At 50.1% G+C, this 576716-nt stretch overlaps 3 protein-coding genes across 12 annotated transcripts; all 3 read right to left on the bottom strand.

The window, feature by feature from the left end:
• Positions 1–124527: 124527 nt before the first annotated feature.
• Positions 124528–179549, bottom strand: LOC140407572 (SERTA domain-containing protein 4-like). The gene is made up of 5 exons (XM_072494955.1): positions 179435–179549; positions 177228–177292; positions 131995–132038; positions 130025–130139; positions 124528–129921 (listed from the first exon to the last, which is right to left on the bottom strand). The coding sequence occupies exons 1-5, from the start codon at positions 179547–179549 to the stop codon at positions 129559–129561; spliced, it is 702 nt and encodes a 233-aa protein (XP_072351056.1). The 3' UTR covers positions 124528–129558.
• Positions 179550–197464: 17915 nt separating this feature from the next.
• On the bottom strand, positions 197465–475966 carry LOC140403830 (synaptotagmin-16-like). 7 transcript variants are annotated; one of them, XM_072492004.1, is made up of 8 exons: positions 324739–324995; positions 282520–282699; positions 264383–265078; positions 239375–239578; positions 238658–238914; positions 234664–235107; positions 227242–227431; positions 197465–214775 (listed from the first exon to the last, which is right to left on the bottom strand). In XM_072492004.1, exons 3-8 carry the CDS (start codon positions 264993–264995, stop codon positions 214462–214464), a joined length of 2022 nt encoding a protein of 673 aa, XP_072348105.1. In that variant the 5' UTR covers positions 264996–265078; positions 282520–282699; positions 324739–324995; the 3' UTR covers positions 197465–214461. The 7 variants fall into 7 exon arrangements, with proteins under 7 accessions (XP_072348105.1, XP_072348114.1, XP_072348123.1 ...); XM_072492013.1 differs by lacking the exon at positions 324739–324995 and adding an exon at positions 324527–324618; XM_072492022.1 differs by lacking the exon at positions 324739–324995 and adding an exon at positions 324360–324437.
• Positions 475967–492803: 16837 nt separating this feature from the next.
• snapc1b (small nuclear RNA activating complex, polypeptide 1b) lies at positions 492804–571859 on the bottom strand. 4 transcript variants are annotated; one of them, XM_072491992.1, is made up of 11 exons: positions 571752–571859; positions 570757–570877; positions 570508–570666; positions 565914–566073; positions 563290–563430; positions 562624–562731; positions 562216–562371; positions 553613–553675; positions 507475–507537; positions 506093–506219; positions 492804–496594 (listed from the first exon to the last, which is right to left on the bottom strand). In XM_072491992.1, the coding sequence occupies exons 3-11, from the start codon at positions 570633–570635 to the stop codon at positions 496557–496559; spliced, it is 984 nt and encodes a 327-aa protein (XP_072348093.1). In that variant the 5' UTR covers positions 570636–570666; positions 570757–570877; positions 571752–571859; the 3' UTR covers positions 492804–496556. The 4 variants fall into 4 exon arrangements, with proteins under 4 accessions (XP_072348093.1, XP_072348067.1, XP_072348084.1 ...); XM_072491966.1 differs by having other exon boundaries at positions 570761–570877; XM_072491983.1 differs by having other exon boundaries at positions 570761–570877; positions 571741–571828.
• Between the last annotated feature and the right edge of the window lie 4857 nt (positions 571860–576716).

The following is a 576716-nucleotide window of genomic DNA, read 5'->3' as shown; positions in this document are numbered from 1 at the left end:
TGTATAGCAGTTTCTAGAGTTAGATACTTATCGTGTGAAAGTTCTTCCTTCAAATTTTTGTCAGATAGTCCAGAAATTATCATTGTGTGTCTGAAAGCAGCATAATCACAGCCTTGTGGTATTAACTTGAGATTTGTGATAAAATCAGTGATGGGCCCTCCGTTTCTCTGGCATTTATGACAAGAGTTAAATCTTTCCAGCATCTCTCCAGACTGACTCTTACAGTGTTCATCACATTTTTTGAGTATTACTTCTATTTTGGTGTTGTCTTTACCTTCTAAGTAATTAATGCAATTATAGATTTCTCTCGCTTCATGCCCTCCTATTGATAGTAGTAGTGCTATTTTTGTTGAGTCAGAGACGGTGCTTAAATCATTTGCTGCGATAAATATTTGGAATATGTTCAAATCTTGTCCAGTTATAACTTAAATTACTCGTTGTTTCCAGCTGCCCTAGAGGTCCAATGAGACCCATAGTTAGTCATCGAGGATCCATTTGCTGCAAAGTCTTCCACAGTCGAATATCTGGTCTGAATTTCCTTCTCTTTTTGTCTAACGTAATCTAACTATTTCTGTTAAAGCCAACACGCCTGGTACCATGTTTTGTTACCTGTGTGGTAGGTAACATGTGCTACTCAATCCTTGGCTAATGAAGTGGTCTTCTGAATCTCGATGAAGAAGATTTGAACTTATCCAGTAGTAACAAAAAGTTTATTGAGTAACTATAACAATAATTGCATGAGTTCTTTACTTTAACTTTGATACTAGTGATAAGGTTAACAAGATCTAACTACAGTAACTATACGTAACTCCACTAGCCATCTGAACTACTCTGCTATTGCCCTGGTCACAGTGCACCCCCGAGAGAGCCAGAGACCCAATGTGGTTGCCTTTTATACCCCTGTTGGTCCGGCACTCTAGTGATCATGTGGCGCTACTGATTACACATTAACCCCTTGTGTACATGCACATATATAGATCACTACAATCTCTATTAAGATCATACCACCAAGGAAACATTGTCTCTTTCCTGATCTCCAGAGCTCTGTCCAGGGAAACATCCTAAAAGCAGGGAGCCCTTTCTGTGACATTATGTGAAATGTTCAGAATACAAAGGGTTAATGTCGTATCATAATTAACCACTAGATGGAGCTAGATACAGAACTATCTAAAGCACTGAATCACCGGCTTCTGGTAGAAGGCTGAAGAGGAGCAGTGAGAGGGATCAGAGTACAGTTATAGATAGAGTGTATAGGCTAGTGTTAGTAGAGGGTAGACCGTAGATTACTAGATTATTGTTTACTATAGGAGCAAGTGGTCGAGCTTTAATAAGTAGTGAAAATAAAAGTTAGCTTCGTTAAGGAACTTAGCTTCTGTGGTCTTTGTGAACACTACAACATCCATCCTGAGAACAGAATCACAAAGAGCACCACACTTTCCTTTGCATGATGTACCTCTCCTTGCCCCTTAGTGCTCCAGTATAAATGTGTAGCTGCCCAAAGTCCATTACTGCAACTCCCCTCTGAATTGGATGGTGTTTTTAAAAAGCAAGAGATGGCTACCCATCGCTTCTCGGCCCACTGCAGTGAGCCCAGGACATTGGCAACAATACAGAGGCCCGTTCAGTTCAGACGCTGCTGAGCCACTGCTACTGCCAGGGTAAATGAGGTGGGTACACATATTTCACTATCAAATCTTCACGGTTTCACTGTTTCTGCCCTGAAACCATTGTGGTGAATCTGTGAAATAACCCCTCCAAAGGTCGATCTATTCTACTTGAGGTAGTAAGAGTGGCACTACAGGTGGGGGTCAAACCAGAGCTTTATCTACACAACTGTAGAAAAACATTCCACTTTGGCCTGACCGCCATTTTGCGATAAAGACCAACATTCCATTAGCTTTTCTTTTTAAAGTACTTCTTTGTTATTTTATTGATTTCGGTATCCAGTCACCTAAAATGAGGAACTGTGGAAGCGTAGAGATCTATCAGTTCGAAAATGCTGATCCAATTGTCCAAATTGGATAATCTTCCACACTGCACCAAACCATGACAGACAGTGCTCACTCACTTAGTCGATCGATGTTCCTCTGCAATTTGCTGTTCATATCTACCTTCTATTGCACTGGCCCAACAATCATCAGCAAACTTGGATATCTGGCTCTATTACTTCATCCAAGACATTGATAAAAGTATTGTGAAACTAACTTGGCAGCAGAGATCTCTGGGGGACAGCATAGTCACAGCTGGACCCTGTCAATTGGAATACATATAACCATTAGACTTGGGAAAAAACCCACTATGAATCGCACACATTCTTTTCCTGTATTCCTTTTAACTTCGTTTATACCTATTTGCTATTCTTTATTTCTCTCCTGGTCCAAGGTATCTCCATCATTATTTGCATTTATGGAAGCTCTTATTAGTTTTATTTCACTGCTTTTGTTGACAATAGGTTATTTAATTACACAAATAGAGCTCTTATTAAATACTCATAGAATTTACAGTGCAGAGGAAGGCCATTTGGCCCATCGTGTCTGCACCGGCCCTTGGAAACAGCACCCTACTTAAGCCCACTTCTCCACCCTATCCCTGTAACCCAGTAACCCCACCGCTTGGACACTAAGGGGCAATTTGGCATGGCCAATCCACCGAACCTGCACATCTTTGGACTGTGGGAGGAAACCAGAGCACCCGGAGGAAACCCACGCAGACACGGGGAGAAAGTGCAAACTCCACACAGACAGTCACCCGAGGCCAGAATTGAACCTGGGACCCTGGAGCTGTGTAGCAGCAGTGCTAACCACTGTGCCGTCGAGCCACCCTCTTGACCTTTTAAAGTATGTACAGACCTTGTATTGTATCAATGATTTGTACACTTCATTTGTACTTTGACCAGTCATTCTGTCCGGGTTACTGTGGTCAATTTGTCAATTTTGGCCTGACCAAAACTTAAAGCATTGGTTTATGGCTCTTTCCGTCAAATCAAACATCAAATTCTATACGCGGTAGCCACTGTCAGATAGGTGTTCCCTTACCTTTCAGTTGTTGGCCAATTCTGGCATAGTATTCATTAACCATAGTAAGGCCTGTTGCACTTATAAGTCCTATTGGCTTACAAACAAGATGTGCCAGCTTGCGAATGCAATGTCACTCATTTATACAAAAGAATCTCACACAGAATTTTAGGCAAGGGGAGAGGGATGTATTGTTAAGTGTAAAAATCCAGGGCGGGATTCTCCGGTATGCCAGCCACATTTTCCTGGGCGGTGCTCCCTCACCGGCATCTGAATTCTTCGTTCCTGCCATCTGCCAATGGGATTCCCCATTGTTGCCACTCCACTCCGCCGGGAAACCAGCAGGTGTGGGTGCACTGTCGGCGCAATGGAGAATTCTGCTGGCGGACAATCCCACTGATAACATTTTTAGTTTGTTTGTAAACCACATCTCACTGTCTGTTTGGATGGCATGAAGTTCCAGAACTCGGATGATAGATATGGACTAAGCTATTCACTTAAAGTTAAAGTTTATCCATTTAAGTCTAAATGCCCACTTAATGCAATGTCTTAGTTATAGCTGAAAAGCCTTGCTGCACTGAAAATGAACTTCCACAAGTGTGGTTTCCCATCAAAGTTATTACCCTAACTTTCTTCACCACCACCCTGTCCCGCATTCATTCATAGGATGTGGGCATTACCAACAAGGTCGGCATTTACTGTCCATCCTTAATTGTCCAAGAATATGGTGGTGACCCACCTTCTGGAGCTGGTTTAGCACACTGGGCTAAATAGCTGGCTTTTAAAGCAGACCAAGGCAGGCCAGCAGCACGGTGCATTTCCCATACCAGCCACCCCGAACAGGCACCGGAATGTGGCGACTAGGGGCTTTTCACAGTAACTTCATTGAAGCCTACTTGTGACAATAAGCGATTGTCATTTCATTTCATTTCATTTCACTTCTACGGTAAATGTGGTCATAGAAACATGGAATGATTACAGCACAGAAGGAGTCCATTCAGTCTATCATGTCAGTGTTGGCCCTCTGCAGGAGCATTTTGCCCATTGTAGGTATCATCTTGTATAGGTACACCAGAAATGCTGTTAGGGAGGAAATTTCAGGAATTTGACCCTGTATCAGTGGAGGAACAGCAGTATGTTTCCAAGTCAACATGGTGTGCGAGGGGAACTTGCAGACTGTGTAGTTCCCATCTGACTGTTGCCCAATTCTAGACAATAGAGCTTGTGGGTGGAATTCAGCAGACTGAAGTTAAACATCGCTGATGGGAGTATTTAGCGGGGTGATTCTCGGTGGCTCCAGCGCTGATAAACATCCCGCAATCCAATGGCACTTTGCCTTTTTTACTGGCCTCAGGGAGATTCTCTCCGCCGAGGCCACGCTTATCTGGATTTCCTGTTGGTGAGCTTAATCGTGCCCTGTGGGTTTAGTTGTAGTTTCTTCAGTGCATCTTGCACAGTACATGTTGTGATGGTTATGGAGGGAGTGAGTGCTCAAGGTGGTAAATGAAGTGCTAATTAAGTGGGCTAGTTTGTCCTAGCTTGCATTGAGATTTGTGAGTATTGTTGGAGCTGCACTCATCCAGGCAAGTGGAGATTATTCCATTACACTCTTCACTTGTGCCTTGTGGGTAGTGGACAGGTTTATGGAATCAGGAGATGAGTTGCTCGCCACAAAATACCCACCTTGTCCCATTCTTGTAGCCAGGTGATCCAGTCTTCAGCCAAGGTGGTCCAGGTAGATTTCTGGTCTGGAGGGCGGGCAGGGGGGGGGGGGTCACGTGATGTGTGCGCCCAAACGATTGCATTTTCACGATCTCCAGCTCTGCTCATCTTTTAACCTGTCTTTTCATCCTTATGCACATTTATTTTTATCTTTTCGTGGCTCACATAGTTTACACTGGGTGTAATTCAGTGGACCCAGGTTAAAGCCCGGTTTTGGGCACGTTTCGCGGGGAGTTTTAAAGAAGCCTTTACCCGGACGGCAACCTTGCAATTCTACATCTTGGTTGTTATCCTGGACTTTGCGCCCTGTTGATCATTTTGTTGTCTGCTTGGTGTTGTCAATTGTTTCCTTTTACAGGGAAGTGAATAATGTGGGTGTGATGGCCTGTACCGTTGTTTATCTGGGTTTAACAAGTTTATATTATGTCAAGTCGAATGCTGAATGTGGGATTGGTCAACAGTCTTTATCCTAAATGTTTTTGGGCCTTATATTGTCTGACAATCCTTGTTGTCTCACCCAGTCTCGCTTCAAAAGAAGATGAGCAGAGCTGGAGCAGTGTGAGGAGGGGTGGAGTTGGTAGGGTCAGTTTGTCCTCGCTATGATCGAGGAAGGTCGTCCCAGATAGAGTTTGGGGCTTGGTTTTCTTACTTTTGGATTCAGAGTATCCATATTTTTTTCTTTTTAGGCCCAGACACACTGCATGTTATAGGATGGTGGCTGCTCTGTCCTGGGCCTGGATGGGAGTTGGATTGCATTGTGGATATAAGTCCCTTAACTCTGGAATTTTTTTGTTAATTCCGTGGTCATTTCTCTTTGAAGCCATGATGTAACTCTACGCTGTAGACTGTATCCAGCACTGGTGCAGACAGATCTTCTATCCCTGGAGGAAACATGTTGGGGATATTGTCATAGAGGCCTATCACAACTGCACTGGTCAGAAAGAGCCACCTAACTATTCTAATGCCATTTTCCAGCACTTGGCCCATAGCCTTGTATGCCTTGGCATCACAAGTGCACATCTAATGAAACCTGGGTGTCCTGCAATGAGAGCTGGGTGTCCTCGTACACCAGTCCCTGAAGCTAAGCATGCAGGTGCAGCAGGCAGAAGGCAAATGGTATGTTGGCCGTCACAGCAAAAGGATTCAAGTACAGGAGCAGGGATTGTGGTGATATGCACATACCCATATCTGTATATAACTGTACATAGTTGCACCAATGCATTTAACTGTTCATAACAGTACCAATATATATAGCTGATGATCAATGCACTTAGTGACAGTTATGACCTCCTGCTAATAGGTGGAACCAGACACACATGGAGCCACATATACATATATCGAGGGATGGACGAGACACAGGCACTTGGTAGCAGGGCAGACAAAATACAGTCGCATTTCACCTTAGCTCTTCAAAAACCTAGATATAATTGTCTTTATATAGGTTTGTTGGTTACCTCTCCACGTGTTAAGAATAAATACTTGTTATAACCATACACTCATGTTATATGCGTATCTTCATGATCAGCAGAGCCATAGAACACAACAGGGATGACTTGCTGCGATTATACAGGGCCTTGGTGAGACCACACCTGGAATAATTGTGTTGGTCTCCTTATCTGAGGAAGGATGTTGTAGCAAGAGAGGGAGTGCAGAGAACATTTACCAAACTGATTCCTGGGATGGGGGCTGACGTATGAGGAGAAATTGTGTCGGTGAGAAATATATTTGCTGGAGTTCAGAAGAATGAGGGGAACCTCATAGAAACCCCTAAAATTCTAACAGGACTAGGCAGGGTAAATGTAGGAAGGGTGTTCCCGATGGTAGGGGTGTCCAGAACCAGGGGCGACATTCTCCGACCCCCCGCAGGGTCGGAGAATCGCCGGGGGCTGGCGTGAATCCCGCCCCCCGCCGGTTGCCGAAGTCTCCGGCACCGGATATTCGTCGGGGGCGGGAATCGCGCCGGTTGGCGGGCCCCCCCCCGCTTGATTCTCCGGCCCGGTTGGGCCGAAGTCCCGCCGATAAATTGCCTGTCCCGCCGGCGTAAATTAAATCACCTACCTTACCGGCGGGTCAAGGCGGCGTGGGCGGGCTCCAGGGTCCTGGGGGGGGGCGCGGGGCGATCTGACCCCGGGAGGTGCCCCCACGGTGGCCTGGCCCGCGATCGGGGCCCACCGATCCACGGGCGGGCCTGTGCCGTGGGGGCACTCTTTCCCTTCCGCCTCCGCCACGGTCTCCACCATGGCGGAGGTGGAAGAGACTCCCTCCACTGCGCATGCGTGGGAAACTGTCAGCGGCCGCTGACGCTCCCGCGCATGCGCCGCCCGGAGATGTCATTTCCGCGCCAGCTGGCGGGGCAACAAAGGCCGTTTCCGCCAGCTGGCGGGGCGGAAATTCCTCCGGCGTCGGCCTAGCCCCTCAATGTTGGGGCTCGGCCCCCAAAGATGCGGAGCATTCCGCACCTTTGGGGCGGCACGATGCCCGTCTGATTGGCGCCGTTTTGGGCGCCAGTCGGCGGACATCGCGCCGTTTCCGGAGAATTTCGCCCCAGGTGTCATAGCCTAAGGATGCGGGGTAGACCATTTAGGACAGAGATGAGGAGAAATTGCTTCACCCAGAGTGTGATGAGCCTGTGGAACTCACTACCACAGGAAACAGTTGAGGCCAAAACATTTTGGGTTGGATTCTTGTCCAGCGACGTCAGAATTGGGAAATGTGATCGGGCGGAGAATCACGCACCAGCTGAAAATCGAGGCCAGCGCCTGGCGCCTGACAGAAAGCCATTCTCAGCAGCATGAATGCGTTCGCGCCGCGAGCCGGCATGGGCGTGCAAATTATGCAGTAAATCTGTTGGCATTTTATTAACAGGCCCGCCCCGGTATTCTCCGAGCCTCCCTCCTCTGCCAGGAGGAATTACTGATGGCGACGTTCACTTTCGTGTTTAAAGTCAGGAAACAAGCGCCATGGCTGCCGAGGGAGAGAGAGGGGTACAAACAGTGTCCAACATTGCCATAGTGTGCTGACGGTTGTGCCACTGGCTGCAGGACTCTGCCAGGGCCGGGGGAGTAGCAGGAGCAGCCAGGAGATGGGCCGTGGGGTCGGGGTGGACGGGTCTGGACCACCATTGCCGCAGCCTGCCAGGCAGCCATGCAGCCTCGCACGCTACTGACTACCCACTGTGAACTTAGTGCCATGGGTCATGTGGGTGCCTCTCCAGGCCACCCCCCTAGGTACCCTCTGGCTCCAGTTGACCAATTAACAGGATGGGCGTGCTCCAGCGCAACCAGTGGCATCTTCTTTGCTGGTATGAGGGTGTGTGAGGAGTGGACTGCCTAAATGCAACTCCTGCTTGTCAGGTTCTCGAGTGCTGATCCCAACTCCTCGTATCACAAGCGGGAATGCATTGGAATTCCACTCGTTCCACATGGTGCCTGTACTAGCCCACTAGGATGTCTTGAATCGCCCCGGGACCAGCTCCATTTTAGGGGCGGTAGAACTCACGCGATTCAGTCCCGGCGTCAGCGCTTAGTCTCTTAAACGGAGAAACGGTATGTTTTTAAGAATGATTTAGATCGGTAAAGGGATCAAAGAATATTGAGGGAAAGTGGGAACAGGTTACAGAGTTGGATAACCAGCCTTGATCATATTGAAGATCGGAGCAGGCTCGAAGGGCTAAATGGCCGACTCCTGCTGTTACAGCACTCTGGACTAATTTGTTAATTGTGAGAGAGAGAGAGACCGTGACCGATCTATTCATTGGCCACCAGCCAACCAATTGAACCAAATTTCTCCATTCTCTCCGTTGCCATAAAGTCTGGGTTCTGCTGTTCAATATCTAAAACCTCAGGGCACACTTCACTATTTTGAAACTTTTGAGTTCCTCACTTCCTCTGCATGACTTAAAGGTACGTCTCCATTAAAGATCCTATAATGTGGATTCCAGAACGGCACACAATACTCCAGCTGTGGCCTAACCAATGTTTTCTACAATTCCAGCATAACCTCCCTGCTCTCAAACTCTATGTCCCAGACTCATCTGGTCTTAATTGTCCCTATGCTTGTAATGACTTCTGTTATGTATTGCACCTTTAGCATTGATACCTATGGCTTTTCTTTTCTCTTTTTCTTTTGTTTTGATGCAATATTTCTAAAAATGTGAAAACGTCAATAAAAATACATTTGAAAAAAGATTCTGGATTGTGGTGATCTCCGGGGTATATAGATGTGGTGGAGATTCTTGCTGCAGGGTGGCACAGGCTCCTTCCCTATCCAAGTGGGGAATTGTGTGGAACACTGAACAATCATTAGCGAACATTGCCACTTTAACATTATGATGGAGGGAAGGTCACTGATGAAGCAGCTGCAGATGATGGGCCTAGCACGCTGCTGTAGGAGTTCCTTGAAGTAATGGGTGGTGTCCAAGAATTAAAACCATCTTCCTTTGTTATAGGAATGACCCCAGTTCATGGAGATAGTTTCCAGTTCCCATTAACTTCAATTTTGCTTGGGCTCCTTGATGCTACACTCAGTCAAACAATGCCTTGATGGAAAGGACAATCATTCTCCTCACCTCTGGAATTCAGCTCCTTTGACCTCATTTGGTCCAAGGCCAGAGGTCTGGAACCATGTAATCCTGGCAAAACACAAACTGATCATTATTGAGTAAGTGCCACTAGTTGGCACTGAATGCTGCTTGACATCATTTTGGCAATGAATCCAAATCATAATTCTTGGTTTATAATTTGTGCTGTTCGCTCAATTCCTAAAGAAAAAATAATGGCTGAGTGAAAGTGATACGGTTGCTTGCCCTATTCACAAGGTGCCCTGTAGAGGTCGCTGTGCCATTTTTACATCCCGCTCATGGTAACTTGCCGTATAAAAGCTTACGGAAATTAAATGGGCACGGGTAAGTCTAATAAACGCTGGGCCCAATTTTTCACCAGCTACAGTCAATTTTGGCCCAAAGTTGTAGAAAACTATCTCAATGCAATGCGGGAATGTGCAGCCTTAAGGGACTTGGATGGTCTTGTTTCTCCCAGTCTGTGGAAATTGAAGAGTCCCATTGTAATACCCTGCTTTTGCAATAACTACCTTTGTAGTTAAGCATAATATAGCCTGTAATCAGGAAGTTTGTAGGTTAACCCCACCAAAGTCTTTTTTTCCCCTCACTTTCACTGGGTGTTCCTGCTCTCCCTCACTCGACAATCCCTCTCTAATGAGATAATGCATAATGCCGTATGATTTGTGATCTTACTGTGATGCTCAAATCCTGTCTTCACAGCCGTTACCTCATAGGTGGAGGTGACAATGAAATTATCAATCATTTGTGTGAATTGCTTCAATGTTATTTAAAGCTCCCCTCCCTGGGGCACACATCTGTATATTTTGCTGATGGTGTTATGCCATCTGAATTGGGTTGATAAATGCCAGCTCTTTGAGATGGGTCTCCATGCCAACAGAGGTACAAGCACCATTTCATTTAAATTGCAACATTGTTGTCAGAGTTAGGGCTGCCTTAGAGAGCAGTGAATATAAATTAAATACGCCACAAGGCAACACACCGAATCTCCACAATATCTTGGTGCTCTGTGTAGGATAAGGTAAAGCTGAAATGTATCATTCCACAGCAGAGAAACACTCCTAGCCAGCAAAAGGTATGAACTTCTAAACTTCCAACATTTCAGACCTTTTGGCTGAATCATTTGCAAGATCCTTACACATTGTTGCAAATCAAACCATTGATTGCAACCATCGTGCCAACGAGAGATAAATCAATTACTTAATGTGCCACTTTATTTTAATCCAAATAAGAGTTTGCAGTGGAGCGCTGCCCTCTGTTTTGACTAGTTAGGACATGATTAACAACCATCCTTGACTGGAGAGCTGTTCAGTTAAAAGAGCTTCAGTAATAAAATAAATCCAGAAGACTAACATGGCAACAGAGTTATTTGTTTCTCTAAGCAACTGTCCAGATTAAGTCACCTTTACTATTCGCAGGCAGGAGAGACGAGTGCTGATGCCGGGACAGAATCGGTGGATTTCTACAACAGGAAAATTGTTGCTCTTCCCAGAGCAATTCATCAACCGTTAATGGGTTGGTACTGCCGCCAGCTGGAACATGACAGATTCCAAGGAAAAATGGTGTCCAATTCGCCAGATTGGGGATTGACATTCAAGAGGCTGACAAGCTGCAGCACTCCCCACGCACGCCATCCCAGCCAACAAGATGGCAGTATGGAGAGCAGAACCTGGTTTCACAGACACAGAACTGAAGACCTTATTGAATTCAGTGAGGAGAGGAGAGCCACCCTGTACCCCGAGGTGGGCAGGAGGTTGCCACCCACTGCCGTGCATCGGGCCTGGGCTGGTGAGAGAGGCCATGAGGGCCATGGGCAACACTGTGAGGGCCAGCCAGAAGTGCCGCAAGAAACTACTCGACCTCCTCAGGGTGAGTAGGTAGCACTCACCCCCAGCCCACACCCCCACCCCACCGCTGCCCCCCACCCCCACTACCCGGAGGATGACCGAACGCCCACCCTGCACCACCAGCCAGCACATATTGGCCGCCACGGCCGGGTGCTCTGGCCCGAAGGCCACCAGCTACACATCCCATGTGCTTCATGCATCCGGCTGTCTAACACTGTGCATTTTCTGTCTCCCTCCCCCATGAGAAGTCGGTCCACAACTGTCGGGAGGGGGAAAAGTCCGGAGGGGGACCGCTGGACCTGCGACCCCTCACCGCAGCTGAGCAGCGGGCCCTGGACCTGATCGGTGGGCCCGGGGAGAGGGAGGTCACTGAGGCAGAGGTCGGCATTGGGCAAGCAAGTGAGACTCCACTGAATTGCGATTCCCCATGGCACGTGAGTCACCGCACCCACCCCCAAACACACCACCACCCCTTCACCACCCCTACACCCCAACAAGGCCCCCCAACACCACCCCCTCCACTACCGCCCCCTCCAGACCACCACCATCCCTACACCCCCACAAAGCCCCCCTACAACACCCCCTGCACCATCACCCCCCTACACCCCCACACCGCCCCTGCACCATCACCCCCCAACACCCCCACAACTCCCCCACACCGCCCCCTCCACCATCACCCCACCTCCCCCAGACCTCCCACATACTGCTGCTCCTGCCCCCAACAAACACCCCCACACCGACCTCTCCACCACCACCAATGCCCCACACCTCCCCCTCAACTACCACCACCCCCACACTTCCCCTCACACACTGCCCCCTCCACCACCGTCACCCCAACCCGCAGCCCAATCATGCATCTTGACTTGTATCTTGCAGGATCACCTGCCAATGAAGCGGGTCCTTCTGCTGCCCCCCACCCCCCCCCCCCCCCCCCGACCTCAACCACAACCCAAGGAGGAGAACAATGTATAAGTGGAAACGGACACCGATGGGAGCCCTCGACCTGCATCCCGAGACATCCCAGAGCTCTAGTCCAGGGACGACACTGACTTCCCATCACAGCGATCTCCAATACCCTCCACCATCCCAGAGACACTGTTGCTCTTTTTAGCCTTAGTCTATTGGCTCTGATTACGTCACCTTTGCTCACGAGTCGCCAGGTATCTTTATGATACCGCCACGTGGTTCAAGTTCAGGTTATGATTAATAATACAGCACACCGCTTAGTAAGGATTAAAACAACGGTCATTTATTATATACAACGAGCAATATTAATACACTAATACTACTATCTATATAATAAACCTATCACTACTGGCCAATACTTAACTTAGGAAGAGCCCACCAGGTCAGGGAAACAAATGGCTTGTCCAATCAGATCTGGCCCGCGGGATTCAAAAGGCTGCTACAGGTCGGTGGCTAGGTGTCTCTACCGGATAGCGATCGCTGGATTCAAACTTACTGTTGCGGTTTGCTGTTCTTGCAAAGGTCTCGAGCAGGCGAAGAGGAGAGAGAGAGAGATCTGAACTTGGCCCCTCGCTTTTATAGGGCCCAGGGGCTTCCCGCCTCCCGGGGCGGCCCTTGACCCTGAGTCCCAAGTGATTGGATCTGTCCCCAATCTCTGGGGTCGATGTGTCCAATGGTGAGGCGATTCCTCGATCGGGGGGGGTGGTCGTTCACCTGTCTTTGTTTCGGCCACTGCAGGCGCCGACAGGTCTGGCCCGGTATTCAATTGCTAATATGTTGCAGTTGTTCCCGGGGATAGCCGATTTAACTGCAGATGCCTGGATAGATGGGCTGCAAACAGTCCTGAATGTAACTGCAAATACCTGGGTTGATGGGCTGTTGATAGCCCTGAGTATTGATCTGGGCTAACTTCCCCAGAGCCGAATATGCAATACTGTCTGCAGCTGCCTGCTTGTGTCTTGTTAGCTGCTTTTCCCAGCAGTCTTTCGGGTTAGCCATTTCAAACTGGGTTTTGGCCAGATTAATCGGAACGCAGCCATTTTACGTGGCTACAACACTGATCATGGCTGGGCCCTTTATTACAGAGGCTCCTGGGGCACTATCTGATGTGCACCACACACATGCTGTGATACAGCAGGCGGATGTAGGAACCTCCTAGGGGGTGGATAGTCGGAGGGCGTCCCGGCCCCAGGGACTAGCTGCCGTCCTGATGGGTTTCAGGCTCCTGGAAAGGGCAGTCCCATCGCTAGTGGCGATGCAGTCACAGAGCCAGGGACTACATGAGGGGGTGTCGGCAACCATCCAGTATTTGCAGGTGCAGTTGGAGGAGCCCAACCACCTGCAGGAGCAGGAGGTGGTGCCGACCATGCATGCCACCCAGGCCAACAACGTATGGGTGGTGTCCGCAGTGGAAGCCTTAGGGGGGCGAAGGTTTTGGCCATGGGTCGGGATGTCCAAAGCCTGGGGCACTCTGTGCGGGCATTGGCCAAGGACAGGGCTGCCCTATCACAGGCAGCCATGTAACAGGGCCACCTGGGCATTGCACCGGCACTCCTGAGCGTGGCCCAGTCACAGTGGGCCATGGCTGAGGGCATCAGTGGCATTGCCTGGGCGCTGGCCGGCATGGCTCAAACCCAGAGGGAGGTGGCACAGTCACTGGTTAATATGGCACAGACTTAGAAAGTGGTGGCACAATTGCTGAGTGATGTGGCGCAGTCCCAGAGGGAAGTGGTTCACTCCCTGTGCTCCACGGCCGTGAGTGTCGAGACCCTGGTTGAGATGAGAGAGGACCGGCAGTGCCAGGTGGCAGGAGAGCCTGAGGGATGAGCTCCACTTGCACCCCTGTCCCATGGAGTAGCCTGGGGACCAGCGGGCAGCCCGAGGGAGGAAGAAATGATGGGGCCTGTGCCGGTGACTCCTGCAGGGGAGGTGTCGGACACCCCCCCCCCCCCCTCCCCTACCCCTGCCCATCCGTCCCTGGAGCATCTGATAGACAGTGGGCAGAACAGGGTGGCACCCCACGCCACCTGGGACACCCGAGCAGCAGCCGGGCCCATCCAGACCCAGTCACCCCAGAAGACGGCAGCCAAATGGGATAAAAGCAAATTACTGCGGATGCTGGAATCTGTAACAAAAACAGAAAATAGTGAATAATCTCAGCAGGTCTGACAGCACCTGTGAGAGAGAGGGAGCTAACACTTTGAGTCTGGATGACTCTTTGTCAAAGCAGATTAGAACCATTGATGCCGCTGTCGAGACATCGGAGCATGGCAATCTGGCGTGCGCCCAATGCCCACCACGATTTTGCCATCATGACCGATTCTCCGCCCAATCGCGCTTCGTGATTCCTGGGTCGGCCGATGGAGAATCCCGCCCTATATATTCCTTCGGTATATTCTGTAATTTCTACAAATAAGCCATGCAGAATATGATTGTCAAGCAAAGACTAAAGATTACCTTCTACAGCAGCTATTATTATCTCCCAGGACCAGTTAAAATTTTTCTTATACATTGGCAACCTGTCGCGCACAAAGTGAGGTCAGAACTTATCTGGAAAAGGCAAATAGAAGCATTCATCTGTGAATGACTGGAACCCTGTCACAGACATGTACGGGTGTAATTATTATGTGAATCCTTGGTGTAATTTGCATTGGCTTTCTGGAATGCTCCACTGAAACTAGCATATTTATGATTTACTGTAGCGGTACAGCATTATCGATGCTAAACTTCAGGGAGTGGATTCTCCATTACCTGATTGCGCGGGGGTCCGCGGCAGTGCCCCCCGCCCCCCCGGAAAACACGTTTGGCGCGGTTGCGATGCTCATTTCGATATAATTAACGAGCTGGAAGCCCGATTTTATTTTTCCTCATGATTCACACCGCGTTCGTGTCTGCTGCCTCGCCCTGGGAAGACCTAATCTATGCAATCAGTGAGGCGCTCCTTTTAAACGCCTCCCCAGCACTTGTTCCAAGACCAGTTGGGGGGGGGGGGGGGGGTGACTGCCAGGAAGACAGCACCAGGATTCACGGAGAGAGCCTTCACCAAACTCCTGGATGATGTGGAGCAGAGGCGTGACATTCTCTACCCTCCAGCTTCACACGGCCTGAGTGTGAGGAGTTCATTCTCACTGCAGTGTGAGGGTCTTCAGGCCTCATGAGGCTGGAAAACACCCCTCGTCAGAGCCCCCACCCCACTCAGCCAATGCAGTCTGGCATCTCAAAGGACCCCACCCAAAGACCTCACGGTCGCCTCCAGTGCTGACCGTGTGGATTCACCGACCCACTTTCCAGCTGCCACTCTGGAAGGGCAATCCCTTCCCAATTATATCGCCATAAGCCCAGCATGGAACACACGGGGAACGCTGCCCACAAACCAGTCGCCTTTAAAGCTAGAGGTTCACAGGCACGAAGGACTGCAAAGACCTGTCAGCGACCCCACCTCCTGAAATGCCAGTGCTGAAACAACCCCCAGACCCTCGTCCCATGTTTCTTCTCTCCGCTGCCCCCTCTGTGACTGGCACCCTAGAGAGTGACGACACCCTGAGCGCTCACCTCCAGAACCCCCCTTTAGCGATGAGGTGACCAGGTTCCTATTTTCATACAGCTGCCGACCAATGAATATTCAGCGAGGGGGAAGTCCCAGTGGGAGGGCTTGCTGATATTTTAATTTATTAAAATGAGGCTCCCGCCCTCCATGGTGTTTTTCTCGTTACGTCACAGATGAGGGGCCTGGGAAATCAGTAAGTGTGACCTCGCCAGCGAGAATCACATTTTCCAATTCTCGCTAAGTTTTCGGCCTGTGTCGCCTTTCTCGCTGACGGCTAACGCAGGCTCAAAATTTCCCCCAATTACTTTACCTTTCTCATGCACTTCCATCTCCCCCCTTAAAAAACCTTATTCAACAACCTTTGATGTGCACAACCAGGGCTCCATCAGTCACTAGTTCAGTGCAAGCATTATTCACACAATTCTTATTGCAATCACCTTTAGTCTTGCATTCATTAAGCTTAAATACAGCCCTGGGTACAGTCAAGTCCGAAGCACAATCAGTGAGTTAAACACAAAGAAGGTAATCATTCACTCTGCAGCCCACGTATCATGCCGTAGGCTACTCAAGGTATCATACACTCTCCAGTCCATCTTCTCCGGCAGTCCCATTATCTACCATACAAAATCTTGTTTCAAAATGATGTGACTGCAGCTAAACATTGTAATGATATGTAAATAGTCAGGTTAGTGAAGGGTTAATAATTACACCGAAGTGTAAATCGAACACTAGAGGGCTTTACTACTTCTCTGTATTTAAGACAGCCTCTCAGGGAATTCTGGGAATAGCATAAGGAGAGGCATGGTGAAAGCACAAGAAGAAGCTTAGAGTAAATAGAGATAGCATGAGGTTAGATCATAGTGTAGTTAGCGACTAGGTATAATATTAACAGATTCAATATCATTTAATTATTATCTGTAGCTCAGTAGAGTGTTCAAACTTCATTTAATTAGTAGTGTAATAATAAATTAGTTTTGTTTCAATCTTTTGATTGGTACATTCTTTGTCAACCCTATATCGGGTCATTCTGGAAGAATGGACAAAGAATACAACATGTTACCAATCATGGTAATATAACACGCTACCAGGAATAGAAACATAACAAACATGACTTACTTTATACTTACCTACTTTCTCCAGCAGGGAATAAAAACCTTTACCCAAGAGGTAGTGCTAAACTCCTTCTTGTTCAGATATGTCACCCAGACTCGAAACATGGCTCCCTTCTCTCTCCACTGATGCTGTCAGGCCTGCTGAGCTAGTCCAGCATTTTCTGTTTTGTTTCAGATCCCAGCATCCACAGTAATTTGCTTTTATGTCCAAGCTGTGAGTGATTTCAATTTTTCCTTTATGTACAGCCAATCTGACACTAAAGAATTAGATTCTAGTGGAGGAAGTGTGCCTGCTTCTGATCCGCAATCTCTCGGGTGTTCTTAGATGATTCCATGGGTGTGTAGGATGCCAGGATGTCCACATGGCTTTGCAGTGGCAGTGTATGATCAGAACAGGATGTTTCTCTGTTTTTTGACCTTGGCTGCCACCCACCAAAACGTCCTAATTGGGGTTTATGTATCAGCCTCAGGCAAGGCGAGGATCCAGGCTTCGAGAACTACCTCAGCCAGTACAGGGATTAAACCAGTACCGCTGGCATTAGTCTGCACTACACTCTTAGCCACCCGAGCCAGCCGGTGCCCAAGTAGACATGCCAGGAAAGTAAATCCTTCACTCCATACTTGGAAATATTGCACATCAGCAATTTAAAACAAAATCAAATTTGAAACATAAAGAGATTATTGCAAGTATACAATAGGTTCATCAGCAAATGTAAGGGGGATCTTTATACACACTGGCTGACCTGTAGATTCCCCATATTTCCTGCTGTTGATACATTACATATACTCTGCCTGTGGAAATGGTTATACATGGAAATATCAATTACTGATTCCTTAGCATAACACATCTCCTAACATCATGCAAAGTTCTGTCCAAAAGCATTCGTAATTTTTCATCTTTAATCTTTTTTTTTAACTTCAGAGTACCCAATTCATTTTTTCCAATTAAGGGGCAATTTAGCGTGTCCACCCACCCTGCACATTTTTGGGTTGAGGGGGTGAGACCCATGCAGACACAGGGAGAATGTGCAAACTCCACACGGACAGCGACCTGAGGCCAGGATCGAACCCGGGTCCTCGGCGCCGTGAGGCAGCAATGCTAACCCACTGCACCACCGTGCCGCCTGCTTTAATCACCATTAAACATGCCCCCGAAAGGCAGGTTTTGAACAAAACTAAAAGTACATTCTTTGACCCTAAAGAGCGAAGGGATTCTCTGTTGGCTGACCCCAGAATCAGGAAGTGCAATTAGGCAGAGAATCAGTTTTGACACCAAAGTCATGGCAGGTGCCAGTTTCACACCAAATCGCAATTCTCCGGGGCCTCGACAGCAGCGGCATTCCACACGTACAGTAAACGCGGTATTCTCCGGGTCCTCCGCGATTCTCCACCTCCAATGGGGGGAATTTCCGGCGACAAGGTTCACTTGTGCTTCCAAAAATCGTTTAACAGGCGCCATGGTTACTGAGGGAGAGAGAGTGGGTTCGAGGAGTATCCAACATCATCACAGTGTGCTGACAGTTGTGCTGCTGGCTGGGGGGGCTTCTGCCAGGGTTGGGGGGAGTAACAGGGGGTGACCGGGGTGTGGGCTGTGGGGTCGGGCACGGATGGGCATGGAACATCATTGCCACAGCCGGCAAGGCAGCCATGCAGCTGCGCATGCCACTGACTGCCCTTTGTGAACTTAGTGCGATGGGTCGTATGGGTCTCCCACCAGACCACCCCGCTAGATTCCCTCTAACCCATGAATGGGGTGGGCACGCTCCAGCGCAACCAGTGCCACCTTGTTGGCTGGGATGAGCGTGTGTGGGGATTGCAATGTGTATATGCAGCTGCAGCTTGTCCGCTTCCCAAGTGTCAATTACCAACCCAGCGAATTACGTACTTTTAATCATTGGAATCGATTGTGTTCCACGTGGCACCGGTGCCACGCCCTCAATGGTCGCTGAATTGGTCCAGGTGCGGCGCCAACTTTGCTGTCATGGAACTCCACAAATCCCTGCCCGGCGTCAACACTTAGTCTCAAGGATGGATAATTCCGCCGATGAAGATTTTAACCCCAGGGAGGGTGATGGATTTCAGTGGCCCGAGTAACATAGCCACCAATTGTCCAGCTGAATCCCATTTTTATCTGCCCTGTACACAAGGGTGCCCACCCAAATCCAGTAGGGTCGTTCTCACAAATACACCCATTGGTTAGGTAGCATCCTTTAACTCTAACTACAATTTTAAATTAAACCCGAGTGCGGACACTGCTGAGACCAGCTTGCCTTGCTGAAGCAATGTCAGAAAAAGATTTGGACATGACAATGTCCTAAAAATGTTGAAAAAGATAATTTTCCTTGGACAAGAAGCAAAGTAGATCGTCGGTATGGTAACGTGGAATGGTGGTTAAAGTCTCTCTTGCTGGCCCCGGGGGAAGGTCAGAAACAACCAATTCCCAATACAAGTTGAAATGGATATCTAGATTTCAGCTAACGTGAGTAAACTTTCACGAAATGTGCCTGTTTATTAAAATAGTACACAAACTATAGTGGAAAATGGAGCAGAGTATCTGAGGCACACAAAACACACAAGGGAAATAAAGCAGCTAATACGTGAAGCTGGAATTTTCATGATTCCTGTAGATCGCAGGTCAAAGAGTTCATGCGATATATTTAAGGATTGTTGTAAACCCAGGGAAAGAACGGAGCAAATTGGAATAGAATAGAATAGAATAGCGCAGTACAGGCCCTTCGGCCCACGATGTTGCGCTGACCTGTGAAACCACTCTAAAGCCCATCTACACTATTCCCTTATCGTCCATATGTCTATCCAATGACCATTTGAATGCCCTTAGTGTTGGCGAGTCCACTACTGTTGCAGGCAGGGCATTCCACGCCCTTACTACTCTCTGAGTAAAGAACCTACCTCTGACATCTGTCCTATATCTATCTCCCCTCAATTTAAAGCTATGTCCCCTCATGCTAGACATCACCATCCGAGGAAAAAGGCTCTCACTGTCCACCCTATCCAATCCTCTGATCATCTTGTATGCCTCAATTAAGTCACCTCTTAACCTTCTTCTCTCTAACGAAAACAGCCTCAAGTCCCTCAGCCTTTCCTCATAAGATCTTCCCTCCATACCAGGCAACAATCTGGTAAATCTCCTCTGCACCCTTTCCAATGCTTCCACATCCTTCCTATAATGCGGCGACCAGAATTGCACGCAATACTCCAAATGCAGCCGCACCAGAGATTTGTACAGCTGCAACATGACCTCATGGCTCCGAAACTCAATCCCTCTACCAATAAAAGCTAACACACCGTACGCATTCTCAACAACCCTCTCAACCTGGGTGGCAACTTTCAGGGATCTATGTACATGGACACCGAGATCTCTCTGCTCATCCACACTGCCAAGAATCTTACCATTAGCCCAGTACTCTGTCTTCCTGTTATTCCTTCCAAAATGAATCACCTCACACTTTTCTGCATTAAACTCCATTTGCCACCACTCGCCCAGTGCTGCAGCTTATCTATGTCCCTCTGTAACTTGTAACATCCTTCCGCACTGTCCACAACTCCACCGACTTTAGTGTCATCTGCAAATTTACTCACCCATCCTTCTACGCCCTCCTCCAGGTCATTTATAAAAATGACAAACAGCAGTGGCCCCAAAACAGATCCTTGTGGTACACCACTAGTAACTGGACTCCAGTCTGAACACTTCCCATCAACCACCACCCTTTGTCTTCTTCCAGCTAGCCCAATTTCTGATCCAAACTGCTAAATCTCCCTGAATCCCATGCTTCCGTATTTTCTGCAGTAGCCTACCATGGGGAACCTTATCAAACGCTTTACTGAAATCCATATACACCACATCAACTGCTTTACCCTCATCCACCTGTTTGGTCACATTCTCAAAGAACTCAATAAGGTTTGTCAGGCACGACCTACCCTTCACAAAACCGTGTTGACTATCTCTAATCAAATTATTCCTTTCCAGGTGATTATAAACCTTTCCAAGATTTTGCCCACAACAGAAGTAAGGCTCACTGGTCTATAGTTACCGGGGTTGTCTCTACTCCCCTTCTTGAACAAGGGGACAACATTTGCCATCCTCCAGTCTTCTGGCACTATTCCTGTAGACAAAGATGACTTAAAGATCAAAGCCAAATGCTCAGCAATCTCCTCCCTAGCTTCCCAGAGAATCCTAGGATAAATCCCATCCGGCCCAGGGGACTTATCTATTTTCACACTTTCCAGAATTGTTAGCACCTCCTCCTTATGAACCTCAAGCCCTTCTAGTCTAGTAGCCTGATTCTCAGTATTCTCCTCAACAACATTGTCTTTTTAGTGGTTGCAAGTGTACAGTGTGACGCTAAAGTTTTCCAATCACATTACCTGTAGTGAATGTTCATAAACAGCTCCATAGAAAAGTTATAAAAGTCACTGGAGTTCAGCTCATTTAATTCGACAACGTGGATGAAAGCAGAATGCTTTTCAGGCAGTTGCTGAACAACTAATGAGCAGCAAATATAACTCATCAAAGACACTGGAATTACAGTTGACTTTTCTGCAATTATTCCACACTTGCTTCTTGTTGTTGGAATTCTTTAAGCCCCCAAACTATCAAACAAAATGTACTAACAATGTACAACGATTGTCTTTACCGTTCTGATGGGACTGATAGTTAAAGCTGGCAGGTTTGTCAACCTCGTGCATGTGACTGAGGCATGAGGACGTGCAGATGAAGAAGCCCATTCACCCGAAACCCAAAATTCCAACAATACAGTGACAATGATGCAAGGGATTTTGTTTATGCTGCCCGAGCCCGAAATTCATTTTTTGTATGATATTCAAGTAAACTTCTACTCCTCGTCTGAATCTGTGTTTCCTGGTCCTGTTATCAGTTTTTGCAGCAATGTTCTACATTACTACATTACACAGCTCCAGGGTCCCAGGTTCGATTCCGGCTTGGGTCACTGTCTGTGCAGAGTCTGCACATCCTCCCCATGTGTGCGTGGGTTTACTCCAGGTGCTCCAGTTTCCTCCCACAGTCCAAAGATGTGCAGGTTAGGTGGATTGGCCATGATAAATTGCCCTTAGTGTCCAAAATTGCCCTTAGTGTTGGGTGGGGTTACTGGGTGTTGGGTGGGGTTACTGGGTCATGGGGATAGGGTGAAGGTGTTGACCTTGGGTAGGGTGCTCTTTCCAAGAGCCGGTGCAGACTCGATGGGCCGAATGGCCTCCTTCTGCACTGTAAATTCTATTTACTTTTCCGAATTGTTTACCTCTTTGTAAAACTCCAAAAGGCTACTTGATAGTCTCCTTCTTCCAAAGCCAAGTCAGTTTTTCGATTGCGTTTCTTCCCTCATAATTGAGACCTGTGGAGCGAGTAATCAATCTTTCACTACACTCACTCCATAGATGAAAAGTTCTCGTGACTTGGACTGGACCTGGGATCATCAACATTTCTCTCTAAGTACTCAAAGTGTTGGGCTTATCAAGGGTTTCTGTGAGTGAATGTTTGATCGGCCTGTCTAAATGCTCAGGAGGAGCTGAGAATGTCACTCTACAACCCCGCTTTCCTGTGATCTGTGATATTTAACAAGAAACAAAAGCAATGAAATACCACCAGAATACAGTTTTCAAAAAAGTGCCAGCAGCCCTGAACACAAGTGATCAGCAGTGAGCAATCAAAGGCAAGTGCAGAACTTGATCTTGGATTCGACACAAGACAAGACAGTCGTTTGGATTTTGCTGCAAGGAAACATTTTTAATACCATAACAACAACTTGAAGGCTGACAAGAAAGGAAAAAAGTTCCACTAAATAGAAACCCTGGCCAGAGTTTTACTGGGCTATTTAGTTGGGGGCTGGAGGCTGGGGTGAGGGTTGGGTGGCGGGGTAGTGGGGTGGTGATTTGTCTATTTTCAGTGCCAGGGAAGGTGGCGTTCAACCCTCAAAGCCCGACCCCAATGGAACCACCTGCGGCCAATTTTGAGCTTCTTCCTGACTCCACTGACATCTTACAAGGAGTGTAAGGGCCTTCCTCTGGGTTTGCAGACACTGAGGCCACTGAAACCCTGCGGCTTCCAAGCAGATCCGGAGTGTGGGGTAGGTGGGACTTCCCCATTCAGGCAATCTTTGGCCCATGCAGAGCCCCACAGACAGGTCACCCACCCCCTCCCCCACCATCCCTGTGACACAAGGGTTGCCTCACAGCACCAGGGACACGGGTGCAATTCCTGTCTTGGGTGACTGACTGTGGACCTTGCACTTCCTCCCCATGTCTGCATGGGTTTCCCCGGGTGTTCTGGTTTCCTCCTACAGTCCAAAGATGTGCAGGTTAGGTGGATTGGCCATATTAAATTGCTGCTTAGTGTCCAAATATGTGCAGGTTAGGTGCAATTATGGGGTTATGGCGATAGGGTGGGGAGTGGGCCTAGGTAAGCTGCTCTTCCAGAGGGTCGGTGTAGACTCGATGGACCGAATAGACTACTTCTGCACTGTTGGGTTCTATTCTATTCTATGAACAACACCACCTGCCCATCTCAACTGCTACATCTCCTCTCACCTCACCTGGGGTCTGCCTGACTGACCTTGTTCACCCCAGACACGTCAAGTCTCTTCCTCCAAGCCAGTCCCAGCAGTAGCCATTGCTCCCAATCACAATGAGCTGTCAGTCACCCCACTGGCTGCAGCTTTGAGTGTGGTTTTTTTTCTAATAAATTTAGAGTACCCAATTATTTTTTTCCAATTAAGGGGCAATTTAGCATGGTCAATCCACCTAACCTTCACCTCTATGGGTTGTGGGGGCGGAACCCATACAAACACGGGGAGAATGTGCAAACTCTGCACGGACAGTGACCCATAGCAGGGATCGAACCTGGGACCTCGGCGCCATGAGGACGCAGTGCTAACCACTGTGCCACCGTGCTGCCCAGCTTTGAGTGTGTTTAACTGCCATTAATAGTGTCAACAACTCTGGCTGATTATTCAATTGGCTGCCTCTGCAAAATGCAGCCCTGAGACCCATTGATCACTAAAGTGGGTTTCGGGCCAGTGGAGGAAACTCCCATCAGGATTCAGCCTTCATTTCACAATATATTTAGATATTTAGTGTGTGCACGTGTGTGTCTGTGTGTCCATGTGTGTGCATGTGTTTGTATGTGTGTGTGTGTGTATACAGGTGTGTACGGGTGTGTGTGTGCGCGCGCGCACATGTGTGTGCGTTGTGGTGAAACACTGTAATAGGAGATGTAAGGTAGGATCTGCACTACAGGTTCGCCGGTAGCTCCTGCCGGCTGGCTCCGCCCACGGAGAACTGTATAAATATGCAGGACCTCCAATGCCCTGCCATTTCGCCAGCTGCAGCAGGAGGCCTCGCATCTGACTGTAATACAGCCACAGTTGTACCCAACCTTAGTGTTTATGCAAATAATCGTGCATCAATTTATTACAGTCAGATTTTCCACAGAATGGATATCAGAATTAAGCTCGATTGCCTGCAGCTGGATCCTCACTCGCCCGATGCCAGGAAAGACTTTACTCACTGGCTAGCATGTTTCGAGGCTTACATCAACACGGTGGACCACGCGCCAACGGAGGCTCAGAAGATAAACGTCCTGTACTCCAGACTGAGCTCCAGCGTGTTCCCGTTGATCCAAGACGCCACGAATTACACAAAAGCGATGGAACTCCTCAAAGAACAATACACGCAGAAGACGAACACGCATTTCGCCAGGCATGTACTTGCCACCCGCTTGCAACTACCTGGTGAGTCCATTGAAGACTTCTGGCGGGCCCTAATTCCACTCGTCCGGGACAGTGACTGTCAGGCCGTCACGGCCGCCGAACAAGCGAATCTCCTCATACGCGATGCCTTCGTGACGGGGATTGCGTCGGACCGCATCCGAGAACGATTACTGGAAGGGGCCATGCTCGAACTGGCGGAAATGAAAACCTTGGCGCTCTCCATGACGGTCGCATCCTGTAACGTACAATCGTACCTCTCCCGCCGCGCTGCCCACCCTTCTACTCCTTCCTACCCCTCCTGGACCCCGCCGATGACCTCCTCAGCCGGGGCCCTGCCTTCCCAATACGCCTGCGCCGAACGCTGATCCGCGCACCCCGGGGACCCCGCTGCTACTTCTGCGGTCAGCAGAAGCACCCCCGCCAACACTGCCCGGCCCACACTGCAGTTTGTAAAGTCTGCAGTAAAAAGGGCCACTTCGTGGCTGTGTGCCAGGCCCGCGCAGTCGCTGCGATCGCGCCCGCTATCGCCCCCACCCCCTCGCAGACGCACAATGGTAGCCGCCATCTTCTCCTCCCGGGTCCATGTGCGACCAATGGGTGCCGCCACCTTGTCCCCCTATGGCCACGGGCGCCCCATGCGCGTCGCCATCTTGTCCCAACCCTGCAATGTGCGCACAATGTGCACACCATGGGCGGCGCCAACTTGTCCCGACCCCGCAATGTGCTCACCAGGGGCGGCGCCACCTTGTCCCCCACAGGGTCTCCGGACAACCCGACATCGGAACTGCTCGCCACCCGAAGCATCCGATGGCTACCCGCAGCTCGCCTCCATGACGCTGGACCAATCCCGCCCGCACAACCTAGCCACCGCGTCGACGATGGTTAAAATCAACGGCCACCCGACCTTGTGCCTGCTGGACTCCGGGAGCACCAAAAGCTTCGTTCACCCAGATACGGTAAGGCGCTGCTCCCTCGCGGTCCACCCTGGCAATCAAAGGATCTCCCTAGCATCTGGATCCCACTCCGTCCCGATCCGAGGCTTTTGTACAGTAACCCTCACGGTCCAGGGCGTAGAATTTAGTAACTTCCGCCTCTATGTCCTTCCTAATCTCTGCCCTGCACTCCTGTTGGGCCTGGACGTCCAGTGCAACCTCCAGAGCCTCACCCTCAAATTCGGCGGGCCCTTACCCCCCCTTACCGTTTGCAGCCTCGCGACCCTCAAGGTCGATCCCCCCTCCCTTTTTTCCCAATCTAACTGCGGATTGCAAGCCCATTGCCACTAGGAGCAGATGGTACAGCACCCAGGACAAGACCTTCATCAGGTCCGAAGTCCAGCGGCTGCTTAAGGAGGGTATTATCGAGGCCAGCAACAGCCCCTGGAGAGCCCAAGTGGTCGTGGTTAAAACTGGGGAGAAACACAGGATAGTCGTGGACTACAGCCAGACCATCAATCGGTACACGCAGCTCGACGCCTGCCCCCTCCCATGCATATCTGATATGGTCAATCAGATTGCACAGTACCAGGCCTTCTCAACAATTGACCTGAAATCCGCCTACCACCAGCTCCCCATCCGGAAGTCGGACCGGCCATACACTGCCTTCGAGGCGGACGGTCGCCTCTACCACTTCCTTAGGGTCCCTTTCGGTGTCACAAATGGGGTCTCGGTCTTCCAAAGTGAGATGGACCGAATTGTCGACCAGTACGGTTTGCGGGCCACCTTTCCGTACTTAGAAAATGTCACCATCTGCGGCCATGACCAGCAGGACCACGATGCCAACATCGATAAATTCCTCCGCACTCCCACTCTTCTCAACCTGACAGACAACAAAGAGAAGTGTGTGTTCAGCACAACCCGGTTAGCCATTCTCGGCTATATAGTCCAAAACGGACTTCTTGGGCCCGACCCCGACCGCATACGCCCCCTCTTGGAACTTCCCCTCCCCCACTCAAACGCTGCCTGGGGTTCTTTTCCTACTACGCTCAGTGTGTCCCAAACTATGCGGACAAGGCCCGCCCACTCATTCAGTCCACCCAATTCCCTCTCGCGTCCGAGGCACAACACGCTTTCGCCCGAATCAGAGCAGACATCGCCAAGGCCAGGATGCGCGCAGTGGACGAGTCACTGCCTTTCCAAGGAGAAAGCGACGCTTCAGACGTCACGCTTGCCGCCACTCTAAACCAGGCAGGCAGACCCGTGGCATTCTTTTCCCGCACCCTTCATGCCTCTGAAATTCGACACTCATCCATCGAAAAGGAGGCCCAAGCTATCGTTGAAGCTTAGAGGCATTGGAGGCATTACCTGGCCGGTAAGAGATTCACTCTCCTTACGGACCAACGGTCAGTAGCCTTCATGTTCAATAACACACAGCGGGGCAAGATCAAAAATGATAAAATCTTGCGGTGGAGAATCGAGCTCTCCACCTGTAATTACGAGATCCTGTATCGCCCCGGTAAACTCAACGAGCCCCCAGAGGCCCTCTCCCGAGGTACATGTGCCAGCGCACAAGTGGACCAACTCCGGGCCCTACACAACAGCCTTTGTCACCCAGGAGTCACTCGATTGTACCATCTGGTCAAAGCTCGCAATCTGCCCTACTCCATCGAGGAAGTAAGGACAGTCACCAGGGACTGCCAGGCCTGTGCGGAGTGCAAGCCGCACTTCTACCGGCCAGACCGTGCGCACCTGGTGAAGGCTTCCCGTCCCTTTGAATGCCTCAGCGTGGATTTCAAAGGGCCCCTCCCCTCCACCGACCGTAACACGTATATTCTCAGTGTGGTCGATGAGTGCTCCAGATTCCCCTTCGCCATCCCATGCCCCGACATGACGTCTGCCACCGTCATCAAGGCCCTCAGCACCACCTTCGTTCTGTTTGGTTTCCCCGCCTACATCCACAGTGACAGGGGATCCTCATTCATGAGCGATGAGCTCCGTCAGTTCCTGCTCAGCAGGGGTAAAGCCTCCAGCAGGACGACCAGCTACAACCCCCAGGGAAACGGGCAAGTAGAACGGGAGAATGGGACGGTTTGGAGGGCCGTCGAGTTGACCCTACGGTCAAGGAACCTCCCAGTCTCTCGCTGGTAGGAGGTCCTCCCTGATGCTCTACACTCCATCCGGTCACTATTGTGCACCACCACTAATAACACACCCATGAACGTGTTTTTACCTTCCCCAGGAAGTCCACATCCGGGGTGTCGCTCCCGACCTGGCTCGGTGCTCCAGGACCGGTCCTTCTCCATAGGCACGTCCGACTCCACAAGGCGGACCCCTTGGTGGACAGGGTTCACCTGCTCCACGCCAATCCTCAATATGCCTACGTTGAGTTCCCCGATTGCCGCCATGATACTGTCTCACTCAGGGACCTGGCACCATCAGGTTCCACCCCAACACACACCCCCACCAATACGCTCCCCCCCCCACCTCCCACCACGCCGCCAATATTGACCCCACCAGAGCACCCCACCCCCCTCCCCTTTTCCGCACAAGAGGACGAAGAAGACTTCTTTTTTTAAAAAAATATTTTATTGAAAATTTTTGGTCAACCATCACAGTACATTGTGTATCCTTTACACAATAATATAACAGTATAAATAACAATGACCTGTTTTGTAAACAAAGAATAAATAATATATAACAAAAACTAAAACTAAATGGCAACTGCCTTGTCTCAGATAAACACTCTCCAAAAATATGATTTAACAGTCCAACATACAATTATTTATAGCAACGACCTATACATATTATACATATATATTAACAACCCTGAGAGTCCTTCTGGTTCCTCCCCCCCTCCCCCCCCCTCCCCCCCCCCCCCCCCCCCCCCCCACCCCCCCGGCCTGCTGCTGCTGCCTTCTTCTTTTCCATTCCCTCTATCTTTCTGTGAGGTATTCGACGAACGGTTGCCACCGCCTGGTGAACCCTTGAGCCGATCCCCTCAGGAAGAACTTAATCCGTTCCAGCTTTATAAACCCTGCCATGTCATTTATCCAGGTCTCCACACCCGGGGGCTTGGCTTCCTTCCACATCAACAGTATCCTGCGCCGGGCTACTAGGGACGCAAAGGCCAAAACATCGGCCTCTCTCGCCTCCTGTACTCCCGGCTCTTGTGCAACCCCAAATATAGCCAACCCCCAGCTTGGTTCGACCTGGACCCCCACTACTTTCGAAAGCACCTTTGTCACCCCCACCCAGAACCCCTGTAGTGCCGGACATGACCAGAACATGTGGGTGTGATTCGCTGGGCTTCTCGAGCATCTCGCACACCTATCCTCTACCCCCAAAAATTTACTGAGCCGTGCTCCAGTCATATGCGCCCTGTGTAACACCTTAAATTGAATCAGGCTTAGCCTGGCACACGAGGACGATGAGTTTACCCTACTTAGGGCATCCGCCCACAGCCCCTCCTCAATCTCCTCCCCCAGCTCTTCTTCCCATTTCCCTTTCAGCTCATCTACCATAATCTCCCCCTCGTCCCTCATTTCCCTATATATATCTGACACCTTACCGTCCCCCACCCATGTCTTTGAGATCACTCTGTCCTGCACCTCATTCATCGGGAGCTGCGGGAATTCCCTCACCTGTTGCCTCGCAAAAGCCCTCAGTTGCATATACCGGAATGCATTCCCTTGGGGCAACCCATATTTCTCGGTCAGCGCTCCCAGACTTGCGAACTTCCCATCCACAAACAGATCTCTCAATTGTGTTACTCCTGCTCTTTGCCATATTCCAAATCCCCCATCCATTCTCCCCGGAGCAAACCTATGGCTATTTCTTATCGGGGACCCCACCAAGGCTCCCGTCTTTCCCCTATGCCGTCTCCACTGTCCCCAAATTTTCAAAGTCGCCACCACCACCGGGCTTGTGGTGTATTTCTTCGGTGAGAACGGCAATGGGGCCGTCACCATAGCTTGTAGGCTAGTCCCCCTACAGGACGCCCTCTCCAATCTCTTCCACGCCGCTGCCTCCTCTTCTCCCATCCACTTACTCACCATTGAGATATTGGCGGCCCAGTAGTACTCACTTGGGCTCGGTAGTGCCAGCCCCCCCCTATCCCTACTACGCTGTAAGAATCCCTTCCTCACTCTCGGGGTCTTCCCAGCCCACACAAAACCCATGATACTCTTTTCGATCCTTTTGAAAAAAGCCTTCGTGATCACCACCGGGAGGCACTGAAACACAAAGAGAAATCTCGGGAGGACTACCATTTTAACCGCCTGCACCCTCCCTGCCAGTGACAGGGATACCATGTCCCATCTCTTGAAGTCCTCCTCCATTTGTTCCACCAATCGCGTTAAATTTAACCTATGCAATGTACCCCAATTCTTGGCTATCTGGATCCCCAAATAACGAAAGTCCCTTGTTACCTTCCTCAGCGGAAAGTCCTCTATTTCTCTGCTCTGCTCCCCTGGATGCACCACCAACAACTCACTTTTCCCCATGTTCAGTTTATATCCTGAGAATTCTCCAAACTCCCGAAGTGTCCGCATTATCTCTGGCATCCCCTCCGCCGGGTCCGCTACATATAACAACAAATCATCCGCATACAGAGATACCCGGTGTTCTTCTCCTCCTCTAAGTACTCCCCTCCACTTCTTGGAACACCTCAATGCTATTACCAGGGGCTCAATCGCCAGTGCAAACAATAATGGGGACAGAGGGCATCCCTGCCTTGTCCCTCTATGGAGCCGAAAGTATGCAGATCCCCGTCCATTCGTGACCACACTCGCCACTGGGGCCCTATACAACAGCTGCACCCATCCAACATATTCATCTCCAAAACCAAATCTCCTCAGCACCTCCCACAGATAATCCCACTCCACTCTATCAAATGCTTTCTCGGCATCCATCGCCACCACTATCTCCGCTTCCCCCTCTGGTGGGGGCATCATCATTACCCCTAGCAGCCTCCGTATATTCGTATTCAGCTGTCTCCCCTTCACAAACCCAGTTTGGTCCTCATGGACAACCCTCGGGACACAATCCTCTATCCTCATTGCCATTACCTTGGCCAGAATCTTAGCGTCTACATTTAGGAGGGAAATAGGTCTATAGGACCCGCATTGCAGCGGGTCCTTTTCCTTCTTTAGGAGAAGCGATATCGTTGCCTCAGACATAGTCGGGGGCAGCTGTCCCCTTTCCTTTGCCTCATTAAAGGTCCTCATCAGTAGCGGGGCGAGCAAGTCCACATATTTCCTGTAAAATTCAACTGGGAATCCATCCGGTCCCGGAGCCATCCCCGCCTGCATGCTCCTAATTCCTTTCACTACTTCCTCTATTTCAATCTGTGCTCCCAGTCCCACCCTTTCCTGCTCCTCCACCTTGGGAAATTCCAGCCGGTCCAGAAAGCCCATCATTCTCTCCCTCCCATCCGGGGGTTGAGCTTCGTATAATTTTTTATAAAATGCCTTGAACACTCCATTCACTCTCTCCGCTCCCCGCTCCATCTCTCCTTCCTCATCCCTCACTCCCCCTATTTCCCTCGCTGCTCCCCTTTTCCTCAATTGGTGGGCCAGCAACCTGCTCACCTTCTCCCCATATTCGTACTGTACACCCTGTGCCTTCCTCCACTGTGCCTCTGCAGTACCCGTTGTCAGCAGGTCAAATTCTACGTGTAGCCTTTGCCTTTCCCTGTACAGTCCCTACTCCGGTGCCTCCGCATATTGCCTGTCCACCCTCAGACGTTCTTGCAGCAACCGCTCCCGTTCCCTACTCTCCTGCTTTCCTTTATGTGCCCTTATTGATATCAGCTCCCCTCTAACCACTGCCTTCAGCGCCTCCCAGACCACTCCCACTTGGACCTCCCCATTATCATTGAGTTCCAAGTACTTTTCAATGCACCCCCTCACCCTTAGACACACCCCCTCATCTGCCATTAGTCCCATCTCCATTCTCCAGGGTGGGTGCCCTTCTGTTTCCTCCCCTATCTCCAAGTCCACCCAATGTGGAGCATGATCCGAAATGGCTATAGCCGTATACTCCGTTCCCCTCACCTTCGGGATCAACGCCCTTCCCAAAACAAAAAAGTCTATTCGCGAATAGACTTTGTGGACATAGGAGAAAAACAAAAACTCCTTACTCCTAGGTCTGCTAAATCTCCACGGGTCTACTCCTCCCATCTGCTCCATAAAATCTTTAAGCACCTTGGCTGCTGCCGGCCTCCTTCCAGTCCTGGACCTCGACCTGTCCAGCCCTGGTTCCAACACCGTATTGAAATCTCCCCCCATTACCAACTTTCCCACCTCTAGGTCCAGGATGCGTCCTAGCATACGCCTCATAAAATTGGCATCATCCCAGTTCGGGGCATATACGTTTACCAAAACCACCGTCTCCCCCTGTAGTTTGCCACTCACCATCACGTATCTGCCCCCGCTATCCGCCACTATAGTCTTTGCCTCAAACATTACCCGCTTCCCCACTAATATAGCCACTCCCCTGTTTTTCGCATCTAGCCCCGAATGGAACACCTGCCCCACCCAACCTTTGCGTAGTCTCACCTGGTCTATCAGTTTCAAGTGCGTTTCCTGTAACATAACCACGTCTGCCTTATGTTTCTTAAGGTGTGCGAGTAACCGTGCCCTCTTTATCGGCCTGTTCAGCCCTCTCACATTCCATGTGATCAGCCGGGTTGGGGGGCTTTTTACCCCCCCCCCTTGTCGATTAGCCATCCCCTTTTTCCAGCTCCTCACCCGGTTCCCACGCAGCTGTGTCCCCCCCAGGCGGTGCCCCCCCGCCCATCCCACCCCATACCAGCTCCCCCCTCTCCCCAGCAGCAGCAGCCCAATAGTTCCCCCCTCCCACCCCCCCTCCCACCCCCCCCCCCCCCCCCCGCTAGATCCCCCACTAGCGTAGTTACACCCCCCATGTTGCTCCCAGAAGTCAGCAAACTCTGGCCGACCTCGGCTTCCCCCCGTGACCTCGGCTCGCACCGTGCGACGCCCCCTCCTTCCTGCTTCTCTATTCCCGCCATGATTATCATATCGCGGGAACCGAGCCCGCGCTTCCCCCTTGGCCCCGCCCCCAATGGTCAACGCCCCATCTCCTCCACCTCCTTTCCTCCCCCCACCACCTCCTGTGGAAGAGAGAAAAGTTACCACATCGCAGGATTAATAACATAAAACTCCTCTTTCCCCCCTTTTTACCCCCCTCTTCGCCCCCCATACTCGCCCCACCACTTTGTTTCAAACGTTCTTTTTTTTTTTAAAAACCCGCTCATTCTAATTTTTCTTCCACAATAAAAGTCCACGCCTCCTCCGCCCTCTCAAAGTAGTGGTGCCTCCCTTGATATGTGACCCACAGTCTTGCCGGTTGCAGCATTCCGAATTTTATCTTCTTTTTGTGAAGCAACGCCTTGGCCCGATTAAAGCTCGCCCTCCTTCTCGCCACCTCTGCACTCCAGTCTTGGTATACGCGGATCACCGCGTTCTCCCACTTACTGCTCCGAGTTTTCTTTGCCCATCTAAGGACCATCTCTTTGTCCTTAAAACGGAGGAATCTCACCACTATGGCTCTAGGAATTTCTCCTGCTCTCGGTCCTCGCGCCATCACTCGGTATGCTCCCTCCACCTCCAGCGGACCCACCGGGGCCTCCGCTCCCATTAACGAGTGCAGCATCGTGCTCACATATGCCCCGACGTCCGCTCCCTCCGCACCTTCAGGAAGACCAAGAATCCTTAGGTTGTTCCTCCTCGCGTTGTTCTCCAGCGCCTCCAGCCTTTCCACACATCGTTTATGGTGTGCCTCGTGCATCTCCGTCTTCACCACCAGGCCCTGTATGTCGTCCTCATTCTCGGCAGCCTTTGCTTTCACGACCCGAAGCTCTCGCTCCTGGGTCTTTTGCTCCTCCTTTAGCCCTTCGATCGCCTGTAATATCGGGGCCAACAGCTCCTTCTTCATTACCTTTTTGAGTTCTTCGACGCAGCGTTTCAAAAACTCGTGTTGTTCAGGGCCCCATATTAAACTGCCACCTTCCGACGCCATCTTGGTTTTTGCTTGCCTTCCTTGCCGCTGCTCTAAAGGATCCACCGCAATCCGGCCACCTTCCTCTCCTTTTTTCATCCGTATCCAGGGGGGATTCCCTTCTGGTTCACCGCACAGTACTTTTAGCCGTTAAAATTGCCATTGGGGCTCTTATTAAGAGCCCAAAAGTCCGTTCCACCGGGAGCTGCTGAAACGTGCGACTCAGCTGGTCATCGCCGCACCCGGAAGTCGACGAAGAAGACTTCTGCACGCTCCCGGGGTTCCCTGATGACTGGCCAGCATCAGCACCGCCACCACCGCCATCGGTTCCACCTCCACCACCGCCAGCACCGACTTCGCCGCCACCGTTACGCCGCTCCCAACGAAGCACCAAAGCACCAGACCAGCTGAACCTTTGACGGACTCCGGACCGTCAACATTTTTCTTTCCCTACCACTGTACATAATTGCACTAATTGTATATAGTTTTACGTCACCCCCGCCGGACTCATTTTTAACAGGGGGTGAATGTGGCGAACCACTGTAATAGGAGATGTAAGGTAGGACCTGCACTACAGGTTCGCCGGTAGCTCCTGCCAGCTGGCTCTGCCCATGGAGAACTGTATAAATATGCATGACCTCCAGTGCCCTGCCATTTCGCCAGCTGCAGCAGGAGGCCACGCATCTGACTGTCATAAAGCCACAGTTGTACCCAACTTTAGTCTTTGTGCAACTGATCGTGCACCATGCATGTAGATATTCAATGAATAATAATTAATACACAACACACTTCATTTTGAAAAGCATTCTGGGCAGATAGACATTTCTATATCCACAGAACGTTGTTGGTCAGTATTTGTCTGATACTCATTGGTTTGTTGTGTCTCAGTTGGCAGCACTTTCACCAGAATCAGAAAGTTGTGGGTCCAGGACCTGAACACTGAGGGAGTGCTGCACTGTCAGAGGTGCTGCATTTTAGTGAGATACCCCATCAGCCCTGTCAGGTGGGTGTAAAAAGTTCCCATGGGGCTATTTTGAAGAGTTATGAAGAGTTATCCATGGTGTCCAATATTTATTTCTCAACAGAACATAAAGAGATTATCTGGTCATTACTTTGTGGTTTATGTGACATCAGTCCACTATCCTCTTCCACTCTTCTTTACCTTAAGAATACAATCAAATGGGGACTTCCGGTGGCGGCTATGAGGGAGTGAGTCGCACATTCGGTGGCTCTCATTCCGGCTGGCTTTTTGGACCTGGTTTCCCGACTTTTCGGAACTTTTGAGCGCTAGAAAAGATGGCCACAAAGTTGCTGATTGAAGCGTGCGGAGCTGTGTGGAAACAAAGAAGACAGAAAGCAGCGAAAGCAGGAAAAGGAGGGGCAGAGACAAAGTGGTGTGGGAGCTGACCCGGGACCAAAGTTGGCTAACCAGACGAGGCAAGCAGCGCTGGACCATATGCTGCAGGTCATAAAAGGAAGTTTTGAAGACATGAAGCGGGATAACTTAGAACCGCTGCAGAAAGCGGTGGAGCAAGTGAACCAAAGGCTAGAGGCCCAAGACAAAAAGGTCAAGGAGCTGGAGACAGCAGTGGAGGAACAGGCGGACACACAAACGATCGCTGCAATAGAGATAGATGGGTTGAAGGAGCGACAGAGAAGGCTGCTTGACAGAATTGAAGACCTGGAAAAGAGAGCCCGCAGACAAAATTTGAGAATTATTGGCCTCCCAGAGGGGGCCGAAGGAGCGGACGCCACAACGTTTGTGGCAGACCTGTTGCAGCAGCTGATGGGGGCTAACTCCTTTCCACGACCGCTGGAGCTGGACGGGGCACACAGGGTGCAGGTGAGGCAGCCGCAACCGGGGGGCTCCCCCCCGACCAGTGGTGGTCAGGTTCCACAGGTTCACAGACAAGGGGGCGGGTCCTTCAGTGGGCAAAGAGTACGAAGGGCTCTACATGGAACAACAATGTCCTGCACATTTACCAAGACCTAAGTCAGGACGTGGCCAGGCACGTGAAGTTCGGTCTGCTTTTCCCGGCGCTGCTTTGGGTCACGCACCAGAGCCAGCATTACTACTTTATGGACTCCGATGGGGCGATGGAGTGCGCAAAGGATCAGGGACTGGTGCCGAACTGAGGGCCCACGGACCAAAGTCAGAGTCTGAGTATTATTGTCTGTGGGACTTCTAGTTTTCTTGGACTGACGTTATATTTTTTGTTGCTTCACAGTGCTTTGTAGTTGCTTTTTCCCATTTTCGCTGCCTCTGGGTACAATGGGCGAGGGGGGGTACGGGTGCCCCCTCTCTCTTTTGCGTTCTCTTTTTGCTTTTTCCTTGTGTTTTTCTCATTTTGGAGATTCCAACGTAACAGAAATTTGGCCGGGAAGCAATGGGGGTTAAAGGTATTGGATGTGGAGGGCTGACGCGAGTACTGTGTTGCTGTGTGTTTTTATTATTAATGTGCAGAAAAGGGTGATCAGTATCACTCATCTGTTTACACAACTGGAACAGCATTACAGCTGGAGCGGTCTCGGGTCTTTCTTTGATTGCCCTTGTTTTGTGTTTGAGCTCCCTTACTGCAGGGAGACTGCTCGAGCAGGACACATCAGGGGGGTGGGTGTGGATGGGTGGGGGGATGAGCTCGGGGGAACAGTGGGAGCGAGACAAGTGGGCGCCGGAGGGATGAGTCACCGGGCTAGCGGGAAGCTAGTCAAGGGAGTCAGGTGGGGGGGATGCATACAGCCAGTACATGGCAGGGGTTCGGTTACAAAGGGGTGTTTTTGCTAAGGGGGGGCAGGGGTAAGTTATTTTGCTGACTTGGGAGGGATCTAAAGTAGGTAACAGAGTGGAGGTCGGGGGTGGGAGCTGCCAGGAGGCGAACTGGGAGGGGCGCAGCACATGGGCTGGGGGCAGGCCCAAGAAGGGGGGTGGTTGATCGGCAAGGTGGGGGAGGGGGGGGGGGGCAGTTGCCCTCCAACCAGGCTAATCACCTGAAATGTCAGAGGACTAAACGGGCCGGTCAAGAGGGCGCGTGTGTTCGTGCATTTGCGGGCTCTAAAGGCGGTCGTAATCATGCTGCAGGAGACACATCTGAAAGTGACTGACCAGACCAGACTAAGGAAGGGCTGGATTAGCCAGGTCTTCCACTCGGGCTTGGACTCTAAGTCCAGGGGGGTGGCAATCATGATCAATAAACGGGTTCAATTTGAGGCAGAGGGCACAATTGCAGGCGGAGGTGGTAGATTTTGTATGGTCCGGGTATGCTTGAGGGGGTGAGGGTACTCCTGGTGAATGCATATGCTCCATATTGGGACGACGCTGACTTCGTTAAGGGGGCTGGGGAAAATCCCAGACTTAGATTCACGCAAGCTGATCATGGGTGGGGACTTCAACACGGTCCTCGACCCCGGACTAGACAGGTCATGCTCCAGAACGGGTAGGCTCCCAGCGATGGCAAGGGAACTGAGGGGGTTCATGGAGAAGATGGGGGGGGGGTAGACCCATGGAGAGCCAGACGGCCGACGGGAAGGGAATATTCGTTCTACTCGCATGTTCATAAAGTCTACTCTAGAATCGATTTTTTCATCATGAGCAGGGACTGTGTAGGCGGGGTAAAAAATACGGAGTACTCGGCGATCACCATTTCAGATCATGCCCCACACTGGGTTGATCTGCAGGTCTGCAAAGGGAGCTACCAGCGCCCGCAATGGAGGTTGGACGTAGGATTGCTAGCGGAGGAGGAGGTGTGCGAGAGACTGCAGAAGTGCATGCAGGACTACCTGCAGGTTAATGACACAGAGGAAATCTCAGCAGCGACCCTGTGGGAGGCGCTGAAGGCGGTGGTAAGGGGGAGCTGATTTCAATTCGGGCACACAGAGATAGAACGGACAGAGTGGAGGTAGACAGACTGGTCAAGGAGATCCACCGGACAGATAGAGAATACGCGGAGGCCCCGAGGGAGGACCTACTTAGAGATAGACGGAGACTGCAGGCCGAGTTGGGAGTGTTGTCCACGAGCAAGGCAGTGGAACAACTCAGGAAGGCAAAGGGTGTGGTCTATGAGCATGGGGAGAAAGCTAGTAGAATGCTTGCACAGCAGCTCAGGAGGAAGGAGGCGGCCAGAGAAATAGGCAGGGTAGTGGACAGTATGGGGAACAGAGTGGATGACCCCTCAGGACTGAACAGGGTGTTTCAGGAGTTTTACAGCAAGCTCTATACCTCGGAACCCCTGGGGAGCCGGAGGAGATGAAGCATTTCTTAGACGGACTGACCTTCCCAAAAGAGGGTAGGGGGCTGGTAGACGGACTGGGGGCCCCGATCAGAGCTGAGGAAGTACTGGGGCGCTTGAAGGCCATGCAGTCGGGTAAATCCCCAGGGCCGGATGGATACCCAGTGGAGTTCTACAAAAAGTTCTCGGAGATAGTGGGGCCAGTGCTGACTAGGGTATTTAACAAGGCGAGGGACAGAGGGACGCTACCCCCGACGATGTCACAGGCTACCATTTCGCTGATATTAAAACGGGATAAAGATCCGGAAGCGTGTGGGTCATATAAACCAATCTCCCTGATCAACGTCGACGCCAAGCTCCTGACTAAGGTCTTGCCGCTTAGAATTGAGGACTGTGTCCTGGAGGTGATCGGGGAAGACCAAACAGGGTTTGTGAAAGGCAGACAGCTGGTAGCCAACTTGAGAAGACTACTCAATGTGATCATGATGCTTTCGGAGGGCAGAGAGGTAGAGGCAGTGGTGGCAATGGATGCCGAGAAGGCCTTTGACTGGGTGGAGTGGGACTATTTGTGGGACGTACTCAGACGGTTTGGGTTCGGGGAGGGCTTTGTTGACTGGGTTAGACCATTGTACCAGGCCCCAAAAGCTAGCGTGAGGACGAATGGGACAACATCAGAGTACTTTAGACTACACCGGGGGTCCAGACAGAGATGCCCACTCTCCCTGTTGCTGTTTACACTGGCCATAGAGCCGCTGGTGATTGCCTTGAGAGCTGCGAGGGGGTGGAAGGGAATGATTAGGGGAGGGGTGGAAATACAGGGTATCGCTGTACGCGGACGACCTGCTCCTGTACGTATCGGACCCGCTGGCTGGGATGGACAGTATACTAGGAGTATTGAGAGAATTTGGCAGGTTTTCAGGGTACAAACTGAACATGGCTAAGAGTGAGATGTTTGTAGTGCAGGCGAGGGGCCAGGAGAACAGGGGCTGCTATTTAGGATGGTCGGAGAAAGCTTCCGATACTTAGGGATACAGGTGGCACGAGACTGGGGCAGGCTGCATAAGCTAAATTTGACTAGAGTGGTGGAACAAATGAAGACTGAGTTCAGGAGATGGGATGCACTCCCGCGGTCACTTACGGGGAGAGTGCAGACTGTAAAGATGACGGGCGAAATTCTCCAAAATCGGCGCGATGTCCGCCGACTGGCGCCAAAAACGGCGCAAATCAGTCCGGCATCACGCCGCCCCAAAGGTGCGGAATCCTCCGTATCTTGACCGGCCGAGCCCTAACCTTGAGGGGCTAGGCCCTTGCCGGACTGATTTCCGCCCCGCCAGCTGGCGGGAAAGGCCTTTGGTGCCCCGCCAGCTGGCGCGGAAATGACATTGCCAGGCAGCGCATGCGCGGGAGCGTCAGCTGCCGCTCACGGCATCCCCGCGCATGCACAGTGGAGGGGGTCTCTTCCGCCTCCGCCATGGCGGAGACCGTGGCGAAGGCAGAAGGAAAAGAGTGCCCCCACGGCAGAGGCCCGCCCGCGGATCGGTGGGCCCCGATCGTGGGCCAGGCCACCGTGGGGGCACCCCCCGGGGCCAGATCGCCCTGCGCCCCCCCCCCCCAGGACACCGGAGCCCGCCAGCGCCGCCTTGTCCCGCCGGTAAGAGAGGTGGTTTAATCTATGCCGGCGGGACAGGCATTCTAGCAGCGGGACTTCGGCCCATCCAGGCCGGAGAATCGCCGGGGGGGAGCCGCCAACCGGCGCGCCGCGATTCCCATCCCCGCCGAATCTCCAGTGCCGGAGAATTCGGCAACCGGCGGGGGCGGGATTCACGCCAGCCCCTGGCGATTCTCCAACCCGGCGGGGGGTCGGAGAATCTCGCCCGACAATCCTCCCAAGATTCCTGTTTATTTTTCAGTGCCTCACGATTTTCATCCCGGGGTCCTTCTTCAAAAGGGTCAACAAGATTATTATGGGCTTTGTCTGGGCGGGGAAGTCCCTGCGGGTGAAGAAAGCGATGCTGGAGAGGAACCGTACCGAGGGGGGGCTGGTGCTGCCGAACCTCAACAACTACTATTGGGCGGCCAAAATAGCCATGGTAAGGAGTTGGATGGTGGTTATGGGGTCTATTTGGGGGCGAGTGGAGGCAGCTTCGTGCAGGGGCACCAGTTTGGCAGCCCTGGTCACCGCCCCCCTACCGCTCCCGCCGGCCAGGTACTCCACCAGCCCGGTAGTGGTGGCAGCCCTGCGGATCTGGGGCCAGTGGAGGAAGCATGTAGGGGAGGTGGGAGCATCGGTCTGGTCTCCAATATGTGACAACCTCCGATTCGCCCCTGGGAGTATGGACGGTGGATTCCGAGCGTGGCGGCGGGCGGGGGTGGGAAGGATGGGCGATATGTTCTTGGGGGGAGCTTCTCGAGCATCAGGGCCTTGGAGGAGAAATTCAGGCTAGTCAGAGGGAATGACTTTCGGTACTTGCAAGCGCATGACTTCAGACGTAGACAGATCCCATCCTTCCCACGCCTCCCGCCAAATGGGATCCAGGACAGAGTAGTGTCTAGGGGCGAGGTAGGAGAGGGGAAAGTCTCGGATATTTACCATGAACTTATGAAAGGGGAGGAGTCCCAGACAGAGGAACTGAAGCTCAAAAGGGAGGAGGAGCTCGACGAGGAGATGGAGGAGGGGGTATGGGCGGAAGCCTTGAGTGGGGTAAATTCAACTGCAACACGTGCTAGGGTCAGCCTGATTCAGTTCAAGGTCGTCCACCGGGCCCACATGACGGTGGCCCGGATGAGTAAATTTTTGGGGGTGGAGGATAAATGCGCTAGGTGTGAGGGAGGGCCAGCGAATCACGTCCACATGTTCTGGGCATGCCCAAAACTTAGGAGATACTGGGAGGGATTTGCAGACGTCATGTCCCAGGTACTGAAAACTAGGGTGGTGATGAGTCCAGTGGTGGCAATCTTTGGGGTCTCGGAAGACCCGGGGGTCCAGGAGGAGAGGGAGGCTGACGTCTTGGCCTTTGCTTCCCTGGTAGCCCGGTAACATTTACTGCTAGCATGGAGGGACTCAAAGCCCCGAAAGACTGAAGCATGGCTCTCGGACATGTCGAGCTTTTTAGGGCTGGAAAAAATTAAGTTCTCCTTAAGAGGATCTGTATTAGGGTTCGCCCGAAGGTGGCAACCATTCATCGACTTCTTCGCAGGGAATTAAATGTCAGCGGGGGGGGAGTTGATTAAAGTAGAATAAGAGGGATAATTAGGCGGGCACTGTTTATGAGAGAGGAGTGGTCTTTTGCACTATGTTTCTGCTTTGTGTTGATATTTGCACATTACTGTACACTGTAACTGTTTACAATGCTAAAAATACCTCAATAAAAATGTTTATTAAAAAAAAAATACAATCAAATCATTCAAGCATGATTAGCCATTAACAAAACTGTGATGGCTTTCATTCACCTATATTTTTCCAAATGGACATTAATTTCCCCCTGGATTAATGTCACACTTTTCCGCAACACGCCCATTAGGCTGAATGACCTGTAATTTTTCCAAAGGGAACTGTAACACTGGTATTGTCCAGTATTACTCCCATAGCCAAAAAGAATCGGAAGATTGGAGTCAGAGCCTCTCCAATTGTTCAACCTTAAATCCCTGAGCAACACAACTTGATTTGATTTATTATTGCCAAGTGTATGAGTATACCGTGAACAGTATTGTTTCTTGCATGCTATACAGACAACGCATATCGTACATAGGGAAGGAAAGAGAGACTACAGAATGTAATGTTACAGTCATAGCTAGAGTGTAGAGAAGAGATCAACTTAATACGAGGTAGGTCCATTCAAAAGTCTGATGGCACTCGGGAAGAAGCGATTGGTACGTGACCTCAAACTTTTGTATCTTTTTCCTGACTGAAGAAGGTGGAAGAGAGCACGTCCGGGTGCGTGGGGTCCTTAATTATGCTGGTTGCCTTTCTGAGTTAGCAGGAATTATAGACTGAGTCAATCAATGGGAGGCTGGTTTGCGTGATGGTCTGGGCTACATTTACGACCTTTTGTAGTTTTCTTGCATCCCATCTGGGCTGGTATTGTTCAATAGTTCAATGTTTCTGTATTCTATTATGTGAGTCTGATAACTGATCTATGCTCAGTGTTGGATTCAGCAATTATAGAGGGGGGGTCCTTTGAAATATTAACTAAAAAAGATTCCTGAAAATTACCGATGAGTAAGTTATAATTATGATTATAATTATAATCCCTGTCCATGGCTGTATCAAATGTTACAAATAATGAACTACAAGTTCTGATGTTATCTGATATGAAGGTGCATTCAACAAGATTGAAACTGTATCCTAGCTGAGACCAGATGTGACATAGGGGGCGGGATTCTCTGAGCCCGCGCCGGGTCGGAGAATCGCTGGGGAGGTGTGCGAATCCCACCACGCCGCTCCGACACCGGGCCGCCGATTCTCCAGCGACTGGCGAATCGGCACTAATCGCGGCAGCGCAGTCGCTGCGGCCCCGGTCGGGGACCTGTTGAAAGCGGCCCCTGCGGCGATTCTGTTCGCCCGACGAGTCGAGTGCACAACGACTTCCGCCGGCGTCGTTAGCATATGGTCCTACCCGGCGGGACCTCGGCGTTCTGGCTGCAGGGGTCGTATTGGTGGGGAGGCGGGGGGGAGCCGACTCCGGGGGGGGCCTCCGCGGTGGCCAGGCCTGCGATCGGGGGCTACCGATCGGTGGGCGGGTTAATTCAGGGGGGCCTCCGCGCCGGGCCCCTGTAAGGCTCCACCAGGTTGCGTGGGGGCCAGCACGGAGACGGCCGCGGCACGCATGCGCGGACCCGTGCCGGTCGTGGCGCGCGTGAAGCCCTCCAGCGCCATGCTGGCCCCTTGTGAGTTGGGAGATCGCTGCTCCTAGCGGCCAGATGACGCCATCGTAAAACGCTCCGGCATTTACGACTCTGCCGCTAAAACGGAGAGTCCCGCCCAGGGAGTTTGAACGTGGCACAAAAGTCGCGAGACATAGAGACAGCATTTTCCAGTTAATTTTGTGTGAATGTACCAAAATGTGTTTTTAAGAAATAAAACCTGTGCTTCCATTCATTCAACCGGACTGACTTATCTATGAATGAGAGATAAGACAAATCTTACTCTCAGTATGATTGATTGAACATGTCTGAGTGTGGACTCAGAGCAAAGTAATCAGACACTAAAGAGACTACTAGAAGCAGAGCTGTAAGTACGAGTGAAGACATTTTGATTGCAGGGATATTTTAAAACTCTTGGAAATAAACCTGTTGTACATTTGGGAACTAGAGTCATGTCTGCATTGCTCTGGAGGTATATATAACAGTTAGTGTGCTTCCAACTACCTCTATCTTCAGTCCTCCAAATTCCACTGGACTCCTTCTGTCTCTTCATGGAGAGATAACAGAAAATTTGCAACCAGAAGCAATTATTTAGGTTTCTTTTTGCTCCTCATTCAAATGAATTGAACTCTAATGCTCATTATCATAGCGGAATCTGCCACTATCAACATCCTTGTAATTCTCATTGGCCAGAACTTTAACCCGACTAGCCACATAAATACTGTGGCAACAAGAGCAAGTCAGAGGCTGGGAATTCTGAGGCAAGTAGCTCATCTCCTGACTCCCCAAAGCCTGACCATCTAAAAGAAAGAGGTCCAGGTGAGGTACAAATATTATCCACTTGCCTGGCTGAGAGCAACTCTAACAGCACACTCAAGAATCTCAATACCATTCAGCACAAATAATCCATTTGATTGGCACTCCATCCACATTAAACATTAGCTCCCTCTGTCATTGGCGCACAGTGGCAGCAGTGTGCACCATCGACATGATCCATGCAGCAACTTGCCAGGACACCTTCAACAGCACCTTCCACACCTACTACCAGCAAGAAGGAGAGAAAGAGCAGCCGGTGCACCAAAAAGACAAGAAGTGATAGTAAATAGAAAGCTAATTGTAATTAGTTTGGTTATGCCTCGGGTTTTGTATTTAGCTGTTCAGAACACAGAGCTCATGCAAAGGGGAAATGAGCATGGTTCTCGCCAACTGGAACAGTTTTCAGTCTTCGAACATATCCTGGTGTTGAAGCAGGTCTGAGAATAGAGATGGGGCTGTGGCCAGGCTTTTGCAGTCCTACCTGTCATGGGACCAGAAACTCCTGCCAAAAGTCAATAGACCCATCAAATTTCCCATCCCACCTGCAGCGGGAGCAGAAAATCCCGACCTGTGTTACTGTATATTATACAGTTGGAAACAAGAGAGAACTGAAGACAGGAAGGGCAATGGACTATGGATTGAATAAGATCAATTGCTGCTGTTTCAGTGTTGCCAGAGCCCACCAGGCTATTTCAAAGACAACAGAGAAGGGAGTCTCTGGCAATTCTGTGTCATCAGCACTGTTATGACCTGACAGAGGGTTCACAGCCTTATAGGTGGTACCTGTGTTAGAGAACTTTGGATGGCATTCAACTGGTGAATACAACTCAAAGGCTGAAATGATTGACTGATAAGTAAGAGATCCTATTTAATGGACTCAGAGGTAGAAAGACAGATTACCCATGGCCCCACATTTGTGCTGGAAGTCCATTTTTAATTTATTCTTTCATGGGATGTTGACATCACTGGAAAGGCCGGCATTTCTTGCCGATCCCAAATGCCCTTGAACTGTTAGCTTGCCATACCATTTTACAGGACAGTTAACAGTAAACCATATTACTGTACATCTAGAGTCACTGTTACGACATCCTGGGCCAGTGCCCAGTCAATTCCGCCCCACTTGACCCGGAATCACAACACAATTGAATTAACCAATAATTCTTAGAAAAATGCTCAAAGTCTTTGGCCCTTGACTGCCCGATAATTACACTGAACATATTTGTAAATTTAATAACAGGAACTATAATGAAATATGCAACTATTATCTCCTTCCTAATTCCCTCTCCTTAACTTGTCCCCACCCTCTACACACATGACAGACAAACACAGAGGGGTGGAGAGAAGGGTAAAAAATAAGTAAAAGGAAATATTGCATTTGTTTCAGATAGTTGCCTTTAAGCAGGCCTTCCTTCAAAGTAAGCTTTCAGATCTAGGTCTCTGTTTGCAGTCTGTAATGAATTTCAGTGTAGACTCATTGAGGACTCTGCAGGTTCAGAAATACAGCACCCACAGCCTTTCTGGAGAGAGAAAGTCCTTTCCATTGAGTGTCCAGGATTCAAACTGATCTCCTTGGGTCTCTGAAAATCATTCCACTCAATTGGACCCAGTTGCCACCTGTTACCGGGCAGAATACAGTCTTTTGACCAATTTATTGGTCACCAGCTAATCAAGCGAACCGAGTCCCACCCCATCTCTCAGGTCTAGGTCTTGCTGCTCAAACCTAGCAGCACCATATACTATGTTACAATTTCTTGAATTCCTCATTCTCCCTGCTGCTTGGGGACAACCCTGCAGAACAGGAGCCTGCCCCAGAGGAGCCAGGGCCCAGCTGGCGATGATGGCGAACCGGCTGCCCAACAGGCCGAGGGGGAGGTGAGAAGGAGGTGTCGCATCAGGCCACATGTGTACCGGCAGCAGCTGTGATTCAACGAGCTTCTGGACCATGTTGCCGATGACTTTGGCAGAGCAGGGAGACCATGCGACATCTCTGTTGGATGATGGCCACCTAGTACCGCGGAGGTATGGGGGAGGACACATGCTCCCTGTGACGGTTAAGGTGACGGTCGCCCTGAACCTTTATGGTACAGGGTTTTTCCAGGCGCAGATCGAGGACCTGTCCAGGGTCTCGCAGGCCCCAGTACACAGGTGCATCTGCGCCATAACGGATATACCCTATATGCCCGGGTAGCACAGTATATCACCTTCAACGTGGACCGAGCCCACCAGGTTGCCCATGCAGGGAAGTGGACCTAGGTAGGGTGCTCTTTCAGAGGGCTGGTACAGACTTGATGGGCCAAATGGTCTCCTTCTGTTGGGACCCTACGTTCTATGATTTCAGATCTGTTCTTTTCTTTCACATCAATGTCCCTTTCTCATGACATTAACCCCGGCCCCATCTACAACTCAGATAGGCATCAAAGATCCTATGATGCTACTCCTTTTAGGAGAGCAGGGCAGTGCTCCAGGTGTGACCAATATTGATCATTCAACCTGGATAACTAAAATAGATTATCCATTCATTGTTACAGTGCTGTTTGTGCAAGTTCTCTACATTATATGGGCGTCATGGTGGCACAATGCTTAGCACTGCTGCCTCACAGCTCCAGGACCCGGGTTCAATTCAGCCTCGGGTGACTGTGGAGTTTGCACTTTCTTCCCGTGTCTGCGTGGGTTTCCTCCGGGTGCTCCAGTTTCCTCCCACATTCCAAAGATGTGCAGGTTGGGCGGATTGGCCCTGTTAAATTGCCCCTTATTGTCCAAAAGGATAGGTGGGGTTACTGGGTTACAGGGATAGGATGGAGGGGTGGGCTTAAGTAGGCTGCTCTTTCCAAGGGCCAGTGCAGACTCGATGGACTGAATGACCTCCTTCTGCACTGTGAATTCTATGATTTTATGATTTAACACAGGCTCCCAAGGTTCGGGGGTTGATCGATGGGACGCATGTCTCCCAATGAGCACTGGTGCATGAGGGGGTACCCTCCGCCAATAGGAAGGAGGACAGCCCCTGAATGTGCAGCATATGTGGTTGTTGGGGAGGGGGTGCCAGGGGCACAGAGTTGGGGACTCAACCTGGCTGGCTTGGGGGAGTTGGCCATCCTCATGGGCACTGTCTACCAGTCCGCCTGGTGGGGGCAGCGGGGGATGGGGGTTGAGGCACGATCAATTTGACTAAAGACGAAAGTGGAATCCAAACTGAGGCTTTATTGCTATCAGATATGTGGCCTCCCACAGCAGCAGGCAAAATGGCTGCGAGCAGGAGGACACGCATATTTATATCCCACCACCTGGGCGGAGCCAGCAAGCAGGGGCCACAGGCAAAGCTGTAGTGCAGGTTCTACCGTACATCCTCTAATATAGGTACAACAGTGGTTTACCACATTCACCCCCTGTTAAAATTGAATCCGGCGGGTGGGGGTGGATAACTATATACAATAATGATTTTAATATTTACAAAGCAAAACAAATGTCCTTTGACGTCCGGTGGACCGGTCAGAGGTTCAGCCGGTCCGGGGCCTTGGTGGTCCTTTGGGAACGACGAAGTGGTGACAGCGATGTTGGTGCTGACCTGGTCGAAGGTCACTCTGGGAGCATGCCGAAATCCTCTTCATCGACGGGCGTGGGCAGGGGGAGAACGGACGGTCCTGGGGGGGGGGGGGGGGGGGGGGTGTTGTGAGCGACGGGGGAGGGGAGGGTGGCGCCGGGGGCGGCGGGGGGGGGTGGGAGTGGAACTTGCTGGTGCCAGGTCCCTGAGGGAGACAGTATCCTGGCGGCCGTTGGGGAATGCCACGTAGGCGTACTGGAGGTTTGCGTGGAGCAAGTGTACCCTCTCCACGAAAGGGTCCGCCTTGTGGAGTCGGACATGTTTACGGAGAAGCACGGTTCCCGGAGCTGTGAGCCAAGTCAGGAGCGACACCCTGGATGTGGACTTCCTGGGGAAGGCAAAAACCCTTCCATGCAGTGTATTGTTAGTGGCAATGCAGAGTAACGAGCGAATGGAATGTAGTGCATTAGGGACGTCCTCTTGCCAGCGGGCCGCCGGGAGGTTTCTGGACCATAGGGCCAGCTGGATGGCCCTCCATACCGTCCCATTCTCCCTCTCTACCTGTCCATTTCCCCGGGGGTTGTAGCTTGTCGTTCTGCTGGAGGTGATACCCCTGCTGAGCAGGAACTGACGCAGCTCCTCACTCATGAATGAGGATCCCCTGTCACTGTGGATGTAGGCAGGGAAACCGAACAAAGTGAAGATAGAATTGAGGGCTTTAATGACGGTGGCAGACGTCATGTCGGGGCATGGGATGGCGAAGGGGTTCCGGGAGTATTCGTCGATCACGCTGAGGAAATATATGTGATGATCGGTGGAGGGGAGGGGGCCTTTGAAGTCCACGCTGAGGCGTTCAAAGGGGCGGGAGGCCTTCACCAGGCGTGCGCGGTCCGGCCGGTAGAAATGCGGCTTATACTCCGCACAGACTTGGCAGTCCCTGGTGATTGTCCTTACTTCCTCGACGGAGTAGGGCAAATTTTGTGCCTTAATGAAGTGGTACAACCGTGTGATTCCTGGGTGACAAAGGCTGTAGTTCAGGGTCCGGAGTCAGTCTACCTGTGCGCTGGCACACGTACCTCGGGATAGGGCGTCTGGGGGGTCGTTGAGTTTGCCAGGGCGATACTTAATCTCGTAGTTATAGGTGGAGAGCTTAATTCTCCACCGCAAGATTTTATCATTTTTGATCTTGTCCCGTTGTGTGTTGTTGAACATAAAGGCTACCGACCGTTGGTCAGTGAGGAGAGTGAATCTCCTGCCGGCCAGGTAATGCCTCCAATGCTGCACAGCTTCAACGATGGCCTAGGCCTCTTTTTCGACGGATGAGTGCCGAATTTCAGAGGCATGAAGGGTGCGGGAAAAGAATGCCACGGGCCTGCCTGCCTGATTGAGGGTGGCGGCAAGGACAATGTCTGATGCGTCGCTTTCTACTTGGAAGGGCAGTGTTTCATCTACAACGTGCATTGTGGCCTTGGCAATATCAGCTCTGATCCGGGCGAAGGCCTGTTGGGCCTCGGCTGTCAGGTGAAACTGAGTGGACTGTATGAGTGGGCGGGCCTTGTCCGCATAGTTTGGGACCCACTGAGCGTAATATGAAAAGAACTCCAGGCATCGTTTGAAAGCCTTGTGGCAGTGGAGGAGGGGGAGCTCCATGAGGGGGCGCATGCATCGGGGTAGGGCCCCAGAACTCCGTTCTGGGCCACATAGCCGAGAATGGCTCAGCGGTTCGTGCTGAACACGCACTTCTCCTTGTTGTAAGTGAGGTTTAGGAGAGTAGCGGTGCGGAGAAATTTAGCAAGGTTAGCGTTGTGGTCCTGCTGATCATGGCCGCAGATAGTGACATTGTCTAGGTACGGAAACGTGGCCCGCAAACCGTACCGGTCGACCATTCGGTCCATCTCCCTTTGGAAGACCGAGACCCCGTTAGTGACGCCGAAAGGGACCCTAACGAAGTGGTTTTGGCGGCCATCTGCCTCGAAGGCGGTGTATGGACGGTCCGATTTACGGATGGGGAGCTGGTGGTAGGCGCATATCAGGTCTACTGTTGAGAAGACCCGGTACTGTGCATGCTGGTTAACCATGTCAGATATGCATGGGAGGAGGTACGCGTCGAGCTGCGTGTATCGGTTGATGGTCTGGCTGTAGTCCACGACCATTCGGTGTTTCTCCCCAGTTTTATCTTGAGGCACGATCAATTTAACTGGAAACGAAGTTGAAACCAAACTGAGGCTTTATTAGTATCAGATGTGTGGCCCTCCACAGCAGCTGGTGAAATGGCTGCGAGCTGGAGGCCACGCATATTTATAACCCGCCTCCTGGGAGGAGCTAGCATGCAGGGGCCACAGGTGAACCTGTGGTGCAGGTTCTACCGTACAACCCCTAATATCAGAACACAGTTGTTTACCACATAACTACTACCATTTGAGCTCTCCAGGGGCTGTTGCTGGCCTCAATGATGCCTTCCCGAAGCAGCCACTGGACTTCGGACCTGATGAAGGTCTTGTCCTGGGTGCTGTACCGTCTGCTCCTGGTGGCGGCGGGTTTGCAATCTGGAGTTAGATTGGCAAAGAGGGAAGGTGGGTCGACCTTTAGGGTCACGAGGCCGCACACAGTAAAGGGTGGTAAGGGTCCGTCGAATTTCAGGGTTAGGCTCTGGAGGTTACACTGGAAATCCAGGCCGAGGATTAGTGCAGTGCAGAGGTTAGGAAGAACGTAGATGCGGAAGCCATGGAATTCTACGCCCTGGACCGTGAGCGTGACCGTACAGTACCCCCGGATCGCCAGGGAGATTTTTTGATTGGCGGGGTGTATCGTGAGGGAGCAGCACCTTACCATATCCGGGTGTATGAGGTTTTTGGTGCTCCCGGAGTCCAGCAGGCAAGAGGTTACATGGCCGTCGACTTTCACGCTGATGGATGCGTTGGACAGGCTATGCGGGCGAGACTGGTCGTGTGACATGGAGGCGAGCCTTGGTTGGTCGTCAGGTAATGGGGTGGCCGTTGAGTTCAGGTCCTGGCACGCTAGTGGTGCCCATGTGCTGAGGGGTAGACAAGATGGCGGCGCCCGAAGATTTTGCAGGATACAAAATGGTGGTGCCCATGGAACGCACGTTGCGGGGGTGGAACAAGATGGCGGCGCCCATGAAACGCACGTGTTGCGCGGACAGGAAGATGGCGGCACCCACTGATCGCATGTGGTCTGGGGGGAGGAGGAGATGGCGGCGCCATTGTCCGTGACTGGGAGGGGGGGGGGCGATCGAGGCTACTGAGTGGGCCTGGCACACCGCGGTGAAGTGGCCCTTCTTCCCGCAGGCTTTACAAAGGGCAGCGCGGGCCGGGCAGCGTTGACGTGGGTGCTTTTGCTGGCCGCAAAAATAGCATGGGGGCCCCCCAGGGTTCACTGGCTGGCGTGTAGCGCAGGCGTATTGGGTGGGCAGCGCCCCCGCTGGGGCAGCTGTCTGTGGAGTCCACGAAGCATAGGAGGGGTGGGCCGCGCGGTTGGGGGTGTAGGACTGGACGTTGCGCAGGGCGACCATCATGGAGAGCGCTAGCGTTTTAGTCTCTGCGAGGTCGCACGTGGGCCCTTCTAGGAGCCGCTGGCGTATGATATCTGACCCAATAACAGTCACAAAGGCGTCCAGCATAAGGAGGTCTGAGGCTGTAACGTCCTGGCGGTCACAGTCCCGGACTAGTGGGATTAGGGCCCTCCAGAAGTCTTCTATGGACTCACCAGTTAGTTGAGAGCGAGTGGCGAGTGCGTGCCTGGCGAAGAGCGTGTTTGTCTTCTGCTCATAGTTGTCCTTGAGTCGAGCCATGGCTTCGGCGTGGTTCGGCGCATCCTGGATTAGTCGGAAGACTTTGGAGCTCAGCCTGGAATATAAGATCTGAATCTTCTGAGCCTCCGGAACAGAGGTCGGTGCCGCGTTGATATACGCTTCAAAGCAAGCTAGCCAGTGCTGGAAGTCCTTTCAGGCGTCGCTTGAGTGCGGATCCAGCTGCAGGTGATCCGGTTTAATACGGAGGTCCATCCTTCGAAACTGATACCAATAAATTGAGGCACGATCAATTTGACTAAAGACGAAAGTGGAATCCAAACTGAGGCTTTATTGGTATCAGATGTGTGGCCTCCCACAGCAGCTGGCGAAATGGCTGCGAGCAGGAGGACACACATATTTATACCCCGCCTCCTGGGTGGAGCCAACAGGCAGGGGCCACAGGCGAACCTGTAGTGCAGGTTCTACCGTACATCCTCTAATATAGGTACAACAGTGGTTTACCACAGGGGTGTGAGTGAGAGGTGTGCGGTGGGGGGGTGTGGGACAGGGGTGATGCTGGGAGCACAGAGGTGGTGATCACCTCCTGCACTGCTGTCCGGTCCTCATGGAGGGCCTCAATGATGACGGTAGACACCAGCGGGTGGCAGCCTCCTTCCCACCCAGGGGAACAGGGTGTCCCACCTCTCCTCCACGGCAGACAGCAATATCTCTACCTCTGTGTCGGCAAACCGCGGGGCCGTTCTTCGAGGTGCTATCTCCTTGGCTGGAAAGAGTGTGTGTGTGTGGGTGGGGTGTGGGGGAGTGCTTATATGCATCTTCAGCTTATCAGTCTCTCAAGTGCCAATCCCAAACCCAGCAAATCTGATGCCGGCATGCGTTGGAATTGCACTAGTTGGACAGCACGGTAGCATTGTGGATAGCACAATTGCTTCACAGCTCCAGGGTCCCAGGTTCGATTCCGGCTTGGGTCACTGTCTGTGCGGAGTCTGCACATCCTCCCCGTGTGTGCGTGGGTTTCCTCCGGGTGCTCCGGTTTCCCCCCACAGTCCAAAGATGTGCAGGTTAGGTGGATTGGCGATGATAAATTGCCCTTAGTGTCCAAAATTGCCCTTAGTGTTGGGTGGGGTTGCTGGGTTATGGGGATAGGGTGGAGGTGTTAACCTTGGGTAGGGTGCTCTTTCCAAGAGCCGGTGCAGACTCGATGGGCCGAATGGCCTCCTTCTGCACTGTAAGTTCTATGATAATCCACGTGGTGTTAGTGCTGGGCCATTAGCATGTCCTGAATGGCCCGAGACTGGCGCCCCCAGCGGGACCGTGGAACCCCCCCCCCCCCCCCGCCCCGTTCAGTCCCGGAGTTGGCACTCAGTCTGTCAAACAGAGAATTAGCCCAATAGCTTTTATAAAAATACCAAAAATAGCTGCTTTAACCAAACGACTATATTTCATTCTCCCAGACAGGAGAAGAAAAAATTACAGGAACAATCAAACTCAGATTTCGAGAGGGGTCAAGGTGGCATAAAGCTTTTTAGCTTCATATCCTTTTAACCTGCAGTTTCCATCCCGAAATCTGACAAACTGACAGCTAAAGTGACTGGAAATGTCAATGACGTTCATCTACACTTCGGGATACCACAATAGAAAATCGCAAATTTCAATTGCAGAGATCAATACTGCGCCATGTTTGAGAGCCGCATACATCACATTTTCCATGCAGGTTAGCAAAGGTGCGTATGTTTAGCACAGGGCTAAACACAGGGGCTGTTTAGCACAGGGCTAAATCGCTGGCTAAAACGCAGACCAAGGCAGGCCAGCAGCACGGTTCAATTCCCGTACCAGCCTCCCCGAACAGGCGCCGGAATGTGGCGACTAGGGGCTTTTCACAGTAACTTCATTTCAAGCCTACTCGTGACAATAAGTGATTTTCATTCATTTCATGTTGGGTCTGATGAAATCAGTGCCGCTAAAATAAGGCCTCTTAAGATTGACTGAGCTTTTGTAAATGTCCCAGATTAAAGAGAGGACATTTAAGTTTTCTTCATGATGTAATCAGTTTGGTACACAACTCCAAACATTACAAATAATAATAGGTGGAATTTAATGGAAAAATCTCTAAGTTCATTTGTAGGGGATTTTTCTGAGAGTTTTCCACCAGCTCTGCCAGTGAGTTCCCCACTGTTATCAAATGACATTTGGTCACTTTTTTGGGCCCTGGGCAGTTTCTCCCCGGTTTAACCCACACTTAGGGCGCGATTCAACTAATTGGGAACAAAGTCCTCATAGCAAGTGCATTTCCTGGTGCTCGCAGCCATTTTTAAATGGCATCCCGACCTCCGAGGCCACCAAGCGACCTCCCAAGCTCAAACGCACTGCGCGAGGGTCCCCGACCTTCCCCCACACTACCCACGCAGGGCACTCACAGCCCAAACACGCACACAGCAAATGCCGGCTGACCACCAACCTGGCACCCTGGCAGTGCACACACGGCACCAGACTTGCCAGGGCACCACCGCCCAAACTGTCTGCAGCTGGGGACCTCAGATCCCCTGAGAGACCCGCACGAGTGCCATTCCATCTGGTCCCCATTTGTGTGGACCAGTGCTGAACAGCACTCACCCAAGGTCTCGAAGGGGATGAATACCAAAGCCCCAGCTACCTCGGGAATCTGCGTATTAGAGTGAGACTAGCGGCCTCGCTCCAGTATACAGATTTGACAAAAAGCGATCCCGCCCACAATGGGCAGGATTTACATTGCAAGGTCTCACAAGATCGCGTTGGATCCCGTCTCCCAGCTTTTATCAGCCACGCTGAGCCACTGCAAGCTGCTTTTCGGCTGCAGCATGGCCATTGGATCGAGCCCTTAAAATTAGTTTCAGCACTGGGAGCTGAACTCAGAGATTGGGCCGCCATTTGGAAAGGGTGCTCCGATCTCTAAGTGAGCTTGTGGGTCCCCCCACAACCCCTACCATGGGCAATGTCACCCCCCCCCATACACATGGGAACTACCCCATATCCCCCCAAGTGAGGACACCCCTCTAAGGGGTCCTGTGGGGCCCCATATCTAATTACAGGCACCCACTCCAGGACCCCCACCCGTCAACCTCCCAGAGACCCCTACTTACCTACCATGCAACCCCCCCCCCCACCCTTCAACACCTTCTCCACCTTACTTGATTGGGCATGGCTCCCTTGGGCTCTGACCCTTGGTAGTGCCATCCTGGAACCTGGGCACCGTTGTACTGCCATCCTGGCACCTGGACAGAGTTCCTGCCAGCTTGAGCGAGCCACCCAGGCACCTTAACAATGCCAGGGTGGGAGTGTCAAGGTGCCAGCTGGGCAATACCAAGGTTCTTTCATTCGAAGGGGAGGGCTAGGGAGCCACCCAGCACTGTCCCTGGCAACCCAGGAGCATCCGATAGCCCAGGAGACCCCGGGTGTAGTTCCACCTGGTTCACGTTTGTGTGGACCAATACTGAACAGCGTCCGGCTGCAGCCTCCCTTGGAAGGCTGGTAGATCCCAGGAGGCCGGTAGATTCTGGGAGGCCAGAAGATCCCAGGAGGCCGGTAGATCCCAGGAGGCCGGTAGATCCCAGGAGGCCGGTAGATCCAGGGTAAGCTCACCTACGTAGGTTTAAACCCTACTTAGGCATGCGTTGTTTGGTCACGCTACTTTTGGGAAGGATCCTGATTCTGACGCCTCATGAGGCGAGGCATGTAGGCTTGGGGAAGCCCGCGGGACGCCTTTCCCAGGTCTACCAGCTGCGTTGTGCTCTCGCTAGGCCACAACATCACGCCCGAGGTTTGTGTGCTTGTTAATTGTGGAACATCCTGCTCACCTTCACTTTGCCTCTATCTAAAGGGCAGCACGGTAGCTTGGTGGTTAGCACAATTGCTTCACAGCACCAGGGTCCCAGGTTTGATTCCCGGCATGGGTCACTGTCTGTGCGGAGTCTGCACGTTCTCCCCGTGTGTGCGTGGGTTTCCTCCGGGTGCTCCGGTTTCCTCCCACAGTCCAAAGATGTGCAGGTCAAAGAACAAAGAACCAAGAAATGTACAGCACAGGAACAGGCCCTTCGGCCCTCCAAGCCTGTGCCGACCATGTTGCCCGACTAAACTACAATCTTCTACACTTCCTGGGTCCGTATCCCTCTATTCCCATCCTATTCATGTATTTGTCAAGATGCCCCTTAAATGTCACTATCGCCCCTGCTTCCACCACCTCCTCCGGTAGCGAGTTCCAGGCACCCACTACCCTCTGCGTAAAAAACTTGCCTCGTACATCTACTCTAAACCTTGCCCCTCTCACCTTAAACCTATGCCCCCTAGTAATTGACCCCTCTACCCTGGGGAAAAGCCTCTGACTATCCACTCTGTCTATGCCCCTCATAATTTTGTATACCTCTATCAGGTCTCCCCTCAACCTCCTTCGTTCCAGTGAGAACAAACCGAGTTTATTCAACCGCTCCTCATAGCTAATGCCCTCCATACCAGGCAACATTCTGGTAAATCTCTTCTGCACCCTCTCTAAAGCCTCCACATCCTTCTGGTAGTGTGGCGACCAGAATTGAACACTATGCTGTGTGTCCACCTAAGGTTCTATACAGCTGCAACATGACTTGCCAATTCTTATACTCAATGCCCCGGCCAATGAAGGCAAGCATGCCGTATGCCTTCTTGACTACCTTCTCCACCTGTGTTGCCCCTTTCAATGACCTGTGTACCTGTACTCCTAGATCTCTTTGACTTTCAATACTCTTGAGGGTTCTACCATTCACTGTATATTCCCTACCTGCATTAGACCTTCCAAAATGCATTACCTCACATTTGTCCGGATTAAACTCCATCTGCCATCTCTCTGCCCAAGTCTCCAAACAATCTAAATCCTGCTGTATCCTCCGTCAGTCCTCATCGCTATCCGCAATTCCACCAACCTTTGTGTCGTCTGCAAACTTACTAATCAGACCAGTTACATTTTCCTCCAAATCATTTATATATACTACAAAGAGCTAAGGTCCCAGCACTGATCCCTGTGGAACACCACTGGTCACAGCCCTCCAATGAGAAAAGCATCCTTCCATTGCTACTCTCTGCCTTCTATGGCCTAGCTTGTTCTGTATCCACCTTGACAGCTCACCTCTGATCCCGTGTGACTTCACCTTTTGTACTAGTCTACCATAAGGGACCTTGTCAAAGGCCTTACTGAAGTCCATATAGACAACATCCACTGCCCTACCTGCATCAATCATCTTAGTGACCTCCTCGAAAAACTCTATCAAGTTAGTGAGACACGACCTCCCCTTCACAAAACCGTGCTGCCTCTCACTAATACGTCCACTTGCTTCCAAATGGGAGTAGATCCTGTCTCGAAGAATTCTCTCCAGTAATTTCCCTACCACTGAAGTAAGGCTCACCGGCCTGTAGTTCCCGGGATTATCCTTGCTACCCTTCTTAAACAGAGGAACAACATTGGCTATTCTCCAGTCCTCCGGGACATCCCCTGAAGACAGCGAGGATCCAAAGATTTCTGTCAAGGCCTCAGCAATTTCCTCTCTAGCCTCCTTCAGTATTCTGGGGTAGATTCCATCAGGCCCTGGGGACTTATCTACCTTAATATTTTTTAAGACACCCAACACCTCATCTTTTTGGATCTCAATGTGACCCAGGCTATCTACACACCCTTCTCCAGACTCAACATCTACCAATTTCTTCTCTTTGGTGAATACTGATGCAAAGTATTCATTTAGTACCTCGCCCATTTCCTCTGGCTCCACACATAGATTCCCTTGCCTATCCTTCAGTGGGCCAACCCTTTCCCTGGCTACCCTCTTGCTTTTTATGTACAGGTAAAAAGCCTTGGGATTTTCCTTCACCCTATTTGCCAATGACTTTTCGTGACCCCTTCTAGCCCTCCTGACTCCTTGCTTAAGTTCCTTCCTACTTTCCTTATATTCCACGCAGGCTTCGTCTGTTCCCAGCCTTTTAGCCCTGACAAATGCCTCCTTTTTCTTTTTGACGAGGCCTACAATATCTCTCGTCATCCATGGTTCCCGAAAATAACCATATTTATCCTTCTTCCTCACAGGCCGGTCCTGAATTCCTTTCAACTGCCACTTGAAAGCCTCCCACATGTCAGATGTTGATTTGCCCTCAAACATCCGCCCCCAATCTATGTTCTTCAGTTCCCTCCTAATATTGTTATAATTAGCCTTCCCCCAATTTAGCACATTCATCCTAGGACCACTCTTGTCCTTGTCCACCAGTACTTTAAAACTTACTGAATTGTGGTCACTGTTACCGAAATGCTCCCCTACTGAAACATCTACCACCTGGCCGGGCTCATTCCCCAATACCAGGTCCAGTACCGCCCCTTCCCTAGTTGGACTGTCTACATATTGTTTTAAGAAGCCCTCCTGGATGCTCCTTACAAACTCTGCCCCGTCTAAGCCCCTGGCACTAAGTGAGTCCCAGTCAATATTGGGGAAGTTGAAGTCTCCCATCACCACAACCCTGTTGTTTTTACTCTTTTCCAAAATCTGTCTACCTATCTGCTCCTCTATCTCCCGCTGGCTGTTGGGAGGCCTGTAGTAAACCCCCAACATTGTGACTGCACCCTTCTTATTCCTGATCTCTACCCATATAGCCTCACTGCCCTCTGAGGTGTCCTCTCGCAGTACAGCTGTGATATTCTCCCGAACCAGTAGCGCAGGACAGGTGGATTGGCCATGATAAATTGCCCTTAGTGTCCAAAATTGCCCTTAGTGTTGGGTGGGGTTACTGGGTTATGGGGATAGGGTGGAGGTGTGGGCTTGGGTAGGGTGCTCTTTGCAAGAGCCGGTGCAGACTCGAAGGGCCGAATGGCCTCCTTCTGCACTGTAAATTCTATGATTCTATGATTCTAAATACATAAAAATAACCATTTTGGCTGAGGGATAGACATTGGCCAAGACACCAGAGAGAGTTTCCCTGCTCATCTTTGAAATAGTTCTCTGCCAGCTTTGAATTCCACACGAGAGGGAAGTCGGCGCCATGTTCAATAACCCCCCCTGAAAACCAACGCCTCCAACAGGGCACCACTCTCTCGGTACGGAATTGGAATGCAAGCCTAGGCTGCTCAAGTCTTGGGAGAGGGAGTTAAAACTCCACAACCTCCTGACTCAGGAGGCAAGAATACTGCTACTGAGGCGCAGCTGACACCAAGTCACATTGTCGGCGTCACTGAAGTGTGGAGCGGCCTGGAGTATGCCTCGTTCCTGCTAATAAAGAGGTCATGATATATCCACTGTGGTTGACTTGTCTCGCTCTCCAGGGGGACTGTGCTCAAAACAGTCACACTTGGCAGCTCAGTAACTAATTAAACCTTGCTTGCCGGATCCTGAACTTTGCTAATTTCCCAGGGTGTGCATCACATTGTTTGCCTGATTGCCTCAAGAAACTTTTCTACTTAATGAATGCTTTCTCCTAAAGCCATGACACATTAAAACGTTAGACAGTAACTTTCCATAAAGAATTTAATTAAATAATTCACTTCATGATTACTCAGGTGTTGGCCCCATTACACAAGAACTTGTTGGATTGTCAATCTGATGGTGGGGTTTGCATACAACATTCATTCTTACTGCAAACCACCTCTGGTAATGTCCTAATAAAAGCAAATTACTACGGATGCTGGAATCTGAAATGAAAGAGAAAATGCAGGAAAATCTGAGCACGTCTGGCAGCATCTGTAGGGAGAGAAAAGAGCTAACGTTTCGAATCCGATGACTCTTTGTCAAAGCTGGTACCTCTGGTAACGTCCTGCTTGGAACAATGTGATAGTCAGCTCTGTTGTATTATATTGTATATACTGCACTGCATATGAGGTATTACGGTAAGGCCCCTGTACTACAGGTACGGGGTTAGATCCCTGTCTGCTGGCTCCGCCCAGCAGGCGGAGTATAAATGTGTGTGCTCTCCGAACTGCTGTATTTCGGCAGCAGCTGTAGGAGGCCACACATCTCTGCGTAATAAAGCCTCGATTACTCTCTACTCTCGTCTCATCGTAATTGATAGTGCATCAATTTATTACACAAAGATTTTACAAAGATGGGTCTCCGCATCAAGCCGGATCGCCTGCAGTTGCATCCTCAAGCAGACAACGCCAAAAAGGACTTTGCACATTGGCTAGCTTGCTTTGAAGCATACATCGGATCTGCGACAGACCCAATCCCAGAAGCACAGAAGCTCCAGATTCTGTACACGTGGCTGAGCTCCGATGTCTTTCCCTCATCCAGGACGCGCCTACCTACGCAGAGGCCATGGCGCTACTGAAGGAGAACTACGACCAACAAGATCTATGCCAGGAACCTCCTGTCCACTTGGCACCAACTCCCCGGTGAGTCTGTGGAAGATTTCTGGCGTGCCCTGCTCGTCCTGGTGAGAGACTGTGATTGCCAGGCCGTTTTGGCTGCTGAACATTCTAACCTGCTAATGAGAGACGCGTTCATTACGGGCATAGGGTCGGCCTACATCCGCCAGCGCCTCTTAGAAGGGGCTACGCTTGACCTCGCGGCGACCAAGAAACTAGCGCTCTCGCTCACAGTCGCCTCACGCAATGTACAGGCTTATGCCCTCGACCGCACGGCCCACCCCTCCTGCGCATCATGGACCCCGCCAGCGGCCACCCCATCGTGGACCCCATCAGCGACCACCCCTAGCCAACCCCACACCTGCGCCGCGTGGCAGCCAACCAACCCCGGGGGACCCAAGTGCTACTTCTGCGGACAGAGAAAACACGCCCGGCAGCACTGCCCAGCGTGGAGCGCGAACTGCAAGGCCTGCGGCAAGAAAGGACATTTCGCTGCAGTGTGCCAGGCCTGCTCAATCGCCGCTATTGATCCTGCACCCTCCCGTGTGCGGCCAGTGGGCACTGCCATCTTCCTCGCCTCAGGACACGTGCGGGCCCCAGGGAGCCGCCATCTTGCCTGCCTCAGACCCCTGCCCGTCGGGCACCTCATCAGGCCGCTTATTGCCTGCAACCGCCAATGACCAGCCGCGTCTCGCCCCCGTCACGATCGACCAGTCCCGACCGCACAACCTCGCGACCGTGTCGACAAAGGTGAAGGTCGACGGGCATGAGATATCCTGCCTTCTGGATTCCGGGAGCACTGAGAGCTTCATCCACCCCGATTCAGTAAGTCGCTGCTCCCTCGCGGTACACCCCATTAACCAAAGAATCTCCCTGGCTTCCGGATCCCACTCCGTGGCAATCCGGGGGTACTGCATCGCCACCCTCACCAGGGCGTAGAGTTCAGCGGCTTACGGCTCTACATCCTCCCCAACCTCTGCGCTGCCTTGCTACTCAGCCTGGACTTCCAGTGCAACCTCCAGAGCCTAACCCTGAAATTTGGCGGGCCCCTACCACCCCTTACTGTATGCGGCCTCACGACCCTTGAGGTCGACCTGCCTTCTCTGTTTGTAAACCTCACCCCGGATTGCAAACCCATCGCCACCAGGAGCAGACAGTACAGCGCCCAGGACAGGACCTTCATCAGGTCTGAGGTCCAGCGGCTGCTTCGGGAAGGCATCATCGAGGCCAGCAACAGCCCCTGGAGACCCCAAGTGGTAGTGGTGAAAACGGGGGAGAAAAACAGGATGGTCGTTGACTACAGTCAGACCATCAATCGGTACACGCAGCTCGACGCGTACCCCCTCCCACGCATATCTGATATGGTCAATCAGATGGCACAGTACCGGGGCTTCTCGACAGTGGACCTGAAATCTGCCTACCACCAGCTCCCCATTCGCAAGGCGGACCGCCCGTACACCGCATTTGAAGCGGACGGCCGCCTTTACCATTTCCTTCGGGTTCCCTTCGGCGTCACTAATGGGGTCTCGGTCTTCCAACGCGAGATGGACCAAGTGGTTGACCGGTACGGACTGCGGGCCACTTTCCCGTACCTGGATAACATCACCATCTGCGGCCACGACCAGCAGGACCACGACACTAACCTTTCCAAATTTCTCCACACCGCCAAACTCCTCAATCTAACCTACAACAAGGAGAAGTGTGTGTTCAGCACGAACCGATTAGCCATCCTCGGCTATGTGGTTCAGAACGGAGTTCTAGGGCCCGACCCCGATCGCATGCACCCCCTCATGGATCTCCCCCTTTCCCACTGCCCCAAAGCCCTCAAACAATGGGGTTCTTTTCGTACTACGCCCAGTGGGTCCCTAACTATGCGGACAAGGCCCGCCCGCTCATCCACTCCACCGGTTTCCTACTGACGACCGAGGCTCACCAGGCCTTCAACCGTAGCAAGGCCGACATCGGCAAGGCCGCGATGCACGCGGTCGACGAGTCGCTCCCCTTCCAAGTCGAGAGCAATGCATCAGAAGTCGCTCTGGCCGCCACCCTCAATCAGGCAGGCAGGCCCGTGGCATTCTTTTCCCGCACCCTCCACGCCTCCGAAATTCGGCACTCCTCCGTCGAAAAGGAGGCTCAAGCTATCGTTGAAGCTGTGCGGCACTGGAGGCATTACCTGGTGTGAGGTGATTCACTTTGGAAGGAATAACAGGAATGCGGAATATTTGGCTAATGGTAAAGTTCTTGAAAGTGTGGCTGAGCAGAGGGATCTAGGTGTCCATGTACATAGATCCCTGAAAGTTGCCACCCAGGTTGATAGGGTTGTGAAGAAGGCCTATGGAGTGTTGGCCTTTATTGGTAGAGGGATTGAGTTCCGGAGTCGGGAGGTCATGTTGCAGCTGTACAGAACTCTGGTCCGGCCGCATTTGGAGTATTGCGTACAGTTCTGGTCACCGCATTATAGGAAAGACGTGGAGGCTTTGGAGCGGGTGCAGAGGAGATTTACCAGGATGTTGCCTGGTATGGAGGGAAAATCTTATGAGGAAAGGCTGACGGACTTGAGGTTGTTTTCGTTGGAGAGAAGAAGGTTAAGAGGAGACTTAATAGAGGCATACAAAATGATCAGGGGGTTGGATAGGGTGGACAGTGAGAGCCTTCTCCCGCGGATGGATATGGCTGGCACGAGGGGACATAACTTTAAACTGAGGGGTAATAGATATAGGACAGAGGTCAGAGGTAGGTTCTTTACGCAAAGAGTAGTGAGGCCGTGGAATGCCCTACCTGCTACAGTAGTGAACTCGCCAACATTGAGGGCATTTAAAAGTTTATTGGATAAACATATGGATGATAATGGCATAGTATAGGTTAGATGGCTTTTGTTTCGGTGCAACATCGTGGGCCGAAGGGCCTGTACTGCGCTGTATTGTTCTATGTTCTATGTTCTATTACCTGGCCGGCAGGAGATTCACTCTCCTCACAGACCACGGTCGGTTGCCTTCATGTTTAACAACACACAGTGGGGTACGATCAAAAATGATAAGATCTTGCGGTGGAGGATTGAGCTCTCCACCTTTAATTACGAGATTTTGTATCACCCCGGTAAGCTCACCGAGCCCCCCGATGCCCTGTCCCGAGGTACATGTGCCAGCGCACAAGTGGACCGACTCCGGACCCTGCACGACGATCTCTGTCACCCAGGGGTCACCCCCTTTTATCACTTCATTAAGGCTCGCAATCTGCCCTACTCCATCGAGGAAGTCAGGGCTGTCACCAGAGACTGCCAGGTCTGCGCGGAGTGTAAACCGCATTTCTACCGGCCGGACCGTGCGCGCCTGGTGAAGGCCTCCCGCCCCTTTGAACGCCTCAGCGTTGGGCAAAGTTGGGCAGCACGGTAGCACAAGTGGATAGCACTGTGGCTTCACAGCGCCAGGGTCCCAGGTTCGATTCCCTGCTGGGTCACTGTCTGTGCGGAGTTTGCACCTTCTCCCCGTGTCTGCGTGGGTTTCCTCCGGGTGCTCCGGTTTCTTCCCACAGTCCAAAGACATGTAGGCTAGGTGGATTGGCCATGCTAAATTGCCCGTAGTGGCCAATAAGGTTAGGAGGGGTTACTGGGTTATGGTGATAGGGTGGAAGTGAGGGCTTAATGTGGATCGGTGCAGACTCGATGGGCCGAATGGCCTCCTTCTGCACTGTATGTTCTATGTTCAAAGTTCTGTGTTCAGCATGGACTTCAAAGGGCCCCTCCCCTCCTCCGACCGCAACACGTATTTTCTCAATGTGGTCGACGAATATTCCACATTCCCCTTTGCCGTCCCATGCCCCGATATGACGTCTGCCACCATCATAAAAGCCCTCAACACCATCTTCGCTCTGTTTGGTTTCCCCACCTACGTCCACCGCGACCGGGGATCCGCATTTATGAGCGATGAGCTGCGCCAGTTCCTGCTCAGCAAGGGCATAGCCTCGAGCAGGACGACCAGCTACAACCCCCGGGGAAACGGGCAGGTGGAGCGGGATAATGGGAAGGTCTGGAATGCCGCCCAGCTGGCCCTACAGTCCAGAAGTCTCCCGGTCTCCCGCTGGCAGGAGGTCCTCTCCGACGCACTTCACTCCATTCGGTCGCTCCTGTGCACGGCGACTAACGAAACCCCCCATGAGCGTCTCTTTGCCTTCCCCAGGAAGTCCACCTCCGGCGTCTCGCTCCCAATGTGGCTGGCAGCTCCAGGACCCGTTCTCCTCCGCAAGGACGTGCGGCTCCACAAGACGGACCCGTTGGTTGAGAGGGTACAGCTACTCGACGCAAACCTGCAGTACGCCTACGTAGCGTATCCCAACGGCCGCCAAGACACAGTCTCCATCAGGGACCTGGCACCAGCTGGGTCCCCACACACCCCCGCACCCCCCTGCCCCGGAGCCACCCTCCCTTCCCCCAGCGCACCCAACCACAGCCCCTTCTCCAGGACAATCCGTCCTCCCCTTGGTCCCACCCGGGGATGAAGAAGATGTCGACACGCTCCCGGAGCCGACGCCTGACTCGCCACCAGCACTGCGGCGTTCTCAACAATGGATCAAGGCGCCCGACCATCTAAATTTGTAACCTTCTCTGAAATTTTTATGACAACCTGTATGTAAATAGTTTTCCACCACCTCCGCTGGACTCATTTTTAACAGGGGATGAATGTGGTAGTCACCACTGTTGTATTATATTGTATATATTGCACTGCATACGAGGGTGTTATGGTAAGACCCCTGTACTACAGGTACGGGGGTAGATCCCTGCCTGCTGGCTCCACCCAGTAGGCGGAGTATAAATGTGTGTGCTCTCCGAACTGCAGCCATTTCGGCGGCGGCTGTAGGAGGCCACACATCTCTGTGTAATAAAGCCTCGATTACTCTCTACTCTCGTCTCATCGTAATTGATAGTGCATCAAACTGTGACAGAAGTAGCACAGTGGTTAGCACAGTTGCTTCACAGCTCCAGGGTCCCAGGTTCGATTCCCGGCTTGGGTCACTGTCTGTGCGGAGTCTGCACGTTCTCCGTGTCTGCGTGGGTTTCCTCCGGGTGCTCCGGTTTCCTCCCACAGTCCAAAGATGTGCAGGTTAGGTGGATTGACCATGCTAAATTGCCCTTAGTGTCCAAGACAAAAGGTTCGGAAGGGTTACGGGGATAGGGTAGAGGTGTGATCTTGGGTAGGATGCTCTTTCCAAGGGCAGGTGCAGACTCGATGGGGCAATTGGCTTCCTTCTGCACTGTAAAAAATTCTATGAAGTGGTTTGTTTTGCACCAAGAACATACAAAACCTTTGACTATTTTTCCCTTAAACTGTGTATCAGTTAATGTGGCTCACATTTCTAATGTTCCCTGTGTTGTGTTATGTAATTTGGAATAACGCAAGCTGCCACTTGATGCAGTTTTGAGTAAACGATGCTCCAGATTTTGAAGTAAGTTCAATGTGTTTTATTGAACTATTCGCACAGTTCTCAATGAGTTTGACTCTCTGGTAATCTAAATGTAGTAACTCAGTCTAACTGAACAAGCCTTGCTCTAAGCCACGTGCTGGGCTGTGATGCTGAGGATACACCCTGTCTCACTCTGTAGATGTTAGTCTGTGGAAAGAGGCGGGGTGTGAGTGCCTCATCCCTTTTATAGTGAGATACTACCCCTGAGTGTCCTGACTGCTCATTGGCCGTGTCCTATTCTATGTGCTCATTAGCTGCATGTTTGCATATCATGACATCTCCCCTTTTTTTATGTTTCGTTGACGTATGTGAATGTATTTACATGTGAATGAGTCTGTCTAACGTGACTGACGGAGGACAACAGAACAGAGCAAACAAAACAAATTTTCACAAGTCCAGTCTGTCAGGCTTGCGTCTGATCCTGGTGGACCGCCGGAGAGGTGGCGGAGGGGACGACGGCGACTTGACAGGCGGGACAGAAGCCTGACTGGTGGCCTCATGGTGCGAGGTATCAGGAGGTGGCAATTCAACATATGGAAATGGAGGAGAAAGTGGTTGCGGGCAGGCAACTTTGCGCAGTGCCCGGCAAGCTGCTTTTCGGTTACAGCTTCGCACAATGGAGCCATCAGCCATACGTACAACATAAGAGCGGGGCGCGGCCTGTTTAACAACGACAGCCAGGGCAGACTACCCACCATCCGGTATCTGCCGGGGATAGCATGGCCAGATTGGTGGCATGGGCATCATAGCCCTGCTTTTGACAGTCTCTGAGCTGCTGAATCTTCTGTAGCACCGGGAGATGATCCAGGTTGGGCAGGAGTATGGCTGGAACCGTCGTCCGCAGGTCCCTGTTCATCAGGAGTTGAGCCGGCGACATGCCAGTGGACAATGGAGTCGCCCTGTACGCGAGCAGCGCAAGGTGTATGCCAGAAGCAGAGTCTGCTTCTTGCAGTCTGCCTTGCAGATGAGCTTTTTCACAATGTGCACCCCTTTCTCGACTTTTCCATTGGACTGCGGATAGTGCGGACTGGAGGTGACATGCTGGAAATTGTATGACCTGGCAAACATGGACCATTCTCGACTGTTAAAGTACGGGCCGTTGTCGCTCATGACGGTGATTGGGATGCCATGCCTTGAGAACGTCTTTGATGACGGTCCGAGAGGTGAGGTCCGGGGGTTTCAGCACCTCAGGGTAATTCGATAAATAGTCGATGATCAATACGTAGTCACGACCATTCGCATGAAAGAGGTCGATGCCAACCTTGGACCATGGAGAGGTCACTATGTCATGCTGTTGGAGCGTCTCCTTGCTCTGCGCTGGCTGGAATCGCTGACAGGTAGCACAGTTCAGGACCATGTTTGTGATGTCCTTGCTAATGCCGGGCCAGTAGACAGCTTGCCGGGCTCTGCGTCTGCACTTCGCGACGCCCAGGTGTCCCTCATGAATCTGGCACAGCACTAAGCTCTGGAGACTGAGCGGAATGACAATCCTGTCCAGCTTGAGGAGGATACCATCAATCACCATCAGGTCATCCTTCACATTGTAAAATTGTGGGCATTGCCCTTTCTGCCAGCCATTGGCGAGATTGTGGATGACGCACTGCAAGAAGGGGTCCTTGGCTGTCTCATCACGGATGAGAACTACCTTCTCATCTGTTGCCGGGAGAGTGCTAGCACACAGAGGCACCTGCGATTCGATGTGCTGGATGATCTCCAGCTGCTCACTGGGCGAGGTGACGGAGCGGGACGATGCATCAGTGATGATGAGCTCCTCGCCAGGTGTGTACACCAAGTTGAAGTCATACCTCCTAAGTTTAAGCAGGATTCTCTGCAACCGAGGCGTCATGTCGTTCAGGTCCTTGTGAATGATGTGGACCAGAGGCCTTATGATCCGTCTCAACAATGAATGTCAGCAGGCCATAGACATAATCATGAAATTTGAGGATGCTGGTGAGAAGACCCAAGCACTTCTCAATCTGAGCATATCTGGTTTCAGTGGGCGTCATCGCCCTTGATGCATAGGCTACTGGTGCCCAGGATGGTGTGTCATCTCGTTGAAGCAACACTGCCCCAATGCCATCCTGACTCGCATCTGTGGATATCTTTGTCTCCCGGTCTGGGTCGAAGAATGCCAGGACTGGTGCAGTGGTGAGCTTGGCTTTCAGCTCCAGCCACTCTGTCTGGTGTGCCGCCTTCCACTCAAAGGCAGTTGACTTTTTCACCAGGTTGCGTAGGGCCGTGGTGTGTGTGGCCATGTTTGGAATGAACTTGCCCAGAAAATTGATCATACCCAAGAAGCGCAGCACTGCCTTTTTGTCCTCAAGGACGTTCATCGCCTCGATGGCCTTAATTTTGTCTGTGTCCGGGCGCACACCATGCTGTGAGATCTGGTCGCCTAGGCACTTGAGCATAGATGTGCCAAAACAACATTTGGACCTGTTTGACTTTAGGCCGTTGGCATGTACACGGCGGAATACCTTCTGGAGACGGGACACATGTTCTTCAGGGGTCGTGGACCATATGATGATGTCGTCCACGTACACACAAACCCGTTCAATGCCTTCCATCATCTGCTCCATGATGCGATGGAATATCTCCGATGCCGAGATGATGCCAAATGGCATGCGATTGTAGCAGTATCTGCCAAAAGGCGTGTTGAAGGTGCAGAGCCTTCTGCTGGACTCTTCCAGCTGGATTTGCCTAAATTTCTGTGCGCATCCAATTTTGTGAAGAAGCGCACATGTGCCATCTCACTTGTGAGTTCATAGAACATAGAACATAGAACAATACAGCGCAGTACAGGCCCTTCGGCCCACGATGTTGCACCGAAACAAAAGCCATCTAACCTACACTATGCCATTATCATCCATATGTTTATCCAATAAACTTTTAAATGCCCTCAGGAGCATCCCCAAAATGTTCCTCCCGCTTCGGGATGGGGTATTGTTCCCGTATGATATTCTTATTGAGATCCTTGGGATCAATGCAGATGCGCAGGTCCCCCGAAGGCTTCTTTACGCACATCATCGAGCTGACCCAGTCAGTCGGTTCGGTGACCTTGGATGTGATGCCTTTTTGCTGACGATCCTTGAGCTGTGCCTTCAGGCGCTCTCTCAGTGGAGCAGGGACTCTTCGTGGTGCATGGACCACTGGCTTGGCATCAGGTCATAGCAGAATCTTGTATCGATACGGCAGCGTGCCCATCCCGCTAAATACATCTGGGTAGTGGGCGAGGATGTCGTTGATGCCGGCCTGAAGATCCACATGGGAGGACCTCATGAGAACGAGGTTCAGCTGCTTGCAGGTGTGCGCACCTAGTAGGGATGCCCTGTCCGGCTTAACAATTTCAAAGCGTAACCGTGCTTGTGTACGTCGGTTGGATACGTGTAGATGGCAGGATCCCAGTGCCGTGATGGTAATCCCGTTGTAACCCAGGAGCTTGCAGGCAGCTGGAAGGACCGTGGGGGGCTTCTTAATGTGTCTGAAATCTGCCTGTGAGAGGAGGTTGGCAGAGGCACCGGTGTCCAGCTTGAACTGGGTGGGGCAGTGGTTGACCTTCATCACTGCTCGCCATTCATCCTCGGAATCCACAGCTAGGATTGACTGGACTTGCGATGAGTCTGGTGTGACATATTCACACGTTGTAATAATGCCCACACGGTAGGCGTTGTCCAGGCTTTCATCATCTGGATCCGTTGCACTGCCGGGATCAGAATCCTGTAGGTGTTGTTGCACACTCCGGATGCGCCGTTGGCGGAATTGGGAGCGCTGGCTCCTGACTGGTGGTGCAGATCTGCAGAGGGCTGCATAGTAGCCTGGCTTCCCGCAGTTTAAACAGCTTCTGGCTCTTGCAGGGCAGTGTTTCTTTAAATGGGCGGTGCCACAGTTCGAACACGTCATGATGTTGGCGTCCTGACGCTCCGTGCGTCGTTGCACATGCGCAGTGCGGTTCTCAGACGTCTGCACCTGCGCAGTGCAGGTTTCGGCCGCTTCGTTATCCAATTTGCATCGCGTATGCGTCGGGCCCCGGGAAGAGAGCGCAAAATGGCCGCTTTTGTCAATGTTGAGGCGCTGCATCCGGGAGATGGCCTGTATACTCTCTGCCTCGTGGGAGGCTAGTTTATCATTTTCTGCCGTTTTATACTGAGAATAGCGTTTTTTAGAGTGCTCATGCACTGTGCATGTTGCAAGCACGACTGGCAGGGTCATATGCTTGATCTTCAGTAACTGCTCTCTCAGAGGATCAGAGTGAACTACAAAAACAATTTGGTCTCTGCTCATGGAGTCAGTGATATCACTGAAGTCGCAGGATTGCGCTAGCAGTCTAAGGTTAGTTAAATATGAGTTGAAGGATTCATCTTTACCTTGCAATCGCTGCTTGCATATGTAGCGCTTGAAGATTTTATTGGTGATGGGGGATCTGTTCATCGATGGGACGTTTGCGAGCCTAGGGGCACTGGAGGAGAAGTTTGCGCTACCCCCGGGAAACGCTTTCAGGTACATGCAAGTGAGGGCGTTTGTGAGGCGGCAGGTGAGGGACTTCTCGCTGTTTCCGGCACGTAGGATTCAGGACAGGGTGATTTCGGGTATATGGGTTGGAGAAGGCAAGGTTTTGGCGATTTATCAGGAGCTGCAGGAAGAGGAGGAGGCCTCGGTGGAGGAGTTAAAGGGCAAGTGGGAGGAGGAGCTTGGGGAGGAGATAGATGAGGGTCTGTGGGCTGATGCTCTGAGTAGGGTTAATTCTTCCTCCTCTTGCACCAGGCTAAGCCTAATACAGTTTAAAGTTGTTCACGGAGCGCATATGACAGGGGCGAGGTTGAGTAGGTTCTTTGGGGTAGAGGACAGATGTGGGAGGTGCTCGGGGAGCCTGGCAAATCACATCCATATGTTCTGGTCGTGCCCGGTGCTGGGTGGGTTTTGGAGGGGTTTTGCGAGGACTATGTCCAATGTGGTGAACGCCCGGGTCAAGCCGAGCTGGGGATCAGCATTATTTGGGGTATCGGACGAGCCGGGAGTGCAGGAGGCGAAAGAGGCCGGTATTCCGGCCTTTGCGTCCCTGGTAGCCCGGTGGAGGATTTTGTTACTGTGGAAAGATGCGAAGCCCCCTAGTGTGGAAGCTTGGATCAATGACATGGCAGGGTTCATCAAGCTGGAGAGGATAAAGTTTGCCTTGCGAGGGTCTGTGCAGGGGTTTTTCAGGCGCTGGCAACCGTTCCTAGACTATCTCGCGGAGCGTTAGGAGGAGGTCAGCAGCAGCCCAGGGGCGGGGGAGGGAGGGGGGTGGTTTCTTTTGGGGTGGCGTTTGGGTTAAGGTGGGGGGTTTCCCTATTTCGGTTTTCTACTGTTATATGGGGTGGTTACTGTATATGGGGGAAATCCAATGTATAATTTCTGCTTGTTGCGTTTTTGTTTCTTTTTCTTGTTGATGGGGGGTTTTGTTGAAAATTTGTTGAAAATTTTGAATAAATATATTTTCCAAAAAGAAGATTTCATTGGTGTCCACCTCACTCACAGTGGCTGTCAAACTTGTCCAGGATGGTCTGAAATTTTGTTTTATCCTGGTCTTCGGCGAAGTGAAAGGAGTTGAATATTTCCAAGGCATGATCACCCGCTGTGGTGAGGAGAAGAGCTATCTTCCATGCATCAGACAAACCATTGAGGTCTGATGTTTCGACATAAAGCTGAAATTTCTGCTTGAACGTCTGCCAGTTGGCACTGAGCTTGCCGAAGGCCCTGAGCTGGTGAGAAACAAAGAACAAAGAAAAGTGCAGCACAGGAACAGGCCCTTCGGCCCTCCAAGCCCGTGCCGACCATGCTGCCCAACTAAACTACAATCTTCTACACTTCCTGGGTCTGTATCCCTCTATTCCCATCCTATTCATGTATTTGTCAAGATGCCCCTTAAATGTCACTATCGTCCCTGCTCCCACCACCCCCTCCTGCAACGGGTTCCAGGCACCCGCTACCCTCTGTGTAAAAAACTTGCCTCGTACATCTATCTAAACCTTGCCCCTCGCACCTTAAACCTATGCCCCCTAGTAATTGACCCCTCTACCCTGGGGAAAAGCCTCTGACTATCCACTCTGTCTATGCCCCTCATAATTTTGTAGACCTCTATCAGGTCGCCCCTCAACCTCCGTTGTTCCAGTGAGAACAAACCGAGTTTATTCAACCGCTCCTCATAGCTAATGCCCTCCATACCAGGCAACATCTTGGTAAATCTCTTCTGCACCCTCTCTAAAGCCTCCACATCCTTCTGGTAGTGTGGCGATCAGAATTGAACACTATACTCCAAGTGTGGCGTAACTAAGGTTCTGGACAGCTGCAACATGACTTGCCAATTCTTATACTCAATGCCGGCCAATGGAGGCAAGCATGCCGTATGCATTCTTGACTACCTTCTCCACCTGTGTTGCCCCTTTCAGTGACCTGTGAACCAGTACACCTTGATCTCTCTGATTTTCAATACCCTTGAGGGTTCTACCATTCACTGTATATTCCCTACCTGCATTCGACCTTCCAAAATGCATTGCCTCACAGGAGCCTGAATTTTTTCCATTGTGCCGGTATACATTCGCTGGTCGCCACGGATCTTGCTGAGTTGAACTAACTAGATTGAACAGACTCCTGGTATCATGTTGTGTTATGTAATTTGGAATAACACAAGCTGCCACTTGATGCAGTTTTAAGTAAAAGATGCGCCAGACTTTGCAGTGAGTTCAATGTGTTTTATTGAACTATTAGCACAGTTCTCAATGAGTTCAACTCTGCTAATCTAAATGTAGTAACACAGTCTAACTGAACCAGCCTTGCTCTAAGGCACGTGCTGGGCTGTGATGCTGAGGATACACCCTGTTTCACTCTGTAGATGTTGGTCTGTGGAAAGAGGCGGGGTGTGAGTGCCTCATCCCTTTTATAGTGAGATACCACCCTGAGTGTCCTGACTGCTCATTGGTCACGTCCTATTCTATGTGTTCATTAGCTGCATGTTTGCATAGCATGACATCCTGCTAGCATCTATGCTATGTTTGATAGATTTTCCATTCTCCATAATATTGTTAGTGGAAATTAGACTGAAATTGTGTCTGACAACTTAATGTTCTCAATGATGTTTAAGGCAGCGTGATAAAGTTTTAAAAATAAACCACTGTTTAAAAATTGCACCACAATTAGAAAACCCTTAGGTATGCAAAATGGACTATTGGAAAAAGGACAGAGGACATCTAAGTTAGCCAGTTCACCCATTTACTGTAAAACACAAGAAGAGGCGAGATCTTCCGACTGGTCATGCCGGCGGAATCTTCCAGTCCCGCCCTTGGCACAATCCCGCCGCGTGTTTCCTACCAGTGGATTCAATGGGAAATCCCATTGACAGCATCAGGACCAGACAATCCCACCACCATGGCAACATGCTGTGGGGAGGCCAGAGAATCTCGCCCAATATTTTTGCATGAATATAGCAAAATTCTACTTCACTAAAAAGCCTTAACATGTGAAGGCATCATAATTAACTGGGGTTTTGTTTCCTCCTAAAATGTGAAGTGAGTCTGTCGGACAGCTGTCCATTTTATAATAAAAACAGAAGTGCTGGATAAACTCAGGGAGGCGGTGGCATAGTGGTATTGCCCAGTAAACCAGAGACCCAGGGCAATGCTCTGGGGACCCGGGTTCAAATGCCACCACTGCAGATGGTGAAATTTGAATTCAATAAAAATCTGGAAATGAAAGTCTATGTAACCATTGCCGATTGTCGTAAAACCCATCTGGTTCACTAATCCCCTTTAAGGAAGTAAATCTGCCATCCTTACCTGGTAGCACAGTAGTTAGCACTGTTGCTTCCCAGCACCAGGGTCCCAGATTCAATACCCGGCTTGGGTCACTGTCTGTGCGGAGTCTGCACGTTCTCCCTGTGTCTGCGTGGGTTTCCTCCGGGTGCTCCGGTTTCCTCCCACAAGTCCGAAAGACATGCTTGTTAGGGAATTTGGACATTCTGAATTCTCCCTCTGTGTACCCCGTACAGGCACCGGAGTGTGGCGACGCGGGGATTTTCACAGTAACTTCACAGCCTACTTGTGATTATTATTATTACATGTGACTCCAGACCCACAGCAATGTAGTTGACTCTTAACCTCCCCCTCAAGGGCAATTAGGGATGGGCAATAAATGCTGACACGGCGAGCGAGGCTCACATCCCATGAATGAATAAAAAGACGTTCTTGCAGGAGAGAGAAACACACAGTAAGTGTTTCAAGTCCGTTGACCCTTCTACAGGACGGAAAGAGGAGAGGAATGTGATTAATTATATACTTGGACAGGGTGTGGGACTGAAAGGAAAGTCAGTGGTAGTTTGTAGCCAAGGAGATTGGCAAAGATGCCATGGATATGAGACAAAGAGGCAGTTAATGGTGCCATTAGGGACTGAGGAGTGTTAATAGTGGCAATGGTTGGGTAGCAGAATGTGTTAATTGGATAACAAAGGTCAGCACTCAGTGGGAGCAAAACTGAACAAAAAGGGACGTTTCTGGAGTAAAGTTCATGTTGAACATCTGAAGCCAAAACTGGCGATAGTCACCTGACTTGAACTCTCTCAGCTATATCACCATTGTGATAAATCATTCCTGTGTACATATTTCACCCTAAGGAGATGTTGGCCTGGATTCACGGCCGCCCCCTGCCCGCCACATGTAGCAGGGTTCCCAATGCGGTGGAGAATTGGGCGTCTGAGGTAAAAACGGGATTGCGCCAATCCATTTGTGATGCTCCAGCCGCCTGCTGGATCGGAGTTTGCACCCGCGTGCCAAGGGGACTTTGTAAATGGGTCCTAATGACCCATTTGTATCCACTTAACTGGCCAGGCACCATGGACTGAATTCTCCGCCGTCGGGTTTCTCCATTTTGCCGGCAGTCCAGGTGTTTCCTACCGGTGTGGTCCTGCTGTACAATGGGAAACCCCATTGACCAGCCGGTGAAATAGAGAATCCTGATGGCGTGCTGAACCAGAAATCTAGTGCCGCGAGGCGGAGTAAACCGCCCTAAATTCTTCAGGCCCGCATAATTCTCCAGTCCTCTGGGCCAGGAATCACATGGCCAAGAATTACTACTGGTCCTGAAAACGTTGCCCTGAGGTGGTGAGCCAAGGGAGTAACCCTTTAAGGGAGTTGCCCCCAAAGTGCATCCGAGGGCCACCCTTCCCCCCCACACACACAATACAAGACCTGCCCACCCCACCGCAACCAGACACCCCTCACCGCTCCCCACCAGAGACCACCTAAATAAAGTGACACACTCCCAGATACTCCTTAAATTGGACCCCCCCCAGAGACCACCTAAATAAAAGACCCCCCCCCCCAAAGACTCCACAGAAAAGAAGCCCCTGTCAGGAAGCCCCGAGAAGAGAGACACCCAGAAAGCGCCCCCCCCCCAGAAGAGAGACCTCTGTCAGGAAGCCCCCCAGAAATTTAGTGCTGCCAATTTCTAGCTGACTACTTCAAAATCACTCAACCCTGAAGGGAGGTGATTGGAAACCACTTAGTTCTGTCTGAAGTGGTCCAGTAGCTGTCACCCAAAACTTGATGTTTATAAACATTGCGTTAGAACACTTCAGAGTTAATGAACCGTGAAGGAAGTTGAATAGAGCAATGCTGACAGCTACGTGTGTGTGGAAGCTCTCAATCATAACCTAATAAACTCAATATCAAAGAGAAATTAATAAATGACTTGCAGATCAAAGATCAAAGAGGTTTAAAACACAGCTGGCTGTTTTTCTCTTTCGGGAATGGACAGGTGCTGTTTCCTGTGTCTGAGTCTGCAGGTGTATTGCCCAGGTGAGCGTTAAAGCAAGAATTTGTTTCACTGCCTCCGACTGGACTGCTCTCTAGCTTCCAAACAGGGGTTCCCCTTCAGTCCGCGAGAGGGGTCAGTCCAGGAGAGAGGGAGGCGGCACAGTCCGGTTGGGAGCGGGGGTCAGTATGTCAGGGGCTTAGTCTTGATGAGGGTGCGGGGGGGGGTCAGTCCGGGGGGGGGCCGTCAGTCCGGGTGGGAGGGCTGGAGGGAGGGAGGCAGGGGGGTGTTAGTCTGGGAGCGAGGGACAGAGGGGGCTCAGTCGGGTGGGAGGGCTGGAGGGAGGAGGGGAGGGTGGTGTTAGTCTGGGAGCGAGAGACAGAGAGGGCTCAGTCCGGATGGGGAGGGCTGGAGGAAGGGAGGGAGGGGGGTGTCAGTCTGGGAGCGAGGGACTGAAATAGAAATAGAATTTACAGTGCAGAAGGAGACCATTTGGCCCATCGGGTCTGCACCGGCTCTTGGAAAGGGCACCGTACCCAAGGTCAGCACCTACACCCCATCCCCATAACCCAGCAACCCCACCCAACACTAAGGGCAATTTTGGACACTAAGGGCAATTTATCATGGCCAATCTACCTAACCTGCACATCTTTGGACTGTGGGAGGAAACCGGAGCACCCGGAGGAAACCCACGCACAGACGGGGAGGATGTGCAGACTCCGCACAGACAGTGACCCAAGCCGGAATCGAACCTGGGACCCAGGAGCTGTGAAACAATTGTGCTATCCACAATGCTACCATTCTGCAGAGAGGGCTCAGTAATGGGTGGGAGGGCTGGAGGGAGCGGGGTGTCAGTCTGGGAGCGAGAGACAGAGAGGGCTCAGTCCGGGTGGGAGGGCTGGAGGGTGGGAGGCAGGGGGGTATTAGTCTGGGAGCGAGGGACAGACAAGGCTCAGTCCGGGTGGGAGGGCTGGAGGGAGGGAGGGGGGTGTCAGTCTGGGAGCGAGGGACAGAGAGTGCTCAGTCCGGGTGGGGACTCAGTCCAAGAAGGAGGGGGCTCAGTCCAGGTGGGGTACGGACGCCGGAAGAGTAGAAGATTTTAGTTTAGACGGGCAGCATGGTCGGCGCAGGCTGGAGGGCCGAAGGGCCTGTTCCTGTGCTGTACATTTCTTTGTACTTTGCTCTTTGGAGGGGAGTCAGTCTGGGAAGGGGTCCAGTATGGGAGGGAGGGGAGTCAGCCCAGGATGATGGGGCAGTCAGTCTGGGACGGTGGGGCGGTCAGTCCAGGAGGGGGGTCAGTTTTGGAGGGTGGGGGGTCAGCCATGGAGGGGGTCTGTTCAGGACGGTGGTCAGTCCTGCAGGGATGGAGGGAGTGGAGGTTGGAAGGGGTTCAGTTCAAGAGGGAGGGGGTGGAGTAGGAGGGGAATGGGGGGGGGGGGGGGACACTATCTGGGAGTATGTTCAGTCAGAGGGGGGAGGGAGGGGACTCAATCCAGGAGGGGGGTCAGTTCTGGAGGGAGGGAGGGCGGTCAGTCCAGGAGGGGGGTTCGTGAGGAGAGGCTCGGTGGGGGGGGGGGGGGGGGCGGTTGGGTGTTGGGCTGGTATGTGGTGGATCCCGGGGGGGGGGGGGGGAGGTTATGTTTGTGCAGGATGTCCCATGGGAGGCTGGGTCTGGGTTTTTTAATTAGTTACTCAAGAGTTAGATGTGATTTCTGTCCTCAACTCTTTCAGAGTAACTATCAGGGTAACTGGCAGAACCATCCAATTTAAATTGCTTCTGTTGGATGATTCCCAGCCGAACACACTTGTGCAGAGGAAGTTAGCACTTCAGGACAATTGCCAGTTAAACCCTGAAGTGGAAATTTCCTGGACGGATGCTCAGCGCATCATCGGGACACACCCTAAATGCGCCATTGGGGAACTCAGGTTATGGGTGAATGCCTTTATCAGGGTTGATGGCAACACGAGCGAGCATAACAATGTATTTGTTCACAATATACGAATTGCCCTCCCCTCTACAATTCCATTTTGTTCTAAAATATTCATTTTGTTCAAAAATTCTTTAAGCGGCTTCCTACCATCTTTACTGAGCTGTCTCAAGTGACTAACCATGTCAGGTTGACATTCCACGGATTGCCATTCCAACTCCCCCCATCAAGATCCTGCGGGTTACTATTGATTAGAAACTGAACTGGACTAGCTATAGAACAATTGCCACCAGAAGAGCAGTTCAGAGGCTAGGAATCATGCAGTGAGGAAAGGCTTTCCACTGTCTACAAATCTCAAGTCAGAGGATGGCGGAATACTCTCCACTTGCATGGACGCGTGCAGCTCAAGAAACAACTCTCCAAGCTTAGCACCATCCAGGACGGAGCAGCAGCCCCACGAGGCGAGGTGGAAGCCCCGGCGAACCAGGGGCGTCATTCTCCGCAGGCGGGAGTCTCCGTTCTGCCGGCGCCCGGGGGTTTCCCGACGGCGTGGGGCTGCCCCACAATGGGAAACCCCATTGACCGGCCGGTGTTACGGAGACTCCCGCCGGCCGGTCAGCGCAGAAATGTGGCGGGGCGGGTAGGAGAATTTCGCCCCAGGAGTGGGGAAGACCGGCGATCCGAACGGCGGAACACGAGTGAAAGGCGGCGTCTCCCCCCCACACCAGGGGACGGTGAAAGAGTTTCCTAAAAAAGGAACTGGCTGCCATGAGGGAGGCCAGGTGGTGGTGAAGGAGGTGGTGACGGAAGCGGTGGCCTCCCTCCAGCACACGATAGACAGCCTGGGGGAAAAGGTGGAGGCGCAGGAAAGAACGATCATGGACCTGGAAAAGGCGTCATCGGATCAGAGCGACAGGATTGTGACTCTGGAGGCAGAGGTGAAGCGGTTGGTGATGGTCCAGGGGAAAACAGGTCCTGACGACAAAATGTCCATGTCGTGGGCTTGCCGGAGGGTATTGAGGGAAGGGGCCTAACGGACTACATCGCCCGAATGCTGGCCAACCTAGTCGGAAGGGACAGCATCCCCAGCCCCACCCCCCAGAACTCGACAGGGTCCACAGGCCGCTCCGACCAAAACCCGGAAAGAGGGTTTGAAAGAGCATGCAACATTTTAAGTATCTGGTAGCAACACTGGCGATGATTCCCGCTGTTCCCAGATTGAAATATGCTTGCGTGAAAGTTTCTGCAAATTGCCTACTACTGTGGTCTTCTTCTCAAACAAAGGCCAAAGATAGGTTCAGGATGTCAGTATCACTCTATACCAAAATAATTTCACACCAAGCTGAATTCACACGTATCCAGCAGGGAACAAAAACAAAATAGTTCACTGATTTCAAACAGAAAGAAAACATTCAAGTGGAAGTGATTCCGGCAGCTTCAAGGATATCATGTGATAGATTCAAGGGTTGAAATTCCCGCACATGAAGGTTAGTATTTTCTATTTATTGACAGGGCATCGTGCATTAAGGAGATTGCTGCTTTTCAAGTGGCACCATTAATTTAATTGCACCCAGAAGGCATTACTGATAAAAGGTTTTACAGAATACATCAGCATCAAATCTGTTGAAGTATATCATCTGCTACAAGGAGAGCGGCGTTACGAGATGGGTGTCAATTAATCATCCGCTAAATAGAGTTTTTAAAAAATTGTCAGCGCTTCACCAACAGAACAACAGAGCATGTGAAGAATTCAGTCTCATTTCCTCCAAAAACTTTAGCATGTACTGCTTTGTGAGATTCTGAGTGAATTTTGAGCCTTGTCGATTTCACCACTGGTCGTCAATTTCACATCTCTCCCAATAATGGATTTCTTTCGGTTGATGTGAATGGATACACATATACACAGATATGTATTTCTTCAGTTGCAATCAATCCTTCACTGGTTTACATTGTATTCATAAAACATCCCCGCACAATAGTAGCAATTGGAATTCAGCATTGTATCCTGATCGATGCTGCTGAGGTTTTTCCAGCGTCCTCTTCTCACATCTGGGGAAACCTTGCAACATGCAACCCCCCCCCCCCCCCCCGAGTTATTCTGACACAATTAGAATGGCTGAGGAGAGGAGAAAATAATTTATTGCGATGTGGAATTAGTTATGTTCTTTGTGAGGGTGAAATGTACCAACACAGTCGATCATTTTTATAAATTAATATTCTGTGTTTATATCTCCGCGCCCCCCAAAAGTCAAGCACACCAACGGATCACAATCAAAAAGGTGCAATGAGATCATCTACCAGATAAAAAAAAGTTTTTTTTTAAGTGGGGCATCTGTAAATTTTACAAGAGGATTTGATCTGCCGCCAACATGGAATAATTATAGCTCCAGTACAAAGATTCACGGGGAACGTGAAGTCGAAAGCAGAGATTAGGTGAATTTCACAATTTGTGAAGAAGGCACCTTTGAAAAAGTCATTTACGCCCACTCTTTCTGTCATTCCACATTCTCTACACATCACTGGGCTTTTATAAGCAAGCTGAGAGCGTTGTTGGAAAGACTGTGCTGCGGCATTAGCAAGTCAAATCTGATAAAGCTTTGAACGACACGTCAAAAATAGAATATCGACTGATTGTTTCTTTCTAAAACAGTGACCGTATTTCCTCCATTCAGCGCTACAATAATTACCACTGCAATTTACTCTGACAGTTGCACTTGCACCAATGGACATTGATTTTGAACGCAGTATTTTACTAATTTCTTGTTTAGACAACCTATTGACAAACAAGAGCTGGAAACAATATATCCTCTGTGACCAGCAGGTGGCGCTCACAGTACAGTTTCACTGTGCCCAGCGTTACGCAAGTTAAGTTAATTAAGTGGATTTTTTTATTTAAAAAAAGCATTTACAAGGGCAAAACTAATCGAATTAGGAAAACCTCCAGAGAAGAAACCACTTATACAAATAGGAGGGCTTTGCTGTTATAGAATACTGGCCTTTCCACATTCTAAAAAATATTAATCAACATTTCTAGTTCAAAATTGCCTCACAAATGCAAGAACATAGAACATACAGTGCAGAAGGATGCCATTCGGCCCATCGAGTCTGCACCTATCTACTTAAGCCCTCACTTCCACCCTATCTCCATAACTCAATAACCCCTTCCAACCTTTTTTGGTCACTAAGGGCAATTTATCATGGCCAATCCACCTAACCTGCACGTCTAACAGATTTTGAGGTAGGTGAGCACTTTGGTGTCAGTGACCACAATTCAACTACGTTTACTTTAGTGATGGAAAGGGATAGGTATATACCGCAGGGCAAGAGTTATATCTGGGGGAAAGGCAATTATGATGCGATGAGGCAAGACTTAGGATGCATCGGATGGAGAGGAAAACTGCAGGGAATGGGCACAATGGAAATGTGGAGCTTATTCAAGGAACAGCTAGTCCTTGATAAGTATGTACCTGTCAGGCAGGGAGGAAGTGGTTGAGCGAGGGAACAGTGGTTTACTAAAGCAGTCAAAACACTTGTCAAGATGAGGCATGAAGGTTCAGTTAGGACGCTCGAGAGTTACAAGTTAGCTAGGAAGGACCTAAAGAGAGAGCTAAGAAGAGCCAGGAGGGGACATGAGAAGTCTTTGGCAAGTAGGATCAAGGATAACCCTAAAGCTTTCTATAGATATGTCAGGAATAAACGAATGACTAGGGTAAGAGTAGGGCCAGTCAAGGACAGTAGTGGGAAGTTGTGCTTGGGGTCCGAGGAGATAGGAGAGGTGCTAAATGAATATTTTTTGTCAGTATTCACACAGGAAAAAGACAATGTTGTCGAGGAGAATACTGAGATTCAGGCTACTAGACTAGAAGGACTTGAGATTCATAAGGAGGAGGCGTTAGCAATTCTGGAAAGTGTGAAAATAGATAAGTCCCCTGGGCCGGATGGGATTTATCCTAGATTTCTCTGGGAAGCTAGGGAGAAGATTGCTGAGCCTTTGGCTTTGATCTTTAAGTCATCTTTGTCTACAGGAATAGTGCCAGAAGACTGGAGGAAAGCAAATGTTGTCCCCTTGTTCAAGAAGGGGAGTAGAGACAACCCCGGTAACTATAGATCAGTGAGCCTTACTTCTGTTGTGGGCAAGGTCTTGGAAAGGTCACCTGGAAAGGAATAATTTGATTCGAGGTAGTCAACACGGTTTTGTGAAGGGTAGGTCGTGCCTCACAAACCTTATTGAGTTCTTTGAGAAGGTGACCAAACAGGTGGTTGAGGGTAAAGCAGTTGATGTGGTGTACATGGATTTCAGTAAAGCGTTTGATAAGGTTCCCCAAGGTAGGCTATTGCAGAAAATACAGAGGCATGGGATTCAGGGTGATTTAGCAGTTTGGATCAGAAATTGGCTAGCTGGAAGAAGACAAAGGGTGGTGGTTGATGGGAAATGTTCAGACTGGAGTCCAGTTACTAGTGGTGTACCACAAGGATCTGGTTTGGGGCCACTGCTGTTTGTCATTTTTATAAATGACCTGGAGGAGGGCGTAGAAGGATGGGTGAGTAAATTTGCAGATGACACTAAAGTCGGTGGAGTTGTGGACAGTGCAGATGGATGTTACAAGTTACAGAGGGACATAGATAAGCTGCAGCGCTGGGCTGAGAAATGGCAAATGGAGTTTAATGCAGAAAAGTGTGAGGTGATTCATTTTGGAAGGAATAACAGGAAGACAGAGTACTGGGCTAATGGTAAGATTCTTGGCAGTGTGGATGAGCAGAGAGATCTCGGTGTCCATGTACATAGATCCCTGAAAGTTGCCACCCAGGTTGAGAGGTTGTTAAGAAGGCGTACGGTGTGTTAGCTTTTATTGGTAGAGGGATTGAGTTTCGGAGCCATGAGGTCATGTTGCAGCTGTACAAAACTCTGGTGCGGCCGCATTTGGAGTATTGTGTGCAATTCTGGTCGCCGCATTATAGGAAGGATGTGGAAGCATTGGAAAGGGTGCAGAGGAGATTTACCAGAATGTTGCCTGGTATGGAGGGAAGATTTTATGAGGGAAGGCTGAGGGACTTGAGGCTGTTTTTGTTAGAGAGAAGAAGGTTAAGAGGCGACTTAATTGAGGCATACAAGATGATCAGAGATTTAGATAGGGACAGTGAGAGCCTTTTTCCTCGGATGGTGATGTCTAGCACGAGGGGACATAGCTTTAAATTGAGGGGAGATAGATATAAGACAGATGTCAGAGGTAGGTTCTTTACTCAGAGAGTAGTAAGGGCGCAGAATGCCCTGACTGCAACAGTAGTGGACTCGCCAACACTAAGGGCATTCAAATGGTCATTGGATAGACATATGGACAATAAGGGAATAGTGTAGATGGACTTTAGAGTGGTTTCACAGGTCGGCGCAACATCGAGGGCCGAAGGGCCTGTACTGCGCTGTAATGTTCTATGTTCTATGTTCTTTGGACTGTGGGAGGAAACCGGAGCACTCAGAGGAAACCCATGCAGACATGGGGAGAACGTGCAGACTCAGCACAGACAGTGACCCAGCAGGGAATCGAACCTGCGACCCTGGTGCTGTGAAGCCACAGTGCTAATCACTTGTGCTACCGTGCTACCCCCAAATCAGCAGTCAGGACGTAGCTCAATTTGGATTCATCAAGTGCTTGATTTAAAAATAGATATTTGAATATGTATAGGATTCTCCTGCTAAGGCAAAAACAAACTAAAAGCAAGTTTCTAACTTTCTTTCTCATGAACAATGGAATAAAAGTTGACTTAGGTTCTCAAACCATTAATAATAATAATCTTTAGTGTCACAAGTAGGCTTACATTAACACTGCAATGAAGTTACTGTGAAAATCCCCGAGTCGCCACACTCCGGCGCCTGTTCGGCGACATAGAGGGAGAATTCAGAATGTCCAATTCACCTAACAAGCACGTCTTTCCCGACTTGTCTGTGGAAACTGGAACACCTGGAGGAAATCCACGCTGACACGGGGAGAACGTGCAGACTCCGCACAGACTGTGACTCAAGCCGGGAATTGAACCCGGGTCGCTGGTGCTATGAAGCAACAGTGTTAACCACTGTGCTACCTACTGTGCCACCCCAAGTCAACAACTATTATTAAACATAGCTAAATCAGCATTAGGATATTCAATCAAAGTTACAGAAAATTATTGTTTCCACTTCATGGCAGAAGATGTTTAAAGATGAACAAAATTTGAAAGGTGGCATGATGAAAAATGGATCTCCTGAATTGGTAGATCTTCCTTCAGGTACCATGCCCGAGGAGGGCACTGGCAACCATGGGCGTCCATCATTAGACTGGTCCATGATTATGCATGGCAAGGCACTGCAGTGGTTTGCCATTGCCCCCTGAAGTATGGCTGACCAAGAAACCCTCTCCCTCTTGCTGCCTGTGATCAAGCATACTGGAAGGATTCACAGGGTAATAATCAACCTATTTGATCACATTGTGAACATGTCTCCCGTGGCCGTCAAGTCCCGGCCATGGGAGACCTCTGGCCCGACGCTACCAATGCACCACAAGACCTCCCAGCCCATAGCTAGTGAAGGGAAAACAGATTTCCTTTTTAGGTAAGAGTAACCACATTTGCCAAATTTTAGCCCAGCTGATCAATGCTCCACGCGAAGGATTCACATTTCTGAATACCAGTGGCATTTAGAGCATGAAGGATTGTTTAGGTTCAGAAATACTCCTGGGATAGTCTGTAAAAACCTGGATAGTTCCCCAGAACTTTCCTTTAACCATGCTTGCATGTGATGCTGGTCAGAAAAAAGTTGCTTTTATTTTTATAATCAGGATTTGCTTTTTCTTCTCTCCACACGAAGAAGGACCTGGGCCAATTCATGTCAAGGTGCCACTTTGGGATCTCCTTATGAATTTAAAGCAAAGCTGGTATCACAAAGTTCTGTATTATATTCCAAAACATATTGAGCTGCATAATGTACTAAAAAATAACCAGTTTATCTTATAGTTGTGATCCATTCCACTCATCTAAACATTGTGGAATTATTTTTGTTCTCTGTTCACTTAGCTCTGCCAAGCATTTGAAGCGAATTTTCATAATGCGTGAATCATTTAGTCTTAATGTTGCTAATTAATGTGATTAGACTGTTCAGGTGTGAATCATTTCCCGAGCCTTGTTCTGCACTACATCTGTTAGTTATGTATGAAGACACTTATCCAATAGGCAAAGTTGTTTTCATGTTCGTCTGACATTATCGCATTGATAAACAAATAATTAATTTTCTGCACAGTTAAATCCTGCCTCTGCCTAACAATCCCGCTGATTGCTGCCTCTGTAGACATGAGTGGTGGTGGTGGTGATGTGTCACAGTTCACTCAGGGTATCCACGTTGCTGTGGCAACGTGCACCGTTTGCGCATTGTGGGCTGGAGCAATGGATGGTGGTGGTAGAGGCTTCAATGTTCTTGGATGACCAAGAATCTCTCCCGCTCTCCCCACCTGTCATTAACATGTGTTGCAAGGATTCACAGTTGGATAATCAAAATGTTTGGTTGTGGTATGAACACACCTTCCTTACAACAAGTCCTGGGGTGAGACTCGGGGCCGGAATGCTTCCCACTACACCACACAAGACCTCCATAGGCATAAGCATGGAGTCCTATTCCCAGGCAGTTTGGGGCAATTGGTTTGGTAACTTTTAGAAATTGCTGGAAAAGGCTGGTGTGGGAGCTAATTTAAAAGGAGAAATCTCTGTACGGTGAAGGGAAGGAGATGATTATATTACATAAGTCTCCTGTCCCCTCATCAAGGGTTCTGCACCTATTTAAAAGTTGTTCACCTGCATCATCTTCCAGTTTTAAATTAAGCTAATGTTTCTCTCTCCCCAGATGCATTTACTTCACGTTTGAAGCATCTGCAGTATCTTGATTTTTGCTGTTCATTCTTCCACAGACAGCCCAGAGATGATCATGCACCAACTATTCTCAGGGACATCGCGGATACCCAAGAATCTGGAAAATCATCCTTAATTCAGCCTTATTGTCTATTGCTGCCCACCTTGAGCCCACCAACTAAATTTTCAAGCAGAAATGAGCCTAATTGAAACATCTAAATCAAAAGGCTAATGCTGAAATTTTCAAGTATCAATGGGCATCGTGTGCCATGCACCTTCCACCCATTAGCATCAGACAGTCCTTCTAACGGGGCTGCTAGCCACTTTTACTGAAATTAACTCCAAAGACCTATTGGAGCTATTTCTGTTGGTCCAGGAGAGACATTAATGCTCAGCTGAGTTCCACAAAAAGCTATACGCCCTCTGCCAGCCACTGTTGCTCCCTTACCCACACATGGGTTTCTGTCCCCTGCACCAAGGCCTATGATAAGGTTTGGACCCATGCAAGAATCAATAGATTCAACACATTATTCATCCAGATCCCCCCACCACACCCTCCTCTCCTCACAATGGGGAGGTGCTGGAATGTACACTCCAATGGTGCATTGGCACCATTCAAAAAGATTTTCTTTTTTTTTTAAATGTTTTTAATTAAGGCAATTATGTATATACATATATATTCACATCAAACACAACCAAAACCAAAAAGAGAACAAACAAGAAATCACATAACAACTAAATAACCAACAGCACCACACCCTCCCCTCCCTGTCGTTACCCTGCCCCCACTCTGTCTCCTTTTTTAACACAAAAGTCTCCCCCTTTCCCCCCCCCACCTCCCCCCTCCCTCTGCTGACTTCTTAACTATCCTTGAAGAAGTTGATAAACGGTGCCCATCTCCGGGCAAACCCCTCCACCGTCCCTCTCAAGGCGAACTTAATATTTTCCACCCGAAGGAATTCCATAAGGTTGCTCACCCACGCTCCTGATTTCGATGGCCCCGAGTCCGTCCATTCCAAAGGATCCGCCTCCGGGCTATCAAGGAGGCAAAGGCCAAAACGTCGGCCTCTCCCGCCCCCTGGGCCCCCGCGTCTTCCGACACCCCATAAATCGCCACTTCTGGACTCGAGGCCACCTTCACCCTCAGCACCTCAGACATCACGTCAGCGAACCCCCGCCAGAATCCCTCCAGCTTCGGACATGCCCCAAACATGTGGACATGGTTCGCAGGCCCCCCACGCACCACCTAAACCTATCCTCCACCCCCACAAAAAAACCTGCTCATCCTCGCCACCGTCATATGTGCCCTGTGGACTACTTTAAATTGGATGAGGCTAAGCCTCGTGCATGAAGAGGATGAGGACACATTCACCCTCCTCAGAGCCTCCTCCCATAACCCAGCCTCCAACACCCTCCCCAGCTCGTCCTCCCACTTCCGCTTAACTTCTCGTATCGACCTCCGGTTGTGGCTATGCAGAGCTAAGTCGCACGTTCGGCAGCTCTCGTTTGGAACGGACGTTTGGGCTCTTTTCAGGGCCCCCAACGGAATTTTTTCGGCATTTCCCGGTGTGGGAAGAAAACTGTAACAATCCCCCGACAGTGTATGGCTTGGACCAGGAGCGGGGCGACTAAAAATGTGGTGACCCCAAAGAAAGTGCGAGGGAAGAAGAGCAAGATGGCGGCGGGCGGGGACCAGGCAGCGTGGATGAAGTGGGCGGAGGAGCAGCAGGAAGTTATCCAGCACTGCTTCAGGGAGCTCAAAGCGGACCTGCTGGAGCCGATGAAGACTTCTATCGATAAGCTGCTGGAGACCCAGGCGGCCCAGGGGGTGGCGATCCACGAGGTCCGACAAAAGATCTCCGACAATGAGGACGAGATCCTAGGCCTGGCGGTAAAGGTGGAGGCGCACGAGGCGCTCCACAAGAAATGGCAGGAGCGGTTCGAGGAGATGGAGAATTGGTCGAGGCGGAAGAATCTACGGATCCTGGGCCTCCCGGAGGGGCTGGAGGGGTCCGACTTGGGGGCCTATGTGGTCACCATGTTAAACTCGCTGATGGGAGTGGGGTCCTTCCAGGGGCCCCTGGAGCTGGAAGGGGCCCATAGAGTGCTGGCGAGGAGGTCCAAGGCTAACGAGCCGCCGCGGGCGGTGCTGGTGCGGTTTCATCGGTTCGCCGATCGGGAGTGTGTGCTCAGGTGGGCCAAGAAAGAGAGGAGCAGCAGGTGGGAGAACGCGGAGGTTTGAATATATCAGGACTGGAGCGTGGAGGTGGCGAAGAAGAGGGCCGGGTACAACCGGGCGAAGGCGGTGCTGCACAGGAAAGGGGTGAAGTTTGGCATGTTGCAGCCTGCGCGACTGTGGGTCACCTACAAGGACCGGCACCATTATTTTGAGTCCCCGGAGGAGGTGTGGGCCTTTGTTCAGGCCGAGAAGCTGGACACAAACTGAGGGTCGGGATGGGTGAGCGGGGATTGCTGTTGGTGTGTTACACTTTGAGGGGGGGTTCTTTGCTCTTATTTCTTTTTGATTCGGTGTGGGTGGTTTAGGGTGGGTTGGGAATTGTTTTGGTTGTGTCTGTCGGGTGGGCTCTTGGAGGGGGGCAAGTAAATGGAGTAGGGGTGGATGGCCGGCAGGGGGGATGGGGCCCTGTGTGGGAGGGTGAGGCCCGATTCGGGGGTGAGGGGACTGGGCCTGTCAAAGGAGCTGCGTCAGAGGTGGCGGGGCCGGGCAGGTGGAAAGCGCGGGCTTTTTCCCGCGCTGAAGGTTGGAGGGGGCGGGTCCGGGTCGGGGAAGTGAGGGTTGTTTCCCGCGCTTGGGATGGAAGGCGGAGAGCCTGCTGATGGGTAATGGAGGAGGAGGGGATATCCCACAATGGGAGGAGTCGAAGGAGTGGCAGGAGTGGCCGGGGTCAGCAGGAGTCAGCTGACTTGCGGGAGTGCAATGGGGGGAGTAAAGCAGCTAGGAGGGGTCCTAGCTGGGGAGGGGGGGGGGGGGGGGGGGCGCGGAACCGGGTTGCTGCTGGTATGGTCAAGGGGGAGCTTGAGCGAGTAGGGGGGGTTGGGACGGGGGTCTGCCGCCATAGGGAACGGGCCGGGTGTGGGGTGCGGGCGCGTGGCTGGCTGAGGAGGGGTTATGGCTAGTCGGCGGGGGAGGGGGGCGGGTAGCCCTCTGATCCGGCTGATAACCTGGAATGTAAGGGGACTGAACGGGCCGGTCAAGCGGGCCCGGGTGTTCACGCACCTGAAGGGGCTGAAGGCGGATGTGGTCATGCTCCAGGAGACACACCTGAAGGTGGCAGACCAGGTAAGATTGAGGAAGGGTGTTTCATTCGGGGCTGGGTGCCAAAAATCGGGGGGGTGGCGATCATGGTGGGAAAGAGGGTGTCGTTCGAGGCGTCGAGAATTGTGGCTGACAATGGTGGCAGGTATGTAATGGTAAGTGGTAAGCTGCAAGGGGTGAGGGTGGTGCTGGTCAACGTCTACGCCCCAAACTGGGACGATGCGGGTTTTATCCGGCGCATGTTGGGTCGGATCCCGGACTTGGAAGTGGGGGGCCTGATAATGGGGGGGGGACTTTAACACGGTGTTGGAGCCAGCTCTGGATCGCTCCAGTTCCAGGATGGGTAGGAAGCCTGCGGCGGCTAAAGTGCTGAGGGGGTTTATGGACCAGATGGGAGGGGTGGACCCTTGCAGATTTGCAAGGCCGGGGGCTAGGAAATTTTCATTCTTCTCGCATGTTCATAAGGCCTATTCCCGGATCGACTTTTTTGTTATGAGCAGGGCGCTGATAGAGAGAGTAGAGGATACCGAGTACTCGGTGATAGACATTTCGGATCATGCCCCGCATTGGGTAGACCTAGAGCTGGGGGAGGAGAGGGACCAGCGCCCAGTGTGGCGCTTGGAGGTAGGGCTGTTGGCGGACGAGGAGGTGAGTGAGCGAGTCCGAGGAAGCATAGAGAGATATCTGGAGACCAACGGTAACGGGGAGGTCCATGTGGGGATGGTCTGGGAGGCGCTGAAGGCAGTGGTTAGGGGAGAGCTGATCTCCATTAGGGCCCACAAGGAGAGGAGGGAGCAGAGGGAGAGGGAGAGGCTGGTGGGGGAGATGGTGGGGGTAGACAGGAGGTATGCGGAGGTGCCTGAGGGAGGGACTGTTGAGGGAGAGGCGTAGCCTCCAGGCCGAATTCGACCTGTTGACCACCAGGAAGGCGGAGGCGCAGTGGAGGAAGGCCAAGGGGGCGATTTATGAATATGGGGAAAAGACTAGTCGGATGCTGGCGCATCAACTTCGGAAGCGGGACGCAGCTAGGGAGATCGGGGGAGTTAAGGATAGGGGAGGGAGTGTGGTGCGGAGTGGGGTTGGCATCAATGGGGTCTTCAGGGACTTTTATGAGGAACTGTATCGGTCCGAGCCCCCACTGGAGGAGGGAGGGATGGGCCGCTTTCTGGACCAATTGAGGTTCCCGAAGGTGGAGGAGGGACTGGTGGCGGGATTAGGGGCCCCGATTGGGCTGGAGGAGCTGGCCAAAGGGATAGGGAGAATGCAGGCGGGGAATGCACCAGGGCCGGACAGTTTCCCGGTCGAATTCTACAAACAATATGTGGACCTGTTGGGCCCGTTGCTGGTTAAGACCTTCAATGAGGCAAGGGAGGGGGGGGCTTTGCCCCCGACGATGTCCCGGGCACTGATCTCCTCGATCCTGAAGCGGGACAAGGATCCCCTGCAGTGTGGGTCTTGCAGGCCGTTTCGTTGTTAAATGTAGATGCCAAGGTGCTGGCGAAGGTCTTAGCCACGAGAATTGAGGATTGGGTGCCGCAGGTCATCCACGAAGACCAGACGGGGTTCGTGAAAGGGAGGCAGTTGAACGCGAATGTGCGGAGGCTCCTGAACGTTATTATGATGCCGGCGAGGGAGGGGGAGGCGGAGATAGCGGTGGCGATGGACGCTGAGAAGGCCTTCGATAGGGTAGAGTGGGGGTACTTGTGGGAGGTGCTGAAGAGGTTCGGGTTTGGGGAGGGGTTCGTCAGGTGGGTTCGGCTGTTGTACGAGGTCCCGATGGCAAGTGTGGCCACGAACAAGAGGAGGTCTGAGTATTTTCGGTTGAATCGAGGGACGAGGCAGGGGTGTCCCCTGTCCCCCCTGCTCTTCGCACTGGTGATTGAACCCCTGGCTATGGCACTGAGGGAGTCGAGGAAATGGAGGGGGTTGGTGCGGGGTAGGGAGGAGCATAGGGTGTCGCTCCATGCGGACGACTTGCTGCTATATGTGGCGGACACTTTGGGGGGAATGCTGGAGGTAATGAGGATCCTTAGGGAATTTGGGGATTTTTCGGGGTACAAGCTCAATATGGGGAAGAGCGAGTTGTTCGTGGTTCACCCAGGGGACCAGGAGAGGGGGATTGGCGAGCTCCCACTAAAAAGGGCGGAGAGGAGCTTCAGGTATTTGGGGGTCCAGGTGGCCAGGAGCTGGGGGGCCCTGCATAGACTTAATTTCACGAGGCTAGTGGAGCAAATGGAGGAGGAGTTTAAGAGGTGGGACGCGTTGCCGCTGTCCCTGGCGGGTAGGGTGCAGTCAGTTAAGATGACGATGCTCCCAAGGTTTTTGTTCCTGTTCCAGTACCTCACCATTCTTATCCCGAAGGCCCTCTTTGGGCGGGTCAACAGGAGCATAACGGGGTTTGTGTGGGCGCGAGGGACTCCGAGGGTGAGAAGGGTGTTCCTGGAGCAGAGTAGAGATATGGGGGGGGCTGGCGCTGCCCAACCTCTGTGGGTACTACTGGGCAGCCAATGTGGCGATGGTGTGCAAGTGGGTGATGGAGGGAGAGGGGGCTGCATGGAAGAGGCTGGAGATGGCGTCTTGTGAGGGTACGAGTCTGGAGGCGCTGGCAACGGCGCCGCTGCCGCTCCCTCCAACAAGGTATACCATGAGCCCGCTGGTGGCGGCTACCCTCAAAATCTGGGGGCAGTGGAGGCAGCACAGGGGGGAAGTGGGGGCCTCGGTGTGGACCCCAATACAGGGGAACCACCGGTTTGTCCCAGGGAGAATAGATGGAGGGTTTTCGGGGTGGCACAGGGCAGGGATAAGAAGGTTGGGGGACCTGTTTGTGGATGGGAAGGTCACGAGCCTGGGTGAGCTGGAGGAGAAGTATGGGCTCCCCCTGGGGAACACCTTTAGTTATCTACAGGTAAGGGCGTTTGCCAGGCGGCCAGTGGTGGAATTCCCGCTGCTGCTGCCACGCACGGTACAGGACAGGGTGCTCTCGGGGGGGGGGGGGGGGGGGGGGGTTGGAGAGGGGAAGATCTCGGCAACTTACCAGGTGATGCAGGAGGAGGAGGAGGCCTCGGTGGTGGAGCTGAAAGGTGAGTGGGAGGAGGAGTTGGGAGAGGAGATCGAGGAGGGGACGTGGGCAGATGCCCTAGGGAGGGTGAACTCTTCCTCTTCATGCGCGAGGCCCAGCCTCATACAGTTTAAGGTGCTGCACAGGGCACACATGACCGGAACAAGGATGAGCCGGTTTTTTGCGGGTGAGGACAGGTGTGTTAGGTGCTCAGGGAGCCTGGCAAACCACACCCATATGTTCTGGGCGTGCCCAGCGCTGGAGGAGTTTTGGAAGGGCGTAGCAAGGACGGTGTCGAGGGTGGTAGGATCCAGGGTCAAACCGTCTGGGGGCTCGCAATATTTGGGGTTGCAGGGGAGCCGGGAGTGCAGGAGGCGAAAGAGGCCGGAATTCTGGCCTTTGAGTCCCTGGTAGCCCGGCGAAGGATTCTCCTTCAGTGGAAGGATGCGAGGCCCCCAAGCGTGGAATCCTGGATCAACGATATGGCGGGGTTTATTAAATTGGAGAGGGTGAAATCTGCCTTCTGGGGATCGGTGCAAGGGTTTTTCAGGCGGTGGAACCATTCTTAGACTTCCTGACAGAGCGGTAGACAATGGTCAGCAGCAGCAGCAACCCGGGGGGGGGGAGGGGTTCTATTTTTTTGTTTGTCTACACTGGGGGATCTGAGGGGGTGTATATATTTGCTATGTTTGCTATGTGTTAATTCAGGGTGTTAATTTATTATTTATGTAGGGGGGCACGGGGGTTGTTTTATTTTGTTTTGTATTTAATTCTATCGGGTTCTTTTTTCATTTTGTTGTTGATATTTTGTGAAAACTTCAATAAAAATTATTTTTTAATAAAAAACTTCTCTTATCGGAGAATCCATTAATTCCTTGTAAATCTCCGACACCCTGCCCTCACCGATCCCTGTTTTCAACACCACTGTGTCCTGCAACTCCGGGGGCGGCAGGTCAGGAAATGAGTTTCCTCACATAGTTTTGCACCTGTAAGTACTGGAACCCAATCCCGCTGGGCACCTCATACTCCTCTATCAGTCCCTCCAAGCTCGGGAAGCTGCCCCCATTAATAGGTCTCCAAACCGCTCAATCCCTGCCCGCCACCACCCCAAAACCTCAAGCCCTTACAAGAGGCTCCCACACTGACCCATACCCATTACCCACTTTCTGACCATGGCTATATTTGCCGCCCAGTAAATTTGGCAAGGCCAGCCCTCCCCCCCCCCCCCCCCCCCCCCCGCCCCCCTACGGCCCGCTCGACCAGCACCTTCTTCACTCATGGGGCTTTCCCCGCCCACACAAACCCCCAAATCAATGCATTAATCTTCCTAAAGAAGGCCTTTGGATAAAAATCAGAAGGTTCTGGAACACAAATAGAAACCTCGGGAGCACTGTCATCTTCATGGACTGCACCCACCCCGCCAACGAGAGCGGGAACACGTCCCACCACTTAAAATCCCCTTTCATCTGCTCCACCAACCACGTCAGATTCAATTTATGTAGCAGCTCCCATCCCCGTGCCACCTGAATGCCCAGATACCTGGAACTCGCCCCCACTACCTTAAACAGCAGATCGTGCAACCTCCTCTCCTGTCCCCTCGCCTGGATCGGAGAGACTTCACTCTTCCCCATCTTTAACTTATACCCAGAGAACTGGCCAAATTCCACCAAAATGTCCATGAATACTTGACAATGGGTCCGATATGTAAAGGAATGGATTGCCCGCATGTGGTTCACTCCACCCCCCCACCCCCCCACCGCGCACTATCCCTTTCCAAACCCTTGAAGCTCGAAGCGCCATTGCCAGTGGCTATATCGCCACGGCAAAGAGCAACTGGAAGAGTGGTCATCGATCCCTGCCTCGTCCCATGATGCAGCCTAAAATACCCTGGGCTGGATCCTCCGCCTCGCCGCGCCATATTTCTGCACCAACCCGCCGGCGGGATTCTCCGTAATGCCAGCCAGTTAATGGGGTTTCCCATTGTGGGGCAGCCCCACGCCATCGGGAAAGTCGGCAAAACGGAAAATCCCACCGGCGGAGGATCCCGCCCCCTGAATTCACCCGGTTCGTCCTTAGACTCGCTGCCGGCACCAGTTACAACAACTGGAGCCAATCCACCTTATCCCAATTAAGAGGAGAACTATCATTACTACACTACAGCTGGTGTGCCTTTACCTTGAGAGGAGCTGGAGTGATCAAATTAATCTAGAAAGCATAGAATCGTAGAATTTACAGTGCAGAAGGAAGCCATTCGGCCCATCAAGTCTGCACCGGCCCTCGGAAAGAGCTCCCTACTTAAGCCCACGCCTTCACCCTATCCCCATAACCCAGTAACCCCACCTAACCTTGTTTGGGACACTAAGGGCAATTTAGCATGGCCAATCCACCTAACCTGCACATCTTTGGGCTGTGGGAGGAAACCAGAACAGCCGCAGGAAACACGGGGAGAATGTGCAGACTCCGCACAGACAGAGACCCAAGCCAGGAATCGAACCTGGGACCCTGGTGCCGTGAAGAAACAGTGCTAACCACTGTGCTACCGTGCTGCTCCTATTGTGTGCTTCCAATAATTATACCATAAAGTAACTGAACCAGCAGGAAGCATGTTGAGCACGTGCACTGGACAAAATCCATGGGTGAGATTTAATAGGAAAAAAACAATCCTGTTTTGGGCATTAATAGCGGCATGTTTCTCTGAGCCTGCCATGCCGAAAATGACCCCGCTATCAAACGGAACTTTGTTTTTTTGGGGGGACTCTGCGGGAAACATTCCATACCTACCCTACTTCCTGCACTGACGAGCTGAGCTTGTCAGTGCAGGAAGAGATCGGGCGCCATTTTTAAATGCCGCCCGGATCTCTTGACCCCTTCAGAACCCCCCAGACGCCCCAATTTACAGATTAGGGGTCCCTTGAGCCCCCCCCCCCTCATGCAATCGCATAAGGGCAGGGCACACCCAAGCTTGATCCCCGGCATGGGGCACCTGATCCAGGCACCTTGGCACTGCCAGACTAGAACCCTGGCAGTCCCCCTGCCAGGGCTAAGGTGCTAGGCTGGCAGTGCTTGGGTGACTTCGGGAGTGCCAGGGTACACATCCTGCCCAGAGCCCAACAGCCCAGGGGTGTCCAATCAGCTGGGAGACCTTCCCATGTGCTGTTAAGCTTGGTCCATATTTGTGGGAACCAGTGCTATATGGCTCCATGGCAAGGTATCCCAGGCATCTGCATCTGATCCCACGCCTTAGGATATTCTGGCATAGACATATTTATGTGACGTTAACTGTTCACTTAAATATGCAAATCTGTATCCCACCTAGTGAGGGCGAGATCCAGATTGTGATGTCTCACGAGATCTTTTAACCTTCTGGTTTGCTGTCGGTGAGAAATCTTCAAGGTGATTGTCTACTCACCCTGCTTGATGATGGTGCAGCTTCTAGGCTTTGATAGACCCCCTTCAAATGGATTCAAGTTAATGTCAAGAAAGGTTGAAGGTCAACAGCAAGTGCCATTGCCCCAGTGCTGACTGCAAAATCTGAGCCAATCTAACAACCAGTGTACACTAAACCATCAACCTCTAAAACATATTTGTTTAATGCAAGCAAGTAGGATTAGAATTCTGCCCATGTTCATTGCCCAAGTGTCCTGTCCAGCACCAGCATGTCATATTTCTTATCTAAGGAAAGCTATACTGGCATCAGAGGCAGTGCAGAGACGATTCACTAGAGGTTGACCCCGGGTATGGAGGGATTTTCTTATGAGGAGAGGTTGAGTACAAGTTTAGAAGAATGAGAGGTGGTCTTATTGGGACATATGGGATTCTCAGGGGGCTTGACGAGGTAGATGCTGAAGGTTCTTTCCCCTTGTCAGGGAGTCTAGGACAGAGGGCATAAATTCAGAGTAATGGGTTGCCCATTTAAGACCGAGGTGAAGAGGAATTTCTTCTCTCAGACAGTAGCGAATCTGTGGAATTCTTTACCGCAGAGAGCTGTAGAGGCTGGGTTGTTAAGTATGTTCAAGGCTGAGGTAAGGGAATTAGCAAAGGAATCAAGTGGAGATAAGGCAGAAAAGTGGAGTTGAGGATTATCACGTGAGATCAGTCATGATCTCATTGAATGGCGTAGCAGATTTGATGGGCTGAATGGCTACCTCTGCTCCTACGTTTTATGGTCTTATATTATGGACTTTTAGCCAAATCTTAATAAATTGGACACAAACCAGTTTTTCCAGATGGTTGCCTCAAATCATGTGTATGGGGCAAGGTAGCAAAGTGGTTAGCACTGTTGCTTCACAATGCCAGGAACCCAGGTTCGATTCCCAGCTTGGTTCACAATGTTGATCTGCACGTTCTCCCGATGGCTGCGTGGATTTCCTCCGGGTGTTCCAGTTTCCTCCCACAAGTCCCGAAAGACGTGCCTGTTAGGTGAATTGGACATTCTGAATTCTCCCTCAGTGTATCCGAGCAGGCGCCGTAGTGTGGCGACTAGGGGATTTTCACTAACTTAATTTCAGTGTTAATGTGAGCCTACTTGTGAGCTAATAAAGTTTATTATCATTACTTTAAATCTGGGCTAGCCCTTTCTTTAATGATGGACCAACACAAAAGACTATGGCCTGGATTCTCCGATATCATGGCCAAGTGTTGACGCCGGCGTCAAAACCGGCGCGAGCGACTCTGGCGTCAACGGGCCCCCAGGCCCAGTAATTCTCCTGTTCTTCGGGGGCTAGAATGGTGCCGGAGTGCTGTGCGCTGCTCCGGCGCCGAAAGCCGGCACTGCACGGCCGGCACGGGTCTGCGCATACGGGCCATGGCCGGCACGGTCCGCGCATGCGCGCGCCGGGGGTCTAAACGCCGGCACATGCACATGGTTGCCGTCTCCGCGCCAGTGCGGAGCAACATGTCAGCAACTGAACAGCGGATCCACGGAAGGAGGTAGGCCCCCACCAGATCGCGGCAGCCTGCCAATTGGAAGCCCCCAATCGTGGGCCTGGACCCCGTGGAGTACGGTACCAGGTTTGAACCATGCCGGCGAGACTCGGTGGAACTCAGCGGGAGTTCGGCCCGTCGCCTGTGGAGAATCGGCGCGAAGGCCTATTTTACCGGCCCCCGACCGCTGACCGCGCGGGCGCGATTGACGTCGATTCTCCGGCGCCCGGAGAATTGGCGGACCGGCGTTGGAGCGGTGTGGCGGGATTCTCTTGCCCGGAGAATCTCGGCCCATGAATTTACTAGACTGCCTCACTGCAGATGGAACTGAATGGCCACTATCAACGTCCCATTCGATCATGATATGATATAGTTTTTGGCAATCAAACAAGACAGGGGGCACCTCAGAGGTGTTAACATACAACACAGGATGCGGAATCAATATGAACACCACTCCTTTATTTGGAAAAAAAGGTAGTGGTGATCTTGAACTGCTGCAATCCATGTGGTGTAGGTACGTGCACCTACTGTGCTATTAGGGAGGGAGCTCAAGGATTTTGACCAAGCAACAGTGAAGGAGCGACGATACATTTCCAAGTTAGGCTGCCCTTGTCCCTCTAGATGGTAATGGTCATGGGTTTGCAAGGTGCTGCCTCAGGAGCCGTAATGAGTTCCTGCAGTGCATCTTGTAGCTAGTACACAGTGCTGGTACTGTGTGTCGATGGTGGAGGGAGTGTATGCTTGTGAAGGGGTGCCAATCAAGCAGGCTGCTTTGTCCTGGATGGTGTCGAGCTTCTTGAGTGTTGTTGGAGCTTCACTCATCCAGGCAAGTGGAGAATATTCCATTACACTCCTGACTTGTGCCTTGTAGGTGGTGGACAGGCTTTGGGGAGTTAGGAGGTGAGTTACTCCACTGCAGGATTCCTAGTCTCTGACCTGCTTTTGTAGTCACAGTATTAATATGGCTAGTCCAGTTCAATTTGAGATTCATGGTAACCCCCAGGATGTTGATCGTGGGGGATTAATAGATGGTAATGCCATTGAATGTCAAGGGGCAACTATTTGATTCTCTCTTATTGGAGATGATTATTGTCTGACACTTGTGTGGCGCAAATGCTACTTGCCACTTCTCAGCCCAAGTCTGGATATTGTCCAGGTCTTGCTGCGTTTGCACATGGACTGCTTCTGTTTCTGAGGAGCCGTGAATGGTGCTGAACATTATGCAATCATCAGCAAACACCCCCACATCTGACCTTATGTTGGAAAGAAGGTAATTGATGAAGCAGCTGAAGATAGTTAGGCCTAAGACACTACCCTGAGGAACTCCTGTCGTGATGTCCCAGGACTGAGATGAATGACCTCCAACCACCACAACCATCTTTCTTTGTGTTGGGTATGACTCCACCCAGGGGAGGGTTTTCCCCCTGAAGGATTGATAAATAAATAGTCTTGTCATTAAGGATCCTCTTGGAAAGAGTGATCACAGCATGCTAGAATTTCAAATTTAGATTGAGCAAGAGAAGACAGAGTGCCATACTAAAGTTTTAGCATTGAGCAGAGGTAATTATGCAGGCCTGAGGAAAGAGTTGGCCCAAGTAGACCAGGCAGAGATAATTGAGGGTAGGGCAGTTGAGGAACAATGTTGGATGTTCAGGAAGATATTAAACAACTCTCAATTAAAGTATATTCCTGAGAAGAAAAGGAATTGTAAAAGGGAGAAAAATGTTCGATGGCTAAACAAGGAAGACAAGGAAGGCATAAAGGCAAAAACTAGGACATACATACTGCAAAAGGTCGTGGTGAGCTGGAGGATTGCGAGAACTTTAAGGTTCAGCAAAAGGCTACTAAAAATAAAATCAAAAGAGCTAAGATGAACTATGGAAACAAAAACACTGATACGAAAAGTTTCTATAAGTATATAAAGAGGAAGAGAATAACTAAAGTAAATGTTGACCTTTAAAGGATGATACTGGTGAGGTAATAATGGGAACACAGATGGCGGAGGCACTGAACCAATATTTTGCCTCTGTCTTCACGGTAGAAGATAATAAACAATTTCCAAAAACTACAGGTCACGCAGAGGAACTTGGTGCAATAACCATCACTAGGGAGACGGTATTGAATAAACTGATGGGATTAAGAGCAGATAAGTCTTGAGGACCCTGATGGCCTGCACCCTAGAGTATTAAGGGAAGTGGCAGCAGAGATAGTGGATGCATTGGTTATGATATTCCTGGATTCTGGAAGGTGCCGGTGGATTGGAAACATGCTAACGTGACGTCCCTATTCATAAAGGGAGAGAGGCAAAAAGTATGGAACTATAGACCAGTTAGCTTACCTCTGTGGTGGGGAAGTTACTGGAATCAATCATTAAGGAGATGATGGAACATTTGGAAAGACAAAGCTCAATCCATTATTGTCACCATGGTTTCATGAAGGGTAAGTCATGCTTGGCAAACTTGCTTGAGTTCTTTGAGGACGTAACCAGCAAGGTGGGTAATGGGGAACTTGTAGATGTGGTATATCTAGGCTTCTAGAAGGCTTTTGACAAGGTCCCACATAAAAGACTGATCCAGAAGGTGCGATCGCAGGGGATTGGGGGTAGAGTACTAGATTGGATTGAGGATTGACTGACTGACAGAAAGCAGAGGGTTAGGATAAATGGGACCTTCTCTGGCTGGCGAACTATAACTAGTGGGGAGCCGCAGGAGTCAGTCCTCGGACGTCAACTGTTTATAATCTATATAAATGATCTGAAAGCAGGTACAGAGTGTAACATAGCAAAATTTGGGGAGATTTTAAAATAGGTGGGAAAGCAGGCAGTGAAGAGGAAATAAATATTTTACAGATGGATATAGATAGGCTTGGAGATTGGGCCAAAATGTGGCAGATGCAGTTTAATGTAGATAAGTGTGAGGTTATCTATTTTGACTGAAAAAATAGAAAGGCAAATTATTATCTAAATGGAAAGCAGGTTCAAACTGCGTCTGGGCTGAGAGATCTGGGTGTATTTGTTCATGAATCGCAAAACGTTGGTATGCAGGTACAGCATGTCATTAAAAAGGCAAATGGAATGTTAGCGTTTATTGCAAAATTACTGGAGTATAAAAGTAAAGAAGTGCTGTTGCTATTATATAGGGTGTTAGTGTGGTAGTCACCACTGATGTATATATTGTATATATAGGATGTTGATATAGGTGCTTTATGGTAAGGCCCCTGTACTACAGGTACGGGGGTAGATCCCTGCCTGCTGGCTTTGCCCAGTAGGCGGAGTATAAATATGTGTGCTCCCAGTACAGCAGCCATTTCGTCAACTGCTGTAGGAGGCCACGCATCTCAGTGTAATAAAGCCTCGATTACATCCTACTCTCGTCTTTGTGTAATTGATCGTGCATCAGTTAGTGAAACCACATCTGGAGTATTGTGTCCAGTTTTGGTCTCCTTATTTGAGGAAGGATGTGGTGGCTTTCGAGGCAGTTCAGAGGAGGTTCACCAGGTTGATTCCGGGGATGAATGGGTTGATGTATGAGGAGAGATTAAACAGTTTGGACTTATACTTGCTGGAGTTTAGAAGGATGAGAGGGAATCTGATTGAGGTATATAAAATAATAAAATGGATTGATAAAGTAAACATGGACCAAATGTTTCCCCTTGTCGGGCAATCTAGAATGAGAGGTCACGGATATAGGTTGAGAGGCGGTAGATTTAGAACTGAGATGAGAAACTACCTCTCGCAGAGGGGGATGAATTTGTGGAACTCGCTGCCCCATAGTGCAGTCGCAGTTAGTAAATGAGTTCAAGAAGGAGATTGATATACTTCTGATTTTAAAAATGGGTTAAAGGGATATGGGGATCTGATGGGGAGGAGGATTTGAGACCAGGAAGAGATCAGCCATGATCTGATTGAATGAGGGAGCAGGCTCGAAGGGCAGAATTGCCCTCTTCTACTCCTAATTCCTATGTTACTATTCCCATTGACTCCAGTTTAGCTGGGGCTCCTTGATGCCGCACACAATCAAATGCTGCCTTGATGTCAAGGACAGTCACTCGCACCTCAGCTCTGGAGTTCAACTCCTTTGTCTCTGTTTGAACCAAGAGTGTAATGAGGACAGGAGCTGACGGACCCTGGCGGAACCCAAACTGAGCATCATTCAGTCGGTCATTGCCGAGTAAGTGCCTCTTGATAGCACTGATGACGACACCTTCCATCACTTTGCTGATGATTGAGAGTAGACTGATAGGGGGGCGGAATTGGCTGGGTTGGATTTGTCCTGCTTTTTATATAGAGGACATACCTGAGCAACTTTCCACATTGCTGGGTAGATGCCAGCATTGTAGCTTGGCCGGGGGCATGGCAAGCTCTGGAACACAAGTCTTCAGTACTATTACCGGAATATTGTCGGGACCCATAGCCTTTTCAGCATCCAGTGCCATCAACCGTTTCTTAATATCATGTGGAGTGAATCAAATTGGCTGAAGACTGGTATCTGTGATGCGGGGGACCTCTGGAGGAGACCAAGATGGATCATTCACTTGGCACTTACGGCTGAAGATTGTTGCGATTGCCTCAGCCTTTTCTTTTGCACATATGTGCTGGGCTCCTCCATCGTTGAGGATGGGGATATTTGTGGAGCCTCCTCCTCCAGTGAGTTGTTTAATTGCCCACCACTATTCACGATTAGATATTTGTGGAATCGCTTAGCTCTGCCTATTACTTGCTGCTTCTGCTGTTTGGCACACAAGTAGTCCTGTGTTGTCGCTTCACCAGTTTGACACCTCATTTTATGGTATGCCTGGTGTTGCTCCCGGTATGCTCTCCTGTACTCTTCATTGAACCAGGGTTGATCCCCTGGCTTGGTGGTAATAGTAGAGTGGGGAATATACCGGGCCATGAGGTTGCAGACTGCGACTGAGTGCAATTCAGCTGCTGCTGATGGCTCACAGCGTCTCATGGACAGTTGCTAAATCTGTTCAAAGTCTATCCCATTTAGCACAGTGGTAGTGCCACACAACACGATGGAGGGCATCCTCACTGTGAAGACAGACTTCATAGATTTCATAGAATTTACAGTGCAGAAGGAGGCCATTCGGCCCATCGAGTCTGCACCGGCTCTTGGAAAGAGCACCCTACCCAAGGTCAACACCACCACCCTATCCCCATAACCCAGTAACCCCACGGGCAATTTTGGACACTAAGGGCAATTTATCAGGGCCAATCCACCTAACCCGCACATCTTTGGACTGTGGGAGGAAACCGGAGCACCCGGAGGAAACCCACGCACACACGGGGAGGATGTGCAGACTCCGCACAGACAGTGACCCAAGCCAGAATCGAACCTGGGACCCTGGAGCTGTGAAGCAATTGTGCTATCCACAAGGCTACCGTGCTGCCCTTCGTCTCCATAAGGACTGAGCGCTAGTCACTCCTACCAATACTGTCATGGACAGATGCACCTGCGGCAGGTAGGTTGGTGAGGATTAGGTTTGGTATGTTTTTCCATCTTGTTGGTTCCCTCACCACCCATCATAGACCCAGTCTATGTCCTTTAAGGCTCGGTTAGTAATGGTGCTGCTGAGCCACTCCTGGTGATGGATGATAAGGTCCCCTACCAGAGTTTATTCTGTGTCTTTGCCACCCTCAATGCTTCCTCCAAGTGGCACTCAACATGGAGGAGTACTGATTCATCAGCTGAGAATGGACAGTATGTGGCAATCAGTAGGGGGTTTCATTGTCCATGTTTGGCCCGAAGACATGAGAGTTCATGGGATCCGGAGTCACTGTTGAGGGCCCCAGGGCAAGTTCCTCCTGACTGTATAGGCGGGATTCTCCGACCCCCCGCCGGGTCGGAGAATCGCCGGGGGCCAGCGTGAATCCCGCCCCCACCGTCCTCCAAATTGTCCGGCCCCCCAAAAATCGCCCCAGCGTGAATCGCGCCGCCCGCCTCGGAGCATGGTGGGGACCGGCGCGACTCAATGGGCCTCTGAAGGTGCGGCGGATTCCACACCTTTGGGGCGGCCCAACGCCAGAGTGGTTCACGCCACTCCTTCCCGCCGGAGTTGCCCGCCCCACCGATTACGGCAGAATCCCGCCCTATATCACTATGCCACCACCACCTCTGCTGGGTCTGTCCTGCTGGTGGGATGTTGATAGCGGTGACTGGGACTTTATCTGTAAGCTGTGATTCTGTCAGTACGACTGTCAGATTGTTGCTCGACTGGTCTGTGAGACAGCGCTCCCAATTTTGTTTCATGTTAGTGAGGGGGGCTTTGCGGGGTCAACAGGACTGGTTTGCCGTTGTCGTTTCCAGTACCTAGGTCAATGTTGGGTGGTCCGTCCAGTTTATTTGCTTTTTTTTTAGTGACTTCATAGCGGTTTGATACAACTGAGAGACTTGCTAGGCCATTTCAGAGGGCATTTAAGAGTCAACCACATTGCTGTGGGTCTGGAGTCACATGTAGGCCAGATCAGGTAAGGATGGCAGATTTTCTTTTCGAAAGGGGCAATAGTGAGCCAACTGGGTTTGTTAACAACAATGGTTTTATGGTGATCATTCGACTTTTAATTCCAGATATTTATTGGATTCAATTGCCACTATCTGCCGTGGCGAGATTCGAACCCATGTCCCCAGAGCATTACCGTGGGTCTCTGGATCGCCAATCTAGTGACATACCATTAGCCACCTCCAAGGATAAGTAAACACGTACCTCTTTCCAAACAAAACATTCTGATCAGGACAATAAGAGAACACATACATTCTTTCTGTCACACAAGACTGGACTGGAGAGAACTTTCCTCGGAAAGTCAGTTGATGGCAGTGTTGGACAATATTTTCATCTGAGTTTCAGTTACTGAACAATATATCAGTTTTAAACCAAAGACACCGAAAAGACATCCACGAAGGAACACTCCCAAAAATTGGACACCCAGAATAAAATGGACATTTATTGAGAGGCCTAAATAATACCCATGGTAAAATAAACAAGATAATTTCTTCATGTCAGGATCCTTTCAAGCTGGAACAGGACATCTCTCAGTTCATCATCCACCGTTGCATCTGAGAGGTGACAAACACTCTTTATGGAAGCAGAAGGAAGTTCATTGTGTTCTGTTTGAGTGACTGAGTGTGCACTTTGCCAAGATAGGGGGCTTTCCCTTGGCACACAGCGCACAGTGGTTAGCACTGTTGTTTCATAGTGCCAGGGCCCCAAGTTCGATTCCCGACTTGGGTCACTGTCTGTGCGGAGTCTGCACATTCTCCCCCGTGTCTGCGTGGGTTTCCTCCGGGTGCTCCGGTTTCCTCCCACAAGTCCCGAAAGACGTGTTTGTTAGGTGAATTGGACATTCTGAATTCTCCCTCAGTGTACGCGAACAGGGTGTGGCGACTAGGGGATTTTCACAGTAACTTCATTGCAGTGTTAATGTAAGCCTACTTGTGACACTAAAGATTATTATTATTATAAAATAGTACCTTGGTTTTTCAGGTGCTGCATCTCACTGTTGAGATGGAGTCCAATGGAAAGGTTATTGCTTGTTGCTTATGCAGTTTGTGTGTGATCTGATCAAAGTATCTTACTGGTGAATGCCCACTATCTGGGCAGCAGATGCTTGTATTCTGCATCAATCAATTCTGTTTGCTCAGTCCTTTAGCCACCAGGTCAAAGCAGAGGGTGACTGCTGGGTGACAGGGGCAATCCACTTAACACCTGGATCTTGACTCCACTCTGGCGATCCAGCCAAATGTGGCCAGCATGCAATGAGGACCATGCTGTCACACAAAACCGCATAGAGCAGGCCACAGGCATGCTCAAGAAATGGTTCCATCATTCAAAGTGAACTGGAGGAGCCCTCCAACACTTGATGAACCATGTTTTCCGATTGGTGGTGGTCTGCCATACCCACCGCAACTTGGCCATCCTGAGGTACGGGAGGAGGAGGTGTAGGAAGGGAGGAGCCAGCCAGAACATCCCTGTCCGTGATCACCCTCATTCACCTATGATCCTGTGAACACAACCCCCAAACCCTCACTGTACATCTGAGCATCCCTCTGTCAGATCCCATCACAGCATCCTCATGGTCACGATTCTGAAAGAAAACCAAAACAAATTCCAAAGCAATGATGTGCAACAAACTCTCCAATATTTCATACAAAAGCCACCATATTCAGCCTTGAGGGCTCTCATAATGCTTTTATTGTGGACGTGTTTGCATCTTCTCTTGTGCTTCTGCGTGGTGCTACTTTGTGACTCCAGCATGCTGATTGAAAGGCTACTAACTTTCACTGGGGGAGGCTGCAGGATAACCTTGAGCAACCCTGGGCCTTGAAGGCCCAGCTTCAGAATTCACCAGCTCAACATGGACAGCAGCAGAATGACAGAGACACAGAAATCACCTCCCTTCCATCTTCAGTGGTGGAAGTAATCAGTCGAAACTACTTTGTGATGAAATGTTCTTTGGATTTGATGAAGGTATAAATGCTGCATTTCTAGATATTTGCCCACACATGTTTACATAACATTTTCAATGGTTTCAAATAATAGCAAAGGGTCAACGAGTGTACAGGATCTCTTATTCATTAGCTCTGCCACTAAAGGTGGGCAGAGTTAATGTTTGTGCCGCATTTATTAGTCTTTTTCAATGCAAACAATATGACTCAAAAATCAATGAGTGCATCGCAACAAAACCTGCTATGTAGAAGCATAGAAAATAAGAGGAGGAGACCATTCGGCCCTTCCAGCCCACTCCGCCATTCATTATGATCATGGCTGATCGGGTATTTGTGGCCTCCGCACTGGCGTCATCAGCCACCTCCTGAGTGGGTATCCTTTGTCCCTGAGGCGCCATTCCTCCAGCTGCTGCTCACCCTCAAATGGCTGGGGTCTGCGAGCACCCCAATGTGTAACTGTCGTGTGCTGTGCAGGAAACGGGCACAAACCTGCGTGATGTGCATCACGTGGTCACAGACTATCCGGACATTGAGGGAGTCGAATTCCTTGCAATTCAAAAATGGGGATCCATGCCACCATGGGAGAGCAGAGCCATATGTTTCAGTTGGTGGCACCTTACACCTGGGGCATGCCTGCTATGCGGGCGAAACCCATTGCCCCGGCGTCCTGGGTCACCTGATCCCAGTCCAAGTTGATGTACATCTGCATCCTCACAAAGAGCGTATCTGTGGCCTCCCTTATGCACGTGTGTGCGCCAGAATGGGATATGCTGCATAGGTCACCCATGTAGCCCTGAAACGAGTCGCTGGCATAGAGGTTCAGAATGGCAGTGACACTCAGGGCCACGGGCAATGAGTGACTCCCAGTTCATATCCTGCATCACCTGGCACAGGTAATCCACCATCCCCCAGGACAGACGCAGTGTTCTCCCGCACGGGACCTCTGACACCTGGAGGTAGGAAGTACTGTGTCAGTATACCCATGGCCGGTAGTGTCTCCCCCGATGGTCTGCCATCTGTGGCCCTGTTCCTGGAAGATCAGACATACTCTGCAGGGCGCTGGTCTTGGCCCCGTGTAGCAGCACACCAATGTCGCTACTGCTACTCAATAGCAACCAAAGGAATTGCCAGCTTGACTGGCTCCATGATTCTCCCAAATCAAAAACTGAATGGAAGTGAATATCAAAGTGAGTCCTGACAATTCCCTGACACAGCCATCTCAGGATCTGAGACATCCACCCATGCGCATCCCCCTATGTGAGCTCCTTTCCAATGAGCCTCACTCCCTCCCCTGTTGCACAATAACCACCTCCCCGCAGTTTCCCCTCTCAACTCCACCTGAATGTAGCGTTTTGACCCTTGAGAGCCTCAGCGGACTGCGTGACTCCCCCGAGGGTGAGCGGGAACAGTTGTGTGCGTTCAATGGACCTGCTTTCTAACTTCATGGAGGAACGAGACGCTGCCACCCATCAGCTCCTGAACGGGGAGCAATCAATGTTCAGTGAGGGTGGAAGTCCCCCAGGGGAGGGCTCGCTAATATGGTGCTAATGCATTTAAACGAGGTTCCCAAACTTCCGCGATGGGATCTTCATTACGTCACCTGCCAGGGGCCTGGAAAAGCGGAAAGTGGAATCTCGACGGCGAGAATTGCGTTTCCCTGTTCTCACCGTATTTTGCTGATGGCAAACATGGGCTGAAAACCCCTTTGCCTCTAATCGACACTTCAGTGCAAGGGTTGCTGTTCTGTGAAGGGTTCTGTTTTGACTCCTCCAGAAAGCTTCGAATTGTGATAATCAGCAATTAGGCAGAAAAAGAGAAGTTAAATTTAGTTTGAGAATTAGGGAATGATTTTGCTGAAAGGGTGAAAACAGGTGATAAATGGGTGATAAAATTGTGTGCTAAAACTAGACTTTCAAAACAGCCTTAGTAGCACATTTAGGGTCTATTTCAATCTTACCAAAATGACGACATTATGCTCAAACCAAGCTTACTTCTCTGCTTCTTAAATTGCTGTGAACTTCAATATTTAACTATAAATTATGACATAATATCAAATTATACAAATTGCAAGGACAGAGTGAAACACATTTGCGTATGCAGTTTTCATTATAAATGTGGACATACAAATTTTAAATGGAAGTATAAAGGTACAACAGCATGCAATAAATGAGGAGGGAAAAGCATAAAACTGCATCATGAGGGTGAGAGCGTGTGGGCCTCAGCGGAAGAAGGCTCAGACTTCCCGAGAGAGGGGGCAACACATTAGCATAGTGTTTAACACAGTTGCTTCATAGCTCCAGATTCCCAGGTTCGATTCCCGGCTTGGGTCACTGCCTGTGCAGAGTCTCCATGTTCTCCACGTGTCTGCGTGGGTTTCTTCTGGGTGCTCCGGTTTCCCCCTACAGTCCAAACATGTGCAGGTAAAGTGGATTAGCCATGCTAAATTGCCCTTAGTGTCCATAAAGATGAGGTGGGGTTACTGAGTTACCGGGATAGGTTGGAAGTGTGGGCTTAAGTGGGGTGCTCTTTCCAAGGCCAGTGCAGACTCGATGGGCCGAATGGCCTCCTTCTGCACTGTAAATTCGATGATTCGCTAATTCTATGATTCTATGTCCCAACAACAACACAAACCAGGGGCTGGATTCTCTGTTTCCGGGACTATGTCCCCATGCTGTCATGAAAACTGTGGTCTTTTACGCCAGGAAAACTGGGGTCAAAAAAACCACAGATTCACCGTCTTGCTGCGGGCTAGCAGGCAGCTGTCGTAGAGCTCGCAGCTCTAGCTGCCGATACGGCCCCCGAACCTCCGGGTCAGAGGCCGCGCATGTGCATGGCGGCAGCCTCCAGCAGTCATACTCTATGACAGACTCAGGTCCATGGACCTGGACCGCCGAAAACGTGCACACATGGCCCCCAGTCCCGAATGAAGCCCCCCCTGCCGGATTTTCCACCCCGTCGCCGAACACGATTTCTGTGTTGCGGTGCGGAGAATCCAGCTCCACAGCTAAGAGCAAACCCCAAGTGCAAAGCGTCCTCAGAAAAACTCTGGAGCAAATGTTGGTTAGCGTATTGGTGAAGATTCGATAAACTGCTCCAGAAGGACACCCTGCTGTCAAAAGTCCTCTTCAAATCTCCAGCGGCTACTGAGTGTAAAAGGTGATATACTTTCAAGTAGTATTCAAAATCCACAACAGTGACTTGTTTATGTACAATCAGCTGGTTGATGTTTGGTGAGGGTGTTGTTAATATCAGCAGGATATCTGTCAGAGATTAGTTCATTATAAGTGGCGGAAGAAGATCTCACAGTGGGATGAAGTTTCTTCTTTGTTCTTTGAAACAGACTTTATACACATTCAGATTTTTTTTTTAATGATTCTGGCAATGACGATCTCCAGCAGGAGAGATTCCAGCCATCTCCCCTTGACATTCAACAGCATTACCAGCGATGAACCCCCACTGTCGACATCCAGGGGGCTTACCATTGACAGAAATTTAACTGGACTAGCCATATAAATCATGGGTGAGATTCTCCACTCCCGCGCCGGTTGGGAGAATGGCCTGGGCCGCCAAAATTTCCCGGGATGCCGGTCCAACGCCCTCCCGCAATTCTCCCATGCGGCGGGAACGGCGCGGTTGAGTTCCGCGGGCCGCAGGCCAGAGAATCGTCGGAGACACCCAAAATGGTGATTCTCCGGCACCCCCGCTATTCGCAGGCCCGGATGGGCCGAGCGGCCAGGCCAAAACGGCGGGTTCCCCCCGGCACCATCCACACCTGGTCGCTGCCGTCGGGAACAGTGCGCGAACGCTGGGGGGGCGGCCTGCGGGGGGATCCTGCACCGGGGGGTACCTCAAATGTGGGATGGCCCGCAATCGGTGCCCACCGATCGTCGAGCCGTCCTCTCTGAAGGAGGACCTCCTTCCTTCCGCAGCCCCGCAAGATCCGTCCGCCATCTTCTTGCGGGGCGGACTTAGAGAGGACGGCAACCACGCATGCGCAGGTCGGCGCCAGCCAGCCCGCGCATGCGCAGATGACGCCAGTTATGCGGCGCCGGCCGCGTCATCTATGCCTTTACGCAGGCGACAAGGCCTGGTGCGTGTAGATGACGCGGCCCCGATCCTAGCCCATTGTCGGGGCCTGAATCGGTCGGGATCGGGGCCATTTCGCGCCGTCGGGAACCTTGACGGCGTTCACGACGCGCGGCCACTTCGGCGTGGGAGTGGAGAATCCCGCCCACTGTGTTTACAAGAGCGGACGAAAGGTTGGAAGCTCTGCGGCAGGTAACTTACCTCCTGACTCCCCAAATTTTGTCCACCATTTACAAGGCACAATTCAGGAACATGGTGGAACGCGCTCCACTGGCCTGGACGAGAGCAACTCCAATAACGTTCCTGCGGCTCAGAACCATCCAGGGCAAAGTTTTTTGGGTTTTTAAAAAATAAATTTAGAGTATCCAATTATTATTTTTTTTCCAATTAAGGGGCAATTTAGCGAGGCCAATCCACCTAAGCTGCACATTTTTGGGTTGTGGGGAAGAAACCCACGCAGACACGGGGAGAATGTGCAAACTCCACACGGACAGTGACCCAGGGCCGGGATTCGAACCCGGGTCCTCAGCGCCGTAGTCCCAGTGCTAACCACTGTGCCACATGCCACCCTGATCCAGGACAAAGTTGATCAACACCCCATCCACTGCCTTGAACATTTATTCACTCCACCATCGGCACAGTGGTTGCATTGGGTATCATACACAAGATGCACTGCAGCAACTCACCAGGGCTCTTTCACAGCATCTTCCAAAGCTCCCGATCTCTGCCATCCAGAAGGACAAGGCAGCAGATGCATGGGAACGCCACCATCTGCAAGTCCCCCTCCAAGCCACACGCCATCCTGACTTAGAACTGCATCTCCTTTCCTTCACCATCGCTGGGTCAAAATCCTGGAACTCCCTAACATCACTGTGGACGTACCTACACCAGATGGACTGCAGCAGTCCTAGAAGGCAATTCATCACCTTCTCAGGGGCAATTAGGAATGGGTGAAACTGGCCTTGTCATCGACGCTCATATCCCATGAACAAATAAAAAAAGTCAAGCGTTTGAAAATTTACAATCCTGTCATGACGCAGTAAATTCTAAGACAAGGAATAATTTTGATGGGGCCAACAAACTCTTCTCTTTCCTCCTGAAAACACATAAAGGAGTCAAACCCACAATCTAACTGAGAGAAACTATTTGAACAGTTAGAGGAAAAATATCCCATGCCCTTCCGTAGGAAGTACTGGTAAAAAAAAAAGTTGAAACTTGCCCATGCAATGGGACATAGAACTATTTAGTGAATAAAAATATTAAATGAAGCAGAATTTTCTATCGAATGGAGGGCTGGTGTCATTTACCCCTCATGGCATCATCAACTAAGCCTGATTGAACAATGATCAGATAAAAGTGGACGTCAACAGCTAATCCAGCACTTTTTTTCTTTGTGACTGCAGTGAACTGTTTTCTGTTTGACAGCTAAAGTTTTTACGCTTGAAACTAGACCATTCTAAGAACTAAGAATTTATTTGCATCTTGCAAATAAATCATAGCCAGTTTCACTCGTGGAGCACAATTCTGACAGACAATTTTGCTGATTTTGTCCTAAAATTTAAAAGTTTCTAAAGATTCAGCTTGTAAAATTGACAATTCACGTTTTTAAGAGTCCTGTGTTAAATTCTATATTAAATGCTGCTGTCAGCTCCAGATAAACTGCAGTGAATGACAACACAATTTATATTATACTTTTTTCATAAGAGCCCAGTGGGACAAGATTGTATCCCTTAATATGAAATACGTTTTATATACATATAAAAATTCACGCAGTCATTTAGTGGAAGAGAACTTGAGTATTGCTGATAAAAGGGACCTGCTGTCCCTTTTATCTTGCTCTCGTTAGGACGGATCACAAGATTACCAACAGTAAAGGGAGTATCGGTTATACTGCATGAGAGGAAGCTTTTGATTGGTTAATAAGTAGACTCTGATCGGTAGAGGTGTTGCCATGGAGAATGCAGCAGGAAACAGTTAACTGCCAAGCTTTTGTTCAAACTCAAAGCAGGCAAGCCGATTCAGGTCAAGACATTGCCATGGGGAATGAACCAGTTGTGTCCCACAACGTTTCTTTTGCTGAAAAAGGTGCAATGCATGGGCTCGACGGGAGGCGGTGGCATAGTGGTATTGTCGCTGGACTAATAATCCAGAGACCCAGGGTGATGATCTGGGGACCCAGGTTCGAAGCCCACCATGTGCAGAGTGCAACTCCAAGATAGTGTTAGGAATAGGTCCACAGATTCAAGTGTTATGATCGAACCACAGTAACCAGTTTACCATTGTAAATATATGTTAGTAATAAAACTGAGTTGTACCATCCGCAACCGTGTTGGTTCGTCTGTGTAGCAGAGCACCCAACACAACATAGTACCAGGATTGGAACCCAGCAACTGTGAGACCTACCTACGAATCCTCAGGAATCTGCCATCCTGCGCCATGGACACCATCAGCACGCCGCAGCCGCTACAAATCGTTGGAAACCTCGGCGTCAATTGGAAGCTGTTCAAACAGCGCTTCCAGCTCTTCCTGGAAGCCACCGAAAGGGAGAGCGCTTCGGACACCAGGAAAATCGTCCTCCTCCTCTCCACGTCAGGGCAACGCGCCATCCATGTATACAACTCCCTGGTGTTCGCGGAAGGTGAGGACAAGACCAAGTACAAGACGGTCCTTCTCAAACTCGACCAACACTTCAGCGTCGAGGTAAACAAGAGTTTCGGGAGGTATCTCTTCCAGCAGCACCTGCAGGGTAAGGATGAGCCCTTTCAATCCTTCCTTATGCATCTCCGTATCCTCGCGCAGTCCTGCGGTTACGACACCACCTCCGATTCAATGATTCGGGACCAGATTGTTTTTGTGGTCACCTCGGGCACCCTACACCAGAAGCTCCTCAAAATTAAAGGCCTCACCCTAGCCTCCGCAATAGAAGCCTGTGTCCTTCATGAAAACGCGACCAGCCGCTACTCCCAATTTTAAGCGGCCAAATAGGCGTGGCAGGCGCCCTACGAGGCCGAACGGGTCCAGGCAATCGAATTCCTCCCGGCCCGCGGCCCGGACGAGGGCGGCCATTTTGCGCACTTTCCGCGGCCTCCCGCGTTTGTGCGCGCCAAAAAAGACGTCGACGCAGAGGGATGTGATGCGCAGGCACGCTCGACGCAAGACCGAACTGCGCATGCGCAGTGGCGCAACGAACGCCATGACATCACGATGTGCGGCAACAGCGGAGCCGCACATTTAAAGTGGCAATGTCCGGCAAAAAACGACAAGCCTCTGCTGTGGCAAGATGGGCCACTACGCTGCCTGCTGTCGAGCAGCTCAACCTGCCAATGCTCCCCAATTCCGACAACCTAGCAGGGACGTGCAGACCATTCAGCCTCCTTACTACGAGTCGTGCCCAGACGATATCCAGACCAGTGACACAGACGACCGGGACGCCTTCCGTGTTGCGGTCATTGATAGGAACCGGATGTCTCCAGGCAGGACCCAGCAGCCGATGGCAGTGAACACTGTAAATCCGGGTGATGAATGGTGTGCCACCCTAACGGTCAACCGATCACCGATAACATTCCGTCTGGACACTGGCGTCTCCGCCAACCTCATAGCATGGTCAGCCTTCTACGCCATGAAGGTCAGACCACCAATTCGGCCATCCCGTTGCAAGATGGTCGACTACAATGGAAACGTTATCCAGGCCATGGGATCCTGCCAGCTCCAGGTGACACACAACACATACACGGCCACACTGTCATTCAAAATAGTCGGATCATCAAAGGACTCCCTGCTAGGCGCACAGGCATGCAAGGTTCTCCACCTTGTGCAGCGGGTCCACGCTCTGTCTCCAGAAGGCACATCAGACATCCCGGATGCAGAATTTAGGCCACAGCTTCAATCGCTCCTCGCCCACAACCAGGAGGCATTCGAGGGCATGGGCATACTGCCCTATACCTACAGAATACAACTCAAACCGGACGCCACCCCGGTCATTCACGCACCTCGCAGGGTCCCAGCGCCACTCAAAGGCCGCTTCAAGCAACAGGGCTCAAGCGTCATGGGCTCCAGGACCAAGGGGTGCTATCCCGGGTCATGGAGCCCACGCCATGGGTCAGCCCCATGGTGTGTTAAGAAGCCCTCTGGTGAGCTCCGAATCTGCATTGATCCAAAAGACCTCAACAACAACATGATGAAGGAACACTACCCCATACCCAAATGGGAAGAGATCACGAGCGAAATGGCCCGGGCTAAAACCTTTACAAAGCTTGATGCCTCGAAGGGTTTTTGGCAGATCCAACTGGACCAGTCCAGCAGGAAGCTGTGCACCTTCAACACTCCTTTCAGCAGGTTCTGCTATAACAGAATGCCATTTGGCATCATCTCGGCATCCGAGGTCTTTCACAGGATCATGGAACAGATGATGGAGGGCATCGAAGGGGTGCGCGTCTACGTTGACGCCATCATCATCTGGTCCACCACACCACAGGAGCACATCAATCGTCTCCAGCGCGTCTTTACGCGCATACGGGAAAACGGCCTGCGCCTCAACCGAGCCAAGTGTTCTTTCGGCCAAACCGAGCTGAAGTTTCTGGGGGACCACATATCCCGGTCAGGGGTCTGTCCGGATGCAGACAAGGTGAGCGCCATTACAGCCATGCCGCAGCCGGCAGACAAGAAAGCAGTGCTACGCTTCCTAGACATGGTCAACTTCCTGGGGAAGTTCATTCCCAACCTTGCCTCCCACACGACGACTCTTCGCCACCTAGTCAAGAAGTCCACGGAGTTTCAGTGGCTGCCCACACACCAGAAGGAATGGGAGGAGCTCAAAATTAAGCTCACCACAGCCCCGGTATTGGCGTTTTTCGACACATCGCGTGACACTAAAATTTCGACTGATGCCAGCCAGTCCGGCTTTGGGGCGGTACTCCTACAGCGGGATGACACTGCGTCATGGGCCCCAGTCGCCTATGCCTCGCGGGCCATGACTCCCACAGAACAGCGTTACGCGCAGATCGAAAAGGAGTGCCTGGGTTTGCTAACCGTAATAGACAAGTTCCATGACTACGTGTATGGTCTCCCCCAGTTTACCGTTGAGACTGACCATCGCCCCCTGGTCAGCATCATAAATAAGAACCTGAACGAGATGACCCCTCGCCTCCAGTGCATCCTACTTAAACTCAGGAGGTATGACTTCCAACTGGTCTACACCCCGGGAAAGGACCTTATCATTGCGGATGCCCTATCTAGAGCAGTGAGCACACCGCCCGACTCGGAGGGGTTCGTCTGTCAGGTCGAAGCGCAGGTGGCCTTCACATCGGCCAATCTGCCAGCTGATAATTCAAGTCTGGCCCGTATTTTGACGCCAGGAGACTGCAGCTGAACCCCTTCTACAACATGTGATGCGCCACATGACGGGAGGGTGGCTCAAAGGACAGTGCCCGCAGTTCTACAATGTCCAGGACGACTTGGCCGTCATTGATGTTGTCCTCCTAAAGCTGGACCGGATTGTGATTCCGCACAGCATGCACAAGCTGGTCCTCAACCAACTACACGAAGGCCATCTGGGGGTCGAGAAGTGCAGACGGAGGGCCCGAGAGGCGGTATACTGGCCGGGCATCAATGATGACATTGTCAATATGGTGCTCAACTGCCCCACCTGCCAAAGGTTTCAGCCGGCGCAACCTCCTGAGACACTTCTGCCCCATGAGATGGTGACGTCCCCCTGGGCGAAGGTGGGTGTGGACCTTTTTCACGCGCTCGGCAGGGACTATATAATCGTCATTGATTACTTTTCAAACTATCCAGAGGTCATACGCCTGCACGATTTGACATCGTCCGCTGTCATAAGGGCCTGCAAGGACATCTTCGTTCGCCACGGCATTCCGATTACTGTCATGTCGGACAATGGGCCCTGTTTTGCCAGCCAGGAATGGTCGTCCTTTGCTGCTTCGTATGGCTTCACACACGTGACGTCCAGCCCTCTGCATCCCCAGTCCAATGGAAAGGCGGAGAAGGGCGTTCACATCGTCAAGCGGCTCCTCTGCAAGGCTGCTGCTGCCGGATCAGATTTCTGCCTAGCCCCGCTAGCCTATCGCTCGGCCCCACTAGCCACTGGCCTCTCACCAGCCCAGCTGTTGATGGGTCGCGCCCTCAGGAACACTGTGCCATCCATTCTGGTCCCCACAACCAACCATGCTCCGGTACTGCACAGGATGCAATAGCAGCGCGTTTGCCAGAAGATGGCATGTGACACACGGGCAACTGATCTCCCCGCCCTATCGCCTTGAGACGATGTCCGCATCCACCTACCAGAAGGTGGCTGGTCAGCACCTGTCGAAGTTCTCCGACGCGTGGCTCCCCGCTCATTCCTGGTTCGTATGCCTGATGGCTCCATTCGCAGGCGCAATCGCCGGGCCCTTCGGCTGCTTCCGCGCTCGCAACGTGATCATACACCGGTGCCATGCCCTCCTGTTGTTCCTGATGTCGGCTTCGTGGAGCTTCCTGCCACCATGCCCATTCCGTCGTCGCCCGTGGCCAGGCCCATTCCTCAGCTGGTGGATCCTGACCCACCCTTGAGGCGGTCAACCCGAATTCGTCGCCCACCTACTAGACTGGACTTATGAGCCTGTTTGAACATTGGACTCACTGATGCATCATACCACTGTGTTAATATGTTTGTATTTTTCCTTGTCGTTACAGGAGTTCGTTTTGACGTTCGACATTTCCCCGTCTTTAGCTTATGGTACAACCTCATTGCTATGTTGCACCTGACATCGCCCCTTGTATATAGTTTAGCCTCATGTACATGCTGTAGATATTGCACACACACACATTCAGCTGCACTCAGTACACACCTCTATTTATAACCACATAGGCACATGTTCTTGTAAAAAAAGGGATGTCATGATATTCAGGTAAACATCATGGTGCAAACATACATACATACTGATGGACAGATCAACGGACCAATCAATACACACACAACACCACAGCCAATCACAGGCAAGAGCAAACACACTATAAAACGGGGAACACGACACTTCCCGCGCATTCCAGCAGGAGACAGCTCAGAGCACAGAGCTCACAACAAGCCACTCAGACACCACCATGTGCTGAGTGCAACTCCAAGATAGTGTTAGGAATAGGTCCATAGATTCAAGGGTTATGATTGAACCACAGTAACCAGTTTATCATTATAAATATTGTTAGTAATAAAACTGAGATGTACCATCCGCAACCGTGTTGGTTCGTCTGTGTAGCAGAGTACCCAACACAACAGTGTGGGCCTCAGCAGAAGAAGGCTCAGACTTCCTGAGAGAGGGGGCAACACATTAGCATAGTGTTTAACACAGTTGCTTCATAGCTCCAGAGTCCCAGGTTCGATTCCCGGCTTGGGTCACTGCCTGTGCAGAGTCTGCACGTTCTCCACGTGTCTGCGTGGGTTTCCTCTGGGTGCTCCGGTTTCCCCCTACAGTCCAAAGATGTGCAGGTAAGGTGGATTGGACATGCTAAATTGCCCTTAGTGTCCATAAAGATGAGGTGGGGTTACTGAGTTACCGGGATAGGTTGGAAGTGTGGGCTTAAGTGTGGTGCTCTTTCCAAGGCCGGTGCAGACTCGATGGGACGATTGGCCTCCTTCTGCACTGTAAATTCGATGATTCGCTAATTCTATGATTCTATGTCCCAACAACAACACAAACCAGGGGCTGGATTCTCTGTTTCCGGGACTATGTCCCCATGCTGCCATGGAAACTGTGGTCTTTTACGCCAGGAAAACTGGGGTCAAAAAAACAGATTCACCGTCTTGCTGCGGGCTAGCAGGCAGCTGTCGTAGAGCTCGCAGCTCTAGCTGCCGATACGGCCCCCGAACCTCCGGGTCAGAGGCCGCGCATGTGCACGGCGGCAGCCTCCAGCAGTCATACTCTATGACAGACTCAGGTCCATGGACCTGGACCGCCGAAAACGTGCACACATGGCCCCCAGTCCCGAATGATGCCCCCCCTGCCGGATTTTCCACCCCGTCGCCGAACACGATTTCTGTGTTGCGGTGCGGAGAATCCATCTCCACAGCTAAGAGCAAACCCCAAGTGCAAAGCGTCCTCAGAAAAACTCTGGAGCAAATGTTGGTTAGCGTATTGGTGAAGATTCGATAAACTGCTCCAGAAGGACACCCTGCTGTCAAAAGCATTCTTCAAATCTCCAGCGGCTACTGAGTGTAAAAGGATGGGGTGTTGATCAACTTTGTCCTGGATGTTGCCTGGTATGGAGGGCATTAGCTATGAGGAGAGATTGAATAAACTCGGTTTGTTCTCACTGGAACGACGGAGGTTGAGGGGCGACCTGATAGAGGTCTACAAAATTATCAGGGGAACAGGCAGAGTTGATAGTCAGAGACTTTTTCCCAGGATAGAGGGGTCAATTACTAGGGGGCATAGGTTTAAGGTGTGAGGGGCAAGGTTTAGAGGAGATGTACGAGGCAAGTTTTTTACACAGAGGGTAGTGGGTGCCTGGAACTCGCTGCTGGAGGGGGTGGTGGAAGCAGGGACAATAGTGACGTTTAAGGGGTGTCCTGACAAATACATGAATAGGATGGGAATAGAGGGATACGGACCCCGGAAGCGTAGAAGATGTTAGTTTAGACAGGCAGCATGGTCGGCTCAGGCTTGGAGGGCCGAAGGGCCTGTTCCTGTGCTGTACTTTTCTTTGTTTCTTTAAATTGCACCTTCATTGGGAACACAATAATTGGGTACTCTAAATTTAAAAACAAAAGTAGTGGGTTGAAGGGTGAGGGAGAACAGGCAGGAAAGTGGAGTTGAGGCAGAGAGGAGGTCAGCCATGATCGTGTTAAATGGTGGAGTGGGCTTGATGGGCTGAATTGCCTACTGCTCCTAGTCCTTACGTTCTTAAATGCAAGTGGTACACTGTCGCTCCATGTGTCACGCCATTAAGTAGCAAGAGATGGACTCCAACTTCCCATGACTTACCATTGCCAACCAAGGGATGGGGAGGACACTTGAGCAAGAGGTCATCAGCTTCTTCACAAGAAAGGAGGATGGCAAGAGATCTGGAAATGAATGCACCTTCTAAAAATGCCTCAACGGCACGTTATCTTCTCAGAGAGTGTGTCAAGAACACTTGCATTTCTCACAACAATGTATTGCATCTGGCTGTTCAGGATCAAGCTTAATATGGGTTGAAATACATTATTTCAGTTCCAGAGTAGATCCTGCCACTGAACAAAAATATATTTTATTTTTTTGTTGTTGTTACAAGTTTTTACGTTAAAGAACATGAAATTCTCCAGTTACCCCAGGATAGCTGCCTCTTCTCGACAACACTTCACAATATGTGAAAATAAAAATGAACACAGAAAAACTAATGAAACATAGTTTATAGATATCGTTGTCACATAGTTATGTCACTGTGCACGTTTTACATAAACAGCGACCAATTTTGATCATATTGATTACATTAAGGCACATTTACTTTACAGAAGTACTGAACATTACCATATCTGAAGAGCATATATGCATTACAGGCCATGCACAGCAGGTAACAAGAAGCACGCTACCGATAATAAATGCTTGCAGAAGGGTTTTCATCATTAAACAATATTATTCAGCACTTATCCTGGTGGCATTGTGCACATTCGTTTTATACGCATACAAATTAATTCCTGTTACATGTCTGTTGTAACAAAGGGGCAAATCAGGAAGGGGTAGCACCTTTCCCAGATGCCCAGTACATCACATTGTGTTCATGAATTGAATTGATTTTTGCATTCTTGGTTTGTAATTTTAAAATAGTCTGCTAAGATTGCGTTAGTCGTAATTTTTACTTTGTATCTTTAAAATATCTCTGTTGAGGTCAAGTGCTCTAACGGCAAGCTAATAATTGCAAAATAAACTGTTATAACCCGCACAGTCTTACGGGAATGCGGGACCTACCCCGTGGACCTTACAGAATACGAGCTCCCCCGATAAGGGAACCTCTAACAATGTCTGGCTATGTATAGAGTGGGCTGGTAAGGCACCGACTAGTGAAGACCCAGTAGGGAACTACTGGAGCTGTGTACAATAGTAGTTGTAAAGTAAAGTAAGTTTTTGTTTCTACAAACCCGGTATGGACTCTTGTGGCCTTTATAAAAGTAACTGAATTCAGAGAATGGTCAAAGGCTGAAGAATCCGCATGACTATTTCATAGAAAAAACACTTTGGAATAAAATGGCCAATTTGCCTTATTTTCTACCTTCGCGTCCCATCCTCCATTATAGAGTTCCACTGCTGCCACTCAACTCGATTCCCCTGTACAACTGGGAGGCTCAGATTGTCTGCGATGCAGATTGTCACGCAGTAACTATCAATGCCACTCTGTGATTGCGATGACATGAGAAAGGAATCTGAAAAGTAAACCCAATGCGCTACTTCAATGTATGTCAAAGCTGCAAAGTGGAAACTTAGGGTTAATGCAACAAAGAGTAAGCAACAGATGGAACCAGACATCAGGATAGAATGCTGCAGGCGAAAGTCTGGAAATATCGAAAGTTAGTTGAATCCTGTGGTTGGGGAGTAGAAATATTTCTGAATGGCTGTTAGGGTAGATTAAGTAGTCGCCTTTATCCATATTTAGTCTATGCCTGTCCTTCTCATGATTCTGAAGTAAAACGGTGAAGTGTGATAATGAACTGATTTAACATGCAGCTTTCACATCTAGAGTGCAGAAACACCAGCACCTACTTCTTAAAGCATCATTATTAAGCAAGGTTTAAAAAAAAAGGAGCATATTAGAACGTAGGGCCCAGTAAGATTATCAGAGAGATGGCAGGTTCCAAATGCATTAGTGCGAAAAAGAAATGCGAAAATGGAGCTAGATTTTCCAAAAAGCCATACCAATCTGAAACAATCATTAAGACTATTGGAGCATATATGTTGCAGATTTTACTTGAGAAATAGTGCAGTATCTGAGCAATGGAGAAGCTTACATCAGGAGGCGACACTTAGCCTATTGAGTATCTGCCAGTTGGAGTCATTCGAAACTAGTGCCATAGCCTAGCTTCTTCCCATTTCCTGTTAGCTTCCTTTGCTTGAAATAATTCCCCAATTTTTTGCAAGATACCAATGGTCTATCTCCTCTCTCTTTCAACTATTGCCGATGGTGGATTGGCCATGCTAAATTGCCCTTAGTGTCCAAAAAAAAGATTAGATGGGGTTATTGGGATACGGGGATAGGGTGGAAGTGAGGGCTTAAGTATATCGGTGCAGACTCGATGGGCCGAATGTCCTCCTTCTGCACTGTATGTTCTATGGCAAACCAGTCCAGGGTTCAACAACTGTGCACAAGGAAAATTTACCTTGCCTTATTAGAGCAGTTTAAAGCTGATGACCCCATGCCACTGAATAGCCAACTAGAGAAGATAATCTTTTCCTGTTCATTTTGTCAATTCCCTATACAATTTCAACAAAAATCTCTACCAAGTCTCTTCAACCTCTCTGCTGCCTTGGAAATACATTTGTAATCAGTAAGGTAATCAAGGGTTATGGGGATAAGGCAAGAAAGTGGAGTTGAGGATTTTCATATCAGATCAGTCATGATCCCATTGAATGGTGGAGCAGACTCGATGGGCCCAATGGCCTACATCTGCTCCTATACCTTATGATTTTATTAAATAGTCCCAATCTTAATAGTTCCCCAAATAGGATTATCCTGGTAATTCTACACTCCCTGTGTCTTCAATGTTTGCTGGAGTATCCAGACTGCACAGTTACATAACAATGGCTTAATCATTGCCTTAAACATTTATCAGCTTTGCTTTTTTGTGGCTTTATCCATTCCAAAGAATGTTGTGTTTGTACCGTTCAGCCTGCGCAATGTTTGTTATCCAATTTAGTTTCACCAAAGTGCTTCATAAGAAGATTGTCGTGCACTATTTCTGTTTCATGCTGACTAAAATAACACTTGATGTGGAACAAACCTGACGCATTCCAACTTATTAAAGTTTTGACGAGCTAACTAACCTATCATTAAAAAAATGTAAGTAGTATTTGGAGACCACAGAAAATGATATCATTCTTGTAAAGCCCTGGGGCTTTCTGATCAAACAACAGTGCCGAGCCAGATCTGTAATGTGCTTGCAACGTGCTATAAAGCAAATCTCCACGTCAAACTGACGCCTATGATACAGCAGCATCGTTAGATCTCTGACCTGCAGAACGAGTGCATTATTGTGCAATACTACAAATATTTGATGACCTTTCTGGGAACCACACTGGGCGTGATTCAGCAGACTCAAGCACGCTTGCAGCGCAGAGAAAGACCCCCCTATTCAATGGCACTTTGCTTTTTTTTGGCCTCGGCATTCTGCAATGAATGTTGGAATTTCAGATGTATTGTATTATAGGTAGTTCGTTCAGTAAATGTTAAGCGCTTCAGTTGGTGTGTGTGTGACTACTGTGATCATGTTTTCCAAGAAATCCTAGTTTGTAAGGCAAGTATATTTTGGGAGCCAGGATTGCAATTAAACCATTGTAAGGGGCTTGGGCTAATGCAGTTTTGTTTGGATTAAGGGGATTCCCTGTGGAGTTAATTAGATTTCAGCTTTGTAAGATGATGGGTGGAGCTAAGGTATCAGGCACTTTGCAGGATAGGAAGGTCAATGGAAGCTGTTCACTGTAGCTGTGAACAGAAGTCAAGCAGTTTGCTCTCTGCAATTCAATTAAAAGATATGTCCGCAGACAGAAGAGCAATGCGGTTGACAAGGTGAACAAACCAGCTGAAACAGCTTCTGAAGAAATGCAGCCAGAGTTTCTGCATAGTTCTGAAAGGAGTCAGAGATGTTTTTTAAAAGCAGTGGTACAATGGGCGAAATTCTCCCCCAACGGCGGGATGCCCGCCGACTGGCGCCAAAGCCGGCGCAAATCAGACGGGCATCGCGCCGGCAAAAAGGTGCGGAAGTCTCCGCGTCTTTGGCGGCCTAGCCCCAACATTGAGGGGCTAGGCCGACGCCGGAGGGATTTCCGCCCCGCCAGCTGGCAGAAATGGCGTTTGTTGCCCCGCCAGCTGGCGCGGAAATGCGGCGCAAGCGCGGGAGCGTCAGCGGCCGCTGTCAGTTTCCCAGCGCATGCGCGGGAGCGTCAGCGGCCGCTGTCAGTTTCCCGCGCATGCGCAGTGGGGAGAGTCACTTCCGCCTCCGCCATGGTGGAGGCCGTAGCGGAGGCGGAAGGGAAAGAGTGCCCCCACGGCACAGGCCCGCCCGTGGATCGGTGGGCCCCGATCGCGGGCCAGGCCACCGTGGGGGCACCCCCCGAGGTCAGATCGCCCCGCGCCCCCCCCCCAGGACCCCAGAGCCCGCCCACGCCGCCTGGTCCCGCCGGTAAATACCAGGTTTGATTTACGCCGGCGGGACAGGCAATTCCTGGGCGGGACTTCGGCCCATCCGGGCCGGAGAATCCAGCGGGGGGTCCCGCCAACCGGCGCGGCTGGATTCCCGCCCCCGCCCAATCTCCGGGAGCGGAGACTTCGGTGGGGGCGGGGGCGGGATTCACGGCGGCCAACGGCCATTCTCCGACCCAGCGGGGGGTCGGAGAATGACGCCCAATATCTCTCTTTCTCAAAGCACATGGACCGTATTCTCCATTTGGGAGACTATGTGCTGTTGCTGGCGTGGGAACAGTGGCGTTTTACGCCCGAAAAAACAGCGCAAAAGCTGCACCGATCCTCTGTCTGGTGGGGAGCTAGCAGGCATGCAGCGTAGAGCCCTCGGCTTTAGCTGCAGATACGGCTGGCAGCAACCTGCAATGGCCGTGCCCTGCAACATGGCGCCGGCCGCATGCAGACCTAGCATGCCAAATAATGCCCCTCTTTGACCAGGCTCGCTATCCCCAGACCATAACCCACCAGTGCCCCCAGCCCTTGACAAATTCCCCCTTGCCCATGGAATGCCTCCCACCCGACTGTGATGGCGCTGGACTCAGTCCAAAGCCACCATGCCGCGTTCCCAAAACAAAATAGCACACACGCCCCATGCCGTCAGGCAGTCTGCCCATTGGGGGTGGAGCATCAGGGGAAGGCCTCAGGTGATGTCCTGAAGCCGTCCCGATGTCGTGCGCCGTACTCTGAGAGTACACCGTTTTGGAAGGGGCGGAGCATCGCAAAAGCGGCACATCGCCCGATTTCGGCGCCAACGGGGATTCTCCGGCTGATCGCCGAACGCGATTTCGGCGCGGGAGTTCGGAGAATCCTGCCCCTTATCTGTACCAAAAATGGATTGAGAGCTGAGATGATATTTCTTGTTGTTTGAGTGGGAATAAAGATATCAGTTAAGGATAGTGTATTCACTGTATTCAGCAGCATTGTTTAAGGGGTAATTGTAAGATATTTTCTGGTGTGATGTTAAAGATATTTTAATACCATATTAGTAATAAAGTCCATTTTAATATAACATTCCTATTTCTTCGTAAAATCACTCCTGCAGTGAGGTATCCTTTCCTCACAGTCTTACAAAATTAAAATTAAATATTGGGGTTTCTGTCCAGTATCCTAGCCACTGTTGGGGTCGGGTCTGGGATGGTAATAGGAGCCAAAGGCAGATGTATGGAATTAGGTCACAGATCAGCCACGATCGCAATGAATGGTGGACAGCCTCAAGGGGCTGATTGGCCTACTCCTGTTCCTATGTACCATTTAAGTCACTTCCTGCACTAACGAGCTGCAGGAAGACATCACGCGGATCAGGGCACCACTTTTAAAGGCAGCCCACATCTTTTTACTCCCCCCCCCTGTGCACCCGCTGTGGCCTCAGGAACCCCTTTACTTCAACCAACTTACCTCTTTGGGGTTCTTGAGCCCCCCCCCACTCCTCACCCCACCTCTTAGGAGCAAGGCCCCTTCAGGCCCACCCCTGGCACGGGTAATCTGAGCACCTTGGCACTACCAGTCTGGCACCCTGGCAGTGTCCATACCAGCCTGGCAGTGCCCTTGGGCACCCTAGCAGCGCCAGGGTAGCCCAGCCAGGGTGGTTGTGCCAACTTACAGTATACTGAGAGGCCTAGATACAGTGAATGTGAAGAGGATGTTTCCATTTGTAGGAGAAGCTAGAATCCAAGGGCACAGCCTCAGACTGAAGGGACGATCCGTTAAAACTTAGATCAGGAGGAACGTCTTCAGCCAGAGGGTGGTGCATCTGTGGAACTCATTGCCTCAGAAAGTTGTGGAGACCAAATCACTGAGTACCTTTAAGACAGAGATAGATAGATAGGTTATTGATTAATAAGGGGATCAGGGGTTCTGAGGAGAAGGCAGGAAAAGGGGGATCAGAAACATATCAGCCATGATTGAATGCAGAGCAGACTAGATGGGCCGAGTGGACTAATTCTGCTCCAATGTCTTATGGTCTAAGGTGCTGGGCTGGCAGTGCCAATGTGCCAGGGGAGTGCCAGGGTGCCACTCTCCCTAGAGAGACCTCCGAGGTGTCATCACGACTGGTTCACGGCTTTGTGAACAAGTACCAAACAGCGCCCGGTTGTACTAACGTTGTACAGACTAGACAAGGCAAATGTCACCCTACAGGGGTTGGAGGTCTGGTAAATCACCAACTTAAATCTTAATTTAGGATATAAATACTGGTTTGCATAATTTTGTGTTAATCATTTATAAAATGAATTGGCAGAATTGTAAGTGAATTAAAACTTTATCTTAAGGTGGCAAATTAAAAGTAGCAATAACTAAAAGCCAAAGTCACCAAGCCATGAGAAGCATTCAGTGCTGAATCCGAGCCTTAGTTCTGAAGAGTGCGAAACAAGTACCTGTGGATTGTCCATTTCCTTAGACCTTTGTGGCTTCAGAAGCATACCTGAGACTGAGTCAAATTCAATCAATGGAACAATTGAATAAATTCCCAATTCCATTGCAATGATAACCTCACTGGTGCTTAGTTCTACTTAGACTTTTACACTTCTGAGAACTAAACAAGCTTTTCAAATGCACACAGCATGTAACAAGCACAAGTGATTACTGTGGTATAAAGTACATTTGGATAAGTGCACAGATTGATAGCAGTGTCTAAAGAAAGCAAATCTGGGGCAATTCAATTCAAAATATAGCTGTGCATGTTGAAATGTAAATTCAGCATTCTTATATAGGCCTACCATGAAAGTTCATTGAAAGAATTCCAGGTAAAAATTCAGATTGTCCAAACTGGGCAGCTCATACCATGCTTGCCTTCGGCCCAAACCACGGGTGGGATTCTCCGAAATGGAGGCAGGGTGTTCGCGCTGTCGTGACCGCCGTCGAGGTTCACGACGGCGCGAAACGGCCCCTATCCCGACCGATTCAGGGCCCGATAATGGGCTAGGAGCGGCGCCGCGTCATTTACAAGCGGCAGGCCTTGTCGCCACGTAATGGCGGCGCCGCATACATGACGCGGCCGGCGCTGCATCCCTGGCGTCACCCGCGCATGCGCGGGTTGGCCGGTGCCAACCCGCGCATGCGTGGTTGCCGTCTTCTCCGAGTCCGCCCCGCAAGAAGATGTCTGACGGATCTTGAGGGGCTGCGGAAGGAATGAGGTCCTCCTTCAGAGATGCCGGCCCGACGATCGGTGGGCACCGATCGCGGGCCAGACCCCATTTGAGGCCCCCCCCGGTGTAGGATCCCCCCTCCCCCCCTCACCTGCAGGCCGCCCCCCCCAGCGTTCCTGCGCTGTTCCCGCGGGCTGCGGCCAGGTGTGGACGGCGCCGTGGGGAACCCGCCGTTTTGGGCAGGCCGCTCGGCCCACCCAGCCGGAGAATTGCGGGGGTACCAGTGAATCGCCATTTTGGAAGACTCGGGCGATTCACTGTACCGCGCCGCACAAAACGCGATTGTGCCGATCTGGCCGCTTCCGTGAATTGCGGGAGGGCGTCGGACCGGCGCGCGGGAAAATTTGGCGACCCAGGCGATTATCCCAACCAGCACAGGAGCGGAGAATCGCGCCCCCCATTCGTGGGATGGAAGCAGCAGACTGTGGGCAGCAAATGGGCATTCCAACGCAGCTCGCCAAATGGTTGATGAGGCCACTCGAGACATTGTACAGCTGGAAGGAGCTTGTGTGACAGGAGCTCCACCCACTTGTACCTGAATACAATCTGCATGGGACTTCAATTTGCATAATGAAGTTGCACTCTGTCTGTTTTCGGTGGGCAGGTTGCTTACCTATTTACAGGACTATTCCAGCAGATGGGCCTTGTGTGTGAATGTGCTTTCAAGGTAAACCCCACTCTCCTGATTACTGGCCCATGACTGCCTAATTTTCAGATGCAAATCATAGAATTATAGAATCTGTATAGTGCAGAAGGAAGCCATTCGGCCCATCAAATCTGCCCCAACCCTCCGGACAAGCACCCTACCTAGGCTCAATTCCTCTGCCCTATTCCCAAAACCCCAGCTAACCTTTTGGACACTTAGGGGCAATTTAGAATGGCCAATCCACCTAACGAGATCCTCTTTGGACTGTGGGAGGAAAGCAGAACACCCAGAGGAAACTCACGCGGACATGGGGAGAATGAGCAAATTCCACACAGAGTGTCACCCGAGGTTAGAATCGAACCCGGGTCCCTGGTGCTGTGAGGCAGCAGTGCTAACCGCTGTGCCACCGTTCCTACCCAATGGCCTGGCTTGAATTTCTCCAGCAATGTCCCGTGTCCCAATTAATTTATTTGCAATTAATTTTAACCTCAGTTTCTTTCATTGCTTAAGGAATCTAATCAAGAGGCTAATTTAGAAAAATTTAAAATAGCTTTAATTACAAATTACAATTGTCACGACACTTCAAAAAAAAAAATACTTAAGAGGTTCTAAAGTGCTTTGGACATCCTGAGGTCCTGAGAGACACGATATAAACAGAAATTCATCTGGCCCCGCCGAAAATCAACGGACTTTTGGCTAGCCAGCCGCATCCCCCACGTTGGATCCCGCCATGACCGGAAGTTCCCAGCCTTTAGGCGGGATTTTCCAGCTGGTCCCAAAGACGGCGACCACCCGGCGACAGAGGGTGCAAGCAGCACAAAGCCTCGTTGTAAACGACGGCACCAGCAGACCCCGCCACCAGCCAATAGTGGACCACCTCCTTCGCCACAGAACATGCCATTGGGAGGGGGGGGGTGAAAATCCCACCCTTTGTTTCTTTTTTTTTTTAAATACAATTAAAGGGCAATTTAGCGTGACCAGTCCACCTACCCTGCGCATCTTTGGGTTGTGGGTGTGAGACCCACGCAGACACTGGGAGAATGTGCAAACTCCACATGGACAGTGACCCGGGGCCAGGATCGAACCCGGGTCCTCAGCGCCTTGAGGCAGCAGTGCTAACCACGGCACCACCGTGCCGCGCCTCCCCTTTGTTTCTTTAAAGGGGAATTATTGATTGCACTGAGGGCGATAAACAAGCACCATTTTGCATCACTTAGCATAATGTTGTTGGTCAAAAGCAATGCAAATGATGTTGTTGTGCAGCTATTGTGCACTAACATCAAGTAAGTGATGACAACAAGTGCAGGCTGTTAAGAAAGAGTTTGCCCAGGACTTCTGTCCAAGTGCCACAATTGACCTCGGTAACGTTGACCCAGGGAAATAGAAAGAAATTCAGCTTGGGCTCCCATTCCTGATTGTTATCTAATGACCACTGCTGGAAAGTGTGTGATGGATGAAGGCAGAGACTGGGCTAACTCTTTACTGTCAACAGACTATCTAGTCTGACGCACAAAGAATAACCAACTAGCTGAAGGAACAGCGAGTGGACTGGGAAACCCAACATTTATAGCATTTTGGTGAAGAGAAAAAAGGAAAGGATATAAAATTGGTAGATTCATAACAAGATTTATATAATGCTGTCCAATTGCAAAAAGCAAAATATTCAGAAGTTGCAAATCAATGCAAGACTCTGTAAGGGTACACATTCTGCTCTGATCAATCCACGGTTCCTGTGTACTGATTGCAAAGCTGTGTATTCTCAACCCACAATTATCCGTCCGTTAACTTTAATGAATGAAAACAAACGGACTGGGAGGGTGGGGGGGCAGGGGTCTCGGCTGTGCCATATTTGCTCCGACCTTGAGCCATGGACAGGAGCAGTGGAATGCATACCCTCCAGCACCCAGCTAACTACAGCATGAAGCAACCATATCGGAAAGCGAAATCATTGACAGCGCCAGCCAAAACAAAAACCTTCCTCAAAATGGTCTCCAAGCATTTTGCAATCTTTTCCAGGTTATACTCCAGAGAAAGCATGGAGAGTTTCAGAGACACGGATTCAGCAGTGATTATAGTTTGGTGATGAGTTATGGAAATATTACCCCGACATCTTGGGAGGGTGAAATTGCTGGTTACATTGGCAAGATCGTGTCAAATGTACGAAGAGCTTATTGCTGTTGAAATGCACTTGGAGAAACATAAACCACAGAGGCTGATGGAATTTCTTTTAAGCAAAATCTATACAATCAGCACATTTGGTTTGTTAAATTGTGCCTTTTAAGCCAGTAAACCATGCGCCAATTCTAATGTGTTGCACAACGAAGCGACAGCCACAGCTGGCACAGTTATATATTCTACAGTCACTGCACTACAATAGATGCTGCAGCTCATTCCAGTGTTTTCAGTTTCTATTTTAATCAAATGCACATTTTAACTAATGCAATGATAGTTCTCTCTTAAATTATATTAGATCTCTGGGGCGAGATTCTCCGATCCCCCGCTGGGTCGGAGAATCGCCGGGGGCTGCCGTGAATCCCGCCCCCGCCGGTTGCCGAATTCTCCGGCACCGGAGATTCGGCGGGGGCGGGAATCGCGCCGCACCAGTTGCCCCCCCACCCCCACCCAGCGATTCTCCGGCCCGGATGGGCCCAAGTCCCGCTGCTGGAATGCCTGTCCCGCCGGCGTGGATTAAACCACCTCTCTTACCGGCGGGGCAAGGCGGCGCGGGCGGGCTCCAGGGTCCTGGGGGGGGGGGCGCGGGGCGATCTAGCACCGCGGGGTGCCCGCATGGTGGCCTGGCCCGCAATCGAGGCCCACCGATCCGCGGGCGGGCCTGTGCCGTGGGGGCACTCTTTTCCTTCCGCCTTCGCCACGGTCTCCACCATGGCGGAGATGGAAGAGACTCCCTCCACTGCGCATGCGCGGGGATGCTGTGAGCGGCCGCTGACGCTCCCGCGCATGCGCCACCCGGCAATGTCATTTACGCGCCAGCTGGCGGGGCAGCAAAGGCCTTTCCCGCCATTGGCGTGCGGAAATCAGTCCGGCTCGGGCCTAGCCCCTCAAGGTTAGGGCTCGGCCGGTCAAGATGCGGAGGATTCCGCACCTTTGGGGCGGCGCGATGCCGGACTGATTTGCGCCGTTTTTGGCGCCGGTTGGCGGACATCACGCCGATTACGGAGAATTTCGCCTCTGGTGTTCACATTCTGATGGTGCACAAGTGTGGTTCAACTGTTACATGTAACATATCAGGTACCTCTGCAGCTTGGCTCTGTTCCCCATTACAGCAGATATAGTACAGAAGGCCAGCTGTTCTCAGGGCAAAAGTTTTTAATTATCTTAAAAGGTACAATTAAAAAAAAATAAGCTTGTTGATTAAAGAAACCCACGAGAGATCAATTTTTTTTAAAAAACTCAGCACGAGAATGTACAAAGGCCAACTGAGTTTGTTACTGGGTGCCAAATGATGGCAAAACAGTAAGTCTTATCAATGACTCAATGAATGGGGATCACATTACTTTTAATAAGAACTTTGGAGTTAAATGATGTACCTATCCAGTTGCTCCACCTGACAAAAATCCTGAACAATAGATTAATTCTTTCCTTTCATTTAATACGTCCCACCTTTGGATCATATTGCACCTTCCAAATCTGATCATTAAAGAAGTAAAGCTATTTTCTCCTTTTTATAATCCTGTGTTGGAGATTACAAAAAAAATCTATTGTACATTGTTGAATTACGATGCAAATCAGCATTTCTATGATACGTTATGATATCTGCACAGGCATAGCTTCCCAAAGCAGTCACCCCCCTCAGCGAGAACGTTTGTTTTGTGGGGCATTCATTGAACCGCACTCACTATAAAATGTTATTTTCATGATGACCCAAAAAGCTCCAGAAACAGAGCATCTAAGCGCGTTTGAAGGTTATTGTTCAAAATGGCAGCCTCAACGGTTATCTAAGCATACTTACCCCTATTCAAGGTAGAATGTATTGGTTCCTAGACATGACACTAGATACTGCCAGAAAAAGCTGATAGGAGCCAACCTCCAGAAGCAGCATTGAAGGTGGCAATGAAGCCCCCAACTCCTCCTCCTACCTAACTAAAGGAAGGGGGTGAAACAGAGAAAACAATGACAAAAACAGGTAACAAAATAAAAATACAAAGGAATACCAATAAATCACCATTTTGTACTGTTTCTATTGAAAATAATCTCTACACAGTCCACACTCGGCAACTAAAACACACTACACATTAAAGACACAATGTTCCAAGCAGATCTGATCAAAATCAAAGTTTAGCATGAGAGCCCTCATTTTACTGATTTATGAAGACACCAGTTTTCCAACCAGAGGCTATTCATTGGGCCTTGTATGCAGATTCATTGCTATTTTTCAGTGACTGCGTGTCGGTTTACAAAACACTATCTTTGCCAAACACAGAGCAAGGGAGGTATAAATGTAATAGCTTGTCGTCCTGTTTTGAATTCCATTTTAGGAAGTACTCTTTCCCAAATGGTCACTTGGGTAACCAAGTCTATAGATGACGTTATTTGAAGAAAAAGGCACAATGGAGTATGAACCAATCTCTTCATAATACAAAGATTGGGAACATCCGTTACAATCCTTAATCATATACTTCATTCTTTTCTGTGCTTCAGAACAGAGATGTTTTGAAACCTTATTAAACTGTTCAGCATAGTCATACACTTCTTTCTCTGTTTCAATGTGGATTTTCCTCAATAAGTTGTTTATTAAAACAGCCCTTCGAAGATAGATTTCAGGGTCTTCAAGAATCCTTAATTTCTCGAGTGAAAGCCTTAGAATACATGTCCGATCTTCTGGAAAGATCAGGTTCTGAAAAAAAAAAACGCTCAGGTGTTTAACATAACAATGCAAAAGTGTCCAAACCCAGGGTGTGTATTGCTTTAATTTTTTTTTTATGTCAAGAAGTGCTTACTTTTGGAAAGTACCCATTGTAAACTTTATGTAAATCTTCTTCTTCTGCATATTTTCTCTTGAAGTACGCTACTTTCGACGTTGTTAATGTATTTGGAAAATTTTCTGTCAATCTTCTGTATCAGAAACATAAAGGAATAACTCTTAATTGACTGAAGAAATGGAAACTTTATATAATAACTACAAGGATCTGAATTTTCCACCCATCAGGCAGGTAGACGTGGAGGGCCTGGAAGAGGGCATCAAATGCATTCCCGGCCATAGTCGACCCCGGAGAACAATCAGGAATCCCTACAGTTGGGCAGCACAGTGGCACAGTGGTTAGCATTGTTGCCTACGGCGCTGAGGACCCGGGTTCAAATCCCGGCCCTGGGTCACTGTCCGTGTGGAGTTTGCACATTCGCCCCGTGCCTGCGTGGGTTTCGCCCCCACAACCCAAAAGATGTGCAGGATAGGTGGATTGGCCATGATAAATTGCCCCTTAATTGGAAAAAATAATTGGGTACACTAAATTTAGAAAAAAAAAAGGAATCCCTACAGTGCAGGAGGCCATTTGGCCCATTGAGTCTGCACCGATCCTCTGAAAGAGCATCCTAACTAGACCCAATCCCCTGCCCTATCCCCATAACCCACCTAGTGGAAATTTATCATGGCCACCTAACCTGCACATCTTTGGACTCTGGGAGGAAACTGGAGCACCCGGAGGAAACCCACGCAGACGGGGAGAATGTGCAAACTCCACTAAGACAATCACCTGAGGTCAGAATCGAACTCAGGTATCAGGCGCTGTGAGGCAGCAGTGCTAACCACTGTGGCACTGTGCCACCGCAGTCACTGGCCATTCAACGTCAAACGTGCTCTGTGAAAGGCAGAGCTCTGCTGAGGAGGGTCGGGAAGAGGGCAGGTACCTAGAAAAGGGACGGTGTGGGCTGGCGCTTCCAATGTGCCCCTCAGGGGGACAGGCTCTGTAGCGCTATCTCAGGGAGCTGCAGACCATTAAAACTAGTCAAAAGTGACTAGGCAGCACAATCATACACAGACCTCAGTCCCCAAACACGCCTTCCTCATTCCTCCCACCTCTCAGGATTGAGGTTGCATCTTAAACATAAAGGCTGCCTTGCCTGAGGCAAACGGGCAATGTAAAATCCTAGTCAAGTGGTGTTTAATTATTTTAAATTGGCTTCTTGATTGTTGGCGGGTGGGCTTCCGATTCACCCCCCCCCCCCCCCCCCCGCCCCACCGAAATACAGCACACAGACACGATAACATCGGGACCCAATGTCTTTTTGTGTGATTTAACGTGCTTCCGGGTTAGGCTTGCGCCCAAACTTCATTCGGGAAATTCTGGCCAAGATGTTTAAGACTGAATTATGCGCTTTGAGTGATCCCACGCAATATTCCCTCAGCTCCAGCAGTACCAGTGACTCCATAAATAGGCCTCACAATCACCCGCAGTGCACCTTATCCAAGCCAATATCTAGGTACGCCATAGTGCTGCCCAGTGATCATAGTAGAGAACCCTTATTCTTTACACCAGCTGCTGGAATATATCGCCTATACTGTAAATTCTTTTTTTAGGCTGAATTAGCACTTTGGCTGAGGCTTTGAAAGCAACAGCGGTGTTCTGGGTGGATGGAACTAAAAACATGGAGCTATATATTTCACTGTGCTCCTTGATATATAAAACAGCAAATACACAAGTGGCTTTCTCTCTAAAGGTGCACCATTATGTAAGAATCCACACACAGTAAATTCTCTCTAGCCTTCAATCGTTAAGAAGCCACTGATTTAAAATTAAGTGGCCTTGCAGCCGTTGTCTATGAACACCAACCACTCACCTCAAGTTTCAAAATGGTCAAGTCATAGGGGAAGTCTCAGCAGTCAATCAGAGAGGGTCTTAGCCGGCTACTGACTGGATCACCTTCTCTCAAACAACTATTAATAAAATCACTACCTGAGACTTGGGCCTACCTGTGATCTGCGACCCGGTGGAATTTGAACCCCCCCTGCAGATCCTGAAAGAAAGAAAGCAGAAGACATAGCTTTCATTCATTAATTCCAACAAATAGCAATTCATAAATACTGAATGAAGGAATCATCTGACAACAGGCTAACACAACTTAATTGAATGCATGACCAAGACAAGTCCAATTGCAGAACTTGAACGCATTACTATTTCCGCTGGGCCATCAAATCAAGGTTTTGCCAGTGGGGTTGGGAAAGGGTGCCGGAGCAATGTGAAAATTTCATTCCTGAAGATAGGACTTGATCTCACCGCTTCTGGAATGCAACGCAATTTTCAAAGCGAGCGCGGGAGGAGAGCAAATGGGAAACTCCCTTGCCTCCATTTATGCCCCTTGAGGAGCTTGCTAATGGGCCAGTCAGGGTGAGATGGTAATTTTCAAAGTTGAAATTGCTGAACGATAACAGTCTGATACAAGTGAGTGCACAGCTTTTGGGTTCAAAGTAGGCAGAAATTAAATTGATATTTGATGTTGAAAATGTTCAAGAGCTGGGGGATCTTGTGCTGGATCATGTGCTATAATTTCTATTTGGCCACTTTTGTGAGACTGCTCCCTCTCCGATGAGCCGAGCTGTGGGCGGGGGCCAGTGAATCATGCGCACATGTTTTGGGGTTGCGAAAAATTGGGAAGATTCTGGGCGGGAGTGCTTGCGGTCTTAGCCAGGGTAGTGGAGGAGGAGGTGGACCCGGACCCTTTGGTGGCGATATTTGGGGTTTCCGTTAAGCCGGAGCTCATGGAGAGGAGGAAGGCCGATGTGGCCTTCGTCTCTGTGATTGCACGGCGACGGATTTTGCTGGAGTGGCGGTCGGCATCACCACCGGGGGTAGCGGCTTGGTTGGGTGACTTGTACGACTTCCTGCGGTTAGAGAAGATAAAGTATGAGTTAAGTGGCTCAGCAGGGGAGGGTTGAGAAAAGATGGGGGATGTTTGTGACCGTGTTTGAGGAGCTGTTCGTCGCAGTGGGTTTGGGGGGGGGGGGGGGGGGGGGGGGGGGGGGGGTTGGCGAGAAAGGGGAAAAATATGTACAGACTGTATAGTTGATTGTTGGGAAAAATGTTTCCCGGGGTGTTAATTTGCTGTAACCTGTTTTGATACATGTTTGTAATAAAATACTTTTTTAAATCTTCAAAGACAATTATACTCAACTGATTTGGAACTGATGAGCTTTCCTTAGAGGAAAGAACTTAACGTGGTCCTGGATAGTGGTTTTGGAGGTGATGGGGGGACAGAGAATTGGAAGGAAAGGTGGGGCTGGAGTGTCTGTCACCTTCCTCACACCACGCAATTCTCTCATTGGCTGAGGAGTTTGAGGGTAACCATCCAGTCCAGAGGTCAATTGAAACTCTTAGGTGCCCAACTAAGAGCCACTTATAAGTCTCTTCCCACCATTGCTAGCATTCTACCAGCTGTGGGGGCACCCTCTGCCGTTGGGAAACTAGTAAAAACTAGTGGTTTCCCTGGGGGGGGGGGAGGAGGTAGGTGGGAGAATCTTTCCTGATCAAGTACCACAGGAGGGGACTGCCCAATAGCAAGGACTGACTCAACAGAAACAAGGCCTCACCCTCGCCAAAGGCACTCTGTTCTCCCTCTAACACCCCCACAGGATCTGTCTTACCGGCCTCAGTAGCTCTACTTTCTTGGTTCCAGGGCACCAACCCTGATGCTGATCCAGCATTCCCAGCAGTGACCACCGTTCCAAGTGGCACTGCTGGGGTCTGTGCCCATCCACCCCGACCCCACAGTCCACCTCCTGGCAACCCTCCACTACTCTCCCCGGCCCTGGCAGAAGCCCCCCACCCCCCGGCCAGCGGCACACCTGTCAGCAAACTATGGCGATGTTGGACACTTTCCGTACCCCCCTCTCTTCCTCAAAGCGGGGTCAGGGACCGATGTCAGGATAATTTTTAGTTCTGACCCATGCCGCAACTGTGCTGCTCATGCGCAATAGGTTTCCAGCATGTAATATCACTTATACATTAGTTCATATCACAGTTACATATGATTCAGACTTAGGATTATTTCACAAGATACAAATAATATTTTAGCTATTTTGATCATAGCACTGTCTCACCCAAATCACCATTTGCCTTTCTATTTTAACATGAGTGATTTGATCCTAAAAGAGCAGCAGAGAGGGAAGAGGACCTGGAGGTGGACAACAGCACCTAAAAAAGCAGGAGAGGTGAGGACCCGGAGACAGACAGAAGCATCTAAAAGAATGGGAGAGAGCAGGACCCAGGGACAGAAAGCAGCATCTAAAAGAATGGGAGAGAGGAGGACCCAGGGACAGACAGCAGCAAGGACTCCTATGTCAGACTCATATTCATTGACTATAACTCCACCTTCAACACCATAATCCCAGTATCAAAGCTCCAAACCCTAGGACTTGGCTCCTCACTCTGCAACTGGACACTTGGCTTTCTGACCCATAGACTACAAGCAGTAATAATAATAATCTTTATTGTCACAAGTAGGCTTACACTGCAATGAAGTTACTGTGAAAAGCCAGTAAGGATAAATAACAACACCTCCTCCACAATAGTCCTCAATACTGGGGCCCCGCAAGGCTGCGTACTTAGCCCCCTACTATACTCCCTATACTATACTGCTTTGCAAAATTTGGCTCCAACTCCATCTACATGTTTGCTGATGACACAACCGTAGTGGGTTGGATCTCGAACAATAATGAGTCAGAGTACAGGAGGGAAATAGAGAACCTAGTGGAGTGGTGCAAAGACAACAATCTTTCCCTCAATGTCAGCAAAACTAAAGAGCGGGTCATTGACATCAGGAAGCAAAGTACCGTATGCACCCCTGTCAGCATCAATGCCAAGGTGGAGATGATTGACAGCTTCAAATTCCTAGGTGTGCACATCACCAATAACCTGTCCTGGTCCACCCACGTCGACGCTGCAACCAAAAAAGCACAACAGTGCCTATATTTCCTCAGGAAACTAAGGAAATTTGGCATGTCCACATTGACTCTTACCAACTTTTACAGATGCACCAGAGAAAGCATCCTATCGGGCTGCATCACAGCTTGGTATGGCAACTGCTCGGCCCAAGACCGAAAGAAACTACAGAGAGTCATGAACACAGCCCAGTCTATCACACAATCCTGCCTTCCATCCATTGACTCTGTCTACACCTCCCGCTGCCTGGGGAAAGCGGGCAGCATAATCAAAAACCCATCCACCCGGCTTACTCATTCTTCCAGCTTCTTCCATCAGGCAGGAGATACAAATGTCTGAGACCACGCACTGGTAGATTCAAAAACATCTTCTTCATCGCTGTTACTAGACTCCTAAAAAAACGTCTTATGGACCCTAATCTGGGGCGAAATTCTCCTACCCGCCCCGCCACATTTATGCGTCGACCGGCCGGCGGGAGTCTCCGTAACAGCGGCCGGTCAATGGGGTTTCCCATTGTGGGGCAGCCCCACGCCTTCGGGAATCCCCCCGGTGCCGGCAGAACGGAGACTCCCGCCGGCGGAGAATGACGCCCCTGATCTCTTCACACATCTTCTCTACTGAATAGTACTACACTCCTGTATGCTTCACCCGATGCCTGTGTCTATGTATTTACATTGTACATTTATGTTTTCCCTGTGTATTTCTTTTCATGTGTGGAATGATCTGTCTGAACTGTAAGCAGAACAATAATTTTCACTGTACCTCAGTACACATGACAATGAACAACACCAATCCAATCCGATCCAGCATATAAAAGAGCAGGAGAGAGGAGGACCCAGGGACAGACAGCAGCATCTAAATGAGAGGGAGAGAGGAGGTCCCAGGGACAGACAGCAGCATCTAAATGAGAGGGAGAGAGAAGGACCCAGAAACAAGCAGTATCACCCAAACGATCGGGAGCGAGGAGGACCTAGAGACAGACAACAGCACCTAAAAGAATTGGAGAGAGGAGGACCCAGAGACAGATAGCAGCATGTAAAAGAGCTGTCAAGTCTGGGTGCAGGTTGAGGTGAGGTCTTGTAAGGGGTCTGGGTTGGGCTCACTAGTGACGGCTTCGCTCCCATTTTGCCAACAAAATATTCTATGAGTCGAATGGTCATATCGACCTTGAGGATATGGAGGCAGTTCAGGCAACATTTTAATCTCGGGTCTCTGTCGAAGTTGGCCCCTATTTGTACCAACTACCTGTTTGAGCCGGTGAAGCTAGACGCCTTGTTTGGGGAATGGAGAAGGAAAGGACTAAAGAGATTAGCGGACTTGTTTCTGGAAGGGCGATTGCCAGCTTGGAGGAATTGACAGTGAAATACAGGCTTATGGAGCGAATTTGTTTCGATATCTCCAGGTTCGGAATATTGTACGGAAGTCCTTCCCGACCTTCCCCGATGCACCACCAACGTCTCTTATGGAAAGGATCCTTCCACTTGCGGGGTCGGAGGAGGGTAGCACATTTGGCATCTATGGGTGGCTCCTGTCAGAGGAAGTGGGCCCGGTGGATGGGGTGAAATCGAGGTGGGAGGAGGTGCTGGAGCCCATAGTAGATGACCAGGTGTGGAAGGTGAAATGGGCCTGATCCAGCTCAAAGTAGTGTTTAGTAGCTTTTTCCTGGAGGTGGATGATAGGTGTGAGCAATGTTACGGGGGCACGGCCTATCACACCACATGTTCTGGTCCTGTCCCAAACCTGTGAGCTTTTGGGTCTCCTTCTTTAGGCCAATGTCAATGGTTCACATGTCGAAATGGAGCCCTATCCTCTGGTTTCCATATTTTGGGGTGTCGGACCTGCCGGGCTGCAGACAGGGGCGGAGGCCGATGTTCTCACTTTTGCCTTGTTGATTGCCCGGAGGCGACTTCTACTGGGATGGAGGTCTCCAACCCACCCAGCGCCTCGGCATGGTTAGGGGACCTAATGGAGTTTCTGTACCTGGAGGAGGTCACGATCAGTCGAGGGATTCTACCGAATCTGCCTTTCATTGCATATTTTAAGGAACTACTCACCATCGGTTGCTGGGGGACGGAGGGTTGGCAAGGGGGGGGGGGGGGGGGTATGGATTGTGGATGGTTTGTATTCTTTTTAGTCTTTTTTCCTGATGAGTTGTCTTTGTGGATTTGTAAAACTTAATTTTTTTTTGTAATAATTGTTAAAATTGAAAAATATTAATTGAATTTTTTTTAAAGTCCACTCCAGTTCGATCCGTGAATCCAGAACGGACTGACCACGTTCTGAGGGAAATCAAAGGGTAACACCATACGAAAACAGGCAGTTGATTGGTTGGTACGTATGTTTCTCATTTATTTTTCAAAACTCAAATAATTTTAGTAATTGTAAGGTATTAATAGTAGTAGATAAGGTTTACTAATTTCCTATTTATCTTAACTAGGGAATCTCAGTTGGGCAAGTAGAACATTTATTGGAATAATAATAATATAAGCACAGGCAGGACTAAGTGACATGAATTAAAATGTAATCATGAAAATTTAATCGTTATAATAGTTATCTAATTAAAGACGAGAATGACCACAGGTGAAGTGTGGCGGTTGTAGGTGTGGGCGCTCGTGGACACCTGTGTAGGTATCTGTGGTTGGTAGAACTTTGCCTCAGGGTCACTGAGCTTAAGACTAAACTGCAAACACTGCGCCACATCAGGGAGGGGAAATTTACTTGGACACTGTGTTCCAGGAGGCAGTCACACCCCTTAGGACAGGGTGTTAGATTTGGTCAATGGCCAGTGACTGGAAGGTGTGTGTACGAGTGAAGCAGGTATTCGGATCGAGAAGGTAGGAGTGGAGGAGCCTCAGCCCTTGCAATTGTCCAACAGATTTGATGTTCTTGCAGTCTGTATGGATAAAATCAGGGTAGATGTTCCACTGACCATGGCACAATGGTACAGGAAGTCATTCAAGCGGGGTGAGTTCACAGGAATACAATGGTTGTAAAAGACAATATAATTAGAGCGATAGACCTCCTCCTAGTGGCAAAGAACCCTGCAGGCCTGACCCCTGGCAGTGCCAACCTGGCACCCCGGTACCTTGGCACTGCCACACTAGCACCCTGGCAGTGCCCCTTTTCCAGGTTAGGACTTCTAGGGTGGCCCTGCCAAGGTGTCCAGGTGTCAGGGGGAGTGCCAGGGCACCATCCAAAGGCCTGCGAGACCTCCCTGAGGTGCGATTACACATTTGTGTGGACCAGTACTAAAAGATGCCCTGGCGAGGTATACCAGGTGTGGCTGTTAAGTTCCAGGCACCAGATGAATCCGGTGTCCGGAGCCATTCGACTCATTTGAATATTCAGATCTGGATCTCGCCTAGTGAGGGCGAGATGCAGTTCATGCCAGGCGGAACGAGTGGGTAGGAACATGGTAGATGGATTATAATGTGGAAAAATGTGAAGTTATCCACTTTAGTGGAAAACAGAAATTCAGGATGTTTCATAAATGCTGAGAGATTGGGAACAGTTGATGTTCATAAGTCACTGAAAACAAACGCAAACAGGCGGTTCAGCGAAGGTTCACTGGACTGATTCCAGGGCTGAAGGACTTGTGTTATGAAAAAAATTCGAACATCTAAGGCCTATACTCACTGGAGTTTAGAAGAATGAGAGGAGACCTAATTGAGGTATATAAGGTACTAAAGGGGATTGGCAGGGTAGACACAGCACGGATGTTTCTCCTTGTTGGACATTCTAGACCAAGAGGCCATAGTTTTCGGCTAAGGGGTGGCAGATTTAAAACAGAAATTAAGAGGAATTGCATCACTCAAAGGTTTGTGAATCTGTGGAATTCTCTCCCCCAGAGTGCCGAACACTAAACAAATTTAAGGAGAAGATAGATAGTTTTTTAATTAGAATGAAGGGTTCTGGGGATTGGGCAGGAAGGTGGAGATGAGACTGAGGTGAGAGCAGCAATGGTGGGGCAGGCTGGAGGGGCTGAATTGGCTACTCCTGCTCTTAGTTAATGTAACATGCCAGCAATTAGGAAGGCAAATGGTATGTTGGCCTTTATTGCGAGAAGCTTTGAGTACAGGAGTAAAGTTGTCTTGCTGCAATTGTTTAGAGCCTTATTGAGGTCGCACCTGGAGTATTGTGTGCAGTTTTAGCCACCTTACCTTAGGAAGGATATATTTGCCATAGAGGGAATTCAACAAAGATTCACCAGTCTGATACCTGGGATGGCAAGATTGACCTATGAAGAAATATTGAGGGGACTGGATCTATATTCTCTCAGGTTTATGAGAAATAGAGGTGATCTAGTTGAAGAATACAATATCCTCACAGGGCTCAATGGGCGTACTTGCAGAAAGGATGTTTCCCCTGGTTCAGAGGGGAGGTGATAAAGCACATTCGAGAAACAAAGAGGGATGAGAGAAGATTGGTCACCAACAAAATGGGGAGTCCCAACGTCTTCAATAGGCATATAAATAGTAAAAAGGTGACTAAAGGACGAGTCGGGCCAATTAGGGAGCTAAAAGGGAATATACACATAGAGGTAAGGAACATGGCTGAGCTGTGAAATGAATACTTTTTATCTGCCTTTACCAATTAGGTAGATGCTCCCCAGGCCATGGTGAAAGAGGAGGAAACTTTATCACTAAAAGGGTTCAAAATTGACAAGGAGGAAGTGTTGGATAGACTGTACTTGAAGTTGACAGGATTGGATGAGATGCATCCAAGGATATTGAAAGAAGTTAGAGTGTAATTTGCACAAGGGGGTAGCCATAATCTTCCAGTCTTCTCTAGACTCAGGGGAGGTACCAGAGGACTAGAGAATTGCAGACATTACACGTCCTTATTCAAAAAAGGTCGTAATGACAAGCCCAGCAATTATAGACCAGAGTTTAACTTGAGTGTTGGGAAGCTTCCAAAAACAGTTATTCAGGATAGAATTAGTAGTCATATGGAAAAATCTGGGTTGGTTAGGAAGAACCAGCATGGATTCCTGAAGGGGAAATCATGTTTAACTAATTTGCTGGAGTTGTTTGATGAGGTAACAAAAAGGGTCGACGAGGGCAATGCTGTTGATGTGGTGTACATGGACTTTCAAAAGGCATTTGATACAGTGCCACACAACAGCCAGTGAGAAAAGTTAGCAACATGAAAACAAAATTGCACCACCACACCCCCTCCCCTACCCCCGGGCCTCCTGCCCTGGCTCTAACCCTGCCAAGGGACCCACAGTTCTCACCGTCCAATCAAACTCTTGCTTTTCCTCTTTGGGACTACATGCAGTCCCAGTAGTGGCCACATGTCCTGGTGGGGCTGCTGGGAATAGAGATCTGCCAGTCAACCTGATTGTTCGGCAACTATCTAAGGCAGGGCTTCCTCCCCAGATTAGGTCAGAAAGACTGAACTCCAGCGGAATCCCAGTGCACAGAGTTAACAGGCTGTGGGGCTGCCAGCAGGATTGTGGGTAGGTTCCCCATAGCCGTTTTCGGAAACCCAACTAGCTGAAAAATTCTGCCCGCTGATTCCATTGACCGAACTTCTGGTGATTTTAGATTGCTTTTTTTAAAAAACTTTAACTACACTGCTTTCTTTTCTCCAAAAGAGTCACAAACCTGCTTTAAGTTGAAATGACTATTGAAAGAAATTTTTAATTGATTAAGGCAAACACAATTCTAATCACCTCATTATGCAGTATAAGAATGATAATCACCCTATACATCGCAGAACGTGCAGACTTGAGATACAACCAAGTATGGAGGTGATTCCTGACAAAGTTTCCAAACTGGATTATTGGAAGACCAACACCAAGCTGAGAGCAGAATGAAACTTTTGAAAGTAATTCTCAGTAATGCCCTGGAACATAGAAAGGTCAATCTAATACATTCCTAAGTTCTTGAGCATGTCTTAAAAAGGCTAAGCGCAAACACTGACCTTAATAGTGTCTTCACTCTAGCCCATTCGGTCTCCCACTTGGCTAATAAGCTATTCGACCGTCCAGTCAAGATCTCCCACCACTCCTGTGTGTGGTCAGATACTAGGTGTAGCTTCTTGATAACTGGGGGGAAAAAGAACAGACAAGACTCTTATAGCTTCCAATTTCCAACATTGGAAAGTCAATGCTTAGATCAGTGGGTTGTCTGGTCAAATCATTCCACTATACATGGCACTCACATACAAATAAACGTCATTGTATAAATGAGAAGCATTGCACACACCCATTTACAACAACAGCTTCTATATAAGTAAGACTCTGAGCTGCACAAGGAGATATTAGGGTAGGTCAGTCATTTTCAAACCCAGTGTCGCAACCTGCGGGTGGGTCGTGGGCGGGTGTTGGGAGGGTCGATGGCCATGCGTCGCAGCGTTCCCGACCACAGGAAGTAGTGCCCAATGGCACAAACGGCTTTTATTTTTTTTAAAATTTAGATTATCCAATTCATTTTTTCCAATTAAGGGGTAATTTACTGTGGCCAATTAACCTATGCACATCTTTTGGGTTGTGGGGGCGAAACCCATGCAAACACGGGGAGAATGTGCAAACGCCACACGGACAGTGACCCAGAGCCGGGATCGAACCTGGAACCTCGGTGCCGTGAGGCAGCAGCGCTAACCACTGCGCCACCGTGCTGCCCTGAACGGCTTTTACAAATGCCGGCCGCGACTGGCTTTCAGAATGCCAGCGCATCCGCGTATGGGTGCCCCTCAGCAGTGTGCAGGCCCAGAGCCCAGCAGGGCAGAACGCCTCCTCCTGATGTCAACATGCTGACCCAGATTTTTAAATCGCTGGAGTCTTCCTGCCTGGAGCGACAGCAGAGAGCAGGGTCACACTAATGTCACATGTTCTGGGAGCGAGAGAGATTCCGCCATTTTGTAGCTGCCAGCAGTGCTGGTGTGAGCTCCAGGGTCTCTGGTAAACAGCCCATGAAGAAGAAGCAGAAATCAGGAACAAAGTAGCATAAAGATGATTACTTGAGGTGTGGGTTATTAATTGTGCCACTGCAAATCAGGATGCAAAGCCCATGTGTGTTGTATGCAGGGAAGCATTGGCAAATGAAAGTTTAATACCCTCAAAACTTCAAAGACATCTGAAGACTAAACATGGCGGGTTCAAGGGCAAACTTCATGATTTTTTGCAATGGATGAAGTGAGAACTTAAATCATCAGCTGACGTCTTTAGCAGAAATGTAACATTGAATAACAAAACAAGCAGGCTCACGTGTCGCATTAAAGGTAAGTGAAAAAGGTGTGCCGCGAAGTTCAGGCAGTGTGGGCAGCGAAGGTCGGCCAGTGATGGTTGCGAATATCAGCCGGCTGGTAAAAATGTGTTGCAGACAAAAAAGTTTGAAAAACACTGGGTTAGATGACCAAAAGAAAGAAATAGGTTTGGGACTTCCGGTGGCGGCGATGAGTGAGTGAGCCACACATTCGGTGACTCTCACTCCGGCGGGATTTGAGGACCTGGTTCCCCGGTTTTGAGGGTCTGCGGAGCGCTGGAAAGACGGCCACGGAGGTGCTGAGCAACGGGCAGAGCTGCATGGAACCGCGGGAGAGCAGAATGCAGTGAAAACGGGAGAGGAAAGGACAAAGGCAAGGTGCAGGGGAAGCTGACCTGGGAGCAAAGGTGGCGGATCTACGGACCTCGGACCCGGCGATCCAGCAGGCCCTGGAAAACATGCTGCAGGTGATAAAAAACAGTTTTGAATCGTTGAAGCGGGATAACTTGGACCCACTTCAGAAGGCAGTGGATCAGTTGAACCAGAGACTGGATGCCCAGGATGAAAAAGTGAAGGAGCTACGAGAGGCGCTGGAGGAGCTGGCGGACGCGCAGACGATTGCTGCGCGAGAAGTCGATGGGTTGAAGGAGAGACAGAGAAGACTGCTGGACAGAGTAGAGGAGCTGGAAAATAGAGCCCGTAGACAAAATCTGAGGATCATCGGCCTCCCAGAGGGGGCTGAGGGAGCAGATGCCACAGCGTTTGTGGCTGACCTGTTGATGCAGCTGATGGGGGCTGACGCCTTTCCGCGACCGCCGGAGCTGGAGGGGGCACACAGAGTACAGGCGAGGCAGATGCGTCCAGGGGGTCCCCCCGTCCAATGGTGATCAGGTTCCACAGGTTTGTGGAGAAGGAGCGGGTGTTGCAGTGGGCAAAGAGCGCTAGGAGCAGCACGTGGAATAACAGTGTTCTTCGCATTTGAAATGAAATGAAAATGAAATGAAATGAAAAAGTGAAAATGAAATGAGAATGAAAATCGCTTATTGTCACGAGTAGGCTTCAATGTGAAAAGCCCCCTAGTCGCCACATTCCGGCGCCTGTTTGGGGAGGCTTGTACGGGAATCGAACCGTGCTGTTGGCCTGCCTTGGTCTGCTTTAAAAGCCAGCGATTTAGCCCAGTGTGATAAACCAGCCCCTTTTATCAGGACCTAAGCCAGGAAGTGGCCAGGCGTCGAACAGCCTTTAAACAAGTTAAGGAGGTGTTATTTAAAAAGCACGTGAAGTTTGGTCTGCTCTTCCCGGCTCGTCTTTGGGTCACGCATCAGGGCCAACACCACTACTTCTCCGAGCCCGAAGAAACAATCGACTTCGTGAGGGATCAGGGGCTGGTCCCGAAAAAAGGACCCACGGACGCAAGCTAGGGTCCGAGAGCTATCATTTGGGGGGATGCCTACTGTGCCTGGACTGACGGTCGACTGTTTACTGCTTTAAAGGTGCCATGCGTTGTATTTTTGGGCGGCTTTTGCCTACGTGGGGAGGGGATCCTCCTCTCGTATGCTCTTTTTTTTTTCTTTTCTCTTTTTTCTGCTGTTGCTGGTACCTTTCGTCGTGTTCTCTGGGTGTGCTGGAGCCTTCATTGTAACATAAAGGTGGCCGGTAAGCAATGGGGATTAAAGATGTTGGTTGGGGTTTTTTATGTCTCTGGTTTTTATGTTTGTTTCGGGTGGGTGATATACGGGTACTGTGTTGCTATTTTATTAATGCTCAGAAAGGGACGTGGGTTCACACTTTTCTGTGTACACAGCTGGAACTGTGTTGTACCTGGAGCAGCCTCACGCTGCTGTTTGATGTTTCCAGCTTGTTTGATCTTTCCCATCTTAGTGAGACTGCTCCAGTGGGTCGGTGTGGGGGATGGTGTGCTGGGGAGTGGGGAGATGAGGTCGGGGAAATAATGGGAGTGAGACAAGTGGGCGCCGGAGGGATGAGTCACCGGGCTAGCAGATTGGCTAGTCAAGGGAGTCAGGTGGGGGGGGTGAATACAGCCAGTGAATGGCAGGGGTGGGGCTATCGGGAGATGTTGCTGGGGGGGAAGGAGGGGGAATTATTCTGCTGGCGTGGGAGGGGTCTGAAGTAGGTAATGGAGAGGAGGTTGGGGGTGGAGGCGGCCAAGAGGCGAGCCAAGAGCGGCGCGGCGCATGGGCCGGGGGCGGGCCCAAGAAAGGTTATGGCTGACCGGCGGGGGGGGGGCTGGGCTGGAATGTGGTGGGGGGGGGGGGGTGCCCCCCGACCAGGCTGTCACCTGGAATGTCAGAGGACTAAATGGGCCAGTTAAAAGGGCACGTGTGTTCACGCACTTGCGGGCTCTAAAGGTGGACGTAATTATGTTGCAGGAGACACATTTCAAAGTGTCTGACCAGACTAGGCTAAGGAAGGGCTGGATCAGCCAGGTCTTCCACTCGGGCTTGGACTCTAAGTCCAGGGGGGTAGCAATTATGATCAATAAGCGGGTTCAATTTGAGGCGGAGGGCATAATCGCAGATGGCAGGGGCAGATTCCTTATGGTAAGGGGCAAGCTGGAGGGGAGGAGAGTGGTGCTGGTGAACATATATGCTCCGAACTGGGATGACGCTGACTTTATTAAAAGAGTGCTGGGGAAGATCCCAGACCTAGACTCATGCAAGTTGATGATGGGGCGGGGACCCGGGGCTAGACCGGTCATGTCCCAGAACGGGTAGGCTCCCAGCAATGGCAAGGGAGCTGAAAGGGTTGTTGGGAGCAAATGGGGGCAGTGGACCCATGGAGAGCCAGACAGCCGATGGGAAGGGGCTACTCGTTCTACTCGCATGTTCATAAAGTATACTCTAGGATTGATTTATTTATCTTGAGCAGGGACTGTGTAGGGGAGGTAAAGAATACGGAATACTCGGCAATCACTATTTCGGACAATGCCCCACATTGGGTGGACCTGCAGGTCGGTGGGGCGAATTACCAACACCCGCAATGGAGATTAGACTTAGGATTGTTGTCGGAGGAGGGGATATGTGAGAGTCTGCGGAAGTGTATGCAAAATTACTTGCAGGTGAACGATACGGGGGAGGTTTCAGCAGCGACCCTGTGGGAGGCGCTGAAGGCAGTAGTGAGGGTGGAGCTGATCTCAATTCGGGCTCACAGGGATAGGGCGGACAGAGCAGAAATGGATAGATTGGTTAAGGAGATTTACCGGAAAGACGAGGAACAAGTGGGGTCCCCGGGGGAGGACCTACTCGGGGAGAGACGGAGACTGCAGGCGGAACTGGGGGTGCTATCCATGAGTAGGGCCGTGGAACAACTTAGGAAGGCAAGGGGAGTGGTGTATGAGCATGGGGAGAAGGCCAGCAGATTGCTAGTGCAGCAACTCAGGAAGAGGGAGGCGGCCAGGGAAATAAGTAGACGGGAAGAGGAGCAGAGTGGAGGACCCGTCAGGACTGAATAAAGTATTTCGGGACTTTTATAGTAAGCGTTACACTTCAGAAGCCCCGGAGGAGCCGGAGGAGATGAAACGGTTCCTGGACGGATTAATCTTCCTTAAAGTAGGCGGGGGACTAGTGGACGGGCTGGGGGCCCCGATTAGAGCGGAGGAGGTATTGGGGGGCCTAAAGGCCATGCAGTCGGGGAAAGCCCCGGAGCCGGATGGATACCCAGTTGAGTTTTACAAGAAGTTCTCGGAGAAAGTGGGACCGGTACTGACAAGGGTTTTTAATGAGGCGAGGGACAGAGGGACCCTGCCTCCGACGATGTCTCAAGCCACCATCTCACTGATATTAAAGCGGGACAAGGATCCGGAATCCTGCGGGTCATACAGGCCGATCTCCCTGATCAATGTGGACGCCAAGCTCATGGCCAAGGTCCTGGCGATTAGAATTGAGGACTGCATACCGGAGGTGATTGGGGACGACCAAACAGGGTTTGTGAAAGGCAGGCAGCTGACAGCCAACTGGAGAAGATTGCTTAATGTGATCATGATGTCCCCGACAGGCAAGGAGGTGGAGGTAGTGGTGGCAATGGACTCTGAGAAGGCCTTCGACCGGGTGGAGTGGGACTATTTGTGGGAGGTACTCGGACAGATTGGGTTCGGGGAGGGACTGGTTAATTGGGTCAGACTATTGTACCAGGCCCCAAAAGTTAGCGTTAGGACGAACAGGATAATATCAGATTACTTCAGACTACATCGGGGGACCTGACAGGGGTGCCCACTCTCCCCATTGCTGTTCGCGCTGGCCATAGAACCGTTGGCGATTGTGCTGAGAACTGCAAAGGGGCGGAAGGGAATGACTAGGGAGGGGGGTGGAGCACAGGGTCTCTCTCTATGCGGATGACCTGCTCCTGTACGTGTCGGACCCACTGGCCGGGAGGGAAAATATACTGGAAACATTGAGGAAGTTCGGCCGGTTCTCAGGGTTCAAATTAAATATGGCCAAGAGTGAGATGTTTGTGGTGCAGGCAAGGGGCCAGGAGAATAGACTGAAGGAGCTGCTATTTAGGCTGGTTGGGGAAAGTTTCCGGTACTTGGGGATACAGGTGGCACAAGACTGGGGCAGGTTACATAAGTTAAATTTGACTAGAGTGGTGGAACAAATGAAGAGTGAGTTTCGGAGATGGGATGCACTCCCGCTGTCACTTGCAGGAGGGTGCAGAAGGTAAAGATGACAATCCTCCCTTGTTTCCTGTTCATCTTCCAGTGCCTCCCGATCTTTATCCCACGGTCCTTCTTCAAAAGCTTTGACTGGGCGGGAAAATCCCCGCGGGTGAGGAAGGCGATGCTTGAAAGGAGCCGTAGCGAGGGGGGACTGGCATTGCCGAATCTGATCAACTACTACTGGGCGGCTAACATAGCCATAATAAGGAAGTGGATGGTGGGTACGGGGTCTATCTGGGAGCGGGTGGAGGCGGCTTCGTGCAGGGGCACCAGTTTGGCAGCCCTGGTCACGGCTCCCCTACCGCTTGCGCCGGCCAGGTACTCCACCAGCCCGGTAGTGGGGGCGGCCCTGCGGATTTGGAGCCAGTGGAGAAAGCATGCAGGGGAGGTGGGTGCGTTGGTCTGGGCTCCAATTTGTGATAACCATCGATTCGCCCCCGGGAACATGGATGGAGGGTTTCAAACATGGCGGCGGGCGGGGGTGAGGAGGGTGGGCGAGATGTTTCTGGAGGGGAACTTTGCGAGTTTGAGGGAGTTGGAGGAGAAAGCTGGGCTGGAAAGGGGAAATGGCTTTAGGTACTTATAGGTGTAGGACTTTGTACGCAGACAAGTCCCATCCTTCCCACGCCTCCCGCCAATAGGGATCCAGGACAGAATAGTCTCTAGAGGAGAAGGAGGAGCGGGTAGAGTCTCGGATATTTACAAGGTGCTCATGAGGGGGGAAGAGTCCCAGATGGAGGAACTGAAACTCAAATGGGAGGAGGAGCTCGGCGGGGAGATGGAGGACGGGCTGTGGGTGGAAGCCCGGAGTAGGGTAAACTCAACCACAACATGTGCCGGGCTCGGCCTGATTCGGTTTAAGGTCGTTCACCGAGACTCTACCCTCTCCTCCTTCTCCTCTAGAGATGGTGGCTCGGATGAGCAAATTCTTTGGGGTAGAGGACAAGTGCGCTAGATGCGCGGGAGGACCAGCGAACCACGTTCACATGCTTTGGGCATGCCCTAAGCTTAGGGGGTACTGGGAGGGATTTGCGGGGGTCATGTCCCGGGTGCTGAAAACAAGGGTGGTGATGAGTCGAGAAGTGGCAATTTTCGGGGTTTCGGAAGACCCGGGAGTCCAGGGAGAGAAAGAGGCCGATGTTCTGGCCTTTGATTCCCTGATAGCCCGGCGGCAAATACTGCTGGCATGGAAGGACTCAAAACCCCTGAAGACCGAACTATGGCTTTCGGACATGTCAAGTTTTCTGGGTATGGAAGAAATCAAGTCGCCTTGAGGGGATCCGTATTGGGGTTTGCCCGAAGGTGGCAACCATTCATCGACTTCTTCGCGGGAGAGTAAACATCAGCGGGTGGGGGGGGGGGGGGGTGGGGGGGGCGGAGAGTAGAGTAGAGTAGGAGGGATAAATAGGCGAGTAGTGTCTATGGGAGAGGAGGGGGTATGTGCATTATGGTTTGGCTGAAGTGTTGGTTGTCCGTTGATGTTTGCACATTTCTGTTAGCTGTAACTGTTTACAATGCCAAAAAATACCTCAATAAAATTGTTTGTTAAAAAAAAAAAGAAATAGGTTTTAAAGAGTACATTGAAGAAGGAAAGTAAGGTAGAGAGGTGGTGTGATTTAGGGAGGGAATTCCAGAGCTTAGGACCCAGGTAGCTGAAGAAGCCTCCATCATGGGTGGAGCAATTATTGTCAGGGTGCAGTTCAGAATTAGAGGCGTCCCAGTATCTCGGTGGGTTAGGGATTGGAGGAGGTTAGAAATGTAGGAATAGGCTAGACCATGGAAAGATTTAAAAACAAGCATGAGAACTTTGAAACCGGGGTATCAGAACAGAATCAGGCAAGTGCAGTCCCAGCTAGCCAGTCGGTGGTGGAGGGTTGTTGGAGGGGGATGATGTGATCAACCACGCTAAAGGGTGTAGGCAAGTCAAGAAGGACGAGGAAGAGTAGTTCACTTTTGCCACAGTCACGCGGGAAGTCACTTGCGAATTTGACAAGGGCAGTTTCAATATTGTGCCAGAATCAGAAACCAGATTGGATGGAGAGCTGCAGACATAAAGTTCCGGGGAAGTTGGGCACAGACCTGGAAGGCCACAACATCATGAAGAGGCGAAAGGGATGTTGGGGACAGGCAGGATAGTGTGGTTGAAGGTTCCTTTTTGAGGAGAGGGGTGATGATAGAGGATATGAAGGAGAAGGGTAAAAAACTGACAGAGAGAAAACCGTTAATAGTATCAGCTAACGTGAGAGCCAGGAAGGGAAATCAGGTGGTCAGTAAAACTTACTGTGCTTGTCTTTGTTAATTAGATTTATTTTGAAGGATCGGCTTTAAAGGACAGTCCAAGGAAAGACACACATAATCCACCTCCATCTAATCTGCCTGCCAGCTTGTGTTTTGACTATATATTATTTACTACAGTCATAACAACGTGGCAATGAGCTTGCATAGTAAATGCATAGTAAATCAAGCCAGAACTCTGTAGGTGGCAGCAGATCTACGAATACAGAGTCAAACTTGGCGAAGAACGACAAGCAATTGACATTTAAGATAATAGAGCTCATTAACCTTGACAGAATTATTCAACTGAGAGTACATAAGGTTACCAGTTTGAACGGGACAGTCACAATTTCAGCTCACCCATTTATCAATGAATTGTTTCAGAAATGTTACATGTCCCATTTGTGACATTCTCCGCCCCTTATGAACACTACCATAGATCTGCAACCTGCCACCAGTCTCCTCAAAAAGCTGGTATATTTTCTCAAAATGCAACACAACTGCTAAACAAAAAACTTGCAATTGGTCAAGCGATTATTTCATGTCGCAAATTAACTTTTGGACCATGCTTGGTGCTGATATTTAAAGTAATTATGAAAACTGCTTTGTTGTCGATGTCGAGTGATTGAAGCAAACAAATCTTCCAGATCTTTTTTTTTTAAGTTAACAATTTCCTAACGGGGCCGTACCTGGTAGGATGCCTGAGCAATCACGGACTGATTATTTGAGCAGGTTAACCCAAATAACTCACGTTAAAATTTCCTATTGAACATGACACTGTCATGCAATCCCAGTGTAAAACGCAAGCACTTTTTCATTCGGATTGACCGATTTTTCTGATACAGAATAAAACATGAAAAACTCGCCACGATAATTCCTCACCATGCGCACAATGCAGCTACTGTAACGCCAAGCAGCAATGCCAGTGAGATTAGCAGCCCCTGGAGAAATACCCCTCAAGCTGCTTTATCAAGTTAACAAGTGAACACAAATACCATCTGCTAAGGTTACGAGAGCAAAAGGCACAGTGATACTTCTCCCTTGGATTTGCCCCAAAGTAACTCTCATTGGAAACAATATCCTTCCATTTATGCACAAAGTATAAAAAATGCACATTTTCTTTTAGAAGACAACCTGAAGGCATCCTCGACATTTTCATGAAGAGAGGCCCACACCGTCAGGCTTTATTTAGGCTTCCTAATCAATCTTCTGACTGCTTGTAAAACCCTGTTGTACACGTGGAGGAGTTTGATAAAAGTGCAATATTGCAAAACATGACTACACCAGAACATATACAGACTTCTGAAGGGACAATCCAGCTATCTGTCCCCCAGTCACTCATTTTCCATTTACATGCTCAAAATGTCGATCTTTCACTGTTGGCTTTACCTTTTCAAACTTTTTTTTGAACTTTGTGGCCAAGCATGAGCGGAGAAAGACTTGCCTGGGTTTCTAGGCCAATGAACGTTTTATAAAGTCAAAAGCAAAAGAAATATTATCAGTGATCCAGCAATGAGCAGCGAAGAAACAGAATCCAGTCAGCAGGAGAAGGGGAAGCAGTGAAAAGGTGAGCAGCATTTTTCATGGCATTTATGTTGCTTTCTGTCCAAATTTTCAGCTCTTATTAGCGCCAGCAGAGTTTTATAAATGTAGTACACACACTTTTTAAAAATTGGCCATTTATGCACACAGCGTATTTATCTGTTGATAGATGGTCCAAAGATTCCATGATGTGCATTTCACAAAGGAAACTGGAACCACTGCTTAACCTCAGAGCCAGAGTTAAAGAGTGCGATTGAACGGAAACATTTCTGCCGGCAATTTAACGGAAGGATTTCCAAGTGACAATTTGGGTGCAATTGACGGGGTGTTTCTCAACGTGGCGAGATCGCAGCCCGTATTCAATGGCACTTAGTGATGGAAATGAGACCCCACGAGCTTCTCGTCAGTATTGGCTGTCTTGCCGTTTGATTCGCCAGAAACGCGCCTCAGCTTCTCGTTAGCTTCACTAACAAGGGGAGCTGCTTTTAGACGCTCACTCTGCACTTATTCCAGCCAACGGGCAAGCATGATAGTGCTCAGACCTGCTCCTCACTTTGGCAATGACGACCTGAACAAGCTTCTCAACGCTGTCAATCCGAGATGGGACATCCTGTTCCAACGAGGGGGTTGGAGGACCAGCAGCAAGGCCATCAATACTGCCTGGGAGGCGGAGGAAGCGGTTGTCAGTGCGGGAGCGTGACCAGGAGGACCGCCATGCAATGTCAGAAGAAGACCAATGACCTCCACCAAGCTGGAAGGGTAAGTTACCTCCTCTCTACTGGCATCAGGTCCGCCTGCCACTCCTCAAATTCCCAATCCCACTTGCCCCCTCCCCCACACCACACAAATTACTGGCTGACAGCTCACACCCTTCCACATCCAATCTTCGTGCTTGCTCCTCAGAACCCACCGGCACCCACCAGCACAACCCCTTCATGTCCAGGTGCGGTACCCGCTCATGCCATCTGCTATAGACCCACCGGCCTATCAAACGTGCGCTCACAAAGCCCTCTCTTTATCCCCATACGTTCTCCCTGTGTCTGCGAGGGTTTCCTCCGGATGCTCCGGTTTCCTCCCACAAGTCCTGAAAGGCACGTTTGTTAGGTGAATTGGACATTCTGAATTCTCCCTCTGTGTACCCAAACAGGCGCCGGAGCGTGGCAACTAGGGGCTTTTCACAGTAACTTCATTGCAACGTTAATTTAAGCCTACTTGTGACAATAAAGATTATTAGTATTATCATTAGGAGAAGATACCCAATATTAAGTGGGAAAGGGACAAGATGGGGGGGTGGAGTACCAGAGATTTGAGTCTTCACCCTTAAGAGGAACAGGCCCTGGAAATCGCAGGGTTGACTGAGGAGAGAGCAGTCACCTCCAGCAAAAATGGCCTGCACCACAGAGGTGAGGATCCACTGCCCTTCACCCAGATGGCCTCAAGTGAGTTGTTCATATCAGACAAAATGATCCTTCCCTCTCACTGATCACATGTCCATTGTCTCGCAGGATCTCCATCTGATGGGGCCGGACCATCCGGAGTTGTTCCCCCCTCTGCCACCCAAGAGACCACCCGGGAGGAGACCTCCGAGGAGACCACCATTGAGGCATCACAGCTGTCATCACCACCTTCCACTGAGCAGAGTCACACACCTCGGTGGGCAACATTAGTGGACAGGGTCTGGGGCACAATCTGGTGACCACCACACTGTTGGTGATACATAGGTGGAGGCAGGAACATCCAAGAGAGTCAGCAGTCGGATGTCTGCTGGACTCCAGGATTCAGCTGAGTCCCAGTCGGGTGCCGAGCCTCTGGACAAGGTTATCCCAGAGCTGATGCAGATGTTAGGACACAGCCGTGGAATTGAGCAGGGGATGTCAGTGGCATTCCAGCAAATGCATAGCCAATTGGAGGAATCCCAAAGACTATGGGCACTGGAGATGATGCCAACTACGGCATTGGAATTATCATTGCTTTCTGTCCAAGGGGTGTGGGAGGATCGAGGAAAGGAGGGTGGAGGAATGATGGAAATGAGTTGGAAGGAGGGAAATATGGGGGAGGAGGATTGGGGGAAGTGGATGGATTGGGGGGAGGAGGGATTGGGATAAAGAGGGATTGGGGAGGGGTTATTAGAAGGAAGGAGGGATTGACGGAGGGGAGGGGTGAGCTGATCGTCAAAGCCTCATCCTATGAGAATTGGGCGAGGATGAGGGCCTCCCTGTTCCTCTAGGCATGCCGGATCCTTGCTACTGTCCATCCTCCATTCTTCTCCTCCTGCAGGACCCCCCAGGCTCATCCTCCATCCCCTCCTCCTCTTCCTCAGACGAGGACATGTGTCCCTCCTCCTCCAGTATGTCACCCCCTTGCTGAGTCAGTTTGTGGAGAGCACAGCAGATCCCCAAAACCTAGGAGAGTCTCTGGGTGTGTACTGTAGTGCACCACCAGAGCAGTCCAGGCATCAGAGCTGCATTTTGAGCAGTCCGATGCACTGCTAAATGACAGCACGGGTGGCAACATAGGCCTCATTATATTGGGTCTCCACCTCGGTCTCTGGCCTTTGCACTTGCACCATCAACTAGGGCCTCAGTGGGTACGCCTTATTTCCTAAAAGCCAACCCATCATCCTGAGGTGGTCCTCAAAGACACCGGGGATCTCCGAGTGCCCCAGGATGTAGTTGTCATGAACATTCCCTGGGAAGCATGCACACACGTGCATGATCCGGAGGTGGTGGTCGCACACGAGTTGAACATTCAGAGAGTGGAAACCCTCCCTGTTAATGACGGGCACTCCCTGATGCTCTGGTTCTGCAAGGTGACAGGCATGCCATCTATTGCCCACTTGACCTGAGGCATCTCGGTGATGGCAGAGAATCCTGCAGTCGGGGCATCTTGGCGTGCTTGGTCCAACTCAAAGTTGATAAAGCCTGATGCGTGGGCATTCAGGACATCCATGATCTCATGGATACATGTGTGGGCTGTAACTTGGGAAATGCCACACAAGTCCCCGCTCGAGCCCTGGAATGAACTGGTGGCATAGAGGTTCAGAGCTGCGGTAATCTTCACGGCCAGGTGTCCCCCTCCTCCATGCTGTGCCTTTGAGGGCATGGCCCAGGTGCCACACTGTCTCTTTGTTGAGATGGAGTCTCCTGCAACATGTGCTGTCTGTAATCTCATGGAAAGACCAACGATGCCTGTACACCTTGGGCCATCGTTGGTGTCCCTCTCTGGGTTCCTCCTTGGCCTGATGGGCAGTCGGGTCTTCAGAGTGTGCGGCGGCCTCTGCACATGGGATGCCGCCTCCAGCCTGCATCACGCTGCTGACGTCTCCGGCTTCTGGTCACCTGGGCTGCCACCAGCACGGCGAGGGCAGCCTCTGTGGGACCAACTTAAGCAGCCATATTGTTATATCTGTGAGAAATTGGGGAAGGAGAGAGACCGACAATCAGTTAGAGCTTCCACTCCGTGACCCTGAAATCCCTCAAGCCTCCCCACCCTTACGTGTCCCACCTTCTCTGAAAGTGCCATCCACCGAGCCTGTTATGCTGGAAAACCTCGCTCTGCACACTTACCCCCAACCACATCAGGAGCCCCTAGACCCCAGACCCTTGCTGGGAACATTAGGGAGACCGTGCTCAGGTGCCCTCCCCTGATCCACACTCCCACCCTCTGGTCGCGAGGGTATCTCCAGTGCTGAAGCCCATCTCTTGAGTGTTTGATTGTTGGCTGCTGCCTCTGTGGTGCTGACGCTTCTGGAGTTCAGGCAAACTGCTCAGGCTTCAAAGTTTGATTGATGTAGTAATCACCGTCTGAGACATGGCATGTGTACCCATGAGAAGCCACTTGAAAATATTTTCTTGGCAAAAATGGTCAACATTAACAAAGATTTGAAAATCAACTATGTAACATTCTACATATCGCACTAACCAGTAAACAACAGGAAAAGTCACCGTTCCATATTGTCACCAATACAAAGCTATAGCAGTTCATTTTCACACACTAAAACCAAACACGCGGTTCGACCCCTCACAGGTTCCTCAACAGACAAGCTTGAGAATGTTTTATCATTTCCAGAACATTGTTGTGGAAATGATCTCTTTGTCAATGTGTTATTTATTGTTTTTTCCATGTACCAGTGCCATTCTCCGTCCAGGAGCCACAGCTGTGAAGCCTTTCCAAACGGCCCAATCTCAATAGAACCAAATCCTGACATCGACATATTCCACTGCCACTCAAGGTGCAGTTTAACATACTTGACTTCCAGCATGTTTAACCCGCAGTGACATGCCAGTTATATGCAGTACTAATCACTCCAGCAATAAAAGCATCAGCAATCTGCAAAATCATTTCTTCAGCATCTGCAGCAGGTTGCTAATTTTTTTCATAGAATGATAGCATCCCCACAATGCAGGAGGAGGCTGTTAGGCCCATGGAGACTACACCTAGCCTCCAAAAGAGCACTCCACCCAAACCCACTACCTCCATCCCAAAACCCCTTAACCTAACCGACACATCTTTTATTGGTACACTAAAGGGCAATTTAGCACTGCCAGTCTACCTAACCTGCACATCTTTGGGATGTGGGAGGAAACCGGAGTACCCGTAGGAAACCACGCAGGCACGAGGAGAATGTTAAAAACTCCACACAGGCAGTTACCCAAGGTCGGAATCGAACCCGCGATCTGGCGCTGGGAGGCAGCAGCGCTAACCACTGTGCCACCCCAGCTGGGATCAATGTCGCACACCAGGTCTTGCAGCACCTTCTTGCTTCAAACCAGATTGACTTCCAGACTCATACGTCCCCTGAGCCCTGTCTTCCAGTTTCCAGGTACCTTAGAAATAATTGTCCTTCTTTCCAGCTACAGAAAAGGAAGGAAACAGCAACAGCAACCTCCAGGCATCTGCAGCCACCAGCAGGAGCAAGCAGCAAACACAACCTGTCGCTGTGAAGTACGCTCACAACTAACAAGGCAAATTCCTCATTAGCAATAGCCTTCAGTTGTCAAGCTAGAGGCTGCTCACAAAGGGAGTTAAAGTGACCTTCAGCATAGAACCAAGAGCAGGGCTCTATCCTGGAACTGTTTGGGAGGACAGGCAGGCAGCAGTTGTAGTTGCCCCTGTTATCCATAATATTTAAAGATGGCTTGAAGGCCTCCCAGACGAAAAGACCCTCACCCTCCCACCTTCCTCGCTCCCCCAACACAGGGGCGATCCCTGACCTGGAACACTTCTGCCCTAAACCAAGCCCAATACTCCGAGGGGTCCCCCACCCCTCCCGAGCTCTGGAGCAGCAACCCCAGTACCCTTGAGCTTCATGCTGGAAAATGGAAATGGCTACTCACCTCCTCAATTCCCAGCAGCCATTGCACCAGCTTCACATTTTTAGAAAGGAATACTAAACACATGATATCTCACTGGGGAGCCGGTTAATTCTAGGGAGACCGTTGCATTCAACTTCAATCTCAATGAGATGGAAATGAATGCAAATGAGGTTTAATGGTATGTTTGCCATATTTGGGCGTGATCCGCAACTCGCCATCGGGAGCCGGCCGGTTAGCTAGCAAACTGAGTCACCCCTGGCTTGAATCTCAATTTTGGCCTTTCCTGCTATTCAACCGGTGTGTCCAGATCCACACCACTCACAAGGCAGTGGGTAAATAGCGCCCAAAGTCTCACCCCACTCTTGAATATGATGCAAAATAGACCGTCCTTCATTTAACTACTAGATATTCCTTCAAAGGCCTTTTATCATCATGTAAGATATTGACACAAGGGGCAGCATGTAGCGCAGTGGTTAACACTGGGACTACGGCGCTGAGGACCCGGGTTCGATTCTAGGCCCGAGGTCACTGTCCGTCTGGAGTTTGCACATTCTCTCCATGTCTGCATGGGTTTCACCCCCACAACCCAATGATGTGCTGGTTAGGTGGATTGGCCACGCTAAATTGGAAAATAAAAATAATTGGCTACTTTTCTAAATTTATTTTAAAAGAGAAAAAAAGATATTGACACACATAATGCGATTTGATCTATTTTATAGAACTTTCAGCAGGAAGCATAAACTCCAAACCTATCCTCATTTTTACTCTTAGAATTCCTCTTTGGATGCGTAACGAAGCCAAAAGCGGATTACGTCCCATTAGTAATCATCAATCTAATTCTGATGGTCATGTCAATAACCAAAGAACATTCTGAAGTTGTCTCCTCGGTAATCAGTGATTAAAGCTGATTCTCAAGATCATCTGTAATTTGTAATTACCCATGCTTACGCACACAATTGTTCATAAAAACAATCAATGAAACAGTTATTTTGTTTTTTAGTTTCAGTCTGTGCACATCAAAATCACTGCCAATTGTAATAGTAGAATATTTTGAGAAGTTTCACTGACTTGTATAGGTTCTATATCATGGACATCCAGTCCCACTTGACCACCGCTCCCCATACTAGGGCCCTCTGCTTCCTCCATGAGTGAAGGTCCAACCAAACCCCAGCACTGCCCTCCTCCACCTGGCCGAATTTGTTCTTACATCAAACAACTTCTCCCTTGACTCCACTCACCTCAATGTTGCTATGGGAGTCTATATGTGTCCTAGCCATACTTTCAATCGGTACTCTATTTTCTGAAAATGGAACTACTTCGAAACCTATTGGGTTCCTTTTGGAAGGGGCAACAAAAGTCCATGCCGAGTTATAGAAAAAAACAAAACTTATTTTATTTAACATGTTAACTATTATGTACAACTCCAGTAGTTCCCTACTGGGCCTTCTCTAGTCACTGCCTGACTGGCTGATGCACGATCAATTGCACAAAGACGAGAGTTGAATACCATTGAGGCTTTATTACACTAAGATGTGTGGCCTCCTACAGCAGCTGGCGAAATGGCTGCTATATGGGGAGCACACATATTTATACTCCGCCCAGTGGTAGGGACTACCCCCGTACCTGTAGTACAAGGCCTTACCACACATCTCCTAATATATACAACAGTGGTGATTACCACATTCACCCCCTGTTAAAATTGAGTCCGGCGGGGGTGGCGGAGAACTATATACAGAACAAGTTTTAATATACAGAGGCAAAAGGGGGAGTCCAGTACATGGTGCTTTAACAGTCCCGAACCAATTACAGGTTTAGCCGGTGCGGGGCCTTGATCTGACGTTGGGAGCGACCCAGTGGTGGCGGCGATTCCGGTGCCGGCCTGGTCCTCGGTGACTCCGAGAGCATGCTGAAATCCTCCTCATCCTCGGGCGTGGGCAGGGGGAGGACTGATGGTCCCGGGGGGGGTTGCTGTTGGGTGCGCCGGGGGAGGGGAGGGTGGCACCGGGCCGGAGGGGTGTGTGTGTGTGGGAAGCCGGCTGGTGCCAGGTCCCTGAGGGAGACAGTATCCTGGCAGCCGTCGGGCTACGCTACGTAGGCATACGTGGAGTAACTGCACCCTTTCAACCAACGGGTCCGCCTTGTGGAGTCGTACGTGCTTACGAAGGAATACGGGACCTGGAGCTGCGAGCCAAGCTGGGAGCGACACCCCGGATGTGGACTTCCTGGGGAAGGCGAAGAGACGTTCATGGGGTGTGCCGTTAGTCTCAGTGCATAGGAGCGACCAAATGGAGTGCAGTGCATCGGGGAGGACCTCCTGCCAGCAGGAGGCCGGGAGATTTCTGGACCGTAGGGCCAGCTGGACGGCCCTCCAGACCGTCCCGTTCTCCCTCTCCACCTGCCCGTTTCCCCGGGGGTTATAGCTGGTCGTCCTGCTGGAGGCGATACCCCTGCTGAGCAGGAACTGGCGCAGCTCATCACTCATGATTGAGGATCCCATGTCGCTGTGGATGTAGGCGGGGAAGCCGAACAGAGCAAAGATGGTGTTGAGGGCTTTGATGACGGTGGCAGACGTCATGTCGGGGCATGGAATGGCGTAGGGGAATCTGGAGTATTCATCGACCACACTGAGGAAATACATGTTACGGTCGGTGGAGGGGAGGGGCCCTTTGAAATCCACGCTGAGGCGTTCAAAGGGGCGTGAGGCCTTCACCAGGCACGCACGGTCCGGCAGGTAGAAGTGCGGTTTGCACTCTGCACAGACCTGGCAGTCTCTGGTGATTGCCCGTACTTCCTCGACGAAGGGCCTTGATGAAGTGGTACAACCGTGTGACTCCCGGGTGACAAAGGTTGTCGTGCAGAGTCCGGAGATGGTCCAAATGTGCGCTGGCACATGTACCTCGGGATAGGGCATCTGGACCGTAGGGTTGAGCTTACCGGGGCGATACACAATCTCGTAGTTGTAGGTGGAGAACTCGATCCTCCACCACAAGATTTTATCGTTTTTGATCTTGCCCCGCTGTGTGTTGTTCATCATGAAAGCTCCCGACCGTTGGTCAGTGAGGAGAGTGAATCTCCTGCTGGCCAGGTAATGCCTCCAATGCCACACAGCTTCAACAATAGCCTGGGCCTCTTTTTCGACAGAGGAGTGTTGAATTTCAGAGGCATGAAAGGCCTTTCGTGAAAAGAATGCCACGGGCCTGCCTGCCTGGTTGAGGGTGGCGGCTAGAGCAACGGCTGATGCGTCACTCTCCACTTGAAAGGGTAACATCTCGTCGACTGTGTGCATCGCAGCCTTGGCGATGTCGGCCCTAATACGGTTGAAGGCCTGTTGAGCCTCGGCTTTCAGGGGGAAAAGAGTGGACTGGATGAGTGGGCGGGCCTTGTCCGCATAGTTTGGGATCCACTGGGCGTAGTAAGAAAAGAACCCCAGGCAGCGTTTGAGGGCCTTGGGGCAGTGGGGAAGGGGGAGTTCCATGAGGGGGCGCATGTGGTCGGGGTCGGGCCCCAGAACTCCGTTCTGGACCACATAGTCGAGGATGGCTAAGCGGTTCGTGCTGAATACGCATTTCTCCTTGTTATAGGTGAGGTTTGGGAGAGTGGCGGCATGGAGAAATTTGGCACGGTTGGCATCATGGTCCTGCTGATCGTGGCCGCAGATGGTGACATTGTCTAGGTACGGGTAAGTGGCCCGCAAACCGTACCAGTCGACCATTCGGTCCATCTCCCTTTGGAAGACCGAGACCCCGTTGGTGACGCCGAAGGGAACCCTAAGAAAATGGTAGAGGCGGCCATCTGCCTCGAAGGCAGTGTATGGGCGGTCGGCCTTACGGATGGGGAGCTGGTGGGAGGCGGATTTTAGGTTTACAGTTGAGAAGACCCGGTACTGTGCAATCTGATTGACCATATCAGATATGCGTGGGAGGGGGTACGTGTCGAGCTGCGTGTAACGATTGATGGTCTGGCTGTAGTCCACGACCATTCAGTGTTTCTCCCCAGTTTTCACCACTACCACTTGGGCTCTCCAGGGGCTGTTGCTGGCCTCGATGATGCCTTCCCGAAGCAGCCGCAGGACCTCGGACCTGATGAAGGTCCTGTCCTGGGTGCTGCACCATCTGCTCCTGGTGGCGACGGGTTTGCAATCTGAAGTTAGGTTTGTGAATAGGGAAGGTGGGTCGACCTTTAGGGTCGCGAGGCTGCACACAGTAAGGGGATGTAGGGGCCCGCCGAATTTCAATGATAGGTTCTGGAGGTTACACTGGAAGTCCAGGCCGAGTAGCAGGGCAGCGCAGAGGTTGGGGAGGGCGTAGAGGCGGAAGCCGCTGGTATCTACGCCCTGGATCGTGAGCGTGGCTATACAGTACGCCCGGATCACCATGGAGTGGGACCCGGAGGCCAGGGAGATTCTCTGATTGGCGGGGTGTACCACGAGGGAGCAGCGCCTTACCGTATCGGGATGGATGAAGCTTTCGGTGTTCCCGGAGTCCAGCAGACAGGAGATCTCATGCCCATCGATCTTCAGGCTTGTTGAGGCGGTGGCTAGATTGTGCGGGCGAGACTGGTCAATCGTGACCAAGGCGAGTCGCGGCTGGTCATCGCTGGTGTCGGACGATGGGGTGCCCGGGGGGCACGGATCCTGATACGATGGTGGCGCCCATGTGCCCTGGGGGAGACAAGATGGCGGCGCCTGAAGACCCTGAGGAGAACAAGATGGCGGCGCCCACGGGCCGCACGTGGCGGGGGTTGAAAAAGATTGCGGCGCCCATGGGCCGCACATGGTCCAAGGAGGTGAAGATGGCAGCGCCCACTGTCTGTATGCGGGGGGGTCGGGGCGATCACAGCGACTGAGCGGGCCTGGCACACCGCGGCGAAGTGCCTCTTCTTGCCGCAGGCCTTGCAAAGGGTGCTGTGGGCTGGGCAGCGTTGGTGGGGGTGTTTTTGCTGCCCACAGAAGTAACATCTGGGGCCCCCGGGGTTGGCTGGCTGGCGAGTGGCACAGGCGTAGGATTGGCTGAGTGGGGTACCCGGTGGGGTGGCCGTCTGCGGAGTTCATGATGCGTAGGAGTGGGCCGTGCGGCCGGGGGTGTAGGCCTGGATATTGCGCGAGGCGATTGTCATCGATCGCGCCAGCTTTTTGATTTCCGCGAGGTCGAGCGTGGCCCTCTCTAAAAGTCGCTGGCGGATGTGTACTGACCCTATCCCAGTGACGAAAGCGTCCCGCATGAGGAGGTTTGAATGTTCCGTGGCCGTGACGGCCTGACAGTCACAGTCTCTGACCAGGGGAATTAAAGCATGCCAGAAATCTTCTACGGACTCACCAGGGAGCTGACTATGAGTAGAGAGTATGTGTCTGGCGAAGAGCGTCCGCTGGGCATAGTTCTCTTTCAGTAGCGCCATGGCTTCATCATAAGTCGGCACATCCTGGATAAGCGTAAAAACGTTGGAGCTCAGCCGCGAATAGAGGATCTGGATCTTCCGGAATTGGGTCTGGTGCAGACCTGATGTAAGCTTCAAAACAAGCTAGCCAGTGTTCAAGTCCTTTTTGGCGTTGCTTGTTGCGGATGCAGCTGCAGGCGATCCGGCTTGATGCGGAGGTCCATCTTCTGAAAACTTTAGTGTAATAAATTGATGCACGATCAATTGCACAAAGACGAGAGTTGAATACAACTGAGGCTTTATTACACTAAGATGTGTGACCTCCTACAGTCGCTGACGAAATGGCAGCTGTATGGGGAGCACACATATTTATACTCCGCCTACTGGGCGGAGCCAGCAGGCAGGGACTACCCCCGTACCTGTAATACAGGGCCTTACCACACATCTCCTAATATATACAACAGTGGTGATTACAACGTGTTATCGTCAATGGAGGGGAGGGGCCCTTTGAAATCCACGCTGAGGCGTTCAAAGGGGCGGGAGGCCTTCACCAGGTACAACAGTGGTGATTACCACACTGGCTGACTCTATTTATACAAAGGCCGATGAACTGTGTTAAGGACTCCCCTCCCCCTTATGGGGTGGGGCGGAGGGGGCTCATATTCTTCAATTTCCTCAGGGGTAGTTGATCATCCCTCCCTTGTAGGACCCGTGTGGATTATAACTGTTCCACTTATCTTCACCTTCGACTCCTTGAAATTATGGGCCTTCCTCAAACATTTCTGCCATCTCCAGCATGATATCATCACCAAGCAAATCTTCCTAGCCTCTCCCATAGGGACTGTTCCCTCCACAAACCCTCGGTAACCCTCAAAATGCTCTCCCCATCCTACAGAGATATAACACCTGCCCTTTTACCTACTCCCATCCCACCACACAATGCTCCAAACACTCAGGAGAAATAGAAATCTATACTTTGTTCAATGTAATGTACTGTATTCATTGCTTACAATGCAGCGTCTTCTACACTGGGGAAACTTAATATGGACTGGGTGATCATTTTGCTCAACACACCCATTCAGTCTGCAAGTGTGGCCTTGATTGTCTGGTCACTTTTCATTTTAAGTCTCTGCTACACTCCTTATCTTCTCTAACATCAGCCTTGCACACTGTTTAAATGAAGCTCACAGAAGTATAGGAAACCGCACGTCATATTTTGACTAGGCACTTTACAGCCTTCTTGACTCAACACTGAGTTCAACAATTTAATATCGGAACAACTGCTCCCATTTGTTGGGACACCAGTTGCCAGTAATCATTTTGCTTTTGCCATTTACGGTTCTTCGAGACCCATCTTTTGTCCCTTTCCCAGTACCATTCCCGTTTGCCTTGAAACATCGTCCCATTTTGACAGTTCACCGCTCCATGCTATCACAGAGGCTTATTCTTTCTCCACCCACTTCCGCTTCCTTTGTAGTTGCTTTAAACCTGTTACATCGCAAACATTCTCCACTTCGAAACAACAGGTATTCAAGCTGAAACAAACTCTGTTTCTCACTTCATCGACACTACCGGACCAGCTGAGCATATCCAGCTCCATCTCTTTCAACTTCTGATTTCCAGCATCCACACTATTTTATGTAATTTATGAGAGGTTGTATTCATGTCGCGCTTTTATGTGGAACCAATGTGTTTCCTGGAAGCAAAGTCGGACCAAAGTCAATATCCAGCGAAAGACAGAGATATTAGGAGGGAAAACTTAGTCAGGGAGGTAGGGTTTAAGGAGAATTTTAAAGATAAACCTGTGTTGGAGAGGCAAAGGTGGATGGAATTCCAGAGCTTAGCACCTAAACAGCCGAAGGGATGGCCACAATAGCGAGACAAAACGCAGAAACACAGAAAATGGATGCATGATTAAGCCATTCAGCCCTTCGAGCCTGCACCACCATTCCCTATGATCATGGCTGATCATGCAAGTTCAGTATCCCACTCCCGCTTTCTCTCCACACCCCTTGACCCCTTTAGCCGCAAGGGCCACGTCCAGCTCCCTCTTGAATATATCCAACAAACTGGCCCCAACAGCTTTCTCTGGTCGAGTAAAAGGAGCGTGGGAGGAAACACAGACGGACTTGGAAGGACGTAGGATTCTTAGAGGATTTTAGAGCTTGGGATAAAGCTAGGTGAGAACATGAAAGGATTTTTCAGGCAGCTGTTGATAGTCTTTTGTTAGTGTGCAGGTTGTAGAAATAAAATTAATTATGGATGGCAAGAGTCAGTTGGATATTAGTTAATAAACTCCCACCAGCTTGCAGCAGATAGGAAGAGTCTGGAAAATCTACAAGAAGCTCCCTTTACAATTATTTCAAAGTAAGAAGTCTTACAACATCAGGTTAAAGTCCAACAGGTTTGTTTCAAATCACTAGCTTTCGGAGCACTGCTCCTTCCTCGGGTGAATATTTCAAATTCTCAATTATTTCTCAATATCTCAATTATTTCAAATGAGATCTTGTTGATGAGACAGTCAGAAATTGGTAGGACAGGTTTAAGAGGCACTTCACCCCCATGTACAATAGTACAAGTGGACAGCTTCCATTAAAGAGGAACAGATTAATTATTTTTGCTTCTACATATCAATCAGCAGAAATAAAATAGAGCAAATTAGACTATCTTTTGAACTAAAACAGAATCCAGTGTTATAATAACTACCAGAAGTGGGAGGGGACTTTGTCTGCTAATAACAACAACTTGCATTTATCTAGTGACTTCAATATAGAAATACATACCAAGGGTCATCACAGACATGCAATCAGACAAGAATGAATGCCAAGGCAAGAGATAGAAGGAGGAGTGATCAAAAGCATAGAGAAAGCCTTAAAAGAGAATTTGGACGTGGCCAATTGGAAAGGTTTAAGGGGGAAATGCCAGGACAAAGCGCCACTGCTGGTAGAAGAGGTTGGGGGTGTGGTGGGATGCACAAGAGACTTCCAGGCCAATATATGTCCCTCTTCAAGAAGTATCTTACACTGTCCAGAGACCAATTGGCTGTAAATGGTATCTTTGCTTCTGAAGGTAATCTTCAAAATTACGCTTTTCAAAAGACAAACCTCAAATAAGTTAACGTTTGGCACTACAAGTTCTTTGGGCTTCATCCAGTGACTTCCAATTCGCATCTTAGTTGACGATAGCCTGCTATAACAAAAATGTCCCTCACCTTCCTGTTTCATAAATAGATAAAAAGATTTATAATTGAAAAAGTAAAAGTCTATGAATCATCTCAGCATTTGAACAACTAAATAAGCATCAGGTATAACTTCAACTGTACGTAGAAGCTGTTTATTTCTTTCTCCAATGAGGAGGCAGAACTACATGTCACCCTGGTATGAAGCATGATGCAGTACAAACACATTAGTATGCTACTGTTAGCTTGTGGGTCTTTGCTTTCTCCACTTCATCTCACATATACTGGTAACAAGAAAAAGGATTCCACTGACATTCATTGTGCCATCAACAAACCTTGCAGACTTTCCTCAGAAGAAATGGTATCCCCTTTTTATAGTGAAACATATCATCATTTGGCATTAAGTTATTTATCATGCAAATAAATCAACTCTCTACGCTTCTGATTGCAAATGTTTTTCAATGGTCCCCATTGTTGAATTATAGAGCAGTTTATTGTGTCAAGGAGTCCATGGAAAAGCAAATGAGACTTTAAGATGTCTTGCTTTTCTTTTTCCAAAACCCTTGCTAAGTATATTTTTCCTCCGATTTGGAGGTCTCCCACACTACGTGCCATTTCGCCATTAAGAGAACAGCCAGGAAACCTTTACCTTTTGTTTTGATCTCTGTGGGAGATCCGTAAACCAAAATAACCAAATTTAGCAAAGCACCCCTATCCCCAGCCGTAAGATGATTTAAAAAAAAAAAAATAATGTTTATTAAAGGTTTTCATAAAATATCAATAACAAAATAAAAAAAGAACCCAACAGGGTTAAGTACAAAACACAGTCCAGAAAAGCAACCCTCCATACCCCCCTCCCCCCTGTACATAAATAATATAATAAATAATAAATTAACATTAACACCCCGACTTAAGACAACAAGTATATACACCCCCTCAGACCCTCCAGTGTAAATAACAAAAACCCCGCCGAGTTACTGCTGCCATTGACCAATGTCTACCGTTCTGCCAGGAAGTCTAAGAACGGTTGCCACTGCCGAAAGAACCCTTGTACCGACCCTCTCAAGGTGAATTTCACCCTCTCCAACTAAATAAACCCCGCCATATCGCTGATCCAGGATTCCACACTTGGGGGCCTCGCATCCTTCCACTGAAGAAGAATCCTTCGCCGGGCGACCAGGGACGCAAAGGCCAGAATTCCGGCCTCTTTCGCCTCCTGCACTCCCGGCTCCTCTGCCACCCCAAATATTGCGAGCCCACAGCCCAGTTTGACCCTGGATCCTACCACCCTCGACACCGTCCTCGCTACGCCCTTCCAAAATTCCTCCAGCGCTGGGCATGCCCAGAACATATGGGTGTGATTTGCTGGGCTCCCTGAGCACCTAACACACCTGTCCTCACCCCCAAAAAACCGGCTCATCCTTGTCCCGGTCAAGTGTGCCCTGTGCAGCACCTTAAACTGTATGAGGCTGAGCCTCGCGCACGATGAGGAAGAGTTCACCCTCCCCAGGGCATCTGCCCACGTCCCTTCCTCAATTTCCTCACCCAACTCCTCCTCCCACTTACCTTTTACCTCCACCACCGAGGCCTCCTCCTCCTCCTGCATCACCTGGTAAGTTTCCGAGATCTTCCCCACTCCCACCCACCCCCCCGAGAGCACCTTGTCCTGTACTGTGTGTGGCCGTAGCCGCGGGAATTCCACCACCTGCCGTCTGGCAAACGCCCTTACCTGTAAGTACCTGAAGGTGTTCCCCGAGGGCAGCCCGTACTTCTCCTCCAGCTCACCCAGGCTCGCGAACTTCCCGTCCACAAACAGGTCCCCCAACCTTTGTATCCCTGCCCTGTGACACACCGCAAACCCTCCACCTGTTCTTCCTGGGGCGAACCGGTGGTTCCCCCGTAATGGGGTCCACGCCGAGGCCCCAACTTCCCACCTGTGCTGCCTCTACTGCCCCCAAATTTTGAGGGCAGCCACCACCGGGCTCGTGGTATACCTCCTTGGAGGGAGCGGCAGCGGCGCCGTTGCCAGCACCCCCAGCCTCGTACCCACACAAGACGCCGTCTCCAGCCTCTTCCATGCAGCCCCCTCCCCCTCCATCACCCACTTGTGCACCATCGTCGCATTGGCGGCCCAGTAGTACCCACAGAGGTTGGGCAGCACCAGTCCCCCCCTATCTCTACTCCGCTCCAGGAACACCCTTCTCACCCTCGGAGTCCCTCGCGCCCACACAAACCACATTATACTCCTGTTAACCCGCCTGAAAAAAGCCTTCGGGATAAACACGGGGAGGCACTGGAACAGGAACAAAAACCTTGGGAGCACCGTCATTTTGATTGACTGCACCGTACCCGCCAAGGGCAGCGGCAACGCGTCCCACCTCTTGAACTCCTCCTCCATTTGCTCCACCAGCCTTGTAAAATTAAGGCTATGCAGGGCCCCCCAGCTCCTGGCCACCTGGACTCCCAGATACCTGAAGCTCCTCTCCGCCTTTTTTAGTGGGAGCTCGCCAATCCCCATCTCCTGGTCCCCTGGATGAACTATGAACAGCTCGCTCTTCCCCATGTTGAACTTGTACCCCGAAAAGTCCCCGAATTCCCTAAGAATCCTCATTACCTCCGGCATTCCTCCCACCGGGTCCGCCACATACAGCAGCAGGTCGTCCGCATAAAGTGACACCCTATGCTCCTCCCCACCATGCACCAACCCCCTCCAGTTCCTTAACTCCCTCAGTGCCATAGCCAGGGGTTCAATCGCCAGTGCGAAGAGCAGAGGAGATAAGGGACACCCGTCTCGTCCCTCGGTGCAACCGAAGGTTTGTGGCCACACTCGCCATCGGGACCTCATACAACAGCCTAACCCACCTGACAAACCCCTCCCCAAACCCAAACCTCTTCAGTACCTCCCACAGGTACCCCCACTATACCCTATCGAAGGCTTTCTCAGCATCCATCGCCACCACTATCTCCGCCTCCCCCTCCCTCGCCGGCATCATGATAACGTTCAAAAGCCTCCGCACATTCGCGTTCAACTGCCTCCCCTTCACAAACCCCGCCTGCTCTTCATGGATGATCTGCGGCACACAATCCTCAAGGCTAAGACCTTCGCCAGCACCTTGGCATCTACATTTAGCAAGGAAATCGGTCTGTAAGACCCACACTGCAGGGGATCCTTGTCCCGCTTAAGGATCAAGGAGATCAGTGCCCGGGACATCGTCGGGGGCAAGGCCCCCCCCCCCCCCTCCCTTGCCTCATTGAAGGTCCTAACTAACAGCGGGCCCAACAGGTCCATATATTTTTTATAGAATTCGACCGGGAAACCGTCCGGCCCCGTGCCTTCCCCGCCTGCATGCTCCTTGTCCCTTTGATCAGCTCCTCCAGCCCAATCGGGGCCCCCAATTCCGCCACCAGTCCCTCTTCCACCTTTGGAAACCTCAATTGGTCCAGAAAGCAGCCCATCCCTCCCTCCTCCCGTGGGGGCTCGGATCGGTACAATTCCTCGTAGAAGTCCCTGAAGACCCCATTGATGCCAACTCCACTCCGCACCACACTCCCTCCCCTGCCCTTAACTCCCTCGATCTCCCTAGCTGCGTCCCGCTTCCGAAGCTGATGCGCCAGCATCCGGCTTGCCTTTTCCCCATACTCGTAAACCACCCCCTGGGCCTTCCTCCACTACACCTCCGCCTTCCTGGTGGTCACCAGGTCGGATTCGGCCTGGAGGCTACGCCTCTTCCTCAACAATCCTTCCTCGGGCTCCTCCGCATACCTCCTGTCTACCCTCACCATCTCCCCCACCAGTCTCTCCCTCTCCCCCCCGCTCCCTCAGCTCCTTGTGGGCCCTAATGGAGATCAGCTCTCCCCTCACCACCGCCTTCAGTGCCTCCCATACCATCCCCACTCGGACCTCCCCGTTGTCGTTGGTCTCCAAGTACCTCTCTATACTTCCTCGGCACCGCTCACTCACCTCCTCATCCGCCAACAGCTCCACCTCCAAGCACCACAGCTGGTCCCTCTCCTCCCCCATCTCCAAGTCCACCCAATGCGGGGCGCGGTCCAAAATGGCTATTGCCGAATACTCGGTATCCTCTACTCTCGCTATCAGCGCCCTACTCAAAATGCAAAAGTCGATTCGGGAATAAGCCTTATAGACATGTGAGAAGAATGAAAATTCCCTAGCCCCCGGCCTTGCAAATCTCCAAGGGTCCACCCCTCCCATCTGGTCCAAAAACCCCCTCAGCACTCCAGCCGTCCCCGACTTCCTACCCGCCCTAGACCTGGAGCGATCCAGAGCCGGATCCAGCACCGTGGTAAAGTCTCCCCCCATTATCAGGCCCCCCACTTCCAAGTCTGGGATCCGACTCAACATACGCCGCATAAAACCCGCATCGTCCCAGTTCGGGGCATACACATTGACCAGTACCACCCTCTCTCCCTGCAACTTACCACTTACCATTATGTACATACCGCCATTATCTGCCACAATGCTTGACGCCTCAAACGACACCTTCTTTCCCACCAAGATCGCCACCCTGCGATTTTTGGCATCCAGCCCCGAGTGAAACACCTGACCTACCCACCCTTTCCTCAATCTTACCTGGTCTGCCACCTTCAGGTGTGTCTCCTGAAGCATAACCACATCCGCCTTGAGCCCATTCAGATGCGCGAACACGCGGGCCCACTTAACCGGCCCATTCAGTCCCCTTACATTCCAGGTTATCAGCCGGATCAGGGGGCTACCCGCCCCCCTCCCCCTCCGACTAGCCATAACCCCTCCTCGGCCAGCCACACGCCCGCACCCCACACCCGGTCCGTTCCCCACAGCGGCATCCCCCGTCTCGACCCCCCACACTCGCTCCAGCTCCTCCTTGACCACAGCAGCAGCAACTCGATTCCCCCCACCCAACCCCCCCCCCCCCCCCCCACCCCCCTGGCTAGGACCCATCCTAGCTGATTTACTCCCCCCCATTGCACTTCCGCAAGTCAGCTGACTCCTGCTGACCCCGGCCACTCCCGACTCTCCTTCGACTCCTCCCATTGTGTGGCACACCCTCCTCTCCCGTCCCCATTAATAGGCTCTCCACCTCCCTCTTCCGTTCTAAGCGCGGGAAACAACCCTCGCTTCCCCGCCCCGACCCGCCATCTCTGACGCAGTTCCTTTTACAGGCCCGATCCCCCCACTCCTGACTCGGGCCTCCCCCTCCCCGCGGGGCCCCATCTCACCTCCAAGAGCCCCCCCCCCGCCGACCAACCCAACCAAAACAGTGCCCAACTCGCCCCAGCCACCCTCACCGACCCAAAAGAGAAAAAACACAAAGAAAAAGAAACCCGGAGCAATACAAAGGCCCCCCCTCGAAACAAAAATAAACATAGCATATCAACCGCAATCTCCAATCGCCCGTCCCGACCCTCAATCTGTGTCCAACTTCTCGGCCTGAACAAAGGCCCACGCCTCCTCCGGAGACTCAAAATAATGGTGCCGCTCCTTGTAGGTAACCCACAGTCACGCCGGCTGCAACATGCCAAACCTCACCCCCTTCCTGTGCAGCACCGCCTTCGTTCGATTGTACCCGGCCCTCCTCTTCGCCACCTCCGCACTCCAGTCCTGGTATATCCGAACCTCCGCGTTCTCCCACCTGCTGCTCCTCTCCTTCTTGGCCCACCTGAGCACACACTCCCGATCGACGAACCGATGGAACCTCACCAGCACCGCCCGCGGAGGCTCGTTAGCCTTGGGCCTCCTCGCCAGCACTCTATGGGCCCCTTCCAGCTCCAGGGGCCCCTGGAAGGACCCCGCTCCCATCAGCCAGTTCAATATGGTGACCACATCGGCCCCTACGTCCGTTCCCTACAGCCCCTCCGGGAGGCCCAGAATCCGCAGATTCTTCCGCCTCGACCGATTCTCCATCTCCTCGAACTGCTCCTGCCATTTCTTGTGGAGCGCCTCGTGCGCCTCCACCTTTACTGCCAGGCCTAAGATCTCGTCCTCATTGTCAGAGATCATTTGTTGAGCCTCGCGGACCGCCACCCCCGGGCCGCCTGTGTCTCCAGCAACTTATCAATAGACGCCTTCATCGGCTCTAGCAGGTCCGTTTTAATCTCTCTGAAGCAGCGCTGGATTTTCTCCTGCTGCTCTTCCGCCCACTGCATCCACGCTGCCTGGTCTCCACCTGCCGCCATTTTGGCCTTCTTCTCTCGCACCTACTTCGGGTCCACCACCACCTTTTTTGTCGCCCCGCTCCTAGTTGAAGCCATATACTGATGGGGAGCTGTTATAGACTCCTTCCCACACTGGGAAACGGCAGAAAAGTGCCGTTGGGGGCCCTGAAAAGAGCCCAAAAGTCTGTTTTTGCGGGAGCCGCCGAATGTGCGACTTAGCTCCGCATAGCCGCAACCGGAAGTCCCGCAAAATGAAATATTAACAACAAGATCGGGGTGGCACAGTGGTTAGCACTGCTGCCTCACAATGCCAGGTACCCAGGTTCAATTCCGGCCTTGGGTGACTGTGTGGAGTTTGCACATTCTCCCTGTGTCTGCGTGGGTTTCCTCCGGGTGCTCCGGTTTCCTCCCAGTCTAAAGATGTGCAGGTTAGGTGGATTGGCCATGCTATATTGCCCCTTAGTGTCACAAAGATGTATAGGTTAGATTAAGGGGTTATTGGGATAGGACGGGGGAGTGGGCTTGGGTGGAATGCTCTTTCAGAGGGTTGGTGCAGAAGTGATGGGCTGAATGGCCTCCTTCTGCACTGTAGGGATTCTATGGTTTTATAAAATTTCACTTTTGCTGCTTTTACTTTCGCACGAATCAGAAATCAACATAAATTAAACAAACAGTGACAAATGATACTTCAAATAAAAGGATAAATTTCATTTTAAGTAGTTGACACAACAAAGGTACTCCTACTCAACCACAAGCACTCACATCAATCACTTCTCGCACAAATGTGGCACCAAATGAATTCTCACAGGCTTTCCAACTCAATTGATTCGGTCCTCGAGTCACATTCACAGGTGGTGTACTCCACTGAGATCCCCGGATACAGTTAACTTGGACAAGATAACAGTCTAGGAAATCTCTCTCACTCCGGTCATATCAGTCTTGATCTTCCTTCTCAACCCAGCAACCAAAAATACCTGGTTCATGATCTGGTCCTCTGACACAAGCTCTTATCTCTTGTGCATCACTTTTTCGGATTTAGTTCTTTATTGCTTGTTCAATCATCGCTTCCCCAAGTGCTCCTCGAATTCAAAGTTTCTTCTTACTCCCAAACAGTAAACTGATCTTTTCATAGGGAGCTTTGCTATCTTCTCCTCGCATGAATTCTGTGCTCCCTTTTCTGTCTCTGTCTGCATTTTTAAAAATCTGCATCTTTGTGCTGATTGCCTTTTGCTTCCAGCTCTCCTCTGTTCTTTACAGAAGTAGCTTTGATTTGTGTCTTGTCAGTGTCCTCTGCTACAGAACTCCTTTGTGTCCGCTGGTTACATGGCTTTGCATCTTAACTGTCTTCCTGTTTATAATGCTACAAGGGTTACATGGACCAGGATTTTTTCTTATCCAAGAAAATTATAATTGATTCCTTAACAATTGATGCAAACTCTTAAAAGACCCTTTCAACCATTCTTTAAAAAATTACAAATTACAGATTCCGACATTTTAAAGCAATTGCAAATTTTCTTTACTGTATTGTATATGGGTCAAATGTTGTCACTATGTTATTCTTAAAAATCTAATACACACATACTGACTGGCTCCTACAATGTCTTTGCCTCTGTACAAGGAAGGGCTAATACATCCGTGAGTTCCCCGTAACATAACAAATAAAATAAACAACTGATTGAGTAGCAGATAAGAAGCACAACCCTTAAAACCATAGCCCACTGAAGCATCAACATTTTACTCAATCTGTTACTGCAATACAGCAAAATGACACCTATTAAAAGAAGGTACATGCAAGCCAAGTGCCAAAAATGGTGTCAATACTGATTGAATAAACCGAAATATGCAATTGATTTTTGCTTAGTGTCACTTTTACCTCCTTACAGACACCTCCAGAAGATTCCTACCATATCTCCTATAGTCAGCTGTCTAACTCTCAAAGAACAAGTGGCAGGTCCAATTATTGACAGCAAACTCTCAGCCCAGCAAGCATTTTAATTGGAGGGATTGGTTTACTTTGGTGAATGTTAAATCCTAACGGCCTCCCTCCTACAAAGATCCAGAGTATGGGACCCCAGGTTTAACAGAAACTATTCTGCGAGCATCATGTGGTGGCTTTTTAAAAATTTACTCTCAAATATGGGCATTGCAGGCAAGGCCAACATCGATAGGCCATCCCTAATTGCCCTTCCCTACAGACCATGAGTGAACCAGGTGGGTGTTTATGACAATCTGCTGGTTTCATGGTCACCATTACTGCAGGTAGCTTTTTATTTAATGAAGTGCCATGGTGGTATATGAACTCATGTCATTTGACCCAGACCCTGGATTATTAACCCAGCAACATAACCACAATGCTGCCATCGCCCGAGGAGACAACGGGATTCTTTAAAACAAATAACAACAATGGGATTATACTTGAGGTTGCTATCGTTTCCCCAGTTCCCATTGATAACTGAAAGATAATAACCTCTGATACTCATCCCAAAACCCAAACTTGTCTTGTTTCTATGGTGAAATATTTCTCCCTTGCCACAACCGCACTTTCACAACTTCATCCACCGCTCCTTTTCAAACTCACAGTGACCAGGATTCCCATCACTTGACAAAGCCATGAAGGGATTGTACTAGACGGCCCTCGCCATCAACCAGAGGGTGGGATATCCCAATTCACTTCCCGCATCTAGGGCACACTAAGGTAAACTTTTGCCCATTTCCATAGCTAGTAATTCCTGGAACAGGTCACCAATCTGTCACCAGGGGCTTATAGCTTGAGGGGGCTCCATTCCACATCAAGCGTAGCTGATGGGGAGTCTCTCCTACTCGTGCAGCCAGCCATTGGTGTGATGGGAAGGATTTGCAGGTTGACACAAGAGCACAAGAAACAGAAGCAGGAGTAGGACCCCAAGCCCTTCAAGCCACCCCCCCCCGCCCCGCATTCAATTTGATCGTGGCTGATTTATGCCAGCCTCAACTCCTTTTCTATGCCATCTCCCCATAGCCCTCTATTCCTCAATCTATCAAATATTTATCCACCTCCACACTAAACCTGTTTGACTATGTTATGAATGCACCCTGCTTGGCCATCGAGGCCTGGGGTGGGACTCAAACCCAGAGCTTCTGGCCCAGAGGCTGGGATGCCACCCACTGCGCCACAAGACCTAAAGGGCAGGATGTGGCATCTCTGATCACTGACAATAGTTGGCCCTGATCACTAGATCAGGCAACATGGTAGCACAGTGGTTCGCACTGTTGCTTCACAGCGCTAGGGTCCCAGGTTGGATTTCCGGCTTGGGTCACTGTCTATGCGGAGTCTGCACATTCTCCCCGTGTCTGCGTGGGTTTCAACCGGGTGCTCCAGTTTCCTCCCACAAGTCCCGAAAGACGTGCTGTTAGGTGAACTGAGCATTCTGAATTCTCCCTCTGTGTACTCGAACAGGCACCAAAGTGTGGCGACTAGGGGCTTTTCACAGTAACTTCATTGCCGTGTTAATGTAAGCCTACTTGTGACAATAATAAAGATTATTAGAGATCAAAATCTGATAGGTAATGGTCACAATGCACAGTCCAACATAACTTTTTAAAAATATATATTTATTAAAGTTTTTTAACACAATTTTTCTCCCTTACAAACAATAACCGCCCCCCCCCCCCCCCCCCCCGCCCGCCCCCGTAACAAAAAAAACAAGAAATCGCGCAGAGCAAGATATATACATGGCAAAATGATATATTTACACAGCTTTGTACACTGGCCCTCACCCGTACGTGCCAGTTTCCCCAACCCTTCATGTTATCTCTTGCTCATCCACCCACGCAGGTAGTCCCCCCTTTCCCCCCCCTCCCAGGAGGTCCCCTCCACCACCCCCACCCCCCCAAGGTTGCTGCTGCTGCTGACCGACCTTCCTCTAACGCTCCGCGAGATAGTCTAGGAACGGGCCCACCGCCTGTAGAACCCCTGCGCAGACCCTCTCAAGGCGAACTTAATCCTCTCCAACTTTATGAACCCAGCCATATCATTTATCCAGGCCTCCAGGCTGGGGGGCTTCGCCTCCTTCCACATTAGCAAGATCCTTCGCCGGGCTACTAGGGACGCAAAGGCCAGAATGCCGGCCTCTTTCGCCTCCTGCACTCCCGGTTCGTCCACTACTCCAAATATTGCTAGCCCCCAGCTTGGCTTGACCCGGACTTTCACCACCTGAGATATTGCTCCCGCCACTCCTCTCCAGAACCCCTCCAGTGCCGGGCATGACCATACAGTCCAACATAACTTGATATCTCAGCTTGGAGGTTACACGGTAGCACACAGTCTGTATTATCTGACTTGCCTCCCAGCTCATCGTCTGTCTGGTATAGCCTGCCTTGGCTGAATGAACACTGTGGATCTGCCAGCTCTAACCTGGCAAGTGTCTTTACGCTGACAGGATTCGATTATCTCGTCTCCAACCTGTGCTCTCATACCAGAACCGGTGCATACAAGTCCCCCCCCCCCCCCCCCCTCCCTCAATACCCCGGTTCTTTTTTGAAGGGATTGATGTATTTGCACATTTTACTGAGAGCAATAACTTCGACCTGACCAGAAAGCAGAGGTTTTTGTGAACGGCTCCCTTCCTCCCCGAAATTCGAATATTATGCATCTGTTGCGTAGATCAAACCACGGAACCAAGTTTTAATGTTAAGTGTACAAGACTTTGCACGTGTAAACGCCACATTGGGGGGGGGGGGGGGGGGGGGTCACCACCGCGACGAGAAATTAATAAAATATACATTAACGCGTCGGGGTCAAGTTCAAGAGAAAAGGCAAACTCAAAATCATCCGCCTCCAACGAAAGTTTAAAAACTCTCGGTTGAGAAATTATGACCGAAAATTGAATAGAATTTGTAATGTGTTAAGTGACCAATCTATTGTTGAACTGCACTGCTCCCCACTTTGATCAGAAAGCACAGATTCCTGTTTAACCAGATACATTTGTCAATCTTTGAAATTGGAAAGTGCTTACGTTTCACTGCTTCCCACCTTTTTGGGGGGGAAATCTAAAGTTAGATTTCCGCCGGCCTTACATACGAGGTTTAGCTGTTCCAGTCATGCAATTACATTGAACAAGCACTTACAGTCCGGGAACGGAAAACCACGGCGGACAACATGACAGAAGTGAGCTGGAAATGAGTCCCAATAATGCTGGCAGCTCGCACGACATGAATCGGTTCGGCTCCCTTGTCAGGCGCAGACCTGCGCACACACACACCCTGAGACAGGGGAGGGAAGTGCAATCTGAACCTCGCAGTCACAATCTCACCCACACGACCCGGGTGGAGAGACTTTCATTTTTTTAAATCTCCATTCTTATAACAGTTACACAGCAAAGGTGCAGAGTTGGACGGGGCATGCTCACAAAAAAAACAATTCTAATTGAATCCAATTAATTCATGGTCTCCACAAGTGAGATCTACAAGTTCCAAACTGACAAGAAAAGGCATTAAAAGCGCCTCATCTGGGGGGCTTGATCTTAACCAAAAGGCCAAGAAGAATGATCCAATCTGTGGATGATGCAGGAAGTTAACTGGGAGAATTAAGCAGTAGGTGCCTGGGGGAGGGGGGGGGTGCGTGCCTGGGGTGGGTGCCTGAGGAGGTGGGGGCGCCAGGGGGAGTGCTGGGGGAGGGGGTGCGTGCCTGGGGGGGGGGGGTGCCTGAGGAGGTGGGGGTGCTGGGGGGGTGCGTGCCTGGGGGGGGGGGGTTGCCTGAGGAGGTGGGGGTGCCAGGGGGAGTGCTGGGGAGGGGGGGTGCGTGCCTGGGGTGGGTGCCTGAGGAGGTGGGGGTGCCAGGGGGAGTGCTGGGGGGGGGGGGGGGAGGAGAAACGCTGAAGCTGTTTTCAGCAAACTAATATTGTCACTGCAACTTTTCTCAGCCCCCCACCCCCAGCCTTTCTGAGCTCACCTGCTCCTCCACACAGAGAACTGCTGATCTTCTCATTACATGGCCAGTGATAAAACCACAGAGCAGCTTTGATCCTGGCAGATGAGCGGGTTAATCCCCAGGTTTGGGGAATGAACCTACGAGCGGACACCGTTTCCCCCACCCACCCACCCCCGAACTCCCTCCCTCCCCACCAGCAGCAAGGGGTCAGATCGAAGCGCCTTTCCTGGGTCCCTGTCCTGCAGAGTGCTGGAGGGAAATGTCCTCTCTCTCTCTCCCTCTGCCTCCTGTTCAGGAAGAGCAGCTTCAAACTCACATCGCACCGCAGCGTCCCTGCCGATTGGCGCGGTGGGCGAGCAGAGGTTGTCTTGTTTCCAGGCGAGTTGCTAAGGAGGCTGGTTTGACGCTCTCAGTCTCTCAGGTACGACTCGTGCTCCCTGGGAGCCGGCCTGCTTCGCTCACCCATTCCAATCCACAGCAGCAAGCCAGGACTGGCGGCACAGCAACCCCGGCTGCTTTTCCTGCCTCTTCACACTTCATCTTTCATTGCAGAATGCAAGTCACCCGTTAAGCTGTGCTTTAGTGACTGCGGGTCCAGTTTGGGGGTTGTCAAGTGAGTTACTCGTAACTTGAGCTCACCATATATGTCCTGTTGTAAATAAAAGCAAACGTCTGCTCATCAGCCTCGGCCCGTGGTGCCTCGCCTTATAAAAAAGATAAAAGCAAATTACTGCGGTAATAATGCGAGGCGCCTTGTGTCACTGCTGTCTCTTTATCTGCCCTATGACACACATGGAACCTGCGATTTTAGTATTGGGCTCAGGCATAACAGATTTACAGCAGGATCAAAAGTCTGTAGTGTGGTTAAAACTCTACACCCAGGCTCCTCGGGTGGGATTTTCCAGGGGGGGGGGGGGGTGGAGGGGTGCTCCGAGTTTCCTTACAATTGCAAAAGTGGCATCTGCGAGACATGCCACAAGGGGCTGATTTAGCACAGTGGGCTAAATAGCTGGTTTTTAAAGCAGGCAGGCCAGCAGCACGGTTCAATTCCCGTACCAGCCTCCCCGAACAGGTGCTGGAATGTGGCGATAGGGAGCTTTTCACAGTAACTTCATTTGAAGCCTACTTGTGACAATAAGCCATTTTCATTTCACATGGGGCGGGATTGTCCATTGGTCAAGGCCAAAATCGCGAAATGCGATTGGGTGGAGAATCGGTTCTGACGGCAAAATCGCAGAAGGCGCGAATGTGACGCCAAATCATAAATCATTTCGACATCGGCATCAATGCGTTCCGGAAGGCACATATAGTGGACATTGTTTGCATATCATTAGAGGCCCCGCCCCGTTATTCTCCGGGGCCTCCGCCTCCGATAGGCCGAGTTGCCGATGGCACGGTTTACTTGTGCTTTTAAAAATCATGAAATCGGCGTGGCAGCTGCTGAGTGAGAGAGAGGGGGGTTATGGAAGGTGTCCAACATCATCATAGTTTGTTGACAGTTGTGCCGCTGGCCGGGGGGCTTCTGCCAGGACCGGGGGGACTAGTGGGGGGTGGCCAGGGGGGTAGGGGTGGACGGGCACGGAACATCATTGCCGCAGCCGGCAAGGCAGCCATGCAGCTGCACACACCACTAACACCCCACTTTGAACTTGGTGCCACAGGTCGTAAAGGTATCCCCCTCTGTCCCCAGCTGACCCATTAACTGCGTGTGCGTGTGCTCTAGCACAACCAGTGCCATCTTTTTGGCTGTAATGGTGTGTGTGTAGGGATTGTAATGTATATATGCGGCTGCAGTTTGTCAGCCTCCCGAGTGTCAATCACGGATCCAGCGAATCCCACACCATTTTCCAATGAAATTGATTGTGTTCCATGTGGCGCCGGTGCTAGCCCCTTAATAGTAGTGGAATCCGTCCAGTCTTTCTGTCGTGAAAGTCCACAGATTCTGTGTTGGCTTCAACACTTAGTCTCAGAAATGGGGAATCCTGCTCATGAGCTCTTATGGGACAGTTCCCTCCCAGCATCATATTGTTGCCAATATGCGCACAGTGAACATCCACTAAAAGAATGTACATGGCTGATCATAGTAACAAATAGCGTGTCACACCCACCTGACACCAGGGGTGCAGCCAAGTCCCTCTCTTAACTTTGCACAGTTGTTAGTTGATTTCTCCTGGCTTTGCTACAGTTTTACAAATATTTGCTACTTCCTATAGTTGATACTCCTAGAGGGATTAGTGTGGCAGATGCTGAAAGACATATTGTTGACTTCAAAGCTTCTTTGCACAAAACGTGGCATTCAATTGGACATTCATCTTGGAATGTGGCATGAATCAGAGAATGAACAGAGGCCTCACAGAGCAGGGTAAGATGCTGGAAGAGAGAGAAGGAGGAAGTCTCTGAGCAGGAGGACATATATGCCCAGCAGTCCAGGGAACAATCCCGCAATGCAAATCTTATTGAGAAACAATATGTAAGATGTATGTGCTTCAATATGGACATCCTCACTGAAACCTGGGACCTGCTGCAGCACAACATCAATCTCAGAACAGGACTTGGACTTCATTGTCATTGGCTGTGAAGATAATCATGGTGCTGAGTGTTTATAGTAGCAACCTCAATTCCTCAATCACCAACAGTCCCATACTTTCTTTTCTCCCCCGTCAGTAACCATCATGGCATTCTGTAGTGTATATATGATTGTGATATACACTTTTGCACTGCAAATTCTATGACATGATCATAGAAAATATTCAATGATTGTTTAGGCCAACACTTGAGCCTTCTCAAGCAACTGCCTCCTCTTCCACTCCAATGTTTTTCCCCATCTTAGTACTCCATTTCCAAACCTCTCCATCCTATTGTCATTCCTTGTAGTCTGTCAATCTCCTTGTTGTTATCCTTGTCTTCTGGCCTTTTCTTTCCTTCTCTGCTTTCTTTATTGGTTTGTATGGCAGCCGCCATCTTTGTCCACTTTGCTCAATTGTCAAAATGTGTCTAGAACCTTTGTTCTGTAGCTATGTCCCTAATTTCAAGACAGCAAAAGTGTCTAATGCAAAAAAAAAGAAAAGGTGGAAGGACTATGTGTTATAGAGTTAATCAGTTAAAGGCACTGATTCTCTGCACAATCTCCAGTACTTAAAAGTAATGCCCCAGAACCACCGAGGAACAGTGCAGTGCTCTGTAGCGAACACCATTAGTTCCTTAGCATTCTGTCATGAACAGAATGTATTTTCTCTCTTATTCCTGTAATGAACATGCTTGTATGGAAAGAGGTGTGTCTTTTCTTACCCTTGAAAATGTACTCCAATTAAATATTCAGCAGCAAGCTTTTATAAATTTAAAATAAAGAAGGATATTTATTCTCAAACACTAACCCCCAATTAATGCAACATCACGCTCAGTCTCATACACACACAAAGTTTGGACACAGAAAAAGATAGTGCATTTTTATTATAATAATAATCTTTATTATTGTCACAAGTAGGCTTCCATTAAAACTGCAGTGAAGTTACTGTGAAAACCCCCAAGTTGCCACATTCCGGCGCCTGTTCGGGTATGCAGAGGGAGAATTCAGAATGTCCAATTCACCTAACAAGCACGCCTTTTGGGATTTGTGGGAGGAAACCAGAGCGCCCGGAGGAAATAGACACGGGGAGAATGTGCAGACTCCACACAGATAGTGACCCAAGCCAGGAATCGAAGCTGGGACCCTGTCCCTGTGAAGCAACAGTGTTAACCACTGAGATTACATGCATGCCGTGCCTAATGTCCAGTCTCCTATGTGATCGGCCTGTGGTTTCTTGAATGTATTTGATGACTTAGAGTTGAAATGAAGGTCTTTTAAAGTTGAGGGTTCACAGCATGTTATCCGGTTTCTTGAGCTGAACATCGAGGAGATCGGTTCTCAGGTGAACTCTGAAACTGGAATAGGTTAAGTACTTTGGTTGCTTAATGGCTTGCAACTACGTTCAGAGTCTGGTTATCAGACTGGCTAATGCCTGATGGTTCACAAAGGGCAAAGATTTCTCTGGAGCTATTGTTTTGTCGATGTCCTACTACAAATTGCTCAGGACTTTTCAGAGACTTGGGATAACAACAGGTCTCAGTATCAGAAGACAGTTTCATTTGCATGGTCAAATGCTGTTGCCCACCCAGAATTAAAGCTAAAAGGTCATTGATATACAATTGGAGATAGCTGGTGGCCTTTCGCACTTAACTGGTGACTAACTGGTCTTGAGGAATTAAACTAGAGAAAAAGCATTAGACTGGGATGACCAGTTAGGATAGTGTAGAAGTATACCTTAATATAGGAAAGCAGAGAAACAGGAGAGGGCGTTATAGACAATAATTCGGGTTGCAGGGAGTGAACAACGAGGTGGGCAAAGCATGGCGAGAGGGGGATGGGTAGCTATTACGCAAAGGATGATGCAAAGGATGCTGGGGGAAAGAGGCCCCAGGGAAGGAATGTGTAGTGAGCCTATCAGAATCAGTGACAGTTAGATTATATGGCCAGGTCAAGGAATGTGGGAAAAGGGCCTATAAGAATCTTGTATTCGTGTATGTGGAACTTGAGACTGCATGAATGTACATGAGACCACATGTGTTGCCTCCCTTTGTCTCACTCGCTCTGGGAGTTTCAAGAGACCTGGGTCTCCTGCCTTTATCAGAGCTATTGCAAGCTATTTGAAATAAACTAAAGGAATTTCTAAATCCGAACTCAGCCTTTTGATTGAGACCAGACTGTGGACAGAAAGAACCCAATTTCAACAGTCTCATCAGATTTTCTTTGTTGAATTTAAAACTCAGAGACATAGGGTGTGATTCAGTGACCCCGTTGCACCCGGCGCGGATCCGGGCGCAATGGGTGAATTGCGCGAGAGACCCAATTCGGGCGCCGGGCCGATCGCGAGTCACCCGACTCGATGGACGAGATCCAGATCTGCATATTTAAATGAGTCTCGTGGCCGTGCCTGCGAGACCTCGTCAGGGTGCCGTTTGGTATTGGTCCACACAAATGTGCGTTGGCTCCTCATGGGGTCACGTGGGCCATTGGTGATCCACGGGTGGTTGGAACAGGGCAGGGTGGTACCCTGGCACTACCCCGGCCACCTGAGTACCTTAGCACTGCCAGCCATGTACTCTGGAAGAGCGATCTGAGTACCCTATCAGTGCCAGTGCCAGGTTGCCCACATGCCAGGTTGACACTGCCATGGGTCAGGCCGGGGGGGGGCCTTGTCAATTAGAAAGTATTCCCAGGAGCCTCAACAAGGTTGGGTGGGGGTGAGGGTTGGTCGATAAAGCAGGAGAGCCTAAAAGGGGGGCTGGGAGGAGATCAGGTTGCTGATCAAAATGGCACTCCAACCTGTGAGCAGCCATTCCTGCTGCCGAGATCAGTTTGTGGGCAGCAAATCGCTCTAAGTGCAGGCTTGGCGGGGAGAAACACCCAGAGGCAAAAAACGTGATGTTGATTAGCGAGATGCTTCTTGATGTTGCAGCCACGGAGAAACATTCGCCCAAAAGCGACATTTAACAAGTGTCCACTGAATCGTGCCTTACAGTCTGAGGGCATGATTCACCTGAAAACCTCTGGCTGCAGCGCGGAGAAACATCTCACTAATCACCGGCACTTTGCCATTTGTTTGGCCTCAGGGAGATAATCTCTGCCGAGGCTGTGATTTCCAAGGTCCCTCGCAGATCGGGGCACCATTTTGTAAGGCTGCCCTGATCTCCCCCCCCTTCCTCCCCTTTCAGGCCCACCTGCTTTATCGACCCCCCCCCCCCCCTCCCTCCCCCACCTTGGGAGGCCCAGGGGATCCCTCCTCAACACCTCTACCTGATAAGGCACCACGGCCCGATCTCTGGCAGTGCCAACCTGGCACCTGGTCACCCTGCCCCTGACAGCCTGCTAAGATACCAGGGTGCCAAGGGGAGTGCCAAAGTGCCACTCTGTCCTGTTCCCGACCACCCAGGGGTCTCCAATAGCCTGAAGGACCGCCCCCCCCCCCCCCAAGGTGCTGTTATGATTGGTCTACATTTGCGTGGACCAGTATTAAACGGCGCCCTGGTGAGGTCTCCCAGGCATGGTCGTTGAGTCCCGGGCGCCTCTCGCGAGATTCAACGGCCTCCTCCTGACACTAAGTCAGGTGCGACGAGGCCACTGAACTGTGCCCCAGGGGTCCATTGACACTGTTTTTAGTAAGCTTAGAACAATGGCAAGTATGAATCCCACAGATAACATTTGTCTTGGTATGTCCATTTCAAGGGTGCCCCCCACTTACGGTTATGCAATTTGTAACTTTCCGGATCATCTGTGATGAATAAGCAAAGGTCAGCCGACCCCTTGGCATCGATCTTAACAGATCATCAGTGCCCATTTCAAATAAATAAAAGTTAGTTCCAGAAGCTTCCATATGACCTCAGTCACCTATGTGTAAAATTATGAATATGGCATTGCTTTATTGGGCATAACTATACATAACAATATATTTTTTAAAATCTACTGGTCATTTTGATCATATTGGTGTTCATTGAAAATAATCCAATAAATAACTCAATAAACAAGCTTCCTGAAGTGGAAACACAGTACATTGAGCATGTGTTGTATTGCAATGATCCATTCCTGTGGTTTTATTGGGCAGTAACTAGCTGCACTGGCCTTGCTCAAGTTGGTCATGTGTTAAGACCATAAAACCGTGCGACATAGGAGCAGAATTAGGCCACTCGGCCCATCGAGTCTGCTCCGCCATTCAATCATGGCTGATATTTGCTCATCCCCATTCTCCTGCCTTCTCCCCATAACCCCTGATCCTCTTCTTAACCAAGAACCTATCTATCTCTGTCTTAAAGATACTCAGTGATTTGGCCACCACAGTGTTCTGTGGCAAAGAGTTCCACAGATTCACCACCCTCTGGCTGAAGAAATTCCTCCTCATCTTTGTTTTAAAGGATCGCCCCTTTAGTCTGAGATGGTGTCCTCTGGTTCTAGTTTTTCGTACAAGTGGAAACATTCTCTCCACGTCCACTCTATCCAGGCCTCGCCGTATCCTGTAAGTTTCAATAAGATTCCCCCTCATCCTTCTAAACTCCAACGAGTACAGACCCAGAGTCCTCAACCATTCCTCATACAAGTTCTTCATTCCAGGGATCATTCTTGTGAACCTCCTCTGGACCCTTTCCAAGGCCAGCACATCCTTTCTTAGATACAGGGCCCAGAGCTGCTCACAATACTCCAAATGGGGTCTGACCAGAGCCTTATACAGCCTCAGAAGGACATCCCTGGTCTTGTATTCTAGCCCTCTTGACATGAATGCTAACATTGCATTTGCCTTCTTAACTGCCGACTGAACCGTAAGAGAATCGTGAACAAGGTCCCTTTGTGCTTCTGATTTCTTAAGCATTTCCCCATTTAGAAAATAGTCTATGCCTAAATTCCTCCTTCTAAAGTGCATAACCTCACACTTTTCCACATTGTATTTCATTTGCCACTTCATTGCCCACTCTCCTAGCTCGTCCAAATCCTTCTGCAGCCCCCTTGCTTCCTCAATTCTACCTGTCCCTCTATAGATCTTTGTATCATCTTCAAACTTAGCAACAGTGCCTTCAGTTCCTTCTTCCAGATCATTAATGTATATTGTGAAAAGTTGTGGTCCTAGCACAGACCTCTGAGGCACACCACTAGTCACTGGCTGCCATCCTGAAAAAGACCCCTTTATCCCCACTCTCTGCCTTCTGCCAGTCAGCAAATCCTCTATCCATGCCAGGATCTTACCCTTAACACCATGGGCTTTTAACTTATTTAACAGTCTCCTATGCGCCACCTTGTTAAAGGCCTTCTGGAAATCTAAATAAATCGCGTCCACTAGTTCTCCTTTGTCAGATTTATCAGACATGACCTCCCTTTGACAAAGCCATGCTGACTCAGTCCTATTTTACCATGCACTTCCAAGTACTTCGCGATCTCATCTTTAATAACAGACTCTAAAATCTTACCAATGACCGAAGTCAGGCTAACCGGCCTATAATTTCCCGTCTTCTGCCTCTCTCCCTTCTTAAACAGTGGTGTTACAGTCGCCACTTTCCAGTCCTCTGGGACCCTTCCTGCCTCCAGTGATTCCTGAAAGATCATCACCAATGCCTCCACAATTGCCTCAGTTATCTCTTTTAGGACCCTGGGGTGTAGTACATCTGGTCCAGGTGACTTATCCACCTTCAGACCTTTCAGTTTCCCCAGAACCTTCTCATGTTCTTTGGTTTTGTTCTTCAGGATGGTGATGGTTGTAGTGTTAACAAAGAACAGCAAGTAGTGTTTAACAAACAAAGCTAATTTACTACTCTACACTGAACTAGATTCAAACATTACTGAGGAATTAGATAAGTAAAGATTATATTACACTGCTACAATACTAAGTTATTCTATCAGCTAAGCTATCTGACACCTACTCTGTCTGGCTCCCTTCTACTCTCTCCCAGAAGTCAAGGAAGCATGTGATATATATATGGTTGCTCTATGGCACCATCTAGTGACTAGAGTAGTAACATTACATTAACCCTTTATGTACTTTACAATATCCACATATTGTGACAGGTCAGTGATAGCATTTAGGTTTGAAGTTATTGTTGCTTCTATTTGACATTTGATAAATAAAGTAACAACATTACTACTGCCCTGCCTTCGCCACACAACCAGGACCTTGGCAAATGCTTGCTCTCTATTTTAATTTTAACTCTTGTTCATAGAATCATAGAGGTTACAGTGCAATTTACAAGAAGGCCATTTGGCCCATTGAGTCTGCACCGGCCCTTGGAAAGAGCACCCTATTCAAGCCCACGCCTCCACCCTATCCCCGTAACCCAGTAACCCCACTTAACTTTTTTGGACACTAAGGGCAATTTTTTAGCATGGCCAATCCACCTAACCCGCACATCTTTGGACAGTGGGATGAAACCGGAGCAGCTGGAGGAAACAGATGCAGACACGCGGAGAACGTGCAGAGTCCGCACAGTGACCCAAGCTGGGAATCGAACCTGGGACCCTGGAGCTGTGAAGCAACTGTGTTAACCACTGTGCTACAGTGCTGCCCTGTCGTTTCGATACAATGAGAAGCCCCGTCCCCTGGTTTCAAGTTTTCTGAAAGATGATGGATGCAATGGTTCCCCTTTCATCCTTAGTGTCTGTGCTCACACCAGACTTGTGTAAAATGACTCCAATATATCACCATTGTGACGATGGATCAAATGGGAAAATCAACATTTCAACAGATGAAAGGGGAACAATTTAAATGATTGTACTGATAATTGTGGCATATGCATTTCTGAAAAGTGAGAACTATTCGAGATTTCTTACTTAGGTAACGAAGACTTTCATCACGAAAACTCAAAACAACAAGGGTGAAGGGGGTGTGGGGGGGGGGGGGGGGGCGGGGTTACACTATTTTTAATTAAACATGTTCGTAAAGACTGGTTCCAAATGGTGCATTTTGTACTGTGTGTTTACAAGCTGGCACAAATCTCATACCATGCTATCCTTTAGTTAGTTCTCATTATTTACAGGGTATCTGGCACACTTCACGTCTACTGCTGTGAAAGTCAATGCAAGTGAAGGCCTGCTGGGTGATTATTTCTGATAAAGCGAGATGCAATCATAGGTTCATTTGAAAAGAAAACATAAACGCTCTATTATCGTGGTTAAGATACACTTCAAAACTGTATTTAGTTCTACGGTCTGTGATGTGCAGTTTTTACCTGAGATGAGGCACTGTAAGTGATGACAGGATTGATAGATTTTGCCATAGCTACAATGTAAGCATTTGCTACAAATAGAAATTCTGTTATCATACCAAAGATGACTCACATTTAAACAAATAGAAAATTATGGATTCACTAAATACACTCAGCTTGATATAAATGTGTAGAATTCAAGTAATTACTTCCCATTTTCTGCTCTCAGATATAATTACTAATTCAGCTGTAGCATTTATGTTCACAACCCTGACTGAAGGATACAATTTTCCTTGCATATTCTTGAGGATGCTGCCAAGCACACAGAACCATTGCCAATGCATTGGCTGGAATACACTTACAGAGTGTAGGACACAATACAGTAGTCTTTTTGAGTGTATTACAACCAGGGCAGAAATTGTGCTGCTGTCCATGTAAATAAAATATTTTGCAAAATTAAGAGTGTTTTAATCCCCTGAGAGAGTGAATCATTGTTGAATGTGTGTGGGCGTGTGTTTGGGGGGGGGGGGGGGGGGGGGGGGGGGGGGGGGGGGATGGTGGAGGAAGGAGGAAGGACAGCGCAGATCCTTTTCAAAATATTATCCCATCCCAATACAGCTCAACTCTAGTCTGCATTTGATATATTTTGTTAAACGGCCGGTAATCACCAGGTTGTAACATATAAATACGCTTGGCACAGCTTACGCCAAAAATGGAAAATGTATAAGAAAGGGCCATTTGGTCCATCGCAATTGCATTGCTTATCTGAAAGAGCTAACCACTGAGCTACATTTCGTATGGGCACTGAGAACTGAAAATAAAAGTGTCAGAATCCATGGGAGATTGCTGCTGCACACGATACTGAGTAGAAAGGACCATAATGATCGTCTTAGAATTCATTGTGAAACAGTGTAACGTATATATACACATTGATGACCCACTTAGGGTAGGAGCCAAGTCTGGAAGAGGACACCATGCAATTTGAATGAGAAAAATCAAAATACACGGCAGTGTAGTGCTGAGAGGCACTGGTTGACATTATCACCTTTGTCTTGAAAAAAAAAATGGCATTTGGAAGACTAATGCCAATTATCTGCAGCTGACCCAAATGGTACCAAATATATTGAAGTGTTTCAAAAAGGCCAGCTGATCCTTCAAACCTGCCTCATCCTACACGGTGCAGCTGTTTTCACTATTAAACCCAGCTCACCATCTCCCCCCACCCACCCCCACCACCACCAGCCGCCACACCTGTTCCCAGAGCCACGCACCACCAAGATCCAAAGTGAGGCCAATTTAGGAGAGCACCCCTGAGATACTTTCTCTAACTGTGCAAATCCTGAAAGCATTTAAGCAGTTTTCAAGAGACTATGATTTGCACCATGAACTTAGGTCAACATGCTTCAACTCAAGATGGCCTCCATTTGCAGGAACACATTCAGCTTCATTTTGGACATAGAATTAGAATCCCTACAGTGCAGAAGAAGGCCATTCAGCCCATCATGTCTGCACCGATCCTCTCAAAGAGCACCCTACCTAGGCCCATTCCTCCGCCCTATCCCCAAAACCCTACCTAACCTCTTCTTTTTTGGACACTAAGGGGCAATTTATCATGGCCAATCCACCTAACCTGCACATCTTTGAACTGTGGGAGGAAACCGGAGCATCCGGAGGAAACCCACGCAGAAAGTACAAACTCCACACAGACAGCCACCCAAGACCGGAATTGAACCCGGGCCTCTGGTGCTGTGAGGCAGCAGTGCTAACCATTGTGCCATCGTGCTGCACAGCATCTACAGCTACTCCGCATTCACTGTGCATAATACTAACTTACTCCAGGGCCATTGGACAGTCCGCTGCAGGAACTTCCTGGTATCTATGCTGATTCAATGCTGTTGTAACCTGCACTGATGAATCTTAATACTCCCCTGTCTACCTAGCTCAGGATAACTTGTCCACATGAGCAGAACCTGATCCCATTAACGCAATGACAACGACTAACAGAAAATGAATATCACTTTAAATTAAAATGGAAGCAAACTATTGGAAAGTGAAAGAATGCAAAATGTCTGCCATTCCAAACTGCACACTGAAGATACTCGCAAGGAAGTAGGAATGAGATGAAGTTTAAATGAGCTTCAGAAAACCTGGTCTAATTTCCATTTGGGGCCTAGATGAAATATTACACAGCATCATAGTACTTCCTTTCTGAAGGAAGAAGAACTGGCAAAGTAATTTGTGATTCCCAGAAGTAGATCTCTGTACTGAGTAGGAGGTACGTTTGATAGTGATAATGGGAAATATCACATTCCAAACTGTAGAAAGCTAGGAGTAGTCAGAGAGACACATAGAAAAAAGGTAAGCAAAATGTGATCAGGGCAAAGGGTTTAAGAGATTATTGTGGAATGTGGGAAAATCTTGACAAAAGTACTATGGATTCTATTGAGTGGGTAGGGAGCTAACTGCACTGTTAGCTGTCAGGCTGTAAACAGTCATCACCTACACACAATTTTCCGCAGAGTGCCCACATGTCTTAATACTCTCTTGTGAGTACTTCATATAGCTTGGCATGGCTGAACACTGACTGCCTTCTTCAAATTTGCACGTTCTGTTAAGGCAGATGCAAAGCAACCCACAGCCAGAGAATCCCAACACCAATCACAACACCCATTTTAAAATTCCAATTCAACAAATAAATGTTAATGAAGTCGCAGATAGCTCACAAATCACAAAAAATGTTACAGCACCAAAGAATCATAGAATCTACAGTGCAGGAGGAGGCCATTCGGCCCATCGAGTCTGCACCGGCCCTTGGAAAGAGCACCCCACTTAAGTCCATGCCTCCACCCTATCCTTGTAACCCCAAAACCCAGTAACCCCACCCAACCTTTTTTGTTCGACACCAAGGGCAATTTACCATGGCCAATCCACCTAACCTGCACATCTTTGGGCTGTAGGAGGAAACCGGAGAACCCGGAGGAAACCCGGGAATCGAACCTGGGACCCTGGAGCTGTGAAGCAACTGTGCTAACCACTGTGCTAACATGCTGCCCGGTAAGGAGACCTAAGCCCACTGTTTTTGAACTGGCTCTCTGAATGAGCAATTCACTTAGTTCCATTCTCCCGCCTTTTCCCCTGTAACCCTGCACGATGTTCTTTTTTTAGATAACTATCTAATTCCCTTTTAAATGCTGAGTGAACCTACCACTACCACAATCTGAGGCAGTGCATTCCAGACCTTTACCAAGTTTTTCCTCTCGTCACTTTTGCTCTTCTACCAGAGGGGCTGGTTTAGCACAGTGGGCTAAACAACTGGCTTGTAATGCAGAACAAGGCTAGCAGCGCAGGTTCAAATCCGGTACTGTCCTCCCCGAACAGGCCCCGGAATGTGGCGACTAGAGGCTTTTCACAGTGACTTCATTGAATCCTACTTGTGACAATAAGCGATTAATATTATTATAGATACTTTCAATCTGTGTCCTTCGTTTTTGATTATTTTGTGAGTGGGAACAGTTTCTCTCTTCCAACTCTGTCCATACACCATATGATTTTGAAGAACTGTATCAAATCTCCTCTCAGCCTTCTTTTCTCCAAGGAAACAGTTCTAATTTCTCCAATCTATCTTCATCACGGAAGTTCCTCATCCCTGGAAACATTCTCATGAATCTTTTTCTGCACTCTCTCCAATGCCTTCACGTTCCTCCTGCTGTGCGGTGTCCAGAACTGGACACAATACTCGAACTGAGGCCAAACTGGTGCGCTGTACAAGTTCAACATAGCCTCCTTGCTCTTGTAATCTTTGCCCCTCCAGGATACTGTGTGCTTTATTAACTGTTCCCTCAACTTATTCTGTTACCACCAATGGCACAAGCATATATACACAATCTCTGTGCTCCTGTACACCCGATAGAATTGTACTTTTTATTTTATATCTCGCCATGTTCTTCCTACCAAATTGAATCACTTCGCATTTCTCCATATTTAAATTTTTCTACCACCAGTCCACCCATTCCACTGACTTTTGAAGTTCTATACTATCCCCTCCCATTTCACAATGCCACAAAGTTTTGTATCATCCATAAACTTTGAAATTGTGCCCAAGATCTAGGTCTGGTTCAGTAATATATACAGGAAAAGTGTCATGTGAGAGTACCTTTAAGAAATGGGTGCTTAAGAAATGTACCTTTAAGAAATGGGTGTTTATTACTGCAGTGATGTCGGAGAGTGGGTGGAGCTGGGCTGTCTGTCAGTTTTTACTTTTGTTTTAGGCTGTTTGCTGCAGGGCGTGTTTTAGTTTTGTTTTCAGAGCTGGGTAGCTGCAGTCACAGCCAGAAGGTGTATTAGAGTCTCTCTCTGTAATCTAAAGACAGTAAATCGATCCTGGTGATTTAAAACTAATAACAGTAGTGACTGTAACCTGATGTACTTCTGGCAAAAGGTGTTTTAAGTCTTATGGATGTAAAAAGGAACGCTTAAAGGATTACTTAGTGTTATATTCTTTGGGGGTTGTATTTGAATTAATGCTTGCTAAGATGTTCACTGTATGTTTTAAAAAGGTTAACTTGGGTTCATAGAATAAACATTGTTTTGCTTTAAAAAATACTTTTCCATTTCTGCTCTACCAGACCTGTAGAGGGGGCCGTGTGCTCCCCATACCACAATCTAGTAAAAGTTGTGGATCAGGTGAACTCCATGATACACTTTGGGGTTCTCTAAACCCTGGCCCATAACAAAAGCAAGGGTTCACACATTGGACCCTGGGAAACTCCACCACCCACCTTCCTCCAGCCCACAACACTTCCAATTGACACTACTCTCAATTCCCTGTCATTCAACCAATTCTGCATCCATGTTGCTACCGTCCTTTTCATGATGCATCATTTTGGGCACAGGTCTGTCATGCCGGACTGTCTCAAATGACTTTTGGAAGTCCATGTACACCACATCAACTGCATTGCTCCCAACAACTTCTTTATTCGCTCTTCCAAAAACTCCAGCACATTAATTGACATGATTTTCCCTTACCAAATCCAGTCTGGTTTCCTTTAATTAATGCGCATTTATCCATGTGACTATTCATTTTGCCTTGAATCATTGTTCCTGAAAGTTTTCCCACATTGAGTTTAAACTGACTGGCCTGCAATTGATGGGCTTTTCTTTACACTTTTTCTGAGCAAGGGTGTGACGTTTGCAATTCTCCAGTTGTCTGGCACCACCTCCAAGTCTAAGGGAGTCTGAAAAATTATGGCCAAGCCATCCGCAATTTCCACGGCAACTTTCTTCATTTCCTTGAATGCATCTCATCTGGTCCTGGTGCCTCAACCATTTTAATTACTGATGCCTATCCAACACCTCCTCCTTATCAATTATAAACCTTTCAAGTGTTTGAATTGCCTTCTTTTAGACCATGCCCTGGGTAGCAGCTTCGTCCTTGGTAAAGGCAGTTGCAAAGTATTTGTTTTACACCTCATCTATGCCTTCATCCTCCAATCTCCTTTATCCTCCCTAATTGGCCTTACTCCACCTTCTACCACCCTTATAACTATTTATATGCCTTTACAACACTTTGAGATTCCCTTTCATATTGGCTGCCAGTCTCTTTTCATACTCCCTCTTTGCTTCTCTTGTTTGCTTTTCCACCTCCCCGCTGACCTTCTACATTCAACCTGATTCACAATAGTATTTCCTATCTGACATCTGTCATAAGCACACTTTTTCTTCTTTATCTCTTTGGGAGTTCTGGCTTTATTTGCCCTATCTTTTCCTTTCGAGGTAGTAAACATTGACTGTGCCTAAACAATCGCTCATTTGAAGGTTTAGCTACCATTTTTCCTGCCAACCTTTGATTCCAATTTATTTGATCTAAATCTGTTCCCACCCGATTGAAGTTGACTTTCCCGCAGTTAATTATTCTCATTTCAAATTGTTCTTTTCCATAGTGAGCTTAAACCTTATGATACAATGATCACTGTCCCCTAAATGTTCTCTGACTGACACTTGATCCACTTAACCCAGCTCATGTCTGAGAAACAAGTCCAGCAGTGCCTCCTTTATCATTGAACTGGAAATATACAGCTATTCTCCTCAATGAACTCTTGGGTCTCTTGACCCTCTCCACCCTTTACACTACCACTAACCCAGTCTATATTCAGATATTTAAACTCCCCCATTGTAACTACCCTTTAATCTTTGTACCTCTCTGTAATTTCCTTGCAAATTTGTTCCTTTACATCCTTCCCACTAGTATAGGTGATCTATAAAGTACACTGAGTAATGTCATTACACTTTTTTGGTTCCTTATCTGTAGCCAAATAGACACTCCATCCTTGACACCCCCCCACCCTCCCCCCACCCTGCTGGACAGAACATTATCTGTCTTCAGTACTGCAACACTCCTTAATTAAAACCTCCACCTACCCCCTTTTCTTCCTTTCCTATATTTCTTGAACATCTTATATCCAGGAATATTTAACATCCAGCACTGCCCTTCTCTGAGCCATGTCTCTGTATTTCCACAACATCGTATTTCCACATGACAACTGTGTCTATAACTCATCAATCTTATTTATCACACTCCATGCTCCCATAGACAGGAAACCTGGTTTATACTTTATTACTTCCTCCTTTATTCTGACCCCATCCATTAACTTACTATTCTTTATTTTGGTGCTCGCTATCTCTCCCAGTATTCTGTGAACCTTGGTATTCCTCTCTAATATTTTCTCTCGGCTCCCATGCCCTTGCCAAGTTAGTTTGAACCCTTACAATAGCTTGGTAGTACAGAAATTGAGTATTGCCGACAAAAGAAACAAGCTGCTGAATCTTTTTGTCAGGACAGATGCAAGAATGCCAAATTTCGAAGGGAACATACAGTGAATGGTAGAACCCTCAAGAGTATTGAAAGTCAAAGAGATCTAGGAGTACAGGTCCACAGGTCATTGAAAGGGGCAACACAGGTGGAGAAGGTAGTCAAGAAGGCATACGGCATGCTTGCCTTCATTGGCCGGGGCATTGAGTATAAGAATTGGCAAGTCATGTTGCAGCTGTATAGAACCTTAGTTAGGCCACACTTGGAGTATAGTGTTCAATTCTGGTCGCCACACTACCAGAAGGATGTGGAGGCTTTAGAGAGGGTGCAGAAGAGATTTACCAGAATGTTGCCTGGTATGGAGGGCATAAGCTATGAGGAGCGATTGAATAAACTCGGTTTGTTCTCACTGGAACGAAGGAGGTTGAGGGGCGACCTGATAGAGGTATACAAAATTATGAGGGGCATAGACAGAGTGGATAGTCAGAGGCTTTTCCCCAGGGTAGAGGAGTCAATTACTAGGGGGCATAGGTTTAAGGTGAGAGGGGCAAAGTTTAGAGTAGATGTACGAGGCAAGTTTTTTACGCAGAGGGTAGTGGGTGCCTGGAACTCACTACCGGAGGAGGTAGTGGAAGCAGGGACGATAGGGACATTTAAGGGGCACCTTGACAAATATATGAATAGGATGGGAATAGAAGGATACGGACCCAGGAAGTGTAGAAGATTGTAGTTTAGTCGGGCAGTATGGTCGGCACGGGCTTGGAGGGCCGAAGGGCCTGTTCCTGTGCTGTACATTTCTTTGTTCTTTGTTGTTCTTTGAACAACATTGTATACTGCATGAGAAAAAGGTGCTGATTGGTTGGCAATTCAACTCTTTTGGTTGAGGTGTTGTCATGGAGAGTACACCAGGGAACTATTGTCCCTCATGCTTTAGCTCAATTTTAAAAAGCTGCAAAGCCTCAACGATTATTTTGCTTGAACAGGATAGATCCTGAGTGCAAATATATGTAGCTTTTTGCACATAATCTTAAAATGGTTGTCAGTATCATGTTTGGCACACTTGCAATTGTTCAGCAAGTGTTGTCCAATCGCGAATTACATCTAACATTATACATTACGTTTAAAGTTTTCCGAGCATGGGCTGGTTGAGTGTGGCCAATATTCTGCCTATTGCAGATAGCTGAAGGGACGTGCTGTTTGTAATGATCTGACAGTCGTTGGCACAAACGGGTTACGTACCAGGCAGCATTGAAATTCATGTATCACATTAATCATTTGTATGATTGGCAGAACATTTCTTTAGCTTGATGGCAGCACCCTGTTAGTAAAACACCACTTGTGCTGCTACTACACAGTAGCAGCATGAAATTAGGCATTCTAGTGCCTGCCCTGACGAGTACAAGACAAAAACCTTTGACAGCATCTCGTTTGTTTTTCAGAAATACTCAAATGTTACTGTCCTTACCCGTCACTCGTCAGAAAAATGACAGGAGGATGATTCTGAAATCTCAGTGCATGTGCTCAGCCTCACTTGCCCCACAAATAAACATTTAAAAAGAAATTCATTCATGGGAACCCAAGCTCTGCTGCTCCTGCATCCACGGAGTTTATATGACTGGTCCGGTTAAGTTCCTGGTCAACAGTGACCCCAGGATTTTGATGCTGAGGGACTCAGTGATATCATGCTGTTGAATGTCAAGGTGTGATGGTCATTGCATGGCATTTATATAGCATGTATGATTCATGCCACTTATCAACCCAAGCCTGAATGTTGTTCAGGTCATGTGTTTTATTCCACATTGTCCTTTAGTTAGTTTCTCATTATTTATAGAGTGTCAGCCATTTAGGGGGGGGATTCTTCCCTACCCGGCGGGGCGGACGGTCCCGGCGCCGAGGAGTGGCGTGAACCACTCCGGCATCGGGCCGCCTGGAAGGTGTGGAATCCTCTGCACCTTCAGGGGCTAGGCTGGCACCGGCGGGGTTGGCGCCGCGAGGGGCTTGGCGCCCCGCCAACCAGCGCCGAAGGGCCTCCGCCAGCCGGCGCGAGTTGGCGCATGCGGGGGAGCGCCAGCGTGTGCTGGCGTATCCCAGTGCATGGGCAGGGGGGTTCTTCTCCGCACCGGCCATGGCAGAGGTTGACAGCAGCCGGTGCGGAGGGAAAGAGTGCCCCCACGGCACAGGCCCGCCCGCGGATCGGTGGAATACTTATTGACAGGACATATTTCTGCCGACTGTGGATTCACTGATAATCTTACCAGAGTTTCTGATGCAAACACTGCTTCACAGGCCCACTTTTACAGCCAGGTTATACTAATTCCCACAGACAGGCACAACCGGTAGAGCTTCAAGGATGGGGAGAGATATTGAGTCCTTAATGCAGGTGAACAGACTATATGTGGAAATATGGAGAAGGAACAGTGTGTGTCCACTCTGCAGTGTGAGCAATGTTACTTTGAACCAATTGCAGTTTTTTTGTTTTTTATCATTTATTCATTCACGTGATGTGAGTGGCACTGGTTAGGCCAAGCATTCAATTCCCATACCGGCTGAGAACTCTGAATTCTCCCTCTGTGTACCCGAACAGGCGCCGGAATGTGGCGACTAGGGGCTTTTCACAGTAACTTCATTGCAGTATTAATGTAAGCCTACTTGTGACAATAAAGATTATTAATTGAAAAATGTGTTGCCCATCCCTTATTGCCCTCGAGAATGTGGTGGTGAATTGCCTTCTAATGCTATTGCAATCCCTGTGGTGTAGGTGCACACACAGTCCTCAAAATCCTGGAGCTCCCTTCCTCACAGCGCAGGCAAATAATTCTCTTCTGCACCGTAGCAATTCTGTTAGGAAGGGAGCTCAAGGATTTTGACACATCAACAGTAAAGGAACAGCAATATGGTTCCAAATCAGCATGGTGCAATGTAACGAAAGACAGACTTGCATTTATAGTGCCTTTCAAGACTTTCGGATGTACCAAAGGACTTCCAAAGAAGGACTTCTGAAATGTTGCCACTGTTGTAGTGCAGGAAACATGGCAGCGAATTTGCCATAGTCACAAACAATGTAATAATCACTGGTGGATAATCTATCTTTTGTGATGCTGATTGGGGATAAATATTGCCCTGGTATGGGTGGAAATTCCATCAAAAATAGAGTCAAGGATTCTATTACCTTAGAGAACAAAAGGAACCTTGCTTTGACCATAGGACAACACGTCTAACAGTACTGCACTGACGTATCAACCTCTACTTTACTGCTCAAGTTTCTGAAATGGGACTTGAATCCCCAATCTTCTGACTGAGGTGAGCGTACTGCCAACTGAGCCGCCAACACGATAATAGCAGAAATAGGCAGCTGGATCCTGTAAGGCATATCCTGTCACACACAGAACGATTGTGTCCGGACAGCGACAGTCCCACAACTAACAGGGAACAACAATGAGCACGAAATTAGTGGACAGTGTAACCTGGGTAGCTGCGTCTCCCAGCAACTGCTGCAACATCCACAGTTTTTGACTACGAGACCTTTAATTACAATGCTCCCCTGGGAATAATGAGCCATTTGTCTAACTTGTCAAAATTGACAAGGGTGTGCACTGTCTCGGAGGCATTGCCAGAGATCTGTACTGAGTCCTCAAGCAGTTATTTTCAGACTCCTGCATTGATATCTGACACCATTAAAGGGGACGGGGAAGACACTGCGTAAAAGCTTCGAGTGCCAGCAGCACGACAGCAAGAGTGTTCAAAATGATCAGCAGCCAATGGAAGAAGACTTCTGCAACATTTGGAACCAAAGATCCACCTGAAAATTTTAATGAGCCAAATAAATTCATGCTTATTTGTGGTTAAGTCATTAATATCCATGCAACATCTTGCATGTCATTTCGCAATGAGAATATTTGAACTTGGTCACTTTCGTTGGCATATTCCATAAGACCATAAGATATAGGAGCAGAATTAGGCCATTCGGCCCATCGTCTGCTCCGCCATTCAACCATGGCTGATATGTTTCTCATCCCCATTCGCCTGCCTTCTCCCAGTAAACCGGGACCCCCTCAAAGGCTAAACAACAAAGGTAGATTATGCCAAAACATTAACCTTACTTCTATGTTGCTGCAAGTTACTACTGTTGCAGGAATAGTGTGCCACAGGGTAATAACAGTCACGTGTTACTGCAGGCAGAGAATCAGAAGGACGACAGATTAGTATAGACTGGTGAGTCACAGGATAATAGGAGTTACAAAATGCCACTTTCAGACAGTGTTACTTTGTAATGGAACCTTCAAGAGCTGTCTTCTTTTGTAGTTCAGCAAAATATCATTGAACTCTTGAAACATTGACACCATAATTGCAATAAAAGTAATATCTTTTATTGTAATATATAAAAGTAAATACGGTTGATTTACAAGATGCATGCAATACAGATATTTTCCTAACCAAGTCATGCATAAGGATTAATATGCATGCACAGTGAACCAAAATCTGTTTTCAAGAGCATTAACTGCACACACCTGTGACAAGCACTACATGTTCCTGCTCACTGGGCAAAATCGATCAAAAGTGTGTGTTGACTTATTGACTGGTTTTATATTCCAGAACAAGAATTTTAAAAGCCATTTAAGTCTCTGCGGAGAATAGAGCCATGCTGAATTAATCTAGAAATCAGAGTTGACAGGTCCATTGTTACGTTATATGTGACTGACACTAAAATGTTCACATTGCACACATCAACAAGACCTTCATGGAAGTGAAAATAGTTCTCGCACATTCTCACCCTGGTGGCAGAGCATTATAAAATTCTATTGATATTAAGACATTTCAGAACAATGAAATTTCTAAATAAATTATCACTTTGGTGATAATTTAGCAGAACAAATCAAAAACCTTTTTTGGGACTCACCAGGTTCTCATTTCACCGATTTCAGTCTCAATAGCTGATGAGAATCAAACGCTTTGCTGTGAGACAGCAGTGCATGATATACTTTTTGGCCTGTTTAATTAAAGTAAATTATAATGAACGTATTTTTTGAGAATTCAGCTCACCACAGTGGTTACCTACTGTGTCTTTGCTTCATTTGGATAGGACTGTGGACAATATATTCATTAATCATTGCCTGAGTTAAAGGCCAAACAATGCAACTATCCAATCAATTAACTCATCTGAAATGGCCAAGATGACTCACTGATGATTTTATGATTTGAGGCTGTACAGTTTTTCACCTGTAAGAAAAGGTAGTTGACGATAACATCAAAATGATCAGGAACATGATTCATAATTAAAAGTAATGAATATCATCAGGTTCCGGAAAACGTAACTTCAAATTCCTATTCATTTTACAACATGCAATTTGGCATTTGGCATTAATTCTATTTTTACACATGATATAATACACATGAAACAAGATGTTCTCAAGCACAACAATCATTTGAATTTTTAAAAAAATAAGTGAGAGCTCTGGTCTGAATAACATCTTTGTCATTAAACCTGTACTGACAACAACCGGCATGATAAGAATAGACTATGAACACAAACCGTACAGGTAGCACAACATATAGGAGATACTTATTTATTTTTGCAAAGATACATTGATGAACAACGGGCTTGTTGCCAAAGAACCTCAAAGTGAATGGCATTAAAATGTAGATGTGCCTTAGCTTGAATTTACATCACTCCATGTCATGATGTAATGGAATAAATCAAGTCCAATTTGTGAAAATTGCTAACAGTTAATGCCTTCCCATGAAAAGCAAATGGCTAGACCACTTAATTGAATCTCAGCTGCATTTCCTTTCCCTTACTGATCAATTGCAATACTTACAATGCCTACCACGTCAGGGGAACCGACACTTTGTTAATCAGGTATACAGTAAGTGTAGTCAATGTATTACAGATATACAACCGTAACTATAAAGTGGCACATCGCTTAATGTACAAATACACTGTAGCAAGTGACTGGTCGATTCTGGGTTCATGATAAGGTTGTAAAGAATTTCCCTACAGTAAGGGAGGAATAAACAAGCAGAACAGAACCAAAGCCTTTAACTTCTTGGGCCTATGTTGAATACATTCCAAACTGACCGATTACAAGTCTTCTGCTGGCTGTAAGTCACCCTTGGCAAAATTATTTTGGTCAATCTCAATCCAGTTTCTGGCCCTTGAGAAAAAGCATCCCTATTTGAATGACAATGTTCAATGTCCCTTACACAGGCCCAAGGAGAGATGGTATGGTAAACCAAATAGTTGGGTAGTGTTAGCATTCTGGTGGGGCAGAGCAGAAGAGAATTGGTTTGTATCTGGCTGCATTATACTCAATTGAGCTGGGAGTGCTCGACACTGGTGAAAGAGAAAATGTTCTATTTCCCTCAAAACTAACCTGCTTTAATTTACTTAACACAATAAATTATTTAAAAGGAGTCACTCTACCCTGTTTCACACTTGTTTCAAAGCAGTACTAACAGAGATCAGGGGCGAAATTCTCCCCCAACGGCGCGATGTCCGCCGACTGGCGCCAAAAACGGCGCCAATCAGACGGGCATCGCGCGGCCCAAAGGTGCGGAATGCTCCGCATCTTTGGGGGCCGGGCCCCAACATTGAGGGGCTAGGCTGACGCCGGAGGGATTTCCGCCCCGCCAACTAGCGGAAATGGCGTTTGTTGCCCCGCCAGCTGGCGCGGAAATGCGGCGCATGCGCGGGAGCGTCAGTGGCCGCTGACAGTTTCCCGGCGCATGCGCGGGAGTGTCAGCGGCCGCTGAAAGTTTGCCGCGCATACGCAGTGGGGAGAGTCACTTCCGCCTCCGCCATGGTGGAGGCCGTGGCGGAGGCGGAAGGGAAAGAGTGCCCCCACGGCACAGGCCCGCCCGCGGATCGGTGGGCCCCGATCGCGGGCCAGGCCACCGTGGGGGCACCCCCCGGGGTCAGATCACCCCGCGCCCCCCCAGGACCCCGGAGCCCGCCCACGCCGCCTGGTCCCGCCGGTAAATACCAGGTTTAATTTTCGCCGGCGGGACAGGCAATTTCTGGGCGGGACTTCGGCCCATTCCTTCCGGAGAATTGAGCGGGGGGTCCCGCCAACCGGCGCGGCCCGATTCCCACCCCCGCCCAATCTCCGGTACCGGTGACTTCGGCGGGGGCGGGATTCACGGCGGCCAACGGCCATTCTCCGACCCTGCGGGGGTCGGAGAATGACGCCCCAGAATCTCAGCTAAAATGGGGTCCACGGCTGGGCAATTAAAAAGCATAAGAGGAGGGAGGAGGAAGCATTGTTTCACCTGAAGCACAATAGTCAACAGCTGACAATATCTTGGGGCATCATCAACCTTACAACACTAAAAAACACAATCATGTTTTAAAACACACAATTAAAAATGCTCTTCACGGACTTCCGGTTGCGGCTATGCGGAGCTAAGCCGCACGAATCGGCAGCTCCCGCGAAGAAGGACTTTCGGGCTCGATAGAAGTGCCCCAATGGAATTTTTTACACAGCCAACCCGTGGGGAAGAGAGGAGAGAGGTCCCTCACTAACCTGTATGGACCGGACCCACAGCGAAACAGCCAAAAAAACGGCACTGGAGCAACGAGAAAAGAAGGGTAAAATAAACAAAATGGCGGCGGCCGGGGACAAAGAAGAGATGCAAGAATTCATTAAGCGCTGCTTCGAGGAGCTGGGGAAGGAGATGGTGGCGCCAATGCTGGCAATAATTGAAGGACTTGGGGCAACCCAGAAAGCCCACGAGGTGAAGATCCAGGAGATCCAGGACAAAGTGAGTGAGAATGAGGACGAGCTCTTGGGCCTGGCGGTGAAAGTGAAGCGGCACGAGGCGCTACACAAGAAGTGGGCGGGAAGACTTGAAGACCTGGAGAACAGATCGAGGAGAAACAATTTGAGGATCCTGGGTCTCCCAGAAGGAGTGGAGGGGGCCGACGCCGCGGCATATGCGGGCACGATGATTGGGGCGCTGATGGGCGCGGAGGCCCCCCCAGGGTTGCTGGAGCTGGAAGGGGCGCACCGGGTGCTGGCGAGGAAGCCCAAAGCAAACGAGCCGCCAAGGGCGATGGTGGTGAGATTTCAACGGTTTACGGACAGAGAGAGGGTCCTGAAATGGGCCAAGAAGGAGCGGAGCAGCAAGTGGGACAATGTTGAGATCAGAATATACCCGGACTGGAGCACGGAGGTCGCTAAGCGGAGAGCGGGTTTCAACCGGGCCAAAGCGGTGCTGCATTGGAAAGGAGTGAAATTTGGAATGTTGCAGCCAGCGCGACTGTGGGTCACATATAACGGCCAACACCACTACTTCGAAACGCCCGAAGAGGCGTGGACCTTTATATTAACTGAAAAGTTGGACTCTAATTGAGGGTTTGTGAGGGTGGGGGGTATTTGAGGGTTGAAGTATGATGGCGGTTGTATATAGGGGGGTAAGCACGCACAGGGAATGTTATATGGGCTGGGGACGAGAAACAAGGCCGCAACAGAAGCTGCGTCGGGGGGGGGGGCGGGGCAGGCTCTGGAAAGCGTGGGTTTTTTCTCCCGCGCGCGGTAAGAAAGGTGGGAGGGGGAGCGTAGGAACATCTATTGATGGTGAGATTCCCACACGGGGGGGTCAAAGGGATGGCGGGGGAAGCCGGGGTCAGCAGGCGTCAGCTGACTTACGGGAGTGATATGGGGGGAGCAAAAAAGCTAGACAGGGTTGCTGCTGCACTGGCCGAAAGGGAATGGGACACAGAAGAGGTGGCTGGGATGGAAGTGAGGGAGACGCGGACACGGGACTGGCCCAGAAAAGGAGATGGCTAGGCGGGGGGGGGGGGGGGGGGGGGGGGGGGGTGGTTGAGAGCCCCTCCAATCCGGCTGATAGGGGCCTGAACAGACCAGTGAAGAGGCCTCAAGTGTTCGTGCACTTGAAGGGACTGAAGGTAGATGTGGCTATGCTCCAAGAGACACACCTGAAGGTGGCGGACCAGGTTAGGTTAAGAAGGGGATGGGTAGGACAGGTATTTCACTCGGGACTGGACGCGAAAAACAGATGGGCAATTCTGGTGGGAAAACATGTATCATTTGAGGCCAAGACTATCGTAGCGGACAATGGAGGGAGATACATGATGGTGAGTGGTAGGTTGCAAGGGACGTGTGTGGTGTTGGTAAATGTATACACCCCGAACTGGGATGATGCTGGATTTATGAAGCGCATGTTGGGGCGCATCCCGGACCTGGAGGTAGGAGGACTGATAATGGGAGGGGACTTCAACACAGTGCTGGACCCAGCACTGGACCGCTCCAGATCAAGGACGGGAAAGAGGCCGGCGGCGGCCAGGGTGCTCAGGGGGTTTATGGACCAGATCGGGGGAGTGGACCCATGGAGGTTCTTTCTTCTCCCAAGTGCACAAGGCATACTCCCGGATAGACTTCTTTGTGCTGGGCAGGGCGCTCATCCCAAGGGTGGAGGGGACGGAGTATTCAGCCATAGCCGTTTCGGACCATGCCCCGCACTGGGTGGAAGTGGGGCTGGGAGAGGAGAGGGACCAACACCCGCTGTGGCGGTTGGATGTGGGACTGTTGGCAGATGAGGTGGTGTGTGGGAAGGTGAGGGGGTGTATTGAAAGGTACTTGGAGGCCAACGACAACGGGGAGGTGCGAGTGGGGGTGGTATGGGAGGCGTTGAAGGCGGTGATCAGGGGAGAGCTAATCTCCATCAGGGCTCATAGGGAGAAGATAGAGGGCATGGAAAGGGAGAGGTTAGTGGGGGAGATTTTGAGAGTGGACAGGAGATACGCAGAGGCCCCGGAGGAAAGATTACTTGGGGAAAGGCGACGGCTCCAGACGGAGTTTGACCTGTTGACCACAGGGAAGGCGGAGGCACAGTGGAGGAAGGGGGGGAGGGGGGGTGGGGAGGGGAGGGAAAGGGTTGCTGCTGCACTGGCCGAAAGGGAATGGGACACAGAAGAGGTGGTCGGGACGGGGTCCCCTGGCTGGGGGACTGGAGGGTGAGGGAGACGCGGACACGGGACTGGCCCAGAAAAGGAGATGGCTAGTCGGCGGGGGGTGGGGGGGGGTGAGAGAGCCACTCCAATCCGGCTGATAACGTGGAACGTGAGGGGCCTGAATGGGCCGGTGAAGAGGGCTCGAGTGTTCGCGCACTTAAAGGGACTGAAGGCAGACGCGGCTATGCTCCAAGAGACACACCTGAAGGTGGCGGACCAGGTCAGGTTAAGAAAGGGATGGGTAGGACAGGTATTCCACTCGGGACTGAACACGAAGAATAGAGGGGTGGCAATATTGGTGGGAAAGCATGTGTCATTTGAGGCCAAGACTATCGTAGTGGACAATGGAGGGAGATATGTGATGGTGAGTGGTAGGTTGCAAGGGACGTGGGTGGTGTTGGTAAATGTATACGCCCCGAACTGGGTGATGCTGGATTCATGAAGCGCATGTTGGGGCGCATTCCGGACCTGGAGGTAGGAGGTCTGATAATGGGAGGGGACTTCAATACAGTGCTGGACCCAGCACTGGACCCCTCCAGATCAAGGACTGGAAAGAGGCCGGCGGCGGCCAAGGTGCGTAGGGGGTTTATGGACCAGATGGGGGGAGTGGACCCATGGAGGTTTGCAAGACCGCAGGCCAGGGAATTTTCTTTCTTCTGGGCAGGACGCTCATCCCGGGGATGGAGGGGACGGAGTATTCGGCCATAGCCGTTTCGGATCACGCCCCGCACTGGGTGGAACTGGGGCTGGGAGAGGAAAGGGACCAACGCCCGCTGTGGCGGCTGGATGTGGGACTGCTGGCAGATGAGGTGGTGTGTGGGAAGGTGAGGGGGTGTATTGAAAGGTACTTGGAGGCCAACGACAACGGGGAGGTGTGAGTGGGGGTGGTATGGGAGGCGTTGAAGGCGGTGATCAGGGGAGAGCTAATCTCCATCAGGGCTCATAGGGAGAAGATAGAGGGCATGGAAAGGGAGAGGTTAGTGGGGGAGATTTTGAGAGTGGACAGGAGATACGCAGAGGCCCCGGAGGAAAGATTACTTGGGGAAAGGCGACGGCTCCAGACGGAGTTTGACCTGTTGACCACAGGGAAGGCGGAGGCACAGTGGAGGAAGGCGCAGGGGGCGAACTACGAGTACGGGGAAAAGGCCAGTCGGATGCTGGCACACCAGCTCCGTAAGAGGGCGGCAGAGAGGGAAATAGTGGGAGTCAAAGATGGTGGGGGAGCTATGGCCCAGAGTGCAACGGAAATAAATAAGGTATTTAAGGCCTTCTACGAAGAGCTGTACAGATCCCAGCCCCCAGGGGGAGAAGAGGGGATGGGAAGATTTATGGACCAACTGCGGTTCCCGACGGTGGAGGACCAAGAGGTGGCTGGTTTGGGGGTACCAATTGGGTTGGAGGAGCTGAGTAAGGGTTTGGGGAGATGCAGGCGGGGAAGGCCCCGGGGCCGGACGGGTTCCCGGTGGAGTTCTATAGAAAGTATGCGGACCTGTTGGCCCCGCTACGAGTGAGGACCTTTAACGAGGCAAGAGAGGAGGGGTCCCTGCCCCCGACAACGTCGGAGGCGACAATCTCCCTGATCCTGAAGCGAGACAAGGACCCACTGCAATGTGGATCGTACAGGCCAATTTTGCTCCTAAATGTGGACGCTAAGCTATTGGCAAAGGTGCTTGCCACGAGGATTGAGGACTGTGTCCCGGGGGTGATACATGAGGACCAGACGGGATTTGTAAAGGGCAGGCAATTAAATACGAATGTGCGGCGGCTCTTAAACGTGATAATGATGCGATCGGAGGAGGGAGAGGCGGAGATAGTGGCAGCCATGGATGCGGAAAAGGCCTTTGACCGAGTTGAGTGGGAGTACCTCTGGGAGGTGTTGCAAAGGTTTGGGTTCGGGGGAGGGTTTATTAGCTGGGTTAAGCTCCTTTACAGCGCCCCGGTGGCGAGTGTGGTGACGAACCGGCGGAGGTCGGAGTACTTTTGGCTGTACCGAGGAACGAGGCGGGGGTGCCCTTTGGACAACTGGCTATACGCGTACGACCTGTTGCTGTACGTGGCGGACCCAATGGAGGGGATGGTGGAGGTCATGCAGACTTTGAGGGAGTTTGGGGAGTTCTCGGGCTATAAGCTCAATGTAGGGAAGAGCGAGCTTTTTGTACTACAGGCAGGGGACCAAGCAAGAGGGATAGGGGACCTACCGCTGAGGAGGGCGGAGGGGAGTTTTCGGTATCTAGGGATCCAGATAGCCAGGAGCTGGGGGGCCCTATACAAACTGAATCTGACGAGGTTGGTGGACCAAATGGAGGTGGACTTCAAAAGATGGGACATGTTGCCGCTCTCGTTGGCGGGTAGAGTGCAGTCGGTAAAAATGGTGGTCCTTCCGAGGTGTTTGTTTGTGTTCCAGTGCCTCCCCATCGTGATCACCAAAGGCTTTTTCAAGAGAGTGGGTAGGAGTATTATGGGGTTATTGTGGGCGAACAAAACCCCGAGGGTAAGGAGAGGGTACTTGGAGCGCGGTAGGGACCGAGGAGGGCTGGCGCTGCCAAACGTAGGGAGCTACTACTGGGCAGCAAACGTGGCGATGATCCGTAAGTGGGTTATGGAGGGGGAGGGGGCGGCATGGAAGAGGCGGCATGGAAGAGGATGGAGATGGTGTCCTGCAAAGGAACGAGCTTGGGGGCGCTGGTGACGGCGCCGTTGCCGCTCTCGCCATCAAAGTACACCACGAGCCCGGTGGTGGCGGCAACGTTAAGGATCGTGGGCCAGTGGAGACGGCATAGGGGTGCAGTGGGAGCCTCGGTGTGGTCCCCGATCAGGGGTAACCACCGGTTTGTCCCGGGGAAGATGGACGGGGGGTTCCAGGGCTGGCACCGGGCGGGGATTAGAACAATGGGGGACACCTGTTCATCGACGGGACATTTGCGAGCCTAGGGGCACTGGAGGAGAAGTTTGAGCTACCCCCGGGAAACGCATTCAGATATATGCAGGTGAGGGCTTTTGTGAGGCGACAGGTCAGGGACTTCCCGCTGCTCCCGACACAGGAAATTCAAGACAGCGTGATCTCGGGTGTATGGGTCGGGGAGGGCAAGGTTTTGGCAATACACCAAGAGATGAAAGAAGAGGGGGAAGCGCTAGCAGAAGAGTTGAAGGGTAAATGGGAGGAGGAGTTGGGGTAGGAGATCGAGGAAGGTTTGTGGGCTGATGCCCTGGGTAGGGTCAATTCCTCCTCCTCCTCATGTGCCAGGCTCAGCCTGATACAATTTAAGGTGGTTCACAGAGCGCACTTGACGGGGGCGAGGTTGAGTAGGTTCTTTGGGGTAGAGGACAGATGTGGAAGGTGTTCAAGGAGTCTGGCGAACCATGTCCATATGTTTTGGTCATGCCCGGCACTGGAGTGGTTCTGGAGAGGAGTGGCGGGAGCAATATCTCAGGTGGTGAAAGTCCGGGTCAAGCCAAGCTGGGGGCTAGCTATATTTGGAGTAGTGGACGAGCCGGGAGTGCAGGAGGCGAAAGAGGCCGGCATTCTGGTCTTTGCGTCCCTAGTAGCCCGGCGAAGGATCTTGCTAATGTGGAAGGAGGCGAAGCCACCTAGCGTGAAGGCCTGGACAAACGACATGGCTGGGTTCATAAAGTTGGAAAGGATTAAGTTTGCCTTAAGGGGGTCTGCGCAAGGGTTCTACAGGCGGTGGCAACCGTTCCTAGACTACCTTGCAGAGCGTTAGAGGAAGGTCGGTCAGCAGCAGCAGCAACCCTGGGCGAGGGGGGGGGGGAGAACGAGAGATTGTTTGAGGGGACGGACGAGCGGGGGAAAACATGGACGGTGGGGGAAACTGGCACGAACGGGCGAGAGCCAGTGTATAAAGCTCTGTAAATATATCATCTTACCATGTATATATATATCTTGCTCAGGGCGATTTTGCGTTATTTTGTTACGGGGGAGGGGGGGGGGGGGGTTTATTGTTTGTAAGGGGAAAAAATTGTTTTGTTTTGTTAAAAAGCTTTAATAAATATATATTTTTTAAAATAAAAATGCTCTTCACATCAATGTACCAAAAGAACAGAAATTTCCTCTGAAAGACATCAACAATCTCTCTTTAAACACCTTAAAGCGAGTCTGGTGGAGATTTGGCTACTTTGGTCCCAAGGATACAGGACTTCAGGGACATGGAGAGAATAGTGAAGCTGGGCTTGTTCCGATTGGAGCAGAGAAGGTTCAGGAGAGTCTCGGCTGAGGTATACAAAATTACGAGGTATTTTGATTCATAGATTCATAGAATTTACAGTGCAGAAGGAGGCCATTCGGCCCATCGAGTCTGCACCGGCTCTTGGAAAGAGCACCCTACCCAAGGTCAACACCTCCACCCTATCCCCATAACCCAGTAGCCCCACCCAACACTAAGGCCAATTTTGGACACTAAGGGCAATTTATCATGGCCAATCCACCTAACCTGCACATCTTTGGACTGTGGGAGGAAACTGGAGCGCATGGAGGAAACCCACGCACACATGGGGAGGATGTGCAGACTCCGTACAGACAGTGACCCAAGCCAGGAATCGAACCTGGGACCCCGGAGCTGTGAAGCAATTGTGCTATCCACAATGCTACCGTGCTGATAAGGGTAAATAACGTGAAACTGCTCCAAGTGGCACAAGGGTCAGTAACCATCGGACACAGATTTAAGGTAACTGCCAAAAGAAACAAAGGTGAGGGGCGAAATTCTCCTACCCGCCCCGCCACATTTCTGCCCCGACCGGCCGGCGGGAGTCTCCGTAACACCGGCCGGTCAATGGGGTTTCCCATTGTGGGGCAGCCCCACGCCGTCGGGAAACCCCCGGGCGCCGGCAAAACGGAGACTCCCGCCGGCGGAGAATGACGCCCAAGATGAGGGAAAAGGTTATGAAGTGAGTGACGGTGATTTGGAATGCACGCTCTGAAAAGGTGGTGGAAGTAGTTTCAGTGGCGACTTTTTAAAGGTAATAGGGAGCGGAATTCTCCGCCCCCCCCCCCCCCCCAACGCCGGGTGGGAGTATTGCCCAGGCGCGGCGCGAGTCCCGCCACGCCACCCCGACGCCTGCACGCGATTCTCCCCCCCCCAAACCGGCGCGGCGCAAATCACGGCTGGCCGCTGGGAGAATCGCCGCTTGCCGTTGGTAATGGGCGAGCGGCGATTCTCCGGCCAGGATGGGCTGAGCGGCCTGCCCAACACGACAGGTTCCCGCCAGTGGGAACGCTGGGGGGGGGGGGGGCGGCTTGTGGGGGGGCAAGGGGGGTTCCTGCACCGGGGGGGGGCTCAAAAGGGGTCAAGGGGTCTGGCCCGCGATCGGTGCCCACCGATCGGCGGGTCGGCCTCTCTGAAGGAAGACCTCCTTTCCTCCGCTGCCCCGCAAGATCCATCCGACATCTTCTTGCAGGGCGGCCGAGGGGAGGACGGCAACCGCGCATGCGCGGGTGATGTCATTTACGCGGTGCCGGTCGCATCATTTACGTGGCGCCTCTTTTACGCGGCGCCAAGGTCCGACACGCGTAAATGACGCGGCGCGCTCCTAGCCCCGCGGGGGTGGGAGAATAGGGGGCTGGGAAACACTCCGGTTTTCACTCCGGCGTTGGGACTTAGTCTCCCGATGGGAGAATTGCGCCCTGGATATATATTTGAAGGGGAAAGATTGCCAAGGGCAGAGGAGTGAGACGGTTTGGTTACCTCTTCCAAGACACTGGGACAAACACAATGGGTTGAATAGCCTTCATTTGTGTTTTCTCATTCTATGAAATAGGTTAACTAATCATTAGATAGTTATAAATCTGAATTTATGGGCCATCTGTCGATTCTCCACATCTTTGATGTTTAAACCTGATTTGAGTATATTCTCTTTCTTTTTTAAATTTAGAATACCCAATTCATTTTTTTCCAATTAAGGGGCAATTTAGTGTGGCCAATCCACCTAGCCTGCACTTTTTTGGGTTGTGGGGGCGAAACCCACGCAAACACGGGGCGAATGTGCAAACTCCACACGGACAGTGACCCAGAGCCGGATCGAGCCTGGGACCTCGGCGTTGTGAGGCCGCAGTGCTAACCCACTGCGCCACTGTGCTGCCCTGAGTATATTCTCTTTTAATGCAAGCATGGAGGAGAGTCTGCTCTGCGGATGACTTCCTAGCGGGCCTGTTGTCACGTTTGCACATTTAAATCGATTAGAGTTCTGAAATTTAATAGCTCTGAATTATTAATTATTGATCCTGGGAAAAATGAGCAGTGTTGGGTTGACATATTACTGCAGGGTCAATGTCAGGGGACTGCTGGCATAGGATTGTTACATCGTCCGCTAACCCAGTGACATTGCTGGCAAGTAGAAATGAGACAGCATCTCAAATCGCAATAGAATTGTGCGTGCTGTTTAGATCAGAGATAGCTTTTCTTTTTAAAAGGACTTTGTAATAATACCAGGAGGCGCGGAGGGAAAGTCTGGCTTGTTTATTTTAAAATAATTTTGGCACACAAGACCAACGACCCTGCCCAGGACTATCATAAGGATGGCTGAGGAAGGGAGGTGCAATTGCAGCATAAGAACATCAAAAGTACTGGTTAAGATACTACCTGTTCTCCATATGCCTCATACACACACACACATACATACATATATATATGAACTGCAGATGTAAAGCAGCATTTCTCCTAAAAAAACGTTAATGTAGGTTAGTAAAAAAATGTTATGCAATTTCTCAAAATCAGATTCTGGCTGCACAGCTTCCGATTAATATTGCTCGACCAGAGCCGAATATCTTTGAGCACGACATTGTCATCACTTCCCATCATCTCATTTAATTTTCAGAATACCTAAGTAGAAGACTGTTTTGTTCTTATTATTTAAAAAAGTCTTTTATTTTCTCATCACTTTTCTTCTTCCCCTGCCTCCGCAAACCCCTTGAAAGTTTTACAGCAAGGAGAGTCAAATTATCGTCACAATGCAACTATACTAAATGGCTCACCAATCAAAAGCCCTTCAATGAAATCCATTCACTTTGTCCCTCTGTGAATAATGTCACAACACGCACACATCACTGTTACTATTCGATTTATTGATCTTGTTGACTTAATATCATTAAAAATTGGTCCATGGCAACACAGCGAATTGGTTCTTGTTAACGGATTCTGTTGCTCCCAGCCCATCCCCATCTGTAGTCTCGTTCCTAAAGCCAAGCAGTAGCCCCACCCCCGTAACAGAAAATAAACAAAGCAAGTAAATGGCTCAGAGTGGAAGTGATCAGGTGAAGTAATCGAGGCAGCTGCAATTCTACACTTACGTCCCCACTGCCTCTCGGCTCAGGCCAAGCTCCGGCCACCTGCAATCTCCCAGGACCCAGGTTTCTCCTCATCCCTGTAGGCTGCAGCTGCACACAGATACACAAGCACAACTTGCTGGCACTGCCTTCCAGATCCAATGATACAGAAAGAGGTAATTTGAAGAGGAATTAGGGATTAAGCTGTAAGAGCAATTGCTTGACTGACACAGAGAAAGAGTAAGGACAGTGGAGCAGAATGACAGGGAGAGCCGAAGGCTGGCAGGAAACAAAGAGAAAAGGAGATAGAAACATAATGGAGCTGAATTAAAGCAAAGGCTACAACATACAGAAGGAAGTATGGCAGCCAATTTACAAATAGCTAACTTTCACAAGGAGCAAAATGATAATGTTCAAATAATTTGCTTTTGTGATGTTAACTGACATTGTCCCAATTTTGGACATAAGGGATAATTCCCCAGCTCTTCATTGAAATAGTGGATTGCGATCTTGTACATCCACCCGCCAGAGCAGAGATTTATTGACGTCTCACCAATGGTTGATACCTCTGACAGGGCAGCGCCTCGCTGGAGTGTCAACCTTATTTTTTGTGCTCAAGTCCTGGACTGGGCCCAGAACCAACAGCCCTTCGACTTGTAGGCACAACTGAGCCTCAATGCGCTACATGGCAAAGAGATAATTCGTTTTTGATGGTGTGCAGCCACCTTGGATCAGCCGATGAGAAGAACTGTTGGATTAGAGAATTATCTCACCAAAGTCTCTTGTGTCCAAGAGACCTGGAAAATGAAGTGGGGCGAAAGAAAATTAAATTTAAAAAGTAAGAGGTTGAATTTCCACAGGGATTCTACTGATTGACTGCTGGAACGGCAGAGGAGCAACTTGAACTGTCCTCCAAAAATTATTTACATAGAACATACAGTGCAGAAGGTAAAGAAAGGTAATTAGATAATTGCTTGAGGAAGAGTGGAGTGTAAGCAAGAGAATGTTTGCACTAAGGGTTCTGTGCAGAAAAACACTGGGTGCACAATTGATGGCTCAAATGGACCGTTTCTGTGCTGCAACATTCTAGAAACTCTTTGAGAAACTACTTTTTATGAGAGTATTTTTTGATTAATTTGCAAAATGTAATTGTTTGAAAAGATCTATTGGTGCAAGGTTAAGCCATTCTCAAGACATTTCATGTTCAGTGTATACTTAAGAGACTTGTGTTGAGCAAAGCTTTCCAAAATGGATTGTGTTCCCCCGATTAGATTTAAGTGTTTCCATAGATGGCATCTTCATTTATACAAATTGGCCCATCCAGAAGACAGGGAGGAAAAAATATATATCTACGTCAGCCTGGCTACTTAAAAATGGACAACTGGCTAGGCCGATAAAATAGCTGCCGCTGACCGTAAGATGGTAGTTCTGGAAGCTTCTGCGCAGTTTAAACATGGACACGGGATGACATATCAAACCCCTAGAATGTAGCACTCCTTGCATTGTCTAAACATTCCAGTGAAGCCAACACTAAGGATTAGCAGACGAGATGTCTGCATCATCTAATTCTGGACAAAGGCAGAACTATTTGTGACTCCTCATCTCCAACATTGCGATAACGGTTCAACAGTTACCTGCTCAAAACGCAATGGGTTTTAACAAGGGGCCTCGTTAGCTGAATAGCTTAACCTAAAACCACTGTCACATGACTGAGACTTGGGCTGTTTGAATTGCTTTAATTATACAAGTTTTGAATTTGATCTTTAGTTGCAGTTTAACTCCTGCAGAGAACTGGACTCCAGGCTAGCAACCTATCTTTGATCTCCATTTCCCTCCCAAGTCAGATCTCCAGTAAGAAACCTGTGTTTCACCTACATTAGGATACAAGAACACTTGTGCTGCATCTTCAATGGACTCAACCTGCAATTGAGTTCCGAAGAGCAAGGCCAGGAATTCTGCCAGACAAAGCCACCTGAAGGAATCTTCATTGGATATTGACTCCCTGGACTCTGGACATGCATGAAACCATACTTATTTTTAGCATGGCCTTTGCCCTGAACCCCTTCATTCCCTTGTCCCTCTTTTATTGTATGAATGCAAGAGGGGTGGGCATTGCAAAACCCCTACCCGTGCTTTATGTATGTGTAAATTAAATCATCCCTTTAATTTTACTCTTCCTCAAGTATTCTGTGGAGTTCCTAATAGAGGATTGGATCACTCCAAAATGAAAGGGTGGGGGAACATACGCCACAACTTAAAAAGACAGAAATCAAAAATCATAAACACCTGTAGAAAGTCATGGACTCAAAAGATCAACCCTGTTTCTCCCTCCACAGATGTTGCCAGACCTGTTGAGTTTATGCAACATTTTCTGTTTTTATTTCAGATTTCCAGCACCTGCAGTATTTTGCTTTGATTTATCAAGAACACCTTTCTGTATAAGGGTAGGTGGAGAGAGGAAAAATCAGAGCTGTTTAAATTAATCCCCTCCAGTCCATAAAAAAATCAATTTGGCCTCTCCAGATGACTTGAGGCAGGAAATGCAACATTTTGCAAGTTGCCAGTTGGACATGCCAAGAAAATGTGAAGAATCTGATGGACGTTTTTAGCCATTGTTATTTTATTTATCCATCCCCAGTCATATTTTGCTTTCAAATTAATCTTGGTGCCAAGTGCAAAAGTGTTTATCTGATTTGGAATGTTGAATCATCAAAGGCTTCAAAGATACAACACATAATGACAGGGACAACTGCAAGTGAGATACAATTTGAGGAAGGCTGTTCTAGGTGATAGGTAATGATATCCTACTCCTTGTACAGGAACCTTGTGATAATTCAAACCCACCTGGGGCAGCACAGTACACAGTGGTTAGCACAGTTGCTTCATAGCTCCAGGGTCCCAAGTTCCATCCCCGGCTTGAGTCACTGTTTGTGCGGAGTCTGCACGTTCTCCCCGTGTCTGCATGGGTTTCCTCCGGGTGCTCCGGTTTCCTCCCACAGTCCAAAGATGTGCAGGTTAGGTGGATTGGCCCATGATAAACTGTCCTTAGTGTCCAAAAAAGGTTAGGTGGGGTTACAGGGATAGGGTGGAGGTGTGGGCTTAAGTAGGGTGCCCTTTCCAAGGGCCGGTGCAGACCTGATGGGCCAAATGGCCTCCGTCTGCCCTGTAAATTCTATGATTCTATGGCACTTCAAGGCTCCTTTTGGATTGGCTTTCAGGATTTGCGGGCACGAGAGATTTTTATTGGGCCATTTCTTCACTGATGTTTTGAATGTTACTGCTCATTTTCTTTAAAATAAGAGTGCCTCGAAACTGGCGACGTCGGGACGGGGGCCGCGCCGGGTTTCGGTCTGCCAGATTACACATCGGGTGGCTTGGGTCAAGCCAGGGGCAGTGGGATCAAGATTTGCTCGGAGGGCAGGAATTGTCAAGCACCATGAGCAACAAAGCGAATAACTAGTCAGGCGCCACTCTGCGCCAATGGAACGTCTAACCAAATCGTCCAGGTCATTCATTTGTCTAAAGGTTACTCAGTTAAAGTCCAGCTTTTGGACAATTCAGTTTCTAGACAGTCAGTTTCGCGACATTATACTGCGCTATTACTGACGAGACATTTTTTTAAGCAGTGTTATTCTGTAGGTTGCAATGTCGGCAAATTCTAGACTGAGGAAGTCCTTTAGGAGGAAGAAAATATTTTAAAAAGCCAAATCATTTCTACATGCATGGCGCGGCACTAAATATTGACCAGTTAAAGGAGTTAAAGGTGACGTGCATTTATATCTATAGCAACAGTGATTCTTTTGTACCCCGTACTCATCCTAAACACCGATTTGTCACTGTTGTTAATGTTATATCACAGCGACACAATCCGCTCCTCCACAGGCACTTAACTAATGTAAATAGCTTTTAAATCACTGTAAGAATTTATCATGCTGGATAAACAAGCTGCTGTTTGTTTTACAAAGCAAATTCTGAATGATTCGACTGTCATGAGATTTTAAGAAAGGTCTGAATAGTGTAAGACAATAGGAGCTTTTTGCACGGGCCAAAATGCCAGGTTAAAAGGCCACCTCCACAGTCCTTTATTTAGTTGCATTCTGTTTTAAGATTCCAATAATGTGTGCCACCTGCAGACTTGGTAGCTTTTGGATTCTTTCATCTCAAGCCAATGGTTTTGTTCCTCGTCGCCGCTGCTGTTTTGACCCATGGAAATCCACCCAATCATTTCCTTGCGCTTCATACTGCGCCGGTTATATATGGAAATCATTAAGGTGACCTCAGACAGCTGGAAAAGAGCGACCTGGAAGATGAAAGTCTCCTTGTAAACTGGGTTGGGCTGACCGCGTCGGATGGACGTCTTGCACCGTGACATCTCCTGTCCCACCGAGTTAAGGAGAGAGAGCTTGGCATAGGTGTCTGCAGAGTTCCAAAATAAAAGAAGACAGAAGTTTGCTTTAAATTGCACCACATTAAGGACTATGAACAACAACACAATTTTTCGAGGCTACTTGCAGCAGCGTATTATAAAAATCTAAAATCAATGAGCGAACCTGTGAAGCAGTAGATGCAGGAATTGAAAGGAAAATAATAACACCTTTGTCAGGAAGTGTTGCACAGCTTAATTGCACCTAATACATGCTTCATGCCAACTGAAGAAGCTCCTTCTTTGTTCCACACAACATTAATTAGCGCTGTTAATATGTACAACAACTTGTTGGAACAACTCAAGCTCGATGTTTTCTATTGGGGAAAAGGTCTGCTCGTTAGCCTGAACATGGGTAGAAATCAGTCTCGGGATATTAGCTTGAACTGACAACAGCTTGAATCAGCGCCAATTCAGCCTCTAATTTAGATTAATTCAAATCCAACAGAGCCAGCGCTCTGATATAGAGGATTATAAGTCGCCTCGTGTTGATTTGCAAAAAGGATTATAAAAAGGTACCAAGCTGGGAAACGCAAGAGCCACCTGCGGACTATCAAAATGAGGCTTGACGACTACCCGCAGGAGGCAACAGTGGTGGCTTGGGCATTGAGGTTAATTTTCATCTTTATCACTGGGTAGTGATCTGGGCCAACAGTTCACCGACTGCGTGTCGAAAGGGCAAGTGACTAATTGCCCCACCAGATCAACGCCCAGCCAGTGGATATGAAAACTACTCCCAACCTGAACCTGAGGAAAGGACTTGTGGAGAAACAGAAATGAAAAAGAGAAAGCACTTAACAGCAGCGAGGCAGAGCAGGCAAAGACTCAGTACCGTTGTTCTGTAGGTCTCGTCCTTGGGCGGGCTGCGTGATGCCCTGCCAGCAGGGGGTTGCCTGTGGGGCGTAGGGTGGGGGTCAGCCCGTGACAGTCTGTGCAACCACGGGCCACGGTGGATGGCTGCCTTGCACGCTGCGGCTATGGAAATCCATGGCTTGACACCTCGGTCCCAGGGGGACACCCCAGTCCCACCCCTGGCAGCCGCCCCTTCCAGCCAGCGGCAGGACTGGCAGCCCACGGGTGTGCCTTTGGGACCACGGCGTGATCCACGGCGCCTTTTTCCTTATCTTAAATACCACAATTCGATTACGTTTACTTTAGCGATGGAAAGGGATAGGTATATACCGCAGGGCAAGAGTTTTATCTGGGGGAAAGGCAATTATGATGCGATGAGGCAAGACTTAGGATGCATCGGATGGAGAGGAAAACTGCAGGGGATGGGCACAATGGAAATGTGGAGGTTGTTCAAGGAACAGCTACTGCGTGTCCTTGATAAGTATGTACCTGTCAGGCAGGGAGGAAGTGGTCGAGCGAGGGAACCGTGGTTTAATCTGTCTATATATATGTTTCTGGAATATACCTCTTCATTCACCTGAGGAAGGAGCAGCGCTCCGAAAGCTAGTGACATCGAAACAAACCTGTTGGACTTTAACCTGGTGTTGTAAGACTTCTTACTGTGCTCACCCCAGTCCAACGCCGGCATCTCCACATCGTGGTTTACTAAAGCAGTCAAAACACTTGTCAAGAGGAAGAAGGAGGCTTATGTAAAGATGAGACATGAAAGTTCAGTTAGGGCGCTTGGGAGTTACAAGTTAGCTAGGAAGGGCAGCACGGTAGCCTTGTGGATAGCACAATTGCTTCACAGCTCCAGAGTCCCAGGTTCGATTCCAGCTTGGGTCACTGTCTGTGTGGAGTCTGTACATCCTCCCCGTGTGTGCGTGGGTTTCCTCCGGGTGCTCCGGTTTCCTCCCACAGTCCAAAGATGTGCAGGTTAGGTGGATTGGCCATGATAAATTGCCCTTAGTGTCCAAAATTGCCCTTAGTGTTGGGTGGGGTTACTGGGTTATGGGGATAGGGTGGCGGTGTTGACCTTGGGTAGGGTGCTCTTTCCAAGAGCCGGTGCAGACTCGATGGGCCGAATGGCCTCCTTCTGCACTGTAAATTCTATGATAATCTAAGGACCTAAAGAGAGCCAGGAGGGGACATGAGAAGTCTTTGGCAGGTAGGATCAAGGATAACCCTAAAGCTTTCTATAGATAAGTCAGGAATAAAAGAATGACGAGGGTAAGAGTTGGGCCAGTCAAGGACAGTAGTGGGAAGTTGTGCTTGGAGTCCGAGGAGATAGGAGAGGTGCTAAATGAATATTTTTCGTCAGTATTCACACAGGAAAAAGACAATGTTGTCGAGGAGAATACTGAGATTCAGGCTACTAGACTAGAAGAGCTTGAGGTTCATAAGGAGGAGGTGTTAGCAATTCTGGAAAGTGTGAAAATAGATAAGTCCCCTGGGCTGGATGGGATTTATCCTAGGATTCTCTGGGAAGCTAGGGACGAGATTGCTCAGCCTTTGGCTTTGATCTTTAAGTCATCTTTATCTACGGAATAGTGCCAGAAGACTGGAGGATAGCAAATGTTGTCCCCTTGTTCAAGAAGGGGAGTAGAGACAACCCTGGTAACTATAGACCAGTGAGCCTTACTTCTGTTGTGGGCAAAATCTTGGAAAGGTTTATAAGAGATAGGATGTATAATCATCTGGAAAGGAATAATTTGATTAGAGGTAGTCACCACGGTTTTGTGAAGGGTAGGTCGTGCCTCACAAACCTTATTGAGTTCTTTCAGAAGGTGACCAAACAGGTGGATGAGGGTAAAGCAGTTGATGTGGTGTATATGGATTTCAGTAAAGCATTTGATAAGGTTCCCCGTGGTAGGCTACTGCAGAAAATACGGAGACATGGGATTCAGGGTGATTTAGCAGTTTGGATCAGAAATTGGCTAGCTGGAAGAAGACAAAGGGTGGTGGTTGTTGGGAAATGTTCAGACTGGAGTCCAGTTACTAGTGGTGTACCACAAGGATCTGTTTTGGGGCCACTGCTGTTTGTCATTTTTATAAATGACCTGGAGGAGGGCGTAGAAGGATGGGTGAGTAAATTTGCAGATGACACTAAAGTCGGTGGAGTTGTGGACAGTGCGGAAGGATGTTAGAAGTTACAGAGGGACATAGATAAGCTGCAGTGCTGGGCTGAGAGATGGCAAATGGAGATTAATGCAGAAAAGTGTGAGGTGATTCATTTTGGAAGGAATAACAGGAAGACAGAGTACTGGGCTAATGGTAAGAATCTTGGCAGTGTGGATGAGCAGAGAGATCTCGGTGTCCATGTACATAGATCCCTGAAAGTTGCCACCCAGGTTGAGAGGGTTGTTAAGAAGGCGTACGGTGTGTTAGCTTTTATTGGTAGAGGGATTGAGTTTCGGAGCCATAAGGTCATGTTGCAGCTGTACAAAACACTGGTGCGGCCGCATTTGGAGTATTGCGTGCAATTCTGGTCGCCGCATTATAGGAAGGATGTGGAAGCATTGAGCTTCTTCAGTGTTGACGGAGCTGCACTCATTTAGGCAAGTGGAGAGTACATAGAACATGGACCATTACAGCGCAGTACAGGTCACGACTCTTATGAGGAAAGGCTGAGGGACTTGAGGCTGTTTTCATTAGAGAGAAGGTTAAGAGGTGACTTAATTGAGGCATACAAGATGATCAGAGGATTGGATAGGGTGGACAGTGAGAGCCTTTTTCCTCGGATGTTGATGTCTAGCACGGGGGGACATAGCTTTAAATTGAGGGGAGATAGATATAAGACAGATGTCAGAGGTAGGTTCTTTACTCAGAGAGTAGTAAGGGCATGGAATGCCCTGCCTGCAACAGTAGTGGAGTCGCCAACACTAAGGGCATTTAAATGGTCATTGAATAGACATATGGATGATAAGGGAATTGTGTAGATGGGCTTTAGAGTGGTTTCACAGGTTGGCGCAACATCGAGGGCCGAATGGCCTGTACTGCGCTGTAATGTTTTATGTTCTATGTACTCTCCACTTGCCTAAATGAGGGCAGCTCCGTCAACACTGAAGAAGCTCAACATCATCCAGGACAAAGCAGCCCACTTGATTGACACCCCATTCACTCCCTCCACCACCGATGCACAGTAGCAGCAGTGTGTGTCATCTACAAGATGCACTGCAGTAACCCGCCAAGGCTCCTTCGACAGCACCTTCCAAACCCATGACCTTCTACCATCTAGAAGGACAAGGGTAGAAGATACCTGGGAACACCACCAACTGGAAATTCCCCTCTACGTTACTCACCATCCTGACTTGGAAATATATTGTCGTTCCTTCACTGTTGCTGGGTCAAAATGCTGGAATTCCCTCCCTAACAGCACAGTGGTTGTACCTATCCCATATGGACTGCACTGGTTCAGGTAGACAGCTCACCAGCAACATCTCAAGGGTAATTGGGGTGGGCAATAAATGCTGGCCTTCAATGAAGAAACAAAATCACCAGGACTTTCTAGATTTTGAAAACATTTTCACCAGAATAGGTCATCTAACCAAGTCATTCAGATGGCAATATTTAAGTTTGGAATGATCACTCCCTTCAGTTTACCTTCCTCCAGACACCATGCCTTTCAAGGGCATTGGCAAACATGGACTTCCATGTCACTCCAGCGGATGCATAGGAACACCAGCACCTGCAAGTTCCCCTGCTGTTCCTTCACTGTAGCTGGGTTAAAATCCTGCAACTCCCTTCCTCACAGCACCGTGGGTATTCCTACAACACATGGGCTGAAGCAGTTCAAGGACGCAGCTCACCACCACCTCCCCGTGGACAATTAGGGATGGCTGGGCGAACCAGCGACACCCACATCCCATGAACCAGTAATTTAAAAAAATTACCGCCTGAAAATTCCAAGTCACACACCATCCTGACTTGGTGTTTTATCCACAGTTCCTTCATTATAGCTCAGTCAATACATGGAACACCCTCCCCAGCATCACTGAGGGAGACCTTTCACCATATATGGAGCAGTTCAAGATGGTGGCTGACCACAACTTTCTCCAGAACAATTAGGGACGAGCAACAAATGCTCGAGGTTCTCATTCTCCCAAGAATGAATTAGCAAACTAAAAATAGTTGTGCCCAATGCCAGGTGTTGCCTGCTGATGAGCAGAGGATGCAGAATTGGGCCCATAATTTTAAAGGCACCTAGTGCCTGAACAAGGGACCCAGCATTAGGAAGGGGAGCCCACTGAGAGACACCCCCATCCTTGCTGCTGACCACCGTGCCTCCCGCCACCTGTTCCCACTCCCGGGAACACATGCGGGCTGGCCTCAGGTGTGTGTCATATCGGCAGCAGCCACCGCCACCCGGTTGGTGCTGCCATTCAATACAGCTAACGGCCTCTGATTGGTTGTCATCTCTGGGTGGGCATGACTTCTGACCTCAGGGTCTGTCATCCCAGGGAAGGCCCGCTGTTGCCCAGTTAAGTGCCCGAGTAACACTTAATATGGTGGGCCTTCCCTAAACGAGAGGACACAGGGCTCTCTACAGCTCTCCCGCCAATGGACGAGGTCCCTGTTGCCTTCATTACATACTGTTAAAGGTTTTCTCTGTCCAATTTTCTGGATGCAGTTAGTCAGGTGTGATGGGTGCACCTTAACTGTATTAAGAGATTTATACACTCTGGTAACCAGATATCATCTCTTAGAGCGACTGCCGAAACCCGAGAGTCCAATGTCACCATAACCCTTGCAAATATAAAGTTCTATTCTGAAAATATTCCACTTAAGCTGGTGAAAAGTATCACATTTCTAACATTTCAAATTGAAGATGTCTCCTTTTGTTGTCATGTTAGGATAGAAGATGCTCGTTATCAAAATTCAGCATCACTGTCACTGCAGGCCTTTGGGAATATTACCTGTTTTGAAAGACACATCATTGAATCAACCACCCAGAAAATACTGAATCACAATCAGTCTAATGTTAACTACAGAAGTCCTCTAAATCCCTTGCATTGGGTGGCCGTAGTTATACGTGGAGCAGGTTCGATGCTGACCTTGAGGTCTGACCCCGCCAAAGTTTACAAGATTAATGGGCGGGAACCTAATTTACACGGAATGGGCGCGCACAAGCACCGTTTCAAGCACATTTCCATTAGCAGCTGCCTCTGGCGACCAGAAGCTCTGGGCTCCACCCTTCTGTGCTCCCCCCTATCCCGAAACCAGTTCAAGGTCCCGTCAACCCCCACAGCAAGGAAGCAGACTAATATTCATTGATTTAAAGAACCTTGGTCTTCGAGGGGGCCCAGTAGGGCCATGTTCATCTTTATGCAGGATAGGATGCCTATCCACTCAGTGAAATGGAATCTACTGATAAGCAAAGCTCACTGGAGCCTGTGAAACAGGAACTCTCGTTGAAATGAGTCTCCACCCCGCCGCAATTTCACCTCGGTTATGAGGATTATTCACTCTACAGGATGACCAGGAAACATGGAAATGGCCACAATCTCGTCTCCACCATTTTGTGAGTCTGGGATGCAGACACAGAATTGTGAGCCCAGTATATTAGGACTGATATATTTTCGAAGACTTTTGCCCATCTCCCATCTTATGGCCAGCTACCACACCGTAGGCTGGATAATTATCGTGACAAGGGAGACCCCATGACAGGCCAGAAAGCCGGGAAAAAACCCTAGCTGCAGTTTCTGTGGGACGTGCAGATCACTAGTTGTCACCAGGAGTGTGCCCCCCCCCGCCCCCCCCCCCCCCCCAACCCCTTACCCAGAAGCTGCTGACCAATCGAAGGGCCAGAAACACACTGGTCTCATCAGCACTACCAGGAACAGTGGACACTGCTGGCATTGCAGCTGGAAGAGGCGGACAACATGGAAGGACACTGCCTTTTCAAACAGGAATCTGGGGCCGTTAGATGCAGTAAGTCAGGTGGTGGGGTGGGGGGCATGTTGGTGAGTGTAGGGTGCAGTTTGCTGTGAAGGCAGCCGTCACCATCGGGGGCCCAAGAGTGCTGGAATCGGAGGACTCCCTCCACCCAAGCCCACTGGGAAGCTACCGGGGCTCATCAGATGATATCCCCATGCAGCCAAAGGCCCATCTGTCACTGGTAAAGTGGCAGAAAGAGTCCCTCAATTGCCCACTTAAGTGACTCAATTGGCCTTAGGGTAGGAGGAGCCTGCTCCACCTTCCCTGAAGCTGCTTTAATGCCATTGCAGTGGAATGATGTTGGACACTCTGGCTCCCCTACATAAGACATAGGAGCAGAATTAGGCCCTCATCGCTTTATGGCCCCTCCCCCCAGCTAGAGGGTTGCTAAAATCCAGCCTGTTTCATAGCAACAACAATTTCCCTCATCTCAAGTTTCCCTCCTCTCAGAAGCCAACAATGGGGCCACCCTCAATTAATGCCTCTCTCTGATGTCACTCCGTTTTGCTTTATTAGTCTTCCATCGAATGTGGCTGCCGCTGACGAGGTCAGCACTTGTTGCTCATCCCGAACTGCCACTGAACGGAGTAGCTTGCTCGGCTATTTCAGAGGACAGTTAAGAGTCATTCCTGTGGATAATCATAATCTTTATTAGTGTCACAAGTAGGTTTACATTAACACTGCAATGAAGTTACTTTGAAAATCCCCTAGTCGCCACTTCCAGCACCTGTCCGGGTACACTGAGGGAGAATTCAGAATGTCCAATTCACCCAACAAGCACGTCTTTCAGGACTTGTGCGAGGAAACCGGAGCACCCGGAGGAAACCCACGCAAACACGGGGAGAACGTGCAGACTCCGCACAGACAGTGACCCATGCGGGAATAGAACCTGGGACCCTGGCGCTGTGAAGCAACTGTGCTAACCACTGTACTACTGTGCCGCAGGAGTCACACGTGGGCCAGAGCGTGAAGGACGGCAGATTTCGTTTCCTAAAGGACATTATTGAACTGGGTTTTTACAACAATCGGTAATAGTTGCCATGGGAGCCAATGTCCTCTAGTTTTATTAACATTGCTTTGTGGAACATACCCACAGTGTACATTGGCTTTTGTAAGTAATGAAAATGTTCCATTTTAGAACTGTGACTTATGATGTGCTGGCAGTGACCCAGATTCAGGCAAACTGTACAATGGCGTAATGTTAAGAAAATTTCTTGATGCAGTGATAAAAAGACCACAGACAATGCAATGGGCACTGGCTTCATTTCAATGGATCCTTTCTATCCTTGTTTCACAGTATCTCAATGTCATTCTATACTTGTTTGATCAAATGGACACCTCCAAGCCCGACTGTCAACTCTTGTAAGTACTGATTTCTTTGAGAAAAATGGAAAAAAATATTTTCAAGGTTTGATTCATGGTTCTCACGTGGATTTTGTCTCTCAGCGGGTTGTTTTTGGAATTCTCTTCCTCAAACGATGGTGGAAACTGAGACTTTAAATATTTTTAAGGCAGAGCTAGATTGAGGTGTATAAAATTATGAAGGACAGAGATAGGGTAGATAGGGAGAAATTTATCCCCTTAGATGAGGCGTCAATAACCAGGGACATAAATTTAAGGTAAGGGGGCAGGAGATTGAGAGGAGATTGGAGGAAAAACAGTTTCACGCAGAGGGAATCTGGAACTCACTGTCTGAAAGAGTGGTGAAGGTGGGAACCCTCACAACAGATAAGGAGCATTTAGATGATTGAAATGCCATTGTATACAAAGCCACAGACCAAGTGCTGGATAATGGTATTAGAATAGATAGGCGCTTGATGGCTGGTACAGACACAATGGGCTGATGGGCCTTTTACTGTGGGGATCTCCCAGGGGTCTCCCAGGCTAGCACCCCCCTTTCCGCCCGAGTGGTTGGGCTCTGAGCAAGGTCGCACCCTGACAGTCCAGCTGCCTTCCTGGAACATTGGCAATGCCACCTTGGAATTGCCAGGTTGGCAGGGGCACAGCTAAGGGTGATAGTGTCAAGGTGTCCAGGTGCCAGTTTACCCATGCCGGGGATTGGACCTGGGGGTGTCCTGCCATTATAAGGTGGAGTGAGGAGGGTCTCTAGGACCAGCTAACAAGTACATCAGGGGTGGGGGTGCTGGAGGGGGGTGCCGGAGGCTGTGTTGGGGGTTGAGAGATTGGGCAGCATTTAAACATGGCGCACCAATCCCTTCCTGCACTGACAAGCTGAGCAGTGCAGGAAATGAAGGTAAGTGTGGCCTCGGCCTTGGCAGGACATTCCTCGCTGAGGCTAGAAACAAAGAGTCCTGTTTGATGGCGCTGCGCTGAGAACTGCCAACGCCCTCTAAATGCGACCAAAACAGCACTATTTTTACCGGAAGATTGCACCCTATGACTCTGGATAGAATCTTGATAAGCAAGGGGGGAATCACAGAATTTACAGTGCAGAAGGTGGCCATTCGGCCCATTGAGTTTGCACGGGCCCTTGGAAAGAACACTCCACTTAAGCCCACACTTCCAACGTACCCCCATAACCCAGTAACCCCTCCTAACCTTTTTGGATGCTTAGGGCAATTTAACATATCCAATCCACCTATCCTGCCCAACTTTGGACTGTGGGAGGAAACCGGTGCACCCGGAGGAAACCCACGCAGATACAGGGGGAGAACGTGCAGACTCCGCACAGACAGTGACCCAAGTCGAGAATCGAACCTGAGACCCTGGAGCTGTGAAGCAACAGTGCTAACCACTATGCTACCGTGCCGTCCATGGGAGTGGAAGGTAATGTCAGATAGGTGGGAAGCGTGAAGTCAGTCTAATCAGTCATTATCTCAATAAATGGCAGAGCAGGCTCGAGGAGCTGAGTGGCATACAACTGCCCTTAATAATCAGGTCTCAGGTGAGCTGGAGTTCGGCTCCTCAATCAATGGTCTCCTTTCAACATTGGGCCTTCGCTATTTACTATGGGGTGGTGGGTAATGATAGAAGGTGATTGGTACAGGAGACATGAGACAAAGTCTTTCCACCGAGAGGGGGGGTGGGTATCTGGAAGTCACTGCCTAAGTTGCTGGTTGAGGCTGAAACCCTCAACTCAGTTAAGCGGTACCTGGATCTGCACCTGAAGTGCTGTAACCTGCAAGGCTACAGACCAGGTGCTGGGAAGTGGGATTAAAATGAGCGGCTAGTTTCTTTTTTCTCTTTTCTGGCCAGCGCAGATATGATGGGCTGAATGGCCTCTTTCTGCACCCTAACTTTTCTCTGCTTCCATGTTTCTATGATCTGAAAGACTGAAAGAATATCAAGAGCAGAGCGAGAGTTGGGCCTTAGGCTGCTTAACTATTACCAGCAGAGCAAGATGTACTTGTGTTTGATAAACAACGGGCGCGATTTAACTAAATGGGAACAAAGTCCCATACCGAGCGCATTTAGCCTCGTGTTTCCCGGCACTCACAGCGCCAAGAAACACAACGCTATTAAACGGCACTCGGGTTCGATAGGGGCCTCAGCAGTGTAAGTGGGGCCGAGGCCTTACATAGGAATGTTTTCTGTACTGAGGAACTCTGCTCGCCGGCCATCGGGAAGCCATTTTCAAATGCCGTCCCAATCGCTAGAATCCCTGACGCGATCCCAGACTCTCCCAAGCTCCAACACAATATGGCAGGGTGGGAGGGCCGAATGTTTAACTTAGAAGAGTGTAGTGCCATGAATGCGGGAAAGTCAAATGCAAAATATGAAAACATGCTACAGGGAATAGAATTAAAGGTTGTGGTGATAGGAAGGCATCTGGATTTTTAGTGCCTACCAGTCTCAGGCGGCCAATGCTATACAGTTATAGCTAAATCAAACAGGCCTCTGGGGTGTACTTGTAGAGAAATTGACTACAATACAAAACGTGCCAATATGTCCTGCACCAAGAGGCTGGTTAGGCCCAAGTTAGAATACAGCGTCAAACTTTGGTTTCCTAACATGGTTGGGAGTGGATGATACTGAGGCTTTGAAAAAGTGCAGGCCACTGGACAAATTCCAAGTTTAAAAGATCTTAACAAGCCAGATAGACTCAAGGAGCTGTGTCTCGACTTTAAAAAAGTGTAGACTTATGAGTGGTTTAATCGATGTTTTAGAACAATGAAGGGGACTAGACTGTGTTTACATGGGCCAATTAGTTCACCTGATAGATTAGAGAGGAGCAGGGGTCATGGTTACAAGTTACGCAAGAGCAGAATTATGTTGGGCGGTAGCTGGTTCGTCTTTTCCAGGGAATAGTGGAGCTTGTGGAGCAGGTTGCTGACTCATTCAGTGAACATTTGACTTGCTGAATTCACTCAAGCGATAGCTGGACCTGTTTCTGGCTGGTGCGGAGATCACTTCGTCAAGGAGATAGGTATCCTATCACATAAAGCAGGGTCAAAGCGATTTTCTGGACTAAGGGTGGGGGGGGGGGGGGGAGAGGGAAACAGAGAGGAATTTTCCACATCCCCATCCCTAAGTGGCCTGGGTTGTGGATGGAGAGTCCACGTATTATGATGCCTCAGACCCATGGGCTAGATTCTCCCAAAAGGGAACAAAGTCCCCTGGCGAACGGGTTTAGCCGCTTGTTTCCCGGCACTCGCCGAAAATCACATGGCTGTTCAACGCGACTCGCGGTAAATAAGGGGCCTGAATGGGGAACAGGTGGCCGAGGCCACACATAGCCCCGTTTTGTACAGTGGGGAACTCCCCGTTGTAGCGAGAGATCGTGATGCCATTTTTAAATGGCATCCTGATCTCCAAGGCCCCCAAAATAATCCCTGGCCTCCACAAACCCGAACACAATATGGGAGGGTCCCCGGACCCCCCCCCCCCCCTCGCACCCACCCAACACCCACGCCCGATCACACGCATGCTAAAAATGCCAGCATGGCAGTGCCAACCTGCCAGTGTCCATATTAGCTGGCAATGCTACCTGTGCACCTTAGCACTGCCAGTGTGCCCGTGTGGCACCAGCAGTGCCAGTGGACCAACCTGCCTGAAGGGCATAAAGCTGGGGCCTCCGATCCACTGGGAGACCCCCACGAGTGCTGTGCCATCTGGCCCCCATTTGTGGGGGTCAGTGCTGAACAGCGCTCGCCCGAGGTCTCCGGGGCGAAGAGGTTGAATCCCAAAGCCTCAGGTTACTCGGGAATCTGCACATTAGAGTGAGGTTTACCGTGACCCCGCTCATTGTGGGTGGGATTCACATCACAACCTCTCGCGAGATTGCGTTGAATCTCGCGAGGTGTTGAGAGCCAGGTAGATCCCGGGGGAGGGGTCTCCTGGCTTTTATCGGCCATGCTGCACCGCAGCGAGCTGCTTTTCGGGTGCACCGTGGCCATTGGATCGAGCCCCAGAACTGTGTGAGACAGAACGGGTGGTCTAATGGTTTATTTTCTTGTCTTCCATTTTCAGATTTTGTATGACCCCAAACTCCACCACACGGGCCTTGGGAGCGAAGTTTACTCATGGAGAACGTACATGTGTACATGGGTATGTTCTTGAAGGGAGAATGGGGGAAATGGCGCAGCTTATGGAGAAAATGGTAAGCTGATAAACATTTCATCTGAATTTCCCGCAACTGTTCTGTTGTAAATGAACATTCATTTCACTAACCAGGCGGCCTGTTCAGAGCCAAGTTTCGGAAGTGACTGCCTTTGATTACTTCAACAGAAAGTCTTCCTGTCGTGGCGTTGTAAGATAATCCAACGAGTAGTTCTGGAGTTCCGCCATGTGAAAGTGATTGTGTCGACGAAGCACTGTCGCTGTGAGAGATGACTGACAGGCTGATCTGTGAATCTCCAGTCTGTAGGGTTTCAAAACATTACCTTTAACCTGAGACACTGGACAAACATTTCTCCAAAAGCTACGGTCTAATCTTTTGAAAGGTGATCAGAAATATCTTCACCGTGATTAAAAATAAGATGGTGTTCAGTCTGCAGGGGATTCTAAGGTAATAACACAGGTAACATGATTTATCAATGCAATGTCTGCACCAAAGATATGTTTCCTGTCTGGAAGAATAAGGCGCTCACTGGAGTAAATCTCAGGAAGTTGTGGGTGTGTAGATTGTGACTTTCCAGCTACTTTAAAGAACGCTGTAATTCGCAGGAAGGAAAGTCCTAAAAAGAAAATCATCCCATGAACAGGAACTACTGAATATCCTGTGGCAGAGCTCACAGTTCTCTTTTTCCCCCTCACTGTTATATTTATGCTGCTGTTTCTTTCTCTGGGTCTCCTTATCTGCTCTGGTCCCTCTTTTAAAAGTATATTTCTTCTACCTCTGTCTCCAACGGATCTTTTTGTTGTTTCTGCTTTATTTTATTACAGTTGTGAAACGGTAAGGATGTGGGGTAGTGGGAATAGGAGCCATCGAGGTTTACGGTACCACTTTCTCGTGAGCAAAATGGGGATAGGGTCAGGCATTGGCCATGGGTCGGTGCAGATTCGATGGGCCGAGTGGCCTGCTTCTGCACTGTAGAGATTCTGGGTTGGATTCTCCGATTTGCAGACTAAATGCTGACGCCGGGGTGGGAACAGTGGCGATTTACACCAGGAAAAACGGCGCAAATGCTGCACCGATCCTCCATTGGGTGGGGGGCTAGTAACCGCGCAGCATAAAGTCCCCGGCTTTACCTGCGGAAACGACCAGAGAATTGCCGGGTCCGTGGCCATGCATGGCGGCGGCCTGCAGCGGCCTGTCAAAAACTGCCCCACTGTAACCAGCCTCACCGCCCCCGGACAACCCCGCACCAGCCCCCAACGAAGGCCCTCCTGCCAGGGGAATGACCCCCTCCCCGACTATGACGGCGCTGGACTCAGCCCGCAGCCGCCACGCAGGGTCCATGAGAAAAAAAAGGATGTGTTCCACGCCGTTGGGAACTCGGCCCATCGGGGGAGGGCCTCAGGTGGCATCCTGAGGCAGTCCCGACGGCGTACACAATGTTTTTGAGGGGGCGGAGCATCGCAAAAGCAGCACCACCCCCCATTTCGGCATTGCTGACCGGAGAATCCCGCCTCTATCTTTCTAAAATAGGAATTACAGTTCCTGCTAGTTCCCTTCTCATTCTCTCCCCCCTCCTTCACTCTCAACACATCCTGCATCAATTCAGTTACCCACTGTGCCTCCTTATTTTCTTAAAGCAGTCCCTCACTCACATTGCTATTCCCCACTCACTCCCATCGCTATTCCAACCTTTTCTAATTTGACCTGCCCAAAATTGATGCATCTTCCCTCTGCCTCGCTCTGTTTTCACAAACTTCATCCTATGTCCACCTCCCTTCTGTTTCTCCAGAAGGTGAGGAGAGGCCAGGCATATTGTGATTCGTTTTCATTAAATCCAACAGCTCTGGTTTGTGTATTCCACCAGTAAATTCCCGGAGGGATTTTGTTGGTTTTCAAATCCTTCTTTTTTTAAAATAACTCAAATTAAGATGAGATTAGACACTTTTTCTCCCATGCAAGTGTCTGCCGACAAAACACATTTTCTATCAACAATAGGTTTGATCAGTGGATAGTTTCCATTTTCTTCAAAATAGAAATAGTTGTAAAATTGATCCAAATTAGGTTGACGATATCTTGGCCGAATTCTCCGGCCGTTGGGATTGCCTTTGCCCGCTGGCAATGCACTCCTGCTCATGGGTTTCCCAGCGGTATGGGGTGGCTTCAATGAGAAATCCCATTGACAAGCGGCAGGAAGATAGAATCCCGTCCCAAGCGAATGGCATGCCATCAAGAAACAGACGGCTGGGAGATCGGAGAATCCCGCCCCACCTCATCTTAAAATGCCTTCATGCATAGCAAATAGAAGCAAGAGGAGCCCATTCAGCCCTTTGAGCCTGCTCCACTATTCATTAGGATCATGGCTGATCATCAAGTTCAATATCCTGATCATGCCTTCTCCCTCATATTTCTTGAGCCCCAAGAACCGTATCAAATTATTTCTTGAAATTACACAATGTTTTGGCCTCAACTACTTTGTGTGGTCGTGAATTCCACAGATTCACCACTCTCTGGGTGAAGACAGTTCTCCTCATCTCAGTCCCTAAAAGTTTTATCCCTTCTCCTCAAACTATGACCCCAGTTCTGGACTCCCCCACCATCGGGAACATTCTTTCTGAATCTACCCTGTCTAATCTTGTTAGAATTTTGTAAGTTTCTATGAGATCCCCTCTCGCACTTCTAAACTCCAATGAATACAATCCTAATTGACTTAGTTTCTCCTCATATGACAGTACCACCATCCCAGGAATCAGCCTGGTAAACCTTTGCTGCAATCCTCCACAGCAAGAACATCCCTCCTTAGATAAGGACACTAAAACTGCACACAAAACTCCAAATGGAGATAATAAATTTAGTTCCCTTGTCCAAATCTTTAATATATAATGTGAACAGTTGGGAGTCCTAGCACTGATCTCTGCGGTACCCCTTTAGTCGCAGCCTGTCAATCAGAAAAAGACCCATTTATTCCAACTTTTTGTTTCCTGTCTGCTAACCAGCTTTCAATCCATCTCAAGGCACTACCTGCAATCCCATGCACTTTAACTTTACATAGTAATCGTATGAGACCTTGTCGGAAGCCTTCTGAAAGACAAAATAAACCACATCCACCTGTTATCCCTGCTCAACTCTACTAGTGACACCTTCAAAGAATTCTGGTAGATTTGTCAAGCATTATTTCCCTTTCATAAATCCACACTGACTTTGTCTGATTATGCCACTGTTTTCCAACTGCTGTGCTTTGATATCCTTGATAATGGACTCCAGCGACACCCATACTACCGACGTCAGGCTCACCGGCCTATAGTTCCCTGTCCTCTCTCTCCCTCCCTTTTTGAATAGCAGAGTTATATTAGCTACCGTCCAATCTGTAGGAACCATTCCAGAGTCTAAAGAACTCTCTGGCATTTATGGGACACAGAACAGCAATGGTTATGTGATCAGCACAGTCTGTAAATTTTTCTCATTTTCACACATTTGCACACACCGCTTACTTTAAAAATAATTCAATGAGAAATCCATCTGGGAAAAAATGGCATTTGAAATTTGACCTCCAGCTCTCCTTTCAAATCAATTGAGCAGAAGCTGGTAAATGTGAAAGGATAATATCTTAGCAGTATTGCGGAATAATTATAATGTGTCTTGTAAATGTAGCTGTGCAGATTACCAACACCATCTACATTCAGCTCAAAATTTTTTTTTAAAAGCTTGAGTTTTTAAGAGAATTGGAGGCCTTTCAATGAAAACATTTTAGAAAACCCAGAAGTGATTTCAATCTTGTCATTGTGATATGTGCATCTTCTCATTTTAAAAAAAAATTAAATCTTATTTTGGACATTAGAAATTTCAGTTGCTAGGAAATAAACGGTGGATGAAAATCTTTTTCTGAAAACATTCTGTGGTGATGTTGGCTCCTGGGGGAAATAGATGATTCCACGTGGTGAGGTCAAGAGGTTCACATTGAAACCTAGGGTGCCACCTATTGGTATCGCAGGGAAAGTGTAACTGGTAAGTGTTAAAGGCAATCATGAACATTTTAACTCAGATCATCGTGGGAGATGTTTAAAAAAGAACAATTTGCAACAAAGCACACGACCGGAATTGGAATGTGAAAATACCTCCACCATAATCTTACTAATAATTAACTCAACTTTTCAGTGTTAACTATATAAAAATGTCAATTGTACCCAATCAGCAATTTTGCAGGTATTAAATGAATACATTTATATTTGGTGCCTAGATTGCAATTTAAGAGAACTTTCTTCAGCACTGGACAAGTAATCTCTCAGAAATATTTTAATTAGAGAAAATATATTTCCTGACATCCTGAACCAACGGGCTATGTGTACGTGCCCATGCGCAGACCCTCTCCTCATTCTCTCCAGAAGCTATGACCCTTGTAGAATACAGTTGAATGGTTAATTGGCCCCTCATTTCTCACCTACCAGTTTTACCATCCAGTCCAAATACACCAAGTGGAGCACCGGGTGTATTGCACCAGCAGAAGGACAACTATTTTGGACAAAAGGAAGGGTTCTAAATGTTGGCAGATTTGGTGGAGCAGCTTTGCCACAACTATCATTGGCAACATAAACAAGGGGGGAGATGAAGGGTATTTCTTTAGTACGCCGTGAGTCATTATGAACAGGAATGGACTGCTGGAAGCACATTCAGCAGTAACTTTAGAACATAGAACATTACAGCGCAGTACAGGCCCTTCGGCCCTCGATGTTGCGCCGACCTGTGAAACCACTCTAAAGCCCATCTACACTATTCCCTTATGAAAAATGAAATGAATGAAAAAATGAAAATCGCTTATTGTCACAAGTAGCCTTCAAATGAAGTTACTGTGAAAAGCCCCTAGTCGCCACATTCCGGCGCCTGTTCGGGGAGGCTGGTACGTGAATCGAACCGTGCTGCTGGCCTGCCTCGGTCTGCTTTAAAAGCCAGCGATTTAGCCCAGTGTGCTAAACCAGCCCCTATCGTCCATATGTCTATCCAATGACCATTTAAATGCCCTTAATGTTGGCGAGTCCGCTACTGTTGCAGGCAGGGCATTCCACACCCTTACTACTCTCTGAGTAAAGAACCTACTTCTGACATCTGCCCTATATCTAGCTCCCCTCAATTTAAAGCTATGTCCCCTTATGTTAGACATCACCATCCGAGGAAAAAGGCTCTCAGTGTCCACCCTATCCAATCCTCTGATCATCTTGTATGCCTCAATTAAGTCACCTCTTAATCTTCTTCTCTCTAGCGAAAACAGCCTCAAGTCCCTCAGCCTTCCCTCATAAGATCTTCCCTCCATACCAGGCAACATCCTGGTAAATCTCCTCTGCATCCTTTCTGATGCTTCCACATGTGGCGACCAGAATTGCACGCAATACACCAAATGTGGCTGCACCAGAGTTTTGTACAGCTGCAACATGACCTCATGGCTCCGAAACTCAATCCCACTATCAATAAAAGCTAACACATCGTACGCCTTCTTAACAACCCTCACAACCTGGGTGGCAACTTTCAGGGATCTATGTACATGGACACCGAGATCTCTCTGCTCATCCACACTACCAAGAATCTTACTATTAGCCCAGTACTCTGTCTTCCTGTTATTCCTGCCAAAATGAATCACCTCACACTTTTCTGCATTAAACTCCATTTGCCACCTCTCAGCCCAGCTCTGCAGCTTTTCTATGTCCCTCTGTAACTTGTAACATCCTTCCGCACTGTCCACAACTCCACCGACTTTAATGTCATCGGCAAATTTATTCACCCATCCTTCTACGCCCTCCTCCAGGTCATTTATAAAAATGACAAACAGCAGTGGCCCCAAAACAGATCTTTGTGGTACACCACTAGTAACTGGACTCCGGCCTGAACATTTCCCATCAACCACCACCCTTTATCTTCTTCCAGCTAGCCAATTTCTGATCCAAACTGCTAAATCACCCTGAATCCCATGCCTCCGTATTTTCTGCAATAGCCTACCCGTGGGGAACCTTATCAAACGCTTTACTGAAATCCATATACACCACATCAACTGCTTTACCCTCGTCCACCTGTTTGGTCACCTTCTCAAAGAACTCAATAAGGTTTGTGAGGCATGACCTACCCTTCACAAAACCGTGTTGGCTATCTCTAATCAAATTATTCCTTTCCAGATGATTATACATCCCATCTCTTATACACCTTTCCAAGACTTTGCCCACAACAGAAGTAAGGCTCACTGGTCTATAGTTACCGGGGTTGTCTCTACTCCCCTTCTTGAACAAGGGGACAACATTTGCTGTCCTCCAGTCTTCTGGCACTATTCCTGTAGACAATGATGACATAAAGATCAAAGCCAAAGGCTCAGCAATCTCCTCCCTAGCTTCCCAGAGAATCCTAGGATAAATCCCATCCTGCCCAGGGGACTTATCTATTTTCATACTTTCCAGAATTGCTAGCATGTCCTCCTTATGAACCTCAAGTCCTTCTAGTCTAGTAGCCTGTATCTCAGTATTCTCCTCGACAACATTGTCTTTTTCCTGTGTGAATACAGATGAAAAATATTCATTTAGCACCTCTCCTATCTCTTCGGACTCCACGCACAACTTCCCACTACTGGGAATTCTTTTATTCCTGACATATCTATAGAAAGCTTTAGGGTTATCCTTACCTGCCAAAGACTTCTCATGTCCCCTCCTGGCTCTTCTTAGCTCTCTCTTTAGGTCCTTCCTAGCTAACTTGTAACTCTCGAGCGCCCTAACTGAACCTTCACGTCTCATCTTTACATAAGCCTCCTTCTTCCTCTTGACAAGTGATTCAACTACTTTAATAAACCATGGTTCCCTCGCTCGACCACTTCCTCCCTGCCCGACAGGTACATCCATATCAAGGACATGCAGTAGCTGTTCATTGAACAAGCTCCACATTTCCATTGTGCCCATCCCCTGCAGTTTCCCTCCCCATCTGATGCATCCTAAGTCTTGCTTCATCGCATCATAATTGCCTTTCCCTCAGCTATAACTCTTGCCCTGCGGTATATACCTATCGCTTTCCATTGCTAAAGTAAACGTACTCGAATTGTGGTCACTATCACCAAAGTGCTCACCTAGCTCCAAATCTAACACCTGTCCTGGTTCATTACCCAGTACCAAATCCAATATGGCCTCGCCTCTCATTGGCCTATATACATACTGTGTCAGGAAACCCTCCTGCACACATTGGACTAAAACGGACCCATCTAAAGTACTTGAACTATAGCATTTCCAGTCAATATTTGGAAAGTTAAAGTCCCCCATAACAACTACCCTGTTATTTCCGCTCCTATCCAGAATCATCTTTGCAATCTTTGGGAAATTGGATGCACACTTGGACAGGAAGAACTTGGGAGCATCATGGGAAAAAGGAGCAGTAGAGCTACCTGGACAGCTCTTTCAAAGTGCTGCATGGACACGATGCCCAAGGTGACCCACTTCTGTGCTGTATGATCTGATGCTGCACCAATTGTTTCAGCAATATGGATCTTTCCATTCATTTATCAATATTGTACTTACAGTCATATTACTCCTTGGTTCCAGGAGTAGGGACACTTCCATTTCTCCCTCTTGGTTCAGGTTCCTGAGGTAAAACAACTTCTCCCCCATCATTCTCACTCGGTTCATCTTCCTCACTGCATACAGGCGGAATCGGAGAGCATAGTTATGCAGCTCCTCTGGCTCCAACTTGTTGAACCGAAAGGTCTCATTGAAGACCGGCATAGGCCCTCTCTGAATATTAGTTTTTGACCGTTGCCTCTTGCCTGGAAGGAGGACTGTGTGTACCTGCCATGAATTAGCCCCACTGCGGTCCTTATCTGGGATGTTCTTCGCGGTAACGACCGTAACTGCCAGTTTATGACTGGAGGGTTTGTAATTGAATGTGAGGTAGAGGTCTCCACATTTTGAAATTGGCTCAGGTGGGTCCTGTGGCTGAGGAACTGCTGGCGTTCCGTCTGCCTCCTAAAGGTGAGGGAAAAGTCTTTGGATTAATATACATTTTAGTTTGAATACAGCGGTGCTGCAAAATTGCTTCGGGGCTTATTATTTTTAGACGTTTTTATAATAGTCCACTATTTATGGCTTTACAGAATCCTCATCATTTTTGCTCCTTTGCTTAGAAGCACTAAATATGGAACATGCAGTTCTCTGAGGAGGTGCACCTAAGCAGGAGGTCCTGAGGAAGATTCAAGGTTTCTTCCGTCATTCGTGCTGGCTGAACCAATTTGGTCAGTGTGATAGTGGGAGTGTTTCTCGGCAAGGAGGAAAAACAAACAAAAGGTCAGTGCACAGTAGACCTGAGCTGCAAAATGGGAAATGCATGGTTTGGCAGCTTGCTAACTGCCTAAGCTTGCACATGAAGGATGGCTACATGGACAGGATGAAAGGGGGACAGTGGAACAGCACCCCAGCAAAAAGCAGCACTATTGGAGCAGCACAGTGGCACAGTGGTTATCACTGCTGCTTCACTTTGTCAGGGACCAGGGTCCAATTCCGGCCTCGGGTGGCTGCGTGGAGTTTGTACGTTCTCCCCGTGTCTGCGTGGGTTTTCTCTGGGTGCTCCGGTTTCCTCCCACAGTCCAAAGATCAGCAGGTTAGGTGAATTGGCCGTGCTAAATGCCCCCTTAGTGTCCAAAGGTTAGCTGGGGTGATGAGGATGGGATAAGGGAGTGGCCTGGGTAGGGTGCTCCTTCAGAATGTCGGTGCAGACTCGATGGGCTGAATGGTCTCCTTCTGCACTGTAGGGGTTCTATGGAAACAAGGGGGTGAGATGGTGGTGGGGTGGGGGCAAAAGGCAACGATTGAAAGAATTCTGACAAAGCTAATGGTCCGGAACCCGTCTTCCATTCGCAAACAGTGTAGAACTGGTTAGAGCATTTCTAATAAAATAGGAGGGGGGATGGGGGTCAAAATACATAACTGTCACTCAGGAAGTAATGAACTAGGGAAGTGTTGGAAAACAGCCTACATTAATAATGCATTCAGGGGAACCTTGAACTGAATGAAAAACTCAAATTAAAGTGCTGGAACACATTGTTCCTGTGACCCTCCTTGCAGCAGTCAACAAGAGGAAGCCTTCATTTCATTTTCTTCTGGCTTTGATTCAAAAGCCAAGAGAAGGAAAGGCAACACAGCATTAACGCACTGTTCTAAAGCACTGCTCAACACTCACTTCATCCTCCCCCCCAATTTACCGCACTTAATACCTCAATCACAGAATGGTACTTTTCCAGCATGCTCCACATTGCTTTTGTTCAGCATCTTGGCACAGGATCAAGGCTTCATTTGACATTAAAAGATGAAGAATTCATCCTTTGTGCTTTTTTTTACTATTGCTTCCAATGCAAACATCAAGGATCTGTCTCTATAAATAGGTTTACAGAAGTAATTAGATCAAGAGCCTTGGAGCCATGCATCAGAATGGTATCTGGTTACCCAATCAGGGCACTAAAAATGTGAAGACAGGCTGACAAGAAAAAAAATGGTGATCAAATAGCACATGAAACTAAGAACAGCTAATCCAGCGTGTAAGGTTACATAGCTTCCCTACATGTTGTGGAGCTGTTAGATTAAGCATTACTTTGTTCACCAGTTCTCACACAGATTCATTCCCATCCCCTTTTCTTTGAAGCTAAAAACGTGAAGCCGGGTTGTAATATAATTTATTTTAAAAATATATAGGCTGGGATTCTCCCCTAACCGAGGAGTGGCGTGAACCACTCCGGCAGGGCCGCCCAGAAGGTGCGGAATCCCCCAAAGGGCGCCAAAGGGCCTCCGCCGGCCAGCGCAAGTTGGCGCATGCGCGGGTGCGCCAGCGTGTGCTGGCGTGATCACAGCGCATGCGCAGGGGTGTTCTTCTCCTCGCCGGCCATGGCGGACGTTTACAGTGGCCGGCGCGGAGGGAAAGAGTGCCCCCCACGGCACAGGCCCGCCCGCGGATCGGTGGGCCCCGATCGTGGGCCAGGCCACCGTGGGGCACCCCCTGGGGCCAGACCCCCCTGTTCCCCCCCAAGGACTCCGCAGGCCGCCCGCAGAGCCAGGTCCTGCCGGTAAGGACCATGTTTGATTTACGCCGGCGGGACTGGCCGAAAACCGACTGCCAGTCGGCCCATCGCGGAGCATAGGATCGCCGGGGGGGGGGGGGGGGGGGGGGGGGCACTGCCAACAGCCCCCGACCGGCGCGACACGATTCCCGCCCCCGCCGAAAAACCGGCGCCGGAGAATCCGGCAGCCGGGGCAGGATCCGCGCCACCCCCCAGCAATTCTCCGGCCCGGCGGGGGGGTCGGAGTATCCCGCCCATATAGTTTATGCTTGTCGTTTTTAAACAAAGGGCTCCCAACATTTCTGTGTTGTGTGGGGATTTAGAGAGTCTGCGGTGGCCGCCACCTAGCCGGGCCCCGTCTTCCACGTGAGGAATGAGGCAGTGGCCTGTCACTGAGCTGAGGGCAGTCCGCTGTGGGTGGCGACCAACACTCAATCTGGCTACACTGAGGTGGCAGCACTCCACAAAGAATAACCCAGAGTGGCAGTGTTGCCCCTTTATGGCACGACTACATCAGGGGGTGGACTTAAGAGTTGCAATTCCCAGCACAGCGGCACTCTCTGGAGAAATATTTCAAAGAGCATTGGCACGATGGACTGAATGGCTTCCTTCTGCATTGTATGGTTCTATGGCAGTGAGTTAATAATTTGTGCGGAACGAGAGGGAGAGAGAGACAAAAGGTATGTCTGTATGATTTAGTGCTATATGTGGGGCAGCAGGAGAGGAGGACACACTAAGAAAACTATTCGATGTGGAAAGATAATTATTCATACCTAATCCCACACTGATCCGACTCTTCCCATTAAGAAATGATTCAGCATCACTGCGATCAATACAATTTACCTCATCTGGAGGGCCACATTTGCAAGATACTACCTACAACATCTAGATATTATGCAACATTTTTTCCAGTGTGGGGTGGAAACAGAAAAACGTTTAGAAGCACAGAATTCCTACAGGGTGGAAGGAGACCATTCGGCCCATTGAGTCTGCACCAACCCTTCCTGGACTCACTCCCCTGCCCTATCCCTGTAACCCAGTAACCCCACCTAAGCTGCACATCCCTGGACACTAAGGGGCAATTCAGCCCCTTTCTCGTACACAGCTACAAACGTGTCAAAAAAAAAAGTTATGGATCTGTTTACAATTTAAATTCTAACAGTTTCAAAATCCAAAAATAGGACCAGTGTGGGTCATTATCAAATTTAATTTTCTCTCTCGTTTAAATTGCCGTGATGATTTCATGCACAAACACCAGGCCCAACTATTCGCCGGTGCTGCTCAGGGTGAAGACAAACAAGAAAGTCAAGGAGCAATTAAGGTGGGCTAGAGAAAGGTGGTATACACTAAATCTAAATCAATTACATTGAATCTGTGCTCAGATTGTCTTGCCTAAATAAGAGAAAACTTGAGTGAAAATAAGACTTGACACACAGCTCTGAAAAGAGCTGAACTCTTTAAGGTGTTACCTCAGGACTCCAGGCTGAAGAGCTATCTGTTTGGCCATTCCCTTCATAGGCCTGATTATCGAAGTTGGTCTCTTGCTCGGCACCTCCCTCTTCGGTTTGCTGCCTCCCATGATTCTTGTCCAGAGCTCCAGCTGCTTCACCTGAGGCCTTTTGATGACCTGCTCCGCCCTCAGACGCAGTGCCTGAACCCACAGATAACTGATCTTCTTGATAAGAACAATTATCCTGGATGCTAAACTGCTGTTGTTTATCTATATCTAAACAGGCAAACGTGAAAGACATTTTTAAAAGCAACATGACAGGCAAAGAGACACAATGACAGGGGCAGGGATCAGTCGCATCACCTTTTAATTGCTGGCAGCTCACAAAAACATGAAGCAAGTTAATAAAGACGGCGCTTAAACAATTTACATGAAGTGTCTCTCAATTGCACTGGTTCTGATTTGAACCAAACCTCAATGTAAAAACCAATCTGGGGCTATCTCATGCAAGCATGACAGAATTGTGATTTAATATTATTAATAAAAGCAAGGATTTCATGCAGTCCAGCCTTTATTTTTCTGCCCTTCTGCAATACATATCTTAATTTAGAGAGAAGCTCATTACTGGGGTGGGATGAATATGAAAAAAAAAGGAAAACACATTCAAGGTTGCAAGCTGCAAAGGAAACCAGCACAAGGTTTGTCATCTAGTAATCCTACAAGCCATGCATGGTACCTTCCACTTCAGAGGCCTCTGTGCTGAGCTCTTCGTGATTCAAAGTTAAACGATTAAATTTCTGCCTACGCTCTAAACCCGCCTTCTCTGACACTGTAGAGCGGAAACTCTGGGACCTCGACACAGAGAATTCAAACTGTTTAATCACTTCCTCATCGCTGTCTGTGGATGTAGTCAGCTCCTCATCATCCCCATAACTGTTCACTGGGGAGAGAAACAGAATATATAGACCGTGGGCATTTTTCTGATGAAAGGTCTTTTTCCCTGTACAGAACAGTTATTCGATAGCAACGCAGATCAACAGGACTGCAGTATCAGACTGGTTATGTGTGGGGGCACGTGGCAGTTTATCATGAAAATCCATATTGTTTTTACAGTTGTTAAACAGTACAAGTATCAGACTGAAAAGGAATCAGCTTTGCTGTTTGGCGATTAGTGAAACTCACTAACATCTCTGCAGAAAGCTGTTTCATTTCTTTATAAAACAAAGAGGCTCAAGCCTCAAACTGGCAGCAATAGAAGGAGCATATCAGCCATTCCGCCTGATTTTACGCGTGACTTGAAATGGCCCTTAATGGAGAAGAGTGCTGGTTTTCCAACTGCTCATTTAATTTTCATCTTTCTGCAACAAAGATATTTCTACATCATTTCCAAATTTAAATATCCATATGCCGCAAGAGACATTAGGAAATATCTTGTTCCTTTCTGAAACACTGCAAAGCTGCCTCTGCAGTTGTCTTCCATATGTGATCACAGCATGGAACCATAGAGTCTCTACAGTGTAGAAGGAGGCCATTTGGCCCATCGAGACAGCACTGATGCTCACCCTACCTAGGCCCAGTGCCCCATCTTATCCCTGTACATCTAACCTGCCTAGCCTGTACATCCCTGGACACTAAGGGGCAATTTTTATCACCGCCAATCCACCTAACCGGCACATCTTTGGACTGTGGGAGGAAACTGGAGCACCTGGAGGAAACCCAAGCAGACAAGTGTAAACCCCACACAGTCACCCGAGGCTGGAATTGAACCAGGGTCCCTGGTGCCGTGAGGCAACAGTGCTAACCACTGTGCCGCCCATCTTTAAAGATGCAGAATCGGGGAAGAATAAGACTGGATGCAGTACTCCACGTGGTGTGGTATAACCACAGCCATGGCACATGCAGAATAACTTTTTCCCATACCTGTGTCCTGATCTCTGATCCACAGCCCAATATTTTGTTTACTTCACCACTTGGGAATTTGGATTAAGTATTAAGTGACTTGTCCACCCAGTATCCGGAAATGCCTCTCCTGCAATGAGTTCATGTCCTCTACTGTCATTCACTAAAATCTCATAACTATCCTTTTACCTTAATGAAACCGCACCCGCCAGCAAACCCAGAGCCTCCGAATCATTCTGATTATACAAATTGGAGCTCCTGCATGAGCCATTGTCCCCGCATTGACATTATTGACGCTAAATTTAAGGCTGTTTCGATTTGACTTCACATTTGAAATAATTTATTTTTTTAAAAATAATAATTTGTGGTGGTCCTTAATATCAATGAGTGAGTTCCAGCTTCATAACCCTTCGTTTATTTTGCTTTAGTTATTTTGTTTTGCACACAACATTACTTTAACCCCCTCCCAAACTTTGACCCCCCATCCAAACCAAACAGTTGGCTTTGTATTTACAGCTAAATTGCAATAAGTCCATGTATCCTTCCCCGTAGCATACCTCAAACACCCAGCTCCCTGTCACACATCTTCCTGAGTACTGCTACTTAGGGCAGGACTTTCCCATTTTTTTTTAAGTGCAAGTTCCGGTGAGAAACAGGAAAAACTCCCGCCAGTGCCCATGGCGGGAAAGCTCACCGTATATTCAGCCTCCTTAGCAACTGTTTCTTTCCCGCATGAATCGCTTGCCTCCGATACTGTTGCCTCGGAAAAACTTTGTGGGGCGCGATTCTCAGGGCCCGTTCGCCGTGGGCATAAATCCCGTTACGGTCACAAACTCTCGCAAGAGGGCCACAATGGGATTTGCGGCAATGAGATCTCAGTTTGAGATCTTCCCCGCTGGCGACATAATCAGGTTTCTGGGCACGAACCCGATTTCCATGAATTTGAGAGTGCGATCTAACGCTGCACCCAACTCCGGGTGCGGCATGGCCGGTAAATCTCGCAAGAGGCCTCTCGTGAGATTTTCGCGGCTCGTTACGCCTCACGAGATCGAAAGGGATCTCGTGAGACATCGCAATCCTTAGTTGATAAATTTGCAGCTAGTCTCACTTTAATACACTCTCGCTGGATCTACCAGAGGTGTTGGGATCGAAATCCTTCGCCTTGAAGATCCCCCCCAGCTGGGCGCCGTTTAGCATTGGTCTCCACTGACGGGGACCAGGCGGAACAGCACTTCGGGGTGGTCTCCCAGGAGATCGAAGACCCCCTGGTGGTAGGTCTCTGTGTGGGGTGGCACCCTGGCACTGCTAATGCTGCCTGGGCACTGTAGCACTGCTGGCCTGGCACCCTGGCACTGCCACGGGGTTGTGGGCCGAGGCTAGGCAGTGTCCCACAGCACTGTTAAGGGGAAGTGCCGGGGGAAACTGAGGCACATGGGGTGCTGAGTGGGGAAACCGTTCTACACTGGGGGAGGTGGGGGGGGGGGGTCCCCTTATGTGTGGTGGGGGAGGGGAGTGGAGAAGAGTAAGTGCTGGAGAATCACGGGTTGTGGGAAGAGAAATGAGTGCCCCCGATGTATCCGTGGTTGAGGGGTTGTCCAGAATCTTGTGGCGGGCATTCTCCATGGCCATGGGGGGAGGGGGTTGGGGTATACTTTTAGTGAAGATTGGAATGACCTTCAAAGATGGTGACCCAATCTGTGCAGCTGGCTTGCAGCTCTATAAGGCCCCGCCCTGCCAGAATGACAGTGCGAAACACGCCCTTCGAGTCTTTTCTGACAGGGCGTCAGAAGACCTGGACAGAACGCCTAGTTGTGTTCCTGGGGAGAAACACACCAGTTTTCAGTCAGAACCTTACACTTTAGGGCAGCACGGTGGCGCAGTGGGTTAGCCCTGCTGTCTCACGGCGCCGAGGTTCCAGGTTCGATCCCGGCTCTGGGTCACTGTCCGTGTGGAATTTGCACATTCTCCTCATGTTTGCATGTTTTTCGCCCCCACAACCCAAAGATGTGCAGGGTAGGTGGATTGGCCATGCTAAATTGCCCCTTAATTGGAAAAATAAATTGGTTACTCTAAATTTATAAAACAAAAAGAACCTTACACTTTGCCGTTTAAAAAAAAATTCTGCCCTTAATCTCAATGGGGCACTCCTTTTAAATACCTCCCCAGCGCTTGCTCCAAGTCCAATCAGTGGGGGTGGCTGCCAGAAGGACTGCACCACATTTTACAGAGGGAGCCCTCACCAAACCTCTCAATGGTCACACAGATGTCCATCCAGCAAAGTGACCAACCCCGCTTGGGAGACTGGGGCTCCGATTGTCAGTGCTAGCTCACTCCATAATAGAACAGCGGCTGCAGTGTTGCAAGAAGATGAATTACCTTCCTCTTACAACCAGGGTAAACCCACCTCCTCCTGTCTCCCTCATCCCTCCTTAACACACCCTTCACACCTCCACGGTGACCTCACTCCCACCCACCTCACGGAGTCACAGCACTTGTCATGCTCCGCCACCACCCAATCCCCTACGTAGCACCGGTGCCCCTCAAATACCCACTCCCATCCCATGTATTCCACACTTCATCCCCATCTGATGTGGCATTACTCTCGCCTACACTCATCCCATGTGTCTCATTGCCGGACAAACTCGAGCACAGCAGGCGAGAGCGGGCACAGCCAGCCGGAATGATGCTGGAGCTCAAGACTCTAACTCCATTTGAAGAATGAGCCCTTGAGCTTGCCGGTGAGGAGCAGGGCCACTCCTGTGCGGTGAGCGACGTTGGGGCAAAAGACACAAGTGAGAACCCTCAACACATCCAGCCATGGCGCAAACCTTAAATGAATGACCTTGTTCCTATCAATGTTCCCGTGTCCTGCATTAATTCTGTCTCCCTCCCACTGCAGGTCAATCAGCAGGCCAGCCCAGATCATCTTTGTGGCCCCTGGACACCACGGACCTGAGCAACTCTGAGGCAGACATCTCGGAGACCTGCAGTGAAGCATTGTCCCACACTCTCCGCCTCTGCAGATACTCGCACCTCGGTTATTTTAAGTAGTAATAATAATAGCTTATTGTCACAAGTAGGCTTCAATGAAGTTACTGTGAAAAGCCCCTAGTTGCCACATTCTGGCGCCATTCAGGAAGGCTGGTACGGGAATTGAACCCGTGCTCCTAGCCTTGTTCTGTTTGCCCACTGTGCCCTAGTAGACAGGCTCCTGGGTAACTAACTGGTGAGCACCTCACACCTGATAATCCACAGCAGGTGGAGGAAGGGACATCTCAGGGATCCAGCACTCAAGAGGGATGCTGGCACCCAGGACACTGCTGAGCCCCAGACTGATATTGCGCCCCTGGGTCTGGTCATCCCAGAGCTGCCGGGGCTACAAAGGCAGAGTCGTAAGCATCAGGAAGAGATGACTGCATTCCTCCTCGGACTGCAAGGACGACTGGAGGAGTCCCATCACCTTCAGTCCGAGGAGATGGTGTAGTTAGTTCGACGCAATGTAGCCAACATTGTGAGGGTGGGATCCACAGTGGAGACCTTGGCACAGAAAGTTCACTCCGTGGCGGGGTATGACGTTTCATGGTTCAGTCCTGACCTCCTTTCTCCAGAGTCAAAAATTTAAAGAGAACTTCAAAGTGAGTGATGAGGAATCCTGACGATGCTGGCTAAATTGGCACAATTGACCCATCAAGGAAGGATCAGGGAGCTGTGGCCTTGAAATTCCATACAGCTTCCATACAGCTCATACATTCTGGCTTCAAAGTGCTGCCTGAGTGTGGTGGTCGATTCTCACTGCAGTCATCCTCCCTTTGATGTGAGGGTCTTCAGGCCTCCTGAGGCTGGAAAACACCCCCTACTCAGCCCATGCAGCCTGGCATCTAATGAGACCCCACCCAGGGATTTCAGTCGCCCGCCCCCGTGCTGACCCTGTGGATTCATCTGTTCCCACCCACTTTCCAGCTGCCACACTTGAAGGGCAGTCCCTCAGTGATGACATCACCACAAGCCCAGCAAGAGGGACACGGAAAGTGATGCCCGCATACCAGCCACAGACCCCTTTACATCTAGAGGCTTCCAGCCATGAAGGGCCGCTAAGACTGGTGAGATGCCGATACTGAACCACCACTGAAGTACAACCGAGTTGAACTTATCTGGGTCGCCTGCGTCCTTTCCACTGCCCCCTCTGTAATTGACACCCTGGAGGGTGATGGTGACCTGAGCGCTCACCTCCAATATCACCTTCAAAAGGTGAAGTTGGCAGGTTTTCGTTTTTATACAGCTGTTATAAATTGCACCGGCGCAACCGATGAATATTCAGTGAGGTGGGGGGGGAATCCGGCAGGAGGGCTTGCTCAAGATATTCTAAAGTTTTTAAATGAGGTTCCCCACCTTCCGAGGCAGATTTCCCGTTACATCGCCAGCGAGGGGACTGGAAAATCGGAGAACGGCATCTCGCCAGCAAGAATCCCATTCCCCTGTTCTTATTTGGGACCCTTGTCGCTGTTCTCGTTGACGGCTAATGCAGGCTCAAAATTCCGCCCTTGGTGTTAGGGACACTTTCCTTATATCATCAGACAACAAAAGGGCTCCTTATGTATATAAACTACTTAAACTTTGATATTTGGGAGAGTTTTCACATTGCTGGAAGCATTGTAGTGCCCTGAAGCCCATTCCTTGCCTCACTATTATTCTTTAAAGAACACATTGTTTTTACACCATTAAAGTCTACAATCAAGGTACCTGAGACATACACAAGGCACCACTATAAAGGCTTGCCTTCTGGTTGCCGTGGTAACACCTGAATTGGGATAATCACTGTCTGCCATTTCATTGTTTATCTGACAGTCATTGCAACATTTCAAAGCACAATAGTTGCTTTAGAGGCTTTTGCATGCAGCTTCGAGAACGCAGATGATTTCTAGTAAAATAGATTATTCTAAAATCTTACTATTCATCGACTGACACATGGAACACAATGGCGTTCAAGTTGATCTAGCAATTTGCTTTTTAAATTATGTAAAATACTTTGGATTCTCAACGTAATGTCCTATGTGAGTTACTTCAAAGTGAACTTGATTTAATAAGCAAATGGGCATTACTCTCCTCAATAAAAATTGCACTTGATGGTTTAATTTTAAAATGCCCTGTGAGATTCTTTGCAGGCGAAACAAAAGAGGCTCAGGGAATCTCTTGGTTAAGTGGGCAGGTCATGAAATCTTCTGGAAATTTCTGTTGATGATATAAGTGGATAAAATCAGATCGTGTTTGTGTTACGTCATCTGGTCCATTGCTTCAAGGGAAATGCTGGCACAGTTGAAGTAAAATATTGCACAGAAGGTGGTGCAATATTCCTCTCAACAGTTGCTCTTTTAGTCACTGCTGCAGTATCAATAAGGAGGTCCAAGTCCTGAAGAACTGAAATACATCTTATTCATAGAGTAACATGTGACATATTGGTGGCTGGACAGAATACGTCGAGCGCTCACCATATTCTCCAGTCACTTCCAGCAAGGGAAACTAACCAGACCAATACTTGAAGATTAAAAATCCTTGGTCAATTTATTCACAAAGAGCTTCCATTCATACAGCATCCCTCATGACCTCACGATGAACCAACGCGTTTTGCCACAAATTAATTTGGATTGGTAGGAAATGTGACAGCCAGTTTTACACAGTGAGGTGCCACAGGCAGCAAGTAAATAAGTGGCCAGATAATCTGTGTTGGGTTTAGCCATAAATATTGACCTGGATGATGCAGAGAACTCTGAAGCTTCAACACACAGCAAGATACTCCCAAGCGAGAGAATCCATTTACAAAATAGTTCTTGTATGGGCCGGAGGTCTCCAGCCATTTGTTGGCAGTGCTATTCGGTGATCCCACTGGCCACAAAAGCCCTGCCCATGGATTTCCCTGCGGTGTGGAGTGACTTCAATGGGATTCCCCTTGATAGGCGGGAGCAGAGAGCCCGCCGTCAGTGAACGGCGTGCGACTTCCCGCCACTGGGAAACACACGGCTGGGAGACCGGAGAATCCCATCCATGGTATTTGTGTCTCTTGCAGCCAGCTCTTAGCAAACTCTTAGAAATGTATCAAATGTTGCCATAGTCCCAGATGACCATAGGCTGTTTTCCCCTTTGACATGGAGATCTGACTGGTGGTGATTTAACCTGAGGGGCAAGGTTGAGAAGGCGGGGCCTTCATGTATAACTCAGCCGGTACGGGAATTGAACCCGCGCTGCTGGTCTCGCTCTGCATCACGAACCAGCTGTCTAGCCAATTGAGCTAAACCAGCTCTACGGCATTTGCTAACCTTCAAATTCTACTAGTTTCTTTTTACCCCTAACAAAAAAGATTATAAGTTGAGGCAGCCATCAAGATGAATTCATATGGACAAAGAATTACATCAATATTGGGCAGGATTGTCTGCTCCCGGCCACTAAGATCAGGGGCGAAATTCTCCCCCAACGGCGCGATGTCCGCCGACTGGTGCCAAAAACGGCGCCAATCAGACGGGCATCGTGCCGGCCCAAAGGTGCGGAATGCTCCGCATCCTTGGCGGCCTAGCCCCAACATTAAGGGGCTAGGCCGACGCCGGAGGGATTTCCGCCCCGCCAGCTGGCGGAAATGGCGCTTGTTGCCCCGCCAGCTGGCGCGGAAATGCGGCGCATGCGCGGGAGCGTCAGCGGCCGCTGACAGTTTCCCGCGCATGTGCAGTGGGGAGAGTCACTTCCGCCTCCGCCATGGTGGTGACTTCGGCGGGGGCGGGGGCAGGATTCACGGCGGCCAACGGCCATTCTCCGACCCGGCGGGGGGTCGGAGAATGACGTCCCAGAAATCCCGATCGGGCGGAGAATCCCGCTTCGGCCCAAAAACAGGATTGGTGCCTGGCGGCAGAATCCTCCTCGATATCCGATTTAGTCCTGCCGCCCATAACGGGCTCCCCGTGCTGCGCCAGCAGGAATATGCAAACACAAATGCTAAGTGCTTTCACTTCCTCTTTTCTAACTGCAGAAAGTTGGGGGGGTGGGTGGATCCACCTTATGCGTGTGTGGTGTGGGTGGTGTGATCCATTATTCCTGTGATGAGGGGAATAGGGGTTGGGAGTGCGGGGGGGGGGGGCTGTCTCTGGGCACTGGGAGTGGGACGCTCATTCAAAATGGAGGGCCAAACCAGTAAGTGCAGGGAAACCGGTGTGATTGCCAGCTATGACTAATGTTGTGTAGCAACGGTATGAGAATACCACCTCAGCGGTACTTCACGCGCCAGCGGGACACCGTTCCGATTCTCTGCTGGCCGGAGCACTTAGGCACGGATTCTCCGACCCCCCGCCAGGTTGGAGAATCCCCGGGTGGAGGCAAGAATCCCACCCCGCTGCTCCGACGCCGGCAGCCCTATTCTCCGGCGCCGTTTCTCGGGCGGCAGCAGGATTCCCACCACGCCGGTCGGGGGCCGTTGACAGCAGCCCCCCAAGCGATTCTCCGGGCCCCAATGGGCCGAGCGGCTGTCCATTTTTGGCCTGTCCCGCCGGTGTGAATTACTCACCTCACGCACGGCGGGACCTGGCAGGTGAGTGTGCTGGGGGTGGGGGGGTGGGGGGGGGGGGGGGGGGTGGCGGAGGATCCAACCCTTGGGGTGGCCGGGGCCTACCGATCTGCGGGCGGGCTTGTTCCGTGGGGGGATTTCTTTCTTCCGCACCGGGCCCCTGTAGGGCTCCGCCATATTGCCCGGGGGGCGGCGCGGAGAAGAGAATCCCCCGCGCATGTGCCAAAATACACCGGCCGGTCTGTGCATGCGTGGAATCACGCCGGACGTTCCGCGCATGCGCAAACTCATGCCAGCCCTTCGGCGTCGGCTGGAGCGGCGCCAAACCCTCCGGCGTCCACCTAGCCCCCGAAAATGCGGAAAATTCCGCACTTTCGGGGGCTGTTGACGGCGGAGTGGTTGCCGCCGGTTTTCCCGCCGGCGTGGGGACTCTAGTCCCCAGAAGGGAGAATCTCGCCCTTAGTTCCTGAAACATAGAATCCTATCCATTGCTTTCAGTCCAAAAAAAATAGATTTAAGCCAGACATTTCGTACTGAATACAAAACCCGTAAGTCTAATTGAATACCACACCTGGACTCCTTTTCAAGCTAATCACTACGAACATTACACTTCTGTCTATCTCAAGAGACAACAACACTGTTTTTACCAAACTCTAATCTTGCTTTTTCCTGCTCATTAGTTTCCATCCACGTAATAGTCTCTCGTGATGAATCCCTGCTGGTTTCCTGGTTATCTGAATATATTGTTTTTTATATAATCTCGTCATTTTCTTATTCCACTCGTGCTGCGCTGGTTCATCAGCCTCGGCGTTGCACTGCTCCCAGTAGACACCAGGACTAGTCTCCTTTTCAGCTTCAGCGGCAGGCAAGAGAATAAAAAGGCAGCAAATGAGGTCTCCGTGCGTTGTGTAATCCTGCCTTGTAATTCCGGTAATTTGCACAGTAACCCAAGTGACCAGATTGCCATAGGAAATGACAATGGCTTATTTAGCGGTACACCGTTGCTTTAGTGCATCGACAAAGATACCATTTTATTCAACTTTATTCTGGTTACAAAAGCATGAAGCAAGTGCAGATGAGGAAAGGCAATAACCCCACACTGTTATACCCTGGAGCCCTGCTTTGTGTTGACAACATCAGCAAACAGAACAACCTGTCATAATATCCACTCATGTATATAATGAGATGCAGACTGGCAGTGATTGACACACAGGATAACCAATGAACACACACGACACAAAACAACCAATCACCAGACAGGACACCGCCACTATGAAGCACACAGGGCATTAAGAGTCTTTATCTGGTGGCGCAAGCAATGTGGGTGGGCTGTCATTGTCTTGCTGTTGTCCTCCATTTGGGCTTGGACTGTCATCGTCGCTTTGTTCTTCACTGTAGCATGAAAGATCGTCATGGTCGTCCTGCTGTGCACTGGAGCGTGGTAGACTGTCATAGTCTTCTTGCTGTTTACTTGAGTATGGCAGACTTGCATCGTCTGCCGCTAGTTGGTCAGAGGAGGGTGCTAGACCCTCATGATCTTGTTCCTGCAAGGACTGTGTGTCGGAGTCTTGCGTTGCTTCTATCATGGAGGCTGTCCACGAGCTCGCTGCGGAGGCTTGTGTCACTGGAGTCACATCTTGGTCGTGCAAGAACTGCGCTCTGGAGTCTTGCGTTTCTGCAATTGTGGAGTCTGTCCACGAGTCGCTGTGGAGGCTGGACACTGGAGTCACTTCTTGTTCATGCAAGGATTGCAGCGTGGAGTCTTGCGTGTCTTCTATCGTGGAATAGGGGACCCTGAGCGGTGCGTGGACCACGCTCTGTGTGGCAGCAGGCTGCTCTCTTTGGGCTTGTTCCGCTCTCTGACTCTTGGTGTCAGGCTGCAGCATCATCCTGCACTCACGAGTTGGGATGTCATATCTACTGGGCTGAAGATCCTCAAATCCGAAGAACGAATCCGCGTCTGCGTCGGATTCAATACGGGGGTCGCCAATGTGCAACACGTCTAGTTGCGATTCGGATTTGGTACTGGGGTAGCCTCCCAAGGTGAAAGGTTCATCTGAGTCGTTGTCTTCCAAGACCACATCATCACTGTTTGCGTCGGAGCCGGCATTGGGCTCACGAGGTCCAGAGAAAATGTAAAGGTCGGTTTTGAAGCATTCAAGGTCGGAATCATCGGTTTGGGGGTAGGTAACTGCTTGTTGCAGGGTTCTTTGGAGGTTAATTTCATTTCCTGGTTCAATTTCAGGCATTGTGCTGTCATTCCATGTGAAAGGTTGTTTTACTGCTTTAAAAGATTTTTTCTTTGATTTGGGACGTTTCCCCTTTAAATGGGTGTGGTCCGGGGCCTCTGACGTCATGACACATGTGACATCATACGTTGGAAGCGATTAGCGCAAACCGCTGTTCCCGTACCGATGGCCGTTTTCGTGATTGCGCATGCGCGCTGTCTTGCGCATGCGCAAACGGACCTTCCCGTTCTGTGCGCTTCTCGCGCAACTGCGCTAGTGTAGTCCCTTTAGAAAGATGGCCGCCGATCAAAATTGTTCTTTGTTCCAGGATTTCGGACTCGAGGTGAGTACTGGCGCTTCTCTTACCTTTTCTTGCTGGTTGGAGTGTGTTTTCCTCACAGTATTTGCCAAATTTGTCCAGGACTGCCTGGAAGTCGCTCCTGTTTTGTCCTTTGGAGAACTTGAATTTTTTTTTTTTTTTTTTTTTTTTTAAATAATATTTTATTGAAAATTTTTGGTCAACCAACACAGTACATTGTGCATCCTTTACACAACATTATAACAATACAGATAATAATGACCTTTTTTATTTAAACAAGAACAAAAGAAAACAACAACAAATAAATAAATATTAAATAACAAAAATAAAAACTAGCCCTAATTGGCAACTGCCTTGTCTCAGGCCACACCCCCCCCACACCCCCCCCCCCACCCCCCAAGTTCTGGGCTGCTGCTGCTGCCTTCTTTGTTCTCCCCTATCTATCTTTCCGCAAGATATTCGACGAACGGTTGCCACCGCCTTGTAAACCCTTGAGCCGACCCCCTTAGGACGAACTTAATCCGCTCTAACTTTATGAACCCCGCCATATCATTTATCCAGGTCTCCACCCCCGGGGGCTTGGCTTCTTTCCACATTAGCAATATTCTGCGCCGGGCTACTAGGGACGCAAAGGCCAAAACATCGGCCTCTTTCGCCTCCTGCACTCCCGGCTCTTGTGCAACCCCAAATATAGCCAACCCCCAGCTTGGTTCGACCTGGACTCCTACTACTTTCGAAAGCACCTTTGTCACCCCCATCCAAAACCCCTGTAGTGCCGGGCATGACCAAAACATATGGGTATGATTCGCTGGGCTTCTCGAACACCTCGCACACCTATCCTCCACCCCAAAAAATTTACTGAGCCGTGTTCCAGTCATATGTGCCCTGTGTAATACCTTAAACTGAATCAGGCTTAGCCTGGCGCACGAGGACGACGAGTTTACCCTGTTTAGGGCATCTGCCCACATCCCCTCCTCAATCTCCTCCCCTAGCTCTTCTTCCCATTTCCCTTTTAGTTCGTCCATCATAGTCTCCCCTTCGTCTCTCATTTCCCTATATATATCCGACACCTTACCGTCCCCCACCCATTTCTTTGAGATGACTCTGTCCTGCACCTCTTGTGTCGGGAGCTGCGGGAATTCCCTCACCTGTTGCCTCGCAAAAGCCCTCAATTGCATGTACCTGAATGCATTCCCTTGGGGCAACCCATATTTCTCGGTCAGCGCTCCCAGACTCGCAAACTTCCCATCCACAAATAGATCTTTCAATTGCGTTATACCTGCTCTTTGCCACATTCCATATCCCCCATCCATTCCCCCCGGGGCAAACCTATGGTTGTTTCTTATCGGGGACCCCCCCAGTGCTCCGGTCTTTCCCCTATGTCGTCTCCACTGTCCCCAAATCTTCAGTGTAGCTACCACCACCGGACTCGTGGTATAGTTCCTTGGTGAGAACGGCAATGGGGCTGTCACCATAGCCTGCAGGCTGGTCCCCCTACAGGACGCCCTCTCTAATCTCTTCCACGCCGCTCCTTCCTCCTCTCCCATCCACTTACTCACCATTGAAATATTAGCGGCCCAATAATACTCACTTAGGCTCGGTAGTGCCAGCCCCCCCCTATCCCTACTACGCTGTAAGAATCCCTTCCTCACTCTCGGAGTCTTCCCGGCCCAAACAAAACCCATAATACTCTTTTCTATCCTTTTGAAAAAAGCCTTCGTGATCACCACCGGGAGACACTGAAACACAAAAAGGAATCTCGGGAGGACCACCATCTTAACTGCCTGCACCCTCCCTGCCATTGACAATGCTACCATGTCCCATCTCTTGAAATCTTCCTCCATCTGTTCCACCAACCGCGTCAAATTTAGCCTGTGCAATGTGCCCCAATTCTTAGCTATCTGGATCCCCAGGTAACGAAAGTCTCTTGTTACCTTCCTCAACGGTAGGTCTTCTATTTCTCTACTCTGCTCCCCTGGATGCACCACAAACAGCTCACTCTTTCCCATGTTCAATTTATACCCTGAAAAATCCCCAAACTCCCCAAGTATCCGCATTATTTCTGGCATCCCCTCCGCTGGATCCGCCACATATAGTAGCAGATCATCCGCATATAAAGATACCCGGTGTTCTTCTCCTCCCCTAAGTATTCCCCTCCATCCCTTGGAACCTCTCAGCGCTATCGCCAGGGGCTCAATCGCCAGTGCAAACAGTAATGGGGACAGAGGACATCCCTGCCTTGTCCCTCTGTGGAGCCGAAAATATGCCGATCCCCGTCCATTCGTGACCACACTCGCCACTGGGGCCCTATACAACAGCTGCACCCATCTAACATACCCCTCTCCGAACCCAAATCTCCTCAACACCTCCCACAGATAATCCCACTCCACTCTATCAAATGCTTTCTCGGCATCCATCGCCACTACTATCTCCGTTTCACCCTCTGGTGGGGCCATCATCATTACGCCTAACAACCTCCGTATGTTCGTGTTCAGCTGTCTCCCCTTCACAAACCCAGTTTGGTCTTCATGAACCACCCCCGGGACACATTCCTCTATTCTCATTGCCATTACCTTGGCCAAGACCTTGGCATCTACATTGAGGAGGGAGATTGGTCTGTAGGACCCGCATTGTAGCGGATCCTTTTCCTTCTTTAAAAGAAGCGATATCGTTGCTTCTGACATAGTCGGGGGCAGTTGTCCCCTTTCCTTTGCCTCGTTGAAGGTCCTCGTCAGTAGCGGGGCGAGCAAGTCCAAATATTTTCTGTAAAATTCAACTGGGAATCCGTCCGGTCCCGGGGCCTTTCCCGTCTGCATGTTCCTAATTCCTTTCACCACTTCTTCTACCGTGATCTGTGCTCCCAATCCCATCCTTTCCTGCTCTTCCACCTTGGGAATTTCCAGCCGATCCAAAAACTCCATCATTCTCTCCCTCCCATCCGGGGGTTGAGCTTCATACAATTTTTTATAAAATGTCTTGAACACTTCATTCACTCTCTCCGCTCCCCGCTCCGTCTCTCCATCTTCGTCTCTCACCCCCCCTATTTCCCTCGCTGCTCCCCTTTTCCTCAATTGGTGTGCCAGCAATCTGCTCGCCTTCTCTCCATATTCATACTGTACACCCTGCGCCTTCCTCCATTGTGCCTCTGCAGTGCCTGTGGTCAGCAAGTCAAATTCCACATGCAGCCTTTGCCTTTCCCTATACAGTCCCTCCTCCGGTGCTTCCGCATACTGTCTGTCCACCCTCAAAAGTTCTTGCAACAACCGCTCCCGTTCCTTACTCTCCTGCTTCCCTTTATGTGTCCTTATTGATATCAGCTCCCCCCTAACCACCGCCTTCAACGCCTCCCAGACCACTCCCACCTGAACCTCCCCATTGTCATTGAGTTCCAAGTACTTTTCAATGCATCCCCTCACCCTTAAGCACACCCCCTCATCCGCCATTAGTCCCATATCCATTCTCCAGGGTGGACGCCCTCTTGTTTCCTCCCCTATCTCCAAGTCTACCCAGTGTGGGGCATGATCCGAAATGGCTATAGCCGTATATTCCGTTCCCCTCACCCTCGGGATCAATGCCCTACCCAACACAAAAAAGTCTATGCGTGAATAGACTTTATGGACATAGGAGAAAAACGAGAACTCCTTACTCCTAGGTCTACTGAATCTCCACGGGTCCACCCCTCCCATCTGCTCCATAAAATCCTTAAGCACCTTGGCTGCTGCCGGCCTCCTACCAGTCCTGGACTTCGACCTATCCAGCCTTGGTTCCAACACCGTGTTAAAGTCTCCCCCCATTATCAGCTTTCCGGTCTCTAGGTCTGGGATGCGTCCTAGCATTCGCCTCATAAAATTGGCATCGTCCCAATTCGGGGCATACACGTTTACCAACACCACCATCTCTCCCTGTAATTTGCCACTCACCATCACGTATCTGCCCCCGTTATCCGCCACTATAGTCTTTGCCTCGAACATTACCCGCTTCCCCACTAATATAGCCACCCCCCTGTTTTTCGCATCCAGCCCCGAATGGAACACCTGCCCTACCCATCCTTTGCGCAACCTAACCTGATCTATCAGTTTCAGGTGCGTTTCCTGTAACATGACCACATCTGCTTTAAGTTTCTTAAGGTGTGCGAGTACTCGTGCCCTCTTTATCGGCCCGTTAAGTCCCCTCACGTTCCACGTGATCAGCCGAGTTGGGGGGCTTCCCCCCCCCCCCCCCTTGCCGGTTAGCCATCATCTTTTTCCAGCTTCTCGCCCAGTTCCCACGCGGCTGTATTTCTCCCAGACGGTGCCCCCCCGCCCATCCTTTCCCGCACCCACTCCCCCCTTTCCCCAGCAGCAGCAACCCAGTAATTCCCCCCTCCCCCCCCCCCCGCTAGACCCCCCGCTAGCGTAATTACTCCCCCCATGTTGCTCCCAGAAGTCAGCAAACTCTGGCTGACCTCGGCTTCCCCCCGTGATCACGGCTCGCCCCGTGCGGTGCCCCCTCCTTCCTGCTTCTCTATTCCCGCCATAATTATCATAGCGCGGGAACCAAGCCCGCGCCTCTCCCTCGGCCCCGCCTCCCATGGCCAACGCCCCATCTCCTCTCCCTCCCCACCTCCCCCCATCACCACCTGTGGGAGAAAGAAAAGTTACCATACCGCAGGATTAATCATACAATACAATCCCTCTTCGCCCCCCCCCCCCCCACTCGTCCCACCACTTTGTCCAAACGTTCATTTTCGTAGTCCAATCATTCCAATTTTTCTTCTACAATAAAAGTCCACGCTTCATCCGCCGTCTCAAAGTAGTGGTGCCTCCCTTGATATGTGACCCACAGTCTTGCCGGTTGCAGCATTCCAAACTTTATCTTTTTTTTGTGAAGTACCGCTTTGGCCCGATTAAAGCTCGCCCTCCTTCTCGCCACCTCCGCACTCCAATCTTGATAGACGCGGATCACCGCGTTCTCCCATTTACTACACCGAGTTTTCTTCGCCCATCTAAGGACCATTTCTCTATCCTTAAAACGGAGAAATCTCACCACTATGGCTCTGGGAGCTTCTCCTGCTCTCGGTCCTCGCACCATAACTCGGTATGCTCCCTCCACCTCCAACGGACCCGTCGGGGCCTCCACTCCCATTAACGAGTGCAGCATCGTGCTCACATATGCCCCGACGTCCGCCCCCTCCACACCTTCAGGAAGGCCAAGAATCCTCAAGTTGTTCCTCCTTGCGTTATTTTCCAGTGCCTCCAACCTCTCCACAGATCGTTTCTGGTGTGCCTCCTGTATCTCCGACTTCACCACCAGGCCCTGTATATCGTTTTCATTCTCAGCTGCTTTCGCCTTCACGACCCGAAGCTCCTGCTCCTGGGTCTTTTGTTCCTCTTTCAGCCCTTCAATCGCCTGTAATATCGGGGCCAACAACTCTTTCTTCATTTCCTTTTTTATCTCCTCCACGCAGCGTTTCAAAAACTCTTGTTGTTCAGGGCCCCATATGAGACTGCCACCTTCCGACGCCATCTTGGTTTCTGCTTGCCTTCCTTGCCGTTGTTCCAAAGGATCCGCTGCAATCCGGCCACTTTCCTCTCCTTTTTCCATCCGTGTCCAGGGGGAACACCCTTCTGGTTTACCGCACGGTGTTTTCAGCCGTTAAAATTGCCGTTGGGGCTCCTATCAAGAGCCCAAAAGTCCGTTTCACAGGGAGCTGCCGAAACGTGCGACTCAGCTGGTCATCGCCGCACCCGGAAGTCCAGAACTTGAATTTTTTAAAGATTTCTTCTGCGCTGGCACCGGCGATGGTGAGCAGAAGCTCTGTCTTTTCAGCATCGGCCATGTCTTCTAGTTCGGCTGCTACCAGGAAGATTTTAAACATTTGCCGGAATGCCCGCCAGTTTTTGCGGAGATCGCCATGGCCCTAGAGCCGACGGGGAACCCGGGTCTCGAACATCTTGCCTGGGTATTGTTGCTGGTTGTCACTGTACGCTGAGGTATGGCTATGTGGATTGAAACAGTTCACTCTGGTACCATGATTTGTTATGTTCTAGGTGTAACATAAGCGGCTTCCTTGTGGTGCACTTGACAAAGGAAGGTTCAGACGTGGAGATAATTTCAACACGTTTATTAAACTATTTACACTTCTATTACTCGGGTTCGACACTACTGCTAATCCTACTATAGCTACCCAGACTGACTAACCAGTTGCTGCAATGCACGTGGTGGGAGTGATATTGAATCAACCCTGTGTCTCTACTCACTGACTGTCTCCACTGGAAAGAGGCAGATCATGTGTGTGGTGCCCTTTATATATGGGTTGGTGTAATGCCCTCCTGTGGTTGTGTCACCTCTATGTGTATCGTGAATGTCCATTGATCGTGTCCTATCTAACTGATCTATTGGTTGAGTGTATGTGTGTGATGTCTCCGGTGCTCCCTCTAATGTCTAGCTAGCCTACATGTATTTACATTGATGCACATCACCACAACAGGCAGAGGCTATAATGGGTACACGTGATCCACGGGGTGGCATAGCAGCCTCGCGGGCGCTGAGACACCGCACCCCACCAATGGCGGCCCACAATGGCTGGGGCTGCCCCCCGGGGAAATCTGGTGTTTTTGACATGTTCTCTCCGGAGAGTACCAAAAGAAAGCAATCCATTAGATATTGGAACTTTACTGAAAAGCCTTGTAGCCTACAGGAAGCATCCCAACATAATCCAGGAGGGCAGTCACTTCCAGGTGGTCCCAGCTTTTGTTTTGTGGTTCTGGCCATAAAGCTGTGACTGGCACCTTCAGGTCTAACTGTGAATATCTGAAAGTAGCACTGGGAAGGGGGAAGGAAGGGGAATTGCTGCACAATTATTGGATTAGCTGGAAAACAATGTAGTCTTTGAAAATCATGTTGTGCTTCCTCTGTAGGTCAAACTTTTGTATTGACAAGAGCAAATTTTGTCAGTGTCCTCAGTTGTTTAAATTGGCTCAGGTCACAGTTCATTGTGTTCTGCTGAGCAGGATGTCCAGTGTAACGCAAGTGCTGAATGCTGTGAATCACAGCCATGTGGCCCAAGAAAGAAGGAAAAACAACAAATTAACAGTGATCGCTGCTCAGTGGAGATCCAAGGCAAAGTGGTATCTTTTTCTTCTTTTTTTGAAACTTGGACCAGGATTTTACACTTGCAAAGTGGGATATTGCATTCTGCACATACGTAAAATATAACGTGATAACATAGGGCTATGAACCCAATGTCAGTATGTTAGTTTCCCATACACCAACGCTTGTCTGCCATTTAGCAAAAAAATCATTAATGCGCAATTGTGCTTGTTAACAAGTTAACTGTGGCAGTTGACTGCGGCACAGCGGCACAGTGTGCCATCTCACTGCCATCTCACAGCGCCAGAACCCGGGTTTGATTCCAGCCTTGGGTGACTGTGTGGAGTTTGCCCTTTCTCCCTGTCTGCGTGGATTTCCTCCGGGTGCTCCGGTTTTCTCCCACAGTCCAAAAATGTGCAGGTTAGGTGGATTGGTCATGCTAAATTGCCCTTAGTGTCCAATGATGTGCAGGTTAAGAGGGGATACGGGGATAGGGCGGGGGAATGGGCCTAGGTAGGGTGCTCTTCCAGAGGGTTGGTGCAGACTTGATGGGCCAAATGGCCTCCTTCTGCACTGTAGGAATTCTATGATTCAATCCTATGACCTGAATATTATGCTACCCATGCAATAATCTGGTTGACATTAACAAGTGGGAAAAGGTGGGGAGTTTGCATTTTCACCATCTGAGGTGAAAGGGTGGGAAGTAAGGGGGTGCCTCATTTGGGGGATGCCTTGAGCAAATTGGGGGCATTCCCCCCCCCCACCCCCTTCTCTCTCTCTCCCTCCCCCCGCCTCTCTCCCCCCCCCCCCCCCCTGAGTTGATGCCCTCTTTTGTGTCTCTCCATCTGGCCTCCAGAATCTCCCCACCCCTAAACCTCTCCCTAGTGTGCCTGATGCCTTCCTTCCCAAAAGTCTGGGTCCCATGGGATCCATGACTCTCTTTTCATTGGGTCAGCCAGCAGTCCCAGGAGCATCCAGTACTGTAGTTATTTTCAAAGTGGGGGGGGTCACGACCCGCAGATGGGTCATGGGATGGTGTAGAATGGGTCACCAAAAGGTCACCAAAAATGATCCCCAACGATCGCCTGGCCATTTTTTTCATTTTCCCTCTCGGTAAATTCTCACTGCAGTACAGTGTGTGACCACGTGAGGCTGATGTAGTAGCCAGTGCCATGGACTTCCTTGCCTCTCTGGGCCACAATGTAGTTGGGGCAGTTTGCAGTTAGAACATAGAACACAGAACAGTACAGCATAGTACAGGCCCTTCGGCCCACAATGTTGTGCCGACCACTTATCCTAATCGAATATCAACCGAACCTACACCCCTTCAATTTACTGCTGTCCAGGTGCTTTAAGAGTCGCTTAAATGTCCCTATTGACTCTGACTCCGCCACCTCCGCTGGCAGTGCATCCCACGCACCCACCACTCTCTGTGTAAAGAACCTACCTCTGACATCTCTCCTATACCTTCCTCCAATCACCTTAAAATAATGTCCCCTCGTGACAGCCATTTCCACCCTGGGGAAAAGTCTCTGGCTATCCACTCTATCCATGCCTCTCATCACCTTGTACACCTCTATCAAGTCACCTCTCTTCCCTCCAGTGAAAAAAGCCTCAGCTCCCTCAACCTTTCTTCATAAGAGTGACCTGTAAAAGTCTCTTTGGGTGGCATTTCCTGCTACTGCGTTCAGCGTCGGGATCTGTCTTATTTCTTGAGTTCAGCGTGTCACTAACAAACCCCGTGCGTCCTTTATAATTCTGAGTTAACCCGGATGCACAGCCTCCTCCAGCCCTACAAGCCCCTATGTCCACTCCTTCCACTTCCGAATTGTCTCTCCACATCGAGATTATTGTCCTCAAGGACGCTTTTTTTTTCATCACCCCCCCCCCACCCCGCCCCCGCTGCTATCCACACCATCTTCCCAGGTACTCGTCCCCAAGCATCCGTGTGGCGACATGGACTCCATCAGCTGAATTGGTTCCTGGACCGCAAGGACTTTTGCTTCTAGCTTTATCAGGACTTCAAGTGTTTGCCAAAGGTGGCATTAGCTGGCGACGGAACTACACTCATGTATACAGGAGCCGGTAACATGTTGCAGGTGTACGGAATGGAATGTGTCTGCACGATTGGCATATTGGCCAGCTGAGTTGGGCCCAGCATTGTTTTTTTAAAGCATATTTTCAGTCTGTTTTCAGTCTGTTACATATTTACCTGGGAAATGGTGCTGAATGGCGTTCAGAGACATTCTGTCTGACCGTCATTCTGTCTGTTCTTAGTTCAGCCTTTCGGACTTCTTTCTGAAGTGGAAGTTTTAAGTTAAATTTCCTACCCGAGTTCATGTTAGGTTTTGAACGAGTGAACATGGCGCTGTTAAAACTGTGCAATATTGAGCCTGTTGATCTTTCCGGCGCTTGTAGGGTCAGAGGGAACCTAGATTGCATGTCCAATGATCCTTGAAGATACAAGAGATAAGCAGGTAAGGTGGTAAAGGCAGCATATGGGATGTTTTTTTCTTTATTGGCCAAAGTAATGGAGGTTATGCTAGAATCCCGGCCCTGGGTCACTGTCAATGTGGAGTTTGCACATCAGACAGAGTTCGTACAATATGAGCATCTATTTTGCTCAAATCTAAGGTAAAATACAAGCCGCTTGATACAGATACTCTGAGGCAACGCCATAGCTTCCAGGAATTTGGTGATTATATATTCTGCGTACTAAATTTCCTTTAGAGCTTGCTGCACTTGAATGTGTTTTACACGGTGAAACGTTATTGAGGGAAAAAAGTATCAAGGAAAAGCATAGTCCACAAAAGCAATTAGTAAATGTCGAGCCACATTCAGTCCAAAAACCATCAATGATCACGGCTTTGAATGATAAAGCATGAATTAGCTGCACTGTGTTAACAGAGGAAACCCATCAATGAATTAAGGGTAACTTGTAGATTAGGTTTGCAACAACACTTTGTTTGATAGCTCCAACTCTCAAAAATATTATTAGCATGAAGGAGAAACAACTTCCGTTCGAACGGATTAGAGGATCATTTGAACAAAAGAAAGGTGACAAAATTAGATTGGATTTTCTAATTGGTGTTATTTTAATGTGGGCGGTCGCCCATTTAATTTTAATATGCTCTCGCTGGCATTAAAATAATGCTGAGTGGGCATGCAGGGTCCGAGCTCAGTAATTATACTTTGAGCGTGATTCAATGACCTCATCACGCCCAACTTGGTATCGGGACCAAGCCGTTGAATCTCGGGAGATTGCAAGGCTTGAAACATGAAAGATTCAACTGAACCTCAGGAGACATCATGATCTGGATCCGGATCTCGCTGGACGGGTTCCAGATTTGCATATTTAAATGTGTGATAGGCACAGTTAACCATGCGTTCACCAGATTCACCCAGGGTCCAGGATTCACCAATCGCGACTGGGAGACCTCAAATGGGCGCCACAAACGTGGGCAAGTCATAACGGGACCCGGGGGGGTCTCTCAGGCCACAGGAGATCCTCGGGAGGTCGGGGACAGGGCAGGGTGGCACCCTGGCACTCCCTCTGGCACCCGGGCATCTTGGCACTGCTAGGCTGGCACTGCCACCTGGGTGTAACAGCCAGGCTGGCAGGGGTGCTGCCAGGGTGCCAGTGCCAAAGTGTCCATGCCCTTGAAAGGGGGGTTGAGAAGGGTATGAAGGGTAGGGGTGATGCTAAAAGGTGGAGTAAAAAGGGGAGTGAGAGGCCTGAAAAGGGGGGGGTTGGTGGCATTTCCCATGGATGGGGGGTGTGGGGGCCCTCAAGTGCACTTAGAAATCAGGGAATGCTTTCAAAATGGCGCCCCATTCTCTGAGCTGATCTCGCTGGCAGGATCTCACTGCTCCCCATTCAGAAACAATAACCCAAATTCTCCAGTCGTTGCAATTCACTTTTCCCATCAGCAGCGCACCCCCACCAGCGGGTTTCCTGGCAGGGTGGAGTGGCTACAATGGGAAATCCCGTTGTCAATTGGCAGGAAGAAAGAATCCTACCGCCAGCACATGCCTCACAGCTGAGAAACACACAGCAGGCGGACCGGAGAATTCCTCCCATGTTCGATGGCTTGGCCTGAGAGAGACTCCCTAAGGCCCCCAAAAATGACTAAGTGCGGGTGAATCCAGGTTTGAAATTCAAACACAGCCGGCGGGAAACACCCCATCACATTCGTCCAAAATGACACTGCAAACTTTTTTGCTTGAATCACGCCCTTTATCATGTGTGTGCTGGAGAGTGAGCCCTTGGCAGTATTTCTACTGCAGAGTCAAAATGTGGAAGGGCTTGAACTGACTCACTAGACATGGAGACGCGAATATGGGAAGTGAAGTTGGTCTTGTCCAATAGACTGATGGGGGTTTAAGAGGGAATTGGCATCAGGAAAAGAAAACCATATCCACTATAAAACAGGGAAACCATTCACTATCAAGCCATTCCGCACTTAGTGGGTACGATTCTCTGGCTGCCTTGCACCCAGCATCAATTCCACTATTTCTGGCGAATAGCGGGAGAGCCACAAATTAGGGTTTGCGATGGGTGCCGAACCGATCACGATGTTCCCGACCCACAGCACGCGACATGATCTGGTTCACACTCTCACTGGGCATGAACCAGACTTGCGTATTTAAATTAGTATTAAAATTACTTTGAATAGGCGCAGCTTGTTCGAGGCCGGGGTCTCTCAACTCCCAAGGTTCACCGGCCCCACCGGCACAGCCTGATAGCGCCGATCACTATTAGTCCCCATCAATGGAGATCAGACGTGATGACCATGCCAGGGGACCCAGAGGCGATTGGAGCCCCCTGGTGGTCAGGATCCGGGCAGGGCAGGGCCCTAGCATTGGCACTGTGCAGGTGCCCGGGACAATGCGGCACCCTGGCAATGCCACCATGGCACCCTGGAAGTGCCAATCTGGTGTGCCAATGGGCACTGCCAGGGTGCCAAGGAGGACTGCCATGGGGCAGGGTCTGGCGTGAAGGGGATCTGAAGGTGGGGGATATGAAGGTTGGGTATAAAGGGGGTGAAGGGTGGGTATGAAGAGAGGGGGTGTGAAGAGGGCTGAAAGGAGGGAGCTGAAAGAGGGGTGGCCTTAAATGTGGGGCCCTGAGGGACCCCATAGCGAGATATGCTCACTTGGGGAGGGAGGGTGGGGGCAATGCCCCGATCCCGACAAGCTTGGATGGGGGTGGTGCCAGGTCACCCTTATGCCTGAGTGAGGATGGGGGAGGGGGGGGGGGGGCGGTGATACAGGCATTTAGTGATGGGGGGGGGGGGGGTGAGATTGCCCCTCCGCGGTGGAGAGTTGGGGATGTTACCCCTGTCTGCGGGGGGGGGGGGGGGGTCGCAATGTCTGTGGGAGGGGGACTTGCAATTTAACATTGAGATCCGGATACCCTTTAAAAAGAGTGCCCCGATCTCGGAGGACGTGGTCTGGCCGGCATCTTTAGTTCCCTATTCCAGAAAAAAAATTCAAAATGTGGGATTCTTCAGTGAAAAACTCCCCAAGCTCCAAAAAGGTGTGGTGAACTGCGGCCTGAATCGCGCCCATACACCCTGCGATTTTCACCCAAAATTACACAAGTTGTTTTTTGGGAGAATTTCGGCCACTGTCATAGATCAATCTTTCTAACATAATGGTCGATGTCTCCGAAGGTACTTGCATCAAATGGGTGCGGGCAGCCAACTACACCCCCACCCCCCACCATAAATAGCAATTGGGGATCTTTTGCCTTGAATGTAACCCACTTAGGAGAAGGCACATCAAAATCAAAATAAAACTTGGGGAAATCGGTGGGGAATCACCTCAGCCACGTTTGACTATTAAGTGGTTCAAGAATTTCACGTGTGTGAAACTCGAGTTCAAAATGCCCTGGGACAGAACACAATGGACTGACGGACCTAGTTACTATTAAAGGAGGGTTAGGCATTATTTTAAAGATCGACTACATCCAAACTAGAATTCAGCCAAAAACAATGAACCTTTGTGTTAATCTTTAGGATATGTTTGTTCTGGGATTTGTCAAGCCGGTTTCCCCTCCCTCAGCCTAGTGCTTAGGAAGTTAAAAAGTGTCGGCATAATATTACTCTGTTGGCAGGTGATAATGGAACTTGAGATGTGAAGCAGGTACTTCTCAATACTGCTAGGAAGTCCTGTGACCATAAGTGAATGTTTTTCTTAACTATTTATAAAACCTAGTCATGCAGGACAAATAATTCAAGTACGGAAACTTTTAAAATTTTGGATGGTGGGCAAGATACAAGGACAACAAAATTCTGCACCCTTAATGATTTCACTTTTGGCCAATGAGGTGTCCAAAATTTGACAGCTTCTGGGCTTCAAAACAAACATTTTCGTAACAATTCATCTTTCACTTCAGCACACTTTGAATTTGATATTAGTTGCGTTTTAAATACCCTAATCTTGATTAAAATCTGTATAAACCAAAATACAATTGCACACATTATGACCAATCGTCATTTGCATAATTTTTAAAAGATGTTTCATCATCCTAAAATCATTCAAGCTATACATCAAAAATGGATGAAGTGGACCCCATAATCTGAGGCGGAATGAATTAATAAAAGATACAAAGATAGAAGAAAATGTAATTTATTGACAAATATTGAAGCTTTAAGTGGGAGCTTCTCTTTCTCTTCTTACCTGCCTGCCGTATCGTATCAGTTTCCGTATAATCTGCTTCACACTTCACATTGCTATAGTTGGGACCAACTCCAACCTGATTATCCAAGTGTTCTGTTTCCTCAGGAATAGCAGCCAGAGGCTCATCATCATAAAAATCCTCATTGCTGTATTTAATGGTCTTCACCACAGTTATATCTTTTGAATCTATCCCGTCATATGAAGCTGAAGCGTCTTGTCCTAAGTCTTCATCTTGAATATCAAACCTACTTCTATGAATCGTACCTTCATCATGATGCAATCCCATTTCAGCAGCTTGACATTCGGACGGCTCCAAACCTTCAGCAGTTGCTGCCTCCAAATGGCCTACTGTGTAATCCTTGCCCAGAGAACCATCATCGGCAGCAGCATTTAAAGCTGAATCTCGTTTCAGGGCCAGACCTTGCTCCTGATCCTCTCGCTCTACTCTTGCTGAGGAGTTTGAAGCCTCAGAGGTCGGCGTTTGATTAGATGCACCTTGACGAAGGTTTAGCAAGGTGCTCGAAATGGAACTCCCAGCCTGTTGAACCGATTCAGACATCTGTGACATCCAAACAGAGAACGGACCCTTCTTCGGAATTTCTTCAGAAGCCATGACTAATGGAATGCACAACGCTTGATCACAAAATGGTCCAGCTCTTTTTATTTGTCAACATGCCCCAGTCAGTTTGTTGTGAGCTACAGAATGAGGATCATAATCAATTAAAATCAGTCACTCCCAAGAAGCAACCACTGCTCCCTAAAGTAGCACAAGGCACTGCGATAGAACACCAGACCAATAGAGAAATAAGAAAAGCCAACCCACAACAATCAAGCACTATAATCACAAAATAAAGAGTTACTCATCAAAACAGGCCAGCTTAAGGTCCATCAATGTCATTAATTTCGGCGTCATATAATTCACATCATTTTCTTAAAGCAGAAAATAGCAGGATCCTCTGGAAAGGTGACTAAAATATTAATTCTATAGCACTGATTCTTGTGCAAAGACAGTTGGCTACAGCCATCACAGGGATCGGAACCTGGGCTGTGGAAATTAACACAACCCTTTGCATTGAAGGAGGGAGTGACGTTCAGTCCCCGCACCTGTAATGCATCCTGCTAACCAAGGAATAACCAACAATGGTGTGTGGCAATGTCATTTTTAAATCAATAAAACTACTTTAGATCCCTCTGCCCCACCATTTATGTGCAGTTGCCTCAGCTCCATTTCAGAATTCCCTTTTATAAAATTCTTTCTTTGCCCATATCTCTCTTCCCCATGACCACATCTCTCAAAACGCAATTCCTTGACCAAGCATTTGGCCAGCACCATTAATAGTTTCTAAGAAGCATCTTGGTGCTTTTCTAAGTTAAAGACTCAACATAAATCCAAATTTTGGACTTCCGGGTGCGGCGATGACCAGTTGAGTCGCACGTTTCGGCACCTCCCATTGGAACGGACTTTTGGGCTCTTATTAGGAGCCCCAACCGCAATTTTTGACAGCTAAAACCATTGTGCGGTGAAATAGAAGGGAATCCCCCCGGATATATATGGAGAAAGGAGAGAGTAGTGGCTGGATTGCAGAGGATCCTCAGGAGCAGCGGCAAGGAAGGGAAGCACGAAGCAAGATGGCGGCAGAAGGAGGCCGTTCGGTGTGGGGCCCGGAACAGCAAGAGTTCCTGCGGCGCTGTGTGGAGGAGCTGAAGAAGGAGGTGTTGGCCCCGATGCTACAGGCGATTGAAGGGCTAAAGGAGGCACAGAAGACCCAGGAGTTGGAGCTTCGTGATGTGAAGGCAAAGGCTGCCGAGAATGAGGATGAAATACAGGGCCTCGTGGTAAAGACAGAGACGCACGAGGCACTGCATAAAAGGTGTGTAGAGAGGCTGGAAGCCCTGGAGAATAACTCGAGGAGGAAGAACTTAAGAGTTTTGGGTCTTCCTGAAGGTGCAGAGGGGGCGGACGTCGGGGCATATGTGAGCACATTGCTTCACTCGTTAATGGGACCGGAGGCCCCGACGGGCCCCTTGGAAGTGGAGGGAGCATATCGAGTCCTTGCGCGAAGACCAAAGGCAGGAGAAATACCTTGAGCCATAGTGGTGAGGTTTCACCGCTATAAGGACAGGGAGATGGTCCTGAGATGGGTGAAAAAGACACGGAGCTGCAGGTGGGAGAATGCGGTGATCCACGTGTACCAGGATTGGAGTACGGAGGTGGCGAGAAGGAGGGCGAGTTTCAATCGGGCCAAGGCGGTGCTACATAGAAAGAAAGTTAAATTTGGAATGCTGCAGCCAGCGAGACTGTGGGTCACACACCAAGGGAAACATCACTACTTCGAGACGGCAGAAGAGGCGTGGACATTTATTGTAGAGGAGAAGTTGGACTAGACTGGAGAGAGAAAGAGTTTCTGTAATAAAGTAGTGGGGGGATTGTATGGGACGGGGACGGGGGAAGACATTTTCTCTATTCCCCTCGTTGGGGGGGGGGGGGTATGGTGAACTGTGGGCGCCGGTGGGGAAGGAGAGGGGGAAGGAGAGAGGGAGCTGCGCCATTAGGGGCGGGGCCGAGTGGGAAACGCAGGCTTTGTTCCCGCGCTATGGTAATTGCGGCGGGAAAGGGAGCGCAGGAAGGAGGGGGCCTTACACAATGGGGGGCCAAGGATAAACGGGGGAAGCCGAGGTCAGCCAGAGTTTGCTGACTTCTGGGAGCAACATGGGGGGAGCAATTACGCTAGAAAGGGATCTAGGGGGGGGTTAACTGGGTTGCTGCTGCTAAGGGAAAGGGGGAGCTGTTATGGGGCGGGGTGGTCGGGATGGGAGGACACCGTCGGGGGGACAAACGGGACCGTGGGAACCGGGTGAGGAGCTGGTCTAAAAAAGGGGATGGTTGGTCGACATTGGGGGGGGGGGTAAAGAGCCCCCCGACCCGGTTGATCACGTGGAATGTGAGAGGGCTGAATGGGCCGATTAAGAGGGCAAGGGTACTCGCGCACCTAAAGAAATTAAAGGCAGATGTGGTCATGCTACAGGAGACGCATCTGAAACTGGCGGATCAGGTCAGATTACGTAAAGGATGGGTGGGACAGATATTTCATTTGGGCTTGGATGCGAAAAATAGAGGGGTGGCTATATTAGTGGGGAAACGGGTAGTGTTTGAGGAGAGGACCATAGTAGCGGACAGTGGGGGTAGATACGTGATGGTGAGTGGCAGATTACAAGGGGAAGCAGTGGTTCTGGTGAACGTATATGCCCTGAACTGGGATGATGCAAACTTCATGAAGCGTATGCTGGGGCGTATCCCGGACCTGGAGGCGGGAAAGTTGGTAATGGGGGGAGATTTCAACACGGTGCAGGATCCAGGGCTGGACCGGTCCAGGTCTAGGACCGGGAGGAGGCCAGCAGCGGCCAAGGTGCTAAAGGACTTCATGGAGCAGATGGGAGGAGTAGATCCCTGGAGATTCACTAGGCCCAGGAGTAGGGAGTTTTCCTTCTTCTCTCATGTCCACAAGGTGTATTCTCGGATAGACTTCTTTGTCCTGGGAAGGGCACTGATCCCGAAGGTGACAGGGACGGAGTATTCGGCCATAGCCATCTCGGACCATGCCCCACATTGGGTAGATCTGGTAGTAGGAGAGGAAAAGGAACGGCACCCACTCTGGAGATTAGATATGGGACTGTTGGTGGATGAGGGTGTGTGTGTAAGGGTGAGGGGATGTATCGAAAGGTACCTGGAGATTAACGATGATGGAGAGGTTCAGGTGGGAGTGGTCTGGGAGGCACTGAAGGCGGTGGTCAGAGAGGAACTGATTTCCATAAAGGTCCATAAGGGGAAACAAGAGAGTAAAGGGAGGGAGCGATTGTTGAGAGAAATTTTGAGGGCGGATAGGCAGTATGCAGAGGCTCCGGATGAGGGACTGTACAGGGAAAGACGAAGGTTGCATACGGAATTTGACTTGCTGACCACGGGCAGGGCAGAGGCACAATGGAGGAAGGCACAGGGAGTACAGTATGAGTACGGAGGGAAGGCGAGCCGGTTACTGGCCCAACAATTGAGGAAGAGAGGGGCGGCGAGGGAGATAGGTGGGGTGAGGGACGAGGAGGGTGAGATGGAACGGGGAGCAGAGAGGGTGAACGGGGTGTTTAAGGCATTTTATGAGAGGCTGTATAAGGCTCAACCCCCGGAAGGGAAGGAGGGAATGATGCACTTCCTGGATCAGCTGGAATTCCCGAAGGTGGAGGAGCAGGAGAGGACAGAATTGGGAGCACAGATTGAGGTGGAGGAGGTGGTAAAAGGGATTGGGAGAATGCAGGTCGGGAAGGCCCCGGGACCAGATGGGTTCCCGGTGGAATTTTATAGGAAACACATGGACCTACTAGCCCCGCTTCTGACGAGAACCTTTAACGAGGCCAGGGAAGAGGGGACGTTGCCCCCGACGATGTCGGAGGCGACGATATCGTTGCTCCTGAAGAGGGACAAAGACCCGCTGCAGTGCGGGTCTTACAGGCCTATCTCCCTTCTGAATGTAGATGCCAAGTTCTTGGCCAAGGTGATAGCGACGAGGATAGAGGATTATGTCCCAGGGGTGGTTCACGAGGATCAAACTGGGTTTGTTAAGGGGAGACAGTTGAACACTAATATACGGAGGCTGCTAGGTGTGATGATGATGTCCCCGCCGGAGGGAGAGGCGGAGATAGTGGTGGCGATGGACGCTGAGAAAGCATTTGCTAGAGTGGAGTGGGATTACCTGTGGGAAGTTTTGAGGAGATTTGGATTTGGAGAGGGGTTTATTGGGTGGGTTCAGCTTTTATATAGGGTCCCGGTGGCAAGTGTGATCACAAACAGGCAGAGATCTGACTACTTCCGTCTATATAGAGGGACAAGACAGGGGTGTCCCCTGTCCCCGATACTGTTTGCGTTGGCAATTGAGCCACTGGCCATAGCGCCGAGGGGCTCTAGGAAGTGGAGGGGAGTACTTAGGGGAGAAGAGCACCGGGTGTCATTATACGCGGATGATTTGTTGTTGTATGTCGCGGACCCAGTGGAGGGGATGCCTGAGATAATGCAGACACTCAGGGAGTTTGGGGAATTTTCGGGATATAAACTGAATATGGGGAAGAGTGAGCTGTTTGTGATGCATCCTGGGGAACAGAGCAGGGGAATAGATGATTTGCCGCTGAGGAGAGTAACAAGGGATTTTCGGTACCTAGGGATCCAGATAGCCAGGAACTGGGGAACCTTGCATAAGCTTAATTTAGGAAGATTGGTGGAGCAGATGGAAGAGGATTTTAGGAGATGGGACATGGTGCCCCTGTCACTGGCGGGTAGGGTGCAGGTAGTCAAAATAGTGGTCCTTCCACGATTTCTTTTTGTGTTCCAGTGCCTCCCTGTGATGATTACCAAGGCTTTTTTCAAAAAAGTGGATAAGAGCGTTATGAGCTTTGTGTGGGCTGGGAAGACCCCAAGAGTGAAGAGGGGGTTCCTGCAGCGTAGCAGAGATAGGGGGGGACTGGCACTGCTGAGCTTAAGTGACTATTATTGGGCCGCCAATATATCAATGGTATGCAAGTGGATGGGGGAAGGGGAGGGAGCGGCGTGGAAAAGACTAGAGATGGCGTCCTGTAGGGGAACCTGCCTGCAAGCATTAGCGACAGTGCCTTTACCGTTCTCCCCGAAAAAGTACACCACAAGTCTAGTGGTGGTGGCAACACTGAAAATTTGGGGGCAGTGGAGACGGCATAAGGGAGTGACGGGTGCCTCGGGGAGGTCCCCGATAAGGATCAACCATAGGTTTGTCCCGGGGAAGATAGATGGGGGATTTAAAGTCTGGCAGAGAGCAGGGATTGTGCAATTGAGGGATTTGTTCCTAGACGGGACGTTTGCGAGTCTGGGAGCACTGACGGAAAAATATGGGTTGCCACCGGGGAATGCATTACGGCATATGCAACTGAGGGCTTTTGCGAGGCAACAGGTGAGGGAATTTCCGCAGCTCCCGGCGCAACAGATTCAGGACAGGATGATTTCGGGGGCATGGGTGGGGGATGGTAGGGTATCAGATGTATACAGGGAAATGAGAGACGAGGGGGAGATCATGGTGGATGAGCTGAAGGGAAAATGGGAAGAGGAGCTGGGGGAAGAGATCGAGGAGGGGCTGTGGGCAGATGCCCTAAGTAGGGTAAACTCTTCGTCCTCATGATTTTTAAGATTGTAGTTTCGTCGGGCCGTATGGTCGGCACGGGCTTGGAGGGCCGAAGGGCCTGTTCCTGTGCTGTACATTTCTTTGTTCTTTGTTTGTTCATGCGCCAGGCTCAGCCTGATACAATTCAAGGTTCTACATAGGGCGCATATGACTGGAGAAATGTTAAGTAGATTTTTTGGAGTGGAGGACAGGTGCGGGAGATGCGCGGGAAGCCCAGCGAACCACACCCACATGTTTTGGTCATGCCCGGCACTACAGGGGTTCTGGGTGGGGGTGGCAAATGTGCTTTCGAAGGTGGTGGGGGTCCGGGTCGAGCCAGGCTGGGGGTTGGCTATATTCGGGGTTGCAGAAGAGCCGGGAGTGCAGGGGGCGAGAGAGGCTGATATTTTGGCGTTTGCGTCCCTAGTAGCCCGGCGAAGGATATTGCTTATGTGGAAGGAAGCTAAGCCCCCGGGCGTGGAGGCCTGGATAAACGACATGGCAGGGTTTATAAAATTGGAGCGGATAAAGTACGCACTAAGAGGTTCGGCTCAAGGGTTCACCAGGCGGTGGCAACCGTTCCTTCCTTGACTACCTCGCAGAACGATAAGAGAAATGGGGAAGGTAGCAGCAGCAACCAGGGGGGGGGGGGGGGGGCACACGGGCCCTCAGGGGTTTCCTATAGTTGTTTGTATATTAGCTATTTATACTGGCGTGTGGGACTCCATTGTTTTGGAGAGTTATTATTTTGTTGTTGGCAGTTGCCGTTTAGATAATATATTATTTATTTGTTAAAAAACGGTCATTATTATTTATATTGTTTTAAAGTTGTAAAAAGGGGAAAATCCTGTACTGTTCTTGTTTGACCGAAAAAATTTGAATAAAATATATATTTTTGAAATAAAATAAAAATAAATCCAAATTTTGTATTTCCAATGGGAGAAAGGCAAGTTGAAGGAACAATGCTGACCTTAAAATTCTCTACAGACTATCAGGGAGACAACCATTTATTTCATTTTGTTCCCCCAACAAATCCCTTCTTTTTTTGCCTTTCCTCCTGTTTCTCTGCAGATGTTGCATTTCTGGTTACATTTCCACAGCTGGTGCGAGCTCTCCAGTACCTCATATGTGTGTCTGTGTGACAGTGACATTTCCTTTTGTTACTTACACTGTATTATGTTCACAGACCTGGTTGTAATTTCTCAGAAGGAACTGGGAAAGAATATCAACAATCTGGATCACTCATCATTGAAGAGCATCGCTAAGGGCATCAACACGATGGCAGAGCCAGATGATACAGGGGCAACCGAGGTTCGAACCAGCTGTCCCTCCATCCCAAAGTGAACTCCAGGGCCCTATGGACACCCAGCAGGAGGAGGGGGCGCTGCGTGCCAACTCGAACCCGTCCCATGGAATGGCGACGGTGGCCACCAGCTCCCCCGAGTTGCATCCATCTGATGAGGCCGCATCTCAAAGTTAGCACACCTGACAGAGTGGCACGGCTGTGCACGTGCCACCAACAAATGAGCGGGGCCCTCTGGCCCCAGAGGATGCCCGCCAAGGGCATCGAAGGCCACGTGACGAGGTAAACAGCTGGCTGCCTCCACCTCAGATGTGCATCTGGGGAAACACCTAGATGTAGTGGTGGAGCTAGGAGGTCCAAGCACATTGAGGATTACTGAGGCCACCGGGCGAGGGGGGGGGCACCATTGGGAGAGTGGGAAATTGTCAAAGCAATAAACACCCTTGACCACCAGCTGTATGATGCCTCTTTCACTTTCGTCCACAATGTGGGCCGACCTCCGAAGCCTTGGCCCATCTCTCCAGGCATCTACCCCTCTCCGTGGCAGTCACACATCCTCCGGCCATTGGCCTATCCCCCAGAGCTGTATCCCATCCCTTGGGTGTTGGGTTGCCTCCCGCAGTGTTCAGGCACAGTGTCCAGTCATCAAGGGGTGATTGGGATGCTAGGCAGTGACTCCCACATGCTACATGGCCCGCCTACCCACGGGAATCCACTTGGGTTGTGTGAAGTGAACTTACCCTCAATGGGGGTTATGGATGGTCGGTGGGGCAGATGGGCAGGGACAAGGGTTGTCCCCGGAATGGGTACACATGATCCAGGAGTTGGCACGTAGGTACCATGCGCTTGCTTCCTAGTGCCTCCCACTCTCCCATGGTGACCCTCCACTGCGGAGGCTGAATATATTCAAGAGGCGGCTAGATATAGCATTTGGGGTGAATGGGGTCAAAGGTTATGGGGAGACAGCAGGATTAGGCTATTGAGTTGGATGATCAACCCTAGTCATGTTAATTAGCGGAGCAGGCTCGAAGAGCCAAAAGGTCACCTCCTGCTCCTATCTTCTATGTATCTATGTTCCCCCAACCCCCGCCGAGCACTGGGGTGACAAGCACAGCATCCTCAGGCGCTTTGCCTGTGAGCAAAGATGGCTACTCCACTCCTTGGCTCCCCACTGTAGCCCTTCCACCAGGTTCACGTTTTTCAAAAGGAGCACTAATCGGTGCCAGCGTGACCACTTGCTGGAGAGGCCGCTGAATGACGGGAGGCCGTTGGATATTGGGGGGCTATTGTTAATTGTATGGAAATAGGGCTTAAGTGGTGATAATTGGTTTCTTGCCATGCTACGGCGAAATCCCGATTTTGCCTATGGGAGCGGGCTAGTTGCATTACAAACTGTTTGGCGCCTGGCACGGTTCTCGTTTTCGGTCTCTCCTGCTATTCGCTGGCTCGAGCGAGAGCGCAATGAGGCCAGAGAATCACGCTCTATACCTCCATTTCCCTCTGTTCCTTTTCCCAATTTCTTCCAATCAAAAGGTACCACCTCACACTTATCTATAATGAAGCTCATTTTCTTATTACATGCATATTCTCCAAAATTATGAATGTCTCCCTGTATTTTGTCACTGCCCTCCTCTGCATTAATTATATCCCTCTTTTGCCCACAAAAACTACACTTGTACTTCCAGATGTGATTTAGTTATGTAAATAGCGAAGAATGGTGGCCCCTGCATTGATCCTTGTGCAATGCCACTTCCCACCCTTTGTCAGTCTGAGTAACGTTGACACTCTGTTTTTCAGCTTTGTAGCTAACTTGCTATTCTTTGTGTTGCCTGCCCCCTGACTCCCCATGTTCTGACTTCAGATATCCAGTAACTTACCAAAGGTCTTTTGAAAACATAATGGCCTGAGTTTTTGCTCCCGATTCAGGTGCACATTCAGGAAAATTCCCAACTTCCCAAAACCAACTCAGGAGAAGTTTCCGATAACGGCTGGGATGTTGTGGGGTGAGATGGTGCATGCTGGAGTTGCATCTGCTGTCCCAAGAAACAATGCGGAGGAAGCCACAGGGGTTGCTGAGCACTGAGGCAGGTTGTTTCAAAGGCATACCTCTGTGCTTTGGGACTTTGTCCCAGTGTTCATGAAAGTGGTCCGGCCCCCTCGCCCTCACATACCCTCCCCATGGCCCCATTCATGCTAACCAATGCCACTTCATGCCCTCTACCCACGCCATAACACCTCATACCCTCAAAGCCAACATAAACTCTTCTACCCACCCTCCATTGCCACTTATGTATCCAGTCCATTGTGTATTTATCGTATGTCCTGTGTTTTTCATGTATGGAACTATGTGCCTGGTCGATACCTAGAACAGTACTTTTCACTGTGCTTCGGTACACGTGATAATGAATCCAAATCTAAGGGTATACAGGGGTAGTGCAGTAGACATAATGGCCCAAAGTTTTGTAGAGGTTGAAGGGCTCTGTGCCTCAGTCGAAATGTCACCAGAGCCCCGAATCCGGAAGTCCCTCACCTATACCTGGCACCTGCCGTTTTCACTGGTTGCTGGGGGTAACGGATGCAAGGGGGGGGGGGGGGGGGTTATTCACACATATGCAGTTCACGGGGGGCAGTGGCACATTTCAAAATGGGATTGCCTTCAATCAAAAGCAATTTTCCTCCCCGAGGTATTTGAAACACAACCCGTGAGATTTACAAATTTGAGGAAAATGTCTGAACCTACCAGAGTTCTTCGGAGAGGCCAGGTATCCTTTTGAAAGGATTCTCCGCCGGGGGTATACTCCGTTTTGCCGGCAGCCCGGGGGTTTCCCCACGGCGTGGGGTTGCCCGATAATGGGAAACCCCATTGGCCAGCCGGCGAAATGGAGCATCCCGTCGGCGTGCTGAGCCAGAAATCTGCCGCGGCCAGATGGAGAATCCAGCCCAATGTTTCAACTCCTTCTTCAAAGAATTCAATAAGGTTCGTCAAGAATAGCCATCCATTTTGAAATCCATGCTAACCGCTATTATATTTTCAGTTTCGAGAGTTTGGATTTTAATAAGGATTGTATTATGTTTCCTACCAATATCATTAAGTTAATTAGTCCATACTTCCCTGGATTTGTTCTCTCTCCCTTTGTAAACATAAGAATCCCATCTGCTATCCACCAGTCCTCTGGCACTATTCCCTATTCCAATGAATGTTTATATATCTGATCGTGCCTCAACCACCTCTTTAACTTATTTTAGTGTGTGCAGATTTGACCTAAAATGCAGCCTGTACAACATGGAGTACTCTCAGTATCTTTTAATTACTGGTATTATATGTTCTCTGCGTTGCAGTTATAGAAACACATTAATTTGTTGCAATTATCAAAAGGAAGTTCAGTTGTTTAAGGTCAATGGGAAATCCCGTTGTTGAACAACGAAAGGGCTGCTGGAACCATTCATTCTTCATTGGATAGACTTGTGTAATTAACAGAGAGAAATTGTGGCATCACATTGCAACTGGAAGCTGGAATATTGATGGAACATGTCCAGAATTGCATCAGTACCCCGGCATTGGGAATAATTTGAGTGCTAGCCACTCCAATTAGATAAAGGGAAAATAAAATGGGCGTTTCTGCTCCTTGGGATCCCCTAGAATAAAAATCAATGCCTGACTGATTATGGATCGTGGGGGCTTCACCTCCGTCATCTGGAGAGTAGCACATCCCCACCTCCTCCAATGGGTCTGCTGCCATTTTACGCTACAATGACCATTGATTGACAGCAGGCAGGATTTCTGTCTGTCTCTATGAGGAAGTCCCACCTTGTAGAGCTGCTGGTCAATCTGATTGGCCAACTCCAGGTCCAACAGGCACAGTGCTGCAGTGGTTGGAGGAGCACCTTGGGCTAAGTTTTGGGATACGGAGGTCAGGTAAGTGGCAGGAGTACCGATAAGGGGAGGGTAGGGGACACCTGTGGGAGTTGTGAAAGGGCGACTGGAGTCTCAGTGGATAGGCCGGGGAAGGGGCGCCAGAGAGGTCCGGAGGTCTTCAGGCCATCATGGGAGGGTGCCCACCATTAGAATGGGACTACCCAATGTTCCCACACTGGAGATGTAGGCTTTAAAATTTTTCTATTTCCCCCTCGCTCCACCAATGCCCCTGCTCCCCCCCCCCCGCCCCCCCCCCCCCCCCCACCCCAACTCCCATCTGCCTGCCAGCCTAAACCTTGAGGCTGGGCAGGAAAAGGCCCATAAGTGGTATTAAATAGCCACTTGTGGTCCTTAATTAGGGCAAGGGCACGTTCTCCTCCCATCCACCCCATGTAAAATTGCTTCCAGATTGGGTTGGGCAGGATCCCGGGGTGAATTATGTCCATGCAATCTCATGCTCCACCCCCTCCCCCACCTCAAAATCCACAAGAAGGAACGTAACATTCAGGCTCAGGTTAGGTGGATTGGCCATGATAAATTGCCCATTAAATGAAGTTAGGTGGGGTTACTGCGTTACCGGGATAGGGTGGAGCCGTGAGCCTGGGTAGGGTGCTCTTTCGGAGGAGGGTGCAGACTTGACGGGCCGAATTACCTCTTTCTGTACTGTAGGGATTCTTAAGGGGAAGCTGGAACAAAACATATGAGGGAGAATGGAATAAAAATCTCTATTGACAGGGGTCAATAAAAAGGGGTGGGAGGACGTTTGGGTGCAGCTGTAACATCAGTATGGACCAGTTGAGTAAAATGGCCTGCTTCTATGCTGTACACTGTATTTGATTCCATGGGCAGAATTTTATAGCCCCTCCCTCTAAGGGATTTTCCAGTCTCGCCAAAGTCAATGGACTTTTGAATGCCTCACCGTATTTTCCAGCCATGCCTGCCCGGCTGACAGGGCAGTAAAATCTGCCCAATGTATTGGAGTGAATTTCATCAGCACATTTAGATCTGTGCAGGTCCCCTGCTGCTGACCAAAACCCCTTAGAAAGCACATATGAACGTAAGTACCAGTAATTGGAAAAAATAGTTCACATTTGTAATGCTCATCCACACTTACCCTCCGTTGCTGAGAGCCGCAACAGTGAACAAAAGCAATAAGTGCATGCTTGCTCTAGTCTACAATGTCTAAGAATCCATAGGCATTTACCAAATTATAGGCACAAACCTCGCGGAAGGAGTTTTGCAAGTTCTGAATCTACTGGGTCAGCATAGTTTCTCCTTTCTTTTTAATGCAATGGCCATGGGGATATCTGCATGTCAGGACGTAAAGTTAAACATACTTACAGCTTTTATCCAAAGCTTTTTCTAAGTCTCCTAATACCCATTCATTTATAAATCCTACAACAGAACTGAACTTAAAATGGAATTAAAAAGAGAACACACTGGAAATATTCAGTAGGTCTGGCAGCGTCTGGGGAGAGAGAAACAGAGTTAATGTTTCGAGCCCGTATGACACTCCTTCAGAGCCCTTAAAATGGTTTGTGTATCGGCTCCATGGGAGTGAAGCAGTGTTGTAATATTAAAAATTCAACTAATTTGTTGGTAAAAGCAGAGGTGGGCAACATTGCGTAAATGTTATTGTAATTTTAATTAATTACTGACGTAGTGAGAATCACAAATGTTTATTGGGAGGAACAGGACAAATCTTCAAGTGCAGAAACTCCAAGGAGTACGTCATTACCTTCATATTGCCAGGAAGGTTGGGGAACAAGTGGCACCCTGGTGCAGAGGGTAGAGCAGGAACAGAAGGCATGCCAATGAAGATTTCAATAGCATTTGATTGAGAAAAGCTTGAAGAGCAAAAGCAGTTTTGTTACATTTTCATTTCTTGCTTTATTCCTCCTCCTGTGACTGTTCTTTTTTTCAACATAAAAAACAATCAAGCTGTTTAATTCCAAGAATTTCATAAAAAGGAATCAGACCTTGTGTCGTGTGTTGGGACAGAACCACACCTAGGTTCAATTCCAGCCTTGGGTGACTGTCTGTCACTTTCTATCCGTGTTTGTGTGGGTTTCCTCCGGGTGCTCCGGTTTCCTCCCACAGTCCAAAGGTGTGCAGGTTAGGTGGATTGGCCATGCTAATGTCCCTTAGTGTCCAGGGATGTGTATGTTAGATTAAAGGGTTATAGGAATAGGGCGGGGAAGTGGGATGGGGTGGGGTGCTCTTTCAGAGGGTAGGTGCAGACACGATGGGCCGAATGGCATCCTTTTGAATTGTAGGGATTCTATAGTTCTAAGTGACTTTGTGGGATTCAGATAGAGAAACTGATTATTTCAAATGTCAAAAATGAAATTCAAGTTCCTCAAACAGAAATTTTGTGTACCAATTTTCTTAGCCTTTGAAGCAAGTATGTCCTAGGTTGACCTATTATCTTAGTCACCATGGTAGTGAAAGTACTGAAATGGCCTCAGTGTTTTCCTGCAGTTGATCGAGTGCTAGGAAAGCAGTAATCATGCATACACTCACAGTATGTGTTTTCTTTGGCTTTGTGTGTCAGTCTGTGTGGGGAGCTGTTGGAGGCTTTACAGGAAACACACCAGCATTTTCTTTCCATGCAACTGACAATAGCTCTCAGGACTCATGAAGCGCTAGGAGCTGTACATCTTTGGAAAGAAGATGTTTGCCTCCTTTCCACTGATAATACACAGCCAGCAGGAGGGTTACTGTGTGCCAGCTCTCATGCCATTGGCGCTGGTGGCCTGGGAAGGCGGAAATAATCAACCAGGGTTTCCACTTCTGATCATTCCTGCTAGAAAATGCGTGTGTGAAAGTTGACCGATGACGGGATCTAGCTCTGTGTGTGAAAGTTGACCGAGGACGGGATCTGGCTCTGTGTAGGTGTCTCCACAGTTAGTCTGTCGTTCGTGCTTTGGGTTTCTGATATCAAAAGCAAGAAATGATGTTGAATTTCTACAGTCAAGCCATGGCTAGCGCACCGAAAATAGCTCTGGGCAACCCAATATAGGAACAATATTGGAGCTATAGAAGGGTGCAGTGAAGATTCATCAGAATGATATCAGAAATATAGTTATAAAGAAAGACTCAAAAACTGGGCCTTTTCTCCTTGAAACCGAGAACAAGGGAGACTCTAAAAGAGACTTTCAAAATTAAGAAAATGAGAGGGCAAGTAGTGCAAGACTATTCCCCGCTGGGACACTGTCTGTGCGGAGTCTGCACGTTCTCCCCGTGTCTGCGTGGGTTTCCTCCGGGTGCTCCGGTTTCCTCCCACAGTCCAAAGACGTGCAGGTTAGGTGGATTGGCCATGGTAAATTGCCCTTAGTGTCCAAAACGGTTAGAAGGTGTTATTGGGTTACGGGGGATAGGGTGGAAGTGAGGGCTTAAGTGGGTCGGTGCAGACTCGATGGGCCGAATGGCCTCCTTCTGCACTGTATGTTCTATGTTCTATTTCTGCTGACTAGAGATTGGGGCGATTTTGAGTCCGTGTTCACCATCAGCATATACCGCGACACGGGCCTTAAATCTCGTGAGAGTCGGAAAACAAGAATCTCGCCAACAAGATCTCGTTTTCCGATTTTCCATGTTCAATGCCGGTAATGTAATGGGATTCCCACCCTTTCAATAAATGTTAATAAATTTAAATATAGTTTAAACGGTTTCCTCGCAATGTGTTCCTCCCTCACTGAATATTCCCACCTCGCCGACGTGACCACAGGTTTCAAAACCTTGAAGCTAGTGAGGGGAACCCGCCAGGGTGCTAAGGCAAGTCGGGGCCTGGGGGTAGAGGGAGATGGCACTGCCCCTGGCAGCCTGACAGTCCCAACTTGGCAGTGCCATGGTAACAGTGCCACGAGTGGCCCCTCTGGGAAGCCCTGTTTGGGGGCAAGGAGGGGAAGAGGTTTCCCCTTATGTGTGTGGGGGGGGGGGAAAGGGGGAGATCCCCAATGCTTGTGTAGTGGACCCCAGTGTCCGTGTTTGGGGATGGGGGGGGTTAATTTCAGATGCAGATTGGGGCACCCTTTGAAGATAGCACCCCGATCTCTGTGGAGCCAGTGTTGCTGGCTCTATCAGGCCCCGCCCTGCCTCACCAGAGTAGCGGCGGAAACCACGAAGAATCTGGAGAGAAAACTCCACTGGAGAGCACTGACACTCTGAAAAAGTATCGGAAGATTCCACCCATTATCACAACAACAAAGGGAAAATTAAGAAGGACCATGTTCTTCAGACAGCAATTAGAACTAGGAATGTATTCCCACGAATGACTACTGAGTGAGAGCCTATAAAATACTTTACAAGGGAATCGGATACATATTTGAAAAGGAAGAATAAAAAGGGAGGCTGAATGGGGTCATTCTGTGCTGCAATTTCTATCATTCTTCTATGACGCTAGACTTACAGAAGGAAGTAGACAGATTTGCTGAGTACTGGAGATCTGCCAGAAACTATGGAAGTATAACACCATCTGTGGAGAGAGAAGGAAGTTAATGTTTTGAGTCTAGATGACTCTTTGTCAAAGCTGGGGAGAACTGGAAATAGGGTCAGGTTTATATTGTTGTGGGGGAGGGGGGTGTAGCAGATTGGCTGGATAGATGTGCTGGGATTGTCCAGTATTTTCTGTTTTTGTTTCAGATTCCAGCATCCGCAGTCATTTGCTTTTAGCTATGGAAGTATAACGATGTGCATGAGTCACCATCCCTAGGATGGGTGGGGCGGAATAAGAAAGGAACTAAGGAGTAAAAAAAATAAAGTCACTAGCAAATAGAGTGCAGCCTATCATGAGTTTAATTTACACACTGGACTTTCTGGCATATTTCTTATTTGATTAAATATCCTAGATAGTTGACACAACTGTGGTGATATGCCAGCTCGATTGAACTCGCAGCAGTGGAGATCTCAAGTCCACGTGGCAATTTGAAAACAACATTTGTACTGGCAGTGGCTGTGATGGTGAATTAGTGTGATTACCTGCCCCAGTGCCACTTTATAATTGTGTAGACAGATTAAAGTGCAATTTTATTGCAGCACAAATTAGCATGACTATTGTGTTTCTGACGTTATTCGAGCACCATCACCATCTTAGCCAAACAGTCAAGTGTTTGTCATAGTGCAAACTGCTCTAAAATGGCAAACAAGAGATCATTTCATTAATTATTAAATCAGACAATAAAAGAATGACAGTATTCATGACCTGCCAACCTGTACACAAGAACATTCATTATGACTGAATATAAATACCAATCAATAGCGGTCGTTAAAAATAAAACACTGCAGCAGTTAACCATTAATTATTGCCCGCAATTTGTGGAGCCAAGGCCTTAAACAAATCGCTGACAGATTTCAAAACAAAATGAATTGCCTATTTTAAATTATTTCATTGCACTTCACAAAGTGTCCATCAGATATGCAACACTTGAAAAGGCTCATTAAGGCTGGCTGTTCCAGTCCCTCATTTATTTATCAGACTTCCTTTACTTGTGCCGAGGTGGCTAGGAAACACATGTCAGTGATATGAGCAGACAAGCATTGGAGACCTTCATACATATCCCCTTGTTTTATTGGGAGGGATTTTATAGTCCCGCTAGCATGCACATCGTCACAGCCAGGCCGGGAAAATCTGGAGAACCCGTAGACAGGATTTACCGGCTGTTCACGCCGGCGGGATATTCTGGTCCCAAGCCGGCACACAAGTTTCCCAGCGGCGAGGGGTGCAGTCGCCGGGAGATCCCATTGACAATGGCTGGGTCAGTAAATCCCGCTGGCGGGCCACCTCCGCCGCCGATAAAACACGGCGGGTCGGTAGATAAATCCCACCCCTTGACTTTGAACGGCTGTCCAAATTTTCTGGTCCCGCCTGCCGGTGTCGGGGACGTAAAATCCTGGCCATTATCTGAACAATTATTTTAACAGAGACAATTAACCCATTTATTTTAAACACCTTGGTTAAAGTAGTGAATAGGGAACCTTAAGTGTTCATCTGTTAACATCATCAAGAATAATTTTGAGTCCATAGCCAGGAGAGGATATTATGTCTCGATTCCCTAGAATGGTTGTTCATTGTGGAGAAAAAGGTTTATCTTATACACAGAGTGGTTAAAATCTGGATTGCAATCCCCTGAGAGCGTGGTGGAGACAGATTCAATCATGGCTTTCTAAAGCGGGTTGGATAATTATCTGGAGACAAACTGTTTTTGCAGGACCAATGTGACTAGGTGAGTTGCTCTTGCTATGAGCTAGCATGGACACAACCGGCCAAATGGCTCCTTTTGTGCCATAACTATACCATGATTCAACAATCATCAGGTCCCATTTAACAAGTCAAACCATTCATTTTTGTTGTACAAATTATGATTAATATTAACGTCCTGCTCTGCTTAGGTTTCTGACTGCGCAGTTTTAATAACACTGCCAGTGCTGAGGTAACTAGGACTATGGCATTTGTGAGCTTGATGATTTGAGCAATTGTGTTCTACACAGTTCAGATGAGGCAAGCACTGGAGTGATCCTAACTAATATTGGGGCAGTTCTCTCATGTCATCATCTTCAGTCATTTCCTCAGGTTAAACTTAAACAGGTGCATAAATAAGGAAAAATATACTAAAATTAGTTATGATTTATTTTCCCTCGTTTTACATGATGTACCAGTATAAAATTCATTGTTGAAACATACAATAAAAGGAGACCCCTCCGCAAAACGTTCACCATCATTTTGATGAATATGCAAGACACTCACCGAGGCCCCTGTGGATTCCAGCTTTTTCTCGCACCCGCTTCTTCTTTCGTTTCAGTTCAAGACATGGGAGTCCACCAATTTTTTCAAAGCACAGTTTTTTATTGATGAAGAGGAAGAGAACTGCCAACAAGACAACAAAGACTCCAACTGCTGACAAAAACCCAATGGCCTCTGGTGTGACTACAGAGAGAACAAAAAGGAAAACAAATTATCAGAGAATCAGGTGATCTGCTCTTCTCTTTGCTCCCTCACCTGGTCTGTTTCCTTCCTCCTGTTATCTGCTCAATACACCACTCTCTAACTGGGGAAACAGGCGACCTGCTTCAAGCCCTCTGCTGTCTCTGGTGGAAATATCTAACAGCGGACCAGGTTTACTCCCAAGCTCTCCATTATCTGCATGGGCATGTCTGGCCCCTGACTGACATCTCCCAACAATAAATCAACTCACATTGAATGAATATGGTGAAAGTTACATGTATCACAATTGTATTGAAGCACCTCCCAAAGTGCAACATGATCTATGTAGACAACTTAAATACATTTGCACTATTTGTAAGGGCCATTTTGACATGTCTGTAACATTTCTTTGACTCTATTCAAGTACTTCAGAGTGCAACATGATGCATGTAGAAAGCCTGAATATTTTTGCACTCCGTGTGGTGGCCATTTTGAAATTTTTGTCACGTTGTTTTAGATATTTTACAAAATTTTTTGCAAAATAAATTAAGTCACAATAATTTATTAGCAATAGCTGATGTCTCAACAATCCTTTCCCCGTAGGCTGGAGGTTGCAATAATCACCATTCAGAGTATCAAATGAGGATTCATAGGGCGCAATCTTCCCAAAAGCGAACAAAGTCCCCGAGCGAGCACGTTTAGCCGCGTTTCCCAGCACTCGCAGTGCCGAGAAACACGTGGCTATTCAACACGACCCGCTTTGAATAAGTGGCCTGAACGGGGAACGCATTCCCAAGGCCGCACATAGCCCCGCTTTTTACCATGGGGAGCTCCGCTCACCGGAACTCCCTGTTGTAGCAAGAGACTGGGACGCCATTTTTAAATGGCATCCCGGTCTCCGAGGCCTCGAAAATAATTCCTGACCTTCCCCCCCTCCCCCCCCCCCCCCCCAGCCAAAACGCAACGTGGGAGGGTGCCCTACCACACCCCCACTGGGCAAAGCCGGCCCGATCGCACGCAGAAAATGCTAACTTGGCACCTTGAAAGTATTAAACTAGAACCTCAGCAGTGCCCCTGCCAGTGCCATCCAGGCACCATGGCAGTGACAGGCTAGCACCCAGGTGGCACTGCCAGGATGCCCAGGTAGCACCAGCAGTGCCAGGGCACAACCCCCCCAAAGGGCATGCAGCTGGGGGCCTCCGATCTCCTTGCAGACCCCCACAAGTACTGTTTCATCTGGTCCCCGTTTGTGGGGACCACTACTAAACAGCACCTGCCGAGGTCCCCGAGGCAAATGGATTGAATCCCAAAGCCTCAGGTACGTTGGGAATCTGCACATTAGAGTACGGCTTACTGCCTTGCTCGAATATGCAGATTTGCTAAAAAGTGATCCCGCCCACAATGGGCAGGATTCCCTAGCAACATTTCGCGAGATCACGCTGAATCTCGCGAGGTGTTGCGAGCCGGGTGAATCCCGGGAGCGGGGTCTCCCGGCTTTCACCGCCACGCTGCGCCGATGAGCCGCTTATCCAACGCAGTGTGGCTGGAGGATCGCACCCTTCATCTCAAAATTACATTTTTGAGATAAAGAATGGCACAGCCTCAGAGAGAACAGGCTCCAAAGTTTCCAAAGTTCTTGCATGCTGCACTAGACGTACTGGTGGAAGAGGTGGAAAGGAGGAGAGATGTCCTCTACCTGCAGGGTGAAGGAGGTCCTCCAGTGGGAGCAGATAGCTGTGGAGTTTAATACCAGGGGCTTGGCCTCAAGGACCTCAATGGAATGACCTCACACGAGCGGTCCACGTCACTGAATAGATCTTCAAATGCCATATTTTACGAAATGCACCAACCAGGCCTCAGCTACTCCTGAATTCACCATAACTCTGCCACTCACCTACCAACATAATCTCCAAAAATCAGGATTCATACCTAACATTCATTACACCACCACAACCTCACACTTGGCGCAGCTAAAGTCCCATATCCAAAATGAGCAGTTTGCATATACTGCCAAATATGTCTGAGATGATACACTTTGACAAAAGGAAAAAGGAGAAGCAATATAGACTTAATGGCACAGTCCTAAAGAGTGTACAGGGACAGAGAGAGCTGGAGGCTCCATGTACATAGATCTTTGAAGGTGACATGAGTTATTGCAAGAGCAAATCATATGGAACCTTAAGCTTGATAAAGAGAGGCATTGAGTATAAAAGCATGGAGGTTATACAAATGGTCAGGCCACAACTCGAGTATTGGCAGCAGTTTTGGTCCACCACACTATAGAAAGGATGGAGAGACCGTGTGAAAGCACAGAGGAGATTTATGAGAATGGTTCCAGGGATGAGGGATTTTAGCTCCGAGGTTAGGTTAGCTAAGGAGTTGCTCTCCTTGGAGCAAAGGTGATTAATGAGAGATTTGATAGAGGTATACGAGATTATGGTACATTTGGATCAAGTCGACAAGAAAAATATGTTCCGATTAGCTGATAGTACAAGAACTAGTCAGCAAGAGATGCAGGGAGAAGACGGTTAAGAATTCTCTTACACAGCGAGTGGTGATGATCTGGATGGTGGAAACAGAGACAATGCATGGTTTCAAAAGGAAATTGGGCACTTGAAGCTAATAAATGTACAGGGCTATGTGGATAAAACAGGGGAATGGCACTAATTGGATTGCCCTACAGAGAGCCAGCATGGACTTGATGGGCTGAATGGCCTCCTTCTGTGACTGAATGACTCTGCGGGCAGGATTTTCTGCACCCTGTGACATTGTTTGCAGCAGTGGGGGCGGCCCATCGTGGGCCAGCGGCGGGACCTTCTAGTTGCATCCAATGATAACCAGAGACTGATGGAACTAACCACAGGGGGCAGAATGCCTGCACGCCCTAATCTTCATAGAGGAGTTGTTACTGGTCATTTTTGGAATTTCCACAGCTGAGACCACGGTGAGCAGCAGGGCGGGAACCATGAAAGATAACACAATATTCCAATTCCTAATCCTACTTCTCACATCCCGCTTCCCTCTCATCCCACACTCTCTTCTAATTTGCAAGCCGCAGACGGTGTAAGCCTGTACCTCTTACTTTCACTCTCCTCCTCGTCACATTATTACCTTTGTGCCTTTTACCTTTCAGAAACTCAAGGACTGCAACCTGGCCAGGCAGTGAAGGCACACCAGGAAGAGACTAATGCTGCTGAAGGCACAGCATCAGTTAATTCCACCCTCGCAGCCACCAGCTGATACTCACACTTCACGTTATCTTAGAGACTGACACTGGGCACGAATGCGCTGCAGTCAGGGAAGGGGGAGGAATTGTTTGGATGTCGGCGCGCAGAGGGGGAGGTTCTGCTGCAGAGGACGGAAGTGAACACCTCACTGGGGCAGGCAAGTGAAGGCGGCTGACGCGCAGACACAAGATGCTCGATGCATTGTGAAGCTTGCCAGAAAGAGTGCCAGGAAATATGGGGAGGTCGGCCCAAACTTGGCACAGGGCATTGGGCATGGCTCGAATCTCATCCTTCGCAGCGTGGAAGGGGTGGCCAACCCCTTTGAGCACACCTGTGGAGACAACAGTGATTCAGCGACTGATAGGTGATTTCTCATCTTCCGTTGTAACACAAGCATCTGCCTCTTATTCTCTTCATTCACACACACCTGCCTGTCTGCCTGAGAGTGCTGAGGCCAATTATAGCACATCTAACAGCACTCTAGGCCTCTTTGCTGCTTATTAAGCACCTCACTTTCCTCAGGTCAGGGCAAGTTGAAATTGGGAGCTTGATGTATGTTAGGATCACAAGCTCAGGACCATGTCCATTGACAGCAGGTTTTAGGGCCCCAAAGTGCTTTGCCATGAATCCATATTTTCATTTTGTGGGCAACACGGCAGCACAGTGGTTAGCACAGTTGCTCCACAGCTCCAGGGTTCCAGGTTCGATTGACGGCTTGGGTCACTGTCTGTGTGGAGTCTGTATGTTCTCCCGGTGTCTGTGTGGGTTTCCTCCGGGTGCTCCGGTTTCCTCTCTCGGTCCAAAGATGTGCAGGTTAGGTGGATTGGCCATGCTAAATTGCCCTTAGCGTCCAAAAAAGGTTAAATGGGGTTACAGGGATAGGGTGGAGGTGTGGGCTTAAGTAGGGTGCTCTTTCCAAGGGCTGGTGCAGACCCGATGGGCCGAATGGCCTCCTTCTACACCGTAAATTCTATGATTCTATGATACTGGATACCCACTAGCTGCCTGGAAACAGTAAACTCAGCAAAACTGGATTTATTTTTACAAACTAATGATTTTTTTTAACATCAATGCTTAGCGGAGCCTTTTCTTGTTGCTCTTGACTCAATGTCGGAAGTTTCACCGGCACATAAACGACCCGACTTTCCAGTGTAGTACCGAACCTCCATCTTTGGAATGAGAAATTAAACCACGATCTAGTCTGCCGATTAACGGGGACGTTAAAGATCTCGCAGCAGTATGCAAAGAGCAGGCGGCCAGGCTGACATTTTATCCCTCAATGAAGACTGAGACAGGCTAACTGGTGATTCATCTGATTTTGCTGTATTATTGCAACCTTGCTGTATGCAGGTTAGCTGCTTTGTTTTCACTTCCTATGCTGCACGCAGTGATAGTCCAGCGCTTTAGGGTGTCCTGACGATATAACTGAACATTCTTTGGGGTTTTTTTTAAATCAATATATTAACGTGTGATTAATAAGTCAACCACGTTTCATTCTCTAATTTGCCTGTTGGTAGAATCCGTTCTATTCTTTAAAAACTGAGAGGTACAAGCTACTCAAGTGAAGCGATTATTTTGTTATTGCAGCAATTGCATCTCTTATTGAGTGACAGAGCAAGTTCAACGGGCCAAATGGTCTCCCATTTTTCATGGTCTTAGGTGTGCCATTAACTAGTGGAGATATTCTGCATGCATAACATCCGAAAAAGTAGCAAATGCTGAGCGACTGCTTCAAAACAGTTGACAGCTCAAAAGCAACTCTTAATTTCAGTCAACAACGTGCCCCTGCACCAGTGACGGCCAACCTAGGCCAGTGAGAGGGCCGCAGGATTGAGATCAATCTTGTTCATTAACCATGACCCTATGAATAAGATTAAATACATTTAATACACACTGAATATTTCATAACAAGTCATAGTAAATGGTTAATCATTTATATATTAATAGAACTATCATCAACTTCAAATAGTAAAAGCAAAATATCTATTCTTGTTTTGATGCGGAGGGAGCGCACGGCTCTCACAGTCAATGTTGTGAGCAATCAGCACGCACCTCACTTCACTTGCCCTTGTTTTACGTGCGTATTACTTCAGTCATACCGGTACGAAAAAAACTACATGGGATGGAAACCAGTGGAATGTGGCAGCTCTGCGCGTGGGCAACGGTCAACAAAATGCCTCATGGGCTGTACTCAGAACCCATGTGACCCCCCCCGGCTACTACACCGACCAAGGGCTTGTTATAACTTAAACTACATATAGATCCCAATTTTAATCAAAATGGTGCCAATTCACCAATGTCTTGCAGAGACAAATTGCGGGCTCATCTCTTATTACTTAACAGAACTGCTCGGTAGTTTCAAAATTTGTGTCACTGCTCCCACAGTCCCATAGAGCCACTTATCTCCCTTTTAGAGTGCTCTACAAGCCATATGGGGCTTTTGAAGTATAGTCACTGATGTAACGTAGGGAAAAGTGCCAGCCAATTTGTGCACACAAAGCTCCCAAAATAGCAGTGAGATAAGTGACCAATCTGTTCTAGTGACATCAGTTGCAGGATAAATGCTGCCCAGGACACCAGGAGAACTCCCCACTCTTCTTGCATAGTGCCACAGGATGTTATTAGGTAATCCTAAGGGGAGGCAGAGTCTCTGTTTGATGTCTCCTTTAAAGAACAGTACCTCTGGCAGCACAGCACCCCCTCACCCACAGCCAGGACTAACAAACACAAATGTTCATGTAAAATGCAGGTGATCGGCATGTCGAATTTGGTTTGCTCCACGGGCTTGCAGTCAACTTGGCAAGAATACAAACCATGGCTTTAATTCGATGGCACAGCTCAATTTTCACCTTTGTGAAATCACAGCTATAAAGACAACTTTTCAAATGTTTCCGTGCTCGCCCTGCTCCTCAACAGACTGCTGACATTTCCTCTTTCACACTAAACTGCTACTTACTCACCAGGCGTTCAACACTACCCGCTAATTGGTAAATGCTAACCTGCCTGACTCAGAAATTATACTGTAGACGGAGGTGTGGGTGGAAATTTTAATTATATTATGTATCTCGACAACAACTGAGAAAATGATTAATTGGTCATTACATTTACACACATATGATAACCTACACAATTTTCTCATTGCAAAAAGATGCAAAGAGTAAGTTTGTTAACCCTTTTTGAAGACCTGTTCCTGTTCTTGAAGTGTGCAGCTCCTTCCATCAATCAGACATGTTGGGTAGTAATTGGCTTAGTCACACAACAATTGCATATGTAACAACATTGTTTCAAACAGGAAGACGCAAGGATAGATCTCTGCTGTGTGCTGAGCCGGCTGATCCCAGCCTCAGGCTATATTTTATTCTGCCACAAGATGTGAGTGCCGCTGGCCAGGCCAACATTTGTTACCCATCCTTAATTACCCTCGAGAACGTGTTGATGAGGTGCGTTCTTGGACGGCTGCCGTGCATGTGGTGTAAGTACACCCACGGTGCTGTTAGGGAGAGAGTTCCAGGATTTTGTCCCAGCAACAGTGAAGGAACGGCTTTAAAGTTCCAAGTCAGTGTAGTGTGCGGCTTGGAGGGGGGCTTGGAGGTGGTGACGTGCCCCTGCGTCTGCTTCTCTTTTCCTTCCGCGTGACAGAGGTCAGGCCTTGGAAGATGCTGTCAAAAAGCAGGCTTGTCGCCTTGCTTGTAGGTTCAGATGATTGCAGAGGTGCTGCCATAGTCATGAAATGCTCAGAGTAGAGAAGGAAAGAAAAACATTGGCAGGTTCCCCCACACCTCGCCATTGAGCAGCAGCCCTTGTTAAAGTACAGCTAGAAGGCACGCTCATCCTTTAAAGTTCTCTTCAGTCGAATGGCTGGCTGAAAGTCCCTGTCAAGAGCAAGATAAGAGAGGATGACTAACATCCCTCAAATCACCCTCTAACCAAGGTCAACATCCTGAGAAGAGGAAGAAAAAAGCCTCTGGAAAGCAGGGAGGAAACTAACAAGAAAAGGCGTGGGTGGGATTTTCCACCCTCCCCCACGGCAGAGGCGGCCCGCCATTCGACAGCAGTGGGATCTTCCTGACCTGCCGCTGTCAACGGCTTTTCTTGTTGTTCACATCCTTCGTCGCTGGGGGACCCGCAGCCGGGGTCATGGTCGGCGGGAACAGAAGTCCTGCCGTGGGCACAGTTGGAAATTTTTTGCCAGCACAATTTCTTATTGCAGCAGCATTAACATTCTGTGGTATCATCTTCATTTGTGCCAGGGTCCTATTAATTACATTGTTACGGATTCATGTTAATTACATTGTTAAACAGGTGATGGGTATGAGAACATCTAGAAATGGGGATAGCTGAGGCACTGGTGCGTGAGTGGTGGTGACTGTGAACTCAATCAATAAACTCTCCAGCAAAGAAAGCTGTTGTGTCTTAGTTTTAACTTCAGCAACCGGCGTGGACCCAGTTAACAATTTGGACAGTCTGAATGCCTTTTGCTTCTGCACCAAGGAATGTCATAAGCTCTGTTACACTCCGAATAATAAGCTTATTTGTGAAAGCATTGGTTGATGCCTGATGAATGAATATTGATAACATGATTTACCACATGGCTTCACATGGACATGGCACAACTTATTTAAGGCAATTTTCTTCTAAGGACCTAACTTATGATGTCTATATTAACCACACTGAATACAGTGAGAAGTCTGCAGGCTGCCGTACTTCTCCAAAGTAGCTGTTCCAGCAGTGGACTGAAATGTATTTAGTGCAATGCTTAAATTCACCCCCACAGCGCCTTGCAATATTCTCACAGGCTTTTTCCAGATCCCGCCTCCTCCATAACTTTTACTTCAAAGAGAATGAAGTACAATAATAGGGAAGTCTTGCTAAAACTATACAAGACAGCAGTTAGACCACTCCTGGAATACTATGAACAGTTTTGGTTCCCATATCTACGGAATGATATACTGGCATTGCAGGCAGCCCAGAGAAGGTTCACTAGGTTGATCCCAGGTATGGAGAGATTTTCTTATGAGAGGTTGAGCCTGTACCCACTGGAGTTTAGAAGAATCAGAGGTGACCTTATTGAGACATATAGGATTCGCGGGGGACTTGACAGGGTAGATGCTGAGAGGTTATTTCCCATTGTGGGAGAGTCCAGAACCAGAGGGCATAGCTTCAGAGTAAGGGGTCACCCATTTAAGACCGAGATGAGGATAAACATCTTCCCTCAGAGGGTAGTGGACCTGTAAAATTCTTCAGCGCAGAGGGTTGTACAGGCTGAATCATTAAGTGTTCAAGGCCGAGATAGACAGATTTTTAATCCGTAAGGGAATTAAGTGTTATGGGGGCTTAAAGGAAAGTGGAGTTGAGGTCATGATCTCACTGAATGGTGCTGCATACTCGCTAGGCCGAATGGCTGACTTCTGCTTCCTGGCCTTAGGGTCTTATAACTGCACAGTAGTGTTAGATGATAAAGAAACGCATTGTCTAGCATCTGAAAATGAATATTAATGTCACAATTCGTTCATAATCTTTGCAAGAAATCTAGTCGTAATCTTCAAAGTTTCTGTCAGAACAATTAGCCAAAAAGTCCAGTGTGCTCACTACGTATTTTCAGCCTAGCCTTTTCAAAAATATTTCAAAATTCAATTTTCAGTAATGTTCATTGCACTTTCACAGAAGGGGCTATGGCGAAGAGCGAGGTACTAAAGTCAAACTTGAATGACAACTTCCACTCCAATTTTGAATATTTCTCCCAGTAGGTCCTGCTGTACACAGCAGTGCTCATTCACTGCTTAGAAATGACTGGGGTCTTGGGTTCAAATTTTATGAAAAATGTGCTTCCTGGGAGAAATATTCAACATTGAAGTGGATGAATAAAAGTTGCCATTCAAGTTTGACTTTATTACTTCGCTATTCGTGCAATGAACATTACTGAAGATTGAATGTGCTTTCCAGCTGAATGAAGTAACTCGAATTTTAGGGCATGTTCACACTGCAGGGGAGATTGCCTGAACACAGTGACTCTGACCTGACTGATTGGAGCACACGCCCATGCAGTACTCTTGACTGTTGACCATGCAGTACTCTTGACTGTTGACCCGTTGGGCATCGCTCGGGGGAGGGAAAAAAGAAAGACTGGAACAAATAAAACTTCAAAATAATTCCATGCCTTCACAAAAGAAAGTTACATTTGATTGAAATTCCACTGATGTTAACATGTGGATCCTTTTACTCAAAATAAAAGCAATTTTTTCTTCCAGTTCTAAATGCACCACTTTACCACAGAAACCAATGTTAAGGAACCCTTGGTATGCTGTGGTACAGTAATAGAGAAAAGGTCTGAAGGAAGCAATCTTCTTGAATTGCGAACATTTTCCAGGAGGCATGATCGCCTGTCGGAAGTCGGAGGAAGGCAGGTGGTGGAGCCAGATTCTGTCACTGATGCAAGAACTGACCAATTTTAAGTGTTGGGCCTTGCTTTGTGCTTGGTGGCTGAATATTAGGCCACCCACCCCGCTGAATGGTATTATTTCTGGCAGAGGGCAAGTGTCATCATATTTAAAGGGTGAAGACACCTCCTAAAGGGAGGTTGCAGACACTCACATGGAATCCCTACAGTGCAGAAGGAGGTAATTCAGCCCATCAAGTCTGCCATGACCCTCCTACCTAGGCCCACTTCCCCGTCCTATCCCCGCAACCCCATCGAACCTGCACATCTTTGGACGGTGGTAGGAAACCCGAGCACCCGGAGGAAACCCACACAGACACAAGATAACATGCATACTCCACACAGTCACCCAAGGCTGGAATTGAACCTGGGTCCTGGTGCTGTGAGGCAGCAGTGCTAAACACGTGCCATCCTTCAAAACTTAATGACAACTTCTAATTATGAGCTGGGGCGAAATATGGGTTGGGGCAGGGGGAAATGTTTAGGTATATGCAGGTCCGAGATTTCGCAAAGAAGGAGATACAGAGCTTTCCGGTGGTGACGGCCTCCACACTGTTGGAGGAGGTGCTGACAGCAGGGGGAATGAAAAGGGGGTGGTGTTGGCGATTTATGGGGCGATTCTGGGAGAAAAGGTACCGCTGGAGGGGATTAAGGCAAAGTGGGAGGAAGAGTTGGGAGACGGCATGGAGGAGGGGTTGTGGTGTGACGTGCTCCAGAGGGTGAATACCTCAAATTCGTGCGTGAGATTGGGGCTTATACAGCTGAAGGTGGTGTATAGGGCGCACCTGACAAAGGCGAGGATCAGCCAACTCTTTGAGGGGGTAGAGGATGTTTGTGAACATTGCCCGGGGTGGGGGGGGGGGGGGGGGGTGGCAGCAAACCACATTCATATGTTTTGGTCCTGTCCAAAGCTGGGGGCTGGAGGGGTATTGGAGGGTGGTGTTCAGGGTAATTTCGAAGGTGGTACACGTGAGGCTTGATCTGGGTCCACTGAAGGCCATGTTCGGCTTATCGAATCAGCTGGGGCTGGAAGCGGGTGCGGAGGCAGATGTTTTAACCTTCGCCTCGCTGATCGCCCGAAGGCGGATTCCTGTTGTGCTGGTGGTCAGTTTCTCCACCCTGTGCCCTGGCGTGGCAGGAGGATCTTTCGGAGTTTTTAACACTCGAGGAGGTGAAGTTTGAGTTGAGGGGAAGGATGGAAGGGTTCTACAATTCATGGGCTATGTTCATTGTGCACTTTCAAGAATTGGATGACATCGAACATTGGGGGTGGGGGGGGTTTGGACTGTGTATGTTGTCGATGACTATGTATGGGTGGATGGTGGATTCCTGAATCCTTTTCTTTGATGTTTGCATTTAAAATGTTGAGGGCTGTTTGAGGGCAGGTGTGAGGGAGGTATTGTTGGCCAGGGGGTTGACATTGTATTTGTTACTGTTGATCATTTGTTGGTGGGTGTAAATTTGGATGAAAATGTGAAAAAGGAGAATAAAAACTTTTTCTTTAAAACTTCTAATTGTGAACCTGCTTGGGCTTTCAGGTGGCTTTCATGGAACAGAGTGGGTGAACATAAGAACTAGGAGTGGGCCATCTGGCCCCATGAACCTGCTCCGCCATTCAGTAAGATTATGGCTGATCTTTTTATGGACTCAGCTCCACTTACCCGCCCGCTCGCCATAACCCTCAATTCCTTTACTGTTCAAAAATCTACCTATCTTTTCCTTAAAAACATTCAACGAGGTAGCCTCAACTGCTTCACTGGGCAGGGAATTCCACAGATTCGCAACCCTTTGGGTGAATAAGTTCCTCCACAACTCAGTCCTAAATCTACTCCTCCTTACCTTGGAGCTATGACCCCTGGTTCTAGTTTCACCCGTCAGTGGAAACAACCTCCCTGCTTCTATCTTGTCTACTTCCGTCATAATTTTATATGTTTCTATCAGATCCCCCCCTCATTCTTCTAAATTCCAATGAGTATAGTCCCAGTTTACTCAGTCTCTCCTCGTAAGCTCATCCTCTCAACTCCGGAATCAACCTAGTGAATCTCCTCTGCACACCCTCCAGTGTCAGTACATCCCTTCTCAAGTAAGGAGACCAAAACTGTACACATTACTCCAGGTGTAGCCTCATCTGCACCCTATCCAGCTGCAACATAACCTCCCTGTTTTTAAACTCCATTCCTCTAGCAATGAAGGACAAAATTCCATTTGCCTTCTTAATTACTTGCTGCACCTGCAAACCAATGTTTTGCAATTCATGCACAAGGACAGCAAGGTCCCTCTGCACAGCAGCATGCTGCAATTTTTTTACCATTTAAATAATAGTCCATTTTGCTGTTATCCCTGCCAAAATAGATGACCTCACATTTACCAACATTGTACTCCATCTGCCATATCCTCACCCACTCACCTAAACTATCTATATCCCTCTGCAGACTTTGTGTCCTCCGCGCACTTTGCTCTACCACTCACCTTAGTGTCATCTGTGAACTTTGACACTTGGTCCCCAACACCAAATCATCGATGTAAATTGTGAACAATTGCGGTCCCAACACTGAGCCCTGAGGCCCACCATTAGCCACTGATCGCAACACTGAGCCCTGAGGCCCACCATTAGCCACTGATCGCAACACTGATCCCTGAGGCCCACCATTAGCCACTGATCGCCAACCAGATGTTTGCACTCATCACTTTTCATTCTCACTTTTGAGGTATGCTCCAGTCCTTTAAAAGAGAACCTTCTGAGAGAAGAGGTCATGGCACGAGAGTAAACTTCTCGCACATTGTGCTTATGAGGTGCAAGGTTGTATCCTTGAGCTTTAGGAAGTCAAAGAGAAATTTCTTGATTCATAGAATCAGAGAATATACAGTGCAGAAGGAGAGCATTCGGCTCATCGAGTCTGCAACAGCCCTGGGAAAGAGCACGCTACTTAAACCCATGCCTCCACCCTATCCCCGTAACCCCACCTAACCTTTTGGACACTAAGGGGCAGTTTAGCATGGCCAATCCACCTTCCACCTAACCTGTACATCTTTGGACTGTAGGAGCTGCCTTTTTTCTTCCAGATCTGATGATTAGGTGGGGGGTTGAATGGTGCAGAGTTCAACGGTGATTGAATGGAACTGGCTTAACAGGGCCTGCTGGTCACCATTTGGTCTTCTTTTCCCACGTAGCCACTGGTGCATTGAGAAAGATGTGTTTTTAATAAGTCTGAGAGCAATCTTAAATGGAAATGAGGGCGTTTGCCAATGAAAAACAACACAAGGAAGTGCTTCGTTACGCTATCTGACTGAACCCTTGATATGCCATCAATGAACACATGACGAGTGGTGAACGTACCTGAGGCTTTAATACACTGAACAGAAAGCCTCCTGGCCTCTGATCCCGAACTGGATCCGAGGCGGAGACCAACCACCTTTATACACGAGCCCGAGGGGAGGAGCCACAGGCGGAGCCAGCAGGGACAAGCCCAGGCATGTAACAATACAATACAGTGGTTTACCACAACCCTCCTGTTTATTTACACAAGTGTGATGACCTTTGACCCAGAAGCGGGAACATTAAGGACATTTTATATTTACTATAAAATATCGAGGAAATTTGTAATTGTTTTTAAGAATAGTTGAATGGGAAGTTTAACAATTTGCATCAATTGTAATTTTCTTGAAAAATAATAAATACTGGTTCACCTTGACCTGGTTGCAGTACCAAGAGGAAGGAAGTTAAGATGCAGAAATCATGTGACTACACACAAAAGACAGGCGGAGTGTGGATTTGAGGCCACAATCAGATCAGCCATGATCTTACTGAATGGCAGAGTGAGCTTGAGGGGCCGAATGGCCTGCTCTGCTTCTAATGCGTAGGTTCAAATTTATGTAAAGGAGGTTTGCAGACACAAAGGTGAGTTGAAGGCAAAAGGGAATCAGTAGACAGATGATCAGCACAAATAGAAAGCAGGCAGAGACGAAAGAAAGAACACAGATTTCTTGAGGAGAAGGAAGCAAATCTCGCTCAGGAAGAAGTCAGTTTTCTCCCTTTGTCAGGGAAGGAGACTGGAGCTCTTGTAGGCATGCTGCTTAAAAAAGGGTCTAAAGAGGCGCTTTTTGGACGGACTGACCTTCCCAAGAGTAGGTAGGGGGTTGGTAGACGGGCTGGGGCCCCCAATCAGGACCGAAGAAGTACTGGGGGGCCTGGACATGGTCAACCAGATTGCGCAGTACTGGGTCTTCTCCACAGTAGACTTGATGTCCGTGTACCACAGCTTCCTATCCTCCCGGAGGACTGCCAATACACTGCCTTCGAGGCAGATGGCCGCCTCTACCACTTTCTCCGGGTCACCTCCGGCGTCACCAATGGGGTCTCGGTCTTCCAGCGAGTGATGGACCGAATGGTTGACCAGTACGGGCTGTGGGCCACGTTCCCATATCTGGATAATGTCACCATCTGCGGCCATGACCAGCAGAACCACGACGCTAACCTCCAGAAATTCCTCCACACCGCCCAGCTCCTTAATTTAACCTATAAGGAGAAATGTGTTTTCCGCACAACTCGCCTAGCCATCCTTGGTTACGTCGTGGAAAACGGAGTCCTAGGGCCCGACCCCGACCGCATGAGCCCCCTTCTGCAACTTCCCCTCCCCCACTGCCCCAAGGCCCTGTAGAGATGCCTGGGGTTTTTCTCCTATTATGTCCAGTGGGTCCCCAATTATGCGGACAAGGCCCGCCCCACTTATCAAATCCACCATTTTCCCCCTGATGGCTGAGGCCCGCCTGGTCTTCAACCGTATCAAGGCAGATATTGCTTAGGCCACGATGCACGGAGTAGACGAGTCCATCCCATTCCAGGTGGAGAGTGTCTGACTTCGCCCTGGCCGCTACCCTCAACCAGGCAGGAAGGCCCGTGGCTTTCTTCTCCCGTACCGTCCATGCCTCCGAAATTCGGCACTCCTCTGTCGAAAAGGAAGCACAAGCCATTGTGGAAACTGCGCGACATTGGAGGCATTACCTGGACGGCAGGCGATTCACTCTCCTCACTGACCAACGGTCGGTTGCCTTCATGTTCAGTGACAGACAGCGGGGCAAGATCAAGAACGACAAGATCTTGAGGTGGAGGATCGAACTCCCCACCTATAACTACGACATCTTGTATCGCCCTGGGAAACTCAATGAGCCTCCAGATGCCCTATCCCGCGGTACATGTGCCAGTGCACAAGTAGGCCGACTTCGGGCCCTCCACAATAACCTCTTGTCACCCAGCTCCTCCATTTCATCAAGGCCCCAACCTGCCTTACTCCACCGAGAGGTCAGGACCATGACCAGGCACTGCCAAGTCTGCAGCCGAGTGCAAACGCACTTCTATCGGCCAGACAGAGCTCACCTGGTGAAGGCCTCCCGCCTCTTTGAATGCCTCAGTATCGATTTCAAAGGGCCCCTCCCCTCCACTGACCGTAACGTGTACTTCCTCAACATCATTGTCGAGTACTCCCGTTTTCCCTTTGCCATCCCATGCCCTGACATGACCTCCGCCACCGTCATCAAGGCTCTGCACAGTCTCTTCAACTTGTTCGGTTTGCCCACCTATGTCCATAGTGATCGGGGCTCCTCTTATGAGTGATGAGCTGCGTCAGGTCCTGCTTGGCAAGGGCATCGCCTCAAGCAGGACGACCAGCTACAACCCCCGGGAAAACGGACAGGTGGAGAGGGAGAGCGCGACGGTCTGGAAGGCCGTCCTTCTTGCCCTACGGTCTAGACGTCTCCCAGTCTTCAGCTGGCAGGAGGTCCTTCCCGATGCACTCCACTCCATCCGGTCGCTCCTTGTGTACTGCCACCAACGAGACCCCTCACGAACGTTTGTTTGTCTTCCCTAGGAAGTCCACCTCAGGGGTCTCGCTCTCGTCCTGACTGACAGTCCCGGGGCCCGTCCTCCTCTGGAAGCATGCGAGGAGCCATAAGTCAGATCCTCTGGTCGAGAGGGTTCTGCTACTCCATGCAAACCCACAGTATGCCTACGTGGCACACCATGACGGGCAGCAGGACACAGTCTCCCTCAGGGACTTGGCACCCGCAGGTTCCCCAGCGCCTATCACCAACACGCCCACCCCTACACCGTCTACCACCATCACCACCACTCAGCTTCCTCGGGACCTGGCACCGGCAGCTTCCCCAGTGACCATTACCACCACACCCGCCCCTACACCGTCTCTCTCTCCGTCGGCTCATCGGGATAAAGAAGAAGACGACACGCTCCCAGAGTCGAAGGTCTCGACACCCGTGCCCACACCACAGCTGGGACTGAGGCGATCACGGCGAAAGGTTAAAGCTCCTGTCAAACTCAAACTGTGAGTCCACTTCATCCCCGCTGGACTTTTGTTTTAACAGGGGGTGAATGTGTGAACCACGTTCCACTGTTACTCACTGCTGTATATATATATATGTATATATTCACTGTTATTGTTTGTTCCATTGTTACTTACTGTTGTTGTTGTTGCTTCTGTTGGCTCCGCCCCTCGGGCTTTGTATATAGTTGGCTGATCTGTGACCCTGCCCCCAGTGAGGGATCAGCAGCAGGCAGGCACACATGTCAGTGTACTAAAGCCACAATTTAGTTCTATAATTCACTTTGTCTATTATTGATGGTCCATCACCGGACGGATACCCGGTGGAGTTTATGATAGTGGGGCCGGTGCTGGTCAGGGTGTTCAACGAGGCAAGAGACAGAGGGGTATTACCCCCGACGATGTTGCAGGCCACTATCTCGCTTATACCGAGACGGGATAAAGACCCGGAGGCATGTGGGTCCTATAGGCCGATCTCTTTGATTAACGCAGACGCTAAGTTACTGGCCAAGATCTTGGCATCTAGAATTGAGGACTGTACCGGACGTGATTGCAGAGGACCAAACCGGGTTCGTAAAGGGCAGGCAACTGGTGGCCAATCTAAAGAGGCTGCTCAATGTGATTGTGATGCCCCCGGAGAGCAGGGAGGCAGAGGTAGTGGTAGCAATGGATGCCGGAAAGGCTTTCGACCGGGTTGAGTGGGACTATTTATGGGAGGTGCTGGGACGTTTTGGGTTCAGGGTGGGATTCATTGACTGGGTTAGGCTGCTATATCAGGCCCCAGAGGCTAATGTGAGGATGAACAGGACGACATCAGACTACTTCAGACTGCACCGTGGGACTAGATAGGGATGCCCCCTCTCCCCACTGCTGTTTGCGCTGGCTATAGAGCCGCTGGCAATTGCTTCAAGGGACTGGAAAAGGCTGGTCCGGGGGGGGGATTGGAACATAAAGTCTCGTTATACGCAGATCACCTGCTGTTATACGTGTCAGACCCAATGACGGGGATGGACGGAATCATGGAAACCCTGAGGAAATTTGGTCGGTTCTCAGGATATAAATTGAACATGGCAAAGAGCGAGATGTGGGTAGTGCAGGCGAGAGGTCAGGAGAGTAGGCTGAGGGGGCTGCCATTCAGGCTGGTAGCGGAAAGCTTCAGATATTTAGGGATACAAGTAACGCGAGACTGGGGTAAGTTGCATCAGCTAAACTTGTCCCGGTTGGTGGAGCAAGTGAGGGACGAGTTCCGGAGATGGGATGCACTCCCGCTGTCATTGGCGGGGAGAGTGCAGACGGTGAAGATATCGATTCTCCCAAGATTCTTGTTCATATTTCAGTGTCTCCCCAGCTTCATCCCACAGTCCTTCTTTAAGAGGCTAGATAAAATTATCCTGGGATTTGTTTGGGCGGGAAAGTCCCCACAGGTGAGGAAGGTGATGCTCAAGAGGAACCGAGCGGATGGGGGGGCTGGCGTTGCCGAATTTTAGCAATTACTACTGGGCAGCTAACATAGCCATGGTAAGGAAATGGATGGTGGGCACGGGGTCGGTTTGGGAGCGGGTGGAGGCTTCTTCGTGCAGGGGCACCAGTTTGGCAGCCTTGGTTACGGCACCTCTGCCGCTCCCACCGGCACGATACTCCGCCAGCCCTATAGTGGTGGCAGCTCTACGGATCTGGGGCCAGTGGAGGAGGCATATAGGGGAAGTGAGAGCAGCGGTTTGGTCCCCAATCTGCGATAACAACCAATTTGCCCTGGAGAATATGGACGGTGGGTTCCAAATATGGCGGAGGGCGGGGATTGCGAGGATGGGCGATCTGTTCCTGGAAGGGAGCTTCCCGAACATGAGGGTGTTGGAGCAGAAGTTCGGGCTGGCGAGAGGGAATGATTTCAGGTACTTACAGATGCGGGATTTCGTTAGCAGATTGGTACCATCCTTCCCACGCCTCCCACCAAGGGGGATCCAGGACAGGGTATTTTCCAGAGGAGAGGTGGGAGAGGGGAGAGTCTCCGACATTTATAAAGAACTAATAGGAGCTGAGGATACGCAGACCGAAGAACTGAAGCTTAAGTGGGAGGAGCTCCGGGAGGGGGGGGGCAGGGGGGGGATAGAGGACGACATATGGGCAGATGCTTTGAGTAGAGTAAACATGACCGCAACATGTGCCAGGCTCAATCTGATCCAGTTCAAGGTCATACATCAGGCCCACATGACGGTGGCCCAGATGAGCAAATTCTTTGGGCTGGAGGACAAATGTGCTAGATGTGCCAGAGGACCAGCGAACCATGTAATCATGTTCTGGGCGTGTCCTAAACTAAGGGGGCACTGGCAGGGATTCACGGACGTCATGTCCCGGGTATTGAAAACTAGGGTAGCAATGAGTCCTGAGGTGGCAATGTTTGGGGTTTTGGAGGACCGGGGAGTCCAGGAGGAGAAAGAGGCCAACGTCTTGGCCTTTGCTTCCCTGGTAGTCCGGCGACAAATACTGTTGGCATGGAGGGACTCAAAGCCCCCGAAGTCTGACTTTCGGACATGGCGAGCTTTCTCGGGCTGGAGAAAATTAAGTTCGCCTTGAGAGGATCGCTGTCAGGGTTCGCCCGGAGGTGGCAGCCATTCGTTGACTTCTTCGCAGACAATTAATCGTCAGCTGGGAGGTGGGGTGGGGGGGAAGAGTTTGGGTAGCGTAGAGTAGGGGTTGCTTAGGCAGGTTCTTGCGAGAGGGGAGCCGATGCTTGCATTATGTCTCATTTGCTTTTTGTACACTACGGTATAATGTTGCTGTTTTATATGCCAAAAATACCTCAATAAAATTGTTTATTTTTAAAAAAAGGTCTGAAACCTGGAAAGCTGTGGTTAAGGATGCTGAAGAGTTGGGAGTTTTCACCGAAGTGATCAAACCATGAATAGAGGTATCAATGGTTGTTCGGTCAAAAAGGAACTCTGGTAAGTTACACCATCCATACTGTACTGCGGGTTCATAGAAATGTGCCTTACTGATGATAAATGTGAAACTCCAGGGCAAAAGTTGTCATCGGATAGGACCCCTGACGTACCCTGCGTGAATAGCTCGTAATACAATACAGGCTGATGGTGAATACTTGTAATTGCATAAGAGGTAGCTTTGTTGTATTCACTATTTAAAGAGAAATTTATCTTTTCTTTAAAGTTCCATTTGCCTATTAATTCACGTTTAATTTGTATTGGTTCTGACTCATTTGAAAGTAAAAGTTGCAAGAAGTGAAATCTTGTTGATAATTTCTTCATTTTGGGGGTCGCTTGGCAAATTTGTTTTTTGGCTCACCGACCCATGTCATAACAATGATGGACAATCCACCTCTTCTCAAGGCAAATATCCTTAGACCATTAAAGGAAACTCAACGTATGATATCAAGGTGAAACCTACAGCAGTGACTACATTTCAAAATACATCATTGCTGTAAAATTGTTTGTGACATAGAACATAGAAAATACAGCACAGAACAGGCCCTTTGGCCCATGATGTTGTGCCGAACCTTTGTCCTAGATTAATCATAGATTATCATTGAATTTACAGTGCAGAAGGAGGCCATTCGGCCCTTTGAGTCTGCACCGGCTCTTGGAAAGAGCCCCCTACCCAAACTCAACACCTCCACCCAACACCAAGGGCAATTTTGGACACTAAGGGCAATTTATCATGGCCAATCCACCTAACCTGCACATCTTTGGACTGTGGGAGGAAACCGGAGCACCCGGAGGAAACCCACGCAGACACAGGGAGGATGTGCAGACTCCGCACAGACAGTGACCCAAGCCAGAATCGAACCTAGGACCCTGGAGCTGTGAAGCAATTGTGCTATCCACAATGCTACCGTGCTGCCCTTAAGAACAAATAAATCTACACTATATCATTTTACCGTAATCCATGTATCTATCCAATAGCTGCTTGAAGGTACCTAATGTTTCTGACTCAACTACTTCCACAGGCAGTGCATTCCATGCCCCCACTACTCTCTGGGTAAAGAACCTACCTCTGATATCCCTCCTCTATCTTCCACCTTTCACCTTAAATTTATGTCCCCTCGTAATAGTTTGTTCCACCCGGGGAAAAAGTCTCTGACTGTCTACTCTATCTATTCCCCTGATCATCTTATAAACCAGTGTCCCATGTTCGATTCCTGTTTGGGTCACTGTCTGTGCGGAGCACATTCTCCCCCGTGTCTGTTTGGGTTTCCTCCGGGTGCTCCAGTTTCCTCCCACAAGTCCAGAAAGACGTGTTGTTAGGTGAATAGGACATTCTGAATTCCCTCTGTGTATCCGAACAAGCGCCGGAATGTGACGACTAAGGGATTTTCACGGTAACTTCATTGCAGTGTTAGTGTAAGCCTTCTTGTGACAATAATAAAGGTAATTATTATTAGGACTCTCCGTAGAGAAAGCCAACAATCTGCAATTTATTGAAGAAAGCAAGGACCCTGAAAATATGCAGAGGTTTTTCCAGTCGCCAGTGAGAGATAATGCAGCAAAATGACATAAAAAGCGCTACAACCCCCACGAGACTCACGGGGTGATCTGATTAATCTCCTCTTGGGCTACGTGGAGTACAGCTCCCCCTTCTGAGGGGGAGTAACTCAGGCTAGTTAACTCAGTTCCTTAAAAGTCTGCCCGGGTACTACAGAGTAGACCCGACTGGGATTGGGACTGTACTTGTAAATACTTCACTTTTGGTAGTAAACCATTCTTTTGACCCTCCTTTCCGAACTCCTCCTTGACTACAAAAATAGCCACTGTCAGCGGCTTCTCTGTGGGTGGCACAGGTCTCTTACTGGAGTTACAATATCAGGTGATGACAACAACCTGGCCTACCCCCAACACCAAAGTTAATCACGTAGGATCATAAGAAATAGGAGGAGTATGCCATTTGGCACATTGAGCTTGCCTCGCTATCCAATAAGATCATCACTGGACTAATTGTGGTCATAATTCCATTCTCGTCCCCATAATTCCTAACTCCCTTGTCAAGCAAAAATCTGTCTTGATGTGATTATTAGATAAGGATGTGTGTTAACATTGGAGTGTAGCGACTTCCGGTTGCGGCGATGCGGAGCTAAGCCGCGCGTTTCGGCAGCTCCCGCAAAAACGGACTTTCGGGCTCTCCAGAGGAGCCCCAACGGAGATTTTGTTTTGATTGATCCCGTGTGGGAAGGAGCAGTGAGGTCCCCCCCCCCACACAATATTTGGCAGGGAGCAGCGGTGGAGCAATGAGGAAAGAGGCCATGGAGCAGAGAACAAAACGAGGGGAAGAAGGCAAGATGGCGGAGGGCGGAGTGCAAGCAGCGTGGGGGCCAGACCAGCAGGAGTTCTTCATGAGATGTGTGGAGGTGCTGAAAAAGGAGGTGCTGGCGCCGATGCTGTTGGCGATTGAGGGGCTGAAGGAGACCCAGACGACCCAGGCGGTGGAGCTTCGTGAGGTGAACGATAAGGTGAACACCAACGAGGACGATATCCAGGGCCTGGCGGTAAAAATGGAGGCGCACGAGGCGGTGCACAGGAGGTGGGCCGAGAGAATTGAGGTCCTGGAGAACAGGTCGAGGAGGAAGAACCTCCGGATTCTGGGTCTTCCTGAAGGAGTGGAGGGAGCTGATGCTGGGGCGTACGTGAGCACGATGCTCCATTCCCTGATGGGTGCGGAGGCCTCTCCGACCCCCCTGGAGCTGGAAGGGGCTCACCGGGTCCTGGCGAGGAGACCCAAGGCAGATGAACAAAGAACAACAAAGAACAAAGAAATGTACAGCACAGGAACAGGCCCTTCGGCCCTCCAAGCCTGTGCCGACCATACGGCCCGACGAAACTACAATCTTCTACACTTCCTGGGTCCGTATCCTTCTATTCCCAGCCTATTCATATATTTGTCAAGATGCCCCTTAAATGTCCCTATCGTCCCTGCTTCCACTACCTCCTCCGGTAGTGAGTTCCAGGCACCCACTACCCTCGGCGTAAAAAACTTGCCTCGTACATCTACTCTAAATCTTGCCCCTCTCACCTTAAACCTATGCCCCCTAGTAATTGACCCCTCTACCCTGGGTAAAAGCCTCTGACTATCCACTCTGTCTATGCCCCTCATAATTTTGTATACCTCTATCAGGTCGCCCCTCAACCTCCTTCGTTCCAGTGAGAACAAACCGAGTTTATTCAATCGCTCCTCATAGCTTATGCCCTCCATACCAGGCAACATTCTGGTAAATCTCTTCTGCACCCTCTCTAAAGCCTCCACATCCTTCTGGTAGTGTGGCGACCAGAATTGAACACTATACTCCAAGTGTGGCCTAACTAAGGTTCTATACAGCTGCAACATGACTTGCCAATTCTTATACTCAATGCCCCGGCCAATGAAGGCAAGCATGCCGTATGCCTTCTTGACTACCTTCTCCACCTGTGTTGCCCCTTTCAATGACCTGTGGACCTGTACTCCTAGATCTCTTTGACTTTCAATACTCTTGAGGGTTCTACCATTCACTGTATAATGAGCCGCCAAGGGCGATAGTGGCAAGATTCCATCGCTTCGTGGATAAAGAAAGTGTGCTGAGATGGGCCAAGAAGGTGCGGAGCAGCAGATGGGAGAACGCGGTGATCCGAGTATACCAGGATTGGAGCGCGGAGGTGGCAAAGAGGAGAGCTGGCTTCAACCGGGCCAAAGCGGTGCTGCATAGAAAAAGAGTCAGGTTCGGCATGCTGCAGCCTGCGCGACTGTGGGTCACTTATCAGGACCGACACCATTATTTTGAAACGCCAGAAGAGGCTTGGACCTTTATACAGACGGAAAAACTGGACTCGAACTGAGGGGATGTGGTTGTATATGGGTTGTAAATATGGGTAAAGAATATTTTGTGGGTGGGATGATGGATGGGGATGTGGGTAGAGGTCTGCTTAAAATTCCTAAAATTTCCTTTTTTCCTTTCTGTAGACAAAATGATGATGATGGGGAATGTGGGCGTCGGTCCTGGAGGGAGGTGAGACTCGGGGATGAGGGAACTGGGATGATGGCCGCAACAGGAGCTGCGCCACAGGGGGCAGGGCTGGTTCAGGAAAGCACAGGCTTTTTTCCCGCGCCAAAAGGGGGGTGGGGATGGAGCAAGGTAAGGTGGAGATCAACAGGAAGGCGGGGGAAGCCGGGTCAGCAGAGGTCAGCTGACTCACGGAAGTAATATGGGGGGAGCAAAAGTGCTAGATGTGGATCTAGGGGTGTGGGGGGGATTCCAGGGTTGCTGCTGCACTGTCCGAGGGGGGACTGAAAATGGAAGAGGTGGTCGGGGCGGGGGTTCCCCACCTGGGGGACTGGAGGGAGTGGGAGGCGCAAGCACGTGACTGGCCTAAGATAGCAGATGGCTAGTAGGTGGTGGGGGGGGGACCCCCCAATCCGGCTGATCACGTGGAATGTGAGAGGCCTAAATGGGCCGGTTAAGAGGGCCCAAGTGTTCGCGCACCTAAAGGGACTGAAGGCAGACGTGGCCATGCTTCAGGAGACACATCTGAAGGTGGCAGATCAGGTCAGGTTAAGGAAGGGATGGGTGGGACAGGTGTTCCATTCAGGGCTGGATGCGAAGAATAGAGGGGTGGCAATACTGGTGGGAAAGCGGGTGTCGTTTGAGCCCAAGAACATAGTAGCGGACAAGGGAGGCCGATACGTGATGGTGACTGGTAGGTTGCAGGGGACGGAGGTGGTACTGGTGAATGTATATGCCCCAAACTGGGACGATGCTGGATTCATGAAACGGATGTTGGGGCCTATTCCGGACCTGGAGGTAGGGAGCTTGATAATGGGTGGGGATTTTAACACGGTGCAGGACCCAGCATTAGATCGTTCCAGATCTAGGACGGGGAGGAGGCCGGCTGCGGCCAAGGTGCTTAGGGGGTTTATGGATCAGATGGGGGGAGTAGATCCGTGGAGATTTGCCAGACCTTTGGCCAGAGAATTTTCTTTTTTCTCCCACGTACATAAGGCCTACACCCGGATAGATTTTTTTGTTTTGGGCAGGGCACTGATCCCGAAAGCGGAGGGAATGGAGTATTCGGCCATAGCCATTTCAGACCATGCCCCGCACTGGGTGGAGCTGGAGCTGGGGGAAGAGAGGGACCAACGCCCGTTGTGGAGATTGGATGTGGGACTGCTGGCAGATGAGGAGGTGTGCGGGAGGGTGCGGGGGTGTATTGAAAGATATCTGGAGGCTAACGACAACGGGGAGGTGCAGGTGGGAGTAGTATGGGAGGCGCTGAAGGCGGTGGTCAGGGGAGAGTTTATCTCCATCAGGGCTCACAGGGTGAAGAGAGAGGGCAGGGAAAGGGAGAGGTTAGTGGGGGAGATTTTAAGGGTGGACAGGAGCTATACAGAGGCTCCGGAGGAGGGACTACTCAGGGAGAGACGAAGTCTCCAGACGGAGTTCGACCTGTTGACCACAGGGAAGGCAGAGGCACAGTGGAGGAAGGCACAGGGGGCGATATATGAATATGGGGAGAAGGATGCTGGCACACCAGCTCCGTAAGAGGATGGCAGCGAGGGAAATAGGTGGAGTCAAAGATGGCAGGGGAACTACGGTGCGGAGTGCTGGGAAAGTGAATGAGGCTTTTAAGGCCTTTTACAAGGAACTGTATAGGTCCTAGCCCCTGGCGGGAAATGACGGGATGCAGCGATTCTTGGATCAGTTGAGGTTCCCAAGGGTGGAGGTGCAGGAGGTGGCTGGCCTGGGGGCGCCAATTGGGGTGGAGGAGCTGGTTAAAGGACTGGGGAGCATGCAGGCAGGGAAGGCCCCGGGGCCGGGTGGGTTCCCGGTGGAGTTCTACAGGAAGTATGTAGACCTGTTAGCCCCGTTGCTGGAAAGGACGTTCAATTAATCAAGGGAGTGGGGGACCCTACCCCCGACAATGTTGGAGGCGACGATCTCTTCGATCTTAAAGCGGGATAAGGACCCAATGCAATGTGGGTCATATAGACCGATCTCGCTCCTTAATGTAGATGCCAAGTTGTTGGCAAAAATGTTGGCCATGAGGATTGAGGACTGTGTTCCGGGGGTGATTCACGAGGACCAGGCGGGATTCGTTAAGGGTAGGTAGTTAAACACTAATGTGCGAAGGCTCTTAAATGTGATAATGATGCTATCGGTGGAGGGAGAAGTGGAGATAGTGACAGCCATGGACGTGGAGAAAGCCTTTGATTGGGTAGAGTGGGAGTATCTCTGGGAAGTGTTGAGGAGGTTTGGGTTCGGGGGAGGGTTTATTAGTTGGGTTAAGCTCCTGTATAAAGCCCCGGTGGCGAGTGTGGTCACGAACCGGCGGAGGTCGGAGTATTTCCGGCTGTATCGAGGGACGAGGCAGGGGTGCCTCCTGTCCCCTCTGCTGTTCGCATTAGCAATTGAACCTTTGGCCATGGCATTACGGGAGTCGGGGAAATGGAAGGGGGTGGTTCGAGGGGGAGAGGAACATCGAGTGTCGCTGTACGCAGACGACCTGTTGCTGTATGTGACGGATCCAGTGGAGGGGATGGTTGAGGTTATGCAGATCCTACGGGAGTTTGGAGACTTTTCGGGCTATAAGCTCAATGTGGGAAAGAGTGAGCTCTTTGTGATCCATCCGGGGGACCAGGGAAGAGGGATAGAGGACCTACCGTTGAGGAGGGCGGAAAGGAGCTTTCGATATTTGGGGATTCAGGTAGCTAGGAGTTGGGGGGCACTGCATAAACTCAATTTGACGCGATTGGTGAAACAGATGGAGGAGGATTTTAAAAGGTGGGATATGTTGCCACTCTCGCTGGCGGGTAAGGTACAGTCGGTTAAAATGGTGGTCCTCCCAAGATTTATTTTTGTATTCCAATGCCTCCCAATTGTGATCACTAAGGCCTTTTTTAAGAGGGTAAGCAGGAGCATTACGGGATTTGTGTGGGCGAGCAAGACCCCGCGGGTAAGGAGGGGGTTCTTGGAGTGTAGCAGAGATAGAGGAGGGTTGGCATTGCCGAATCTGGGTAGTTATGATTGGGCAGCCAACGTGGCGATGATCCGTAAGTGGGTGATGGAGGGAGAGGGGGCGGCGTGGAAGAGGTTGGAGATGGCGTCCTGCAAAGGAACGAGCCTGGGGGCGCTGGTGACGGCACCGCTGCCGCTCTCGCCGACAAGGTATACCACGAGCCCGGTGGTGGCGGCAACGCTAAAGATCTGGGGGCAGTGGAGACGGCACAGGGGTGCGACGGGAGCCTCGGTGTGGTCCTCGATCAGAGACAACCATCGGTTTGTCCCAGGAAGGATGGACGGGGGATTTCAGAGCTGGCATCGGGTAGGGATTAGAAGAATGGGGGGCCTGTTCATTGACGGAACGTTTGCGAGCTTAGGGGCGCTTGAGGAGAAGTTTGGGCTACCCCCGGGAAACGCTTTCAGGTACATGCAAGTGAGGGCGTTTGTGAGGTGGCAGGTGAGGGAATTTCCGCTACTCCCGGCACAGGGGATTCAAGACAGGGTGATCTCGGGCGTATGGGTCGGAGAGGGCAAGGTGTCGGCGATATACCAGGAGATGAAAGAAGAGGGGGAGGCTTTGGTAGAGGAGCTGAAGGGTAAATGGGAGGAGGAGTTGGGGGAGGAGATTGAGGAGGGGCTATGGGCTGATGCCCTAAGTAGGGTTAATTCCTCTTCCTCGTGTGCCAGGCTCAGCCTAATACAATTTAAGGTGGTTCATAGAGCGCATATGACGGGGGCAAGGCTGAGTAGGTTCTTTGGGGTGGAGGACAGATGTGGGAGGTGCTCAGGAAGTCCGGCGAACCATGTCCATATGTTTTGGTCATGCCCGACACTGGAGAGGAGTTGTGGGAACAGTATCTAAGGTGGCGAAAGTCCAGGTCAAGCCAAGCTGGGGGCTAGCAATATTTGGAGTAGTGGACGAACCGGGAGTGCAGGAGGTGAAAGAGGCTGGCATTCTGGCCTTTGCGTCCCTAGTAGCCCGGCGAACCATCTTGCTAATGTGGAAGGAGGTGAAGCCCCCCAGCGTGGAGGTCTGGATAAATGATATGGCTGGGTTTATCAAGTTGGAAAGGATAAAGTTTGCCTTGAGAGGGTCTGCGCAGGGGTTCTACAGGCGGTGGCAACCGTTCCTAGATCATCTCGCCGAGCATTAGATGAAGGTCGGACAGCAGCAACAGCAACCCAGGGGCGGTGTGGGGGGGGGGGGGGGGGGGGGGGGGGGGGGAGGACATCGTTCGTCGTGGGGGGGGGGGGGAAATGGGGGGGAATGGGGGTTCCTGTGGGGGGCATGTGAGCAAGAAAGCACATGAATGATCCGGAAACTGACATGTACGGGAAGAATCCAATGCACAAAGTTCTGTATTTTATTGACTTGCCATGTTCACGTCTTGCCACGTGAGTTCTTTTTCTTTTCTTTGTTACGGGGGGGGAGGGGGTTGTTTGTAAGGTCGAAAATATTGTTATTGAAAAATTCTTAATAAAAATATATATATTTGTTAAAAAACATTGGAGTGTAGCTGGAACAATGGAGCATCTCTTACAGCCAGGCAGTCAACAATCTGAGATGCCCAGGGCATCTCCTGGCCCGTTGTACTGCCACAAATGAGGAGGCAGTGGTGAGTAGTGGTATCGTCACTGGACTAATAATCCAGAGACCCAGAGTAACGCTCTGGGGACCCGGGTTCAAATCCCACCACAGCAGATGGTGGAATTTGAATTCCATTTTAAAAATCCGGAATTAAGAAGTGTAATGATGATTATGAAACCATTGTTGATTGTCATAAAAACCCATCTGGTTCACTAATGTCCTTTAGAGAAAGAAATCGGTCATCCTTACCTGGCCTGACCTACACGTGACTCCAGATCTCGTTGACTCAGGGACAAACAATAAATGTCCTCAGGGATGAACAATAAATGCTGGTTTCTGGAGGTTTCGGGAGAAAGATTTTTCAATATACATAAACATGCTTCATGACCCCACTGACTGCAACCCCAATTTCTCTGTGTCCCTTGCTGGTGTTACAATGGAAGGTCTTGACCCATAGTTTGGTCAAAATATTGACCAGATAAACAATCACTCTCATATAAAGGCACTAATAAAGGGAGTGGGTAAGAACATTATGGGTTCATTTATTGAGACTAGGCATATGAGAACACTGTTAGTGACATCAGCAGCAGGGCTGAGTGTGCTGTGTTGGGCTCACAGGCAAAAGTGAAGACGAGACTGTATTACATGACACACTTCCCTTCTCGTGATGGCATGCTGTCATCCCTTAAAGCACATTCCAACTATCTGTTGGAACGTAGAGTGAGAATAAGGCTTCGGTACATTAAAATTTTATTTGTATACACTCAGCACTCGGAACACTAATGAATCATTTACATAAAGTTAAAAGTGTACCACTATGTCAGAAATAATGAGAAAGTGCATGGATATGAATTTATTTCAGTCAAAATGCTAAATTTTAGCTGTTAACAGGGTAAGTGGGGGATGGGGGTTGAGTAACAGTATAAAAGTTTTCAATAGGCTGAATGTTAAGCACAGAGCAGATATGAAAGCATCAAGGAGAGAGTGCTTTATATATTTATTAAATATGGATTTCCAGATATATTTCCTCAGGGTGCTACATTCCCTGCTGCTTATTCCCGATTTCCCTTAACAATAAGTTTGCAATACATTAAAAGTGGCGAGGTCATTTGAAAGAAATTCATGTGTGTACGATATCCCAGTATTCAACAAATGATTTATTTTAACAGTCCCTTCGATCACACAGACACGTCCTTTCTGAAATTATACGGAAGTGTAACTACTGGCAAACCATGTTGAAAAGAAACATTACTAGCAGGGGACGAACTCAGCAGCTATTGGACTTTGATGAGGCAGTGAACAAATTGCATTAGTTGAGCTGTTTTGCCAAATGATCAGGAATCTGTAAAATTGAGTCATCCTTCGAAACGTTCGCGCAGAGCAGCCAGACAATTTGTGGTGAGCGACCCATACATAATAAAACAAAATGATATGGTGTATTGTGTTCCTGTTTATAATTAACATGCTTGAAGATCTTTCTCTCATTACTCTAAATAATTAGAAACAACAGTTTTCTGTTGTGTGTGTTTACTTGTGTTTTGATCAATCGAATTCTGAGAAATATTTCCTGCAGTGAATAATCTAAAGGAGACTGTGTGACTCTCGTTGTTTTATTTTCTTTCTGACCCAAGAGAAGGATTAAATCACCCCAGAGTTTCTTTTTTGACAATATGCAAAGATAAATTACTGCAATTTGGCTTCAGTCTGAAAGTTGTCACCAGCTAATTAGAGAAATGGCACACAAGATGTTTTTTGCTGATGCGCGAGTGCATTTTGTTACTTTTACAATCAAATGGAAAAGGAACACAATTATACATGCCTAATTGAACATTTTGCCAGGAATTGTTTATAATGAATCCATTTGCTTGGATTTAATACCATTTTTCGTAGATCTGTTTATAACTGGTGAAATCTTCTTCTTCTGGCCTTGTAAAACCCACAAAGGTTTAACCCAAATAATCATAACACTTCTTTCCTTCAAAAAAAAGGGGTGGGCATTGTAAGGATCAATATCCAGTGGATAATATTTTATGAATTCATGGGATATGAGCATCGCCTGCAAGGCCAGCATTTGTTGCCCATTCCGAAATGCCCTTGAGAAGGTGATGCTCAGTTGCCTTCCTGAACCGCTGCAGTCCATCCTTTGTAGGTACGTTGACAATTCTATTTGTGACGGAGTTTCCCATTTTTTGTCCAAACAATGTGGGAAATGTAGTACAGTTCCAAGTCAGGGACTAGACACAGGAGTCGCCAACTTGGCAGAACATCATGCGGCACCTTGTCAAGGGCCTTCTGGAAATCTAAATAAATCAAGTACACTAGTTCGCCTTTGTCTAACTTCCTTGTTACCTCCTCAAAGAACTCTAACAGATTTGTCAGACATGACCTCCCTTTGACAAAGCCATGCTGACTCACTCCTATTTTATCTTGCACTTCCAAGTACTTCGCGACCTCATATTTAATAACATATTCTAAAATCTTACCAATGACCAAAGTCAGGCTAACCAGCCTATAATTTCCCGTCTCCTGCCTCCCTCCCTTATTAAACAGGGGTGTTACATTAAGCACTTGCCAGTCTTCTGGGACCTTTCCTGCCTCCAGTGATTCCTGAAAGATCACCACCAATGCCTCCACGATCTCCTCAGCTATCTCTTTTAGGACCCTGGGGTGTAGTCCATCCGGTCCAGGTAACTTATCCACCATCAGACCTTTCAGTTTCCCCAGAACCTTCTCCTTAGTAATGGTCAGTACACTCACCTCTGCCCCCTGATCCAGCCCCGAATAGCAACTGACAAGGATGAGGCTCCGCAAGCATCCCCAACTTCAATGATGGGGGAGATTCTCAGGTGTAATAATAATAATAAACATTGTTATTGTCACAAGTAGGCTTACATTAGCACTGCAATGAAGTTACTGTGAAAAGTCCCTAGTCGCCACATTCCAGCACCTGTTCGGATACATAGGGGGGCGATTCTCCAAAATGGAGACTTAAGTGTTCGCGCCGTCGTGAACGCCGTCGCGTTTCACAACAGCGTGAAACGGGCATGAGGACGACCGATTCTGTCCCCCACAGGGGACCAGCATGATCCCTTCCCGGCACCAAATGGGCGCCGCGCCAACCCGCGCATGCGCAGGGGACTTCCTCAACGCTCCGGCCCCGACGCAACATGGCGTGGGGGTTCAGGGGCCAGAAGCGGAAGAAAGTAGGCCCGGGGGGAGGGAGGCTGGCCCTCCAATCGGTGAGCCCCGGTGAAGGAGCGCTTTTCCCCGCCCCACAGGCCGCCCCCCCTCCCCCGACCCTTCACGCAGAGTTCCCACCGGCAGCGACCAGGGGTGAACGGCGCTGGCGGGACTCTGCCATTTCCATGCGGCCGCTCAGTCCATCGGGGCCGGAGAATCGGTGGCCCGGCCTCGTGCAGCGGCCCGTGACCGGCACCGCACCAAATGCGCCGGCGTAAATGGTGCCGATTCTCCGCACCTTGGAGAATCGGGCGCCGGGGCTCGGAGAATCGCGCCCATGGAGGGAGAATTCAGAATGTCCAAATTAACTAACAGCACGTTTTATGGGACTTGTGGAGGAAACTAGAGCACCCGGAGGAAACTCACGCAGACACGGGGAGAAAGTGCAGACTCCGCACAGACAGTGAGCCAAGCCGGGACTCGAACCTGGGACCCTGGCACTGCTAACCATGCCCATGGGTTTGCAGCCCCGATTTGTCCACGTGACAGAGGTCATCAGTTTGGGTAAGGAAACAAGCTGCTGATCTCATGGCTCAGACAGCCATTCCCCTAACTGCACTGTTACCAGCTCCTTACAGCTTAGCTCACATATTAGCATCATTACCTTTTAGCCAAAGAGGTTTTAGAGTCCAGCCATGTTTCAGCATAAAACACAGCCTGGCATTTCACTGCAGCACTGAAGATACGCTGAGTTGGATGGAATGGTAAGCTAATGAAGTGTTCAATATACATCAACAGAATGTGGACTTTTTTTTATTTAAGTAGATTGAGATTGTCGCAGTTTCCTTATTTTAACCCATACAATGTGAAGTGAATACGGAGTGGCTTTAATTGAGAAATTGCTCCCAATGTTTGATAGCTCCATAAATCTTAATACGAAAGATCAGCAAAGGATGTGACTGTGGTCTCATAACCTCTTGGATCCTGTACGGACAGGTCTGATGTTGCTTCATAGTATATTTTTCCATGCCGTAACTAGGTGGTATGATCTTTTATTAATTCAACACAAGTCTCAAAAGGACTAAGTGCAAAATATTCCAGGTTTCGGAGACTTCAAACGAAATGAATAGCCAATTAAATCCAGTGTGCCAGCTGAAGCACAGAAGGGTTAGGGTTAAACTTGTGAAAAAATTAGGATGTAACAACTGATGGAAATTGAAACTGGGACTGGTTTCTGTCCAAGTTCTACCCACAATTTCAACCCCTCTTGAAATGGAGTTTGAGACTACGTCAGTATAGTGTAAACTGCTAATCACATGTAAAAAGGCATATAACTAGCAGAAAAACTTGGCATTGATGGAGTTAGCTCTATAGAGCTCTTAGTCCTACTAATGCACAAGTATTAGTTGCAAACCAAAAATACTTTTGCCCATTCTTTGTGACCCTCAGTTAATGATTGATAGTCCAGCTAATCCCTAATGTAACGTATCTCTTGTTGCCCAGTTGAAGCCGCTGATTGAAGCAAATATGTTGTAACACATGTGGAGCTGCAAACTGAAAAATGCAGGAACCCTCGAGTTAATTACTAGACAAGAAGTGAAGAAATCAGTGACTCTTCTGACATCCGAAACCATGCGCCAGACCCTCTTAACATTCAGTAGCAGGGAACTCACTTTCCTCATCAATTAATTTTTCCTGCAAACTATGTTTTTCAATCATGACAGGGTTATTATTATTTATTTCATGGCAACACTCCGCATTAAAGGTGGAATGCTAACATGCGCACACGCACACACGTTTAATGTGTTTTTCTCAAATTCCTGTCTGTGCTATTTTAAAAAGAGTTAACAGGTTTAAATTAAATGGGTTAGCGTATTTTCTAAAATAGTTGAGAAAGGAACATATTAACGTAGTCCCACAGCGTAATTTGAGGTTTTATCTTAACTGACGGCTTCAATCCGTTTGATGTTACACTTCTGCCCTTTTGAAGTAGCACTTTATCCACAAGGACCTCAGGAAATAAGGAGTTTTGTGGCTTTAGGTCTCAGGGAATGAAGTTTAGTGCAGAATTTATAGTTTATTTTGAGCAGTAAATTCTAGAAAAGGTTCACTGTATTGTCAGCGGACACCCAAAGGATGATGACTGAGGTTAGCTGGGTAATGTAAATGGTTCATTCCATTCGGACTCCCTCTCACTGTAAATGGTTGTATTCAGAGGCGTATTGGCAAGAATTTGGGGCTTATACACAATACAGGTCGGCCTTGTAATTACTCCATGCGTTATTACTGCCACTTTTCTGCTATCTTGAATTAATGGTTATATTCCTGTTTAAGAGATTTCCGTGTTTTGGTCTTTGCCTCTGTGGTGGTATGTATTAGGGGTAGTACGGTACCCAGTGATGCCGAGAGGCTATTGCTGGACAGACACTGGGTCCTGATTGGATCTGCCGCCTGCTGGCTCCACCCAGTAAGGCGGAGTATAAGAACCCGGGTTCTCCCAGCAGCCGCATTCTGTAACCGAGCTGCTGGGGAACAAGTCTGCGTAATAAAGCCATTGATTGGCTTCATCTCTTCTCGTTTCGTGAGTGATTGATTGTGTTACGGCCTCCCTGATAGCCCGGAATTTGCTTGGGTGGAGGGTCTCAAAGCTGCCATAAGTGGAGTTGTGCTGAATGACCTGGCAGAATTCCTGGAGCTGGAGAAGGTCAACTTGGTCCTGAGGGGGGTCAGTTGATGGGTTCGCTCGGAGGTGGAAGTCGTTCATTGACGTTTTTGAGGAGGATTGAGGTGGCAGCAGAAGACGGCATGGCGGCACAGTGGCTAGCACTGCTGCCTCAAGGCACTGAGGACCCGGGTTCGATCCCGGCCCCGGGTCACTGTCCATGTGGAGTTTGCACATTCTCCCCGTGTCTGCGTGTGTCTCACCCCCACAACCCTGAGTAGGTGGATTGGCCACGCTAAATTGCCCCTTAATTGAGGAAAAAAAAGATTTGTTTGATTACTATTTAAATCGAGCATTACTATGGAAGGAAGGAAGGTGGGGAAACCACAACAGAAGGATGGGGGGAGTCCCCCCCGTTTTTTCTCCCGCAGGAAAATAAAAGAAAAACACAGCTGAAGCCAAGGGGGGTGGAGGAAGGGAGGGGGAGAACGGGGATGGGGGAGGAACTATGGACAGATCCAGAGGGCAGCAAAATGTACAAAGAGTTAATTAAACTAACCTCTCTGTATAGTAGAGGAAATTACTGCAGGCAAGAAAAATCTAATGTATATATACAACTGTTTATAAATATGGGAAATGCCAATAAAAAGATTTTGTTTTTAAAATAAATACAGATAGGCTGCTCAAGAATGATGTCAGAAAGCTCTTTTTCACATCGAGGGCAGTGGGAATCTGGAACTCTTCCTCAAAGGCTGTTGAGGCTGGGCCTGGGCGAATTGATAATTTTAAAACAAAGTCTGACAGAGTTTGATAAAGCTGAGTATTAAGGATTACAACAGCACGGCAGGTAAATACAGTTAAGGTACAGGTCAGCCGTGATCTAACTGAATGATTGAATAGGTTCGAGGGACTGAATGGCCTATTCCTGTCCTGAGACTCCTACAGCATGTACTGCCTTTATCCAGGGTTAGAAAAGCTATTGTGACTCCAGATTATAATGAACACCCCCATGTTAGAGGAGGCGGAAATCCTGAGAATGCGGAGCGTTTGTGGAGGAACCACAACTCTCAGATCCTCTAATGAGAAATCCAGTGCCTATCTTGTAAGGGGCCTAGTTTGAGGGCTATGGTGACAGCAGCGTTGCCAATGGCTCCGAGTAGGTATTCAAGGAGCCCCATAGTGCAGGCCATAGTGAAGATATGGAATCAGTTAATGAGGCATTTTAGAGTGGAAGGGATGTCGGTGCTAACGCAGCTGTGCCAGAATCGTGGGCGGGATTCTCTCAGCCCGGGGCCCGGCCGGAGAATCCCCGTGACTGACGCGAATCGAGCCACACCGCCCTGACGCTGGCATGCGATTCTCCGTAGAGCAGAGAATCGGCGCGGCGTGGTTGGCGCGGCACCGGTCGCGGGCTGCTCTACGCGGCCGGCCTGCCGAATCTTGGGGATGGGCCGAGCAGCCGTCGTGAAAACGCCGAGTCCCACCGGCGCCGTCCACACCCGCTCTCAGCCGGTGGGAACTTGGCGTGGAAGGGTTGGGGGGTAGCCTGTAGCGAAGTGGGGGTCTGACCCTGGGGAGTGGGGGGGGCCTCTGCTGTGGTCTGGCCCGCGATCGGGGTCCACCGATAGGCGGGCCGGCCTCTCTGGCTGGGGGCCTCCCTTCCTACTCGCCGGCCCCTGTAGTCCTGCGCCATGTTGCGTCGGGCCGGAGCATTGAAGGAAGCCACTTCGCGCCGGATTCAGCAGCTGGAGCAGCATGAACCGCTCCAGTGCCGTACTGGCCCCCTGTAGGGGCCAGAATTAGTCGTGGGGTAGGCCCGTGGCTAGTGTTTACAGGACGGCGTGGACACTCTGCCACCGGATTAGACAATCCCGCCCCCTGGGTTTGAGCTGGGGGGGGGGGCTAGTGTATACAGGACGGTGGACACTCTGCCGCGAGATTAGACAATCCCGCCCCATGGGTTTGAGCTGGGGGTGGGGGGGGGATAGTGTATACAGGACGGAGGACACTCTGCCGCGAGATTAGACAATCCCGCCCCATGGGTTTGAGCTGGGGGTGGGGGGGGATAGTGTATACAGGACGGAGGACACTCTGCCGCGAGATTAGAATGGGTTTGAGCTGGGGGGGGGGGGGGGGGGGCGCCGTGGATAGTGTATACAGGACGGTGGACACTCTGCCGCGGGATTAGAATGGGTTTGAGTTGGGGGGGGGGTGGATAGTGCAATCCCGTCCCATGGGTTTGAGCTGTGGGGGGGGGGGGGGGGGGGGTGTTGGTGGGGGATAGTGTATACAGGACGGCGTGGACACTCTGCCGCGGGGTAGACAATCCCGCCCCCTGGGTTTGAGCTGGGGGGGGGGGGTGGATAGTGTATACAGGACGGAGGACACTCTGCCGCGGGATTAGACAATCCCGCCCCACGGGTTTGAGCTTGGGGGGGGGGGGTGGATAGTGTATTACACAGGGCGGTGTGGACACTCTGCCGCGGGATTAGACAATCCCGCCCCATGGGTTTGAGTTGGGGGGTGGGGGGTGGATAGTGTATACAGAACAGTGGACACTCTGCCGCCGGATTAGACAATCCCGCCCCATGGGTTTGAGCTGGGGGTGTGGGGGGGGCTAGTGTATACAGGACGGAGGACACTCTGCCGCGGGATTAGACAATCCCGCCCCATGGGTTTGAGCTGGGGGGGGGGGGGGGGTTAGTTTATACAGGACGGCGTAGATCCGCGAGATTAGACAATCCCACCCCATGGGTTTGAGCTTGGGGGAGGGGGGGGCGGATGGATAGTGTATACAGGAGGTGGAGGGAAGTGGGGTAGGTCAAGGTGAGGGATTTGTATTTGAAGGAAGGGTTCACCAGTCTGGAGGAGCTTACTAAGGGAGAGGGTAGAGCTGCCGAGGGGGAGTGAGTTCAGGTATCTGCAGGTTAGGGACATTGCGCGAAAGATCTGGAGGGCGTTCCTTAGGTTGCCAGCTGAAGCAACTGCTGCTTTCGGAGTGGATGGGGAGGGAAGAATTGGGGATATATACAAGTGGCTATGGGTGAAAAGGGGAAATAAATCTGTACAGACTGTATAGTTGATTGTTGGGAAGTATTTTTCCCTGGGTGTTTTATTTGCTATAACCTGGTTTGATACATGTTTGCAATAAAATACATTTTTTTTTAAATTGAAATCCAGGGCCTACTCTGTTTTGAAGGCATGGGCTGCTGATTGATTTAAAGATTTGGCTCAGGAACTATTAGAAAGGCCGACAAACTAAATGCAACTATAATAGGATATCAGACAACTTTAATACAGTTTCCCTCTCGAAGCTGGGCAATGTAAAACCAATTTACTCCACTTAAGCATTATTCAGTAGGCGGTATTAAAATGCAGTTATGTTGATTAATAAGGTGGTGCAGCTTTAAGTCATTTTCAGAGACTAGAGAATAATTGAAATGTCAAACAAAACACTAGCACAGGACTCTACAAAGTCACCTCTTCCATGTTTTTCTGTCACTATGCCAAAATATCTTTTATTAGCTTAATTGCTAAATGCTGCTACAGAACGCTGATTTCACAATCCTGCTTTAATTATGCTAATTTTAACTGCTCAAGCCCTTCTCCACTAATGGAGTAACGCTGTGAGCCAGCAGATGCATTCAAGGGTGGGTGTTTACAGTGTCTTTTCAATTAAATTTCTGTTTGTCTAGTTTTAGTCTCAATTGAGTGTGCACTGACCCTCTGAAAGAGCACCTTACCTAGGCCCACTCCCCTCCCCCCACCCTATTCCCGTAACCCCACCCAACTGGCACATCTTTGGACTGTGGGAGGAAACTGGGGCATCCGGAGGAAACGCACACAGACACAGGGGGGAATGTGTAAACTCCACGAAGACCTTCACCAAAGGCCGAAATCAAAGCTGGGTCCTTGGCGCTGTGAGGCAGCAGTGTTAACCACAGTGCCACCATGTTTAAATATGCAGTATTTGGCAAGAATGCCATGCCTTTCCAGTTCCTGTCATTATGCTAATACTCTATTTTTGGTAGCATCAGCAAAGACTCTATCATTAGAGGTCAAGAGGTAGTACCAACTGCAAGCAGAACATTTCTGTTGTTTTTTTGGTGCAGTTGCCATCTTTAAGCTCCCAAAGTAAATCGCTTTTTGCTCCATTTTTTTGCACTTCTTTCATTAAGAGAAATGGGCGAAATCGTCCAGCTTGTTTACGCTGGCGGGATCTTCCCGGTCCATTGATTGCCCCCCCCCCCCCCAATATCATATGAATTGATGCATATGAATTGGTCCCTGAAGCTTCCTTGCCGCATGGGATGAATTCAGTGGGAAATCCCATTGACTGGGGCAGGATGAGAAGATTCAACTGCCAGCCAACAGCAGGCCGCCTCCTGCCACACGCTATATGGGGAGGCCAGAGAATCTCACTCAATGTTTCTTTTTATTAACACAGACATGGGGCGCGATTACCAGTAGTGATTAGGGGCGCGATTACCAGTGGTGATTAGTGACACAAAAGTGTATTTAAAACAGAGATAGGTAGGTTCTTTATTAATAAGGGGATCAAGGGTTATGGGGATGAAAAATATATCAGCCATGATTGAATGGCGGAGCAGACTCGATGGGCTGAATGGCCTAATTCTGCTCCTATGTCTTATGGTTGGTTCTGATTTCACTGGGAGAAACGGAGATGGAAATGAGGAGGTTGGAATTTGAGAAAGAGAGAGAGAAAAGAAAATAAGAAGGGATAAAGAAAATGAAACGGAGATGGAAATGAGGAAATTGGAATTTTAAAAAGGCTTCCAGCTGAAGGCAGCTCCTGGAAAGTTGAGGGTGCTTAATCCTCGAACGGAACCCAGTGGCGATATGTTTAAATTTATATAAACCCTCCTAAAATTCGAAGAGAAGGAAGTAGAAACGTTTTTTTCGGCCTTTGAGAAAATAGCAACCCAAATAGAGTAGCCAAGAGAAAAATGGACATTACCCCTGACAGGGCGGGCACAGAAAGCTTATGCTTCCCTGTCAGAGCAGGAGTCAAAGATTATGAGACGATAACAAAGGCCATGCTGGATGCATATGAATTGGTCCCTGAAGCATATAGGCAAAAGTTTTGGAATTTGAGGAGACAGCTGGGACAGACTTATGCAAAATTTGAACGGGTTACGCAGAATAATTTTAATAGATGGGAATGAGCATTGGGAGTTGAAACTACCTATGAGGCTCTGAGAGTGGCCATTCTCTAACAGGAATTTAAGAATTCCCTACCTTCTATAATAAGAACCCGTGTTGAAGACCAAAGGGTGAAAATTGCTAGTCAAGCAGCTATTATGGCTGACTAATACAAGCTAATCCACAAATTTGTTCCATCACCCTCATCATTTTGAAAAGGATAGGAAGTAGGAGAGCGAGAGGAAGGCAGGTAGCCATGGTAGGGTATTGATATATGGGAATGCTCCGAGACCACCTCCTCAGATCAGGAAGGAAGGTACTGAAGGTGGAGGCGAGACTTGGAAGCCTAGATGTTACCACTGGAATAAGGTGGGATACATTTGTTCAGCATATTGGAAGTTGCGAGTAAAGCGCATGAGATTTGTGGGGGTTCATAAGCAGAATTTGGAAAAGGGAACACAAGTGGCGAATCTACTGGGCAGGCTGTAACATTGGCTGGATTTAGGAGACCTGAGGTAAACACTGCTGTGGGAGCAGGTATGGGAAATGCAGTAGATGAGAGATATGCTATCTTTTTTTGTCTAAGGGGAAGGTCATCCATTTTCCTCAACTGATGTAGCCAAACCCATAACAATTTTAAGGGACACAAGGGTTACTCAAACCCTAGTATTGGAGAAGGTTTTGTTTTTTCCTTCAGAGAACTGAATGGAAGCTAAGGTATTAGTGAATGGGATAAGTGGAAATTGTATCCCAATCCCATTGTATAAAATACAATTGGAGTGTGATTTAGTGTCAGGCCCAGCGGTTGTCATAGTGGTTAGCAGTGCTGCCTCACAGCTCCAGGGTTCAATTCCAGACTCGGATGACTGTGTGGAGTTTGCACTTTCTCCTTGTGTCTGCGTGAGTTTTCTGCGGGTGCTCCGGTTTCCACCCACAGTCCAAAGATGTGCTTGTTAGGTGGATTGGCCATGCTAAATTCCCCCTTAGGTGTCCAAAAGGTTAGGTGGGGTTACTGGGTTACGGGGATAATAATAATATATTGTTTGTCACAAGTAGGCTTACATTAACACTGCAATGAAGTTACTGTGAAAAGCCCCTAGTCCCCACATTCTGGCGCCTATTTGGGTACACAGAGGGAGAATTCACAATGTCCAAATTACCTAACAGGTAAAATGGAGGCATGGGTTTAAGTAATGTGCCCTTTCCAAGGGCCGGTGCAGACTCGATGGGCCAAATGGCCTCCTTCTGCACTGTAGATTCTATGATCTATGATCTGAAGCAAGAATTTTTTTTGCATAAATTTAAATTACCCAATTCTTTTTTTCCAAATAAAGGGCAATTTAGCATGGGGCAGCTACCATGCACATCTTTTGGGGCTGTGGGGGTGTCTCCCCACGCAGACACGGGGAGAATGTGCAAATTCCACACAGACAGTGACCCGGGGCTGGGATTGAACCTGGGTCCTCGACACCGTGAGGCAGCAGTGCTAACCACTGCACCACTGTGCTGCCCCTTGAGGCAAGAACGCTTACCTTGCGACCTTAATCCTTATTTATTTTTACCACATTCCACCCCTCTGAGTTACCCTGTCTTGTGTGTGTGGGTAGAGGGTGGGACAGTTAAGGGGGGGGATAGTAGGTTAGCTTGTCGTTATTCAGTTGTAATTACTGCATGTTTTATCTTTATTTCTGTTATAAACTTACAAATCTTGTGATTGTAATTATTAAGTAGCCAAGGGCCAAAGATTTGGGGATTTTTTAATATGAATTATTGGTTAATTCAATTGTGTTGTGCCTGTGGGGCTGGACTTGACTGCACACTAGCCCAGGGTGTCATAACCCCACCAATGTTATTTATTTGCCTGAGAACAGCCCTTTTAAAAATATAATTTCATGTTTCTTTTTAAATTCACATCGCGGTCACTAAGGTCTTCAATAAAACCCCCTACACTGCATATTTGAGCCTCGAATTGCAAAGTAATTTGTCAAAGTCAAAGGACAGTATTGTGTACGAGGTGTCTTCAGCTACATTCAGCAAGCTTATCAAGAGCACATGAACTCCCCTCTTCACATTGAATACTACAGAATACCAGATGCTTTGCAGAAAGCAAGGACTCCCCTTAGAAATTTGTATCACATGTGAGAGTACCATATATCTAGAGAGTCAACAGATAGCATGTACATGAATACCTTTTTCAAAACGTTGTTCCTTTCTCAAAGTTACTAAGCCAATGCACACAGTGTCTTTAACCATTTCATTGCTTGTTCCAAATACCAATTCAAATTCAAATTGAATCCAATTCATGGTCCTCACAAGAGAGAAATACTCGGCCCAAGTTGACAAGAACAGGCATTACACATGAGCTCGGGCTAGAGCCTTTGCTTGATCTTAGCCAAAAGAAATGTGATTCAAACACAACTAGAATGAGTGATTCCCCTATTTGTACTCCACCTTTAGGAAATGAATGCATTGGGAAACTCTCCCTGTTCGGTACATCTTTAGGATGCAGCTGGCCATGTTCTCTTGCGGCTTGTCTTTTGCAAAGTAATTTCAGCTGCGGTAATTTAACGAGATAGGAAATTTCCATATTAAATCTATTTAATTTCCAGGGATGCAAATAAAGCTACTGTCAGCACATATTGAACAATGACTCCACGGTGCTTCATCAATTGCACAAAACGGCCAGTCTGCATTCCACCAACAAACGCGCCTATCTAAATGCTTTCAGCAGTCTGAGCTCCTTGTGGTTTATAAAATGATAAGAATTTCTGCAACTTAGGGAGGAGCAACAAATCCTGGCATTGCCAGTGGCGTCCACGTCACATGACAGAATTTAAAAAACTGTGCGATCAGTAACAATGTGTAAAGAGTAAGCAATGACAGCGTTACTCCTTGATGACATAACCACGTTAACACTTGCCAGATAATGCAGGTGGGGACATCAAATGACACATCACTGCCAAAAAGCACCTCAAATCTCAAGGGCTTGTAGCCATTAACACTGAATGTTAGAAGCATTAAAAACGATGGGATTTCAGATTTAAAAACAAAAAGGAAAAACTCTTCCACAGTTAACAGTACAGATCTATAAGACAAACTCACAGCAAAGGAGCCTCCATCATTCCAAATCGACCTCAATGATAAGACGCCACACCTTGCCTCTACCCACATTGGTTTACCGACAGGCATGAAACACATGATCATGCTACATGAATTTATGCGTCAGTATATTATTCTGAAAGTTAGTCAGAAGGCCAATGGGTACTCACCAACTCTGGCCAGTGGCACACACCTGTGGCAGAAATCTTACATTTGGCCTTTTGTGTACACCATCTTCAGCAAAGTCAGCTGATTAAATGAGGCAAAGCAGCAATATCAGCCAGGGAGTATCAGGTTACCACAATGGCTGTCCTTGCTTTATTCAACTCCCACCTTAAAATGCCTAAGGTGTGTTTCCAGGCCAACAGGTTTCAAGTCTTACCTTAAAGCAATTATTCGGCTCCACGGCGCACAGATTCCTTTCCCTTGGGCTCACAGGGAATATCGGAACAAGGATTCAAGGACAATATGGTGTTCCCTTTATTCTGTTGTGATTGTTTCTGCTTCAGCCAGAGCAGGCTTCCAGAGAATGGCTTCCCTCCCGAAGGCATAACTTCCTGAAACTTTAGGTGTGGTTTGAAACATTCTGGATTGAAGTTACTCACAGAACAACAAGGCTGTTTGCATAGGAGCCCAGGTTACAAAAGCTCTTGCCTCCACAGTGGAACCATACAACTGGACTGATCGGTTTACAGATGTTTCTATTAAAATTGACGTACCAATCAACAACTTTGATGAAAATTGATAAGCTTTACAGGGCTCTGGCAAGCTTCCTATTTTTTTTTAATACAATTTTAACATAGCAGAATATTTGTGATACCAGGTAAGCCAGTAGCCCCTATACAATCATAATACCATATAATAAAGAAAAATAGTAATTCCCTGCTGGCTTCAGGACATTTCTGAAGTGAACCCTCTGATTCACCTTCAGGGTATTATTTCTAATATTTCTAGTAGTTTATAACTGATCTGAGAATCTTCTTCCTTACAGAGAGAAGGTTGTATGGTCCTAATGAAACTGGTTGGATTGCCTGCAGCAGCATACAATATATTCTGCGTAACACGTTATAATATCCCTGTCCTTTTAAAACAGCTTTGTTCAATTTGGCACGAGAGATCCATTATTAATTATAGTATTAAAAGCCCTGAGCATCTTAGAATGGGCAATGACAGCAGGTCAAAGCCCGCTTGCTGAGGTCAAAGGTCAAAAATTGAACATCAGGGATAATTATGTAGATCATGGCCTGGATGTTCACAGCCATTGTAAAAATGGCAGAAGAGACTGAAAATTGGAAACTCTGAACGTGGCATCTACCATTTTGGTGGGATGGGATGGGGGGGGAGAATTGGGCTGGGTCAGGATTTGTGCATGCACCTTTCATGGAGGCAGCTGCCCAGGTAAATCATGCTGCCTCTACTCATGTCTAAATTGGGTGACCTAAATGTGTGAAATATGACATGCAACAGTTAGACCTGGTAGGAGCGGGTCGAACTGTTCCTGAGTCCTTAGGAGAGCTGGGATACCCTTTTGAAGATGTACCTTTTCGATTTGGTCCTAGGACACCTTTGTGGGTTGTCAAATGCCCTTTGGGAGAGGTCAGGTGCCTCTTGGGAGAAAGTTAGCAAGATTGTGCTTTAACCCATTAACTGTCAGGGTCATTGAAACTGTGAAAAGTGTCAAAATGAACTGTCAAAGGCAACAATCAAGCTGCTTCCTGTCCTTTCAATCTTTGAACAAAAATGTCTGCAGTATTTTTTTTAAATCATAGCTTGCTATTTTACACTGTTGCTATAAGCCTGAGGGCTATTATTTCAGGATTAGTACTGCATGATGATTTCGCAACCTTCCATTAACACAGCATGATGCCTATCATTTCAGTTTGATTGACAGCTCCAATAGGTTACGGTCTCTTTGAAGTGGGACTATGAATTCCAATGTTTGTTTTTATAAGGGTTTACCACGTGAATTAAATGTCTGTTTTTATAAGGATGTAGTTGAAGGAATACAAATGCAGTGAATGGGTTTTTATAAACAAGAGTGTTTCTTTTTAATAAAAAAATTAATCAATAGGCACTTAGGACTTCATTTTATTTAATCTCCAAATGGTTCCTATGATGTACCATTGGGCCAGGACTCAGGCTAGGTTAGAATGGCAGATTTTCTTCCCTTAAAGTGAACTAGATGATTTTTTAATGTCATTGATGATTTTTTGGATTCCAGATGATATTCTTTGTTAAAATATGTAACTGATCCGATGCTGAGGACCCGGGTTCAATCCCGACCCCAGGTTACCGTCCATGTGGAGTTTGCACATTCTCCCTGTCTCTGCGTGGGTCTCACCCCCACAACCCAAAGATGTGCAGGGTTGGTGGATTGGCCGTGCTAAATTGCTCCTTAATTGGACAAATTTTTTTTTAAATTTTAAAAATGTAATTAATTGAATTTAACTTGCACCAGCTGCCATGGTGCGATTTAAACCAGTGTACCAGGGCATTAACCTGGGCCACTGAATTACTAATCCAGTGACAACACCAGTATGACACCATCTCCCCAAAGCATTCAGCCTCTGTACAGTCAATCAGAGCTGCACTCAGCACATAACATACCAAGCCAAAATGGCATAAACCTGGTCACCTGGGGAGGCGGTGGCATAGTGGTATTGTCACTGGATTAGTAAACCAGGAACACAGGGTAATGCTCTGGGGACCTGGCTTCAAATCCTGCCACTGCAGATAGTGAAATTTGAAACCAATAAAATCTGGAATTAAAGATGACCATGAAACCAATGCTGAATGTTGTAAAAAAAACCATCAGGTTCACTAATGTCCTTCAGGGAAGGAAATCTGCCATCCTTACCTGGTCTGGCCTATCTGTGACTCCAGACCCACAGCAAACTGCCCCCTCAAGGGCAAATAGGGATGGGCAATAAATGCTGGGACAGCCAGCGACGCTCATGTCCCATGAACGAATAAAAGAAAACGGGAGGATACCTCGCTCTACATCGGAAAGCCAACTTCGTAGAACAGCTGATAGCTCCTGCTACATAAATGTGATCATGCCCATTCTTTGCAAAGTTTTGAGACTCAGTGTGATCAGTTTGCAGTATCAAGTGCATTTTATCTCATCGTAATCCACTGTTAGCTAAAAAAGTGGAATAGCAGGCTGTAAAATGAGCCAGTAGCTAATACGAACAGCCAGTGAGACTCCAATGCACTACCAAGAGGATGCTGGGTGCGTGGGAATAAATGACAGAAGTCGTAATCTAATTAAGGACTTCAGAAGATGTCAAAGCATGAAGATAAAGCTTAATCATTTGCTAAATGGGAAAATAACGAAGAGAGGTTTCTTTCATTTAAAGTTCTTTGCCAGTTCTTTTTTTCTGGAGTTCATTTTGGAGATGACAACCAATTGAGGTGTCAAATAAAATTCATCAATGTATTCTTTTCATGATAAAATGAGAAAGTTTCAGAGTGAAAAGTACCCCTCCTAGGTGTACATTTTGAGTACATGTTGCTCACTCACTAGTAGCGCAGAGCATAAAAGCAAAGGCATGGGCCCACAAATTCTCAACAAGTGCCAGGCAGGGGGCAAGACATCCGACAGCAAATATTTGCTTCTTTGCACTTTTCTTCTTCAACCTTTTCCTGCCGCAGCCTCCTTTCTCTGCCACCATTGGGCGAGGTTGCAAAATGACAAGCTGTATCTTGGGCTCTCTCAGTTAAAGAACAAAGAAAAGTACAGCACAGGAACAGGCTCTACGGTCCTCCAAGCCTGTGCCGACCATGCTGCCCGTCTAAACTACAATCTTCTACTCTTCCTGCGTCCATATCCATCTATTCCCATCCTATTTATGTATTTGTCAAGATGCCCCTTAAACGTCACTATTGTCCGTGCTCCCACCACCTCCTCCAGCAGCGAGTTCCAAGCACCCACGACCCTCTGTGTAAAAAAACTTGCCTCGTACATCTCCTCTAAACCTTGCCCCTCGCACCTTAAACCAATGTCCCCTAGTAATTGACCCCTCAGCCCTGGGAAAAAGCCTCTGACTATCCACTATGTCTATGCCCCTCATAATTTTGTAGGCCTCTGTCAGGTCGCCCCTCAACCTCTGACGCTCAGGTCACCCCCTCAACCTCCGTCGTTCCAGTGTGAACGAACCGTGTTTATTCAATCGCTCCTCATAGCTAATGCCGTCCATACCAGGCAACATTATGGTAAATTTTTTCTGCGCCCTCTCTAAAGTCTCCACATCCTTCTGGTAGTGTGGCGACCAGAATTGAACACTATACTCCAAGTATGGCCTAACTAAGGTTCTATACAGCTGCAACATGACTTGCCAATTCTTATACTCAATGCCCCAGCCAATGAAGGCAAGCATGCCGTATGCCTTCTTGACTACCTTCTCCACCTGTGTTGCCCCTTTCAGTGACCTGTGGACCTGTACACCTAGATCTCTCTGACTTTCAATACTCTTGAGGGTTCGACCATTCACTGTATATTCCCTACCTGCATTAGATCTTCCAAAATGCATTACCTCACATTTGTCCGGATTAAACTCCATCTGCCATCTCTCCGCCCAAGTCTCCAAACGATCTAAATCCTGCTGTATCCTCTGACAGTCCTCATCACTATCCACAATTCCACCAACCTTTGTGTCGTCTGCAAACTTACTAATCAGACCAGTTACATTTTCCTTCAAATCATTTATATATACTACGAACAGCAATGGTCCCAGCACTGATCCCTGCGGAACACCACTAGTCACAGCCCTCTAATTAGTAACGCACTTTTCCATTGCTACTCTCTGCCTTCTATGACCTAGCCAATTCTGTATCTATCTTGCCAGCTCACTCTGATCACGTGTGACATGACTGGTACCTTTTGTACCAGTCTACCATAAGTGACCTTGTCAAAGGCCTTACTGAAGTCCATATAGACAACATCCACTGCCCTACCTGCATCAATCATCTTTGTGACCTCTTCGAAAAACTCTATCAAGTTAGTGAGACACGACCTCCCCTTCACAAAACCATGCTGCCTCTCGCTAATACGTCCATTTGCTTCCAAATGGGAGTAGATCCTGTCTCGAAGAATTCTCTCCAGTAATTTCCCCACCACTGACGTAAGGCTCACCAGCCTGTAGTTCCCTCGATTATCCTTGCTACCCTTCTTGAACAAAGGAACAACATTAGCTATTCTCCTGGGTATTCTCCAGTCCTCCAAGACATCACCTGAAGACAGTGAGGATCCAAAGATTTTTGTCAAGGCCTCAGCAATTTTCTCTCTCGCCTCCTTCAGTGTTCTGGGGTAGATCCCATCAGGCCCTGGGGACTTATCTACCTTAATATTTTTCAAGACTCCCAACACCTCATCTTTTTGGATCTCAATGTGACCCAGGCTATCTACACACCCTTCTCCAGACTCAACATCCACCAATTCCTTCTCTTTGGTGAATACTGATGCAAAGTATTCATTTAGTACCTCGCCCATTTCCTCTGGCTCCACACATAGATTCCCTTGCCTATTCTTCAGTGGACCAACCCTTTCCCTAGCCACCCTCGTGCTTTTTATGTACGTGTAAAAAGCCTTGGGATTTTCCTTAACCCTTTTGCCAATGACCTTTCATGACCCCTTCTAGCCCTCCTGACTCCTTGCTTACGTTCCTTCCTACTTTCCTTATATTCCACACAGGCTTCGTCTGTTCCCAGCCTTCTAGCCCTGACAAATGCCTCCTTTTTCTTTTTGATGAGACCTACAATATCTCTCATTATCCAAGGTTCCTGAAATTTTCCGTATTTATCCTTCTTCCGCACAGGAACATGCTGGTCCTGAATTCCTTTCAACTGACATTTGAAAGCCTCCGACATGTCAGATGTTGATTTACCCTCAAACATCCACCCCCAATCTAGCTTCTTCAGTTCCCGCCTAATATTGTTATAATTAGCCTTCCCCCAATTTAGCAGATTCACCCTAGGACCACTCTTATTCTTGTCCACCAGCACTTTAAAACTTACTGAATTGTGGTCACTGTTCCCGAAACGCGTCCCTACTGAAACTTCTACCACCTGGCCGGGCTCATTCCCCAATACCAGGTCCAGTACAGCCCATTCCCTAGTTGGACTATCTACATATTGTTTTAAGAAGCCCTCCTGGATGCTCCTTACAAACTCGGCCCCGTATAAGCCCCTAGCACTAAGTGAGTCCCAGTCAATATAGGGGATGTTGAAGTCTCCCATCACAACAACCCTGTTGTTTTTACTAGTTTCCAAAATCTGTCTACCTATCTGATCCTCTATCTCCCGCTGGCTGTTGGGAGGCCTGTAGTAAACCCCCAACATTGTGACTGCACCCTTCTTATTCCTGATCTCTACCCATATAGCCTCGCTGCCCACTGAGGTGTCCTCCCGTAGTGCAGCTGTGATACTCTCCCTAACCAGTAGCGCAACTCCGCCACCCCTTTTACATCCCCCTCTATCCTGCCTGAAACATCTAAATCCTGGAACGTTTATCTGCCAAACCTGTCCTTCCCTCAACCAGGTCTCTGTAATGGCAACAATATCATAGTTCCAAGTACTAATCCAAGCTCTATGTTCATCTGCCTTACCCGTAATACTTCTTGCATTAAAACATATGCACTTCAGGCCACCAGACCCGCTATTTTCAGCAACATCTCCCTGTCTGCTCTTCCTCAGAGCCATACTGGCCCTATTCCCTAGTTCTCCCTCAATGCTTTCACCTTTTGACCAATTGCTCCGGTACCCACCCCCTGCCATACTAGTTTACACCCTCCCGTGTGACACTAGCAAACCTCGCGGCCAAGATATTTATGCCTCTCCAGTTTAGATGCAACCCGTCCTTCTTATACAGGTCACACCTGCCCCGGAAGAGCTCCCAGTGGTCCAGATAACGGAAACCCTCCCTCCTACACCAGCTGTTTAGCCACGTGTTTAGCTGCTCTATCTTCCTATTTCTAGTCTCACTGGCAAGTGGCACAGGGAGTAATCCCATGATTACAACCCCAGAGGTCCTGTCTTTTAACTTTCTGCCTAGCTCCCTGAACTCCTGCTGCAGGACCTCATGCCCCTTCCTGCCTATGTCGTTAGTACCAATAGGTACAATGACCTCTGCCTTTTTGCCCTCCCCCTCCAGGATGCCCGCTACCCGTTCTGAGACATCCTGGACCCTGGCACCAGGGAGGCAACATACCATGCTGGAGTCTCTTTCACGTCCACAGAAGCGCCTATCTGTGCCCCTGACTATAAAGACCCCTATGACTATTGCTCTTCTACAGTTTGACCCTCCCTGCTGAACATCAGAGCCAGCCGTGGTGCCACTGCTCTGGCTGCTGCTGTTTTCCCCTGATAGGCTATCCCCCCCGACAGTATCCAAGACGAGGACAACCACAGGGGATTCCTGCACTGTCTGCCTGCCCCTTCTGGTGGTCACCCATTTCTCTGCCTGCACCTTGGATGTGACCACATTTATATAACTGCTATCTATGATGCTTTCCGCCATCTGCATGCTCCTAAGTGCATCCAACTGCTGCTCCAACCGAACCATGCAGTCTGTGAGGAGCTCCAGTTGGGTGCACTTTCTGCAGATGAAGCCATCCGGGACGCTGGAAGCCTTCCAGACCTGCCACATCTCACAGTCAGAGCACTGCACCCCGCTAATTGACATTGTGTTAATTAATTAGTAAATTAAATTTGTTTTTGTTTTTTAAAGTTACTGTTAACTATATGTTTCCTAGCACTAGATTTCTGCTATAAATGTGAAAGCTAAATACAGTACTCTCCGATCTCTGGCTTAGATACCCCTCTAAATTATAATTAAGTAATTATGTTTAATTAGTTTAACAATGTTTAATTTTTAAATTTAGTGTAGATTCCTAACCAGCCAATCAGGTCACAGTTTTACTGTGATGTCACTTCAGTTTTCCCCCCACGCAATTTGAAAACGTAATGAAAATAAAAATCACTTACCGTCCCAGGATGCTCTCTGGCACCATTCCAAGTTTACATTAGAATTATCCAACAAGCAGTTGCCATTTAGTTTGTTTTTTGTTTCTGTTCATATATTATTTATTTATTTGTTTAAAACTGGCCACTGTTATTTATATTGCTTTATTGTTGTTTAAAAGAAACACTACGTACTGTTATGTTTGGTCAAAAAATCTTGAATAAAATATATTTTTAAAAAATTTTTACAAAAGAATTATCCAACAATGTGGAAAATTGCTGAGGTAGGTCCTATCCACAAAAATGTAGGACAACTCTAATCTCACTAATCACCACCCCATCAGCCTACTCTCAGTCATCAGCAGAGCATTAGGCCGGAATTTAGCAGCTGTCCACGCCAGCGGGATCCTCCAGTCCCACCGACAGCGCACCCCCGCCTCAGGTTTCCCGGCAATGAGGGAAATCCTGTTGTCAACGGTGGGACCAGAAGCTCCCGCTGGCTGGTTGCCTCCATCGCTGAAAAACACGAGTTGTGCAGAAAATCCCGCCCTTCGAGCCCGTCTGCCGTTGACAGTATCACCAAGTGTTACTTACTCCTCAATAACTTAATCACCGAAGCTTAGTTTGGACTCCACCAGGCCTACTTAGCTCTAGACCTCACTACAGTTGTTGTCCAGACACAGACAAAAGGTTGAATTACAGTGGTCAGATGACAGCAACTGCCCTTGACATCAAGGTAACATTTGACAGAATGTGGCATCAAGGAGCCTGAGTAAAATTGACGGCAATGGAAATCAGGGGAAAACCCTCCACTGGGTGGAAGTCATATCCTCACAAAGGAAGATGGTTACGGTTGTTGGAGGACTCACCTCAGTCCTGAGGCATTGCTGCAGGAACTCCTCAAGGCCGTGTCCTCAGCCCAACCATCTTCAGTTGCTTCATCAACAACCTTCCCTCCACCTTAAAGTCACACGTAAGTCGTTGACTGATGATTGCAGAGTTCCATTCGTAACTCTTCAGACACTGACGAGATCGAGGCACCTTTTAAAGACGGCACCTCGATCTCTGTGTAAGCTTGGCTCTATCAGGCCCCGTCATGTTCAAGTACAGTATGTCTGGGACAACACTGGTTGGGCTGATAAGTGGCAAGTAACATACATGCAACGTAATGACCTTCACCAACAAGATCGAGAATCTGGCTCTGTCTTCTTGGCATTCAATAGGATCACTGAATCCCCCATTATCAATATTCCAGGTGTAATCATGGATCAGAGACACCAACACCCCAAGAATAAATTTTTAAAAACCCCGAGGTAGGAAAATAATGTAAAACTAATTTGATATGCTGGCCCAAGATGGTAATTAAGGTCATTGTTGTTTATCAGGTTGTCAACAGCACACTCCTTACATCAAAGGGGGACAAAATCATACCTAGTTTCAGCTGTTACTCTCTGAACTCTCAGCACTGAAATTCATGGGCTTTATGTCAAAACCGTCTCTATTGATACTTAATTTCTGGAAGAAACAGAGAGCAGAATGTCTTGTTTCTGTAAATATCAAGTTCTCATTTTTGGATTGTGTGTGTAGTAGAGTGGCCTTTAGTGGCTTTTACAGATCAAATAATCTTGCAACAGCTGATTGCAAAGGAGTCTGTTGCTTTGGCAACACAAAGCTTGCCAAGGCTTTAACCAATATTAGGGTATTCACGAACTGCAAGTGGACCTTCAGGCCTTTCTTTGGCTAAGGGAAATGACAGAAGCAGAATCCATATGATCTCTTTTCTTAATACCAGCTGTGTCCAAAACATGTTTGTTTCTTCTACCTCAGGAGAGAGAGACTGTACATTCTCCGTTTTTGGATGGATTTGTTCAAATTCGTCAAATTATTTATCCTTGTGAGCTTGTGATTGAATTGGCTACTTCTCAATTCCAAATAAACCTTCAAAGTTTGACTGCTAAACAAAATGATTAACCCTCTTCATTGCAACAATCTTCCAGTTATCAACTAATGGTGCTCCCGAACACATTACACTCATCTCCCAGGTTTGCAGCATCAGCTGCAGTTCTCCAACTGCAAAAAGATGAGCTGGGAAAATTAACCCCCCTGGTTTCCTTCCAAAAACCCTTTTACGGCAATCTAGAGCCTTACAGGAGCAAATATTGTGGAACTGCAGCCACGCTCCTCGTTAGTTAGAATGTGTGCCTCAGTTGTGATGTGTTGGGTACTCTGCTACACAGACGAACCAACACGGTTGCGAATGGTACAACTCAGTTTTATTGCTAACATTTATTTACAGTGGTAAACTGGTTACTGAGGTTCGATCATAACCCTAGAATCTGTGGACCTATTCCTAATACTAACTTGTAGTGGCACTCAGCACATGGTGGATGTCTGAGTGGCTTGCGATGAGCTCTGTGCCCTGAGCTGTCTCCTGCTGGAATACTCAGGAAGTGTTGTGTTCCCTGTTTTGTACTGGTATGCTCTTGCCTGTGATTGGCTGTGGTGTTGTGTGTGTGTTGATTGGTCCGTTGATCTGTCCATCAGTATGTATGTATGTTTGTGCTATGATGTTTACCTGAATATCATGACAAGTTGGATGGCTTTAAAGTGAAGAACTTGTGAAGTATATTGTTTTTGTTAATTCAAGACCAGTGAGCAGGGTCTCAGTCTGATTCCACAGAAAATTCAGGATTCTTTCAGATACACCTCGATGCCAGTTTTGAGAAAATTGCAGCGGCTGGTAGAGTTCTGTTCACAATGCGTCATTAAAATGTTCTGAGGTGGGCAAAGATGCTTTGAATTATAACTGTGAGGTAAATTTTTTTCATCCAGAGGGTGGTTGGAGTCTGGCATGAACTTCCTGAGAGGGTGATGGAAGCAGGTTCGATCGAGGTATTCAAAAGGGCGGGGCCTAATTTAAATAAACGTTTATATTATTAACAGGCCACCCTGCCACATGATCCACCCCCCCACCTCCCCCACTGACTATTAAAACCTTGCCGGCGTGACATCATGTCAGGTTTACAACAGCTTTAATACAACGGGAACCTGTCGCGAGGATGCTGCCAGGGGTGCCAATGATAGCTGTGAGGCGAAGAGTGCACACTATACTGCCACCCTGGAGGAGGAGGAAGAGCGCTCCCGGTACGTTTGTGTGGGGGGGAAGAGGGGGTGGAGAATCCCAGATATCACCAGGTTGGGGAAGATTCGCCCCGTTGCTTGGACAGAGGGGGGGGGGGGGGGGGGTTAGGTCTTGTGTGTCCCTGAGAGGGGGCACGGGGAAAGAGTTTGATTCCAGAGTTGATAAGGGCACCTTTTAAAGATGGCACCTCCATCAAAGAACCATAGAATTTACAGTGCAGAAGGAGGCCATTCGGCCCATCGAGTCTGCACCGGCTCTTGGAAAGAGCATCGCTGTGCAAGGCCTGCTCGATCAGGTCCTGCCCCATCACAGTAATGCCGAATCCACAACCCCAGATTCTCGGTGCACTAAGTGCCAGAAAGCCTGGTCTGCAAACTCAGCTGTGCATCTGGAGAGATATATGCCAGTTTTCAGTCAAAGCTGACGCTCTGATAAATTATGGTAAAATTCTCCCTGATGGGCCAAATGGCATCAGCTGCACTGTAAAGATTCTGTATGAGAAGTTTTGCGCGGCCCTGATGTTTTGGAAACATAAATGTCTCCACTTGTCAGGATGACAATCAAGCTCTTAGATTTGTAGATGACGCTGCACATCTTTGGGTTGTCGGGGTAAGACCCACGCAGACACGGGGAGAATGTGCAAACTCCACACAGACAGTGACCCGGGGCTGGGATCGAACCCGGGTCCTCAGTCTCGTGAAGCAGAAGTGCTAACCACTGCGTCACCCTGCCGCCCTGTTGATTTAAGTGTTGATCCAGGCATCATGTTTCTGGTGACGCTGTAGCCATTCTGGCGCTTTTCAAAGACCCATTCGGAGACATGCTCCTCAAGATCAGACCAGTGACTGGTGGTCCCTGTTCATAGAATCATAGAATTTACAGTGCAGAAGGAGGCCATTTGGCCCATCGAGTCTGCACCAGCCCTTGGAAAGGGCACCCTACTTAAGCCCACTCCTCCACCCTATCCCCGTAACCCCACTTAACCTTTTTTTTGGACACCAAGGGCAATTGATCATGGCCAATCTACTTAACCTGCACATCTTTGGACTGTGGGAGGAAACCCACGCAGAAATCAACTGCAGGCCAGTTACCAGCCGAGCTAGCAAATGTTATGACTTATAGCTTGAAAGCAGCTTCGTACTTCATCCGATTTTCTGAAGGACCCATTTCTGTTCTTTGCTGACCGTACTCAGTTTACTGTGTGGGTGTGTCTTAAACACCTGAACATTCTTCGCAACACAGCCTGTATCGCGCGCTTGGTCCCATGTGCCAATGTACAAGGTAAAAACATGCATTTCCAGGCTGAAAAATTGAGGCTGACTACTGATGCAAGTATAACATTTCATAACGAAAAAGGAGTGTTGATTTATATGCAAAAGCATGAATTTTGCCACTGAGAAAAGGGGTCTTTCACGCTATCATCTATATTATGCACCTTGTGTCTTGTAACACCAGTGAGCAATAGTACCCACAGTACCCTAGTTACTCCCCACTGATGTCTGTTCATAAGCAACAATGAAACTGATCTGTGATGTTCAATTGCATTGGCGTTCTACCCCCCAGATCAGCACTTTTAGTTCAAGAGTATAATGGAGCAATAGATATAAATGGCAGTGTAATAGCTCGGTGGTGAAGTGTTTTTTGGCTTGATAGGGGTCAACACTTCTACCTCCTTTTAAATTGGAGCATTTCAGCAATCTGTCAGTGGGCTGGAGGTGGTGCATCAATACAATTCCATTCAGGTTAATGGCCTCTCAGAATGAGATCATTCAATTGGTGCCAAATTACTGGTAGTTCTGTTTTATGAACCCAGCTTACCAGCTCATTCCAATTAGCTGCCGTCTAACAGGAGACCATCATCTCGCTGGTTTGGGGGTATTTAAAAACCAGATCAGAGGGAAATACCAAAACCCGTTGGAGCTGATTTGGAATTAGGGTAATTGCTGAAGTGATATCGATTCAGCCGGCAGGTAGACATTGCTCTCTATTTTCAGTCCCATGCGGACGGATATAGAACGGTGAATCAATAATCACGGAAAGTCAAAATTACCCCCACAGTGGGATCCCCTTCTCCTCTCTGCTCGACTATCATTAACTAGTTTCAACACCGAAATCAGAGCAAATTGGTGCGTATTGCTCAGAAAACTGAGTTACGGCCATTATTTGGTAAACTGCAGTTCCGATATATAAGACAAGGCAAATTAGATTGCTTTTTTTTTTAAATAGTCATAGGAAACCTCAGTAACTGAGGTCATCCATCTACTTAAGTCTAGCAAGTGCAATTTTTTAAGCAACATACCTGCATATTAACTGTTTAAATTCAAGGAGCAACAAAGCAGTACAGCCCTGTATCTCCTGTAACATTGGATATACATCTCATAAAATCACAGAACTTACAGTGCAGAAAGAGGCCATTTGGCCCATCGAGTCCACACCGGCCTCTGGAAAGAGCACTCTACTTAAACTTAAACCTCCACCCCATCCCGTAACCCAGTACCCACACCTATATGTTTGCACGCAAAGGGGCAATTTAGCATGGCCAATCCACCTAACCTGCACATCTTTGGACTGTGGGAGGAAACTGGAGCACCCGGAGGAAACCCACGCAGACACAGGGAGGAAGTGCAAACTCCACACAGACCGTGACCCAAGCTGGGAATCGAACCTGGGACCCTTGAGTGGTGAGGCAGCATGCTAACCACTATGTCACCGGGCCGCCCCTATTAGGATGAGGAGGTCGAAGAGGAGGAGAAAATTATACACCAGCGAGGTAAATGTATACAAAAATGGGGTTCCTCTTTCAGAGTGGAGGGGCAGCATTTTCAGGAGCAGACATGAAGGCAAATGTGTCCAAAAATGTGTGTCACTGGCCATTGCACCATTTCGTTGGCACCATCCCACCCCAGGGGCCATTTTCCCAGAGCCAGGATCGGGGATGGGAGGGCAAATGGCAGAATTTAAAGTAAGTAAATGGCCAATTCAAACTAATCGTCAGAGACTAGCTACTATTTTCAAGATGGACTGCCAGGCTCTGCAGTGTCAGGGAGAAGCCAGCTGCCTTGAGGCTCAGGGCGGGGTGCAGCATGCCAGGCAGGCATTGAGTTCCACCCCGCCTGCCTGATAGCTGTGACCACAGATGGCCCTGTGGAATGGTTCATGATTCATGATGAGTAGCCCGGCAACTACTAAAACCTGAAGAGTTTTAAAAATTGCTTTGGAGGGAACTCAAAACCTCAGGTGCCAGGCTGCAGCTGCTTCCAGGCTAGAGGTCTCCTATTGGCCCTCCAGCTTGGAGAGTGCACCTGCCATCATTAATTGGCATAAACACCCCCCCCAGGCCACTAATTGGCCAACTGAGGGAAAATCACTGCCAGGTGACTATTTGCCATCCAATGTGGGATCTTGACCCCGATTTGGCCCCAACGTTAGCATCTCAACCCAAAACTCTTCCCTAAATGTTTTTGATGAATAGCACCCATTGTGTGGGAGGAGAGCTGGTGACAAAACACACCTGGTGTAATGACCTGCAATTGGCATTATTGATTGGCCAATTGGAGTATGAGCTCCCTCAATGATAGCTCATTGAGGGGGCCCATATAAGCACCTGTGTAGGCTTTGTGAGGCAGTCTTAAGTTGACTGGAATGCTAGCAGCACTGTTTGGAGCGTCTCGTGTATATAAGTTACTGCAAATAAATACTGGTGTAGTGACGGAACCCCTGCCTCCTGTGGATTATTACACCTGGCAATCAACGTCTCCATATGGTACCAAGGAATGGCTCTTGCTGGAGACAAAAAAGAGGTTTCCGGAACAAGTAAGATGCTCGGTGTCAACTGGGAGAATAGGGCGACAATTTTTAAAATAATGCAAAGAGTGGCCTGTTCTGATATGAAGTGTACAATGTAAACTTGTGACAATGGAAGATTATTATTACTACATGTCCCTGGTGACCGGAGTGCTTGTATGATGATGGAGTGGGTTCCAGGTAGGGCAACAACATGTAGAAAATTTGAACTGAGGGAAGTATTATGCACAAGTAGAGTCAAACTATCTGAAGATATAATTCAGGGGGCATGGAATGCAAATTCTGGGTAGGATAGGGAGCAGGTATCATTCCCATGAAAAAAGGGCTGTCATAGTGATAGTGGGAGATGGGACATGAGTGGGATTCTGCATGGATACGGTTAGCATTGTTACTCTTCATATTCACCTGATCAATAATCTGGATGAAGATATTGGTGGTGCTGTCTGCAATTTTACGGACTCTATGAAGATTTTGGCTTGTCAGAAGCTGTGAGGAAAACTATCGATTACACTCTGGCCTAGTTGTGGTGAGGGCCTGCATTTGAAAATGGCATTTAAATGAAGAGAAACATGCCTGACTGTTACCAATGATGCATTAACCATGATGGACCCTAAATTGAAGTCTGTTGAGAAGGAGAGGGACCTGGATATTCGAGTGATGAACCTCAAAAGGCCCATAAAAAGTGTGGGGAAAGCCCTACTGCAAGAAAAGAGAATGGTAGGATGATCCAATATGAAACAGGAAATCCAATACAGTCCTGGTCATTGGCAGAAGGAGCTGTGCTCCGAAAGCTAGTGATTCCAAATAAACCTGCTGGACTTTAACCTGGTGTCGTAAGACTTCTTACTGTGTCCTTGTGCAGGTCTTGGTTAAGTCCCTCACGTGTTGGGAAATAAGGCGGCACTGCTGCCTCACAGCGCCGGGTTCAATTCTGGCCTCGAGTGACTGGGTGGAGTTTGTATGTTCGCCCCGTGTCTGCGTGGGTTTCCTCCAGGTCCTCGGGTTTCCTCCCACATTTCCAAAATGTGCAAGTTAGGTGGATTGGCCATGATCAACAGCCCCTTCGTATTAAAATATGTGCAGGTTAGGTGGGGGTTACGACGATACGGCGGGGGACTGGGTCTAGGTAGGATGCTGTTTCAGACGGCCGGGGCAGACCCGATGGGCCGAACGTCCACCTTCTGCGCTGTAGGAATTCTATGGTTCTAAATATAGAAGACCTGGAAAGGTTGAAAGCAGGACCAATAAATTGATACCTAATTTACAAACTCTGAGGTACAAACTCTGAGATACCTCAGAGGTTCAGGCAGATAGGCCTTTCTTACTTTGGAACATGTCAACTTCAGGCAGACTTGATTGAATTATTTTGAAATGATGACATACGGACAGCTTACTTGAATTAGTGAAGTTCACGATAATGAGGGGACATGTGTGCAGGTTGTGTCATAACAGAACTAGATTAGATGTCAGGAGGCTTTTCAATTCACACCGGGTCAACGACCTCTGGAATCAATTTCTGGCTGTGCAGTGGGAGCAGATTCACTGCAAATTTTCAGAAGGGAAATGAACAAGGTCCTGGAGGAAACTGATATCGCTCCATACAAAAGGATTGCACCCTCCGATCATTGCTATCTCATTGTTTTGGGGAGGGGGTGGTGTCAGGGGAAATTTTCCTAGGATTTATTTCACCCTGGACATGGGTACTAAAAAACTCAACGCTATCCATTATTTTCTTTTGCCTCTCCAAAGAACTATATGGAAGCAGGTGAGTGTAAAAGAGGTCGCCTTGCCCAGTAGCTATAGCAACAAACGCTTGCTGAATGAGCCGCTCTATCTTTCTTGTTTGAGTAACCATCGTTGTCGACACTTGCTATCAGTTTACTAGTTCACACTTTTCAAAGTCTCATTTATATACGTGGCGCCTTAGCATTTCCTCAGGAAATCCCAAAGCACTTTACAGCCAATTGATTTCTTTTGAAGTGCAGTTACTGTTACTTTGCAGACCAGTGCGGCAGCCAGTTTGCATACTTCCTGGTGTCACAAGCAGAAGTGAGATGAATGACCAGTTAACGCAGTGCTGTTGATTAAAAGGTATTTATCAGCAAGAATGCAGGGAGAACCTCGTATTCTGATTTGAATCAAACCCTGGAGCTGTTAGATCCACCTGTCGAGGCAAGCAACACAATCTCTTGGATTAACAGCACCCCCGACAATGCAGCACTCGGTACTGCGCTGTAATGCCATCCTCGGTTATATTCTACAATCTATAATCTTCTGCAACCTACAATCTTCCACCTCAGAGGCACGGTTCTATGGTGTTAATAGAAGGTGGCAGTGAGAAGAAATGTCTCCCTCGGCTTTCTGTCCCAGAGTACCACCACAGTATCAAGAAGAATAGGAAGCTCCTACGATATCCAAAGATGTTAAATGAGAAAATCCGTTACAATTCACAAAAATTCAGCTTTTGTTTCCTGCAGTGTCTTTAGTCTGTGTCTCTGATTCACCAGCAGCTCCTTAACTGCTGGGTTAAAAGGCCTGTTAACTCATGGTATATTTTTCTGAGTATAATCGGTACATTGTAGTAGTACATCTGCAATGCATCTACTCAAAGGAAGGTTTAGAAATTAAAAACAAGATCCCTGGAAATGCATTGAATGGCAACCTGGAGCGGGATTCTCCGATAGCGGCGCAACGTCCGCCGACCGGCGCCAAAAATGGCGCGAATCAGTCCGGCATCACGCCGCCCCAAAGGTGCGGCAGTCTCCGCATCTTGAGGGGCCGAACGCTCACCTTGAGGGGCTAGGTGCGCGCCGGACTGATTTCCACCCCGCCAGCTGGCGGGAAAGGCCTTTGGTGCCCCGCCAGCTGGCGCGAAACTGACTTTGCCGGGCGGCGCATGCACGGGAGCGTCAGCGGCCGCTCACGGCATCCCCGCGCATGCGCAGTGGAGGGGGTCTCTTCCGCCTCCGCCATAGTGGAGACCATGGCGAAGGCAGAAGGAAAAGAGTGCCCCCACGGCACAGGCCTGCCCGAGGATCGGTGGGCCCCGATCGCCCCGCGCCCCCCCCAGGACCCCAGAGCCCGCCCGCGCCACCATGTCCCGCCATCCCAAAGGTGGTTCAATCCACGCCGGCTGGAGTGGGTTGACAGTGGCGGGACTTTGGCCCATCGCGGACCGGAGAATGGCCGGGGGATTCCCGCCGACCGGCGCGGCGCGATTTCCGCACCCTCCGAATATCCAGTGGCGGAGAATTTGCGACACGGCGGGGGCGGGATTCACGCCGGCCCCCGGCAATTCTCCGACCCGGTGGGAATTCGGAGAATTGCGCCCCGGTATACAAATCTCAGTTAAAATACTGCAGATACTGAAAACCTGAAATAAAAACAGAAAATGGTGGACCAGCTGAGTTTATCCAGCATTTTCTGTTCTTAATATAAACACTGATTTAGTTCTTCACATTGACTTCCAATTTGTAAAACTCTGGTCCATTCACAAATTGGCAAAGGATGCCTGCTACCTCCAGCTTCTGATTTGCAGATTGTAGCTGCCCTATCCGAGGTGAGGCTTTTGACAAGTAACATTAACACAGCTGAAATCACACATTGATACAATCTGGAATATTGGATTGAAATGTACCGACCAATGTGTGCAGGAGGTAATAAAAAGACACCACTCTGATACCGAGGTCTTTGCATGTGGAAAACTGACGAGATTGAATCCTGCAGAGGATTTTCACTTCTCTGATCGTTAGCTAATTAGAATGTGCGATGTATCAACAATTTCTGAAATTGAAACTATCCTTTCTCTTGCTCCCTTCCTCCCCCGGTTTATACCTGTCTCGTGTTCTGGGACATTAAGATTTACGGATAAATTATCATTGTTAAAAGTTGATATACACACAGTTTACAGATAAATCACCATCAATCGCATTACAAACTGATATAAAATGAACAGACCCGTTGGCCAGTACAACTTGTCTTGGGGGCCGGTATAGCTCAGTTGGTTGGACAGCTGGTTTGTGATGCAGAGCGAGGCCAACAGCGCGGGTTCAATTCCCGTACCAGCTGAGGTTATTCATGAAGGCCCCGCCTTCTCAATCTTGCCCCTCGCCTGAGGTGTGGTGATCCTCAGGTTAAATCACCACCAGTCAGCTCTCCCCCTCAAAGGGGAAAGCAGCCAATGGTCATCTGGGACCATGGCGACTTTACAAGCTGTCGTATAGAGTTGGAGCGCAAAGCAGCATCATGATCCTCAATGAGACCCAACTAGTAGTCGTGTAATCCCCTTAAAGAAACATTAAAAACCCGAGGACAATTCAGGGACAAACGAATCATAGAATCATAGAATTTACAGGCGTGGCAAATCCACCTAACCTGCACATCTTTGGACTGTGGGAGGAAACCGGAGCACCCGGAGGAAACCCACGCACACGGGGAGAACGTGCAGACTCCACACAGACAGTGACCCAAGCCAGGAATCGAACCTGGGACCCTGGAGCTGTAAAGCAACTGTGCTATCGTGCTCAATGAAAATGAGTTTAAATAGATGCAGAAACCATGAGACACAGTACCAAATACCCACCTATCATTTGTACATTGCAATATTAACCACAGCTAGAAACTCATCCAACTTCTTTTTCACGTTTACACCAAATTTGCACTCAAATTCAAATAGTCTCCCCCTTGTATCATGTGATGAGGCCACAATTATACACCGGGGAGGATCCCCACCACCACATGCCCTCCCACCCCCCAACTCGGCTCCCAATAATCTCTATCACTCAAGACTCACGCCTAGCATTCATAGCTTGAACTCCTAGAATTTACAGTGCAGAAGGAGACCATTCGGCCCATCGAGTCTGCACCGGCTCTTGGAAAGAGCAACCTACCCAAGGTCAACACCTCACCCTATCCCCATAACCCAGTAACCCCACTAAGGGCAATTTTGGACACTAAGGTACCTAACCCGCACATCTTTGGACTGTGGGAGGAAACCGGAGGAAACCCACGCACACACGGGGAGGATTTGCAGACTCCGCACAGACAGCGAGCCAAGCCGGGAATCGAACCTGGGACCCTGGAGCTGTGAAGCAATTGTGCTATCCACAATGCAAGTGCTGCCCCTCATAGCCACATCTTGCACACATTGTTAAGATATTCAACCATGACAGCCAGATCACCCAAGATTGCACCACACTCAGTGACACAATATACTCTCTTTTACAGATCAGGTGTACGCACATCCTGAGCTATCCGCACTAATCGGGGACGGACAGGTTAAAACACATATCCTTAACCCGATGGAGGAAAGAGTGATTTTCATTGGAATGGTCACTGCTGAGGCCGTGGTCTACGAAACCATCCAGGATGACAGTGTCCTCATGCCTAATCCTCCTTCGCCCCCTTCCACACCGTCTTCTACTTTACAAGCCCAGATACTGACACTGCTTATAGTTCACAGGATATCGCAGAGGCAGGATCTGCACAAGGTGAGACACTGGGCAGGTCAGGGGAAAAGGAGTACAAGTACTGGGAGAGCAGTGTATAGGTACTGGGAGAGCAGTGTATACGTACTGGGATAGCAGTGTATAGGTACTGGGATAGCAGTGTATAGGTACTGGGATAGCAGTGTATAGGTACTGGGATAGCAGTGTATAGGTACTGGGATAGCAGTGTATAGGTACTTGGAGAGCACTGTATACGTACTGGGATAGCAGTGTATACGTACTGGGATAGCAGTGTATACGTACTGGGATAGCAGTGTATAGGTACTGGGATAGCAGTGTATAGGTACTGGGAGAGCAGTGTATAGGTACTGGGAGAGCAGTGTATAGGTACTGGGAGAGCAGTGTATAGGTACTGGGAGAGCAGTGTATAGGTACTGGGAGAGCAGTGTATAGGTACTGGGATAGCAGTGTATCGGTACTGGAAGAGCAGTGTATCGGTACTGGAAGAGCAGTGTATACGTACTGGGATAGCAGTGTATACGTACTGGGATAGCAGTGTATAGGTACTTGGAGAGCAGTGTATATGTACTGGGATAGCAGTGTATAGATACTGGGATAGCAATGTATACACACCGAGAGAGCAGTGTATAGATACTGGGATAGCAGTGTATAGGTACTGGGATAGCAGTGTATATGTACTGGGACAGCAGTGTATACGTACTGGGAGAGCAGTGTATAGATACTGGGATAGCAATGTATAGGTACTGGGAGAGCAGTGTATAGATACTGGGAGAGCAGTGTATAGATACTGGGATAGCAGTGTATAGGTACTGGGATAGTAATGTATACATACTGAGAGAGCAGTGTATAGATACTGGGATAGCAGTGTATAGGTACTGGGATAGCAGTGTATACGTACTGGGAGAGCCGTGTATAGGTACTGGGATAGCAGTGTATAGGTACTGGGATAGCAGTGTATCGGTACTGGGATAGCAGTGTATCGGTACTGGGATAGCAGTGTATCGGTACTGGGATAGCAGTGTATCGGTACTGGGATAGCAGTGTATCGGTACTGGGATAGCAGTGTATCGGTACTGGGATAGCAGTGTATCGGTACTGGGATAGCAGTGTATCGGTACTGGGATAGCAGTGTATCGGTACTGGGATAGCAGTGTATCGGTACTGGGATAGCAGTGTATCGGTACTGGGATAGCAGTGTATCGGTACTGGGATAGCAGTGTATCGGTACTGGGATAGCAGTGTATCGGTACTGGGATAGCAGTGTATCGGTACTGGGATAGCAGTGTATCGGTACTGGGATAGCAGTGTATCGGTACTGGGATAGCAGTGTATCGGTACTGGGATAGCAGTGTATCGGTACTGGGATAGCAGTGTATCGGTACTGGGATAGCAGTGTATCGGTACTGGGATAGCAGTGTATCGGTACTGGGATAGCAGTGTATCGGTACTGGGATAGCAGTGTATCGGTACTGGGATAGCAGTGTATCGGTACTGGGATAGCAGTGTATAGGTACTGGGATAGCAGTGTATAGGTACTGGGATAGCAGTGTATAGGTACTGGGATAGCAGTGTATAGGTACTGGGATAGCAGTGTATAGGTACTGGGATAGCAGTGTATAGGTACTGGGAGAGCAGTGTATAGGTACTGGGAGAGCAGTGTATAGGTACTTGGACAGCAGTGTAATATACTGGGATAGCAGTGTATAGGTACTGGGATAGCAGAGTATAGGTACTGGGATAGCAGAGTATAGGTACTGGCAGAGCAGTGTATAGGTACTGGGATAGCAGTGTATAGGTACTGGGATAGCATTGTATATGTACTGGGATAGCATTGTATAGGTACTGGAATAGCAGTGTATAGGTACTGGGATAGCAATGTATAGGTACTTGGAGAGCAGTGTATAGGTACTGGGATAGCAGTGTATAGGTACTTGGACAGCAGTGTATCGGTACTGGGACAGCAGTGTATCGGTACTGGGATAGCAGTGTATCGGTACTGGGAGAGCAGTGTATAGATACTGGGAGAGCAGTGTATAGATACTGGGAGAGCAGTGTATACGTACTGGGATAGCAGTGTATCGGTACTGGGATAGCAGTGTATCGGTACTGGGATAGCAGTGTATCGGTACTGGGATAGCAGTGTATCGGTACTGGGATAGCAGTGTATAGGTACTGGGATAGCATTGTATACGTACTGGGAGAGCAGTGTATACGTACTGGGAGAGCAGTGTATAGATACTGGGAGAGCAGAGTATAGGTACTGGGATAGCAATGTATAGGTACTGGGATAGCAGTGTATACGTACTGGGAGAGCAGTGTATAGATACTGGGATAGCAGTGTATAGGTACTGGGAGAGCAGTGTATAGATACTGGGATAGCAGTGTATAGGTACTGGGATAGCAGTGTATAGGTACTGGGAGAGCAGTGTATAGGCACTGATTTGATTAGATTTATTGTCACATGTACTGAGGTACAGTGAAAAGTAACTGTTCTGCATACAGATCAAGCAGATCATTCCATACATGAGCAACATAGAACATACGTTAAACACACAATGCAAAGACATAGACATAGACATCGGGTGAAGCATACGGAGTGTAGTGCGACAACAGTAGAGGAGATGTGTGGAGAGATCAGTTCAGTCCATAAGAGGGTTGATGTGTTGGGTGCTCTGGATCCGTGGAACACATACAGGCCACCAAGACTTAAAATAGTGCAACACTATTTTATTAAGTTAGAAACTGTTGAACATACTTTCACTGCGGGTTAACACGATGTTAGATTAAACTAAAGACCTCTGCCTGTCCAAACCAGTCTATGCACTCGGCACATGGTGAGGACCTGTGCTGTAAGCTCTGTCCTTGTAGGAGGCTGTATCCCGAATGAGCGGGAACTCTGATGCCTCCTGTCTTTATAGTGAGTGTGCTCTAACTGGTGATTGGCTGCGGTGTTGTGTGTGTTGATTGGTCTTGCTGTGTGCCCATCAGTGTGTGTATCTGCACCATGATATACTGGTGTATATTATGACATCCCCCCTTTTATAAAAGAATGTATGTGTGTGGCAATAAATAATGTATGGTGAGAATGTTCCTAACTACGTGTGGGGTGCGAAGACATATTTACAGGACTACGTACATGAGACCTAAGCTATTTACATGGGAAGGTGCCTGGTGCAGAGAAGCAGTATGCAACAAGAATAACGAGATCAACACTACATACAAACCAGGGAAACGATCAAACAAAGCAACAAAACAATTCAGAGAGTCTATAAGTCCGCAAAGTTCATAAATTAAGTCTCTGAGGTGGGCTGGTTGACTGCCTCAAGGGTGGGTCGAGAGCCGCCGGTTCAGGAGCAGGCTGGACTGCGTCAGAGTCAGGGGGAGGCAGAGTGACAGGGATTTCTGCACAGTCCGTGGCAGGGCCAGCAGGAGGGCGAGGCGACAGTGGAGGATCACGTGGCGAGCGTGGAACGAGACGAAGGGCGCGTCGATTGCGGCGCAGAATAGAGCCATCCGGTAAATGAACCAGGAACGAGCAGGGAGGGAACCTGCCGAAGGACAACAGCGGTTGCAGACCCGCCACCATCCGGAAGATGGACGCGGACGTTGTCATCTGGAGCCAGAGCAGGGAGATCAGCTGCACGGGGGTCATGAGCCGCCTTGTGCTGTGCACGAGACAGCTGCATCCGGCGAAGGACCGGAACGTGGTCGAGGTCTGGGACATGGATGGACGGCACCGTCGTCCTCAGGGTATGACCCATGAGTAACTGGGCTGGCGACAGGCAGTGGACAGTGGGGCGGAGCGATAGGCCAGCAAGGCAAGGTCGAAATCGGACCCAGCATCGGCAGCCTTGCATAGGAGCCATCTGACTATATGTACTCCCTTCTCCGCTTTGTCATTGGATTGGGGGTACAGGGGACTGGATGTCACATGGGCAAAATTGTACTGCCTGGCAAAGTTAGACCATTCCTGGCTGGCGAAGCAGGGGTCATTGTCTGACATAACCGTGAGCGGGATGCCATGTCGAGCAAAGGTTTCTTTACATGCACGAATGACTGCAGACGAGGTGATGTCGTGCAACCGTATCACCTCCGGGCAATTCGAAAAGTAGTCCACGATCAGGACATAGTCTCTACCCAGCGCATGGAACAGGTCGATGCCTTGGTCCATGGTGACGTGACCAACTCATGGGGCTGTAGGGTCTCACGTGGTTGGGCCGGCTGGAAGCGCTGACAAGTGGGGCAGTTGAGCATTGTGTTGGCTATGTCCTCATTAATGCCGGGCCAGTATATTGCCTCTCGGACCCCTCGGCGGCACTTTTCCACGCCAAGGTGGCCCTTGTGTAGTTGTTCCAGGACAAGTTGGCGCATGCTATGCGGGATGACAATGCGATCCAGTTTTAGAAGAACCCAGTCTACTATCGCCAGATCATCTCTGACATTACAGAACTGAGGGCATTGGCCCTTGAGCCACCCGTCGGTTAGGTGGCGCATGACACGCTGTAGCAAGGGGTCAGCCGCCGTCACGCGGCGAATTTGGGCGCGGCGTTCATCCGTGGCAGGTAGAGTGGAGGCCGCGAATGCCACATGGGCGTCAACCTGGCAGAAAAATCCCGCTGGGTCACATGGAGTGTTGACTGCCCTGGAGAGAGCATCCACAATGATGAGGTCTTTGCCTGGGGTGTATACCAGCTGGAAGTCATATCGCCGGAGCTTGAGAAGAATACGCTGGAGGCGAGGCATCATATCGTTCAAGTCTTTCTGTATTATATTGACCAGCAGGCGATGGTCGGTCTCGATGGTGAATTGAGGAAGTCCGTAGATATAATCGTGAAACTTAACCACACCGGTCAGAAGGCCAAGGCACTCCTTTTCTACCTGCGCATAGCGCTGCTCCGTGGGGGTCATCACACGTGACGCATTGTGGTAGTAGACGTATTACGGTGCTTGGTAATGCTGGAACACCATTGGTAGAAATTGTATGCTTCCTATTGGTCAAGCTGTATGGTAGCTCCGCCCTGCTAGGCGGGGAATAAGAGCCCGTGCCGCCCCAGCAGCCTTCATTCTGTACCTGAGCTACGAGCTACTGGGGGAAACATCCAGCTTATTAAAGCCTTCAGTTGGACTACAACCTCGCTTTAGTGGTCATTGATAGTGCATCACGCATATGCAAGGGGGCCCATGATGAGGCCTCATCACGTTGAAGGAGCACTGCCCCAATGCCGAATTGACTGGCATCGGTCAAAATTTTGGTCTCCTTTGCTGGATCAAAGAAAGCTAAGACCGGGGCCGTGGTCAGTTTTGTTTGAGTTCTCTCCATTCGCGCTCATGGGCAGGGAGCCATTGGAAGTCTGTCGTCTTCCTGACCAGGTTCCTGAGAGCCGTGGTATGAGAGGCGAGGTTTGGGATAAACTTCCCTAAAAAAGTGACCATGCCTTCTTATCCTCTGGTGTTTTCATAGCTGTGATGGCAGCTACCTTGTCCGTATCCGGCTGCTCACCCAATTGGGAGATTTGGTCCCCGAGGAACTTGAGTTCCGTCTGACCAAAAGAGCATTTGGCCCTGTTGAGGCGGAGGCCATGCTCATGTATACGTTTGAATACGCGCTGGAGGCGACTAACATGCTCCTGCGGGGTGGTGGACCAAGTGATTATGTCATCGACATAGACGCGAACACCTTCAATGCCTTCCATCATTTGGTCCATAATCCTATGGAACACTTCTGATGCAGATATGATCCCGAACGGCATCCTGTTGTAACAATATCTGCCAAAGGGGGTATTAAAAGTACACAGTTTCCTGCTGGATTTAGCGAGCTGGATTTGCCAGAATCCTTGTGAGGCGTTGAGTTTGGTGAAGAGCTTGGCGCGAGCCATCTCACATGTGAGCTCTTCGCACTTGGGAATTGGATAATGCTCCCTCATGATATTGCGATTTAGATCCTTGGCATCAATGCAAATTCGCAATTCGCCGGAAGTTTTTTTTTACACATACCATGGGGAACTGACCCAGTCGGTTGGTTCCGTGACTTTGGAAATCACTCCTTGGTTCTGGAGGTCCTGCAGCTGCTGCTTGGGGCGGTCCTTAAGGGGTGCTGGGACCCTGCGAGGTGCGTGCACCACAAGCATTCGGTTTTAATAAAATCTTGTAGGTGTATGGGAGCGTGCCCATGCCCTCGAAGACGTCGTGGTACTGGTTGATAATGGCATCGAGCTGCGCCCTGAAGTCGGTGTCCTGAAAGGCAGATGCGTCAGCAGGAGAGAGAGAGTGAACTCTCAGAACTACGTTCAACAGCTTGCATGCCTGCGCGCCAAGCAGGGAGGCTTTCGCGGAGCCCACGATGTCAAAGGGAAGAATGGCTTTGCGTGACCTGTGCGTCACTTCAAGTTGACACGAGCCGCTGGCAGCAATGGCATTGCCATTATAATCTAATAGCTGGCAGGCTGATGGAAGGATGGCTGGTTTGACACAAAGGCTTTGCAGGTCAGACCGCGCAATGAGATTGGCGGAGGCACCAGTGTCCAGGCGGAATCGTATTTGGGACCGGTTGACCGTAAGGGTGGCACACCACTCATCGTCTGGATCGATGCTTTATACCGATAGAGGCTGGATTCTTTGCTTCGGAGACACCCTGTTTTTTGTAACGATACCGACTCGAAAAGGTGCCTTCGGGTCCTCGGTGTCAATATCGGGTAGCAGGTCCGCATTGGACTCGGTGACCGTGGGTTGAATAGCCCGGACATTCCTGTGAGGCTGGCTGGAGCGATATGAGTTGGCAAACTGAGCTGATCTGCATAAAGCAACATAGTGGCCAAGTTTGCCACATCTCAGATTGTCGGGATTTTGGCTGGGCATTTCCGCTTTAAGTGGGCGTAGCCACAGTTGCCGCACGTTGTAGCGTCAGTATGTTCGCTGCACCACCGCGCATGCGTGGTATGGCTGTACATGGTGCGCGCCTGCGCAGTACGTTCGTCAACGTCGCCGTCCCCTCGTTCGGTGCGCACAAGCACGGGAGTCCGCGAAAAGCGCACAAAATGGCCGCCCTCATCCAGGCTGAGGCCCTGGAGTTGCTCGATTGCTTGGACCCGTTCTGCCTCATGGGGACCTTGCCGCGCCGTTTCAGCCGCTTAGATGTGGGAATACCGACTAATGGCATGTTCGTGTAGCACGCAGGTCTCGATGGTGGTCGCTAGAGTGAGCTGCTTCACCTTGAGGAGCTGCTGGCGTAGGGGGTCCGACTGAACACCGAAAATGATCTGGTCGCGTTCCATGGAGTCGGAGGTGGGCCCGTAATTAGAGGACTGCGCAAGGATGCGGAGGTGGGTGAGAAAGGACTGGAAAGGTTCATCCTTGCCCTGCAAACGCTGTTGGAATACATAGCGCTCAAAACTTTCATTCACCTCTATGTTGCAGTGAGAGTCAAACTTGGTGGACCGTCTTGAATTTTGATTTATCTTCATCATCAGCAAAGGTGAGAGAATTGAAAATGTGGATGGCATGTTTCCCGGCCATGGATAGGAAGAGAGCGATCTTCCTGGTGTCCGAGGCATCTTCCCGGTCTGTGGCTTCACGGTAGAGCTGGAAGCGTTGTTTGAATATCTTCCAGTTGGCCCCTAGGTTACCGATGATGCGGAGCGGCGGGCGGACGCTGTCCATTTTGCAGGATGACTGTATGCTGGTGGAAGACAGATCACTTGCAGGTAAGTCGAAGAAGTTCTAATATCCCTCAACTCCTGGTATCATGATGTGTTGGGTGCTCTGGATCCGTGGAACACATACAGGCCACCAACACTTAAAATAGTGCAACACTATTTTATTAAGTTAGAAACTGTTGAACATACTTTCACTGCGGGTTAACACGATGTTAGATTAAACTAAAGACTTATGCCTGTCCGAACCAGCCTATGCACTCAGCACATGGTGAGGATCTGTGCTGTAAGCTCTGTCCTTGCAGGAGGCTGTATCCCGAATGAGCAGGAACTCTGATGCCCCCTGTCTTTATAGTGAGTGTGCTCTAACTGGTGATTGGCTGCCGAGTTGTGTGTGTTGATTGGTCCCGCTGTGTGTCCATCAGTGTGTGTGTATCTGCACCATGATATACTGGTGTATATTATGACAAGGGTCATTCAGGAGTCTGGTAACAGAGGGGAAGAAGCTGTTTTTGAATCTGTTTGTGCGTGTTCTCAGACTTCTGTATCTTGTGCCCGACGGAAGAGAGAATAACCCAGGTGGGCGGGGTCTTTGTTTATGCTGCCTGCTTTCCCCAGGCAGCGGGAGGTGTAGATGGAGTCAATGGATGGGAGGCAGGTTCGTATTATGGACTGGGCTGAGTTCACGACTCTCTGAAGTTTCTTGCGGTCCTGGGCCGAGCAGTTGCCATACCAGGCTGTGATGCAGCCAGATGGGATGCTTTCTATGGTGCATCTGTAAATATTGGTAAGAGTCAATGTGGACATGCTGAGTTTCCTTACTTTCCCGAGGAACTATAGGCGCTGTTGTGCTTTCTTGGTCGTAGTATCGACAAGGGTGGACCAGGACAGATTGTTGGCGATGTGCGCACCGAGGAATTTGAAGCTGTCAACCATCTCCACCTCAGCACCATTGATGTAGACAGGGGTGTGTGCGATACTTTGCTTCCTGAAGTTAATGACCAGCTCCTTAGTTTCATGTATAAAATGGAAAACATTTGAATTTTTTTTTAATTAACCTGTGGAATTCTCTTTCCCGGGGAGCAGAGGAGGCAGGGATATTGAATATTTTTAAGGCAGAGGTAGATAGATTCTCAACGACAAAGGGAGTCAAAGGATATGGGGGGGTAGGCAGGAAGGTGGAGCGGAGACCACCCTCGGGATGAGCCATGAACTTATCAAATAGCAATGCAGGCTCGAGAGGCCAGATGACCCACTTCTGCCTTTCATTTGTATGTTCACTGGCAGCAGGGGCAGTGCCCCATGATGGCGAGGGCAGGCAGCACACAACAGACCACCATGAACCTTGTCACCTGTTCTGCCAAGTACAAGACCCAATTCTTTTGGCACTTCAGTGTTCTCCTCTATTATATTTTGTGTGACACCATGGGCAGGAACGCGCCGGGTCGGAGAATCGCCGGGGGGTTGCGCGGATCCCGCCATGCCTCTCCGACGCCGGTACGTCGATCCTCCGGTGACCAGAGAATCGGTGGCAATTGAGCTGGCGCATTCCCCGTGGCGATTCTCCGCGCTCGATGGGCCGAGTGCCCGGCGAGCTCTGCCGACTCCGGGGGGGGGGGGGCACTCCACGGTGGCCAGGCCCATGATCGGGGGCTACCAATCGGCAGGCACGCTCATTCCAGGGGGGGGTCTATGTTCCTCCGTGCCGGGCTCCTGTAGGGCTCCGCCATATTGCCCGGGGGCCGGCGCGGAGACGGCCGTGGCGTGCATGTGCGGACCCGCGTCGCTCGTGTAGGGCCAGCTTTTGGTGTCCGAAACAGTGCACAGCACTCCGGCGCCGTTCTAGCCTCCGAGGAAGGGGTGAATGACTGGGCCTGGAGGCCCGTTGACGGTGGCGTCGCTCGCACCGGTTTTGGCGCCGGCATCAACACTTGGCTGGGATTTCGGAGAATCCCGGCCCATGGCTTTCATTTTGTACATGTCGCCTAGCTGTGCGGCTTGCACACCAAAATCATGACAATACCATCAGTAGATAACCCCTGTTGCTTAGTAGACACTCTCTGATGGCTCAAATGCAGATGGCGCCATGGACAATTGCACAATGAAAACATCGTGACTGCTGCCAGGATACCGGATAGTCACCTGTATGACAGATTACGTGTGATCACAACCAACTGGACACTGAGGGAATGGAATCCATTTTGATTACAGTACCTCCTTAGAGTTGGCATGCATTGTCCACAAAGCAACATGCTTGCAGTCAATGGCACCCTGCACCACGATGAGATCTGCAATCCTCAGGAAGCCACATGCTGGCTCTGTCTACTTCTCTTTGTTAAGAGAGAGTGAAATGTTTTCATCTCTCTTGGAATAAAGTGTCAAGTTATTTACCTAGCGCAACAGTAGACGGCAAACTGGGAAATAAAAACATAGAAAATAAGTGGAGTGGGCCATTCGGCCCTTCGAGCCTGCACCATTCAATATGACCATGGCTGATCCTGATCATGCAAATTCAGTATCCCACTCCCACTGTCTCTCCATACCCCTCGATCCCTTTAGCCGCAAGGCCACGTCCAGCTCCCTCTTGAATATATCCAATGAACTGGTCCCAACAGCTTTCTGTGGTCGAGAATTCCACACGTTCACAACTCTGAGAGAAGAAGTTCTTCCTCATCTCGGTCCTGAATGGCTTACCCTTTATTCTTCGGCTGTGACCCCTCGATCTAGATGTGCCCAACATCAGGAACATTCTTCCCGCATCTAGCCTGTCCAGTCCCATCAGGATTTTATGTTTCTATGAGATCGCCTCTCATTCCTCTAAACTCAAGTGAGTACAAGCTCAGTCGATCCAGTCTTTCATCATATGTCGGTCCTGCCATCCCGGGAATTAGTCTGGTAAACCTTCGCTGGATGTTGCAAATATTACCCGCTTCAGCCTGGAGGGTACCCGGTGCTTAAAGATTTATTGCCGCAATCGCCTTACAGCCATGAACAACACTGTTCTTGCCCTTCTGAGGTTGAAATTGTGCCTGCAGCAGGTGGCAGATTTCAGCAAGGATTTCCTTACTGAAGCACAGACATCTCACACTTTGTTCCTTGTTGAGGTTCAGGTAGGTGGACTGCTCCCTGTACATCCTGGACTGACATGGCTTCCTGCTGAGGGCCCGTCTCTCACTCCGCCCTCTTCCAGCAGTTTGCCCTGCTGTGTGTGGCCACAGCTCGTTCTCCTGCGATGCTGCAGCCCATGGGGATTGCACACTGCCGGAGCCAAGTCTGGGAGCTGTGGAAGCCTTTCAATGAGAGTAAAAGTCACACCACATGTCAGCAACTGAAGAAAGTTCTGGGAAGCGCCAAACATTTGTACAATTGCAGCAACAGCCAGCAGGAATCAATCAGCTACTAATCCACCTGCAGCTGATGATCCCTTTACATGACACTAGATGGGTGGGGTCCTCCCTGCTGCTGAATGTGAGTCTGGCTGGGCATGTTTGAGAGAGTATCACGTGAGCATCAAAATGGCGGTGCTGCCAAATCAACCTTGCATGCTGATTCTCAGCACAATCTGCTTACACTGCACATTTCTGAGAGACGCCTTCTACATCCAGGCCTCACTCTCACCAGAACCTTACTGGTACAGCTTGTACCAGAAATGGGCGAGTGGGCTGCAGAAGCTATTTTGGTGCACTCGTAATGCCAAAAGAAGAGGCACCAAGGAGTTTATTCCCCTCGGCCACCAGCACCGCCTTTGAGCCAACAGAGCTGATGAAAACATTTTAATAATAATGATTAACCAATACTCCCCAGCTTGTAGCGACGCTCAGCTTTAACGGTGCAAGGAAAAAAATCCGTAAAAGTCAAAATGAAAGGACAGTAAAGCTATTTGAAAGATATATCAAATGCTGGGTTTTAAAATTAACGGCATAGAGAACAAGATCTTTTTTTAAAAGCGTGTAATATTAAAGCTGAGACAGTTTTCTGGGCGTCTGAATATCTTCTTCAGTTTGAGGTGTCCTGTTTCGTAAAAAAGTCAAGAAAATGCAAGATGCACCAAAGAGATTTGCTAATAATGTATCAGAGATGAAAGGTGTGATTATGAAGGAAAACTAGAGCTCTTATTGGTTCGTTTGAGGAGAGCGTCAACACGGCCCTAGGAGCAGCAATTCTGACCCCCACAGGTTCACGCCGCTCCAGCTGCTTATCCGGCCGTGGAATGGGCGCCGTGGGATGTGCGCATGCGCAGTGGGTCCGGCGCGAACCCGCGCATGCGCAGTCCCACCGGCACGATTACCGCGCATGCACGGTGATTACCGCACGGTGTCTCCCTTGGCGGCGGCGGCCTCGACCCAACAGGGGTACAGGGGCCAGCGCGGAGGAAAGGATGCCGGGAGAGAGAGGCCGGCCCGCCGATTGGTGGGCCCCGATTGCGGGCCAGGCCACATCGGAGCCCTCCCCCCCCCCCCCCCCCCCCCCCCGGCCGGAGCCCCCCCCCCACAGGCCGCCACTCGACCCTTCAACACTGAGTTCCCGCCGGCTGAGAGCAGGTGTGGACTGTGCCGGCGGGACTCGGCAATGCCACGACGGCCATTCGGCCCAACCCGGCCCGAGAATTTGGCAGGCTGGCCACGTAGAGCGGCCCACAACCGGCGCCACCCCAACCACGCCAGCACCAATTGTGCCGATTCTCCACCGTCAGGGCGGCGTGGCACGAATTGCGCCAGTCACGGGGATTCTCCGGCCCGGCCTCGGGCTGAGAGAATCCCGTCCACTCTGCCTCGGCGCAGGGCCGCGCCCAACGGCTGGTGTCCCCCAACCGGCCGCTCTGTTGTACCACTGGACCCGGTACTGGAACACTCGGTCAGTTCAGCTGGAGTGCACATCAACCTCATCAGACAATTAGCATAGGCCTATCAGCAGCAAATACAGAGTGAAATCAGACTCTGATTGGATGAGAACCAAAGAGCAGGGACATAAGTAACGATTGGCAGAGGGCAGCACGGTGCCTCAGTGGTTAGCACTGCTGCCTCACAGCGCCGAGGACCCGGGTTCCGATTCCGGCCCGGGGTCACTGTCCACATGGAGTTTGCACATTCTCCCCATGTCTGAGTGGGTCTCAAACCCACAACCTAAAAAGATGTGCAGGGTAGGTGGATTGACCACGCTAAATTGCTGCTTTAATTGGAAAAGAATAATTGGATACTCTATTATTACCTCGCACTTCTTAACTGAAGAAGAAAAATCTTCAATTGAATGGGGAGAGAGGAAGAGAATGTAAGCAAAGTGAAGAGTCCTTTCATCGAGCCAGTACACACATGGTGCATGGCCTCCTCTATGCTGTGAAGTTCTATTATAATTGGTTAGGAAAGGGTGGGTGGGGTTGTTTAACATTATCAAGGAATTGGTCTGATAATGGAAAGAAGCAAAGTCTATCAATAATAGTTACTGCAGTGAGAACGGAAAAACATTTTGCTTTATTGATCTTACAATACAAGATCTTATTACTATCTCTGAAAGCCAAATAAGGTCGTATTTCATTTCAAAAGGTCTTGAAAGGAAGAGTATTACAAATTGCCAGGCAACCAAGAAAGCAGGCGGTTCCCTAGGCAACAGAAAAAACTTAGTAAGCACCTCAGAAATCGTGACTATATACACTCCACCCAATTTGGTGTGCTTCACATAGTTACTATCTATGTTTCATTCCACAGCTCCCCACCACAGACTTACTCCACCCAAAATTTAAGATCATCAACCCAACTTCAGAAGTATTTTCTTTTGTGACAGGGTACAATTAATTATATGATACGCTCTTCAAATCGAAGCCTTGTGAAACGATAGCAGTCGCTTCTCTTCTTTAAGTGTAATCATTCTAAATGTTTGTACGCCCTAAGCCCAGTTCATAATGTGTGAGATCAGTCAAGATTTAAGACAAATTGGCACTAGATAAAAATATATCACTGTGCAAACTAGAGCTCCCTCTACTGTCCCCCAGGAGTGTGCTCTTGCTTCAAGCTCATTCTAGTGGTGTTAATTTTCCCTCATATCCCACACCAGCCAATTTTGTGATCTCCCCAAGAATAATTGCCAATTGGTGCCAGTGTTTACTCAATTGAAGGTGTTACCAAAATGTCGGTCCTTCAGAGGTTTCTCTTTGCATTTCAGTGCCTTCCCATTCTGATCCCCGAGGCCTTTTTTAAACGGGTAAGCAGGAGCATCATGGGATTAGTGTGGCCGAATAAGACCCCGAGGGTAGAAAGGGTTTTCCTGGAGTGTCACAGGGACAGAGGAAGGCTGGTCTTGCCGAATCTCTGTGGCTACTACTGGGCAGCCAATGTGGCGACGATCCATAAGTGGGTAATGGAAGGGAAGGGGGCAGCGTGGAAAAGGCTAGAGATGGCGTCCTGTGTGGGCACAAGTCTGTGGGCGCTGGTGACGGCACAGTTGCCGCTCCCGCCGACAAGGTACACCACGAGTCCGGTGGTGGCGGCGACTCTGAAGATTTGGGGGCAGTGAAGGCGTCATAGGGGTGAGGTGGGGGCCTCGGTTTGGTCCCCGATTCGAGAGAACCATTGGTTTGTCCCGGGGAAGGATGGATGGGGGGTTTCTGAGCTGGCATCGGGCAAGGATTAGAAGAATGGGGGACCTGTTCATTGATGGGACGTTTGCAAGCCTAGGGACACTGGAGGAGAAGTTTTGGCTACCCCCGGGAAACGCTTTCAGATACATGCAAGTGAGGGTGTTTGTGAGGCGGCAGGTGAGGGAATTCCCGCTGCTTCCAGCACGCAGGATTCAGGACAGGGTGATTTCGGGGGTATGGGTCGGAGAAGGCAAGGTCTTGGCAATTTACTGGGAGCTGCAAGAAGAGGAGGAGACCTCGGTGGAGGAGCTAAAGGGCAAATGGGAAGAGGAGCTCGGGGAGGAGATCGATGAGGGTCTGTGGGCTAATGCCCTGAGTATGGTTAATTCTTTCTCCTCTTGCACCAGGCTAAGCCTAATACAGTTTAAAGTTACTCACAGAGCGCATATGACAGGGGCGAGGTTGAGTAGGTTCTTTGGGGTAGAGGACAGATGTGGGAGGTGCTCGGGGAGCCCGGCAAATCACATCCATATGTTCTGGTCGTGCCCGGTGCTGGATGGGTTTTGGAGGGGTTTTGCGGGGACTATGTCCAAGGTGGTGAACGCCCGGATCAAGCCGAGCTGGGGATCAGCATTATTTGGGGTATCGGACGAGCCGGGAGTGCAGGAGGCGAAAGAGGCCGGTATTCTGGCCTTTGCGTCCCTGGTAGCCCGGCAGAGGATTTTGTTACTGTGGAAGGATGTGAAGCCTCCTAGCATGGAAGCTTGGATCAATGACATGGCAGGGTTCATCAAGCTGGAGAGGATAAAGTTTGCCTTGCGAGGGTCTGTGCAGGGTTTCCTCAGGCGGTGGCAACCGTTCCTAGACTTTCTCGCGGAGCGTTAGGAGGAGGTCAGCAGCAGCAGCCCGGGGGGGGGGGGGGGGGGGGGGGTTCTTTTGGGGTGGCATTTGGGTTAGGGTGGGGTGTTTCCCTCTTTGTGTTTTTATTGTTATATGGGGGGTTATGGTAGTTTGGGGAAATTCTATGTATAATTCTTGCGGGTTGTGTTTTTGTTTCTTTTTTCTGTAGGGGGGAGAAAAAAATATATCTTTATTCAAATTTTCAACAGATTTTCAACCAACCCCCGTTGGTTGAAAATCTGTTGAAAATTTGAATAAAGATATTTATTTTTTTTAAATTGAAGGTATTATCTTTGACTCACAGCCATTATCAGCCTTACCTCCAGAGTCAGGGGTTTCAGGCCCAGGACCTGAGCATGTTCACCTGCACTGACACTTCAGAGCAACATTTGTGGAATGCTGTACTGTCGGCGTACTCCTCTTCCAGGTAAGACGTTAAGCTGAGGATCCATCTGCCCTTTCAGGTGGGAGATCTCATCGTGCTATTTGAAGAAGAACAAGGGTTTCTCCCAGTGTCCTGGCCAATAATTATCTGTTAATCGGCACCTCAAAAAAGAACTATTTATTGTCTCATTGTTGTTTGTGGGATCTTGTGCACCAATTGGCTCTCACATTTGCCCACAAAACAATAGCTTTAATTCTAAATGAATCATTGGTAATAAAGTTATTTTAATGTGGCTACATGAAGGGCACTGCAGAAACAAAAGTTCTTAGTGTGTGTGGTAGTCACCGCTAACTGTATATTAGATGTAGTACCTGTATATTAGATGTAGTACGGTAAGGCTCCTGTACTAGAGGTACATGGGTAAATCCCTGCCTGCTGGCTCTGCCCAGTAGGCGGCGTATAAAGGTGTGCGCACACCGGAATAACAGCTACAGGAAGCCACACATCTTTGCTCAATAAAGCCTCGATTATTCACTACTCTCGTCTTTGTAGTAATTGATAGTGTATCAGTGTGAACCTCCAACAACAGAAACTGACTTTCTTTATCTGGGTTTGTGCAGAGCCAAATGCACTTATTCTAAATCATCGAGAAAGAAAAAAAAAATACTTTCGCTCCAAAGACTGGTGCTGTGTATGAACCAACATCACAACGGATCAAAACATATCCTCAGAAATCAACGTTCCAGACGTGGGTTTCCTTCAATGAAACAACGGAAAGGCTGGAGCTATTGATTTTAGTCTCCACCATGCATTCACTGTTCCCCAGCCGTCAACTCCATCTCTCTCCCTGACCACTCTCAGAGGCTAATGCAGACACTTCATAACCCTGCCGTCTGAACTATCCTTTGCATCCACCAGGACTCCATATTACCACCTCCACCGCATCACCTGCCTTTGCCCACACCTTAGCTCATCTGCTGCAAATATTCTCCAGGCTTTTGTTACCTCGTGACTATTGTGATACTCTCCTAGCCAGTCTCTCACTGGTTTAAGGGATTTATACTTGTATTGGTAAACATTAGAAATAAGGTATCATTTTAAGTGGGTTTAATTTAGTGTTTCTGTGGAAGGAAGGGTAAACCTATAGCTAGATTCATGCTGCACAAAGGTGTTTATATGTGTGGAGGTTGTTTTCAATTCCAACTGTGATTCTATTGTGCTTGGAGGGTTACGGCATGAAGAGTAAATAGAAGTAGCAGTTGTTGCTGAGCAACTAGAGTCCATTTTAAGGTAGGACTTTTATTTTGTTCTTCATTTAGCTGAATTTGCCAGCAGTTAAAGACTTGGGGTGGGATTCACTCGGCCCGGGGCCGGGTCGGAGAATCCCCGTGACTGGCATGAATCGCGGCACGCCGCAGAGCAGAGAATCGGCGCCATTGGCGCCAGCGTGGTTGGCGCAGCGCCGGTCGGGGACCGCTCTACGCGGCCGGCTCGCCAATTCTCGGCCCGGGATGGGCCGAGCGGCCATCGTAAAAACACCGAGTCCCGGCAGCGCTGTCCACACCTGCTCTCAGCTGGCGGGAACTCGGCATGGAAGGGTCGGGGAGCAGCCTGTGTGGGGGGGGGGTCCAACCCCGGGGGGAGGGGGGGCTCCGATGTGGCCTGGCCCGCGATCGGGGCCCACCAATCAGCGGGCCAGTCTCTCTGGCTGGAGGCCTCCTTTCTTCCACGCCGGCCCCTGTAGACCTGCGCCATGTTGAGTTGGGGCCAGTGCATTGAAGGAAGCCACTGTGCATGCGCGCATTGGCGCCGGTGCGCATGCGCGGATCCCGCGGCGCCCAGTTCATGCCGGGATCAGCAGCTGGAGTGCCATGAACCGCTCCAGTGCCGTGCTGGCCCACTGTAGGGGCCAGAATTGCTGATCCTGAGGCCGTGTTGACACTGCGAGAAATGCAACGGCGTTTCCGACGATGTCAACACTTAGCCTCAGGATCACGCCCAAGACACTGGGGAATAAACATCTCTCAACTCAGCCTGAAGTAAGACTGGACAGGACAAGGGATCTGCAAAGTGGCAGATTTCCCAAAGAACCAAACACAGTCCAGGTAACCAGGGAACTGGGACTTAAGGAATTTCTGAAGGTGAATGAAGTTATGAGAACAGAGATCAAGGTATTGTACAAGAAGGAAATGCAAACAAGGTGCTGCGAGTTAAGGAGACAGTTGCAGTAAACAGATTTAAAGTGGGAAAGCTGACTTCAGAGATAAATCAAAAGTTTCATGCCATCTTATTAAGAGTCTGAGAATCGATAGTTCAAACAATTGTGAATAGATTGTACAACAGACAAGACAAAGAAATCCTAAAGGGGAAGTGGTAAAACCTGGATACTGGATTAATTGTTAAAAGTGACGCGGAAGCTTTGTTTAAGAGTAAATTGGAAAACCTGGACTGGTATTCCACTTGCAAACAGCTGATGGAAAGCGTTAGTGTGAAAGACATTTTTAAAACTCTTTTTTGGGAGTGGAGTTTGGAAACTCTCATGTGGCAATCATCAGGAGGGGGGATTCTAAGGAGATATCCACAAACATTCTCTTGAGGTTCAGAGTGTAGCGTGTATTTGACCACAACCACCTTGTGTGTTTAAAGGGAAGTTGTGTTATTGAGACGGTTGTAGCTTAAGACATGCTTTGGAGGCCATGTTAATCTTAATATGTGTATATTTGTTAAACTAGGGTGGGGGTGGGGGGGGGGGGGTGGTAGTATTGTATCATAACCCAATCTTTTCATGTTTAATAGATGCTTTTCTTGTTGTTAAAACTAATTAGTGGTCTTGTGACTCAGTTCCTCCAGGTTTTATAAAAATAGGTTACTGTCTTTTGAGGCAGAATTCCCTTCTGGAATCTTCCCGTTCAATTATAACATCAACTGGGATCATAACACTACCCTGTGCCCCATGTAAACCTGTGTCCACGCAAAGCTCTGCTGCTAGTTTCTTAACTCGCACCAACTTCCATCACCCATCACACCTGTGCTCTCTGATTTTACAGCAGCTCCCAGTCGGGCAATGCCTTGGTTTTAAAAATTCTCGTCCTCGTTTTCGTAGCCCCTCCATGGCCTCATCTCTCCCAATCTTTGTAACCTCCCCCACATCCCGCAAGCCTGCTCAGAGATGTGGGTGCTCCTCCCATTTTGGCACCTCCAGCATCAACACTCCAGCATTTGTGACCAGGCTGACAGATAGGCCCAAAGCCTCTCCAACTCACTTTCCTCCTTTCAGGGAACTCCTTCAAACCTGCCTCTTTGACCCAAGCTTTTGGTCATCTAACCTCGTATAATCTCGTATATGACTCGCTGTCAAATTCCACCTGATAACCCTCCCATACAATGCTTTGGAACATTTTCACTAAGTTAAAAGCACTATATTGCTGTTGTTGTTGGAAAATCTGGATGTGTTTGTTGGCAGTAAGTGAAATGCAGTGATTCGATTGTGTTGTATTTTTACACTTTAAACGCCAGTGAATGAAACAGACTCCAAACCGTTTGATTTGATTTTACGTTAGTTACAGTGAACCCTCAACAGGGTTCAAGGAAACATTTCAGTCAATTTTGGACCTCTGTACATACGTGGGCTGGTAACTTAGTCCAGCGCTGAAGGAATTGAGATGTCACCTTCATTTAACCTGCATTGCTTGGCCAGATAGATGGAATGCTCCCATGCCACAACGTGGGGACATGCAGGGGAGACCTCCTGCCATCTCCGCCAGCATTCCTCCCGCAATTAAGACGTTACAATAAGTTAGTCGATATATGCAAGACCCAAATTGTTACTTGGACAACCACAGAACCCCAAAGTGAGTAAATCAGGGATATCTTTCCTCATGCAAGTCTTGCAAAATAAGCATTTTTTCTTAAGAAATTTCACCAAAATGTAAAACAGGTAAACTGTCTCCAAATTCGTAATATTATTGCCTGTTCCTTATCAACTAATGGATGTGCTTTTACTGAACATTTTAATTTGGTTATTAGGCCTTTAGTTAAATGGATATGTAATATAGTATAAAATCAATGTCCCATTGCAGAATAGACTTGTGAATCTGGAAATGACTGTACAACAGCCCCATCTACTGTCTTCAGCAGACACTACAATTAAACAAGCATCAGCTTTGAGGTGACTTTGTAGCTTAGGTGTATACAAGGCACGAAACACATTCATCTGAAATGACTCGTCACTATTTTAGAATAGCTGAAACATGTTAACATCTCCTTCAAAGCAGCAAGGAGAGTAATTGGCTTTGTCAGTAGACTGGTTGGGATGCCTTTGTATTTATCAGCGAGGGGCAAGGACTAAGTGGAAAAATGCATTCATACCAATGCATAAGGATGGAAGTATCCAGGCACCGTAGAGGTTTAAGTAAAACCAAGGCAACGTTTTTGTTTTACATTGCAGAGAGAAATTGTTCCACCCTCTGTGACCCATTCACTGACCAGATACTAGCCATTTGTACAACATTCATTCAGGTCAGATTTTTAGGGAATACTGAGCGCTATTCTCCCCCCCCCCCCACCCCGCCGAGTGGGAGAATCACCGGGGTGCCGGACAAATCGCGCTACGCCGCCCCAACCCCCACACGCGATTCTCCCAACCCCCGGAAACCAGCGGCACATGATTTGCACCGGGCTGCTCGGAGAACCAGCGGCGATTCTCCGGCCCAGATGGGCCGAGCGGCCGCTACGACACGACAGGTTCCCGCCGGCGCCATCCACCCCTGGTCGCTGCTGGCGGGAACTCTGCGGGAACGCTGGGGGGGGCGGCCTGTGGGGGAGGGAGGGAGGCTCCTTCACCGGGGTGGCCTCCGATGGGGTCTGGCCCGCGATCGGGGCCCACCAATCGGCGGGCCACCTCTCCCCCCCCCCCCCCACTCCCCCCGGGCCTACCTCCTTCCGCACGTGGCCCCAGAACACCGGCGCCATGTTGGTGAGGAGCCAGCGCGCGTAAGACGTTCCCCGCGCATGCGCAGGATGGCGCGGCCCAACTGCGCATGCACAGGATTGGTCTGCCCCAACTGTGCATGCACGGGTTGGCGTTGTGCCCATTTGGCGCCGCTCCAGCGCCGTGCTGGCCCCCTATGGGGGCCAGAATCGATCATGCCCGGGCCCTGTTCGCGCCGTCGTGTAACGCGACGGTGTTCACGACTGCGCAAACACTTGGCCTTCATATCGGAGAATCGCCCCCATAGTTTGTCAGTCAAGTCTGTGTATTTACTTGGCTGAACTTGCTTCATTTATCCCAGCACCAGAACTGCAGATTAGGAAAAGGAAAATGTATCTACAATCCTATCACTGTGTTAAAGCAGATGTAAGCACTGATAGTCAGCTTACGGACACAAGTTCCCAGAATTTGACCTAAATTGGCATCAGTATAAAGGCATTCGGCTGGATTCTCCAATTTTGAGGCTATGTCCTGACGCCAGCGTGGGGACGGTGGCATTTTACGACCGAAAATGTGATGCGAAACGGCCACCGAGGGCTGGCATGCCGGCAGTGTAGAGCACCCGGCTCTAGCGGCCGTTATGGATCGGAAAATTGCCGGGTCTGTGGTCGTGCATTAGCACGACGGCAGCCTGCAGTGGCCCGCGCCATGCAACATGACGCCGGCCGTGTGTGGACCCAGCCTGCAAAATAGTGTTCCGCCTTTGGGCGGCTTGCTAGATCCGGACCACCCCCCAACAGTGTCCCCAGACCCTGTCAAAGCCCCCCCTGCCCCCGGATCGCCCCTCCCCCAACTGTGACAGTGCTGGACTGAGCCCACAGCCACCACGCCGAGCTCCCGGTGGACGATAGCACATGTGACCGACGCCATTGGGAACTCGGCCGGTCAGGGGCGGAGCTTCAGGGGATGGACCTCAGGCAACATCCTGAGGCCGTCGATACAGAGTGCGGCGTACTCCTAGAGTACGCCACTTTGGAGGGGGCGGAGCATTGTGAAAGCGGCGCCGCCCCCGATGTCATCGGAAACGGGTATTCGCTGGCCAATTGCCAAAAGCGATTTCGGAGTCGGCAACCGGAGAATCCAGCCCATGAACTTGAATACTTTTTTCCCCTAAAAGCCTTCATTCATTCATTTTCCCAGGGGTACCTGATAGCAACCCTCTGGACCTCTTGCATTTTTTCTGCCTTCTAAGCGGGAACGCATACTCTGCCATCGGGAACTCGACTTGAGGCGACAGAGGATGCAAATTCACATCTCATTGGAGCACAGCCCCAGTAGGGGCTGTTTAGCACAGGGCTAAATCGCTGGCTTTGAAAGCAGACCAAGGCAGCACGGTTCAATTTCCGTAACAGCCTCCCCGAACAGGCGCCGGAATGTGGCGACTAGGGGCTTTTCACAGTAACTTCATTTGAAGCCTACTTGTGACAATAAGCGATTTTCATTTTCATTTCTCTCACTGGTAAAGGTTAAATTCAACGTGGCCTTGATTTAACAGATTTGTATACCAGTAGTCAAAGCAGCTGAACCAAATTAGAACATGACAAAGACACACCCTGCAGTGCTATTTGGTGCTAAAGTTGGAGGAGCTCTCCCACAGATTAGTCAAGCAGAATTCTGGCATATTTACAGACAGAATTATACGTACTGGCCACTGTTCCAGTCTCCTCCATCATCATCCCGGAGCACGTCTGATTCCACCAGTTAGATAGATGCAGCAGGGGTAGGGACACCACTGTGTAGTCGGTGGGAGCGGTCCGGCGTGTCCTACGATTAAGTCGGGATTCCATGAAGTCAGGCGTTCAGGTCAAACACGAGCAGGAGAACCTCCAGCTCAATCTCAGCTGAAAATAATTACTCCTCCATGTCGAACACCACATGGAGGTGGCACTGAGGGTAGCAAAGGCATAGAATATATTCCAGCTAGGATACTAAAAATATATACATTTTAAAATAAAAGTTGAATAAATGTCTTTTAAAAGGAAAAGGACATTCAGTGAGATACTTTAAGTAAACTTGGGTGGATGTGGGGAAAGGAGTCAGGATCCAAGGTCCAAGATTACCATTAGGATGTGTCTAAAACCAGGAATGGTTTAGCAGTATAAGCATGATGGACATGGTTGCTAAGTTGGGCTTCTTCACGATGCTGAGTTGATTCCAACAGGACCAATCAGCTGCACACTTCATTGTGATCTGGGTTCAAACATGGACAAAAGAGTTGAATTCCAGAGGCAAAGTGAGAATGACTGCACTGATCAAGAAATCCCAAGATGAATTTAAAAAAGTAGCTGATTAGATGCTCTCAACAACTCCTACTTGTCCCATTCCAACAGAGTTATCATGCTGTTGGAAAATCCCAATAATTGGCTAGCTACTTAAGAGAACACTAATCAGCTCATGAACTTTGTTTTGTAACTGTATTTGTGAACGTAGCAAATTAATTGAGAAAAGTAACTTGCTTGATATCCCCGGGGTGATGTGCTGAAGTGACTCACTAATAATAAACCTGGGGGTTCAAACCCAAATCCTTCCACTCCGTATTTCACAGCACTGGGCGCAAACATGAATATCTCCCTCATTGGAGATGGTCACAGATATTCTGGGAGTGCATCTGTTCTTTTGAAGCTCTATTGCACTATTTCACCATCACAAGTTTTGAGACACAAATAATTAAACTTGCACTGCAAAGAGCAGTCAGCTCATTCTCACAGATTTTGTTGCCCATCTTCACTCTCTTCCAATGGTCCAAATCGTGTTTGGATCCAGGGAACATATATTCACCAGAGAAGAAAATTTAATTTACATTAATTAGAAAAACGGGATAAATGAAAAGGAATAGGATTACATTCTGGGGGGCTCTGACTATTCTTTAGATGCAGAGAAACATCACCAACACTCCTTGGGCGCGATTCTCCAAAATGGAGCCTACGTGTTCGCGCCGTCGCGTTTCACGACGGTGCGAAACAGGCGCGGGGACAGCACAAACAATGAAAAATATCTCATTAATATTTTAACTAACCCATTGTTTCAATGCCAGAAGTGGGAATATGGCGGTTCACGCCGCTCCAGCCTCCCTTCCCAGCGGCAAATGGGCGCCGCGCCAACCCAACGCAACATAGCGTGGGGGCTCAGGGGACAGCCGCGCAACAAAGTAGGCCTGGGCCGGGGGGAGAGGCCGACCCGCCGATTGGTGGGCCCCGATCGCGGGCCAGACCCCATTGGAGGTCCGCCCCGGTGAAGGGGCGCTTTTTCCTGCCCCACAGGCCGCACCCCGACCCTTCGCACAGTGTTCCCGCCGGCAGCGACCAGGGCTGAACGGCGCCAGCGGGACTCTGCCTTATCCGCGCGGCTGCTCGGCCCATCTGGGCTGGAGAATCGGCGACCCGGCCGATTCCAGCGGCCGGCGCCGTCTCAAACGCGCTGCGCAAATGGCGCCGATTCTCCGCACCTCGGAGAATCGCACGCCGGTGTCGAGACGTCGTGGCGCAGTTGCACCGATTCTCCGGTCCGTCGCGGGGCTCAGAGAATCGCGCCCCTAATATCTCATTAATATTTTAACTAACCCATTGTTTCAATGCCAGAAGTGGGAATATGGCGATTAGCTTATATCAATTGGCCATCACCACTTGAACATGGAGATGATGCAAGCCGTTTTGGCGCTCCCAATATGACCTGGTCATGGCAGTCCCTCACAAGCAAAGCGTTTGGGCTGACGCATTGTCACTGCCATTATCGCGATGACCACATTCATGCTTCGGAAATCTAGGTGAATGCTTCAAATTTGTGAAAGGGAAGGCAATTGGTGATGTGCTATCAGCTTCTGCTGATCACAAAAACTGCAACAGCACAAACAATGAAAAATAGAACCTATGTAATTGGTTTCATTAGGAGAGAATTCATTTCACAGGGATCACCCGAGGGGACTGAACTCGATCAGTCTAAAGAAAAATGATGCAGAACAGAACAAAAGAAACAGTGTGTGGGGAAATAAACACCTTACAGTTTTACAAGGAATTGGATTCTTCAATGTGGACTTTGTCTGGTAAATCAACCAAAATGATTCCAAAATAGGTTTGCTGAATTCGAATTCCTCCAAAAGCAATGATTCACATTGCAGCCCAACGCTGACACATATCACAGAATCCCTACAGTGCAGAAAGAGGCCATTCGGCCCATCGAGTCTGCATCGACCCTCCGAAAGAGCACCCTACCTACGCCCAAACCCCCAGTCTATCCTGTAATCCTACCTAGGGGCAATTTAGCATAGCCGATCCACCTAACCTGCACATCATTGGTCTGTGGGAGTAAACCTGGAGGAACACCATGCAGGCATGGGAAGAATATGCAAACTTCACAGAGATGGTCACCCTAGGTCGGAATTGAACACGGGTCTCTGGCGCGGTGAGGCAGCAGTGCTAACCATTGTGCCACCAGACTTTGCTGAATTAAATTTGTCTCAATTGGGTGCTCCATGTACATTGCTAAGTGTGGTGAACCACTGTATTATGGGATGTAAGGTAGGACCTGCACTACAGGTTCTCCGGTAGCCCCTGCCGGCTGGCTCCGCCCACTAAGATCTGTATAAATATGCGTGACCTCCATTGCCCTGCCATTTCGCCATCTGCAGCAGGAGGCCACGCATCTGACTGCAATAAAGCCACAGTTGTACCCAATCTGCGTCTTTGTGCAATTGATTGCGCATCACTAAGTGAACGGGTCATAGCATTACCAGGAACAAACTGCTATGCCCTTGACAAAAGCCCACCCTTTAGCAGCCTCTGACGATAGAATAAAATGCTTTAAGCTCACGTCACAAAATAACAAATCATCCACATCAAAATAAAATATTGCATCCTACGTATTCCCATTCACATATCATGTGCCAGGCCAGCAAGCGAAGACTGGGATCCTCCGGATGAATCCAGCCAAATATGAAGATTGAGGCTGCTTTATCATAACATTTAGTTTAAATATCACTGGAGCGTGAATGTTTATTGTGATATGCATTTCACATACAGATTCAATTGCACAATCCTTTAAAGGTATCACCAGAAATTTCAAGGAGGTGCTCGCGATGATCTGGGAACGTTGGCACAGAGGTTTGGGTAAGCGGCCTTTTTCCTGGGATTTCAGCCCACCTTTTGTTGAAGCTACAATGAATGTTTGCTAGGCACCCCATAGAAATTCAGAATAATGGGTGGGATTCTCCGCCGGCGGGATGCTCCATTTTGCCAGCAGCCCAGGGGTTTCCCGACGGCGTGGGGCTGTCCCACAATGGGAAATCCCATTGACCGGCCGGCATAACTGAGCATCCCGCCGGCGGGGTGAAGCAGAAATGTGGCGCGGCGGGACGGAGCATCCCGCCCCATATGCCAGGAAGTTATTAGAGAGGAAATGGGGAGGCAGAATGAGCAACATTGTGACGAGCAGGGTGTGGGTGAAGAGCTGGAAGTTGGGGAAAAAAATTGTATGGAAAGTCAAAACTGGGACAAAAGGACCATACTTGCAAAACCTAATGAAAGAGTGATAATGAGCGGGCAGACTTGGCAGCTGACAGAGCGCGGGTATGGAGAGCAGGGCCGCCTGGAAACTTGATTCTGTTATGGGGCAGCAATGTTGGTGTGTCAACAAAAAAATATTCTTTTACTATCATTCTTTATGGCTAAAATGAGGTTCATTGCATTCAGCAAGCCCATGGGCGGAATTCTCCCCCGCCCACGCCGGGTGGGAGAATCGCCGGGGCACCGCGCGTGTCCCGCCACGCCGCCCCGACGCCCGCACGCGATTCTCCCACCCCCCCAAACCGGCGCGGTGAGGATCACGGCTGGCCGCTGGGAGAATCGCCACTCGCCGTTTGCAACGGGCAAGCGGCGATTCTCTGGCCCGGATGGGCCGAGCGGCCTGCCCAATACGACGGGTTCCCACCGGCGCCGTCCACACCTGGTCACTGCCGGCGGGAACAGCGCGGGAACAGCGCAGGAACGCTGAGGGGGTGCGGCCAGTGGGGGGGGCCTCAAATGGGGTCTGGCCCGTGATCGGTGCCCACCGATCGGCGGGCGGGCCTCTTTGAAGGAGGACCTCCTTTGTTCCGCTGCCCCACAAGATCCATCCTACATCTTCTTGCGGGGCGGCCTCCGGGAGGACGGCAATCACGCATGCGCGGGTGATGCCAGTTACGCGGTGCCGGCCGCGTCATTTACGTGGCACCGCTTTTACGTGGCGCCAATGCCCGGCGTGCATAAATGACGTGACGCCACTCCTAGCCCCCCGGGGGCGGGAGAATAGGGGGCTGGGAGCGGGCTCCGACATCGGAGTGAAACACTCCGGCTTTCACTCCGGCGCTTGGACTCCCGATGGGAGAATTGCGCCCAAGGTCTTTGATTTAAAAGTCAAATTTAAGACCGTATTATCATTAATGTTGTAAGAAATAGGAGTAGTAGGTACCTAATAATAATATTTTTTATTGACACAAGTAGGCTTACATTAACATTGCAATGAAGTTACATGAAAAGCCACTAGTCGCCATATTCCAGCGCCTGTTCGGGTACACGGGGGGGGGGGGAGAATTCAGAATGTCCAAATTACCTAACAGCGCGTCTTTGGACTGTGGGTGGAAACTGGAGAGGAAACCCACACAGACACGGGGAGAACGTGCAGACTCCGCACAGACTGTGACCCAAGCCGGGAATCGAACCTGAGACCCTGGCGCTGTGAAGCAACAGTGCTAACCACTGCTACCGAGCCGCCCATACTGATCCTGCTCCACCATTCACTAAGATAAGCAGTTGTCAATGGGTGCAATGAGGCAAAACACCTCAAATACACGAATGTTCTAACTTTATTCATTTTTTAAAATCATTTAATAATCTCATTAGGCTCTCATTATCTGTTTTTTTTAAATATGAAATATGCATGGAGATTGGAGTCCTTTACTTTTTAAAAAATCAATTGTACTTCAAGAAGCTTGGCTATGGGGGCAGCTATTCTAGGAGCACAAGCCTTCTATGTTACTGCCGGAATATTGTCAGGGTCCATAGCTTTTGCAGTATCCAGTGCCTTCAGCTGATTTTTGATATGACATGGACTGAATGAAATTGGCTGAGGTCTGGCATCTATGACGCTGGGGTCCTCAGGAGGAGGCCAAGAAGGATCATCCACTCGGTCCTTCTGGCTGAAAATGGTTGCAGTACTTCAACCTTGACCTATGCACTGGGCACCCCCATCATTGAGGATGGGGATATTTGTGGACCCTCATTCTCGCGTTAGTTGCTAATTGTGCACTACAATTCACGTCCGGATGTGGCAGAACGACAGAGCTTTGATCGGATTCGTTGATCGCTTAGTTCCGTCTGTTGCATGCCACTGCTTGGCACGCGGGGAGTCCTGTTGTAGCTTCACCAGATTGACACCATCATTTATTGGTGTGCCTGGGTGTTACTCCCAAGGCCTCCTGCATTCTTCATTGAACCAGGTGGGACTTGGAAGATATGAATATGTCTGTTTGTGATGTCAATGTGCACACACGTGGTGCCCTGGTAAGCCCTGCTCTTTGGCTACACAGCAGGTTCTCCTGAACCTGGCACAAATAATGACAAGTAGAGATATGTCTAAAGAGGCTGAGGATTAGCAGGGAGGCTGTGACATTGGTGCGCTGTCCCCCTTCAGGAAGACCTGTTTCCAACAGGCAACATCTTTATATGGCACTCTCAGTGCTGGTGAAAAGTAGCACACAGCAAAATATTGATGTGCAGGGCTTCATAGCGACTGGCACTGGGAGTTAACTGCAATGCCAATCAGTTAACCGGCTACAGACACATTGAATCGGCATGGTGAACAACTTCATTCCTTTCACTGCTGACCAACAGCAGCAAGGTGAGGGAATGAAACAACGTACAGGAAAGCGGACTTCCTCAGAGCCACGAGGCTCGTTGTCAGTGACCATGTTGGGGCCCCACATGAAGTGCAGCGACGTGGACGAGCAGCTGTCGGTGACTGGAAGGAAGAAGGTGCTGCCCAATCGCAGAGGTTTAGTGCGTTTTCCTATTTAGTTGTCTGGTTTGTCTGCTGCCTAAACCCTGGTAAAAAAATTTAAACAGTAGCACTGGAAATTAATGTCTGCCAAAACGAAAGTCAAAGTTTTGGTAATCTCCTCGTTGGTCAACGCTGAAGGGAGGGCAATTCCTCGGCTATGTGGACCACAGGCAGCCTGGCGCTAACAGGCTGACATTTTAAAGCTGTCTGAACCCTTGCCACTCTTCTCCACTCCGCATTGTTCCCAAATACTGGGGCAGAAATGGCATCAAATTAGGAGTGTTGTTAAGCAAGACAACTTCTGCGGGACTTAGGTTTTTAGGAGTTCCACAGGAAAATGCTCTTCTCAGTCCAACCATCTTCAGCTGCTTCATTAACAATCTTCCCTCCATCATAAGGTCAGGGATATAAACGGTCACTGATTATTGGACAGATTCCAGGGACATTCCCAACTGCTTAGAAAATGAAGCAGTCTGTACCCGCATCCAGTATGACGTGGACATTTGGGCTGGTAGGTGGTAATTAAAAATTACACCACACAAGTGCCAGTCGATGATGATCTCCAAAAAAAAAAGAGTTGAATCATCTCCACTTAAAATTCAATAGCATTACAATCGTCAAACCTTCCTCATCAATGGCCAGATATTTAATTGAACCAGCCTTACAAAACATCTGGCTACAAAAGCAGGTCAGAAACTTAGGTAGGACTGACCCATCCCGCCCACGGCAGGTTTGGTGTTGGGCGGGAGCGGAGAATCTGGCGGGAACCAAAAAGTCAGAAACATGCCAACGTTAAATCACGTTGCAATTCTCCCAATGGCGGGTCGATCTGCCCGCTGGCTGGCTGATGTGAACATCATTTGCATCTCACGTATGCACTTTAAAACAGCTGTCCACCAGAATCCTGACAAGCCTTTCAATCTTGCATCATGTCAGCGTGAAATGATGTCCATCTAAAACCCGATCGGTAAAGAGGGGGGTGCACAAGGTGGTCCTGAGTTTGGAAGAGATTTCGGGGTGAGTGGAACAAAGCCTTTCTGCCTTAGTGCCATGCTGCTCCTGAGGCGCTGCACACCACTCCCTGCCGGGGCACAACAGTCCCTGACCTCCATCTCCATGCTGAACTAGTCTTCACTGTGCTGCTCGACACATGTCCATGTGTCACCAAGTCAGAGCAGTACTGCACCTGGGGTTGAGAAGTACAGGGGTCTCTCCTCTTCCCCGCACACAAACCCCCCCCACATATTTTATGGGGTGGGTGTGTGGTGTTAGTGTGACACATTAGGGATGGTTCTCACAAACACTAAACAATTCGAGGTTGTAGTGCTTTGCGATGGTTCCTGTTGCACATTGTCCTCTATGTCAAGGCTGCCGTTTAAGCTGAGGGTTGCAGGGGGTATGGTCACAGGGGGCATATTATATATGAAGCTGGCATGGGGGCAGGGAACCCCTGTAAGTAACAGTGCATACAGCCTCCAAATCGGGTGGGTACAGGTCCACATGTGGCATGGGCACCTGGGCTCAGTGGAGGAGGCCACATGGGTAGTGTATCAATATCCACCACCACATGGGTAGTGTATCAATATCCACCACCACATGGGGAGTGTATCAATATCCACCACCACATGGGGAGTGTATCAATATCCACCACCACATGGGGAGTGTATCAATATCCACCACCACATGGGGCGTGTATCAATATCCACCACCACATGGGGCGTGTATCAATATCCACCACCACATGGGGAGTGTATCAATATCCACCACCACAATGTCAGGATCCAGTATTAGTGGGGGAAGCAAGAGAATAACAGGTGACATCTCTACCTGTGCATGGTGAGGCTCCAGGGAAATGGGAGGCATATGGACAGTGAGTGACGGAGGGAGAGAGGGTCCAGTTCCATCCTGTATTATAGGTGCAGCACCACCATCTCAGAACACAGGTAAAATTGCATCTGCCAAAATCAAAAGTAAGATCGGCTCTGTCTGAGAAGGGTGTGGGAGGACCTTAAGCTAGCCTCTGGAGCTCCAGCTCGGGACCCATTCACACCTGTTGGTGCCGCTCCCTATAAATACCAGAGGATCCCAGCCTGACTCCTGTAGGAGGTGGGGCAGCTTGAGGGAGGCCAAGGTGCCTGGTCCGTTTGGGGCCTACATCCCGATCGTGCCCACCAGTTTGGCCAAGGGGTAAATGACCGAGCGCAAATCCGGCAGGACCTACTGGACCAAGGTGTCCATGGTGATTGCCAAACTTCCCAGGATGGGCTGGAGCCACAAATCAGACAGAACATGGAGGGACTCTTCCACCTGCGCTCTACTCTGATGAGTATTAACAAATCTTTGGCCGATGTTCCTCTTCCTCCCTTTGCATCTCCAACAGTAAGCAGACAGCCACTTCCACTAACACATCATCCAACTGTGACTGAGCACGTGGCTGGTCTTTCTCTAGCAGCCCTCTGAGTGCCAGAGTCCTAGGCTGTCCCCCCCCCCCACCCTTCCAGCTAATACGGGGCCCTGTCTATGAGCTGCTGTCCAGAAGGTAACCCTGAGTCTAACTAAATCCCACCGACGGGTGTGTCTCTGCACTGGTGAAAGATGTAGGTGAGCACTGTGATGATTATTCCGGAGCCCCTCCTCCGCCGACGTGCTTTGGGGGCTGGTAGAGCTGCTGGGCTGACGAGCTGCCCTCGCGGTCTGCTGGCAACTGCAAAAGGCAGAAGGACAGTTTTAGTAGATGAGCTGAAGCTACTTCAGAGAACATTGCACTCACTGTGAAATGCAGGATTGGGTGAAGTGATGGAGCTGAGATCCATGCCAGTTTGTTGTGAGAGGCCAAGCTCTGCATTGCCACAATATCGATCCCGATCCTCATCGACGAGTGCTGCTGCAGGCTCCTCGAACTCGGTTTGGCCGATTATCGGTGCCAGGTTTCCGTTTGTCAAACGCAGTAATAATTCAAGCCAGCGTTACTTTACGCGGCAGGGTGGGAAGATAAGGGCACCATGGTAGCACAGTGGTTAGCACTGTTGCTTCACAGTGCCAGGGATCCGTGTTCGATTCCTGGTTTGGGTCACTGCCTGTGCGGGGTCTGCACGTTCACCCAGTGTCTGCATGGGTTTCCTCCGGGTGATCCGGTTACCTCCCACGGGTCTCGAAAGACGTGCTTTTTAGGTGAATTGGGCATTCCGAATTCTCCCTCAGTGTATCGATCAGTCGCCGGAGTGTGGCGACTAGGTGATTTTCACCGTCAATTACCACAAAGACGAGAATGGTTGAACAATCGAGGCTTTATTGAACAAGATGTTGTGCCTCCTGTAGCGGGAACCAGAATGGCTGCAGCGTCGGAGAGCACACACTTTCATACGCCGCCTGCTGGGCGGAGCCAGCAGGCAGGGATGTACTATTGTACCTCTAATATATGGGTAGTGCCGTAATAAATATAATATACCACTAGTGGTGACTACCACATTCACCCCCTGTTAAAAAAGAGTCCGGCAAGGGTGGTGGAAACATTACAAGTTAAGTCTGTCAGGAGCCTTGACCCTCCTCTGCGATCGCCTTAGTCCCGGTGGTGATGTGGGCGCCGACTGGGTCACCTGTGACCCCGGGAGCGTGTTGTCCTCACCTTCGTCACCCCTGAGTGGAACCAGTGGGAGGACGGATCCTGCTGGGGTGGGGGCTGCGGTGAGGTTCGCTGGAGGGAGGGTGAGTGGCACAGGTGTGAATGAGGCAGCCGGGGGCCGTGTCAGGTCGGGGGCCGTGGGTGGGGATCCAGCGGGTGCCAGGTCCCGGAGGGAGACTGTGTCCTGGCGCCCGTCGGGGTGTGCCACGTAGGAGTACTGCGGGTCTGCATGTAAAAGGTGGACTTTTTCGACCAAGGGGTCCGACTTATGGGTGCGCACATACTTCCGGAGGAGGACGGGTCCAGGAACTGTCAGCCATGTTGGGAGCGAGACTCCAGAGGTGGACTTCCTGGGGAAGGCAAACACACGTTCGTGAGGGGTCTCATTAGTCACGGTGTAGGGGAGCGACCGGATGGAGTGGAGCGCGTCAGGGAGGACCTCCTGCCAGCAGGAGACCGGGAGATCTTTAGACTGCAGGGCCAGCAGGACGGCCTTCCAGACTGTCCCGTTCTCCCTCTCCACCTGCCCGTTTCCCCGGGGGTTGTAGCTGGTCGTCCTGCTCGAGGCGATGCCCTTGCTGAGCAGGAACTGACGCAGCTCATCGCTCATAAAAGAGGATCCCCGATCCCTGTGGATATAGGCGGGGAAATCGAACAGAGTGAAGACACTATGCAGGGCTTTGATTATCGTGGCAGAAGTCATATCGGGACATGGGTTGGCGAAAGGGAACCGGGAGTTCCAGGAGGGGGCACATGCGGTCGGGGTCGGGCCCTAGGACTCCATTTTCCACTACATAGCCAAGGATGGCTAAGCGGTTGGTGAAGAACACGTATTTCTCCTTATTGTGTGTGAGATTAAGGAGTTTGGCGGTAAGGAGGAATTTTTGGAAGTTTGCGTCGTGGTCCTGCTGATCGTGGCCGCAGATGGTGACATCATCTAAGTACGGGAAGGTGGCCCGCAGTCCGTACCGGTCAACCATTCGGTCCATCTCTCGCTGGAAGACCGAGACCCCATTAGTGACGCCGAAAGGAACCCTGAGGAAGTGGTAGAGGCGGCCATCTGCTTCAAACGCAGTGTATTGGCGGTCCTCCAGGCGGATGGGGAGCTGGTGGTAGGCGGACTTCAAGTCACCTGTGGAGAAGACTCGATACTGCGCAATCTGATTGACCATGTCAGATATGCGTGGGAGGGGGTACGCGTCGAGCTGTGTGTACTGGTTGATGGTCGGGCTGTAGTCAATGACCATCCTGTGCTTCTCCCCAGTCTTCACTACCACCATTTGAGCTCTCCAGGGGCTGTTGCTGGCCTCAATGACCCCCTCCGACCTGATGAAGGTCCTGTTCTGGGCACTGTACCGCCTGCTCCTAGTGGTGACGGATTTGCAGTCCGGGGCGGGGTTCGCAAACAGGGAGGGCGGATCGACCTTAAGGGTTGTGAGGCCGCAGACGGTGAGGGGGGGTAGGGATCCGCCGAATTTTAAAGTAAGGCTTTGGAGGTGGCATTGAAAATCCAGGCCGAGTAACAGGGCAGCGCAGAGATGGGGGAGGATGTAGAGCCGGATGTTGCTGAGCTCTACGCCCTGGACGGTGAGGGTCGCGATACAGTACCCCCGGATTTCAACGGAATGGGATCCAGAGGCCAGGGAGATTTTCTGGGTGACGGGGTGTACCGTGAGGGAGCAGCGCCTTACCGTAGTGGGGAGGATGAAGCTCTCTGTGCTCCCGGAGTCAAAAAGGCAGGTCGTCTCGTGCCCATCGATCTTCACCATCGTCGTCGCGGTCGCGAGGTTGCGGGGCCGAGACTGGTCCAGCGTGATAGAGGCGAGCTGCAGAAGATGCTGGGAGGTCCCGGGCTGGTCAGCGGTGGCGGAGGTAGCAGTAGGCGATGAACGGCCAGATGAGCAGGGGTCCTGAGGCGCATTCCAAAATGGCGCCGAAGATGGCGGCGCCCACGGGGCGCACATAGCGGGCGGCAAAATGGCGGTGACATGGGCCGCACGTGGCTTGCGGTGAGGAAGATGGCGGCGCCCACGGGCCGCACGTGGTTTGCGAAGGGGAAAATGGTGGCGCCCCTAGGTCGCACGTGGGGGGGGTGTAGAAACGCTGGGCCTGGAAACGGCGGCGACCGACCGGGCCTGGCAAACTGAAACATAGTGTCCTTTCTTCCCACACCCATTGCAGGCCACGCTCCGCGCTGGGCAGCGCTGCCTGGGGTGCTTGTTTTGTCCGCAAAAATAACACTTGGGGGGCCCCCAGAGTTGGCTGGCTGCCACGCGGCGTAGGCTTGCGGTGAACTAGAATCGGTAGCTGGTGGGGTCCCCAAGCAGTCGGGGGCGTAGGACTGAACGTTACGGGAGGCCACTTCTAACGAATTAGCGTGCTGCCTAGTCCCCGCAAGATCGAGCGTACCCCCTTCCAGTAGCCACTGGCGGACGTACGCAGACTTCATGCCCATGACGTAGGCGTCTCTAATTAAAAGTTCGGTGTGCTAGATTGCCAAAACTGCCTGGCAGTCACAGTTCCTACCTAGGATCTGCAGGGCATGCAATAAATCGTCCAGTGTCTCCCCGGGGAGTTGCTGTCTCGTGGCCAGGAGGTGCCTGGCGTACACTTGGTTCACCGGTCGAACATAATGTCCCTTCAGGAGCGTCATCACTTCTGAGTAGGTGGGCGCATCCCGGATGAGGGGAAAAATATCAGGGCTCACCCGTGAATAGAGGACTTGGAGCGTCTGCGCGTCCGAGGGTTCTTCAGCGGCTGCTCAGAGGTAGCCTTCGAAGCAGGCTACCCAGTGGTCGAAGGTGGACGTGGCGTTGGCTGCTTGAGGGCTCAGCTGCAGGCGATCAGGCTTGATGCGGAGATCCATCGTTTAAAAAATCTTGTTCAATAAATTGATGCACCGTCAATTACCACAAAGGCGAGAAGGTGGAACAATCGAGGCTTTATTGAACAAGATGCTGTGCCTCCTATAGCTGGAACCAGAATGGCTGCAGCATCGGAGAGCACACACTTTTATATGCCGCCTGCAGGGCGGAGCAAGCAGGCAGGGATGTACCATTGTACCTCTAATATACGGGCAGTGCCGTAATACATATAATATACCACTAGTGGTGACTACCACACACAGTAACTTCATTGCAGTGTTAATGTAAGCCTGCTTAACGATTATCATTAAACAAGGGTGGACGATGTGTCGTGACAACCGATAATGAGATGGTAACACATGCAAATCAGGCCCTTCCTGGGAGTGAATCTGATTGCATCATCGGAAGGCGGCTGGGAAGATCGTAAACTGAAGTCTCACCGTCGAGAATCGCGTTTTCAACATCTCGCCAGATTTAGCAGCCATTATGGGAATTGCACATGTGACTTAACGCGTCTGTTAAATCACGGCCACTCTCATTAGACATTCATACTCATATATGCATGTTTACTTCAACCTACATGTTACATTGGTAAAATGGTAAAAGATAAATATCAAAGTGTGCATTGGGACGTCTTTAGTTCCACAGTTACTGAACGGTGGAAATATTAGTTAAGCAAATGCACATGAAGTGTATGTCAGGCATTTTCTACTAAAATTAGTGCATGTGGCTAAAATGGTGTCACCATGTCCAGACCTGTGACTCCGCAATTTATACCGGACAATACTGTGGTAAACAACTGTAATCCTAACATGGATGCCTGCACTCTTACCAGTCAGAAAAATCCTCCCTGAACATCTAGCCTCTGTTTTCCACTGTGTGGCCATCTTTCAATCTCTTTGCTACCTGATCCCCTGCATTCTCAGGAGTCTCTAAGCGGCACCGTATCAAATACTTTCTCATTACGATGAATATATTCCCCCAGTGCATTACCTTTTTCTGTATTTCCTCTTGCTTGTTCAGAGAATTCAGCAAGGTTGATAAACACGACCTCCTATTTAGAAAGTTGACAATTTTGATTCCAGCGATCAAGGTTTTACTATCCCATATTTTGGGAAAGATTCTAGGATCTTTCCCACCACTTGTTGTGATAACCTTCAGGAGGACCACAGGGAATCACTTATTAATCTCCCCTCTGGGTTCCCATGGTAACGGGTCCCAGGTGGGACTCATTACCGGGCCCTTTAAATGCCGCCCCAGACCCGGATCGGGAGTTGGGTAAATCCCAGGCTTGGGACACTTGTGTTGTACCCCATGGGTGTGGCTTTACTTCTCGAGTTCAGAATAAATTTGTTTAAACTTTCCTCTTGTAGTGTCTCCTGGATCACTACACTTACATGAAGCTAATTATAGAATTTAATGAACAAGGAGGCCATTCGTCCCATCGAGTCTGCACCAGCTCTCAGAAAGAGTACTCCACCTAAGCCCACACCTCCACCCTATCCCCTTAACCCCACCTAACCTAAGGGTAATTTAGCATTGCCAATCCCTCTAACCTGCACGTCTTTGGACTGTGGGAGGAAACCGGAGCACCCAGAGGAAACCCACGCAGACATGGGGAGAACGTGCAGACTCCGCACAGACAGTGACCCAAGGCGGGAATCGAACCTGGGACCCTGGAGCTGTGCAGCAACTGTGCTAACCACTTGTGCTACCGTGCTGCCCAATTAATCTATCAATCGCTCATATTACCCTTTGGAGAATGTTGGCATAACGGTCAATAGAAGACATAGAAGGTACCGTGAATGAGAAAACCTTCAGTGCTTTCTTTTCGCAACTGTGCATGTTTTGGAAGATGCAAAGGTCACTGAAGGGTTAAAAGAACTTTGCAAACATTATTCCTGAATGATCATGATGTATGACTACACCTCCAACTTTGCAACCCAACGACGGACTGTCTTTCATCTTGATCCTTTTGGAGTTGTATTGACATTTGACTGAGTGATCATTTCTACATCTTGGCCACCAAATGTGCACAAGGAGTAATTGTTTCCGGAGAGGAGCCACTGACCTGAAGTGGGCCAAGGATACAGATGATCTGAAGTCATTAAAAACCTCTTGTAGTTTTCTGTCTTAAAACTCCGAGGAACTGAACCTCAGAGAACTGACAAGGCCGGCATTTCTATCCATCCCTATTTGCCCTTGAGAAGGCGAAGGGAAGACGCCTTCTTAAACCTTTGCAGTCCATGTGACATAGATACACCTACAGCACTGCTACAGAGGGATCGCCAGGATTTGGACCCACTGAAGATGAAGGAAAGCTGATATGCAGCTAGGAACATATAAATTAGGAGTAGGCCCCTTGGGCCTGCCCTGCCATTCAATAAGATCATGGTTGATCGGATTGTAACCTCAACCCCACATTCCTGCCTACCACCCAATAACTTTTCACCCCCTCATTGATCAAGAACCTATCGAGCTCTGCATTAAAAATATTCAAAGGTACGCTTCCACTGCCTTTTGAGGAAGAGAGTTCCAGAGAGTCACGACCCTCTGAGGGAAAACATTTCTCTTCATCTCGGTCTTAAATGAGTAATCCCTTATTGTTAAACAGTGACCCTTCGTTCTACACTCTTTCCACATCCACCCTGTCAAGACCTCTCAGGATCTTAAAGGTTTTGATCAAATCACTAAATGTCATCTCTTCTAAATGCTAGTGAATATAAGACAAACCTCTCCAAACTTACCTCATAAGACACCCCACCCATTCCTGGTATTAGTCGTAAACCTTCTCTGAACTGTTTCTAATGTATGTACATCTTTCCATAAAAAAGGTATCAATATTTGTACACAATATTCCAATGTAGTCTCACTTATGCTCTGTAAAACTGAAGCATAACCTGCCTACCTTTGTACTCAATTCCCCTCACAGTAAACAATATCATTCTATTAGCTTTCCAAATTACTTGCTGCACATGTATGCTAGGCTGTTGTGATTCATGCATTAGGACACCCAGATCCCTCTGCATCTCAGAGCTCTGTAATCGCTCACCATTTAGAGAAGTTTCTTTTTTATTCTTCCTACCAAAATGGACAATTTCACATTTTCCCACATTATACTCCATTTGCCAGACTATTGCCCACTCACATAACCTTCTTCTGTCCCTTTGTAGCTTCCTGATGTCCTCTTCACAATTTACTTTCCTATCTATCTTTGTGTCATCAGCAAATTTAGCAACCAGGGGCGGGATTCTCCGACCTCCGCCGGGTCGGAGAATCCCTGGGGGGGGGGGGGGGGCGGCACGAATCCCACCCTGACGTCCCGACGCCGGCTGGGGTATTCTCCGGCGCCGGTTTTTGGGCGGGGTTCACACCACGCCAATCGGGGGCCGTTGGCAGCGGCCCCCCGGCAATTCTCCGGGCCCCGATGGGCTGAGCGGCCGTCGGATTTTAGCCAGTGCCGCCGGCGTGGATTAGACATGGTCCCATACGGCGGGATCTGGCAGGTAAGTCGGCAGGGGCGGTCCTCAGGGGCGGGGGGGCCACGGCGGCCTGGCCTGCGATCAGGGCCCACCGATCTGCAGGCAGACGTTCTGGCCTTTGCTTCCCTGGTAGCCCGGAGACGGATACTATTGGCTTGGAGGGACTCAAAGCCCCCGAAGTCGGAGACCTGGCTATCGGATATGGCTAGCTTTCTCTGTTTGGAGAAAATCAAGTTCGCCTTGAGAGGGTCACTGTTAGGGTTCACCCGGAGGTGGCAGCCGTTCGTTGACTTCTTTGCGGGAAATTAATCGTCAGCAGACCGGGGGGGGGGTAGTTTAGATTAGAGTAGGGGGTCAATAAGGGAGGGACCTGTACGAGAGGTAAATGGCTTTTGCACTATGTTTATGGTTTCATGTACATTGTTCATTTGGTTGTTGTTACTCTTCCAAAAATACCTCAATAAAATGTTTATTAAAAGAAAAGAAAGTGCATCAATCAAGCTTCTTTATGACGTGTGGGAAATGAACTCAAAGCCAAGCTGCTGAATAACATGCTAGCCCTGCAGAATGATTGTACACGGTGTAAAGCGATTGAATGTTGTGGTAATGGAGTTCTATTTGAAACCATGACTGCATTCACAGACAAGCATTCTTTTACATTTGGCGTGTGAATTTAAGGGATATCACTGCTCAGAAGCAATCGGTAAAGATCCATAGAATCCCTACACAATGCAGAAGGCGGCCATTCGGCCCCTCCAGTCTGCACTGACCCTCTGAAAGGGCACCTTAACTCGGCCCCTTCTCCCGCCCTATCCCGTAACCGCATCTAACCTGCGCAACCCTAGACACTAAGGGGCAATTTTATCTTGGCCAATCCGCCTAACCTGCACATCTTTGGACTGTGGGAGGAAACCAGAGCACCCGGAGGAAACACACGCAGACACGGGGAGAGTTGTGAGATGGCAGTGTTAACCACTGGGCTGCCCAAAAGAGTTGGAGAGCTTTCCACATCTACAAGTGCAAAGCTCAGATGTATGGTAGGCAATGTAATGTTGCGATGCTTGGAACCTATCTAATTTAGGGAGAGAGTGCAGCTGAACACATGGCTGCAGGAATGGTGTACGAGGGAGGGCTTCAGGTATTTGGATAATTGGAGCGCATTCTGGGGAAGGTGGGACCTGTACAAGCAGGACGGGTTGCATCTGAACCAGAGGGGCACCAATATCCTGGGAAGGAGGTTTTCTAGTACTCTTCGGGAGGGTTTAAACTAATTTGGCAGGGGAATGGGAACCGGATTTGTAGTCCAGCAACTAAGGTAGCCGATATTCAGGATGCCAAAGCGTGTAGTGAGGCAGTGGGGAAGGGAACACTGACAAAGGAGAGTACTTGCAGGCACGGAGATGGGTTGAAGTGTGTATACTTCAACGCAAGAAGCATCAGGAATAAGGTGGGTGAACTTAAGGCATGGATCGGTACTTGGGACTACGATGTGGTGGCCATCACGGAAACTTGGATAGAAGAGGGGCAGAAATGGTTGTTGGAGGTCCCTGGTTATAGATGTTTCAATAAGATTAGGGAGGGTGGTAAAAGAGGTGGGGGGGTGGCATTATTAATTAGAGATAGTATAACAGCTGCAGAAAGGCAGTTCAAGGAGTATCACCCTATTGAGGTAGTATGGGTTGAAGTCAGAAATAGGAAAGGAGCAGTCACCTTGTTAGGAGTTTTCTATAGGCCCCCCAATAGTAGCAGAGATGTGGAGGAACAGATTGGGAAACAGATTTTGGAAAGGTGCAGAAGTCATAGGGTAGTAGTCATGGGCGACTTTAACTTCCCAAATATTGAGTGGAAACTCTTTAGATCAAATAGTTTGGATGGGGTGGTGTTTGTGCAGTGTGTCCAGGAAGCTTTTCTAACACAGTATGTAGATTGTCCGACCAGAGGAGGGGCAATATTGGATTTAGTACTGGGTAATGAACCAGGGCAAGTGACAGATTTGTTAGTGGGGGAGCATTTTGGAGATAGTGACCACAATTCTGTGACTTTCACTTTAGTAATGGAGAGGGATAGGTACGTGCAACAGGGCAAGGTTTACAATTGGGGGAAGGGTAAATACAATGTTGTCAGACAAGAATTGAAGTGCATAAGTTGGGAACATAGGCTGTCAGGGAAGGAAACAAGTGAAATGTGGAACTTGTTCAAGGAACAGGTGCTACGTGTCCTTGATATGTATGTCCCTGTCAGGCAGGGAAGAGATGGTCGAGTGAGGGAACCATGGTTGACAAGAGAGGTTGAATGTCTTGTTAAGAGGAAAAAGGAGACTTATGTAAGGCTGAGGAAACAAGGTTCAGACAGGGCATTGGAGGGATACAAGATAGCCAGGAGGGAACTGAAGAAAGGGATTAGGAGAGCTAAGAGAGGGCATGAACAATCTTTGGCGGGTAGGATCAAGGAAAACCCCAAGGCCTTTTACACATATGTGAGAAATATGAGAATGACTAGAGCGAAGGTAGGTCCGATCAAGGACAGTAGCGGGAGATTGTGTATTGAGTCTGAAGAGATAGGAGAGGTCTTGAACGAGTACTTTTCTTCTGTATTTACAAATGAGAGGGGCGATATTGTTGGAGAGGACAGTGTGAAACAGATTGGTAAGCTTGAGGAAATACTTGTTAGGAAGGAAGATGTGTTGGGCATTTTGAAAAACTTGAGGATAGACAAGTCCCCCGGGCCTGACGGGATATATCCAAGGATTCTATGGGAAGCAAGAGATGAAATTGCAGAGCCGTTGGCAATGATCTTTTCGTCCTCACTGTCAACAGGGGTGGTACCAGGGGATTGGAGAGTGGCGAATGTCGTGCCCCTGTTCAAAAAAGGGACTAGGGATAACCCTGGGAATTACAGGCCAGTTAGTCTTACTTCGGTGGTAGGCAAAGTAATGGAAAGGGTACTGAAGGATAGGATTTCTGAGCATCTGGAAAGACACTGATTGATTAGGGATAGTCAGCACGGATTTGTGAGGGGTAGGTCTTGCCTTACAAGTCTTATTGAATTCTTTGAGGAGGTGACCAAGCATGTGGATGAAGGTAAAGCAGTGGATGTAGTGTACATGGATTTTAGTAAGGCATTTGATAAGGTTCCCCATGGTAGGCTTATGCAGAAAGTAAGGAGGCATGGGATAGTGGGAAATTTGGCCAGTTGGATAACGAACTGGCTAACCGATAGAAGTCAGAGAGTGGTGGTGGATGGTAAATATTCAGCCTGGATCCCAGTTACCAGTGGCGTACCGCAGGGATCAGTTCTGGGTCCTCTGCTGTTTGTGATTTTCATTAATGACTTGGATGAGGGAGTTGAAGGGTGGGTCAGTAAATTTGCAGACGATACGAAGATTGGTGGAGTTGTGGATAGTAAGGAGGGCTGTTGTCGGCTGCAAAGAGACATAGATAGGATGCAGAGCTGGGCTGAGAAGTGGCAGATGGAGTTTAACCCTGAAAAGTGTGAGGTTGTCCATTTTGGAAGGACAAATATGAATGCGGAATACAGGGTTAACGGTAGAGTTCTTGGCAATGTGGAGGAGCAGAGAGATCTTGGGGTCTATGTTCATACATCTTTGAAAGTTGCCACTCAAGTGGATAGAGCTGTGAAGAAGGCCTATGGTGTGCTTGCGTTGATTAACAGAGGGATTGAATTTAAGAGCCGTGAGGTGATGATGCAGCTGTACAAAACTTTGGTAAGGCCACATTTGGAGTACTGTGTACAGTTCTGGTCGCCTCATTTTAGGAAGGATGTGGAAGCTTTGGAAAAGGTGCAAAGAAGATTTACCAGGATGTTGCCTGGAATGGAGAGTAGGTCTTACGAGGAAAGGTTGAGGGTGCTAGGCCTTTTCTCATTAGAACGGAGAAGGATGAGGGGTGACTTGATAGAGGTTTATAAGATGATCAGGGGAATAGATAGAGTAGACAGTCAGAGACTTTTTCCCCGGGTGGAACAAACCATTACAAGGGGACATAAATTTAAGGTGAAAGGTGGAAGATATAGGAGGGATATCAGAGGTAGGTTCTTTACCCAGAGAGTAGTGGGGGCATGGAATGCACTGCCTGTGGAAGTAGTTGAGTCGGAAACATTAGGGACCTTCAAGCAGCTATTGGATAGGTACATGGATTACGGTAAAATGATATAGTGTAGATTTATTTGTTCTTAAGGGCAGCACGGTAGCATTGTGGATAGCATAATGCTTCACAGCTCCAGGGTCCCAGGTTCGATTCCGGCTTGGGTCACTGTTTCCTCCGGGTGCTCCGGTTTCCTCCCACAGTCCAAAGATGTGCAGGTTAGGTGAATTGGCCAATGATAAATTGCCCTTAATGTCCAAAATTGCCCTTGGTGTTGGGTGGAGGTGTTGAGTTTGGGTAGGGTGCTCTTTCCAGGAGCCGGTGCAGACTCAAAGGGCCGAATCACTATAAATTCAATGATAATCTATGATTAATCTAGGACAAAGGTTCGGCACAACATCGTGGGCCGAAGGGCCTGTTCTGTGCTGTATTTTCTATGTTCTATATGTTTTAATTCACGCTCATTATAAAGTATGTTCGGCATTCACAATTTCTCCCTTTGCAAGAAATCACAGGAATGTAACACCCATCAGCCACAGGACCTTACTGTAGTTCCAAGTCAGGATGGTGTATGACTCGGAGAAATTTGCGGGTGGTGGTGTTCCCATGTGTTTGCTGCTCTTGCTCTTCAAGGTGGTAAGAAGGTGTGATATTGGACGGTGTGATATTGGACGGTGTGATTTTGGTAGGTGCGATTTTGGAAGCCTTAGGGAAAGTTGTCTGCGTGTTACTACTGCTGGTAGCACCAGACAGAATTACATTCCTTCATCAAGGCAGGCAGCCGATGGTTCACTACCTTCACAGTGTGCGCAATGTCCGCCAACGACATTAATAGCAGCCCACAGCACTGCCTGTCCCCAGTTAATCGAGACAAGTCTACATAACACCGCTAAAATCAGCACGAAGCAAATACATTTCCTCCCTTATCTATCCTTGGCAGCAGTACAGAGAAGAGGGTCTTGAAGCACTAGGATTGCAAAAGGAAACCAGGAGTAGTGGGAAAACACAGTATAAAGAGAGCAAGAGCATGGGAAGAGCACTAGGAGTACACAGTGTTGGGAAGGAGAGTGTGGGAGGTGAAGTGGTGCCCAGTGTGGGTGGAGGAGTATACGGGAAGTGGAGCAGAGCAGTGGGAGTGTGTTGAGGTGGATAGGAGCAGGGGCAAAGAGCAGCGAGCAGGGCACACTTCCAGCTGCCACTTACCCTGGCTGGTCACTCATGTTGTCCACATCTAAGGCCAGCCTGCATCTGGACCCACTGGAAGGTCTCTGCAGACTCAGCTACCCACAGAACCCAGTTTGAGAATCACGGTTGTGGATTATATGCAATGCAACCACTGGGCTGCCGCTGAAGGTAGGAATGGTAAATGGGGTACTCGTCAGGAAGCTTCTTTGTCCTGAATAGTGTTAAGTTTCTGAATGGAGCTTCACTCATCCAGAAGAAGTTTCCCTTGAATGGGCTTCAACATTGGCTTCAATGTTCCTTGGGCACCGTGATACTGCATTCCCCCCGGGCATCTTGATGCTACATTCAATCAAATGTTGCCTTGATGTCAAGGATAGTAACCCTCAGCTCACCTCTGAAATTCAGATCCTTTGTTTGCAAGATATCATGGAACTCGATAAAGTGTGTCACAGATCGGTTGCTGATGAATGTGCTAACTGATCAGCCATTATGGCAAAAATATCCCCATTGTGAGCTCAAAGACCTTGGATATTAACTTCTAATACTGTGGAATAAAATTATGAATAAGCTTGTATTGAAACAGATCATGTTAACACCAACACAGCTGTCATGCAATTTGTTTGTATACTGACAGCAATCTGCATTACAGCATGAGGAATAATACCATTTAGAACACACACAAGCTTATCCTCCTCAAACAGTCGGTTTCCTGTTTCCCTTCGACTATACAAACATTACAACCTTTTCAATTTTCTAGGTTTAAGAAAAACAGGAGTACGGTCAGATTAATGTTGCGCAAAATTTGCAATTCTAATCCTTGCACTGGCAATTAATTTTGATTAGTTTAAATTAGAAAATATGTATTTCTCTGGTCTGGATACCTGGAAGTCCCACACTTGATATATAGTCACTGTGGTCAAATTAAATGTGCCAACCAATTTGCGCACAGCAAGCTCACAAAAACTTGATAATGACCAGGCTATTTTTTTTTTTGGCGGGTGGGTTGGGGGGGGGGGGTGAAATTAGACAAAGTCTCAGTAGGAGTGCAGGGAAGAAATAAATTGAGCTGCTTCCACAACCGCTAAATGTCCCAAAGTCAATGGGGTACCTTTTGAAATGGGGTCACTGTTATAATTCAGGGATCTTGGCAAACAATTTGTAAAACACAGCAATGTAATAGTGAACAGATAATCTGTTGTCGCAGTGCTGGTTGAGGGATAAATATTGGGTCAGGTCAGTGGGGAAACCCCCCTTGATCATCTTGAAAAAAAGGGATTTTATATGCCCACCCTCAGGGACACCTGATAATGCCTAATTCTTCGGGAACTGAAGAACATAGATTGGGGGCGGATGTTTGAGGGTAAATCAATAATTCAATAAGTTTTAAAGTGTTGGTGGACGAGGATAAGAGTGGTCCTAGGGTGAATGTGCTAAATTGGAGGAAGACTAATTATAACAATATTAGGCGGGAACTGAAGGACATAGATTGGGGGCGGATGTTTGAGGGTAAATCAACATCTGACATGTGGGAGGCTTTCAAATGTCAGTTGAAAGGAATTCAGGACCGGCATGTTCCTGTGCGGAAGAAGGATAAATATGGCAAATTTTGCGATCCTTGGATAACGAGAGATATTGTAGGCCTCGTCAAAAAGAAAAAGGAGGCATTTGTCAGGGCTAGAAGGCGGGGAACAGACGAAGCCTGTGTGGAATATAAGGAAAGTAGGAAGGAACTTAAGCAAGGAGTCAGGAGGGCTAAAAAGGTTCACGAAAAGTCATTGACAAATAGGGTTAAGGAAAATCCCAGGGTTTCTTTACACATACATAAAAAGCAAGAGGGTAGCAAGGGAATCGCATTTCTATTAGAAATCTAGTGCTAGGAAACAGATAGTTGACAGTAACTTTGAAATTTAAAAAAAATATTTTTAAAAAAGACAAATTTTAATTTTAATTAATTGACGCAATGTCAGTTAGAGGGGTGCTGTGCTCTGACTGTGAGATGTGGCAGGTCCGGGAGGCTTCCAGCGTCCCGGATGGCTTCATCTGCAGAAAGTGCACCCAACTGGAGCTCCTCACAGACTGCATGGTTCGGTTGGAGCAGCAGTTGGATGCACTTAGGAGCATGCAGATGGCGGAAAGCGTCATAGATCGCAGTTATGTAAATGTGGTCACACCCAAGTTGCAGGCAGAGAAATGGGTGACCACCAGAAAGGGCAGGCAGTCAGTGCAGGAATCCACTGTGGTTGTCCTAGTCTTGGATACTGTCGGGGGGGATAGCCTATCAGGGGAAAACAGCAGCAGCCAGAGCAGTGGCACCACGGCTGGCTCTGATGTTCAGAAGGGAGGGTCAAAGCGCAGAAGAGTAATAGTAATAGAGGACTCTATAGTCAGGGGCACAGATAGGCGCTTCTGTGGACGTGAAAGAGACTCCAGGATGGTATGTTGCCTCCCTGGTGCCAGGGTCCAGGATGTCTCCGAACGGGTAGAGGGCATCCTGAAGGGGGAGGGCAAACAGGCAGAGGTCGTTGTACATATTGGTACTAACGACATAGGCAGGAAGGGGCATGAGGTCCTGCAGCAGGAGTTCAGGGAGCTAGGCAGAAAGTTAAAAGACAGGACCTCGAGGGTTGTAATCTCGGGATTACTCCCTGTGCCACGTGCCAGTGAGGCTAGAAATAGGAAGATAGAGCAGCTAAACAGCTGGTGTAGGAGGGAGGGTTTCCATTATCTGGACCACTGGGAGCTCTTACGGGGCAGGTGTGACCTGTATAAGAAGGACGGGTTGCATCTAAACCGGAGAGGCATAAATATCCTGGCCGCAAGGTTTGCTAGTGTCACACGGGAGGGTTGAAACTAGTATGGCGGGGGGGGTGGGCACGGGAGCAATAGGTCAGAAGGTGAGAGCATTGAGGGAGAACTAGGGAATAGGGACAGTGTGGCTCTGAGGCAGAGCAGACAGGGATAAGTTGCTGAACACAGCGGGTCTGGTGGCCTGAACTGCATATGTTTTAATGCAAGGAGCATTACGGGTAAGGCAGATGAACTTAGAGCTTGGATTAGTACTTGGAACAATGATGTTGTTGCCATTACAGAGACCTGGTTGAGGGAAGGGCAGGATTGGCAGCTAAACGTTCCAGGATTTAGATGTTTCAGGCGGGATAGAGGGGGATGTAAAAGGGGAGGTGGAGTTGCGCTACTTGTTCGGGAGAATATCACAGCTGTACTGCGAGAGGACACCTCAGAGGGCAGTGAGGCTATATGGGTAGAGATCAGGAATAAGAAGGGTGCAGTCACAATGTTGGGGGTATACTACAGGCCTCCCAACAGCCAGCGGGAGATAGAGGAGCAGATAGGTAGACAGATTTTGGAAAAGAGTAAAAACAACAGGGTTGTGGTGATGGGAGACTTCAGCTTCCCCAATATTGACTGGGACTCACTTAGTGCCAGGGGCTTAGACGGGGCGGAGTTTGTAAGGAGCATCCAGGAGGGCTTCTTAAAACAATATGTAGACAGTCCAACTAGGGAAGGGGCGGTACTGGACCTGGTATTGGGGAATGAGCCCAGCCAGGTGGTAGATGTTTCAGTAGGGGAGCATTTCGGTAACAGTGACCACAATTCAGTAAGTTTTAAAGTACTGGTGGACGAGGATAAGAGTGGTCCGAGGATGAATGTGCTAAATTGGGGGAAGGCTAATTATAACAATATTAGGCGGGAACTGAAGAACATAGATTGGGGGCGGATGTTTGAGGGCAAATCAACATCTGACATGTGGGAGGCTTTCAAGTGGCAGTTGAAAGGAATACAGGACCGGCATGTTCCTGTGAGGAAGAAAGATAAATACGGCAATTTTCGGGAACCTTGGATGACGAGTGATATTGTAGGCCTCGTCAAAAAGAAAAAGGAGGCATTTGTCAGGGCTAAAAGGCTGGGAACAGACGAAGCCTGCGTGGAATATAAGGAAAGTAGGAAGGAACTTAAGCAAGGAGTCAGGAGGGCTAGAAGGGGTCACGAAAAGTCATTGGCAAATAGGGTTAAGGAAAATCCCAAGGCTTTTTACACGTACATAAAAAGCAAGAGGGTAGCCAGGGAAAGGGTTGGCCCACTGAAGGATAGGCAAGGGAATCTATGTGTGGAGCCAGAGGAAATGGGTGAGGTACTAAATGAATACTTTGCATCAGTATTCACCAAAGAGAAGGAATTGGTAGATGTTGAGTCTGGAGAAGAGGGTGTGGATAGCCTGGGTCACATTGAGATCCAAAAAGACGAGGTGTTGGGTGTCTTAAAAAATATTAAGGTAGATAAGTCCCCAGGGCCTGATGGGATCTACCCCAGAATACTGAAGGAGGCTGGAGAGGAAATTGCTGAGGCCTTGACAGAAAGCTTTGGATCCTCGCTGTCTTCAGGGGATGTCCCGGAGGACTGGAGAATAGCCAATGTTGTTCCTCTGTTTAAGAAGGGTAGCAAGGATAATCCTGGGAACTACAGGCCGGTGAGCCTTACTTCAGTGGTAGGGAAATTACTGGAGAGAATTCTTCGAGACAGGATCTACTCCCATTTGGAAGCAAATGGACGTATTAGTGAGAGGCAGCACGGTTTTGTGAAGGGGAGGTCGTGTCTCACTAACTTGATAGAGTTTTTCGAGGAGGTCACAAAGATGATTGATGCAGGTAGGGCAGTAGATTTTGTCGATATGGACTTCAGTAAGGCCTTTGACAAGGTCCCTCATGGTAGACTAGTACAAAAGGTGAAGTCACACGGGATCAGGGGTGAGCTGGCAAGGTGGATACAGAACTGGCTAGGCCATAGAAGGCAGAGAGTAGCAATGGAGGGATGCTTTTCTAATTGGAGGGCTATGACCAGTGGTGTTCCACAGGAATCAGGGCTGGGACCTTTGCTCTTTGTAGTATATATAAATGATTTGGAGGAAAATGTAACTGGTCTGATTAGTAAGTTTGCAGACGACACAAAGGTTGGTGGAATTGCGGATAGCGATGAGGACTGTCGGAGGATACAGCAGGATTTAGATTGTCTGGAGACTTGGGCGGAGAGATGGCAGATGGAGTTTAATCCGGACAAATGTGAGGTAATGCATTTTGGAAGGTCTAATGCAGGTAGGGAATATACAGTGAATGGTAGAACCCTCAAGAGTATTGAAAGTCAAAGAGATCTCGGAGTACAGGTCCACAGGTCATTGAAAGGGGCAACACAGGTGGAGAAGGTAGTCAAGAAGGCATACGGCATGCTTGCCTTCATTGGCCGGGGCATGGAGTATAAGAATTGGCAAGTCATGTTGCAGCTGTATAGAACCTTCGTTAGGCCACACTTGAAGTATAGTGTTCAATTCTGGTCGCCACACTACCAGAAGGATGTGGAGGCTTTAGAGAGGGTGCAGAAGAGATTTACCAGAATGTTGCCTGGTATGGAGGGCATTAGCTATGAGGAGCGGTTGAATAAACTCGGTTTGTTCTCACTGGAACGAAGGAGGTTGAGGGGAGACCTGATAGAGGTATACAAAATTATGAGGGGCATAGACAGAGTGGATAGTCAGAGGCTTTTCCCCAGGGTAGAGGGGTCAATTACTAGGGGGCATAGGTTTAAGGTGAGAGGGGCAAGGTTTAGAGTAGATGTACGAGGCAAGTTTTTTTACGCAGAGAGTAGTGGGTGCCTGGAACTCGCTACCGGAGGAGGTAGTGGAAGTAGGGACATTTAAGGGGCATCTTGACAAATATATGAATAGGATGGGAATAGAGGGATACGGACCCAGGAAGTGTAGGAGATTGTAGTTTAGTCGGGCAGCATGGTCGGCACGGGCTTGGAGGGCCGAAGGGCCTGTTCCTGTGCTGTACATTTCTTTGTTCTTTGTTGGAAAGGGTTGGCCCACTGAAAGACAGGGGAGGGAATCTATGTGTGGAGCCAGAGGAAATGGGTGAGGTACTAAATTAGTACTTTGCATCAGTATTCACCAAAGAGAAGGAATTGGTGGATGTTGAGTCTGGAGAAGGGTGTGTAGATAGCCTGGGTCACATTGAGATCCAAAAAGACGAGGTGTTGGGAGTCTTGAAAAATATTAAGGTGGATAAGTCCCCAGGGCCTGATGGGATCTACCTGAGGATACTGAAGGAGGCAAGATAGGAAATTGCTGAGGCCTTGACAGAAATCTTTGGATCCTCACTGTCTTCAGGTGATGTTCCGGAGGACTGGAGAATAGCTAATGTTGTTCCTTTGTTTAAGAAGGATAGCAAGGATAATCCAGGGAACTACAGGCCGGTGAGCCTTACGTCAGTGGTAGGGAAATTACTGGAGAGAATTCTTCGAGACAGGATCTACTCCCATTTGGAAGCAAGTGGACATATTAGCGAGAGGCAGCATGGTTTTGTGAAGGGAAGGTCGTGTCTCACTAACTTGATAGAGCTTTTCGAGGAGGTCACAAAGATGATTGATGCAGGTAGGGCAGTGGATGTTGTCTATATGGACTTCAGTAAGGCCTTTGACAAGGTCCCTTATGGCAGACTGGTACAAAAGGTGAAGACACAGAGTCAGAGGTGAGCTGGCAAGATGGATACAGACCTGGCTAGGTCATAGAAGGCAGAGAGTAGCAATGGAAGGGTGCTTTTCTGATCGGAGGGCTGTGACTAGTGCTGTTCCACAGGGATCAGTGCTGGGACCTTTGCTGTTCATAGTATATATAAATGATTTGGAGAAAAATGTAATTGGTCTGATTAGTAAGTTTGCGGACGACACAAAGATTGCTGGAATTGCGGATAGCGATGATGAGAATTCGCTATTGTCAGTCCAGAGGAAATGATCAATCGAACACCAAGTCACTTCAACGTACGTTTATTCACGGCCGGGGCTGCACCACTGTACTTCGGGGGAGTACAGCAGCAAGCCAAAATTAGTACATCTGACAGTAGCTTATATACAATATATGACACTGTTCCTTTTCTGAGGACGGCCCCCTGAGAGGAGGCCCAAATTACGACATTCTGTTGCTCTCAGCTAAGTTATTATTATCTTTAAATGAGGAACCCATTCCCAACTGCATCCTGTTATTGCCGACTGTCTAGTGCAAAAGCAGAAGCGATTCATCTCGAAAGTCACATACACAGTTTACACAAAGCTTTGACATTCCATTTCCCATCAAGCTCTATTCTATCTTGATTTGACATTCCATTTCCCATCAAGCTCTATTCTATCTTGATTTGACATTCTATTTCCCATCAAGCTCCGCAACCAGAAGGATCATCATCAGCCAAGCACCTTTCTTCGGCCGATGGCCTCTAACCCTCGCGCACGGGCCTCTAACCTTAATTCAAAGAGGACTCTAACCTCTTACGGGCCTCTAACCCTGATTCGAAGAGGACTCTAACCTCTTACAGGCCTCTAACCCTGATTCGAAGAGGACTCTAACCGGACTGTAACGAGTTCGCCGGACTGACCTGGATTTCGTAAGAGTCTCTTCAGAAACAGACGGTAGGACTAGGTCGCGCTCAGAACAGCGGAGGGGGAAGCCAAAGTGGTAACAAGGGTACTCACATTTGGGGGCCCAATCCCTCCTTCGCGTCCGGACACGATCAGTCAGTTACACCGTCTGCTCCTGGCGAGGCTCAGTGAGATCCCACCGCTGCCACCAAATGAGAATTCGCTATTGTCAGTCCAGAGGAAATGATCAATCGAACACCAAGTCACTTCAACGTACGTTTATTCACGGCCGGGGCTGCACCTCTGTACTTCGGGGGAGTACAGCAGCAAGCCAAAATTAGTACATCCGACAGTAGCTTATATACAATATATGACACTGTTCCTTTTCTGAGGACGGCCCCCTGAGAGGAGGCCCAAATTACGACATTCTGTTGCTCTCAGCTATGTTATAATTATCTTTAAATGAGGAACCCATTCCCAACTGCATCCTGTTATTGCCGACTGTCTAGTGCAAAAGCAGAAGCGATTCATCTCGAAAGTCACGTACACAGTTACAAAGCTTTGACATTCCATTTCCCATCAAGCTCTATTCTATCTTGATTTGACATTCTATTTCCCATCAAGCTCCGATTCTATCTTGAGCCAAACTGTCAATGAGAACTGTCAGAGGATACAGCAGGATTTAGATCGTTTGGAGACTTGGGCGGAGAGATGGCAGATGGAGTTTAATCCGGACAAATGTGAGGTAATGCATTTTGGAAGGTCTAGTACACGTAGGGAATATATAGTGAATGGTAGAACCCTCAAGAGTATTGACAGTCAGAGAGATCTAGGTGTACAGGTCCACAGGTCACTGAAATGGGCAACACAGGTGGAGAAGTAGTCAAGAAGGCAGACGGCATGCTTGCCTTCATTGGCCGGGGCATTGAGTATAAAAGTTGGCAAGTCATGTTGCAGCTGTATAGAACCTTAGTTAGGCCACACTTGGAGTATAGTGTTCAATTCTGGTCGCCACACTACCAGAAGGATGTGGAGGCTTTAGAGAGGGTGCAGAAGAGATTTACCAGGATGTTGCCTGGTATGGAGGGCATTAGCTATGAGGAGAGGTTGAATAAACTTGCTTTGTTCTCACTGGAACGAAGGAAGTTGAGGGGCGACCCGATAGAGGTCTACAAAATTATGAGGGGCATAGATGGAGTGGATAGTCAGAGATTTTTTTCCCAGGGTAGAGGGGTCAATTACTAGGGGCATAGGTTTAAGGTGCGAGGGGCAAGGTTTAGAGGAGATGTACGAGGTAAGTTTTTTTACACAGAGGGTAGTGGGTGCCTGGAACTCACTACCGGAGGAGGTGGTGCAAGCAGGGACGATAGTGACATTTAAGGGGCATCGTGACAAATACATGAATAGGATGGTAATAGAGGGATACGGACCCCGGAAGTGTAGAAGATTTTAGTTTAGACAGGCAGTATGGTTGGCACAGGCTTGGGGGGCCGAAGGGCCTGTTCCTGTGCTGTACTTTTCTTTGTTCTTTGTATGCCGTGTGAGTATAGAATTTAAGGTGAAATCTGACCTGGGACTTAATCCCACAATCTTCTGACCCACTGAGTGACAACTGCTGGACAGGCTGAATCAAATCCCAACAATCTTTCCTACACGGCACAATTAAATGCTCAACTGTCTGGGACCATGAAGGAAACATTGAAAATGACCCCCGAGATTGTATCAGAAATAAGGGCGTTTTGGTTAGATGATGGTGTGGAACATTCCCTTCATTCAACTGGTAAGAGGGCTGTAGAAAATAAACACTGCAAACACGCTCAGTCCTTTCAACCCAGAAATAACTCACTCAGTCTGACAAAAGGCTACCAGTTCATTTGTTTTTCCTGTGACATTTCCTGCTGCCTCTTTAACGTAAATCAACGTTACCACAATACTGTTGTGTGCTTCAGGTATTGCATTTACACAGGTGTATTACATCTGTTTGGACTTCAAGTGAGCCCATGTCATGATATATTCAGCCAAGATGTCTAGAAATTAGTTTGCGCTGGCAGGTACAGGGAAGGTTCCTTACCCCTGAGCAGATAGGCTCAAGGTGCTACTGACAATGGGCCTTGGTGTTAACTGAACATTAACTGGATGTTTAATTGTATGCAAGTGGTGGGTATTAGCTGGGATTCACTTGTGTTCTGATAAATAAGAGTAGGCTTTCCATGCTCAGTGGGCACCGCAGGGGCTGGGGTGTTTTATTGACCCCATTAGTCACATCTTGGTTTGGCGTTTTAAGTTGCCGTTTCCATTTGTTTTTTGTTTGATGCCGAATCTCTTTAAGGGGCTGCTCTTTTGATTTGTCCCTCAGCTTACGTAATTTAGTTTTCTTGGTTTAACATAAAATAGTATAAATAGGAGCAGACATAAACTGTGGTGGTTGGGTTAGGTAATGCATACTGGTGTATCTCTGCAGATAAAACTGTCTCAGAGTTTATGCAAGATCAGTCTCCTTAAGTTAGGAGTATAGTGTTCAATTCTGGTCGCCACACTACCAGAAGGATGTGGAGGCTTTAGAGAGGGTTCACTGGACTTCATGGATCAGAATGTGGCAGCTTAGGTCCCAGTTGGCACTGTTCTGAAGAAGAACGGGGCGTTATCCCCAGTATACTGATCAATATTTACCCCGGTTTCAAGAATCTAAAGACAGATTATCCGGCCGTCATCATATAGCAATTTGTGGGAGCTTACTGTGCAAAGACTGGCTCCCAAATTTCCAACATTACAACAATAGCTATGGCCGGAATTTTCCCATATTTTTTCAGTGTCAGGCTCTGGCGTAAACATGGTGCGCAGCTCTCCAGCCGCACGGCCGTGCTTTTAGTCCAGATTTTGAGCCTCTCTGAAAAAAGGAAATTCAAGGAGCATGTTTTATTCCATTCACTGTTGCGGGCAGGGGTCTGATAGAGTCAACATGGCCATCTCCACAGATATCAGAGCACCATTTTATCAGCACATAAAGAACCCTACCCTCCCTCTCCACTGCCCAACGGACGTGGGGGAACCTCCATCAGTATCAGGGTTCTCAGCATCTCCCCCTTTCCACCATCAGAATTGGGGCCCTCATCATCCCCCTTCAACACCAATACCACCATCGGGGCTCTCACCACACCCCCCCCCCCACACCCCCTCAACCCCACCATCAGCATCGGGCCTATCACCCTGCGCCCCACCATAACAGCATCAGGGGCTCCTGCCCACCCCCCCAACAACCATAACACAAACCTTGCCCCCAAAGGGCCGGCCCTTGGCACTGCACCACGTCACAGATTTGTTGGCAGGGCCAACCTGACAGTGCCAACCTGTCCCAGAGGGAAGTGTCTGGACTTGTCCCTCTCCACCCGGGGGCTATACTTACCTTTGCTCCCGAGGGCAGGGGTCCTCTCGACTGACTCACATTTGTCAGAACATGCTGTAAACCTCGCTGACATGGCATCATGTGGCGCAGAGACTCAGTAAGAATATAAAAATGTATTCCCCTTTCTGGGCATGGAAAATCGGAAAACACGATCTCACTGGCGAGAATCGCATTTTCTGATTCTTGTCGGATTTTCCGTCTGCTTTGCCGCTCTCACTGACGGCGAATGCTGGCTGAAAATCGCCCCCATATTTCAAAACACTTCAATGGCTTTGGGACATCTGGGTGTTGTGGAAACCATCATATGAATTCAAGTCTTTCTTTTTCATTAAGCAGAATAACTTTAACTCAATAATCCTATTTAGATAGTGTTACTCCCATCCCAGTTAATTATATTACAGCATCATAAAAAGAGGATATAGCTACAGAAGAGACATAGGCCTGAATCTTTTGACTGTCGGGCGCACGTTCTCGGCGGGCCCAGAAGTGGACGTGAAACACATCACCGGCCCCGGAGCGCAATTTCTCGCTGGCTGTCCAATTAGCGGACAGCTTGTATAAAATGTGTTCTGCGAAAGGCTGAGTGCTGTGAGGGAGGCCAGGAAGAGGGTGGGTACCTGGGAAAGCCATCGTGCGGGCTGGCACTTCCAATGTGTTCCCTCGGGGGACAGCAGCTGCGGAGCTGGTTCAGGGAGCTGCTGACCCATGAAAAATAAATGGCGACAGAAAACTATGTAGAGTGTCTAGGCAGCACATTGAAACACAAACCTCAGTCCCCGGACAATTTGCACTATTTCATTTCAGCCCCGACAATCATTCCGCCCTGGATCAGGTTTGAAGCAAAAATGTAAAGGCTGCCTGGCCAATTGGCTCACCATCGACCATAAAAGCGGACAGGTTTATCAAATTGAGGTCAATTGGCCCCTCCTGAAGAGGTCTACTTGGAGGAACCTCCTAACTGAAGGGACACAATTCTTCAAGGACACCCAATGGCAAGAGGAGTCCCGGAAATGGAGCCTAAGGAAAACTGGCGATCGAGAGTAAAAAGGACCTATCAAACCTCCCGGAAACACCTGCCAAGTGTGCGGTCTAAGATGCGGTGCTAGGGTCGGGGTTACAAGCCACGCAAGGACCCACAGGACCCATGATCAGTAACACCGAGTTTCTTAGGTGGACAATCATACTCGTTAGCGAGTGATCACCGAAGAAAAAGAAGAATGGGCTAAATTGCCTGCTTAACAATAATAATAATCTTTATTGTCACAAGTAGACTTACATTAACACTGCAATGAAGTTACTGTGAAAAGCCCCTAGTCGCCACATTCCGGCACCTGTTCGGGTACACGGAGGGAGAATTCAGAATGTCCAACTCACCTAACACGCACGTCTTTCACGACGTGTGGGAGGAAACCGGAGAACCCAGAAGAAACCCACACAGACACAGGGAGAACGTGCCTGTTCCTGCTCCTAGTTCTTATATTGGCAGTGTACATGGGACTTAACTCCAGCACATCAAAACCAGCATCTGGTGTGGATTGACTGCACAACCAGTTCAACTAACCAATCAAACTTGGCAATTATTATGACCAGAATTTGTGTCAAATCGTGCAAAAAGATGTGAGGCACATGTCCTAACATCATAGTGCACTATTTCAGTCTGTGGGCATGCGTGAGAATTTGTGCCAGCCGGCATGGTAGCATATTGGCTAGCACTGTTTCTTCACAGCAGAAGGGTCTCTGGTTCAATTCCCGGCTTGGATCACTGTCTGTGCGGAGTTTGTACATTCTCCCCGTGTCTGCATGAGTTTCCTCTGGGTTCTCCAGTTTCCTCCCACAGTTCAAAGATGTACAGGTTAGTTGAATTGACCAGGCTAAACTTCCCCTTAGTATCCAAAACGTCAGGTGGGGTTTCTGGATTACGGGGATAGGGTGGGGTCGTGTGTCTAGATAGCGTTGTTAAGAGGGTCGGTGCAGTCTCGATGGGCCGAATGGCCTCCCTTTGCACTTTAGGGATTCTATGATTCAACGAGGTAGCCTCAACTGCTTCACTGGGCAGGGAATTCCACAGATTCACAACCCTTTGGGTGAAGAAGTTCCTCTTCAACTCCGTCCTAAATCTGCGGCCCCTTATTTTGAGGCTACGCCCCCTAGTTCTAGTTTTAGCCGAAATGGAAACAAAATCCCTGCTTCTAACGTATCTATTCCCTTCATAATTGGATGTGTTTCTCTAAGATCCCTCCTCATTCTTCTAAATTCCAATGAGTATATTCCCAGTCTACTCAATCTCTCCTGATATGCCAATCTTCTCAACTCCGGAATCAACCTAGTGAATCTCCTCTGCACCCTCACCAGTGCCAGTACATCCTTCCTTAAGTAAGGAGACCAAAACTGTACACAGTACTTGGCCTCACCAGCACCTTATACATCACGTCCCTGTTTTTAAACTCCATCCCTCTTGCAATGAAGGACACAATCCCATTTGCCTTCTGAATTACTTGCTGCACCTGCAAACCAATGTTTTGCGATTCATGCACAAGGACACCCAGGTGCCACTGCACAGAAACATGCTGCAATTTTTTACCATTTAAATAAGAGTCCATTTTGCTGTTATTCCTACCAAAATGGATGACCTCCCATTTACCAACATTGAACTCTATCTGCCAGACCCTTGCCCACTCACTTAAACTATCTATATTCCTCTGCAAACTTTCAGTATCCTCTGCGCACTTTGCTCTACCACTCATCTTAGTGTCATCTGTGAACGTTGACACATTGCACTTGGTCCCCAACTTACACTTGGTCCCCAACTCTAAATCATCGATGTAAATTGTAAACAATTGCGGTCCCAAAACTGGTCCCTAAGCCACTTATCACCAACCAGAAAAACACCCATTTATCCACAGTCTTTGCCAAGTAGAGAATGTTTTAACTGCAAATAAAACATTAAGAATGTTAAATTTGGATTAATGCGTACTTAAGTCCCCATCCTTAGGCAATCCAACCAGCATGAAACTAGTCATTTTTAATTATTTGTCACATGCTAATTGTCCTGCTGGGCATTGGAGTGCAACTGGTTTCATAATATCTCTACAAATGAAGTGTCCTTCAGCTTGGGTAGCTAAGAAAATCAAAAGGTTGTTAAAAGTACTCTGGCTGCTGAAATACAGGCTCTTGCTGGGGCTGGTTTAGCACACTGGGCTAAATCGCTGGCTATTAATGCAGACCCAGGAAGGCTAGCAGCACGGTTCAATTCCCGTACCAGCCTCCCCGAACAGGCGCCGGAATGTGGCGACTAGGGGCTTTTCACAGTAACTTCATTTGAAGCCTACTTGTGACAATAAGCGATTTTCATTTCATTCATTCTTGTTGAAGTACAGGATATTGGATACTATTGAGATGGATTTTATGGAGCCTGCAAGGCGGAAAACATGGAATGTGGGGTGACCAGTTTAGGCGAGGTGGGGAATTTTGATTTCCAGGTGGTGGGTTGAGATTCAGAGATTAAATGTAATGGCTCATGCCATCCTGTGATAGGTTCCCACTTGTCTAATGTTTTCATGCATATTCATCCGTGTAAAACATTTTAAATAATGCCCTACCTTCGACATACCGTCAGCAGCGTGCAGAAATCTTGTGGCACCCTGATCACATTCATTTAAATGGGGTGCTCCAGTTAGCTTTGTGCACTGGTGTGTTAGGCCAGCAGTTTTCCTCATTGAACTCTGAGGCACAAGCAGGAGAATGGCAAGTGTGAGTCAGTGGTGGATGGCAATGTGATGTGCGGTCAGGGCATGGAGGAGCGGAGGGTCTGGCAACCAGGGTGTGGTGAGAACAGTCAAAGCAAGGGGCCTGAAGGCTGGTGCCAGTACAGTCCATGTGTGTCTATCTCAGGGTATTGGCTGGCAGAGACTTTACGGGGCTTGATTTCACCTACAGCTTTTCAATGATCCCCTCCGAGAATGATCTCGGAAAATGTACTTCACAAAGCATAGAAGGGAGGGTCAGCTGCAAGTTCAGCAATGTCCCACAGAGTGGAGAGTACAGCACCAGACACTAACCTGAACAGTCAATAAAGAATGAAGAAAATCACATCATGGTTTCTTCTGTAGCTATCTGGGATGGCCACTTTCAGTGTATAAAATGGACACTCGCAGAGCCTACAGGGAAATATGGACAATGCAAAGCAACAAGCAGGCACAGAGCCTGAATGTATATTTGGAAGGCAGTTAGCAGACGGAACCAAAACTCTGGGTCGATTTACATATTGATGGCCCATCTCCGAGGAACAAAGAACTAATGCTCAGGTAGCCGATACTGTCTCAGACATCCTGGCGCCACTACCCCAACCAAAAGACACAAACAAAGCAAGGCCAATGGCCACCTAGGACACGCCCAGCCATCAAGGCACCCACCCCTTTATTGGTTTAGATCGATGACAATGATCAAGAAGCTGCCCAATTAATTGGGATCAAGTTTAAGGCCCGCCTAAAAGCGCGCAAAGCCCCTCCAAGTATAAGACGGAACCCCCGCCAAAGGTTCACTCTCTTGGATTCGGCTCTCAAGCGGAGAGACCCTTCCACCAGCAGCAATTAAGTTCAAGGTCAATGCTCACTACCAGACGGACGACCTTAGCTGTACTCCTGTTACCTCTTCGAACCCAACAGCCTCAGATCCGAACAACGGCCATTGTTCCTTTCACCTAAGTGGGCACCCGAAGTTAAGTATAGGTGTTAGCAATAGAGATAGTTTAGCTTGTAGTATTATTGTGCATGAGTAAATCATACTGTGTGTAAATAAATACCATTGACTTTGAACTAACTAACTGGTGTATTGGCTCTTTGATCGGTATTCAGGTTGAACCTTGTGGCGGTATCGAGAGATACCTGGCGACTCTGAAAGTATACTCATAATTAGGATTAACAAAGGCGACCTTATTAACCGCCATATTTATAGCAAGTAAACAGAGCAACATTACTGGCGACATCTGACGGGACTCGACCTATAAGTGGCTTTGTCACTCCGAGAGAACCCAAATTTGAATTAGAAATCCAATTGGAAAAAGTAAAAACCACAAGCGTAAGACCAATATCGATCAAACCACCAAGATTCGGAAGTGTGTTATTTGCATGCGTACTAACAAGGGATATAAGGTAAACTTGATAGATTTTGTTGCGTAAAACTGTCGGGAGTTTTGTAGACCTGAAAATAGCATAAGCCGTACCCGTGTTTACATCACCACTTTATTCCCCCCTGTTCCAAATTCGGTAGAAACCCATAGACAGCAGTAGAGATGGCAATGAAGGCAATGGAACGCCTTATGAATCCCCAGGAATTCGAGGTCACAGCGACCAATAGAACAGGACAGTGTCCCATATGGGAAGAGGAAATTCGGAAATATCTAAAAGGGAAAGGATGGCCCCTTTGGAGCGAATTTTGTGCAAACGACAAATCAGGTCCCGGAAGTATAAGACATACTTGGTGGGAGAACCTGACCGCGATTCATAAGAAAAACTTAGGGAAAGCTCGTAAGCTGATGGCAATCGTGTCCTGCTTGGCGCAATTGCGAGGCACAGAGGAGGCCCTGAAGACGCTCCGCAGAGAGATTGAAGACAGAGAGAAGAACAGTGAGGGAGACGTTAGCGAGTACGAAAAAGTTAACAGGCAACTTAGAGAGCAGTTAGCGGCGAAGGACAAGGAGATGGCTGATGTCAAATGGGCACACCAATCTTGCCTCGCTCACCTAAGCAGCTTTCAGTCACAATATGATAAGGCCTACCAAGACACGCAACGCGCGGTGTTGGTACGAGAAGAGACAGAACACCAAGCTGAGCAATTACAGAAACAATGTAACGATTTAAAAGCAGCCCTACGAGCACTCCACAGTTCTACGGCGGAACAAAGGTAGAGTTCGGTAGACCACGCCAAATACCGAAAGCAAATTGTAGACCTGCAATCCCTGCTCTCTGTACAAAATGGATTCCAGAATACATTTGGACTCCAGTTAGATCAGGAAAATGGCCCCGATTGGCGGGAGTTAAATTAAACTGCTCATCGATATGTACATGGAACAGGTACGCAGGATAAAACTCAGAAAAGAAAAGCACCCCCACCCCCGACTGCACAGGAAGAGCACCATCCCATGAACCCTGTCACCACACAGCGCAGGGCCACAACAGACGGAGAGCCCGATTTTCTGTACACCACCCCGTTAACCGTCACTCAATTAAGGGACGCGTGCGATAAGATAACACTGTTCCAACCCACATCGGACCCACACCATTATTTTGCTAAGGTTAAATAACAGGCGACCATGTACGGCCTGGATGAAAAAGAGCAAGTGAAGCTCACAGTTTTGAGCCTCGACCCCTCAGTCGTGGCAACCCTTCCTGGAGGAGGAGGCACCCTCCAAGAAATACATGCAGCGATCCTAGATGCGATCGGCTACAATAAGGGAGAGCCCGTAGAAGGCCTCAATAAATGTAGGCAGAAAAAGACAGAGCACCCAACAGTGTTTGCTGGACGCCTTTGGATTCATTACACAGCAGTATTCGGAGAGTTAGCCCACGCCCATTTGACACCAGACAATATGGCCAAATGGACTCGAACCCTAGCCTCTCACGTGACCGAAGCAAGTCAGAGAGCTTGTGCCAATTATGACCCCTCAGACGAGACCCACAATGAGAAATGGGTACTAAAGAGATTATCCCAAGCTTGGGAACAGTCCCTTCATGGAAAATCAGATTACGGCAAAGCAGAGGAAGCGCAGGCTAACATGCATCCAGTCAGGACGCATCAGAACCCCGCATGGGTAAACGAGGGAAGAAATAGCCCACAGTAGCCTAAATCCCACGAGTGTTACAATTGCGGATAATTAGGACATTACGCACGAGGGTGCAATGCCCCCCAGAAACAGCAGCGAAACGAGCAGGCAAATACCCTGAATAAGAATAGAGCCAAGCCAATTCATAGTGTTAGCGCCCGTTCCGAGAACGCAAACATGAATGGCACCGATTGACGGTGTTCGGACTCCCCAGCTTGGGTCTGCGACACCCTTTGGGACAAGTCCGGAAGACCGGTAGCAGCAGGAACAGTCCGGGGACACCTCGTAGAATTTCTTTGGGACACAGGAGGTTCCCGTACCACGCTCAATTCCTCCACAATGTTCCAACGGGATACATGGCCCACCACAGACACCATTACCCTCAGCGGTTTCACAGGACACTTGCAGCAGCGACACATCACAGCCCCTGTAGCAATTCAGATAGGAAACATTAAAACCAAACCCCCGTCGTTCTCGTGGATCTACCCCAGACAGCCGAACACATTTTGGGGATAGACTTTATGAGCTCCCACAATCTTTTGTTCGACCCCGTAAATAAATGTGTGTGGAGAATGGCAAAGGCAGCACGAGCCCCCGCGAGGCTCACAGTTGGAGACTACGCACACCAGGAAACTTCTGGTTCGGTCCACGAGCCATTAGTCAGGACAAAGATGTTAGAGACATTTTGCAGCGACACAAAGCTTCTTTTGCCCAGCACAAGCACGACTGCGGCAAGATGGCAGGTTTAGTAAACATCACTGGACCCGACCCCAAACCCCAAAAACAGTACAGTTTTCCCCAACAAGCAGAGGGAGAAATCGCAAAGGTCATTCAGAGTTTGCTTGACCAAGGCGTACGCCATTCAGTAGCCTCAACGAACAATGCCCCAATTTGGCCCGTCAGGAAACCCGATGGCTCATGGCGATTGACCATCGATTATAGGGAACCAAAGAAAGTAACCCCAGTAGCAGCACCCACCGTAGCCATGAGTCCCGAGACAATGTAAAACAGGGACTCCAGTCAAAAAAAATTTCGGTTTTGGACATCAGCAATGGCTTTTGGTTCATTCCATTGGATAAAGCATGCCAATACAAATTTGCTTTCACCTTCCAGGGACAGCAATACATGTGGACGTGCCTACCACAAAGCTTCCACAACTCCTCCTCCATTTTCCACCGACAGCTGGCGAATGGATTAGATACATTTTCCCGACCCGATTGCCTTGTCCAGTATGTAGACAACTTGCTTCTACAGACGGGCACTAAGGGAGAGCATATTTCGCTTCTCACCAAATTATTAGGACTCCTTCAACAAATTGGATGCAAGGTAAACGCCTAAAAGGCCCAGATTCTACAATAAAAAGTAATTTATTTAGGCACAGTAATCACCCATGGCAAAAGCGAGATCGAGCAGAAACGCATTGACTCCATTGTCAAATTACCCTTGCCCCATAATGTCACAGCCCTCCGGTCATTTCTAGGACTGGTTGGCTACTGCAGGAATCACATAGACGGTTTTGCCACAAAGGCAGCCCCTCTTCCTGAACTCCTAAAAAAGCAAGCACCGTGGGAATGGCTTCCACAGCACACGGATGCCATGGATGCATTAAAACAAGCCCTCAGCACAGCTCCTGCATCACAGGACCCAGACCCACCCTCCCCATACGCAATTGAGGTTGCAACCACCGACCAAACCCTTTTGGCCGTGCTCCTCCAAGAAATACAAGATCGTTTAGGCCCCGTAACATACGCCGCACGAGTTCTATATCCAGTTGAGCAAGGATTTTCTGCTGTGCGAAAGGCACTTGCTCGCAGTTTTTTGGGCTGTTCTTTGCCTACATAACAGGACTCAACCCCGTCACCATTTTAACTGAGCACACCCCAACCCAACTTCTACTAGACGGTAGACTAAAGGACGGCACAGTCAGCCAAATTCGCGCCGCACGATGGACCCTTCTCTTACAAGGACGGGACATTACAGTAAAAAGGACAAAAACACGCACGTTCCTCGCAGATAATTTACATTACGCAGGCACCCCACACGAGTGTGAAATCATTACCACCAGGCACAATACAGGACCCTTTGTACCCGTCAGCTTCCCCGAAACCAGGTACTACACCCCAGAGACCCCAGCCCTTAAGATTTATGTGGATGGCTCCTCCACAGTTTTGAACGGTAAATAAATTATTGGTTATGGCATTTATGTAGAGGACACGCAGGGACGCGCGTTAGAGGAGATATCATTGAAATTGCCTGGGCATCTAGGTTCGCAGGCAGCAGAATTAGCAGGGTAGCATATATTGTGGAGCGCCCCGACTCGTTCCCGACCCCAGCCGACATATACTCCGACAGCCTATACGTCTGCAATAGTTTTAACGGAATTCCTACCCCTGTGGGAATCTAGAGGTTTTGTTTCCGCGGATGGAAAACCCCTGCCCTCAGCCCCATTACTCCAGCATATTCTCAGGACAGCTAAAGACCGTAAATACGGTATCATTAAAGTTTGTAGCCACCACCGTTCTTCCCCCCCCCCCCCCCCCCCCGGTAACGTTAAGGCAGACGCCCTAGCAAAGGCATGGTCCAGACACGGTCACTTTTGGAATCCACCCCCCCCCTCCCCCCCGAGAATGCCCCAGTACACGCGGCCCAGGTCGCACAGACCAACATTCAGGATTTAGCTCAGGGCCAAAAGGAAGACACACTACTCAGGGAAGTTTTAAAAAATAACTTCCCAGCCCCCTACGATAAGTACAGAAACATTTTAACGATACATGACGGCATAATTTTAAAGGATGGTATTTATGTGGTCCCCACCCAAGACAGAAACCAAATTATCTGCCAAATCCATGACAACCATGGACATCCTAGGGGCTGGTTTAGCACACTGGACTAAATCGCTGGCTTTTAAAGCAGACCAAGCAGGCCAGCAGCACGGTTCAATTCCCGTACCAGCCTCCCCGAACAGGTGCCGGAATGTGGCGACTAGGGGCTTTTCACAATAACTTCATTGAAGCCTACTTGTAACAATAAGTGATTTTCATTTTCATTTCATTTCATTTTCATCAAGGGATAGATGCAACCCTTGCCCACCTCAGACCTCTCTGCTGGTGGCCCGATTTAAAATCCCACATTGCCTATCACCCCCAATCAAGTGGAATCGTAGAGAGAATGAATAGAACCCTCAAGGCAACCCTCAGGAAAGTGGTGCAACAGCACAATACCACATGGGACACAGTTCTCCCCTTTGCACTAATGTTCATAAGGAACACGGTATCCACTTCAACAGGATATACCCCCCACACCCTCATGACAGGACGACCCATGAAAGGGACAGAATACTTGTTAGGGCTTGATTTGGCCAGCCCCACAGCCACCGCCCTCACCCATGAGAAGGCAGTACAGCAGATTATCGATAATGTTAAAGCAGCCCAGCTCACCGCAGCTGTTAAGCTTGGTACATGAAAGAAGCAAAGTAAAGTATGTTTTGACAAAACGGTACATGCCACAGAATTCTCAGTAGGGCAGCAGGTCATGTTCCCCCTGGATAACCCCAGTTCATTTCTTTCCCCCAAATTCGCAGGACCCTACTCCATTTCAGATAAAGTCAGCCCCTCCGTTTATAAGATCACTTATCCCAATGGCAAGTCAGGATGGTTTTACATAAACCAGCTTAAGGCTAATGGCACACAGAACAACCATTCACACCACATCTCACTCGCAGCAGCTGATAAACAGGCCCCGCCCATGGACGACCTATTCCTACCCTCCCCCAACCAGTCCAGCCCATCCTCAGACACCACTTCCACTCCACCCCCAGAGGCATGATTCCGCCTCTCCCTTCATTCGACCAGCAGCGACGGCGACAGCGACAACACGGATACATTAGAACCCATGGACCCGCCACACGATTACACCCCTGCACCAGGCCCTACTCCCAGCGACTCCGAACAAGATTTGTTTGACCCCTTTGAGACCACTTACATAAAAGCCCCTGAACAGGACCCACCGCCCGGCAACTATGGATTGCCCCCTACCACCTCCAACCTCGACACGAAACATTGTCACCGCGACATTTCTTACAGACTCATCCGCAACGATGAGATGGACCCCACTTCGCCCCAAGCAGCCTTGGCACAGCTACTCCAGTCACGAGTGTGGCAACCGGGAGAAGATGATGCCTCAGAGTCTGACTCCCACCAGACGAGCCTCTTTGCGACTCTGTTCGCTATAGAGCAATGAGGTGTCCAGATGATGGTAAGAAGGAACCGATTGAGATTTACGGTGCCCTTCTTTCTGATGGAGCCCGCCCGATTTTGTTATTTTAGTTTGTTAATTTTAAATGTTGAATGTTTGTTTGTGCACTTAAAGTTTATTCATGGCGCTACGCCACATCTTGAAATAGTCATAACCACTCTTTTAACGCCAAGTGGCAGGTAAAGGAACTAGTTTGTCGACATACACCCATTCATAGCTACTCTTCTGATTCAAAGGTAATCATAAGAGACAGTATCCACGATGAATAACAAATTCTTTCCGTTCTTGTCCAGTCGCTCAGGCAGTAGAGTAATGGCACTGGTCCCCACCCTGCCTGAGGACCCCCACCTGGTCAGCTACGCTCGGGTAGTGCACCTACGGCACTGGTCACCGTCCTGCCGGAATTCTACCCATTCTTGCCCCCCGTGGCCCACACGCACCCCATTCGGAACTTTTGGTTCGAAACTCTTTTACTGTTCTTTTAGTCTGTGGTTTAAAGAATGTTCTTTGCCACAAGTTGTTTGTTTTCCGGCGACCCTTAGGTTGCTCTCCCATATGCTATTTACATCCTCAAACACTTGGATGGAACATTTTACTGCCGAACGGAGAGATTGTCCAGTCACTCACCACATCGATCACGCAGGCTGTGAGACTGCTCGCGCTGTGACAGCATTTTCTTTCCGCATGTCTGGTCCTCAAAATTTTTGGTTTAAAAAAAAAAAAATGAGGGAGTCACGTATGATGACAATTCTGATGGGCAATTGATAATAAAAGGACAGACAGATAGACATACGAGATCTTAAACAAGGTAATAACAAATATTATGCTTGTGTCCACAGGAAATCCAGAACAACAGATGACACAGGAAGACCAAGAAGGAAAAAGAGAACATGAAGACAGACATCATGATCTACATTTGGATCTTCGTGCGATCACTCCAGTTGCGCACGGACGCGACCCCCCTGACCCCTACCCCACAGGCCATGAATGTTTCCCATCCCTGCCATACACCACACCCAGAGACAGCCACTGATACACCAACCTGGAGTGACAAATTTATCACATGGTATTCCCTGTCCTACATCGTGGAAGCACTGTTAGTCAGAGCAATACTCTGCAGTGTCATCCGACACTGAAACTTAGGAAATGGCGAAGGAAAGCCTCCCGCACTCCAGTATATACCCTCAGACCCCCTATTTTCGGACTTCAGCAAACCCTTCACTCCCTCGAAGTAAATAAAGTGCGTCGACTAATTTTTTGTTTGTTCTAATAAAAGATGTGAACTTCTGTACTTGACCGCCAAGATACAGAGACATGTAATGCTGCTATTGCATAGTTTATACTGTTGTAAATTCTTCTAATTGACTAAGGATAGTTTAGAGAAGAATAGTTAGAGGTTCACGTGTTTTAAATGAAAAATAAATGTAATGCATGCCTGAATGTCATAGCGCCCCTTAGGATTTTATAATAATGTGATGTACATAAAGCAATTTAGGTAAAGGTTCCACTCCATAGGACAGAGTAGAATAGAACGGGTCCTTGATTGCGGATGCTCGACTTAGGCAGGGAACAAAGAAGATTCAGCAATATGATCCTTCACGCTTAGCGTTGAGGATCACAAGGAGGGAGAGTAGCCATCTGGGATGGCCACTTTCAGTATATAAAATGGACACTCGCAGAGCCTATAGGGAAATATGGACAATGCAAAGCAACAAGCAGGCACAGAGCCTGAATGTATATTTGGAAGGCAGTTTGCAGACGGAATCAAAACTCTGGGTCGATTTACATATTGATGGCCCATCTCCGAGGAACAAAGAACTAATGCTCAGGTAGCCGATACTGTCTCAGACATCCTGGCGCCACTACCCCAACCAAAAGACACAAACAAAGCAAGGCCAATGGCCACCTAGGACACGCCCAGCCATCAAGGCACCCACCCCTTTATTGGTTTAGATCGATGACAATGATTAAGAAGCTGCCCAATTAATTGGGACCAAGTTTAAGGCCCGCCTAAAAGCGCGTGAAGCCTCTCCAAGTATAAGAAGGAACCCCTGTGAAAGGTTCGCTCTCTTGGATTCAGCTCTCAAGCGGAGAGACACTTCCACCAGCATCACCAGAAGCAAGTAAGTTCAAGGTCAATGCTCACTACCAGACGGGCGACCTTAGCTGTAATCCTGTTACTTCTTCGAACCCAACAGCCTCAGATCCGAACAAAGGCCATTGTTCCTCTGACCTAAGTGGGCACCCGAAGTTAAGTATAGGTGTTAGCGATAGAGATAGTTTAGCTTGTAGTATTATTGTGCATGAGTAAATCATACTGTGTGTAAATAAATACCATTGACTTTGAACTAACTAACTGGTGTATTGGCTCTTTGATCGGTATTCAGGTTGAACCTTGTGGCGGTATCGAGAGATACCTGACGACTCTGAAAGTATACTCATAATTAGGATTAACTAAGGCGACCTTATTAACCGCCATATTTATAGCAAGTAAACAGAGCAACATTGCTGGCGACATCTGACGGGACTCGACCTAGAAGTGGCTTTGTCACTCCGAGAGAACCCAAATTTGAATTAGAAACCCAATTGGAAAAAGTAAAAACCACAAGCGCAAGACCAATATCGATCAAACCACCAAGATTCGGAAGTGTGTTATTTGCATGCGTACTAACAAGGGATAACCTTGTGGCAGTATCGAGAGATACCTGGCGACTCTGAAAGTATACTCATAATTAGGATTAAGGCGACCTTATTAACCGCCATATTATAGCAAGTAAACAGAGCAACACTTCCACCATAAAATAATGTCTCGAACACCCCTGTAACTAGCAATGTATGCCAACCATGAGGCATGCCAGTACATTTAGCTCTGTGACTAAGCTAGTCTCAACAAACAATGATGATACACTTAGGAATAAAATGAAACCAACAGAGAAACCAATATAATGTGAAATATTTACAAGTGAAAATTTGAAAACACCAGTGCCACCTTTGTGCTTTCAATAAGTCCGATGTTAATGGAAATCTCGTTGGGCAGGAAGGTTGTGGTCATGGGTGGCATGGCACACTGGTTAGCACTGCTGCATCACAGCGCAAGAGGCCCCAAGTTCAATTCCAGCCTTGGGTGATTGCCTGTGTGGAGTCTGCACGATCTCCCCGTGCCTGCATGTTTCCCCTCCGGGTGCTCCGGTTTCCTCCCACAGTCCAAAGACGTGCAGGTTAGGTGGATTGGCCATGATCAACAACCCCTTATTGTCCAAAGATGTCGGTTAGGCGGGGTAATGGGGTTACGCGATAGGCTGGGGGAATGGGCCTAAGTAAGGTGCTCTTTCGGCGGGTCGGTGCAGACTCAATGGGCTGAATGGCCTCCTTCTGCACAGTAGGAACTCTATGATTTTATGTTTGTTTTACTTTATCGTAATCACATGGGAAACTGCAGAAAGCAAGAAAGAGAATTCGAGCTCAATTTCTGTTGTGCCATCAGGAACAGTGAGTCACAGATAACATTCTACCCTGTGTCTCAAATATTTTTAGTGAAGTTCTCTACAAAGGGCATACTGAAGATAATCGTTCATTATGGGATGTACACTCTATGAAGAATGTGAGTAAGAAAAAGTCACGGATTGACCTAAATGCTGGAAAGGAAATCTCCAAAATTAAATTGGTGGATGTAAGGCATTAATTGCTGGCTTGTATGAATTGTTAGGGTTTCTCGAGGAGACGTGACTCGCCAAGTAATGCTGAATACAGAATTTTAGAATTTGAAGTTTTGGCTGTATGTATAAAGTCTATTTTTATTTAAAGACGGCAGAATCAATTAATTGTATAATAATACGCGGGTTGGGGTGGGGGGGGGGCATTGTCTGGGGATTCACTTATGCTTCTTTAAATAGGAACAGATTCAGACTATGATAGTTGGATAGGAGTCACAAGTTTGTAATGTGCGCTTCCGTAAATAAATATTTATTGTAAAGTGTGGCAGGATTAGGCTGCAGTTCGATCCTTCACCACTTGACTTCACAAATTAGAACATTTGGTTCTCACTATGTGGAGAACTGGGTGCCACGGATGGAAGCTAGATGTTCCCTAGTAGTTAGTCAGTGAAATTGGGCCATAACTACTGATACTGAAGAAATCAGTTTAATTCAGAAAATGCAATTACTGAATTTCCTAACAGAAACAGAAAAGGAAAAGCTGGAGTTACGAGGCAGATCCTTTACCATTTGTAAAGGGTACCGGTAGTTTAGTGACAAAGCTGACACTGAAAAATGTTAACTAGCCTTTTGTTTTCAACATGTACTAATGGACATGCTGTCAAATTCCAACTTTTGTTACACATAATCAGAACTTGTCCAACACCAGAGTCTAGAGTCAAAAAGTTGATATTTTCTCAACTCCACTCCTGTTTTTACAATATTCAAACGAGTGTTCCACATTCAAATAGTTCACCTGCAGTCTAACCTGTATTAATCCGTGTGCAAATACGAAGTGAGAAAGAGAATTCGAGGGTGACAGATTCTGATCACACTATTTGTCGAGTAAATTCAAAGGTTGCTTTTTTTTTTGCTTTTAAAGACTGAATGTTCCTCCTGCAGAATGTTCCTCCCGCTATTCTGGGGGGCGGGGGGGGGGGGGGGGGGGGGGGGGGAATTTGCTAATTCTCTTCGGGAGGGTTTAAACTAGTTCAGCAGGGGCTTGGGAACCAGAATTGTAGCTCCAGTATACAGGAGGTTGAGAGTAGTGAGGTCATGAGTAGGGTTTCAAAGGTGCAGGAGTGTACCGGCAGGCAGGAAGGTGGTTTAAAGTGTGTCTTCTTCAATGCCAGGAGCATCCGGAATAAGGTGGGTGAACTTGCGGCATGGGTTGGTACCTGGGACTTCGATGTTGTGGCCATTTCGGAGACATGGATAGAGCAGGGACAGGAATGGTTGTTGCAGGTGCCGGAGTTTAGATATTTCAGTAAGCTCATGGAAGGTGGTAAAAGAGGGGGAGCGGTGGCATTGTTAGTCAAGGACAGTATTACGGTGGCAGAAAGGACGTTTGATGAGGACTCGTCTACTGAGGTAGTATGGGCTGAGGTTAGAAACAGGAAAGGAGAGGTCACCCTGTTAGGGGTTTTCTATAGGCCTCCGAAAAGTTCCAGAGATATTTTCTTCCAGAGGAGAGGATTGCAAAGATGATTCTGGATAGGAGCGAAAGCAACAGGGTAGTTGTTATGGGGGACTTTAACTTTCCAAATATTGACTGGAAACGCTATAGTTCGAGTACATTAGATGGGTCCGTTTTGTCCAGTGTGTGCAGGAGGGTTTCCTGACACAGTATGTAGACAGGCCAACGAGAGGCGAGGCCATATTGGATTTGGTACTGGGTAATGAACCAGGACAGGTGTTAGATTTGCAGGCAGGTGAGCACTTTGGTGATAGTGACCACAATTCGATTATGTTTACTTTAGTGATGGAAAGGGATAGGTATATACCGCAGGGCAAGTGTTATATCTGAGGGAAAGGCAATTATGATGCGATGAGGCAAGACTTAGGATACATCGGATGGAGAGGAAAACTGTAGGGGATGGGCACAACGGAAATGTGGAGCTTGTTCAAGGAACAGCTACTGCGTGTCCTTGATAAGTATGTACCTGTCAGGCAGGGAGGAAGTGGTCGAGTGTGGGAACCCTGCTTTACTAAAGCAGTCGAAACACTTGTCAAGAGGAAGAAGGAGACTTATGTAAAGATGAGACATGAAGGTTCAGTTAGGGCGCTCGAGAGTTACAAGTTAGCTAGGAAGGACCTAAATAGAGAGCTAAGAAGAGCCAGGAGGGGACATGAGAAGTCTTTGGCAGGTAGGATCAAGGATAACCCTAAAGCTTTCTAAAGATATGTCAGGAATAAAAAAATGACTAGGGTAAGAGTAGGGCCAGTCAAGGACAGTAGTGGGAAGTTGTGCTTGGTGTCCGAGGAGATAGGAGAGGTGCTAAATGAATATTTTTCGTCAGTATTCACACAGGAAAAAGACAATGTTGTCGAGGAGATTACTGAGATTCAGGCTGCTATACTAGAAGGGCTTGAGGTTCATAAGGAGGAGGTGTTAGCAATTCTGGAAAGTGTGAAAATAGATAAGTCACCTGGGCCGGATGGGATTTATCCTAGGATTCTCTGGGAAGCTAGGGAGGAGATTGCTGAGCCTTTGGCCTTGATCTGTAAGTCATCTTTGTCTACAGGAAAAGTGCCAGAAGACTGGAGGATAGCAAATGTTGTCCCCTTGTTCAAGAAGGGGAGTAGAGATAACCCCGGTAACTACAGACCAGTGAGCTTACTTCTGTTGTGGGAAAAATCTTGGAAAGGTTTATAGGAGATAGGATGTATAATCATCTGGAAAGTAATAATTTGATTAGAGATAGTCAACTCGGTTTTGTGAAGGGTAGGTCGTGCCTCACAAACCTTATTGAGTTCTTTGAGAAGGTGACCAAACAGGTGGATGAGGGTAAAGCAGTTGATGTGGTGTATATGGATTTCAGTAAAGCGTTTGATAAGGTTCCCCACGGTAGGCTACTGCAGAAAATACAGAGGCATGGGATTCATTGTGATTTAGCAGTTTGGATCAGAAATTGGCTAGCTGGAAGAAGACAAAGGGTGGTGGTTGATGGGAAATGTTCAGACTGGAATCCAGTTACTAGTGGTGTACCACAAGGATCTGTTTTGGGGCCACTGCTGTTTGTCATTTTTATAAATGACCTGGAGGAGGGCGTAGAAGGATGGGTGAGTAAATTTGCAGATGACACTAAAGTCGGTGGAGTTGTGGACAGTGCGGAAGGATGTTACACGTTACAGAGGGACATAGATAAGCTGCAGCGTTGGGCTGAGAGGTGGCAAATGGAGTTTAATGCAGAAAAGTGTGAGGTGATTCATTTTAGAAGGAGTAACAGGAAGTCAGAGTACTGGGCTAATGGTAAGATTCTTGGCAGTGTGGATGAGCAGAGAGATCTCGGTCTCCATGTACATAGATCCCTGAAAGTTGCCACCCAGGTTGAGAGGGTTGTTAAGAAGGCGTACGGTGTGTTAGCTTTTATTGGTAGAGGGATTGAGTTTCGGAGCCATGAGGTCATGTTGCAGCTGTACAACACTCTGGTGCGGCCGCATTTGGAGTATTGCATGCAATTCTGGTCGCCACATTATAGGAAGGATGTGGAAGCATTGGAAAGGGTGCAGAGGAGATTTACCAGAATGTTGCCTGGTATGGAGGGATGATCTTATGAGGAAAGGCTGAGGGACTTGAGGCTGTTTTCGTTAGAGAGAAGAAGGTTAAGAGGTGACTTAATTGAGGCATACAAGATGATCAGAGGATTGGATAGGGTGGACAGTGAGAGCCTTTTTCCTCGGATGGTGATGTCTAGCATGAGGGGACATAGCTTTAAATTGAGGGGAGATAGATATAGGACAGATGTCAGAGGTAGGTTCTTTACTCAGAGAGTAGTAAGGGCGTGGAATGCCCTGCCTGCAACAGTAGTGGACTCGCCAACACTAAGGGCATTCAAATGGTCATTGGATAGACATATGGACAATAAGGGAATAGTGTAGATGGGCTTTAGAGTGGTTTCACAGGTCGGCGCAACATCGTGGGCCGAAGGGCCTGTACTGCGCTGTAATGTTCTATGTTCTATGCTCTAATTATCTAATTACTTAAAAATTTAAATGTAGCAATTTCATTAAAACAGCCCAGGTGTTTTTTTTCTTTAAAAGTATAATTTGATATAAGCAACTTCAAATCGAGAATAGTCGGCAGTACTTGGGGCGGGATTCTCCCATTCGGCGGCACAGTGTCCACACCGTCAGAAACGCCGTCGCGTTTCACGACGGCGTGAACGGGCCGCTGGGAGTATAGATTCTGGCCCCTACAGGGGCCAGCACGGCGCTGGAGCGGTTCATGCCGCTCCAGCCTCCCATCCCGGCGCGAACTGTGGGCCGCGGGATCCGCGGTGTCGCCGGCGCCAACCCGCGGATGCACGTTGGCTTCCCTCAACGTGCCGGCCCCGAGGCAACATGGCGCGGGAGTTCAGAGGCTGGCGCGGAAGAAAAAAGGCCCGGGGAGCGAGAGGCCGGCCCGCGGATCGGTGGGCCCCGATTGCGTGCCAGGCCCGATCAGAGGCCCCCCCCCTGGCATCGGTGACCCCTCCTCCCCCCCACAGGCCACCCCCCGACCCTGCGCAGAGTTCCCGCCGGCTGCGACCAGGTGTAGACGGTGCCGGCGGGACTCTGCCTTTTTAGAGCGGCCGCTCGGCCGATCTGTGCCAGAGAATCGGCGGCCCGTGACCGGCGCCACGCCAAACACGGCGGTGCCAATTCTCTGCTCTGCAGAGAATAGCGGGCCGGCGTTGGCGCGGCGTGGCGCCGGTTGCGGGGATTCTCCGGCTCGGCCCCGGGCTGGGAGAATCCCGCCCCCAGGAGTTTTACCGGAAATCATTCTTGTCGAACTCAGTGTCTAAGAGGGTCACTCAAACGGAACTTTGTTTACAGGTCAACATTTGCTGATAGCCAGAGCGTGACATACCACCGGGATAGATTCAGTTCAGTTCAGAACTTTTACAGCCCTTCCTCACAGAATCGCCTACTGCCCACCAAGCAGTTTATGTCCCAGTTTCCCCATCCTGGTGAAACAGTGTGGTGATATACATCACGAAGTACACAAAGGGTTAATGTACATACACTACACCTAGCTAGACACTGGAGGGAACACCAGAGACATGACACACAGGCAGTCAACCAATAGGTCAGTAAGATAGGACATGTCCAATGGGCATTCACGATACACACAGAGGTGACACTACCACAGGAGGGCATTACACCAAACTGTATAACAGGGCACATCACACATGCTCAGTCTCTTTCCAGTGGAGACACTCAGTGAGTACAGACACAGGGTTGATTGAACATCACTCCCACCACGTGGATTGTAGCAGACTGGTTCATCAGTCGGAGTAGCTACAGCAGAATTAACAGTAGCGTTGAATCCAAGTAGGAGAATTGTTAATAGTTTAATAAACGTGTTAAAGCTATCTCCAAGTCTGAACCTTCCTTTGTCAGAGTGCACATCAAGGAAGCAGCTTATGCTACAACAAGAGCATAACAAAACATGGTTCCAGGAGTGAACTGTTAAATCCATATAGTTACAACTCAGCAAACAGTGACAACCAGCAACAATAGCCAGGCAAGATGATGTTCGGGATTCTGGTTCCACAGCAGCTCAGGTACCAAGGCAATCTCAGTGAAAACTGCCGTTGGTTCAGGCAGAGATTCGAGATCTACCTGGTAGCATCCGACCTAGATGGCGTGGCGGATGCAGAGAAAATAAAGCTTCTACTTACCATCGCGGGTCCAGAAGCAGCTGAAATCTTCCAGACCTTCAAATATTCAAAGGGGCAAAACAAGAGTGATTTCCAGGCAGTCCAGGAAAAATTCCAAGAATTCTGCGAGGAACATACAAGAAGAAAAGGTAAAAGAGCCAAAACTCACCGCGAGGTAGGCTTGCAGCAACGAACGGCAGTTTGGCATTGCAGCCAAGTTGGAAAAGGTGCTGCACATGCGCAGTTGAGCGAAGAGCGCACAGGACGGGAAGGTCCATTGGCGCATGCGTGAGAAGCCGCGCATGCGCAATTGCGAAAAAGGCCCCAAGTAAAGGAGCAGCGATCTGCGCATGGGTAATCGCTTCCTATGCACTACGTTACACGCTTCATGATGTCAGAGGCCCCGGACCACGCCCACTTAAAGGGGAAATGTCCCAAAACACAAAAAAAAATGTTTAGACCCTCAAAACCAGATTCTTTCACCTGGAACGACAGCACAATGTCTGAAATCCGACCAGTAGCTGAAAGTAACCTCCGCAGAAACCTGCAACAAGCAGTTAGCACCACTCAAAGAGATTATACAGTCCTTGAAGACTATGACTCAGACCTTTAATTCTTCTTTGGACATCGCGAGCCCAATGCCAGCTCCGACACAAAACGTGATGATATGGTCTTGGAAGATAACGACTCAGACGAAGCTTTCACCTTGGGAGGCTACCCCAGTACCAGATCCGATCCGCAACTAGACGTGTTGCACATTGACGACCCCGACGACGTGTTCTTCGGATTTGAAGATCTTCAGCCCAGCAGATATGACATCCCGACTCGTGAGTGCGGGATTATGCTGCGGCCTGACACCAAGAGAGAGAGAGCGGTACAAGCCCACAGAGAGCGGCCTGCTACCACACAGAGAGTGGTCCACGCACCGTGAAGGGTCCCCGACTCCACACAGAGAGTGGTCCATGCACCACAAAAGGGTCCCAGCCTCCACACAGAAAGCGATGAAAGACTCCACAGCGAGACAACTGCACGTCTCCACACAAGAAGTGACTCCAGTCACACAAGCCTCCACAGCGAGCTCGTGGACAGACTCCACGATAGAAGAATGCAAGACTCCAGAGCGCAGTCCTTGCATGAAGAAGACCATGTGGGTCTAGCAACCTCCTCTGAGCAACCAGCAGCAGACTGTGACAGTCTACCACGCTCTAGTGAACAAGACGAAGACTCTGACAGTCTACCCAGCTCAAGTGTACAGCAAGCAGACTATGACTGTCCACCCAGATTATTTGAGCCACCAGAAGAAGACTCTGACAGTCTACCCAGCTCAAGTGAACGACAAGACGACACTGAGGCTCTACCCACTGTATGTGAGACAAGTGACGACGGCATCCCACCTCCCATACCAGATGTGCGCAAAACTGACTCGGGTGAAACAGACCAGACTCCAGACGGGGAGCATCGACAAGCCAAAGCTGATTCAAGTAAGCCGGACAGGACTTCAGACGGGGAGCGCCACAAACTCAGTGACAGCATGCTCAAGGAGACAGCAGATGCCAAAAAGCACGCTAACACGAGTAATTGTGTGAAGGACTCATACTATCCACAGAGTGTGGTCCTTGAGCGCAGCAAACACGGCAACAAAACCAACCACAACAACAACATCAAAGACAATAACAAGAAGCGTACCAAAGGCAACAACTTCGACAATAAGCACGACAAAAACAACACCAATGGAACTATGACTGGTACGACATGGTACAACTCTGCAAATGAGGGACTCTGTTACTGCTCAGCTCAGTACAATGACATACCATGGCGGGACGATGCATCTTACCAATTCACGTTTGCTGCCAACAGGCAACCTGGCTTTCAGGACAGATGCCATCAAGAATTACCACCACAAGCATCGAAAGAAAGAAAAAAAAAAAGAGTCCAAATCTGACAACGAAGTGATTTGACCACTTCTTGGTTCCTTCAGCACAGGGACACTGATGGCGTTCACAATGCAATGCCACCATCAATTCACCAACCAAACAAGAAAGCCACTCGACCATAATAATTAATGAACTTTGGACTCACGCATATGATTTGGACTTATTGTTTAATGATCACTGTTATCATAACTTGTACAGAGTATCACTCATCTGCCTAGGTTGTTCAATTTTCTTTAACACTGTACAGAAAATATGTAACACGAAAAAAGGGGGGATGTGGTGATATACATTTCTGTAAGTACACAAAGGGTTAATGTACATACACTACACCTAGCTAGACACTGGAGGGAACACCAGAGACATGACACACAGGCAGTCAACCAATAGGTCAGTATGATAGGACATGACCAATGGGCATTCACGATACACATAGAGGTGACACTATCACAGGAGGGCATTACACCAACCCATATAAAATGTCACATCACACATGCTCAGTCTCTTTCCAGTGGAGACACTCAGTGAGTACAGACACAGGGTTGATTGAACATCACTCCCACCACGTGGATTGTAGCAGACTGGTTCATCAGTCGGAGTAGCTACAGCAGAATTAACAGTAGCGTTGAATCCAAGTAGGAGAATTGTTAATAGTTTAATAAACGTGTTAAAGCTATCTCCAAGTCTGAACCTTCCTTTGTCAGAGTGCACATCAAGGAAGCAGCTTATGCTACAACAAGAGCATAACAAAACATGGTTCCAGGAGTGAACTGTTAAATCCATATAGTTACAACTCAGCAAACAGTGACAACCAGCAACAATAGCCAGGCAAGATGATGTTCGGGATTCTGGTTCCACAGCAGCTCAGGTACCAAGGCAATCTCAGTGAAAACTGCCGTTGGTTCAGGCAGAGATTCGAGATCTACCTGGTAGCATCCGACCTAGATGGCGTGGCGGATGCAGAGAAAATAAAGCTTCTACTTACCATCGCGGGTCCAGAAGCAGCTGAAATCTTCCAGACCTTCAAATATTCAAAGGGGCAAAACAAGAGTGATTTCCAGGCAGTCCAGGAAAAATTCCAAGAATTCTGCGAGGAACATACAAGAAGAAAAGGTAAAAGAGCCAAAACTCACCGCGAGGTAGGCTTGCAGCAACGAACGGCAGTTTGGCATTGCAGCCAAGTTGGAAAAGGTGCTGCACGTGCGCAGTTGAGCGAAGAGCGCACAGGACGGGAAGGTCCATTGGCGCATGCGTGAGAAGCCGCGCATGCGCAATTGCGAAAAAGGCCCCAAGTAAAGGAGCAGCGATCTGCGCATGGGTAATCGCTTCCTATGCACTACGTTACACGCTTCATGATGTCAGAGGCCCCGGACCACGCCCACTTAAAGGGGAAATGTCCCAAAACACAAAAAAAAATGTTTAGACCCTCAAAACCAGATTCTTTCACCTGGAACGACAGCACAATGTCTGAAATCCGACCAGTAGCTGAAAGTAACCTCCGCAGAAACCTGCAACAAGCAGTTAGCACCACTCAAAGAGATTATACAGTCCTTGAAGACTATGACTCAGACCTTTAATTCTTCTTTGGACATCGCGAGCCCAATGCCAGCTCCGACACAAAACGTGATGATATGGTCTTGGAAGATAACGACTCAGACGAAGCTTTCACCTTGGGAGGCTACCCCAGTACCAGATCCGATCCGCAACTAGACGTGTTGCACATTGACGACCCCGACGACGTGTTCTTCGGATTTGAAGATCTTCAGCCCAGCAGATATGACATCCCGACTCGTGAGTGCGGGATTATGCTGCGGCCTGACACCAAGAGAGAGAGAGCGGTACAAGCCCACAGAGAGCGGCCTGCTACCACACAGAGAGTGGTCCACGCACCGTGAAGGGTCCCCGACTCCACACAGAGAGTGGTCCATGCACCACAAAAGGGTCCCAGCCTCCACACAGAAAGCGATGAAAGACTCCACAGCGAGACAACTGCACGTCTCCACACAAGAAGTGACTCCAGTCACACAAGCCTCCACAGCGAGCTCGTGGACAGACTCCACGATAGAAGAATGCAAGACTCCAGAGCGCAGTCCTTGCATGAAGAAGACCATGTGGGTCTAGCAACCTCCTCTGAGCAACCAGCAGCAGACTGTGACAGTCTACCACGCTCTAGTGAACAAGACGAAGACTCTGACAGTCTACCCAGCTCAAGTGTACAGCAAGCAGACTATGACTGTCCACCCAGATTATTTGAGCCACCAGAAGAAGACTCTGACAGTCTACCCAGCTCAAGTGAACGACAAGACGACACTGAGGCTCTACCCACTGTATGTGAGACAAGTGACGACGGCATCCCACCTCCCATACCAGATGTGCGCAAAACTGACTCGGGTGAAACAGACCAGACTCCAGACGGGGAGCATCGACAAGCCAAAGCTGATTCAAGTAAGCCGGACAGGACTTCAGACGGGGAGCGCCACAAACTCAGTGACAGCATGCTCAAGGAGACAGCAGATGCCAAAAAGCACGCTAACACGAGTAATTGTGTGAAGGACTCATACTATCCACAGAGTGTGGTCCTTGAGCGCAGCAAACACGGCAACAAAACCAACCACAACAACAACATCAAAGACAATAACAAGAAGCGTACCAAAGGCAACAACTTCGACAATAAGCACGACAAAAACAACACCAATGGAACTATGACTGGTACGACATGGTACAACTCTGCAAATGAGGGACTCTGTTACTGCTCAGCTCAGTACAATGACATACCATGGCGGGACGATGCATCTTACCAATTCACGTTTGCTGCCAACAGGCAACCTGGCTTTCAGGACAGATGCCATCAAGAATTACCACCACAAGCATCGAAAGAAAGAAAAAAAAAAAGAGTCCAAATCTGACAACGAAGTGATTTGACCACTTCTTGGTTCCTTCAGCACAGGGACACTGATGGCGTTCACAATGCAATGCCACCATCAATTCACCAACCAAACAAGAAAGCCACTCGACCATAATAATTAATGAACTTTGGACTCACGCATATGATTTGGACTTATTGTTTAATGATCACTGTTATCATAACTTGTACAGAGTATCACTCATCTGCCTAGGTTGTTCAATTTTCTTTAACACTGTACAGAAAATATGTAACACGAAAAAAGGGGGGGATGTGGTGATATACATTTCTGTAAGTACACAAAGGGTTAATGTACATACACTACACCTAGCTAGACACTGGAGGGAACACCAGAGACATGACACACAGGCAGTCAACCAATAGGTCAGTATGATAGGACATGACCAATGGGCATTCACGATACACATAGAGGTGACACTATCACAGGAGGGCATTACACCAACCCATATAAAATGTCACATCACACATGCTCAGTCTCTTTCCAGTGGAGACACTCAGTGAGTACAGACACAGGGTTGATTGAACATCACTCCCACCACATGGATTGTAGCAGACTGGTTTGTCAGTCTAAGTAGCTATAGCAGGATTAACAGTAGCGTCGAATCCAAGTAGGAGAATTGTTAATAGTTTAATAAATGTGTTAAAGCGATCTCCAAGTCTGAACCTTCCTTTGTCAGAGTGCACATCAAGGAAGCAGCTTATGCTACGACAAGAGCATAACAAAACAAACAGTACAGCCAGAAAAGTCCGTGACACAATGACACACATTCAAATTAATAAATTCAGAACTAGGTTCTTGGCAAAAATAAAACTTCTAAGCCTTATGTTGTGACAACATTCAAATAAAACTATCCCAAATGTTCCCCGCAACTTAGAACAGTAATTTGCTTATGTACCTTTAATTCCCCATGTGTTATATTCTTGCAGACTATTTATCACATCCATACTAAATTTCTGCCGGCAGTGCATTTAAAGTGAGCAGGTTAATATAATATTTCTGATGAGAGATATATATATATATCGTGCATGCAAACTTTTAATATAAATATGTGATAGGATTAGTACATTGTGAAAATCAACCCCACACATGTCAAAGGACTATTGTTTCTTCAAAATTAAGATACGTGAGCAATACATTTCAGCAATTAAGTTCAGTTTAATTCAGTGCGGACCGCATTTGGGCCAGCTGAAACAGGGAAACATTCAGAGGCAGCCACGGGGTTTCAGGTGTCGAGGCAGGTTGTTCAACAGGCCCGTCTCAGTGCTGTGGCACTCTGTCCGGTTGCAATAACAGAAAGGCCCTTCAGCCTCACCCCGCCTCACTCCTCTTCACACCCCACATACTCCTCACCTCATACCCTCCTCCATGCCAAGCAATGCCACCAACTCATTCTCCGTGCCCCCCCCCCCCATACTAGCTATGCCCCTCACCCATCCCATTTTCCCCCATGCTAAGGCATGGCCTCTCATTTCTCCGTGCCAAGGTGTGGCACTTCCATGTCCATTCACCCACTGAGAACCAATGACCCCTGAAGTGCCAATAAGAGGTGTACAAAAAATGCTTTCAAAAGTCATTTATTGACAAAGACAGAGCTGTCAATCAAGATATGCATTAGAGTACTGAAACACCTGAGCCCCAGGGAATACACTACTTGATTGACAGCTGATTTATGCTGTCAATTGCACAATATTTATTTACACAAGTTAACGAGGCTTTAAGTTTGCCGTTTCTGCTATTTACACTTTAAAGGTCAAGACGATCGACAATTTTATTAGCTTGTCAAAACATTTTTTTAAGCAGAAAATGAAAAGTTATGAATGAAAGATTGTTTTTTTTTAAAAATACTTTTGTTTTACACATCCTATTATCATTATACGGCTTAGTGGTTCTGTACAGTGTATAGTGGATGAATGGACTTGCGAATGCCATAGCTTGGCATGGGGTGGCATGAGGGGACACAGGAAGTGGGTGGGAGGTATACCTTGACATGGGGGGGGGGGGGGTCATCATGAGGGGCCCCGATATGTTGGTTAGGCAATTGCACAACTTGGCATGGGAGGCATGGGAAGGACCTTTGGAGTTGACCTTTCAAAAAGGTCCCTTGATGCAGACGATGGTTCACAACACATCTGGGAGTGGTGTGCTGAGGTGGCCCAACTCTGTACTGTGGAGGAATAGGACATGCCTATCCCCGCAATGGAGCCAGCCGGATTGGGAGCACATGTTGCGGACTTGCATCCAAACAAGTCAGTGCCCTTAAAAGGCACTCCTGCAAATCGGGCATCACGCTCCCTTTCTGAAGCTGCTGGTACCAGGTCTTGGAACACACTTTCTGATGATGAAATGGTGAACTCACTAACTCAATCCGAAGAGTGGGAAATCAACCCAACATTTTACATGAACAGCAGGCATCCCAGAATGCCATCTAATGTAACTTGTCCCTTAGAAGCAACATCTCAGTCATTTATCATCATTCAGCTGCTGTGACGGTAAACATAAGTGATACTCAGGGTGACACCAATATAACATTAACAATGGGCGAATACATCCTGCAATTACATCAATTATCTGAAGGGCAGGATTCTCCATTTCAGAGACAAATGCTCTCCTGCTGGTGCTGAATCACAGCGGATTGGCGCTTATGCTGAGAGTGCAAATCAGGAAGCGAGTCACAATCTTTAGCCATGCAAAATTCATGCGTGGCGAGGATTGTGAGGGATTCCCTCGGAAATCCCGCTATCGTGACGCCATTTTGAGTGGACAACCCAATAGCAAGGACCGTTGGCTGGGCCCGGGCCCCTCTCTCCCCGCAACGCAATTCAGAACCCCCACCCCAGCCCCATCCCGAGGTTGTTTTGGGTCACTCCCCCCACCCCACACAATACCAGGATGACCCGCAACGAGAGAGACCTCCTTCATCATGAAGGGGCAGCATGGTGGGGCAGTGGTTAGCACTGCTGCCTCAACTCCAGGGACCCGTGTTTGATTCCTACCTTGGATGATCGTCTGCGTGGAATCAGCACGTTCTCCCAGTGTCTGCGTGGGTTTCCTCCCACAGTCCAAAGATGAGCAGGTTAGGTGGATTGGCCAGGCTAAAATTGCCGGTTAGTGTCCAAAGATGTGAAGGTTAAATGGAATTACGGGGATAATGTAGGTGAGTGGGCATAGGTAGGGTACTCTTTCAGAGTGTTGGTGCACTCTCAATGGACTGAATAGCCTCCTTGTGCACTGTAGGGATTCTATGATTCTCTTCTATGAATTAGAGAGACCCCCATCAGATATCCCCTGGGTGCAATTCACCGAATTGGGAACATTGTCCCATAGCGAGCGCACTTAGCTGCGTGTTTCCCAGTGCTCACACCGCCGAGAAACACATAGCTTTACAACGTGACTCGCATTCAGGGGCCTCAGTGGGGAACGCGCGGACGAGCCGCGCATAGCCCCGTTTTGAACACTGGGAGCTCCACTTGCCGAAGCTCGCCAATGTAGCGAGAGATCGGGACCCCATTTATCTGAGGCCCCGAAGCAATCCCCAAACCCCCCGGCCCGATTGCGGTTGTGCGCAGAAAATGCCAGCTTGGCACCTTAGCAGTGCCAGACTGGCACCCAGGTGGAACTGCCAGGCTGGCAATGTCAAGATGGCACCAGCAGTGCTGGGGCACAACCCTGCCTAAAGGGCAAGCAGTTGCGGGCCTCCGATCCCTTGGGAGACCATGACAAATGCCGTTCCGTCTGGTCCGCATTTATGTGACACCAAGATGGCATTAGACCTCACGAGGCTTTGCGAAACGGGTATATCCCGCGAGTGGAGTCTCTCGATCGATCATGCTGCGCCACGGCGAGCTGTTTTGCGGGCACAGCATGGCCATTGGATCGCACCCCCTAGTTCGAGAGCCCACCGCCAGAGACCCCCTAATTAGAGAGCCTCTCACCAGAGGCCTGGAAGTTCCCCATAAGAGGGATCCCGGCCTGGAAGCTAGAGAGCAGTCCAGCCAGAGACAGGGGGGAAAAAAATCACTGCTCTAAAACGCCCCTGTGCAATACAGCTGCTGGCTCAGGCACAGGAAGCAGCAACTGTCAATTCTTGGAAAGAGAAAACCAATCAGCTAGGTTTTAACCCCCTCAGATCTTTGATCTGTAAGCCTTTAGAACAGAGAACATACAGTGCAGAAAGAGGCCATTCGGCCTATCGAGTCTGCACCGACCCAGTGAAGCCCTCACTTCCTATCCCCGTAACCCAATAACCCCTCCTACACATTTTGGAACTTAGGGCAATTTAACATGGCCAATCCACCTAACCTGCACGTCTTTGGACTGTGGGAGGAAACCGGAGCACCCGGAGGAAACCCACGCAGACATGAAAACGTGCAGACTCCACACAGACAGTGACCAGGAGGGAATCGCACCTGGGATCCTGGCGCTGTGAAGCCACAGTGCTATCCACTCGTGCTACCGTGTTGCCCTTTCATTTATTTCCCTGTGAAATCGCTATCACTAGGCTGTGATTGACAATTGCCAAACACACCCAGCTGTCTGTATGGTTTCATTCACTTCCCTTCACCAGTTAAGTGCTGTCACTGCTCTTTTAATCTGTAGGAAGCATTTAGCGGTCTTTGATGTGGTCCAGGAGCTGTCAATCATAGCTACAGGTTTATAAACTTTGGGTTCGTTTCACATCTGGATACTTCAGTGGGAGATTGGAGCATAGGAGGGGTGATCCCATTTTTCTTCCCACGCTGGATTCTCTTTGCATCAGGAACATCCGGTACTGGTGGTGGGCAGTGAAGAATCCAGCCCGAATTCTCTCTGTAGTAAAGTGATTACAATATATAGGAAATTAAACTGACCAACCTGATTCTACCCAACTCCTCCCGCTGACAGAATGTTTACTGCCGTCAAGGAATTTTATTGCTTTCAGTAAAATAAAATCCCGAGGTGTTTTTTCACATATTATTCGTATTCTGTTTATTTCATGAATTGTTTTCACCTTATTAGTAAATATTCAATAGACAGCCCTGTAGAGTATTTAACAAAATCCCTCCACTGTGGAGCTCTTCTTTACAGGTTTGTGAAAGTAGCTGCAAACTCCCCAGAAATTCAATAAGCAGCAGAGTAATAACCTCAGTAATTACAGGAGTAAATGTAGCTGGGTGGAGATTTCAGGAAACATGGTACAGGTGCGATACAGCAACCAATAGAAATATAGAAAATAGGAAGAGTAGGCCAATCGGGCCATCAATACTCCTCCCCATTCAACAATATCATGGCGGATCTTCTAACTTAACGCCATACTCCAGATCTTTCCCCATACCCTTTGCCATCTTTAGAGTTTAGAAATCTATTTACTTCAGTAATTTGGCAACCCTTCTGTGGTACAGAATTCCACAGGGTCACCATCCTGAGATGATGAAATTTCTCCTCATCCCTGTACTAAATGGCCTATCCCGTATCCTGAAGCCATGACCCCTTGTTCTAGACCCACCCCCAGCCTAAGGAAACAACACCTCTGACATCCAGGCTGCCCAACCGTGTCAGAAGTTTATATGTTTCAATTAGATCCCCCTTTCATTCTTCTAAACTCCAGCAAATACAGGCCCGGTTGGCTCAATCCCACCTCATACAACAATCCTGCCAAATTCAGTCTGTTGAATCTTTGCTGCATTCCCTCTGTGATAAACATATCCTTTCTCAGATAAGCCGACCAGAACTGTACATCGTAAAGTGGGAAGAGCTGGCATTCTCACTATCGAAGAAGTCCAAGTTGAAAAAAGAACTATTTAATTTGTAAGACAGTGCACTGACCTGGTGTTGTCTTAAAGACTTTTCTATTAATAAGAGAAAGCACTGTAGGAAGGTATCACAGAAAGAAAACAATTAAAGAACATTTGAGTTTTGACACAGTCCAGTATTTGGACCTTGCCCAGCACGGGAGAAGGACGAGGGGAAATAGCACACTGCACGCAAAAGTCATGCAAAATATTGTCGGCTTCTCTGGACAGCTGTGAACAAGATAGCAAAAAAGCTGAATGCGTCCAAGCAGCGAGCTGTGGGTGCAATGAAGCATGGAGCTGGGAGGCAATGCCAGGTTCAAAGACATAAAATCGCCAGCTCTATTGATATGAAAGACAGCAAAATGGCAGAACCAAATTGTTAACGAAGCTAGTCATCGCGACCAGAGTTTGCATTCTGACCTATTCTGATGATTACCCAGCCAAGCTAATAAAAGATTCACCCCGGCAGGCGCGGGTCCTGGAGGTTTAGCGACTATTAGCGAAGTGCATTGGAACTCCTACAAACACAGGTCCGGGAAACATCAAATATATCCCAGCCATCCAGCCATGAATGACTATTAGCTTTCGACTCCATACCTTTCTGCCATTGGAAAAGTCTTGCAGTAAAATGGTTGGCGCTTTTTGCTCACCCATTTAACACACCTGTCTTCCTCATATCTCTTTCCCGTGTTACGAATGGACTAAACATTATTGCAGTTACCATAAATTCCAGCATAATTACATCCAATTGATTTTAAAGTGTTCTGCCTGGATTGTCACATTTGGTGACAGAATCCATTAATGGGTCAACGTTAATATCCTGGGTCTTTGGGGAAGTACGGCGGCACAGTGGTTAGCACTGCTGTCTCACGGCACCAAGGACCCGATTTGGATCCCGGCCCCGGATCACTGTCCTTGTGGAGTTTGCACATTCTCCCCGTGTCTGTGTGGGTCTCACCCCACAACCCAAAATGATGGGCAGGGTAGGTGGATTGGCCATGTTAAGTTGCCCCTTAATTGAAAAAAAAATGAATTGGGTACTCTAAATTTATGGGTTTTTTTCAATATCCTGGGTCTTTGTAGAGCCATCATAAAGTAGCGACTTTCGGCCTAATTGCATACGTTCTGTAAGCGGCAATGAAGACACTACAAGAAAATTAACATTGACTGTGTTTTGAGTGGTTATACTTCAGGAGCTTTTATTACTCTTTAGATTACAGATTTCATATTATTTGAAATAATTGTGGGGGAAGCACGTCAACAATTAGCCTTTCGATTTAATTATCCTCTTCCAACGAAGGTGGTCTGAATTGCGACCATCCATTTCACAAAAATAAATTGAGCTGCAAATCAGAGTTGCAACTGCAAGAAGCGATGATCGGTAATGAAAAGTGAAGTGCTGCAGTTAAACAGTGCAAAGATTCAAGACAGGAAAGTGATAAATCCTCTCGGCAGTCCTCCAAGACATATGCTCGGGATCAAAGCATCTTACTGTGGCACAGAATGCTCTATTGAATAATGCAGACAGGAATATAGTGGCTGATGCTGTAGAGTGGCATCTTAAAGATCTTAAATCAAATTAACTAGTTCTGTAGTGCACTAAACAGACTTAAATCAACTGACTATGCTCCTTGGTACAGCCTCGGTGATAGAAGATGCTTTGGAAATCGAGCCTTTTCAATATTGACCATTCTTCACAGTATTAGAACTTGCATGCTACAAAACACGTCCTATTTGGCAAATAACCTGACAAAATTGCACGCTGCAATGATGTCATAGGCAAAACAATTGCTCTCATCCTAGCACTGCTATGAATTGGTTGTTTTCAGCTACTTTGCTAGTCCCATGGTACAGAGCTGCAGTTAAACAGAGTTTGTGTCCTTGATCAACCCGAAGACCAATAGAAACTGCTGGGGGGGGGGGGGGGGGGGGGGGAAAGAGAGAGAGAAATCACAGGTCTAACAACATCTGTGGAGAGAGAGCGTTAACATATCCAGATGATTGACCCCTTTTTGGAATCGAAGAAGTCATTTGGGCTCTAAACTCAGTTTCTCACTCCAATAGATGCTGCCCGATCTGCTGAACCTTTCTGGCATTTTCTGTTTTTATTTCAGTTTTGCCAGCATCTGCAGTATTTTGCTTTCATGGCACCGCCCCAACTCCCCATGATATCCAATCGCTGAATCCCTACCATCAACATTCTGGGGTTAACACTGACCAGAAAATGCACTGAATTAGCTTTATAAATACTGTGGTTATAAAAGCAGGTCAGAGGCTGGGTATTCTGCAGCAGGTAACCCAGCTCCTGAACACCCAAACCTACCCACTGTTCACAAGGCACAAGTCTGGTGTTTGATGGAAAGCTCCCCACTTTTCTAGAACAAAGAACAAAGAAAATTACAGCACAAGAACAGGCCCTTCGGCCCTCCCAGCCTGCGCCGATGTACTTTATCTAAACCTGTCTTCTATTTTCCAAGGACCTACTTCCCTCTGTTCCCCGCCCGTTCATATTTCTGTCTAGATGCATCTTAAATGAGGCTATCGTGCCCGCCTCTACCACCTCCGCTGGCAAAGCGTTCCAGGCAGCCACCACCCTCTGGGTTAAAAACTTTCCACGCACATCTCCCTTAAACTTTCCCCCTCTCACCTTGAACTCGTGACCCCCTTGTAATTGACACCCCCACTCTTGGAAAAAACTTGTTGCTATCCACCCTGTCCATACCTCTCAATTTTGTAGACCTCAATCAGGACCCCCTCAACCGCTGGATGAGTACAGCTCCAACAGCACTCAAGAAGCTCAACACCATCCTGGTCAATCAAGCAGCCCACTTGATTGGCACCTCCTCCACCACCGATGTGCAGGAGCAGCTGGGTGTACCATCCACAAGAGGCACTGCCGCAACTCACCAAGGCTCCTTTGACGGCAATCTTCCAAACCCACTGCATTCAAGGCAGCAGCTCGCTCACTGCCTTCTCAAGAGATATTCGGGATGAGCCGACAATGCTGACCTAGCCAGCGACACCTGTGAAAGAAACGAGTGCCACGCTGATGCATTGAGCACCTTTTGTCTTTGAGATGGAGTCACGAGCTGAAAGAATCAAACTCACTGGTGACTTATGGAAGTAATATTTAGACCCAAAGCAATTCTCACTCCCACGCCATTTAAAATGGCAAATCATGAGTGATTCACCTAACAGATCAGGATGGAAGAATGATAAATTGTTTATTTTTCCCCCTCGCAGATACAATGAGTAAAGCTACAGCATAGACAATAGGCAACAGTACAACACCCACTTTCCTCTCTGCAGGAGAGGGCTTTTCAGAACTTCCTGATTTCCAGTGGACATTGGTTTAGTTTACGCTCACACAATGAAGCAGATCTCGCAGTGATCCACCGAACATACTTTCCAGATTTTTTATTCTGCTGCAACTATGTCTTTAAAGAAATGCACAGGGATGCTGCAGTCTTTCCATTCGGGATTCTGTAGTTCGACAAACATTTTGGATGCAAAATAGATTTTCAAATGGGTTTAATCAATCACCTCAACCAGGCAGCAGCAAGTTCCCAGCTGCAACTAGTATATCACTGGATTCAGGTTAGCGAATCCGCCTGGATTTTCCCTTCACATTGCCATTGAAGGCAAGTGAAGTGTAGGTGCACGTGTGGACATCAAGCGGAAGGAGACAAGGTCAGGCTCAACTTTGATGCACCCTGCACAAGGTGCGACAGCTGCACACAAATAGCCCACTTGACTGAGAAACCGGGGAAGAGGGAACTGAAGGCACTGTTGCCAAGTTTGCAGATGATACAAAGATATGCAGAGGGACAGGTGGTGTTGAGGAAGCGGGGAGGCTGCAGAGGGACTTGGACAGGCTACGAGAGTGGGCAAAGAAGTGGCAGATGCAATACAATGTGGAAAAGTGTGAGGTTATGCACCTTGGTAGGAAGAATGGAGGCATAGGCTATTTTCTAAATGGGGAAAGGTTTAGGAAATCAGACGCACAAAGGGACTTACAGTCCTAGTTCAAGATTCTCTTAAGGTTAACGTGCAGGTTCAGTCGGCAGTTAGGAAGGCAAATGCAATGTTAGCATTCATGTCGAGAGGGCTAGAATACAAGAGCAGGGATGTACTCCGGAGGCTGTTTAAGGCTCTGGTCAGACCCCATTTGGAGTATTGTGAGCAGTTTTGGGCCCCGTATCTAAGGAAGAATGTGCTGGCCTTGGAAAAGATCCAGAAGAGGTTCACAAGAATGATCCCTGGAATGAAGAGTTTATCATATGAGGAGCGGTTGAGGACTCGGTGTCTGTACTCGTTGGAGTTTAGAAGGATGAATGGGTAATCTTATTGAAACTTGCAGGATACCGAGAGGCCTGGATAGAGTGGACGTGGAGAGGATGCTTCCACTAGTAGGAGAAACTAGAACCTGGGGCACAGCCTCAGAGTGAAGGGATGATCCTTTAAAACGGAGATGAGGAGCAAGTCCTTCAGCCAGAGGGTAGTGATTCTGTGGAACTCATTGCCGCAGAAGGCTGTGGAGGCCAAATCACTGAGTATCTTTAAGACAGAGATAGATAGGTTTGTGATTAATAAGGGGATCAGGGGTTATGGGGAGAAGGCAGGAGAATGGGGATGAGAAAATATCAGCCATGATTGAATGGCGGAGCAGACTCGATGGGCCGAGTGGCCGAATTCTGCTCCCTTGTCTTATGATCGTTCAAAATACGTGGAAACATATCCTATAATAGTACGCTGTTGAAAAGAATGTGACAAAGAAGACTCTGTTATAACAACTCATTTCAATTATAATTAATTCCATAACAAACAGGCAATTACAAGTAATCCATCATGGCTGGGGTGACCAAACCCGCCAGTGGTTGGAAAATGTAGGACTATGACTGAGGGGGTTTAAGTACATGCAGAAATGGAGGATTTATTTTTCAAAACACAGCAGTAACACAAAGAACTGTGCACTTATAATATCCAAAGTGTTATTGCAAAGGGTATGCAGTGCCCCTGGGAAAGGTGCCTCAAATTTGTATAAAATCTTCCTTTACTTTTTTGTGAAGCAGATTTCCACAGCAGAATTTGGGGCAGAGTATTTTCCACAGTTTAAGAAGCCGGGTGTCATTTGGGAGATTGAACAGCCATGAATGGCACACTGTGGTTGTCACTATTGCGTTACGCACAAGGTAAGTGAAGATAATGCATGCTTCACAGCAAATTACCATTCCACATCGTAGCACTGGTTAGCACTGTTGCTTCACAGCGCCAAGGTCCCAGGTTCGATCCCCTGCTTGGGTCACTGTGTGTGTGCAGTCTGCACATTCTCCCTGCGTCTGTGTGGGTTTCCTCCCACAATCCTGAAAGACGTGCTGTTAGGTAATTTGGACATTCTGAATTCTCCCTGTGTACCCGAACAGGTGCCAGAGTGTGGCGACTAGGGGCTTTCCACAGTATCTTCATTGCAATGTTACTGTAAGCCTACAGTGGGCTAAGCAGCTGGCTTGTAATGCAGAACAAGGCCAGCAGCGCGAGTTCAATTCCCGTACTGGCCTCCCCGAACAGGCGCCGGAATGTGGCAACTCGGGTCTTTTCACAGTAACTTCATTGAAGCCTACTTGTGACAATAAGCGATTATATTATTTGTGACAATAAAGATTATTATTACATGGGTGATAAATAAATTTGATAAACGCTACAACAGGCACTGCACCCTTCTAAACATTCACCTCAACAAACTGAATTGTCATAAGAGGCCTACAGCATAGAAAAGGCCCTTCAGCCCATCGCATCTACGCAAGTCAAAAACAACCATCTAAGTGTTGTTCCTCAAAACATCCACCTTCACTGTTGCAGGGTTAAAGTGGCTTCTGGTTAAAGGTTTATTTTATGCTGAGAAAAATGTCAAATGATATTAGCCCTATGGTACTCTCCCTCCTCGTGTAATTCACATCAACATTTTTATTAAAGCCAAAACATAGGTTTATCGTATGGATGTCTGTCCGAAGTGGCAATGAGTGCACTTCAACTGTGTAAGGATCGCTCGATCTGTGGCTTTAGCATTCATACATTTACTGTGAGGTATTTACATTTATTAGGAGGCACGGTAGCACAGTGGTTAGCACTATTGCTTCACAGTGCCTGGGTCCCAGGTTCAATTCCCGGCTTGGGTCACTGTCTGTGCGGAGTCTGCACGTTCTCCCTGTGTCTGCGTAGATTTCCTCCAGGTGCTCCGGTTTCCTCCCACAAGCCCAGAAAAAAGTGCTTGTTAGGTGAGTTGGACGTGCTGAGTTCTGCCTCAAGTGTACCGAACAGGCGCCGGAATGTGGCGACTCGGGGATTTTCACAGTAACTTCATTGCGGTGTCAATGTAAGCCTACTTGTGACAATAAAGATTATTATTATTGGACTTAGTATGAGCTGATGGTTCCTGCTGCATTCAGGACCATCATCACCCATTGGGCTCTTCGTGTTTTGGAACCCCAGAGATTTGACCTCCACATGACCATGAGGAGGGTGTCTTTCTTGTCTCTGTACTTACGGGAGGGTGGAGACACCTTGACATATTCTCATAAAGTTGGAAGCAACCACAGAAGATAAAATAAATTGACCAATCCATCTTAGTCGATTGAGGTTACTTCGTGACTTTGGTCAGGTTGCCATGGTGAGATGACAAGGGACATTGCATTCAGTGGCCACAGTAGGAAAGCAGCAGTTAGACTCGGTTTGTCCGACATATTCGAGACAATGTTTAGCAGAGGAATGTTTGGCTGCTGAATGGTACCTGCGAGCAGGAAATAAATGTAGCAATGCCAGGTCTGTAACCTATACCATACTCTGCACCAAATGCAGATTAATTACCCCTGTACTCCCCAAATGATACATAGCACTTTGCACATCTTTTCAAAGTGAAGGGATCATCAACTCCTACTTTGGTTTCTCTGGCGGTTTCAATGATTCTACAAGTGTTTCGTTAGTTGTTTGAAGTTACAGAAGTTGACAGGGTGTGATGTGACAGGCCCTGAAGGATGTCTTGCTGACTTTGAGGATTCTGCTCATGTCAGTTGTTCCCAGACATTACACTGACAGACATCCTGGAGTACAGGATGGCTTGGAGAATGAACAGAAGCCACGCAGAGCAGGACAGGCTCCAGAGGGGGAGAAGAAGGGAAAATATCCACACAGGGCAATTCTCCAACCTGCTCCAGGTCTACACATGTGCGGAAACTCCGAGGACAGCCAGGAGACCCTGACCCTTGTACCAATGAGCAGGTTAAGTGTGACTTTCATAACAAGTTCCTTGGAGGCAGATTACTCAGCAATGCTAGTAATCTGCTGGAGGACGGATTGCTGTGAGATCCTGCAGGCCCCTTTGAACACTTAAGCCATAACCTCAATGACAACACGATAAAAGCAAGTTACTGGAATCTGAAACAAAAGTCTGAGCACTCAATCATTGAGAGGTTGCAATTTGTACTGCAAACGCTGTTGCAAAATCAACCAGCCATCAGAAGCTGAATAATGGTCAGATCTACAAGTGTGCAAATGGAGTTGGCCATGCTTCAGAGGATGGGTTCCAAGCTCTGTGCAAATGCACTGTGCCACGTTGGTGCAGAATTCCTGCATGCTCCTTGGCACTGAGCACAGGCTTTCCGGCATGCCTGTAAAGTCCAACATTTCACTGTACACGCCTATTTCTTCACGTCCTCATCAGAGTTCTCTACAGCAGGACTTGAACCCTCTAGCACATTGGCACCTGCACTATCTTTGGCCCCGGTCTTATCTGCAGCACCCTCATGACCATGTGTTTCACCATGTGCATATACTGCCTGTACGGGGTCTGTTAGCTCAGTCGGCTGGAAGACATGTGGAGCGATGCCAACAGCGCGAGTTCAATTCGCGTACCGGCTGAGATTATTCATGAAGGCCCCGCCAGGGAGCAGTACGGTGGTGCAGTGGGTTAGCACTGCTGCCTCACGGCGCCGAGGTCCCAGGTTCGATCCCGGCTCTGGGTCACTGTCCGTGTGGAGTTTGCACATTCTCCCAGTGTTTGTGTGGGTTTCGCCCCCACATTCCAAAGATGTGCAGGCTGGGTGGATTGGCTATGCTAAATTGCCCCTTAATTGGAAAAAAAAATGAATTGGGTACTCTAAATTTCCTGGAGTGGGACTTGAACCCACAACTTTCTGACATTGCTACTGAGCCACGGCTGAACTTTAGCAAATATCCAAACAATTCTGTGATGAGCACCATCATGGAGGAGTACGATTCTATTCCATTCTTCACTGCGCGGTAGGGAGGATGTATCAATGACACACTTTTATTCTCCAACTCCCATTTATGCGCCTGTGCTGAATGGAGATTTTATTCCAAATCAAACGTCGTAAATAGAGGCGATATTGGCACAAATGCGGCACCAATTATCACAAAGTGGTTCTCCTTACAGGAAGAGATGATGGAATTCAGCATGGGGGTGCGTGCCACAACTCTCAGGTCCGCAGTCTAATTGCTTCTACATTATTAATAGTGAAATGAAGATGCAACATTAAGCATTCTTACTGCTGCAATATTTTTAAAAGGCTCCAATATGGAAAAAAGAACATGACAGATAACACATTTTGAGATGCATAGCTTAGTATCAGGGGAGATTTTTTTTTTTAATAAACACTTTATTGAGGTATTCTTTGGTATTATAACAACAACACAATAAACAATGTACATGAAACTATAAACATAGTGCAAAAGCCATCTCCCTCCCTTACAGGTCCCACCTTTATTAACCCCCTACTCTAAGCTAAACTAACCCCCCCACTCCCCACCTTCTGCTGACGATTAATTTTCCGCAAAGAAGTTGACAAACGGTTGCCACCTCCGGGTGAACCCGAAAGTGACCCTCTCAAGGCGAACTTGATTTTCTCCATACAGAGAAAGCTAGCCATGTCCGATAGCCAGGTCTCCGACTTCGGGGGCTTTGAGTCCCTCCAAGATAATAGTATCCGTCTCCGGGCTACCAGGGAAGCAAAGGCCAGAACGTCTGCCTCTTTCTCCTCCTGGATTCCCGGGTCTTCCGACACCCCAAAAATCGCCACCTCTGGACTCAGCGCCACCCTTGTTTTTAACACCGTGGACATGACATCTGCAAACCCCTGCCAAAATCCCCGAAGCTTCGGACATGCCCAGAACATGTGGACATGGTTCGCCGGTCCTCCCGCACATTTTGCACACCTATCTTCCACCCCAAAGAATCTGCTCATCCAGGCCACTGTCATGTGAGCCCGGTGAACGACCTTAAATTGTATCAGGCTGAGCCTGGCACATGTTGTGGACGCGTTGACTCCACTCAACGCGTCCGCCCATAGACCATCCTCTATCTCACCTCCCAGCTCCTCCTCCCACTTGTGCTTCAGCTCCTCGGTCTGCATACCCTCTGACCCCATAAGTTCCTTGTAAATGTCAGAGATGCTCCCTTCTCCTACCCACCCTCTGGAAACTACCCTGTCCTGAATCCCCCTTAGCGGTCACCTGCAGATACCTGAATTTGTTTCCCCTCGCCAACCCAAACTTCTCCTCCAGCGCCCTCATACTCGGAAAGCTCCCCTCTGTAAACATGTTCCCCATCCTCTCAATCCCTGCTCTCCACCATATCCGCAACTCCCTATCCATACTTCCCGGGGCAAACCAGTGATTATTACAGATTGGGGACCAGACCGATGTTCCCTCTGCTCCCACGTGTCTCCTCCATTTCCCCCAGACTCTCAGGGCCGCCACCACTGGACTGATGGAGTACCGTGCCGGCAGGAACGGCAGAGGCGCAGTTACCAACGCCCCCAAACTGGTGCCCTTGCATGAAGCCGCCTCCATACGCTCCCATGCCGACCGCTCCCCTACCACCTACTTCCTGATCATGGCTACATTCGCCGCCCAGTAATAGTTACTTAAATTTGGCAGCGCCAGCCCGCCCTCTCCCTGACTCCGCTCAAGCATTACCTTCCTTACTCGCGGTGTCTTGCCCGCCCAAACAAAGCCAGAGATCACTTTGTTGACCCGTTTAAAAAAGGACCGCAGAATAAAGATGGGAGAGACATTGAAACACGAACAGGAATCTCGGGAGGACCGTCATCTTCACCGTCTGCACCCTCCCAGCTAATGACAATGGGAGCGCGTCCCATCTCCGAAAATTGTCCTTCATTTGGTCGACTAGCCGGGGCAGATTTAATTTATGCAGCTGGTCCCATTCCCGCGCCACCTGAATGCCAAGGTACCTAAAGCTTCCCCCTACTAATCTAAACGGCAGCTCCCCCAATCGCCTCTTCTGTCCCCTTGCCTGGACCGCAAACATCTCACTTTTCCCCATATTTAGCTTATACCCCAAAAACCGGCCAAATTCCCTTAGAATCCTCTATCCCCTCTAATAGGTCCGATACATACAGAAGCAGGTCGTCCACTTCACGAGACCCCATGGGCTTCTCGCCACAAATGAAGGCTCGCCAGCTGATTGGCCGGGACCACGCTCGCTAGCCCACCGATAACAAGGTCGAGCCACACTTTGAAAAATTTTTTACAGTACCCAATTATTTTTTTCCAATTAAGGGGCATTTTAGCGTGGCCAATCCACCGACCCCGCACATTTTGGGTTGTGGGGGTGAAACCCATGCAGACACGGGGAGAATGTGCAAACTCCACACGGACAGTGACCCAGGGCCAGGATCGTACCCGGGTCTTCAGCGCCGTCGGCAGCAGTGCTGACCACTGCGCTGCTCCCAGGTAGAGCAACACTTGCTCAGCCAACCACAGTCTGCTCGCAACAATGGCACCGAGGAGACAGGCTCCAAAATTCGGGGTTGCAGACCTGGGGAGTCTCCTAGACGGTGTAGAGGCCAGGAGGAATGTCCTGTTCCCCCAAGGATCGCAGAGGGTCAGTCCAACAGAGTGGCAACAGTGGCCATCAGCTCCCCCAAGTTCCACCCCTCTGATGAGGCCGCATCTCACAGTCAGCACACGGCACAGGGTGGCACGGCCGTGCATTTTCCGCCGACAAGTGAGTCGGGACCCTCTGGCCCTAGAACCCTCAGAGGATGCCCGCCAGGTGTATCAAATGCCATGGGACGAGGTGAGCAGCTGGCTGTCTCCACCACAGATGTGCATCCTGGGGACACACCTAGACATAGTAGTAGAGTTAGGAAGGCCAAGCACATGGAGGATCACGGAAGGCTTTGGGAAGCGGGGGTGGGGCACCATCGGCAAGGTGGAGAATTGTAAAATACAATGAACACCCTTGACCACAACCAGTATGACGCCTCGGTCACTTTCTTTCACAATGCGGGCCGACCTCTGAACCCTTGGCCCATTTCTCCAGGGTTGCCATCAGAACGGGTACACGTGATCCAGGGGTTGGCATGCTGGTGCCACAAGCAGTTGCCTCCAACTCCTCCCCCTCTCCCCAGACTTCACATGGCTGCCCACCCCTTCGGAGGTATGGAAATAGGGCTTAAGTGGTGATAATTGGTTTCTCGCCACGCTATGGCGAGATCCCGATTTCGCCTACGGGAGCGGGCTGGTTGCATCGCAAACTGTTTGGCACCTGGTGCGATTCTAGTTTTTGGCCTCTGCCACTATTCACCAGCCTTGTTTCGCTCGAGCGAGACCCAACGAGGCCGGAGAAACACGCCGAGCATCTCCTTAGTACAGCATTGAAGTGTCGGCTTGGTCTAGGTATTCCTGTGGTGTGGAGATTGATCGCACAATCATCTGAGTCAATACACCCCCAGACAGTAGAAAAGAGTAACATAAGCACTCCATGAGCAAATGTTACACCATTGACAAGGTGGAAACAAGAAAGATTCACAACATGGAATGTTGCAGGACTAAAGCAGGGTGCGTGTCCAATCATTGCAGGTAGGATTATAAAAGCACCAGGTGGGGTGATAGAGGGCAGAGTCAAGTCTTTGAGAATAATAAATAAAGATGTGACAATCGGAGCAGGCGTGGGCCATTCAGCCCATCGAGCCTGTGCTGTCATTCAATTAGATAATGGCTTACCATCTACCTCAATGCCTCTTTCCAGCGGTATCCCCATATCCCTCCCATATCCCTCAATGTCATTCGTATCCATAAATATATCGATTTCCGTCTTGAACTCAACAATCAACTTTCCATAGCCCTCTAGGTTTGAGAATTCCAAAACAATTCACCACCCTAGTGAAGAAATCCCACCTCAGAAACCCACGCAGACACGGGGAGAGCGTGCAGACTCTGCACAGACAGAGTCTGCACGTTCTCCCCGTGTCTGCGTGGGTTTCCTCCGGGTGCTCCAGTTTCCTCCCACAGTCCAAAGATGTGCAGGTTAGGTGGATTGGCCATGATAAATTGCCCTTAGTGACTACAAATGTTAGGAGGGGTTATTGGGTTACGGGGATATGGTGGAAGTGAGGGCTTAAGTGGGTCGGTGCAGATTCGATGGGCCAAATGGTCTCCTTCTATGAAATCTATGACATCTCAGCCTTGAATGGCCTGCCCATTATTCTGAGACTGTGACCCCTGATTCCAGGTTCACCAGCCAAGTACAACATCCCATCTACATCTGCTCAGTCACACCCTGCAGGAACTTTGTGCATTTCAATAAGATCACCTCTCATGCTTCAAACCTCTCGAGAATACAGGCCCATTTTCCTCAACCACTCCTCCATCCCAGGGGTCACTCTGGTGAACCACTGTTGTAATCCCTCTGACAAATACAGTTCCTTCGATAAGAGGACTAAAACTGTACACAGTCTTCCAGGTGATGTCTCATTAAAGCTGATACAACTTCAGCAAGAACGTTTGACTCCTGTTCTCAAATCCCTTGCAATGACGGCCAACATACCATTTGCCGTCCCAACTGCCTGCTGCACCTATGGCTCATGAACAAGAACAACCAGGTCCCTTAGACATCAACACTTCCCAAACTCTCACCATTTAAGAAATACTCTGCCCTTCCATTTTTTTTCGAGAACAAAGTGGATAACTCCACACTTATTCATGTTATATTCCATGTGCCATGCTCTTGCCCAATCCAAAATAAGTCAAAAGGCCGTACATTCCTGTTGATAGTTACATGGTCAGTTCCCCCATAAGCAACTTCCATTTATTGAACTTAACTCTTCCCTACAGGAGGCATTTTCTTCAGGTTTTCCCACCTCCTTTGATGCTTATCGAACGGGTTTCAGAGTCATCCCTTCGCTGGAGCAGGCATCCAGACTTGCTCTCAATGCTTTGCTCCCCCACTACACAAACTAGCTTGCAGAGAGTGCCTCTGTTCCCTATGCCTGTTCCCCATGGTCTGGAAGTTAGTCTGATAGATATAGTTTAATGGGGCATATCATGGTGTGGAGGAAGCAATCCCTGTTTTATTGCAAGCCTGTTAACTGGAGAATACCTCTTAGCACTTCAGAAGATTAATAATACTGAGAAAATACACAAAAGGATTGAACTACTAAGTGGGTTTAAAATTAAATATAATGTAATATTTATATTATATATAAATTAAATATTTAACATTAAATATCATAGTTTATCAAAACGTCAAAATCATTAGGCTATTGCACAGTCTAACAGTACTAGAAGTCTAAAAGCAGTTCACAAGCAATTAATTCAATCGGCCGATCTCGACCCTTTAATCCTTATTTTGGAACTGGAGATTAAATTTTTAAAATTACATAAACACAAGGCTACAGAATTGTATTAGTCCTTCTGCTCCTTAGGAATTGCTAATACACAAAAAAAAATTGCTTGTTTATATATTCTTAATTCCTATGCTTGACAGCACTTGCTTCAAAGGCTGTTTGGTTAGATAAAGGTGCAAAGTTAAACAAGACCAACCACCTTAACAACAAATAGATGTACTTCATGCGTGGAGGTTAATTTAGCATGAATAAACATGGCTGCTGTGGGAAAATTGGCACAATTCCAACCCACATTAGACAGGTTCCATTCACACTTCCAAGCAGCTTTAAACTTAATTGTTTTCCTGACCCAAATCATGCAGTCTTTTTCCTGTAACCTCTCCTGATAGAATTGAAGGAAATGATTATTATGTTACGACAACGTTGCAATCAAGAGATTAAGAAAGAGCTCGTCTTTCTAAAAGCATCCTCAGGATGTCCCGAAGTGCTTCCCAGCTAAAGAAATACATTTGATGTGTAGCTACTGTCGTCAAGGCCTGACTTCTCAACCTTACCCCTCAGCTCAAAGTTGAAAGCAGCCTATAGTCATTTGGGACTATGGTGACTTTACGTTTAATGTTGTTTGTAGGCAAATCAGGACTGCCAATCTTGTCCCACACACAGCAATAAAATTAATGATTTGTTTTAGTAGTGTTGGTTGAGGGATAGATGTTTAGATGTTGACCGGGGAGGGGGGGGCGGGATTTAATTATTGTCAAAGAGGTATTGCAGCATTAAAGCAGACTTCAAAATCCCAAACAAATACACATTCAAAATAAGACCCAGATTGGCTTATTGAATTAATTACTTGTAAACTACTTCTAGTACTGTTACACTGTGTAATATCCTGATGATTTTGATAAACTATGATTAAGTATTTAATTTATACTTAATGCTGTTATTAATACTACATTCATATTTAATATTAAACCCACTTAGTAGTTCAATCCTTCTTTTTATTTTCCCAATGTTATTAATTTTCTGAAGATAGATTATCCAGTTAACTGGGGCGAAATTCTCCCCCAACGGCGGGATGTCCGCCGACTGGCGCCAAAGACAGCGCCAATCAGACGGGCATCGCGCCGGCCCAAAGGTGCGGAATGCTCCGCATCTTTGGGGGCCGAGCCCCAACATTGAGGGGCTAGGCCAACGCTGTAGGGATTTCCGCCCCGCCAGCTGGCAGAAATGGCGTTTGTTGCCCCGCCAGCTGGCACGGAAATGCGGCGCATGCGCGGGAGCGTCAGCGGCTGCTGTCAGTTTCCCGCGCATGCGCAGTGGGGAGAGTCTCTTCCGTCTCCGCCATGGTGGAGGCCGTAGCGGAGGCGGAAGGGAAAGAGTGCCCCCACGGCACAGGCCCGCCCACGGATCGGTGGGCCCCGATCGCGGGCCAGGCCACCGTGGGGGCACCCCCCGGGGTCAGATCGCCCCGTGCCCCCCCCCCCCCCAGGACCCCGGAGCCCGTCCACGCCGCCTGGTCCCGCCGGTAAATACCAGGTTTGATTTACGTCGGCGGGACAGGCAATTCCTGGGCGGGACTTCGGCCCATCCGGGCCGGAGAATCCAGCGGGGGGTCCCGCCAACCGGCGCGGCCCGATTCCCGCCCCCGCCCAATCTCCGGTACTGGAGACTTCGGCGGGGGCGGGGGCGGGATTCACGGCGGCCAACGGCCATTCTCCGACCCGGCGGGGGGTTGGAGAATGACGCCCCAGGTTTGTAATAAAATCAAGGATTGTTTTCTCCACACCATACTATATTCCATATACTATAGGGGCTGGTTTAGCACACTGGGCTAAATAGCTGGCTTTTAAAGCAGACCAAGGCAGGCCAGCAGCATGGTTCGATTCCCGTACCAGCCTCCCCAAACAGGCGCCGGAATGTGGCGACTAGGGGCTTTTCACAGTAACTTCATTTGAAGCCTACTTGTGACAATAAGCGATTTTCATTTCATTTTCATACTAAATACATAAGACTAACTTCCAGATCACAGGGAACAGAGGCGCTCTCTGCAAGTTAGTTTGTGTGTTGGGGAACAAAGCATTGGTATCATCTACCAGGGAAGTCAACAGAGTCCAAGAATAAAGAGATGATGATAAATTTGATTCTAGATTTTAAAACAGGCATTGGCAAAATATCAAAACAATAAAGTAGAGGATGACAAAGGGATATAGTAATCTTAGGGGAAAGCTTCAGAAGCCAAAAAGAAGAGATCGTAAAAGAAAATACCAACATTTTTTTAAAATCGCACATCCTATTACTTAAATATAAAGACTAGTGAGGCATTAGGAAGAACGGGAGAATTAACATAGCGACAGAACCAATAAGGTATGAGCAAGATTAATTCACAGGAGATGATACGGAGATGGCAGGGATATTGATGTTTTACCTTAGTTTTCAGTGACAGGGCTACCAGAGAGGAAATTGCAACAATAGCAGTCAAGAGATAAATTACAACAGTTAAAATAGAATGTAAAGAAATAACAGACCAATTTAATGACGACAAGTCGCTGGATCCAGATAGAATGTATTCACCGATTACATAAGAACTAGGAGCAGGAGTAGGCCATCTGGCCCTTCGAGCCTGCTCCGCCATTCAATGAGATCATGGCTGATCTTTTGTGGACTCAGCTCCACTTTCTCGCCCGAACACCCTTTATTCCTTCATTCTTCAAAAAAGGATCTATCTTTATCTTGAAAACATTTAATGAAGGAGCCTGGGAATTGGGAGTTGGGAATTCCATCAATTCACAACCCTTTGGGTGAAGAAGTTCCTCCTAAACTCAGTCCTAAATCTACTTCCCCTTATTTTGAGGCTATGCCCCCTAGTTCTGCTTTCACCCACCAGTGGAAACAACCTCCCCGCATCTATTCTATCTATTCCCTTCATAATTTTATATGTTTCTATAAGATCCCCCCCGCATCCTTCTAAATTCCCGTGGGGCAGCACGGTAGCATTGTGGATAGCACAATTGCTTCACAGCTCCAGGGTCCCAGGTTCGATTCCGGCTTGGGTCACTGTCTGTGCGGAGTCTGCACATCCTCCCCGTGTGTGCGTGGGTTTCCTCCGGGTGCTCCGGTTTCCTCCCACAGTCCAAAGATGTGCGGGTTAGGTGGATTGGCCATGATAAATCGCCCTTAGTGTCCAAAATTGCCCTTAGGGTTGGGTGGGGTTACTGGGTTATGGGGATGGGGTGGAGGTGTGGACCTTGGGTGGGGTGCTCTTTCCAAGAGCCGGTGCAGACTCGATGGGCCGAATGGCCTCCTTCTGCACTGTAAATTCTATGATAATCTATGAGTACAGTCCCAGTCTGCTCAACCTCTCCTCGTAATCCAACCCCTTCAGCTCTGGGATTAACCTAGTGAATCTCCTCTGCACACCCTCCAGCGCCAGTACGTCCTTTCTCAGGTAAGTAGACCAAAACTGAACACAATACTCCAGGTGTGGCCTCACTAACACCTTATACAGTTGCAGAATAATCTCCCTAGTCTTAAACCCATCCTTCTAGCAATGAAGGACAATACTCCATTCACCTCCTTAATCACCTGTTGCACCTGTAAACCTCAAAGAAACCTCAAAAGATTCTCAAAGAAATCTTCAGGAAGTGAAATAACTTAATACCTGTGTCAGGGGAAATACTGGAATCTCTGTTAACTGATCAGATGAAAAATACCCAGAGATCGGGAACTCACAATTGTAAACAGTTTTGTGCCTCAGGTGTTGTACCTCCTTTAAATCTGTCATCTCTCCTTGAAAGAAAAAACACTTGACCCCTCTGTCCTTGCAAACTACAGCCCCATCGCCAACCTCCCTTTCCTCTCCAAAGTCCTTGAAAATGTCCTCGCCTCCCAAATCCCATCTTTCCCAGAACTCCGTTTGAATTCCTCCAATCAGGTTCCCAACCCACCACAGCACTGAAAGGGCTCTTAGCAAAGTCACAAATGACCTCCCACGTGACTTTGACAATTGTAAATTTTCTCTCCTCGTCCTTCTCAACCTGTCTGCAACTTTTGACACGGCTGACCATTACCATCTGCGTCCGGCGCCTATCCTCCATAGTCTCCATAGGTGGGACTCTTCTCACCTGGTTCCATTCTTATCTAGCTAATTGTAGCCAGAGAACCACTTGCAATGACTTCTCTTCCTACTTCATCTCAGGCGTCCCCCAAGATTCAATCCTTGGCCACCTTCTATTTCTCATCGACAGGCTGCCCCATTCAAAAATCACAGCGTTAGGTTTGCAGACGCACGCTGGCACACCCAGCTCCACCTCACCATCACCACCTCTCTCAATTCTTGCACTGCCAATAAATTACCAGGCTACTTACCCAACATCCGGTACTGGATGAGTTGAAATTCCCTCCAATGAAATATTGGGAAGACCGAAGCCAGTAGCTGTGCTCCCAATTCCAAGGTCCACTCCCCATCAACTCCATCCCTCTCCCTGACCACTGTCTGAGATGAAGCCAGTCTATTCACAACTTCGGAGTCGCACCTGACCTGGAGAGGAGCTTCCAACCTCACATTTGTGTCATTTAAGACCACCTATTTCCAGCTCCATCGTATCACTCGCTTTCACTCCTTCTTAGCTCATCTGCTGCTGAAACCCTCCTCTATGCCTTCATTGCCTCAGACTCGACTACTCCAATGCACTCCTGGCCCACATTCCACCCTCTGTAAACCTGAGGTCATCCAAAACTCTGCTGCCCATGTCATAACTTGCAGCAGGTCACCCATCACCCGTGAGGTTGGCGGGAAAGATTCACTTTGATGAGGAGGTGAGCATTCCATATCTGATGATCAAAAAGTTGGAGGTGGAGCAGGCCTCTCCTCCAGAGGGCTTTACATTGTCAACAAAAAAATGTCTCAGAATTCTCTTCCTCATTTCAATTGCCAGTTGGTCAAAACAGACCAACCGGACTTTGTCCTGAAGCAGTTTTATCCTGAGTGGAGACTGACAAATATGGGCACTGATACCTCATGATCATGCATTTGAATGGAATATTTACATAATTGCTGTCAGATAGCCTGAGAGGAATATTTTCAAAGCTGAAGCATCTACTACCCACACACCAGTCCTTGACAACTGAACTTACAGATAGCCTCTTGAGCAAACCGAAACCCCTTTGCAGTCACAAAACTAATGGTGCATGATGTAAGCAAGGAAAACGAGAAATGGCAATCCCACCCAAATAACCACCGAATGAAGAGTTGAAAATAGAAATTAATTACTTTTAGAACACTGAAAACTCATCGCCATGACTTAAATGCTTTTCTGTGCAATCAGTACAGATCAAAAATACTTTAAACCATACTTTCCTTCTTGGGAAATTCTCCATTATTTCCCTTTCTGTTTGATTTGCTCCACACCAGAATATGGAACCTCAATACGGAGGGGGAAAAAAATGACAGCAAACTGGATTATCTCATTGTCTATTGATGGACCATTCTCATGCATTTCATTCTCAAGGCAGCAGAACTTGCTTCAGTGGCTATGACCTCTCTATTCTGCAAAGGCAGATGTTTCAGGCTTTTTGAAACATTGTACTTCAGGTCTGCACAAATTCAACATACATCATTCTTGTCCATGTCACAGGTAGCAAACTTGTCACTCACTCTGGGCTGAGTAAGAAAAATTTGCAAAGACAAGATTTTAATGCTCGAGATTGTTTGGTGCTTTTTCTGAGTTTTTCTACCTGGTCCTGGTCAGCCTTCTTCCACAATTAAACACATTGGGCGGGATATTCTGCAAGGACCTCGTGGCACGTTTCACTCCCTGCCATTGACCGACGGCAAGCCCATTCTATGCAGCCCCTGCCATGGGTTTCCTGGGACCGGAAGATCCCGCCCGCGGGAACAGCCAGGAAAAGTCTGACCATCGAGCGGAATTTTCTGCATTCTGCACAGGGTGCTGGCTGAGGCGGAAAAATGGGAAAACTGGCGTATAGCTCGCAGGCGGCACAGCAGCTTCGCCACCTTTTGCAGCACTCTGAACAGACAAAATCCCCTGGCATGGCCCACCCGGTCATGCTGCCAGCGACAGGCGGCAACACTGGCCCTACAGAGATCAGGATGGGCACCTTAGGGCAGCACGGTGGCGCAGTGGCTGGCATTGCTGCCTCACGGCGCCGAGGTCCCAGGTTCGATCCCGGCTCTGGGTCACCGTCCGTGTGGAGTTTGCACATTCTCCCCGTGTTTGCACATTCTCCCCCACAACCCAAAGGTGTGCAGTGTAGGTGGATTGGCCACGCTAAATTGCCCCTTAATTGGAAAAAATGAATTGGGTAATCTAAAATAAAGTAAAAAAGAATGGGCACCTTAATCTGCGATAAAAGAAAACATTCTTCCCCCACTGCCCCCGCGGACGAGCGGGGAAACCATCCCCCAATATGCACAAAGTAAAATCTACCACCCCCCCCCCCTCCAGGGTGAACTCCCCACCATCCTATTGGGCTCCCAGAGTGGCCTCTTTTCAATATAATTGGCGTGTTTCCCTGCCATATTGTTCCCCCACATTTTGAATTCCCGCCTCGCCGACATGACATCATTTGGGGAGGTTTATAATGCTTTTCAAGGGGGGGCACAGGTAAGTATAGTGCCCTGGGGGAAGAGGAACATGGCTAGGCAATACTCTGGCACTGCCCCTGACAGTGATGGGGCTGGTCCCAGTTTTTGAAGAGCATTTCTAAACCTCGCCAACATGCTGTCACGCCAGAGAGGGGGGAAATTCCAGATGAGGGGGAAACATTCTGACAGGGGAAACCTGTAATCATATGAAAATTTACTGAAATGTGGTTGCTGACCTTCCTTCATCGCATCACCAGAGAGGGGCGAGAGGATCAGAAAAAGAGATCCCGGTCGGCGAGATTACGGTTTTCCCAGTCTCACGAGATTCTGCTCCATGTCGCCATTTGCGCTCAAGGCTGTCGCAGGTTCAAAATCGCAGACATTGTACATGGGTTTTCAGTCTTTGAACACTATGCGGTACAATTTTAAACATGGAGGTTGCTTGGACACCAGAGACGTTCAATATTCCGTGCAGGATTCACTGTACCTCTTTATAGCCAGTCGACCTTCTCACTTCTGCTCACCTCTTCCAACGCCCTTTCGGTCAGCCATCAGAACTCACAGCCCTCAGCAACTGTCTCTCAGTTGTCAGTGTCAATATCTGACATCTTTTTATTTTGCTTGCAGCTGTCCTTGGAGCTGAGATATGGACACACGGGAGGTTGGGACCCGTGGCCAGTTCACCGTATAGAAGGTCTTTGGGTAGACAGCCATCAGCCATCTGATTTCCGTGGCTGAGCCAGCACTGGCATCATTGACTTGGTAATGAGTGTATACTCATGGAACTAACAACCTTTAGGACCTCCGAGTTGGTGACCTTGTCCTGCCGAGAGATGCTGAAGATACGTCTGAAACAGTGAAAGTAGAAACTGCTCATCTTTTTAATTTGTTCCTGGGATGTGGGCATCGCAACCCTAACCCTAACCCATCCCTGAAGGGAATTTAAGAGTCAACCACTTTGCTGTGGATCTAGAGTCACATGTAGGCCAGAGCAGGTAAGGACAGCAGATTTCCTTCCCTAAAGGACATTGGTGAACCAGATGGTTTGACAATCAACAATGGTTTCATGGTCATCATTCGACTTTTAATTCCAGATTTTTATTGAATTCAAATTTTACCATCTGCTGTGGTGGGATTCAAACCCAGGTCCTCTCTGGGTTACTAGTCCAGCGGCAACACCACTACTCCACTGCCTCTCATCTAGCACATGTTGTCCACATCTCACCGCTGCAGAGGGATGTGCACAAGATGCAGGCTTGGTAGACTCAAAGTTTGGTGTTTCCCATTAGATTGCTGTTGTTCATGATTGACAGATTTCTACATAACCACGGCATAAAGGCATATGGGAATAGTGTGGGGAAAAGGCATTGAAGTGGATCATCAACCATGATCATATTGAATGGCAAAACAGGCTAAATGGTCTACTCCTGCTCTATGTTCCACACTCTCTTACTCAGCATGGACAGTACAGCGACAGCTTTTGCAATGCGTTTGCTGACTTCAGCATCTAATGACAGATTGTTGGCGGTTGTGGAGCCCAGGAATATTTTTTTAATTCTTTCACAGGGTGTGGGTATCACCAGCTATGCCAGAATTTGTGTTGCCCATCCCTAGTTGTCCTTGAGAAGGTAGTGGTGAGCTGCCTTCTTGAACCGCTAAAGTCTCTGGTGTGCAGGAACACCCACAGTGCTGTTAGGGAGGGAGTTGCAGGATTTTGACCCAGCGACAGTGAATAAACGGTGATATATTTCCAAGGCAGGACAGCGAGTGACTTAGAAGGGAGCTTGCAGTTGGCGGTTCTCCCTTGTGTCTGCTGCCCTTGTCCTTCTAGACTGATGAGGTCACAGGAGCCTCTGTGTGTTGATATGTGAAGCTATCAACCAACCTCCAGCTTCACATTGGCAATGCTGATAAATGGAAAGGAGGGGGGTTAATTTAAAATAGCCCTGATTACTCCCCTCACCACCCATCTGTAAACAGAAAGGTGTTTTTTAAATTCTTGATTCCCCCCTTCATTTTCCCCAACTCTCAGGCTTGGAGAGGTCCAATCCTCCATTCATAACCTCACAGCAAACTCAAGATAGGGTAAAATCAGAAAGTTAGTTATTTTACACACACTCAAACACAGGGAAGGGGTGTCATTACGCAACCCCCGGTATAGTCACAATAAAAAGAGGTAGAAGGGAAAGGAAGATGTATAGGGCAAAGGCCCCAGAGAAAATAAGAGTTATTGTTTCACATGACTCCTGAATCAAAAGTCCAATGGTGCACTCCTCCAGAGAGAGCTTAGCAGCCTGAAGCTGAGACTGGGTGATCTACCTTTCCAATAGCGATGACTTCCCCAATGGAAATAGCATGTAGAGATGAATTAGTCTTGTAGTAGGTTCTGATAAGTTCAGAAGTCTCCTAAAAACCATTAGATGATGGCCAGGCGATTTAAGCCTGGATAGAGCTCGGCTTCTGCTGGTTGGTTGGTTGGTTGATGGAAGATGGCTGACTGTATCTTTTAGATTCACAAGGCAGCAGTACAGCTTCTAGCAGTTTTGGGTGGGGGGGGGGGGGGGGGGGGGGGAGGTCATCCTATGATTATAACTACCACTCCTTCCCTTTGGTTTGGACAAAGGATGTATATTCCTGGGCTGAATTGTTGAGATGGTTAATGTTTCATCCATTAATTATTTTTTTTAATAAATTTAGACTACCCAATTCAATTTTTCCAATTAAGGGGCAATTTAGCGCGGCCAATCCACCTACCCTGCACATTTTTAGGTTGTGGGGGCGAAACCCACGCAAACAGGGGGAGAATGTGAAAACTCCACACGGACAGTGACCCAGAGCCGGGACCGAACCTGGGACCTCAGTGCCGATGTTTCATCCATTAATGAGCTTACCAGATTCACAGAACATAGAACATTACAGCGCAGTACAGGCCCTTCGGCCCTCGATGTTGCGCCGACCTGTGAAACCACTCTAAAGCCCATCTACTCTATTCCCTTATCGTCCATATGTCTATCCAATGACCATTTGAATGCCCTTAGTGTTGACGAGTCCACTACTGTTGCAGACATTCCACGCATTTACTACTCTGAGTAAAGAACCTACCTCTGACATCTGTCCTATATCTATCTCCCCTCAATTTAAAGCTATGTCCCCTCGTGCTAGACATCACCATCCGAGGAAAAAGACTCTCACTGTCCACCCTATCCAATCCTCTGATCATCTTGTATGCCTCAATTAAGTCACCTCTTAACCTTCTTCTCTCCAACGAAAACAGCCTCAAGTCCCTCAGCCTTCCCTCATAAGATCTTCCCTCCATACCAGGCAACATTCTGGTAAATCTCCTCTGCACCCTTTCCAATGCTGCCACATCCTTCCTATAATGCGGCGACCAGAATTGCACGCAATACTCCAAATGCGGCCGCACCAGAGTTTTGTACAGCTGCAACATGACCTCATGGCTCCGAAACTCAATCCCTCTACCAATAAAAGCTAACACACCGTACGCCTTCTTAACAACCCTCTCAACCTGGGTGGCAACTTTCAGGGATCTATGTACATGGACACCGAGATCTCTCTGCTCATCCACACTGCCAAGAACCTTACCATTAGCCCAGTACTCTGTCTTCCTGTTACTCCTTCCAAAATGAATCACCTCACACTTTTCTGCATTAAACTCCATTTGCCACCTCTCAGCCCAGCGCTGCAGCTTATCTATGTCCCTCTGTATCGTGTAACATCCTTCCGCACGGTCCACAACTCCACCGACTTTAGTGTCATCTGCAAATTTACTCACCCATCCTTCTACGCCCTCCTCCAGGTCATTTGGGGCAGTGGCCCCAAAACAGATCCTTGTGGTACACCACTAGTAACTGGATTCCAGTCTGAACATTTCCCATCAACCACCACCCTTAGTCTTCCAGCTAGCCAATTTCTGATCCAAACTGCTAAATCACAATGAATCCCATGCCTCTGTATTTTCTGCAGTAGCCTACCGTGGGGAACCTTATCAAATGCTTTACTGAAATCCATATACACCACATCAACTGCTTTACCCTCATCCACCTGTTTGGTCACCTTCTCAAAGAACTCAATAAGGTTTGTGAGGCACGACCTACCCTTCACAAAACCATGTTGACTATCTCTAATCAAATTATTCCTTTCCAGATGATTATACATCCTATCTCTTATAAACCTTTCCAAGATTTTGCCTACAACAGAAGTAAGGCTCACTGGTCTACAGTTACCAACATTTGCTATCCTCCAGTCTTCTGGCACTATTCCTGTAGACAAAGATGACTTAAAGATCAAAGCCAAAGGCTCAGCAATCTCCTCCCTAGCTTCCCAGAGAATCCTAGGATAAATCCCATCCGGCCCAGGGGACTTATCTATTTTCACACTTTCCAGAATTGCTAACACCTCCTCCTTATGAACCTCAAGCCCTTCTCGTCTAGTAGCCTGAATCTCAGTATTCTCCTCGACAACATTGTCTTTTTCCTGTGTGAATACTGATGAAAAATATTCATTTAGCACCTCTCCTATCTCCTCGGGACTCCACGCACAACTTCCCACTTCTGTCCTTGACTGGCCCTATTCTTACCCTAGTCATTAGTTTATTCCTGACATATCTATAGAAAGCTTTAGGGTTATCCTTGACCCTACCTGCCGAAGACGTCTCATGTCCCCTCCTGGCTCTTCTTAGCTCTCTATTTAGGTCCTTCCTAGCTAACTTGTAATTCTCGAGTGCCCTAACTGAACCTTCATGTCTCATCTTTACATAAGCCTCCTTCTTCCTCTTGACAAGTGTTTCGACTGCTTTAGTAAACCATGGTTCCCTTGCTCGACCACTTCCTCCCTGCCTGACAGGTACATACTTATCAAGGACACGCAGTAGCTGTTCCTTGAACAAGCTCCACATTTCCATTGTGCCCATCCCCTGCAGTTTTCCTCTCCATCTGATGCATCCTAAGTCTTGCCTCATCGCATCATAATTGCCTTTCCCCCAGATATAACACTTGCCCTGCGGTATATACCTATCCCTTTCCATCACTGAAGTAAACGTAATGGAAATGTGGTCACTATCACCAAAGTGCTCACCTGCCTCCAAATCTAACACCTGTCCTGGTTCATTGCCCAGTACCAAATCCAATATGGCCTCGCCTCTCGTTAGCCTATCTACATACTGTGTCAGGAAACCCTCCTGCACACATTGGACAAAAACAGACCCATCTAAAGTACTCGAACTATAGCGTTTCCAGTCAATATTTGGAAAGTTAAAGTCCCCCATAACAACTACCCTGTTGCTTTCGCTCCTATCCAGAATCATCTTTGCAATCCTTTCCTCTACATCTCTGGAACTTTTCGGAGGCCTATAGAAAACCCCTAACAGGGTGACCTCTCCTTTCCTGTTTCTAACCTCAGCCCATACTACCTCAGTAGACGAGTCCTCCTCAAACGTCCTTCCTGCCACCGTAATACTGTCCTTGACTAACAATGCCACCCCTCTCCCTCTTTTACCACCTTCCATGAGCTTACTGAAATATCTAAACTCCGGCACCTGCAACAACCATTCCTGTCCCTGCTCTATCCATGTCTCCAAAATGGCCACAACATCGAAGTCCCAGGTACCAACCCATGCCGCAAGTTCACCCACCTTATTCCGGATGCTCCTGGCATTGAAGAAGACACACTTTAAACCACCCTCCTGCCTGCCGGTGCACTCCTGCAACTTTGAAACATTACTCATGACCTCACTACTCTCAACCTCCTGTTTACTGGAGCTACAATTCAGGGTCATTTGTTCTCCATTGGCCAAAGCTCACCTTAGAAATGTAGTTACTTTGTACAATCCCTTTAGAATTTGAGCCAAACGTTTTCCAGCTGTTGGGATTTACTTTAGCCGCCAGCAGTGCACCCCCACCCTTGGGTTTCTTGGCAGCGAGGGGCGGTTTCAATGGAAAATCCCATTGACAAGCGACAGAAGGAGAGAATCCGGCAGCCAGCGAACAGCACGCCACAAGAAACACACAAGCACAGAGCTGTTATCGCATCTTCGGGGGTAAGAAGATTGTAGCTACTCTGGGTGCCAGGAAATAGTGTACGAGTCATAGCCAGCAATGGCTTCGGTCATTATAAAGCCTTTGTCAAAGATTGTATAAATTAGCCAAGAGTCTTAGCTCTGGGCCAGAGGTATGACAATATCCTTGACCATATTTGTCATGGAAATGCCAACGGTCAACACAAAATCTTTTTTTTTTTTTTTTAAGAAATATGTTTTATTGAAAATTTGTTCCCAAACAATTTTTCCCCTCTTACAAAGCAAACGCAACAATAATACAGAAATTTTTAACAATACACAAGTATCAAAACCCCATTATCTTTGACCTAAACTAAACTAAACCCCCCCCCCCCTTCCCCCTGGGTTGCTGCTGCTGGTTATCTGTCTTCCCTCTAACGTTCCCCTAGGTAGTCGAGAAATGGCTGCCACCGCTTGGTGAACCCTTGAGCCGATCCTCTCAGGGCAAACTTTATCTGCTCCAGTTTAATGAACCCCGCCATATCATTTATCCAGGCCTCCAGTCCGGGGGGTTTTGCCTCCTTCCACATGAGTAGGATCCTGCGCCGGGCTACTAGGGACGCAAAGGCCACAACGTCAGCCTCTTTCGCCTCCTGCACTCCCGGTTCTTCCGCAACTCCAAATAGAGTTAACCCCCAGCCTGGTTTGACCCGGGCCTTCACCACCTGCGAAATCACTCCCGTCACTCCCTTCCAACACCCTTCCAGTGCCGGGCACACCCAAAACATATGTGCGTGGTTTGCCGGGCTCCCGCCACACCTCCCACATTTGTCCTCCACTCCAAAGAACCTGCTCAATCTTGTTCCCGTTATGTGTGCTCTATGTAGCACCTTAAATTGAATCAGGCTAAGCCTGGCGCATGAGGAAGAGGAATTTACCCTGCTAAGGGCATCAGCCCACATACCCTCCTCTATCTCCTCCCCTAGTTCTTCTTCCCACTTTCCTTTTTGTTCGCCCACCGACTCCTCCCCCTCTTCCCTCATCTCTCGGTAAATCTCTGACACCTTGCCCTCTCCGACCCACACCCCTGAAAGCACCCTGTCCTGTATCCCCTGTGTCGGGAGCAATGGAAATTCCCTCACCTGTTGTCTAGTAAACGCCCTCACCTGCATATATCTCAAGAAATTTCCCCGGGGCAACTTATACTTTTCCTCCAATGCTCCCAAGCTCGCAAAAGTTCCATTTATAAATAAATCTCCCACCCTCCTAATTCCAAACTGGTACCAGCTCTGAAATCCTCCATCCATTCTTCCTGGGGCGAACCTATGGTTGTTCCTGATTGGGGACCCCACCAGGGCTCCCCGCACCCCTCTCTGTCGCCTCCACTGTCCCCAGATATTCAGTGTTGCCGCCACCACCGGGTTCGTGGTAAACATTTTAGGTGAGATCGGTAGCGGCGCCGTCACCAGCGCCTCTAAACTCGTCCCTTTACAGGACTTTCGCTCCAGTCTTTTCCACGCCGCTCCCTCACCCTCCATCATCCATTTACGTATCATTGCCACATTGGCGGCCCAATAGTAATCGCCCAAGTTCGGTAGTGCCAATCCTCCTCTGTCCCTACTACGCTGAAGGAACCCCCTCCTTACTCTCGGAACTTTCCCTGCCCACACGAAGCTCATGATGCTCCTGTCTATTTTATTAAAAAAGGTCTTGGTGATTAGTATAGGTAGACATTGAAATACAAATAAGAACCTCGGGAGGACCATCATCTTAATTGCTTGCACCCTGCCCGCCAGCGATAGAGGCTGCATGTCCCACCTCTTGAAGTCCTCCTCCATTTGTTCTACCAGCCATGTCAGATTAAGTCTGTGCAAGGTTCCCCAGCTCCTAGCGATCTGAATCCCCAGGTATCGGAAGTTTCTTTCCACTTTCCTTAGAGGCAAGCCTTCTATCTCTCTACTCTGGTCCCCTGGATGTATCACAAATAATTCACTCTTCCCCATGTTTAGCCTATACCCCGAGAAATCCCCGAGAAATCCCCGAACCCCCTCAAAATTCGCATAACCTCTATCATCCCCCCCGCTGGGTCCGACACGTATAACAATAGGTCATCCGCGTATAACAAGACTCGGTGTTCTTCTCCCCCTCTAATCACCCCTCTCCATTTCCTGGAGTCTCTCAACGCCATGGCCAGAGGTTCAATTGCCAACGCGAACAACAATGGAGACAGCGGGCATCCCTGTCTTGTTCCCCTATATAGTCGGAAATACTCCGATCTATTCGACCTGTAACTACGCTTGCCGTTGGAGCCCCATAAAGAAGTCTAACCCAGCTAATAAACCCGTTCCCAAACCCAAACCTCCTTAACACTTCCCATAAATACTCCCACTCCACCCTATCAAATGCCTTCTCCCTATCCATTGCCGCCACTATCTCTGCCTCCCCCTCCACTGGGGGCATCATTATCACCCCTAATAGTCGCCGCACGTTAACATTCAGTTGTCTTCCTTTTACGAACCCTGTCTGGTCTTCGTGCACCACCCCCGGGACATAGTCCTCTATCCTCGATGCCAGTACCTTTGCCAACAATTTGGCGTCCACGTTCAATAATGAAATGGGTCTATAGGACCCGCACTGCAACGGATCTTTATCCCTCTTCAAAATTAACGATATCGTCGCCTCCGACATCGTCGGGGGTAGAGTCCCCCCTTCCCTGGCCTCATTGAACGTCCTCACCATCAACGGGGCCAACAAGTCCACATATTTTCTGTAATATTCCACCGGGAACCCGTCTGGTCCCGGGGCCTTCCCTGCTTGCATGCTTCCCAGTCCCTTAATAACCTCGTCCACCTCAATCGGTGCCCCCAGGCCTACCACCTCCTGCTCCTCCACTTTCGGGAACCTCAATTGGTCCAGGAGCTGCCGCATCCCCTCCTCTCCCTCTGGGGGTTGAGATCTATACAGTTCCTCATAGAAGGTCTTGAACACCTCATTTATCTTTCCTGCCCCTCGCACCGTGTCTCCCCTTTCGTCTCTAATTCCTCCTATCTCCCTCGCTGCTGCCCTCTTTCGCAATTGATGAGCCAACAGGCGACTAGCCTTTTCCCCATATTCATACCTCCTCCCCTGTGCCTTCCTCCACAGTACCTCCGCCTTTCTGGTGGTCAGAAGGTCAAACTCCGTCTGGAGCCGTCTCCTCTCCCTGTACAATTCCTCCTCCGGGGTCTCTGCAAATTCCCTATCCACCCTTAAAATCTCCCCCAGTAATCTTTCCCTTTCCTTGGCCTCAGTTTTCCTTTTGTGGGCCCCAATGGAGATCAGCTCTCCTCTGACCACCGCTTTTAGTGCTTCCCATACCACTCCCACAGGGACCTCGCCGTCGTCGTTGACCTCCAGGTATCTCTCAATACACCCCCGCACTCTTGCACACACTCCCTCATCCGCCATCAGTCCCACATCTAATCGCCAGAGTGTTCTCTGCTTCCTTTCCTCTCCTAATTCCAGGTCCACCCAATGTGGGGCATGATCCGAAACCGCTATGACTGAGTACTCAGCTTCTTCCACCCTAGAGATCAACGACCTTCCCAAAACAAAAAAATCTATCCGGGAGTACACTTTATGGACATGGGAGAAGAAGGAAAACTCCCTAGCCCTATGTCTAAGAAATCTCCATGGAGTCAACACAAAATCTTTACAGGCATGAGAGTATATTTGCCTGGAAGGTTACTGCAGTATTGTCAGCATAGAGCAACTCTTAATGAGGAATTGTCACATCTTTGTCTTGGGTCTCAGGCAAGGAAGGCTTTTCTGGTATGTAAGTAGCCACCCACTGTAGATAACCTGAAGGCATATGACAGCAGAAAAGAAAATAATATGACAAAGAATGTCGTACCAGAACACAACCCTGTTTGACCCCACTGGGAATCTCAGTGTTCTGAAGTTGCCCCGTCATAGCTGACCTTATCCATCGTGTTGTCGTGGAGAGAGGAGATCACATTGAGCAATTTCAGATGTGAGGTCATGCATTTTGGAAGGTCGCAGGGAATATACAGTGAATGGTAGAACCCTCAAGAGTATTGACAGTCAGAGCGATCTTGGTGTACAGGACCACAGGTCACTGAAAGGGGCAACACAGGTGGAGAAGGTAGTCAAGAAGGCATACGGCATGCTTGCCTTCATTGGCCGGGGCATGGAGTATAAAAGTTGGCAAGTCATGTTGCAGCTGTATAGAACCTTAGTTAGGCCACACTTGGAGCATAGTGTTCAATTCTGGTCGCCACACTACCAGAAGGATGTGGAGGCTTTGGAGAGGGTGCAGAAGAGATTTACCAGGATGTTGCCTGGTATGGAGGGCATTAGCTATGAGGAGAGGTTGAATAAACTTGGTTTGTTCTCACTGGAACGAAGGAGGTTGAGGGGTGACCTGATAGAGGTCTACAAGATTATGAGGGGCATAGACAGAGTGGATAGTCAGAGACTTTTTCCCAGGGTAGAGGGGTCAATTACTAGGGGGCACAGGTTTAAGGTGCAAGGGGCAAGGTTTAGAGGAGCTGTACGAGGCAAGTATTTTTACACAGAGGGTAGTGGATGCCTGGAACTCACTGCCGGAGGAGGTGGTGGAAGCAGGGACGATAGTGACGTTTAAGGGACATCGTGACAAATACATGAATAGAATGGGAATAGAGGGATACGGACGCCGGAAGAGTAGAAGATTTTAGTTTAGACGGGCAGCATGGTCGGCGCAGGCTTGGAGGGCCGAAGGGCCTGTTCCTGTGCTGTACTTTTTTTTGTTCTTTGTTTGTTCAGAGGGCAGCCAATTCTCTCCAACATTTATATAGGCCACCTCCACTCACAAAGTCTTGGTAAGATTGATGAAGGTCGCCTTTGTTGAAGGCATTTTTCTTGCAGCTGCTGGACTGAAAAGGTCATGTCAATCCCAGTTCTGAAACCACACTGGGATGCGGGTAGACGTTCAGTCGGAATCTACAGTCTGACAAGGGAAACATGGGCAAATGCTTATCCCAAGATGCTAAGCAGAGCGATGCTTTGTCAGGATAATGGGCCATTCATGGGCCCCAACACTTTGTTCACATACCAGCCAAGAACCCCAAACATCTTTTCTAATTCATAAAACTGTGAAGAAAGGATACTTCACCCCAGGAGTGATGATTCTGCCTAATAGGTATCTTTTATGTTAAAACAAACTTTAATTAAAATACAGAGATAACCACATTAATATCAAAGAAAATAGCTTTACAATTATCAATTAAGCTGTTCTTAAACACAAGGAAAAACTTGAACTTATTTTCCATGTCTGGTACTAACTCCAATTAAGCAACCCAATACAGTTCAAATGCCACTTGTAAATAAAGTTAACAAACATATTACTTACTTAGCTGTGCAGAGACCTTTGGAAAGAGAGACACTTTCAAATGCACATCCAGTACACTTCTGCTCAACCTAGCAGCATTTGGCAAAACTGTCGTTCAACTTAAAATCCAAAAAATAGATTTGTGACAAAGATTAGGTCACGCATAGTCAGGGGACAGTTACTGGGGTAAAGGATAGATTCAAGGAGGGTAGAAACCAAGGACCTGGGGTTGGGGGTCACTTATTCATTAATGATTTACATTTAAGAACAAGTAACATCATCAGAAATTGCAGGTGATGCTGAACTGTGGGGTATAATTAACACCGAGGAATGATGCAACATAATACAAGAACTTATGTACTGGGCTGTAAGTGGCAAATTATCTTTAATATGGATAAATAGTAGATTATGTTCTTTGGTAGGAAATTAAAAACAGCAATACTAAAATCATTTTTGTAACTGAATGGAGTAAATGAGCAAAGGGATCTGGGTATACAGGTGAACAAATGTTTTATTACAGGTAACTTTTCTCCCCAAGCGATGTCATTGTTGACAATGAATTTATATCCTACACTGGTCTAATCTACCGAAGTAACAGTCATAGTACAGATCGGGGTGGTGAGGGGGGGGGGGGGGGATTCAGAGATTACGGTGGATGGAGATTGCGGAGAGGATGGAGAGGTCGCGGGGTCGGGGTAGATGGAGAGGCCGGGGGGGGGGGGGGGGGGGGGGGGGGGGGGGCGAGAGCTCATGGGAATGGAGAGGTTCCAGGAGAAAGGGAAGAGGATAATAACCAAGATAATCTTTGATGAAACCTAACCCAACAAAATTAAGTGACCTATTCACTACTTCAACTTGTTTGCAACTGCAAATCTAAATTAGAAACTTAATCTAAAAGTACAGATGCTGAAATATTCGAAACTGAATTTTACTGACACTGCTGAAGCAAATCGATTACTTAGATTGTGTGCAGTTACACTAAGTACCAGTTGCTTTCATAGTTATTGATTATGAACCTTAGAAAATGTGCTAACTAATTACAAATGTGGTTACATAGTTACAATGGTGCATTGAGATTTGTCAAGTGCCTGCATTCTTCCAAAAACGCCATTATCCCTGTACCAACCACAATTACAGTTTCTTTTTATAGGTCACCTCAGACTAAGTCTATGTCAAACTGCTGAACCTCAAACTTCGCGTTTTTCCCCACACACACAAGGCATCACCAAGACAGTTTCTTTCATCACTTCACGCACTGCCATCACCACTTTTCCCAACCAAACTCTAATCCACACCATTACCATTTTGACGCTCAAAATTCCCTGCTGCCCTTTCATTCCTTTCATGAAACAGAAATGGTCAAGGACACCATGGGCTGCATTTGTACCATAATCATTATTCTCACCAAGTTCCATTGCCTCCCCATTCCCCAGAGAATGGACCATGATTCCCATCTTTAACTTCAAATGTGTTTACCCTTCCCTGTCTCCATAACTTTGTTCAACGGGCGGCATGGTAGCACAGTGGTTAGCACAGTTACTTCACAGTTCCAGGGTCCCAAGTTCATCTCCCAGCTTGGGTCACTGTCTGTGTGGAGTCTGCACGTTCTCCCCGTGTGTGCGTGGGTTTCCGCCGGGTGCTCCGGTTTCCTCCCACAGTCCAAAGATGTGTAGGTTAGGTGTGTGTAGGTTAGGTGGATTGGCCATGCTAAATTGCCCTGAAGTGTCCAAAAAGGTTAGGTGGGATTACTGGTTTACGGGGATAGGGAGGTGGTGTGGGCTTGGGTAGGGTGCTCTTTCCAAGGGCCAGTGAAGACTTGATGGGCCGAATGGCCACCTTCTGCACTGTAAATTCTATGAACAGTGGGCAGAATTCACCCCCCCCCCCACCGGCCGGGTGGGAGAATCGCCGGGGTGCCGCGCAAATCCCACCACGCCGCGCCGACACCCGTGCGCGATTCTCCCACCTCCCCCCCCCAAACCAGAGCCGCGAGAATCACGCCTGGCCGCTCGGAGAACCGCCGCTCGCCGTTTGCAAAAGGCGAGCGGCGATTCTCCGGCTGGGACGGGCCGAGCGGCCGCCCCAACATGACCGCCGGCGCCGTCCACACCTGGTCACTGCTGACGGGAACACTGGGGGGGGGGCGGCCTGTGGGGGGGGGGGGGGGGGGCGGTTCCTGCACCGGGGGGGGACCTCCCATGGGGTCTGGCCCGCGGTCGGTGCCCACCGAACGGCGGGCCGGCCTCTCAAAACGAGAGGCAGCAGTGCTAACCACTGCACCACCGTGCTGCTCCTTGGAACTGCCAAGATGACAGACGGCAAGATAGGCCAGTTTTGATTGAGCAATTCCTACATTGTCTTGTTGCAAGCCTTTGAAAACACCTTATAAGCTACTCACTTCAGCAGTGATTCTCCAAATACATTTCTCAACACAGTATAGAGCGACATTAACTTACACCACAAGAAAGGGCCGTTTGTTTATGCTGCAAATGAGCCTCTTCCCACTCAATTTACTTCCTCTTGTCCTGTGACCATATCCTTCTATCACGTTCACCCTCGCATACCAATCTAACCTCCCTTAACCCAACTGCCTTACCTGCACTGATCGCCTCTCCCATTCCACATGGTGGTGACCCGCCTGATGGAATGTGGGGGAAAGATGCTCATCACAAAATGAGCTCCCTCACCATGTTTGGCAAAAACATAAGGCAGCTTTCAGCATATTGGAGTCACCGAGAGTTTACTCTAGCAGATGAATGTGACACCTGGATAGACTGCACCACTGTCACTTTGCTTCAACTCAGCTGCCCTTGTTCATAGGAATTTGGAGAAGTTGGCAATTCAGCCCTTCGAGCCTGCTCCACCATTCAATCAGGTGTCGGATCTCTTCTTGGGCTCAAATCCACCTCCCCACCTGTTGCCCATATCCCTTTAACTGGTTTTTCTATCAGAAATGCATCTATCTCCATCTTGAAAACATTTAATGACTCCGATTCCACCGGACTATGGGGCAGCGAGTTCCACAAATTCACCACCGTCTGCGAGAAGTAGTTCCTTGTCTTCTCAGTTCTAAATCTATATCCTTTAGCGTATATCTGTGACCTCTCATTCTAGATTGCCCCAGAAGGAGGAACATTTGGTCTACGTTTACTTTACCAATCCCATTTAATATTTTATGCACGTTAATCGGATCCCCTGTCATCCTTCTGAGATCCAGTGAGTATCAGCTCAAACTGTTTAATTTCGCCTCATAGGTCAACCCTTTCATCCCTGGAATCAATCTGGTGAAACCCCTCTAAACTGCCTCCCAACGCCACCAGATCCTTCCTCAGATAAGGAGACCAAAACTGGACACAATACTCTCGATGTGATCACACCAACACCCTATACAATTGCAACAACATGGCCAGTCCTCTACCCCAAAGAACCTACTCAACCTCGCCCCCGTCAAGTGCGCTCTGTGGACCACCTTAAATTGTATCAGGCTGAGCCTGGCACACGAGGAGGAGGAATTAACCCTACCTAGGGCATCAGCCCACAGACCTTCCTCGATCTCCTCCCCCAGCTCCTCCTCCCATTTACCCTTCAACTCTTCGACCAGCGCTTCCCCCTCTTCTTTCAACTCCTGGTGTATTTCCGACACCTTGCTCTCCCCGACCCATACACCCGGGATCACCCTGTCTTGAACTTCTTGTGCCGGGAGCAACGGGAATTCCCTCACCTGTCGCCTCACAAACACCCTCACCTGCATATATCTAAAGGCATTTCCCGGGGGTAACTCAAACTTCTCCTCCAGTGCCCCTAGGCTCGCAAACGTCCCGTCGATGAACAGGTCCCCCATTCTTCCAATCCCCGCCTGATGCCAGCTCTGGAACCCCCTGTCCATCTTCCCCAGGACAAACTGGTGGTTACCCCTGATCGGGGACCACAGCAATGCTCCCATTGCACCCCGGTGCCGTCTCCACTGGCCCCAGATCCTTAGCGTTGCCGCCACCACCGGGCCAGTGGTATACTTTGTCGGCGAGAGCGGCAGCGGTGCCGTCAACAACGCCCCCAGGCTCGTTCCTTAACAGGACGCCATCTCCATCCTCTTCCATGCCGCCCCCTCTCCCTCCATAACCCACTTGCGGATCATCGCCACATTTGCTGCCCAGTAGTAGCTCCCCAGGTTTGGCAGCACCAACCCTCCTCGGTCCCTACTGCGTTCCAGGAACCCTCTCCTTACTCTCGGGGTCTTATTCGCCCACACAAACCCCATAATACTCCTGCCTACTCTCTTAAAAAAGGCCTTAGTGATCATGATGGGAAGGCACTGAAACACAAACAGAAACCTCGGAAGGACCACCATTTTGACCGACTGCACTCTACCCGCCAGCGAGAGCGGTAACATGTCCCATCTTTTGAAATCCTCCTCCATTTGCTCCACCAACCTCATCAGATTCAGTTTATGTAGGGTCCCCCAACTCCTGGCTATCTGGATCCCCAGATACCGAAAGCTCCCCTCCGCCCTCCTCAGCGGTAGGTCCCCTATCCCTCTTTCTTGGTCCCCCGCCTGTAATACAAAGAGCTCACTCTTCCCTACATTGAGCTTATAGCCTGAAAACTCCCCAAACTCCCTTAGAGTCTGCATGACCTCCACCATCCCCTCCATTGGATCCGCCACGTACAGCAACAGGTCATCCGCATATAGCGACACCCGATGCTCTTCTCCCCCTCGGACCACCCCCCTCCATTTATTAGACTCCCTCAATGACATGGTCAATGGTTCGATCGCCAATGCGAACAACAGGGGGGACAGGGGGCACCCCTGCCTCGTCCCTCGGTACAGTCGAAAGTACTCCGACCTCCGCCGGTTCGTCACTACACTCGCCATCGGGGCTCTGTAAAAAGGAGCTTAACCCAATTGATAAACCCTACCCCGAACCCAAACCTACGCAACACCTCCCAGAGGTACTCCCACTCTACTCGGCCAAAGGCCTTTTCCGCGTACATAGCTGCCACTATCTCCGCCTCTCCCTCCTCCGATGGCATCATTATCACGTTTAAGAGCCGCCGCACATTGGTGTTTAGTTGCCTGCCCTTTACAAATCCCGTCTGGTCCTCGTGGATTACCCCCGGGACACAGTCCTCGATCCTCGTGGCCAGCACTTTTGCCAGCAACTTTGCATCCACATTGAGGAGCGAGATCGGCCTGTACGATCCACATTGCAGTGGGTCCTTGTCCCGCTTTAGGATCAAAGAAATTGCCGCTTCCGACATTGTCGGGGGCAGGGTCCCCTCCTCTCTTGCCTCATTAAAGGCCCTCACCAGTAGCGGAGCCAACAGGTCTGCGTACTTCCTGTAGAACTCCACCGGGAATCCGTCCGGTCCCGGGGCCTTCCCCGCCTGCATGCTCCCCAAACCCTTGCTCAGCTCCTCCAACCCAATTGGTGCCCCCAAACCAGCCACCTCTTGCTCCTCCACCCTCGGGAATCTCAGCTGATCTAGGAATCGTCTCATCCCCTCTTCCCCCGCTGGGGGCTGGGATCTGTACAGCTCTTCATAAAAGGCTTTGAATACCTCGTTTATTTTCGTTGCAGTCCGAACCGTGGCTCCCCTTCCATCTTTGACTCCCCCTATTTCCCTCGCTGCCATCCTCTTACGGAGCTGGTGTGCCAGCATCCGACTAGCCTTTTCCCCATCCTCGTAGGTCGCCCCCTGCGCTTTCCTCCACTGTGCCTCCGCCTTCCCTGTGGTCAACAGGTCGAACTCCGTCTGGAGCCGTCGTCTTTCCCCAAGTAATCTTTCCTCCGGGGCCTCTGCGTATCTCCTGTCCACTCTCAAAATCTCCCCCACTAACCTCTCCCTTTCCATACCCTCGGTCTTCTCCATATGAGCCCTAATGGAAATTAGCTCTCCCCTGATCACCGCCTTCAACGCCTCCCATACCACCCCCACCCGCACCGCCCCGTTGTCGTTGGCCTCCAACTACCTTTTGATACACCCCCTCACCTTCCCACACACCACCTCGTCCGCCAGCAGTCCCACATCCAGCCGCCACAACGGGCTTTGGTCCCTCTCCTCTCCCAGCTCCAGTTCCACCCAGTGGGGGGCATGGAGTCATCTCCTTCTTAATGATTGATTCCGGCAACTTCCGCACCACAGAGGTCAAGCTAACCGGTCTACAGTTTCCTATTTTTTGCCTCTCTCCCTTTTTGAATAAGGGCGTCACATGAATGTGTTTTCAATCCACTGGGACCCTTCCAGAATCCAAGGAACTCTGAAATATCATGACCATTATCTCTGCTGCCACCTCCCTTAATACTCTAGGGTGTAGGCCATCAGGTACCGGAGGCTTATCTGCCCTTAATCCCATCAGTTTATTCAATACCATCTCCCTAGTGATGTTTATTGCAACATGTTCTTCTGCATTAACTGTAGTTTTGGGAAACTTTTTATTATCTTCTACAGTGAAGACAGAGGTAAAATATTGGTTCAGTGCCTCCGCCATCTGTGTTCCCATTATTACCTCACCAGTATCATCCTTTAAAAGGCCAACATTTATTTAACCATTTTCTTCCTCTTTGTATACTTATAGAAGCTTTTGGTATATGTATATATGTTTTCTGCTCGTTTCCTCGCATTGTTCATCTTAGTTCTTTTGATTTTATTTTTAGTAGCTTTTTGCTGAACCTTAAAAGTTTTTCCAATCCTTCAGCTTACAGCTAGCTTTTGCAGTATGGTATGCCCTAGTTTTTGCATTTATGCCTTCCTTGACTTCTTGGAACATTTTTCTCCCTTTTACAAATACTTTAATTGAGTGTTGTTTAATATCTCCCTGAACATCCATCATTGTTCCTCAACTATCCTACCCTCAATTATCTCTGCCCAGTCTACTTGGGCCAACTCTTTCCTCAGGCCTGTATAATTACCTGTGCCCAATGCTAAAACTCTAGCTCGGCACTCTGTCTTCTCGTTCAATCTGAATTTGAAATTCTAGCATGCTGTGATCATTCCTTCCAAGAAGATCCTTAATGACAAGACTATTTATCAAACCTTCTTTGTTACATAATACTTACTCTAAAATAGCCTGCTCCCTAGTTGGCTCCATAACATATTGCTCCAAGAAACAATCCCTCTTACACTCTTTATCAAATCTCCCTCGAGGCTACCCTTGACAATTTGATTCATCCAGTCATTATGCATATTAAAAAAACACCCATCATTACCATCGTGCCCTTCTTACAAGCCCTCATGATTTTTTGGTTGATACTATGTCCCTCTTTGGAAATATTGCTCGGGGGTCTGTAAATTACTCTTATCAAGGTTTTTTTTCCCTTGTTTTTTATTTCCACCCACATCAGTTCAACATCTTGGCCCTTAGTGCCAATATAATTTCTTAATACAGCCTTGGTGTAATCTTTAACCAATAAAGCAACTCTACCTCCTGTTCCATCCTGTCTATCCTTTCGGAATACTGGACCCTTGGACATTCAATTCCCAGTCCCGGTCCTCCTGCAACCATGTTTCAGTAATCCCCACCAAATCATACCCATTTGTCCTGTCAGCTCATTGACCTAATTCTGAACAGTGTGTGCATTTAGGTACAAGGTTTTTAAATATGTCCTACTGATTTGTCTTTCCCTAGCAGGATTTTCTTGTGCATTACACTTTTCACACATTTTGACCTTCTTTATTAATCTCTGATAACATTCCACCTCCTTCCCAGCTTTCACTCCCCCAGTCACCTTACATTTTGATTTTTTACATTTCCTTTCACCTCTGTAGTTGTTAGACTTGCCCTGCCTGTTCATTCTATTAATCTCTACCTTCTCCTCACATGCTGCCCTGCTGCTTTGATTCCTATTAACCTGTGGTAGTACCAGGTATTGCGGTACCCGAGAGGCTGATGACCATTGGTTAGGCCCAGGAGTCTACCATTGGCTGTATTACATAGCTCCGCCCTGAAGGCGGGGTATAAGAGATGGTGCCGTCCAGCAGCCTTCACTTTCTGTATCAAAGCTGCTGGGGGAAAAGGTTCTCGTAGATTAAAGCCTTTAGTTATGAAATCACTTCGTCTTGAGTGTAATTGATTGCGCATCAATTTAATCTACTGCAACTTAAGTTGGAAGGATGGATCTCCGAATCAAACCGGAGTGCCTCCAGCTCAGCCCCCACGCAGAGAACTCTGCTGCTATTTTTAAATACGGGCTGGCGTGCTTTAAGGGCTACCTCGACACAGTCGTAGGCACCCCCACGGAAGGACAGAAGATGCATCTCCTGCACTCCCAGGTCAGCCCTGGGATCTACCGCCTTATCGAGGAGACGGCGAACTATGCTGCCGCTATCGAACTGCTAGAAGGACATTACATCCGCCCTGTAAACCAGGTCTACGCTCGTCACCTGCTTGCGACTAGACGGCAGAGCCCCGGGGAATCGTTGGAAGATTTCTACCGGGCGCTACTGGTGCTGGGCCAAAACTGTGGCTGCCCGCAAGTTTCGGGGAGCGAGCACACAGATTTTTTAATCAGGAATGCTTTTGTTGCAGGTATGAGCTCCCCCGATATCCGCGGAAGACTCCTCGAAAGGGACACTCTGGGACTTAGAGGCACGGGCCCTGGCAGGGTCCATGGAAGTTGCCTACAAAAACGTGCTGCCCTTTGCACCCGATCGCGCGGCGGCCCCCTGGGCTGCGTGGCACCCCACAGCGGCAGCCCCTCAGACCTTCCCCCTGACCCCGCGCGGCGAGACGGCCCGCTAACGCCGCCGGGCCCCGCTGTTTCTTCTGTGGCCAGGCGAACCATCCCCGCCTGCGCTGCCCGTCCCGCACCGCCACCTGCAAAGGGTGCGGCAAGAAGGGCCACTTTGTGGGGGTCTGCCAAGCCCGTGTCATGGCCACGGTCTCCAGCGACTATGGACCGCCGCGGCAAACCCCCTTCAGGCCCCGACCGGCCAACGTTCACCGCCACCCCCATATCCTAGCGCCACGTGCGACCCCCGGGCGTGGCCATCTTGCCCCCCGGACACCACGCTGGACGGGTGGGCGCCGCCATTTTGTCCCTCGCCGCCGCCATCTTATGCATCCCCGGACACCATGTGCGACGCATGGGTGACACCATCTTGGATGGGGCCCCAGGCCCCCAGCACGGCCGACTACACGCTGCCCGACCAGAACTCGCAATTGCTTCATCTGGCCTCGGTGACACTGGACCAAAGTCGACCCCGGACACTCGCAACGGCCACAACGACGGTCCTCATCAACGGCCATGAGACGTCTTGCCTGATTGACTCTGGGAGCACGGAAAGCTTTGTTCACCCCGACAAGGTAAGGCGCTGTTCACTTGTAACCCACCCTGTAAACCAAAGGATCTCCCTGGCCTCCGGGTAACACTCGGTGGAGATAAAGGGGTTCTGCCTAGCGAACCTCACTGTCCAAGGCAGGAAATTCAACAATTCCCGCCTGTCCGTCCTGCCGCACCTCTGCGCGGCTACCCTCCTGGGGCTGGACTTCCAATGCCATTTGCAAAGCCTGACTTTTAAATGCGGTAGCCCTATACCTCCCCTTACTGTCTGCAGCCTCGCGACCCTCAAGGTCGACCCGCCTTCCCTGTTTGCGAACCTCACCCCGGATTGCAAACCCGTCGCCACCAGGAGCAGACGGTACAGTGCCCAGGATAGGACCTTCATCAGGTCAGAGGTCCAAAGGCTGCTGGGGGAAGGGGTCATCGAAGCGAGCAACAGTCCCTGGAGAGCTCAAGTAGTGGTGGTAAAGACCGGGAGAAACATAGGATGGTCATAGACTACAGCCAGACCATCAACAGGTTTACGCAGCTGGATGCGTACCCTCTCCCCCGTATAGCCGACCTAGTAAACAGGATCGCACAATACAAGGTTTTCTCCACGGTGGACCTCAAGTCCGCCTACCACCAGCTACCCCTCCGCACTAGTGACCGCAAGTACACTGCCTTCGAAGCAGATGGGCGGCTCTATCAATTTTTAAGAGTTCCCTTTGGTGTCACTAATGGGGTCTCGGTCTTCCAGCGAGAGATGGACCGAATGGTTGACCGGTACGGCTTACGCGCAACGTTCCCGTATCTGGATAACGTCACCATCTGCGGCCATGACCAGCAGGACCACGACACCAACCTCCGCAAATTCCTGCAGACCGTGAAAATCCTTAATCTGACATACAATAAGGATAAATGCGTCTTTAGCACCGACCGTCTAGCCATTCTAGGCTACATAGTGCGAAGTGGAGTATTAGGCCCCGACCCTGAACGCATGCGCCCCCTTATGGAGTTCCCCCTCCCTCACTGCCCCAAGGCCCTGAAGCGGTGCCTCGGGTTCTTCAGCTATTCTGCATAGTGGGTCCCCAATTACGCAGACAAAGCCCGAGCCCTGATCCAGTCCTCAACCTTCCCCCTGTCGACGGAGGCCCGCCAGGCCTTCAGCCGCATCAAAGCAGACATTGCAAAGGCCACGATGCACGCCATCGACGAGTCCCTCCCCTTCCAGGTCGAGAGCGATGCATCCGACGTAACTCTGGCCGCCACCCTCAACCAAGTGGGCAGGCCCATGGCTTACTTCTCCCGTACCCTCCATGCTTCCGAAATTCGCCATTTCTCGGTCGAAAAAGAGACACAAGCCATAGTTGAAGCTGTGAGACATTGGAGGCATTACCTGGCCAGCAGGAAATTCACTCTCCTCACGGACCAACGGTCAGTTGCCTTCATGTTCGATAATGCACAGCGGGGCAAGATTAAAAACGACAAAATCTTGCGGTGGAGGATAGAACTCTCCACCTTCAACTACGAGATCTTGTACCATCCGGGGAAGCTAAACGAGCCTCCTGATGCCCTGTCCCGCGGCACCTGTGCCACTGCACAAGTGGACCTCCTCCGATCCCTCCACGAGGACCTTTGCCACCCGGGGGTCACTCGTTTTTTCCATTTTGTCAAGACCCGCAACCTGCCCTACTCCATCGAGGAGGTCAGGACAGTCACCAGGGACTGCCAAATCTGCGCGGAGTGCAAACCGCACTTCTACCGGCCAGAGAGGGCGCACCTGATAAAGGCATCCCATCCCTTTGAACGCCTCAGCATGGACTTCAAAGGCCCCCTCTCCTCCATGGACCGCAACACGTATTTACTGAACGTAATTGATGAGTACTCCCGGTTCCCATTCGCCATCCCCTGCCCAGACATGATCACAACCACCGTCATCAAGGCCCTCCAGGGTATCTTTACACTGTTCGGTTTCCCCGCGTACATACACAGTGATAGGGGGTCCTCCTTTATGAGCGACGAACTGCGTCAATTCCTGCTCAGCAAGGGCATCGCCTCGAGCAGGACGGCCAGTTACAACCCCCGGGGAAACGGGCAGGTGGAGAGGGAGAACGGAACGGTCTGGCAGACCGTTCTACTGGCCCTACGGTCCAGGAATCTCCCGGTCTCCCGCTGGCAAGAGGTCCTCCCGATGGCCCTCTATGCCATCCGGTCGCTGCTCTGTTCAACTACAAATCAGACACCTAATGAATGACTCCTTGTTTTCCCCAGGAAGTCCTCCTCCGGTACCTCGCTCCCAACCTGGCAAGCGACACCAGGACCCATCCTGCTTCGGAAGCACGTGTGGGCGCACAAGTCGGACCCGTTGGTTGAGAGGGTCCACCTGCTGCACACTAACCCCCAGTACGCCTACGTGGCGTTCCCTGATGGCCGGCAAGACACAGTCTCCCTTCAGGACCTGCCGCCCGCCGGAACCCCACGCGCACCCGAACCATTGCCCCCACCTCCCCCACAACACCTCACTGGAGGGTCAGTACTCCCGCCGCTCCTGCCTAGGCCCGACCACCCACCGACGCCCCCTACAGGCGCCCCCCCTCACTGTCAACCTTTTGCCCCTACAGCGCCGCCTAGGGGTGACAAAGCTACCAGGGAGGACGACACCATGCTCCCGGAGTCGCAACCACCGGGACCCTCATCAGAATCACCGCCGAAGCCCAGACGCTCCAGTAGGACGACCAGGCCACCCGATCGACTGATTGCTGCACTATGAACACTTTGTAAATATCCTCGACATCACGGTACCTCCATATCTGGTCATACCATGCTAAAGGCGACTATTAACGCTGGCCACCATCCCCGCCGGGCTCTTTTTCAACAGGGGGTGAATGTGGTAGTACCAGGTATTGTGGTACCCGAGAGGCTGATGACCATTGGTTAGACCCAGGAGTCTACCATTGGCTGTATTACATAGCTCCGCCCTGAAGGCGGGGTACAAGAGATGGTGCCGTCCCAGCAGCCTTCACTTTCTGTATCGAAGCTGCTGGGGAAAAGGTTCTAGTAGATTAAAGCCTTCAGTTATGAAATCACTTTGTCTTGAGTGTAATTGATTGTGCATCATAACCATTATACTTCTTGTAGCTTTACCTTTCCCTCGACCCCCATCCCATTTGCTGGTTTAAATTCCTTGTGACCACCCTATTTATCCTTTCCGCTAGAACACTTGTCCCAGATCAGTTCAGGTGCAGGCCATCCCAATGGTAAAGGTACCTCCCGTCCCAATATTGATGCCAGTGCCCAATGAAATGGAACCCCTCTTCCCAGCACCACTCCTTTAGCCATGTGTTTACTTCCCTAATTTTCTCATCCCATGCCAATTCGCACGTGGCTCGGGTAGTAATCCAGAGATTATAACCCTTGTGGACCTGTTTGTTAATTTTGTCCCTAGTTCCTGATAATCTCCCAACAGGTTCTCTTTCCTAGTCTTGCCTGTGCTGTTTGTCCCAATATGGACTACAACAACTGGATCCTCCCCCTTCCCCTCCATTATCCTTTCAAGCCAATTAGAGATGTCCCTCACCCTGGCACCAAGTAGGCATCACCTCGTCCTGCTTGCGAAGGATGCTATCAATCCCCCTAATTATAGAATCCCCTACAACTACCACTTGTCTCTTTGCTCCCCCCCGCTCGAATGGCCTCCTGTACCATGGTGCAGTGGTTGGATAGCTCATCCTCCTGACAGTTCATTATTAAGGTGGGATGCTGGTGAAGACTTCAAATCCTTCAGTGATTAATCAGACAGGTTGCTGTGTACCTCACCCATCTGATATGCTGTGATTGGGTGAAAGCAAAGTTCGGTTTACTTTAAAATTTGTTTTGCACTCCTTGGCAACTTCATGTTAAGCGAGTACAGCGAACAAAACCCCCTCCAACAGTTTAAACTAGCACATACAGGGGAGTTTAATTAGACAGTCCATAGAATTCAGGTCAGGTCAGGTCCCCCCCCACCCACAATCCACACATCTAAACTCTCACCATTTCAAACTCAGGATATAAACACTGATTAGACTAATGCAGAGACGATGACAGCACAGGGTGTTGGTCGATAGCTACCCCCCAATGCCTCTGCAAAGCAATAATGGAAACCCTGCCATTTCTTTTTGGCCTGAGGTCACTGCACACAACTCATTCGGCGTTATCGCCCATAGCTTCAGGACAAAGCACTAGGCGCTGCGGTCCTCGATAATCAGCCCAACATTACATCAAATGATCGGTTCAGAGCCGTTCCTAAACCCCCTCCCTCCCCAAACCAAACCATCTCTTACCAACAGTTGCATTGTCTCTACTGCAAGTTCCCGATACTCAAATGGACAATGACAGCCTCGTAATATCCTCGAGGCTTTCTCTAATAGTCTCGCTGCAATTTTCAAAGTGTTTCCTATAATCCAACACCTATCCGGTTCGCCTTTACGGCTGCACTTGCTGTAACCGTGTGCTATTGCCTCTTTCCGAGCCCCCCGGCTAACAGCTTTGTGTTTGACATTGCTAGCTGGGTGCCGTGCACACTGCCCACTTACTATCAGTCGCCATAATCTGGCCGCCTCAGCCAGAGTGGAGTCCGGCCGCTCGCCTCCCTTTGCAAATTCCTCAGTCAGACCCCAGGCTAACAACACACGTAGCGATCTCTGCAATATCCCCAACTCCTCCTCCCGCTCCACTCAGCACCAATCCCTTCCCTCCATTCGCCCTTCTCGCTCTCTCTCCCTCTCTCTTTATTGATCTTCTCGTGCGATGAACAGGAGCCACCAGGAAGGGTTTGAGTGGTCGTTTAACCCTTTACTGCGTTTCCCAGCACAGAGCAAACAGGCCGGTCACAAAACGAAAGTGACCGTGTCCATCCAAGCATTGGCTGTAAAGGGTTTTGGGACGTCCCAGGGGTATAGGCAAGGCATTGAATGCAAGCCTTCCTTTTGTTCTGAGCCCCGTTAACATTATTTGATGGCATCGTTGAGCCATTTGCAGCAATTTAAATGTATTGCATTCTCAAACAGGTTATTCACAGCAGAGATCCCCAGCTTGGAGACATGCTCTGACACCTGCATGTTGCTTTGAGGGACCGCCTGTCGAGGAGCCCACCTTCCACGCTGCCTGACATGCTGAATGTTTCCAGCGCTTTCTGTTTTAATTCCTTGCATCAGCTCAAACTCTTCGTTTATTTTAAAGTCTGATCCAGCGGTCGGAAACTGCACCTGCACCATTCCACTTGGCAGTCCCTGCACGGTGGTTTGAAGCCCCAATTATTCATTCCATCTCCCTTCCAATAAAAATGCAGATTTCGTAAACGTGGGATGCCCTTGTCTTATTTTTCAAAAATGATTTTTTTTTTTAAAAAGACGACCCTCTAACCAGGACGACTTTGCATTTTGCTGTGAGCTCAGGTATATTTGAGACTGGAAGCTGCCTCGCGCCTAAACTGGTGTTAAACAGAAGGAAAATAAACAGTAAGAAGGTGAAATAAGAATATTGATCTGAACTGCTCTTGTATACTTTAAAATGGAGCACCAGTAAACGGGAAAATAAGAATACTGTTCCCCTTTAGCTCCCCTTTCATATACACGGAGCAACTCATAAATGCATCAGAATCTCTTAAATGCCTCAGTGTGCTCCTGGTGAGCCTACATGGATTGGGGGGGGGGGGGCTTGTTCAGCTGAGTTGGCTGGATGGCTGGATTGTGATGCAGAGCGAGGCCAGCAGCGCGGGTTCAATTCCCCGTACCGGCTGAGGTTATTCATGAAAGTCCCGCCTTCTCAACTTTGTCCCTCGCCTGAGGTGTGGTGATCCTCAGGTTAAATCACCACCAGCTCTCCTCCTCAAAAGGGGAAAGCAGTCTACGGTCATCAGGGACTATGGTGACATGACGTATATGGGGTGGGATTCTCCAATCCCGCGGCAGAATGTCCACGCCGGCGTAAACGCCGTCGCATTTTATGATGGCGTGAACGGGCCGCTCTCGGTACTAATTCTGGCCCCTACAGGGGGCCAGCACGGCGCTGGACCAGTTCTCGCCGCTCCAGCTGCCGATCCCGGCGCGAACTGTGCGCCACGGGATCCGCGCATGCGCAGTTGCGCCGGTGCCAACGAGGACATGCGCAGTGGCGCCGCGCCAACACATGCATGCACAGTGGCCTCCTTCAACGCGCCGACCCTGAAGCAACATGGCACAGGGCTACAGGGGCCGGCGCATAGGAAAGGAGGCCCCCAGCCATAGAGGCCGGCCCGCCAATCGGTAGGCCCCGATCGCAGGCCAGGCCACATCGCAGGCCCCCCCCCCCCCCCAGGGTCGGACCCCCCTCCCCCCACACAGGCCGCCACCTGACCCTTCCACGCCAAGGTCCCGCCAGCCCAGAGCGGGTTAGAACAGCGCCAATGGGACTCCGCTCTTTTCTTACGGCTACTCAGCCCATCCGGGACGGAGAATCGGCAGGCCAGCTGCATAGAGCGGCCCGCGACCGGCGTTGCGCCAACCACGCCGGCGCCAATGGTGCCGATTCGGCCCATTTGCGAGGATTCTCCGGCCCGGCCCAGGGCTGGGAGAATCCCGCCCATGGATTTTTATGGATGATTTAGATATTTAAATAAGAAAAGATGGGAGGGAGCAGTGGAGGAGAACATCAGCAGGGACTTGTTGGACTACATGGTCCATTCTCCTCTATATCCTGTGTAATTGTCATGTTTAACTAGTATTCATGTGGCAGGGCGGTAAGCAAGTAGTAGACTGGTGAATGGATGTAGCTTATATCGACTTCCAGAAGACATTTAATTAGATTCCATGTGAGAGACGGTTAGTTAAAATGAAAGCTCATTGAAGGGAAGTTCGGTGATCAGACAAAGTCAACATGGTTTTATGAAAGGCAAATCCGGTTTGATAAAGTTATTAGAGTTTTTGAGGATGTACCTGGAAGGGTAAATAAAAAGGAACCAGTAGATCAAATAATAATAATAACCTTTTTTAGTGTCACAAAAAGGCTCACATTAACACTGCAATGAAGTTACTGTCAAAATCCCCTCGTCACCATACTCCGGCACCTGTTCAGATACACTGAGGGAGAATTCAAAATGTCCAATTCACCTAACAAGCACGTCTTTCGGGACTTGTTGGAGGGAACTAGAGTGCCCGGAGGAAACCAACGCAGATACAGGGAGAACATGCAGACTCCGCACAAACAGTGACCCAAGCCGGGAATCTAACCCGGGTCCCTGGTGCTGTGAAGCAACTATGCTAACCCGATGTTGCATGCTTTGATCTCCAAAAGGCACTCAATAAGGTGCCATTAAATGGCAGATATGAGCCCATGGATTTGCAGGTAATAGATGAGCATGGATAAAGGAAGCAAAGAGCTGGGATAAACAGGGCATATTAAAGTTGGAATGCTATGACTAGTGGAGTACTGAAAGGATCTGTGCTGGAACCCCAGCCATTCACAATCCATATAAATGATTTAGACAATGACACAGAGAGTAAGTTTTATACATTTGCTGAATAAAAAAACTAGTTGGGAATGTAAACCATGAGGAAAACATTGTGGGTGAAGTGAGTGGGTAACAAGTGCGAAGTTACTAATTTTGTTCGTAAGAATAGTAAATAGATTTTTTTTTAAAGCATGGAACATGTCTTTGTTGATGTTCAGAGAGATTTATGTGTACAAGGGCTACAAAAGGTTAGCGTGCAGGTAGAGCAAGCAATTGGGAAGGCAAATGGCATGTTGGCCTTTATTGCAAGGTGATTAGAGTACACAAATAAGGAAGTCTTGCTACAGTTGTACATGGCCTTGGTGAGACCCACACCTGACAAACTATGCACAGTTTTGGTCTTCATAGCAAGGTTCACTAGATTGGTTGTCGGGTTGAGAGGGTTGTCTAATGATGAGTAACTGAGTAAATTGGGCCTGTGTTCACTGGAATTTAGAAGCATGAGAGGTGATCTCATTGAAACATACAATATTCATACAAAACACACAACCAATGGATCAGATCTGAACTCTACAGTCCTGCCATGTCCAGTCATGAATGGTGGTGGACAATTAAACAACAAATCAGAGAAGGGGGCTCCACAAATATCTCCATCCTCAATGATGGGGGAGCCCAGCACATCAGTGCAAAAAATAAGGCTGAAACATTCGCAACAATCTTCAGCCAGAAATGCCGAGTGGATGATTAATCTCAGCCTCCTCCCGAGTTCCCCAGCATCACAGATGCTAATGTTCAGCCAATTCAATTCACTCCACATGACATCAGCACCCACTTGAAGACACTGGATACTGCAAAAGCTATGGGCCCGGACAACATTCCAGCAATAGTACTGAAGACTTGGCTCCACAACTTGCCTCGCCCATAGTCAAGCTGTTCCAGTACAGCTACAGCCCTGGCATCTACCCAGCAATGTGGAAAATTGCTCAGAAATTAACTGTCCATAAAACGCAGGACAAATCCAACCCAGTCAATTATCGCCCCATCAGTCTACTCTCCATCATCAGAAAAGTGAGTGCAGTAAAATACTAAATTAATTAAAACACGTGAAAATGTTCATTTGTACATACAGATTTATTTCGTGTTAAGATTTTTTATGTGCCATCAAGCGGCACTTATTCAGCAATAACCTGCTCACTGTCGCTCAGTTTTGATTCCACCAGGTCCAATTGGCTCCTAGTTGCATTACAACCTTGATTCAAACATGGACAAAGAGCTGAACTCGAAAGGTGAGATGAGAGTGACCGCCCAGGATATCAAAGCAGCATTTGACCAAGTATGTCATCAAGAAGCCTTAGCTAAACTGGAGTCAATGGGACTCAGGGGGGAACCTTTCTGCTGGTTGGAATCATACCTGGTACAAAGGAAGATGGTTGTGGTGGTTGGAGATAAATCATCCCAGGACATCACTGCAGGATAAAAGCAAATTACTGCGGATGCTGGAATCTGAAACCAAAGAGAAAATGCTGGAAAATCTCAGCAGGTCTGACAGCATCTGTTGGGAGAGAAAAGAGCTAACGTTTGAAATGAAAATGAAAATCACTTATTGTCACAAGTAGGCTTCAAATGAAGTTACTGTGAAAAGCCCCTAGTCACCACATTCCGGCGCCTCTTCGGGGAGGCTGGTACAGGAATTGAACCCGCGCTGCTGGCCTGCCTTGGTCTGCTTTACAAGCCAGCTGTTTGGCACACTGTGCTAAGTAGAGTCCAGATGACCCTTTGTCAAAGCATCACTGCAGGAGTTCCTCAGGGGAGTGTCCTCACCCAACCATCTTCAGCTGCTTCATCAATGTCCCTCCTTCCATCGTAAGGTCAGTGGTCGGGATGTTTGCTGGTGTCTGCACAATGTTCAGCACCATTCTTGATTCCTTAGATACTGAAGCAGTCTGTGTCCATATGCAGCAAGACCTGGGAAACATTCAAGCTTCGGCTGATAAGTGAAAAATAACATTTGCACCACACAAGTGCTAGGCAATGGCCATCTCCAAAAAGAGAGATTGCAATATATCCCCTTGACATTCAATGTCATTACCATTGCTGAATCCCCCACTATCAACATCCTGGGAGTTACCATTGAGCAGGAACTGAACTGGACCAGCCATATAAATACTGAGTATACACAGGTCAGGGGCTGGGAAATCTGCAATGAGTAACTTACCTGCTGACTCCCAAAAGCCTGTCCACTATCTGCAAGGCACAAGTCAGGAATGTGATTGAATAATTGCCACTTGCCTGGATGAGTACATCTCCATAAACACTCAAAAATCTTAATGCCATCCTGCTTGATTGGTACCCTATCCACCACCTGAACAGTCACTTTCTCCACCACCGCCGCAGCATGTACCACCTACAAGATGCACTGCAGCAACTCACCAAGATAAAAGCAAAATACTGCAGATGCAGTGTTGCTAACTTTTGGTTGGCTCTTAATTCGTTGCCCGTTGGGTCTTTACTGAATTTGCTCTGTTTCTATAACCTTTGTTCTAGAATCGCCAGGTATTTTTATGATACCGCCACGATTGTTCCCAGGGATCGCTCATTAGTATGCAGATGGCTGTGAGTTTCAGTGCTATCTGGGCTTTTGCAAGTTCTAATACACAGGATTTCTGTACTTGCTAGTTTTTGCCTGTGTTGGCTGAATTTCCCTGTAGTCTTTGCGGACCTCCATTTTAAGTCGGGAAGTGGCCAACCCAGGTGGCTACACTCCCTTCTTGTGACCCCTAACGCGATGCGTGAAGGATCACATAACTGCGTTGTCTTTACTTCCTGACCCAGCGAGCACTCTTCCATGGCCTCTACACTGACCATAATTATGTATGAAAATTTTTAACTGACAATTCTAAGTGGCACTATGTCACAACAGGGGCATGCATTACAACATTAAAAAACGGTACCTCTAACTATCTCTCATAAACTACACTCACTCAAACTTTCAATCATACTAACTTCCTTACAATACAAAAATAATAGCAGCATTCACATTTTTCCTCTGGCTTGGCAGTCAAGCAAGGTCCTGTGAGTCAGTCAAGGGGTCCTGGTGATAACCGAAAATAGGGGACCTTATCCTGTATACCGGGGGTGCGAGAGCGGTAGGCTTTCCTTCGTCATTTCCTCATGCGGATAGTCTGCACGATGCTGCAGAGTATCGCCAATACTAGAAGGGATTCAATTACGTATGATAGTGAATACCAGGTTATGAACGTATCAGACCATGATGGTGTGTCAATGACTATCTCGGGGTTAACTATTTCAGGGTGTAGTGTATGGTAGGGGTGGGAATCATTCACGGCCTGTGTGGTAGGGGTCAGGGGGTTTGCATTTGCACGGAACCGGATACAAATTACAATAACGACGAAAAACACGTATGACGTCTTCATTGTTGTCTTTCCTTTTCGTCTCTTCCTTTCCGTTTCTTCTATCTTTCTGGAGCTTCTGGAATTCTGTGGATCAAGCATAGTTTCTGTTACTATCTTGGTTAATATCTCGTGCGTTAGCATGTCTGTCTTGTAGTGCCAATTTCCCTTTATAATTTGTCACCATGTTTGACTCCCTCATTTTTTTTTTTAACCGCAAATTTGGACTAGACACACTTAAAAAAAATACTGAAACAGTGCGATTTACCATCCAAATGTTTGAGGATGTAAATAGCATAGGGATGGCAACCTAAGGGTTGCCCGAAAACAAAACAAAACTTTTTGAACTGAGAGTGCCGAAATGAGGTGCGTATGGGCCGCGACGGATTTGGATGAAATCCCGGGTAGGACGGTGATCAATGCCGTATGTGCTCTACCCAAGTGTAGTTGACCAGAGGGGGGGTCCTCAGGCAGGGCGGTGACCAATGCCGTTTCTCCACTGTCTGAGCAACCGGCAAGAACGGGCAAAAAATGTAGTCATCGTGGGGGGTTGCTGTAAAGGTTCTACCATCGAACCAGAAGAGCAGTTATGAACAGGGGCTGGCAAGCTCTCAGCGGTTTATGCCGCTAAGTGTGCTGGCAAGTTTTCACAGGTTTCTGCCGACAAATATGGCGTGTGGCCGTGGAACTTCTGAGTGTACAAACAACACTTAACAATAACACTAACAAACAACATTGAACAACATGCTGCAGGTTCCATCAGAAAGGATACCGTTTCTCCCAAGCGGTTCCTTTTAAAACATCATCTGGACACCTCAGTTATCAGTTACGAACAGGGTCGCAAAGGGGTTATCGTTTTGGGAGTCAGACTCAATGTCATCCTCTTCTCCCGGATGCCATACTCTGGAATGGACGAGTGTTGATAAAGCTGCATGGTGTGACTTAGGGTCCATCTCATCATTTCGGACGAGCCTGTATGAATTGTTGCGGTGCCAAAAAGTTGTGTCTAATTCTGTGGGGAGGGAGTCGGGGTCGGCATCGTAGGGCGGTGGTCTTTGGTGAGGTTTGTTGAGGAATTTGATCAGGAAGGGATCACTCGAATCGTGTTCAGATTCACTGGTTGTGGGGCCTGTTGCATGGGGATAGTAGGGAGGCGTGCTGTGGCTATTGTCTGTGTAACAGTCGCTGTCTCTGTTGCTGCTGTCTGTGGGCGTTCCGGGGCGGAGTCTAGAGTTCGGGGGTGGAGTCGAGGTCGGGTCCGTGGGTGGGGTGGACGTGTTGGGGGAGGGTAAGGATACGTTGGGTGTGGGCGGGGTGTGGTCTGCTGCGTCGAGCATGACGTGGTGTGCGTGGTTAGACTGTGGGCCATATGCCTTAAGCTGGTTAATATGGAACCACGCAGTCTTTCCGTTGGGGTACTTAATTTTATACACGGAGGGGCTGACTTTGTCCGCAGTGGAGTACGAACCCGAATACTTTGGTGACAGGAATGTGCTGGGGTTGTAAATGGAGAGCATGACCTGCTGTCCGATCTCAAACTCAGTCGCATGCACTGTCTTGTCGAAACAGGCCTTGCTCTGTTTCTTTCTAGTACCTAATCTTACTGCGGCTGCTAGCTGGGCCGTTTTTACATTCTCTACTAATTGTTTCACTGCGTTCTCGTGTGTGAGGGCCGTCACTTCGGGGCTGGTCAAGTCAAGTCCTAATAAAAATTCTGTGCCTTTCATGGGGCGTCCGGTCATGAGAGTGTGTGGGGTGTATCCTGTGGATGTCAAAACAGTATTTCTCAAAAACATCAGCGCAAAAGGGTGGACTGAATCCCAAGTGGTGTTGTTTTGTTGGACCATTTTTCTGAGGGTGGATTTTAGGGTCCGATTCATTCGCTCCACGATGCCACTTGACTGGGGGTAGCATGCGATGTGGAATTTTTGGGTAATGCCAAATATCGTGAGGACGTTCTTCATGACACGTCCCGTAAAATGGGAACCTTGGACGGATTCAATGCTGCAGGGAGTCCCCATCTCGTAAAGATGTGGTGGGTTAAGATCTTGGCTGTGGTCTTTGCCGTGTTAGTTCTGGATGGAAATGCCTCTACCCATTTCATAAAAGTGTCTATGACGACTAATACGTACTTGTAACCATTCCTGCAAGGGGCCAATGGTCCTATAAAATCAATCTGGAGGTTAGTCCAGGGGCCATTAACGGGGCGGGTGTGGCTAAGTTGAGCTTTCTTTGCGTCTCTGTCCGGATTGTTTTGGGCACAGATAAGGCAATTCTCAACGTAGTGCGTTACGTCTTCTTTTAAACTTGGCCGCCAACAGAGCTGCCTGAGGTGGGCTGTAGTGGGATCAATTCCCTGATGTCCATGACTGTCATGGAATAAACAAATAAGCTGATTCCGGTCCTGTTCAGGAACCACATAAAGGGTGTCTTTTAGGACCACAACGTCATGTGTGGTTAGTGCATTTTAAAATCTAACGTAAGGTGCTGGAAATTTTCCTTTCAAAATCTCCCTGAGATTGCTATCTTGCTTCTGGGCCTGCACTAAATCCTCGATATTAGTCTGTGAGACCTGAACTGCATTCCCTGGGGCGCTTTCAGGGGGGGGGGTCCAAAAATATCCATGCCTGGAACCTGCTTCAGCCAGTGCGTCGGCTTTTACATTTCCAGGTGGGGAGGAACGGTGGTGACTTCGAACTTTGACAATTCCAAATGTCCTGTCTGTGCTTTCTCTAAAATGTGCGGAGCATTGGGGCTGAAGGGAGGGGTTTTCCGTCTGTGTGGGGTAGATCGACTAAAACTATGGGGTGTCTTGTCGTAATATTGCCAATTTGAATGGGTACAGGGGCTGTGATGTGCCCCTGCTGTGAGTGGCCTGGGAAGCCGTTGAGGGTGATTGTGGCTGTAGTGGGCCACGTGTCTTTTTGCAACATGGTGGAGGAATTTATTGTTGTGCGGGACCCTCCTGTGTCCCAGAGAAATTCGATGAGCTGTCCCCGTACGTTTGCTGCAACTACTGGTCGGCCGGACCTATCCCAAAGGGCCCAACTGGGGAAGCCCGAACACCGTCAGTCGGTTCCGTTCATGTCTGTCTGGTCTGAAAGGTTGCTCACACTATGTATGGGCTCTGTCCTATTCTTATTCAGAGTACCTGCCTGCTGGGCTCTCTGTGGCTTTCGTGGGGCATTGCACTCTCGTGCAAAGTGACCGAACTGTCCACAGTTGTAACACTCCTGTGGTTTCTGTAGGGGGCTGTTCCTGTCTTCGTTCACCCACGCGGGGTACTGGTGCGTCTTAACTGCGTAGACATCTGCCTCTGCCTGCTGTTCTTTGGGTTTCTTAATTACGGGTTTGTTTTGGACAGATTGCTCCCAGGAGCGGGACAACCTCTTTAAAACCCATTTTTCATTGTGCGCTTCTTCCGAGGGGTCATAATTGGTACAGGCTTTTTGTCCTGCCTCTGTGGCATGGGAGATAAGGGTGCGGATCCATTTGGCCATACCGTCTTGGGACAAATGGGTGCGGTCTAAATTGCCAAAAACAGCTGTAAAATGAATCCACAGGCGTCCAGCAAACGCTGTGGGGTGTTCTGTCTTTTTCTGCCTGCACTTATTCAGGCCTTCTACTGGGTCACCTCTGTTGTAACCGATCGCGTCTAGGATCGCTGCGTGCATCTCTGCAAGGGTGCCTCCTCCTACATTCTGTGGGTCGGGAAGGGCTGCTACGACCGAAGGGTCTAAGCTCAAAACTGTGAGCTTCACTTGCTACGCTCATCCAGGCCGTACATGGTCGCCTGCTGCTTCACTCTATCAAAGAAGTGGTGGGGGTCTGAGGTGGGGAGGAACGGTGTGATCTTTTCGCACGCGTCCCGTAATTGGGTCACGGTTAACGGGGTGGTGTAAACGAATTCTGCGTCTCCTTCCGATGTGACTGTGCGGTGGGTGGTTACTGGATTCATGGGTGCCTGATCTATCTGCTCTGTGGGGGGTTGGGGTGCTTTTCTCCTTTGGGGCTTTCCTTGCACACATGTTCCCTGAACATACCTATGCACAGTTTCATTTAATTCTTGCCAATCAGGGCCATCTTCCTCATCTAATTGGGATCCAAAGATGCTCCGAAACCCATTTTGCACTGAAAGCAAAGACTGCAGTTCTGCAATCTGCTTCCGGCACTTTGCGTGATCTAATGAGCTTTGTCTGTACTCTGTGATGGCAGCATGGAGTGCTCTTAACGCTCGCTTTAGATCGCTGCACTGCCTTTGCAATGCCTCTACCTGTTTCTGTCTCTTCTCTTACCAGGACTGCACGTTGCGTGTCCTGATAGGCCTTTTCGTATTGGGTTTGGAAGCTGTTCAGATGCGCTGGACAAGACTGGTGTGCCCACTTGGCATCATCCACCTCTCCGTCCTTTGCTGCCAACTTCCTTCTTAATTCTATATTCTCTTTCTCGATCTCGCTAACATCGACCTTGCTCATTCGATGTGTCTCCTCTATCACTTTGCAGAGCGTCCGAACGACCTCCTCTGTGCCTCGCAATTGTGCCAAACAGGACACGATTGCCCTCGGCTTGTGAGCTTTTCCTAAGCTTTTCTTATGGATCTCTGACAGGTTCTCCCACCAAGTATGTCCTATACTCCCGGGTCCTGTTTCCTTATTAGCACAGAATTCACTCCAAAGGGGCCATCCCTTCCCTTTGAGATATTTCCTGATCTCTTCTTCCCAAACGGGACACTGACCTACTCTACTGCTGGTCACTGCGACCACAAATTCTTCAGGGTTCATGAGGCGTTGCATTGCCTGCATTGCCATCTTTCCTCTCTAAATACTCTCTTAAAATTTGGAACGAGGGGTACTAAGGCGGTGCTGTAATTACGGGTACGGCTTTCGCTATTTTCCGGAATACAAACACCCGACAGTTTTTTCGCAACAAAAATCTATCAGTTTTACCTTATCGCCCTGTTAGTTACGCATGCATTAACACGCTTCCGAATTATGGGGATTGATCAGAACTGCTTGAACACTTGTGGTTTTTCTGTTCCCAATTGGATTCTAATTCAAATTTTGGGTTCTCCCGGAGTGGTTAGGCCACTTCTAAGTCGGGTCCCGTCCGATGTCGCCAGTAATATGTTGCCAACTTTGGTTGGCTCTTAATTCGTTGCCCGTTGGGTCTTTATTGAATTTGCTCTGTTTCTATAACCTTTGCTCTGGAGTCGCCAGGTATCTTTATGATACTGCCACAAGGTTCAAGTTCAAGTACTGATCAATAACTCAACACACGAATGAGTAAGATTCAAATCAAAGCACATTTATTATACACAGTAAATCACTACTCATGCATAAACTCTACTTTCTAGACTATTCTCTATCACTAAAAGGCCTATACTTAGCTTCGGAATTGGCCCACCAGGTCAGGGGGACAAATGGCCTTTCATTCGATCTGAGTCTGCAGGATTCAAAAGCTGGTATGCACTGGTAGCTAAGAGCGCCTATCTCATATCGTGCGTTGACTGGAGACTTACTTGATTGATGCGGCAGCTTAAGACAGTTCACTCTCAAGGGTTGATTCGAGTTGCTGAGTGACCCTGCCAAGAAGACCGATTTGAACTTTGGGGCTCTACTTTATTGTCCCCAGGGGCTTCGCGCATTCAGGGCAGGCCCCATATCTGGTTCCAAGTGATTGGACTACGTTCCGATCACTTGGATCGATTTCTCCAATACTGGAGTTGTTCCCTGATCGCTGGGCGGTCCCTGAGTGTCCGTTGGCCTTCCTTTGTCTTGGCTCCTGCTGGTGCCGAGGAGTCTGGCTTGGCCTTATTCACCTTAAATGTTTCGATTGTTCCCGGGGATCGCTTATTTGTATGCAGATGGCTGTGAGTTTCAGTGCTGTCTGGGCTTTTGCAAGTTCGAATACGCAGGATTTCTGCACTTGCTAGTTTTTGCCTGTGTTGGCTGAATTTCCCTGTAGTCTTTGCGGACCTTCATTTTAAGTCGGGAAGTGGCCAACCCAGGTGGCTCCAGCAGGAATTCTGAAATTAAAACAGAAAATGTTGGAAAAACTCAGCAGCAACTCACCAAGGTTCCTTCAACAACACCGTCCAAATCTGTGGCCTCTACCATCGACATGGAACACCAGCACCTGCAAGTTCTCCTCCAAGCCGCATGCCATCCTGACTTGGAATTATATCGTCGTTCTTTCACTATCACTGGGTCAAAATCCTGTAACTCCCTCCCTAACAGCGCTGTGGGTTTGCCTACACTACATGGACTGCAGCAGTTCAGGAAGGTGGCTCAACACTACCTTCTCAAGGGCAATTTAGGGATGGGAAATAAATACTGACCTAACCAGTAACACCCACCTGTGGAAGACATTTTTAGAAAATATTCTAAAGGGGCTTGACAGGGTAGATACTGAGAGGTTGTTTCTTCTGTTTGGGGAATCCAGAATACCAGGCCATAGTCTCAAGCTAATAGGCCAATTATTTAGGACTAAGATGAGGAGAAATGCCTTAAATTAAGGTATTTTCCTAGGTTAAAACCCCGGTATAAATCCAAGCTGTTATCATTGAATCATTTTAACTGATCGAGCACACTTAGTGCAGTAAATCAATTTTCACTGGGGTTTTAGGTTGTTTATATCTAAGTTGCATATCAATCCACTAAAAGAGAAAGGATAAGTTTACCCCCTCATCAGAACTGGATAGAATAGTTTATTTTGATGTAGGACTTGTTGGGGTGGTGTGAGTCAGATATAGCAGAGCCAAATTGGTTCTGGGATACAAAATAAATTCCAATTGAAGTGGTCGCTTTATAAATGGCATCCAGGTGGCGGCACGTGGCACAGTGGTTTTGAATCCCGGCCCTGCGTCACTGTCCGTGTGCACATTCTTCCCGTGTCTGCGTGGGTTTCACCCCCACAACCCAAAAATGTGCAGGGTAGGTGGATTGGCTTCGCTAAAATTCCCCTTTAATTGGAAAAAAATAATTGGGTACTCCAAATTTTAAAAAAAGAAATGGTATCCATCCAGCCAAACTCTCCATAATAAAGTGGGAGCAGTATAAAAATGGGAAGACAAAGAAGGCATGGTTTATGTTGGAATGAAACCAGAATTAATGGAAGCCTATGTAAAAGGGGTGTCCACTACCTGCATGAGATCTCAAACCAGGAAGTGGCTAAGATCACAGGTTCTGAATATCTTTAATCTTTGTTTGAAATACCAGTTTTTCTCACATGCTGGTTAAATGGGTGCTGTCAGCTTCCTTTCCAGCAGTTTCAGACAGGGAAATCTTTTTCTTTCCACCTTTCCGTCATGGAACCATTACCAAGAGTGGCACAGTGGTTAGCACTGCTGCCTCACAGCACCAGGGACCTAGGTTCAATTCCAGCCTTGGGTGACTGTGTGGAGTTTGCAATTACTCCGTGTCTGCGCGGGTTTCCTCCGGGCGCTCAGATTTTCTCCCACAGTCCAAAGATGTGCCGGTTCGGTGGATTGGCCATTATCAATGCCACAGTATTACAGGAATAGGAGTGGAACTAGGTATTGTGCTCTTTTGAAGATTTGGTGCAGACTCGATGGGCCAAATGGCCTTCCTCTGCATTGTAGGAATTCTATGAATTCACCACAAACACTTCCATATGATGGAGAAGAAACAAGAGGGACACACAAAGTAAGGATTCCCCCTCTACCATAGCATGCTGCTCCTTTCAGGATGCCTCAGAAGAGGTCTGCTTAAGGAGGCAGCCCATTAATAAGGGGGCAAAAAGGGATCTCTGTCCTGTTGCAAATGGACCTCCAAATATCGTCTCAAAAGAGCATGGAGCATATTTTAGAGCAATGGATTTCATACTACCAAGTAGTTTTACTATACACATATTTAGGAACAGGATATTCAGTCTCTCAAGCCCGGTCCACCATTCTATTAGATTATGGCTGATTAGATTATAACTCAATTCTATGAGATCATGTTTCCTTTGTATCCATTAGCACCCTCTTCGAACAAAAATATATTGATATCAGCTTGAAAACAGTTCCAGTAATTTGTGTTTCGGTTTCAGATTTGCAGTTTTTTAAAATTGAGATAATAAATATCGGTTTTGCAATGGAGTCTTTTTAAAAATAAAAAGTTGTCCATACTTTTCCATCGCTTTTTATTATTCCATTTCATAGAATCATAGATTCACTACAGTGCAGAAGGCCATTCGACTCATCAAGTCCGCACTGACACTCTAAGTGCAACCTACCTAGGCCCATTTCTCCGCCATAGCATCGCAACCCCACCTAACCTGTAGATCCCTGTACACTAAGGGGCAATTTAGCATGGCTGATCCACCTAACCTGCACATCTTTGGACTGTGGGAGGAAATGGAGTATTCGGAGGGAATCCAAGCGGACAAGGAGAGAAAGTGAAAACCCCACAGTTATCAAAGACCGGAACAAATTGTTATAATTTCCCAAAAAATGTAATCCTTCACACAACTGAAATGAACATGACGAACCATGGCTCATTACCCGTCTCTTCACAACATATTTGCTTTGTCTTTACTTGATCTGAATTCAGAATGGAGCAACCTGACATCCATTAGTCTGTTGAAACAGCTGCAAACCAGGGAAAAACTTTGATTGATAGCTTTCACTCTGGTTGTAAGATAAAGAGGTTTCAAGTGTTTGCAGTTACTGTCGCAGGTACTTTAAAGAATCTGAATGATTGCCATTTTTATAGGACTGTCATAAATGAAAGTTTTATGAATGAGTGGCTATTTTATAAAAGCCTTTTCGCATAAATGATAGTTACTGCAGGGTTCAGTACAGACTGTATACTGGGTGAATGGGCAAGGAAGTGCCATATGTTGACATGGGTGGTACAGGCAACACCTTTTGAACTTAGAAAATCTAGAAGGACTGTTGTCATCAAAGGGGTTGGGAGAGCAGAAAATTAGGTCCGAGTTTATTTTAAACCAACATCCTTTTGAAAATGCAAAACAAAAGGTAGTTAACTGTGTAAATGTATTCTTGTGCTTTAACTGTAATGTTCATGTCTCTTTATTTTAATAAATGCTTAACTTTAATATAAAATTAACACAATTGGTCAACTTCAGAAAACCTCCTCATAATACACAAATTGCAAAACTATTCTGGCAGCTGTTTCAAGTCTCCCTTTGGGATTTGGCCAGCTCAGCACTTGCGAACTGCTGTGCAATGGTATACATCAAGTATGGCTGATGACCAGGAGACTCTCCCGCTCCTACTGCCTGACATTGGCAGGATTTACAGGTTGATAATCAACCAATTTGTCCATTTAATGAACGCATCCTCCACAACCATGAATTGCTGGTCAGATTTGAACCAGATTTTCACAGGCCAGGGTGCAACAGTGAGATATTTAAATTCAAGATTGATGTAACTCTTACAAGGAAGCCTAAAGTGGAAAATGAGAGGTGATTTCCAGTATCATAGCTCTGTGGGAAAATAATCAGATTAGGTTCTAAATGGCATTGGCATGAAACAGGGGAGTGAAAGAAACAGGGCTGCGAAAAATATCAATTTACAATAGGGGAAAAATATAATGGAAGCTAAAAGTGAGTACAAAGAACAGTAAGTATCCATGACTATACAGTAGTAAGCACCCAGAATATTGATGGATTTTTGTGGGGATGTAACAGAAGAATTAAACATAATTTTGGAACATTCTTTAGACATGTCATGTAAAACGACTGGAGGGAGGCATTCACTAACCTTACATCAGTGGTAGGAAAATGGCAAAATTAAAATTAAAGGTATTCTAAATGAATACTTGGAATCTCAAGGTAAGGGAGGCAATGGTGTAGTGGTATTTCCACTGGGTTGGTAATCCAGACACCTGCGATAATGCTCTGGGGACCTGGGGTTGAAATTTAAATTCAATTTTTTTTAAAATCTGGAATTAAAAGTCTCATGATGACCATGAAATGATAGTTTCTGGTTCTGGTTTGCGAATTGTCCTTTAAGGGAGGAAATCTTCTGTCCTCACCTGGTCTGGCCTACATGTGACTCCAGCTGTGGTTGACAAATGCCCTCTGAAATGGTCCCGCAAGCTACTCAGTTCAAGGGCAATTAGGGATGGGCAACAAATGCTGGTCCAGCCAGCAACTCCCACATCCCATGAAAGAAATTTTTAAAATGATCAATGTTTTGACTGACCCCAGAAAACCTTTTTTGGAAGAATAGTGAACTTGTGTTCACTGATAAAATGCCCACGCTGGAGGAGCAATTTTTAAATCCAATTTGATGCTGCGCTTCATTAAGCATCTAGTAACAAGTCAATGTAATAAAGAGACAATCTTCCACGTTATTTGGGGAGTAGGTCACCCACCCACCACTGGAATCAGAAATGCACTTTAATTCCAGAATTTTACTGCGTCATTTGTATTGCTTTGAATTAGCAACCATTTTGCAGTAAAACAAGTGACAATATAAACTGTAGGTACTGCTAGACTAAACACTAAAAATCATAACACCTAAATTTATCCTTTGACATATATTGCTGCATTATGTGTAGGAGTTTTGCAATGAACAGTATTACAGCATTCAAAGGCATGTCACATCTGTTTAGAACCAGCACTGAAAAAGCACATTGAGTCAATCAAAAAGCAGAAATCATATACACATCATCTGTAGGCTAACAATTTTACAGAATTTTATTTGTAACCCAAACACACACTTATACATGTGCATACACAATGCTCATTTTATATGTGTCAGAAAAGTATGCAAAATAGGTGACCTCTTATTCATAAACACAAGTATTGCCATTGGGGATATTGGCATATTTTTAAAAATGAATTCCCTACCATACAAGAGCTGTAACATGGGATTTTTCAAGGAGCATTGTTTATCATAACTATTTGCATGTTACACGACCTGCAGTAAAGGTGCTGGAGCTATGTACCGGTTAAAGTCTTCTAACACATAGCAGGACATGGAAATGGATTGCTGTTCCTTCATTAGGCATTGGGTTAAAATCTTGGAACGCATTACCGAACGTCACTGTGGGGGTACCTACACAGACTTCAGTGGATCAAGGAGGCAGCTCACCGCCATCTTCTCAATGGCAATTCAAGGCGAGCAAAGCCTTGCCAGTGATGCCCGCATCCCATGATGTGATATAAAATGTCTCCATAGCTACGAATCACCAAAAGACAAACTGCTGAATAATAAATTCAGCGCGAGACACGCACTAGCTCAATAACAAGAATTACATCCAGTATTCTTGGGTATGCTGCTACATGATCGTTAAGGAAATATAGTGATAGTGAAAGCTTCATTGTCATGCTATTTAGCTACAATGTGACCCTGCTAACTTGCTGAAATAGCAGTCAAAAACAAACCATTATTAAAATGTTGCCTGTGATATACTGAAACTGTATTAGCATAATTACTCAGACTTTATTGCACTGTCACAACCTGTGTGTCTTATTTGATCCAGAACTGAATTTATTTCCTGATACACACAATCACAAAGACTACTGGCTACTACCTCTACCACTACCAAACCTACTTCCCTTTAATCTGTTGCTGCAATTCCCATCATTGACTTTGCCATTTGACTGAACAGTTCCAATACTTATCTGCTAGCTTCCCATCCACTTAACCCAAAACTTCACTGCCCATTTCGTATCCTGCACCAAATCTCACTCACCCCATCCCCACTGGTCTACTTTGGCTCGATCATCCAGTACCTCAAATTTATAATGTTCATCCATGTTCAAACTAGATCTTCATGTTTATGCCAGAACCCCAACCTTCTGCATTAACCCATAAGTTAGCAGCTTAACTGTACAATTATCACCCACACTGTGCTGTCGTCAGAAACATTGTCCCTTGTTAAATGAAAAACCCAGTGCAGTTTAACCATCACTTCTGGAACCAGTGTTAATAGAGCACTCCTTGAGCTATGGAAATTCTTCAATATCCTCCTACAATTGCTCCAAATCTTTGCACTTCCAGCAACAACCAGGGCCAAATTTGAGAGGTACCTGATTTTGCTCCGGTTGTCAATGGTTGCACTCAAGTTGCACCACCCAATATACAAATATATCACCAATTGAAAGAGGTTAAGGAAGATTCTTTTATTAAATTCTGCTGACAGAGCAGAGGAAAATAATTGGGAAAAAAACATGGTTTACAACATTCTCTACAACATTCTCATTCAAGTCCAATAATATATAGAGGAAATTGAGGTTACAATTTATAAAAAGATCAACTTGTAAAAAAAATCTTTTAATTTTGTGAAGATTGAAAAGTTAAGTTATAAATGTAAATATTTCCAGAAATTAAAACTTAGGAGGTAGTCAAGATGATGCACTGTGCTATTTGATAGATTACACAGTAAGAGACTGGAGCGAATTAGAATATGGGGCTGAATCCAAATCAAGCTGATAGGATGCACAACTCTACTTTCTGGTAATAGCAACATTCTAGTGCAGTCGCGTTAGCAATGAGCGCACTGCACAGTAATGACCGTAGTTCTGCACCAATGGTCAATCTCAGTCAAAAAGATTGGATTTAAGAAAAATGTCACTAGCACAGTTGAAGATATTCTTTTAATTCAGATATTGCTGAAGCACAACACTGGAAGCTTTACTCTGCATATGACTGGGTGATAGCTTACCTATTAAATGTCTGATGCGTTCAAAAGGGAGGGGAGCTCTATTTTTTCTACCCTAACATTTGTAACCTGCAAATATAATCCCACAGAGTAAATTTTTGGAGCTTTTTAAAAAAAAAAACCATTTTTGTATCCTGCGTATTTTGGTAAGATGGTCATTCAATTTTGCTTCAGTCTCAAACTTTTTACCACATTATAATTCTTCCGTAGAATTTACAGCCACTCAATTTTGGAATCAAGGATAATTAATTCAGTTTCAGCATGTGCATAACTAAAACAAATAAAATATTTCCATTTTTCCCTCAAGTGGTCAGTGGGGAATTGCACTGACCATTGAAGCTGGAATTGTAGTCAGTCTCAAGTTGCCATTTCTCTATCAAGTCAAGGTTGCTAAATATCAGCCTCCATGTTCAAAGGCTACAATCAAAACCCAACCAACTACATTTTGAAAGTAAATAAATGAATGTTAAGTGAGAATAAGGTGGGCAAAGGCTTTGAATAATCAGTCTGTCAACACTAATTTTTTTGCATCATTTACAAAATATTACTTCAGGCAAATGCCTGAGGGCCACCACCAACCACAGAAATGAAACCCAGGCGAAGATGTGGAATGGTGGAAACATAGCAGGACAAATAAGCAATTTGACCGTATAACTGTTAAAGACTCATTACAATCATAGTATTAGCTGCTCTCTGCCGTGATATCTTTCAAAATAATAAAGGACATTGGAATCAAGTAAGACAATGGGTTGCAACAGCATTGGAAAATGTGTGCTACTTACACTATCTCAATGTTACTAGCTTATTATGCATCCTGATAAATATAGGATCAATGTTTAAAAATGTGCAATGTTACTCTGAATTATATTGTTGTGCATCACAAATTTAATTCGACACACTGACTCCCAGATGACAAAACATATGAACAGACTACTGCTTCGAAGCAAGGGATGTCACTTAAAAAATATTACCGGCTGATACTGATCATTTAAAAACAATGCCTGCTAGAATGAGTTTGCCCACCTGCATGTGCTGAGGAGTAACTATAAGAAAAGGTATTATAGGTGAGGCCAGCGTGCATGCATTGGATGGAATAACTCTAACATGGGTAAAGATGCAGGACCAGTACAAAGTGACCATTGGAGAATCAACTCAAATTATATTTTAGTTTTCAAGGATCAGCTTGGAGACTTTGGATTGAAACATCCTGAAAACAAAGTTACACATATCCAAAACAGTTTCTAAAAGTCTTATATTGACCAATCAGTATCAATGTATTAATAAGTATAATACCACAGAAACAGAAGAGGAATAACACTTTCTCAAAAGGTTATCCAAATGCCGAAAATCTGATGTAATCAGAAATCGGAAGTAAACCAAATCATACTCCTGCTATATTTAACGTCAAACAGAAAAAATGCATTATCGAGGGTTTACAAACAACTCGGGGACCTTTTTACAATTCACTACTGGGGCACAATTCAAGACTTGTTGCCAAATGACAACAGTGTGTCCATAATAACAGAAGATTTGTTGCCAAATGACAACAGAGTATCTATAATAACGGAAAATAATATTTTCATTTACATTTTCAGTCAGAAGAAACCGTTGCATTTTAATGTGCATTATTGAATCAGGCAGCCCACTGCTCACAGTCTTTGATACATATGGCTGCAACAGAGGTTAACTTCATTTTTGGCCACATCACTGGAATTGCAGAGATTGGTGTTCAGTAGCTAAAGTTATTCCACATCCATTTCATCGCTGTCGCCGTCTCTTCTTGGGTGCTGGAAAATCTACAAACAAACAGAACTTTAGCATGAGGCATCTGTAACTCAACTAAAACAGTCTAGCGAAATGCAACCAATTGATGGGTTGATTCTGATGTCCAGCAGTGATGACCATGGAAAGGTTATTTCCTAAATAATCTCAGCAGTGACCTACCAATGTGTGTGCTGTCCTCCTGGGCCTGATTTTCAGTCAGTATATAAACCCAAAGCCATGTATTCCTAAAAGTGTTGTTGCTTGGAAAATAAACAGATTCATTCCTAGGGCTTCTGCCTCCAGTCATAAAAATGCTGGTTTCAAATTGTACAGTTAAAACAGAAGAGTATAAATGAAGAACAGGTAACTGCCATTAAAGCTTCAGCAACTGATTGAAAAGAGCAGTACAACAGTGCACCAAGAGGAGGAAAAAACAGCCCCATTTTCTCACAAACTTCTTGATAACTGGTGTCACAGTGGTTCTCCCCAATGTCCATGCCACATGTCCACATTCCATGCGGGAGGCCAGCATTCTGGGGTCACTGTCAGAAATCATGGACCAAAATTAGTATAGGTAAGGCCTTGCCTCCAAACAGGAGATTGGGAATTGTTGCTCACATTATATTGAGCCATTGATCACAAATGGTAAGAAATCTGAATGGCATGTGGGAAAGAGTAAAAGGATCTTGGGAAGATGCAGAAGTGTGGTTAGTTTGTTTAGACACATGGGGGAGATGAGGAAGAAAGAGCAGCCATTAGCTTTTGGGGAAGCTAGGTCCGGTTGGTCTGTTTAAAACGCTGTGTTACTTGCATTTCTAATTTTCAAGAGGATTGTGAAGCATGAGAAAGTTAATTTAAAATTAACCAATTTTGTGTTTTCCAGGGTACATTCCACACCGCTATAAATTCCCCCAAGTTTGGGCGAGGGGAGGGGGCGGGCAGAGCTGCATTTGTCCAGACTTGGGAACTAACTAGATCAATAACCATTATCAATGATAAATAACAACAGAAAATTCCCAAAATACTCAGCAGGTTAGGTAACATCTGTGGAGAGAAAAATAATTAACGGTTCAGGTCTGTGGGCTGCAAACCCTCTATTTGCTATTAAGCATTCTGTTTTTATAAATACTTTTTTCTGCCACTAACAGAATAGTTATTGTGAAATCTTTTGTCCGGTATTAGCACAAATATTAACAGATCTGACACTGAAGGTTACGAGTTCAAGCTCCGTCAGTGACTTTAGCACTTAACCCAGGTTAAGACTCCAGTGCAATACTGAGGGAGGTGCTGCACTGTAGGGAAGTGCCAACTCTCAGATGAGAAGTAAATCCGAGGCCCTGTATACCTCTCAAGTAGATGTAAAAGATCCCATAGCACTATTTGAAAAAATCAGCAATTTCTCCCCGGACAATATTTATTCCAACCAACATAAGAGGAAAAAGGAACAGATGATCAAAAATATTTCACACAGGCTGTGAAGCGCTTTGGGCATCTCCTGTTGTGAATGGTATTGCATAAACACAAGATCAGTCTTCCTTCTTTAAGAGTCAAGTCTACTGTTTTTTGTGTTTAACAATGAACAGTTAAGTTCTGTAAATTACTCCTGCTTCTGCTGGTCTGTTACTTGCAATAAACCAGCTCCGTGGTTTATAGCCCAAGCGACAATCTGATTTATTCAACAACTTTCCAAAATCCAGAAGATCGCAATAAGGTTCATGACATATTCCACACATCCAGGGCAGCACGGTGGCGCAGTGGTATGCATTGCTGCCTCACGGCGCCGAGGACCCAGGTTCGATCCCGGTCCCGGGTCACGGTCTAGTTTACACATTCTCCCCGTGTCTGCATGGGTCTCACCCCCACAACCCAATGATGTGCAGGGTGGGTGGATTGGCCACGTTAAATTGCCCTTCACTGGAAAAATAATTGGGTACTCTAAATTTATTTTTAAAAATATTCCACACACCAAATGCATTGACAAAAATTCTATTAGAACCTTAAGCTTGGGATATCATCAGATACTGGGTGTACAAAGACACTCAGTGCTTTGCAAGACTCTGGTGCTGAATAAGAGGAAAATAGCTGAGCAATAGCCCCAAAACTATGGGAAATGTGCAACAGAAGCAGGGAAGAATGATGAAAATATAACAATGATATAAAATGGATATTTGCTCTCCTGTTTTTCCCCAGCCAAATAACATTCTAAATCTTTATTAGGTCCGCATTTATTACTGGAATGCTGAGGTTTCTGCTCCTAGTTTCCTAGGTAACCATTTCATATTCCTCAGCTGCATTTTGAGAGACGAGACTTACTTTAATGAAATCTTCACTGACCACGATAGCATGCAATTCAGTCACAAAATCTAACCTTATTGCATGACATGAGAATGGGTACCAAAATATTGAATGTGCACAAACCAAGACCCTAAAATGCTGTATTCGGTCAAAGAGTCTGCACTGATGATTAGATCAGGATGTGATTTCAATCAGTATTAAAAAAAAAAATTACCGCCCTATAATTTTGTCACCAAAAGAACAAAAAGAGGTTAAGAGGGATGGCTGAGTTTTTGTTGTTCGGACATAGAAGGCCCAATCAGAAACCCAGCGGTAGCAGAATTCATAATAGGTTTTAAAAGTAGCTAACTGTTTGTTTAGGAGAGGGAGCCAAGTGTACGAAGAGAGACAAGGTATCAAGTTTATGAAGTGCTGACAATTGATGGGAGGAAATAAGAGATCTGGAAGATCCGTGATAGGATAGAAGGAAGGAGGGGAGATTAACTAACAAAAGGGATGATGACTGGAAGGTAAAATTAGATCGTAATGGCCCAAGTCCCAAGTAAAGAGACAAAAGATGAGCCTAGAGGAGTTTTAAATAGGAGAGCAGAACCATTGCCAACAGCTGTTGCGTGAAAAATTGGGGACAGAGTTTGATCTGAAATTGTTAAAATGTATGGCCTTTTGGAATGTTGAAAGGTGAGGGGAAGATGTGTTTGGTGGTGGTTTCATGCTGGGCATGGAGGAAATGCTAGAATTTGATCTAGATTATCATAGATTATCATAGAATTTACAGTGCAGAAGGAGGCCATTCGGCCCATCGAGTCTGCACCGGCTCTTGGAAAGAGCACCCTACCCAAGGTCAACACCGCCACCCTATCACCATAACCCAGTAACCCCACCCAACACTAAGGGCAATTTTGAACACTAAGGGCAATTTATTATGGCCAATCCACCTAACCTGCACATCTTTGGACTGTGGGAGGAAACCGGAGCACCCGGAGGAAACCCACGCATACACGGGGAGGATGTGCAGACTCCGCACAGACAGTGACCCAAGCTGGAATCGAACCTGGGACCCTGGAGCTGTGAAGCAATTGTGCTATCCACAAGGCTACCGTGCTGCCCCAAGATCTGTTAAATGTGGAGACAGGTGGGGGAAACGAGGGGAATCCCGTTGTGGTTCTTGGAGGAGAGGACAAGTGGGGAGGCGCGCGATGAGGAGCGCAAAGAGGGGCACGATTCAGCTGCCTCATCGCAGCCGACTTGGTGTCAAGACGAGGTCGTTGAATCTTGCGAGAGATTTGAGATGCTCAAAATGTCTGGCGAGATGTGGTGATCTGGATCTTACCCTCACGGGGCATGGCCCAGACCTGCATATTTAAATGAGGTGTTACGGGGATAGGGTGGAAGTCTTAAGTGGGCTTAAGAGGACTTAGGTGGGTCGGTGCACTCGATGGGCCGAATGGCCTCCTTCTGCACTGCATGTTCTATGTGTATACCTCATTTAAATAAACGTCTGTTGGATTCTCCCGGCGTCCGGGACTCAACAGCCACGCTTGCGAGACCGTGCCGGGGCATCATTAGTCTAGTCCACACAAACGTGGATGAGACATGATGGCTAGTGGAGACCCCAGAGTGGTCATGGACAGGGTAGGGTAGCACCCCGGCTCTCCCTCTGGCACTAGGGCACTGTTACCTGGCAATGCTACCTGGGCACGCTGATGGTGCCACCCAGAATGCCCAGGTGGCACTCCCAGACTGGCAGTGGCACTGTCTGGATGCCAGGGATCGGTCCTGGGAGGTCTTACTAGGTAGAATGGAGGCAGAGGAGGGTTTCCTGGGGGCAGGTGAGAGAGGTTTCAAAACGCAGGGATGGAAAGGGGGGGGGGGGGCGAGTGTGTGAGAGAGAGAGAGAGAGAGAGAGAGAGAGAGAGAGAGGGGGAGATCAGGGCAGCTTTCCAAACTGACGCCCTGATCTGCAAGGAAGTACAGCCTTGGCAGAAAGAATCTCCCCAAGACCAAACTGTGAAAAGTGGGCAGCACAGTGGTGCTGTGGTTAGCACTGCTGCATCAAGGTGCCGAGGACGCGGGTTTGATCCTGGCCTCGGGTCACTGTCCGTGTGGAGTTTGCACATTCTTCCCATCTCTGCGTGGGTCTCACCCCCACAACCCAAAGATGTGTAGTGTAGGTGGATTGGTCATGCTAAATAGCCCCTTAATTGGAATAAAAAAGCTACAAAATATATGGAAAAGTACCATTGAATCGCAAGATGTTTCTCAGCACTGCAGCCACCAAGAAACATGCTAAATATGTCCAAAACCGGACATAGAAATAATTTGCTTGAATCGTGCCCCAGATGTGCGAAAAATAGAACAGACGTGATCAAGGGCCCTGGGTAGTCACCCGAAATGTAAATTTTTGTTTAGTCCTCCACAAATGCTTAATATTTTCAACATTCTTAGTATTTTGCTCAGAATGTTAAATGGTGTAGACAAGATAAACCCATGGCACCGTAAGACCATAAGACATAGGAGCAGAATTAGGCCACTCGGCCCATCGGGTCTGCTCCGCCATTCAATCTTGGCTGATAATTTTCGCATCCCCATTCTCCTGCCTTCTCCCATAACCCCTGATCCCCTTATCAATCAAGAACCTACCTATCTCTGTCTTTTTTTTTAATAAACATTTTATTGAGGTATTTTTGGTATAGAAACAACAACATAGACGAGATACATGAAACCATAAACATAGTGCAAAAACTGTTTCCCTTTCGTACAGGTCCCACCCTTATTACCCCCCTACTCTAACCTAAACTACTCCCCCCCCCCCACCCCCCTCCATCTGCTGATGATTAATTTTCCGCAAGGAAGTTGACGAACGGTTGCCACCTCCGGGTGAACCCTAACAGTGAACCTCTCAAGGCGAACTTAATTTTCTCCATACAGAGAAAGCTAGCCATGTTCAATAGCCAGGTCTCTGACTTCCATGCCAATAGTATCGGTCTCCGGGCTACCAGGGAAGCAACGGCCAGAACATCTGCCTCTTCGTCCTCCTGGATTCCCGGATCTTCCGACACCTCGAAAATCGCCACCTCTGGACCTAGCGCCACCCTTGTTTTTAACACCGTGGACATGACATCCGCAAACCCCTGCCAAAATCCCCGAAGGTTTGGACATGTCCAAAACATATGGACACGGTTCGCTTGTCCTCCTGCACATTTTCCGCACCTGTCCTCCATCCCAAACAATCTGCTCATCCAGGCCACTGTCATGTGAGCCCGGTGCACAACCTTAAATTGTATCAGGCTGAGCCTGGCACATGTTGCAGACGTGTTGACTCTACTCAATGCGTCTGCCCATAAACCATCCTCTATCTCACCTCCCAGCTCCTCCTCCCACTTACGTTTCAATTCCTCGGTCTGCGTCTCCTCCGACCCCATAAGCTCCTTATAGATGTCCGAAACGCTCCCTTCTCCTACCCACCCTCTGGAAATTACCCTGTCCTGAATCTTCCTTAGCGGTAGGAGCAGGAAGGTTGCCACCAGTTTACGAAGGAAGTCCCGCATCTGCAAGTATCTGAATTTGTTTCCTCTCGCCGGCCCAAACTTTTCCTCCAATGCCCTCATACTCAGAAAGCTCCCCTCTGTGAACACAGCCCCCATCCTCTCAATCCCCGCTCTCCGCCATTACCAGAACCCCCCATCCATACTCCCCGGGGCAAACCGGTAGTTATCACAAATTGGGGCCCAGACCGATGCTCCCACTGCTCCCAAATGCCACCTCCACTGGCCCCAAACTCTCAGGGCCGCAAGCCACAGATTCTGCATCCATTGCGATCACTACCTCCTTTAGTCTGAGATTGTGTCCTCTGCTTCTAGTTTTTCTGACAAGTGGAGACACCCTATCAACGTCCACTCTATCCAGACCTCACAGTACCCTGTAAGTTTCAATAAGACTCCCCCTTCATCCTTCTAAACTCCAGCGAGTACAGACCCAGAGTCCTCAACCATTCCTGATACAACAAGATCTTCATTCCGGAGATCAGAAATATAATGTCCTGATGCTGACTTGAAACCAAATGTGCGCATGCACATGTTTCCCCACTTGTCAGGTATCTGATATTACACAGGCTCTGCTGGCACTGATTCCGCTCAGTGCTGCTGGCTAGATAGAGGTCTCAGGGCCACCAGGTTGGGAAACTGCAGCTGAAACTGAAGCTGAGCCCTGGAGAGTAGGAGCCTGGGGCAAGGAGGTCTGGAGAATCTGTCCTCCATCCCCTCCCTCAGTCTGTGTGACAGGTGACAGTGGTTCTGGATTTAGTGTGGGAAGCCCTGGGTGAGGGTGGCTGGGTTTCTGGACTCTTCGTCTCCCAAACCCAGTTCCCTGTGCTCAGAATCCGAGTTGCTACTTTTCAGTCTGTCTGCACCAAGATTCCAAACATGATTCATAGGTTATAGTTGCTGACTAAACAAGGTAAGTGTAATGAGTATGGAATAATACTATTATTGAGATTAAGCACAGTATATAGCATGAGGCATGTGGGCTAGATCAGTAACTCGGGCACTGCACATAGGCAGGAATTATGTCCTCGGCAGTTTCGGCTCACCATATACAGCCAAGCACAAAATACTGCAAGAAGTACGAATAAATAATTTCTTCAATCATTTCCAGTTGCCCTTTATTAAGTTGGTGAAATGTAAGGTTAAGACATGTCTCAGGAAGAACGTCTTCATGTAAAGAGTGATTATAATTTAGAATGGTTTTTGGGTTCATTCTGGAGTCAATTAACTGTCGCAACATAGAAAACGGATGATCCTATCCAAATAATCCATTAGCAACGGAATGAGAACACTTTGTCTCAAAATACTAATCATGGATTTTTTTTTTGTTCACGAGGTCTGACATACAAATGCTACCGAGACACCTACATAATGAAGCTTCAATTTGCCTGATATAAAGGGTAGAATATTGTCCAATACAGTCACTTCACTTATCTATCAGAGACCAGATAGAGGTCTGCAAAAGGCAAGGCTTCGGGGGCCACTAAGCGTGCATGGCTCACAGCTGGGCTTTAGCCCACTAAAATCCATGAAACACTGACCAGAACCATGCTCCCTTCTTCGGAAGATCTAGTGAGAAAAATACCAACCCACAACAAGAAATCTATTTTGAAATTAATTGTTTGGCCCTCAAACGTCACTGTTTTTCTTTTGCGGACTATCATCTCGTGAGCATGAACAAAGGAATCTGCGTGCCACTGAATTGTTAAAAAATAAAGATTGAAAATGGTTATGTTTGTTTTGTGACCTTTCACTGTAGTATACAATGAACAAGTGATCCTAACTGGGGAGACCAGTTAAGCCGGCGGGGCTGGATGCGAGGTTCCGGGGGTAGCGGCAGGTGGGGATTGAGTATTTTAGGGACTTTTAGAGGACAAATTCATGGGGTTGGATGAGTTGGAGGAATTGTATGATTTGCCCAAAGGGAATGGCTTTAGGTACCTGCATGTGAGGTATTTCGTGAGGAGAGAGGTGCCATCCTTCCTGGGGATGCCACCTCCGGTGTTGCAGGATGAGCTGTTGTTGGAGGACGAATTAGGGGAGGGGAGGGTGTCGGATATTTACAAGAAATTGATGGAGAGGGAATGCGATCCGGTGGAGGAGATCAAGCACAAGTGGGAGTAGGAGCTGAGAGGGGAGGTGCGGACCGGGATGGGGGTGGAGGATGAATGCGTCCTCGTCGTGTGCGAGGCTAAGCCTCATCCGGTTTAAAGTGGTGCATAGGGCCCACTTGACAGTGGTGAGCATGAGCAGGTTCTTTGAGGGGGTGGAAGACAGGTGTGGGCGGTGCACTGGTGGGGGGGGGGGGGGGGGGGGGGGGGGAGATCACATCCACATGTTCTGGACGTATCCGAAACTGAGGGGGGTTCTGGGAGGGGTTCTCAGATGTAATGTCCGAGGGGGTGATCCCGAGTCCGGAGGTGGCGATATTTGATGTGTCGGAAGACCCGGGAGTCTAGGGGGATAGAGAGATCGATGGATTGCCTTTGCCTTCCTGATAGCCCAGTGATGGATTTTGTTATGCTGGCGGGACTCGGAGCGCCAAAGGCATGGGGTGTGGGTGAGCGATCTGGCAGAATTCCTGAGGTTGGGAAAAATCAAGTTCGCTCCTCATGGATTAATAGAGGGGTACACCCGGAAGTGGAAACCGTTCATTGATTTCTTCAAGGAGGATCGAGAGGTCTGAAAGAGTTGGGGTTTTTTGGGGGGTTAGGGGGTAAAATAGGGAAGGCGGGATGTAGTGGGTGTTGGTACCAGTGGAAATTGGGGATCTGTGGCTGTTTGTTTAGGTTGATGTGTTGGTCTTCTGATATTTTGTGTATATACATGTAAAAAGCCTTGAATAAAAATATTTTTGAATATTGGAAGACCAGTTATTCTTTTTTCTCAAGTATTAAATAATTTTCACATATAAAACACAAAATATCAACTATCCTCTATCACCATAATCATGCCACTTACAGGATATTTTTCATCCAGGCACTGCAATGATTCTTGATATCATTCAGTAATTTTCAATCATAAAAACACAATGTTGGAAATACTCAGGTGGTCAGGTAGCATCGGAGACATGCTTCAGGTCAATGATCTGTCGTTCCAATTTACAGCATTTGCAGTATTTTGCCTCAGTTACTTTCCAACGTTAACTAAAGCTATCACATTCGCATGATCTACAAATGGATGCTTACATTTCAGACTGGAGCTGAGGTTACATGAAAACAAATACCCATCTTTTTCTAGACTCGCATCAAGAAAGGTTTGGGCAGCACATTAGCACAAGTGGCTAGCACTGTGACTTCACAGCACCAGGGTCCCAGGTTCCATTCCCCGCTGGGTCACTGTCTGTGAGGAGTCTGCATGTTCTCCCCGTGTCTGCGTGGGTTTCGTCCGGGTGCTCCGGTTTCCTCCCACAGTCCAAAGACGTGCAGGTTAGGTGGATTGGCCATGATAAATTGCCCGTAGTGTCCAAAAAGGTTAGGAGGGGTTATTGGGTTACAGGGATAGGGTGGAAGTGAGGGCTTAATGTGGGTCGGTGCAGAGTCGATGGGCCGAATGGCCTCCTTCTGCACTGCATGTTCTATGTTTCTCAAGGGTAGATGTGGCTAAAGCATCCATTGCAATCCTGAGGAACACTGAAGAGGGCTCCCATCTTGAAAAGAACCCATGTTCTTAGCACGCCCTTTGAAAAATTACCTTGTTTTCTGCTGTGTTCTTTCACGGAGGAATTCCTACTTCTTGGGGTTTGTTTCATTCGTCCCCAATCAGACCCAGATTCTGAAGACTCCAATTTTATTTGGCGATGCCGTCTGGATCTAGGTGCCTTCATACAAAACATGAATTTTATAAACAAAATTGTGACTTTTGCTTTTAACAATTAAATCCCACAGCATTGTTTTACATTCATAACAACGTAAAATGACATCTGCCAAGAAATCAAATCCTGAGCAAGTGCACTGAAGCATGAAGAACGGAAACGCAAGTAAATAGTTCACCCCAGGCCAGTCACTGAGCTTGTTGGACCAAACCTACAAAGGTAGACAGTAACAGAGAAGAAAACACAGGTACAGGGGAAGATTGAGATGTAAAAAGAAGTTACAAGCCTGCTTTATGGGTCCACAGAGAACATAACAAAAATTAGCAGTGTGGCCAATGCCTGAACAGATTACGTGAAAGCAGTCCTACAGCTTAATTGGTGCCTTATTTAAACCAAACAGGTATAACACATACCAATTTCGACCTGCTAATAATATACCTTTCTGGGTATGGAAAAGCATGTGAACATTTGGTGAAAAGCAATAACCTTTGTCTTATACTCTGGTCATGCTGTTTCATGAAAAGCAATGTGACTAGAAATAATAATTTGCATGGTGACCTTGACTAAATGGGAGTATCCAAAACTGAAACCACCCAGGGGAGAAAAAAAGTAACACTGCTATTACTAATATGCTTAAATTATGTCCAGAAACAATTATGCCTTGATCAAGATCTTTTAGAATCGCTATTGTTTCTTTTACTTAGCTTCCAATTGTCTTCCAAAAAGGGCACTTTACTGACATAAGGGTTCCTGGGAAGTAACAGTAAACCTCCAGTACCTTCCATTAGTGACCAGTCTTCAAGTGCAAGCCCGATTGGTGGGTATTAGGAGTCTCGTTAGATTCTGAGAACCATCACCTAAACAACCAATTCGTGCAGCAGGCTTACAATCACACGAGTCAATTAGATATACTTTAAAAGTGGGAATCCTGGTAAACTGTCCCTTTACCGAGGGACATGGAGGTTAATGGCACTGCTCATACTTCTGCCTATGGAGGTCAGCCAACTCGGCAAAGACCAGCGATCAACCACACTCGCCAAAAAGCACTTACATCTAACAGCCCTCCATAAGAAATTAACGTCCCAGTCTAGAATCAAACTTAGGACATCTCAAGTAAAGTTTACATCACTACCATCAAGGTTATGCCATCAATTTTCCACCCAGTAGTGTTAAACATTAGTCATTGTAATAATTCTTCATCAATCATCAGTAATAAAAGATAGCAAGCTTTTTAATGAAAATTTATATTTGCTATACAGACCTTCACTGTTGAATTGTACGATTTTGACTTTATGTCTGCAAGGGTTTGTGCACGATTGAAACCCTGTAAAAAATAAGCACCCACTTTAATCAGTTTCATCATTACTTTATAAATTAAAGAATACAAACTAAAGCAAAGTGGTTTTGCTAAATGACACTAAAATAAAAGTAATGTGGATGTGGAAATCTGAAATAAAACAAAGGGCAAGAAAAACATGGCGGGCGGAATTCTCCGACCCCCTGCCGGGTCGGAGCCCCCCCGCGAATCGCGTCACGCTGCCCCGATGCCTGGAAGCAATTCTCAGGCGCCGGTCGGGGTATGCGCCCACTCTCCGGCCTGGATGGGCCGAGCACAAAAAATACGAGTCCCGCCGGCGCCGTTCTAACATCCTCTGAGCCGGAGGGACCTCGGCATTGAAAGGTCCGGGGGCGGCCTGTAGTGGGAGACGGGGGGTCCGACCTAGGGAGGGACCTCCGTAGTGGCCTGGCCCGCGATCGGGGCCCACCGATCGGCGGGCCGGCCTCTCTGGCTGGGGGCCTCCTTTCCTTCGCGCCGGCTCCTGTAGCACTACGCCATTTGGCGTCGGAGCAGGCGCGGGGAAGAAGGCCACTGCGCATGCGCTAGTTGGCGCTGGCCCAACTGCGCATGTGCGGACCCTGCGCCGCCGGTTTCACACCGGGATCGGCAGCTGGAGCGGCATGGGCCGCTCCAGCACCGTGCTCGCCCCCTGTGGGCCGGAAAATGGGGTCCCGGAACGGGCGCCGACGCCAGAGTAAAACACTCCTGTTTTTACGCCGGCGTCGACACTTAGCCGCCCGATGGGAGAATCCCGGCAAGTCTGGCAGCATCTGTGGAGAGAGAAACAAAGTTAACGTCGAGTCCAATCTGACTCGTCCTCAGGTGCTGCTAGGCCTGCTGGGTTTTTCCAGCACTTTCTGTTTTTATTGCTGTTATTGTTCCATTGCGTATTCACATCTGTTGTAAAATGTATTATAATAACCATAAACATTTGGTTAATGTGGTTGAAGGTAATAGTATAATATTGCCAGATACAAGTCCAGTACACAGATTTCATACCCAATGATGGTTTTTATTGTGCAATTTTTGCTACGAATCAAAAATCTGATTTTCTCATTCACAACATGTGGTTAATATATTGGAAAACACAATTGCATTCCATTATCCACAAAAGGCATGTTTTAGCAACCTTGCACTGTTCCATCTACAAGAATATCAGTTTAGGACACGTCACAATAATTAAATGTTTTTAAAAAGGAACAATTAAGGGATGTGTACATCTCAGTGAATTTATCTTGGCCCATAGTTGAAAGGTTAATTTTTTCTATTCTAATTGAAATGGTTATTAGATAAATGTGAATGCGCATTCCAACAGTATGAAAAAGGTGGCAGAGTCGTCACTGGAGCTTGCTTGCACACAGTTTCCAGAGATAACTTGTAAAGCAAAGCCACCTCTGACGGTATCAATCCTGCAAGAACTTATCCCAGCCCCTGGTGATGGGACGGCAGTCTAATGTAATCAGAGCATAAAAGCAATTATGCAAGTGGCAGTTCAGACTTTTAGCTGTTGTTCAATCAACACAATATAAATGAACAGCAGCTGACTGAGTACTGCAGAACCACTCAAAGGCATATGCAATATAAATGAACCACAAGTCTCAAAGAAACCAATTCTGCAACATGTACTCATAGCCTGGAAACCAATAGCTTGCATTGGTGGATGCAATACTTTTCAGATTTAGCACAGGGAAAATGAGGCAGAATTGAGCAAGCTGAAGGCAATATGGTACATATGACTTATGGATTTTACTCAGCTCTCCACTGCTGCAAATGTATTCTTATTTTTTTTGTTTTCATATTTATCAAGTGTCAGGTTAGCATCTAATCCTTCAAAATCTCCAAAGCTACCAATTGTAAAAATAACAGAAATCAACTACACATTTAGTTCACTACATTGTTCTTTCTCCTCTCCTTCATCAATTGAATCCAAAGCTGTAGGTTTAAGGCTTACTTCTGTGAAACAGACATATCAATATAAATACACACAACTGGAGGGGATGACAGGGGGTGTGGGGAAGAGGTGGTGATGGGGGGGGGAGGGGGAAGAGGAGGTGACAGGGGTGGGGAAAGAGGAGACGGGGGTGGGGGAAAGAGGAGGTGACGGGGTGTGGGAAAAGAGGAGGTGACGGGGTGTGGGAAAAGAGGTGACGAGTGTGGGGAAAGAGGAGGTGACGAGGGTGGGGAAAGAGGAGGTGACGATGGGGGGGAAAGAGGTGACGGGTGTGGGGAAGGAGGAGGTGACGGGGGTGGGGAAAGAGGAGGTGACGGGGGTGGGGAAAGAGGAGGTGACGGGGGGGCGTGGGGAAAGAGGTGGTGACGGGGGGCGTGGGGAAAGAGGTGGTGACGGGGTGTGGGGAAAGAGGTGGTGACGGGGGTGGGGAAAGAGGTGGTGATGGGGGTGGGGAAAGAGGAGGTGACGGGGTGTGGGGAAAGAGGAGGTGACGGGGTGTGGGAAAAGAGGAGGTGACGAGTGTGGTGAAAGAGGAGGTGACGAGGGTGGGGAAAGAGGAGGTGACGGGGTGTGGGAAAAGAGGAGGTGACGAGTGTGGTGAAAGAGGAGGTGACGAGGGTGGGGAAAGAGGAGGTGACGAGGTTGGTGAAAGAGGAGGTGACGGGGGTGGGGAAAGAGGAGGTGACGGGGGTGGGGAAAGAGGAGGTGACGAGGTTGGTGAAAGAGGAGGTGACGGGGGTGGGGAAAGAGGAGGTGACGAGGGTGGGGAAAGAGGAGGTGACGGGGGTGGGGAAAGAGGAGGTGACGGGGGTGGGGAAAGAGGAGGTGACGAGGTTGGTGAAAGAGGTGGTGACGGGGATGGGGAAAGAGGAGGTGACGGGGTGTGGGGAAAGAGGAGGTGACGGGGTGTGGGAAAAGAGGAGGTGACGAGTGTGGTGAAAGAGGAGGTGACGAGGGTGGGGAAAGAGGAGGTGACGGTGGTGGGGAAAGAGGAGGTGAGGGGGAAGGGGGAAGAGGAGGTCTCAGCGATGAGGGAAGAGGTGGTGACGGGGGTAGGGAAGAGGAGTTGACGAGGTGGGGAAGGTGGTGACGGGGGTCAGCAAGAGGAGTTGCCGGGGGTGGGGAAGGAGGTGACGGGGGTGGGGAAGGAGGTGACGGGGGTGGGGAAGGAGGTGACGGGGGTGGGGAAAGAGGAGGTGACGGGGGTGGGGAAGGAGGTGACGGGGGTGGGGAAGGAGGTGACGGGGGTGGGGAAGGAGGTGACGGGGGTGGGGAAGGAGGTGACGGGGGTGGGGAAGGAGGTGACGGGGGTGGGGAAGGAGGTGACGGGGGTGGGGAAGGAGGTGACAGGGGTGGGGAAAGAGGAGGTGACGGGGGTGGGGAAAGAGGAGGTGACGGGGGTGGGGAAAGGGGAGGTGACGGGGGTGGGGAAAGAGGAGGTGACGGGTGTGGGGAAAGAGGTGACGGGGGTGGGGAAGGAGGTGACGGGGGTGGGGAAAGAGGTGGTGACGGGTGTGGGGAAAGAGGAGGTGACGGGTGTGAGGAAAGAGGTGACAGGGCTGGGGAAGGAGGTGACGGGGGTGGGGAAGGAGGTGACGGGGGTGGGGAAGGAGGTGACGGGGGTGGGGAAGGAGGTGACGGCTGTGGGGAAGGAGGTGACGGGGGTGGGGAAGGAGGTGACGGGGTGGGGAAGGAGGTGGCGGGGGTGGGGAAGGAGGTGGCGGGGGTGGGGAAGGAGGTGGCGGGGGTGGGGAAGGAGGTGGCGGGGGTGGGGAAGGAGGTGGCGGGGGTGGGGAAGGAGGTGGCGGGGGTGGGGAAGGAGGTGACGGGGTGTGGGGAAGGAGGTGGTGACGGGGGTGGGGAAAGAGGAGGTGACGGGGGTGGGGAAAGAGGAGGTGACGGGGGTGGGGAAAGAGGAGGTGACGGGGGTGGGGAAAGAGGAGGTGACGGGGGTGGGGAAAGAGGAGGTGACGGGGGTGGGGAAAGAGGAGGTGACGGGGGTGGGGAAAGAGGAAGTGACGGGGGTGGGGAAGGATGTGACGGGGGTGGGGAAAGAGGTGACGGGGGTGGGGAAAGAGGTGACGGGGTGGGGAAAGAGGAGGTGACGGGGGTGGGGAAAGAGGAGGTGACGGGGGTGGGGGAAGAGGAGGTGACGGTGGTGGGGAAAGAGGAGGTGAGGGGGAAGGGGGAAGAGGAGGTCTCAGGGATGAGGGAAGAGGTGGTGACGGGGGTAGGGAAGAGGAGTTGACGGGGGTGAGGAAGGAGGTGACGGGGATGGGGAAGGAGGTGACGGGGGTGGGGAAGGAGGTGACGGGGGTGGGGAAGGAGGTGACGGGGGTGGGGAAGGAGGTGACGGGGGTGGGGAAGGAGGTGACGGGGGTGGGGAAGGAGGTGACGGGGGTGGGGAAGGAGGTGACGGGGGTGGGGAAGGAGGTGACGGGGGTGGGGAAGGAGGTGACGGGGGTGGGGAAGGAGGTGACGGGGGTGGGGAAGGGGGGTGGGGAAGGTGGGTGGGGAAGGAGGTGACGGGGGTGGGGAAGGAGGTGACGGGGGTGGGGAAGGAGGTGACGGGGGTGGGGAAGGAGGTGACGGGGGTGGGGAAGGAGGTGACGGGGGTGGGGAAGGAGGTGACGGGGGTGGGGAAGGAGGTGACGGGGGTGGGGAAGGAGTTGACGGGGATGGGGAAGGAGGTGACGGGGGTGGGGAAGGAGGTGACGGGGGTGGGGAAGGAGGTGACGGGGGTGGGGAAGGAGGTGACGGGGGTGGGGAAAGAGGAGTTGACGGGGGTGGGGAAAGAGGTGACGGGTGTAGGAAAGAGGTGACGGGGGTGGGGAAGGAGGTGACGGGGGTGGGGAAAGAGGAGGTGACGGGGGTGGGGAAAGAGGAGGTGACGGGGGTGGGGAAAGAGGAGGTGACGGGGGTGGGGAAAGAGGAGGTGACGGGGGTGGGGAAGAGGAGGTGACGGGGGTGGGGAAAGAGGAGGTGACGGGGGTTTGGAAAGAGGTGGTGACGGGGGTGGGGAAGAGGTGGTGACGGGGGTGGGGAAGAGGAGGTGACGGGGTTGGGGGAAAGAGGAGGTGACGGTGGTGGGGAACGAGGTGAGGGGGAAATGGGAAGAGGAGGTCTCAGGGATGAGGGAAGAGGTGGTGACGGGGGTAGGGAAGAGGAGTTGACGGGGGTGAGGAAGGAGGTGACGGGGATGGGGAAGGAGGTGACGGGGGTGGGGAAGGAGGTGACGGGGGTGGGGAAGGAGGTGACGGGGGTGGGGAAGGAGGTGACGGGGGTGGGGAAGGAGGTGACGGGGGTGGGGAAGGAGGTGACGGGGGTGGGGAAGGAGGTGACGGGGGTGGGGAAGGAGGTGACGGGGGTGGGGAAGGAGGTGACGGGGGTGGGGAAGGAGGTGACGGGGGTGGGGAAGGAGGTGACGGGGGTGGGGAAGGAGGTGACGGGGGTGGGGAAGGAGGTGACGGGGGTGGGGAAGGAGGTGACGGGGGTGGGGAAGGGGGGTGGGGAAGGGGGGTGGGGAAGGAGGTGACGGGGGTGGGGAAGGAGGTGACGGGGGTGGGGAAGGAGGTGACGGGGGTGGGGAAGGAGGTGACGGGGGTGGGGAAGGAGGTGACGGGGGTGGGGAAGGAGTTGACGGGGATGGGGAAGGAGGTGACGGGGGTGGGGAAGGAGGTGACGGGGGTGGGGAAGGAGGTGACGGGGGTGGGGAAGGAGGTGACGGGGGTGGGGAAGGAGGTGACGGGGGTGGGGAAAGAGGAGGTGACGGGGGTGGGGAAAGAGGTGACGGGGGTGGGGAAGGAGGTGACGGGGGTGGGGAAAGAGGAGGTGACGGGGGTGGAGAAAGAGGAGGTGACGGGGGTCGGGAAAGAGGAGGTGACGGGGGTGGGGAAAGAGGAGGTGACGGGGGTGGGGAAAGAGGAGGTGACGGGGGTGGGGAAGAGGAGGTGACGGGGGTGGGGAAAGAGGAGGTGACGGGGGTGGGGAAAGAGGAGGTGACGGGGGTGGGGAAAGAGGAGGTGACGGGGGTGGGGAAGAGGTGGTGACGGGGGTGGGGAAGAGGAGGTGACGGAGTTGGGGGAAGAGGAGGTGACGGTGGTGGGGAACGAGGTGAGGGGGAAGGGGGAAGAGGAGGTCTCAGGGATGAGGGAAGAGGTGGTGACGGGGGTCAGCAAGAGGAGTTGACGGGGATGGGGAAAGAGGTGACGGGGTGGGGAAGGAGGTGACGGGGGTGGGGAAAGAGGAGGTGACGGGGGTGGGGAAAGAGGAGGTGACGGGGGTGGGGAAAGAGGAGGTGACGGGGGTGGGGAAAGAGGAGGTGACGGGTTGGGGAAAGAGGTGGTGACGGGGGTGGGGAAAGAGGAGGTGACGGGGGTGGGGAAAGAGGTGGTGACGGGGGTGGGGAAAGAGGAGGTGACGGGGGTGGGGAAAGAGAAGGTGACGGGGTGGGGAAAGAGGAGGTGACGGGGGTGGGGAAAGAGGAGGTGACGGGGGTGGGGAAAGAGGAGGTGACGGGGGTGGGGAAAGAGGTGACGGGGGTGGGGAAAGAGGAGGTGACGGGGGTGGGGAAAGAGGAGGTGACGGGGGTGGGGAAAGAGGAGGTGACGGGGGTGGGGAAAGAGGAGGTGACGGGGGTGGGGAAGGAGCTGACGGGGGTGGGGAAGGAGCTGACGGGGGTGGGGAAGGGGGTGACGGGGGTGGGGAAAGAGGTGGTGACGGGGGTGGGGAAAGAGGAGGTGACGGGGGTGGGGAAAGAGGAGGTGACGGGGGTGGGGAAAGAGGAGGTGACGGGGGTGGGGAAGAGGTGGTGACGGGGGTGGGGAAAGAGGAGGTGACGGGGGTGGGGAAAGAGGAGGTGACGGGGGTGGGGAAAGAGGAGGTGACGGGGTGGGGAAAGAGGAGGTGACGGGGTGGGGAAGGAGGATGTGACGGGGTGGGGAAAGAGGAGGTGACGTGGGTGGGGAAAGAGGAGGTGACGGGGGTGGGGAAAGAGGAGGTGACGGGGGTGGGGAAAGAGGAGGTGACGGGGGTGGGGAAAGAGGAGGTGACGGGGGTGGGGAAAGAGGAGGTGACGGGGGTGGGGAAGGAGGTGACGGGGGTGGGGAAAGAGGTGACGGGGGTGGGGAAGGAGGTGACGGGGGTGGGGAAGGAGGTGACGGGGGTGGGGAAGGAGGTGACGGGGGTGGGGAAGGAGGTGACGGGGGTGGGGAAGGAGGTGATGGGGGTGGGGAAGGAGGTGACGGGGTGGGGAAGGAGGTGACGGGGGTGGGGAAGGAGGTGACGGGGGTGGGGAAGGAGGTGACGGGTTGGGGAAGGGGGGTGGGGAAGGGGGGTGGGAAAGGAGGTGACGGGGGCGGGGAAGGAGGTGACGGGGGTGGGGAAGGAGGTGACGGGGGTGGGGAAGGAGGTGACGGGGGTGGGGAAGGAGGTGACGGGGGTGGGGAAGGAGGTGACGGGGTGGGGAAGGAGGTGACGGGGGTGGGGAAAGAGGAGGTGACGGGGGTGGGGAAAGAGGAGGTGACGGGGGTGGGGAAAGAGGAGGTGACGTGGGTGGGGAAAGAGGTGGTGACGGGGGTGGGGAAAGAGGAGGTGACGGGGGTGGGGGAAAGAGGAGGAGACGGGGGTGGGGAAAGAGGAGGTGACGGGGGTGGGGAAAGAGGAGGTGACGGGGGTGGGGAAAGAGGAGGTGACTGGGGTGGGTAAAGAGGAGGTGACGGGGTGGGGAAAGAGGAGGTGACAGGGGTGGGGAAAGAGGAGGTGACAGGGGTGGGGAAAGAGGAGGTGATGGGGGTGGGGAAGAGGAGATGACGGGGGTGGGGAAGAGGAGGTGACGGGGTTGGGGAAAGAGGAGGTGACGTGGGTGGGGAAAGAGGAGGTGACGGGGGTGGGGAAAGAGGAGGTGACGGGGTGGGGAAAGAGGAGGTGACGGGGGTGGGGAAAGAGGAGGTGACGGGGGTGGGGAAGGAGGTGTCGGGGGTGGGGAAGGAGGTGACGGGGGTGGGGAAGGAGGTGACGGGGGTGGGGAAGGAGGTGACGGGGGTGGGGAAGGAGGTGACGGGGGTGGGGAAGGAGGTGACGGGGGTGGGGAAGGAGGTGACGGGGGTGGGGAAGGAGGTGATGGGGGTGGGGAAGGAGGTGACGGGGTGGGGAAGGAGGTGACGGGGTGGGGAAGGAGGTGACGGGGGTGGGGAAGGAGGTGACGGGGGTGGGGAAGGAGGTGACGGGTTGGGGAAGGGGGGTGGGGAAGGGGGGTGGGGAAGGAGGTGACGGGGGTGGGGAAGGAGGTGACGGGGGTGGGGAAGGAGGTGACGGGGGTGGGGAAGGAGGTGACGGGGGTGGGGAAGGAGGTGACGGGGGTGGGGAAGGAGGTGACGGGGGTGGGGAAAGAGGAGGTGACGGGGGTGGGGAAAGAGGAGGTGACGGGGGTGGGGAAAGAGGAGGTGACGTGGGTGGGGAAAGAGGTGGTGACGGGGGTGGGGAAAGAGGAGGTGACGGGGGTGGGGGAAAGAGGAGGAGACGGGGGTGGGGAAAGAGGAGGTGACGGGGGTGGGGAAAGAGGAGGTGACGGGGGTGGGGAAAGAGGAGGTGACTGGGGTGGGTAAAGAGGAGGTGACGGGGTGGGGAAAGAGGAGGTGACGGGGTGGGGAAAGAGGAGGTGACAGGGGTGGGGAAAGAGGAGGTGATGGGGGTGGGGAAGAGGAGATGACGGGGGTGGGGAAGAGGAGGTGACGGGGTTGGGGGAAGAGGAGGTGACGGTGGTGGGGAAAGAGGAGGTGAGGGGGAAGGGGGAAGAGGAGGTCTCAGGGATGAGGGAAGAGGTGGTGACGGGGGTAGGGAAGAGGAGTTGACGAGGTGGGGAAGGTGGTGACGGGGGTCAGCAAGAGGAGTTGCCGGGGGTGGGGAAGGAGGTGACGGGGGTGGGGAAGGAGGAGGTGACGGGGGTGGGGAAAGAGGAGGTGATGGGGGTGGGGAAAGAGGAGGTGACGGGGGGGCGTGGGGAAAGAGGTGGTGACGGGGGGCGTGGGGAAAGAGGTGGTGACGGGGTGTGGGGAAAGAGGTGGTGACGGGGGTGGGGAAAGAGGTGGTGATGGGGGTGGGGAAAGAGGAGGTGACGAGGTTGGTGAAAGAGGTGGTGACGGGGATGGGGAAAGAGGAGGTGACGGGGTGTGGGGAAAGAGGAGGTGACGGGGTGTGGGAAAAGAGGAGGTGACGAGTGTGGGGAAAGAGGAGGTGACGAGGGTGGGGAAAGAGGAGGTGACGGTGGTGGGGAAAGAGGAGGTGAGGGGGAAGGGGGAAGAGGAGGTCTCAGGGATGAGGGAAGAGGTGGTGACGGGGGTAGGGAAGAGGAGTTGACGAGGTGGGGAAGGTGGTGACGGGGGTCAGCAAGAGGAGTTGCCGGAGGTGGGGAAGGAGGTGACGGGGGTGGGGAAGGAGGTGACGGGGGTGGGGAAGGAGGTGACGGGGGTGGGGAAGGAGGTGACGGGGGTGGGGAAGGAGGTGACGGGGGTGGGGAAGGAGGTGACGGGGGTGGGGAAGTAGGTGACGGGGGTGGGGAAAGAGGAGGTGACGGGGGTGGGGAAAGAGGAGGTGACGGGGGTGGGGAAAGAGGAGGTGACGGGGGTGGGGAAAGAGGAGGTGACGGGGGTGGGGAAGAGGTGGTGACGGGGGTGGGGAAGAGGAGGTGACGGAGTTGGGGGAAGAGGAGGTGACGGTGGTGGGGAACGAGGTGAGGGGGAAGGGGGAAGAGGAGGTCTCAGGGATGAGGGAAGAGGTGGTGACGGGGGTCAGCAAGAGGAGTTGACGGGGATGGGGAAAGAGGTGACGGGGTGGGGAAGGAGGTGACGGGGGTGGGGAAAGAGGAGGTGACGGGGGTGGGGAAAGAGGAGGTGACGGGGGTGGGGAAAGAGGAGGTGACGGGGGTGGGGAAAGAGGAGGTGACGGGTTGGGGAAAGAGGTGGTGACGGGGGTGGGGAAAGAGGAGGTGACGGGGGTGGGGAAAGAGGTGGTGACGGGGGTGGGGAAAGAGGAGGTGACGGGGGTGGGGAAAGAGAAGGTGACGGGGTGGGGAAAGAGGAGGTGACGGGGGTGGGGAAAGAGGAGGTGACGGGGGTGGGGAAAGAGGAGGTGACGGGGGTGGGGAAAGAGGTGACGGGGGTGGGGAAAGAGGAGGTGACGGGGGTGGGGAAAGAGGAGGTGACGGGGGTGGGGAAAGAGGAGGTGACGGGGGTGGGGAAAGAGGAGGTGACGGGGGTGGGGAAGGAGCTGACGGGGGTGGGGAAGGAGCTGACGGGGGTGGGGAAGGGGGTGACGGGGGTGGGGAAAGAGGTGGTGACGGGGGTGGGGAAAGAGGAGGTGACGGGGGTGGGGAAAGAGGAGGTGACGGGGGTGGGGAAAGAGGAGGTGACGGGGGTGGGGAAGAGGTGGTGACGGGGGTGGGGAAAGAGGAGGTGACGGGGGTGGGGAAAGAGGAGGTGACGGGGGTGGGGAAAGAGGAGGTGACGGGGTGGGGAAAGAGGAGGTGACGGGGTGGGGAAGGAGGATGTGACGGGGTGGGGAAAGAGGAGGTGACGTGGGTGGGGAAAGAGGAGGTGACGGGGGTGGGGAAAGAGGAGGTGACGGGGGTGGGGAAAGAGGAGGTGACGGGGGTGGGGAAAGAGGAGGTGACGGGGGTGGGGAAAGAGGAGGTGACGGGGGTGGGGAAGGAGGTGACGGGGGTGGGGAAAGAGGTGACGGGGGTGGGGAAGGAGGTGACGGGGGTGGGGAAGGAGGTGACGGGGGTGGGGAAAGAGGTGACGGGGGTGGGGAAGGAGGTGACGGGGGTGGGGAAGGAGGTGACGGGGGTGGGGAAGGAGGTGACGGGGGTGGGGAAGGAGGTGACGGGGGTGGGGAAGTAGGTGACGGGGGTGGGGAAGGAGGTGACAGGGGTGGGGAAGGAGGTGACGGGGGTGGGGAAAGAGGAGGTGACGGGGGTGGGGAAAGAGGAGGTGACGGGGGTGGGGAAAGAGGAGGTGACGGGTGTGGGGAAAGAGGTGACGGGGGTGGAGAAGGAGGTGACGGGGGTGGGGAAGGAGGTGACGGGGGTGGGGAAGGAGGTGGCGGGGGTGGGGAAGGAGGTGGCGGGGGTGGGGAAGGAGGTGACGGGGTGTGGGGAAGGAGGTGGTGACGGGGGTGGGGAAAGAGGAGGTGACGGGGGTGGGGAAAGAGGAGTTGACGGGGGTGGGGAAAGAGGAGGTGACGGGGGTGGGGAAAGAGGAGGTGACGGGGGTGGGGAAGAGGAAGTGACGGGGGTGGGGAAGGATGTGACGGGGGTGGGGAAAGAGGTGACGGGGGTGGGGAAAGAGGTGACGGGGGTGGGGAAAGAGGAGGTGTAGGGGTGGGGAAAGAGGTGACAAGGAGGGGAAGAGGAGGTGACGGTGGTGGGGAAAGAGGAGGTGAGGGGGAAGGGGGAAGAGGAGGTCTCAGGGATGAGGGAAGAGGTGGTGACGGGGGTAGGGAAGAGGAGTTGACGGGGGTGAGGAAGGAGGTGACGGGGATGGGGAAGGAGGTGACGGGGGTGGGGAAGGAGGTGACGGGGGTGGGGAAGGAGGAGACGGGGGTGGGGAAGGAGGTGACGGGGGTGGGGTAGGAGGTGACGGGGGTGGGGAAGGAGGTGACGGGGGTGGGGAAGGAGGTGACGGGGGTGGGGAAGGAGGTGACGGGGGTGGGGAAAGAAGTGACGGGGGTGGGGAAGGAGGTGACGGGGGTGGGGAAGGAGGTGACGGGGGTGGGGAAGGAGGTGACGGGGGTGGGGAAGGGGGGTGGGGAAGGTGGGTGGGGAATGAGGTGACGGGGGTGGGGAAGGAGGTGACGGGGGTGGGGAAGGAGGTGACGGGGGTGGGGAAGGAGGTGACGGGGATGGGGAAGGAGGTGACGGGGGTGGGGAAGGAGGTGACGGGGGTGGGGAAGGAGGTGACGGGGGTGGGGAAGGAGGTGACGGGGGTGGGGAAAGAGGAGGTGACGGGGGTGGGGAAAGAGGTGACGGGGGTGGGGAAGGAGGTGACGGGGGTGGGGAAGGAGGTGACGGGGGTGGGGAAGGAGGTGACGGGGGTGGGGAAAGTGGAGGTGACGGGTGTGGGGAAAGAGGAGGTGACGGGGGTGGGGAAAGAGGAGGTGACGGGGGTGGGGACGAGGAGGTGACGGGGGTGGGGACGAGGAGGTGACGGGGGTGGGAAAGAGGAGGTGACGGGGGTGGGGAAAGAGGAGGTGACGGGGGTGGGGAAGAGGTGGTGACGGGGGTGGGGAAGAGGAGGTGACGGGGTTGGGGGAAGAGGAGGTGACGGTGGTGGGGAACGAGGTGAGGGGGAAATGGGAAGAGGAGGTCTCAGGGATGAGGGAAGAGGTGGTGACGGGGGTAGGGAAGAGGAGTTGACGGGGGTGAGGAAGGAGGTGACGGGGATGGGGAAGGAGGTGACGGGGGTGGGGAAGGAGGTGACGGGGGTGGGGAAGGAGGTGACGGGGGTGGGGAAGGAGGTGACGGGGGTGGGGAAGGAGGTGACGGGGGTGGGGAAGGAGGTGACGGGGGTGGGGAAGGAGGTGACGGGGGTGGGGAAGGAGGTGACGGGGGTGGGGAAGGAGGTGACGGGGGTGGGGAAGGAGGTGACGGGGGTGGGGAAGGAGTTGACGGGGATGGGGAAGGAGGTGACGGGGGTGGGGAAGGAGGTGACGGGGGTGGGGAAGGAGGTGACGGGGGTGGGCAAAGAGGAGGTGACGGGGGTGGGGAAAGAGGTGACGGGGTGGGGAAGGAGGTGACGGGGTGGGGAAGGAGGTGACGGGGGTGGGGAAAGAGGAGGTGACGGGGGGTGGGGAAAGAGGAGGTGACGGGGGTGGGGAAAGAGGAGGTGACGGGGGTGGGGAAAGAGGAGGTGACGGGGGTGGGGAAAGAGGAGGTGACGGGGGTGGGGAAAGAGGAGGTGACGGGGGTGGGGAAAGAGGAGGTGACGGGGGTGGGGAAGAGGAGGTGACGGGGGTGGGGAAAGAGGAGGTGACGGGGGTGGGGAAAGAGGAGGTGACGGGGGTGGGGAAGAAGTGGTGACGGGGGTGGGGAAGAGGAGGTGACGGGGTTGGGGGAAGAGGAGGTGACGGTGGTGGGGAACGAGGTGAGGGGGAAGGGGGAAGAGGAGGTCTCAGGGATGAGGGAAGAGGTGGTGACGGGGGTCAGCAAGAGGAGTTGACGGGGATGGGGAAGGAGGTGACGGGGTGGGGAAGGAGGTGACGGGGGTGGGGAAAGAGGAGGTGACGGGGGTGGGGAAAGAGGAGGTGACGGGGGTGGGGAAAGAGGAGGTGACGGGGGTGGGGAAAGAGGAGGTGACGGGGGTGGGGAAAGAGGAGGTGACGGGTTGGGGAAAGAGGTGGTGACGGGGGTGGGGAAAGAGGAGGTGACGGGGGTGGGGAAAGAGGTGGTGACGGGGGTGGGGAAAGAGGAGGTGACGGGGGTGGGGAAAGAGGAGGTGACGGGGGTGGGGAAAGAGGAGGTGACGGGGGTGGGGAAAGAGGAGGTCACGGGGGTGGGGAAAGAGGAGGTGACGGGGGTGGAGAAAGAGGTGACGGGGGTGGGGAAAGAGGAGGTGACGGGGGTGGGGAAAGAGGAGGTGACGGGGGTGGGGAAAGAGGTGGTGACGGGGGTGGGGAAAGAGGAGGTGACGGGGGTGGGGAAGGAGCTGACGGGGGTGGGGAAGGGGGTGACGGGGGTGGGGAAAGAAGAGGTGACGGGGGTGGGGAAAGAGGAGGTGACGGGGGTGGGGAAAGAGGAGGTGACGGGGGTGGGGAAGGGGGTGACGGGGGTGGGGAAAGAAGGGGTGACGGGGGTGGGGAAAGAAGAGGTGACGGGGGTGGGGAAAGAGGAGGTGACGGGGGTGGGGAAAGAGGAGGTGACGGGGGTGGGGAAAGAGGAGGTGACGGGGGTGGGGAAGAGGTGGTGACGGGGGTGGGGAAAGAGGAGGTGACGGGGGTGGGGAAAGAGGAGGTGACGGGGGTGGGGAAAGAGGAGGTGACGGGGTGGGGAAAGAGGTGGTGACGGGGTGGGGAAGGAGGATGTGACGGGGGTGGGGAAAGAGGAGGTGACGTGGGTGGGGAAAGAGGAGGTGACGGGGGTGGGGAAAGAGGAGGTGACGGGGGTGGGGAAAGAGGAGGTGACGGGGGTGGGGAAAGAGGAGGTGACGGGGGTGGGGAAAGAGGAGGTGACGGGGGTGGGGAAGGAGGTGTCGGGGGTGGGGAAGGAGGTGACGGGGTTGGGGAAGGAGGTGACGGGGGTGGGGAATGAGGTGACGGGGGTGGGGAAGGAGGTGACGGGGGTGGGGAAGGAGGTGACGGGGGTGGGGAAGGAGGTGACGGGGGTGGGGAAGGAGGTGACGGGGGTGGGGAAGGAGGTGACGGGGGTGGGGAAGGAGGTGACGGGGGTGGGGAAGGAGGTGACGGGGGTGGGGAAGGAGGTGACGGGGGTGGGGAAGGGGGGTGGGGAAGGGGGGTGGGGAAGGAGGTGACGGGGGTGGGGAAGGAGGTGACGGGGGTGGGGAAGGAGGTGACGGGGGTGGGGAAGGAGGTGACGGGGGTGGGGAAGGAGGTGACGGGGGTGGGGAAGGAGGTGACGGGGGTGGGGAAGGAGGTGACGGGGGTGGGGAAAGAGGAGGTGACGGGGGTGGGGAAAGAGGAGGTGACGGGGGTGGGGAAAGAGGAGGTGACGGGGGTGGAGAAAGAGGAGGTGACGTGGGTGGGGAAAGAGGTGGTGACGGGGGTGGGGAAAGAGGAGGTGACGGGGGTGGGGAAAGAGGAGGTGACGGGGGTGGGGAAAGAGGAGGTGACGGGGGTGGGGAAAGAGGAGGTGACGGGGGTGGGGAAAGAGGAGGTGACTGGGGTGGGTAAAGAGGAGGTGACGGGGTGGGGAAAGAGGAGGTGACAGGGGTGGGGAAAGAGGAGGTGATGGGGGTGGGGAAGAGGAGATGACGGGGGTGGGGAAGAGGAGGTGACGGGGTTGGGGGAAGAGGAGGTGACGGTGGTGGGGAAAGAGGAGGTGAGGGGGAAGGGGGAAGAGGAGGTCTCAGGGATGAGGGAAGAGGTGGTGACGGGGGTCAGCAAGAGGAGTTGACGGGGATGGGGAAGGAGGTGACGGGGGTGGGGAAGGAGGTGACGGGGATGGGGAAGGAGGTGACGGGGGTGGGGAAGGAGGTGACGGGGGTGGGGAAGGAGGTGACGGGGGTGGGGAAGGAGGTGACGGGGGTGGGGAAAGAGGAGGTGACGGGGGTGGGGAAAGAGGAGGTGACGGGGGTGGGGAAAGAGGAGGTGACGGGGTGGGGAAAGAGGAGGTGACGGGGGTGGGGAAAGAGGAGGTGACGGGGGTGGGGAAGAGGTGGTGACGGGGGTGGGGAAGAGGAGGTGACGGTGGTGGGGAAAGAGGTGAGGGGGAAGGGGGAAGAGGAGGTCTCAGGGATGAGGGAAGAGGTGGTGACGGGGGTGGGGAAAGAGGTGACGGGGGTGGGGAAGGAGGTGACGGGGGTGGGGAAGGAGGTGACGGGGTGGGGAAGGAGGTGACGGGGTGGGGAAGGAGGTGACGGGGGTGGGGAAGGAGGTGACGGGGGCGGGGAAGGGGGCGGGGAAGGAGGTGATGGGGGTGGGGAAGTAGGTGACGGGGGTGGGGAAAGAGGTGACGGGGGTGGGGAAGGACGTGACGGGGGTGGGGAAGGAGGTGACGGGGGTGGGGAAGGAGGTGACGGGGGTGGGGAAGGAGGTGACGGGGGTGGGGAAGGAGGTGACGGAGGTGGGGAAGGAGGTGACGGGGGTGGGGAAGGAGGTGACGGGGGTGGGGAAGGAGGTGACGGGGGTGGGGAAGGTGGTGACGGGGGTGGGGAAGGTGGTGACGGGGGTGGGGAAGGAGGTGACGGGGGTGGGGAAAGAGGAGGTGACGGGGTGGGGAAAGAGGAGGTGACGGGGGTGGGGAAAGAGGAGGTGACGGGGGTGGGGAAAGAGGAGGTGAGGGGGGTGGGGAAAGAGGAGGTGAGGGGGGTGGGGAAAGAGGAGGTGAGGGGGGTGGGGAAAGAGGAGGTGACGGGGGTGGGGAAAGAGGAGGTGACGGGGTGGGGAAGGGGGGTGGGGAAGGAGGTGACGGGGGTGGGGAAGAAGGTGACGGGGGTGGGAAAGGAGGTGACGGGGGTGGGGAAGGAGGTGACGGGGGTGGGGAAGGTGGTGACGGGGGTGGGGAAGGAGGTGACGGGGGTGGGGAAGGAGGTGACGGGGTGTGGGGAAGGAGGTGGTGACGGGGGTGGGGAAAGAGGAGGTGACGGGGGTGGGGAAAGAGGAGGTGACGGGGGTGGGGAAAGAGGAGTTGACGGGGGTGGGGTAAGAGGAGGTGACGGGGTGGGGAAAGAGGAGGTGACGGGGGTGGGGAAAGAGGAGGTGACGGGGGTGGGGAAAGAGGAAGTGACGGGGGTGGGGAAGGATGTGACGGGGGTGGGGAAAGAGGTGACGGGGGTGGGGAAAGAGGTGACGGGGGTGGGGAAAGAGGAGGTGACGGGGGTGGGGAAGAGGAGGTGACGAGGGTGGGGGAAGAGGAGGTGACGGTGGTGGGGAAAGAGGAGGTCTCAGGGGAAGGGGGAAGAGGAGGTCTCAGGGATGAGGGAAGAGGTGGTGACGGGGGTAGGGAAGAGGAGTTGACGGGGGTGAGGAAGGAGGTGACGGGGGTGGGGAAGGAGGTGACGGGGGTGGGGAAGGAGGTGACGGGGGTGGGGAAGGAGGTGACGGGGGAGGGGAAGGAGGTGACGGGGGTGGGGAAGGAGGTGACGGGGGTGGGGAAGGAGGTGACGGGGGTGGGGAAAGAAGTGACGGGGGTGGGGAAAGAAGTGACGGGGGTGGGGAAAGAAGTGACGGGGGTGGGGAAGGAGGTGACGGGGGTGGGGAAGGAGGTGACGGGGGTGGGGAAGGAGGTGACGGGGGTGGGGAAGGAGGTGACGGGGGTGGGGAAGGAGGTGACGGGGTGGGGAAGGTGGTGACGGGGGTGGGGAAGGAGGTGACGGGGGTGGGGAAGGAGGTGACGGGGGTGGGGAAAGAGGAGGTGACGGGGGTGGGGAAAGAGGAGGTGACGGGGGTGGGGAAGGAGGTGACGGAGCTGGGGAAGGAGGTGACGGAGATGGGGAAGGAGGTGACGGGGGTGGGGAAGGAGGTGACGGGGGTGGGGAAGGAGGTGACGGGGGTGGGGAAGGAGGTGACGGGGGTGGGAAAGGAGGTGACGGGGGTGGGAAAGGAGGTGACGGGGGTGGGGAAGGAGGTGACGGGGGTGGGGAAGGTGGTGACGGGGGTGGGGAAGGAGGTGACGGGGGTGGGGAAGGAGGTGACGGGGTGTGGGGAAGGAGGTGGCGACGGGGGTGGGGAAAGAGGAGGTGACGGGGGTGGGGAAAGAGGAGGTGACGGGGGTGGGGAAAGAGGAGTTGACGGGGGTGGGGAAAGAGGAGGTGACGGGGGTGGGAAAGAGGAGGTGACGGGGGTGGGGAAAGAGGAAGTGACGGGGGTGGGGAAGGATGTGACGGGGGTGGGGAAAGAGGTGATGGGGTGGGGAAAGAGGTGACGGGGGTGGGGAAAGAGGAGGTGACGGGGGTGGGGAAGAGGAGGTGACGAGGGTGGGGGAAGAGGAGGTGACGGTGGTGGGGAAAGAGGAGGTCTCAGGGGAAGGGGGAAGAGGAGGTCTCAGGGATGAGGGAAGAGGTGGTGACGGGGGTAGGGAAGAGGAGTTGACGGGGGTGAGGAAGGAGGTGACGGGGGTGGGGAAGGAGGTGACGGGGGTGGGGAAGGAGGTGACGGGGGGTGGGGAAGGAGGTGACGGGGGTGGGGAAGGAGGTGACGGGGGTGGGGAAGGAGGTGACGGGGGTGGGGAAGGAGGTGACGGGGGTGGGGAAGGAGGTGACGGGGGTGGGGAAGGAGGTGACGGGGGTGGGGAAGGAGGTGACGGGGGTGGGGAAGGAGGTGACGGGGGTGGGGAAGGGGGTGACGGGGGTGGGGAAGGGGGGTGGGGAAGGTGGGTGGGGAAGGAGGTGACGGGGGTGGGGAAGGAGGTGACGGGGGTGGAGAAGGAGGTGACGGGGGTGGGGAAGGAGGTGACGGGGGTGGGGAAGGAGTTGACGGGGGTGGGGAAGGAGTTGACGGGGATGGGGAAGGAGGTGACGGGGATGGGGAAGGAGGTGACGGGGGTGGGGAAGGAGGTGACGGGGGTGGGGAAGGAGGTGACGGGGGTGGGGAAAGAGGAGGTGACGGGGGTGGGGAAAGAGGTGACGGGGGTGGGGAAAGAGGTGACGGGGGTGGGGAAGGAGGTGACGGGGGTGGGGAAGGAGGTGACGGGGGTGGGGAAGGAGGTGACGGGGGTGGGGAAAGAGGAGGTGACGGGGGTGGGGAAAGAGGAGGTGACGGGGGTGGGGAAAGAGGAGGTGACGGGGGTGGGGAAAGAGGAGGTGACGGGGGTGGGGAAAGAGGAGGTGACGGGGGTGGGGAAGAGGAGGTGACGGGGGTGGGGAAAGAGGAGGTGACGGTGGTGGGGAACGAGGTGAGGGGGAAATGGGAAGAGGAGGTCTCAGGGATGAGGGAAGAGGTGGTGACGGGGGTAGGGAAGAGGAGTTGACGGGGGTGAGGAAGGAGGTGACGGGGATGGGGAAGGAGGTGACGGGGGTGGGGAAGGAGGTGACGGGGGTGGGGAAGGAGGTGACGGGGGTGGGGAAGGAGGTGACGGGGGTGGGGAAGGAGGTGACGGGGGTGGGGAAGGAGGTGACGGGGGTGGGGAAGGAGGTGACGGGGGTGGGGAAGGAGGTGACGGGGGTGGGGAAAGAGGAGGTGACGGGGGTGGGGAAAGAGGTGACGGGGGTGGGGAAAGAGGTGACGGGGGTGGGGAAAGAGGAGGTGACGGGGGTGGGGAAAGAGGAGGTGACGGGGGTCGGGAAAGAGGAGGTGACGGGGGTGGGGAAAGAGGAGGTGACGGGGGTGGGGAAAGAGGAGGTGACGGGGGTGGGGAAGAGGAGGTGACGGGGGTGGGGAAAGAGGAGGTGACGGGGGTGGGGAAAGAGGAGGTGACGGGGGTGGGGAAGAAGTGGTGACGGGGGTGGGGAAGAGGAGGTGACGGAGTTGGGGGAAGAGGAGGTGACGGTGGTGGGGAACGAGGTGAGGGGGAAGGGGGAAGAGGAGGTCTCAGGGATGAGGGAAGAGGTGGTGACGGGGGTCAGCAAGAGGAGTTGACGGGGATGGGGAAGGAGGTGACGGGGTGGGGAAGGAGGTGACGGGGGTGGGGAAAGAGGAGGTGACGGGGGTGGGGAAAGAGGAGGTGACGGGGGTGGGGAAAGAGGAGGTGACGGGGGTGGGGAAGGAGTTGACGGGGGTGGGGAAGGAGTTGACGGGGATGGGGAAGGAGGTGACGGGGATGGGGAAGGAGGTGACGGGGGTGGGGAAGGAGGTGACGGGGGTGGGGAAAGAGGAGGTGACGGGGGTGGGGAAAGAGGAGGTGACGGGGGTGGGGAAAGAGGTGACGGGGGTGGGGAAAGAGGTGACGGGGGTGGGGAAGGAGGTGACGGGGGTGGGGAAGGAGGTGACGGGGGTGGGGAAGGAGGTGACGGGGGTGGGGAAAGAGGAGGTGACGGGGGTGGGGAAAGAGGAGGTGACGGGGGTGGGGAAAGAGGAGGTGACGGGGGTGGGGAAAGAGGAGGTGACGGGGGTGGGGAAAGAGGAGGTGACGGGGGTGGGGAAGAGGAGGTGACGGGGGTGGGGAAAGAGGAGGTGACGGTGGTGGGGAACGAGGTGAGGGGGAAATGGGAAGAGGAGGTCTCAGGGATGAGGGAAGAGGTGGTGACGGGGGTAGGGAAGAGGAGTTGACGAGGGTGAGGAAGGAGGTGACGGGGATGGGGAAGGAGGTGACGGGGGTGGGGAAGGAGGTGACGGGGGTGGGGAAGGAGGTGACGGGGGTGGGGAAGGAGGTGACGGGGGTGGGGAAGGAGGTGACGGGGGTGGGGAAGGAGGTGACGGGGGTGGGGAAGGAGGTGACGGGGGTGGGGAAGGAGGTGACGGGGGTGGGGAAAGAGGAGGTGACGGGGGTGGGGAAAGAGGTGACGGGGGTGGGGAAAGAGGTGACGGGGGTGGGGAAAGAGGAGGTGACGGGGGTCGGGAAAGAGGAGGTGACGGGGGTGGGGAAAGAGGAGGTGACGGGGGTGGGGAAAGAGGAGGTGACGGGGGTGGGGAAGAGGAGGTGACGGGGGTGGGGAAAGAGGAGGTGACGGGGGTGGGGAAAGAGGAGGTGACGGGGGTGGGGAAGAAGTGGTGACGGGGGTGGGGAAGAGGAGGTGACGGAGTTGGGGGAAGAGGAGGTGACGGTGGTGGGGAACGAGGTGAGGGGGAAGGGGGAAGAGGAGGTCTCAGGGATGAGGGAAGAGGTGGTGACGGGGGTCAGCAAGAGGAGTTGACGGGGATGGGGAAGGAGGTGACGGGGTGGGGAAGGAGGTGACGGGGGTGGGGAAAGAGGAGGTGACGGGGGTGGGGAAAGAGGAGGTGACGGGGGTGGGGAAAGAGGAGGTGACGGGGGTGGGGAAAGAGGAGGTGACGGGGGTGGGGAAAGAGGAGGTGACGGGTTGGGGAAAGAGGTGGTGACGGGGGTGGGGAAAGAGGAGGTGACGGGGGTGGGGAAAGAGGTGGTGACGGGGGTGGGGAAAGAGGAGGTGACGGGGGTGGGGAAAGAGGAGGTGACGGGGGTGGGGAAAGAGGAGGTGACGGGGGTGGGGAAAGAGGAGGTGACGGGGGTGGGGAAAGAGGAGGTGACGGGGGTGGGGAAAGAGGTGACGGGGGTGGGGAAAGAGGAGGTGACGGGGGTGGGGAAAGAGGAGGTGACGGGGGTGGGGAAAGAGGAGGTGACGGGGGTGGGGAAAGAGGAGGTGACGGGGGTGGGGAAAGAGGAGGTGACGGGGGTGGGGAAGGAGCTGACGGGGGTGGGGAAGGGGGTGACGGGGGTGGGGAAAGAGGTGATGACGGGGGTGGGGAAAGAGGAGGTGACGGGGGTGGGGAAAGAGGAGGTGACGGGGGTGGGGAAAGAGGAGGTGACGGGGGTGGGGAAGAGGTGGTGACGGGGGTGGGGAAAGAGGAGGTGACGGGGGTGGGGAAAGAGGAGGTGACGGGAGTGGGGAAAGAGGAGGTGACGGGGGTGGGGAAAGAGGAGGTGACGGGGTGGGGAAAGAGGAGGTGACGGGGTGGGGAAGGAGGATGTGACGGGGTGGGGAAGGAGGAGGTGACGTGGGTGGGGAAAGAGGAGGTGACGGGGGTGGGGAAAGAGGAGGTGACGGGGGTGGGGAAAGAGGAGGTGACGGGGGTGGGGAAAGAGGAGGTGACGGGGGTGGGGAAAGAGGAGGTGACGGGGGTGGGGAAGGAGGTGACGGGGGTGGGGAAGGAGGTGAAGGGGTGGGGAAGGAGGTGTCGGGGGTGGGGAAGGAGGTGACGGGGGTGGGGAAGGAGGTGACGGGGGTGGGGAAGGAGGTGACGGGGGTGGGGAAGGAGGTGACGGGGGTGGGGAAGGAGGTGACGGGGGTGGGGAAGGAGGTGACGGGGGTGGGGAAGGAGGTGACGGGGGTGGGGAAGGAGGTGACGGGGGTGGGGAAGGAGGTGACGGGGGTGGGGAAGGAGGTGATGGGGGTGGGGAAGGAGGTGACGGGGTGGGGAAGGAGGTGACGGGGGTGGGGAAGGAGGTGACGGGGGTGGGGAAGGAGGTGACGGGTTGGGGAAGGGGGGTGGGGAAGGGGGGTGGGGAAGGAGGTGACGGGGGTGGGGAAGGAGGTGACGGGGGTGGGGAAGGAGGTGACGGGGGTGGGGAAGGAGCTGACGGGGGTGGGGAAGGAGGTGACGGGGGTGGGGAAGGAGGTGACGGGGGTGGGGAAGGAGGTGACGGGGGTGGGGAAGGAGGTGACGGGGGTGGGGAAAGAGGAGGTGACGGGGGTGGGGAAAGAGGAGGTGACGGGGGTGGAGAAAGAGGAGGTGACGTGGGTGGGGAAGGAGGTGGTGACGGGGGTAGGGAAAGAGGAGGTGACGGGGGTGGGGAAAGAAGAGGAGACGGGGGTGGGGAAAGAGGAGGTGACGGGGGTGGGGAAAGAGGTGGTGACGGGGGTGGGGAAAGAGGAGGTGACGGTGGTGGGGAAAGAGGAGGTGAGGGGGAAGGGGGAAGAGGAGGTCTCAGGGATGAGGGAAGAGATGGTGACGGGGGTAGGGAAGAGGAGTTGACGAGGTGGGGAAGGTGGTGACGGGGGTCAGCAAGAGGAGTTGCCGGGGGTGGGGAAGGAGGTGACGGGGGTGGGGAAGGAGGAGGTGACGGGGGTGGGGAAAGAGGAGGTGACGGGGGTGGGGAAAGAGGAGGTGACGGGGGGGCGTGGGGAAAGAGGTGGTGACGGGGGGCGTGGGGAAAGAGGTGGTGACGGGGTGTGGGGAAAGAGGTGGTGACGGGGGTGGGGAAAGAGGTGGTGATGGGGGTCAGCAAGAGGAGTTGCCGTGGGTGGGGAAGGAGGTGCCGGGGGTGGGGAAGGAGGTGCCGGGGGTGGGGAAGGAGGTGACGGGGGTGGGGAAGGAGGTGACGGGGGTGGGGAAGGAGGTGACGGGGGTGGGGAAGGAGGTGACGGGGGTGGGGAAGGAGGTGACGGGGGTGGGGAAAGAGGTGGTGACATGTGTGGGGAAAGAGGTGGTGACATGTGTGGGGAAAGAGGAGGTGACGGGTGTGAGGAAAGAGGTGACAGGGGTGGGGAAGGAGGTGACGGGGGTGGGGAAGGAGGTGACGGGGGTGGGGAAGGAGGTGACGGGGGTGGGGAAGGAGGTGGCGGGGGTGGGGAAGGAGGTGGCGGGGGTGGGGAAGGAGGTGACGGGATGTGGGGAAGGAGGTGGTGACGGGGGTGGGGAAAGAGGAGGTGACGGGGTGGGGAAAGAGGAGTTGACGGGGGTGGGGAAAGAGGAGGTGACGGGGGTGGGGAAAGAGGAGGTGACGGGGGTGGGGAAGAGGAAGTGACGGGGGTGGGGAAGGATGTGACGGGGGTGGGGAAAGAGGTGACGGGGGTGGGGAAAGAGGTGACGGGGGTGGGGAAAGAGGAGGTGTAGGGGTGGGGAAAGAGGTGACAAGGAGGGGAAGAGGAGGTGACGGTGGTGGGGAAAGAGGAGGTGAGGGGGAAGAGGAGGTCTCAGGGATGAGGGAAGAGGTGGTGACGGGGGTAGGGAAGAGGAGTTGACGGGGGTGAGGAAGGAGGTGACGGGGGTGGGGAAGGAGGTGACGGGGGTGGGGAAGGAGGTGACGGGGGTGGGGAAGGAGGTGACGGGGGTGGGGAAGGAGGTGACGGGGGTGGGGAAGGAGGTGACGGGGGTGGGGAAGGAGGTGACGGGGGTGGGGAAGGAGGTGACGGGGGTGGGGAAGGAGGTGACGGGGGTGGGGAAGGAAGTGACGGGGGTGGGGAAGGAGGTGACGGGGGTGGGGAAGGAGGTGACGCGGGTGGGGAAGGAGGTGACGGGGGTGGGGAAGGAGGTGACGGGGGTGGGGAAGGGGGGTGGGGAAGGAGGTGACGGGGGTGGGGAAGGAGGTGACGGGGGTGGGGAAGGAGGTGACGGGGGTGGGGAAGGAGGTGACGGGGGTGGGGAAGGAGGTGACGGGGGTGGGGAAGGAGGTGACGGGGGTGGGGAAGGAGGTGTCGGGGGTGGGGAAGGAGTTGACGGGGATGGGGAAGGAGGTGACGGGGGTGGGGAAGGAGGTGACGGGGGTGGGGAAGGAGGTGACGGGGGTGGGGAAAGAGGAGGTGACGGGGGTGGGGAAAGAGGTGACGGGGGTGGGGAAAGAGGTGACGGGGGTGGGGAAGGAGGTGACGGGGGTGGGGAAGGAGGTGACGGGGGTGGGGAAGGAGGTGACGGGGGTGGGGAAAGAGGAGGTGACGGGGGTGGGGAAAGAGGAGGTGACGGGGGTGGGGAAAGAGGAGGTGACGGGGGTGCGGAAGAGGAGGTGACGGGGGTGGGAAAGAGGAGGTGACGGGGGTGGGGAAAGAGGAGGTGACGGGGGTGGGGAAGAGGTGGTGACGGGGGTGGGGAAGAGGAGGTGACGGGGTTGGGGGAAGAGGAGGTGACGGTGGTGGGGAACGAGGTGAGGGGGAAATGGGAAGAGGAGGTCTCAGGGATGAGGGAAGAGGTGGTGACGGGGAAGAGGAGTTGACGGGGGTGAGGAAGGAGGTGACGGGGATGGGGAAGGAGGTGACGGGGGTGGGGAAGGAGGTGACGGGGGTGGGGAAGGAGGTGACGGGGGTGGGGAAGGAGGTGACGGGGGTGGGGAAGGAGGTGACGGGGGTGGGGAAGGAGGTGACGGGGTGGGGAAGGAGGTGACGGGGGTGGGGAAGGAGGTGACGGGGGTGGGGAAGGAGATGACGGGGGTGGGGAAGGAGGTGACGGGGGTGGGGAAGGAGGTGACGGGGGTGGGGAAGGAGGTGACGGGGGTGGGGAAGGAGGTGACGGGGGTGGGGAAGGAGGTGACGGGGGTGGGGAAGGAGGTGACGGGGGTGGGGAAGGAGGTGACGGGGGTGGGGAAGGAGGTGACGGGGGTGGGGAAGGAGGTGACGGGGGTGGGGAAGGAGGTGACGGGGATGGGGAAGGAGGTGACGGGGGTGGGGAAGGAGGTGACGGGGGTGGGGAAGGAGGTGACGGGGGTGGGGAAAGAGGAGGTGACGGGGGTGGGGAAAGAGGTGACGGGGGTGGGGAAAGAGGAGGTGACGGGGGTGGGGAAAGAGGAGGTGACGGGGGTGGGGAAAGAGGAGGTGACGGGGGTGGGGAAAGAGGAGGTGACGGGGGTGGGGAAAGAGGAGGTGACGGGGGTGGGGAAAGAGGAGGTGACGGGGGTGGGGAAGAGGTGGTGACGGGGGTGGGGAAGAGGAGGTGACGGGGTTGGGGGAAGAGGAGGTGACGGTGGTGGGGAACGAGGTGAGGGGGAAGGGGGAAGAGGAGGTCTCAGGGATGAGGGAAGAGGTGGTGACGGGGGTCAGCAAGAGGAGTTGACGGGGATGGGGAAGGAGGTGACGGGGTGGGGAAGGAGGTGACGGGGGTGGGGAAAGAGGAGGTGACGGGGGTGGGGAAAGAGGAGGTGACGGGGGTGGGGAAAGAGGAGGTGACGGGGGTGGGGAAAGAGGAGGTGACGGGGGTGGGGAAAGAGGAGGTGACGGGGGTGGGGAAAGAGGAGGTGACGGGGGTGGGGAAAGAGGAGGTGACGGGTCGGGGAAAGAGGTGGTGACGGGGGTGGGGAAAGAGGAGGTGACGGGGGTGGGGAAAGAGGAGGTGACGGGGGTGGGGAAAGAGGAGGTGACGGGGGTGGGGAAAGAGGAGGTGACGGGGGTGGGGAAAGAGGAGGTGACGGGGGTGGGGAAAGAGGAGGTGACGGGGGTGGGGAAAGAGGAGGTGACGGGGGTGGGGAAAGAGGAGGTGACGGGGGTGGAGAAAGAGGTGACGGGGGTGGGGAAAGAGGAGGTGACGGGGGTGGGGAAAGAGGAGGTGACGGGGGTGGGGAAAGAGGAGGTGACGGGGGTGGGGAAAGAGGAGGTGACGGGGGTGGGGAAGGAGCTGACGGGGGTGGGGAAGGGGGTGACGGGGGTGGGGAAAGAGGAGGTGACGGGGGTGGGGAAAGAAGAGGTGACGGGGGTGGGGAAAGAGGAGGTGACGGGGGTGGGGAAAGAGGAGGTGACGGGGGTGGGGAAGAGGTGGTGACGGGGGTGGGGAAAGAGGTGACGGGGGTGGGGAAAGAGGAGGTGACGGGGGTGGGGAAAGAGGAGGTGACGGGGTGGGGAAAGAGGAGGTGACGGGGTGGGGAAGGAGGATGTGACGGGGGTGGGGAAAGAGGAGGTGACATGGGTGGGGAAAGAGGAGGTGACCGGGGTGGGGAAAGAGGAGGTGACGGGGGTGGGGAAAGAGGAGATGACGGGGGTGGGGAAAGAGGAGGTGACGGGGGTGGGGAAGGAGGTGACGGGGGTGGGGAAGGAGGTGAAGGGGTGGGGAAGGAGGTGTCGGGGGTGGGGAAGGAGGTGACGGGGGTGGGGAAGGAGGTGACGGGGGTGGGGAATGAGGTGACGGGGGTGGGGAATGAGGTGACGGGGGTGGGGAATGAGGTGACGGGGGTGGGGAAGGAGGTGACGGGGGTGGGGAAGGAGGTGACGGGGGTGGGGAAGGAGGTGACGGGGGTGGGGAAGGAGGTGACGGGGGTGGGGAAGGAGGTGACGGGGTTGGGGAAGGAGGTGACGGGGGTGGGGAAGGAGGTGACGGGGGTGGGGAAGGAGGTGACGGGGGTGGGGAAGGAGGTGACGGGGTGGGGAAGGAGGTGACGGGGTGGGGAAGGAGGTGACGGGGTGGGGAAGGAGGTGACGGGGGTGGGGAAGGAGGTGACGGGTTGGGGAAGGGGGGTGGGGAAGGAGGTGACGGGGGTGGGGAAGGAGGTGACGGGGGTGGGGAAGGAGGTGACGGGGGTGGGGAAGGAGGTGACGGGGGTGGGGAAGGAGGTGACGGGGGTGGGGAAGGAGGTGACGGGGGTGGGGAAAGAGGAGGTGACGGGGGTGGGGAAAGAGGAGGTGACGGGGGTGGGGAAAGAGGAGGTGACGGGGGTGGGGAAAGAGGAGGTGACGGGGGTGGAGAAAGAGGAGGTGACGTGGGTGGGGAAAGAGGTGGTGACGGGGGTGGGGAAAGAGGAGGTGACGGGGGTGGGGAAAGAGGAGGTGACGGGGGTGGGGAAAGAGGAGGTGACGGGGGTGGGGAAAGAGGAGGTGACGGGGGTGGGGAAAGAGGAGGTGACTGGGGTGGGTAAAGAGGAGGTGACGGGGTGGGGAAAGAGGAGATTACATAGATTACATAGAACATACAGTGCAGAAGGAGGCCATTCGGCCCATCGAGTCTGCACCGACCCACATTAATCCCTCACTTCCACCTTATCCCCGCAACCCAATAACCCCTCCCAACCCTTATGGACACTACAGGTAATTTAGCATGGCCAATCCACCTAACCTGCACGTCTTTGGACTGTGGGAGGAAACCGGAGAACCCGGAGGAAACCCACGCGGACACGGGGAGAACGTGCAAACTCCGCACAGACAGTGACCCAGCGGGGAATCGAACCTGGGACCCTGGCGCTGTGAAGCCACAGTGCTAGTCACTTGTGCTACCGTGCTGCCCAGGGGTGGGGAAAGAGGAGGTGATGGGGGTGGGGAAGAGGAGATGACGGGGGTGGGGAAGAGGAGGTGACGGGGTTGGGGGAAGAGGAGGTGACGGTGGTGGGGAAGGAGGTGACGGGGATGGGGAAGGAGGTGACGGGGATGGGGGAAGAGGAGGTCTCAGGGATGAGGGAAGAGGTGGGACGGGGATGGGGAAGGAGGTGACGGGGGTGGGGAAGGAGGTGACGGGGATGGGGAAGGAGGTGACGGGGGTGGGGAAGGAGGTGACGGGGGTGGGGAAAGAGGAGGTGACGGGGGTGGGTAAAGAGGAGGTGACGGGGGTGGGGAAAGAGGAGGTGACGGGGTGGGGAAAGAGGAGGTGACGGGGGTGGGGAAAGAGGAGGTGACGGGGGTGGGGAAGAGGTGGTGACGGGGGTGGGGAAGAGGAGGTGACGGTGGTGGGGAAAGAGGTGAGGGGGAAGGGGGAAGAGGAGGTCTCAGGGATGAGGGAAGAGGTGGTGACGGGGGTGGGGAAAGAGGTGACGGGGGTGGGGAAGGAGGTGACGGGGGTGGGGAAGGAGGTGACGGGGTGGGGAAGGAGGTGACGGGGGTGGGGAAGGAGGTGACGGGGGCGGGGAAGGGGGCGGGGAAGGAGGTGATGGGGGTGGGGAAGGAGGTGACGGGGGTGGGGAAAGAGGTGACGGGGGTGGGGAAGGACGTGACGGGGGTGGGGAAGGAGGTGACGGGGGTGGGGAAGGAGGTGACGGGGGTGGGGAAGGAGGTGACGGGGGTGGGGAAGGAGGTGACGGGGGTGGGGAAGGAGGTGACGGGGGTGGGGAAGGAGGTGACGGGGGTGGGGAAGGTGGTGACGGGGGTGGGGAAGGTGGTGACGGGGGTGGGGAAGGAGGTGACGGGGGTGGGGAAAGAGGAGGTGACGGGGGTGGGGAAAGAGGAGGTGACGGGGGTGGGGAAAGACGAGGTGACGGGGGTGGGGAAGGAGGTGACGGGGGTGGGGAAGGAGGTGACGGGGGTGGGGAAGGAGGTGACGGGGGTGGGGAAGGGGGTGACGGGGGTGGGGAAGGGGGGTGGGGAAGGTGGGTGGGGAAGGAGGTGACGGGGGTGGGGAAGGAGGTGACGGGGGTGGGGAAGGAGGTGACGGGGGTGGGGAAGGAGGTGACGGGGGTGGGGAAGGAGTTGACGGGGTGGGGAAGGAGTTGACGGGGATGGGAAAGGAGGTGACGGGGGTGGGGAAGGAGGTGACGGGGGTGGGGAAAGAGGAGGTGACGGGGGTGGGGAAAGAGGTGACGGGGGTGGGGAAAGAGGTGACGGGGGTGGGGAAGGAGGTGACGGGGGTGGGGAAGGAGGTGACGGGGGTGGGGAAAGAGGAGGTGACGGGGGTGGGGAAAGAGGAGGTGACGGGGGTGGGGAAAGAGGAGGTGACGGGGGTGGGGAAAGAGGAGGTGACGGGGGTGGGGAAAGAGGAGGTGACGGGGGTGGGGAAAGAGGAGGTGACGGGGGTGGGGAAGAGGAGGTGACGGGGGTGGGGAAAGAGGAGGTGACGGTGGTGGGGAACGAGGTGAGGGGGAAATGGGAAGAGGAGGTCTCAGGGATGAGGGAAGAGGTGGTGACGGGGGTAGGGAAGAGGAGTTGACGGGGGTGAGGAAGGAGGTGACGGGGATGGGGAAGGAGGTGACGGGGGTGGGTAAGGAGGTGACGGGGGTGGGTAAGGAGGTGACGGGTGTGGGGAAGGAGGTGACGGGGGTGGGGAAGGAGGTGACGGGGGTGGGGAAGGAGGTGACGGGGGTGGGGAAGGAGGTGACGGGGGTGGGGAAGGAGGTGACGGGGGTGGGGAAGGAGGTGACGGGGGTGGGGAAGGAGGTGACGGGGGTGGGGAAGGGGGGTGGGGAAGGGGGGTGGGGAAGGAGGTGACGGGGGTGGGGAAGGAGGTGACGGGGGTGGGGAAGGAGGTGACGGGGGTGGGGAAGGAGGTGACGGGGGTGGGGAAGGAGGTGACGGGGGTGGGGAAGGAGTTGACGGGGATGGGGAAGGAGCTGACGGGGGTGGGGAAGGAGGTGACGGGGGTGGGGAAGGAGGTGACGGGGGTGGGGAAGGAGGTGACGGGGGTGGGGAAAGAGGAGGTGACGGGGGTGGGGAAAGAGGTGACGGGGGTGGGGAAGGAGGTGACGGGGGTGGGGAAAGAGGAGGTGACGGGGGTGGGGAAAGAGGAGGTGACGGGGGTCGGGAAAGAGGAGGTGACGGGGGTGGGGAAAGGGGAGGTGACGGGGGTGGGGAAAGAGGAGGTGACGGGGGTGGGGAAGAGGAGGTGACGGGGGTGGGGAAAGAGGAGGTGACGGGGGTGGGGAAAGAGGAGGTGACGGGGGTGGGGAAGAAGTGGTGACGGGGGTGGGGAAGAGGAGGTGACGGAGTTGGGGGAAGAGGAGGTGACGGTGGTGGGGAACGAGGTGAGGGGGAAGGGGGAAGAGGAGGTCTCAGGGATGAGGGAAGAGGTGGTGACGGGGGTCAGCAAGAGGAGTTGACGGGGATGGGGAAGGAGGTGACGGGGTGGGGAAGGAGGTGACGGGGGTGGGGAAAGAGGAGGTGACGGGGGTGGGGAAAGAGGAGGTGACGGGGGTGGGGAAAGAGGAGGTGACGGGGGTGGGGAAAGAGGAGGTGACGGGGGTGGGGAAAGAGGAGGTGACGGGGGTGGGGAAAGAGGTGACGGGTTGGGGAAAGAGGTGGTGACGGGGGTGGGGAAAGAGGAGGTGACGGGGGTGGGGAAAGAGGTGGTGACGGGGGTGGGGAAAGAGGAGGTGACGGGGGTGGGGAAAGAGGAGGTGACGGGGGTGGGGAAAGAGGAGGTGACGGGGGTGGGGAAAGAGGAGGTGACGGGGGTGGGGAAAGAGGAGGTGACGGGGGTGGGGAAAGAGGAGGTGACGGGGGTGGGGAAAGAGGTGACGGGGGTGGGGAAAGAGGAGGTGACGGGGGTGGGGAAAGAGGAGGTGACGGGGGTGGGGAAAGAGGAGGTGACGGGGGTGGGGAAAGAGGAGGTGACGGGGGTGGGGAAGGAGCTGACGGGGGTGGGGAAGGGGGTGATGACGGGGGTGGGGAAAGAGGAGGTGACGGGGGTGGGGAAAGAGGAGGTGACGGGGGTGGGGAAAGAGGAGGTGACGGGGGTGGGGAAAGAGGAGGTGACGGGGTGGGGAAAGAGGAGGTGACGGGGTGGGGAAGGAGGATGTGACGGGGTGGGGAAAGAGGAGGTGACGTGGGTGGGGAAAGAGGAGGTGACGGGGGTGGGGAAAGAGGAGGTGACGGGGGTGGGGAAAGAGGAGGTGACGGGGGTGGGGAAAGAGGAGGTGACGGGGGTGGGGAAGGAGGTGACGGGGGTGGGGAAGGAGGTGAAGGGGTGGGGAAGGAGGTGTCGGGGGTGGGGAAGGAGGTGACGGGGGTGGGGAAGGAGGTGACGGGGTGGGGAAGGAGGTGACGGGGGTGGGGAAGGAGGTGACGGGGGTGGGGAAGGAGGTGACGGGGGTGGGGAAGGAGGTGACGGGGGTGGGGAAGGAGGTGACGGGGGTGGGGAAGGAGGTGACGGGGGTGGGGAAGGAGGTGACGGGGGTGGGGAAGGAGGTGACGGGGTGGGGAAGGAGGTGACGGGGTGGGGAAGGAGGTGACGGGGGTGGGGAAGGAGGTGACGGGGGTGGGGAAGGAGGTGACGGGGGTGGGGAAGGAGGTGACGGGGGTGGGGAAGGAGGTGACGGGGGTGGGGAAAGAGGAGGTGACGGGGGTGGGGAAAGAGGAGGTGACGGGGGTGGGGAAAGAGGAGGTGACGGGGGTGGGGAAAGAGGAGGTGACGGGGGTGGGGAAAGAGGAGGTGACGGGGGTGGGGAAAGAGGAGGTGACGGGGGTGGGGAAGAGGAGGTGACGGGGGTGGGGAAAGAGGTGACGGTGGTGGGGAACGAGGTGAGGGGGAAATGGGAAGAGGAGGTCTCAGGGATGAGGGAAGAGGTGGTGACGGGGGTAGGGAAGAGGAGTTGACGGGGGTGAGGAAGGAGGTGACGGGGATGGGGAAGGAGGTGACGGGGGTGGGGAAGGAGGTGACGGGGGTGGGGAAGGAGGTGACGGGGGTGGGGAAGGAGGTGACGGGGGTGGGGAAGGAGGTGACGGGGGTGGGGAAGGAGGTGACGGGGGTGGGGAAGGAGGTGACGGGGGTGGGGAAGGAGGTGACGGGGGTGGGGAAGGAGGTGACGGGGGTGGGGAAGGAGGTGACGGGGGTGGGGAAGGAGGTGACGGGGGTGGGGAAGGGGGGTGGGGAAGGGGGGTGGGGAAGGAGGTGACGGGGGTGGGGAAGGAGGTGACGGGGGTGGGGAAGGAGGTGACGGGGGTGGGGAAGGAGGTGACGGGGGTGGGGAAGGAGTTGACGGGGATGGGGAAGGAGGTGACGGGGGTGGGGAAGGAGGTGACGGGGGTGGGGAAGGAGGTGACGGGGGTGGGGAAGGAGGTGACGGGGGTGGGGAAAGAGGAGGTGACGGGGGTGGGGAAAGAGGTGACGGGGGTGGGGAAGGAGGTGACGGGGGTGGGGAAAGAGGAGGTGACGGGGGTGGGGAAAGAGGAGGTGACGGGGGTGGGGAAAGAGGAGGTGACGGGGGTCGGGAAAGAGGAGGTGACGGGGGTGGGGAAAGAGGAGGTGACGGGGGTGGGGAAAGAGGAGGTGACGGGGGTGGGGAAAGAGGAGGTGACGGGGGTGGGGAAAGAGGAGGTGACGGGGGTGGGGAAGAAGTGGTGACGGGGGTGGGGAAGAGGAGGTGACGGAGTTGGGGGAAGAGGAGGTGACGGTGGTGGGGAACGAGGTGAGGGGGAAGGGGGAAGAGGAGGTCTCAGGGATGAGGGAAGAGGTGGTGACGGGGGTCAGCAAGAGGAGTTGACGGGGATGGGGAAGGAGGTGACGGGGTGGGGAAGGAGGTGACGGGGGTGGGGAAAGATGAGGTGACGGGGGTGGGGAAAGAGGAGGTGACGGGGGTGGGGAAAGAGGAGGTGACGGGGGTGGGGAAAGAGGAGGTGACGGGTTGGGGAAAGAGGTGGTGACGGGGGTGGGGAAAGAGGAGGTGACGGGGGTGGGGAAAGAGGTGGTGACGGGGGTGGGGAAAGAGGAGGTGACGGGGGTGGGGAAAGAGGAGGTGACGGGGGTGGGGAAAGAGGAGGTGACGGGGGTGGGGAAAGAGGAGGTGACGGGGGTGGGGAAAGAGGAGGTGACGGGGGTGGGGAAAGAGGTGACGGGGGTGGGGAAAGAGGAGGTGACGGGGGTGGGGAAAGAGGAGGTGACGGGGTGGGGAAAGAGGAGGTGACGGGGGTGGGGAAAGAGGAGGTGACGGGGGTGGGGAAGGAGCTGACGGGGGTGGGGAAGGGGGTGATGACGGGGGTGGGGAAAGAGGAGGTGACGGGGGTGGGGAAAGAGGAGGTGACGGGGGTGGGGAAAGAGGAGGTGACGGGGGTGGGGAAGAGGTGGTGACGGGGGTGGGGAAAGAGGAGGTGACGGGGGTGGGGAAAGAGGAGGTGACGGGGTGGGGAAAGAGGAGGTGACGGGGTGGGGAAAGAGGAGGTGACGGGGTGGGGAAAGAGGAGGTGACGGGGTGGGGAAGGAGGATGTGACGGGGTGGGGAAAGAGGAGGTGACGTGGGTGGGGAAAGAGGAGGTGACGGGGGTGGGGAAAGAGGAGGTGACGGGGGTGGGGAAAGAGGAGGTGACGGGGGTGGGGAAAGAGGAGGTGACGGGGGTGGGGAAGGAGGTGACGGGGGTGGGGAAGGAGGTGAAGGGGTGGGGAAGGAGGTGTCGGGGGTGGGGAAGGAGGTGACGGGGGTGGGGAAGGAGGTGACGGGGGTGGGGAAGGAGGTGACGGGGGTGGGGAAGGAGGTGACGGGGGTGGGGAAGGAGGTGACGGGGGTGGGGAAGGAGGTGACGGGGGTGGGGAAGGAGGTGACGGGGGTGGGGAAGGAGGTGATGGGGGTGGGGAAGGAGGTGACGGGGTGGGGAAGGAGGTGACGGGGGTGGGGAAGGAGGTGACGGGGGTGGGGAAGGAGGTGACGGGTTGGGGAAGGGGGGTGGGGAAGGGGGGTGGGGAAGGAGGTGACGGGGGTGGGGAAGGAGGTGACGGGGGTGGGGAAGGAGGTGACGGGGGTGGGGAAGGAGGTGACGGGGGTGGGGAAGGAGGTGACGGGGGTGGGGAAGGAGGTGACGGGGGTGGGGAAAGAGGAGGTGACGGGGGTGGGGAAAGAGGAGGTGACGGGGGTGGGGAAAGAGGAGGTGACGGGGGTGGGGAAAGAGGAGGTGACGGGGGTGGAGAAAGAGGAGGTGACGTGGGTGGGGAAAGAGGTGGTGACGTGGGTGGGGAAAGAGGTGGTGACGGGGGTGGGGAAAGAGGAGGTGACGGGGGTGGGGAAAGAGGAGGAGACGGGGGTGGGGAAAGAGGAGGTGACGGGGGTGGGGAAAGAGGAGGTGACGGGGGTGGGGAAAGAGGAGGTGACTGGGGTGGGTAAAGAGGAGGTGACGGGGTGGGGAAAGAGGAGGTGACAGGGGTGGGGAAAGAGGAGGTGATGGGGGTGGGGAAGAGGAGATGACGGGGGTGGGGAAGAGGAGGTGACGGGGTTGGGGGAAGAGGAGGTGACGGTGTTGGGGAAAGAGGAGGTGAGGGGGAAGGGGGAAGAGGAGGTCTCAGGGATGAGGGAAGAGGTGGTGACGGGGGTAGGGAAGAGGAGTTGACGAGGTGGGGAAGGTGGTGACGGGGGTCAGCAAGAGGAGTTGCCGGGGGTGGGGAAGGAGGTGACGGGGGTGGGGAAGGAGGAGGTGACGGGGTTGGGGGAAGAGGAGGTGACGGTGTTGGGGAAAGAGGAGGTGAGGGGGAAGGGGGAAGAGGAGGTCTCAGGGATGAGGGAAGAGGTGGTGACGGGGGTAGGGAAGAGGAGTTGACGAGGTGGGGAAGGTGGTGACGGGGGTCAGCAAGAGGAGTTGCCGGGGGTGGGGAAGGAGGTGACGGGGGTGGGGAAGGAGGAGGTGACGGGGGTGGGGAAAGAGGAGGTGACGGGGGTGGGGAAAGAGGAGGTGACGGGGGTGGGGAAAGAGGTGGTGATGGGGGTGGGGAAAGAGGAGGTGACGAGGTTGGTGAAAGAGGTGGTGACGGGGATGGGGAAAGAGGAGGTGACGGGGTGTGGGGAAAGAGGAGGTGACGGGGTGTGGGAAAAGAGGAGGTGACGAGTGTGGGGAAAGAGGAGGTGACGAGGGTGGGGAAGGAGGTGACGGGGGTGGGGAAGGAGGTGACGGGGGTGGGGAAGGAGGTGACGGGGGTGGGGAAGGAGGTGACGGGGATGGGGAAGGAGGTGACGGGGATGGGGAAGGAGGTGACGGGGATGGGGAAGGAGGTGACGGGGTGTGGGAAAAGAGGAGGTGACGAGTGTGGGGAAAGAGGAGGTGACGAGGGTGGGGAAAGAGGAGGTGACGGTGGTGGGGAAAGAGGAGGTGAGGGGGAAGGGGGAAGAGGAGGTCTCAGGGATGAGGGAAGAGGTGGTGACAGGGTAGGGAAGAGGAGTTGACGAGGTGGGGAAGGTGGTGACGGGGGTCAGCAAGAGGAGTTGCCGGGGGTGGGGAAGGAGGTGCCGGGGGTGGGGAAGGAGGTGCCGGGGGTGGGGAAGGAGGTGACGGGGGTGGGGAAGGAGGTGACGGGGGTGGGGAAGGAGGTGACGGGGGTGGGGAAGGAGGTGACGGGGGTGGGGAAGGAGGTGACGGGGGTGGGGAAGGAGGTGACGGGGGTGGGGAAGTAGGTGACGGGGGTGGGGAAGGAGGTGACAGGGGTGGGGAAGGAGGTGACGGGGGTGGGGAAAGAGGAGGTGACGGGGGTGGGGAAAGAGGAGGTGACGGGGGTGGGGAAAGAGGAGGTGACGGGTGTGGGGAAAGAGGTGACGGGGGTGGGGAAGGAGGTGACGGGGGTGGGGAAAGAGGTGGTGACATGTGTGGGGAAAGAGGAGGTGACGGGTGTGAGGAAAGAGGTGACAGGGGTGGGGAAGGAGGTGACGGGGGTGGGGAAGGAGGTGACGGGGGTGGGGAAGGAGGTGACGGGGGTGGGGAAGGAGGTGGCGGGGGTGGGGAAGGAGGTGGCGGGGGTGGGGAAGGAGGTGACGGGATGTGGGGAAGGAGGTGGTGACGGGGGTGGGGAAAGAGGAGGTGACGGGGTGGGGAAAGAGGAGTTGACGGGGGTGGGGAAAGAGGAGGTGACGGGGGTGGGGAAAGAGGAGGTGACGGGGGTGGGGAAAGAGGAGGTGACGGGGGTGGGGAAGAGGAAGTGACGGGGGTGGGGAAGGATGTGACGGGGGTGGGGAAAGAGGTGACGGGGGTGGGGAAAGAGGTGACGGGGGTGGGGAAAGAGGAGGTGTAGGGGTGGGGAAAGAGGTGACAAGGAGGGGAAGAGGAGGTGACGGTGGTGGGGAAAGAGGAGGTGAGGGGGAAGGGGGAAGAGGAGGTCTCAGGGATGAGGGAAGAGGTGGTGACGGGGGTAGGGAAGAGGAGTTGACGGGGGTGAGGAAGGAGGTGACGGGGATGGGGAAGGAGGTGACGGGGGTGGGGAAGGAGGTGACGGGGGTGGGGAAGGAGGTGACGGGGGTGGGGAAGGAGGTGACGGGGGTGGGGAAGGAGGTGACGGGGGTGGGGAAGGAGGTGACGGGGGTGGGGAAGGAGGTGACGGGGGTGGGGAAGGAGGTGACGGGGGTGGGGAAGGAGGTGACGGGGGTGGGGAAGGAGGTGACGGGGGTGGGGAAGGAAGTGACGGGGGTGGGGAAGGAGGTGACGGGGGTGGGGAAGGAGGTGACGGGGGTGGGGAAGGAGGTGACGGGGGTGGGGAAGGGGGGTGGGGAAGGAGGTGACGGGGGTGGGGAAGGAGGTGACGGGGGTGGGGAAGGAGGTGACGGGGGTGGGGAAGGAGGTGACGGGGGTGGGGAAGGAGGTGACGGGGGTGGGGAAGGAGGTGTCGGGGGTGGGGAAGGAGTTGACGGGGATGGGGAAGGAGGTGACGGGGGTGGGGAAGGAGGTGACGGGGGTGGGGAAGGAGGTGACGGGGGTGGGGAAAGAGGAGGTGACGGGGGTGGGGAAAGAGGTGACGGGGGTGGGGAAAGAGGTGACGGGGGTGGGGAAGGAGGTGACGGGGGTGGGGAAGGAGGTGACGGGGGTGGGGAAAGAGGAGGTGACGGGGGTGGGGAAAGAGGAGGTGACGGGGGTGGGGAAAGAGGAGGTGACGGGGGTGCGGAAGAGGAGGTGACGGGGGTGGGAAAGAGGAGGTGACGGGGGTGGGGAAAGAGGAGGTGACGGGGGTGGGGAAGAGGTGGTGACGGGGGTGGGGAAGAGGAGGTGACGGGGTTGGGGGAAGAGGAGGTGACGGTGGTGGGGAACGAGGTGAGGGGGATATGGGAAGAGGAGGTCTCAGGGATGAGGGAAGAGGTGGTGACGGGGGTAGGGAAGAGGAGTTGACGGGGGTGGGGAAGGAGGTGACGGGGGTGGGGAAGGAGGTGACGGGGGTGGGGAAGGAGGTGACGGGGGTGGGGAAGGAGGTGACGGGGGTGGGGAAGGAGGTGACGGGGGTGGGGAAGGAGGTGACGGGGGTGGGGAAGGAGGTGACGGGGGTGGGGAAGGAGGTGACGGGGGTGGGGAAGGAGGTGACGGGGGTGGGGAAGGAGGTGACGGGGGTGGGGAAGGAGGTGACGGGGGTGGGGAAGGAGGTGACGGGGGTGGGGAAGGAGGTGACGGGGATGGGGAAGGAGGTGACGGGGATGGGGAAGGAGGTGACGGGGGTGGGGAAGGAGGTGACGGGGGTGGGGAAGGAGGTGACGGGGGTGGGGAAAGAGGAGGTGACGGGGGTGGGGAAAGAGGTGACGGGGGTGGGGAAGGAGGTGACGGGGGTGGGGAAAGAGGAGGTGACGGGGGTGGGGAAAGAGGAGGTGACGGGGGTGGGGAAAGAGGAGGTGACGGGGGTGGGGAAAGAGGAGGTGACGGGGGTGGGGAAAGAGGAGGTGACGGGGGTGGGGAAGAGGAGGTGACGGGGGTGGGTAAAGAGGAGGTGACGGGGGTGGGGAAAGAGGAGGTGACGGGGGTGGGGAAGAGGTGGTGACGGGGGTGGGGAAGAGGAGGTGACGGGGTTGGGGGAAGAGGAGGTGACGGTGGTGGGGAACGAGGTGAGGGGGAAGGGGGAAGAGGAGGTCTCAGGGATGAGGGAAGAGGTGGTGACGGGGGTCAGCAAGAGGAGTTGACGGGGATGGGGAAGGAGGTGACGGGGTGGGGAAGGAGGTGACGGGGGTGGGGAAAGAGGAGGTGACGGGGGTGGGGAAAGAGGAGGTGACGGGGGTGGGGAAAGAGGAGGTGACGGGGGTGGGGAAAGAGGAGGTGACGGGGGTGGGGAAAGAGGAGGTGACGGGGGTGGGGAAAGAGGAGGTGACGGGTCGGGGAAAGAGGTGGTGACGGGGGTGGGGAAAGAGGAGGTGACGGGGGTGGGGAAAGAGGTGGTGACGGGGGTGGGGAAAGAGGAGGTGACGGGGGTGGGGAAAGAGGAGGTGACGGGGGTGGGGAAAGAGGAGGTGACGGGGGTGGGGAAAGAGGAGGTGACGGGGGTGGGGAAAGAGGAGGTGACGGGGGTGGAGAAAGAGGTGTCGGGGGTGGGGAAAGAGGAGGTGACGGGGGTGGGGAAAGAGGAGGTGACGGGGGTGGGGAAAGAGGAGGTGACGGGGGAGGGGAAAGAGGAGGTGACGGGGGTGGGGAAAGAGGAGGTGACGGGGGTGGGGAAGGAGCTGACGGGGGTGGGGAAGGGGGTGACGGGGGTGGGGAAAGAGGAGGTGACGGGGGTGGGGAAAGAAGAGGTGACGGGGGTGGGGAAAGAGGAGGTGACGGGGGTGGGGAAAGAGGAGGTGACGGGGGTGGGGAAGAGGTGGTGACGGGGGTGGGGAAAGAGGAGGTGACGGGGGTGGGGAAAGAGGAGGTGACGGGGGTGGGGAAAGAGGAGGTGACGGGGTGGGGAAAGAGGAGGTGACGGGGTGGGGAAGGAGGATGTGACGGGGGTGGGGAAAGAGGAGGTGACATGGGTGGGGAAAGAGGAGGTGACGGGGGTGGGGAAAGAGGAGGTGACGGGGGTGGGGAAAGAGGAGGTGACGGGGGTGGGGAAAGAGGAGGTGACGGGGGTGGGGAAGGAGGTGACGGGGGTGGGGAAGGAGGTGAAGGGGTGGGGAAGGAGGTGTCGGGGGTGGGGAAGGAGGTGACGGGGGTGGGGAATGAGGTGACGGGGGTGGGGAAGGAGGTGACGGGGGTGGGGAAGGAGGTGACGGGGGTGGGGAAGGAGGTGACGGGGGTGGGGAAGGAGGTGACGGGGGTGGGGAAGGAGGTGACGGGGGTGGGGAAGGAGGTGACGGGGTGGGGAAGGAGGTGACGGGGGTGGGGAAGGAGGTGACGGGGGTGGGGAAGGAGGTGACGGGTTGGGGAAGGGGGGTGGGGAAGGAGGTGACGGGGGTGGGGAAGGAGGTGACGGGGGTGGGGAAGGAGGTGACGGGGGTGGGGAAGGAGGTGACGGGGGTGGGGAAGGAGGTGACGGGGGTGGGGAAGGAGGTGACGGGGGTGGGGAAAGAGGAGGTGACGGGGGTGGGGAAAGAGGAGGTGACGGGGGTGGGGAAAGAGGAGGTGACGGGGGTGGAGAAAGAGGAGGTGACGTGGGTGGGGAAAGAGGTGGTGACGGGGGTGGGGAAAGAGGAGGTGACGGGGGTGGGGAAAGAGGAGGTGACGGGGGTGGGGAAAGAGGTGACGGGGGTGGGGAAAGAGGAGGTGACGGGGGTGGGGAAAGAGGAGGTGACGGGGGTGGGGAAAGAGGAGGTGACTGGGGTGGGTAAAGAGGAGGTGACGGGGTGGGGAAAGAGGAGGTGACAGGGGTGGGGAAAGAGGAGGTGATGGGGGTGGGGAAGAGGAGATGACGGGGGTGGGGAAGAGGAGGTGACGGGGTTGGGGGAAAGAGGAGGTGACGGTGGTGGGGAAGGAGGTGACGGGGATGGGGAAGGAGGTGACGGGGATGGGGGAAGAGGAGGTCTCAGGGATGAGGGAAGAGGTGGTGACGGGGGTCAGCAAGAGGAGTTGACGGGGATGGGGAAGGAGGTGACGGGGGTGGGGAAGGAGGTGACGGGGATGGGGAAGGAGGTGACGGGGGTGGGGAAGGAGGTGACGGGGGTGGGGAAAGAGGAGGTGACGGGGGTGGGTAAAGAGGTGACGGGGGTGGGGAAAGAGGAGGTGACGGGGTGGGGAAAGAGGAGGTGACGGGGGTGGGGAAAGAGGAGGTGACGGGGGTGGGGAAGAGGTGGTGACGGGGGTGGGGAAGAGGAGGTGACGGTGGTGGGGAAAGAGGTGAGGGGGAAGGGGGAAGAGGAGGTCTCAGGGATGAGGGAAGAGGTGGTGACGGGGGTGGGGAAAGAGGTGACGGGGGTGGGGAAGGAGGTGACGGGGGTGGGGAAGGAGGTGACGGGGTGGGGAAGGAGGTGACGGGGGTGGGGAAGGAGGTGACGGGGGCGGGGAAGGGGGCGGGGAAGGAGGTGATGGGGGTGGGGAAGGAGGTGACGGGGGTGGGGAAGGAGGTGACGGGGGTGGGGAAAGAGGTGACGGGGGTGGGGAAGGACGTGACGGGGGTGGGGAAGGAGGTGACGGGGGTGGGGAAGGAGGTGACGGGGGTGGGGAAGGAGGTGACGGGGGTGGGGAAGGAGGTGACGGGGGTGGGGAAGGAGGTGACGGGGGTGGGGAAGGAGGTGACGGGGGTGGGGAAGGAGGTGACGGGGGTGGGGAAGGTGGTGACGGGGGTGGGGAAGGTGGTGACGGGGGTGGGGAAGGAGGTGACGGGGGTGGGGAAAGAGGAGGTGACGGGGGTGGGGAAAGAGGAGGTGACGGGGGTGGGGAAAGACGAGGTGACGGGGGTGGGGAAAGAGGAGGTGAGGGGGGTGGGGAAAGAGGTGGTGAGGGGGGTGGGGAAAGAGGAGGTGACGGGGGTGGGGAAAGAGGAGGTGACGGGGGTGGGGAAAGAGGAGGTGACGGGGGTGGGGAAGGGGGGCGGGGAAGGAGGTGACGGGGGTGGGGAAGGAGGTGACGGGGGTGGGGAAGGAGGTGACGGGGGTGGGGAAAGACGTGACGGGGGTGGGGAAGGAGGTGACGGGGGTGGGGAAGGAGGTGACGGGGGTGGGGAAGGAGGTGACGGGGGTGGGGAAGGAGGTGACGGGGGTGGGGAAGGAGGTGACGGGGGTGGGAAAGGAGGTGACGGGGTTGGGGAAGGAGGTGACGGGGGTGGGGAAGGAGGTGACGGGGTGGGGAAGGTGGTGACGGGGGTGGGGAAGGAGGTGACGGGGGTGGGGAAGGAGGTGACGGGGGTGGGGAAAGAGGAGGTGACGGGGGTGGGGAAAGAGGAGGTGACGGGGGTGGGGAAGGAGGTGACGGAGATGGGGAAGGAGGTGACGGAGATGGGGAAGGAGGTGACGGGGGTGGGGAAGGAGGTGACGGGGGTGGGGAAGGAGGTGACGGGGGTGGGGAAGGAGGTGACGGGGGTGGGAAAGGAGGTGACGGGGGTGGGGAAGGAGGTGACGGGGGTGGGGAAGGTGGTGACGGGGGTGGGGAAGGTGGTGACGGGGGTGGGGAAGGAGGTGACGGGGGTGGGGAAAGAGGAGGTAACGGGGGTGGGGAAAGAGGAGGTGACGGGGGTGGGGAAAGAGGAGGTGACGGGGGTGCGGAAAGAGGAGGTGACGGGGGTGGGGAAAGAGGAGGTGACGGGGGTGGGGAAAGAGGAGGTGACAGGGGTGGGGAAAGAGGAGGTGACGGGGGTGGGGAAAGAGGAGGTGACGGGGGTGGGGAAAGAGGAGGTGACGGGGGTGGGGAAAGAGGAGGTGACGGGGGTGGGGAAAGAGGTGACGGGGGTGGGGAAAGAGGAGGTGAGGGGGGTGGGGAAAGAGGAGGTGACGGGGGTGGGGAAAGAGGAGGTGACGGGGGTGGGGAAAGAGGTGACGGGGTGGGGAAAGAGGAGGTGACGGGGGTGGGGAAAGAGGAGGTGGCGGGGTGGGGAAAGAGGTGATGACGGGGGTGGGGAAAGAGGAGGTGACGGGGTTGGGGAAAGAGGAGGTGACAGGGGTGGGGAAAGAGGAGGTGACGGGGGTGGGGAAAGAGGAGGTGACGGGGGTCAGGAAGAGGAGTTGACGGGGGTGGGGAAGAGGAGGTGACGGGGGTGGGGAAGGAGGTGACGGGGGTGGGGAAGGAGGTGACGGGGGTGGGGAAGGAGGTGACGGGGGTGGGGAAGGAGGTGACGGGGATGGGGAAGGAGGTGACGGGGATGGGGAAGGAGGTGACGGGGATGGGGAAGGAGGTGACGGGGATGGGGAAGGAGGTGACGGGGATGGGGAAGGAGGTGACGGGGGTGGGGAAGGAGGTGACGGGGGTGGGGAAGGAGGTGACGGGGGTGGGGAAGGAGGTGACGGGGGTGGGGAAGGAGGTGACGGGGGTGGGGAGGAGGTGACGGGGGTGGGGAGGAGGTGACGGGGGTGGGGAAGGAGGTGACGGGGGTGGGGAAGGAGGTGACGGGGGTGGGGAAGGTGGTGACGGGGGTGGGGAAGGAGGTGACGGGGGTGGGGAAGGAGGTGACGGGGGTGGGGAAGGAGGTGACGGGGGTGGGGAAGGAGGTGACGGGGGTGGGGAAGGAGGTGACGGGGGTGGGGAAGGGGGGTGGGGAAGGAGGTGACGGGGGTGGGGAAGGAGGTGACGGGGGTGGGGAAGGAGGTGACGGGGGTGGGGAAGGAGGTGACGGGGGTGGGGAAGGAGGTGACGGGGGTGGGGAAGGAGGTGACGGGGTGGGGAAGGAGGTGACGGGGTGGGGAAGGAGGTGACGGGGGTGGGGAAAGAGGAGGTGACGGGGTGGGGAAAGAGGTGACGGGGGTGGGGAAAGAGGAGGTGACGGGGTGGGGAAGAGGAGGTGACGGTGGTGGGGAAAGAGGAGGTGAGGGGGAAGGGGGAAGAGGAGGTCTCAGGGATGAGGGAAGAGGTGGTGACGGGGGTCAGCAAGAGGAGTTGACGGGGATGGGGAAGGAGGTGACGGGGGTGGGGAAGGAGGTGACGGGGGTGGGGAAGGAGGTGACGGGGGTGGGGAAGGAGGTGACGGGGGTGGGGAAGGAGGAGGTGACGGGGGTGGGGAAGAGGTGGTGACGGGGGTGGGGAAGAGGAGGTGACGGGGTTGGGGGAAGAGGAGGTGACGGTGGTGGGGAAAGAGGAGGTGAGGGGGAAGAAGGAAGAGGAGGTCTCAGGGATGAGGGAAGAGGTGGGGATGAGGGAAGAGGTGGTGACGGGGGTCAGCAAGAGGAGTTGACGGGGATGGGGAAGGAGGTGACGGGGGTCAGGAAGAGGAGTTGACGAGGATGGGGAAGGAGGTGACGGGGATGGGGAAGGAGGTGACGGGGGTGGGGAAGGAGGAGGTGACGGGGGTGGGGAAGGAGGAGGTGACGGGGGTCAGGAAGAGGAGTTGACGGGGGTGGGGAAGGAGGTGACGGGGATGGGGAAGGAGGTGACGGGGGTCAGGAAGAGGAGTTGACGGGGGTGGGGAAGGAGGTGACGGGGGTGGGGAAGGAGGTGACGGGGGTGGGGAAGGAGGTGACGGGGGTGGGGAAGGGGGGTGGGGAAGGAGGTGACGGGGGTGGGGAAGGAGGTGACGGGGTGGGGAAGGAGGTGACGGGGGTGGGGAAGGAGGTGACGGGGGTGGGGAATGAGGTGACGGGGGTGGGGAAGGAGGTGACGGGGGTGGGGAAGGAGGTGACGGGGCTGGGGAAGGAGGTGACGGGGCTGGGGAAGGAGGTGACGGGGGTGGGGAAGGAGGTGACGGGGGTGGGGAAGGAGGTGACGGGGGTGGGGAAGGAGGTGACGGGGGTGGGGAAGGAGGTGACGGGGGTGGGGAAGGAGGTGACGGGGGTGGGGAAGGAGGTGACGGGGGTGGGGAAGGAGGTGACGGGGGTGGGGAAGGAGGTGACGGGGGTGGGGAAGGAGATGACGGGGGTGGAAGGAGGTGACGGGGGTGGAAGGAGGTGACGGGGGTGGAAGGAGGTGACGGGGGTGGGGAAGGAGGTGACGGGGGTGGGGAAGGAGGTGACGGGGGTGGGGAAGGTGGTGACGGGGGTGGGGAAGGAGGTGACGGGGGTGGGGAAGGAGGTGACGGGGGTGGGGAAGGAGGTGACGGGTTGGGGAAGGAGGTGACGGTGGTGGGGAAGGAGGTGACGGGGGTGGGGAAGGAGGTGACGGGGGTGGGGAAGGAGGTGACGGGGTGGGGAAGGAGGTGACGGGGTGGGGAAGGAGGCGACGGTGGTGGGGAAGGAGGTGACGGGGGTAGGGAAGGAGGTGACGGGGGTGGGGAAGGAGGTGACGGGGGTGGGGAAGGAGGTGACGGGGGTGGGGAAGGAGGTGACGGGGGTGGGGAAGGAGGTGACGGGGGTGGGGAAGGAGGTGACGGGGGTGGGGAAGGAGGTGACGGGGGTGGGGAAGGAGGTGACGGGGGTGGGGAAGGAGGTGACGGGGGTGGGGAAGGAGGTGACGGGGGTGGGGAAGGAGGTGACGGGGGTGGGGAAGGAGGTGACGGGGGTGGGGAAGGAGGTGACGGGGGTGGGGAAGGAGGTGACGGGGGTGGGGAAGGAGGTGACGGGGGTGGGGAAGGAGGTGACGGGGGTGGGGAAGGAGGTGACGGGGGTGGGGAAGGAGGTGACGGGGGTGGGGAAGGAGGTGACGGGGGTGGGGAAGGAGGTGACGGGGGTGGGGAAGGAGGTGACGGGGGTGGGGAAGGAGGTGACGGGGGTGGGGAAGGAGGTGACGGGGGTGGGGAAGGAGGTGACGGGGGTGGGGAAGGAGGTGACGGGGGTGGGGAAGGAGGTGACGGGGGTGGGGAAGGAGGTGACGGGGGTGGGGAAGGAGGTGACGGGGGTGGGGAAGGAGGTGACGGGGGTGGGGAAGGAGGTGACGGGGGTGGGGAAGGAGGTGACGGGGGTGGGGAAGGAGGTGACGGGGGTGGGGAAGGAGGTGACGGGGGTGGGGAAGGAGGTGACGGGGGTGGGGAAGGAGGTGGTGACGGGGAAGAGGAGATGACGGGCTTCGGGGATGGGGAAAGAGGAGGTTTCAGGGATGAGGGAAGAGGAGGTGGCGGGGTGGGTGGGGAAGAGGAGGACTGTGAGGGGAGGGTTCACATTGTAATGCTAAAATTAAAATCAGAAACTTCCACAGGAATGACAGGTGAATGAGTCTTGATGCGAGTTCAGACATGGGCAGTAAAGGTGCCATAGTCCCAGGTGACCATAGGCTGCTTTCCCCTTTGAGGAAGGAGGTGACGGGGGTGGGGAAGGAGGTGACGGGGGTGGGGAAGGAGGTGACGGGGGTGGGGAAGGAGGTGAGGAGGAGAGCTCGCTGGTGTTGGTTTAACCTGAAGATCACACTTCAAGCGAGGGTTGAGATTGAGAAGGCTCATGCATAACCTCAGCCAAGACTATCGCTGCTTGACTAAAATCTTCAAGCAGTTTGGACAGACAGTTCCAGGGGGCATACTTAACTCCTAGATACAAAACAAAACAAAGCCCTGTGTCAATGAATTTACAATGCAGCGGAGGAGGATAAATATATATTTTTAAAAAATAAATGTAAGTGTTTTTCCAATTAAGGGGCAATTTAGCGTGGCCAATCCACCTACCCTGCACATCATTGGGTTGTGGGGGCGAAACCCACGCAAACACGGGGAGAATGTGCAAACTCCACACGGACAGGGACCCAGAGCCGGAATCGATCCTGGGACCTCGACGCCGTGAGGCAGCAGTGCTATCCACTGCTCCACCGTGCTGCCCTAAGGAGATTAATTATGTCATGTGCTTGTCCCTTTAAGAAAGGTTGGGTCTTACCACATGACTTGTAGCACAGCTTCAGTGATGTCATTTGTGGGTGGAGCTGGGTGGTGGCTGTCAGGTGAGAGGGTTTTTAGAGCTTGGGTTTCAGTTTGTTGCTCTGGACTACAGAAGAAAAGCAGTGTTTCTCTTTTCATTTTAAAGCTGTTCGAGGGAACTGAAAGCGCATTGGGGGTGGCAAACTGCCTTGGTAACTTTAAAGATAGTGTTGCTTTCCGGAAGGGGTTTTGCATCTGCTGGTTGGAGGCTGGGTCTCAGGGAAAGGACTAGTCCCTTTCAAGTGAGATTGCAGTGTGTTAGGCCACACCCTTGAAAGGCGTTTTGGTTTATTGGATTTTGTATTGAATTGGAACAGCTACTCAGGGGGATTCATTAAGAGTTCTATACATAGATTACTGTAGCTGTTGTGTTTTTTTCCATGTTTGTAATTGATACCAAACTCTTGTTTTATATATGTCAACTACAATCGTATAATAAACTTTTTTTGATAAAAGCACCTAGGAAGTTTGGTGAATCACACCTGAAGTGAAGGCTCTTCTGCACATCCTAGCCAAATTCAACATTAAAGTTACAGTCAGGTGAGCTTCATAATACACTGGAGTTTCTAAGCCCTGGCCGGTAACAAATATAATTCTGATTTACTGGCAAGCTCTGAAAGATTAAAAATACTGCAATATTTGAAACTCGGTTATAAACATTGCAAAGTATTTTCTTCCTGATCAGTAAACCCGGCAGCGTTCAACACAGTCTGTGTTCGACTCGCATTTCCACAAATACAGCACAGCAAACGTTCATGAATAATTCACTAACTATCCTGGTCACCTTTCTACTGAAAGAAACTTTGGCAAAGCCAGACATTGCCAGAAATCAATAGGCTGTAGTCTCAGATTTACTGGGAATATTGAGCACACGTTTGTCAATGGAAATCAGAGGAATGTGAAATCTCAGCCCAAGCACCAAGGTCAGGTATTGGGTGGCACTCATCTCACCTTTTGTTCTTCAGATTCATCGTGTTCAGAGCCCATAATTCCTGGTTGGTCAGTCATTGCGCTCTGTAAAATTTGAGATAAAGTGTATTATGTGTATTCCTTACATAAGCAACTCAAATCTGAAACTCCTGAATATGTGTACGACACCAAGAGCAGACAGGATGCATCCAATCAGTAAGTTTGTCAGTTTCCCAGGTTAAAGGTGAAGTAGCACTGAAGCAAACCTGGACAGACTATTGCTGAGTCAGAGAATTTGCCGATCTTGCCACCTGCTTGTGTTACAAAGAACAAAGAAATGTACAGCACAGGAACAGGCCCTTCGGCCCTACAAGCCCGCGCCGACCATGCTGCCCGACTAAACTACAATCTTCTACACTTCCTGGGTCTGTATCCCTCTATTCCCATCCTATTCATGTATTTGTCAAGATGCCCCTTAAATGTCACTATTGTCCCTGCTTCCACCACCTCCTCCGGTAGCGAGTTCCAGGCACCCACTACCCTCTGTGTAAAAAACTTGCCTCGTACATCTACTCTAAATCTTGCCCCTCTCACCTTAAACCTATGCCCCCTAGTAATTGACCCCTCTACCCTGGGGAAAAGCCTCTGACTATCCACTCTGTCTATGCCCCTCATAATTTTGTAGACCTCTATCAGGTCGCCCCTCAACCTCCTTCGTTCCAGTGAGAACAAACCGAGTTTATTCAACCGCTCCTCATAGCTAATGCCCTCCATACCAGGCAACATTCTGGTAAATCTCTTCTGGACCCTCTCTAAAGCCTCCACATCCTTCTGGTAGTGTGGCGACCAGAATTATACTCCAAGTGTGGCCTAACTAAGGTTCTATACAGCTGCAACATGACTTGCCAATTCTTATACTCAATGCCCCGGCCAATGAAGGCAAGCATGCCGTATGCCTTCTTGACTACCTTCTCCACCTGTGTTGCCCCTTTCAGTGACCTGTGGACCTGTACTCCTAGATCTCTCTGACTTTCAATACTCTTGAGGGTTCTACCATTCACTGTATATTCCCTACCTGCATTAGACCTTCCAAAATGCATTACCTCACATTTGTCCGGATTAAACTCCATCTCTCCGTCCAAGTCTCCAAACAACCTAAATCCTGCTGTATCCTCTGACAGTCCTCATCGCTATCCGCAATTCCACCAACCTTTGTGTCGTCTGCAAACTTACTAATCAGACCAGTTACATTTTCCTCCAAATCATTTATATATACTACAAACAGCAAAAGTCCCAGCACTGATCCCTGCGGAACACCACTGGTCACAGCCCTCCAATTAGAAAAGCATCCTTCCATTGCTACTCTCTGCCTTCTATGACCTAGCCAGTTCTGTATCCACCTTGCCACCTCACCCCTGATCCCGTGTGACTTCACCTTTTGTACTAGTCTACCATGAGGGACCTTGTCAAAGGCCTTACTGAAGTCCATGTAGACAACATCCACTGCCCTACCTGCATCAATCATCTTTGTGACCTCCTCGAAAAACTCTATCAAGTTAGTGAGACACGACATCCCCTTCACAAAACCATGCTGCCTCTCACTAATACATCCATTTGCTTCCAAATGGGAGTAGATCCTGTCTCGAAGAATTCTCTCCAGTAATTTCCCTACCACTGAAGTAAGGCTTACCTGCCTGTAGTTCCCTGGATTATCCTTGCTACCCTTCTTAAACGGAGGAACAACATTGGCTATTCTCCAGTCCTCCGGGGCATCACCTGAAGACAGTGAGGATCCAAAGATTTCTGTCAAGGCCTCAGCAATTTCCTCTCTAGCCTCCTTCAGTATTCTGGGGTAGATCCCATCAGGCCCTGGGGATTTATCTACCTGAATATTTTTCAAGACGCCCAACACCTCGTCTTTTTGGATCTCAATGTGACCCAGGCTATCTACACACCCTTCTCCAGACTCAACATCTACCAATTCCTTCTCTTTGGTGAATACTGATGCAAAGTATTCATTTAGTACCTCGCCCATTTCTTCTGGCTCCACACAGAGATTCCCTTGCCTATCCTTCAGTGGGCCAACCCTTTCCCTGGCTACCCTCTTGCGTACGTGTAAAAAGCCTTGGGATTTTCCTTAACCCTATTTGCCAATTACTTTTCTAGCCCTCCTGACTCTTTGCTTAAGTTCCTTCCTACTTTCCTTATATTCCACACAGGCTTCGTCTGTTCCCAGCCTTTTAGCCCTGACAAATGCCTCCTTTTTCTTTTTGACGAGGCCTACAATATCTCTCGTTATCCAAGGTTCCCGAAAATTGCCGTATTTATCCTTCTTCCTCACAGGAACATGCCGGTCCTGAATTCCTTTCAACTGACACTTGAAAGCCTCCCACATGTCAGATGTTGATTTGCCCTCAAACATCCGCCCCCAATCTAGGTTCTTCAGTTCCCGCCTAATATTGTTATAATTAGCCTTCCCCCAATTTAGCACATTCACCCTAGGACCACTCTTATCCTTGTCCACCAGCACTTTAAAACTTACTGAATTGTGGTCACTGTTCCCGAAATGCTCCCCTACTGAAACTTCTACCACCTGGCCGGGCTCATTCCCCAATACCAGGTCCAGTACTGCCCCTTCCCTAGTTGGACTGTCTACATATTGTTTTAATAAGCCCTCCTGGATGCTCCTTACAAACTCCTTACCAGACCACGAGACTAAACATTCCAATTCACTCAAAGTTAGAAACCCAGTACTAGCCAGTTTCATGCATAGCTTTACACAGACCAACTTGAACATCAATATATAAAAAAAAGACACTCAGTAAAGTGCACAATGAAGCAGAATGCAGCCCCACATCCAAAATACAGGACCAGTGAATTCCATATTTGGCATTGCACCTACGCATATTTCTGGACGGTACGATGGCACAGGTGGTTAGCACTGGTTAGGAGGGGTTATTGGGTTACGGAGATAGGTGGAAGTGAGGGCTTAAGTGGGTCGGTGCAGACTCGATGGGGCAAATGGCCTCCTTCTGCACTGTATGTTCTATGTTCACTGCTGCCTCACAGCGCCAGGGATCCAGATTCAATTCCAGACTTTGGTGACTGTGTGGCGTCTGCACGTTATCCCCCTGTCTGCGTGGGTTTCCTCCGGGTGCTCCGGTTTCCTCCCTCAGTCCAAAGATGTGCAGGTTAGGTGGATTGGCCATGCTACATTGCCTCTTCTTGTCAAAAGATGTACACGCCAGGTGGGAGTACGGGAATAGGGTGGTGAGTAGGCCCAAGTAGGGTGCTCTTTCGGAGCGTTGGTCTAGACTCCATGGGCCGAATGGCCCCCTTCTACACGGTAGGGATTCTATGGAACTGACTGGCAACATTCTATCTTAAGAAATGCAAATTCATTCCTCCAATGTCTGCGCATGTAATAAGGTAACATCTACACAGCACTGTAATGATGATCATGTAATGTCATTTGAACATGCATTGACAATGTACAGCCTTTTTATTGAGTAAATTAAATGGCGGAAAGTAGATGCTGGCCTTTAAATTCACCAGGGTTACAAATCAGACTGATCCACAATAACTGTCAGCATCTGAACTGTTGCAAGAGCAGACTACAAGAATAAGAGATGTTAATCTTCCACCCATGCAGTATTCCTCCCTTTCTTAGAAATAACGTGAAGGTATTAGCAAAATGCAGCAATAAGGACACGAATGGAGAGCTCAAGAGTTTGGGAGAGATGGTGATGGCGAACGAATTGGCAGGGTTTTTATTCCTGCTCTTTATCCAGGAAAATGTATGCATGACACATGGCAAGGACAGACTGTGTGCTGCCCCATGCTTGAATGGCTGCCAGCAAGATGGCAGGGCTCAGACATGAAGAATCTTGCCACTGGAATTGCATCACTAGCATCAGTATCACCAGAAATTAAGAGAAAAGGGGGAGAAAATAACACAATCAGCAACTCCGTAAATCAGCACATAGTTCAAATATGCACCAGCAGAAGATTGGGATCTGTGCAACACGACACGCAGAGCACAAGTAAATTGTTTGTATTAAATGCTCTACACGAGTGTTTTTCAAACATTTTTTTTCTTGTTACTGACTTTGCCAATGGTCCCGACGTTTCGGGACCCACAGCGGCCGACCTTCGGGACCCACAGCGGCTGACCTTCGGGACCCATGCCATGTTTGCTAACCAGTCTATCGTGCGTCAGTCAAGGCAGTGTTTGAACGCGAAAGTTTTCTTGGCCCAGGCAAGGGAGGGAAAGTAAATCACCTAGTTTTCCTTTTCATAATCATTATCCAGTAGCCCACACTGCACTGAATTTACGTCAACATTGAGTGAGGACAGGATGATATATGCTTGTGATGTCCTCCCATCAATATAGGTTCACTGTCCAGGGTCACACATGAAGGATAGTTACTCATGAGAGATACTGGAGAGCCACCAACAATTGCCAACCTGTATCCATCGTGGGACAGTGCCTTGGTGAAAGTGAAGGAAGAAGACTGAGGAGAGGAGAACAAAAGACAGATATTACTGGGAGAGAGCCATATGTGGTTCTTGTAAATAAAACAGCCATAAATTTGAAGATAGCGATACTAAAATCTTGATTATGAATGGCTTAAATGCAACTCAATTATTTGATGCAAGTTTATTCAACTTCAAAGTACACTATTAGAAACAAGTTCATCAATATTGATTATTGCTGACGACACTAAAACTGGCCCACAGATAACTGACAAAAACAACTGCTCTGGATGTCATTAATCAAACAAAATGGACATTGAAAAAAGCTTTCTTAGATATTCATGATTTTCTCTGATATTCAATTGTAGCATTGTGATGTGCTCATGTCTCCCCTGCCAGAAGACATTCCATTGCAGTCACTTCATGGAGACTGTTGTCTACAATAATGTAGCTCTTGCTACAATAGCAGCCAATTCCCTCCCACTGAATGTGCCTCCACAGGGTCACTGACACACACGTTTCTGGCCCCTCAGTAGCAAGACGATTTTCAAGCTATGACATTGACGGCAACATTGCCTCAGTTTTATTGTTGTCATCACCAAAAATACAACACCACACACACTTGGATGTTGTCCACCGGACAACTGTTCTGCATTGGGGCAGAGCACGTGGGTCCATTTCAAGGGGAATGGAAATGCAAATGGACCATGTCTGGGTGAACTCTTGGGCTGCAGCTTTGGCGGGGAATCCGCCAAACGTTTTGCAGCACATGATTTACGAAGCGGAGCCGCCGTCAGCATCTGAACTGTTGCAAGAGCAGACTACAAGAATAAGAGATGTTAATCTTCCACTAGAGGATTGAAATGATATTTTAGGCAGTATTTTTCCGGCAGTTTTCTGAATGCTGACATTGGGAAACTGCGTTGGCGGCTGATGGATGCAAAACACCGTGACCCTTGGCTCGAGACCCTTCTGACACCCCCTGCACTTTGAAAAACCCTGTTCTACACAGATCAAGGTCTAGAATGTCTTTTTTTTACTGCCTCCTTCTCTACGATTACCATTGTCTATTCAATTCAAATTTTCTCTGCAGAAGCAGACCAAAATCTCCCTGCAAACACACAGCCACTAACGGCAGCATCAACTTCCAATGCCTCAAAATCTTTAAGCAGTTGACTTAAGCTCATTAGTTAACTTGCCAGATTCACACAACCTCCAGACTGCTCACTGTGATTACAGAATTAACTCATCAATACCTTTGTTACAGAAAGGCGATCGAACGTAGCCTTAGCAGAGACTAGCTTTGCATAAATTACCAATCTCATGATGCATCTGGTTTGTCATTTGTTTTGTTCCACTGTAAAAGTTGTAGCTTTGATACTGAAAATCATAACTTTAAGTGAAACGGCATGAAGGGAATCATAGGTTCCCACAAGAATCAGGGGATGTGAATTAACAGAAACATTTCTAAGGTCATTTTTGGCGATATTGCGAGGTGTTTCATGACAGCCGTGTTGGCGAGATCGTGGACCGAACTTAACACATTGTGACGAAAATGTGCCCCAAGAGAGGGCCAATAAAAGGGGTACATGTAAAATTGTACATAAGAAACACCATATTCTAAATATTATGTGCTTTATATGTCAAATTATCAAACTGTTGAAATTGGAAAAAGCAAATAAAAATACTTATTAGAAAAAAGAAAATGTGCCCCACAAACGTCTCACCACTACTGGCTATCTCGCCATCCAATTGTCGAGACTCGCTCCCCAGCGTCTCTCCGCTAACAAGGAGGAGCTGCTTTTAAACACTTCCTCACCACTCTCTCCCAGTCAACACACAAGGATGGAAGCGCACAGACCTGCTCTTCACTTTGGGGGATGCCGACCTGGACATGTTTCTCAACGCTGTGAATGAGACATGGGGCATCCTGCTCCCCTAAGGGTGTCAGAAGGCCAGCAGCAGGGCCACCACCTGGGAGGGAGTGGCAGTGGCTATCAGTGTGGCAGCATGACCAACCACCGTTCAATGTCAGAAGACCAACAACTCCACTGATCTGCAAGGATAAATTGCCACTGCTTTCCTGGCATCAGTTCCGGCCTCCCACCCCTCCAATTCTCAATCTCTGCCACTCCCACAAACCACTGGCCGACACCTCACCCCCTTTATCCGCTCTTTATGCTTATTCCTCAGCATCCCCGGCACCCACAAGCAAAACCCCTTCATGTCCAGTTCCGCTGCCCATACATGCCACCTGCTAGAGACCTTTTTGATCTATCAAGCGAGTGGTTCACAAAGCCCTCTCTTTGTCCCTGCAGAAGATAGTCCATAATAAGCAGAAAAGGGCCAAGACGGAGGTGGAGTACCAGAGATCCGAGTCCTCGTCCGCTATGAGGAATGGGCCCTGGAATCCTTGTCTGAGGAGAGAGCAGTCACTGACAGATGCAAGCAGCAAACAGAACTTGTAGCTGTGAAGTGCTCTAACAACTAACAAGGCCACGTATCATTAGCAATATCCTTCAGCTGTGAAGTTAGAGGCTGCTCACAGTCAAAGGGAGTTAAAGTGACCTTCAGCATAGAACCAAGAGCAGGGCTTTGTCCTGGAAGCTTTTGATAGGGCAGACAGGCAGCAGCTGTAGTTACCCATTATGGGTATCTACAATGTTTAAAGATGGCTTGAAGGCCAATAATTGACCAGGCTCCATCAAGTAGCAGACGTTGTTCAGTGCTACTGATCAACGTCTGCCATGGGGTGGAGCCCAGGCCTTAGTGTGGGTTCAAGAACAAAGCCACAGAAGTCGGGAGCCACAGAAGATCAGACCCAGCAGATAAACTGACAGTACTTTAATAATGATGTGAAAGCAAAACAAAATGAAGTGAGTTGATGTCATTCGAGAATTTACTGAATATAAAGAGATACAAAAAAGAATAAAATCTAATCTTGCGATTACTGTATATGGTCTTTTCTAACTGGGTCCCTATCTAAGCCCTAACAAAGATTCACCACCAACATGCAATAATCAGCAAACCTTTTCCTGACCAACTCTTATTTATCACCTCTCACTGAAGGCAAGAATCATGCTGGAGGATATTTCAACAATTGCTGCAGCCCTACACTAACCTCGCTTAAATGGTCACCCTACTCCAGCTCTGGGTCACTGTCTGTGTGGAGTTTGCACATTCTCCCCGTGTCTGTGTGGGTTTCATCCCCACAACCCAAAGATGTGCAGGTTAGGTGGATTGGCCACGCTAAATTGCTCCTTAATTGGAAAAAAAACCAATTGGGTACTCTAAATTTTTTTTTTTAAATGGTCACCCTTCATGTGTCAGCCCAGATAATTCGACTATGGGCAGAGCTCAGCAACCAAACTTGATTCTATTTTCCAATCATTTGACATTTCCACACATGCATCTGCCAACAGACAGCTTCCACGAGTGGTCTGGTTTTTTGTCCTGCATTACCCAGAGGGACAAACTGCAACACTTGACAATAATGCCAGAAGAGATGAGCTCGCTGAGTGCACATTGGCAACTGAATCTGGGGGGGTTTCACAGTGTGTACAGCTCAGCGAGTTATAAATTAATGAGCCATCAAAACCAAGAGCAATGATGGCATTACAAGATTCTGATGACCTGTCCCAAAAAGATTCCGACAGGGAGGTCAGCTTGTAACCATCCACAGTACAATATGAGGAACAAAGGAGTACAGAATTATTCCATTTTCTTTCTTGGCTGCGTCCCAAATCCTCTCAATTGTTTCAAAGTCACTGACAAATTATCCCTGAATTTCTGGTTCTGCATTCACTCGTGTGAAAGTTTTGAAAAGAGCTAGAAATCCAGTCTACAGAGGAAATGTCTTGTTTATTTGAAATCGGTTTCAATGCACCGAACATCGAACCACAAATATTGGCCCGCGTTGTGTTAAGTAATGGGTTAAGAGACATTGCAATTAGTTGTCTCATTTATGTTAAGTATCCATTAATTGACACTGATACGTAAAGGGGCTTCAGGTGGCCTCTGTCAGGTGATGTATAATGAGAATTTTGTACAAAGGCTGTTGGAATGAAATAAATGGGTGTTTGTGAAAAAGGAACAGAACTTTAGACTCTTCATATCACAGCAACTAAAACGTCTTAACACGTTGCACATTCATCTGCAACAAGTGTTACCTTATTCATCTGCCACTGCTGAAATTCCACTGTCACGTTCTTCAACTCTGACACAAAGTCCCCTCGAATTAAACTTAGTGCCTTGTCCAGCTGGGTCTTGTTTGCCGAGATCATACGTTTCATTGTTTGATAGTGCTCGTGGATATTCATAAGTTCCTTAAAGAGACAGATGTTTTAAAAAAGAAAGCATTCTAATATACAAATATTTCATTCAAAATAAAATCCCCGGTTTCCTCATTGAGGGCAAAGTGTGACAGGTTCTGTCGCCCGTGGCCTCAGCTGACTGCCCATGTTTCACATCTGAGTGTGAATACAGCATGAGACCTACAGTGGTAGGTTACTACAGTGATGCTGAAAATGCAGTCTCCAACGCTGTTCAACCGAAATCATTCTCCAATACGGTCTTACCTCCAAAACGTCAACAGTGATGAGCTCAGACACCAGATTGGACTTCTCTCGGAAGCCCTCGTTAACTGTGTCATTGGGCGCTTTTCTCTTCTTCTTATTGTAAACAAGCTGAAAAGATTTAAAAGCAAGTTCTCACTTAAATATTTGCACACAAAGAATTGATTGCCAAGTGTGAGAAAGAAACCAGTGAAAAATAGTTAGAACACAAAGATCTACAGCATGACATTGCAACCTGGAAATGACACCATATCACAAACAAAGATTTAGTATTTCCTTATCAAACACTTCCACGTGCTATTTATTTATAACAAATTTAGAATACCCAATTCTTTTTTTCCAATTAAGGGGAAATTTAGTTCGGCCAATCTACCTACACTGCACATCTTTGGGTTGTGGGGGTGAGACCCGCGCAGACACGGGGAGAATGTACAAACTCCATATGGATAGTGACCCGGGGTCGAAATCGAACCCGGGTTCTCGGCGCCGTGAGGCAGCTGTGCTAACCACACCACCGTGCCACCCTCCACATGCTATTTTAATTAACAGATTAATTTAACGTGGCTAAAGCCGCCATTAAAATCGAGTAAGAACTTTGATCCATTCCTTTAAATGTTTATGTACTGTTTCTGACAGAAGCACGGTTAGAATTCAATAATTAACACTTACCAATGTTGGCATTGCTGTGAAATGGAAGGCTCTGTCGTTTAGGAGCTTTTTCAGAACATACACAGCATCAAAATGTTCTGCATTCACCATTTCCTCTTGGCAGCTTAACACCTCATCCCATTCCTTCAATGCCACCCTTATCTGCACACAGTTGTGGGGAAATATTAAAACCCAAGTTTTGAAAATATTGTAACTGTGGGAACACATCAGCATTTCAGAATCCAGACTATAAATGTGACAAAGTAAGCACAGCCAGTAAGTTAGATACAAGTGAGAGTACTGGTATGGAACGCCAATCTTAAGTTGCAATTCAAAACTTCTAATCCAATATGGGGCAGAGAGGGGACCGGTACCAAAACGTGCAGGTAGAAAACTCTTGTGCACAGGGTGCCCTCACTCTTTGTTCTCTTTCTTTTGCCCCTCTGGGCCCTTTGTTTTTCTTGTTTTTATGTCAAACTGTACTAACCAAGTTTTGCAATAAACTCAATCTTAAACCTACCTCCAGACCCAGATTCTTATTCGAAAATAAGCAATCCCACACAGTACTGTTCATTATATAAACATTTGTAAGGTATTAAATCCTCAAAAGCATCCAGAAGGAGAAAATTACCTGGGGCTTCCATTATTGACAGGTCGGAGACTGGGTACAGACCCATGACTAGATTATATTGGTGAGGAGACAGCATTCAAACAAAACCAAGCTATGTGCAGCAAAATAGAAATGAACAGTTGGGAGGTGGGAGCATCGGTCTGGTCTCCATTATGCGACAACCACCGATTCACCCCCGGGAACATGGACGGAGGATTCAGAGCATGGCAGCGGGCAGGGGTGAGGAAGATGGGCGATATGTTGTTTGGGGGGGGGGGGGGGGAGAGAAGCTTCTCGAACATGAGGGCCTTGGAGGAGAAATTCAGACTAGTAAGGGGGAATGACTTTAGGCACGTGCAAGTGCGTGACTTCATACGCAGACAGGTCACATCCTTCCCACGCCTCCCACCAAATGGGATCCAGGATAGAGTAGTTTCTAGGGGAGAGGTAGGAGAGGGGAAAGTCTTGGATATTTACCAAGAACTCATGAAAGGGGAGGAGTCCCAGACAGAGGAACTGAAGCTCAAGTGGGAGGAAGAACTCGGCGAGGAGATGGAGGACAGGGTATGGGCGGAAGCCCTGAGGAGGGTAAATTCAACTGCAACATGTGCTAGGCTCAGCCTGATTCAGTTCAAGGTCGTACACCGGGCCCACATGACAGTGGCCCGGATGTGCAAATTGTTTGGGGTGGAAGACAAGTATGCTGGATGCGCGGGGGGACCAGCGAATCACGTCCACATGTTTTGGGCATGTCCAAAACTTAGGAGATACTGGGAGGGATTTGCGGTACTGAAAACTAGGGTGGTGATGAGTCCAGAGGTGGCAATTTTGGGGGTCTCGGAAGACCCGGGGGTCCAGGAGGAGAATGAGGCCGATGTCTTGGTCTTTGCTCCCCTGGTAGCCCGGCGACGTATACTGCTGGCATGGAGGGACTCAAAGCCCCCCAAAGACTGAAGTATGGCTCTCGGACATGTCGAGCTTTCTTGGCCTGGAAAAAAATAAGTTCGCCTTGAGAGGATCTTTATTGAGGTTCACCCGAAGGTGGCAACCATTCATCGACTTCTTCACGGGGAATTAAACGTCAGCGGGGGGGGGGGACTGGTCATTTGCACTATGTTTTGGTTGATATTTGCACATTATTGTACACTGAAACGGTTTGCAATGCCAAAATTACCTCAATAATAAATTGTTTATTAAAAAAAAATGAACAGTTGAATTTACCACAGAACGGACAGCACAGAAACAGACCAATCAGTCGAACTGGTATATAATGGTGTTCATGCTCTACACATACCTCCCAGCCTTCATCATGTAACCTCATTAACATATCCTTCTATTCTTTTCTCCCTTGTGTTTATTTAGCTTTCTCAAATATGCTGTTTGTTCGAACTACCCTCCTGCCACATTCCAACCAGTGTCCGAAAAGAAAGACTCATATTTATCTAGTCCTTTTCATGGCCACCAGATGTCTCAGCAAACAAAAGTACTTTTTGCACTGTAATAATTGTTGTAATGTGGGAAACACAGCAGCTAATTTGCACACCGCAAACTCCCACAAACATTAATGTGATAAAATCGAGGGATACTATTGACCAAGTCACTAGTGAGCACTCCCCGTGCTTCTTCGAAATAGTACCACAGCACGTTTGTCATCCACCCGGGCAGGCAGATGGGGCCTGGGTTTTAACACCCCATCCGAAAGATGGCACCTCCAACAGTGCAGCACTCCCACAGCCCTGGAATAGGAATTGAACCTGGAACCTTGTGATTCATTGTGAGAACTAACAACTGAGCCATGGCTGACACTCTAGGTAAAATAGTCTCTTCTGAATTGGATTTTTAGACTCCTATATTTCTGGCTCCAGTTTTGGTCTCCCCACAAGTGAAAAAAAATCAAGAGTACATTTGATAGCCCGAGATACAGGGGGGGATAAAAGTACAAGTCTCTAGTGGTATTTACAATGATGCAATAGTCAAACTGGTAGCAACAGAAATGATCACTCAATGAACTTTACTTGAGTAATGTTGTGCTTACCTTTTCCTTTGGCTGACATAGTTGTGTATTGTACAGTCCGTAAAGAAGGTACAAGCCTCCAAACCTTATCTGGAAACTATAAGGGGGGAAAAAATACTGACTTGCTAGGGCTAACGCTTCCTTGGTGAACTTTCTGCCATCGGTTATTCCCATTTTTCCACTAGGAAAGAACAAATGCATTCATGTCAACTCTCCACATACGGGATTTCAAAGTTATGCACACACACCAATAATTGAATCTACATATTATTCAGAGCCAACTCCAAACCGAAAGAGCAGAGAGACACGGAAATCTGGTGACCAACATTCCTGAGCTGCTGCTGAAGTCTTTTGCTTAACCCTAAGAAATAGAGTTGTGCTGTTGAGAAACTACTGAAATATTACAACTTTAAATGTCATTATTTATAGAGAGATAAATTTCTTGGTGCACTCGATTGACATTCGTCGCTGCCTCCTTGGGAGCACTTTATTCAAATCAGAAGCTCTTGCTTTTTGGTTCAGTCCTAAAACAAGAGCAGCAAATAAAAAAATGGTAAAATTGTGAAGTATTTTTACCAATGACTTGTTTTTATTCAGCTTCACAGGAGAGGAAATGTGATATTTATATTCATACTGGCAAGAAAGACACAGAGAGACAATAGAGAATAAAGGATTTAATTGTAAAGGAGTGCAGAAGCACAGGGACCAGAGTATTAATGTGCATAAATCATTCAATGTGGCAGAACAGGTTGAGAGAGCATTGAACAAAGGTTGAGAGGAGAGTTGATAGAGACATTAAAAATTATGAGGGGATTTTGCCAGGAAGGAGATACAGAGCTTCCCGGTGGAGCTGGCAACATTGCTGGAGGAGGTGCTGACGACGGGGAGACTGGATAATCTCTAAAGTGGTGCACGTGAAACTGGACCCAGGCCCTCGGGAGGCCACATTCGGGGTGTCGGATCAGCCGGGGTTGGAAACGGGTGCGGAGGCAGATGTTGTAGCCTTCGCCTCGTTGATCGCCCAAAGGCGGATCCTGTTGGGATGGAGAAAAACCTCTCCCCCCTGGTGTGGTGAGGGGACCTGCTGGAATACTTAACACTTGAGAAGGTTAAATTTGAACTGAGGGTTGGCCTGCAGGTTGGCGCAGTGGGTTAGCACCGCGGCCTCACGGCGCCGAGGTCCCAGGTTCGATCCTGGCTCTGGGTCACTGTCCGTGTGGAGTTTGCACATTCTCCCCGTGTTTGCGTGGGTTTTGCCCCCACAGCCCAAAAATGTTCAAGCTAGGTGAATCGGCCACACTAAATTGCCCCTTAATTGGAAAACATGAATTGGGTACTCTAAAATCTTTTTTAAAGTTTGAACTGAGTGGAAGGATGGAGGTGTTCATGGCCATTATTCATTATGCACTTTCAAGAATTGGATAACATCGAACATTGGGGGGGGGGGGGGGGGGGGGAGATTGTGTGTTAATGGTGACTATGGTGATTCCGGATTCCTTTTTGTTATTTGTTTATGTTAACATGCGAGCTAATGTTTGGGGGTTTGGTGGGAGGATGGGATTGCTGTTGTTGATATGGGGATTGACATTGCATTCGTTACTGATTATTGTTTATTGTTGGTGGGTGTAAATTTGGGAGAAAATGTGAAAAAGGGGAATAAAAATATTTGAAATAAATAAATAATGAGGGAGCCTGGACAGAATAGATAGGGGGAAACTCTTCCCATTGGTGGAAGGATCAAGAATGAGATGACACAATTTGAGGGAACTGGTAAAAAAAGCAATGGCGACATGAGTAAAAGCTTTTTCAGAGTGAGTGGTTAGGACCTGGAATGCACTGCCTGAGAGTGTGGCAGAGGCAGATTCAATCGAGATATTAAAGGAGGAATTGGATTGTTATCTGAAAAGGAAGAATGCACTGGGCCACAGAGAGAAGGTGGGAGAATGGCCACCTGTGAAAAGCCGCCGCAAACACAACCGGCTGAATAGCCTCCATGTGTGCTGTAACCATTCTACAATATTTTTGTGACAGAAACAGTGATGTACGAAGGTGCTCACAATGTTCTAAATTACATACAAATGTAGTTAAGTGTAATCTTATAATCAGCAGAGATATCTGGGCCCTTTCAATTCGGACTCCTTCAGCATTCCTGATATTAATTCTTTTTTTTTAAATTCATTTATGGGGCGTGGGTACTGCTGGTTAGGCCAGCATTTATTGCCCATCCCTAGTTGCCCTTCACAAGGTGGTGGTGAGTTGCCTTCTTGAACCACTAGTCCTTGAGGCCCACTGGGGGCCGGGATTTCGGCTTTCCTCTGGTATTCCCTCCCTAAGACTTTCTTTCTCTCTTTCCTTCTTTAAGATATGCCTTAAAACTTACCCCTTTGCCCAAGCTTTTTCAACAACCTCCGCTCAGTATCACATTTTGTTTGTATAAGAATGGGAAATTTATGTTGGCCTTGCCAGCAATGGTCCCATCCAGGGATTTAAAAAAAAAACATTCTCCTGAAAGGCCTTGGGACATTACAGGTGCTATATAAATGCAAATTGTTGTTACAGAGAATTGAAGCATCATTAATACTTGCAATGTTGTTTACATTGATTCAGAGTATAAGCAGTACCACATTTGATGTGATCTACAACAGGGATTTTAAACTGGGTCTCTGCGAGATATCTGGCAAAAATAAATTCCTGTAGGAACAGGATATCTGAGTCTGCCATGGAAGCCACCGCTTGACCCCAGATGTTTGTGGTCACTGGTCCACTGCGTTGGCAAGGAGACAGCGTCCAGTCTCAGCAGGTGAACTACACTTGGCTCGCTCGTAACAGGATAAGAGGGAAAGCGAGAGCTCAGAGGCTGTCAACACCATCAGGCTCATCAGGACTCTATCACCTCCTGTAACACGTTCCCAACATTACTACTAGTTTACTGACTTCAGTATAACTCCATCAACCTCAAGGAGTGCTTCTTAAACTCAGTGACACTCTGCTAACTTTAATATAATGCTTAAAGTTGGCAGTAGTCTCCTAACATAAGCAGAACTCTACCAACCTCAGACATATGGGAAATCCATGCCAACCTCTCTACTTCAGTAACACACTTTCATCTTCAACAGGACCCTACCAACCTTACCCCCAGGTTACTCAGCTTAAGAAAAAAAAACAGCAGGATCAGGATAAATTACTAAGATTAGAAAACCCTGCTGTAAATTAACAATAAATAACAGTAACAGATTATTTTTTTAAATTTCAACCACATCTTAACACAATTGTTGTTCAGCACCAGCAACAGGTTTTACAGTTAACAAAATATAAAGAACAAATATGTTGAATTGTATAACTCAATTTTACACGTTCTAAAATCTGTATTTTGTTGTGTGGCGAGGATCTGAAGAATTTTTATTACGTGGGTGAGGGAGGCCTCAGAAGCAAAAAGGTTGAGAATCACTGGTTTACAAGGTCTATGCTTGCAGTGGAATTGAGTGTGAGGAATGCTGGAGTTGAGAGAGGGGAAGAATGGAAAAAGATTAAAGAACTGCCTGGTACCTTTTACACACCTCAGTTTATTACCAACACGTGTACTTCTAACTTTACATTCCATGGGGCTGGTTTAGCTCACTGGGCTAAATCGCTGGCTTTTAAAGCAGACCAAGGCAGGCCAGCAGCACGGTTCAATTCCCGTACCGCCTCCCCGAACAGGCGCCAGAATGTGGAGACTAGGGGCTTTTCACAGTAACTTCATTGAAGCCTACTCGTGACAATAAGCAATTTTCATTTTCATTGGAACATTCCCAATATAGTGCAGGGGAGGCAGTCAGAGTAGGTCTTCTTTCCTGTAGAAAACAAGTGAACCAGTTGGATTTTTACAAGGTAGGGTCACTTTCTGATTCTAGCCCAAAATGCCAGGTTTAGAGAATTCAATTTCACAACTTATAGTGAGTTCTGAACATTTGGCCTCTGGATCGCTAGTTCATTATCATAACCGTAAACGGCATGGTAGCACAGTGGTTCACACTGTTGCTTCACAGCGCCAGAGACCAGTGTTCGATTCCCGGCTGGGTCACTGTGCAGAGTTTGCATGTTCTCCCTGTGTCCGTATGGGTTTACTCCGGGTACCTCTAACAAGACGTGCTTGTTAGATGAATTGAACATTCTGAATTCTCCCTCAGTGTACCCAAACAGGCGCCGGAGTGTGGTGACTAGGAGATTTTCAAAGTAACTTCATTGATGTGTTAATGCAAGTCTACTTGTGACACTAATAAAGATGATTATAACCACCAGCCTTGTGCCCAAAATTTATGCACCTTTTCTTGTTTTAAGTATTTTAGGATACCCAGATGAATAATTATTGAGTAACGGTCAAGAATATCAAATCCTGACTTCACACTAGGTAAAGTTTGAGGCTTTGGTACCTTTAAACCTTAATTACATAGGAAGTATAATACACCACCACCTCCGAACTATTAAGATGGTTGCTCGAGTTTGCCTATTACAGTTGGTGATACAATTTAGCTCTTGGATTTGCCCTGAACACCGGTTGATAAACTCGGAGCATCGTTGTAGCTGAGCTATTTAATGCCAGAACTGTTCAAGAAAAAAAAAAAAAGGTTCTTACTAAAAGATAGTGGAGAACTTCATGTCCCTCCAGATAACGGAGAACTCCTCATAGCGCACACTTTCAGTCTGCTGAAAACGCAACAGCAGATTCTCAAAATCAGTCTTCAAACCAGCTGTCAATGCCATGATAACTGCAATGCCTTCGGTCACAGATAGTCTATAAGCAAACGAAGGTCAAACAAAATAAGATATATTTAAATATGAGTATGAAGTGCTGAATACATTGTGTGCATAAAACATGGCTTACCTACCCTTCAAAACAGAATGGTGGGATCTCACTGGATAAACTTGTTGAGCCACTGGGCAGCTGCGCCACACAGAGGAGGGACGTTCAACTGTGCCCAGTCAGCTTGTAACAATCAGAGGAGCTGTGAATAGTAAAAGCAAGGTATGGCTGACCCATTCAACTAACGAGATTGTACATTGCGAGCAAAACTTCACATTCATTACCAGTTCCCTATGGCTACAACATGGAATTAAACACATTACAGTCAGTGAAATAAAAACAGAAAATGCTGGAAAAACTCAACGAATCTGGCAACATCTGAGAGAAACAGGCGCTGCCAGACTTGCTTAGTTCTTCCAGCATTTTCTGTTTCTATTTCAGATTTCCAGCATCCGCAGCATTGTGCTTCTGTTTTGCTGAACCGAAGACATTTTAATCGAGCTCTTGCCCTCATCGGGACATTCGCAAGGTCACAACGCAAGGGAAATCAACAACTTTATGCCAACTAAATTAGGTACTAACTAAATTTATAATAAGTCATTAGTGCTCATTTGGAGAGCCCGGTGCGGACACGATGGGCCGAATCTGCACTGTAGTGATTCCATGATTATTAATACCGATTTACCCGGATTTGGCATTCGCACGAGAACGTCCTGATGAGTGCAAGGGGGAAAGCTTCGACAAAAATAAAATTCCCTTTTCAGCAATACTCAAGTTCTGTACAACCAAAAAACGCAACTCTGCTTTTATTTTTTAGTGAAAACTGCTCCCACCTTTATCTTTATGAAATTATTTTGACTGTAAACTGAAGATAAACAGGGTTTTTCTTTGCGGGGGACGGGGTGGGGATTGCTGCCCACAGTCAACATGGTGCGACCTCCCCCAGTTAGAAACGGTGCCAGAGCCCCCACAGGCCCGGATTCACAGCTCAGCCCAAAACAAAATCAATAAGAAACAACCAGCTAGCCCCGGGTCCGCGGCTTCCAGCGTGGCCTGTCGTTTTACCGTGTGCGCACCTCAGATCCCCGGGAGCTCCAGCTCAGGCCCCGGGTTGCCCGTTCCCCCGCTCACCGCCTCCCTCCGACCACGGCGCCTCCAAGCGGCCGAGCGCCGCAAGCGCAGCCCCACTTGCGGCATCCAGAGGGAGCACCGGGCAAAAAGAGAGGCGGCTGATGCGTAAATCTGTGTTCAAATCACCGCATGGCAGGACAAAGCATGGGCTGTGTGAAAGCAGGGATGAAAGATTAGCGGACACCTTTTTGTTTTGGAACGAAGCAAACTGTCAAAGCTACTTTTTAAAATTCAGCTTGTTCAGGGAACGTGGGTATCTCCCAGCATTTATTGCCCATCCCGAGTTACCCTTGGAAAGGTGATGGTGAGCCGCCTTCCTGAACCGCTGCAGTCCACGTGGTTGTGGGTGCAGTCCACGTGGTTGTGGGTACACCCACAGTGCTGTTAGGAGTCGATTGTAATCGAGCGGCAGTGAAGGAACAACGACATAGTGCGGCTTGGATGAGATCTTATTTGCAATCGGTGGTGCGTCTGCTGTTGTTCTTAGGTGTTGAGGTCGCAGGTTTCAAAGCGGCTATACAAGGGCAAGTTGGTGCAATGCATTTTGTGCACAGCTGCCATGATAATTGTATACCGATGTTGAAACAAACGTCAAACCTGCTGGGTGGGGAGCCAATCAGTTGGGCTGCTTTGTGCCGGGTGGTGTGAGTTCTGGAGTGCAGTAGGAGCTGCACACACCAGGCAAGTGGAAAGTATTCTACTCCTGACTTGTGTCTCATATATGGTGGATAGACTTTGGGGACTCAGGAGATGAGTTACCCACCACCGAATACCCAGCCTCGGACCTCCTCTTGTAAATGCAGTAAATGGCTGGTCCAGGTACGTCAGTATTAACCCCCAAGATGTTGATGGTGAGCGATTCAACAATGGTAATGCTGTTGAATGTTAAGTGAAGTTAGCTAGATTCTCTCTTGTTGGAGAAGGTCATTTTCTGGAAATCGTGTAGTGAAAATGGGATTTCCAACATATTCAACCAAGAATGAATATTGTATAGGTCTTGTTACATGGGGGTATAGACGCCTTCATTACCTAAGTTGCGAATAGAAATAAATACTGCCCAATCATATGCAAACATCCCCACTTCTGACCTCATGATTGTGGAAAGTTCCAGAGAATCCCGACAGTGCAGAAAGAGGCCATTTGGCCCATTGAGTCTACACCAACCCTCTGAAAGAACGCTCTACCTAGGCCCACTCCCCTGCCCTATCCCTGTAACCGCATAACCCTAAGGGACAATTTAGTATGGTCAATCCACCTAACCTGCTCATCTTGGACTCTTGGAAGAAACCCGAGCACCCGGAGGAAACCCATGCAGACATAGGGGTAATGTGCAAGAATTAAACCCAGGTCCCTGGCGCTGTAAGGCAGCAGCGCTAAACCACTGTTCCACCATGTCGCCCCTTGATGAAGCAGCTGAAGGTGGTTGGTGTTGTGTTATGTAATTTGGAATAACACAAGCTGCCACTTGATGCAGTTTTGAGTAAAAGATGCTTCAGACTTGGAAGTGAGTTCAATGTGTTTTATTGAACTATTAGCACAGTTCTCAATGAGTTCGACTCTCTGCTAATCTAAATGTAGTAACTCAGTTTAACTGAACTAGCCTTGCTCTAAGCCACGTGCTGGGCTGTGATGCTGAGGATACACCCTGTCTCACTCCGTAGATGTTGGTCTGTGGAAAGAGGCGGGGTGTGAGTGCCTCATCCCTTTTATAGTGAGATACCACCCCTGAGTGTCCTGACTACTCATTGGTCGTGTCCTATTCTATGTGTTCATTAGCTGCATGTTTGCATATCATGACGTCTCCCCTTTTTTATGTTTTATTTGCATATGTGAATGTATTTACATGTGAATGAGTCTGTCTAACGTGTTTGACGGAGGACAACAGAACCGAGCAAACAAAACAAATGTTCACAAGTCGAGTCTCTGAGGCTTGCGTCTGATCCTGGATGGCCGCCGGAGAGGTGGCGGAGGGGTTGACGGTGCCTTGACAGGCGGGATGGAAGCCTGACTGGTGGCCTTGTGGTGCAAGGTATCAGGAGGTGGCAATTCAACATATGGAAATGGAGGAGAAAGTGGTTGTGGGCAGGCAACTTTGTGCAGTGCCCGTCGGTTCCTTCGCACGATGGAGCCATCAGCCATACGTCCAACATAAGAGCGGGACGCGGCCTTTCGAACAACGACAGCCGGGGCAGATCACCCACCAATCAGTACCTTGATCCTGACAGTGTCTGCCGGGGATAGCACGGCCAGATCGGTGGCATGCGCATCATAGCCCTGACTTTGACTCTGAGCTGCTGAATCTTCTGTAGCACCGTGAGGTGATCCAGTTTGGGCAGGAGTATGGCTGGAACCGTCATCCACAGGTCCCTGTTCATCAGGAGTTGAGCCGGCGACATGCCAGTGGACAATGGAATTGCCCTGTACACGAGCAGTGCAAGGTGTATGTCGGAAGCAGAGTCCGCTGCCTTGCAGGTGAGCTGTTTCACAATGTGCACCCCTGTCTCGACTTTTCCATTGGACTGCGGAAAGTGAGGACTGGAGGTGACATGCTGGAAGTTGTATGACCTGGCAAACATGGACCAATCTCGACTGGTAATGTACGGGCCATTGTCGCTCATGACGGTGTTTGGGATGCCATGCCTTGAGAACGTCTCCTTACAGGCTTTGATGACGGTCCGAGAGGTGAGGTCCGGGAGCTCCAGCACCTCAGGGTAATTCGAGAAATAGTCGATGATCAATACGTAGTCGCAACCATTCGCATGAAAGAGGTCGATGCCAACCTTGGATCATGGAGAGGTCACTATGTCATGCTGTTGGAGCGTCTCCTTGCTCTGCGCTGGCTGGAATCGCTGACAGGTAGCACAGTTCAGGACCATGTTCGTGATGTCCTGGCTGATGCCGGACCAGTAGACAGCTTGCCAGGCTCTGCATCTGCACTTCTCGATGCCCAGGTGTCCCTCATGAATCTGGCGCAGCACCAAGCTCTGGAGACTGAGTGGAATGACAATCCTGTCCAGCTTGAGGAGGATACCATCAATCACCGTCAGGTCATCCTTAATTTGTAAAATTGTGGGCACTGCCCTTTCTGCCAGCCATTGGTGAGGTTGTGGATGACACGCTGCAAGAGGGGGTCTTTGGCTGTCTCATCACGGATGAGAACTACCTTCTCATCTGTCACCGGGAGAGTGCTAGCACACAGCTGCACCTGCGATTCGATGTGCTGGATGATCTCCAGTGGCTCACTGGGCGAGGTGACGGAGCGGGTCAATGCATCAGCGATGATGAACTCCTTGCCAGGTGTGTACACCAAGTTGAAGTCATACCTCCTAACTTTAAGCAGGATTCTCTGCAACCGAGGCGTCATGTCGTCCAGGTCCTTGTGGATTATGTGGACCAGAGGCCTTATGATCCGTCTCAACAATGAATGTCGGCAGGCCGTAGACATAATCATGAAATTTGAGGATGCCGGTGAGAAGACCCAAGCACTCCTTCTCAATTTGAGCATATCTGGTTTCAGTGGGCGTCATCACCCTTGATGCGTAGGCTACTGGTGCCCAGGATGATGTGTCATCTCGTTGAAGCAACACCGCACTGATGCCATCCTGACTCGCATCTGTGGATATCTTTGTCTCCCGGTCCAGGTTAAAGAATGCCAGGACTGGTGCAGTGGTGAGCTTGGCTTTCAGCTCCAGCCACTCTGTCTGGTGTGCCGCCTTCCACTCAAAGGCAGTTGACTTTTTCACCAGGTTTCGTAGGGCCGTCGTGTGTGTGGCCATGTTTGGAATGAACTTGCCCAGAAAATTGACCATGCCCAAGAAACGCAGCACCGCCTTTTTGTCCTCAGTGACCTTCATCGCCTTGATGATTTTGTCTGTGTCCGGGTGCACACCATGCTGTGAGATCTGGTCGCCTAGGCACTTGAGCATCGATGTGCCAAAACAACATTTGGACCTGGTTAACTTTAGGCCATCGGCATGTACACGGCGGAATACCTTCTGGAGACGGGACACATGTTCTTCAGGGGTCGTGGACCATTTGATGATGTCGTCCACATACACACAAACCCCTGCAATGCCTTCCATCATCTGCTCCATGATGCGATGGAATATCTCCGATGCTGAGATGATGCCAAATGGCATGTGATTGTAGCAGTATCTGCTAAATGGCGTGTTGAAGGTGCAGAGCCTTCTGCTGGACTCTTCCAGCTGGATTTGCCAAAATCCCTGTGATGCATCCAATTTGGTGAAGAAGTGCGCGTGTGCCATCTCACTTGTGAGTTTCTCCCGCTTCAGGATATGGTTGTGTTCCCGCATGATATTCTTATTGAGATCCTTGGGATCAATGAAGATACGCAGGTCCCCCGAAGGCTTCTTTACGCACACCATCGAGCTGACCCAGTCAGTCGGTTCGGTGACCTTGGATGTGATGCCTTTTTGCTGAAGATCCTTGAGCTGTGCCTTCAGGCGCTCTCTCAGTGGAGCAGGGACTCGTCGTGGTGCATGGACCACTGGCTTGGCATCAGGTCATAGCAGAATCTTGTATCGATACGGCAGCGTGCCCATCCCGCTAAATACATCTAGGTACTGAGCGAGAATGTTGTCGATGCCGGCCTGAAGATCCACATGGGAGGATGTTGTGGTATAAACCCTTTGAATGAGGTTCAGCTGCTTGCAGGTGTGCGCACCTAGTAGGGATGCCCTGTCCGGCTTAACAATTTCAAAGCGTAACCGTGCTTGTGTGGGTCGGTTGGATTCGTGCAGATGGCAGGATCCCAGTGCCGTGATGGTAATCCCGTTGTAATCCAGGAGCTTGCAGGCAGCTGGAAGGACCGTGGGGGGCTTCTTAATGTGTCTGAAGTCTGCCTGTGAGAGGACGTTGGCAGAGGCACCGGTGTCCAGCTTGAACTGGGT

This window comes from Scyliorhinus torazame, chromosome 2 (assembly GCF_047496885.1).
Source record: "Scyliorhinus torazame isolate Kashiwa2021f chromosome 2, sScyTor2.1, whole genome shotgun sequence".
In the NCBI taxonomy this organism is placed as follows: domain Eukaryota; kingdom Metazoa; phylum Chordata; class Chondrichthyes; order Carcharhiniformes; family Scyliorhinidae; genus Scyliorhinus; species Scyliorhinus torazame.
Note: the sequence above shows the minus strand (reverse complement) of the source record. Positions and strands in the feature narration are given on the sequence as shown.

Bases quoted from the DNA above. Each gene is read 5' to 3' on its own strand.
- LOC140407572 (XM_072494955.1), bottom strand. From the start codon at position 179,549: ATGGCGGCTGCCATACAAACCAATAAAGAAAGCAGAGAAGGAAAGAAA. The intron at 177,293-179,434 runs GTTTGGAAATGG...CTTTTTTATAAG, and splicing joins AATGACAATAGGATGGAGAG to GCGAGGCACCACGGGCCGAG. The intron at 130,140-131,994 runs GTAGGCCCAAGT...TTTCTGATACAG, and splicing joins CACCGGGTCGCAGATCACAG to AAGATTGACAGAAAATTTTC.
- LOC140403830 (XM_072492004.1), bottom strand. From the start codon at position 264,995: ATGGCTTCTGAAGAAATTCCGAAGAAGGGTCCGTTCTCTGTTTGGATG. The intron at 239,579-264,382 runs GTAAGAAGAGAA...TTCTCTCCCCAG, and splicing joins TGATACGATACGGCAGGCAG to TGAACAGTTATGGGGATGAT. The intron at 227,432-234,663 runs GTAAGTACAATA...GAAACCCTACAG, and splicing joins AACCAAGGAGTAATATGACT to ACTGGAGATTCACAGATCAG.
- snapc1b (XM_072491992.1), bottom strand. From the start codon at position 570,635: ATGGCATTGACAGCTGGTTTGAAGACTGATTTTGAGAATCTGCTGTTG. The intron at 562,372-562,623 runs GTAAGACCGTAT...TGTCTCTTTAAG, and splicing joins TCACTGTTGACGTTTTGGAG to GAACTTATGAATATCCACGA. The intron at 553,676-562,215 runs GTAACACTTGTT...CAAATTTTACAG, and splicing joins AGCAGTGGCAGATGAATAAG to AGCGCAATGACTGACCAACC.